The 576,716-nt window shown below is 40.6% G+C and overlaps 6 protein-coding genes and 2 pseudogenes across 28 annotated transcripts in view; 5 read left to right on the top strand and 3 right to left on the bottom strand.

Annotated features, from left to right (window-relative positions):
• The window catches only part of MYOM1 (myomesin 1), a gene marked incomplete at its 3' end in the record, with an annotated part of 128,597 nt that extends 126,882 nt beyond the window's left edge, over positions 1-1,715 (bottom strand). Inside the window, exon 1 of the mRNA XM_084252679.1 lies at positions 1,387-1,715. Coding sequence (XP_084108805.1) covers positions 1,387-1,703 — 317 coding nt within the window. The 5' untranslated portion in view covers positions 1,704-1,715. The remainder of the gene's footprint in view (positions 1-1,386) is intronic.
• A 22,479-nt stretch (positions 1,716-24,194) lies between these two features.
• On the top strand, positions 24,195-27,945 carry LOC311183040 (myosin regulatory light polypeptide 9; the record flags this gene model as incomplete). Of its 2 annotated transcripts, XM_084252252.1 has the most annotated exons (3): positions 24,195-24,378; positions 24,836-24,997; positions 27,773-27,945. In XM_084252252.1, the coding sequence occupies 3 exons, from the start codon at positions 24,195-24,197 to the stop codon at positions 27,943-27,945; spliced, it is 519 nt and encodes a 172-aa protein (XP_084108378.1). The 2 variants fall into 2 exon arrangements, with proteins under 2 accessions (XP_084108378.1, XP_084108379.1); XM_084252253.1 differs by lacking the exon at positions 24,836-24,997.
• Positions 27,946-35,955: 8,010 nt separating this feature from the next.
• On the top strand, positions 35,956-39,379 carry LOC311183333 (nuclear envelope pore membrane protein POM 121-like; annotated as a pseudogene). Its single transcript has 2 exons — positions 35,956-36,277; positions 36,795-39,379. The product of its transcript is annotated as a nuclear envelope pore membrane protein POM 121-like (transcript).
• Positions 39,380-47,251: 7,872 nt separating this feature from the next.
• LOC311183474 (myosin regulatory light chain 12B) lies at positions 47,252-55,112 on the top strand (the record flags this gene model as incomplete). Of its 2 annotated transcripts, XM_084252885.1 has the most annotated exons (3): positions 47,252-47,435; positions 53,324-53,485; positions 54,940-55,112. In XM_084252885.1, the coding sequence occupies 3 exons, from the start codon at positions 47,252-47,254 to the stop codon at positions 55,110-55,112; spliced, it is 519 nt and encodes a 172-aa protein (XP_084109011.1). The 2 variants fall into 2 exon arrangements, with proteins under 2 accessions (XP_084109011.1, XP_084109012.1); XM_084252886.1 differs by lacking the exon at positions 53,324-53,485.
• An 86,816-nt stretch (positions 55,113-141,928) lies between these two features.
• Positions 141,929-142,338, top strand: LOC311182753 (small ribosomal subunit protein uS15-like; the record flags this gene model as incomplete). The annotated part of the gene is given in 2 exon segments (XM_084251798.1): positions 141,929-142,052; positions 142,055-142,338. Coding segments are annotated over 2 exon segments (408 nt in total).
• Positions 142,339-143,625: 1,287 nt separating this feature from the next.
• Positions 143,626-144,468, bottom strand: LOC311182839 (kelch domain-containing protein 2-like; annotated as a pseudogene). The gene has a single exon. The product of its transcript is annotated as a kelch domain-containing protein 2-like (transcript).
• Positions 144,469-193,137: 48,669 nt separating this feature from the next.
• On the top strand, positions 193,138-200,920 carry TGIF1 (TGFB induced factor homeobox 1; the record flags this gene model as incomplete). Its single annotated transcript, XM_084251759.1, has 3 exons — positions 193,138-193,162; positions 199,350-199,576; positions 200,345-200,920. The coding sequence occupies 3 exons, from the start codon at positions 193,138-193,140 to the stop codon at positions 200,918-200,920; spliced, it is 828 nt and encodes a 275-aa protein (XP_084107885.1).
• Positions 200,921-235,069: 34,149 nt separating this feature from the next.
• Positions 235,070-573,464, bottom strand: DLGAP1 (DLG associated protein 1; the record flags this gene model as incomplete). Of its 19 annotated transcripts, none has more annotated exons than XM_084252593.1 (12): positions 235,070-235,279; positions 238,113-238,265; positions 242,017-242,108; positions 261,330-261,751; positions 280,374-280,465; positions 290,119-290,492; positions 337,033-337,062; positions 399,149-399,389; positions 411,154-411,331; positions 487,896-488,110; positions 498,832-498,945; positions 567,971-568,063. In XM_084252593.1, 12 exons carry the CDS (start codon positions 568,061-568,063, stop codon positions 235,070-235,072), a joined length of 2,214 nt encoding a protein of 737 aa, XP_084108719.1. The 19 variants fall into 19 exon arrangements, with proteins under 19 accessions (XP_084108719.1, XP_084108720.1, XP_084108717.1 ...); XM_084252594.1 differs by lacking the exon at positions 567,971-568,063 and adding an exon at positions 567,528-567,602; XM_084252591.1 differs by lacking the exons at positions 498,832-498,945; positions 567,971-568,063 and adding an exon at positions 572,496-573,464.
• Between the last annotated feature and the right edge of the window lie 3,252 nt (positions 573,465-576,716).

The raw sequence follows: 576,716 nt of genomic DNA, 5'->3' as shown, positions 1-576,716 counted from the left end.
TCAGTCAATCTGCTTGTTCTGTTACCACTCTGTCTCTGGTGAATCCTCTCACCCCCTGCCCCCACGTCTGGCCTGTACCCCAGCTCTTGTATGCATAAATAAATAAAACAAATCTTTTTAAAAAAATAATAAAATCAAAGACTATCATTACGTTTGTTGTTTGAATTTTTTTCAGTAAGAATAAGACTTTGCACTCTTGCTTGGAAGACCTTAATTGATGTTGACATAGAGAAGCAGCCTCAATTCTCAGCCCAGGGGCTGAGCTTCACATAAGGAGGTCTCTGGATGCAGAAGACCACATTTGTATCAACTTCACTGTTGCCAGAGAAACAAGACCCTGGATTCACTTTGCAGACCAGACCTGCACTAAATTCCACTTTTCTAGAATTCTATAGCAACTCCCCCTTTTCCTCTGGTTTGTGGTTTTCTAATTGCAACAGGTCAATTCATCTAATTTTGTCAGAATATAAATTTGTTCTTAGTATGATTAGGCTGACTCAGAAAGGGTATTTTTTTTTTTATAAAATGTTCTGGCTAAAAAAATAAAAATAAGGCCTCCCCTGGTGGCGCAGCGGTTGAGCGCTGGGCTGCCAAGCTGCCCGCAGCCTCTGCAGCTCCGGTTCGGTTCCATCCCGGGCCGCTGGGCGAGGGCCCCACATGATGCACAGACCTCTTCTATCTCGCCCGCTATTCCCCTCAGCAGTGTATTTCATCAGTCTGCCTGTTCTGTTCCCCACTCTGGCTCTGGTGAATTCTCTCACTCTCCCTCATTTCTGACTGTATCCAGTACTCGCATAAATAAATCTTTTAAATAAATCTTTAAAATAAATGAATGAATGAATGAATGAATGAATGAATAAATAAATAAATAAATAAATAATAAAAGTAAATGTTCTTGCTAAAGAAACTATCTGATGCTGGGATAATGGCTCAGAATTTTAATATTGGCTTTCAGATATCAAAAAAAAATCACCTCTCAGCTATAGTTTAATCTCCTATTATTCGAGAATTTTAAATTCTATGCTGTTTTCTATTATCTAAGTGCAGACATTCTGAGAGCCAGGAGACCTGTTGAGAGTGTTGAAATGATATTTTCTGGCTCTGCTGCAGCCAATGCAACCTGTGGCAAAACTTCTCTGCTTCTAGAAATATCACAGTTGGCAATTCAAACCAGATACTCTGGGGTGACTGTGAAGCTCTTTGTGAAACTCAAAAAGAAAGTAACCCAGAAATAGGGAGTCTTAAGGCCCAGGTCTTCCCCAATCATGGCCTCACTCCACACCTGGTTTAAATGTAGGGCTCTTGGAATTAAGAAAGGAAAAGGTGATGTGGGCTGGTTATTCAGAGAAGGCTTTGCGCTCAGGTTGAAGGCTGCTTTTGACATACCCGTGGGAGTAGCCGTAGTCATAGGCTGAGGCTGCCTTCCGACTGACTGCAGACTCGAAGGTGGACTCGGTGGCCCGTGAGGCCTGTTGCTGGTAGGATGCCTGTTGCTGGTAGGATGCTGCAGACACCTGGCTGAAGGCCTCTGATTCCTGGCGGCGGGCAGCAGCAGAGCGGGTACTGTAGGCTGTGGACCCATGGGTGTAGATGGCAGAGCTTTTCTTCTCGTGCTGGTACTGGCTCAGGGTGGTGCGGAGGTCCTTGTTGCGGTAGCTGCTGTCGTAGTGTTTGTGCAACTTCTGGTAAAATGGCAGAGCCATTGTGTGCCCCTGAGGGAACCAGACAAGCTACAAAAAAAGCAACAATTTTTTCGTGAGCCATTCAGGAACAAATTCCATAGGACAAGTGAAAATCAAAGTGTAAAAATGAATACTCATATCTTTTCAAGAGTAAGTGGGAAATGATGTGAAGGTTAGTTTACTTGGTTACTGCACAGACCCCAACTTCATAGCCCAGACTGCCCCTCTGGACAGTATGCCTTCTCCTACTTCATCAGGGGGTCTTTACAAAAGTCCTTTACTCTGACAATTGTACTTTTTTCTCAGATATTTCATAGTACACATTTCTAATATGTATTTCATTCTGATGGGAGCAAAATCTGGGAGATTATGTAATGAGGGAGAACCTACATACAATTAATATGGTTTTCATTTAACAGATAACTACTGAGTACCTCCTATGAGCCTGGAACTATTATAGCACATGAATTACAGTGATGAATAAAACAAATGAAACTTCTGCTCCGATAACTTATGTAGAACTTCATATTCTATTGCAGAAACTAGACAATAGAGAAAATAAGTAACGTGTAAGATATATTGGAATGTACTAAATGGTATAGATAAAAATTAAGCAGAAAAGGTTAGAATGCAATTAAGAGCCTCCACAAGGATGGATGACTTCGCTGGAAAGTGACTTCTGAACATTAGAATGGTGGAGGAAGAGTATTCTGGACAGAAGATAATGCAAAGGCCCCGGGGTGTGAGCCAGTGTGATGTACTCTGGGAATAGCAAACAGGCTGGTGCAGCTGCCTGGAGTGAGAGGGGTGCAGGGAGAGGTATAAGAGATAACCAAAGAGGTGATGGGTGTTAGGAGAGAAGAGAAACCAGTTCAGGGTCCAATATGTGACTTTAAGCACTTTGTCTTTTATTGTGAAAGGACTGGGAGGACATTAGAAGGTTCTGAACTGAGAATTATTCTCATGGATGTCTGAAGAATAGACTGTTGAAGGACAGAATGAAAGCCAGCAGAATAATTTGGAAGGCTGCTTTGAGCTGAGTTGCAGTCCCTCAAAATTCATATGTTACTGTTCAAACCTCCAGTTCTTCAGAGTATGACTGTATTTGGAGATAGGATCTTTACAAAGAAATGAAGTTAAAATGAGAGTCAATGAACCCTCATCCAACACAACTATGTCCCTATAAGAGGGAATTAGGACAGACATGTACATATACAGAGAAAAGACTGTGTGTAGACACAAGAAAGCCACCTACATGTCAGGAAACACCAACCCAACTGACACTTTGATCTCAGATTTCTAGTCTCCAACTGTGAAGAGATACATTTCTGTTAAGTCACACATTCATGGTACTTTGTTATGACAGCCCTCCTAAGGCCATGCTGTAGTCCAGGCTAAAGATGACAGCAGAAGCAGTGGAAGTATAAGAAGTGGTCAGACACTGCATATATTTTAAAGGTACAGCAAATGGCATTTGCTGAAAGTTCTGAATGAGGGTTTGAGAGAAAGAGGAGTAAAAGATCATTCAAAGTTTTTGACTGAGTAATTGGAAATAGGAAGTTGCTATTTACTGAGATGGGCAGGAATGTAAGAAGGCAGCAGTGCTGTATAAAAGAACTAGAAATTAGCTTGAGACATTCTACATTTGAGTTACCTGATGGACATCTAAGTAGAGATGGTAAGCTGGATGTGTGACTTTGGAGTACAGGATAAAGGTCCAGGTTGGAGACCTACATTTGGGAATCACCCACATGTAGATGGTACTTAAAGCCAAAAACAGAGGAGAATGATTGTAAAGAGAAAAAGAAGTGCTAGAAATGAACTTCTTTCAAATCACAAACACTTCAAAAAGATCAAGTGACAAAATAGAAAAAGTATTTGCTCCACTAGGAATATGAAGTCCTTGTCCATTAGGAATATCTAGTCCTCTTACATAAGGAAGTAAGAAATCAGTCATCAGTATAGCAGTTTGCATTGTGAACTTGAGCTAACAGTTCTCCTGAAATCATAGACGTACTTGCTTAGCAACAGAAGGGAGATTTCACATTGCAATAGCTTTCTTGAATAACTTGTCCACTGACAGGAGCCTACCAGTCATGTAACAACCTTGGATACAGTAATAGTTTGGTGGAATAACTGCAGCTCCCAAAGTTTGTATACTTTGTTTATGTTCTGAAATGTTACTTTTAAATCATACAAATAAAATTAGTTGTGAAGTAACCAGTTTTTTCAAATCTTTTAAAAATTCTAAATGAGGAGTAAATCTTTCTAAACTTCCCATACTTCCTGGTGGCCTAGGATTTAAGTCTCAGCACTACCATCACAAGGATGGCCCACCTCGAAGGACTGAGTTCGTTCCCTGGCCAGAAAGCTAAGCCACGTGGAGCAGCAGACCTCTCCTGTCTCACCCTACTGCTCCCCTTAGCAGTGTATTTCAGTAGATCTGCCTGTTCTGCTCCCCACTCTGTCTCTGGTGAGTCCTCTCACATACACACTCCCCACCCCCGCACCTCTGGCTTGTTCTCCAGTGCTTCTATGCAAAAATAAATAAAATCTTTTTTAAATAAATAAAATTAATCTACCCTTTATTTAAACCATTTTAAAAGTCAACATATATTCCTTAGAGAAGAAAATCCAGCAAACTTCACTCCAGAAATATTTTTCTTAGGACTCGTGGAAGATATCAGTCTACTCGATATTTCTCAAGAGGAAAAAAAATAGCTACTAGCAAGCAACTTTGCTTCAACCTTTAAATAAACTGCTGTTTTTTTGTCCTAAAATATACAGAACAATTATCATGAGCAATGAATCATTTCTACATAAATTCTGATAAAAACAAAAGCAGTTCAAATATATTATTACAGAAGTTTATTATGTTAGGAATGAATGACCTTCTTATGTATTAGGTTATAAGTTAAATACACAACCCAGCTAACTTAAAATACTGTTATTTTCACAAAATAAAATCTGTAAATATCGAGCCCCTGGTTCTGTCTCGCACTGTCTTTATTTCTATTCCCCCAGGTACACATATTTTAATAACATCTAATATTCCAAACACATAGAAAATGTATTACAAGCAAACAGGCTTTGGCTTCAGCTGGTTGTCTCAGCTCTGACCTCTGGAACAAAGGTACAGCTACCTTCTCTTTAACGGTCAGTGAGGATTATCCCCCCCTTGACAGCTAGGGTATGTTCGAAGGACAGATGGTTTGGTTGTTCTATGTTCCTTTAACACCTATATTTTCTTTTTTTATAATAATTAGGGAAGAGGAATAAATGTGAACTCCACAGGCATAACCTTGATATGAGACTTGCACAGACATTAGAAGACTAAAGCTGATTAAAATTATTCACAGAAAGTGTTAACTTTAGCATCATTAGGTGGGGATCTGTGCTGGTGCTAGAATATTATTTAAACATCATTTTAGGTAAGGGACATCATCATCCACTCGTGTTCTCCGCACGGCATCATCAGAGAAAAAACACTGAATTAGAAAGTAGAGACTCTAGGGTTAGTTTACCCCTTTCGATCGAATTTGTAATCAGGAGTATGGCCGGGATATGGAAGACAGAAAATACATGATTTCCTGTCACTTCACCTATTCCAGATTTCTATCAAACCAGTGAACTGAAACTTGGAAAGAGTACTTAACTCACACTTATAATTCCAACTGAGACTGATATTACCTCGTTTGATTCCAGGAATAGTAGTTTAATTTAAACAGAATACAGTGTTCTAAGGAATAACTGTGCCAGCAAATACTGGCAGCCTGCTGCTCTGGTTTTCCTCTCCAAGGACTCCACTTTCCTATTTCTCTGCTGTTCTGACATCTTTTGAGAAAACTGCTGATCTGGGAAGATAGAAAGAAACCACATATACCACAGCGCTGTTCAGCACATAAAATACACAGAGCATTCTTTCCCCTCAGTGTCACACTTACCAGTTTCCAAAGGAGTGATGGTGGTAGAAATGTTCCGACGTGGCTGTGGAGCTGGATGATAGAATGAAAAACTCACGCAGTTGAATCCAAGAAAAAGTTAAGAGGCAGGGCTAAAGACAACCCGTGGGGACCAGTTCAAAAATAATGCATGTGGTCAGGCAGGAGAATGTCAGAGTCCCACAGCCAGCCTTTTATGGCCAAGAAGACAGATAAATATAGCAGCAAATAGGGAGGGAAGTCCTAAACCGTAGGAAGGGAGAGGCACCAGCAGGTAACTGTCTCAATAAAGTAATGACATTAATGCCACTCATTGAGTCTGGCCTGGTTAAATAAAACATAAGACTTTTATTTAGCTATGAGAGCTATTTTCAGTATCACTTTATCAGTGGATATTTAAAAGTGCAATGGAAAGCATGGTTTGTGTAGAGCGCTATAAATAGATACAGTAATCTGAATCCTAAAATGGACTTCATGGAATTTTAATGCCAAGATATGGTTCTGGGTGTGCTATTCATGTATAGTACATTTTCATATGGTGAAAAAAGAACTTGAGGCTACCTAGAGACAAGCCAAATAAAAAGTGGGTTGCAAGTAGTGGCAGTTTGGGCCTGATGATACGCAATCACTGTTTCTTTCATTTTAGGAAAATTTACAAAGTAAGTCATAGCTTCAAATTTGAATATTTGCTTCCCTAGTCATTAACTAAAATCTTTGAGAAGTAATATGTTTAACCTTTCCTAAAGTCAGAATAGGGTCAACATACCTAATAGGAGGTTCTCTTTCTTTGTTTTTTTGGACTATGTAACAAATTCAGAGGTGTTTTAACCTCGGGGTTAGAACCTGCCCTTGGGTTCAAATCAGAACTAGATCCCAAGCCATCAATGACACCAACATTTTAACAATAAGCAATTTCTTTCTCTCCCCGAAGCGAATTTATTTTCTTGATAAAACAGGGTTAATAATATCTAAGTTATGGAACTGCTGTGGAGATTAAAAATAATAATGGAGGGTTCTCCCTGCTGGCCTAGGGGTTAAGTCTCAGAGCTATCACCACTGTGGCCTGAGTTTGATCCCTGGCCAAGGAGTTAGCCCACATATGGTGCAACAGACCTCTCCTATCTCCCCCACTGCTCCCCTTGGCAGTGTATTTCAGTAAATCTGCCTGTTCTACTCCCCACTCTCTCTCTGGTGAATCACCTCCCCCCCACACCTCTGGCTTATGCCCCAGTTCTTCTACACACACACACACAAAAAAAAAAACTCATAAAAAATAATAATGGAAATAAAACACTTAATACGGTGACTGCTACATAATACTCAGAAATATTAACCATTGTTACTGGTAGTAATAATTGAAAAACTCATTGTTTAGATCATATATATTGAGTAGGTTGATATTCTCATTTATTGTCCTTATGTTCTGATAGTTATAACACATCAACTTAACACAGACCACTTGTATCTATCAAACTATTGAACACACCCAATACCGTTACTGTACATTATAATTATTTTCTTGATGGTAACTTCTGTAAACACTGTTGAGGATCTACCAATTTCCAGATACTTTGATAAGTACTCTATTTGCAAGGTTCTCATTTACTTCTCAAAAACCCTGAAAATTAGTTATGACCAGTTTTGCTATATAGCTGAGGAAATTAAGGCTTTCAGAGGTGAAGTCATTTGCCAAAAATCACAGTTCATAAATACTATAAAACCAATTCATTCAGAGATCTTGGGATTCTAAATTGCATGTGCTCTTTGCCACACATTGCTGTCTTCTCTAGTGACACTATGTTTACAAGAAACAAATATTTTGGAGTAGTTTTCAAATGAAATATGTCTCCATTCAAAACTCAGCATCAGCTTCTGAGCTACCCAAAATACATACAAAATGAATTCCACTTAGTCCCGATGCAGTTTCCTTATAAAATTCAAGCTGATTTGTCTTCATCTATATACCCCTTCTTTTAGTGTTTGTATGAATGCTTTCAAAAATTATATTATTTTTCATTGAGTAACATTGTAGTAACAATACTACATATGATTTAGGGGTATAGGCTCATACTTTTTCAGATGTCTGTTACCACACCACACCCACTATCAAAGCACCCACAGTCCTCCACTATAGTCCATTGGTCCCCTTTCCCTTGCTTCTGTTTCTTTTGACAATGTCTTAGAGTTGTACTGCATAGGTTTCACTTCCTTTGTTAGATTTGTTCCTAAGTATTTAATTCCTTTTTTTAAAGATTTATTTATTTATGCATACAAGAGCTGGGGTACAGACCAGAGGTATGGCGGGGGATGAGAGGATTCACCAGAGACAGAGTGGGGAACAGAACAGGCAGATTGACCGAAGTGCACTGCAGAGGCAAGCAGTGGGCAAGTCAGGAGAGGCCTGCTGCCTGATGTGGCTTGCTCCCTGGCAGGCGGAGGATTGAACTCGTGCTGCAGAGGCTGCGGAAACTTCATAGGTTGTGTCTCAATCCCTTTTGCCACCAGGGAGGACCTTAATTCTTCTTTTAAAATAATCCTTCTTTTAAGATTTATTTATTTATGCATACAAGAACTAGGGTACAGGCCAGAGATGTGTGGGTGAGAGGATTCACTAGGAACAGAGTGGGAACAGGCAGACTGACTGAAATACACTGCTGAGGGGAGCAGCGGGCAAGACAGGAGAGGTCTGCTGCACCAAGTGGGTCATCTCCCTGTCCAGTGATCAAACTCATATGCCATCTTGGCCACATCCCTGTCCAGTGATCCAACTCGTACTGCAGTGGCTGTGGACTGCTCCATAGTGCTGCGTCTTAACCCCTTGCGCCATCAGTAATGACCCTATGTCTTTTTGATGAGGGCCTCCCCTGGTGGCGCAGGTGGTTGAGCGCAGCACTGTGAAGCTGTCCGCTGCCTCTGCAGCGAGGGTTGGGCAGTGAGGGTTGGCCAGTGAGAATCCCACACAGCAAGGAGACCTCTCCTGACTTGCCCGTATTTCAGTCAGTCTGCCTGTTCCGTTCCCCACTCTGTCTCTGGTGAATCCGCTTGCCCTCCCGCGCATCTGGCCTGTACCCCATTCTTGTATGCATGAATAAATAAATCTTTAATAAAAAATAATAGTTATTTTTAATGAGATTGTAAATAAGATTGTTTTCTTGACTTATTTCTTCTCTATTTCATTGTTTGCACATAGGAATGCAACATACTCTTGTATATTGTTTTTGTTGCTGCCACTTTGCTATACTGATTGTTTCTAATAGTTTTTTAGTGAAGTCTTAAGGTTTTCTGTGCATATTATCATGTTTTTTTGCAGAGTGATAATTTTACTTTTTTCTCCAGTTTTGATTCCTTTTATATTGTTCTCATGCCTAATTGCTCCAGTTAAGACCACCAATCCTGTTGAATAGTAGTGGCAAAACTGGACACACTTGTCTCAAATGGATGTGTTAGCTGCCTGAAATTCATAGGAAAATTTCCAGACTAGATATTTCCCAGTTATTTACTTGTTCTATAAATGTCCAATACAGAATGGCAGTGGTTCTTTTTAGTTTCATCAACTAGCCATTGTAATGGTTCCTGATAAGCTGTTTCTGTGGTCCACATGGGAATTAACTTAAAAAAGAAAAGTAAACAAAAATAACAGTTATAATCATAATGCTGATACAGGGCAGCAAGGGGCATTAAAACTGGCCAAGTGTTTGAATCAGTTAATTACTAAGGTGCTTTCTACCTCCAACGGCCTGTGCTATCAATTACCTATTCTTGTATTGCTAATAAGCTGTTTAGTAACATCCTGGGTGGAGCAAATTGTAGAATGAAATAAATCCTCTTTCCTCTAAAAAATGCTTTTACCTGCTAACTCACATCTGAAATGCCCTCTACTGAGACTGACATTTAATAACTTTAATAATCCAGGAAGAAGTTTCAGCATGCTATCAGTTCTTTAAAACTTTGTGTGATGGGTCAGGCTCACATTTGTTATGAGTAGAGCAGTGGGGGGGGGGGGGTATGGTGTGGGGGAATGGTGTTTAAAGGGCTAGAGGCAGGAGACCTAGGACTCTCATAGGAAGCCAAATTTCATGTAGCTAGTAAATGAACTCTATCTAAACTAGATGGACTAGATCTAGATCTAAACGTAGATCTAGTTCTAATTTTATCTGTATTTGGGTAATTGCAAAATACAGCCAATGCTGTCAACATCTGCATCAGGATCTATACGTTGCAAGAAGCTTTGTGCATGTGCTCCTGCCCAGGCTAGGAAGGGGGAGAGTTGCTGGGGTCAACAAGACTGATCCTGGAAAGAGACAGCTCTGAAGTGATGTGGCACTGACAAGGTTGGTGGGACAGGACCCCACTGCTGCTCACATCCTTATCTGTCACCCAGACTAGGCTCCAGGCCACCAGGCCACAGTGGCCTTCATTCTTTGTGAAATGCTTCACTTGTTGCTATAGAAATGGAATTAATTTCTAGTCTTTACCAGTTGCCCTCTTCACCCATGACCCCCCCCCACCGCTTCTCTTCTTCTCTCAATCCATCTCCCCCACCTCCCACCCTAAGACACTTTATATTGCTTACCCAAATCTCTTCCTTTGTTTGCAGAAGGGAGGAAAGCCCTTTAGTTGTTAAGGTACACCTGGCCTTAGGATTATGATTCGTTGCACAGAGGCTGATAAAATATACATTGGGGCCTCCCTAGTGGTGCAAGAGCTTAAGTCTCAGCACTAAGAAGCTATCGGCAGTCCCTTAGCACCAGTTCAATCCCCTGACCCCTGGTCAGGGAGCTGACCCACATGGTGCAACAGACCTCTCCTGTCTCACTCACTGCTCCCCTCAGCAGTGCATTTCAGTGGATCTGCCTGTTCTGTTCCCCACTCTGTCTCTGGTGAATCCTCTCACCATCCCCCACATCTCTGGCCTGTACCCCAGCTCTTGTATGCATAAATAAATCTTTAAAAATATATATACATTGACTAGCATCTGAAGCATTTTATATGAAGAGTTTAAATAGAATTGCTATAAGGTAAAATATATTATTCATTTTCTCTCTTGCCTTGCACAACTATTTTGATTTGGCCTGTATATCCAAACAAGATCGACCCTGTCTATGTCTAATCTGGTCTCTCAAACTACCTATGTACTAAGAAAATGTTCATGCTGAACCTAGCAGGCCATGCAGCAGCTTGATTACATGCGCCGGGCTGAGTTTCAACAAAGACTACTTTCATCATTTTAATGACTTCCTACACCTTTCTTACTCTTCTCTATTAAACTCGCCCTAAAGTTCTTAAATAAGATTTGTAATTTTTACACAGGTTTTATTGACAACACATGACATGTCTAGATCTGTGTAAGGTACAGGGAATATAAATAAAGGAAAGCACTCTTGGGAAGCTTGCTCACTTTCACATAATGGTTTTCCTTCTGAAGCACATAATAAATTGTGCAGCACACAGCAAGACACCTAAGAATACTGCCCTTGGTAAAGCCTCTTCAAACTTGACCTTGTGACTCTTTGGCCTTTTGGGAATAACTGGGTAGCACTGCCAGCCCAGTGCTTTAGTGCTTTACTGAATCGGCACCCTGTGAGACAATGCAAAATGAGGTGTTCTGTTAAATATAGACAAGTTATAGGAAACAAACTGCTCATAAAAGTTACTTTCATTTACCATTGTTTCTCCAGGGGAAAGAAGAATTCAGAATCAACAGCTATAACACACTTACAGGTGGCTGGCAAAGCAGATGTTTTCCCAAGTCATTTAATTCAGTAGAATTAAGTCTTACTGGTAAGACTGCAAGAGACCATAGAGTCATTTTTTTCTGGGAAGAGCAAAGAAAAATAAACACTTCAGGTAAATATTTCTACTCCAAATTGTTAAGTCATTCTCATAAAAAATTAGCATGCCTACCCAGTCTATAAGGAATAGAGACTGAAAGCTCTGGTTCTGAAGTCATATAGACATCCATCAGATTCCTGCCTTCTCTCGTTCCCAAAATATGACCTTGGGCAGGTGACCACCACAACAGTGTGATATCACACAACAGTATAGTATCAATTTTGTGACCCCCTAGTTAATTATCGCCTCAGGACTTATTAAGAGGTAAGGTGATCAGTCTCTAGACCTGAGAAATTCTAGAGGGGACAGCATCTAGAATTTTCTGGAGAGAGTCATTAGGATTCCTTGCATCACCTCCACAAGTGTATTGTGTGAGGAGCGGGTGGAGCTCTCCTAGAACTTGGAAGATATTACTGTCTCACCTTCAACGTGTATTGTTGCTAAGGAAAACTATACTGCTTTTGTTCCATTGTATGCAACCTATCTTTATCTCTAGAACATTTCACTGTTTTCCTTTTAACCTTGAGGTTTTGGAAGATTCGCTGTGGTGTGGCTTGGTTTAGATTTACTTTCATTTTTCCTGCTTCTTATTCAGAGAGCACTTTCAACTTGACTCATTTCTGGAAAGTTCCCAGTCATTATCTCTTAATATTGTTTTCCACCATTCCCATTGTTCTGGATTTCCTATTAAATATATCATGTAATATCTCAATAGATCTTCCATGAGTTTTGACAGCTTTTTCATATTTTTTGTATCTTTGCACTATTTTTTTTTGTAAATGCCTCAGTACAATCTCCTAACTCATTATCTTGAACTGTCCAAAACTGTCATTTCCTGCCATTACCATATTCCAGCCCCAAACTGTATCTCCCATACTCCTTACTTCAGTGATTGGTATTATCATTTGTCAGAACTCCTGATTCCATCTTCTCCCTGGCTACCCTCTGTTCATCCTCTGTGCTGTTATCAGAGAAATTTAAAAAGAATACAATTCTGATCATATTAGTTCCATACTTAAGGTAGAACTTTTGACCTTCAGAATCTTGGCTTAGCAGTTATTCTTTATATGGTTTCTGCTTACATCTTTTGGCCTCATATTTCTACCATTTTGCTCTTATACTCCACCTTCCAATTCTTCATTCATCCAACATTTATTTTTGTTTATTGAGAACCTGTAATATGGCAATTACTATTCTGGGCTTCAATAAACAAAGCAGGCCAAGAAAATATGTCCTCATGGAAACTAATATGGGAGATATGCAATAAGTATTATAGTATAGAAGGGGTAGTAAGTTCAATGGTAAAAATCAAGCAAGGGAAGAGAATGTTGGAGGTGGAAGATGAATGATGAAATTTTAAGTAGAACAATCAGGTAAGGTGTTACTGAGATGGTGATATTTGAGTAAGGACTTGAAAGGGTTGAAAGAGAACGCAGGAAATATGAGAAGATCAGTGAAATCAAAAGAAGTATCAAATGCAAAGTTGCTAAAGTAGAGAAATACCTGATTCTTCTAGAAATAGTAATAAGATCAATATGGCTGAGCAATTGGGGCATGTAGGCAGTAGGAGATTAATTCAAAGACATTCCAGGAATTTGACTTCTTTAGGCCATAGAGGTCCCTGTGTGGCATTTGGCTTTCACCCTCACTGTCAAATTCTAAAATTATTAAAGGGCTTAACTGATAGGCTTGACTATTCTAGAACTTGCAGATAGTTTGACTAAAAGATTGGATGACGGTCGTGAAAAAAAAAAATGGTAGCAAGGATGAGTCTAAGGGTTTTGGTCATATTAATTTGAAGGATAAAATTGCATTAACCTAGATGGAGAAGACAGTAGGAAGTGCAGATTTTGGAGGTAAAATTAGGACACTGGTTTTGCAGTACAAAGATTATGATGTCTCCTCATGGAATGTTAAGTAAATGTTTAAATACATGAACCTGGAACTTAGGACAGAGTTATTGGCAAGAGATGCAGACTTGGTACGGATCAGTGTGTAAGACTTATCTATTTATTTATTTTTTAAATCTTTTTTTTTAAGTTTTTATTTATTCATCATACAAGAGCTGGGGTACAGGGCCTCCCTGGTGGCACAGTGGTTGAGAGCTGGGTTGCAAAGCTGCCCACAGACTCTGCAGCGCTGGTTCAGTTTAATCCCCAGCCGCCGGGCGAGGGTCCCACATGGCGCGACAGACCTCTCCTGCTGCCCACTGCTCCCCTCAGCAGTGTATTTCATTAGTCTGCCTGCTCTGCTCTCCCCTCTGGCTCTGGTGAATTCTCTCACCTTCTGCACTTCTGACTGTACCCAGTGCTTGTATAAATAAATAAATAAATCTTAAAAAAAAAAAAAAGCTGGGGTACAGGCCAGAGATGTGGGGGGTGAGAGGATTAACCAGAGACAGAGTGGGGAACAGAACAGGCAGAATGACTTAAATACACTGCTGAGGGGAGCAGCGGGTGAGTCAGGAGAGGTCTGCTTTGCCATGTGGGTTGTTCTCTGGACGGCCGGGGATTGAACTCATGCTGCAGAGGCTGCAGATTGCTTCATAGTACGATGCTTAACCCCTTGCGCCACCAGGGAGGCCCCTGTGTAAGACATATTTAAAGTCATGAGAATGGATCAACAAAAAAGAGTTGAGAGGCAAACACTAAATTCTGGGTCATTCCCAGGAACCGGGAAAATTAGGAAAAACTGGCAAGAGAGTAACCATAAAAAAGGAGTAGCCGTAAGGAAGGATGAAAACTAGGAGGGTGTGGCATCCTGGAGTAAAAGAAGGTATTTTAAAGGTGAGGGAAAGATCATCCTGTCAAATCTGTTTGAGGACTGAGAGTTGGCCATCATGACATGGAGGCCATTAGGGAATTTGACAAGTACTTGTTCAGTGGAGTGGTGGTGGGAGAAGCCTTATACTTTATTTAAGAGAGAATTGGAGTCAGTGAATATAGATGACTGGAGTTTTATAAAGAGGAGCAAAGAAATAGGACAAGAGCTGGAGAAAGAAAGTGCATCAAGAAGAGGGCTTTTTTTAAACTGTTGTTTAGTTTGTAATATACTCGTTTTCAATTGCTGCTGTAACAAATTACCATAAGCTTAGTGACTTAAAACAATGCAACTTAAATATCTTATAGTTCTGTAGGTTAGAAGTCCAATTTGGGTCTCACTGGGCTAAAACCAAGGTGTCAGTAAGATTGTTCTTTTCTAGAGACTCTGTGGGAGAATCTGTTTTCTTGCCTTTTCCAGTTTCTGGAAGTCACCCACATTCCTTGGCTCAAGGTCCCCTTACTTCATATGTAAGGCAGCAACACTGCATCACTCTGACCATTCTTCCACAGTCACATCTCCCTCTGACTATCTTATTCTGCCCCCTCTTCTACTTTTAAGGGCCCATGTGATTACTGGGATAATGCAGGATATTCTCCATGTATTAAGATCAGATCACTAGCAACTTTAATTCCATCTGCAACCTTAATTACCCTTGCCAAGTAACCTGACATATCCCAGGTTCCAGGGATTAGGACCTGGGCATATTCGTGGAACCAATATATTGCCTGCTAATTTTGGGACACATTTCAGAGTACTTGTTGATAGCAGTAATCCAGTAGAGCTAAAGCACGCGAGATCCAGGAGAGGACAGAATTGTTAGAGTGACATGAGCAAATGGAGGAACTGGTTACATAGGAGCAAGGAGAATTCTACCTATTTAATAGGAGAGGAGAGAGAAAACAACATGGGATAGATGCTGGTCAGTGGGTAGATGTGGTCGGAGCTTGTGTGAGGCATTTTATTTCTCATGGTCTTACAAGGTCATCGGCTGACAGCAAGGATGGGGAGAAGGTGTTGGAGGTATAAGAAGAGGCTAGAAAACTGACATCTGAGAGAACATGAACATCAGGGTAGTGTTAGGGGCCCACAGTAGGTTTGTGGTCATTCAAGTGTGACCATTCTGCTTGTTTCCTTCATGGAAGCAGACAAAGCCTCAGTGTGTCCATTAATATGGGCAGAATAACTACTTTACAAACTTTAAACTTCAGTACTTTTCCACAAGCAAAGTTGCCTTCTCATTGACAAATTTACATGGATTATCTCATTTAATCCCCAGAATGATTGAGTAAAGAGGGTAGTATTATTACACCCCTTTTTCAGAGAGGAAACTAAACAAATAAATCATAATTTGTTTTAGGTATTTGTTTTATTTGGAGGTATTTAAAATAATATTTACCTTACAAAATTCATTCAATTTATTTAATTTAATCACTACATGTGCTAGGAATCTGGCTATTAAAGTTAGAGATGTATTTCTTCATTTAATTATCAGGATGAAGTAATTATTTTTCAGGTAATTCTTATCTCTTCTTTTGGTTTAGTTTATTCGTATTACTGTTACAGAGCAGGGAGAGGGGCAGCCCAGACCCCGCAAACCTGCCTGCTCTAAATAGGTTCTGCCATTCGGCGCATCAACACAAAACATATGAGACTTTAATGGGAAGGAACTTTAATACAATTAGTAAACATACAGGAAAGGCAAGGAATATAGTTTCTAAATCAAGCACCCAAAGCTACCCGACCCCTCGTGGACAAAAGTTCACCCAACCAGGATTGGTCCAGAGCAAGGCCCCAAAGCCTGCCACAAGTCTAAAGCATTTTCCAGTGGGGACCCACAATAAAAGATCAGAAACCACCAGACTAGTCTGGAAGGAAAAGAGCAAAATCAAAATAAAGATAAAGGCTGCCATTGTCACCTCCCCACGGGTCTCTCACCCACACTTGTGTCACCCAGTCCAGACCAAAAGGCAAGCACAGTTTCTTCACACATCTCTCGGCTCCTCCAGGTCTCCTTCTGGCTCTCCACCCTGCTTCCTTCCTTCCTCAGTCTCCTCTGCAGCTTCTTTTTCTAAGCTCCACCCTTCTTTTGGGTGGGGCAGGAAACTTGGAACCTCCCCCTTTCCTGGGGACCACCCTGTTATATTACATCTTCCTTGTTCTCATTTATTTTCATTTTGTAAAGTACTCATATAACATTTCTTCAAATTTACTAGCATGGAAATAATAATTTCCCCAATATTCTTAATGCAATTCCACATTACTACCTTTATCTTGTTTATCGTTCCTAAATTTAAAGATAGTATATTTTTAAAAGCAATTGTTTATTTGTGTAGAATTTTGTAAGCTGTTTTAATACACTATTTGTAGATCTGGTGCTTTAGAACTAATTTCCATACAGATTAATTTAAACACTTTTACCTCATTTAGAAGAAAGGGGCTCCTCCTACTGTTTTCCTGGAATAATGCTAATTGTTACATCCTACTACATGATAAATAGAATCCCATTTTTGTAAGCAAAAATCAGTATGTAAACCATAACTCTTCAACATCCAAATGTTTCTTATATGTAATAAAAATTGCAGGTGATCTCTAGGAAATCACTGGCTTAGATAGTGAATGCCAAAGGTTAATTCTGCCATGCTCCTTATTGTTTAATAGGTTTTTCCTGGACCAAAGAAGAGAGTACAGTGTAACAAAATAAAATGTGTTCTGGGTTGGGCTATGTACTAGTTTTTGCACTTGAAGGATACCTGAATAAGAAACACTGGCCCCTGTCTTCTCTTCTAAGCCTACCATTGGAAAGCAGAGATCAGTTATAATCCTGGTTCTTTTATTGCCTTTTGGTTAATGTGCAAATCACTAAAGTACTTGAGTCTGTGCAAATCACCAAAGTATTTCAGTTTCAGATTCCTAATCTGTGAACTACCTATTTCATCATTACCAGTTGAAGTTTTCTGTATGGAGAGGACAGTGGTTTGAGCTGTCTGTGATACCAGGCCACCACTCTGTGGAGGTGTGTGTGCACTGCAGGGCACTGGCACTGCTGCCCCACTCAAACACCAAGCCATTTGTCATTTGTGCTGTCACTGCCTAACTCTTGGGCTCTAAGCTATTTTTGTGTCCCCCACCTTTCTTAAGGGCCACTTAAGACCTTGTTAAATTGACAACTTCCCAGGACCTGCCCTAGAAGGTGCTGAGTAAGTGGGTTGGGATGAAGCACCCAGTAATTTGTATTTTTAATTAGTACCCCCACTGATTCCTACTGTAAGGGAAATTTGGAAAAGTGATCATTGCTTACTTTCACTCCCGCTAGTGAATCAGGGCAGCTTTTTAATTTTCCAGCAAGTATCTTATATGGAATATGTTTTTTTGGTTATTAGAAAAAGATGCTTTTGAGGCCCTTGAAGAAGAAGCTGTTGCTTACTAACATTCAGAGTATATTTTTCTGCAGCTTTTAACTTCCCTTTCAGCAGGGTGGTTCAAATGAGAGCTGCTTTTCTGCAAAAGGCGAGGAGCAAACTTCAAAACTGTTCTGGCCAGGGGAGCCAAACTAGTCCCTGTACTTGGCTACCAGGATGAGGATCTGAGTTTTATCAGATCCAACTCATTCCTTTTGTAGATGAGGCCAGGAGCTGAGGTGACCTGCACCATAGTTTACCTCAGACTTTGGATGGAAAGTGAAGCCAGAAGGATTTACTCCTCTCCCTTAACAACACGCATTGTTAAAAGCTGTCCTAGGCAAGGAGTTGAGAAAACATAGGTGCAGCTTTTTAGCATTTTCACCAAGCTGCAAGTCTGCATCCCACTAAGCGCTGCGGGCAAGATGTAGTAAGCTCTTGTTACAGGTGGCCTTTCTTCCTCCCTCCTATATTCTCATTGTTAAAAGGGATCAGAGGGGCTCTGGTGAGAAATATAACAGCAAAGGTTTCAGAAGAGAGTCTTGAGCTACTCTTCACCTTTTAAAATACACTTAGGGGGCCTCCCTGGAGGCGCAAGGGGTTAAGCACCGCACTATGCAGCAATCCGCAGCCTCTGCAGCACGAGTTCGATCCCCGGCCAGGAAGCAACCCTCATGGTGAAGCAGACTTCTCCTTTCTCGCCTGCTGCTCCCCTCAGCAGTGTATTTCAGTCACTCTGGCTGTTCTGTTCCCCCCGCTCTGTCTCTGGTGAATCCGCCCCCCACCCCTCGCATTTCTGGCCTGTACCCCAGCTCTTGCAAGCATAAATAAATCTTCAAAAAAATAAAAATAAAATACCCTTAGGACAAAAATCGGCCGCTGGGCTAAGGACCACAGCACTTCAAAACGTTTGCTCCCGCGTGGAAGGTGTTGGCCTCTTCACAAGATAAAGCGGTGTAGAGGGAATAAATCGTTTGCACCGAGGACCGCCTGCTCTCGGGTTAGGCACTCCCTGGGGAACCCCCAAATCCCCAAAGCAGGCTTAGGATCGCTGGGGGGCGGGCGCTTGGGGCGGGGCGATGCCAGTCACGTAGCCGCGGAGCCCTCTTAGGGATTTCCCTACAAGGACTTGCGCTGCGAAGCCCGGCCCCTGGCCGAGCCCAGGAATGTGCGGCGCCACCAGCCCTCAGGACAGACTCAACCATCTTACCACAGAAAAGGGGGGAAGAACCCACTAGAAGAGGCCCCGAGAAGACGGGGTCGCAGTCAGTGGGCGCAGAGAACCATTACACGTTCTTCCATGTCCCAAGTTTCTCTCGTTACACTTTCTTCTCGTGCTCTCGGCCACTACTGCGCCCCACCCACGCAGGCAGCTCCCTCCCCGCCCGCCGAGCGTTCGGTCAGGCCGGCCGCGGGGCCGCGAGCGCCGCCCGGGCCTCCTTCCGGCTTGCTGGGTGGGGGCCGGAAGTGCTGGTGTTTAGCGGCCCGCGGCGTTGGGGGGCGGTAGTAGCGGCTGAGGCTTCTCCGGAGTGTCAGGTTCTCGCGTTCGCGCCGGGTGAGTGGGGCTCGCAACCTCTGGGTGGCCGGGAGGGCGGAGGGGCCCCGCGGCGGCTGCCCAACGCCTGGAGCGCACCTGGGCAGGTGGACCGGCCGGTTCCCAGGTTTCGAGTCCGAGGCCTTGCCACCTGGAGCGAGGGCCGTGGCCGCAAGTGGCTCGACGCGAACTTCTCTCCTTTGCCCAAACTTGGGGCTCGGGAAGTGTGGGTGAGCTCCCTGGCGCCGGGAGCTCGGCGACAGCCGGGCGGGGAGGAAACCCGAGCCCCACGGCTCTGTCTCCGCGGCTATGTTTAGTTTCTAACGTAAACTTGTCCGATTCGAGAGAGTTTGCGCCAAAACCGTAGCCCAGTCTTCCCCCTCCTGCAGCTGTTGTGGGAGCCGTGTTTGGTACATTTGGCAGGAATAACCAACTCAAATTAGCAACTTGTTCAGCTCACTGTCCACTTCTGCAGTTAGCACTTTAAAAAAAAAAAGTGATGTTTGGACTTGGACAAATGGGGGTTTAGGATTTAATCTGCGGATGATAAAAATACCAAAATAGAATGTAGAGTTCCTTTTGGATGGAGAGTTTATGTTAAGTCAGTTGCCAAAGTGTTTGCATCTAAAGTAATTGAGTAGATATATGGAAACACACATCAGTTCTTTATAGCAGAAATGTGCGTTCCATTGAGATTTTAGCTTAAGTGCGATAGTTTTCTATATGTGAAGGTGAGGAAAGTATTTCTTAAAATCACTATTTGTTGAATGCTCTAGAAGGATTTTGATAAAACTTAACCAACTTTATTTTCAAGAGTGAGGCTTTACAGGCAACTAAATCCTTTGTTAAGTGCTAAGAACTTTTTGGGTGTGGCGAACCAACCCTGCCTTCAACCGGAAGTTTGCAAAAGAATGGATAACTTGGTTTAGTTAAAAACAGAAGCACCAACCTTATGTAGTTTTGAAATATGTAGTTTTGAAAAACTGGTTGGTGCCCCAAAATACATTCATTTAGCTTGAAATTTAAAATAAAAATGTACTGATTAAATGGGACTGTGGGGTTTGTCTAGATTTGGAAAGCAGACCTAATACATGCGCTATCCCATTAGGAAGTGTTTTCTAAGATGGGAGTCTTTGTTTTTTTAATGTATCCTATTAATCAGAATACTATCCATTTGAGTGTTAGTTATGCCCAAAAGTCTGTAGATTATTTGTAAATGCTGGACTTTCAGATTCTAACTAGAGAAATGGAATGTAATAGTATGGACTAATCCCATCTTAAAAAAAAAATAGTATCCAAAGAGTCTGAAAAATCTGGTTGCCCATGGTATGTGAGGAGAGGATCTCGAGTTTCCATTTCTTCCCCTTAACCTAGTTTTCACATCTTCCTTACATGGTTGGTATTCCTACTCTTGTTATAACCCTGAGTGATTTACTTACGATTAGATCAGGAATCACAAATTCATTGCCACTAACACTGCCCTCCCCTGATTTAAAATAAGAGTATATCCCTTTAGATCTTTAAATGGAATCACCTTGGCCATTGCTGTCTCTTTAACTATCTCTTGCATTGGAAATCCTTACAAACTTCATGGAATCCTGCTCTGCCAGGTTTCCCTGTTTTGAAATTTTATATTACGGATATCACACTAAAGATCTTTTTAAATATTTCAAAAATAGACTCTAGACTAACTTAGAATAGGTGAAGAGCTTCATAACTTGAAAATTTCAGATGTTTACATGGCAACATTCTTTTCCTAAATAAAGACTACTTATGTTGATGTATGAAGTATTTTCAGCTTTATTTTACCCTTCCTTTCTAAACTTCTTACAAAAGGTGTATATTTATTGAAGATGTATTACATGAACCCTCACTGGTTTGGTAGAAGTGAAAATGGACAGCAAACAATGACAGTGTCATAAATGATCTGCTCTTTGGGATCATAGTACTGTTCTGGTTCGGCTTCCTCTCCACCAGTGTTTATTTCATCTCTACTTTTAGTTTGTAGTAAAAAAAAAAATTTTGCCACAGTTTACTTATTTTGGAACAACTGACTGAGAGACTGAACTCCCTATTCCCTGTTTCTTAAACACTTCAAGTTTCTGTTGAGAGGAAGACTCATAGATTAAAATCTAACCTCCTTGAAAAAGTAAAGATCAGATAGTAAATTGTCCGACATTATACTACAATTTTTGGTAGAATTAACTACCTTGTTAGAATTAGGACTAATTCCCCAATCTCTTAATTCTAAGGATCTTGTGGTTTCTAAATGGTATAGGTTTTTGCAACGCCTCCTCCCTCAACCCCCAATCTTTTAGAAAGTCACAATGATCTTTTTTTTTCCTGAGTTCACAGTATTTAATAATCATGTACCACCTTTGACTTATTTTTTTGTCACACAATGTTCTAACTTGAGAGTAATACCTCTGGAATGAAAACTATGTGACTCATTTCATAAATTGAACCAATCATCTCATTTCTTTCTAGTTGCCTCCCCAACCATATTTTAAACTTCTTGACATAGGACATTTGCCTTACATTTCTTAATTCTTAAATAGTTATTCAACACTAGTGACATTTGTAACACATGTGAGTAACTGATCTTCTATTGATCAACATACTAAGAGTTGATGATTAAGTATCAAATGAACCTAAGAAAAGTTGTATGTGAGCCATGGTCAGTGCTGACCAAAAAAGTGACTTAAAACTTTATATCTTTATATAACTTAAAAAATTTTATAATGCATTTACAAATTTAAATAACACATAATTAAAAGAAGACTGAAAGGACACACACATATATATGTACGTATTTGTTTATTTACTTAAAACCAAAATAAGCATTTTTTTCCAAAATAAGCATTTTTAAGTTATGTAGAGGACCATCAAATCTAGTAATCAAATCTAGTAATAAACATCTTTTTTGTTTAAAGATCCCTAGTGTCAGCTATTTGACATTTAATTCTCATAGTTTCTTTGCTCTTAAAATAACTGACATTCCTGCATCATTAGAGGAAGATAATATTAAACAAAACAGACTATTTTTAAAGATATGGTTTGGTTTGCAATGCCATAGCATGCCTAAGATATTAAAGAGATATGGACTGGTAGATAAAGCCTACCCTTTTGGGTTCAGTCACTCACCCCAGTCCTTGAGTTCATTTAAGAGACAGAGGAATAATACACTCCATAGTTCTTGTAGTTTTTACAACTACATTTTGAATAGAGAGAAAAATTATAGCTCTACATAGGGTAGATAATGGTATTTATTGTCCTCAAAAGGTGTTACAGAATGAAATATCCATTTAAAAAATGGTTTAAATAAGTTATGAAAGGCATGCTCCTAGTGGGGTGTCTTAAGGAAAGAAGGGAATTATGGAGGAATATATATCATGACATCTGTGTCTTGTAGGTTCTGTCTTTCCAACAGCACATTCCTGGGTATTCCCAAAGATTGCTATATTGGTCGGAATTTGTGACTGGCCTTTGTGGAATTTCTAACAAATTCCAACATATTTAGCTAAAGTAAATCTAAGGCAGAGCTTTTCTAATTATTTTTGTAATTGAATTTAGTCTGGGCGGTGTAATTTAATCAAGAAAAGAATGAAGAATAACTTTTTGACTCATGGGAAGAATTGTATTTTAAGGTCACTTTGCAGTGCTAAGGTCTAGGTAGTACTTCATTCTTTGCAATCCACAGACTTATTTTTAGAGCAAGGGCACAGTGTTTGCTACATCATAGCTAAATGTTGTTTTCAGAACGCAAGCTTTAAAATTGTGATGCTGGTCAGAGTGAAATCAGAAGTAGTGCCTATTTTAGACCTGCTTGGAAGAATATAACTCAATACAGTGTCTTAGGTTTGCTAGTTAGAGGTTTTGCAGACAGCCATCTCCACCTCAGCTCTGAAGGATGGTACGGTAAAATTTTATTGTCTAATGAAGATGGGATTTTTTTTAACTAAAAAAAATAAAACTATAGCCTTTTAAAGATTGAGTGTTGAAAAGAAAATTGCCTTTTCATTTTAGGTATTATTTGACATTCTTTTTTTTTTAATTTAAATTTTACAGGGATAAATTTAGATTATTAGAGGGCAGAAGTAGTTTCCATTTCTCTAAAACTTTTAAAGATGTAAGTTGCTTTAAAAACTGGTATGGTCTGATTTTTGTTTAGAGAACCTAGTTACTTTAAGTGAGTTAGCGTGGCTCTCTGCAAAGAATTGGTTTCATAGAGTGGAAATATCTGTAAAATTTAGAATTTACTTCAGAGTTTTCTGTTAGCCTTTTAACAAACATCACTTTTGAACTACTTTGATTCCTCTTGAACTGCTTTGATTCCAGACTGAGCGTACAGTAAGAAATGTTAGTTGTAAGTGGAAGAACAGTATTTGGCAAAATATTAAAAGATGAAACTGTTCTTTCCATCATAATCCTCCTTCCTACTTCTGTCCACCTTGGAAAGTATGGCTAGTTTAGGCTAGGGCTGCAGAAGGATAGACCTAGTGAAGATGAATAATTATTCCTCAGTACTCCATAGCACTCAAGTATAGAATTGGCACTGTTTCCCCAGGGTACCTACTTTTTTTATTTGTTTTCTGTATTGGTATTAAGCCTATATATTTATCTGTTTTTACTAATTTATACAGCAGTGCTTGGGATCTGCAGTCTTGTTGATAAGCTTGGAGCTTTGAATTAATGTTGGTCATAATTTGGAATTTGAAGTTATTGGGAGACTGTTTATTAAACATCCCAACTACTAAGGATGAGTTAACTCAAAACCTAAATCTGGGTTTTCTTTATAGTTTGGTTCTATGAGTAATGGTATCAGTTAGTTGAAAGTATTGCCAAATGGTGTTATCCTGCTGTATAGCTTTTAGACACATGACTAAGTAAGTAGCTCAAACGTATCATTAAGGTTGATTCTGTTAACTTATTGTTAATCTGTTTTTCTTGTAATTCCCTTCCTAATTAGGATTTAACCGCCACCATGTCGAGCAAAAGGGCAAAGACCAAGACCACCAAGAAGCGCCCCCAGCGCGCAACATCTAATGTGTTTGCCATGTTTGACCAGTCACAGATTCAAGAATTCAAAGAGGCCTTCAACATGATTGATCAGAACAGAGATGGTTTCATTGACAAGGAAGATTTGCATGACATGCTTGCCTCCCTAGGTAACTATTTTTAATATATTAGAGTATCTCTGATGTCCTTTATGTTTATTTCTTGTCTCAAAGCCCCATGAAGTCAGTCTGTGAAGCTAATAATGTCATAGTTTACTAAGTCTTAAGAATCTGGAACAGTATTTCCCAAAGTGTGATCCTTGGATTCCTGCAGATTTCTAGCCGTGTCTCAGGATTGGTCTAGGGGCCAGCCTTGAGTGTGTGTGTGTGTGTGTCGCAAATACTGATCTTAGATTATGAGAGCAGTCTAATTTCTCCAGACATCCCAATGAAATAACATATAATCTCCAGACTTTTGAATACAGGCCCTATTCTTTGAGAAGACTTATCCAGATGCTTTCGCTATCAGGAATGCAACAGCAGACTGTATTAAACAATAATCTTTCTTGTCAAAATTGATGCATTTTATGATATTGTTACAGTTACGACTTTTTTTTACTTTGTTTAGGGAAAAATCCAACTGATGAGTATCTGGATGCCATGATGAATGAGGCTCCAGGTCCCATAAATTTTACCATGTTTCTCACAATGTTTGGTGAGAAGTTAAATGGCACAGATCCAGAAGATGTCATCAGAAATGCCTTTGCTTGCTTTGATGAAGAAGCAACTGGTAAGTCAGAGATAACCTTTAATTACCAAGTGATTTTTAAATTTGAGGATAGGCATGTTAATTCTGTGGAATCACGTGCTTCTTTGCTTCTGCCATTAAATATTTAATTTATCATTTAATTGGTATATTTGAAACCTATGTTACTTTAGGAAATCTGTGTTACTTCTTTACTTTGTAAGGGTTAGGCTTGCAGTAAATTTGTGTTGAATAATGTTTACCAGAGCATTCTTTGATAAATTGTAAAATACTACAGTCTTATATGATTTACTCAAGATTATTTAAATCTTGTATATCTAGCCTTTTGCTCTAGAATCAGACTCCCTGATTTCATATTTCATAGCTGTGTGATATTGGGCAGGTGCTTATTAAACTGAGAAAATATAAGGGGAATACTGACACAGTATGGTTCTTGAGAAGGAAGGCACACCTATTGGTTACATATTTCTTGGGTTAGTTTAAATAGTTCAGGCGTAGTCTGGTGGTAGAAACATTGTCTCTCCACTCTGCCTTTCAGGTTCCCTACAGTATGGTCACATGTGCTATTTGAGTATACCACCCTTCACTCCTGTGTCATCCTCCCAGTTTCCCTCCAAGCTTCTGTATATTGTGTTACCTTAACCGCCACCATTTCTTTCTTTATGCCTTCCTCATCATACCGTTGTCTTCTTCCTTTTAAAATGGAAGCTCTTAACAGTTATTACTGGTAGGTGTGCAGTGGAAAAGGGGCAAGCAGAAGAAACTCATGTGGAAAAATCTTATAAAGGTTTTTCTTCTAAAGATACTTGATTGAATGTTTTTTTGTGAGCAGATGTTTTCTTAATGGAAAAAGGAATAAAAGTATAAGAGTGAAATGTCTTACCCATTTTAAACTCACCTCAGTGGTCACATTCTTTAGAGAGCCTCATGTTTTCTTACTATTTTCTCCTGGGCCCCAAGAAAACTTAAAACCTCTCCTTTCTTTCCACATCCAAAGTATTTTATTTATTTCTCTCCTGGCCCATAACTCTCTGTGACCTTTTATTTGTGTGCTTATTCCCAATTATTACTATCTCCCAGTTCCAGTTTAATGACTGTGGGTCTTTAAAAACACTGTTACCTAAATTCCATCCCAGGCCAAGGAGCTAACCCAACATTGCACAGCAGACCTCTCCTGTCTCACCCGCTGCTCTCCTCAGCAGTGTATTTCAGTCCATCTGCCTGTTCTACTCTCCACTCTGTCTCTGGTGAATCCACTCACCCCCTGCCCTCAACTCTGCGCCTCTGGCCTACACCCCAGTTCTTTAAAAAATATAATATAAAATAAAAGCACTGTGTTATCTTTGTAACCCCTTCTAGCGCCTACCACAGTTCCCTTCCTGATATGGTTATTTTATGTGGTAGTTGAGTAACTTGGGTGGAAATGAGGGCTTATTTCTATAAGCTGAAAGTCTAAGATTTGGAGAACTTTTTTGTTAATCTAAGACTGAGTTTGCAAAAATCCCATAAATCTAGAATTTCTTTTGTGAACCTACATTATATGTTAACCTCATTTTACAGAGATTATATTTTCAATGTTTCAACTTAATTATGCAAAAAGGGAATTTGTCAGATTATTTTTTACTTCATGAATTTCAAAATCTGCTTGAATTGTCGCTTTTAATCTCTTTAGTTTAATACATTTGTGATTCTCAATCATGATTGCACGTGTGAAGTACTTGGGAAGTTTTTTAATAAGATCAATGCCAGATAATAAATCAAGGGTGGCATCTGGGCTTCATTTTTTTTTACTCTCTGTGTGTAATTCTGAGTTGTAGCCAGGTTTTATGAGAACCCTGGTGTCACAATCCCAGAGTAGAAAGCATGCTTTTCAGATTACGCTCCATGTCATCAATGCCTTGCGCAGTGTCTATGGCATAGTTAGTGCTCAATATGTACTCTGTTTTTGCATATCCGGGGCCTGGCCATATTTGTTATCAAATCTAAATTAGATTTAAAAAAAAAAAAAGGAAAGGAATGAAAAAAACACCAAAAATCTCATAAAAACAAAGAGTTGACGTGAAATGCCTGAAATAACACAGCTTGTTAAAACTGGGCCTCTTTCCACTGAAACATTTTATATTTATGGTGTGGTAGTGATTTTAGTGTTATATACTTGTAAGGTAAGTGTGATCATTCATGCTACTTTAAGGTACCATGAGGCTTAGGTTCTTTTCTAATACTTTTGTGTGTGTTTGTTTAAGCATACATTTAATTCCTGTCTATTATCGAGAGCTGAGGAGATGGATGTGGAGGGAAGTTGATAGAGTAAAGCAAGTTAATACCCCTAGGCAGCTGGGTATTTTCTTTTTCTTTGTAAAGATTTATTTATTTATGCATATAAGAGCTGGGGCACAGGCCAGAGAGATGCGGGGGGGATGAGAGGACTCGCCAGAGACAGAGCGAGGAACAGAACAGGCAGACTAACAAATACACTGCTGAGGGGAGCAGTGGGTGAGACAGAAGAGATCTGCTTCGCCATGTGGGTTGATTCCTGGCAGGCCGGGGATTGAACTTGTGCTGTAGAGGCTTCGGATTCCTTCATAGTGTGGTGCTTAACCCCTTGTGCCACCAGGGAGGCCCCAGCTGGGTATTTTCTAGGCAACTGTTTGCTGAGACTAAGTGGGGACCTGTATTTCATGTATTTGCATGTTTGTAATTCTTAGCATCTGTAGAGCATGCTTAGTTGAGTATAGCTACTCCTTGTAATTAATCTTCACAGTAGTATGTATTCTGATCCACTGGTTCTTTATTCTTTAGGCACCATTCAGGAAGATTACCTGCGAGAGCTGCTGACAACCATGGGAGATCGGTTTACAGACGAGGAAGTGGATGAGCTGTACAGAGAGGCACCGATTGACAAAAAGGGAAATTTCAATTACATCGAGTTCACCCGTATCCTTAAACATGGAGCAAAAGACAAAGATGACTGAGAAGAACTTCAGATTGCAGCCCCACTTTGGGTATTTTCTGAGACTTTCTTATAAAGCCTTTTGCATGCCCTTAGCTTTACAGCTTTTGCCTTTCTTGCTGTATTTATTCTCAGCCATTTTGGACATATGCATCTCTATAATCAAACTGGAAATGGGACTTTTTGTCATTTTCAGAATAGAAAATAGGGTAATTTAATTTACCAGTTCCCTCTTCCCCCAAATAACTGCAGTCTCTCTACAGAGTCAATATATTTTTTCAGAGAAAGTTATTCACTCAATTTTTTCTGAATCATTATTAAACTTTATGATAAAAAATGTGCTTGTTGAAAACTTATTTGTCAAAATTTACTTTTGTTAGTTATTTGCATCTTCCAAAGAAAAGCAAATTAGGTAAATCCTAGAAAATTATATGGTTATGAGAGCTCTCCTATTCTGCTATTCATTTCTACCCCCTTAAATGCAGCTTTAACTACCTTACTCATGATCCTTGCACTTTGTCTTCTAATCTAAAAAATAATTTTTTGGTAGAATTTTCATGTGATAACTTTGGTAGCTTCAAATCCTGGAGTTTAACATACCTGCCGACATCTCTCTTTTAACATGACATCTCCATTTGTTCTAGGCTATTGTACATAACCTCATGTCATTTAAAATTAGACTAGGTCATTGAGTGTAATTTTAATTTGTCCTAATTTTTAAAATTATTTTATCCACAGAGGCTTTATGGTACATATCTCCCAAAAAGACGGCTTTTTTTTGCATTATATTTCAAAGTGTTGGAAGTAGTGTAGTATTTTTTATTCTATGTAGTTACTCTTTAGCACAATATTCCCTATTGAAATACTGTGATTATTTATGCAGACATCCACCAGGAGTCTATGAGTTTTGGACATTCCTGACCTGCCCACAATCAAAACAGCTGCTGATACATGCCTGGGAGGGAAAGTGAGATCATTATTTCAATCCTAAAAATAACAATATTTATATTTGCAGGAATGAGGGACTATTTCAGAGGTAATCAGGAAGTGGTAGTACCATTTTCTTTGGGCTTCAAAGATCTGATGCTCAAAGATCCATGAGTTTAAGAAAGGTTTTGAAACACTGGGGGAAAAGTTTGTTATAAAAGAGTTCACTATGAAGATGAGTAACTGACAATTACTCTAATAATTTGAAGTCAATGCTACTATTAACAAAGCTATTACCTCATTCAATAAACAATTACTGCCTTAGGGTAGCAGACCTCTGCACTCAACAGGATAGGTGAGCTAGATCCTTTAACCAGGTGAGGCCAGCTTTAACAGAAGTAGAAGGACTAGAAGCAAGACTATTCTTGCCCTCTTCAAAATTAGAATCTTAGGTCCTGCCTTAAACTCTGTGCCTTTTATGTGTTCTGAATTTTAGTCAGTGGTTTAAACAAAGCACATTTCCCAGACTGTACTCATGCTACTAATCTTGTTTGTTGAATTGAATTTCTATTCCAAATGAGTTAAAAAAATCACTTTTGCTTTAACAAATTTCTAGTGAAAAATAACAACATTGTTTCCACTATAGGAAAAAAGTGATAGCATCTGCTGAAATGGAGATCTCTTTGTAGTATCCCTATTTTCATAGCTGCTGAAAGAACCATTCTCCATTAGGAGCTATGAATGGTTTTCCTTGAGTGAAATAATTTTCCTAATTTAGTAATATTCTCTGTGAGAACTAGGCTTTACTTAAGCAAAAATAGTTGCCAATACAAAGCTTCAGCAGCTACTGCAACAGTGCACTTGACTAAAAAACCAGTCTACACAACTTTAAATTATGAAAGTCATAATTGAAACAAACTATCTCAAAAGTTCTGATGAAATCCACCCAAAAGGGCAGCATCCTTATCCACCTGCTTATGACCATGTTACTGGATTCCAGGGCCCAAATTTTATTTGATCAAGGAGCTTGTAGCTCAAAAGGGAACTGATCAGTACCATTAGGAAAAAAGGCAGGAGAACCAGATTATATGAGATAAGAAAAAGCAACCATAAATGAATGGCAACCATTTTCTATGAAGTATGAGAAGAAAAAAAGCAGATTAGCTTTTTTGAATATTTTCAAGTGAGGCGGTCAGTCTTTTAAGCCCCCCAAAAATCCAGTACAGGAAAGTTTAAATAAGGCCACTAGATTGGGTAAGTTGTGGGTCATACTCATTCCTGTCAGAGTTTTGAGCAGCACAAGACAGTAGACAATGCTAAGTTGTGGGGGTCAGGTAGTCCTTAAGTGAACAAATTAATTTCTCTGAAACCTGCCTAGTTTTTCTCTTTGCTGTCTTGGAAGGTGTTGCCTGGAGCTAAAGGTTTTGCCTAGAGCTAACCCCACCTGAAATAAATGCCTAATTTTGCTGGGAACTTGCTCTTGAATTTCCAAGTTCCTATGTCCTTTTATGCTAGATTTCTATGTACCTGTTTAAATAGTCATGTCATAACTACTCTTTCATATGTATCCACATAAATTTTGTATTGGTAATGAACACACAACTTGATTTTTAGTTTAATGTATCAATTATTTTTCATGTTTTGGCAGAGCTACCTTTTTTTGGTTTTGAGTAATTCCTTTTTTAAAAAACCATTTTCAATGACCAGTTTATCTTTGACAAGAATATGCCATAATCAACCATTTCATAGGTGCTAGATATTTAGATATTCATCTTTTCATTAAGAAGTTTTTCTTTTGCATCTAGAGAGAACAGTATATATACCTTAGAGCTTTTTTTTTTTTTAAAGATTTATTTATGCATATAAGAACTAGGGTATAGGCCAGAGGTATGAGGGGGTGAGAGGATTCACCAGAGACAGAGTGGAGAACAAAACAGGCGGATTGGCTTAGATACACTGCTGAGGGGAGCAGCGGCGAGTCAGGAGAGGTCTGCTGTGCCATGTGGGTCACCTCCCTGGCCAGGGATGGAACTCGTGCTGCAGTGGCTGCAGGTAGCTTTGTAGTGCTGTGTCTTAACCCCTTATGCCACCAGGGAGGCTCCCCTTAGAACTTTTTTTAAGAACATTATCCATTGGAACTTTCTGTGATACTGGAAATGTTCTTTGTGCTGTTAAATAGGGACACTAGCCACGTGTGGCTAACGAGTACTTAATATGTCCAATATAACTAAGGAACTGAATTTTAAATTTAATCACATGTGGTTAGTGATTTTTGGGCTGGATGGTATAGTTCTAGAAACTCAAATATGGAGATCAGTGTGAAAGTACAGTTATGTTTCAGTTATGACCTTAATAAAGGTGGTTTGGGTGGAGGTTTATAGGATGGCAATGCACCATACATAGAGTCTGTGACAGATCTAAGAAGACAAAACCTTCTGTTTAATGGGGAAAAAAGCAAGCTATTGAACTTAAGGGCAGATTGTAGCTTAAGCGAAAGTCAATAAACATTTCAGAACCAGGGATGACTATCAGCAATTGCTTTTCAAACTTAATTGAGAAAATGCATTCATTTATGAGCTAGACCTTGGACAGTGCTTTTGGGAGGAGAATCACAGTGTCCGCACATACCTGGATGCTTATGAGAAATGCAAGTTATAGCCCCACTCTGGAGACCTGAATCTCAATGTCTCCAAAATATTTCATCAAGACTTCCAAATTTTTCTTGGTAGTTCTAAGAACTGCTATAGAATGATAAACTCATCCTACTCTCTAGGAATTTCTGATCAAAGATTTCTACAATATAAAAGACTGAGTAATTCACCTCTACATTATGTTCAAGCAATCACAGGCGCTCAATAAAGACTTGTTATCAAATTGACTATTTTCCATGCTATTCATCAATATTATTCCAAGGTGAGGGAGCTGAAATAGTCACGATATCCAGGACAAAACTGAATAATGTAGGTTAGTGGCTTCCTTGTTTTAACCAAAAGCATTATATAATGTCTGTGCTTATATGTGTGTGTGTAGTTGTCTTTCTTTTAATGACCCAAAGGAAAGCAAATCATTTGAACTTCTTTTGTGACCGAAAAAGAAAGTCTTAGGCTGACTGTGGCCTGGTGAGGCCATAAACCTTGTCATTTGAGGGTAAAAAGCGTACAGGAGTGAATATTACTCGATCTGGCACGCAGGAAGGATTTTCCAGCAGGCAGTTCACCGGCCACCACCCTCTTACCTTCCGCAGTATTACGCGGGAAGTACTCTTAAAATTGTCTTTTTATCCAAGTTCAAATTTAACTAGAGAGTTGCCCTTTTATTTGCTGGCAGCCTCGAGTTGGGCGGCTTCCGGCGCCGGACCCCCCCAAACTGCAAGGGACTCACACCCACCTACCGGGTCAAATTCCAGGCCCGGGCCGCGCCCCGCCGCGGGAATGCGGAAGGGCCGCGGGAACGCGCCGCGGCGGGAGGGGGGGTCCGGGCGGCCGCGGGTTTAGCCGCCCCGCGGGGGGGCGGCCGCAGGGGCGCGCGCGGACGGCGGGGCCACCTCACCCCGGGCTGTGTCCATCGGCCCCAGCCGCTGCTCGGTGAACACAGCGCTCTCCGTTTGCTCCCGAGCGGGAGGGTAGCGCGCACCCCTCTCCCCGCCCGCACTTGGACCCGCCGCCGCTTCCGCCGCGCCTTCCGGTCCGCGCCGGAGGCAGGAAGTGCCGGCGCCACCACTGTCCGCCGCAGCCCCGCGCCCCGGCCGTCACCCGTCGTCTCGCGCAGGCCAGCCCGCGTTCTAGTGTCTGGCAGCGGTGAGTGGCGACAGCCCAGGAAGCAGGCCCCGTCCTCTCTCCTCCTGCCCTGTGCCCGCGGCCGGGCCGGGGGAGCCGGGGGCCGCGGGACCTGTCAGGTTGGACGCGGAGGGTCAGCGAGGAAGCTCCGGCTCGGGCCGGGCCGGGCTGGGCCGTCGGGGGCCGGGAGGGACAGAGCGGGAGTCCCGGGCTGGGGAGACGCCCCGCTGGGGAGTGGGGCCGGTCCCGGGAGCCCGGCACCGCCCTGCGTCACCCGCTGACTTCACACACCCGGGGCCCCGGACCGCCCCGGCGCCCCAGCTGCCCGTCTCGACCCGGGTGCACGATCTGTACCCACAAAGTGGGGATGCATAGGAGTCCCCTGGTGCATGGTTCTTCCTTAGGTGAATCAAGAAAGGTTTCCTCGAAAGAGAATCATGGCCTCATTGAAAGCTTTTGATTCACTCCTAGGAGGGAGAACTTAGTACCTCGGACTGCAACTGCGGTAAAAGGTGGCCAAGGCCGAAAGCTTAAAAGGTGGGAATTTTGTAGTGTGAAAGGAGGTGGTGGGGAAGCCAGCCTGAATGGAATACAACTGTGAAGCATACTAGAAGAATAGGTAGGTAGGTAGGCGGGCAGGCAGGGGCCTTTTAGTGAAAATTTGATGAGAAATAAAAGATTATGTAAGAGGCATTAGAGTCATTGTGGATTTTTCACTAAAGGAGTAAAATGAAGAAAGGCGTGTTTCAGGGATTACTTTGGCAGTCTTTGCTTGCGATGGGTTTAGAATGGTCCATTGGTAAGAGAATTATAAAATTACAGCATTTTTTAAATAAAAAAAACCTTATAGCTTATCTTGTGAAACCATTTCATTTTATAATTAAGGAAACTGAAACCCAGAGAGGTGAGGTAATTTGCCCAAGGTTACTTGGAGACTCAGTGCCAACCATTTTTCTCTGTAAGCATTAGGTAGATCCTCCTGGACCTTATAACTAAGGGCACAGCTCTTTATTCAGGTTCTGTTGAATGAAACAACTTTGCTGACTCACTAGCCATTTATGCTTTAATGAGAATGAGTTTCAACCAGATGAACTACCACTACTGAAGGACAGATTACTGGGTGAGAGTTGCTGACAGATAACAGAAAGAAAGATAATAGAATTTAGAGCCTCTTTAATGGGGTTTGGTGTCCCTCTCTCCCAAGATTCGGAGACACCTGATAGCCAGGGGTCATTTTCATCGCCAGAAACTCTGATATGATTCTTCCTTCCTTGTTCCACACTTTAGCTATGTGTGGCACTGCTGGTTACCCCCAACTCACTATCCACATTTTCATGGCAGAGATTTCACCAGCCTGTATGCAGGCTATATGGGGCTAGTCCTGGATATGTGCTGTTCTATTTTCCAGCTTTGTGGCTGCAGGTTAATTGTTTATCCTGTTTGCCTTAATTTCCTCATCTGAGAAATGGAACTAATAGTGCCTGTTGTCATAAATTGTGAGGATTAAATATGTTGATACATATGAAATGTGTAAAGTAGTCCTATCACATGTTTAGCATTAGGTATTGGCTATTTATTAGTATTTTTTCTTCAAGGTATGGAACAATGGGTAAGTTTTGTTGAAGATGTTTTGAGGAAGAGTCCAGTGGAACTTATGATGAACCATGCATTTTAAAAGCCTTATTTGATTAGTCAGATCCTTTATAATGAACACAAGTCAAGTATATGTAATTCTATCTGTGATAGGAAGGAAGCATGTATATGCATTCAACTTCCTAGAATTTATTTATGACCTGCCTTGTGTAAGGCGCTCTGCTAGATCCTGCAATCCAAGGTAGAAAGGCCAAGGCCATAAAAACGTGTATGTAAATGGCATGTTATGAAATGCCACTTGGCAGTAAATAAAAGAACCACTGATGAATGCAACAAATAAATGAATCTCAAAAACATTTGAGTGAAAAAAGTCATGTATTTAGCATATAAACTAATTCGTGTTCAAAGATAGATACAACTAATCTATTGTGATAGAAATCTGAGCAATGATTGCCTATGGAAGAAGGTAATTGACTTAAAAGGATCTTTCTGGAGTAATGTTAACATTTGTAAATTGTTTGGGGTGGTGGTTATATAGGTATACCCATTTACAAAAACTCACTTCTAGTATGAGCTTTACATTTTCCTTTATGTAAATTTCACTGTGATAAAACAAAATGATATGGGAGTTCAGAAGTTGGAAAATTTACTGTCAGCGGGGAAAATCCTAAAACCCATTATAAAGAAAGATGATTGTATAGACTGTAAATGATAAATATTAAAATACATGCTACAGGGAAAATATAAGAAAAAATTAAGTTTGAGGTTAATTGTTGGGAGTATTTATCTTGATTATATATTTTTTAAGATTGATTTATGTATGCATACAAGAGCTGGGGTACAGGCCAGAGGTGTGGGGGGTGAGGGGATTCACCAGAGACAGAGTGGGGAACAGAACAGGCAGACTGGCCAAAGTACATTGCTGAGGGGAGCAGTGGGCCAGTCAGGAGAGGTCTGCTGTGCCATGTGGGTTGCTTCTCCCTGGCCCACTGGGGGATCAAACTTTGTGTCTTAACCCCTTGCGCCACCAGGGAGACTCTATCTCGATTATATTTTAAATTTCTTCATAGTCGTCGTTTTTCAAACTGTTGCTCATATATCCAGTTATTTGATTCTCTCCACTAGCACAAACAGTAGGTGTGGGTTTTTTTTTTTGTAAGTTATAGTTATTCAAGTAATGTTGGTTTACATCACAGTATGTCTTAGGGGTCTAGGTTTACACTGCTACAGTTGATTGCATGTTATTTCAGCACCTCCATCAGACCTCTCCTCTATCCTACCTGCCACATCCTCCTGGTAGCCTTAGTCAAAGCCCAGTGTGCTCTTCCCCCTGGTGTTTTCACTCCTCCCTTTCTTGTTCTCCCTCCCCTTCCTTTCTGGAATGCCTCAGAACTATGGTCAGCTTTCAAGGTTTGTCTTTGTCTGACTTTTGGGTCTAGCTGGCTGTGGGGGCTATGCAGGCTGGTGGGGACAGAGCTGCGAGCCGGGTGGTTGACCGCTCTGTACTGGCTGCTTCGGAACTCTGTAATCAGCCAGTACATCAGCAAACACTGCTCGCGTCTCCTCCGGCCAAGTCAGCAGTAAACGGAAATCTCTGACGACTGCGTTTCTGCCCCAGTGGAAACCAACCCTGCTGGATTGCTCCTCATGGGTAGTTACCTCGGGAAGCCCAGCTCCCAGCTGCCTGCCCCGACCGGGGAGGGCAGGGACCTGTGGGAGCGATCTGGACGTCGCACATGCACACCCACCCCCACTGCTCAGCCGGCACACTCTCACTGTCGCCCTTACCACAGTCACCCTCTCTCCCATCTCCTCCACCCATTTGGAGCCCTTCCTACTGGGATCGTGAGACTTTGCCAGATCGGTTTGTAATAACTCCTCAAAGACAATATCCAATCCAGCAGACCCGGTATTCCTTGCTGGGGATACTTCCCACAGTGTGCTGGAATGGTTATCACAAGAAGACTGTGCTGTCTGCTCGTAATTCCAGAATGGTGTGCAGCCCAGTCACAGTGAGGATTGCTCCTCCTGTGTCCGGAGCCGCATGGAGCATGCGCCGTGTTGCGCATGCTCGCAAATGTCTGGAGCCGCATGGAGTGTTGCGCATGCTCGCAAGTTAGGTTTCGGTTTCTGTTTCGCCTTCGGAGAAACGACTGCGCTTCCGGAAAATCACGTGGGACTGAGAGGTACGAGGGGAGAAGCGACAGAGGACAAGAAGGGAACCACGGGAGAGAAGAGAGAGACTGCGTAGGGGAGAGAAGAGAGATACTGCGTAGAGGATGAGGCGAGGAGACCTCGAGAGGGAGACTGTGGAAAGGATACTGTGTAGAGACTTTGAGAGAGGATACTGAGAAACGTACTGAGAGAGGAGCATAGAGAAGGCCAGGGAAGGTAGTAGGACAGGGAAAGGAAAAAACATGTAAAAGTAGGAAAAGGAAAAAGGAAAAATAAAGAAGCAAACGCTAGCGTCAAGTTGTCAAGCCCCTCATTTCAATCCTCAGCCCTTCTCTTTCCGTGCCTCCCAATCCCGCGAGTCGGGACACTCCTGATAGATTGACTCCTTCTCTACTACCAGAGCGCATAGTCAGCTCACCTCTGCCCTCACCATCGAGTAATGCCCTAGGCCCATGTGCAAAGGAGACTGGATCGAGTATTCTCAAAGAGAAGAATAAAAGGTCGGTGGAGGAAGAGGAGCAAATATTTGATAATGGCCAGGAAAACCAAGAAGGTACCCTGCTAGCAGTGGAAGTGGCCATGTAGTATTTGAGCCCCTGATAGCCAGTGGAGTTCCTACTGCTTTTGTGCCTACGCCTGAGTCGCTGAAGAGAGGTCTCAACTCTCAGAGCTCAGATAACCACTTGAATAAGAGATCCTGCACCCCTCCTTTGAGCTCCTGGGCAAGTGCATACAGAGTGGTATCCCTAGCTCCAGCCACAATACTGTTGCCAGTTCTTACAGCTCTACCAGTTCGTCACTCTTTTCTAGCACAGCTTCATCCCACTTCCAGGTACCAGAGATGCCAGCAAAGAAAACAAGAGGAGAGATTTCTCATCCTTCTAGCTCTTCAACTCCATTGGTAATTGAGAAGGTGTCCTGGGGAGATAAGGTTGCAGATACAGCCATGTGGAAGAAACAGAACTCACAGAATTCCTCGTCTACACCTGGAAGCTCTGGGCAGCGTAAAGGGAAGGTTCAGCTGCTGCCCTCCAGGCAAGGAGACCAGCTGACCCTGCCCCCACCTCCCCAGCTTGGTTATTCAATCAGAAGACCTAGACTTGGAAAGGAAAGCTTCACTGCGATGGCTTAACCAAGTCTTGGAGGATAGGACTGATATGGCTTTGAGCTGTCACTGAGAACCCACATAACACCACTCAGCCTTTTACCCTACCTGCTATTGGGACTGCTTCTTCCCCCAACACCCTCCCTACCCCAAGCACTGACCCACTGTCGGAGAGCTTGAAGAACATGCATGATTCCCCGCGCCTCCCGTCCTTCCCAGACTCTGCTGGCATGGCAGTAACACCTGAGGCTCATATGCCTCTGAAGACTCCTGGCCTCCCAGCCCCTCCAAATATCTCTTTAGACAACAAATCCACAGTCACTTTCTTGGGCCTGACCCCTGAATCTTCCATACCAGTCACTGACACCAAGTCACCTCTGACCCCTCAGGCTGAGACTTCCATCAAAACCTAACTGCCTCACCCCCCCCCCCCCCAAGCAGAGTATTCTGTTTGGAATGCTAAGTACCTCACCTTCTAATCCTTCTGCCGCTGCAACTGCTGGTGTGTCTGCAGCATCTCCCAGGTTCAGTCCCATCTTTGAGACCCCAGCTAAAAGTGAGAATGAAGACCCCTTGCCATCCAGACCTTCCAAGGCCACAGCTGCAGCATCTTCCAACTCTGTCTTCCCCATGACTCCCAGCACCTCACCTCTCACTATCAATCCTATCTTTGACAGCATGGGGCCACTTAAGTCTGTGCCCTTGGCAGCTCCCTTTTTCAGTCAAACAGCTACTCCAGCCACTACCACAAGCACCCCTCTCTTCACTGGACAGGCCAATGCCACTTCTACAGTGGTTTCCATGGCCAAAACCAGCATATGTGCAGATTTTGCCCTGAAACCTGCTTGTGCCTTTAGTGTGAGCAACATGACAAGCACCATGAGCAGGGAGACCAGCACACTTCTTCACAGCCTTTTCTCTTTGGGACTCCCCCTGCCATACCTGCTTCAACAGCAGTCACCACCTTTGGCCAGCCCCTTCCCACTGCCATTCAGACATCTAACAGTAGCAGCACTGCTGGTTTCAGTGGCTTTGGCAACACCCTGACTATCTCAGCCCCAGTCACTGCCAGCCAGCCTACACTAACGGGCACCACCACCCCCCCACCCCCCCACCCCCAGCATTCAGCATTCCCTTTAGCTCAAGCACTAAGCCCTCCCTCCCAGAACATCCAGGAACCAGTCCCCAGCCCACATATGGGGCCACTGATGGGCAGCAGCAGGGGCCCTGAGCTTTAGCAGCTCTTTCACTTTTGGGAATTCTGCAGCCGCAGCTCCAGCTGCCACTCCAGCGCCAGCCTTTGGCAGCACCACAGCTGCCTTCTCCATTGGTGCAGCCTCCACCTCTGACTTTGGCGCTACAACACAAACTGCCAGCAGTGAGACCAGTTCACTGTTCAGTAGTACATTGTCATCACCCTTTGCGTTTGGGTCCTCTGCAGCCCCAACTGCCAGTGGGGGACTTTGGGATCAATGTGGCTACCTCAGGCACCAGCTCCATCTCTGGGACTTTCTGCTTTGGAACAGGACAGAGTGGGACTAGTCGCAGTGCAACCTCATTTGGGGGAAGCTTTAGTCAGAGCACCTTGGTTACACCCAGCCAGAGCACACCCTTTGCCATCAATGTGGTTAACACTGTTGAGAAAAAAACCTGTGTTCAGAGGCACCACACCCACCTTTGGTCAGGACACCCCTTCTCCTGGAGTGGGCACATCAGACAACAATCTCTCCTTTGGGGCATCCTCAACACCCAGCCAAGGCTTTGCTGGAGTCAGATCTTTCAGATCAGCCACCCCTTCATTTTCTGTTGGTGCAGGATGTAAGACTCCAGGGACTCAACAGTGACTGCAGGCCTGGAGGCAGCACACTCACAAGAAATAGCCTTTGTACCCTGCTGTACCCCATCCCCAACTACCTCCCTCCCACCCCCGCTCACCACCACTCCGTGCCCAGATCAGGACCTTAGTATCTGCTAGGAAGAGCTTCTGACCTTTATAGTCCCATCAAACCAACCTATCCCAGACCTCTGGCTTCAGCCACCAGGGAAGTAGTGGCATTTCTGGGGGGCCTTTCCCTCTTCCTCCAGGGAGCAGAAGCCTCAAGACTTCTTGAGGGGGAGAGAGAAACAAAAACTTGATCCTTTACTTGAACAGTTCCGTAGTGAGGCTGGAGAGAACAAAACACCTGTAACATCATCCATTTACTTCCCTGATTCTTGTTTAGTATAAGGCGGCCTCCCTTCCTGCCTCCTCACCCCCTCATCCTTGCTGGAGAGTAGCAGGTGCAGCCCTTTGTCCACTTGCATCTCTGGTGTGCATTTGATGGATTTGAGGGGAATGGATTATCTCTAAAGTTTTGCTTGGCTAGAGAAAGTTCTCTTGTCCATTTAGAGGACTGTTTCCCCAATTCTTGCTGTTTGTCTCCTCATTGCTTCTGTAGGATTTATTCCTTTCCAAGTGACCTTGAATCTAACTTTGCCTTGGAGACCCCAGTGGGTACTACTCCTGCTATTCCCTTCCTCCTGCCAAGTTTGAGGCAGTGTTTTGTCCCAAGTCTCTCAGCCAGTTTGGCCCCTAAAAGGTAGGTGACTCAAGACTGTTACCAGCCTGGCAGGGCCTAGGGTGACACCTTGCTCCAGGAGTGGGAAGCTGCTGCTTTCTGCTGCCTCCTTACCCATCTTCCCCACTGGTCTCAGTGAGCTCATCTTTCTCTCCAGGACTGTATATTTAGAGCTTTGTCCTGTGTCACCCTGTCAGATGCTCACATCTACTGCTTTTCAAACAAGTTTGGAGGAAGAATTGAACTGAATGAGTGGCAGCATGTAGGTAGTGCTGGACTTAACTGTTTTAAGTTTCTGGGGCCTGGCTCTTGAATGTGGAAGGTAGCACCTCTTCACAGCCGCAAATGCTGACTCCCTGATTTTCAAATGGTGTTTTAAGGACTGGCAACCCTGGAAGACAGGGCCAAGGAGGGAGAAGACCTCTTCCTTCTGCTGTTTCCTTGCCTGACTGGAGGCCCCACCACCTCTAGTATGTATCAGAAACTTATATATAAGTTAACGGACCTTACTTTAAAATTCTTACTTGTTTTTCTTCAGTACGACCCTTCCCCTTTTCCTTTGTTCCAAATCTCTTACCCCAGTCCCAAGAGCCTTGCTGCCATGCCCATTCTCTTTAGGAAAAATAGGAATGTGTATCTAAATTAAAAGAAGAAAACATTTCATCATTTTTTAACAAAATAAAAATTGATTTTGTATTTAATCTAAATTGCCTTTTAAATTCCTTGAGGTGGTTAAGTATTGAAATTAGCTACATAGTTAAGTTCAAATGCTGCCCCAGGCGGTTTTCTTGAGGGACTAGAGCTCCTTCTGGACACATTATATAAAATGTAACTTATTTTATAAACAATGTGATATAGATGTGACTAGTCCACCTCCCCCTTTGTGAGTGAGGTTGAATGTGTTTTGTCAGGGGACTGTGCCTCCCCAACCCTAAAAAGAGCTCTACTAATATCAAACTGTGTAGAGCTGATTAAGGGCCTGAGTAAGGGCCTGCACATTAAACCCCAAATACCTCGTAGGATGGGAGGGCGTGGGGATGGGGCATGAGTGTAGAAATCAAGCTTCTACTTATACCTTGCATAGAATAGATCCTTTTAGTACAGTAAGCTAGTTTACCTCAATTCCACAGGCAGGACAGTTAGTCCAGAAACCCCCTGAAGAGGGTGTCCTGGCACAGCCTAAGTGAGTGTGTGTGGTGTACCTGTCCATGCACTGGACAGGAATGGGAGGCTGGGACTTGCCATACAAATACTTAATTCCTGTTGAGTCTAGTTGGAATTTTTAGTATGGTTGTGAGATTTCTCCTTATGTCATTAAGAATAAAAAAAAATTGATCTGTTAAAAAAATACTAAAAAAAAAAGGTTTTAAAGGAATATTGAGTAGGTTATAGGAGCTGACAGAATTTTCCCCATGAGCATCTAGGCTTCCAATGAAGCCATATAGACTGATGAAATTCACAGGCAGTTTCTGCTTATTAACAGTTATAGTACCCATGTTTTGATTTCATATCAGTTTTGTGGGTGATTTTGCAAATATTTGGATTTTCATCCAAATCATGGCCATCTGTAATACTGGTATTCCTACACCCCTACCCTTCTTGTAACCTCTGTGAACACTACATATATCCTTTTAGTTCATTCTATGTTAGAAATTAACAAAAATAATTAAAAAATTGAAGATAGAATGAAAATTTTTTATTTTTAAGTTTTTACTTTAATTGAAGGTTATTTCTTATATGCTCTATTCTATATGGATATTTTCTGTAACTGTGAGGGTAGAGTTTGACTTTAACATTTATAAGTAAGACAGTAATTTACCAATGCTAGCTCAGTTTCAAGTCTTTACCTCGCATGTCAAACAAGGACCACAAACTGAAAGAAAATACTGACAACCTTAAACCTGGCTGCTAAACCTGATTAAACCTGGCTGCTGCAATGCTTCACTCCATGGAGTGCCATTTATATTTTATTCTCGTCTCAATCCATAATGTTATTCTATTCTGCACATTGATTTCCCCTGATTTTTTTTTGAAAACCCATTTTGTGTAGGATTGAACTTTAAAAAAAATTTGTAGTAAAATGAAAATAACTAGAAGAATATTAGTACAAAGTAGGAAATCTATAGATAGAAATAACTTTCAACAAATGGATTTTGAATCTTATGTCACTAGGTGATCTTGGGACAGTTATTTAATATCTCTAATCTTCAGTTTCATTTTAAAATCAGACATCTTAAATTTGATGCACATAAAGTACCTAGCACATGGATCACCCAGTAAATGGTAGTTACCATAAGTTGAATAGATTTTTTTTATATATATAATTCTTATATCATTTTTCATTTTTGTACAATGTATGCATTTTCATTTTGGTTATATTCCCCATACAATTGCACCCCCCCCTTATTCTGACCCCAATCCTTCCTCTCCCCTTCCACCCCCCACCCCCAATAGTGTGTCTCTGGTTTAGAGTTGCTTGTTGATTTTGATTTTCACTTTGTATTGATTAGTCTTTTTCCTGGTCCCTTATTTAGGTTTTCTAAATTCCTGCTATGAGTGAGACCATCCGGTATTTTTCTTTTTCTTTCTGGCTTATTTCACTGAGCATGATCCCTTCCGGCTCCATCCATGTTGCAGCAAACCGCATGTGTTTATCTTTTCTGAATGCTGAGTAATAGTCCATTGTTTATATGTACCACATCGTCTTGATCCAGTCATCTATTTTTGGGCATTTGGGTTGTTTCAATAGCTTAGCTATTGTAAATAGTGCTGCTATAAACATAGGGGTGCAGGTGCCCTTTGGAATTACTGTTTCTGTGTCATTTGGGTAAATACCTAGGAGTGGAATTGCTGGATCAAATGGAAGCTCGGTCTTTAGTAGGTTGAGGACTTTCCACACAGTTCTCCATAGTGGTTGGACCAGTTTGCACTCCCACCAGCAGTGCAGGAGAGTTCCTTTTTCTCCACACCCTCGCCAACATTTGTTGTTGCTAGTTTTTTTAATATGTGCCAATCTCACTGGTATAAGATGGCATCTCACTGTAGTTTTGATTTGCATTTCCCTGATTACAAGTGATGTTGAACATTTTTTCATATGCCTGTTGGCCATTGCATTTCCTTTTTGGAGAAGTTTCTTTTAGCTCTTCTGCCCATTTTTTGACTGGATTATTTTCTTTGTTTTTGTTGAGTCTCATCAGCTCTTTGTAGATTTTTGTGATCAGACCTTTATCATTAGTGTTGGGTGCAAAAATTTTCTCCCAGTTGGTGGGGTTTCTCTTTGTTTTGGTTATTGTCTCTTTTGCTGTGCAGAAGCTCTTTAATTTGATGTAGTCCCAGTTGTTGATTTTTGCCTTCACTATCACTGCTTTAGGTGATGTGTCTGTAAAGATGTTTTTGAGGTGCATGTCATCTAGTGTTTCGCCTATATTTCCTTCTATGTATTTTATGGTTTCAGGTTTTGTCTGTTCTTTAATGTATTTTGAGTTGGTTTTTGTGCATGGTATGAAGTAGCAGTCAGGCTTCATTCTTCTGCATATAGCGACCCAGTTTTCCCAGCACCATTTATTGAACAAACTTTCTTTGCTCCAGTGCATATTCTTTGCTCCTTTGTCAAAGATTAGTTGACCATAAATCTGTGGGTTTATTTCTAGATTTTCTATTCAGTTCCATTGGTCCGTGTGTCTGTTCTTGTTCTAATACCATGCAGTTTTGATGATTATGGCTTTGTAGTATAGTTTGAAGTTTGGGAGTGTGGTGCCTCCATTCCCTTTTTTTTCAGGAGAGCTTTGTCTCTTTGGGGTTTTTGGTGATTCCATATGAATTTCATCAATAATTGTTCTATTTCTTTGAAGAATGTCATTGAAATTTTTATTGGAATAGCATTGAATCTGTAAATTGTTTTTGGTAGGATGGCCATTTTGATAATGTTAATTCTTCCAATCCATGAGCAGGGGATGTCTTTGTGTCTTCTTCTATTTCTTTGAACAGTGCTTATTCCTAAGTATTTGATTTTTTTTGTTTCAATAATAAAGGGGATGGGTTTTTTTTTTTTATTTCTTCTTCTTCAGATTTATTGTTTGTGTATAGAAAGGCTACTGATTTTTGCTTGTTGTTTTTATATCCTGCCACTTTATTAAACTGATTGATTAGTTTGATTAGTTTTCCTGTGGAGTTCTTGGAGTTCTCTATGTATGTTATCATCTGTGAATAGTGATAATTTTACTTCTTCCTTCCCTATTTGGATTCTTGTATGTCCTTCTCTTGTCTTATTGCTCTGGCTAGGAATTCCAGTATCACATTGAAAAACAGTGGTGAGAGTGGACATCCTTGTCTTGTTCCAGATCTTAATGAAAATGCTTTCTGCTTTTCACTATTGAGAATGATACTGGCTATGGGCTTGTCATATATGGCCTTTATGATGTTGAGGTATGTTCCTTGTATCCCAAGAATTTCAAGGGCCTTTATCATAAATCATAAAGCTTTGTTGAAAGCTTTTTCAGCATCTATTGATATTATCATATGGTTTTTATATATTTCTTTTTGTTGTTGTGTTGGGTAACATTGATTGATTTTTGGATGTTGAACCATCCTTGTGTCCCTGGAATAAATCCTACTTGTTGTGGTGCCATAAGTTGAATAGATCTTAATTCTCTCTTTGGTCCTAAGGTAGAAAAGTGAGTCAGGACTCTGCTGGAAAACAGCATGAGCAAAAGTACACAAAGTCAAACTGCAGGGTGCACCAGGGCATAGGCACAGTTGATGTTGCAGAGGGAAAAGTACAAAACCTAGTATGGCTAGAGAAGGGCTGGAAAGATAATTCTAGAGTTGGGAAAGGAAGACCTTACGTACCATGCTTAAGAACTTACACTTTGTCCTTTGTGCAGTGAAGAACCAAAGATTTTTTTTTTAATTGATAAGGTTGTATTTATGATTTAGACACTCCTGGCAGGTATATAAAAGGTAGTTTAGAGTTGACCAAGCAGCAAGGAGGAATCTAGACAAAGAGATGATGAGTTCCCAGTTTTGGGTGTGGCAGAGGAATGAGAAAGATGAACAAGTCTGAGAAATATTTAAGAGGTAGGTCTTTATTCATCAGGGACAGGAAGCAGTTGGTGATGACTTCTAGATTACTGGTTTGCTAAGTGGGTTGATGATGGTGCCAGTAATTGAGAGGAAATAGGAAGATGAGAAAGTTTGGGAGGAGAAAGATAATGGAATCAGTGTTCAACATGTTGATTGTGTAAGGTCTGCAAGGATGAGAACGTTGTACTGTCTTTCCATTGGGACAATGCATTTTTCCTTTTACAGTTCATTAAGGACAAGAGTTATTAAGTCTCTGAAGAAAAAGCAATAACAGGGTCAAATATAGATGAATGGTCCAAGAAGATTGAGACTATTTGACACTTTGAAAGCAGTTGTAGTAGAGAAAAGAAAGCCAGACTGTGGTGGGTTGAAAAGTGAGGGGGAATTAAAAAAGTAGAGCAAGGTGAGGTACTTATCTCATAAGTAAGGAGAGAGAGGATGGTGGTTTGGGGACCATTTCTCTTCAGCTTCATTGTTTGATACAGCTACGGTTCATTTTTCAGCTGCCCCAGCTAGTCACCTGCTCTCACACTAGGGAGGCAGTAGAGTTAAAGAACAGACAGGCCCCATTTCCACCCTCATTTCTAATACCAATTCAAATTGGGGCCCCCAAGATGACTCTCAGATTCAGTAATTCCCAAAGACTCACAGAACTCACTGAAAGCTGCTATGCCCATGGTTTTGGTTTATTTTAGTAAAAGGACTCAAAATCAGCCAAGGGAAGAAACACATGTGGCAGAGTGCAAAGGGTTCCAAATGCAGTTTCCTGTTGTCCTCTCCCAGGGGAGTCACATGCACAGCGGTATTCTTTCTGGAAGCTGGACATGGCAATAAGCACAGAGTATTACCTACCATGGAAACTCACTCAATTCATGATATCTGTACTTTTTATTGGGGCTCTATAACAACGGTACTGTTGACTACCCCATGATTAGCCTCAGTCCAGGCCCTCTAGAGGTTATACTGATAACATGTGAGCCAAAATCCCATGATAAATCACATTGTTAGATTATCTCATTTTATCCAAAACCTCAGATAAGAGGAAGGACATTCCAAAGGCTTGGAGATTAACTTCCAGGAGCCAAGGGCAAAGACCAGTCTTCTTTGGGTAATATTAAATTCTTTACTGCACAAAGGCCATTATTTTTAAACTTAGGATAGTACCCAATCTCATAAAGCAATTGTGAAGATTGAATAAGAATTATCTTGTGTCCATGGTTTTTTCTGAGGCTATATATAGCTAGTGATGGTAGAACTAAGGTTCTGTGTGAAGACTTCAAATCTGATAGTTTTTTTGTGGTATGTTTGTATCATTTAAAACTGCATATAAAAAGTGTCCATTCTGTTTGACATTTAAATTATTGATGGCATTCAGTAGGGTACTGGAGGCTGCCACTACAGTCATATTACAGAGAAATTTAGGAGTAAGAAGGAAGGTGAAAAAATGGAAACAGTTAAGTATTTGAAGTATTAGATAACTGTTCTAAAAATTGTCAAGGAAGAGGGTTCAGAAAGAGGGTATAGTTAGAAGGAATACAAGCTTAGGTTTTGATGACTTTTTTTTTTAAGATAAAAGCCTTCTGAACATGTGCCATACAATGATTTTATTAGTCTTTGCATATGTTACCTGTGTAATTCTCACTTGCATTGAAATAGATAATTGAGTTTTGCTAGTGAAAAAAAAAAAAGGTTCAAAGAGGTTATGCAATACAAGTACTAAATAGTGATAAAAACAGTACCTACTGTGTAGAATTGTTGTGAGGATTAAATGGGACAGTCCTTCGAAAATAAGATGTCGGAGCCCTTGTTACATATTTAAAATTAATCCCATTTAATAAAAGTGGGTATCATGAAATTTGAGGGAAAGCTACATAATAGTTTCTATTATTTTTAATTTTTTTTCAAAACTGATTTTTTCTAGCCATTTAATTTTCACATTGAAAATAAAATTTGAATATGTATATATTCCCACCAAATGAAGTAATTATTCTACATTAAGATATTTTTACTCACTAAGTTTTGGTGTTACGTGCTCTCTTTTTGCTTTCTGTTTTATGCATTATTTTTAATTTTATGTTTCTTTCTTTTTAACTCCAGAATTAAATAGCCACCATGTCGAGCAAAAAAGCAAAGACCAAGACCACCAAGAAGCGCCCCCAGCGCGCTACATCTAATGTGTTTGCCATGTTTGACCAGTCACAGATTCAGGAATTCAAAGAGGCCTTCAACATGATTGATCAGAACAGAGATGGTTTCATTGACAAGGAAGATTTGCATGACATGCTTGCTTCTCTAGGTAGACTTCTTTTTTTATATATATATATATATATATATATATATATATACATTTAAAATATAATTGCATGGCTTCAAAAACATTTGGAGAATCAAGGAGCTCTCCACATTCTGAGTAATATCAAGATATAAAGCAATTTATTCCTAAGCTTTTGCTGGAGAATAGAAATTATAATGGTGTTCCCTTTCATGCCTTGACCTTTTGAAATTTGTTTTTGTTGTTTCAGTTTTTTTCCCCAATGCCTTTGACCTGTATATCTTCTTTGACCCTTTTTTCCTTCCCCTTCTTGAAATCCTAACTTTAGAAACTATATTTATAAGTATTTTACTTGGTTGAATCATTTACTTTGTAATGTATACTTGTCTTAGTCATTTTGATGTACCTTACTACACATAATTCCCTTGAACTTCCATTTTGCTGTAAATGGCAACATTCCATCTTTCCTTATGGCTAACTAGTATTCTATAGTGCATATATACTACATCTTGATCCAGTCATCTATTGATGGGCATTTAGGTTGCTTTCAGTTTCTAGCTATGTAAATAATGCTGCAGTAAACCTTGTAGAGCATATAGTTTTTTGAGTTGATGGTCTCACATTCTTTGGATAGCTACTCAAGAGTGGAATTGCTGGGTCATGCAGTATTTCCATTTTTTTAGCTTTTTAAGGTAAATCCATATGGTGTTTCAGTTTACATTCCCACCAACAGTGTAAAAGGATTCCCCTATCTCCACACCTTTCTAGCACTTGTAGATTTTTTTTTTTTAAATATGTGCCATTGTCATGGAAGCAAAGCTTTTTAATTTTCAGGAACCACAATTGCTTATATTTGCTTTACTTCCCTTACTGTAGGGTTTGAGACTCCAAAAACATACTTATTGTTGATGTCATTGGACATATTGCCAATGTTTTCTTCTATTTATTTTTTTGTTGCAGATCTTGTATCTAAATCTTTTAATTCACTTGTAATTTATTTTTGTGCTTGGAGTTAAAGAATGATCCAATTTCATTCTTTTATGTGTGACTTTCTGGTTTTCCTAGTACCATTTCCTGCTACCTAGTATGAGGCTCTTTTTTCCTCTTTGGTATGGTCATGACTGCTTTATCATAAATTACGTGTTGGTATATACATATATGTGGATTTATTTGAGCTTTCAGTTCTGTTCCATTGATTCTTGTGTCTGTTTTCATGCCAATATCATTGTTTTTGTTTGTTTGCTTTTTTTAAGAAATTTTATATGTAACTAACTGCACAGATGTTTAACCATCAGCTGAATTACCATCTCCTGTGTGCTTCGTGACTAGCATGTTCTATGGTAACTAGTTATGAATAAATGATGGATAGATTTTATTTTTTTATGAACCAAAGGAATACTGCTTTTCTTAAATATATTTACCATCTACTTAGAGCATTTCATACACTATGAACAATTACTGAAGAAACTCTCTTGTGAAGATTTAAATTATAATTGTAGTATCAAGAAATTAAAACATAAAGTACTATGTTCTTTACTAGTCCCATTCAGCCAGGGGAAATAATTCAAAGGTTGAATGCTACTAACAAAACTAACTTCCAAAAATCAACCAAGTGCAGGCATTGTGTGCAAAAACTTAAACTATACTACATGGTAAATGTTTTCATTGAAAAAAACTATGAAGCTTTAAGAGAGACATTTTTATATGTAATATAAATCAGCACAGGTTAGCAAAATTGCCTTTCTTCAATTGAAATTGTGTGGTTTGATTTCTGTCTTTAGAACCAGTGCTCAAAGGAAATTGTATATGAATATGTTTTGTTGCCTTGGAATTAATAAAGTTTTCTGAAGGTTAAAAAGGACCATGCGGAGAATAGACCACAAAAAAAAAGAAAAAAAAAAAAAGGAACCGGGGTGTGAGAGGATTCACCACCAAAGACAGAGTTGGGAACAGAACAGGCGGATTGACTGAAATACACTGCTGAGGGGAGCAGCGGGCAAATCAGGAGAGGTCTTCTGTGCCATGTAGGTCACCTACCTGGCCAGGGATTGAACTGGTGATGCAGTGGCTGCAAATCGCTGCATAGTGCTGTGTCTTAACCCCTTGTGCCACCAGGGAGGCCCTGCCATATTGTTTTTTTTTTGTTTTTTTTTTTTAAAGATTTATTATTTATTTATTTATTTGTACAAGCACTGGGTACAGTCAGAAGCGCGGGAGGGTGAGAGAATTCACCAGAGTCAGAGCGGGGAACAGAGCAGGCAGAAGGACCGAAGTACACTGCTGAGGGGAGCAGTGGGCGGCAGGAGGGGTCTGCGCGCCATGTGGGACCCTCCTCCGGTAGCCGGGGAGCAGCCGGGGATCGAACCGGCGCCGCAGAGGCCGCGGGCAGCCTCGCAACCCAGCGCTCAACCGCTGCGCCACCTGGGAGGCCCACCTGCCATATTGTTTTAATTACTGTTTCTTTGTAGCATAGTTTAAAGTCAGGACTTGTAATGCCTTCATTTCCTTATTTCTCAGGATTGCTTTTGCTATTTGAAGGTTTTTATAATTTTTTATAAGTTTCATATTTATATATTACATATATTAAGCCATTCTTGTATTCCTGGAGTAAATTCTACTTGATTGTGATATATAATCCTTGTAATATTAAATTCAGTTTTTTTTATATATTCTTTATATGCTTACTCCCCAAAATAAAAATTCAGCACTCTATGAATCTTTTTTTATGTGATAGACAAATATATAAATACATATAGACAAATATACAAATATACCTCTTCTTGTCTCAGAGGTCTGTTGAGAGCTATCTGGTTGGGAAGTGTCATATTAGAGTTTGACCAGCTATAAGAGGATAAACCTGCAGGAGTGGGGACCTGGCAGATACTGTGGCCAGGCAGGCATCTTCTGCCATTAGCTAAATAGTACACTTTTGTTAGGTGAAAAGCCAGGGGATAGCAGGCAGTTCGATTTTCAAATAAAAAGCATAACTAATAGTATAGTAAATAATAAAGATTGAGAATAGATTATTAATAGGACTAATAATAACGATTGTCTCCGGGGGAATAAATGCAGTGCTACTAGAAATATGAACAAGGATATTCACAATTTGATTTATACTTTTTTTTGTAACTAAAGAAAACAAAATAGATATCAGATTTAAAGCAAGAAATCTGCTCTTTGTGGTTTTGGTTAGATGAGTATTCATTTATTATTTATTGTCTGGATTTATTCTTGTTTATTTTGATCTAAAAAGAAGGAAAGGAAGTTAGGTACTCCATGTTCCGTCCCCATGTTGTCCCCCATCTGAACACTGATTTTACACTTGGGAAGAAAGGAATGGCTAGTATTTGAATTCTAGATAGGCCAAAGTGACTGGTCTGGCAAAGGGGCTTTAGGCAGGAAGACGCCTGCAGTTAGGCTCTGTATTCTGGAGTGTTCTTGTGCTTGATTGTTAGCCAGAAAGGGCAGTTCAAGGGCCAGAGAATTAAGAGAAAGGACTTTTTTCTCCCTTTTAGTAACCACAACCGGCTAGCTTTTATTCCTTTATCTTTTTTGTTCTTTGAATATATTATTTTGCATTTTTTGCAACTAAATAAGGTTGAAAGAACTGTGTAAGGAGAGCAGGTACATCCTTTACCCAGATTCATCAATTTTTAACATTTTGCCATATTTCTTTTATTGGAGTGAGAGTTGTTTCAAGGTACTAATCTAATTTGTTGACTTGCAAGTAGAATGCATCCTTTTGTTTTTCACACTCAGAATAAGCTAAGTGAACCCTTTTGGGCAAGTCACTACTGAAGAAAGCCACTGAGGAAAATTGAGGGATTTAGTTGTATTCCAAAGATTGAGCCCTCAAAACTGTATCCTGCCCAAGTAAATTTTTGTTAGATGAATGAATGATGGTAGACTAAGATATCGACTTTGCATCTTCCTTTTTGGGGAATAATTATATTGGATGCCTGTATTGGAGTGGGCATCCAATATAGGGCATAGCTTAAACCAGTTCACTGTACATCTGTGTGCTTTGTGTACCCATGTTCTCTTGGCACCTTTGGGCTACTCTTTTGGGTTTTAAAATTTGCTGCAAGAGAGAGGTGTTAAAAATGAAGAAGAAATTCGATCTTGGGCCTCCCCGGTGGCACAGTGGAGCGCTGGGTTGCGAAGCTGCCCGCGGCCTCTGCAGCGCCGGTTTGATCCCCGGCTGCTCCCCGGCCACCGAAGGAGGGTCCCACATGGCGCGCAGACCTCGCCTGCCGCCCGCTGCTCCCCTCAGCAGTGTACTTCGGTCCTTCTGCCTGCTGCTCCCCGCTCTGGCTCTGGTGAATTCTCTCACCCTCCCGCGCTTCTGACTGTACCCAGTGCATGTATAAACAAAACAAACAAACAAACAAATAAATAAAACATGCCTCTATTAAAAAAAAATTCGATCTTTTAGCTATTTTCACTTATTCCATGATTTTTGAAAGTTTTTTAGATTAACTTTTGTATTGTTAATGTTGAGTTGGTATAGTGACGAGTGTAATGCAATAAGACATACCCACTTGGCATTTACATTTTACCTAAATTCCCAGAATTAAAAGTTACATATGAACCATAATTCTAGATTTGGCTATCATTAGCACTGGGTTGACTGTAATATTGAGATGTTCTCTTAGATACGGCTATTTAACTTATACATGTTCTTTTCATGTAGAATCATACAAGGTTAATGTTGAAGGGGTTCAACCAGTTCAATTTACTGATCATGAAAGAAAACCCGGGATAGTGGCCACATTCCTCCAAGTCACACAACAAATGGCAGAACTGGAATGCAGCCCACTGATCCAGACCCTTCCTTCAATGATGCTTTCCCCACATACAGGGCCTCAAAAATGCTTGGACGGGGAGGAGCTGTTTATTAACTCCCAACATGTGTGGTCTCTCCATGGGGATTTCTTCCAACTTCAAGGGAAGGAGCAAGTGAGGGTGTTCCCTTACCACCATATTAGAAGAGAGAGAAGTGTTTCAGTTGAAACTAGGTTAAGATTTCCTATTACAAACAATACTAAACAAGACTACATTTCAGTGACACAAACACGTAAACAGTGTTTAGGGTTATATTTGGCAGCTGAATAGTTCATGACATTGTTCAAAAGGAGCTACAAATCTAATCTAACTTGATAGTTTTAAATGACCAACTTATAAATGAAAAACTTAAAGCATACCAATTCCTAAGCAATTGTACTACAATTGAAAATATAAATATTTAGATATTTTGAATAACTGGCATTAAAATTATCTCCAATGGACCTTTAATGTTATCATTATTTTAAGATGTAATAATGTGGTATTACCTAGTACTTAGTTTCAAGTATTTGTTTTGTTTTAATTAAAAATTGTGAAGGAAAAGTTGCATAAAGTTATCTGTGAATGAACAACATTCAACTTCAGCCCCAAATGCATTTTTGTAATATATCAGATTTTCTAAATTGTCAAAAGTTGTGATTTTTAAATGTTCTCAAAGTAAATTAAATGAAAAATTAATTTCAGATCCTCCCTGGTGGCCTACGGGTTATAATAACCCGTAGAAGCAATAACAAAATAATTGCTTCTTAAAATTCTTTGTCCTTGGGCCTTCCCTGATGGCACAGGCGTTGAGCGCCGCGCTGTGAAGCTGTACGCAGCCTCTGCAGCGCTGGTTGGATCCTGGCTGGCCGAGAGGGTCCCACATGGCGAAGCAGACCTCTCCTGTCTCGCCTGCTGCTCCTTTCAGCAGTGTATTTCATCAGTCTGCCTGTTCTGTTCCCCTCTCTGTCTCTGGTGAATCCTCTCACCCTCCTGTGCATCTGGCCTGTACCCCAGTTCTTGTATAAATAAATCTTTAAAAAAAAAAAATTCTTTGTCCTTAAATGTTAAAATATGAAATCTTACAGGGAAGAATCCAACAGATGCATACCTTGATGCCATGATGAATGAGGCTCCAGGGCCCATAAATTTCACCATGTTCCTCACGATGTTTGGTGAGAAGTTAAATGGCACAGATCCAGAAGATGTGATCAGAAATGCTTTTGCTTGCTTTGATGAAGAAGCTACTGGTAAGTGCCCTATCTTCAACCTCATTCCATAGCTTTGTAAAAATACTTTTTAGGAAATGAAAACATGGTAAAATATAAATTTTTAAAAAAGGGATAATGGGAAACTATTATTTACAACAGGACAGTGTAACAAAATAGCTAGGACACAGGTATGTGGGTCATAAAGTTTGTGCTGTTAATATTTGAATTTAGTTCCGAGCTCCCTGAAGGCCAAAGGGGGAATTGACCCTTAAATAGCATTTCTTAGATATTAAAAACTGCTTTTTCAAGAAATGTTTAATCTCACCAAAAAGGATAGATAATATCAACATTTACAATCCTAGTTTTTTCTCATTTTAAAATGTGTAAAGTCTAACTAGTCACTTTTCTTACTTTTTTCCTTTTCTATCAGCCCTCAACTGAGCTGCCCACACCACTCCTCAGATATACCTTGCACCCTCCTGTCCCCATCTCTACCTTTAAAATATACCATTCTTCTTGCACAATTGCTCTTGACAACACTGCCCTTTTTTGAGTGGGCTGTTTCCCATTCCCTTAAAAATGTCTGAAATTCAGGATTTTTTTTCTTCCTATGGAAAACGCTTGTGTCAGATTAATTTTGCAAGCATACAATTTATTTATTTATTTATTTTAAAGATTTGTTTATTTATGCATACAAGAACTGGAGTGTAAGCCAGAGGAGTGTGGAGAGTAAGAAGATTCACCAGAGAGAGTGGGGAGCAGAACAGTTAGATCTACTAAAAGACACTGCTGAGGGCAGCAGCGAGTGAGTCAGGAGAGGTCTGCTGCGCCATGTGGGTTGCTCCCTGGTGGGATGGAGATCGAACTCATGCTGCAGTGGCTGGTAATAGCTTGATAGCACTGTCTTTAACCGCTGCGCCACCAGGGAGGCCCAAACGTATAAATTATTAATGAGTTTTTACACAATGTAATCTAATATTAGTAAAGAACACTAAAAGTAAGTGAACATCATAACACCATAGTTGCATGTTTTCGGGCCTCCCCGGTGGTGCAGCGGTTGAGCGCTGGGTTGCGAAGCTGCCCGCGGCCTCTGCGGCGCCGGTTCGATCCCCGGCTGCTCCCCGGCCACCTGAGGAGGGTCCCACATGGCGCGCAGACATCTCCTGCCGCCCGCTGCTCCCCTCAGCAGTGTACTTTGGTCCCTCCGCCTGCTCTGCTGCTCCCCGCTCTGGCTCTGGTGAATTCTCTCACCCTCCCGCGCTTCTGACTGTACCCAGTGCATGTATAAACAAAACAAACAAATAAATAAATAAATAAAACATGCCTCTATTTAAAAAAAAAAAAATAGTTGCATGTTTTCTTAGTTTACTCATTTAATTTGTTCATGTGAATATGGATATTCAGAAATATTTTATAAGATTGACCCAGTTTAGAAATGGACCATTAAAATGTCAGGAAATATTCATGACTCCCTTCTCTCTTCTGCCTTCCAGGCACCATTCAGGAAGATTACCTGCGAGAGCTGCTGACAACCATGGGAGATCGGTTTACAGACGAGGAAGTGGATGAGCTGTACAGGGAGGCACCGATTGACAAAAAGGGAAATTTCAATTACATCGAGTTCACCCGTATCCTTAAACATGGAGCAAAAGACAAGGACGACTGAAAGAACTTATGCTAAAACCTTCCAGTTACTGTGTCTTACCTGTTTTATCTCCCTCTATCTCCCAGACACTTTCCCCTGCCCTCATAGACCTGTTGCATGCAGCTTATTTTCACAGCTTTGCCTCTTCTTTTTGATGTATTTATTCTAGATCTTTCTGCTACTTAGCACTTGTATAATCAGACTGCAAATGGGGATGAGGTTGTAAATTGTATTGAAAAAGAGATTTTGAATAAAAATCAACAAATGTGAAAGCCTAGGAAAATATATTTCGGTATTTCTGGTTTTGCTGGATTTTTACACTTTTATATAATAAAAATGCTATTTTTAAATAAAGATTATGCTGGCTCAAATGGAATATAATAGAAAGTTAAACAAGTGGTAGTTGGGGGTAGTTCTTTTTTCAAATTTTCAACTTAATACAATTTAGATTTCATGGTAGAACTAATTTTTCATATATGGAACAGTGTTCTTCAGAACATTGAAGTACAAGTTAACATAATTATGCAGTAAAAACTAATTATGCCTTAGTTGTTTTTCCTAGTAAGTCAAATGTTTTAACTATTGAATGATAATGGAATGTATCTCTAAGATTCTAAGATTTCTCTAAGATTCTAAGATGAGACAGAATTTTGAAGAATAATTATTGAACATTTACTGTGTATAAAGCATTGCAATATGATTTCATTAATCTTCCTTACAACCTTGTGAGGTAGATTATCATTAGCCTGGTATTTTAAGGGGATTGGGGAACATGGACTCTGCTCCATGAAGTTGAGTAATTAATCAGTACCTATTAGTGAGAATTTTGGCACTGGAACCATTATGCTGTCCTTATGAAAGACCCCAAATGCCTAAAAGATCAAGATTTTCCGTGACATTGTAACATTTCTGTAGTCATTGAAATTGAAGATAATTTGGGGAAGTTACTTGAGCAGAATTTTGGAAAATTCTGGGTAAAAATGTAGAAAATACAAGATCATAAGAAAAATAATCTTTTGAAGGCAGTTAATGTGGTATAAGCTGTAGGAAAGGACTGGACAACAGACAAGGCTGCTATGAGCTCATTTAAAATCCTCAGGCCAACCAATATGAAAAGTAGAAGAGAAAAAATCTAAAGAAGAAAAAAATTCACTAAAAATTTACCCTATGCTCAATACCCATTCCTGCTCTTAATGTTGTATTGGTATTTTATCTGCTTAAAATCAGTGTATTTATATTTAATATCTGTGCTTTAAAACAGCGTAAAAAAGAAATCCTGTTACTTGCTATCACTTACATTTTCTGGGCTACATTTTTATCATCTTTAAAATGAGAGCACTGATCCACTCTTGTGGTCTATTGCAATCCTTTGAAGTTTATGAGAGCTTTAACACTTGTTATCCAATCCTTGCTGCCCAAAAGGCAGGTAAGGCAGGTGTTATTCCACTTGAAAAATGAGAGCCGAAATTTAAAAAAGCCAAAACACCTGATCAAGATCCCACAAATATAAGAATCTTCATCTGGTTCTCTTTTCCACTTAGAAGTCACCATGCAGTGTCAAAACCAGGTGAAAAAACAGTATGTTCAGGGATGGAAAAATAGAGTGGGATAATCTTGGTCATCATTAAATCATATTTATCAGTCACTGCTAGTGTTGGGGATGACTAGGGGGCAGGACAGACATAGATGCTGTCCTCTTGGAATCAGAGAGGATTAATAAGCCATCTCAAGTATTGGGCAACGATGAACTGAGCAAGTATAGCAGAAGGCTTCTGAGATGTGACATTAAGCTGAGATCTGAATGACAAGGAGGTTCCCATGTGACTGGCAGGGCATGGCAAGAGCACCCAATGGGAAGGACAAGAGGATGGTAGTTGCTGAGCACTTAAGTGCAGATTTAAGGCTTTGGGCAGGGAAGAAATGAGCTGCTTTTAAAAACTCGACCTTGTTGTGTATAAGACAGAGGGCAAGTGTAGAAGCAAGAAGGCTTCCAGTTAGGTTATTTCTTTGTCCAGGTGAGATACAGGGGCAAGTTGGATTTGGGAAATTGCCGCGGTCATAAAATCTCGCCTAAGCTCCAACCCTGCCTTTGTTACCATCGCTCTGGCATTATTTTAACAGTTAAAATAATCTGCTCTTAAACCCAGATTTGAAAGACTGGAGGGGGTGGAGCATTTAGATTTTCAAGATTAAAACAACAAAAAACCTCAGTTTCTTAAATGTTTTTTGCTGACCTGACATATCCCAGTAACATATCTCTGTTACGTATATTATCAATAAAGAACATTGTAGAATGCAGTGCTATAAGGCATGTAGGTTAGGAACTTGTTCCTCTCTGGTGTCCAATAAATATGACAATGTAAACTCGTGACTAATTAATATCTTTCTCTTTTTCAGAACCACGTAATAATGGTCTATATTGACAATTGATCCATTGGCCATAGCAGTGGGAGTGTGTGTGTGTGTGTGTGTGTGTGTGTAATCACATCATTTAAAACTGTAGTGAGCATTTACTATGTGCTAAACATGTTCCATTACCACCTTTGGAGGTAGGTATTTTTATTACCCCTTTTCAAAGATGAAATTCCAAGGAGTAAGGAAGTAACTCCCAAGATTATACAACAAGTAAGCAATGGGACTATAATTTGAGTCAAGCCCCAGAAATTGCCCTCCCAGAAAAATAATTTTTGCAAATAACACCACTAATTTCATGGACCATCACAGAGCAGTGTAAAAAGAATTATTACATTTCATCCTCAAAATTCTAGGAGATTGCAGGTGAGAATGCCAAGTTTCTGCAATTATTTGCCTAGCTCAACTTTCTATAACTAGTAGTATCAGCACTAGAACAAGCTTCTGAGTTTTTAAAGTGAGATAGGGTGATTCTCATTATATATCTAGAATTTCCTAATTAATACCTGTAGCCTAGTCAAAATTTTTTCTAATTTATAAATTTATGTAGTAATAGCTTCAGCAGCTTGTACTAAAATTGGAATGATACAGAGATTAGCATGACTCCTGTGTGAGGAAGTCATGCAAATTCATGAATCAGCCCATATTTAAAAGAAAATTATATACGATATATAGCATAAGAAATCCATTAATGTTTACAAAAATAAATTATATTTAATTACACATTTAATGAATGATTTAGCCTGATGAAATAATTGTACTAATAAATTCAGTAATATGTGAATAATGAATTTGAATAATTAATTTGAATCATTTGAATAATGAATTTCCTTGATTATAAATTTTTTTACATTTTCATGTTTTTGAAAGCAGAATATTATCAATGTCTATATTTAATATTATTTATTCCAAAAGGTAATTATATTAATGTTGCCTCAAAATTGATAAGTATTAAACGATATGAGACAATCTCTGAACTGTAACAAACTACTGAAACATCTAGTGTGAATAGACTTCATGAATATGTCATCTGGAAAATCTGAATGAATATGTGAAAGTTTATAATATACTGACATTTTGAAAAAAGGTTTCTCAGACAGAAAAATACTGAGGCTCACATATTCCACACATCACATTGCACTTGGAATCTCTTAGGTGAATTTCTTTCATAACAGAACACTTGTTAAATAATTTTAGAGACAAAAAATAGAAGCGCCACTAGATGGCACTATTATTCTTAGCACTGTCATAATTTATTTCATAATGAACTTGAAGGTGATAAAAGCAGCCTGAGAGCTTTGGTCCCAACAAGGCTTTTACTTTGTCAAGGTTGTTTCTTAAAGAGAGAAATGATGACAAAGTCGAGAAAAGTGAAATTCGTACTATTTCATGAATCCCTAAGTATAAGGAGTAATCTGTAAGACTTTTTCACAATGTGGTCAATGAATCAATCATTCTTTCACTTACAAATATATATTGAGTATCTGGAAAGTCCCAGAACATTTGTTGTTTTAGGATTTATTTATTTTTATGCATACAAGAACTGGGGTACAGGCCAGAATTGTAGGGGGTGAGAGGATTCAGCAGAGACAGTAGGGAACAGAACAGGCAGATTGAGTGAAATACACTGCTGAGGGAAGCAGTGGGCAAGTCAGGAGAGGTCTGCTGCGCCATGTGGGTAACTCCCTGGCCAGGGATCAAACTCATGCTGCAGTGGCTGCATATAGCTTCATAGTTTGTGTCTTAACCCCCTGCACCACCAGGGAGTCCCCCAGAATCTTTTTGGTGAAAGTAAAATCCTGGGCCTTCCCCTTCTAGGGCCTGACTCCTTCACTTACTGACCAGAACATCTCATTCAAGTCATTAATATTATTATCACTTCTATTTTATTTTTTTTAAGATTTATTTATAGATTTAAGAACTGGGGTATAGGCCATAGTTGCGGGGGGGGGGGTGAGTGGATTCACCAGAGACAGAGTGGGGAGCAGAACAGGCAGAATGACTGAAATACACTGTTGAGGGGAGCAGCCAGGTGAGTCAGGAGAGGTCTGCGGTGCATATGTGGGTCAGTTCCCTGGCATCAAGCTTGTACTGCAGTGGCTGCTGATAGCTTCATAGTGCTGAGATTCAACCTCTTGTGCCACCAGAGAGGCCCATTTTATGCTTATTTTAGAGAAGTTTACAAAATTAAGTGTGTTATTTATGTCCGGAATCTTCCAGATAGCAAGATGAATGTCCACTTACTGAAAGGCATCTTGAGAGAGAAATTTCCACTTCTCAAAACAGAAGACTAAGGCCCCAAAGTCTCCCAAATCTCCCTTTGAGTTATCACAGCTTGTGTGGCAGGAAAAAACCTCCTCATCTAGGCTCCTTCTGAGCATTATGGCTTCAGCCTTCACCATAGTTTGTCAGGCAGCAGAATCTACCCAACTCCAGAATTTTTCTCTTTGTCTTTAAATTGCCCTTGAGTTCAGCTCCAATCTCTCCCTTTCCCCCTTGCAGTGTTTTCATACCTTAGGGGCCCAAACCTTGAATATAAATACAAAAAGACAAGAATCTGTAACCTGAGAAGCAAACGGAACAATGCTTACATTCATGGGAATAAATAGAGCAATCTCAGGAAACAAGGTAATGGCAAATTTTAGTCAGTGATTCTAAGAAAATTTCCCAAGCAAAAGAGATTTTGGGGCCTCCCTGGTGGCGCAAGAGGTTAAGCGTCAGCAACAGGAAGCTGTCAGCAGCTACAGCAGCAATCCCTAACCAGGGAGGTGACCCACATGGCTCAGCAGACCTCTCCTGTCTCTCCTGCTGCTCCCCTCAGCAGTATATTTCAGTGGATCTGCCTGTTCTGCTCCCCATTCTCTCTCTGGTGAATCCTGTCACCCCCCACCTCCCACCTCTGGCCTACACCCCAGCTGTAGTATGCATAAATAAATAAATCTTTTTTAAAAAGAGAGAGGGGGGCCTCCCCGGTGGCACAGCAGTTGAGTGCTGGGTTGCGAAGCTGCCCGCAGCCCCTGCAGCGGCGGTTCGATCCCCGGCTGCTCCCCAGCCACCGGAGGAGGGTCCCACATGGTGCGCAGACCTCTCCTGCCGCCCGCTGCTCCCCTCAGCAGTGTACTTCGGTCCTTCTGCCTGCTCTGCTCCCTGCTCTGGCTCTGGTGAATTCTCTCACCTTCCCGCGCTTCTGACTGTACCCAGTGCTTGTATAAATAAATTAATAAAAAAAAAAAATAAAAAGAGAGAGGGACTGCCTGGTGGCGCATATGGTTAAGTATCAGCACTAGGAAGCTATCCACAGCCACTGCAGCTCGAGTTCGATCCCCGGCCAGGGAGGTAACCCACATGGCGCAGCAGACCTCTCCTGTCTTGCCCACTGCTCCCCGTAGCAGTGTATTTCAGTCAGTCTGCCTGTTCTGCTTCCCACTCTGTTTCTGGTGAATCCTCTCACCACCCGCACCTCTGGTCTCTACCCCAGTTCTTCTACATAAAAATAAATAAAATCTTTAAAAATAAATAAAAACCAAAACATCTAAGAATCATCATAACAAAATAATATATTCTATAAGAGAGAGTAATCTAAAAGCAGTCCCCTAAAGACTGATAACTGTGCCATCCTTAAATTCTTGATCTGCCTCACTTTATCTTCCCTTCCTAACTATCCACCACTGGACTCCATGCTCCAAGCCTTACAGAGACTATTTAACTAGTTCCAACAAATGTGTAAGGTCAAATCCCAATAACATAACCTCGTCAGGCCATACGTAATTTTGCCAGTGATAATGACCCTGGACAGGGGCTATGCACAAAAGCTTTGAGCCACATGATGTCAACCAAACCTCTGACTGTCCCGTCCCCCCCGCCCCCGCCCCTTGAGGGAAGAGGGGCTGAAGATTGAGTTAAATCACATGGCCAAGTATTTGGTCAACCATGGCTACATAATGAAACCCCAATAAAATCTTTGGACATGGAAGCCTAGGTGAACCTCCTGGTTGGTAATCATATAGCATTATGCCTGGAGGGAGATGGACCCTGAGGTCATGGGTGCCTTACATTTGGGCCTTCCTCACTCCCCTCCAACCTTCCCTTCCCCCTCCCCTTATCTTATGTATCTCTCCATTTGGCTGGTCTTTTTTTTCTTTTTTTTGAAGATTGATTTATTTATCATACAAGAACTGGGGTGTAAGCCAGAGGTGCATAGTGAAAGGATTCACCAGAGAGAGTGGGGAGCAGAACAGGTGGATCTACTCAAATACGCTACTGAGGGGAGCAGCGGTGAGACAGGAGAAGTCTGCTGCACCATGTAGTTCACTTCCCTGGCTGGGGATTGAACTCTGAGGATAGCTTCATAGTGCTGAACCTTAACCCCTTGCGCCACCAGGGAGGCCCCCCATTTGGCTGGTCTTGATTTGTATCCTTTATAACAAAACTATACTTACAAGTATAATGCTTTCCTGAATTTTGTGAGTCATTCTAGCAAATGGGAGAGGAATAGTCCTTGACTATGTAGCCTGGGAGCTTTATAGCTTTATGGGTAACCCACAAGACTGGGAGCTTGTGGTTAGTGTGTGAAGTGTAGGGTGTCTGCTGGTGAACTGTGTCCTTGTATTCCAGGAGTTTGGGGACTGGCTGCTGGCTGCTCATAAATCATAACTGGAGAGATAAGAGACAGGTTGGTGGAAGGAAATCAGGTTTAATCAGGAGCTAAGAAACCTGAGGACAGGGCAGACTACCATCATAATACCATCACCCCAGACTGGGGAGAGGCAGGGACTTAGTGCGGTAGAACTAAGGAAGTGGGGAAGCTTAAGGGTCTGCTTCACTGGATTTCAAAGAAATAGATAGGATTTTCCAGGCACTGCAGTCACAAAATTTTATCTTCCAAGTTTGGATTGTCGTGGCCCCCATGGGAGGGCTTTTTACTAGGAGACTGTGGCTTAACTCTTGTCTTGCTCCTGCATCAATCTTGGTCAAGCTGACCTGGTCTAGAAATCTTCCAGGTAAGACTGAAGCTGCTGGTCCGCAGACCTCACTCACACCCGCAAACGAGATTTCCTACAGCCTGGATTTTGATGACTACATCCCCATGTCCTCTGTCTCCTCTCAACTGATGTTTAGATCTTCTACAGTAAGTGAGGGCCCTCTAGATAGAAAGAAACCTTCTCTTGTGTAACTTTTAATGTTTATTCCAAATTCTATATTTAAGGAATCTGAAAATTTTATGCTAATTTCTTTATAGTGCTGCCCACTCTTTTCTATATTTCCTCCAATTTAAAGTTTAGGCCCAGAGAATTATTCCACACAGGGCTGAGCAGGCACAGATGTTAGGAATACCCAGCAAATGACAAAGATTGAGAAACGCTATCTAGGAACAGATTACTTTATTCCTTCCTCAGAATGAACATAAAGAAATTGAATATTTGCATCCAAATAAACAGGATTTCATCAAGCACTTCTGCCAGATTGTCAAGGTGCTGACTGAGGATGAACTGGGGCACCCAGAGACAGGAGATGCTATTGCCTGACTCAAGAAGGGCCTGGAGTACACCACTACTGGAGGCAAGCAGCATGCGGCTTAGCAGTGCCGACAGCATTCCAGGAGCTGGTGGAGATAGAATGCAGGGAGCTGAGAGTCTCTGGTGGACCCTGGCTGCGGGCTGCTGTGTGGAACTGCTCCTAGCTTTCTTCCTGGTGTTAGATGGCATCATGGATTCATCCCTCACCCAAAGTGGGTGACCCTGCTGGTACCAAATGCTGGGCATAGGTTTGGATCCCATCAATGATGCTGTGCTTCTGGAAGCACGTATCTATAGCCTGCTGAAGCTCAACTGCCAGGAGTAGCGCCGTTACCTGAACTCGATGGAGCTCTTCCTGCAGAGTTCCTACCATACTGAGCTTGGACAGGCCTTGGACTTCATCACAGCCCCCCAGTACAATGTGGATCTTGGCAGATTCACTTTAAAGAGATAAAAGTCTATTGTCGGGTACAAGACTTCTTTGACCTTACTGTAGCTGCTGCTGTGTATGTGACGGGGCTCACTGGGAGCAGGAGCATGCCAATGCCAGGGAGAGCCTGCAGGAGATGGGAGAATTCTTTTAGATCTTGGGTGATGACCTTGACCTCTTTTGGGATCCCAGGAATAGCAGGATTAGCACTGACATCCAGGACAACAAAGGCAGCGGGGTGGTGGGTCAGTGACGCCAGCGGGCTTCTCTGGAACAACACGAGATCCCAGAGTAGAATAACGGGCAGAAGGAGATTGGGAATGTGGCCTGGTGATGGCACTATTTGAGATACTGAAGCCGCCAGCTGTTTCCACACATGATGAAGACAGTTAAGCCATCCTTTTATTTTTTTTTTTAAAGATTTATTTATTTATGCATACAAGAACTGGAGTGTAAGCCAGAGTTGCTGGTGGTGAGAGGATTCATCAGAGGGAGTGGGGGGCAAAACAGGCAGATGTACTGAAATACACTGCTGAGGGGAGCAGCTGGGGAGACAGAAGTCAACCACACCATGTGGGTTGCTCCTTGGCCAACTGGGAATTGAACTTGTGCTGCGTGGCTGGCAATAGTTTGATAGCGCTGTGTCTTTAACCCCTGGGCCACCAGGGAGGCCCAGTTAAGCCACCTTGTGAGTTGCATTGAGCCCTGTGCTATGACCCTGCCCCTGTCTGTCTTCCTGGGCTGTCACATGAGCTCCACAAGCAAAACAAGCGACCTAGAGACTATGAGGGTGGGGAGGAGAAGCTCTCAAACGAGTGCCTAACTTTAAATAAAAAATACGTAAGTAAACTTTGGGCCCAATTTATAACAATTCATTTAGTAAAAATACATTTCTCCAGGGAGAAAGAGCCCTGCAATATGCTTGACATGGCTGTACTTAGTTCTGGTGGACTTGTAGCTCGATATGTGGTATTTCATAATGAAGACATTAAAGCACAGTGTTGAAGCACTCCAGCGAATTCAACCTCTGGGAAAGAGTGTGGTGTTTATGATTTTATACTTGGCAACTTCAAGCATCAATTATGTTGGATCTTCACACTAATTAGATGACCATAGAATTGCCAGGCTCTGAGGGAATTGGACTTTGGACAAGAAAAATGGAAATAAAATGTGTAAATTATTTACAAGCTTCATTACTTTGTTTTCAGTCATAAAGCCAGACTTTACCAAAAAAGGGTGAAAGTGAAAATAGAAGAATTTTCGGCACAGTGGTGAGAGCTTGCTGGGCCACCATGTTCTGTGCCCTTGACCTTCCTCTCTCCTTGTCCCGACTGTCCCTGGTTTGTAACTCTAGTTTGTAGCAAACTTGGTTGTGAATGTTATCTTTATATGGGCTTCGGCTATTCAGAGGGCAAACATGGGCTTTCAAGGATTTGAGGCAACCTCCTGGTTAAAATATTTACATTACTTCCTCTTTACAGCCATATAAGCCACTGCGCACCTTGCTTTGTACTCTGCAGATAAGATTCCAGTGCTTCTTCTTGACTCCATCATTTCCTTCTGATTCTGCCAGCTGGTTCTTTCCTTTTTTTTTTTTTTTTTTTAAGATTTATTTATTTATGCATACAAGAGCTGGGGTATAGAGTGGGGAGACAGAATGGGGAGCAGAACAGGCAGATCAACTGAAATACACAGCTGAGGGGAGCAGTGGGAGAGTCAGGAGAGGTCTGCTGAGCCATGTGGGTCAGCTCCCTGGCCGGGAATGGAACTCAGGCTGCCATAGTGGGCTGTCACAGTGATAGCTCTGAAACTTAACCCTCAGGCCACCAGGGAGGTCCCCTAAAACCTAAACAAGTTTTACAGATGCTCTGATGAGTACTGTTTCCCCTTTAAGCCCACATGGCATTGTGTCAGAGATGGAATATTCAATACTCTAAGCCAACTACATTTAGTAACCCAGCAACCCTTGCCCTCCTCCCCGCTCTGTATATACCGGGAAGTCGCAGAGTGCATTCCATGCTCCATTTGAAATACTTTCTGAATTGTCCACTCCTTTTTCTCTTCATTGGGTCCAATATTGAGAGCAAGGGGAAGGACTCAAATCAGATTGCTGAGGTTTGAACCTAGGAGTCATTAAGTATACCATTTTGGGCAAAATTGCAAGCCTCTTTCACCTTCATTTTTATCACCTATAAAATGGGGATGGTATTAGCACTCACTTCAGAGGGATGTTATGAGTATTTATTATAATCCATGGTAAGCTCTTAGTATAGAGTGTGGCTCATTTTAAGTATTGGAGACACTTTCATCATCACTCTTTGTCCAAAGTTTGCTGGTGAATATTCTGCCTTGCAGCAGAATCACAGAATTGGCTCAGGCCATCACAGCTGACATGATACTCTGCAGTGTTAGGGTCTCAAGCTCAAGTTCACAGGGGAGGCGCTCACAGTCCAGCCATCACATCTGCTTTCCTACCAGAAAGAGAGAAGAGGAAATGCTCTCTTCATTAGTACTTTATCGCCCGGAGCTTGAAACCTATGGGATCACAGCCAACTAGAAGCGAGGCTTGCAACTTTTTTCCCCCTGGGAAGTGAAGATATTGTTTTTTAACTAAGTAAGAGGAGAAGAAAGACAGGCTGTACAACTACTGGTGTGTGCAGGGAGGGCTGAGCAGACAGCAGAGGTGAAGCAGAGCTTCAGCCACAGGCTCTCTGGATTGCCAGACCTGATGATCGCCCTTCCTGCTCTATTTGGGTTAATGTTCCTGGGTTTTTTCTTTATTTTATGTTTTTAAAATTCCTGTTTTAAATTGCAAAACTCATCACAGTGTACTAACAGAATGTATTTACTCATATTCTAACTTGTCTCCGATTTAGAGAAGCGTCATGAAATCTTTGTTTCTGACCAAGGAAAAACGGAGCGTGTATTTCCTGCTATTCACCTCTGCTTCACCTGCCTTTTGCCTCTCCCTGGCGGTCACACCCTCCTGCCAAGTTGGAGAACAGAAAAGATAAAAGCAGCCGCTGTGTTTTGATAATCTGCATTGGTGGGGGAAGGGACTTCAGGTATAGCATAGTGTGCGTTTCTTCTTTTTTCATTAACTTCACTGGATTTTAAGGGGAGATTTTGTAATCTAGCTTCACAAGTCTTTCATTTTATCCCAAAGTTCTCTTCAAACATGTATTTGTAAATCGAGTGGGAAAATTTGTCAGAATAAGAAAAACTCATCTCTTTAATTGCTCCCACACACCCTGCTGGAAGCTCAGGTTATCCAGGCTGATAGGTAATGATTCTTGCCCAAAGATAAACAAGTATATTCTTTCTTAGGAAACTAATTACCAAATCATTTAGAAAATTAAAATTTTAACAAGAAGTGATAATACACTCCTTTGCTATGTTGTCAGCTATTTGTCAATTTGTCAGCACCTAACTCTGTTGTTTATGTTAATTCGAAGTAGTTTTCCCTCAATATATGGGAGTCATTTAAAGACACTTTAAAACAAACCTTCAGGGCAGCTTCATAAACAACCTTACTGATGGGTTTTTCTTGCATGATACTCATCTTTCGTATTTTCCTTCTTGAAAGGTCCATGCAGCAGGCCAGAATGCAGGAGCCAACCAGGAAGCCCACCTGGGGGGCAGGAATGTGGATACCTGCCTGGAGGACTCAGACAATGAGCCTCCCCCCTCCCACTACGAGTCTCATCTCAGACAAAGAATCTCTACCTGCCCTACAAACTTTTCCCAGCCATACGAGCCCAACTACCCACCTGACCTCTCCTCACCCTATAAAACCCTGCTTCCCCCTAACAACGTGCGCGGCTTCACTGACCCCCACCTTGGGTCTGTGAGGTCCGCCGGGGCGCAATAAACTTTCCCTCCCTTTGAGAAATGTAGCCTGGCTCTCCTTGTCTTTACCGCGCCGAACCTTTCATCTTGGTGCCGAAACCCGGGAAGGCCGTGTCCCCTGGCGCCGGGGCCGCCTTCTCGTCCCTGGGACCTCTCCTCTCCATTGCAGACGCCTCACACCCACCACCGGCCTTAATCCTTGGGGTAAGTCACTGCCTGACCCTCCTTCCTGGGAGGCCCTCGCCTCTGGCTATTCGGCTCCTTTCCTAACCTCCTGTTTTGGTCGGCTGTCCTGTAAACCGTGGGCCCACGTCAGCCGACCCCCGTTACACCTAGGCCTGGATTTGGGGACGCCCGTCCAGACTAGGTGCCCTGTCTAGGCAACAACCGAGCGGTGGAGACGTCCCCCTCGCTTGTTTGCCCCCTGCCTGTTGGCCAGAACCGGATCGGGGGACGCCGCGATCCGGGGCTGTGCCCCCTGTAGGCCAGGTCAGGCTCGTGGGACGCTGCGTTTCTGACACTGTGCCCCCTGTCGGTTGGGAAAAGGAGCCGATTCAGTCTTGGGGTCCGCAAATTCCAAGCCAAGCCCAGCCCGGCCACACCACTGGGATGCCTTCTCTCAAACCTCGGTCCCTTGGGACTGAGGCCAGATAACGCCCTAAGCGTCTCGTCTAACGCCCTAACCGTCTGGCCTTTCACTGCAACACTACGTGGCCTCAGTATCAATTGGACAATGGCTCCCACTGGCCCAAACATGACATTTTTGACTTCTCGGTCCTTACAGACCTAAACAATTCTGTCACCGCAATGGAAAATGGTCAGAGATCCTTAGGGCCAGGCTGTCTTTCTCTTGCGCCCTGCCCCTTCCCTCCCTCCAAAAAACCTGCCTTACTTTCTAAGACTCCTCTCTCTCTTTGCCCTCTGCAGACCCCTCTTCTGCATTCTCTAATCCTCTAAATTCTCAGTCTTCACCTCCTCCAGCTCCCCAATCCAGCCCCTCCCCCCTTTCTTTTCACCTCCCAGCTGCCATACCCTCTCCCTGCTAATCCTCTTCTCCCTCCCCGCAGGTAAGTGGGTGGGACTGAAGGAGGAGTTAGAGTCCATGTTCCTTTCTCTGATCTCTCCCAACTTGAAAAGCGTATTGGCTCTTTCACAAACTATCCCACTACCTACACCTAAATTTCATTATCATATCCAAGCCTATGACCATACATGTCATAATTACATGTTATCTTCTCTTCCACCCTGACCTCTGACCTGTCCCCTAGCTGGTCTCCAACCGGCAGCGCCTAAACCTATAAATTTTCATAAGTTCTGAAAAATTACCCAGTCTTCCTCAAAAAACCCTCCTGACTTCCAAAGGCTGAGGATGGTCCTCAAACCCCTATCCAGGATCTGCTGAACATGGCCTTTACAGTATTTAACAACTGGGAGGAACAGGACAGGGCAGAGAGGGAACTCCGGAGTCGCCAGAAGGCTGAGCTTCAAGCTCAGGCCTCAGTAGCTGCTTTGAGACCGCCAGGCCCTGCTCCTCCAACGACCGCAGCGCCTGCTGCCCGACAGAGGACGACAATGGGCCCCATGGGCCCCAACCAACCGACCGCCGCCGAAGCCTGCTTCAAATGTGGCCAAGAAGGCCACTGGTCCAGACAATGCCCCAACCCCCGCCCTCCGCCAGGACCGTGCCTCATCTGCAACGTCCAGGGTCACTGGAAAAGTGACCGTCCCTCCACGCCTGGCTGTGGTGGGCCAGTCCTTCCAGTCCCTGCAACTCTTGCCACCGGCGGTCTTGGGTTTGGCGGCTGAGGACTGAAGAGGCCCGGACTCATCAACTCCGATAACCTTTGAGGAGCCCAGGGTAACGGTCAAGGTAGCAGGTAAGTCCATCTCCTTTCTGGTTGACACGGGGTCTACCTTCTCTGTCCTCCCCTCCTATTCCGGTCAAGTTTATCCTTCTCAGGTCTTGGTTACGGGTGTTGACAGCCTTCCTTCTCAGCTCAGGACCACTGGCCCGCTCTTTCCTAGTCATGCCTCCTTGCCCCACATCACTCCTGGGTCAGGATCTTCTGACCAAACTCAGGGCTACTCTCTCATGGTTCCAACACCCTAGTGCTGCTCTCATCCTCCCACGACTCCAAACATCTCCTCATCCTTCTCAGGACTACCCGCTGTCTCCTTCCACTGTCAACCCCATGTTCTGAAATATCTCTATCCTAATTGTTGCCACCCATCATACCCCAGTCCTCATTCGCCATAAGGATCCCTCTTCTTTTCCCTCTCACCCCCAGTTTCCAATTTCCCTCATACACCGTCAGGGTCTCAAACCCATCAGCCAACAACTCCTGGGAAAGGGACTCCTTACTCCTATCAACTCGCCCTGTAATACTCCCATTCTCTCCATTAAAAAGCCTGATGGTTCTTATCCCTTAGTTCAAGACCTTCGCCTCATTAACGAAGTGGTGATGCCTGTCCATCCTGTAGTGCCAAACCGCTACACCCTTCTGTCTTATATACCATCTTCTACCCCACACTTCTCTGTGCTTGACCTCAAAAATGCCTTTTTTACCATCCCTCTGGATCCTCAATGTTACTTACTATTCGCTTGTCCTTGGGAAAATCCGGACACACACCTCCCAGCAACTGGCCTGCACAGTCCTGCCATAGGGTTCCCGGGACAGCCCTCATCTGTTTGGTCAGGCATTAGCCAGTGATCTCTCAACATGTCATACTCCACCCAGCACTCTCCTCCAGTGTGTTGCTGACCTCCTCCTCTGCCGTCCTTCTCTGCCACTGTCTCAGCAACACACTGCACAACTCCTCAGCTTCCTGTGCTCCAAAGGATACTGCCTCCCCATCCAAAGCCCAACTTTCAGTTCCCACAGTCATCTATCTGGGTCTTTGACTAACTCCTTCCTCTAAACAGCTGACGGCGGACCACAAGCAGACAATCCGGGACCCTCCCTCCCCTGAATCAGCAGAACAAATCCTTTCTTTCCTAGGTTTGGTTGGATTCTTCCGTCATTAAATCCCTAATTTTGCTTTCCCAGCCAAGCCACTACACAACTCAACAAAAGCCTCCTAAAAAATCTCTCCAATCCCCCGAAAAGTCCGCAGGGCCTTCCTTTTACTCACACATATCCTTCTGAAGACACCTGTCCTTACCCTTCCTGATCCAGAAAAGCCTTTGCTCCTGTTCACAGCCAAACGTCAGGGTATGGCGGCAGGTGGCCTTTCCCAGCCTCTGGGCCTAGCTCTGCGTCCTGTCGCTTATCTCTCCAAGCAAATGAATTCCACTGTCAGGGGCTGGCAACCCTGCCTTAGAGCCCCGACAGCGGCAGCCCAACTCACCCGGGAACCCCTCAAACTTACTCTGGGAAGACCTGTCCAAGTACATTCCTCGCACTGCCTTCAGGACATCCTGTCTCCCTGCTTGCTCTCCACTCTTACTCCTTCCCGTTTACAGTATTTCTATATGCTCACTCAATCTAATTCTCTCAACCCAGCCACTCTCCTGCCTGTCTCTGGCCACCTTCTGCCATTCATTCGTGTCCTAAAATCCTGGAAGAAATGCAAACCTCCAGACTGACTCTCCTTTGTCAGATGCCTCCTGTGTTTGTAGACTGACAGCTCTTGAGAAGGTGCGCGTGGTCAGCGGAGGGCCACCTAGGCCACTGTTACCATCAATCAGGCAACTGCTCCAGGAACACGCAGACCAGTACTTACCCAGTCCTGCCTCGGATCTCGACCTCCTCAACCAACCTTCCCCACCACTGCATCCAGGAGACCAAGGCCTGCTCAAATTTCTTCAGCCAAAGCCACTGCAGCCTCGGTGGACCGGCCCACACACGGTCATTCTCACCACGCCTACAGCGGTAAAACTTCTGGGACACCCCTCCTGGCACCATCTATCATGGGTCAAATGTGCCCCTGAAGACAAACAGTATGTATGTTATAACCTGGGTCCTACTAGGATGCGCATTTCTTGTCAAAATCTCCCCTAGCTCAGTGTCCTGTGTATGGAAATTCACAGTTATGGAGACATTTGTCTCAGAATCCACTGAGACCACCCACTAGGTGGGTACTGCGGAGTGCCCACAGGCCAGATGCACAGCACTTATCACTCTCACCCTAATTCTTTCATCGATTACTAACCCTATGAACACCTTGTTTTGTTTCTTTACCATCAAATTTTAGATCACTGCAAAAAATACCTATAGAGAATATGGGGGTGCCCTTACCAGTCATGCACAGTGCACCTTCCAGACAAAGGCCAAATGTTCTCTCTGGTCCGTCATAATATGGACTTCAATATGAGTCAAGTTAGCTATGCTATTTCAGATCCTTGGGACCAACGTTGGGTACAGGGAGTCCAAGCCGCAGGGTACACTGGCTGGCATTCCTATCCAGTGGCAACACTGTCCATCTCAAGGGAATATGTCCCGACACAAAATGCCACAGTCCAAGTCTCCCAGGACATCCTCCATTCAGAACAAATCCTATAAAATTAGCTAACATCATCAGAAAAGACCGAGACACCCTCAACCTAAATTCATATAATCCAAAACGCTATAACCTTCCTAAATGACTCTTTTGGGACTAACACCTCCTCTTGTTTCCTCTGTGCTTCCCTTCGGAGGCCTCTACTGGCAGCAGGTCCAATTAATCTCAATACCACTACGACCAAGATAACGGACGCTTCTTGCCAGACTCCCCAACTCTCAGTCACCCTATGGGACTCCAATCACAGCTACCCCTGCTATCAAACTGATGCCCTTGTCAGCTTTCATTCCTGTGCTTCTAACATTTCGGTTACTTCTGTACTCCGAACAACAGCAAAGAGAAACTTTTTCTGGTGCAATGGCTCTCTCTCTCAGTGTATTAATTCTGCTACTCCAGGCCCACGTATCCAAGTCCTTGCGGTCCCACAGTTAGCTCTGTACAGACGGTCTGAGCTAGGTTAGTTATTCTCACCACATTGGACTAAGCAGGCAGCCTTTCTTCCAATCATGGTTGGAATCAGCCTGGCATCATCGATAGCAGCTGCAAGTATGGTGGGTGGGGCCCTGGGACACAGCCTGATTTCTACCCAGGAATTTTATGAACAAATTGATACCTCCTTAGAAAAAACCTATGTGTCTTTAGCATCATTACAAAGACAGCTCACCTCCCTGGCACAGGTCACTCTCCAAAACTGGTGGGCTCTGGACTTGTTAACAGCTAATAAAGGGGGTACCTGCCTGTTCCTCAGGGAAGAATGTTGTTACTATATCAACGAATCGGGAATTGTAGAACAAAATGTAAAAGCCTTAATAAAACTACGCAAAGACATAGAATGGGAAACCGGGGGTTCCAACTCTCCGCTGACATGGTTTCAAAATCCTATAGTGTCATGGCTCCTCCCACTCTTGGGGCCAGTACTAATGATAACCTTATTTTTTCTTTTCGCTCCTTGCCTCCTAAAGTTCATACAGGCTCGCATTCGGGAAATGTCCTTTAACCACCTTTAATTTAACCAGCTCCTGCTCCATCCGTATTCTCACATCCCCGCAGAAGACCCTCATAACTAGGCCTGAGCCACCCCCTTGATCTTCGCCCCTTTTCAGCAGGAAGTAGCCAAAGAAAGAACCCTTTTCCTATCAACAAAAAGGCTGGTATGAAAGGTCCATGCAGCAGGCCAGAATGCAGGAGCCAACCAGGAAGCCCACCTGGGGGGCAGGAATGTGGATACCTGCCTGGAGGACTCAGACAATGAGCCTCCCCCCTCCCACTATGAGTCTCATCTCAGACAAAGAACCTCTACCTGCCCTACAAACTTTTCCCAGCCATACGAGCCCAACTACCCACCTGACCTCTCCTCACCCTATAAAACCCTGCTTCCCCCTAACAACGTGCGCGGCTTCACTGACCCCCACCTTGGGTCTGTGAGGTCCGCCGGGGCGCAATAAACTTTCCCTCCCTTTGAGAAATGTAGCCTGGCTCTCCTTGTCTTTACCGCGCCAAACCTTTCACTTCTTAGCCAGAAGTCCCCTAAAAAGACAAATTGGTTTGGGCCTTCCTGATGGAGTAAGGTTAAGTCTCAGCGCTCCCACCTCTGCCTGAGTTTCATCCCAGCCAGGGAGCCAACCCACATATGGCACAGCAGACCTCTCCTGTCTCGCCCGCTGCTCCCCTCAGCAGTGTGTTTCAGTCTATCTGCTGTTCTGCTTCCCACTCTGTCTCTGGTCAATCCTCCCACTCCCTGCCTCCCACTCCTCTGGCCTTACACCCCAGTTCTATGTAAAAAAAAAAAAAAAGACAAATTGTTTTATAATGATGGTTTGGCTATTTTCAAAGGTATGATTGGGAGTAAATAATAGGAGTGAATAATAGTAATAATCATAGCAAATATTTAGTGAGCTTAGCCAATAATACCTTTGCTTAAGTAAAGAATAGTGTTGCGTAGAAACAGTAATATTTCGAAATTGGACTCCACCACCTTAGTGTGAATTTTTCCCTGTGCTTTAATCGAACGTTTATGATATAGACATTTCCCCCCAAAATTCATTGTGCAGCACAAGGTACACAGAGCTGTCCTACATTTCTTCCTTTCTTCTCCACATTCCTCAGAGGAAGACAAAATGCTGCTTCCCCACTTGGAGTCTCTGTTTCTATTATCTCCACTACTCTTCTGTGTCACCAAATATACTGTAATGGTTGGTGGTCACGGCAACTTGATTTTTCAGTAGCACTCTTCAGTAACTATAATTTTTGGGGTGCAAACTTTCACTTTATAAACTCTATTGCAATGTGTAGACGTAGGCAGGGAATTTTTTTTTATTCCAGGAAGTATAAGCCTTAGAGGGATGTGTTGGTGGTTGTGGTTTTCATATCAGCCAGGGCCATGAGAGATGAGTTGTATTCTTTGTTTTTCCCAAGCTTAGAATTCCATTATATAGGAGATTGGCTATAATCAGCAATCTTTGCAAGAGCAGTGATTAATTCAAATCCTGCCATTGTTGAATCTTGATGCTGGGAGCCATCACACCTCTGTGAGAGCAGAAACAAGAAAGGAAACCTGCGTCCCCAGCCCAGCCACCCCACTATACCTAAGTGCTCACCATGAAAAGATGTGGTATTTCAGTAAAGCCTCTTGTCTCCTAATTTCTTTCTTTTTAATTTTTTTTAAAGATTTATTTTTATTGGGCCTCCCTGGTGTTGCAAGGTGTTAAGCACCTAAGTATGAAGCTATCTGCAGCCTTTGCGACACGAGCCTGCCAGGGAGCTACCCACGTGGTGCAGCAGACCTCCCTATTTCGCCCACTCTCCCCTCAGCAGTGTATTTCAGTCAGTCTGCCTGTTCTGTTTCCCGCTCTGTTTTTGGTGAATCCTCTCACCCACCAGACCTCTGGCCCGTACCTCAGCTCTTGTACGCATAAATAAACAAATCTTTAAAAAAAAAAAAAAAAAGATTTATTTTTAAATCGCAGCCAGTGCTTAACCACTGCGTCACCAGGGAGGCCCTGTTTTGTACTCTTTTCTGTCCAAGTTCTAGCTTTCTGTATGAGTCTGGAATCAGGGTCACTGTTTGCAGAAGGCATGGTTTTCTTTGCCACAGCCAGCTACAGCCTATTGAAAGTGATTTCTTAGCTTCCTTCAGCATAGCTGCAAGTGTTTTAGAATTGGAGTTTTCCCAATACCCAGGTCCCAACACCCCAGAGGGGTTTGCTCTGGTTGGATGGGACTGTATGAGGTCAACTGACAGCCAGATGACCAAAGTTTGGATCCACTTGTACTTCATCAGGAGCTCCCTGGTCCCTGGTCCACTAGTATCCAGTACCAGACTTTTGGAGCAGGGCCCAATATCAGCATCCTTTAACTCGGCGCTTTGAAATTCCAGAGTAATTACCCCCAAACTTATTTTTTTATAATTTTTCAAGTTAAAAAAAATTTCTTCATTCCCAAATTTTCAACAAATTCCATTGTAGGAACTGCTTTCTTCCTAAAGACTTTATGCTCAAACTACAACTTTACTGTAGTTGTTCCTAAGTGTTAAATAAGAAAAATAATGTTTTAAAATGTGTGATCTTAGATACTATACACATATTTTGGTGACTGTAGAAGTATGCATTAATCCTGAGTAAAAGCAGTGAGAAATTGTAGCAAGTATGAAAAGTAGAACTTAAGGCAAAAAAAAAAAGCCCCTCAAATTCTTTTCCTCCTTCCGCATTGTTAGTTTCCTCTGATCTTTAGAGCATGCCAAAAGTTCCAGCACATCTAAACTATTAATAAAGGTTAGAAAAATTCTCCTTCTAAAAGAAATGTATTAAATGTAAGATCTTTCACACAATAAGTTTTTACAAGAACACAATGAACAAGGAAGATAAATTGAAATATAAGAGGATTTTTAAAATGGAGTAGATTAGACACTCTTGGCCCCTAACCCAGCCCACTACCTTAAATTATCAGCTGATTTTTTTTTTTTTTAATAGCCAAGGCTTTCCAATTAGTCTTTGGTGTTAGAAGCCAGAACTGTCATTACTTTTGTGGGGTATTGATGGGAGGTAGGAGAAATGCCTGATCTGCATGGTGGCTCTGGGGTGCCGTGTGTGTTTGTGTGTGTGTGTGTGTGCATGTGTGTGTGTGTTTGCGTTTGTGTGTGTGTGAGAGAGAGAGAGAGAGAAAATTCATCAAGCTAAATACTTATGACTTGGGAACTTACCAAATGTAAGTTACATCTCCAAAATTTTTTTTTAATGAATGAAGACCTAAACTAGTTTATTACAAGGTCCTCAGAACATTTCTAGTCACCTTGGTGCAATGCTCTGTGCTGATACCATCCCCTGCACCATACTTTGCTTGTGTATCCTGGTGCCAGTGAATCAGGTGGGTACCTGGCCTGAGCAGTGACCTCCTTTGTGAGGAAATAATAGTTTGTTACAATGCATTTAGTCTACTTCAAAGTTATTTTTTAAAAATGTAATAACTAGGGGCCTTCCTGGTGGTACAAGGGGTTAAGACACAGCACTATGATGCTATCTGCAGCCACTGTAGCACGAGTTCAATCCCTTGCCAGGGAGGTGACCCACATGGCACAGCAGACCTCTCCTGTCTCATCCACTGTTCCTCTCAGCAGTGTGTTTCAGTCAGTTTGCCTGTTCTGCTTCCCACTCTATATCTGATAAATCCTATCACCCCCCCACACCTCTGGCCTATACCCCAGTTCTTGCATGCATAAATAAACAAATCTTTAAAAAAAGTGCAATAACTATGAGGCCATTTGTCATACCATATATGACATTTAAATATGTCATATATGGTATCTTTCAGGAAATGGTTATTTAACAATTAGATCTAAATTAACTGAAATTTAAGGTTTCCCAGAGACTTCGAAGTCAAAGTAAAAAAGTTAGTAGATTGACCAGAGATCAAGGGCCTGATTTCTCATCCTGGCCTGTTACCAGCTCACACAATGAATTTTCCCAAGTCAGCTGAACATACTGGCCCTCAGTTTTTTTATTTAGGAGATAAGATAAAATATTTTGTTTACATCATAATTTATTACATCAGTCTCCTACTAGTAGATGATTGAGTTTTTCCAAGACTTTTGTCATTACAATTAATGCAGCAATAAATAGGTATGTTTTTGCAAATACCATGAGGCAAATTTCCAGTAGTAGAATTATTTAAATTTCCAGTAGTAGGATTATTGGATCAAATAATACATGCATTTTAAATTTTGGTAGACAAAAGTACTCTTTCAAAAGATTTATTCTCTGACCAGCCACATGCTTATTTCCTCCCACCCTTTCCAACTCTGACAATTACCAACAGTTTGCATTTTTTGTCAACGATACATAAAAATATGGTGAGAGGTAGATTTTAAGATCAGAATTAGATGATATGAAATTATCAATCTTTTTTTTAAGATTTATTTATTTATGCATACAAGAGCTGGGGTGTAGGCCAGAGGTGTGGAGGGTGAGAGGATTCACCAGAGACAAAGTGGGGAGCAGAACAGGCAGATCTGAAATTGAGGGGAGCAGTGGGTGAGACAGGAGAGGTCTGCTGCGCTATGTGGATCACCTTCCAGGCAGGCCCAAGGGAATCAAATTCATGCTGCAGTGGCTTGTGATAGTTTGATAGCGTTGTCTTTAACCCCTGCACCACCAGGGAGGCCCCTAAAATTATCAATCTTAATATATTTCCTTTTATTCGGCCCAATAGAGAAATCTCTTTTATCTTCAAGTGTTTCATCTTTTGCATTATCAGTCTGCCAATTTAATCTATGATAACTTTGGAAGTTTAACAATTAACCAGATTTGCTTATGCTACTAAAGACTATCAAAATTCACTTCATGTTTATATTCTTTCAGCCTCTCATTTAGTTTCAGAAAATGTTCTTTAATGGGCACATCTTCTACAGTTTAACTGATAGAGATGAAAATACGATTTCCACTTCACTTGACTACACTGTGTCCTGAGACTTGAACAGTGAGTGATATGGTGAGTCCCAGAACAACCAGGTTAAAAGGAAAAACAGATTATGCTTTGAAGAACATGCCCCACTTTTGTCTCAGGTTAATTCAATGTAGATTTTCTCTGATCTAGTAGGGTTCATCTAACCGCTTCCGGCTAATCCTTTAAGAAGGGCAGAGTATAATATCCTATCTTGCTTTTGCTTCAGGCAAAAATATTGTTGTCAAATATCAACTATGTTCTATTTTACATCTGACTTCCCAGACATCTGTGAACATTCCGTGTCTATTTACAGAAAGGAAAAATGATACTCAGATTATGAGCAATGGCAATGACTTTAAAGTCATTAGACTGGGACACACCTAAAATATAATTTCAGGTTTGAAAATTTTTAGTGCTTTGGAAATTGTCACGCAGAGCTAACTTCCATTGTTCACTTAAGAAAATCTAACAATCTCGGGCCTCTCTGGTGGCACAGGAGGTTGAATGCAGCGCTGTGAAGCTATCTGCAGCCTTTGCAGCGCAGGTTCGATCCCAGCCAGCCATAGAGATACCCACATGGCACAGCAGACTTCTCCTGTCTTGCCCGCTGCTCCCCTCAGCAGTGTATCTCAGTCATTCTGCCTGTTCTGTTCCCCACTCTGTGTCTGGTGAATCCTCTCACCCTCCGCACCCCTGGCCTGTACCCCTGTTCTTATATGCATGAATAAATAAAAATCTTTAAAAAAAAAAAAAGAAACTAAAAGAAAATCTACATACTCTAGGAATCGCTACTAAAATAAGCTTCTATCTGCTATGAATAAATCACTGAAGTTCATGTAGAAATGTTTTTGTTTTGGGGCCTCCCCTGGTGGCGCAGCGGTTGAGCGCTGGGTTGCGAAGCTGCCCGCAGTCTCTGCGGCGCCGGTTCAATCCCCGGCTGCTCCCCGGCCACCAGAGGAGGGTCCCACATGGCGCGCAGACCTCTCCTGCCGCCCGCTGCTCCCCTCAGCAGTGTACTTCGGTCCTTCTGCCTGCTCTGCTCCCTGCTCTGGCTCTGGTGAATTCTCTCACCATCCCGCACTTCTGACTGTGCCCAGTGCTTATATAAATAAATAAATAAATAAATCTTTAAAAAAGATAAATAAATAAATGGGCAGAAGACTTGAATGGACATTTTGCCACAGAGGATATACAGATGGTTCACAAAGGTATGAAAAGTGTTCACCATCAGTTCTTATTGTGAAAAGACAAATATAAAACACAAAGGGTTATGATCTTACACCTGCAAAAATCACTTATATCAAAAGATTGCTAACAACAAGTGATGGGAAGGAGGTAGAGAAAGAGGAGCTCTATACACGGTTGGTGGGAATGTAAATTGGTGCAGCCATTTTCAAAAGCAGTATCGACCATCTTCAAAAAACTAAAATTAGAACTATCATGTGATCCAGTGAACTCACTTGTGGGTATCTAGCCAAAGAATATGAAATCATCAGCTTGAACAGTTATATGTACCACAATATGTATTGCTACATTATTTACAGTAGCTAAGATATGGCAACAATCTAAGTGTCCACTGACAGATGATTGGAAAAACAAGATGTAGTATATCCTACACAAGATGTAGTATATACTATACATACACAATGGAATATTATTCACCTATTTTTAAAAAAAGATGAAATTTTGCCATTTGTTACAAAATATAAGGAACTTGAGGAGATTATGCAAAGTGAAATTAGTCAGAAAGATAAAGACATATATTGGATGATTTCACCTATCTGTGCAATATAGGGAAATAAGGCAGAGAACAGCCAAAACAAAATAAAATAAAAATTGCATTGATAAGAGAACTGACGTTATCAAAGGTGAAGAAAGAAAGGGCCCCCCCAGTGGTGCAGCGGTTGAGCGCTGGGTTGCGAAGCTGCCCGTAGCCTCTGCAGTGCCGGTTCGATCCCCGGCTGCTCCCCGGCCACTGGAAGAGGGTCCTGCATGGCGCGCAGACCTCTCCTGCCGCCCGCTGCTCCCCTCAGCAGTGTACTTCGGTCCTTCTGCCTGCTCTGCTCCCCGCTCTGGCTCTGGTGAATTCTCTCACCCTCCCGCGCTTCTGACTGTACCCAGTGCTTGTATAAATAAATAAATAAATCTTTAAAAAAAATTTTTAAAAAATTTAAAAAAAAAAGAAAGAAAACTGCTTGATGTAATGAACTACTTTAGACTGAGTGGCAAGGGAAGTTCATCTAGAAGGTAACATTAAGTCTGAGACCTGCATGACAAGAAGAAACTTAAGTCAAGGAGATGGGAGTCTGAGGAAAGGGATATTTGAGTGTAAGGGCTCTGATGTGGAATTCATTTGACTTATTTCAAACATTACTACACAAGTGGGATTATGCTTAGTGCAGGTGAGTGATAAAAATAGGCAGGGTTCTGGATCTGTGTGCCAAGTAAAGAGTTAAATGTCATAAAGCAAAAAAACAAAGGAGGTGCTGAGTTTCCTGGGCTTCGGTTTTTTTTTTTTTTTTTTTTGTTATTGTTTTGCCTCAAGCAGCCAAGTCATGGAGCAGAAGAAACCATCAACCCATTAAGCACAGAAAAACAACAAAAGCCTGTTGTCATTAGTCAAAAGATCAGGTAAGGGGCTATCTAGCAAGACTTTTAGACTATAGCTACTCTGGTTAGGCCAAACATTATATGCACAACATGTACAGTGTTCATGAATTAGAATTCTCAACATAGTGCAAATCTTAGTTCTTAGCCAACTGATACAGTCATGCATCACTTAGTGATGAAGATATGTTCTGAGAAATGCATATTTAGGCGATTTCATCGGTGTGCAAATGGTGTCACTCATACAGGCTTTGTAGCATAGACCTATTGGGACAACTGTTGTATGTGTGGCTGGCATTGACAGTAAGATTGTCAAGCAACATTTGACTGTACAGGCTCAATGACACAATTCTTATCAAATTCTCAGTGAGGTTTTTGTAGATATCATTAATATTAGTCTAAAATTTGTTTAGAAAGGCAAAGGAGCTAGAACTGCTAAAAGAATTTTGAAAAAGGATGATAAGGCAGAAGGAATCAGTATACCAAAATTCTAACTGTAGAACAGATAAATAAGTGCACATATTCTTACAGTGGAATATTATACAGCAATGACCACTTGTTAACTACAAGTTCTGGTTGTTAACTCCATGTTCATGTATTCATGAACAACACAGTGAATACATGAACAAAAAAGGGAATGTTTTCTATAAAACTCAAGAGAGTATTTGCTTCTGACGAGAGGGAGAGGAAAGGGGGATGACTGGGAAGAAATGAGGGGGAGTCTAGTGTCCTGGCAAGATTTTACTTCTTATAACTATAGGAAAACAGCTTTAAAATAATGTCTTAAGGGCCTTCCCGGTGGCGCAGCGGTTGAGCGCTGGGTTGCGAAGCTGCCCGCAGCCCCTGCAGCACCGGTTCGATCCCCAGCTGCTCCCCGGCCACCAGAGGAGGGTCCCACATGGTGCGCAGACCTCTCCTGCCGCCCGCTGCTCCCCTCAGCAGTGTACTTCATCACTCTGCCTGCTCTGCTCCCCACTCTGGCTCTGGTGAATTCTCTCACCCTCCCGCGCTTCTGACTGTACCCAGTGCATGTATAAACAAAACAAGCAAATAAATAAATAAATAAAACATGCCTCTATAAAAAAAAATTAAAATTAAAAAAATAAAAAATAAAATAAAATAAAATAAAATAATGTCTTAAGTGATACATTTGTGTTTTATGGACCTATCTATATAAGTAGCATTTCTCAACATAAAGTCCACAAAGAAAAGATCACTTTATCAACTTTGGGAAAGATATATTGTATGACCTGAAGGGAGAGTCATTGAGATGGATGAGAGAAGGTTGTGATTGTGATATTTCATGTATGAGATGACAAAAAAAAAAAAAAAGACTGGAACATTAGTGGTTGTTAAGTGGAGAAATTAGAGAAGTATTAGAAAGGAAATGAATGAGAGGGAAAAGTCACGATGGGGAACTAGTCTCTAAAGATAGCCCCCACTGGACCACACTCCCATAGTGGTCTCACATTGACTCTGGTATATTTTTTTAAAATATGGATGGAATAGACAGAAATGCCAGGACATGACTTTTAAAGTCGAGGAAGATTTGCCTGGGTCTCTTGGAATGAGAACCCAGCACTCACCCTGTGGGAAATCCAGACCTCCAGCTGAGTTCTCAGCTAGCAGCCAGCGCCACCTGCCAGTCATGTAAGTGGGTTGTTGGGCCTCTCTTCCAACCAAGGCATCAGATGACCACAGTTCCACACAACATTTGACATTGCCCGAGAGAATTCAACAAGAAGTTCTCACACGAGCTCAGTTAACAAACTCATGAAAGAGAACAAATTATTATGTCTCTAAGTTTCAGAAAATTTTATTACATAGCAATAGAAAACCAGAAAACAAAATCACTCTCCAGTGCTGAGCTTCAGTGACTGGCTGGATGACACACCTAACTGATACAAGGATAGACAGTCATGGATTGTTGGGAAAAATTAGGTCGGTGATAAAAATAAGTTGACTTTTGGACTTTGAGATGCTTGTTGAATATCTTGATGTTGTTAGCCAGCAGGCATTTGTATTTACAAATCTGAAGCCCAGGAAAGAGATCTGGGCTAGAGATAGAGACTTGGAAGACATCAGTATGAAACCATGAATGCATGACTCACCCAAGAAGTAGGACCTGCTTTTATCGCGAAGACATTCGAAGACCATCTCCATGAAAAGCCTGCCAGAGGATTCTAGTTTCCAAATGCTAATTTTACTCTTTCCCCAGCAATTTGGTAGTTCTTGGGAAATTTCTTTGTTTTAGCCTTTACCACACTGTCCTGTAGTTGTTTATTTACATATCTGTCTTCTCTACTAAATTATGAGGTGATCCAAGATAGGACTGTAACCTAATCAAGTTTCATAGACCCAGAAAGCCAGGAAATCTGTCATGAATGAATGAACAAATGAATAAGTGAATGACTCCAGCTTATATAAATATGAAACAAACAAATTAGGAAATGTGAATGTAAAAATTAATAGGTTTTAGTAAATATCTTATTGAACAAGCTAATTTCTTACAGAGCTAAAATTATAAGACAGTACAGAATGATGAAGATAGGATGGAAAAAGAAGTGAAGATAATGCACACCTTTTTTGGACTCACTCTTTTCTAGAGATTGCTTCTAGTTAAATTTATCTTTTATCTGGTATTAATTAGGAGAAATTCTCCCAGTAGGTCTTCAGATCTTATACTTTTCTAGGAAATTGTTAAGACAATCCTACTCTAAAACCTTTGCTTTTTACAAAATGGGGTGCAATGTTTTTTATTTAACCTAATTAAAATATAGTTAATTTATTCAGATTTTAGAAGAGTCAGTATAATAATTTAAACTCTATCCGTAGGCTACCCAATAATTTTAGTTCCCTATGTTTTCCGTGAGTAAAGAGAAAGCTGAGTTTATCCATTCATGGCTGACAAAATCCATTAGTTGGTATTGTACCATCAAATGCAAAATCTGGCAGCATTTTAATTTTGAGGGAATACTGCAGGTAATAAAATATTCATCAGAAAGGAATATCTGCAAGCAATTCAACCAATTGCTTACTCAAATTACACACCAGCAGGGAAGATTCAGGGAATTTTAAAAAATGATATTAGTTACCCAAATATTTTTGTTTGAAATCTGAACTGCTGAAATTGGGAGCACCTGTTGCCTCTTCCAAGGTTAGAGATTGATGAGAAAATGCCCTACCAGAAAAAGCAAACTTTACACTGTCACTGCAAAGCTGGCCAGACTTTTGGTTTGGAAAGTGCAAGAACAGAGAAACTGGTAAGGAGTCTAAAGAAACCCTTAAAATAATCTAACCCATAGCGACTAGGCTTCTGGATTAATCATTCATTCAAAAATAAAGAAATTTCCACTAGAGTTGCCACATTAGTTCTTTTTTTTTTTAAGATTTATTTATTTATGCATACAAGAGCTGGGTACAGGCCAGAGATGCTGGGGGTGAGAGGATCCACCAGAGATAGAGTAGGGAGCAGAGCAGTGAGCAGCAGGTGAGACAGGAGAGGTCTGCTGTGCCATATGGGTCACCTCCCCTGCCAGGGATCCAACTCATGCTGCAGTGGCTGCAGATTGCTTCATAGTGCTGTGTCTTAACCCCTTGCGCCACCAGGGAGACCCCACTACATTTGTTCTGTTCATCAATTCCACTATATAGAGGTATATGTGTGTGTGTGTGGGGGGGTGTATGTGAAAGAGAGAGAGAGGTGTGTATGTGTGCGTTTCCTACACCAAGGAGCAATTCCCTGTACACCAGCTGGGTGTCTACATTTCAATGAATTCTGACACTGTCTACTCAGAGATAGTATCAGATCCCTTTGGTTAAAGACTCACTCCCACAAGATTGCCCCGACCCCCAACTCAGCTGCCAGCCAAAAGCTCAGGTGCCCATAATCTCCTCCTCAGGTTTGATTAATTTGTTGGAGTGGCACACAAAACTCAGAGAAACATTTTATTTACTAGATTGCCAGTTTACTATGAAAAGATGTAACTTAAAAAAAAAAAAAAAAGATGTAACTTAGGAAGAGCCAGATGGAAGAAATATACAGGGCACAGCATGGGGAAAGGGTGCAGAACTTCCAGGCCATCTCTGAGGGCGCACACCACTTTCCCCAAATCTTTGAATATTAAACCCAGAAGCTCTCTGAATCCCCCCTTTTTTTATGGAGGTTTTATGATATAGGCAAGATTGGTTTAATTATTGACATTGGAGATTGATTCAAACTATAGGTTTTCTTCTCTCCTGGGATGGTGGGGGGGTTAAGGATGGGGTTGAGAGGTTGGGAAAAAGGGGGAATGGGGGTGAGAGGTGGTGAAACTGAAAATTTTAACCTTCAAAATCACATGGTTGGCTCCCCTGCCAACTGCTCTCATCTCCTGCTTTTCAAGTCTCCTCATTATCATTAACACAGTCTTGGGAAAAGATTTGTGAATAACAACACACCCATTTCACCTGTATGACTCTGAGGTGATTTCAGGAACTCTGAGGACAAGAAACTTCAAGACAAGAGACTAGAGATGCTGTCTTTATTCTTAGTACTCAGGAATTTCCAAGGGTTTGGGGACCTGCGAACCAGAAACTATGGAGGAAGACCAGAAATATTTCACCACAATTGCATGGGCGCTATGCTGCCATCTCCAGGAAAGCAGCCCCTTTGTGGACACTGGCATGTCACTTAAAACAAATCAGGAACAGGGGCCTCTCTGGTGGCATAAGGGATTAAGTCTCAGCACTATGAAGCCATCTGTAGTCTCTGCAACACCAGTTCAATTCCTGGCCAGGGAGCTCACCCACATGATGCAGCAGACCTCTCCTGTCTCGCCCGCTGCTCCTGTCAACAGTGTTCTTCAGTCAGTCTGCCTGTTCTGCTGGCCACACTGTCTCTGGTGAATCCTCTCACCTCCTGCACCTCAGTTCTTGTATGCATAAATAAATAAATCTTAAAAAAAAATCAGGAACAAAATCACCTGCACACCATGTTTTGTTTTATTGTGTCCATGATGTGACTTCTGCCAGTCTTGCCCACCGAAACCCACATCCTCTTCAACCTCACACTTTCCTTTTAGATTATTGGTTCTCGATCTAAGTGGCAAATTTGAAATATGTGAAAACATATTTAAATATATCACCCCCCCACTCCCCCCAACCCACCTTAGAGATTCTAATTTAACTATTGTGGGGTGAGACCAAAACACTAATATGTTTTAGAATTTCCCCAGGTGATTCTAATGTACAGAAAGCACTGACCTCAAACAAAAATCAATCAGTTATTCTACCAACAAAATGGGTTTATTCAGAAACAATTAATAAATGTAGTTTAGTAAGCACACTTGCAGAGTGAGACACGTGAACTTCCCCAAAACCAAAGCTCTACACCCCCTTTTATGGCCATTGGAAGAACTGCTGGTAAGAGGGACTCCTTTGTTCCGCTGGGGTGGGCAAGCAACGTCACTTCCTATGAGAGATGCAAGGCATATGTAGTTTACTGACCACACTTGTGTGGGCACTGTCTTTTAAACTGATGACCTCAGTTTAAAAAGGTGTTCAGTAATTTTTTTTTTAAAGATCCATTCATCCATGCATTCAAAAGCTGAGGTACAGGCCAGAGATATGGGGGGTGAGAGGACTCACCAGAGACAGAGTGGGGAACAGAACAGGCAGACTGAAATACACTGCTGAGGGGAGCAGCAGGTGAGACAGGAGAGGTCTGCTGCACCATGTGGGTTGCTCCCTGGCCAACTGGGGATCAAACTCGTGCTGCAGAGTCTGCGAGTTGCTTCGTAGTGCGGTGCTTAACCCCTTGCGCCACCAGGGAGGCCCCGGTGTTCAGTATATTTAAGTTGGCAAAAGTCTTGCCTTAAAATTACATCTCTTCTACCAAAGCTTTTCCTCTTCCGCTCCTCCTCTCTGAATCAAATAGATCTTAGGGGCCTCCCCTGGTGCCGCAGGCAGTTGAGTGCAGTGCTGTGAAGCTCTCCGCAGCCTCTGCAGCACGGGTTCGATCCTAGCCAGCCGGCGAGGGTCCCACATGGCACAGTGGACCTCTCCTGTCTCACATACTGCTCCCCTCATATACCTCCCTGGCCAGGGATCAAACTTGTGCTGCAGTGGCTGTGGATGGCTTCATAGTGCTGAGATTTAAACACTTGCACCATCAGGGAGGCCCAAGAAGCTTTTCATTTCATCCTCATAACAACTGTATTTGCTAAATTCTAATATTTTCATCTTACAATTAAAGAATTTGCATTAAAACTGTACCTATTTTATTTCATATGTGCAACAACCCTGTAGGTCGGAGCAGGGGGCCAGCCTGGTGAGGGCCCCCGGCTGTGGGACAAGGAGGGACCTTGAAACTGCAGAGGGAATTCCACCTTTGCCTCAGCAACTGGAAACAGAGGCCTCCACCCGACACAAACAGGACCTGATAGGGATCAACCAAAATCTGCCAACAAATAAAAAATAACTTTGGTTCCGCATACCCATTTTCCCGCCTAACCTTTCCTGACCCTATAAAAGGACATCTTCCCCCCACAATGGGTACAACTTCATCGACCCCTGCGGAGCATCCGCGAACCTCGCCCCGGAGCGCAATAAATTTCCTGCCTGTAAGAAACAGCCTGGCTTTTCTTTTCTTTTCTTTATCGCGCCAATCCTTACAGGGATGGGACTGCCATGATCACTGGAAGAGTAGAATGGGTCCTGAGAAGTCTGCAGCTTTCTCTAGCAGACCTCAGATTAACAGAGCATGTTTGTAGAATATTTTCATGTTAGTGATCACTTTTAAACAACATGTGTGAAATTTGAGTATTGGATTGTGTTTTGTGGTATTTTTTGTTCAGGAAAAAATGACTATTTAAATATTAATATTAACATACAATATATTAAAGTACAAATCTCTTAATCTAACGCTTCCTTAGGTTTCTAAACCTAGTTTACAAATTCTATTTTTATAACTCTAACAGTTTTGGCATGAACTTTAAAGAGACCTTTAATTAAAACAGTTTTATTTATAAACATAATAAAATATTCTAGGACCATGACATATACTGCACTTATAAATGTGATATATATTTAACTTCATCAAATAAATGTCTGACAATAAATAAAACATTCCTGAGCACTAATAATCCTTATAAATTTTATATGTTAAATTAAACTTACAACTTGTTGAATGTGAAGTTGTCTTAAATAATTTAGTTTTGGATCTAAACTTAATCATATGTGAATCAATTATGCATTGCACATTTTGAATTAGTCTTATAAGGCAGTTACTCTAATACTTCAATTATCTTACAACATGACAAGTATATAGTACAACAAATATGTAGAAATTCCTAATGATAAAAATACAAATACCATGAATTTGATTCTTTCAAATCTTTTTCAGGATTACAAGCTATAATTTTCCTCATGTAATTTTGCCTGTAGTTGCATAATCACCAAATATTTCTGCCAGGATACTTAGTGAATTCTTGTTTATGAGGAACTGAGTTCTAGTGCAGTTGCTATGTAGATTCCCTTAACTGCAGAAGAACATGGGTCAAATAGCATATGACCAAGACTTCTGATTCTTGCCTATTCAGCAATCAAAAAAGATAAACTCATGCCATTCACAGCAACATGGATGGAACTAGAAGGAATTATGCTCAGTGAAATAAGCCAGAAGGAAAAAGAAAAATAGCAGGAATATAGGGGAAGCAAATAAGACATCAGTGTAAAAAAATAATAACAGTACAATACATAACAAAGCAAAAACGGACAATTATAAATCAGAGACATCCTGCAGGGGAGGAGGAGGGAGAGGGATCTGAGGGAGGGAGGGAGGAGCACAGGGGACTGAGGTGATGGTGCACAGGTGCATTGGTGAAGGAAGCTCTATGGGGACTACACCTGAGGGGGTGGGAGGAAGCAAATATTGTTTAATAATGAGCAATTATGTTAAAAATAAAAAAAATTAATATATAAAAAAGAAACAGTCTGCTCTTCCCACATCAATTAGCTGCATTTTGCTTTTTTTTTTATTTTAAGTTATGTAACTGTATTTTCCATGACACTCCAAAGAACTTTCAATTTGCTTGATTCTGACATTCTTTCTTATTCTTAGGATCTCATAGCTCTTGTGAGGTATTAAAATGATACCCATTTGAATTCTGTTTGACTTTTGGCTTTCAACTTCTAAAGTAATTCAGTTGACATGCTTTATGTTAATAAACAAGTTGCCTGAAAATGATGTGATTGGACTCTCCACCCTATGGGGTACTTTTCTCTTAGAGCAAACTTTCTGTGGCGGCCCATGACAGCTTCCTCCAGGTTAGAGAGTAGTCACTTACCCAACTCACAGTGAAGGGATTAGTACCTCATCAGAGTGGTATGAAAATCACTTTAAACTTAAAACATCTGAATAATCAGCAGTCACAGAAACATCTAAATTTAACAGAGCCTTCTGAGCTCCTATTGACCCCACTCTGAGGGAGTTTCCTGTTTGGGCAAAGATTGACCCTTAGCAGACCAGAAGTGCAAATTCAGTTACTATTAGCATCAAAAAGTAGAACAGCACCTTCCATACTTTCCCACTAGGAAGCCACCCGCCTCCCCCTTTGTTAAGTTATTTCTATATCCATAGATATAGGTATATAAACCTTTACTTTTAGATGTTCAGTAAATTACTCATTGGAAGTACTCCAATGAGCACATGTAAATAAATCTTTTCTTTTGTCTTGTTAATTTCTTTTCTCTGTCTTTTGTCAATTTATTCTCAAGCCCAGGGCCCTTTGAACTTAAGTGGTAAAGGAAAGTTTTCTTTGCAACAGTTTTAGTGGTTAGAATGGGGTGGTTGGAACTCTGCTTGTTCTAGAGACTGTGGCTCAGATCCTAGGACCTCTGATGAAACTGGCAAAGATGAAATTTTAACCAGACTCCTCGTTCTCTGCTTGGGGTCTGGTTGAGTGAGGGTGAAATGTTATGGAGGCATCTCCATGAAATATACCACTGCAGTCTACCAATGCAATATACCATTGCAGAGCACTGAGTGGGCACCATTTTTCCAGTCCCCACTTCCATTCAGTTGCTTTGGATAACAAGTCCCAGTGTGGCCTGAACCAGACTTGCTGAGTGGAGGGCAGCTGGAAAGGACAAGGTGGATTTATAAAGGGGTGTGTAACAAAGGGGGAAGGAGACAACATGTGGAGGAGAGATATGTAGGGATACTTGGAAGAGATACATGGACGAGTGATAGGTGAGGAGGCTGCTCCTATCCTGATAATTGCAATTGTTACCTTAACGTGGCATATTTAAAAAGTTGAATCTCTCCTTCTAACCCAGCAATCTGGAACCTGCCTAACCCTTTCTTGTGGTTCTCCACCAGAAGGAACCTTAGACTTGTAGCAAGCTTTCAGGTCTGAGCATCCCCACTTGGGGTCAAGACTGTTTGGCTGGGCATTGACCAAGTTCCGTCCCTGGCTGGGGATCAAACTGGCCATCCTGGTAGGTCATGCTGTGATAGTGCTGAGATTAAGTCTCCCCTGGGCCACCAGGGAGGTCCCTTCCTCAGTTTCATTTATACGAACAGGTGCTGTTTACATAATATTTCAGGAATTATATAAAATTCCTAGAAATTTGTCAGTGCGCTCACTGTCTATTAAATGCTCTAATTCTGCTTGACTGATAGTAGATAATAATATATTATTATCAGCCATAATTCTAGTCATTATTTGGAACATTGTGTGGCACAAAAGCAAAAAAAAATTCCTCATTAAAATGTATTATTTTCATAATGAACTCTTAACAAATTTTTACCTACAGCCACTTAATGTCTTTTGTCATCTTCAAACGGTTATTGTTTCACTCTTATGCTATTTGAAAGCCTTGGCATCAGTTATAGGCCAGGATGTTTATTTTCAACAAAAGGAGACTAGAGGCGCTCCCTCCCTGGTGGTGCAAGGGGTTAAGCATCAGCAATATGAAGCAAGCCTCAGCTACTGCAGCACAAGTTCGATCCCTGGCCAGGCCATGGACGTGACCCACATGGTGCAGCAGACCTCTCCTGTCTCACCCGCTGCTCCCCTCAGCAGTGTGTTTCAGTCAATCTGCCTGTTCTGCTCCCCACTCTGTCTCTGGTGAATCCTCTCACCCCCAGAACCTCTGGCCGTGTATGCCCAACTCTTGTATGCAAAAATAAATAAAATAAATCTTCCCCAAAAATGGGGGGGGGGAGGGAATTTGCTCAGAGATCAATGAGAAGGTCTATACCAGAGACTCTAAGGCGCAGGCTTTCTGACTGCATTGCCAAATAACTTTGAGATCACACCACTAACCTGAATAAAGATTGCCAGCGCTCTGTTATAGAAGGTGATGAGTTTATAAAACCACCAAGCCAAGATCAAGCAGAACAAGAAACAATTATATAGGACTAAATGAAGTGAGGAAGGATAATTAAGACTTTTGTTTGGGGTGTTGCTGTTTCTTTAAGATGATATTTTCTGGATTTAAGGAATTCATTTTTCTTTTCTTTTAAGTTATCTATAACTCATAATTTATATGCTCATAAACACAAATGAAACATTTATCTTTTTTCTGCCTGATTCCTTCCAGAATTCAGGAAGTTTTATTTCATATTCTTATTTCATGGAAATAGGATTACTTGTATAAGTTCACTAAGAATCGTTCCTGCATAGAGGTCTCCCTGGTGGCACAGGGGTTAAAAGACAGTGCTCTCAAGCTATCTGTAACCACTGCAGCATGAGTTCAATCGCTGGTCAGGGAGCAACCCACATGACAGAGCAGACCTCTCCTGTCTGGCCAGCTGCTCCCCTCAGCAGTGCATTCCAGTAGATCTGCCTCTTCTGCTCCCCACTCTCCTTGGTAATCGTCTCACCACCTCCTCACCTCTGGCTTATGCCCCAGTTCTTGTATGCATAAATAAATAAATCTTAAAAAAAAAAATCTTTCCTGCATAAAAGGTTATAAATGGAAACTTTGGTTATATAACCAAGACTTTGATTGGAATGTCTTCTTTGAGAATGATGTGCATTGAATCAGATATGACCAGAGAATGTTAAGAAACTAAGATGATGTTTTGGAGCCAACACTTACAAATCCTTTTTAGAAAAACCAGCTTGGCTTATAGGGTTCCCAGTCTTACAAATTTATAAGGAAAGTTACTTCCTGGTAGGTCCAGGAAGCTTTGGATATTTTGTGAACCTCAAGAAGAGAGAATTCAGCCAAATCTATAAGTACTGTAGGCAAAGAATGTGTTGAGTTCTTGGCATTCTCCCCTTGAGCAGCTTTTATTTTTTTAATTTTTTAAAAGATATATTTATTTATGCATACAAGAACTGGGGTGAAGGCTAACAGTGCGGGAGGTGAGAGGATTCACAGATAGAGTGGGGGAGCAGAACAGGCGGATCTACTGAAATACACTGCTGCAGGGAGCAGTGGGCGAGACAGGAAAGGTCTGCTGCACTATGTGAGTTAGCTCCCTGGCCAGGGATTGAACTCATGCTGCAGTGGCTGGTGATAGCTTGATAGAGCTGTATCCTTAACCCCCACACCACCAGGGAGGCCCCCTTGAGCAGCTTTTAAAAGCCCAACCTGAGATTCATTTTAGGTGCCAGCCAAGTAAACTTAAATAAGAGTATGTGGTCAATTACCATTTTTACTACATTTATGTATATAATTAGACCAACTTTAACAAGATTAGATTTATTTCCTTTTTTAAAGATTTATTTATTTATACAAGAACTGGTGTACAGGCCAGAGGCACAGGAGTGTGAGAAGACTCACCAGAGGCAGAGTGGGGAGCAGAACAGGCAGATTGACTGAAACACACTGCTGAGGGGAGCAGCGGGTGAGACAGGAGAGGTCTGCCGTGCCATGTGGGTGTCTCCCTGGCCGCAGAGAATCAAACCCGTGCTGCAGACAGCTTCACAGCACTGGGCTCAACCCACTGACTCAACCCGCTGCGCCCCCGGGGAGGCCCCGGATTAGATTTATTTTACAAACAAAAATAATCTTCATCTTTGATCTAAAGGGGGATTACTAGAAATATATTTTTTTGTTTCAATGGAAACACGAGATTGCCTTTTAGGTTTTATTATCTTCGCTTGAGATTTTGCACTCTGCTTGTATCCCCTCCCTGGAACATTCTGTCAGTCATTGCTAAATTCTCAATTTTTTAATTTCCTTCAGTATCAGGCTATAACCTTCTAAATTAAAATCTCCAAATTTTCTTTCACTGTCCTGATTTGACATGACCTAAAAATTAAAAGCTGACTGCCCAGATCCTTATTGGTATTCCAGTTTGCCTTACAGCTGCCCTGTCCCTCAGAGTCCTGAAAGCTGACACTGAATGACCTGATGTAAACTTGAAAGTACTCATCACCACAATAATTTGGGCTGTGGTTTCCATGTGCTACCTTGGGAAATAATCATGACTGGATTCTGATATTTATAGTCTCAGAAAAAAAAAAAAATTGACCTGTCACCCAGGAAAGCACCAGGTTGTCTTTGTATCCCTATTCCACCATGTAAAGGTGCTTTGGCTATCTACATTTTGGACACAGAAAGTGGTTTATAGTCTATTCCAAACATTTATCTTTATTTTTATTTCTGTTTTCATAGACTGGCCTTTATTAAATGCTCAGGGCTGGTAGATTAGTTCAACAAAATATGAGGCAATGTGTTTAAATTTGTTATTTTCTACTTGGTCATCTATTGCATGTTTTTTCCCTTTGCAACCTCTTAGCTCACAACTTCTAATCAGAAACTTCTCTCCACAGCAATCAGACAATCAGGCTAGCTCCTTGTTTGTTAACATTCCTATGGAAAGGAAAGGTATCAACCCCCCCTCCTTACCCCCAACTCCACATGCCTTTCACATCTCATTTCCTGCCTTCCTTCTTCTCCATCTTGCATCATCCCCTGGATCTCTTTGTTGTTCTTCTTCTCTGTCTTGCATCATCAAGCCTGCCAAACAAACCCCTGCCTCAGGGCCTTTGCACTAACTGTTCCCACTGCTTGGGATGTGCTTCCCTCAGACATGCCAGGACTTAGTCCCTGGCATTCTCCAACTCTTTACTCCGATGCTCAAAGTTCACCTTATTTAAAAAAAAAAACAAAACTTCACTTATATTAAAAAAAATCATACTTATATAAAATACTCCCTGTGGCAAGTTGGATCATCTGGAAGTAGAAACTGAGACATAGTTTGAGTTATAGGATGTTCATCAGGTTTCGGCATTTGTGAAAGGAAGAAATGGAAGAGGCAGAATTGGGCAGAGGGAGAAGTTGAATTGAGACACATCCATGAAAAATCATTGGCCAAATTGACAGGGAAATTTTTAGCATAATTTTCCTGTATTGACTGAAATGATCCCAAACTTATACCCCCGTGGATCTCAGCTATTGGCTATGGGCCACCCTGAGAATGGTGTGACCTTGAGAAAAACAGAGGGACTGCAGCTGAGACTGACCTTGAAGGAGCTGACAACTGGAGGCTGCAACTGAGTAGTCCCCACTGCAGAGCAGCAAGTTCTTTTTTGAAGGCGCATGGGGGTGAGGGGGTGTCTCTGCTTCCACTACCCATCCTCTGTTGTAATGAAGTTCCATGAGGGTAGAGGCTCATTCTCTAATATTACCGATAGATCAGCAGCACTTAGAACACTAATTTAAGGCCTCCCTGGTGGCTAAAGGGGTTAAGTTGCAGTACTGTGAAGTTATCTTCAGCCGCTGCTGCATGAGTTTAATCCCCAGCCAGGGAGGTGACCCACATGGCACAGCAGACCTCTCCTCACTCGCCTGCTGCTCCCCTCAGCAGTGTATTTCAGTACATCTGCCTGTTCTTCCCTCTACTCTCTGGTGAATCTTCTTACCCACCACACATCTGGCCTGTACCCCAGTTCTTGTCTGTATAAATAAATAAATCTTTTAAAAAAATACAAAAAGAAGAACACTAATCACAGGAAGGCTCAGTATGTGTCAAATGATTGAATGAATAAAAGAAATTACTAGGTTGGAGGCTTTCTTAAGATTTTGCATGAAATGCTTTAAAAATTTATACCAATGAATAATAGAACTCTTTCAATCTTGCATCATGAAAATGTTGTAATTGGTTTTCCACATACCTGTTATGATATGGAACCAAAGAATAACAGAGTGATGATGCATCTAACAACCAAAAAAAGAAACATTCTCTGTCTTCTCTACAGTTAGATTTTTATTTTTTTTTTTTATTTTTTTTTTTATATAGAGGCATGCTTTATTTATTTGTTTGCTGGTTTGTTTGTTTGTTTTTGTTTATACATGCACTGGGTACAGTCAGAAGTGCGGGAGGGTGAGAGAATTCACCAGAGCCAGAGCAGGGAGCAGAGCAGGCAGAAGGACCGAAGTACACTGCTGAGGGGAGCAGCGGGCGGCAGGAGAGGTCTGCACGCCATGTGGGACCCTCCTCCGGTGGCCGGGGAGCAGCCGGGGATCGAACCGGCGCCGCAGAGGCCGCGGGCAGCTTCGCAACCCAGCGCTCAACCGTTGTGCCACCGGGGAGGCCCTAGATTTTTATTTTTTTTTTGAAGATTTATTTATTTATGCATACAAGAAATGGGGTACAGGTCAGAGGTGCAGGGGAGGGGGCATGAGAGGATTCACCAGAGACAGAGCGGGTTGACCAAAGTACACTGGTGAGGGAAGCAACAGGCGAGTCAGGAGAGGTCTGCTGTGCCGTGTGGGTTGCTCCCTGGCTGGCCGGGGATCGAACTTGTGCTGCAGAGGCTGCGGATTGCTTCATAGGTTGCGTCTTAACCCTTGTGCCACCAGGGAGGCCTCTTCAGTTAGATTTTTAGAGAATAGCTTAGTCTGCTTGGGCTTCCATAACAAAATACCATGGGCGGGTGTCTTAAATAACCCACATTTAATTTTTACAGTTCTGGAGGTTAAAAGTCCAAGATTAGGGTGCTGACTTATTCAGGTACTGGGGAGAGCACTCTTTCTGGCTTACAAATGGTTATCTTCTTCCTATGACTTCATAAAGTTTTTCCTTAGTGTATACATGTGGAACAGGGGGAGAGGCAGGGAGAGTAACATCTTATAAGGCCACTATTCCCATCATGAGGATCGCACTGTCATGAACTTATTTAACCCTAATGCTTCCTAAAGGTCCCACCTCCAAATATTATCACATCTAGGGGTAGCGCTCCAACACATGAGTGGGGCTGGGGTACATGCACTTAGTCCATAAGAGAAGGGCTGCGGGAATTTGTACCAGAGTGCTGGACAGGGGTGTGAAGACCCAGCTCTTTAGTTTCTGATTTGTTGTCAAATGACAGTCTTTGAACAGATCACAGCTTTCTTGCATCTCAGTTACTTCCCAGGAAAATAAATGAGTTGATAAAGATAATTTCCATGATTTCTAACAGCTGTACCATCCTGTAGTTTCCTTTATTCAGACCCTTGAACTATATACATTTTTGTGATATTTGCCCAGTTTATATATTTTGTTGCAGAATAAAAAACTACAGGTCTGTTTCATGAATGTGAGTAATGAGCACCATGAGGAAGGGGCTGAAAGAGATAGAAGGCGAAACTGCATCAGCAAGGCTGACAGCAGCATCTGTGCGGAAAAGCTATTCCGAGAGAGCATGAGTCACAGCCAGGCCTTCTCGAAGGCCAAGCACAGTCCAGGACAGTGGGACCTGATGAGCACATCTGAAGCTAGATCTGCATAGAGAGAGATGGTCATCAGAAGTATCAGGAATGGAAGAGAACCAGGTGGTACCATTATTTGTTTATAGCCTGCTTTTATCTCTCCCTGAGCCCCCCCCCCCATTATAGTCTCTGAGAATACTGACTGGTACAGAGTAGGCACCATTTTATTTATTTATTTTTTATTTTTTAAAGATTTATTTATTCAAGCACTGGGTATAGTCAGAAGCGAGGGAGGGTGAGAGAATTCACCAGAGCCAGAGAAGGGAACAGAACAGGCAGACCGACGAAATACACTGCTAAGGGGAGCAGTAGGCGAGACAGGAGAGGTCAGCTGCACCATATGGGACCCTCTCCAGTGACCAGGGATGGAACCAGCGCTGCAGAGGCCGCGGGCAGCCTCACAGCCCAGCGCTCAACCGCTGCGCCACCAGGGGAGGACTGGCACCGTTTTATTGAGACATCAGAGTCTCAATAAAAGCAAAGTTCATACATTATTTGTAAAGTAATCACTGTAAGAAACACTTTTTTTTACATTGAACAAAGTACTCATTCTCTCTCTCTCTCTTCCCATCTACCCATCATCAAAACAAGTTTCATGAATAAATATTACTCTTCTATTTACATTTTTAAAATTTTCTTACATCGTTGCTCATTTTTGTACAGTAATTCATTTCTCCCTTCAGATTATTTACATTTTCATCTGTTATTTCCCTTTTTTATTTTTTTTAAAGATTTATTTATTTATTTATACAAGAACCAGGGTACAGGCCAGATGCGTGAGAGGGTGAGAGGATGCACCAGAGACAGAGTGGGGAACAGAACAGGTAGACTGACGAAATACACTGCTGAGGGGAGCAGTGGGTGAGACAGTAGAGGTCTGCTCGCCATGTCGTACCCTCGCCCGCCGGCTGGGATTGAACCAGCTGCAGAGGCAGCGGACAGCTGCACAGCGCTGCGCTCAACTGCCTGTGCCCCCAGGGGAGGCCATATTTCCCTTTTAAAAAAAAAATTTCTAATATATTTTTTACATCATTTTTCATTTTTACACAATGTATGCATTTTCTTCTTGGTTATAGTCCCCAAACAATTCCCACCCCCTATTTCCCATTTTTTAAAGATTTATTTATTTATGCATGTAAGAGCTGGGGTGTAGGCCAGAGGTGCAGGGGGTGAGAGGATTTATCAGAGACAGAGTGGGGAGCAGAACAGGCAGACTGACTGAAATACACTGCTGAGGGGAGCAGCGGGTAAGGCAGGAGAGGTCTGCTATGCCATGTGGGTCACCTCCCTGGCTGGGGATCAAACTTGTGCTTCAGTGGCTGCAGATAGCTTCATAGTGCTGACACTTAACCCCTTGCACCACCAGAGAGGCCCTGCTATTTCCTTTAAAAAAAAAAAATTTGCCTCTGACTTACTCTAATCATTTAGCAACCTCACAGGGAGGACAAGAGTGGGTGCCCACTGGTGGATGGGATGAGGTCACTCTGAGCTGGAATAGATGTCACTTGCCTACCCTCTTTCATTATCTTAATGAGGTTTCTTCATGGATTTGCCTTCAGAGAACGAATGTATTGATCAGTACAGAGAACCTACCTCATTGATATTTGTATCAAATTGATATATATTTAATTTAAATTAATCAGCTGATATTAAATAATGCATGCCCTACTGAATACACTTACCACTTGTGCATTTGATTAGCCTAAGTCAGAATCTCAAAAACATTTCATGTTTTTTGCTCTAACCCTGTCCTAATTCTATAAAGAACAGACCCCAGGATTGACAGAGGGCAGTAAATTCTGGGATGCTGTGAGAACATGCCAATGCTTCCAACAGTTTGTAAAGACAACAAAAATCTTCTTGGATGCTGGCACTGACTTTATTGTGAAATCCTTTGTAAACATGTGTAAGCCTCTCTATTTACCCAAATAAGAATGTTTTATAGCGATGACAGGATTAAAGTTTGTCTTACAAAATCCATGTATATCACTTGTCCTTTGGCGGTTACAATCCAGAACCTTTTCAATTAACTCATACAGAGCACATAGGCGTGTCCTGTGGAAGACCAAGAGTCTTTGCCCTAGGAGACTATATGTGTCCAGGGCACGCGACACCTAAACAAACCTAAACTTTGGCATTTAGACAGGGCTTAAAGTTTCTAAATGTGTGGGCTCACTTGTTCCTTGACAAAGTTAGGAAAGATGGTTCTATAACTTACTCTGAAGACTTAATCCAAGTTATCATACTCAATACATGGAAAAAACAGACTTTGAATTCTAACCTGCTCACCAACAGGTTTGCTTTTTCTATGGTTTCTCCTTCTCTTTCATGCACAATGACATTTGAATATGGTGATCTTCTTCTTGAGTGTCCCCAAACTCTGTGATGCCTGGCATACTCATCAACTGCCTCAACAAGTTACAGATCTATGCCTAAGCCTACCCCCACTCTAACCATATACCTCTTGTGCTACCCATCAAAAAAAGTAAAGCTAACTAAGCAGGATGTAAAGGAACTGCTTACACCTCCCAGTCTTAACACCAGCCTCTTGATTCTCATAGGTAGAGGAAGCTATAAGATCCAAGGAATTACTTTACTTGGATGGAAAATCCAGAGGGGACTGGGTGTGAGAACAATATGTATGTTTTCTATTATTTCAGTGTCCTACTAGCCACTCTTGAAAAAGTGTTTCCTTAGATCCCCAACTCTCCATCTCTGTGTACAACAGCTCAAAGTATAGATTTTCAATGAGGTTTCATAAACTATACTGGTGAAGATTTTGTAAAACACACATATTTCTTACTACCTGCCCAGGAACTGACCAGTCTCTGTTTCCTGCCCTGTAGCTCCTGGGCCTTCCTTGAGCTCTATCCCAAAAGAAAATGCAATAGAGTTTCTAAGACTTCCTGATTTGGGGAGATGTGCCTAGATAGTTAAAAATCTTCCTCTATTGAGGAAATGGTTAAAAATGCCTCCCCTGGTGGTACAGCGGTTGAGCGCTGGGCTGTGAAGCTGCCTGCAGCCTCTGCAGCGCCGGTTTGATCCCCGGCTGCTCCCCGGCCACCTGAGGGAGGATCCCACATGGCTCGCAGACCTCTCCTGCCGCCCGCTGCTCCCCTCAGCAGTGTGCTTCGGTCCTTCTGCCTGCTCTGCTCCCCGCTCTGGCTCTGGTGAATTCTCTCACCCACCTGCGCTTCTGACTATACCCAGTGCTTGTAGAAATAAATAAATAAAATTAAAAATTAAAAAAAAAAGCAAATGGTTAAAAAGCATCCTTTATTGATTCAAAAGAATACCTGTACCCCTATGTTTATTGCAGCACTATTTATAATAGGTTAAAACTGGAAACAACCCATGCCCAAAAGTCAAGAAGATGGATTGGATTAAGATGATGCAGTATATATACACAATGGAATACTATTCAGCAATCAAAAAAGATAAACTCATGCCATTCGCAGAAACATGGATGGAGCTAGAAGGAATTATGCTCAGTGAAATAAGTTAGAAGGAAATGGAAAAATGTTGATGGTTTCACTTATAGGAGGAATATAGGGGAACCAATCCATCTTCTTGACTTTTGGGCACTTGGGTTGTTTCCAGTTTTTACCTATTATAAATAGTGCTGCAATAAACATAGGGGTACAGGTATTCTAATGTCTTATTTAAGACATTAGGGGAAAAATAATAACAATACAAGCACAACAAAATAAAACAAAGACAAACAGAATTATAAACCAGAGACATCCTTCTGGGGAGGAGGAAGGAGAGGGGCAGGAGGGAGGGAGGAGCACAGGGAACTATGGTGATGGTGCATGGGTGAACTGGTGGCGGAAATTCTATGGGGACTACACCTGAGGAAAAACAAAAAGCAAACATTGTTGTTTTTTTCTTTAAAGATTTATTTATGCATACAATAACTGGGGTATAGTAGGCCAGCGGTGCGGAGGGATGAGAGGATTCACCAGAGATAAAGTGGGGAACAGAGCAGGCAGACTGACTGAAATACACTGCTGAGGGGAGCAGTGAGCAAGTCAGGAGAGGTCTGCTGCACCATGTGGGTTGCTACCTGGTCCAGGGATCGAACTCGTGCTGCAGTGGCGGCAGCTAGCTTCATAGTGCTGTGTCTTAACCCCTTGCACCACCAGAGAGACCCCACAAACATTGTTTAAAAAGGAACAATGGGGGGGCCTCTCTGGTGGTGCAAGGGGTTAAGATGCAACCTATGAAGCTATCTGCAGCCACTGCAGCACAAGTTCAATCCCCAGCCAGGGAGCTACCCACATGGCACAGCAGACCTCTCCTGACCTGCCCACTGCTCCCCTCAGCAGTGTATTTCACTCAATCTGCCTGTTCTGTTCCCCACTCTGTCTCTGGTGAGCCCTCTCACCGCCACATCTCTGGCCTGCACCCAGCTCTTGTATGCATAAATAAATAAATCTTAAAACAAAACAAAATAAAATAAAAAGGAACAGTGATGTAAAATATATATATATAAATAAATAAATTTAAAATTAAAAAACGAAAGCAAACTGTAAAAAAATGAACAATGATGCAAAATATATATGAATAAATAAAATAAATTAGAAAAAAGTAAAAATAAATAAAAAGCTTCCTCCACCACACAGCCAAATTTGCCTCCATATTTCCTCTGCATTCACTAATGGAACCCTGCTGCCCCAACTGGAGAGGGCCTGTTTACTCTTTTGTCTTGAGTATCATGTTGAGAGGATACCAATCTTTTTCCTGGAGCAAAACTGGGCTGGGGAAGTGGGAAATCCATGGATTTCATGTCATCATCTCAAAGGAATCTCTTGGGGCAGGAATATGTTGACCTCAAATGAAAAACAACCAGTTAATCTAACAGCAAGTAAGATTTATTCAGAAACAACAGAGGGAGGACAGGTTGGAGAGAGCAGTCACATGCACTTTCCACGAACATTTCCCCAAATCCAAGGCTAACAAACTCAAACATAACCTCTGAAAGACCTCCCCCTCAGTTACGTCATAGGGAGAAATAATGGCTTTTCTCATGGAAGTTGCATGATTTTTGGGGTCCTGTAGTTTGCAGATTTATGGGCACTCTTTGTAATCTCCTGACCTCAGTTAAATAAGGTTCTACATATTAATGTTCACAAATCCATTGGTGAATATGATAATCCACATTTTGCTTGGTTTCTTAAGGCTTGGATAGGGAGGAGAGCTTTGTGAAGCTGAGAGGGGAAGTGACTGTGCTCTGCTCCCAGCACCGGCTCACTGGGTTCTGGAGCAAGGAACACCATGGAGATAACCAGGAAGATTTTACCTCTACCTGCAGAGATACACCGAGTCCCACTTTCTCTCTCTCTTTCTCTCTCTCTCTGTGTGTGTGTGTGTGTGTGTGAGAGACAGAGACAGAGACAGAGACAGAGACAGAGAGAGATTGAAAGAGTCTGTCCCTCATCTCTTGCCCACCCAGAAGAAAAAATATTAGACAATGAGTTTTTTAAAAAGATGTATTTATTCATGCAAACAAGAACTGGGCTCTTAGGCCAGAGGTACAGGGGGTGTGAAAGGACTTACCAGAGACAGAGTGGGGAGCACAACAGAGATCTACTGAAATACACAACTGAGGGGAGCAGCAGGCCAGACAGGAGAGGTCTGCTGCACCATGTGGGTTAGCTCCTTGGCCTAATGATATCTTGATAGTGCTGAGACTTTAACCCCTGCACCAGCAGGGAGGAAGACAATGAATGTTTAATGTAACTAAATAACTGAATATCTGATTAAACACTACAGAGAATGATAATGTAGTAGTAAAGGATATGCAAAACAGAATTTTTAAATAAGGAAGTCGAGTGACCTTATACCAATGATCCCCTTTCCAAGAATGAAAGAAAGTGGAGGGGGAGAAAAGATTTAGAATGCTTATTTAACAGTTTCTAGAAAGCAGTATCTGATTACCACTTCCTCTTGTTGTCTTGGTAAGTGGATTCCTGCACAAAAGAGAAAGAGAAGGTCATCAAATCCAAATAACTTCAAACCAACTCCCAAGGCAAAGCTGGCAAATAACTCTGGCAGAAGCTGAGAGATGCTGGGAGCTCCCGGGAGAGAAGCTCACTTGGGACCCTCCTACCTGGGGCTGCCAGAAGCAGCCAGTAGAAATACAGGACAGCAGTGAAATTTGCATTTTGGATAAACAAAGAATACTTTTTTTTTTTTCCAGGAAAAAAGTATCTCTTTTTATCAATTCAAATTTGACCTGGTGACCTGTATTTTATCTGGCAGTTCTATTCCCAAGACTAAAATATGTATACATAGAGTCATTTCCCCTAGGTGTATCAGCTTTCCTGCCTCCTTATAACCCAAAGAGTTAAACTTCCTTTACAAAAGAGAAAAATTGCATGTGAAAGGATGGAGGGACTTTAAACATGTCTGATATAAATCAAATCAGGATACCAGGGCTGTAAAGTAGATTTCATTACTGTTTGTTGTTCTTCCCTAGTGGAAGAAGCAATTGAAAGTTGTGTAAAAACTAAGGTCCTGGAATGAGGAGAAACGAGTTTTAGTGGTTGAACAGCCCATCAGCCCAGCAACTCCCAGGGCTCCTGCCTCCCCCTCTGGTTCTCAGGTCCTGGGAAGCGCTGAATTCCCTTCACTTGGCAGCAGGTGTCTGGGTAATGGAGGCTGGAAGGAGGAGGTAGAACTGGGTGCACTTGTGCAACTTGCAGATTAGGAACCAACTCTGGCTTAACGCTTTAAAGTACACATTTATTTAATTAATATAATTAGTGATTTATTTACCATACCCACAATATATGTGGCTGTTGATTCAGTTAACAGTAAAAATTATACATTTCTGTCCCTGAAGAGAGAGCGAAAGAGAAATGGTTGTCAACCCAGATCTACTACTAGTTAATTCAGATAATTTTCTGAGTGCAGGGGTCTTCGTGTGTGACATGGAAGAGCGGCACTGAAGATCTTCGAGGTCTTTTCCCTGGTCTAGAACTCTTTGATGTGACAATTCCTCAGTGGGCTTGTGTAGGTTGTAGATATTTTGTCACTCAGAAAAGGGAATTAATATTACTCCTTATGTAGTTTCAGTTGAGGCACACAGTAGCTCCAGCTTCCCTACTGAATAACAATCAGGCTCCCCCAAACCAACCCCATATTAAATATTAATAGCATTCATTCTCTTGTACTAGTAAAACTTGCCAAAGGAGCAGTTGTTCAAGGGCAATTGCCTCTGGATGCTTGTTTACCAGCTTTCTTTCTTTTTTTTTTTTAAAAAAAGATTTATTTATTTATGCATATAAGAGCTGGGGTATAAGTCAGAAGTGGAGTGGGGTGAGAGGATTCACCAGAGACAGAATGGGGAGCAGAACAGGCAGATCCACTAGAATACATTGCTGAGGGGAGCAGCAGACGAGACAGGAGAGGTCTGCTGCGCCATGTGGGTCACCTTTCTGGCTGGGAATGGAACTCATGCTGCAGTGGCTGCTGATAGCTTCATAGTCTGACACCTAACGCCTTGCACTACCAGGGAGGTGCCCCCACCCCAGCTTTCTTTTAAAAGAAAATTTACTCCTTTTGGTGATTGACACAGCACATTCACATGACAATTCAGAAAGGTCTAAGACTCTATACTCATACACTTTCCACCACCAACTGTCTAGGCAGATTTGGAGGATGTGAAAATTGCTTTTTTGGGGTACCATTTCCCAAGTGTGAAAAGACCTCCATACAATCACTATGCTACCTTTTATGCTACTGGTAATTACACATGTTCTCCAGACTGCCATGAAAAATGCTTAGATCTCTAGCACTTGAGCACGTAATAATTCTCCTAGTGAAAATAGGCAAACCCCAGGTAACCAGGGTTGATTCATTGGTGGGTCCAACTCACACACACTCATGAATGCAGAACATGAACCAAATGCAGACACACAGGGGGAAACAATAACAGGATTTATTTACACAGGGAGCAAGATAAGGGAAAGGAGAGGAGTAAGTGAGAGAGTGAGTGAGAGTTTACAGGTGCTTGTGGCCAGATGCCGTCTGTTCAACCCCGGAGAGTGTCTGCTGGGCAGAGACTGAGGTCCAAACTGAAGCAGCACTATTGAGTTGCCTATGAGTGCTGCCTACTGATTGCTCCTCAGTATTATCTTACACTAGTAGATGGCTGAAAATGGTGGAAATCCTAACTTTCATTTATTGCACACTGTGACAGAAAACATCATGGGTACATAAATATGCTCGGTTGAATTATATGTATATGAAGTCCTAGTGAATCTAAGCTTGGAGTTTTCTCTCAAAATTCCAAATCTTTGAAAAGCCTATTTTAAGCAGTAGTTTAAATAGCTATTAAATGACAAATGAAAAACTTCAAGCTAGAGAAGTTGCATTATTTTAAAGTGACATAAATAATAACAAAAATTGTTATAATTATTATTATTAAGCACAATGTTTGGTCCTTAATGCATTCTTTTTCTCCAGATAACCTGAAGTACTCAACAATATTGCTTATCCATCTGTCCTCATGATAATAAGAGTTGTGGGAGTGAAATTAATTATAAAGGAACAAAGAGACTTTTGGATTGCTCCAGCTACAAATCAGTGGACAAACAAAAGAGAAGACATTCTCTATTTTCTTTTTGAATCAATATGGATAACTAATCAAGATATATTAGGTCTAAGCAGATCTAAGGCTGCTTTCTTTCCAGCTTAAACTAGATAATTGACAGCTCTCCCATATTATTTTTCAACTCACTTAGGTTTAACTCACTTAGGATAAAAATATCGATAAAAAGTGAGAATAAGCTCAGTGTCTTCTCTGGAGATCCGGGAGGGAGAAATGTCTTCATGACCTTCTTTCCTCTGTGGGAATAAGCTTTGGGTTGCCATTATGAAGTTATGCTCCTGAGCTGCTACCTCTGGACCATGTGAGAGAGAACTAATTTCTGCTTTGTTCAAGCTATTGATATTTTGGACTTTTTCTGGGTTTAATCTTAAAATATACTAATGTGAGATGGTTTTGCCTACAACAAAATCAGTCACAGCAAATAGCAGTAGTCCTTGGAAAACGCTTTGTGGTAATGTTCTCCCCAGTGTCTTATCTTACCATGGCCTGTCCTCTGGCGATGTTTTCAGTGTCTATGACACACAAAGAGCCTTTGACTCACTGAAAAATCCTAAGAAGGGAATTTTCTTATAGCTGGTTAACAGTCTCACTGAGAAAGAAAACATTTGAGTTACCCAAAACTTCCCTGTGCTAATTGGGTGGAAAATGTTAGTTATATAGATTATCATTTCATACTGTATTTCATGATGAAAAATAAAATGATGCACAGAGTTTCATTCACTGACTCATTCAAAATAAAAAGTACTTCTTAAAATACCTTGGAACCTCTGTCTTTGAATGGGAGGCGCTCTACATGTGATTCCAATCAAATATTGTAAGATAAAGGGCAGCAAGTAAAGCTGTGTGAAAATGAGTCTGAGAGAACCCCTGGATCACATGGACAATGAAATCTGGGGGCCAGAACTCTCCTTTTGTGAGAGAGGCTGAATCCAAACTTAACTTCTACAGGACCTGTGGCTTCCTTCTCTGGCAAGGGGATAACTTACCAGGACACACCAGGGACTGATTGGCACATGGTAACCATTAAGAGATCCACCTTACAGAACTAAAGAAAAAAAACTAAAATAAAAAAAATACACTTACCTCATTCACCTTGGGAAAACGTCTGGCAGTTTCTTTATAAACTAAGCATACACCTACCCTATGACCCAGCACTTCCACTCCTAGGAATTTGCCCAAGATTATTGAAAACATATGTCTACACAAAGTCTTGTACAAGAACGTTTGCAGCAGCTTTATTCATTATAGTCCCAAACTGGAAACAGCTCAGTTGTCCATGAGTGTGGAACTGGCTAAACAAACTGTAGGGTATTCATTCAACTCAATTCTACTAAGCAATAAAAAGCAATGAATTGACCATACATTCAATATTGTGGATGAAATTCAAAACAATTATTTGGAGTGAAAGAAGCCTTACATAAGAATTGGTGCCGTATGATTCCATTTATATGAAATTTTAGAATGAGCAAAGCTAAGCTGTGGTGGAAAAGATTAGAACCATGACTGTCTGTGGGGGTTGGGACAAGGATTGAATGGGAAGGGGCAGGAAATGATATATATTGTATATCTAGATTCTGTAACATAGGTGTGCACACTTGCCAAACTCATTGAATGGTGCTCTTAAGATTTGTGTATTTCATTGAAATTTTTTTTATTGTGGTAAAATATGCATAGCATAAAATTTACCTTTTAAACCTTTTTCAAATGTACAATTCAGCAACATTAAATACATTCATATTCTTGTGCAGCCATCACCACTATCCATCTCCAGCACTTTTTCATCATTCCAAATTGAAATTCCATACCCACTAACAATGAGTGCCCTAACTCAATCCCCAGGACTTGGTTACACTATTCTATTTTCTGTCTCCACGAATTCGATTATTCCAAGTTCCTTATATAAGTGGAATCATGTACTATTTATCCTTTTGAATCCCACTTATTTAATCATTTTCAAGGTTCATCTATACTGGGTTATATATCAGAATTTCACTCCTTTTAAAGGTTGAATAGTTTTCCATTATATGCAAATACCACATTGTATATATTTATTCATTCTTTGGTGGACATTTAAGTTGTTTTCAACTTTTGGTTACTGTGAATAATGCCTCTATGAACATTGTATACAAATATTTGTTCAAGTTCCTGTTTTCCATCTTTTTGTTTATGTATTTCTTATGGTGAAATTGCAGAATCATAGAGTAATTCTGTTTGATTTTTTGAGGACTTGCTGTAGTTTTTCTACTTAGCTTTACCATTTTACATTCCCACCAGCGGTGTACAGGTTCCAGTTTCTCTTTATTGCCAACATTAGTTATTTTGGTTTGGGAATAGCCATCCCAGTAGAGGTGAATAGTATCTCACTGTGGGTTTGACTTATATTTACCTAATGATTAGGGATGTTGAACATCTTCTTATTTATTTATTTATTTTTAATTTAAATTTTATTTTTATATTCCCCATACAATTACAACCCCTTTATTTTTACCCCAATCCCTCCTTTCCCTGCCCCCCACCCCCACAGAGTGTCTCTGGTTCATAGTTGTTTGTTGATTTTGATATTTTCTTTCATATAGTTATTCATTTTCCTGGTCCCTTATTTAAGTTTTCTAGATTCCTGCTATGAGTGAGACCATCCGGTATTTTTCTTTTTCTTTCTGGCTTATTTCGCTGAGCATGATCCCTTCCAGCTCCATCCATGTGGCTGCAAATTGCATGTGTGTATCTTTTTTGAATGCTGAGTAATATTCCATGGTGTATATGTACCACATCTTCTTAATCCAGTCATCTATTTTTGGGCATTTGGGTTGTTTCCAAAGCTTAGCTATTGTAAATAGTGCTGCTATAAACATAGGGGTGCAGGTACTCTTTGGAATTGATGTTTCTGTGTCCTTTGGGTAAATATCTAGGAGTGGAATTGCTGGATCATATGGAAGCTCTATGTTTAGTAGGTCCAGAAATCTCCACACAGCTCTCCATAGTGGTTGGACCAGTTTGCACTCCCACCAGCAGTGCAAAAGAGTTCCTTTTTCTCCACAACCTCACCAACAATTATTGTTGCTAGTTTTTTTAATATGTGCCATTCTGTGCTTATTGGCTATCTTCATACCTTTTCTATAAAAATGTCTATGCATGTTTTTTGCTCAGATTAAGATTTATTTGTTTATGCATACAAGAACTGGGGTCTAGACCAGAGGTGTGAGGAGTGAGAGGATTTACCAAAGACAGAGTGGGGAGCAGAACATGTGGATCTACTGAAATACACTGTTGAGGGGAGCAGCAGGTGAGACAACAGCTATCTGCCGCACCATGTGGGTCAGTTCCCTGGCTGGAGATCAAACTCATGCCACAGTGACTGCTGATAGCTTGATAGTGCTGAGACTATAACACCTGTGCCATCAGGGAGGCCCTCAGATCTCTCTATGTAAGATTTTTTTTTCTCCAGTGAGGGGAAAAAAATTACCAACAAAACTCCCTCACCACTTTGACTTTGCTATGTATTCTGCCTTTGAACTTGACCATATGAGGCTATGGTGCCTGGCACTTTAGCGCACATCTTAAGCTCATGAGACTTCTTTTCACCTAGGTACAAATGCCAGCACGATGATGGAGAGAATGACGCAGAGCTCCCGGGTCCCCCATGTGTCACGCGGTTGCTCAAGCCACAGTGACACATCCTGCCTCCGACTTCATACTCTGTGGAATAGCTGAACATTTTGAATTAAAGTTGTTGATAGATGAATATTTGGTTTGCAACAAAAGCATTCTAGAAAAAGATGCAACTTTTAAGAACTATGGTAGCTAACTACATCTTAGTTTCCTAGATTAGATGGGATACAGAAATTGTCCTGAGCTTTTCGACTGGTGGTGCTTGAACCAACTATTTTAATGCTTTCAGGGGTAAAAGGATCATTGTTTTTCTGGCTTTTATTCATATCCTCTAATTGTGACAGAATTCTTCTAATATGTTCAACCAAAATATACCTCTTTTCTACCTTTATCCTTGTATTCCTTGGAACAATCTACACTAAGTTACTCCCTTCCTCTCTTTTCAATTATGTGAAAATTGCTCTGAGGTACTGCATTTGTATCATTTCTTAAGGATTCAACATTTAGCTCTATGATTATTTATTATAGGACATTGTTTTTAAATATTCTGCTATCCTAGTCAGCCTTATATTTATACTATTTTTTTTTTTTTTTGGTCTCTAGAAATGAACCCATGACCTCAGTTAAATATAGTTATGTCAGGGCAAACTGGGATTTCTTAGCTTAATGTGGGAATTTCATCAAACATCTAAATCACACTTTTTGAGTTGATAATCTTGTCAGTTCTGTTCACTCATGTGTACTTGAAATAGATACCTTTTAACCTAAGTGCAATTTTTCTAGTTAAAATTCATCTTATTTTATTCATGTTCTAGCCCCTCAAACCTATGTAAGCCTCGCTCTGTTAGCCATCATATAAGCTATCCCGCATAGGTTTTTGGCACCTATTATTTTTTAAGAAGTGGGGTACAGGCCAGAGTTGTGGGGGGTGAGACAATTCACCAGCGAGAGCAGGGGGCAGAACAGGCAGATGTACCAAAATACACTGCTGAGGGGAGCAGCAGACGAATCAGGAGAGATCTGCTGCGCCATGTGGGTTGCTCCCTGGCTGGCCGGGGATTGAACGCTCGCTGCAAAGGCCTCAAATGGCCTCACAGCACTGCGCTCAACGCCCTGAGCCACCAGGGAGGCCCTTGACACCAATTAAGTGAGCATGTCTAATAAATCTTCATCAAATTAAGCATTAAAGTGCCAAACATTAAAATATAAAACAAGAATCCCAAGGTACATCAACAAAAACTTATGTTGTGTTTGTCACTAGTAAATTAATATTCTTTGAGTGTGGTTGTTTAATCACTGAAAAAGTATAGAGGATCATTAGGTATAATTAATACTGAAAATAAAGCCACTTAACCATTTAAAACAGAAAAAGTCTATTAAATATAGGAAAGAATTGTTTATTGGAATTAATCTTAAAAATAAAACCAAAAAGTTTGCAAATGATTTCATTTAACCTCAAAATTAACAAAATTTCAGGGCCTCCCTGGTGGAGCAGGGGTTAAAAACAGTGCTATCAAACTATAGCCAGACACTGCAGCACAAGTTCCATCCCAGGCCAGGCAAGGGAGCAACCCACATGGCCCAGCAGACCTCTCCTGCCTTGCCCACTGCTCCCCTCAGCAGTGTATTTCAGTCAATCTGCCTCTGCCTGTTCTGTTCCCCACTCTGTCTCTGGTGAATCCTCTCACCGCCCCCCCCCCCCACCTCTGGCTCACACCCCAGTTCTTGAATGCATAAATAAACTAACCTTTAAAAAAGTTAACAGGGCCTCCCCGGTGGTGCTTCAGTTGAGCGTTGGGCTGCGAAGTTGCCCGCAGCCTCTGCAGCGCCGGCTGGATTTCCGGCGCCCGGGGAGGGTCCCACATGGCGCGTAGACCTCTCCTGCCGCGTCTGTCTGACTGTTCTGTTCCCCGCTCTGGCTCTGGTGAATTCTCTCACCCTCCCGCGCTTCTGACTGTACCCATTGCTTGTATAAATAAATAAATAAATCTTAAAAAAAAAAAAAGTTAACAAAATGTCAGTTATGAGTTAAATTGTAGAGCAGTTCTAAAAATGAAAAAATAGTGGATCAAGTTCTGTTATTTTAGGGGGGTTATTTTAGGCCATTTTAGGGGTTATTTTAGGTTATTTTAGTGGGTGAGGAATTTTCTGACAAAACTCATGATCCTAAAGACTGACATTTCTGCAAAAGTATTAGAAGACTTTATTAATTTTTCCAAGTTCCTTTCTTTTCCTCTTATATTCAAATAAATCACTTTCGTGGTCCTTTGACATATTCATCAAGTTCTCCCTCATTAACAATTCTAACTCTTCCAAATCCTCTTTTGTTTTTGATGTTGAGTCTTATTCAAGCAATTTTATTGAAGACTTGAAATCGTTTATCTTTTGTAAGATTCATAATTTCACTTTGTTGCTGGTTGAATTCCTGCAAATAAAATTGCTATTGAAACAGATTCCCCTAGGCAGGTAAGTAGACAGATAAGTAAATAAATAAGTGGATTCTGGATCCAGCTCATCCAGGTTGAATCTTACTCTGCCACTCACTCAATCTGGAACTTCAATTTCCTCATGTGTAAAATGGTGTAATAATATTTGTTTCATAGGATGTTGATGAGTATTAAATGGGGTAGTCCAGGTGAAGCACACAAAACAGGCTCTGGAACATATGAGGATTCTATCATATAGTGACTATTTTTATGATTATATTATACCAAATAAACAGCAAGCAATCAACAATACACTGATGTCTTAGTCTGGGATAGATGCCGATATTAAGGAACATGATAGGCTGAATTATGTTCCCTAGAATTCACATGTTAATGTCCTAACCTCCAGTACCTCAGATAATGTCTATACTTGAGGATAGGTAATGTTTCCTGTAAGTTAAAAAGAGGTCATTAGGGTGACCCCTATCGAATGTAATTGGTGTTCTTATCAAAAGAAGAATTTAGTACACACAGACATAAGACCATGTGAAGTCACAAGAAGATGGTTATCCACAAGTCAAGGAGAGAGGCCTTAGGAGAAACCAACCCTGTTGATACCTCAATCTTAAACTTCAAGTCTTCAGAACCATAAGAAAATAAATTTTGTTGTTTTGGTTACCCTTTCTGTTTCAGTTGCCCTGTCTGTTATGGCAGCCCAAGCAAACTACTCCAAGTAAGGAGGGATGGTTGAGTGTGATCATCGCACTTTAAATAGTCATCAGTTTGAAAGGAGTGCACTAGTATTTCTGTTGTGATCACTGTACGTCCCTTGCACCCTTGTTATGAAGTTTCCTGTAGAAAACTAGTATGTAGAGGACCCTGCCAGTTCACACTCTTCTGTCTATGAGTATGTCATGAGATATTGCTGGCAAGTGTGCTGTGAAAAGAAGTACTTTCTGACTAGATGTGTTCTGTTCCTCTAGTCCATAGCTACAAAATGAATCAAGTTTGGTTTTCTTGAGCCTAGATTTCAGGGAACTTGGGAAATTGACTAGCAGTCATTACCTAACTTACAAATACACACTAAGGGGCCTTCCTGGTGGCACAAGGGCTTAAGACGCAGCACTATGAAGCTGTCCTCAGCCACTGCAGCATGAGTTCGATCCCCAGCCAGGGAGGTGACACACATGGTGCAGCAGACCTCTCCTGACACTACCACTGCTCCCCTCAGCAATGTATTTCAATCTGCCTGTTCTGTTCCCCACCCTGTCTCTGGTGAATCCTCTTACCCCCCGCATCTCTGGCCTGTACCCCAGTTCATGTATGCATAAATAAATCAATTAAAAAAAAAGAAATACACACTAAGTCCCTTTAATTATCCATTCTGGAGTTTTGCTGACTCTCAACATAAAACTTACATAGTGAACAGATCCTTAAGTCACCTTGCCTGTTGTATTGGAAAATCTGGAACTCATTTGCCCATTTCCGGTCTTTTCCCATCTCTGTTCCCCCATTCCTCATGTCTGGATTGTACCGTGACCACATCTGCAAGTTTTTTCAGGACTCTGGGTGTAACTGATCTAAGCCAACGGCTATGCTCTCATTTTAAGCAGCTAGATGCTCTCCTAGCAACTGTCTTGGGTTGAAGATCATTCTACTTGAGAGAGAAGACAAAAGCTTTATCACTTGTGCTCTTTTATCATAAACATTTCCCTTTTTTTCATTTACATTGATCATCTTTCTTTTTGTCTTTCCTGGTTCTACCAGCACAAAATTTCATTTGCTGTCACAAATATTCTTTATATTGCAAAAATTACATCAAGCAGATATCAGTAATTTAAGTATATAGTAATTTAAGATATACTAACCAATGATTATGCTGCTAACTACAAGATTCATTGATATAATAATTGTATTATTATACATATACTAAAGGATTAAAATACAGGTTTATTGTTTTCCCCGCTCTTGTAAGTTTTGAGCTAATGTTGAATCCTTGTCATATGTCACAAATAATATTTTAAAAGTGTAGGTATCAGAAGTGACAGATAGCACCTACTAAACCAAATCAAACTATTGTCCATTACATGATGTCAGCTTAGGTAGGTACATACTTATTTCCCTCCATGCTTTCTGTATAACGAACATGTTTACACATTAGTATTACCTAGATCCCAGTCAGTGACTCATCAGATACTTAGATACAGAGAAGACACTCAAACCACACACACTGCCCCCTCCACGGTGGAGTCAGCGGAATACCTGAACTGCCCATCCAAGCCCCAATTCCTCAGGGCATTAGGTCCTGCCACCTGGCTCAGGTTCCATGGCCTTCTTCAGGGGAGGCCTCTGCTAATTCCAAAGTTGGTCAATACTTCCTATAACATTTCTGCTGAAGGACATGACAGAACCTTCTTGAGGTGTCTGCTGAAATAATCCACCTCCTTTTTAATAGAAGTTGCTACATGCTTTTCAGCAAATTTTCACATTTGGCTGTGATGCCTCAGGCCATTTCAGGAAAAGGGTAGTGAAGAGAGGTCTGACAGGAAAGAGGCTCCCTTTCCCGCTTCAACTTGATCAGATTCAATGCTTTCTTCTAAGATTTTTGTTTCACAAAATTCTTGAAACTTGATGGTATCTCTGGAGGTTACTAACATCCACCCTCACTGAAGGTTGACCCGTTTAGCAAATAAAAATATATGATATCCAATTACATTTGAATTTCAGATAAACAGCAAAAAATTTTTGATGTAGGTATATCTCACATGTGTATGAGACATATTTATACTAAAGAATGGCCAGCTGTTTCTTTATGATTTAAATTTAACTGAGTGCCCTGTGTTTTATCTGGCAGTCCTCTTTTTGTTTGTTATTTATTTATTTTTTATTTTTTAAAGATTTATTTATTTATGCATACAAGAGCTGGGGTGCAGACCAGAAGTGTGGAGTGGGGTGTGTGTGTGTGTGTGTGTGTGTGTGTGTGTGAGGATTTACCAGAGGCAGAGCGGGGAGCAAGCAGAACAGGCAGACTCACGAAATACACTGCTGAGGGGAGCAGTGGGCGCGGCAGGAGAGGTCTGCTGTGCCATGTGGGTCAGCTCCCTGGCTGGGGATCGAACTCAGTTTTCAGTGGCTGCAGACAGCTTCATAGTGCTGACACTCAACCCCTTGTGCCACCAGGAAGGCCCCTGGCAGTCATCTTTTTGTTCCCAATAACTGACAGGACTTTCCTCAAACCAGAGCCTGAGAGAGGGGCAGTCCCACTCCTTCAAAGTGAGACTGCCCAATAGAGACCTTTGGTGATTGGTCCTTTAGCTTTGCCAGCAACCCTTCCCTATTCAGATGGCACTCCATGTCACATTCCACTCCCAACCAACTCGTGAGGACAGTCTGGCTCCCAGTCCCACTGACCAGGCTCACCTTGCCTTTGATAATAACATGGAATGCCTCTCTCTGAATCTTCCTGTTGGGGCTGACTCTCACCTGTGTCTGCCACTGGAAATAACTACATATCAACATTTCCATTCTCATTTGGAAAACAGAACCCAAAAGAGCTTTCCACCTCACAGGGTCTTGATGGATAGATTAGTGATTTACAATTGGTTGGTGTTAAGTTTGGGGAGATGGGTGGTAGGGGCTGGCAGAAGTCCTGGGGGATATCCCCAGGTTGAGGGAAGTGAAAAGAAGGAATATTTTTCTACCACAGCTGTGAAGTGAAAGGAAAGATCTAGAAGCCAACTTGAAGAAAAATACTGTCTAAGATACCCAAGATATTTGAGAATGTGCTTCTAATAGTTCTCACTCCATGATGTTGTGAAGCTTCTCAGCATAAAGTGATAGAAAGAATGAGGAGTGTCAGAGTTTGAATTTCTCCAAGATGTGACTAATGAAGCTTTGAGCCAGGTATGTGACCTCTCTGCCCTTTCTCTCCCATGTAATAGGATTCGTGTGCCTGTCTTGCTGGGTTTCAGTGGGAATTAAATTAATTTCCACTTAAAGTTGGATTCTTTTCCTTTTCCATCTCCCCTTTCTCCAATTAGATTATTATTTTCTCTGCTCTAGACAAACAAGTAAAAATAAAATAAAATAAAATGATTATTGTCTGGAGAGAATAAAATGAGGAGAAAGAGAAAAACATCGAGAAATAATGACATTAGAGAAAATTATATAACTTAATTTAAAAATATTCCATTTAGGCAGGAGAATATGGTAAGGTTTTGTTTAAAGGCAGAACACAAATATTTACTGCTTTTACTTTCAGAAAACAAAGTGGGAAATCATAAGCCTGGAGTTACCTTTAAAAAATCCCAAATATGTTTTATTTAAGAGATACTAAGACTGCTATGCCACTGGACCTGTGGGTGCAAGGATTTCCTGCATGCTAAATCACTAATACAAGCTGCATTAGCCCACAGCTCTAGGAGTTCCAGATTTCTTGGCACCAAAGGGTTATGAGTGACTATTGGAGATAGTCACTCCTATTGGAGATCTTTCAAAACAGTCCCTAGCCCTCGCCCCTCCTGCCCTTTGATCTCATTAGGGAGAATGCCTCAAGTTGTTTACACCCTACACTTGCTACAGAGTTTCTCCAACTTGACTATATATTGCAATCACTCAATGCAGGTGCTCAGGCTACTCTAATATTGACAAGAGGCAATATAGACAATCCATCATACCGTGAAAATTCATGGCAGAGTGTACTTGATTTTTTTTTTTTTTTTTTTTTTTTTATAGAGGCATGCTTTATTTATTTGTTTGCTGGTTTGTTTGTTTTGTTTATACATGCACTGGGTACAGTCAGAAGCGCGGGAGGGTGAGAGAATTCACCAGAGCCAGAGCGGGGAGCAGAGCAGGCAGAAGGACCGAAGTACACTGCTGAGGGGAGCAGCGGGCGGCAGGAGAGGTCTGCACGCCATGTGGGACCCTCCTGTGGTGGCCGGGGAGCAGCCGGGGATCTAACCGGCGCCGCAGAGGCCGCGCGCAGTTTCGCAACCCAGCGCTCAACCGCTGCGCCACCGGGGAGGCCCAGAGTGTACTTGATTATAAATGATGAAGAAAATGACTTTTTATACAGAAGATTGAATTAAAAGATGATATGAAGCAAAGCTATGAGCAAGATGAAATGTGATAATGTTTCACCCACTCATGTATTAAACTTAATTTTCTCTTTACAAATGAATCATTTAAGGGCCTCCCCGGTGGCGCAGTGGTTGAGCGCTGGGTTGCGAAGCTGCCTGCAGCCTCTGCAGTGCCTGTTCGATGCCCGGCTGCTCCCCGGCCACCAGAGGAGGGTCCCACATGGCGTGCAGACCTCTCCTGCCGCCCGCTGCTCCCCTCAGCAGTGTACTTCGGTCCTTCTGCCTGCTCTGCTCCCTGCTCTGGCTCTGGTGAATTCTCTCACCCTCCCAAGCTTCTGAATGTACCCAGTGCTTGTATAAATAAATAAATCCTTTAAAAAAAAGAAAAGAAAATACACTAAAAAAAAAAAAATGAATCATTTAAGAGTGGCAATCTAGAATTGTCCAGTTATTTTCACCTGTGAAGTATGGAATTGATATTGTATTTCAGTTAGCCTAACTGGGACAAAATGCAGCAGAATCCCCTAGTGCTTTTCTCCTAGTGGTAAGTATTTGCATCATTGAAGCGCAAAGACTGACTTCTATTTAATGTGTCAATGAGTAAAAGAGAAGAAATGGGTTGTACGAACACATTTGCTTGGCTTAGATGGATTGTGACTATTTGGGAAAGTGTAAGGAGCTAGTTGCATTTGAAAGCTGAGCATTATGCTTTCAAATAGACCTTTTTATTACTCCAACCTGGTTCATATTTCCCTCTATTTTTTTTTTTAGATAATAAATTTTATTGTTATATTCCCCATACAATTGCAGCCCCCCCATTCTGAACCCAATCCCTCCCCTCCCGCCCCCGCCCCCCTAAAAGTGTCTCTGGTTCATAGTTTTTTGTTGATTTTGATTTTCACTTTCTTATAGTTATTCATTTTCCTGGTCCCTTATTTAAGTTTTCTAGATTCCTGCTATGAGTGAGACCATCCGGTATTTTTCTTTTTCTTTTTGGCTTATTTTGCTGAGCATGATCCCTTCCAGCGCCATCCACCTTGCTGCAAATTGCATGTGTTTATCTTTTTTGAATGCTGAGTAATATTCCATGGTATATATGGACCACATCTTCTTGATCCAGTCATCTATTTTTGGGCATTTGGGTTGTTTCCAAAGCTTAGCTATTGTAAACAGTGCTGCTATAAACATAGGGGTGCAGGTGCTCTTTGGAATTGATGTTTCTGTGTCCTTTGGGTAAATACCTAGGAGTGGAATTGCTGGATCATATGGAAGCTCTATGTTTAGTAGGTCCAGAAATCTCCACACAGCTTTCCACAGTGGTTGGACCAGTTTGCATTCCCACCAACAGTGCAGAAGAGTTCCTTTTTCTCCACACCCTCGCCAGCATTTGTTGTTGCTAGTTTTTTTATTTTTTTTATTTTTTATTTTTTATTTATTTATTTTTTTATTTATAGAGGCATGTTTTATTTATTTGTTTGTTTGTTTGTTTTGTTTATACATGCACTGGGTACAGTCAGAAGCACGGGAGGGTGAGAGAATTCACCAGAGCCAGAGCAGGGAGCAGAGCAGGCAGAAGGACCGAAGTACACTGCTGAGGGGAGCAGCGGGCGGCAGGAGAGGTCTGCGCACCATGTGGGACCCTCCTCCTGTGGCAGGGGAGCAGCCGGGGATCGAACCGGCGCCGCAGAGGCCGCGGGCAGCTTCGCAACCCAGCGCTCAACCGCTGCGCCACCTGGGAGGCCCTGTTGCTAGTTTTTTTAATATGTGCCATTCTCACTGGTGTAAGATGGTATCTCATGGTAGTTTTGATTTGCATTTCCCTGATGACAAGTGATGTCGAACATTTTTTCATATGCCTGTTGGCCATTTGCATATTTCCCTCTAAACAGAATTCCTCTTAGCATCACATTTACCTGCAAACTTGGCCATTTATTGGTTTTTCAAGCACAGGTCTTTCATCCTCAGCAGGACTGTGAGTTCTAGACAGAGCAAATTTTTTTTTTTAATTTTTTTATTTATTTAATTTTTTTATAGAGGCATGTTTTTATTTATTTGTTTGTTTGTTTGTTTGTTTGTTTTGTTTATACATGCACTGGGTACAGTCAGAAGCGCGGGAGGGTGAGAGAATTCACCAGAGCCAGAGCGGGGAGCAGAGCAGGCAGAAGGACCGAAGTACACTGCTGAGGGGAGCAGTGGGCGGCAGGAGAGGTTTGCGCGCCATGCGGGACCCTCCTCAGGTGGCCGGGGAGCAGCCGGGGATCGAACCGGTGCTGCAGAGGCCGCGGGTAGCTTTGCAACCCAGCGCTCAACCGCTGCGCCACCGGGGAGGCCCCAGAGCAAAATTTTTTTTAAAGATTTATTTATTTGTTTGTTTGTTTGTTTATTTATTTATTTATACAAGCACTGGGTACAGTCAGAAGCATGGGAGGGTGAGAGAATTCACCAGAGTCAGAGCATGGAGCAGCAGGAGAGGTCTGCGCGCCATGTGGGACCCTCCTCTGGTGGCCGGGGAGCAGCCAGGGATTGAAACAGCGCTGCAGAGGCTGCGGGCAGCTTCGCAACCGGGGATCAACCGCTGCCCCACCGGGGAGGCCCTAGACAGAGCAAAATTATACCACTCTCCTACAGAGTTTTACATACAGTAACTGCTTGACAAATATTTGTTGTATGAATTCATGAATAAGTAAATGCAGATGAGCCACCAATCAAACCATCTTCCCTGAATAAAACAGCTCCAAAGATGAAGGGAATTATACTAGAAAGAGCACTTTATTTAGGCTCAGCCGAACTCATCTCCGCTTTCTCAATCTCTAACCTGTAGCCGGTGTGAGTCAATAGAAATATAGTGCAACTTACTAACGGAAGCTACCTATGTAATTTGAAATTTTGTAGTAGCTCTATTTTTAAAAGTAAAATTAATTTTAATAGTATCTTTTATGTAACCCTGTGTGTCTAAAATATTATTAGCCTATCATCTAATCATCTATAAACTATCAATGAGATTTTTTTAAAGATTTATTTTACTTATTTATGCATACAGGAACTGGGGTATAGCCCAGAGGTGTGGAAGAGTGAGAGGATTCACCAGAGTCAGAATGGGAGCAGAACAGGAGGATTTACTGAAATACACTGCTGAGGGGAGCAGCTGGCGAGACGGGAGAGGTCTGCTGCACCATGTGGGTAGCTTCCTGACTGGCCAGGGATCGAACTTGTACTCCATAGGCTGCAGATAGCTTCACAGTGCTGTGTTTAACCCTGTACGTGACCAGGGAGGCCCTGATGAACTCATTTTTGTACTCCACACTATCACCTGAGATGATATTTTAAGCACAGTATTTCTCCCAGGGCATTTGTGTAGGAGATTAAGGGTGGGTCACATCAGAAATCGAAGGCACATATTCCAGAGGTTGTAAAATTGTTGTGTCTTTGCAAATGCTTATATTACCTGGAAGAATCTTCACTGGTCAAAAGTCAAGCCAAATGCTATTTACGGTGTTCATTTTTTAGTCAGTCCTCTCCCATGTGCCAGGCACAGTACTAGGAGCTGGGAATAGACAATGAACAAACGGATTGCAACTCTGCACTTGTGGGGCTTCCTCTCCTGATTTCCTCTATAAAGCAAGGTCTCTCCCTGCCCAGGGGCACGCTACAGGACAGTTGCCCATTGAGCTGTCCCCATCTCTCACTTCTGTGGAGTAGGCTGAGAGTCTTATTCACCTTAGGGTACTTGGTAAAAAAACAAAGTATTTTATTATTATTGAAATGATTGTTAATAGGAACTACTAAATCATTATTTCAATAATTACAAAACATGGCTATTACAATTTCAGACTATTACCTTAATTATTATTGATACTGGCAACTGTCTTCTATACTATGTGTTGAACAGGTCAAGCTCCTTTGGCTGAAGGTACTAAGCTAGGTTAGTTTGAATTGGTTTATACGCTCCTTTGGTCACCAAATTGTAGGAAAGTCAGTCTGAGGAGATTGACAGCTATCTTTCTAGCCACAGGATGAAACTCTGTCTACAGAAGAAAGCCAGTAATAGGAAGCACTGGAAAAAAAAAAAAAGCAAAACAATTCTCTGATGATATTATCAGGGTCCAGATGACCATACTGGCCTAAAGTTAGAGATACCTTTGGACATCCAACTTCCAGGAAACTTTTTTTTTTTTTTGGGCAAACTTTGTGCTACTTTGAACTGGGGTTTTAATCCATGTCACCAATTTGCTGTCATTAGCATGCTGCACAGGGGTCAGCTGCCTGCGGCAATGTGCCTGCCTAGTGTCCATGCTCAGGCTGTTTCTTCATTACTCAGCTCTCCTGGAGGACAAAAGTAAACTTTTTTTTAGGAGTTTTTCCATTGCTGCCTGTGCTGTTGGTGCTTTTTGCCAAAACAATGCTTGATATATGACAAAGATCAATGTGTTTTTGTTCTTTTGTTATTCACATACTATCATCATCATCATTATATTTTATGTATTGTCTGTATCATTTGCCCATTCACATACAATTTTTTTTCTAAGATTTATTTTCATTTTTATTTATGCATACAAGAGCAGGGGTGTAAGCCAGAGGTGCAGGGGGGTTGAGAGGCTTCACCAGAGACAGAGTGTGGAGCAGAACAGGTGGATCCACTGAAATACACTGCTTAGGGGAGCAGTGGGCGAGTCAGAAGAGGTGGGTTGTGTCATGTGTGGGATTGAACTCATGCCATAGCAGCTGGTGATAGCTTGATAGTATTGAGACTTTAATCCCTGAGCCACCAGGGAGGCTCCATGTACCATTTTCAAAATACTATTTTCACATACTATTTTTTTTATAGAGACATGTTTTTATTTATTTGTTTGTTTGTTTTTGTTTATACATGCACTGGGTACAGTCAGAAGCGCGGGAGGGTGAGAGAATTCACCAGAGCCAGAGCGGGGAGCAGAGCAGGCAGAAGGACCAAAGTACACTGCCAAGGGGAGCAGCGGGCGGCAGGAGAGGCCTGTGCGCCATGCGGGACCCTCCTCCGGTGGCCGGGGAGCAGCCGGGAATGGAACTGGCGCCGCAGAGGCTGCGGGCAGCTTCGCAATCCAGCGCTCAACCACTGCACCACCGGGGAGGCCCTTCACATACTATTTTGTTATTTATTTTCATGTGAATTTACATAATAAAAAGTTACTTCTATTTAAGGCTTTTTCATTTTATATATGTAATATTCTCACTAAAACAGTACCCACCAGTTAAAATGGCATGGTATGCACTGTCTCTGCTCCGCATGGACTATAAGAAATATTCAAACAACCTTCCCTTTGGGATTGACACAATCCAAACAGACCTGAAAAAGGAAGGTCCACCTTTTCCGTTGCCCACCAGTGGAAATTCACTTACTGCCACTGAACTGTACACCTAAAAATGGCTGCAAAGGTATATTTTGCTATGATTATTTTATCTCAATAAAACAAGTAAACAAAAACACACCTTTTTCAAACTCAAATGGACCTTAAAAAAACAGGAGTCTAGAAAGATAAACATCTCTAACAAAGATAAATCTTTCAAAAAGCCAAAATATGTTTTTACTGAAAAGCTGTCTCAATTATGTGTTTTCAGTAATGATGTCATTAAAGTTGAACCTTCTTGAGGAGAGAGACAAAAGAACTGAGAAATTATTCAAGGAGATAATTAAACAAAGCTTCCCAAGCATGATAAAGGAGATGAATATAGACACACAGGAAGCCAGAAGAACTCCCAATTACCATAAGGAAAAGAAAACTACGGCAAGACACCTAATAGTAAAGCTTGCAAGAGTCCAAGACAAGGAAAAAATAATTAAACTGGCAAGAGGGAGGAAACAGACAACTTATTTTTTTTTTTTTTTTTTTTTTTAGAGGCATGCTTTATTTATTTGTTTGCTGGTTTGTTTGTTTGTTTTTTTTATACATGCACTGGGTACAGTCAGAAGCGCCGGAGGGTGAGAGAATTCACCAGAGCCAGAGCGGGGAGCAGAGCAGGCAGAAGGACCGAAGTACACTGCTGAGGGGAGCAGCGGGCGGCAGGAGAGGTCTGCACGCCATGTGGGACCCTCCTCCTCCGGTGGCCGGGGAGCAGCCGGGGATCGAACCGGCGCCGCAGAGGCCGCGCGCAGTTTCGCAACCCAGCGCTCAACTGCTGCGCCACCGGGGAGGCCCAGGAAACAGACAACTTATAAGGGAAAACCAATCAGGTTAACTTCTGACTTCTCTGAAGAAACATTACGTGCAAGAAGAGAATGGAGGGCCTCCCCGGTGGCGCAGCGGTTGAGCACTAGGTTGCGAAGCTGCCCGCAGCCTCTGTGGTGCTGGTTCGATCCCCAGCTGCTCCCCGGCCACCAGAGGAGGGTCCCACATGGCGCGCAGGCCTCTCCTGCCGCCCGCTGCTCCCCTCAGCAGTGTACTTCGGTCCTTCTGCCTGCTCTGCTCCCTGCTCTGGCTCTGGTGAATTCTCTCACCCTCCCGAGCTTCTGACTGTACCCAGTGCTTGTATAAACAAACAAACAAATAAACAAATAAACAAATAAATAAATAAAAAATACATGCAAAAAAAAAAAAAGAAGAGAATGGAGTAACATATTCAGCAAACTTCAAGACAGCAAATGCCAAGAATACTTTACCCTGCAAAGCTCTCCTTCCTCTATGAAGAAAAAAATATGGACCTTCTCAGACAAAACGAAACTCCAGAAATTGATTACAACTGAACCACCACTCCAAAAAATTCTATAAGAAGTCCTAAAGCCAAAACCAACAGAGGAATGAACAAGAAGAATAGAATAAAGGAAGGAATAAAATAACAAAAAAGACAAACAAAATGGCAAACACAGATGCCAACATATCAATATTAACTCTAAATGTAAATGGATTAAACTCATCAGCAAAAAGACACAGAGTAGCAGACTGGATTAAAAAACAAAGTTCTGCTGTCTCCAGGAAACACATTTAACCACAAAAGATAAACACAGACTGAAAATAAAAGGGTGGAAAACAATCCTACAAGCAAATGGACTAGAAAAGAAGGCAGGAACAGCCATACTTATATCAGATGACATAGACTTCAAATTAAAAAAAGTAAAAAGAGACGTACATGGACACTACATTATGATCAAGGGGACAATACATCAGGAATATATAACACTCATCAACATATACTTAACAAATGAAGGTGCACCAAAATATATTAGACAATTATTATCAGCTCTGAAAACAGATATTAAAGAAAATACATATATAGTGGGAGACTTCAACACCCCACTCTCACCAATGGACAGGTCAACGAGACAAAAAATAAACAAAGACATTAGAGCCATAAATAAAGACATAGAACTCATGAACTTAACAGACATCTATAGGACATTGCATCCAAAAAAATCTGAGTATACATTTTTCTCAAGTGCGCATGGATCATTCTCCAGAATCGATCACATACTGGGCCACAAGACAAACATCAACAGATACATGAAAATCGTAATCATTCCAACTATCTTCTCCAATCATAAAGGCATCAAGCTAGAAATAATTCATGAAAAGAAAACAAGGAACCTTCCCACTTTATGGAGATTGAAATCCACACTACTGGACGACCACTGGACTAATGAGGAGATCAAAGAAGAAATTAAAAAATACTTTGAGTTGAATGACAAGGAGGACACCACTTGCCAGAATGTATGGGATGCAGCAAAAGCAGTAATAAGAGGAAAATATATAGCAATACAGGCTCACATCAACAAACAAGAAAGAACTCAAAGAAACAACCTAATCTCACATCTCAAAGAACTAAAAAAAGAACAACAAAAATACCCTAAAGCCAGTAGAGGAAAGGAAATAGTAAAAATCAAAGCAGAAATAAATGAATTAGAAATTAAAAAAAAATCCGAAAGATCAATGAAACCAAAAGTTGGTTCTTTGAAAAAATAAACAAAATAGACAAATCTCTAGCAAGGTTCACAAAGAAAAAACAGGAGAAAACACGTATAAATAGGATTATAAATGAAAGAGGAGAAATCACAACAGACTCAGTAGAAATCAAAAGAATAATAAGAGAATACTATGAACACTTAATACACAAACAAAGTTAACAACCTAGAAGAGATGGACAAATTCCTAGAATGATATAATCATCCAAAGCTGGACAAAGAAGAAATAGAACAACTAAATAGAACAATTACAAGCAGCGAAATTGAAGTAGTAATACAAGCACTCACCAAAAACAAAAGTCCAAGCCCAGACGGCTTCACAAATGAATTATACCAAACATTCAGCAGTGAATTAGTGCCTAGCCTACACAAACTCTTTCAAAAAATTGAAAAAGAAGGAATACTATCAAGTATGTTCTATGAAGCCAACATTACACTAATACCAAAACCCAACAAAGACAGCACCAAAAATGAAAATTACAGGCCAAACTCCCTAATGAACACTGATGCAAAAATCCTCAACAAAATCCTTGCCAACAGAATCCAACAATGCATCCATAAGATAATTCACCACAACCAAGTAGGATTTATTCCAGGGACACAAGGATGGTTCAACATCCGAAAATCAATGTAATCCAACACATCAACAAAAAGAAATATAAAAACCATATGATAATATCCACAGATGTTGAGAAAGCATTCGACAAAGTACAACACCCATTTATGGTAAAGGCCCTTGAAATTCTCGGGATACAAGGAACATACCTCAACATCATAAAGGCCATATATGACAAGTCCACAGTCAATATCATTCTCAATGGCCAAAAGCTGAAAGCATTCCCATTAAGATCTGGAACAAGACAAGGATGTCCACTCTCACCACTGCTTTTCAACATAATACTGGAAGTCCTAGCCGGAGCAGTAAGACAAGAGAAAGACATACAAGGAATCCAAATAGGCAAGGAAGAAGTCAAACTATCACTATTTGTGGATGATACGATAATATACATAGAGAACCCCAAAAACTCCACAGAAAAACTAATTCAACTAATCAATCAGTTTAGTAAAATGGCAGGATACAAAATCAACGAACAAAAATCAGTAGCCTTCCTATACACAAACAATAAATCTGAAGAAGGAATCAAGAAAACCATTCCTTTTATTATTGAAACAAAATAATACTTGGGAATAAACCTAACAAAAGAAGTAAAGGACCTATACAAAGAAAACTATAAAACACTGTTAAAAGAAATAGAAGTAGACACAAAGAAATGGAAAGACATCCCCTGCTCATACATTGGAAGAATTAACATTATCAAAATGGCCATCCTACCAAAAGCAATTTACAGATTCAATGCTATTCCAATTAAAATTTCAATGTCATTCTTCAAAGAAATAGAAAAAATATTGATGAATTTCATATGGAGCCACCAAAAACCCCAAATAGCCAAAACCCTCCTGAAAAAAAAAAGAAGGGAATGGAGGCATCACTCGCCCAGATTTCAAACTATACTACAAGCCATAATAATCAAAACTGCATGGTATTGGAACCAGAACAGACACATGGACCAATGGAACCAAATAGATAACCCAGAAATAAACCCACAGATCTATGGTCAACTAATCTTTGACAAAGGAGCAAAGATTATGCATTGGAGCAAAGAAAGTTTGTTCAATAAATGGTGCTGGGAAAACTGGGTCGCTTCATGCAAAAGAATGAAGCTTGACTACTACCTCACACCATACACAAAAACCAACTCAAAATGGATTAAAGAACTAGACATAAGACCTGAAACCATAAAATACATAGAAGGAAATATAGGCAAAACACTACATGACATGCACCTCAAAGACATCTTTACAGACACATCACCCAAAGCAGTGATAGTGAAGGCAAAGATCAACAACTGGGACTACATCAAATTAAAGAGTTTCTGCACAGCAAAAGAGACAATAAGCAAAACAAAGAGAAACCCCACTGACTGGGAGAACATTTTTGCACCCAACACTAATGATAAAGGACTGATCACAAAAATCTACAAAGAGCTGATGAGACTCAACAAAAACAAAGAAAATAATCCAGTCAAAAAATGGGCAGAAGAGCTAAAAAGAAACTTCTCTGAAGAGGAAATACAAAAGGCTACCAGGCATATGAAAAAAAGTTCAACATCACTTGCAATCAGGGAAATGCAAATCAAAACTACAATGAGATACCATCTTACACCAGTGAGAATGGCACATATTAAAAAAACTAGCAACAACAAATGTTGGTGAGGATGTGGAGAAAAAGGAACTCTCCTGCACTGCTGGTGGGAGTGCAAACTGGTCCAAGCACTATGGAAAGCTGTGTGGAGATTCCTCAATCTACTAAAGATAGAGCTTCCATATGATCCAGCAATTCCACTCCTAGGTATTTACCCAAAGGACACAGAAACATTAATTCCAAAGAGCACCTGCACCCCTATGTTTATAGCAGCACTATTTACAATAGCTAAGCTCTGGAAACAACCCAAATGCCCAAAAATAGATGACTGGATCAAGAAGATGTTGTAGATATACACAATGGAATATTACTCAGCATTCAAAAAAGATAAACATGCAATTTGCAGCAACAAGGATGGATCTGGAAGGGATCATGCTCAGCGAAATAAGCCAAAAAGAAAAAGAAAAATACCGGATGGTCTCACTCATAACAGGAATCTAGAAAACCTAATATGGACCAGGAAAAAGAATAACTATAAGAAAGAAAAAAATCAAAATCAACAAACAGCTATGAGCCAGAGACACTCTTTGGGGGTAGGGGGGAAGGAGGGATTGGAGTCAAAATCGGGGTTGCAATTATATGGGGAATATAAAAATATAAATAAATAAATAAATAAATAAATAAATAAAAGAATTTACCTAATAAGCCAACAGTTTTGTATGTGGGGAAAATTTTAACTCTGAATTAAACTCCTTAAAAAGTTATAGTCCTATTCAATTTTAAAATTTATCTTATGTCAGTTTTGGTAATTTGTATTTAAAGGGAATTTTAACATTTCATTTACTGTTAAATTTGTTGGCATAAGGGCATGTTTGCTGTGTATAAAATTTTAGATGGACAATTATTTGCTTTCAGCTTATTATCTTTCAGTTTCTACTATTTAAGGAAAATTAGTTACCAACCTAATTTTTGCTCTTTTGACGTTAGGTTTGTCTCTTTTTCCTTCTAGCTGATGTCTTTTATTAATTTTGGAACTATTCTCAGTTAATTTGTCTTCAGATAATGTTTCTGCCTTATTCCCTCTCTCTTCTACAATAAGACTCTAATAAATATTTGTTTAACCTTGTCATATATTTTTTTTAGTTTTCATTCTACCTACGGTCTTCATTCTGATTTTCCCCTAACGTATCTTTCAATGCAACAAATCTCTTTTGAATCACATTCAATATGCTATGAAATGAGGTTTTTTTTTGTTTGTTTGTTTGTTTTGAGATTTATTTATTTATACCAGCACTGGGTACAGTCAGAAGCGCAGGAGGGTGAGAGAATTCACCAGAGCCAGAGCGGGGAGCAGAGCAGGCAGAAGGACCAAGGCACATTGCTGAGGGGAGCAGCGGGCGGCAGGAGAGGTCTGCGCGCCATGTGGGAGCCTTGCCCGGCAGCCGGGGATCAAACCGGCGCTGCGGAGGCTGCGGGCAGCTTCGAAGCCCAGCGCTCAACCGCTGCGCCACCGGGGAGGTCCCTGAAATGAGTTCTTAATCATAGTTATTAAATTTATTAGGGTCCTGTAATATCCATCTCTGAGGTGTTTTTTTTTTTTTTAATGATTTGCACTTCTTTGCTGAAATTTCCCCTTTTTGCTCTCTATCTCCTTGAAAATAGTCATGACAGTTATTTTAAAGTTTGTATCGGATGATTTCAATGTGTGGAGCTCCTCTGAGTTTGTGTCTATCATCTGTTGTTTCTACTAGTTTTCCTTCGTGTTAACTCATCTCCTTATGTGCCTGGTTATCTTTGATTGTGTACTGACTTTATATTTGGAAATTCATAGAAGTAATTTGAAGACTAGAATAAAGTTATCTTCCTCCAAAATAAAATAAAATAAAATAAAAAATAAAGTTGAGCCTTCTAGTTTTTTCCCTAATTTCTCCATGCATTAGGAAATCACCTCTTGCTGTCCAAAAAAAAAGGACAAAAGTAAAGTGGATAAATGGCCAGATTTTTGAAATATTATTATTTAATGTTTAAATATTCAGACATGTTAAAATAATTACAAGTGTGTGTGTGACCATGCTCATGTTTCTGCAGGTCAGGATCCCCATGCGCCGCATACAGCCCAGTCACTACATTAGCTGGTGTCATCATAAAACAGAAATAATTGTCTTGTGCATCATAGTCAATGAATCATTAAATTAAGCAAACAATTATATGACCAATCCCAGCAGAGATCTTTGCCATTCACTACAAAATCATATAATACCTATTTAGAGGAAAATTTTAAGGTCATAAAGTAAAATAAATCATTTGGAATACAAATTAACTTCTTTTAACACTTTCTCTCTATCTTATCACTTTGAATATCACTTTGTTAACCTGTGAATCAGTATCTTATAAAAGATAGATAACCTAATTTATTAAGAATGGCTATGAAGGGCCTCCCCGGTGGCGCAGCGGTTGAGCGCTGGGTTGTGAAGCTGCCCGCGGCCTCTGCAGCACCGGTTCGATCCCCGGCTGCTCCCCGGCTGCTCCCCGGCTGCTCCCCGGCTGCTCCATGGCTGCTCCACGGCTGCTCCACAGCCACCAGAGTAGGGTCCCACATGGCGCGCAGACCTCTCCTGCCACCCGCTGCTACCCTCAGCAGTGTACTTCGGTCCTTCTGCCTGCTCTGCTCCCCGCTCTGGCTCTGGTGAATTCTCTCACCCTCCAGCGCTTCTGACTGTACCCAGTGCATGTATAAGCAAAACAAACAAATAAATAAATAAATAAATAAAACATGCCTCTATTAAAAAAAATGGCTGTGAAAAGATAAACTGAAGCATATTAAACATTTTATGAATTTATTTAAGCAAAAATTGATTTGCGTCTGGTCACATCAAATTGGAAATGATTAGGCACAGCCCAGTGACCAGGTACCAGGTAAAGACAACCATGGAGGGGTGGGAGGGCCTCCCTGGTGGCGCAAAGGGTTAAGCACCTCACTATGAAGCTATCCCTGGCCTCTGAGCGGGGCCAGGAAGCTACCCACATGGCGCAGCAGACTTCTCCTGCCTCACCTGCTGCTCCCCTCAGCAGTGTATTTCAGTCAGTCTGTTCTGTTCCCCACTCTGTTTCTGGTGAATCCTCTCACCCCGCCCCCCACTCCCCTGCATCTCTGGCCTGTGTCCCAGCTCTTGTACGCATAAATAAATAATAAATCTTTTTTTTTAAAAAAAGACAAGACAACCATAGTGAAGATGGAGAAGCAAATTAGGAATTGATTTGATTGTTAGTCGTGTAAGTGGTTGCCTTTTTCAGGAAAGCCTAAATTGACTGTTTATGACCAGTTGTCCTTAGTTTTGATTTTTTAACCTAGAGGTATTTCAGGCTTAGGTTTTGACAAAGACAACTCTTTTTTTTTTTTTTTTTATAGAGGCATGTTTTTATTTATTTATTTATTATATTTGTTTGTTTTGTTTATACATGCACTGGGTACAGTCAGAAGCGTGGGAGGGTGAGAGAATTCACCAGAGCCAGAGCGGGGAGCAGAGCAGGCAGAAGGACTGAAGTACACTGCTGAGGGGAGCAGCGGGTGGCAGGAGAGGTCTGCGCACCATGTGGGATCCTCCTCCGGTGGCCGGGGAGCAGCCGGGGATCGAACCGGCGCCGCAGAGGCCGCGTGCAGCTTCCCAACCCAGCGCTCAACCGCTGCGCCACCGGGGAGGCCCCTCAGGCTTAGGTTTTGATTTGCTCACTGGGCACTACAGTTACTACAGTTTAATGGCTTTCTTGTGTAATTAATTTGACATGCTTAATGATAACCTTTTTTAAAAAGCAATTGTCAGAAATTATTTCCATAATAATAAGCAATTACTTTAAAGTAATTGATATCTTGGGCATCCCTGGTGGCCTAGGGGTATTAGCCTACCACCGCGAAGGCCACTGCTACAGCCTAAGTTTGATCCCTGGCCAGGGAGCTAACCGACATGGCGAAGCAGACTGCTCCTATTTTTCCCACAGCTCCCCTCAGCAGTGTATTTCAGTGAATTTGCCTATTCTGTTTCTCCAGTCTGTCTCTGGTGACTCTTCTCACGCCCTGCACCTCTGGCCTGCACCCCAGTTCTTCTGTGCAAAAATAAATAAAATCTTAAAAAAAAAAAGTAATTGATATCTTATGCAAAAAGTAGTTGTGAGATAAATTATCACAGTTCTGCATATGATCCACATATACTTTTTAAAAATAACATTAAAATGCTGTATATTATAGCACAATAATTTAAATACTATCCACTGAGAGGCTCTAGGGCTCCCTGACTGATTTTAGATTTGGGCAAGGTGGGGCGGGATCATTTTCTTTTCTTTTTCTTTTCTAAGATTTATTTTATTTATGCATACAAGAGCTGGGGTACAGGCCAGAGGTGCAGGGCAGGGTGTGTGTGTGTGAGAAGATTCACCAGAGACAAGAGTGGGGAACAAAACAGGCAGATTGACCAAAGTACACTGTTGAGGGGAGCAGTGGCGAGTCAGGAGAGGTCTGCTGTGCCATGTGGGTTGCTCCCTGGCTGGCTGGGGATTGAACTCATGCTGCAGAAGTTGCAGATAGCTTCATAGGTTGCGTCTTAACCCCTTGCGCCACCAGGGATGCCCGGGGCTGGATCATTTTCATTTTGTTGTTCCAGAAAGTAAGAAAGTATGCAGAAATATAGAGAAACAAGTCAAAAAACATAGGAACCTACTAAGTGAGGCTTCTACTGGTCAAGTTTAAGATAATTTGAGGATTAAAAAACAATGGCAATGGATTAAAGAAAATTGACCTAAAGTAAAACTCAGAAGTCTAGGATACTCCCCCTCAAGAAAACGTGGTATTAGGAGAGACTCTTATTTATGAAAGAGTTCCAGGTAACAAATATAAAAGAAATGACTGACCTAGAAAATCATTACTACTTCAATAATTCAATGACTAACTCAAGGAACTATAAACAAGGATGCTACAGCCATAGGTGAAAACAGATGGTAAAGAGGAAGTGGAGAGATCTGGCTCACAGCACTTTAGCCAAATGATCAAATATAGTATTGTCAACATTAGAACTGTCTCCATCACATACCTGCTGACATAACATACTGAGAAAGACACAATTCCCAAGTCAAGGTAATTAAGCTTTAATTCGGTCTACAGAATAATATGCTTGGATGCTTTATATACTTTATCTTAAAGGGAGGTTGGGGCAGAAAACTGAATTTATCTATCTATCTGTTTATTTATTTTTATAGAGGCATGTTTTTATTTATTTGTTTGTTTGTTTGTTTTGTTTATACAAGCACTGGGTACAGTCAGAAGCGCGGGAGGGTGAGAGAATTCACCAGAGCCAGAGCAGGGAGCAGAGCAGGCAGAAGGACCGAAGTACACTGCTGAGGGGAGCAGCGGGCGGCAGGAGAGGTCTGCGCGCCATGTGGGACCCTCCTCTGGTGGCCGGGGAGCAGCCGGGGATCGATCCGGCGCTGCAGAGGCCGCGGGCAGCTTCGCAACCCAGTGCTCAACCGCTGCGCCACCGGGGAGGCCCAGAAAACTGAATTTAAAGGGAGCTAGAGCTGCATGACAATTTAATGCAATACAATATCTTAGATTGGATCAAAAAGAGAGGAAAAAAATCTATATGCAAATTTATCGGGACAACTGGCAAACTTTATATTTTCCTGCACTACATAAAATGTTTCATTCGGGGCCTCCCCGGTGGCGCAGAGGTTGAGCACTGGGTTGCGAAACTGCGCGCGCGCGCGCGCGCGCGCGCGCGCGCGCGCGCCTCTGCGGTGCCAGTTCGATCCCCGGCTGCTCCCCGGCCACCAGAGGAGGGTCCCACATGGCGCGCAGACCTCTCCTGCCGCCCGCTGCTCCCCTCAGCAGTGTACTTCGGTCCTTCTGCCTGCTCTGCTCCCCGCTCTGGCTCTGGTGAATTCTCTCACCCTCCCGCGCTTCTGACTGTACCCAGTGCATGTATAAACAAAACAAACCAGCAAACAAATAAATAAAGCATGCCTCTATAAAAAAAAAAAATAATAAATAAATAAAATGTTTCATTCAGTGATGGACTACATGTACCCTTGCAGTTCAAAAATTCCTGTTACCTACTGACATTGTAGCCATTGAAATGTCTTAGCATTTTGAGCTGGCAGCAGCCTCACACATCTTATGTTACTGCATCTCTTAAAGCATCATTTTCCCTTGTACTTGATTTAATCTCATGTTGTTTTGTTTATCATTGTTCTTAAATATACAAAATCAACTGCTAATGTCACCAGTAAAAAGCCTGTCAAGTGATTGGCCTGGTGACTAGACTAAAAGTGATTAAGGACTGCAAAGTGAAAATCAGCGATGATTATTGTTCGCTATCAAGCATGTCCCATTCCACCAGAAAGATGATCTTGAAGAAACAGAACGAAGTGACAGAAGCCATTAAAAGGATCTGCTTCATGGAAAGCAATGAGACTAATATAATTTCCAGAACAGCTTATATCAAATCTGGAGAAATTTCTGTTGATTTGATTAAAGATCAAACATAGAATGTATACCTCTCAGGACCATCCTGATAACAACCAAAGCAAAAACTATGTGATGTTGAAAGAATACGCTGGATCCAACTACAACACTGAATTTATTGCTACCTCTGGGAGGTTTAAATGAGTCAAGAATTATTATTTATTACTAAATATTAAAGTGAATAGTGAGTCAATGAATGCTGCTGTAAAGGCAGCTGAGAAATTTTTGGAAACTCCCAATAAATTAATTGTGGAGGAAAATTACTTGCCAGGGCAAATCTTCAATATGGAAATGAAAGCCTGAAAGAACTTTCATCTATAAGGAAGTCAAGTAAATGCTAAGTTTCAAGACTCAAAGGACATGATAAGAGTTTTGTTTGAGGGCAATGTTGCCTGCTACATTTTAAAATCCCTTGCAGTCTGACACAGTGAGAACCTTAAGAAATTCAAGCATATTAGTAAGCACACATGGCCATTGTATTACAGAAGCAATAAAATTCCATGGATGACTCAGCAAGTCTTCCAAGATGCCCTCATGAATTGCTAATGCCAGAAAAACGGAGATTTCTGTGAAGGATATCTTTGGAGGACAAAGTGCCTTAGTAGATTTTGCTTATTGTTGATAATTCTCCAGGACATCTTCCATTTTTTGGTGATCTTGAAACCAGTATCAAAATGGTGTTCCTGCTTCCAAAGACCACCTCTTTCATCCAGCCAGTGAATCAAAGAGTCATAGCAGCTTTTAAGGTCTACTAAGGAGGAGACTCTTGCCTAGACTATTACTGCAATATTTGTACAAGAACAAAATTGCCTAAGGACATATTTTTTAGAATTTCACTGTTAACACAAGAACACATTGACTGTGAAGTGTACTGGAATACGCCACTTCCAAATATTCTTTTGGGCTTATTGATTTTTTTTTAAGATTTATTTATTTATGCATACAAGAGCTGGGGTACAGGCCAGAGGGGTGGGGGGAGGGGTTTGGTGAGAGGATTCACCAGAGACAGAGTGGGGAACAGAACAGGCAGATTGATTGAAGTACACTGCTGAGGGGACCAGTGGGCGAGACAGGAGAGGTCTGCTGCGCCACGTGGGTTGCTCCCTGGCTGGCCGGGGATAGAACTTGTGCTGCAGAGGCTGTGGATTGCTTCATAGTGTGGTGCTTAACCCCTTGCACCACCAGGGAGGCCCCTATTTTAAGCATTTTGATAGTAAATGAAAAGAAATATTTTATATCAATGTTAAATTTCTTGTATATAATCATGGTATTGTGGTTTTGTGGGAAAAGTTCTTTTTCATAGAAGTTAGGCTTAGAAATGTAGTGTAATGAAATGAATGAGTAGAGTATAAGTGGCAAAACGTCAGGTGTTTGTGAATCAAGGGAATGCGTACATGGGAGTTCTTTTTTTTTTTTTTTAAAGATTTATTTATTTTAGTAGGTCCAGAAATCTCCACAGAGCTCTCCATAGCGGTTGGACCAGTTTGCACTCCCACCAGCAGTGCAGGAGAGTTCCTTTTTCTCCACACCCTCGCCAACATTTGTTGTTGCTAGTTTTTTTAATATGTGCCATTCTCACTGGTGTAAGATGGTATCTCATGGTAGTTTTGATTTGCATTTCCCTGATTGCAAGTGATGTTGAACATTTTTTCATATGCCTGTTGGCCATTTGCATTTCCTCTTCAGAGAAGTTTCTTTTTAGCTCTTCTGCCCATTTTTTGACTGGATTATTTTCTTTGTTGTTGTTGAGTCTTATCAGCAATTTGCATATTTTTGTCATCAGTCCTTTATCATTAGTGTTGTGTGCAAAAATGTTCTCCCAGTTGGTGGGGTTTCTCATTATTTTTGTTATTGTCAGAGTTTCCATATGATCTAGCCATTCCACTCCTAGATATTTACCCAAAGGACACAGAAACATCAATTCCAAAGAGCACCTGCACCCCTATGTTTATAGCAGCACTATTTACAATAGCTAAGCTTTGGAAACAACCCAAATGCCCAAAAATAGATGACTGGATCAAGAAGATGTGGTACATATACACCATGGAATATTACTCAGCATTCAAAAAAGATAAACACATGCAGTTTGCAGCAACATGGATGGCGCTGGAAGGGATCATGCTCAGCGAAATAAGCCAGAAAGAAAAAGAAAAATACCGGATGGTCTCACTCATAGCAGGAATCTAGAAAACTTAAATAAGGGACCAGGAAAATGAATAACTATAAGAAAGTGAAAATCAAAATCAACAAAAAACTATGAACCAGAGACAATCTATGGGGGGGTAGAGGGCGGGAGGGGAGGGATTGGGGTCAAAATAAGGGGGTTGCAATTGTATGGGGAATATAAAAATAAAATTTATTATAAAAAAAGATTTATTTATTTAATTATACAAGCACTGTGTACAGTCAGAAGCGCGGGAGGGTGAGAGAATTCACCAGAGCCAGAGCGGGGAACGGAACAGACAGACTGACGAAATACACTGCTGAGGGGAGCAGCGGGGGTGGCAGGAGAGGTCTGTGTACCATGTGGGACCCTTGCCAGTGGCCACGGATAGAGCCTGCACAGCAGATGCTGTGGCCAGCTTCCCAACCCAGCGCTCAACTGCTGCAGCACCAGGGGAGGCCCTCATGGGGGTTCTTTGTGCTGTTCTTTAAACTATCCTCTAGACTTGAAAGTTTTTTAAATAAAAAGTTTGGGGGAAATTACACTAACAGAACTCTAGTAGAAGGGCTCTTACCATATGTTTCATTTATTCATGTTTTTGCATAGCATGGTTATTACTTAGTCTTGTAAAACTTTATATTCAGACTCATAACTTATTTTCCAGTTCTTCGTATATTAATTATTTGGAGTTATGAAGTAGACAATTGACAGAGTTAGATTGTCTCCACCAGAAGATGATTCCTTTGCTTAAATACACTGGTAAGTGAATCACCCTATGTTCAAAGTTTAGATTTTCTAAAGAATTTGTTTACCTGTTAATCTTTGACTTTAAACTTTCTTGCAGGATTAAACTCCAGTTCCCCCAAAGCAGTGAAGAATTTGAAAATGCAACTTGTCCCCTTACTTCATGCTTTCCAATAATCCCCTGTAATTAGGGTCACTTTCCAAAATAAGCAGTCAAGATGCAAGCACGTTTCCTAGGTTCTGCTTGAAGACACCAACACTCTACAGGACCTTACCTGGTGCCCATGTGTCCTGACTCTCTTGATTTCTACTGTCATATTACTTCTCACTGACATCATCTCTGCCATGGCTAGGAACAGACTCCTCTTCTCTGCTAAGGTAGAGATAACTCCTTCATAAACCTTTCCTGTAGATATTTATGGGTTACTGTTGTCTGCAGACAACTCCTCTCCTTCTACCTTTGCTAGCTGCAATCTTTTGATTCTTGCATTGTTATTGTAGTGGCTGGGAGCACTGAAATATACAATAGCCAAAATAAAAAACCTCATAGCTGGGCACAATAGAAGAATGGAAACGACAATGAAGATGCATTAAACTTGAAGACAGAACAAAAGAAATTACGAATCTGAAGAACAGAGAGAAAACACACTAAAATAACAATAATAACAAAGTTCCTCATGGTCAGTGGAACTATAACAAAAGATCAAACATGCCTTTTAGTTGAATCTTTTGAAATGTTTTTCTGGTGTTTCTCCTTTTTGTATTCTTAATATGTGGTGAATGACACTGATCCATCTGTCTAATGATAGGACAATTTTGCATATCTTGGTCATGATATATCATCCATTTTTATTATTGCATTCTTTTTGAGCCTGTGTTCATGAAGATATTGAAGGAAAAGACATAAAAATATTTAAGTAAATAATCTGGATTTATTATAGAACAAAGACTAGGGATCACTGGGATTTTTAAATATATTTTTAAATGATTTATTTGTTTGTTTGTTTGTTTGTTTATACAAGCACTGGGTACAGTCAGAAGCGTGGGAGGATGAGAGGATTCACCAGAGCCAGAGTGGGGAGCAGAACAGGCAGAATGATGAAGAACACTGCTGAGGGGAGCAGCGGGCGGCAGGAGAGGTCTGCGCGCCATGTGGGACCCTCGCCCATTGGCCAGGGATTGAACCAGAGCTTCAGAGGCTGCGGGCAGCTTTGCAACCTAGCGCTCAACTACTGCACCACCAGGGAGGCCCACACTGGGTTTAAGACAAGCAGAAGTCTATGATATGTCTTATCTTCAATGCGGGCAAATTGGGGGTAAACACAGATTTGTTTGATAGCTTATATGCAATCACTAGTAGAATGGAAAAGAAGTTTTAAAACAAAACAACCAAAGAAATATTACTGTATGTGTTATAATGAATATAAGTAGATAAAATAGATAAAATTTCCTATGAAATGATGAAGATTTTCAGACTGAATCAAAAGACAGCATCTAATTCCAACTCTGTAGAATTCCTAGGGACACTGGGAAAATAAGTCACAGAAAAGAGCAAAGCTAAAATGATTAAGACAATGTGCTTATTTTCCTGGTTTTCTAACACCAGTATAGATGGTAATTTTTTTTTAAGAGTTATTTATTTATGCATACAAGAGCTGGGGTACAGGCCAGAGGGGTGGGGGGAGGGGTTGGTGAGAGGATTCACCAGAGACAGAGTGGGGAACAGAACAGGCAGATTGACTGAAATACAATGCTGAGGGGACCAGTGGGTGAGGCAGGAGAGGTCTGCCACACCATGTGGGTCACCTCACTGGCCAGGGATTGAACTTGTGCTGCAGTGACTGTGGATAGCTTCATAGTGCTGTGTCTTAACCCCTTGCACCACCAGGGAGGCCCTAGATGGTAATTTTTATTAAATGCCTTCTAGCATATACTGCTTTTAAAGACTTATTGGACTTACTGAAGTAACATTATAGTAATAAATTTTCTCATATTAAATAATCCTATAGTTTCTGATATAAACATTAAAAGAATAGATGCTCAAATATTTGTCAGGCATTCTTAAACAAAAAATAAATACATAAATAAATATAACATTAATGTGAAACAAAGTCAAACTCAAGACAAAAAGCATTAAACTGCATTGACTGTTTTATTTTATTTTCTAATTGCTTATTTCTTTATCTTTTGAAAATACAACAATACATGGGCAGGATTGGTACATACAGATAATAAAGAACATTACTACGTCAAAAGTTTAATTTTGTCTTTGCCCCAGTCATGAACTCAATTCAGTTTCTGAAAGGAGGCCTATAAACTGTGTAGATGTACCTATAAACTGTGAATAAGATTGTGTCAAAATATAAAAGCCAAAAAAGAAATGAATAGAACATTGTGTTTATAGAATATCTTACTATACTTGCTATACTTGATCAGACAAACATCAAACAAACTACATGATACAGGCTACAATAATATATTTTTTAAAAAGATTTATTTATTTATGCATAAAAGAACTGGGGTACAGACCAGAGGTATGTGGGTGAGAGGATTCACCAGAAGAGACAGAGTGGTGAACATAACAGGCAGCTTGATGAAATGTACTGCAGAGGGGAGCAGCAGGTTAGTCAGGAGAGGTCTGCCATGCCATGTGGGTCACCTCCTTGGCTGGGGATCGAACTCGTGCTGCAGTCACTGTGGATAGCTTCATAGTGCTGCGTCTTAACCCCTTTTCCACTAGGGAGACCCCTACAATAATAAAATTATCAAAGTCACCTTAATAGCAGTCCATCAACTGCTGTACCTTTCACATGAAGAATATACTTTTTCCCAATGTCATTGAAATTTGCTATTAGACAACAAAGAAAATATTGATGAAGTTTAAGAATAGAAGTTATATAGAGCACATTCTCTGATCACAGTGCATTAAGACAAAAAATAAATGATGAAATTTTAATTGTAAATAGTCAATATACTTGAAATTTTAACTAGAATTGTATTTAAACATGAGATTTTTCAATATTGGAAAAACTATCTGGTCTAACCTCAGTTTCTCAGATAGACTTATATCCACATACAAAAAAATCAAGGCTCAGTTTCATGATGATGCAAGGAAAATGTTAATTTATATGCCATTCTCACCCCTGTGAGATCATCATTGTGGTTCTCACCTGAATGGAGAAAGGCATATAAATTTTATTGTTGTTAATGAAATGATAAGGATAAAAGATAAATGAGCGTGCTATTCAAGGAAGAAAGTGACATTTTCCTAGAACGGATTTGTGTTTCACTGATTTTTATCTCAGGACCACTGAAATTAATTTGAAAAATAAAGAAATGAAATACCAAGCACTTGGATGTGCACATATATAAGATAATCTGTCAAATAGAAACAAATAGGATGAAAAACCCTGCCAAGATGTTACTGAATAAATCATATTGGCTTAACATGAGAATATTATTCTGATATGCTCTGGAATAAACAAGCTACTGTGTTTTTGGTTTGATTTTGAGTAGACACCTCTCCTCTACTGCTGGATACATCAATTGTAGCTTAATCTTCAGTTTCAAATAGTTCATGCTCTCTTGATTGCTTGACAGTCAATCAAATGAGGATTTGATCTTTCTCCATGACAAAATACGTTGCTTAAAAACAGTTTTTATTATTATACTAATTTTTGTGTCTCTTAATCCCAGACTGCACCACAAAGATATCTTGCCCTGGGGACTTCATATTAATATAATTGTTGTTTGAGTCCCTACTCAATTCTCTGAATTTTCATCTGTCAGGCTTACTGCCTAACTCCTGAGTTGTAACTTCAGAAATGAAGCACCTACAGAAATGGAGTTCTTACCAAAAGACAGATGCAATGGGATGGCAGGACCAGCCTGGTGTTCTCTCCTTTATTCTTGGTGCTGTCTTCATTTATTCCACATGACTAGCTTAGCTAGCAAGTATTCTGTTTTATAGGCTAAGCTTAGTTTTCCTGTGTTCCAAGAACTGATTAGTTAATTACTTAATAAGTCTTCAAATTCATTAATTTGGTTTTTCACTTTTCTTCAGAATATTGTTGTTATTGTTTAAAAAATTTTTTTAATTGTTTGCTTATTGAATAATTCTAATTTTTTCCTTGATAAGGAATAACGACACTGGAGGCTACAGGTTTTTCTCATCGTATAAACTAAACTTTACCTCATGTGATTTAATTTGTATTATTATTACCATAATTTGCTATTAATCATAATAAAATTTCCAAATTATCACCATTTTAGCTGATATTCTCTTATTATGTTTTTTAAGATTTATTTATTTATGCATGCAAGAGCTAGGGTGTAGACCAGAGATATGGGAGGGTGAGAGGACTCGCCAGAGACAGGGTGGGGAGCAGAACAGGCAGACTGACTGAAATACACTGCTGAGGGGAGCAGCAGGCCAGGAAGGAGAGGTCTGCTGTGCTATGTGGATCACCTCCCTGGCTGGGGATCAAATTCATGCTGCAGTGACTGTGGATAGCTTCATAGTGCTGAGACTTAACCCTTTGTACCACCAGGTAGGTCCTTCCCAGATTCTTTTAAGAACAAGGATCCTCCATCTTTTCATACAAACTATTTAATGAATACATACTTAATCTTTTAAATTATGTCATTTATATCCTTTTTTCCCCTTAGTTCCTCTTAATATATGAGAAAGGGGTATTGATTTGGGGGAGTTCATATTTTTGTTGTTTCTTGTTCCATTTCTTGAATTTTTTTTAAGATTTATTTATTTATGCATACAAGAAATGCAGTGTAAGCCAGAGATGTGGGGGGTGAGAGGATTCACTAGAGAGAGCTGGGAACAGAACAGGAAGATGCACTGAAATATACTGCTGAGAGAGCAGCGGGTGAGACAGGAGAGGTCTGCTGTGCCATGTGGGTAGCTCCCTGGCCTTCAGGGGATCTCACTGGTGTTGCAGTGGCTGGGGATAGCTTGACAGCACTGTCTTTAACCCCTGTGCCACCAGAGAGGCCTTATTTCTTGAACTTTGTGCTTTGTATAATTCATTTATATGATATGTATAGTTTCATGACATTTATATTTATTTATGCACAAATACCTTAATTACTAAGTAAAACTCTTTGTCTTATTTATTTTCTTTTTTTGTCTTTAAACACCATACCATGACTTTCTTTTTCTTTGTTTTCCTTTTTGGACTCCCAAACCTCTATATTTTGTACTGAACCAGAGGTGGTCAAACTGAGGGTAAACTGTAAACCCCCTCAGAGGCAGAGGTGGAGTGTGGATGATTCCCTCTTCCCTTGTCAGAGCAGCTCCATGGATGGTGGGCATTCTCCACATACATCTCCTGTATCCACGTGAGAGACCTGGTACAGCTGAGTAACTCATCCACGTGGCTTTAGAGGCCATCTTGAATTTCTTAGCAAATGCTGAGCAGAGGTTCGGAAGCTGTGGTTGCCAGTGGAGCAAGTAGACACAACTGCTGGCCATAAAGGAAAAGGCAAGGAGGTGTGTGAGATCAACCGTGGTCCCAGGTGTGTTGAACTACCCAGATTATGGGGACTTTTCAGGGGCACCTGGAGTGCCTGCACTGCCCCCTCTGTTCTCATCCACCAGCCAAAGAGCCTACATGGGGAACTGAAGGAAGAAAGGACTGTTCTCTACCCAGTCAGGCCATGGCAGTCTTCAGGGTACCTGGAACATTTCAATAATGCTAGGGTGCACCCCAGCCGGATACCTTCAGTGTTCTGAGGGCTCTCCACAGTCCAGCAGAGAAGAAACCTGCAGAAGGAAAAAAGGGGCCACCAGTATGGGCCACCCAATTGTAGTGGGGAGAAATTGGAGCAGCGTGTGTTGGAGTGTGTGTGTGTGTGTGTGTGTGTGTGTAAGAATTTCCAGAGACAAAGCGGAGAACAAAAATATCAGATCTATTAAAATACCCTGCAAGAGAGCAGGGGAGGGAATGGGAGATGTCTGCACCACTGCTTTCTTTTTGTTGAATTGACTGACCACACCTTTGTTTGTTTTACTAATTTCCATCACCATCTCATACAATTTTAAGTCTTTCTCTGTCACTGCTCCCTCTTAGCTTTAAAAACTTCACTTTGTTTACTAGGACCCACTAGTTTTTATAGGTATTTTGCTTTGTCACATAGGCTGCTATCTAAATTCCAATATTAGTGTTTGTTGTTCTGACTTGCTTTACTTCACAAATTTACCTTGAACTCTTCGCGTTTTGCTATAAATGATATTTCCTGTTTCCTTATGACCAACTACTATTCCACAGTGTGGGTATGCTGTATCTTCTTGCTCTAATCAATGACTGATGAGCATTTAGTTATTGTAAATAATGCTAATAAACAAAGTGAAATTTTTAAGGCTAAGAGGGAACAATGAGGGAGAAAAACTCAAGTGTATGAGATGGTGATGGAAATTAGTAAAACAAACAAAGGTATGGTCAATAAACACTGCAGAGTATAATTATTTTTGAATTGGTTGTTTAATGTTCTGGGGGTAGATACTCAAGACTGAGATTGTTGGGTCCTCTGGCATTTCCATTTCAGTTTTTTTTAAAGATTTATTTATTCTCTTTTGCCGCCTGCCCGCCCCCATCATGGGTCGCATGCATGCTCCCGGGAAGGGCCTGTCCCAGTTGGCTCTGCCCTGTCGCCGCAGCGTCCTCACCTGGCTGAAACTGACTTCTGATGACGTGAAGGAGCAGATCTACAAGCTGGCCAAGAAGGCCTGACTCCCTCACAGATCGGTGTGATCCTGAGAGATTCACATGGCATTGCACAAGTGCGTTTTGTGACAGGCAATAAAATCTTGAGAATTCTTAAGTCCAAGGGACTTGCTCCTGATCTTCCTGAGGATCTATATCACTTAATTAAGAAAGCTGTTGCTGTTCGGAAGCATCTTGAGAGGAACAGTATTCACCGGTTGGCTCGTTATTACAAGACCAAACGGGTCCTCCCTCCCAATTGGAAATACGAGTCATTCACAGCCTCTGCCCTTGTTGCATAAGTTTGTGTATTCAAGCAATTCAATCATTGTTTAACTAAAAGCATAAAAAAAAAAGGTTTATTTATTTATGCATACAAGAACTGGGGTACAGGCCAGAGGTGTGGGGGAAGAGAGGATTCACCAGAGGCAGAGTGGGGAACAAAACAGGCAGACCAACTGAAATACACTGCTGAGGGGAGCAGAGGGCAAGACAGGAGAAATCTGCTGCGCCATGTGGGTCAGTTCCCTGGCTGGGGATCGAACTGTGCTGCAGAGGCTGTGGATAGCTTCATAGTGCTGCGTCTGTTATGTTATATTTGCTTTGTTATTTTATGATAGTACCCTTAGTACTTTTTTCATATCTGGCATGGTGTTGATAAATTCTTTTAATTTTTACTTTTCAGTGAAATTCCTTACCCTTCCTCCCTTCCTCTGTCTTGTACGATAATCTTGCAGAGCAAAGGATTGTAACCTGGAAATCTTCGTTTTTTCGTACACTTTAAACATATCTATACCATTTCTTCTTGCCATGTGCAATCTAATTGATGTTTCCTTATAGGTGGTTACTCTTCTTTCTCTTTTTTTTAAATTTTTAAAAAGATTTATTTATTTATACATACAAGCGCTGGGGTACAGGCCAGAGGCACAGGGGGGTGAGAGGATTCACTAGACACACAGTGGGGAACAGAACAGGCAGACTGACTGAAATACACTGCTGAGGGGAGCAGCGGGTGAGACAGGAGAGGTCTGCTTCGCCATATGGGTTGCTCCCTGGTCTGCGGGGGGATTGAACTTGTGATGCAGAGGCTGCAAATTGCTTCACAGCCTTGTGCTTAACCCCTTGCACCACCAGGGAAGCCCTACTCTTCTTTCTCTTGATGCTTTAATATTCTGTCCTTGCCATTGGCTTTTAATAGTTTTATAATAATGTGACTTGCCGTGTGACATTTTGGTATTATTTTGTTTGGAACTCTTTGGGTCTCTTGGATCAAGAGGTCTAGCTTATTTCCCAGATTGAGATGGTTATCAGCAATGCACTAAATACATTTTTTTCACTGTGTTAAATACATTTATTGTAAACTTTAGACACAGAATGGGTTTTCTAGGCGATTCACATGCACATTAAATCCAAAAAGCAGCAAACTAAAACAATGCATGTAATTGTACAAACAATGTCACCCTCTGATGTTTACAGCATCGGTGTCCATGCAAGGTGGTCAGAAGCATTATCTATGAAGCCTTAACCTCCAGAGGTGCTGTTGTAATCAAATCTCTAACACAGTGAAGGAAATATTTCAGGAGCCACTTTCACAAGTTGGCTAACATTTCTTTAAAGCAAGTGACTGCTTTGAAGCTTAGCTTTGTAAGAGAGTTGTGATGAAATGAAAACACAACTATTTCAGTAATGTGTGCAGCACTGTTATGGCTAAGAATGTTGTTGGCCCACCCACCAAAAATAATTACTTCTCCATCATAAGCACAAACTATGTGCTGTAATCTTGGTATTTCAGTATAAGGATGATGAAACTGTATCCATTCATTTTTCACTGATGCAATAAATCCAGGCATCACTTTGTGGCACTTATCAGTGCTCCCAAAAGAAGAGATGATCTGAAGAAACTGGTGTTAGTGAATGCCAAGGTCAACCAGCTGGGCATATGCCTGTGGAATTAATTCATTCTACTCCATGTATCCAGATTAAGAGTGTGTAGCTCATTCATTTAGTATCTAAATATCTGTTGCAAACACAAAGCCTTTGTTTCTGACAGCTGCACAGGCATGGGCAGCATGAGATGAAGGTGCCAGTTGTTACCAATTGTTATAGCTGGTTCCAGACAAATGCTTCAGCATCTAAAATGGTGTATATGATCATCCCATCCTCTTGGATGACTTGACTTCCAAAAGGATGTCTCCTCAAATTTAAAAGTTCCCAACACTTTATCTTGAGGTGAATATCCATACCGCCAAAAATATTAGCTTGTTTTTATATACCCAGACACCAAGTTTGTCCTTTGATGATGGATTGTCCTTGACAATCAATTCTTTCTGTAGACTTTGAGTTTAACATGTAGAAATTATTCATACTACCTCTTGCTGGTGTCCCCCAAACAAGTATATCACATGTCTATACACATAACAGCTTCCTGACATAGAAAGAGCACTTTTCTTGTTAACTTTTTTCCATATTCCAGTCTCTATGTTTTAGATTCACAGTTCTTCTCTACGAGATAAAAGTTATATAGTCCTTTGGCTTGATTACTGTTGTAGCTGCCCCTGAGGAACATGTGACCTAGGTCATGTAGGTGACCTATGAGGCTGTTGTGCTTGGAGGGACTGGTAAATTCCATGGACTCATAGCCTTTATAGGTTGCCCAGGGCCAAGTCTTCTGTCCACAGAGCCTCATTGCCATCATCAATCATGAAGCTGAACTTCGGTTCACCAACATCCCCACAACTAAGAGGAGGGGGACAATGAAAGAAATGTAGGGTACAGAGCAAGCAGAAAGTGGCAGCAAAAAGGACAGTATTAAGTCCTCTCCTTTGCTGGCTGTGCTTATGTCCATCCAGTTATCCTCTTTAGGGAATTCCCACCCCACCCCACCCCTAACCCTTACCCTCCAGCCTGAGTGAGGACCTTACACATCTGCTATCCAGAGAGAAGTTATAATATTTTGCTATATTTACTTTTATGCATTAAATGTAAACTTTTAACTAGGTTAAAAAAAATTAATAAATAGTTTTACATGGATCAATATTAAAAACATAGAGTCTTATTAAAAACAATAAAAGTTAATGCTAAAAGAAATGTCAGAAGGAGAAAGACAAATACTAGATTATTTCATTCATATGTGGAATACAAAGAAAAAAACCAAAAGGACAGACATAACTAAACCAAAACAAAGCTCAGAAATTTGAATGTAGAATTGAGATGGGGGCGGGGAGTGGGGCATAAGGGACTAATGCGGTGGGGAACCCAGTGGACTATGGTGGAGGATTATTGGTGTTTTGGTGGAGGATGTGGTATAGTAACATACATCTGAAGAGGTATGAACACAATCCTTAAAAATAGTCTGTAGGGGCCTCCCCGTTGGCGCAGCGGTTGAGCGCTGGGTTGCGAGGCTGCCCACAGCCTCTGCAGTGCAGGTTCAATCCCCAGCTGCTCCCCGGCCACCGGAGGAGGGTCCCACATGGCGCGCAGACCTCTCCTGCCACCCGCTGCTCCCCTCAGCAGTGTACTTTGGTCCTTCTGCCTGCTCTGCTCCCCGCTCTGGCTCTGGTGAATTCTCTCACCCTCCGGGGCTTCTGACTGTACCCACTGCTTGTATGTATAAATCAATCAATCAATTAATTAAAAAAAATAGTCTGTAAATGGTTATCTCAAAAAAAAAAGAAATAAACAAAATAAAAGAAAATTATAAGTTGCTTTCTTTTCAGTCTCATTTTCCTTAAAGAAAGATTTTCTTTCTTCTTCTTTTTTCTTTTTTTGGTGGTTACAATTATTTTATGTCTTCATTCCTTCCATTAAGTATGAGGACTTTCTATACTTTATCTCTCAGATCCCTTTCTCTTTTTAGCTCTCAAATTTATTCATTATAGTATTCCTTTTTACTTTCATTTCTTTAAATACATACATACTATTCCATAATCTTCAGTGGCCTGTGACTTGACAAGGCTCAGTTAGGTCAGTTTTCTGCTCCATGAGAGGAGAGCTTTGCTGTGTTCCTCTGTGCCTGCTCCAGCGCTGTTTCACTCTCCTGGCTCACTGTCCTGGAGAGCAGCTAATGCTGCCTATAGGCTGGAAACCAGGCCAAGGCTATTGACTGAAGGGGCTTGGCTTGGTCTTTCCACTTGGCTTGGGCTTTTCACACTGTGGGAGACGGGTTTCAAGAGGAAGGAAGTGGAAGCTGCCAGTCCTCTCCAAGGCTAAGCCTGGCATTGGCATGATGTCACCCCCTTTCCAGTGTGCTGGATTTGTTGACTGTAAGCTTACAGCTTCTTTGGCAGCTTCTTTGGGAAACACATCTTTTACATCTGATACTTTGGGCTGCAGTATTAAAAATCTAAATTACTGATTAAGTCCCCATTAATTCCAGGGCCTAGAAAAGACCAAAGATATTGCAATATTAACTAAATGTTGCGTCTCTGTTTCTCTCTATATGTTTACAGATACAGAACTATGAACATACAAAGCTACCTACCTTTTTCAAGAAATTGATTTTCTCAAGAGATATCAACCAACATCTCTATTTAGTGATTTTAGTTGAATTTACTTAACGTTTGAAAAGGTGTGAAGAGTTTTATCACAGGGCTTGTGTTCTGTCATCTCCCTCCTCTCTCCCTCCCAGCCTCCCTTCCTCTCTACTCCTCCCACTTCTCCTCCTCTCCTCCATCGAATGGTTTCCCTGAGTCCAATTTTTTAAAAAGATTTATTCATTTATGCATACAAGAACTGGGGTGTATGCCAGAGGTCTGGTGGCGGTGGGGGGGGGGGGGTAAAGAGGATTCACCAGAGACAGAGTGTGAAACAGAACAGGCAGACTGACTGAAATACACTGCTGAGGGGAGCAGCAGCAGGGTTAGACAGGAGAGATCTGCTGCGCCATGTGGGTCAGCTCCCAGCCAGGGATTGAACTCATGTTGAAGTGGCTGCTGACAGCTTGACAGCGCTGTGTCTTCAATCCCTGTGCCACCAGGGTGGCCTCTCCAAATTCTTCTGTATTTTTACACAGTAACTTCCCTCTTTCTTTAAAAGCTTCTTACCAGCTTACCAAGTCTGGAACTGGAAGTGTGCTGGCAGCGGGGACAACAATCTGCTCAACTAAACAAAGGCTTTAGTCACAGGTGCATTCAGGTGTTTAAATGATGTCATCAAGATTATATTTCCCACTCTTCCTCTCAGGTTATGTTTGTCTCTGCTTTTCTTTTTCTTTTTGCATGTGGCCTAATTCTCTTTGATAGAAATATGCTCATTATACGTGGCAGGAAATAAGGCTTGGAAGCCCCAAATCCTATGTCTATCCTTGTAATTCACAGTACAAAACCAAGATACTCCCTCTCTTTCCAGTATTTCAGATGCCAAATTTCTTGGAAGAAATACAGTTGGACTTGCTTTTGGCAACGCCCAGTTGCATTGTGTAAAGGATTGGATGTAAGGATTGGATGGGGTTGATGGTGTTCTTACCCTCAGAGTTAGTCCCATGGGAATCCTGTGGGATCTGTGAAGACCAATTCCCCTGTGTACAGAGGAGCGTTGTGCTGGCAAGACAAAAGCAACAGATGTGCTCTATACCTCCCACTATTTGGTATGAAAATGTGCCCTTACAGTGTTCCCTGCTTCTTCCATGGCTCTCCCTGCCTTGCTAGTTAAGGGCTATTTCTAGGACTTCTAAGAATCTTTTCACTAAACAATTAACATCTGTATCCTATTAAAGATGTAGGGAACTAGCATCAGCTTGTGTTTTCATCATTTTTTGTGATTTTTTAGACTTCTCAGTAAATTTCAGGGACAGAAGTTACTTTTATGTAAAGTCTGTTGCTTGTTTTTGTTTTGCTTCCATCCGAAATCTGGTGGAGACTGAAGAGCAAATGAAAATAAAGAAGAAGAGGGAAAATGATGGAATAATGTTGTCAGATCCCAGTTTTTCAAAGTAAAGTGGCAATTGCTGCAGTGCTCACACATACCATAAGCTCAGTGAGTTATGTTCAGGCAAGTCATGACAAGAAAATTTCACTGGTAAAATGCTCAACCAATCTGGTATTTGAGTGGTACTAGAGTCAAAGACAAATCTTGCTTTGAAGCTATTTACTGAAAACAATACATATTCATTGAGCACTTAAGATTTGCCAGGTACTATGCTAAGCACTGAATATAAAAATGGGCAATTAAAACATTATTTCTTAAGAACTTAAAATCCAGCTATTGCTGTGAATAAATTCTTTACTTCCTTTATATCCTCCATTATAAGTTATGATTTTAGAAGATTCTATATTTATTTCCTTTCTTAAAAATACTTCTTTGTGTACCAGGGACCTCCCTGGTGGTACAGGGATTAAAGACAGCGTTATCAAGCTATCGCCAACCACTGCAACATGAGTTCTATGCCCGGCCAGGGAGATACCCACATGGTCCAGCAGACCTCTCCTGTCTTGCCCACTGCTCCCCTCAGCAGTGTATTTCAGTAGATCCGCCTTTCTGTTCCCCACTCTGTTTCTGGTGAATCTTCTCACCCCCACACACACCCCTGGCCTACACCCCAGTTCTTGTATGCATAAATAAATAAATCTTTAAAAAAAATACTTTTATGTATATTATAGCCACCATTTGAGTGAGGCTCTATTATGCCATATCCATTTCATATGAACTATGTCTAATAGTCCCAAAGCCTTGTGGGTCAGTGTGATTATGTCCAATTTACAGATGAGAACAGTGGGGTCAAAAAGTGTAAATAAATTACTCAACATCAAGTTTAGAACTTAAATCTCCAGTCTCTCTCTGTCCTGAAGATTCCTCCCTACAACTTATCATCTTTGCTTCCTTCAGATAACAGCATATTGCTATCAGCTTCTCAATTTTATCCAGTTCATTTTTCCCAGTGGTTAACACCATGGTCATTTGCCTGCCTAGGGATGAGTAGGGGGAGAAAAATAATTTTCCTCTATCCTACTATGTTCTTGCTGAGATTTCCCCTGCAAAATGATATAAAATTAAACAAATGTTTAATAACATGTTTACCTCCTGCATGGGTGATATCCAGGAAATCTAAGTTACTCTCCCAAAGTGGCACCTTCATCTTCAGTTAAATATAAAAAAAAAGATGGTCTAAGGGAACCAGCTATGGGGAATTATCAAGTAAAGGAAGGTACAGTTGTTATGCAGATTTAGTCACTACCTTCTCCATTGATCTAGAAATTTAGTGGTCCTCTACTTCTTGATACACCCCTATATATATAAATGTCTTTTTCAAATGGATAACTTCTACTGGATTGCAAAGCTGTTACAGAGACATCTCCATAAAGGGAGAGGTACCATATTCCCCAGCCCCACCTAATGGGGGCAGAGCTGAGTGGTCAGGTGAAGTATATAACATGGAAGGCAAGTAGGCTCCTGGGAGAGATGTGGAGGTAGGGTGTTTGCTTCTTGTTTTGGACTTGCACCAAGACCTTGGGGGACGTGGAAGGAGGCGCATGGAGGGAAAACATGGAGAGAAACTTTGCAGAGAGACATGGGTGAGAGACGAGTGGGGAGTGTGATAATGGCAGCTGTTATCCTGCTGTGGTATCTCAGCTTTCTGGGACCTACTTCAGAACCCCTTTCCTATGATTTCCTGTCAGAGGTTGCCTTAGGCTTATGGTGAGTTTTCAGGCCTTAGGAGCCCTGCTTCAGGCCAACCCTCTTTGGCTGGGCATTTACCCACCAGGAGGTGGGTATCTTGGGGTGTTTTATTTGAAATGTCTTTTATCTGTCTCTATGCACACCAGTTCTATTAAAGATCTATCACATTAAGAACTTGTCTTTGTCTTTGCACAGACAGCTGGACCCCGTTAGAGCATGCTAATACAGCTTGCCTATACCTGCTATTTCTTAAGAAAAATAGGCCTAAAATAATCCTTATGCCAAAAAGCCATATTTTGAGTTGGCAAATTTTGCTCCCTTCAAGTCAATGTCCACCCCTTGTCCAATTAGTGTGACTGGTGTAGGAAGACTCATGTGGTTCAAAGTCAGCTCCGTAAGTTGACTTCTGCAGCAGTGGCCATCAGGGGCAGAGTCCCCTTAGAAGAGGATGAGAACAATTAGAGAAGATGGTTTTAAATAGAATAAAGGGGAGCAGAACATGCCATCCAATTTTGGTGTTATTTTTATTTTGAGAAATACAAAAATAGCATTTGAGAAATACAATTCTCTCCTATTTCCCAGAAAACAAGACATACATTTGTAAAGGTGCCCTCTTTCCCTTCTTTATTTGGAAGGACTGAATGAAGTTAACCACTATGGACAACTCTAGAGCTTTTTAGTCAAAAGACTGCCCTAGAGGTATCTATATAACAAACTTTACTAACTTGTCCTGTTTCCTTCGTTTTCCCATACAGTTGCCTTCCTACAATTTGCCACGCCTAGAAGCTTGTAGTGTTTTTTTTTTTTTTTGCTTCTTTACAAAATGATTGTTCTTTTGTTAAGATGCTATATGCACCCAAATTCTAACCACCCTCTTTGAGTTCCTCACCACTGAGTCTCCCATTTATGTCTGATACCCACACGAATAAGCCTCTGTTGATTTTTGTGTTATTTTTGTTTGTTTGTTTTTTAATACATTTTTTCTTTAAATATTTATTTATTTATTTATTTATCTATCTATTTATTTATTTATTTATACAAGAGCTGGGTTACAGGCCAGAGGTTTGGTGGGTGAGAGGATTCACCAGAGACAGAGTGGGGAACAGAATAGCCAGACTAACTGAAATACACTGCTGAGGGGAGCAGCAGGCGAGTCAGGAGAGGTCTGCTGCGACATGTGGGTTGCTCACTAGCCAGCTGGGGATTGAACTCGTGCTGCAGTGGCTGTAGATAGCTTCATAGGTTGCGTCTAAGTCCTTCCAGGGAGGATTAACCTGTCCGATCATTCTGGCTTTTAGGGCCTTACTCACCAAAAGTAAGTTAGAGGAAAAATTTTTTTTTTCCCTCCCCTACAGCAGATCCCCTTAAGTGACATATTTTTACTAATTTATTAATTGATATGATTTTATTGTATTTTTGTATCACCATTGTCAGAGGACATGTCCAAGAGTCACCCCAACAGATGACAGCTAGCCAACACCTGAATTAGATGCAATGTTGAAAAGCAACACTCTAAATATCAAAAACATAAGTGACTGTAAAATCATTAAGAATTTTGTTTTCAGAAAAATTTAGTGACATGAGGATATGTCTAAAATATACAAAAGGTGGGAGGGACAGAATAAAAATTCTAGCTACATGATATATAAAATGTGCATTTTTAATAGCATCAGAAGGAACTGTGAAGTTAAAACTGAAAAGAGAGAAAAGGCGGGTGTCTTTCTGGAAAACTCCAACCAAAGGAGTTCTAGAAACTGGTAAAGCTGTGCAGAAAATATTTGCTTTTTTGCATCAGGGTTGGGGAAGAGGGTTCCAGAGCAGTAGGTAGATGTTCCCAGAGATTCTGAAGTTTATCCCATACTTTGGGGTAGAGAGAGTGATGCTGTCATAAGAATGTCTGTCCTTTGGAGAACATGTCCCTGTCTTGCTGGGACACTGGGCTGGCTGTCTGAATTACAAAGCAGCCCCTGTTTAGATAAATGGAGACAGTTACCTCATTCACCTCAAAGTTCACCAGGGAAGCTCTGAAATTCAGAGCAGAGAAAGCAAACCCTAAATGTGGTCACTTGCTACAGCAAAAAGAAACCAAACAGGTTCTACCAGAAACTGCCTACCTACCTTACCTTTTCTTCACCCCAGAGAGCTTGAGATCATTCAAGTGAGGGACCAACTTTTTGTATTTGTAACTGACATTTGGCCCAAAGTAAATGATCATGTCCTGGGATCTCCTACAGTATATAGGCTGGCTCTGAAACAGAATACATCCACTGTTTTTCCCTGACAGGCATACACACATATAGTTTGAGGTTATGAAGGTAAATTTTTGTGGATAAGAAAGAAATAAATTTCATAAACACAAGCTGGGAAGTCACTGGTTAGATGGAACCAGGGGGAAAAAATCTAGTAAGAAAGCAGACCACTGGCTGGATGAGTTAAAACAACAACAACAACAACACACACACACACACACACACACACACACACACAGAACATTTGAGAATATTCAATGAAAGCATTGTTTGAAGACAATCCTGCATCATTCCCTGTCTTCCTCTACTGAAGACACATGTGGCATACTGTTGCAGATAGAACCAAAATGCTAACATGAAATCTGGAAAACAAATTATAAGAGAAGAGTGAAAGAACTGCAATCGTAATCACAAAATAAAATGCTTTTATGGAAAGAAATAGTAAAGTCCTGGCAGAAGCATATAGTACAATCATCAAACATCAAAAATTTTAGTAAAACTTTTTGAAATTAAGAAGAAAAGTCTCCTCTAATGTAGAAAAAAAACTCTTATTAGGTTATGCAGATATAATAGTGATTAATACTTGTTTATACCATTTTCCAAGCAACTTTCTAAGTTACATATATTAGCTTATTTAATTCTTACAAAAACGCTAAGTAACTATAAATGTTCTCACTTTGTACAAAATCCCAAAAACAAGTAGGCTGGTATTATTCTCCCCTTTCTAAAGGTGAGAACTAAAATTCTCAGGTATTAGTTGACTTGTGCAAAGGCACATAGTTAATACTCAACAGATCCAGGACTAGAATCCATATTCAGTGAATAGTTTTCTATTTGATGGAACCACTGGAAGCCAGAAGGTCCCTATTGTCTGAGCTCTCTCATTCACTTATATATAGTAGTACACAACCTCTAACATATCTTCTGTAGTTAGTTTTGAAAGAACTTCGTTGCAGAAAGAATTTTAAAGATGAACTTTAGCAATTACCTGGATATTGACATGGGAAGAAAGAATCTTAAAGATAAACTCTGCATGGGCCTCCCCAATGGCGCAGTGGTTGAGCGCTGGGTTGCGAAGCTGCCCACAGCCTCTGCAGCACCGGTTCAATCCCGAGCTGCTTCCCGGCCACAGGAGGAGGGTCCCGCATGGCGCGCAGACCTCTCCTGCTGCCCGCTGCTCCCCTCAGCGGTGTACTTCGGTCCTTCTACCTGCTCTGCTCCCCTCTCTGGCTCTGGTGAATTCTCTCACCCTCCCGTGCTTCTGACTATACCCGGTATAGTCAAATAAATAAATAAATAAATAAATAAACAAATAAATAAATCTTTAAAAAAAAAAAAGATAAACTCTGCATTTGCCTGGATATTGATATGGGAGTTCTAAAATGATGTGAAGCTTCTTACATGATATATTCTGGTAGAGTATTATTATTTATAAATTCTGGTGATTATTCTTAAATACCATATGCCACATAATTGAACAAACCTTCTTGTCAATTGTGTTGTAATTAGTTCTTTAGTTATGATCATTTTAGCTTAATCATTTTAATCAGAGTTATTTACTCTGATAATTTACATTCAATTTACAATTCACAGGAAAACACTCTAGAAACACAGATTTGTTATGGACCTGAGTAAAGATAAGAAATAGCAGAAATTATGGGAAAAACTGAACTCTTAGCAATTTTTTTTTTTTTTTTATAGAGGCATGTTTATTTATTTATTTGTTTGTTTGTTTGTTTGTTTGTTTTGTTCATACATGCACTGGGTACAGTCAGAAGCGCGGGAGGGCGAGAGAATTCACCAGAGTCAGAGCAGGGAGCAGAGCAGGCAGAAGGTCTGAAGTACACTGCTGAGGGGAGCAGCGGGCGGCAGGAGAGGTCTGCGCACCATGTGGGACCCTCCTCCCGTGGCCGGGGAGCAGCCGGGGATCGAACCGGCGTCGCAGAGGCTGCGGGCAGCTTCGCAACCCAGCGCTCAACCGCTGCGCCACCGGGGAGGCCCTTAGCAATTTTTTTTTAAAGATTTATTTATTCATGTATACAAGAGCTGGGGTACAGGCCAGAGGTGGGGGGGGGGGCGGTGAGAGGATTCACCAGAGACTGAGTGGGGAGCAGAACAGGGAGATTGACTGAAATACACTGCTGAGGGGAGCAGCGAGCGAGTCAGGAGAGGTCTGCTGCACCATGTGGTTGCTCCCTGGCTGGCCTGGGATCGAACTCGTGCTGCAAAGGCTGTGAATTGCTTCATAGTGCGGTGCTTAACCCCTTGCGCCGCCAGGGAGGCCCATCTTGGTAATTGTTAATAAGCGTTCCAGACCAATGTAAGACTTGATCAGTTATGGAAGATAAATATATTTTTTAATGACTCTTGTTTGAAACACTGATTTTTTTATGTTTTGTCTTTTCCAGATTTAAGAAAGCTTTTTCATTTTTTGAAAAAGCTGACTACCACCTGTATCAGTGGCAAATTATATCTTTCTGTGAACAGTTCTGAAACATTTCCTTTTTCTCTCTTAAACCATTCTGAAACCTTCACAATGTGAACAATTTTAATAAATATTCTTATTTTTCATGACAATGCATTTGCTTGCATAAATCCAACAAGATTCTCCTTTTTCTCTATAATAGACTCCTAGAAGCATGGCTGCATTATAAGTATTTGTTTAGAATGTCCTATATGAGATAAGACCATTTTCAGAAACTTGATTGTATCAAAGAACCAACAAAGAGAAAACAGCCTAACACCTTTTAAAGGGTCCAAAACGTCTATATGGGCGTGCCCACAGGTTAGCCAGAAACATGAGAACATTTTGGGGACCTTGAAGGCAGGTCCAAAATAAAGATATGCCCCCAAATAAAGATATTGTAGGTGAAGTCTGTGGTAAAATTAGCTTACTCAAGTCTTGAGATGCTGGCCACTTAGTAGTTCAGTTAAAAGACTCCTTATGAAAAGTTTCTGCAAAGCATATCAAAAGAGTTGTATGTTCATTTTTGTTCTTACTGATGGAGGATAAGAATAGAAAAACTGGAAAGGAGATATAAGGTCAAGAACCTAACTCACACAAGGAGATAGGGGTAGAAGGGATTAGCATAATCCATTAATCCAGTTATAGAAACCAAGACCCTTAGGCATCAACCCCCAGATCAGAAGGTGCAACACCCAGAAACTATCAGACTGCTATAGGAAGTGTCAATGGCACAAACCATCCACCCACAAAGATGAGCCCCTCCCTGAAGATGATAAAACCTAACACAGGGCCTCCCCTGGTGGTGCAGGGGTTGAGCACTGGGCTGCGAAGCTGCCTGTGCAGCCTCTGCAGCTCCGGTTCAATCCTCCACCACCTGCGAGGGTCCCATATGGTGCGCAGACCTCTCATGCAGCACCCACTGCTCCCCTCAGCAGTGTATTTCATCAGTCTGCCTGTTCTGTTCCCTGCTCTGGCTCTGGTGAATTCTCTCACCCTCCTGCACTTCTGACTGTACCCAGTGCTTGTATAAATAAATAAATTAATAAATAATTATTTAAAAAAAAAAAAAACTAATGCAGCCTTCACAACAGGCAGCACTTCCACTGCCCAACTGTGACTATGCAGTTGCCTCTTTTCGCCAACTCTTCCCCTCTGCAGGGCAGCAGCCTCCCTGCCTGCCTGTAACCTGTACCTAACGGGACATCTCTTCACTGACCTCCCTCAGCAGAGGCAGCTCTCCCGAAGGCCGCCCGCCTGCAACCTCAGGCCTCTCTCAGCAGACCTGTCCCTTTCGGGCAGCTCTTCCTGCCCACTTGTATCTATGCAAGTGTCTCTTACTATCCTATCCCTTTTCTAAAAAACCTGCTCTTTAAATATAACGACCGTCTCTGTCTAGTGGAGAAAACCACCGGGTGCCGCGGAATGGGGAGCTCTGGCTAACCTTTCCCTGAGTGAACCCAAGGACCCAGCACTCTACAAAACTCTGTCATTACTGGGCTTATATAAAATAACAAAAACAAAGCAAAACAAAATATAGGCTAAATTCATTGGAGCTAGCTAATTCACAAATGAATTCATTTTACTGTGATTATTTATAGAATTGGGGTAACAGGACATCATTTCCCCCTAACAACAGTAGAGAGAAAAAATACGTATTGATAACTGGCCTTTAGGTCCTTTTCATCATTTTGAGGTTTTGTTTCTACCTATAAATTGGACTGGATTCTGAATTTTTCTAATATCTGCCTATTACGTTCCAAACTAATATTTCTATTTTTTTCTCCTTGACATGGAATTACAAGAACTAGAACTGTGCTTTTTCTGAAACTACACAAGCAGAAAATGGAGAACTTGACATTAACTTCAGATCACCACAAAGGCTGTGCATGGACAATCCTTGTGACAGCTCTTACTTTTCTAAATATCTGATGACAAAACAACAAACAGGGAAACCACTGCCTGGCCTAACTCCATCTGAAGCTTCTTCAGCCTCAACACCTAGAAATCTTCTCAACCGGCTTCCCTCCAGACTCTCGACTAGATGTATAGTTTGCTACAACATTTAACCTTTGCTTTTCTTTTGTTTCCATTGAAATTTCTTTTATTATTGTGTGCATGATATAAACTTGACTTTGAGACCCACCTATAGAAATGTTTCCAGAAATTGAGCACAACTGTTTCATTGGACTGATCTACCCTCAGGATTTAGAGACTGGTTATATGAAATAATTAATTCAAGTTCTGAATTATGGAACTTCTTGAGAATTTCCAAAGGTGGGACTGTAGAGAAGCAAAAATCTGCCACCCCAAATATGTCATCTGGCAAAAGATTGATTCTGGAGAGAGCCTCAGAAGACCTATTTGAAGTTACTGTTGAAAAAGACATTTATATGTAAACTTCTCTCTGTAAGGAAGACCTAATCTCTTTATCTCTTTTCAGTGGAGAAGACAGAACTTAAATCTGCATACCTTTATTTACTGTGCTTCCTAGTAAACTCCCTAACTGACCTTCCCTTTTCTCTCCCCACACCCACACTCCCACCCCCACCCCACAGGCTCCCTTGTCTTAGCTATTTAAGATGGCATCGGGAGCCACGTGGGAAATAATCAGTCTTGCTGTGTCTCTCTCTCCCTTGTATACAGAAGGGATATGCATTATTATTAAACTTATATTTGCCACTTTTTCTTTATCATTCTGTCTGTGCTGGTTTGATTATTTGCTAGAATAGAAGAACCTGGAGAGATACAGGATGGTTTCCTTTGCTCCCTGACAACCCCAATGCATGTGTTTTAGATGGGATGGGATGAGATGGCAGGTATTGTTTTATGATGAAATGCTGTTATTAATGTGCTTTTCAATCATATAAAAGGGGGAGGATCTATGTTTTGTTCAGTGCTATTTTTTTTCTCATTGTGTTTTCTTTACCTGTTGATGGTGGAGAAGAAAGGAGGAGGAAGTGTTGTAGAGCAACCCCGATACAAAACGGGGTGCCTGACTGTGGGTCCTCACCCGCGCGCTTAAAAGGACTTATCAATGCTCTACTGCAGGCACACGTGAAAGGTTAATAAAAGGTTTATTGACAAGGGAAGGGGAAATGAGGAAATATACAGCTCTGGGAGAAAAGCGGGAGACAAAGTTTTAAATGAGTCCTACCCGATCCGCCGATCTGGAACCCCAAAATGGCGCTCTGAGAGCTGGCCGCCAGCCAGGAGCGGTGAAGCCGGGAGGCGAGCGATCGCGAGCCAGAGAGAGCCCTAGGCCCACGTGTTTGGTTTTTTATATCCAACCTGGCTGCCCAACTCCACCCTCAGGTCCCAGCCACCCTCCCCTTGGTGGTGATGGGATTTGTCTTCCCCAATGTCCTGATGGTTTTAGTCTGGAGTGGGGGTGGAGTCCACAAAGCCTGTATGGGATTAACTCAGGACATCACTTCCCCCTAACAATTCTCCCCTTTCACTTTTTGCCACCATTTCCATGGTGATGAAGATCAAACATATGGATGCTGGGATACAGTCTCAGATGAAAGTTTTCCAGGGTTCCAGTCTGAAAGAAAACGAATCCCTCCAGGTATTGTCCATTGTGGAAAGCAAAAGTCCTCCATTCCTGGAAAAACAGTTCTCACTTCCCCCTAACAGAAGCCCTGCAAATGATGGTAGTTTGGGGATAGAGAAAAGATGTCCCAAAGGAACCCCAACTGAACATTTGTGGTTAATGGATACTACTAGCAGTGAGAGCTGCTATTCTAACTTTAAGTTCCTTTTTTTCCACAAAATGATTCACTTGTGTTAGCATCAGACCTTGGTAAAATCTGTTAAACTTGACAGCCTTGCCTTGCATCCTTTAGGAAATATGAGAAAGAGCTATACATATGGTGTAAGAGTGGAAGAAATTAGAGAAAGGGGTAGCAGCCTGGAGAAATTGTTATGAAACAGCCAGAAGTGAGTGACAGAATCCTGAAGCCCAGGTGGGGATAAGAAGTAGAAAGTGACAACAGGTAGACATGTAGAAAGGTAAAAAACTCACCTGCCCTGAAGGACACTCAGAATTATTTGGGAGGAAACTGGACTTGCTGTAGACAAACAGGGCAGGAACTACATGCTGAAACAGGGCGGGAACTTCAGGCCGTTTATGTAGGTCTTAAATGGAAATGTCTCTTCTATTACTAAATGCACTCCTAAGCAAGCTCACAAGCTCTTTGAATGCTGGGGAACCTGGGGACAGGTCAGGTTACTTTCGTTAAATGAGTTAACTTCCATATGTCCTGAATCTTAGAAGAATAACATGGATAACCAGAAAATTACATGGCCTCACACTGAAACTGTCTCTGTGGAAGATGGGGGTTGATGATTGATGTAAGTTAAGGGAAATGAAACTGTAACAGGGTGGTCCCCAGGAAAGGGGGAGGTTCCCTGCCCCACCCAAGGGAGGGTGGAGCTGAGCAGGAAGAGGAGAAGCTGCAGAAGAGACTGAGGAAGGAAGCAGGATGGAGCTAGGAGACCTGGAAGAGGCGCATGGAGCCTAGAGACACGTGAAGAAACTGTGCTTGTCTTTTGGTCGTGGGCTGCGTGACACAGATGTGGGTGAGAGCTGTGGGGAGGTGACAATGGCAGCTTTTATCTGGATGTTGATTTTGCTCTTTTCCTTCTGGGCTTGTCCGGTTGTTTGTGACCCTTTTCTGTGGGTCCCCACTGGAAGATGCTTTAGACTTGTGGCAGGCTTTGGGGCCTTGTTCTGGGCCGATCCCATATGGATGGAGTTTTACCCACGAGGGGACGGGTAACTTTGGGTGCTTCATTTAGAAACTAGACTCTTTGCCTTACCTGTATTGTTTCCTAGTTTTATTAAAGTTCCTTCCCATTAAAGTCTCATGTGTTTTGTGTTGATGCGGCGGATGGCAGAACCCATTTAGAATAGGCAGGTTTGCGGGGTTTGGGCTGCCCCTCTCCCTGTCCTATAACAAAACCACAGAAGTAACAGAACTACAACTATAAGAAAAATGATTTATATAAGCCGCAGGTAAATGTGTGTGCCCTTTCGTAAAAATGACTTTGTCCCTTTTGATGATTTTAGACCCTGGCAAGGATCCCTGAGTGATAGCCTAGATAGAGCATTGTTCTAGCCAGGGTAAATCAGACCCTGCAAATACTCATTTATATAAAAATCTTAATCACCAAAGACAGTCTTTAATTATCAGTATTTGTGAAATAGTGCTGTTTATAGCTTTGATATATCTACTGCCTCTTAAATGAAATACAACGTTGTACAGGATGGTGACTATAGTTAATATTACTGTGTTGCATATTTGACAGTTGCTAAGAAACTAGTGGATCTTTTTTTTTAATATAAGTTCTGTGTTTATTTATTTATTATTATTTTATTTTATTTTATTTTATTTTATTTTATTTTATTTATACAAGCACTGGGTACAGTCAGAAGCGCGGGAGGGTGAGAGAATTCACCAGAGCTAGAGCAGGGAGCAGAGCAGGCAGAAGGACTAAAATACACTGCTGAGCAGTGGGCAGCAGGAGAGGTCTGCGTACCATGTGGCACCCTCCTTTGGTGGCCCGTAGCAGCCGGGGATTGAACCGGCGCTGCAGAGGCTGCGGGCAGCTTCGCAGCCCAGCGCTCAACTGCTGCGCCACCGGGGAGGTCCAGAAACTAGTAGATCTTAAAAGATCTCATTATAAGAAAAAAAATCGCAGTAATTTATGATGACAAGAGTCAACCTGACTTATTGGAGAGATCATTTTCTTTTTTTTTTAAGATTTATTTATTTATTTATACAAGAACTGGGGTACAGGCCAGATGCGCGGGAGGGTGAGAGGATTCACCAGAGACAGAGCAGGGAACAAAACAGGCAGACTGAAGAAATACACTGCTGAGGGGAGCAGTGGGCGAGACAGGAGAGGTCTGCTATGCCATATAGGTATCTCCCTGGGGGGGGACTCAACTCAGGCTACAGAAGTGATAGTGATGAAACTTAACCTTTAGGTCATCAGGGAGGTTCCCTCTATTGCCTCTAACATAGTAAAGATAATTCCTTGGTATATTTTAATGTGTGCAAAAATTTAACTAAAAAAAAAAATAGCCTCCACTGAAGTGAAATATTTTAAGAATATGATTCCAATAATGATTGAAGATTAAAAAGTCAGGTTTTCTTCAAAAGGAATTTTACCCTCTTTTAAGGGTACTCTATAGGCATTTGTCTAAACTATTTTTGAGAATTTTTAGCTAACAATACCTTTGTTTAGAAGGAAGTGGTTGAAACTGAACCCTTGTAGAGAAGGAAACCATATTAAGATAGTGGTGTGTTGAACTGTGTTACCCCAAAAAGATATGTTGAAGTTTTTTTTTTTTTAATAGAGGTATGTTATTTATTTATTTATTTGTTTGTTTCTTTGTTTGTTTGTTTTGTTTTATACATGCACTGGGTACAGTCAGAAGCGCGGGAGGGTGAGAGAATTCACCAGAGCCAGAGCGGGGAGCAGAGCAGGCAGAAGGACCGAAGTACACTGCTGAGGGGAGCAGCGGGCGGCAGGAGAGGTCTGCGCGCCATGTGGGACCCTCCTCTGGTGGCCGGGGAGCAGCCGGGGATCGAACTGGCGCTGCAGAGGCCGCGGGCAGCTTCGCAACCCAGCGCTCAACCTCTGCGCCACCGGGGAGGCCCGATATGTTGAAGTTTTAACAACTCACAGGACAACAGAATGCGGCCTTTATTGAAAATAGGGTCATTTTAAATATAAGTTAAGATAAAGTTGCACTGGAGCAGGGATCCCCTCATCAATTTTAATTGATAAATTATAAAAAGATGGCCATGTAGACAGAACGCACAGGGAGAATGCCAAGACACCCCAGAGGCAGAGGTCAGAATGAAGCAGCCGCAAGTCAAGCAATGCAAGGACAGTCTGTGACACTGGAAGCAAAGGGAACAATGGAATAGGTTCTCCACTAGAGCTTCTGAGCAAAAAAGTACCTGCTCACAAATTGTGTTTCAGACTTCTAGGTGCAGGGCGTGAGAGGATTCACCAGAGACAGAGTGGGGATTGACTGAAATATACTGCTGAGGGAGACCGGAGAGGTCTGCTGCTCCATGTGGGTTAGCTCCCTGGTGGGGATTGAACTCATTCTGTAGTGGCTGCTGATAGCTTCATAGTGCTGATGCTTAACCCCTTGAGCCACCAGGGAGGCCCTCTAATATATTGTTTACATGCTCTTTCCTTTGCACTTGTTGGCATATTTTTCATGTTTATTTCATATGTTCATGGAAATGAAGAACTCCTTTTTCTCTTTTCAGTAGTTTGAAAAACTTTCTTTTAGAACTGTAAATTTCTAGAGACCTGAATGTTCAGTCACACTTTTGGCAGAAATGATTAAAGAAAGGAATTATTCATAATTAATGGAAAAGACAGCTTACTCTACATCTACAGTTCCGTTTAGTCATAGAACTCTCGTTCCCTAATTGCAGTTTGAAGAACACTCAGGAAGGAGCTATGCCACAGGCCAGTTGTGGGTGAAAACTTTTAGGGAATACAAAATTTGTTCATCTAGTTATATCTGCCAAGTGCAAATTTTTGTTTTAAGAAATGGTAAGATAAAAGTACTGAAATGTGAATTTGCCAAACTGATGAATTTGCCAAACTGAATTAATTATTAGTCTAATTCAAAGTGGATAAAACTTTTGGAGCAATAACATATTTGTATATAACCTTCTTCCTGAGCTCTCACTAACATAATAATAAAAAATTTAAAAGTAATAATCAAGAGACAAGGAAGGGGCTTTCAGTAACGGACACCTTTCAGCAAATTTCTGGACAACAGAGAAGGAAGAGGGAGCAAGAGAAATGTGGTGGAGGCCATTCTAGCCTGCAGGAGGCATGGAGAGAGGCAACTGGGAAAGGAAGCCAACCTGCCTGCAGGTTCCAACATGCCGAGAATAAGAGCGTTCACTTGCCACTTACCTTTTCTCAGGAAGTTACCTGGCAATGAGCCTCAAAAAACAAAGGGATAAACCAAAGAAAGGACACTGGCATCCAGGAAACAGTGGTTTCAAAGGAGGTGAGTAATTGAGTCACCGGGTAATAGCTGTGCAGTGGACCCAACCAGCAAGCAACAGAGGCCAGTGGATATTATCTGGGGAAAAAATGGAAAGGTCTGAGTATTCTTATTACTCATACTATGAGATTTTCAGATAATATAGAAAGGTTAAAATGCAAAAAGAAAAGCAAGAAAGAAAACTACCTTATTGGGGCCTCCCTGGTGGCGCAAGGGTTAAGTAGCAGCACTATGGAGCTATCCACAGCCACTGCAGCATGAGTTTGATCTCGGGCCAGGGAGATGACCCACATGGCACAGCAGACCTCTCTCTCCTGACTCACCCCCTGCTCCCCTCAGCAGTGTATTTCATTTCAGTCAATCTGCCTGTTCTGCTCCCCACTCTCTCTCTGGTGAATTCTTTCACCTCCCACACCTCTAGACTGCACCCCAGCACTTGTATGCATAAATAAATAAATCTTTAGAAAAGAAAAGAAAAGGAAAGGAAAGGAAACTACCTTATTAATTAGGATGATTTAGCTGCAAACTCCAGGAAAATCAATACAATGTGCTTAAAGAATAAGAAGTTTCTTATCTCTTATAACAGGGGCTCTAGAGGCAGGGGAGCTGCAGGGTTGATGTATTAATTTTCTGATTCTGGGTCTTCACCAAGAACATAGGCTCTTTTCATCTTTCAGTCATTCCCACTTTGTAAGCTGTGTCCAAAGGCTGGCTTCCATCACAGTAGAAGATGTCCACTGTTCTTTTAGGGTTCACATTCAATGTGAGGGAATCCTGAAGAAGAAGATACCATGTCTCTCTTGAAGGGAGGATAACAGCCCCAACCCTCAGCAGACATCCTCTCCTATCTCACTGGCTAAAACTGTGTTATATGTTCTTTTAAACAATTTGAAAAGAGAATGGAGGAGCAGAATTTAATTGTCCCATGATATCCATTGTCCTTCTCCTTCCTTTTTATAATAGAACTCCCCTGAATTTCATCCAGATACATAAGCATGAAGCCAGAAATCACCTTTCCCTGCCTCTCTTGCACCTAGATGTAGTCATGTGGTTATGTTCCAGTCAATAAGCTAGGACTGAAAATGATGACAATTTATGACATTCATTTAAAATAAGTTGTGTGTTCTCATTTTTTAATTTTATTTATTTATTTTTTATTTATTTATTTATTAATAGAGGCATGTTATTTATTTATTTATTTATTTGTTTGTTTTATGGTTTGTTTATGCATGCACTGGGTACAGTCAGAAGCACGGGAGGGTGAGAGAATTCACCAGAGCCAGAGCGGGGAGCAGAGCAGGCAGAAGGACCAAAGTACACTGCTGAGGGGAGCAGCGGGCGGCAGGAGAGGTCTGCGCGCCATGTGGGACCCTCGCCCATTGGCCAGGGATCGAACCAGAGCTGCAGAGGCTGCGGGCAGCTTTGCAACCCAGCGCTCAACCACTGCGCCACCAGGGAGGCCCAAGTTGTGTGTTCTCTTTAAAAGAGGTTTGCAGGTTGTGAATCACCTTCAAGCATGAAGATGAGGGCAATTCCTAAGCGTATGATGCAGCAACAGATAGAAGGAGCTGGACCTTCTCGTGAAGCTGAAGCATTCCACTCACTTACACTCTCTACTAGTTTTGAATTATATATGACAGAGAAGTAAGATTCTGTCCATTTGTCTTGATTACTATTAATGCAGTCAGCATGATATCCAAATTGATGCAATGACTAGAATTCAGTTTGGCCAATATTTCTTAAAGTATGGTCCCCATACTAACAGAGCTAGCATCACCCAAAATCTTGTTGAAAATGTAAAGTCTTAGGCCTCATTCCAGACCTATAAGTATGTGGATATAGCCCAGCAACCTGGCTTTAACTAGCTTTCCAGATCATTTTGATGCATACCCACATTTGAAAAACACTGATTAACCCATATTGGACCTATTCTCTATGGTTGAAGATGGAGCGAACCTTCAATGGAAATTTATGGCCACATGGAGGAATGTAGATATGTGAAGAAACTGGGGTTTTGTTAAGTGAGGTTGGGATGGATGTTAAACAATCAATAGCCTTTGCCATTGTTATAATAATCACAGCTGATTTTTGAATTATTGAATTAACCTAAAGATTTACTTATGGTTTCAGTGCAGAAAGTAAAGGTTATAGTAGTTGACAATACGAAAGTAATGGAAATTAGACAGAGTGCTGGAAATCAAGACATGAAAAAAATGGAGGAAAAAAGAGATAATATTCATAGCTGACATAAGAAAAACAAATTATATTTATAAATATAATTAAATTATAAGTGTAACTAAGAGAGAAACTCAGAATAAGAATATCATTTTCTTGGGTAAAGAGGTTGAGGAACAGGTAGAGGTAGGCAAAATACTCTTCTTTCATAGTAAGATGTCAAGATATAGGGCCTCCCCGGTGGCACAGCGGTTGAGTGCTGGGTTGCAAAGCTGCCCGCAGCCTCTGCAGCTCCGGTTCAATCCCTGGCCGCTGGGCGAGGGTCCCACATGGCGCGCAGACCTCTCCTGCCGCCCACTGCTCCCCTCAGCAGTGTACTTCGGTCCTTCTGCCTGCTCTGCTCCCCGCTCTGGCTCTGGTGAATCCTCTTACCCTCCTGCACTTCTGACTGTACCCAGTGCATGTATAAACAAACAAACAAACAAACAAATAAATAAAAACATGCCTCTATTAAAAAAAAAAAAGAATTTTCCCTCTTGAAGTGAGGACTGTTTTCATTACTAGTCCTCTACTACTGCTTGAATTTTTTTTACCATAGGGTATGGATTCCTATGATGTGAGGACAGACCTCCCCCAGGTCCAGAACAGACCTTCCCAGAATGTGTCACTTTGGCATGTGGAATATTTCGAGCTAAGGTCAATATCCTGCAGGCACAAAAGGAACTTTACCACTTCCTTAACTACCTAGAAGAATGAAAATTGGGGATATTATCCAGAATTAGTATTTTTACCAGAAATAACATTTCTATCAGAGAAAACTATATGGCAAAGCAAACATAATGACAGTGTCTGGTCTTTGTCAAGAGTCACCCTCTCCTTGTCATATGAATTTCCTTTCTCTTTCCTTGAAGCCTCAGGCCTCTATCTCATTCCCTGGCTCATATGTGTGTGTGTGTGTGTGTGTGTGTGTGTATGCTTTCAGTTTGTCCAATTTATTTTAGAATTTACATCCAGGTAGATTATTCTCCATCTATATATATGTAATTAAATTCCTTCTTTTCTCTCACTAATCAGTCTCATGTCAATTTGATTGCTAACTAACCCAAGAAGAATTCATAGGGGTAGGGAGAAATTTCCTCTCTGCCCTACAGAGTAACAGTTTAAAATTATGGGTTGGGGCCTCCCTGGTGGTGCAGGGGTTAAAGACACAGCAATATCAAGCTATCACCAGCCACTGCAGCACAAGTTTGATGCCCGGGGCTGGCCAGGGAGCAACACACATGGCGCAGCAGATCTCTCCTGTCTCGCCTGCTGCTCCCCTCAGCAGTGTACTTAGGTCAGTCTGCCTGTTCTGCTCCCCACTCTGTCTCTGGTGAATCCTCTCTCACACACACACCCCATCCTGCACCTCTGGTCTACACCCCAGTTCTTGTATGCATAATGAAGATAAATCTTTAAAAATAAAATAAAATTATGGGTTGGGGGGGTGGAAAGAGAAGTAGTTATATACAAGGTGGCACAGAGTCCACTCACTCCAAGGTTCCTTTGTAAAAGTCCACTTTGACAGCACTGGGGGTTACCAGAATGTGTGCATAGTCCCAGAAAATCTATCTTTCAAGATCTGTCTTTGAATTCGTACAAGGTTTCTGACAAATGGCCCTCTCCCCCACTGGCGTACTTCTTTGGACTGCAGGCATATATGAGAGGCATATATGATTGGAGGGAAGGGAACCAGCTCAGAAAGTCTGTTGGTTGTACTGCTGCTGTTATCTTTTGTAGAATTCCCTCTGTTGACCTCCCCTGCTTTCTCATTCAGAAATGACACACAGCCCTAATGAGTAATAAACATTCTCACTAGGAAATAAATCATCTCCACTAGCCTCTCAGCTCTGATTGGACTGCTGAATATTTGTATCACTAAGAGTCATAATATTTGAATCAATTGGCTCCAAAGCTCTTGTCCAGACAGTAATGGTAGCATATTGTAAGAAAGCAAATTAAATGTCTGTCTTTAAATTTAGCTGACATGTTTCCACTTACCATACTGTCATTTTTGTGATTTTCTCTTTGCTCAAAATTACTTATCCCACAAGTTGATGTCAGGTTCTCTGTTTGCAACTCCAAGTAATTATGGCTGGAAACAGGAGAGGTTGAAGTGGTTTGAGAGTAGGATGGCACTGTGCAGTGGTTTTCAGATCGTTTTATTGATGGAGCCCTGGGGTGCTGCAGAGATAACTGTAAGAGTCACCCCAAGAAGCAGGAGGGAGTGGCGAGGTCTTTGCATCCTACCTCAGTCACACTTGGCTGATGGGAAGCCTGTACTAGCAATAACTCTTTGAAAACCATTGTCGCTGGGAAATAAATAGTGGGCTGGTATTCAGAAGGTCTGGGTTTGCTCATGATTTTTCTCATCTGCTTGATACCTCTCCAACCACAAACACATACTACTTCTTTGTCTCAGTTTTCTCATTGGTGAGAGGAAGACCTCCCCATGTCCCACAACTGACTTCACAAATCAGATCAAAAAGGTTAATTCTAGATTATTATATAAACATAAGGATTGTTACCTGGAATAAGAAGAATACAGTCTCAACATTGTTAATTTGATTAAATATTAATGGAGGACTACAAAGACATGTTTTTATAGATTGGCTAGTAAAGCTATGGATGTTGATATCATGCAGCACTAGCTTTATTTTATTTATTTTTTTTCTTTTTAGACACTCTTCTCTCAGTTTGTATTAAACTGCATGCAGGTTTTCCCTACTATACGAAAGTCCCTATTTGGTAGGTTATTTTGGGGGTCTGGGATTGATCAAATTTTTTTTCTGTGTAAGTTATTGGTAAGGGTGTTCCCAGACTCAAAAAATAACCTACCAACTAGGTTCTTCTTTTGGAGAGTGGGGAAAACCTGTATATAAAAGAGACCTATAACCATCACTGGTAGCAACTGCTTTTCTTTTTGGGGCAATTCACCTCTAGAAAGACAGTGATGAACATCCTCAAATCCACAGTAGTGTATGCACCCCCAGGCCTATTTAATTTTAATTGTAACAGTTCCTTTATTACAGAGAAATAAGACATAGCAAAGTTACAAAATTAAACAATTCAGATGTGCAAAAGAATTTGCAGTTCATTTCCCCATAGTTACTGGTTTACAAGCATACCTTCCTCTCCACACCCACTGACCTTCACTTCTTATGTTACAGGTGAAAATCTAGATTTTGTCCCTTTACAATACTTTCATATCTCTCCATTTATACAGGTTTGATTCATTGTAAACATTTGGTCTGTTCAAAGTTCAATTTCTCATTATGGCTGATAAAAATCTATTTGATTGAGTAAATGTCTTCAGATAAAATACTCTTAAATTTAGTCTCCTCCTCCTTCTCTTGAGGCCTTTGAGATAAAAAGGTACAGATACAATGAGTTAGGCCTCAGAGGCAATGCCCTAGGTCTGCTTGGTTGCTGCTGCCGGGGTAGCATTGAGGGGGCAGTTTGCTGCTGGAGTAATTAACTGCTTGTTCAGTGCCGAGTGGTATCTTTCTGGTACATTCGCTCCCTCTGAACCTATGCCCAAATCCCCCATCTAGAACCTTGCTCAGTGGGTCAACCCTGGCCTCTGCTGTAGCCTCTTCTCGCCCTACAACCACAAGTTCCCTGGTTCTCAAGGCAACCACCTCTGTGTCTTCCCCAGTCCATGAGGGAGCTTCTGCGCCTGGGGACTCTTCTTGGGAACTAAGTGCAACTTGGGAAAAACCATACTTTATTCTCTGATCCAGAGTGGATAATCTCGTTTTAGTTCCAAAAGAAAAGATGGAGGGCCTCCCTGGTGGGGTGTAGGGTCAGGAACAGGCACAGTGCAGGTTTTCTGATCCCATGCAGACCAGGTAAGGGAGGAGTCAGAGTCCTCAGTGGGTTTTTGCAGGTCTTTTATTGGGGTTCACCAGGTATATGGCAGGCAGGAGTACTGGGGGGCCGGGAGCTGGCAGTCCTCCCTGCCCCCAGCAAATCCTCACTCTATCTGGGCTCTCTGGCATTCTCTGCTTCTGCAGCTTCTTCTCTGCTTCTCTCTCAGCTTCTCTTTCGGCTTCTGCTGCTGATGGCGTCCCCGTGACGCCGCCCTTAAAAAGCAGTCTAGCCCAGGTGAATCCCATCTACCTATGCCCACACCCTACTCCAGGTGCCCGCCATCAGGCATGCATTCAGGACCACAAGGATCCATCATCTATCCTGATGGCAGGAGGGCAGAAAAGCCTGACATTTTTCCTTACCCTACATGGGGTAAGGGGTTAAGATGCAACCTATGAAGCTATCTGCAGCCAAGGCAGCACGAGTTCAATGCCCGGCCAGGGAGCTGCCCACATGGCACAGCAGACCTCTCCTGACTCACCTGCTGCTCCCCTCAGCAGTGTATTTCAGTCAGTCGGCCTGTTCTGTTCCCCACTCTGTCTCTGGTGAATCCTCTCACCCCCCACCCCTCTGGCCTGACCCCAGTTCTTGTATGCATAAATAAACAAATCTTTAAAAAAAAAAAAGAAAAGATGGAAACACATTTCACCATCTACTGCCTTACCTCTAGCTCTACTCTTCTCACCTCAGTGACTCTAGGCAGGCTTTCTCCCTCTTCTTGTCTGAAAAAAACATTCCCCTTCATCACACCCTCTTTTATCTGGAGGTAACTCCTGCCCTTGCCCCAGGATGGGAAGGGTTCAGGAAACAGAAACCAGTTTATCATAAGAAAACACAGGCAGGAATCTTTCAAAAACATCATATCTGTTACAAGGGGGAAAGACGCCTCTAGGACAACAGGGATTTGCCTCAGCTGGGAGAGGCCAGGGCCTAGTGGGAGAGAGCTGGATGCACTGGGCTCATCCTGTACTTGCTGCAGAGGCAGGAAGAGCCTACTTTAGGAAGGAGACCCATGTAGAAAAGGGAGGTGGTCTCCTTCCACTTGACTCTGCAGTCTTAGCACCTGGCACAGGATCTGGCTCATTGATTTGCAGGGAATATTACATTGATTGGATGGCCTCTGTCACTGACTCACTCTGACCTTGTCAAGCTTTGTTAATTTTTTTCCTCTATAAGGTCGAGTTAATAATAAACAAAATCCACCTCAAAGGATGGAAAGAGAATGTATTGTTGTCCCTTGGAGAACTCAGAAATGTATGGGATATAAGATTTCTAAATTCTGGGGCCTCTCTGGTGGTGCAAGGGGTAAAGTGTCAGCATTATGAATCTATAAGTAGCCATTGCAGTGCTAGTTTGATCCCTGGCCAGGGAGCTGACCCATATGGCACAGCAGACCTCTCCTGTCTCGCCCGCTGCTCCCCTCAGCAGTGTGTTTCAGTCAGTCTGCCTGTTCTGTTTCCCACTCTGTCTCTCAGAGGTGCCCTCTTGCACCTCTGGCCTGAACCCCAGTTCTTGTATGCATAAATAAATGTCTTTAAAAAATAAATTAAAGAAAAAAAAGAATGGTAACCCTATTTACCTTGAATATTATCTGGTACTGATTTCAAAAAAATCTTCTTGACTTGGTCAGTGAAATTAAATAGAGATACCCCATCTCTGTGTCCCCTTTAGGACTCAGAACCCCATTATATTTAAATACTATTTCTTTTTACTGAAGAACCCAGTTGGAGATTCTTCCAACTTGCCTTTAAAATACCTTTGTGGGCCTCCCTGGTGGCACAAGGGGTTAAGACGCAACCTGTGAACCTATCCGCAGCCACTGAAGCAGGAGTTCGTTCCCTGGCCAGAGAGCTACCCACATGGTGCAGCAGACCTCTTCTAACTTGCCTGCTGCTCCCCTCAGCAGCGTATTTCAGTAGATCTGCCTGTTCTGTTCCCTACTCTGTCTCTGGTGAATCCTCTCACCCCCAACCCCACACACACCTCTGGCCTGTATCCCAGGTTTTGTATACATAAATCAATAAATCTTTAAAAAAAAAATACCTTTGAAATGAAAAAAATTAGGGATTGGCAAGATCTTTTTGTTAATTAAAAATCCACAATACTTAATGGCAAACAAATTAAGGAAAAAATGATTCTCTTTTATGTTATAATTCTATGTTTTTTCTAAGAGGCAATTTGACAATGCATGTAAAAAAAATCATAGACTTGTACATTGGAATTTATCCTAGGTAAGTCATCATGGGTGAACACAGTATGTTTCTTTTTTTTTTTTTTTTAAATTTGTGCTACTTCTTTCTTTCTTTCTTTCCTTCTTTCCTTCTTTCTTTCTTCTAGCACTGGGTACAGTCAGAAGTGCCTGAGGGTGAGAGAATTCACCAGAGCCAGAGTGGGGAGCAGAACAGGCAGAAGGACCAAAGTACACTGCTGAGGGGAGCAGCGGGCGGCAGGAGAGGTCTGCGCGCCATGTGGGACCCTTCTCTGGTGGCCGGGGAGCAGCCGGGGATCCAACCAGCGCTGCAGAGTCTGCGGGCAGCTTTGCAACCCAGCGCTCAACCGCTGTGCCACCAGGGAGGCCCAACACAGTATGTTTCAACAGGGACTTTTATTTATTTATTTTTTTTAAAAAAGGAGGAATAATTTTTATTTTTATTTTTTAAAATAAATTTTATTTTTATATTCCCCAAACAATTGCAACCCCCTTATTTTGACCCCGATCACTCCCCTCCCGCCCCCTACCCCCCATAGAGTGTCTCTGGTTCATAGTTGCTTGTTGATTTTGATTTTCACTTTCTTATAGTTATTCATTTTCCTGGTCCCTTATTTAAGTTTTCTGGATTCCTGCTATGAGTGAGACCATCCGGTATTTTTCTTTTTCTTTCTGGCTTATTTTGCTGAGCATGATCCCTTCCAGCGCCATCCATGTTGCTGCAAATTGCATGTGTTTATCTTTTTTGAATGCTGAGTAACATTCCATGGTGTATATGTACCACATCTTCTTGATCCAGTCATCTATTTTTGGGCATTTGGTCAACAGAGACTTTTATTTCAATATTTATGATAGTTAAAAAATTGTAGATCTCCAATAATGAGTGATTTGTTAAATAAATTATACCACATCCAGAGGAATATTTCAAAACACAGAAAAGTTTATGATACACAGTTAAGTCAAAAAAAGTGTCACAATTCAAAATTTAAGTATAATTGCATTTTTATTATATAAAAATATACATTTCAATGTATAAGTGATCATAAATCTCTGGCCCCTCTATAGAGATATATAGGTAAATATCACTATAGAAATCATTACAGAAAAAGGAAATGATGTATTCATCTTTAACAGTATAATTATGAAGACATACAGTATATTTCAACTTTTTTTTGCATACTGTCCTGAATTTAATACATTTCTACATACTACATATAATGGGTAAAATCTCAGATTTGCAAGATGAAAAGTGGTCTGGAGAATGGTTGCAAAACAATATGAATATATTTAATATTCTGAACTATATGGTTAAGATAGTAAATTTTATGTTTTATATTTTCTACAAATTAAAAAGAATCATCTGTTCACAGCATTTGTGCTTTCAGATAAAAAGAAATATAGGGAGGATTTTCTTATAACTGAACTATTCAACATGATAACCACTGGCCACATGTGGCCAATGAAAGTGACTAGGACTGACTAGTCCTGACAGTTCCCTCCATGGTGTTCTGGAGCATTGGAGACTTTGTCCAACCTGCCAGCCCTACCAATCTCCCATGCCAAGCTTCTAGAGAAGACCTTCAAGCAACATTTCTTCAAAAGAGAGTAGAGGAAGTGTGATTTATTGAAGAGCAGCATCCTACCAAAATCCCGGTGATGATAAATCCGTAAAATATGAAAAGCAGCTTCCTGTCCTAGACAAAATCAGGTATACCAGTCCCTGATCACATCAACATGAATGAACTCATAAAGATAATTAGAAGGCACAGATCAAAGTTTATCAAACCTTCTTTCTGTGAGTGAACTGGCATAGCATGGTGACTGTGGCCATGCTATTTTCCAAAGTATATGAAAATGAGAAGGATGATCCAAGTTTCATGTTGTGTGTGACTAAAATATTTTATTATAAAGTTATTAAATTTTTATTTATTTATTTTTTTTACAGAGGCATGCTTTTATTTATTTATTTATTTGTTTGTTTGTTTTGTTTATACAAGCACGGGTACAGTCAGAAGGGCAGGAGGGTGAGAGAATTCACCAGAGCCAGAGCAGGGAGCAGAGCAGGCAGAAGGACCGAAGTACACTGCTGAGGGGAGCAGCGGGTGGCAGGAGAGGTCTGCGCGCCATATGGGACCCTCCTCTGGTGGCCGGGGAGCAGCCGGGGATCGAACCGCTGTGCCACTGGGGAGGTCCTAAATTTTTTAAATGTACTAATAAAAAAATGTGATTAAAGCTAGTTGAGATGTGCTCTAATTTAAGATACACACTAAAAATAAACAAAATAACAATAGTTCAAAGAGCTAAAGCCAAAAAAAATAGATATCTCATAATTTCATATCGATTTATAGTGAATGATAATATTTTGGATAAATTGGGTTAAGTAAAATATTAACTTCATTTCATCTGTTTTTTTTTCATTTTTACTGTGTAAAAAGTAGGCATTAGATTTGGCAGTAGTTATTTTTTGGGAATTATCAGGCCATGAGTTAAAAGTAACTATACATAATGTGCTAAGAGATCTACTGTAGAAAGTAGACATAATGCAAGAACAGATAAGTAATGTAAGTGGAGAGATGGAAATATTAAGAACTAGATATAAAAAACAATGTGGCAGAGGGCCTCCCTGGTGGCGCAAGGGGTTAAGCACAGCACTATGAAGCAATCCCCAGCCTCTGCAGCACGAGTTCGAACCCTGGCTGGCTAGGGAGCAACCCACATGGCACAGCAGACCTCTCCTGTCTCGCCCACTGCGCCCCTCAGCAGTGTATTTCAGTCAGTCTGCCTGTTCTGTTCCCCACTCTGTCCCTACTGAATCCTCTCACCCCCCGCAGCTATGGCCTGTACCTCTGCTCTTGTATGCATAAATAAATAAATCTTTAAAAAAAAAAAGTTTTATGAAATCGGGGCCTCCCTGGTGACACAGGGGTTTTCAGACACAGTGCTATCAAGCTATTGACAGCCATTGTAGCAAGAGTTCAGTCCCTGGCTGGCCAAGGAGCTGACCCACATGGCTCAGCAGATCTCTCCTGTCTTGCCTGCTGCTCCCCTCAGTAATGTATTTCAGTAGATCTGCCTGTTCTACTCTCCACTCAGGTGAATCCTCTCACCTCCCACACCTCTGGCCTGTACCTCAGTTCTTGTATGCATAAATAAATATATATATTTTTAAATTTATAAAATCTTTCTCAAAGTTCTATACCACACACCAAGAGTCAACTGGATTAATACAACTACTTTCCAACCCAAGACAGTTGCTTAACACAGCCTCAGGGTATCAGCCAAATATTTCAAGTATGACTTAAGAAGTTATTCCAGATGAGATGTAGGCTGTGGTTACTTGACCAAGGAATTGAATAGAAGGAAATATATCAGAAACATATTAAGAATACATAAGTCTGGCTTTCAAAATTCCATAATTCTTCAACCCCTCACACAGTCCTCAGGGTTCCCACAACTAAACATGAGAGCATACTCTTCAATACCACTTCAGATGTGATTACAGAGGATCATTGATGGAAGAACCTTCCAGAGCCCAAGCAAAAAACCAAAAGACAATGACCAAAGAGATTGCTTGGCAGAGTTCAGGTCTCATGGAGAAACACACTTTATTGCCAGGGCAGGAAATCTTTCAGCTCAGTGGGCATTACATTATTATTATAGTCCAGTGGTAGCTGTTTTTCTTCCTTTCTATCTACTTCTTTTTTTTTTATTAAAGATTTATTTATTTATTTATGCATACATAAACTGGGGGACAGGCCAGAGGTGTGGGGTGTGTGTGAGAGGATTCACCAGACAGAATGGAGGAACAGAACAGGTGAAATGATTGAAATACACTGCTGAGGGGAGCAGCGGGCAAGACAGGAGAGGTCTGCTGTGCCATGTGGGTAGCTCCCTGGCTGGGGATCCAATTTGTGCTGCAGTGGCTGTGGTTAGCTTCACAGGCTGCGTCTTAACCCCTTGCACCACCAGGGAGGCCCTCTATCTACTTCTGAAAGGGGTTTTATGATGCCATTATCTTTTCACCATTATCTTTTTTGGTAGGTGGAGGTAAGGAGGACAGATAATGTATTTTTTAAAAGATGTTCACATGAAAGAGTAAGAAGTAGTTCTAATGGGGCAATGCATGTTACTCAGAGGTCCTGGATTTTGAAAGCAATGTTAAGGGCAGATGAAACTTTGTATTGTTTCACCTGGACAAGGAAAAAAATTGTTCTATAGGTAAGAAGAAGTGTGAACATGGATACTTGTTTGATCAGAATGTAGAGTGTAACTGAGACTGATAGTCACCTCTCTATGAATTCTTCCTTCTTCCTCTAACAATATAATTACCTGAATTTTTTATCAGCACATGGTCATTCAGCCAAAGGCTTTATTTTTCAGCCTCCTTCGCATCTGGGTTTGACCTGTGAATTAGTTCTAGATAATTGGATGTAGGAAGAATATAACCTATTGTTAGGTTATTTAAAGGAACAGTCATGTCTCCTCTTGTTCCTTTCTCTCTTCCTAGTTGCTGAGAGGTTAATATACAGCAGAAGCTAATGCAATCATCTTAGATTACTAGGGAGATGCTATGGTAGCCAACATGTCAGAGCTGCCATATCAGTCCTGGAAAACTTATGTTTACACTTTGCCATAGAAATAAAGTTCTCTTATGTTTATTTGGGTCAGAGTAATTCAAAGTGATAACCTGACTACTGTAGGTTTATGATCAAGTATTATATATCTTTGTATTATAACTATTTTTTATTAATTATGGTTCTTCTAATTATAAATAATTAACTAGTAATATTATCAGCAAATGATAACATGTAACAAGTCTCTTTCATGAGCTAAGGATTGGAAATTCAGTCAAGACTTTGAGGATCTAAAATAGGAAGAGAGGGCCTCCCCGGTGGCGCAGCGGTTGAGCGCTGGGTTGCGAAGCTGCCCACGGCCTCTGCGGCGCCGGTTCGATCCCCGGCTGCTCCCCGGCCACCAGAGGAGGGTCCCACATGGCGCGCAGACCTCTCCTGCCGCCCGCTGCTCCCCTCAGCAGTGTACTTCCTTCGGTCCTTCTGCCTGCTCTGCTCCCTGCTCTGGCTCTGGTGAATTCTCTCACCCTCCCGCGCTTCTGACTGTACCCAATGCTTGTATAAACAAACAAACAAACAAACAAATAAATAAAACATGCCTCTATTAAAAAAAAAAAAGAAAGAAAGCTTTAAAAAAATAAAATAGGAAGAGAACTCTTCAAGATCTGAGGTTTTTCTTACCTCAGTTTCTGCAAACCTGTTTCCTCTGTTTTGGTTGGTATATGACCAACTATGATTGAACTGGCCCTGACTTACCTCACTTCCTAAAAGAAGTCTTAATTTCAGAGTTCTTAGCATAGGGAACCTGGCCCAGTTCTGGCTAGTGTTCACATAATTTAATTAACCCCTACACAAATATTGGAGGAGAAAGTTCTCAGAGAAGACTGGTTTCAGCTTTGTAGATAACCTGTGGGGCTAAATATGATTAAATTACATGTCTTTTGTATTATGCTTTGTCACTAAGGCTGTGGACAAACAGGAACTCCCATTCACTGCTGGTGGAAATGCAAATCAACACAACCATTGTGAAGTAGAATTTGGCAATATCTAACAAAACCACTCAAGTATTTATTTTTAACAATTGCACTTCTAGGAAGTTGTCCCTGGGACACACTCTCAATAATATGAAAATACATATGCACAACATTGTTCATTGCAACATGGTTTGTAATTGCAGTCTAAATACTCAAACATAAAAAAGTAATTGAAGTATGGTAGATTTACACTACACAATAGACTATTACACAACCATATTATATGTTTAAGCTGATGTGGTATGATTTACAGAACATATTCTTTGAAAAAGTGAAAAGAATCTATGGCAACAATGATCATAATGTGGTCCACACACTTGGGTTCCTTGAGACACTTTCCGGTGGTCTATGATGTCAAAACTATTTTCATAACAATACTAAGACATTATTTGCCTGTTTTCTTGTGCTGACATTTGTACTGTTGGTACAAAAGAAATGGAAATAAAATTGCTGGGGCTTCCACAAATCAAGGCTATGAAAAATAAATCTTTAGTGTCACATAGTCTTGACATAAAAAATAGACAATTTCACTTAAAGTGTTTTTGATGAATCAATAAAAACTAGTAATTTTATTGAAACTTCATCCTGAATACATATATTTAATATTCTGTGTGACTAACTAGAAAGTACATGTAAAGTACTTCTGATATCCACAGACTCTGTACCAGAAAATATAAAGGCTCCCAAGGAATGAAGGCAAACCAAAAGGATAAGGGAGCCAGTTTGAGGCACCCACTCTGGCCAAATATGAGACAATCTGTGCAGTGAAATAAGTAATAGAAATCAGTTATAACCCACTGAATAAAATTGGACCACACAAATTCATACTGCTATAAACAAACAAGCAAACAACTGGAGATGAAAAGTCTCTTCCACAAAGTGGAATGCAAACACGAAAATGTAAAAGAAAGAGGGCCCCCCTGGTGGTGCAAGGGGTTAAGACACAACCTATGCTATCCATAGCCACTGCACCACGAGTTCAATCCCTGGCCAGGGAGATACCCACATGGTGCAGCAGACCTCTTCTGACTCACCAGCTGCTCCCCTCAGCAGTGTATTTCAGCTGATCTGCCTGTTCTGTTCCCCACTCTGTCTCTGGTGAATTCTCTCACCCCCTGCACCTCTGGCCTGTACCTCAGCTCTTGTATGCATAAATAAATCTTTACAAAAATGTAAAAGAAATAATAGGGCTAGAATTCACCAATTGATAAGTATGGTGGTAATATTTTAATTCAGTTTGAATAAGAAAAGATTATTAAACTAGAGGGTGAAAATTTTAAGAATAGATCAACTACATTGTTTCAAGAAGTCTTAAATATGGAAGAAAAAAATAATACCTTTACAGTAGAGAAACTTAGCAGACACCATCTTCACCTAAAAATAATCAAAGCTAGCATTATCAGTAAGGGGACAAGTCAACACTGAAATCTTTTGTCACCTAATATAATCCACTGAGATCATACGCTCACTGCCTCAACCTAATTATGAGGAAAAATGGAACAATGCCAAGGTGAGAGGCACTGTATAACATAACAGGTCTTTATTCTTCAAATATGCCAAGGTCATGAATGACAAAGTAGACTGTTCCAGATTAAAGAGTCAATACAATATGTAATCCCAGATTGAATCTTAATCTAGAAATTTTTGCATTCCTATGAAGGACATTTGACATCTAGAAAAACATGAATCTGGGCCATGTACTAGGTAACAGCATCATATCAATGTTATTTTCCTAATTTTGATAATTATATAAAAGGAGTTCCTTATTCTTAAGAAATACACATTGATGTCTTTAGGGCCCAAGAGGCAATATATCATCACTCATTCTCAAATGATTCAAGAAAAAGAGGACATATGCGGGAAATGATTATCTATGTGTTTGTGTATAAATTATGAACCAAAATCTGAGAAATACGGGTAGTGAAAAATATATAAGATATCTTAGTACTATTCTTACCACTCTTTTTTTAAAAAAGATTTATTAATTTATGCATATAAGAACTGAGAAGTAAGCGAGAGGTGGGGGATTCACCACCCCTCTCTGGTGACAGTATTCATCAGAGAGAGTCGGGAGCATAACAGGCAGATCCACTGAAATACATTACTGAGGCGCACAGCCCATGAGACAGGAGAGTTCTGCCGCCCACGTGAGTTGCTCGCTGGCCAGCAATGGATTGAAACTGTGCTGTAGTGGCGGCAGCTTGATAGTGCTGTCTTTAACTGCTAAGCCACCAGGGGGGCTCTATTCTTACCACTCTTTAAAAAAAACCCTGCAATTGGGAGCCTCCCTAGTGGTACAAGGGGTTAAGATGCAGCACTATGAAGCTATCCACTGCAGCACCAGTTCGATTCCCAGCCAAGGAGTTAACCCACATGGGTCAGCAGACCTCTTCTGTCTCACCTGCTGCTTTATTCAGCAGTGTATTTAAGTAGATCCACCTGTTCTGTTCCCCACTCTGTCTCTGGTGAATCCTTTCACTGCCTCCCCCCCCCCACCCACCTCTGGCCTGTATGCCAGTTCTTATATGCATAAGTAACTAAAAAACAAATCTTTTAAAAAAGTAAATCAGGCCGCCCCTGGTGGCGCAGGCAGTTGAGTGGTGTTGTGAAGCTGTTCTCACCCTCTGCAGTGCCGGTTTGATCCCGGCTGGCCAGCAGGTGAGGGTCCCACATGGTGCGGCAGATCTCGCCTGTCTCGCCCGCTGCTCCCCTCAGCAGTGTATTTCTGTCGTCTGCCTGTTCTGCTCCCCGCTCTGTCTCTGGTGAATCCTCTCACCCTACCATGCATCTGGCCTCTACCCCGGTTCTTGTATAAATAAGTAAATAAATCTTCAAAAAAAAAAGAAAGAAATGGGCAGCGTATGCGAACAGGCAATTCAAAGAGGATATCAGAAGATATCCTCTAAAGGGGCCTCCCTGGTTGCGCAGCAGTTGAGCACTGGGCTGTGAAGCTTCCCATAGCCTCTGCAGCACCCGTTCATTCCCTGGCTGCCGGGTGAGGGTCCCACATGGCGCGCAGACCTCTCCTGCCGCCCGCTGCTCCCCTCAGCAGTGTACTTCGGTCCTTCTGCCTGCTCTGCTCCCCGCTCTGGCTCTGGTGAATTCTCTCACCCTCCTGTGCTTCTGACTGTACCCAGTGCATGTATAAATAAATTAAAAAAAAATGTAAAATGGGGACTTCCTGTGGCACAAGGGGTTAAGCACAACACTATGAGGCTATCTGCAGCCACTGAAGCACAATTTTGATCCCTGACTAGGGAGGTGACCCACATGGCACAGCAGACCTCTCCTGTCTCGCCTGCTGCTCCCCTCAGCACTGTATCTCTAGCAATCTGCCCGTTGTGCTCCCTACTCTGTCTCTGGTGAATCCTCTCACCCCCCCCCCACCTGTGCCCCACTTCTTATATATATAAATAAATAAATTAAAAAAAAATTTTTTTAAATAGAAATACCTTGTGACCCAGCAATCCACTCTTGGGTGTATATTCACAGAATGTTGAAACCATTGCCAAAGAACACTTACATACTACAATATTCACAGCAGCGTTTTTGTTTGTTTGTTTTTAACAATAGCTGGGACATGGAAGGAGTCTAAATCTCCTTCAGTGGATGGATGGGTCAAATACACACCATGGAGTATTACCTAATCACAAGAGAGGGTGAAATGCAGCGTAGCCACTTGTAACAAATGGAGGGAATTTGAGAAAATTATGTGTAGCAAAGAAAGTTAACACACATTGGACATTCATAAGAAAGACATGTAACATAAAACACTTTCAAAAACTAGTGGACGTCAATAAATATCTTGAAGGTTCTGGGGTTAAAAGGGAGTGGGAAAGGAAGGGTAAGGGACAAGCGGACACAGGGGATAGTGGGGGTGGGGGACAGTGGTAAAAAGTCAGACATATAAGGACAAAGACTGTATGATTCCACTTGCACAGGGGCCCTGGAGTAGTCAAATTCATAGAGACAGAAAGTAGAAAGTACCAGGGACTGGGTGGTGGGCAGTAAGAATGGGGAGTTGGGCCTCCCTGGTGGGCACAAAGGGTTAAGACACAACCTATGAAGCTATCCACAGCCACTGCAGCACAAGTTCCATCCCTGGCCAGGGAGCAACCCACATGGCACAGCAGACCTCTCCTGTCTTGCCCGCTGCTCCCCTCAGCAGTGTATTACAGTCAGTCCGCCTGTTCTGTTCCCTGCTCTGTCTCTGGTGAATCCTTTCAGCTTCCCATCTCTGGCCTGTACCCCAGTTCTTGTATGCATAAATAAATAAATCTTTAAAAAAAGGAAAGAAACCACTCTCCTCCTCTTTAAAAAAAAAAAAAAAAAGAATGGGGAGTTATTTAAAGGGAATAGAGTTTCAATTAGAAAGATAAAAATGTTCTCAAAGGTAGAATAACAATTTAACTGAAATGTACCCCAAAAAACATTAAAATGGTAAATTTTGTGTTAGTTATATTTTACTAAACATACCCCCAAAAATGAGGGTTGACAGTCTGAGATACATTTGAACCCACAACATCAGTGAGCTTTCCCCAGGAATGATTATATACTGTAATTTCATTCTATAAAAAACATCTAAGTAATAGCCTCCTTTCCCACCAGAGATCTTGTAACATCTTGCCAATCAAAGTGAGAAATGGTCTATTTAAATAATAGTTATGAACTGGCTTGGGAGGTAATCTTAATCACTACAGTAATTAGCCAACAGTCTGTTTGCAGGATAACACTTCCCAAGGATGCGGGTAACACTGAGAAATCAAGCATTTTGCAGGCCTCTCCCTTCCACATACTTTGACCTCTACAGTATGACTGAAAAACACAAAATAAAGTAAAATAGCTGATTTAATGCATTCTGAATTCTGGCAGGGGCCTGGAGTGAAGTGGGTTCATGTTCTCATCAAGGTTCTCGTTATTTTTTTATAGTATAAACAAAAGTAAATTGTTTTCTACACTTAAGTGCTGGCAGTAATTACCTGTACAGCATCAAACATCAAGGCGCAGTAAATCTAGTCTTACTTTTAGAAACATAAAGTGGCAAGTGAAAAAAAAAATCCATTTTCACAGGCACAATGAAATTTCAGACTTATCATCTTTTAAAACTTTATTAACCAGACTCTCTGCCTCTAATCCAGTTTAGAGAAAACGACAAACGTTATCTTCCTAAAGTGTTAGCAAATAAGCAACATTTCCCATGGAGCAGGGCCCTGACCCCATCCAGTCTAGTAATCTGACCTCAATTTATGTTCTGTGGTTTACTTTCCTTAACTCCCTTTTAACCTACCAAATCAGACTACCAAACCATACAATAAATCCCTAAAAGTGCAACAAGATCAAAGAATGAATCCATTTTCCAGGCTTTAGATATGCAGTTACATACAAACACCTTACACCTTCAATTTTTGAAATTCACTGAATTATTCTTCTCTTCCTTGGGACACCTGGGCAAATCCCCTTTTGTTCTTTGCTTATTTATTTAATTTTTGCATCAACTAACTTAATGCTTTAAAAATCGCGAGCACTCAAAATATATTTGTCAAGTGAATAATACTGCTATTTCTGTTTCCATGTAGAGTAGGAATCTGGTGCTGAAGATAGATTTTTTTTTTAATTTAAAAATAACAGTTTGCTTTTTATGATGGTATAAGTAAGTGATCCAAGTTCATTGCAGAAAATTCGTGAGAGTAGAGAAGCAAGATCCCACAACTGAGCAGAGGCAATATTTATATTTAGGGTTTCACAAATAGTCAATTGATGCAACAGATGAAGCTGAATTCTAGAAGAGAAGTACACAGATTTAGTTTTGTTCTGTTTTGTTTCTAAGGGCATTCAAATAATGCCTAGAGTGAATGGAGATTATAGCTCTAGAAACCTCCAGGTAAAAGAAAATAAAACTTTAATTTTATTAACCTGGAAGAAAGAGCACAAACTCTTTTTGTGGGTTTTCCAAACCTCAGCTTTTTCCTCAAAGCAAACTTGGCCCATTCCTCTCTCTCTCTCTCTCTCTCTCTCTGTGTGTGTGTGTGTGTGTGTGTATGTATTGGGGGTGGTGGTGGTGGTGATAAACTAATCAATGAGGAATGAATGTAAGGTCTTATTATAGTATTAAAAAAAATTTTTTTTTTCCCTAGCTGAGCCCATGTGTTAACTGATAAGGATTACTTAACAGTAACTGAAATCTTTTCTTTTTTTTGCACTGAAATCCAATACAAAATTGATGTTATTTTTATTCTGGACTAAAGTTTATTTTGCATTTTTCATGCAGAAATAATTTGATTGCAATTTGCAAATTAAGAGATGCATTTTGTGTGTGGGTGTGGGATAAATGAGATGGGCAGATGCAGGTTTAAAATATAAGAGAAACGATCGCCACCAAGGAAGACCCACGCAGCTTCTACGAACGTGGCGTGGCCGTCCTCTGCACCGAGTGAGCTGGCCCGGCCGTGTCTGACGCGTGGTCACAGTGCACCAGATGGCATGGCCGATCTGAGGCGGGAGGGAAAGAGGGAAGCCCGAGGGTGGGCAGCGCGGCCCAGCTGACACGGGAATAAAACACTACGCACGAAAAAAAATATATCTATATAAGAGAAACGAAACGTTTTCTAAAAAGCGTCATTGGTATGAAAATGGAGAAAGGTTATTTTGTGAATTGGATTTCAAAGTTACATAGAAAGGCTTGTATTTCAGACTAGGGGCAGGACCCAAGAATTCTTGGAGGCTCAACAAATTGTCAGGAGACTAGTCATTGGGGTTACAAAACCTTAATTCCTTTGGAAAATGTCTTTGTGATCAGAGAAATGAGAAGTGACAAGAGACTGATCAAGCAAAAGTTTATGTAGGTTTTTGCTATGTTCTTTCACATAAAGAAGATGGTTAGGGGCCTCCCCGGTGGCACAGTGGCTGAGCGCTGGCTTGCGAAGCTGCCCGCAGCCTCTGCAGCACCGGTTCGATCCCCGGCTGCTCCCGGGCCACCGGAGGAGGGTCCCACATGGCGCGCAGACCTCTCCTGCCGCCCGCTGCTCCCCTCAGCAGTGTACTTTGGTCCTTCTGCCTGCTCTGCTGCTCCCCTCTCTGGCTCTGGTGAATTCTCTCACCCGCCGGTGCTTCTGACTGTACCCAGTGCTTGTATGGATAAATAAATAAATCTAAAAAAATAAAATAAAATAAAATAAAGTCAAAACTTTAAAAAAAAAAAAAGAAGATGGTTATATGAACAGATTTCATTAGATAAAAGCAAAGTGAAACTAACTCAAGAAATCTGGATCCATTTTTGTTTGAAAGAGATGTGTAGTTTTTAAAACTAAATGGGATTCTTATGAAGTACAAAATGCTTAGAACAAATTACTGATAGGTAATTTTTCTTTTTTTAAAAAAGATTTATTTTTTTATGCATACAAAAGCTGGGGTACAGGCCAGAGGTACAGGGGGGTGAGAGGATTCACTAGAGACGGAGTAGGGAACAGAACAGGCAGATTTACTGAAATACACTGCTGAGGGGAGCAGCAGGTGAGACAGGAGAGGTCTGCTGCACCATGTGGGTCACCTCCCTGGCCAGGGATCAAACTCATCCTGCAGATAGCTTCATAGTGCTGAGACTTAACTCCTTGTGTCCCTGATAAGTGATTTCAATGAGGGATAATATGTCCAAGAACTATAAGAAAGAGACAGAGGAAAGGAAGTAGAGAGAAAGGAAGAAAGAAGAGAGAAGGGATGAAGGAGGGAAGAAAAAGCATTCAGATAAGCTCACAAATCTAATTTTTCCCCTAGACCTAATGGAATAAGACAAACAGTGCTATTGCAGATGTAATTGCCTTAAAATTAATATTTGCTATAAAATGGAGTTTGACCACAATCATGGAGGTTGAATATCACAGGCATGGGGGTACTGTGATCACCGAAATCTTTTCATACTTCGCAAATAATTTTATGTTTAGCTATGACGTTCAGCTACCAGAAACAATCTGTTCTTAACAAGTGATTTTTATGTCCATCCAGAGACTTTCTTACATCTTTCTAGCCCCATTCATGGCAGATAGGAACAGGAACCGGAACCAGGTTCTTCATATCATGTATTCACATGTGCTAAGCAATCCTCACAGGCTACCCAATGTCTTTAAGATAAAGGAGTGACTCACAGCAGGGCCACATAGATGAGGAGCGTCCCTATGGAGATCACATCTTCAAACATCTTTAGGTTCCTCTCTTTGGGGTTCAGCTTCAGCTTAGGGGCTTCTATCAAGGAAATCCCAGATCTGCCTCACTGTCTCCCAGCAGCCATATTTTCTCAGTTAATATTTTTTTAAAAGATTTATTTATTTATATATGCATAGAAGAACTGGGGTGTAGGCCAGAGATGTGGGGGGTGAGAAGATTCATTAGAGACAGAGTGGGGAGCAGAACAGGAAGTTCTACTGAAATACGTTGCTGAGGGGAGCAGTGGGCAAGTCAGGAGAGGTCTGCTATGCCATGTAGGTCACCTCTCTGGCTGGGGATTGAACTTGCACTTAAGTGGCTGCTGCGGATAGCTTCATAGTGCTGTGTCTTAACCCCTTGTGCCACCATGGAGGCCCCTCTCCTACTAACCTCTTATGTTAATTTATTCACCCAACCAGAGAAATTTCCTCTCCTGTCAAAAGTAAAGTAAAACAATTTTCAGAGACTTCAAAGTCTCAATAAAGTAAAACAATTTTCAGAGACTTCAAAATGAGACAATTAAGTTATAGCTTAGTGAACAGGTTTCTTTAACTCAAAAAATCAGGGCTCATACTTTGACAAGTTCAAATAGGAAAAATGGAAATAGGCATCTGAGGGTAGGACTGTCCAAAAGAGAAAATTTACCTCAGTTACTGGCCTAAAATAGGCCAGTAGAACTAAAAGCCTTTGCGTACCATCTAATGATAAAATCTAATTGTATTCTCTGGCAAGAAGAAAATGTTAAACCATAGGAACAGAAACATCTTGAAAGGAAAATACAATAGGGCATAATTCTGGGACTTCTTAGCCCCATTAGTAAACAAATCATTTAGACTAGGCAAGCCAGGACATTAATTATAATTTTATCCAGAAATATGAAGTCAGGGATTTGCTTCAAAATAGCACAGTAAAAAAGGAAGCATGTGAGGGTATAGATGAAGCAAGAGTGGTCACTGGCTGGTAATTGTTGAAACTCAATGATGGGGTATGGGGAGTTATTATCTTGGGATCTCCACCTGTAGATGTATTGAAAAGATTTCCGTGATAAAAAGTGAGAAAGCAAAACAAAGACATTATGATTCTGAAAGAATCCTTGTTTCTGAGGTTACCTGACTACTATTCAGGTTTTCTAAAAAAATAAAATGTATTCAGAACGAGTAAATATGTGTGTGAATTGGTGCCAAACACAGAGAGAAGCAGAAAGTAAGGACTGATTTAGACAATTATTTGCCCCTTGAAGAGGAAACCGGAGAGTCTATGCTGTAAACGTGTTGCTGAGGAGAGCTTCCAGAGTAGGTAGGAAGCATAAAATAAAACATGTCTAAGTTTTAAAAATAAAGTATACAAAGGGGCCTCCCTGGTGGCGCAGGGGTTAAAGTCTCAGGCAATCAAGATACCACCAGTCACTGCAGCATGAGTTCAATCCCCAGCCAGGGAAATAACCCACAGGGGCAGCAGACCTCTCCTGTCTTGCCCGCTGCTCCCATCAGCAGTGTATCTTAGTGGATCTGCCTGTTCTGCTCCCTACTGTATCTCTGGTGAATCCTCTCACCCACCCCCCACCTCCTGCACCTCTGGCCTGTACCCTAGTTCTTGTATGCAAAATAAAAAAAAAGGTATATCCAAGTAGTTTGGAAGTGAGTATGTTTTACTGTGTTTGAAGGTAATATGGAAGATTTGCTTTGGCTATTGCCTGACATCCTGCATTGGCTTGATAAACACTTTGGAAGTTCACAGATTGTTGTTCTTCTACACATGTGCCAAAGACTTCACTGAAATGTCCCATGCCTTTCAGGGGATATGCTGATCCATCCATATATGGTAACTTCCAGAATGTTTTGGCTACTTCTACCCACCACTTCCTTGCTGTCTTTCCTCTCGCAGTCATTAAATATTATTATGTATGTTTATGGTGTGCAAACTAAAACTAATTTGAGCCTAAGCTTCAGAAACATCAAAACGCATTAGAAAGTGATTTTCTTGGTGTATCTGAAATCTTACATACCATTCTTTCCTTCTGTTAGTATGTTTGATTATATGCTGATATAATCTTTTACACATGTGCCACTATATTCTTTTACACATGTGCCACTAGAAGCCAAAGCTTTCATTGAAATGTCCTGTGCCTTTCAGGGGATATACCATCCATATATTGAAAGCACTTATTAGTTCATTTTGAGGAAAAGTATCTTACCTTATTTTGACATGTTGTAATACTTGGCCAATTTTTTTATAAAAATTACCAGTAGTAGGATTAACCTTTCCAATTTTGCGATTTGGTCATTCAAATTAACAGTGTAAATGGTTTGACAACCTTTGTTATTATTACTTAGAAAAGGTAACAAATAATGAATTCTCAGGATGTCCTTGTTGGGGGTTATTCACACTTGCTAATGATTAACCACCCATGGTTCCTGGACCATGGAGTCAGACTTAAAAGCCCAGAAACAACTACATCCTATTTTAGATTCCTATTTTAAATGTCCAATAAGTGGAGATTGGTACATAAATTATGTTGATACAGTGGGCTATTAGTCATTGAAACTGATGGTAAACGGCAGTTTTCCAAAAAATATTAAAAGTTTTTAGAGAGAAGGAAAATACTACAGATTCGAAACTCAATTGCCATAAAGAAAGAAAGAACATGGAAGAAGGAAAAGGAAGGTACAATAAAAAAACGTGGGACTGCAGCAGCCTCAGAGAGGGCTTCCGCCTTCTCCTGCTCCACTAACACCTCTTTCTGGCAGGTGCGATATGCATTTTAAAATCGGGAGGGGCTTCCTGCCCTCCTTCCCACACCCCTAGTTCCATCTCCCTTTCAGAATTTCCCTAGTTCATGAGAGGTGCTTAATTTTGATGAACTGTGGCGATTTTTAAGAGATCCTGTTGGTATTTTAATAGAACTTGCTTTGAATTTAAAGATCGATTTGGGGAAAATAAACATCTTTAAGTTTTCACTATTGAATCTTACTAGAAATAATAAGTTATATCTTTCATTTTACTTGTCTTCCTTTATGTCCCTCAATAGGGTTTTAAAGTTGCCTTCATAAAACTTGCACATATTTCTTATTAATTTTACTTCTCGTTATTTCATTATTTTATTGCTATTATAAATGGGCCTGTTATAGCTTTGGTAATGATGATAAATGGAAACATGTGAATGAATTAACTCTTTGACAGAAAGAGGGAAGAGGGAATACATTAAAACTTGTATGACATTCTGAAGATCTTACTTTATGTTTTTATATGGTACTTATTCCAAGCGATTTTTTAATAAAATCAGGACATGCATTTTTTAATTTTTTTAATTTAAATTTTTTTTAATTTATGCATGTAAGAGCTGGGGCCAGAGATACAGGGGAGAGAGAGGGGGAGAGGTTTCACCAGAGACAGAGTAGGGAACAGAACAGGCAGACTGACTGAAACACACTGCTGAGGGGAGCAGCAGGGGAGACAGGAGAGGTCTGCTTTGCCATGTGGGGTGCTCCCTTGCTGGCCAGGGATCCAATTCGTGCTGCAGAGACTGTAGATTACCTCACAGTGCGGTGCTTAACCCCTTGCGCCACCAGCAAGGCCCCGTGCAATTTTTTTAAATCAGGACATATACCTACATTTATTATTGGTCCATCTAACCCTGTTCCCTCAATATAGTTCACTGCTTTCAGCTCTGTCAGCTTTTAAGCTAACACAAAAACAAGCTGGCTTTTGCTTTTTTTAAAAAAGAAGGAAAAGGCCCTCCCCGGTGGCGCAGCGGTTGAGCGCTGGGTTGCGAAGCTGCCCGCGGCCTCTGCAGCGCTGGTTCGATCCCTGGCTGCTTCCAGGCCACCAGAGGAGGGTCCCACATGGCGCGCAGACCTCTCCTGCCGCCCGCTGCTCGCCTCAGCAGTGTACTTCGGTCCTTCTGCCTGCTCTGCTCCCTGCTCTGGCTCTCGTGAATTCTCTCACCCTCCCGCGCTTCTGACTGTACCCAGTGCATGTATAAACAAAACAAACAAACAAATAAATAAATAAATAAAGCATGCCTCTATTAAAAAAAATAAATAAAAAAAATTTTTAAATTTAAAAAAGAAGGAAAAGAGAACAGGAAAATAAGCATCGCAGTAGAAAATTTGACAAAAGTTATGAATGGGACAAAAGTTATGAGGAAATAAAAAAGAACAAATAAACACATAAAAATATGCTTACCTTCTCAAACAAAGTGAACCTTAAAAATCAGGTGCCTTTTTTTTTTTTTTTTTGCCTAACAGTTTGATAAATATGAAACTGATTGATAATGTATAGTGTTAGTTAGCAAAGGCATAAAGAAAGAAGCTTCCTCATGTAGTTTTGCTGAGATTTTAAATAAGTAAGATTTTGGAGCAATTTGGTAATTTTTCTGAAAAGTCTGAATCTTTTTGACCTACCTCCCAGAGACCTCTACAAATATACTAACAAAAGCCCTAAATCTGCAAACATGATGACATCTGCTGAGACACCATGGGTCAAGTATGTTCCAGGTTACAAAAAGTAATTCCTTGGAATTGGTTGGTGTCCACATTCTAAATGTTGTCAAATATTTCAGATAATTGCATGGTCTTTATGTGCCTGCTACGCTTTAGAAATTATTGAAATGCTCATCACTTAAGAAGTTGTTACATAAATGAAAAAGCAGTTTGCAGAGTAACATTATTGTTTGGATTATTAACCAGGGCTCAGAATGGTGATCTGTCAAAATAAGGTAAGATACTTATCCTCAAAATAATTTGTCCCAAGACTTCAATTTCCTTATCAAATGCACAGGACAGCCCCATAACAAAGAATTATCCAACAAAATGTCAATAGGGCTGTGGTTGACAAACCCCAAGTTAGATGCTGGCAGGGATGGGGTGGGGTGGGGTGGGGTGGGGGGTTGGGGGGGTGTAACCTAAATTTAGGTGAGGTGACAGAGATTCCTCTGACAGAGAAGGTGATATTTAGGTCAAATTTTGACTAGGAGATGACATTTAGGTCATATTTTGACTAGTGCTGCAGACAGGCAGCAAATGGCAATGGTGTGGGATGGTCCCAGGCAGAGGAGGCTTGAAAACAACAAATAACAATGAAAACTTTCTTACATGTTCACATATGGAGTGACAGGGGCAATCAGGGACTTTCATATTTTACTTGTAAACTTCCTTCTTGTTTGGATTTTTTGGTAAGTATAATTAAAAATGAGGAAGAAAAAAGCAGGCTAGTTGAAAGAGCCACCTATAAAACTACAAGTAGATTTTGGGAAGAGATAGCCAGGTGTTCAGGAGGCCCTGGTGTCCTAACCTGCACTCTGAGGGTAGGCTCAGCCCCAAGCCTCCTTCCACATCCATGGAACCCCCCCCAAAAGAATGAAAGAATAGTTTAGAGTCAGATAATTTATGCCTAATTTAGCTTTGTTATATTTGGGTGTGTTCTTTAAGTTATCTTGAAATACCTTACTAGTTTGAATATTAAATGAGACCATTTAAATAAGTTTTCCATAAACAGAAAGCACAGTACAGGTACATGATGTTGAGAATAAATGGAGAAAGGTTGTGACTGACTTATCTATTTATTTTGTTAGGTCCCTTGATTTCAAATCCCCTCTAGGTACTAGGTAAAGAAAAATGCAAAAAAAGGAAGGCTGGTAAGGGAAGTGCAGGCTAGGAGAGAGGCGATTACAAACACAAGCAGTGGCACCAGTTACATTATTCATGTAACTAAGATGAGAATAGTCCTGAGAGGGGTTGATAAAATCACCACAAATGGTCTTTGCCTAGGCCCAGGCCCTTGAAAAGACAATGGTCAGCTTCTCCTTAAGCAGCCCCAGACCCCCAACTGGAGATGTAAAAAGATGATTGCAGAACCCTGGTGCAGGGTTTGGAGCCTAGCAGTCTGCATATTTTATAAAAATATCTGTTCCCAGAGACTAGAAGCAAAAGGGATCCAATGACTATGTGAGTCATCATCATTTCTCCACCTAGGACAGTAATCATGCTTAATCATCAATAGCTGCTGAGTAAGTGAGTAACACAAACATTCTCCAATCACTTGGTGGATCTGGTAGCAATAAATAAATAAATAACTGCATGTATGATTAGCCTTTCCGGTTTATTTGTCTCCCTAAATGTTTATTTGAAGTTTTGCCTTTTGAAGGGTTAGCAGGCTGTGAAAAGTAACTTACACAACTCTGTTTCTTTCCTTGTCCTTGAGGCAGCTTCAGAAGATAAGTCACCAAGTAATTGGAACTAAGTGTGCCTGAAGGGGCAAAAAAAAATGGTGAAAAAGGTACATCACAGCTTTCTCAAGCACCAAAGCATCATCTCACTTGTACTCAGTTTTCCAATTTAATTATCATTCATATGAAGTCAGCGAATAACATACCGCAAATGTGAGCCGACCTTATTTTTACACTGAATAGAATCTTAAAAATCAATGAAACGCTTTTACAAGAGAGGCCCGGCCTGGACATTAAGAGACTGACAGAGCGAGAACTGAAACTTGTTTTTCCACCTTGAGAAAAGCAAATAAACAAAAAAATATCACAAGCAGTTGCTGGTTTTTCTTGAGCCCGCTCTTTTGGGCTGTTTTCCTTGCCTGTGTTATTAGGCCGCATCCAGGCACTTCCTCCCCAGAACGCACCAACAATCCAAAGTTCCAAAGGAGTTTGGGACCAGTCTTGGGGGTGAGTAGGGGACACGAACCCTGGACGCCAACACACAGAATTGTGCCGGGGTTTTTCTTCCGAGCATCTCTCCCGCTTTTAATAACTGCTCGAATCTGATTCGCTCGTGCGGAAAAGGTATGCACCGGCCAATCAAGCCGGGCCTCCAGCAAGAGTTTAAAGTGCGACTTTTTCCTCCTCCCAGCTTGAAAGGGGCTTTTACTTCTCTGCGCCCCTCCCCATGGCTCTGTAAAGTTTGCTTTCTGCCTACAAATCCTCTTCAACTCTCGGTTTCCACCTCGGTTGCCTGAGGATCGCAGTCACGAGCCAAGTGCACTTAGCACAGGAACAAAAATTCCGTCCTGCACATGCAGAGAGCCACCGCGTGGCCTAGAATAACCACGCGGAAGAAGGAAACAGTTTTGTCTCGATCTGCTGAAAGCGGGCAGGGGGAGGGTTTCGCGATACCAAAGGCGTGTTTTGTTGGGTGGCTTCGAAAGCGCCCCGGCAGCCGATGCCGCTTTCGAAGTTAGCAAACAAAGCGTCTCCCCAGTAACCGCCCGGGTCCAGACGCAGCTCCTGCCACTCAACCCGGAGTTGCAGCGTCCGCCGGCCCCAGGCTCCTCCTCCCTGCGTCTCTCCTCCCTCCTCCAGCGTACCCCAACGGATGTGAGCACCAATCCCGGCAACAAACAACCCTTCAAACGCGAGCACCCAGCGGCCTCCCAGCCCGCGGCCCCCACCTCCTCCCCGCCCCACATCTGTCCTGCACTCGCGCTGCAGCTGATTCATCTCCAGCCAGGCCGGGGGAAGGAACTGCGCTCCAGCAAGTTGCAGGGTAGCTTCCAGGCGGGTGGCTTCCCCTCCCCCTTGGGGACCATGTTTTCCTTCTTGCCATTTTAGTTGTGTGTTCGCTTAGGTGCCGAGCAGTTGGCAAACCACAGAAGAAAAAAAAAAAAAAAATCGTAAGGCTGCTGCCTTTTTAGAATGACGCCTTTTCCTTGTTTATTCATTTTAAGCCCTGTAATTGGAAAAAAAAAAAAACACACACCCAAGCTTTGTAAACTCTGGCCTCTCGTGGCGGGGGTGTCTTTTGGGAGTGTGAGTAGGTGGGCGTCTGGCTTTAATTTTCAATGTGATTCTAAAACAGAGGCTCTAAAGTCTAGTCAGTTGTCTGGCTGCCTTAGTCCTCGGGCATAACCTTATTTCCACGGAGCGTCTGCCGGGTTCTCCATTGAGGTTACAAAACAAAAAGAGCACAAAGCCGAAACTAGAGGTGGACTGGGGCACTGACGTCTCTACTAGGCTTATTTACGTTTGGGTTTGTGTGTGTGTGTGTTTCAAGTGATGGGAAAATGTTACTGTGCCAAATGACAGTTCATTTACTTCAAACAACGGTAGGCACATGCGAAACTAGACCCCTAGGAGGGCCCCTTCTTGGAAGCGGCCAAACAGTACCTGGTGTTTTAAAAGGTTAATTTTAATCAAGAAATTCCTGTTGGTGCCCTACTAACTCAACCACAATAAATCAGTAGGAACATGTGTTTACCTAATGGCTAGTTTCTGTTTGAAATACCGAATGGAGAGAAGGGATCCCCCAGCAGGGTAAGTTCTAAAACTTGACTGTTTACCCAAACAAATGAGCAGCCTGACGTGGTCTCCCCTTTTCCATCAAGGAGGCGGGGGCCTGGGGTAGGGGTGTCGGGTCGAGTCGCGTCGGAGCTGGCGCGCCCCGGGCCGTCCTTAGCGAGGCTTTTAAAGAGCATGTGAGCATGACAAGTGTCTGTCCGCTACGTGTTAGATTTCGAAAGTGCCTCGCAATCCTGCCCGGAACTGGCAGATTTCGCCCGGGGGAACAGACTTTCGCCTGGGGCGGCTGAATCTCTGGTCTCCCACTCCCGCCAGCCCCTCACAGTTGCAGGAAGAGCCCAGGGAGAAAAAGGGTGCGACGCGCCAAGCCCGCGTGTCAATGGCAGCCGCGTTTTCTGGAAGAAGTTGGTTCTTGTCCGGAATACTTTTCCTACGGTGCCCCGCCCCTTGAATCACCAGCGGCTGACTTCTGCGCCCGGAGTCGCGACGGTGGAGTTTGGGGCAGCTGTCAAACACCTAGAGGGGGGAGACTTTCCCACCCTGGGGTAGAGAAGGGCAGGGCGGGGGCTTTTTTTTTCTTTTCCTATCTTGTAATTAATTTCCTAACCGAAAGCACGCTCACCAGCCCCGTGGAGGCCCAGAGGAGGAACTCGGGGCGCCCATCTGGCGTCGCCCTCACCCGGCAAGGGATGCGGGCAGCGTGCGCGCAGCAGGGAGGAAGGACCGGGCAGCGCCGCGCGGCCGCCCCCACGAGGGACGGGTGACAGCGGCCCCGGAGGCGCAGGGAGAGGCGGCTCTCCTCGCCGGCTGGAAGGTGCGGGGGAGGGGCGGAGGAGCGGCGGGGCGGGCGGGAGACTGGGCGGGCGGCTGGGGGCGGAGGCAAGACCTCCTGTACCTTCCCTCCTTGCCTCTCTCACTCTGACAGCGCCGAGGTGCGCCGAGCAGGAGCGGGGAACAAAGGAGTGGTGTGGAGTCGGGAGGGGAGGGACCGCAGCCACTTGGGCTAGGGAGAACCCCCGGCCGGCTGCCCGCAGCTCCCGGCCGGAGGAAGCCCAAGTGTCACTTGAATTCTACCCAAGGAGCGGACGCCCGGGATCCTAGAGCCTTGTTTAGCAATAACGGCTGGAGCGCGTCCTACAAGTTACGGGAGTGTCCGCCTGGAAGGGAGACAATCGTTGGCCCCCCTGCGCCCCCAATCTTGGTCCCTGCAAGACCCCAGCGTTGCCTAGCGCTGGGAGGGGAGCTCCAGAATGAAAAGCAAGAAAGGTAAGAGCCGGTGGGGCGTGCGCATCTTGGCCCCAACCCCGGGGAAATGTGCTCGCCGGGCCACGCCGGGCTCGGGCTGAGAGTGACTTGGTGGACTTTTCCGCCCGGGACTCTCCGACGAGAGCCGTGGCGGCTCTTTGTTGAGGTTGCGGCTGAAATGGCAGTTGCCGTTTTCCTTCTAGACTCAGCACGAGGGGCTGTTATGGGGAGACTACGGGCCTTTCCACGCTGCTGGCACGTTGTCAAGAAACAAGCTCGCCGCCTTGTTTGTGCGCCTCCAAGTTTCATTGTCTCAGCCGACACCCCACGCTCCGCCGAGCCGCCGCGTGGCTTCTCAGTTTTGCTCGCGGGCGGGGAGGTGGTCTCTGGTCGGAGGGACCCGGGCCCCCCTCCGCCGCGTCGGAGCCGGGGGCGGCCGGGACCGCGGGGCTGCTAACTCCTTTGTCTGAAAGTTGGGCTCCGGGGCCCCCTCTCACTCCGGGCTGGGCCTGGGCACTCTTCTCTGGGGTTTTCACAATCGAAGGAATGCGAATTTGGGCCCCGAATCCCTTTCCGTGCCCATCTTTTGGAAAGCTGGACTTTAAAATATCCCTCGCCCCTAAGTTTTCCCACGATGAACTGGGGGCGAGAAAGAGGAGTTGGGCTGGGGCGAGCGGCGTGCTGCTCAATGAGTCCAAGTGTGACAAGCAGGCTTGGTTGTAAGTGCAAAGGGTGAGTCTGTCATTGTTTCCACAAAGCGTTCTGGAAGCGTTACAACTAAAACTTGCCGTCAGTCTGATTTAAAAACAAAGTGCACGGGGGGGAGGGGGGAAGCCCAAACCACGGAAGGTCAAAGAATGTGAACTCCCCTTTCAAAGTTAACTTTGAGTCCCTGACTAAGAGCTACCCCCACGGCTCGGCGGTGAGCTGGAGTTGGTCTTTCTGTTGTGATTTGTGTGGGGTGCTTCAAAACAGAAGTTAATCGCCCTGGGAAGCCTGCGCGGGGGTGGGGTGGGGGCGCTGCTGCGCATGCCCAGGGGCGCCCCGGAGTTTTTCTAACTACACATTCTTTCAGACTCGTCGGGCGAACGCAGTTAAAACCGAGACGTGTTAGCGGGGGGCGGTCTCCAGCCCGAGGGGGCTCCCTGGGCTACGTGTTGTCTTTGGAGTTGCTGGAGTCTGTGGCCAACTTGGAATCATGCGAACTTCCCATCTGTTTTCCCAGCCAGAGTAGAAGTAAAACTCTGGGCACCCGTAGTTGGTGCTAGAGCTCCGCGTGTCCCCCAGAGACAGAGAGAACGTGGGGGTTTAGACAGTTTGGCCATTTAACCGAGCTCGGCGAGAAGACGCCCATGGGGCCTCTGGAGGGCTGTCAGCTCGGGGGGGTGTGACAGGTCCGGGTCCTGAGCGGGAACGCGTTCTTTGAGACTGTCTGGGAAACGTTGAGGGGTGGGGGGAGAACGGGGGTGTTTTTGAACGGGTGTTTCTTGCGACCCGAAACAACAGCCGGGCTTCCGCCGGGGGCTGTCTCGCCACATGGCCCGGCCTCTGGCTGGTAGGGTAGGCTTGACTCCCCGCGTCTCCCGGTCACTGCGCCCTGGCATCTTGCGATCTCCCCACCCCGGCTCTCGGGTCGCAACCCCCTACCCACAGACCGTTGTCGTGTGTACCGCCCGCCGCGGCCCTGGCAGCTTCCCGGCACTCCGGGGTGTCCTCCTCCCACCCCCCAGTCGCCCCAACCGCTCCTGCCTCCCCCCGCCCCCCCCCCAGCCTCTCCTCCAGCCGCTCTCCTCAGCTGGGGCCCGCGGGCGGCATCTGTGGGAATCTTCGGGGTCACCGCGCAGGTCCTGCTGCCGGGCGCCGTCTCTTGGAGACAATGAAAGGTGACGTGTTGGAAGGGAAACTTTGCGACCGGTTTAGAACTCGTGCGGGGGATGCAGGATCGTCGGGCGTTCTTTCCCTTTTTAGGTTTTCCTGGCAAATTCTGTGGAGGTGGGCAGACTCCCCCCTCTCCCCGCCCCAATGTTGAGACTCACGGCCCCCTGTCTAGTTTCTCGTGACCCGAAACTCTCAAGTCCCCCTGGTTGTGCTGACTCGTTAGTTGGAGCGACCGATTTCAGTTGAGGCTGAAGAACTCGCCAGAACAAAAGCTCCTTGGCAGTGCTCCCTCGGCTCCTCCCTCTCGGCTCCTCCGGGGTCCTGCTCCCCCCACCCCCTTCCTACCGCTGCTGCCCGTTGGCGGGCGGTCCCTCTGCCAGGGCCCCGGGGGAGAGGTCTGTCCCGCTACACCGGGGGAGTTGGACTGTTTTATGTTTTAGAAACGCCTGAAATTTTCAGTTTTCTTGAGAACAAAAGCACCTTAAACTCAGTTGCAGAGCCGGGCTTGGTAAGACTGGTTTGTGATAATAGTGTTTCGTCATAGAAAGCTGAGAAGGCCGAAAAACCGTCAACCCCCCACACGGGGGGTGGGGTGGGGAACCCTCCTCAAATCGCATTAAAGCAAGCAAAAAGGAATTCCGATGAGGAAAAAACACCTCCCCCTGTCTTTTGCTCCTAGTTTCTGACACGAGTTCTTGCCTTGGAGTTGTCGCTCTGCGACCGAGTTCCGCCGCGCGCACTGGCTTGTTAGTGGCTGGGGTGTTGCGTAGATTCCTGCGAGTTAAATTGAGGTCTTCTGACCCGAAAACTTTCCTGCGAGTTCAATTGAGAGCTTCTGATCAGAAAACTTGTTTGGCTGGGTTTGCTTTTCCTCAATTGTATACTTAAATTTTTCCTCAGAATGCTTTTATTTTTTTAGATCCGTTTCTAGAGTTTCAAAACGGCCAACTTCCACGGGCACTATCTCTCTGGTCTTCATTCACACTACACACACCTTCTCCACCCCCCAATTTCCTATTCAGGAAAGACAAGATTGCTTTTTAGAGCTGTGGGGGACCCATGGACTCCCCTGTGGATTTACAAACATTTCCTTGTATGTGGATGGAGTAAAAGAGGCTTGTGATTCCCCTCCCCCCCCCCCCCCCCCGGCTCCCATCACCACATTTTTTAATGGTGTAAGCAAAGCAAAAACGTTTGGAAATAAGTCCTAACTGGGAAACTTTTCAAAAGCTCTGTTACAATAGGAAATGAGTAACGTGGAAAAGTCTTTGTTTTTCCAAGTTGAGCCATAATCCGGAGGGAGAGTTTTAATGAAAACAGTCCTGACAGCAGCAAACGTGGTTTGCGGCAGTGAAACATCAGCTGGTGTAGCCAAGGAACTGAAGTCTTCACTTCCTGTTACTTCAGCTTTTGTGCACATATTGGAAATATTTGTTAAAGGTCCAGAGGCCTGGCATTCATTTATTTAAATGAACTGAGAACGTAGTTGAGAGTTGCACTGCAGTTTGGTGTTGCTTAACTGGAATCTGCTTTTTTGTGTCACTAACCCTTTTCTGAAAAATCAAGCTTCTTGTCAAACTCAGTAAGCAGATCAAAGGGCAGACTTCCGGGTTTTTTTTTTTTTTCCCTTCCCTTCAAACTCTTGTTATTGTCAACTTACAGTTGGGAATTCACTGTTCATTGAGCAAATTTTCACACTTTTTCTAGATTAAAAAAAGGGAGGGGAATAATAGCCTTGAAAAAAGTCTGGTTTTTCAGAGTTGAACAGTTTAAACAAATTGCTGTATTCAAATTTGCTTTAGTCATTCAATTACTTGACACAAAAAGTTAGATTTCTTTAATTATCGCAGAGATGTAAATCAGGAACTCAATTATAATTTCTTAAGTTTTTTTTTTTTTAAGTTACTATCTCTTCATCCAAATTTCAGCATGGGTTTTTTTTGTCATTTTCTCCACAGTGAAATCAGTTTCAGTTTTCAAGTATACTTTTTTTTTTTTTTAAGTTTAATGAAATTTACCGGAAGGGAAACATCAAATACCTGGTGGTTAAAACTTAGGATTCTTGTGTGGTTTATTGATGGCTGTTTGTTCCGCCTTGAGCTACAGTGAATCTGCCAGATCATCCTCCCCTTTTGTTAGAACTTGCTTTACTTTGTCTTTGGAAGGTTCTCTCTTTTCAATAGACACTCCCTCCAGCACCTTCTGCCCCCTGCAGTCCAAAACTAAATAGGTGTCACCAAGTGAAGTCAGGCTCAATTAACTGGCGAGATTTGTTATCAACAAATCTTTAAATGAGTAGTTTTTCAAATTTCATTGTTTTAATGTTTTAAAGGGGTAGGTTTTTAAAAGAATCTTTAAAAATACATTGGGTGGTCTGTTGCAATGAGAAGTAATTCTCTTTTTATTCCTTATCAGCGTAAATCAGTTAATTAAGGTTAAGTCAACATCACTAAGAATGCATACCTTTAAGTTTCATGTTACTTTTTATTTACTTTACATAAAAGTACTGCTGCTGTTAAACATGGGATAGTTTGTAAATCATTTATATTTTTTAAATTCTGGGTTGTCTTTTAAGATGTTTTCCATTAGTTATTCAGTTGCCTTTGTAGTTTTGCAAGGAAAAAAGGATTAATCACATTGCTATTTAAATTTTTTAAAGTTCAAAATTATGTTTAAATGTCTTTAAGGGTCAGGTCTTAATTTTTATGGAAGCTAGACTGATTTAAATATTCTGACTTGTGAATTCTTAAAATTTCTAGTAGGATTAAAGTACTTTCAGACAAAAGAGGATTTCCTCTGGGGGTTGCATATTCAGTTCCCTTTGTCATGTAATAATTTAAGATTGAATTCTGTTTATTGCTCTGTTCTAGGTTCAGATTAAACTGGCAGTTGAAATGTATGGAAATTTTAAAGTTTATAGAGTGTGAGGTAGAGTCTTTGGAACTCTGACTAATCTTTAGAATACTTGCTAGGTTAAAAGTGTAATTTTCCCTCCTTTTATCAGTGAGGGAAATTGTATACTAATCTTTCCCTTTGCTCCAAACATTAGTTGAAGAAGGAAGAATAGCACTTAAAATATACATTAGGGTGCTCATTAGATTGTTTTTTCCTAGTTAGCAATGACCTTAAAGAGAAGGGTGTCCACATTCCACTACTGCAGCACCCCCCCTTCCCACCCCCATTTGGCATGTGGCAAGCAACTCACTCACTTTGGGTGCAGCTTTGTCTTCTCTGCTGAAAGACTTTTCTGAGCATCATTCAGAAGGAATGTGAGAAGTTAACTCTTATGGGAAAGTGGGTAAGAAAGGGCATCTGACAGTTGGTTAGGAATCTCGTGTGTGCTGCTAGTGAACTTACTCTTGAGGACTTTACCTGTGTTCTGGCATTTCAGGGCAGAACACACTGGCCCTTCACCTGGTTCTCAGTGGCCGAGAAAATAGGGGCTTACTTTGTCCTTTCCTTTGCTAGGTGTTGTTACTGCATCTGGCAGTGAGACCGAGGATGATGACAGCATGGACATCCCCCTCGACCTTTCCTCTTCTTCTTGCTCAGGCAAGAGAAGGCGGAGGGGCAATCTGCCAAAGGAATCAGTTCAGATTCTCCGTGATTGGCTGTATGAGCACCGATACAACGCCTATCCCTCAGAGCAAGAAAAAGCATTACTGTCCCAACAAACACACCTATCTACACTACAGGTAAGGAAAAAAAGAACACAAGGTTTTTCTTTTTTCCCAGCGTCATTTTATAGCATTCCTGTATGTCAAGTCATTAAGCACCTCCCCACTCAAAAAAGGAGGAGTATCTTTTTTTTGGAAAACTTTCTAGTGCTGAAAGCTAATAAATGGCTATTTAGAGAAACAAATTCTTGACAGTCCTCTGTCAAATAGCATTTCCTTTAATGCCCCCCAAAAGCCTTTCTTTATGCAACAAACATAAAAAGGAGGTTAAATCTTATTCTATTGCTCAGGAAACTGGTTTGATATTTAAACAAGGACAGACTTCAGTGAGGTAATTCATGTTAGGTCTGTTGACACAGTCATTTGAACTGAGAAAAATCAGTAACTGGGAGGAGTGGCCCTTTTCATACAGGAAAGGTTTTCCTGTAGTTGATTAACTTAAACGTGGAAGCAGTGGGTAATAGGTTAATGTAGGGAAAGTTAAAAGGTAAACCTCCCTCCCTAAAATAATTTTCAGATATTTGAGAATTTATGCCCTTTTCTTCTTCCTGAAAAGGCTGATGAGACAAAGAAGGGAATTTGTATTAGAAGAGAAGGAGGGAGTTTATGACAGGAAGCAGTTCTCTTGGCTGGGCTCAGATGCATTGAAATAACTTTGTAAGTTTGTAAGTTCCGATAAGCCTTTTCATGCCTTCATTAGTGCAAAGAGACATCAATTAGGCACCCAGTAGAAGGTCCTCAGAACTTGTGTTTGCTCAGTGTTAAAGCATACCCATATGATTTCAGGTCTGTAACTGGTTCATCAACGCCCGCCGCAGGCTCCTCCCTGACATGCTGAGAAAGGATGGCAAAGATCCAAATCAGTTCACAATTTCCCGCCGTGGGGCCAAGATTTCTGAAGTGAGTTCAGTGGAGTCAGCAATGGGCATCAAAAACTTCATGCCAGCTCTTGAGGAAAACCCATTTCATTCCTGTACAGCTGGACCAAACCCAGCCATAGGGAGGCCACTGTCCCCTAAGCCATCATCCCCAGGATCGATTTTGGCTCGTCCGTCAGTGATCTGCCATACCACTGTGACTACATTGAAAGATGTGCCTTTCTCTCTCTGCCAGCCAGTTGGTGTGGGACAGAACACAGATATGCAGCAGGTAGCAGCCAACAACTTTACAGACACCTCCCTCATGTACCCTGAGGACACATGTAAATCTGGACCAAGTACAAACACACAGAGTGGTCTTTTTAACACTCCTCCTCCTACTCCACCGGACCTCAACCAGGATTTCAGTGGATTTCAGCTTCTAGTGGATGTTGCACTCAAACGGGCTGCAGAGATGGAGCTTCAGGCAAAACTTACAGCTTAACAACCCTTTTTTCAAGCAAAACAGTTCTCAAAAATTTTGTTATGATTGCCGGGGTGATGGCAAGAGATGAATTGCATTATTTTATATATTTTTTTATTAATATTTGCACATGGGATTGCTAAAATGAAGCTTCCTGTTACTGAGAGGTCTTCAATGGAATACAGTCATTCCAAGAACTGTACACTCAAAAGCTACTGTAGAAACAAAGGGTTTTCTTTTTTTAATGTTTCTTGGTAGATTATTCATAATGTGAGATGGTTCCCAAGATTATGTGATTTTTTTTTTCATCCCTTCCCTTTTTTGTTATTGTTTTTTCAGACTGTGCAATACTTTTAGAGAACATATAGCATCTTATTCATTCCCGTGTGGAACAGGATGCCCACATACTGTCTAATAAATTTTCGATTTTTTTTCAAGCAAGTGTGAATCTTGTAGATTGACAATACCTTTTTTCATGACATAATAAAGTATTTTCTTTAAAAATTACAGTAATGCAGAGTATTTTGTTGAGGGAGGCACTTATTGAAAATGAGCAGGAATATAGCACCCTGATGAACAGGAAGTTGGGGGTGGGGTGGAGTGAGTTAGGGGGGTGTCACTAGGTCTTTGAAAGAACCGTGGACAACAAGCCAGTATGTATAAACAGGATGTGTGATATTTACTCTAGATAGGCATAGCAGGCCCTTAAATCTTTACTTAAAACTACATGACAAATTGAAATGAATCATTTTATCAGTGATTAGCTAACCACTAAATCCTTTGAAGACATGGTCAGTGTAGAACAGAAAGGTTTGGAAGCACCTGACTATGACTTAAGTTTTCAGAAGTAAACAATCCAAAGATCTCTTAGTATGCTCCCTTTCATATTACCCTTTAAAATAATGTTTGTTTAGTGGGTTTGATAAGGCCTTTATATTCAAATACAGTATATATTTTTTATGGAAAGCACCTTTTAATATCTTAAAATGCTTTCTAAAGTGATTAAAGTAGTGGGGTTCTGTATACTATGGGACTGTTGATTTATTAAGTTTATTTTCTACTAAGATCACATGTTGTAAAAAATGGAACTTGTTGGGGTAGATAATTATGTATGAAGCCAGGATGACCAGAAGGGTGTTCACTTGAACAGATTTGTCACATGCTACAAAACCATTCTTTGTAGTCATGCTTAGTTTGGGGTTTCTTTGTTATTATTGTCCTGTTCTTTCCAGCCCTGCTCCAGCTGTGAATTGTCTAAGCTTGAGGGAGAAGCATAACTTCAATAATTTAAAAAATGTGGAAACATTCTACCAAATTTATCAGTCTAATTTTGAAACTTTATTTAGAAAGAATCCACATGACCAAGACTTTTTGTTAAGTGAAAGAAAAACTGACCAGGATAACCAACAGGTGTAAATGAGAGGAGGTCTAGCCTCTGAGGAGGGGATCCTGGAAGAACAACCCTGTGTGTTGGTCCCCCCACAAAGGATCACAGAGAGGTGAAACCGAAAAGAAAAATATCAGAAGCAAAGAATATACGTGGAGCAAAATAAATAAAATTGAAACAAAGGTGATTAAGAATCATTACTTGCTCCAGTAGCAGTATCAAAGGCCAAAATTCTTTGAGTCAGTTAAGGAACCCTGAAAAGTTTCCCTTATTAGGACTTTTCATGAATCATACTAGAAGGGGAAGAACACAATTCCAGCAATTTAAAAGAAAATGTCAAGGGTCAACCCAAAGGCTTAAAAAAATAATTTCTGACTTTGTTCTTTTTAATTTATTTATTTTTGCCCTTTAGGGGTTGCTGTAAATTCTGGTTGAAATAAGTGTTGTGTAATAAATGTAAACCAGTTTTTTTAAAGTGGGTATATGTAAAAAACATATTGAAGCCAATTAGAAATTATTTCTAAGCTCAGTATTTACATAGTTTTTTTTTTTTTTTTTCATTTGCTTACCTTTACCTATTTTGTGTGTGTGGGGTGTGTGGGTGTGTTTTAAGCTCATATGTTTCTGTAACAATTGTAGGTTCTTGCTTTTTTGTTTGGTCAAACAGTCTTTCCTTTTTACTTTGTGTGTTTAGTTGAAAAACATTTAATGTTTGGAGTCAATTTACCATTTGAGTTTTTTCTCCCTTTGTTCTTTGCTTGCCTTCTTTTGGATTTGTTGAATATTTTTAGTATTTTGTTTTAAATTTTATATTGGTTTATATGATTTTTAATGGTTGTTTTTTGGGATTAAGTGTAATCTTACATCTTTAATTTATGACAGTCTAATTAAGGTTAATATTCTACTCCATACTAAATATATAACCTCACATCAGTATAGTTCCATTCTTTCTCCAGTCTCTCTTTGTTTTTCAAATATAACTAACATACATGGTTAATCCAACAGTACAATGTTGTACTTTTTATTTAATTCAGGCATATGTTCTTTTTTTAAAAATAGGAAAAAAGAGAATGTATATGTAGATGATATTTTATATTTGCTAAATATTTACCATTTCCAGTGCTCTTCATTTTTTTTTTTTGTGAATCTATATGATATTTTCATTCCTCTTCAGCTTAAAGAATTTCCTTAAATTGTGCAGACCTGCTGGTGACAAATCATCTGTTTTTATATATTGAAAATGGCTTTTATTTTACTTTCATCTTTGAAGGATAACTTCACTAAATAGGACTCTGGAATAGTTTTTTTGTTTGTTTTAAATCACTGTGAAGGCATTTATTTATAGTTCACAGGTTTTCAGTATTTCACCTGTATCTTTGTTCTCTCTTTAAAGATTTATTTAGGCATACAAGAACTGGGGTACAGGCCAGTGGTGCGGGGGTGGGGTGAGAGGATTCACCAGAGACAGAGTGGGGAGCAGAACAGGTAGATTAACTGAAATACACTGCTGGGAGGAGAGCAGTGGGTGAGACAGGAGAGGTCTGCTGGGCCACGTGAGTAGCTCCCTGGGCAGGCCAGGAATTGAACTCATGCTGCAGAGACTGTGGATAGCTTTATAGTGTTGTGCTTTACCCCTTGCGCCACCAGAAGGCCCTGCATCTATGTTCTCTTATATGTAGTCTTTCTCTGACTCTTTTATCTCTGAGTTTCAGCAGTTTGACAATGATATTCCTGGGTAGAGTTTACTATGTATTTATCCTGTGGGATTTGTTGAGCTTCTTGGATCCGTAAGTTTGTTTTGTTATTTTATGTTTTGTTATTTTAGTAAATTTTAAATTTGGAAATATTGGCCCTTAACTCTTTGCTTCTGTTGGTAGAACTCTAATAGATTTATATTAAATCACCTACAATTACCCTACCTGTTTTGAGGCCCTGTTCTTTAACCTTGTTTTTCTCTTAGGTCATTTCTCTGTTGAAATTTCCTACTAGTTTACTAATTATGTCTATTTCCTTATAAACTCTAACAGTTGTCTTGAAGTATATGTTAATTAGCATTATGCCTTAATCAGAGTGAATTTGATTGCTTCAGTAAATGTTGCATATGCTTTACTTGTCACATGACAAATGTGACTTTTTACTATATATGGACAGACAAATGATTCGGACTCTGGATCCTGCTATATTCCACTGAAGAATATTAATTTTTGTTCCAGCAGGCAGCTCATTTGGCTACACCAAACTTCAAATTCTGTTTTCCCCCCAGTATAAAAGTGACATAAATCTCTTTTTTTTTTTTCATTTTCCAGCCCCTGGAAACTGGGGAGCCCACTGGGGTGTCCCTACACAAATCCAAAAAAGTACTTGGACAGAGTTTAGAGGTCTGTGTCTTATGTTCCCTCCTTTTCCAGGATTCCTTTCCTAACTTTTCATTTACTTTACCAATGTCAACATTGTCCTTCACATCTCAAGCCACTAAATCCATCTTTTTGTCACTCCTAGCCCTTTGAAGAATAAGGAGTACTCTTAGGCACGTGCCATGATCTCACACATCTTCCCTTGCAGTTGCCTTCTTTAAAAGGTAGACTACTCTCCAGATTCTGCCTACTTGTTGGTAAATCTCCAGACCTCCAATGAGTTTTTTGTTTAATTTTGTTTATTCTTTATTATTATTATTTATTAAAAGGTAAGTCTGAAAATGGAGGTTAATCTGAAAAGAAGATGGGGTGATTTCACCATTACTAGAAATTTACTAGTAAAATCCTAGAAATTTACTATGCTTACTTTGAAACCTTCAATTAAGAGTTGCCAAACTTACCTTCACATTGAAGTCACCTAGAATGGTTTAGAACAAGATGATTTGGGGCTTCCGTGGTGGCCTAGTAGTTAAGTCTCAGCACTGTCAAAACGACCTGAGTTTGATCCCCAGGGAGGACGCTAACTCACATAGAGGAGCAGACCTCTCTTGTTCTTAACACCCATTGCTCCCCTGCAGTATATTTCAGTAAAATACACCTGCTTTGCTCTCCTCACTCTATCTCTGGTGAATCTTCTCATGCCCACCCTGCACCTCTGGCCTACACCCCAGTTCTAAAAAAAGGAATAAAATATTTGTTTTTTTAAAAAATCATTTATTAAAACAAGTTGATTTGGGATTAGGAATTTTTTTTTAAAGATTCATTTACACAAGAGCTGGTGTACAGGCCTGAGACGTGGGAGGGTAAGAGAATTTACCAGAGACAGAGCGGGGACTTCATTTACCAGATTTACCAGAGAATTTACCAGAGACAGAGCGGGGACTGCAGATAGCTTCATAGGTTGCATCTTAACCCCTTGCGCCACCAGGGAAGCCCTGTTTCACTTCTTAAGTAGAACATTGGGAATTGATAATTCATTCTCTTTCCATTCCTAAAAAAATTTGTTCCTGTATTCTATTTGTTTGGGGCATTAGACAAAAGAAATTAAGTTGCTATAGAACTATCACCCAGGCAACTTATCCAATAAAGAGTTTAACATAAATTTGCTAGTTAACACTGAGTGTATACTGTAGTACACATAGAGTTCATACAGTACTAGGGTACCTATAGTCCATAAAATACATGCAGACAAGCTGCTAACAAATCTAAAAACACAGAAAGGTAAACATTTGTATTGGAACCAAAACAAACTTTTTCTCTGGAAACTGGCTAGCAAGTAAGAAGCAGTGTTTAGCAAAAAAGTTTTAGGTCTCAGGTAACTAACTAGTTAAGAAGATAATGTGTCAAGTCTTGACCTCTAAAAACAGACTAAAATCTAAAATGAGCTTTATGAATCAGAGATTGAAAAAATACTCAACAAATGCTTTGTGATGACCACAATAGCACAACTGACAAATAAGGGAAGAATGATGAAGCAATGAATACAGTAAGAGCAGAGGGATTTCACCAAATGTCAAGGAAACAGGATTTTTGAATGAAATGTTTTATAGGCATTAATAGAATGTACAGGTTTTGAAGTATTGTATGGATAACATAAAAGTGGAACCAAATCCCATAAAAGTGGAATCAAATCCCATTTATCAACTAATGCAGATAAAGAAAATGAAACCAGAGGGGTTTCAGAAGATAAATTGTTACTTAGAAAGCCTTGCCCTGCATGCTAACTTTTTTTTTAATTAAATCATTATCTTAAGCCAAAATTTAAACAGTTCACATTTGTCTGGCTTACTAAAATTTATATTAGGACAAATTCGGTTTTTCCATTTGTCCCAAATCATAATTTTCTTATATTTCATATATATTATATAATTTTAGAGTATTAGATATATATTTAGAATTACATATAACTAAAGGCATGTATTTTTCCTATAATAAATTTAAGGCTAGTGCTTTTCAGAGACTACAGGTAGAATGAAATACAGCAAGAAAAACTATCTTGCTACCTTTTGACTTGAAATTTGGCTTAAAGGTTTCTGCGAAAAGCTAATGTGTATTACATTAGTTAACATTTTTTCCCAGTCTACGGTGCACAGTAAATCTCCACAATCTGGAATATAACTTATTTTAAATTCTTTAATCAACAATCTTTCAACTTTAATGTTTTCTGTTATCATCTATAAATGCAGTATTGAAATGAATGTTAGATTGATTTGAAAAAAAGTTTTTTAAGAGTTCACATTTCTATTATACTATTAAATTTATTGAACACTTAATATGCATAACCTACTGGTACAACTCTGATGAGATGTTTTTTCCGTGGGTGATTGAGGAAACAGATTCATCAAAGTTCAACTTATCTGCCCTGACCAGCTGTAACAGCCCAAATTCAGCTCCTAGTCACCTTGAAAATTTGCAAGCTCACATTATCTTTTTTGCTTTGTCTCCAACTCCCCTTTCCCCTCCCCCCATTCCATTTCCCTTTGGCCACATCTGCTTTTCAGGGAGAATTGCAGGATCTGAAGCAGGCTCCTCCTGCTTTTTTAAATCTTATGACTAACCAGGGCCTGATATAATGAACTCTCCAGTACCAAGAAATTTGTTTTTTAGTTTTGTTGTGTGTTTTTTTTTTTAAGGTTTATTTATTTATGCATACAAGAGCTGGGGTATAGGCCAGAGGCGTGGGGGGTAAGACACGCCAGAGACAGAGCAGGGAACAGAACAGGCAGATTGACTGCAATACTCTGCTGAGGGGAGCAGCAGGTGAGTCAGGAGAGGTGTGCGGCACCATGTGGGTTGCTCCCTGGCCGGCCAGGGATCAAACTCATGCTGCAGAGGCTGCGGACAGCTTCCTAGGTTGCGTCCCAACCCCCTGCACCACCAGGGAAGCCCCTGTTGTATAAGTCTTAACATGATCTATTATTAACGCGTTTTATTTCCCTTTCTATTGGCTTTTTGAGCCTATGACTTTGGGCGGCTATCTTTAAAAAAAAAAAAAAAGATTTATTTATGCATATGAGAACAGGCATGGGGTGGGGAAGGTGTGTAAGAGGATTCACCAGAGACAGAGTGGGGAGCAGAACAGGCAGATTGACTGAAATATACTGCTGAGGGGAGCAGCAGGCGAGTCAGGAGAGGTCTGCTGAGCCATGTGGGTCACCTCCCTGGCCAGGGATCTAATTCGTGCTGCAGAGGCTGTGGATAGCTTCATAGTGCTGTGCTTAACCCCTTGCGCCACCAGGGAGACCCTGTTGTTTTTTTAAAGTAAGTTTCTGCTTTTTATTTTGATTGAGACTCTTTAGCCTTAGTCTAGTGACCAGTTACTCTGTGCTACTTCTTTTAATTTCCTCTCTCCAAAAATTATGTCTTTTGAGCTATGTATTCCCAAAATAGAGATGAGGCACTGTTCTGGGGTGAAGGAATAACTTCGTTGAGTAACAGTTTTATAAGGAAAGTAGATAAATGACAATGCCTTCCTACTCTTATCTCTTCCATTCCAAAACTTCTACCGCTTTTCCAAACGTGGCAATGTGTGTTGATTAGACCCAGAGGTCTTAGATGGTGTATGCTGTGGAGCAAAGATCAACTTTAAAATAAATAAATACCTCCAGGCGAGGCACTGTTTTCCCATCAGACACCTAACACCCAATAGAATAAATTTAGCTTGTGTTAAGATTATGAAAGGAGTGCCACTTCCAAGTTTGACTAAAAGATTAACTCTATTTGGTGAAGTGTGTTGCTATTCGCAGGCAGGTGCTGTCCTGATTCACCAACTCTGTGTTAATTTGAACCTGCAAGGTAGCTTTGATCAGCTCACCCAGAGCCTCCCCAGCTTCACGACTTGGCTCCGTTAACTTCAAAAGAACTGGAAAGCCGGCTCTAATCTCAGCCTTCCTGTTTCTGTCTTCCCACTGGCTTCACACAACAGCCTGTTTTCCTGGAAGGGTGTTTTCCACGACTATACTTGGTGTCACAATGCTAAACCGTCATCCATATTCGGGGGCGGGAGTTATCCTTTGTGACTCAAATCTCTGCAAGTGGGGAATCAGGGCTGTTAGCTTTGCAGTGACATTGGGTATCTAAATGAACTCCTGCTGGCCTGATGCTGGAAGTAACCAGAGGAAACAATTCAGTTTAGGGAAGCTTAATGTGTAAGAGCTACAACATACAATATATTCTGTTCATGAAGATGGACTCAGAGCGCAGGATTGAGTGATATTGAGACTCTGGCAATGGCTGAAAATCCAGAGTTCTTGCAAGACACAGTTTCATTAAGGGTTTAGCATCTCTCTTTTTTAAAATTGACCTTTCACCTTTTTACACTCAATTACAAGTCAATACTTGTCCTTGGGCCCTTTCTAGGCCCACACAATTTTTACTTCCTGGATTTTAGTCGCTGTATTTGGATATAATGCATTATTTTTTACATTGTGTTGGGATGTATTTTAGAACATTTAGGGCTTAAGTGAAAGAAAATTAAATTGTGCAGTTGCAAGCAAGTTATTTGGCCTCTCTTAGCTTGGGTTTCGTCTCTAATTTTGGTAAAAATAAATACCTAAAGTGTTTTAATAGGCTTGATGGAAACACTTTAAAAGTTATAAAGTAGATTGACCTGCAAATGTGTGTCATTGTTGCATCTTAGACAGAAGTAACCTTCCTTTACCTACTTGCTAGGGTCAGCGTCCCTGATATCTGGGCAAGGTGATTATTCCTAATCCAGTTTTAAGCTTTGATCTTGTCCTGCCAGGCCCTGATGCGCCCTAAGTCTTCCCAGCTTCACACTGTCTTGCTCTGGTCTCTACCATAGCAACAATTCAGTTCCCTTCCCCTATCCTAATGCTGTCTTTACTCCCTTCTCTCCTAAGATGTTATGCAAAAGAGTGGAATGACAGCTTTGGAAATGGGTACTGGACTGGAGAGAGTGGTGGCTCTTATGCTGAAGACAAAGTAATCATCATCTCTATCAAATTAAACTCTTTGAGTATTTACCACTGGCATTATTCTCCCCTGCAGCATGTGGGTATATTCACCAGCCCAGTAGTCACTTGCCTTTTGTGATTTTCACATACCACTGAAGCTGCCTGATGCAGAAAGAAGAGCACTGAGCTTAGCTTCAGAAGAACGAAGACAGTGTAACACTGACTCTGTGGCTAAGAGTTAATCACCACAAACTTTTAACTGGTTTTCTCACCAGTACAGCAAAGGGTTGGATTCAATGAAATTTTCAGCCTCTGAAAGCTCTAAATTCTTTTTTATTTTTAACTTATTTATGCATACAAGAACTGGGGTGTAAGCCAGAGGTGCAGGGGGTGAGAGGATTCATCAGAGACAGAGTGGGGAGCAGCACAGGCAGACCTACTGAAATACACTGCTGAGGGGAGCAGTGGGCAAGACAGGAGAGATCTGCTGTGCCATGTGGGTTAGCATCCTGGCTGGGGATGGAACTCATGCTGCAGTGGGCTGGGGATAGCTTGATAACTGAAACTTCAACCTCTGCACCATCAGGGAGGCCCTGAAAGCTCTAAATTCTTTTTTTTTTTTAATTTTTTTAAGATTTATTTATATATTTATGCATACAAGAGCTGCGGTACAGGCCAGAGATGCGGGGGGTGAGAGGATTCACCAGAGACAGAGTAGGAAACAGAACAGGCAGACTGAGTGAAAAACACTGCTGAGGGGAGCAGTGGGCGAGACAGGAGAAGTCTGTTGCTCCCTGTGGGTTGCTCCCTGGTCGGCCAGAGATAGAACTTGTGCTGCAGAGGCTTCTGATTGCTTCATAGTGCGGTGCTTAACCCCTTGCGCCAGCAGGGAGGCCCAAAGCTTTAAATTCTCAAGGCCATAACTAATACTAGATAGTAGTATTAGTTACAGTATAGGTTACTTGAAACCAATAAAAGTTCCATAAAATACTGATTATCATAACCATAAGTAAAAGTTTTGCTATATGGCAGAATGCAAATAAAACACTAAATATAGTGTTCTCAAAATGATGACATAAATTCTTTGGGCAAAATTATCAAAAGGACGATTTGTAAACTTTAGAGGTGACACTTGAGTCTGGGGAAGAGAATAGAGTTTATGCTAACATATTGAATTGCAGAGTCCAAGTGTTGTTTCAGGTAATATTAGGACATTGTGAAGAGCTGGCAGCAAGCAGAGGGTCTGTGGGGAGGAGAGAATGAGCGTTGCCCTAAGAGGGAGGCCTTTTCATACTTTTTAGGTGAGAAAGGGGTACACTGTGGGCAGGTCCTGCCAAGATCAGTGTGACATTTATTCCTGGTGACAGAAGGGAGGGCAGACAGAGCTCCGGAAAAACCTGTACTTGATTAGGAGCTACTTAGGAAAATGACTATCATTGTAAGCTTAATGAAAAGTCGAGAGTGTCATTTGGAAACCAGAGAGAAAAGGGATAAGGAATAAAAACATGTAGCCGCTGAAGTCAGGATGTAGCTCTTTTAAAACTGAGTTGACTATTCAGAGGAGCTGGGCAATTGTGTGTTTTAAAGTTAAGAACATTTGAAGAATAGTGTTTAGTCTTACTTGAGAGAGGGCTGCAACTGTGCAGGGCAGGTGACTCATGCACAAAGAAACTTTGTTCAGGACTCTGGTTAAAGTGGAGGGGTCAGGGTGGGCTATAGCAGGTCGTAGAACAGGCTGCTAGGACTACAGCACTGAAAAACCTTTGAAATAGAACGTTCATTTATGCTCTTCATACTGCCTGTGGCCCATAATTTGAATACAGGACCAGTTCCTTAATCTGCAGGACCCAGTGTGAAATAGACATACATGTAGGACCCTTCAAAAAACAGAAAAAAAGTGTCATTAGAAGGACTGAAATGAAAAGTTTTTTCCTTTCTTCCACTTAAGGTGTTTTTACTATATATGTTACACTGTTTGACATAACGAAAAACGGCAATTTAAAATTTCTTACATGAATCTTTGCTATTTATCTTTATATTGTGCAATGCCAGTTAAAATGGAAATATGAGAGCATGTTCCTCATATGTAGAATCAACCAAATTATCAATCACTTTTGTTCATAGCTTGTACTTGCATATATATACATATTGTTCTTACCAGAACAGTGGAAACATGTAAAAGCAATCAAAAAGTCATCTGCTTTGGGCCTCCCAGGTGGCGCAGCGGTTGAGCGCTGGGTTGCGAAGCTGCCCGCGGCCTCTGCGGCGCCGGTTCGATCCCCGGCTGCTCCCCGGCCACCGGAGGAGGGTCCCACATGGCGCGCAGACCTCTCCTGCCGCCCGCTGCTCCCCTCAGCAGTGTACTTCGGTCCTTCTGCCTGTTCTGCTCCCTGCTCTGGCTCTGGTGAATTCTCTCACCCTTCCGGCTTCTGACTGTACCCAGTGCATGTATAAACCAAACAAACAAACAAACAAATAGATAAATAAATAAGACATGCCTCTAGAAAATTAAAAAAAAAATAAAATAAAAAAAAAAAGTCATCTGCTTTTTTTTTACTTCTTAATATGTTCAGATCTTACCAACACTCTCTACCACGGGCTTATGATCAAAAGCCCTTTCTTTCCCTTTCTATGTCATCATTTTCAGCAGAAGTGATTGACTGGTACAAGAAAATAACAAGAGCAAGAAAGAATATGAGAGTTCGTTGTTTATTCATATTTTTTTTGAAAGTTATTGTTTCTTTGTGGAGCAATAAGAAGGCGTGGCCTTGGGGGTTGTCAGCAACTCTGAGTACTCCATTATAGATTTAGAGCCTTACCTAACACCTACTTTGAGTCTTGATGATCTTCCACTGTGGTGAGTCCACTGGCATCCTGAGCCCCTGGGTGTGAGGACCACACATGAGAACAAGACACTGCTACATCCTTACAGAAGAGCTGCAGACACACAGACAGTGCAGATTTCCTCTGCTCACGTGCATCAGGACAGCTGCTATTGTCCCATTGGACTTCACTTATAAAACACATGTTCAAAGGTACAATTATTAAGAATTTTCGGACCTCCCTGGTGGCCTAGGGTTAGATCTCAGTGCATCACCTTGACAACCTACTGTGATACCCTTAGTTCGATCCCTGGCCAGGGAGCTAACTCACACATGGCACAGCAGACCTCTCCTGTCTCGCCTGCTGCTCCCCTCAGTAGTGTATTTCAGTAGATCTGCTTGTTCTGCTCCCCACTCCGTCTCTGGTGAATCCTCTTACCTCTGTACTTCTGGCCTATACCCCATTTCTTCTTTGCAAAAATAAATAAAATTTTTTTTAAAAAAGAATTTTTAGATGGTTATATGCAGAACATTCAGCCAAGCATTCAGGGCTCCCCTCTAAGCATGGAGCCCTGTGCAACTGTGACTCGCACATCCATGACTGGCTCTAGCTTCACTTCTGAGTGAAGTTTACAGTCAAGAGTTTACAATCAAGTCTAAGATCAGTCCTAAAGGTTGGGGAATAACATTTTATCTATTCCTGCTATCAAAGCTAGTGTGTACTTTACCCTATGTTCAGACCCAAACCTAGGTTATGTGGTGTCCAAACTAGTTTTTCCCAACCATACTAGTTTTTCCACAACCTTTTCTGGGAATTGAACTTTAGGATAGAAGAGTAGTTTACAAAAGTTGTACTGCCAGGGAACGTTTGCTTGAGTCTATTAATATGGTTGGCAAATTGCTTTCATGGAGCAAGAACTATTGAAACGACTTACTAGTACAGTACTTTCCCGTCCTTTCTTATGGCAGACTCAAGAAGTAGTCACATTGGAACAGTGTATGTAGCAACTTAAGGCTGGCGAGCCTGCCTGGGAACTCTGGTTGCGCTCACCTTGCCTGCTGAGTCCTCGGCATTCCTTGACCCTTTTACTCCATAGGCCCAGGTGCATATGTGGGAAGCTCTGCTGGGGTAGACCACCATTGGTGCCTCCCCACTGCCATTTGCCCTTTCTACTTTCCCAAAATATTTACTTTCCATTTAGGGAACTGGATGACTTAAGGAGAGGGGATAAAACCCATAGCTTGCAGGACTTGGGCAAATCAATTGGTGCATTCCACTACCCTAACTTAGATGACTGGTTCCAGCTTGGTACTCCATCTGTCCAATTAGGGTGAAACTCATGGCCGCGAGCAGAAAGCTGGAGTAAAGCCAATCGTCTTTTGGACACTGTGTGTGTGTCTATGTTGAGGTCAGGAACCTCAGGGTCCACTGAGTCATCAGGACAAAGTGAAGCTGAAGAAGATGATGCTTGGAAGAAGGAAGAGCAAGTGAATGGAGTCCAGAAGTCCTGGTTGTATCATAAGCCGCTAGCTAATTCCAGACCTCAGGCTTATGTGCCTTTTAGACTTGGCACTTATAGGAACCAATTAAATTATTTTATTGTTTCAACCAGGTCTAGTTATTATTCCTCTTAATTTTAACTGGCTGCATCATAACAGATTCTCACATATATCTAATACCAATCTGTCTACAGCATGTGCTTGAATTTCCCAGAAGCAGGATAGAAATATCTACCTACATTTTTCATCCATATAAAATTGTTATTAAGAATATCCACTTGAGGGCCTCCCTGGTGGCACAGTGGTTGAGCGCTGGGTTGTGAAGCTGCCCTGCGGCCTCTGCGGCGCCGGTTCGATCCCCAGCTGCTCCCCGGCCACCGGAGGAGGGTCCCACATGGCGCGCAGACCTCTCCTGCCGCCCACTGCTCCCCTCAGCAGTGTACTTCAGTCCTTCTGTCTGCTCTGCTCCCCGCTCTGGCTCTGGTGAATTCTCTCACCCTTCTGCGCTTCTGACTGTACCCAGTGCATGTATAAACAAAACAAACAAACAAACAAATAAATAAAAAACATGCCTCTATTAAAAAAAAAAAAAAAAGACTGGTAGACTAGCCAGCCTGTAAAATTTAAAAAAAAAAAAAAGAATATCCACTTGAGGGGACTCCTGGTGACACAAGCGATTAAGTCTCAGTACTACAAAGCTATCCATAGCCATTGTAGCACAAGTTCGATCCCCGGCCAGGGAGATAACCCACAGGGTAAAGCAGACCTCTCCTGACTCACCTGCTGCTCCCCTCAGCAATGTATTTCAGTCAGTCTGTCTGTTCTGCTCCCCACTCTGTCTCTGGTGAATCCTCTCATCCCCCGCACCTCTGGCCTACACCCAAGCTCTTGTATGCATAAATAAACAAATCTTTAAAAAAAAAAAAAAAGAATATCCATTTGAAAGATATCTGATTAGAGCCAGTGTCTCTGATTTTGAGGTGCACTAAACAGCCGTATTGAAAACTACCTCTGACACTGGCCAGTTGGTAGGGCTCATGATCAAGTTGAGTTAAAACCATTTGTGCCATACTATACCATGAGCCCCAATAGATGTAGGGGTGGTTTACCATTGAAGATTCTGGAAGCAATATAGAACAGAAGACCAGTCTTTAATTCCTGACTCTGCAATTACCTAGTTCATGATTTTGTAGGAACTTCAATTTCTTCACCTGTAACATGGACTAACATAGACCTTATCTGCCTCACAAAGACTTTATAAGTTATGGTAAATGAGGTTATGGATGCTTATAGGCTTCATAATCCATAAGCATTATACAAAAATGGTGGATGTTATTAGAAAATTTATGAAAGAAAAACCTGATAGACATTTACCACAGAGAAATTGTTATCTTATTTCTACATAAAAATATTTTATTATTGAAATGGTGGTAAAAAATATATAACATAAATTTTACCATTTTAGCCATTTTTAAGTGTATAGTTCTGTGGCATTAAGTACATTCATTGTTGTACAATGATCACCTCCATTTATCTCCAGAACTCTTCATTTTGTAAAACTGATTTTCCGTACCCATTAAACAGTAACTTGCCATTTCTTTAGCCACCCGCCTTGGCAACCACCATTCTATTTTCTGTGTTTATGAGTTTGATCACTTTCAGTCATTTTGAGTAAGTGGAATCATGTAGTGTTGGTCTTTTTGTGACAAAAACCTTGTTTCTGTGTTGAATGATCTCCCAGAGGGCCCCTAACAGTACTTTACCCTGCTCCACTGTGCCTCCTGGCACTTTGATCTCAGCCTTCCCAGCCTCTAGAAGTGTGAGAAGCAAAAGTTTGTAGTTTGAGCCACCCAGTCTATGGCATTGTGTATAGCAACCTAAGCTAAGAAAGTGAATTGCCGTGTTACACAACTAGTCATGATTCCCGTGTTAGCCGGCTGGTATCTCTCTTATTACAAAAAGCTGCCTCTGTCCCAAGGCAGCAGTGAGAACTCATTGTAGATGTGATCCAGCAGTATTCCAATATTAGATCTTTGTCTTATTATTATTATTTTAATGTTAGATACTGTGCTGCATTTAGCACTGAGAACTCTTTTTTTTTTTTAAGATTTTATTTATTTATACAAGCACTGGGGTACAAGCCAGAGGCGCGGGAGGGTGAGAGGATTCACCAGAGATGGAGCAGGGAGCAGAACAGGCAGAAGAATCGAAGTACACTGCTCAGGGGAGCAGCGAACGAGGCAAAAGAGGTCTACCCGCCATGTGGGAATTTCTCTGGCCGGCAGGGAAGCCGGGAATTGAACCCACCTGCAGAGGCTGCGGACAGCTTCACAGTGCTGTGGTCAATCGCCATGCCACCAGGGAGACCCCCTGTTTTATTATTATATAGATGCTTTCCCTCTCCCCATATACAAAATTATAACGTGTAATAAAGTTCATTTCTTTTCACTCTTTAATCCTACATTAACATGAGCATTAATCTTGGGAAAATGTCTTTGGGATTGACCCCCTGCAGAATGTACAGGTTAGAGGGTGAGAATTTCAGAGCAGAGCAAAATTGTTCTACATGGAATAAGAGGACAAATGTTTAGCATGGGTGAAGGAAGAGGAAAGGGAGAGGCACTAGCACCATGGGGAGCAGATGAAATTGGGTGCAGTGAAGTTGTTCTGCAGGTTTCTGTGGAGCGGGATGCCTGATGTTTAGGAATCCTTCAGGACTTAAAGAACCATTTTATGATACATGTATTTTGTTTTGTTTTTTAAAGATTGATTTATTGATGTATACAAGAACTGGGGTACAAAACTGTGGGGTTGGGGTGTGTGAGAAGATTCACCAGAGACAGAGTGGGGAACAGAACAGGCAGACTGACTGAAATACACTGCCGAGGGGAGCAGCAGGTGAGGCAGGAGAGGTCTGCTGCGCCATGTGGGTAGCTCCCTGGATGGCCGGGGATATAACGTGCTGCAGAGGCTGAGGATAGCTTCACAGTGCTGTGCTTAACCTTGCGGCACCAGGGAGTCCCCAATACATGTGTTTTTTGATACCCATTCTGTCTCCTTAAACCCCCATCCTGAATTTATGAAAACCTTTGAATTATGTGTATATGTGTGTAAATGAAAGAAATAATTGAATCTGAGGCTAATTCAACATGTTTCAGAATACAAGCATTCTGTCTGTATGCAGGAAACTAAAGGTTAAAAAGACCACAGACTTTAAGCCTCTACCTGAGAACTACTCCAAATCCTGGGCAGTTACTTTGGAGTTTGGCAGGTAGGGAGTTGGGAATGAGCAAGGAGAACAGAGTGGATAGCTGAAAAGAACTTAATTTCAAGGAACATGAGAAATCCCCACAATTTCTGATATTTATATGTTTGTAAATTGGCATGTACATATAGAAATTTGACCAACAGGCCTGAGAGCTATTTTAAAAGCAGGGAGGAAGAGGGACTTGTACAACTATATGAATGGAGGCCAGTTAAATTTGCAAATTATAATCTGTAGAACAATCTGCATAGATTTTGGGGAAGGCCAGAGAAATTGCTGTGCCTATGTGAAGGGAGAAAAGATCACTTTTTATTGCAAAGTATATTTAAGAAAAGAAAGAAAAAATAAGCTGGGCCTCCCTGGTGGTGCAAGGGGTTAAGATGCAACCTATGAAGCTATCCGCAGCCACTGCAACACGAGTCTGATCCCCCGCCAGGGAGCTACCCACATGGCGGTGCAGACCTCTCCTGACTCACCCGCTGCTTCCCTCAGCAGTGTATTTCAGTCAGTCTGCCTGTTCTGTTCCCCACTCTGTCTCTGGTGAATCCTCTCGCACCCCCACCTGCCCCACGCATCTCTGGCCTCTACCCCAGCTCTTGTATGCATAAATAAATAAATCTTTTTTAAAAAAAGAAAGAAAATAAACTGATGCAGGCTAATCTCTTTATGGGAATACACCGTGCCATGTTGAATGTTCTATCATCTGTGTTCTAGTCCTCGGAAGGACTGCTAAAGAGTCAGTCTCTTTAAAGAATGAAGATGTTTAAGCCACAAGAAACCTCACACTCTGATATACTTACTTATGCCCCAGGCAACTCCCCTTAGAAACAAATGGAGAAATTACTTATGTTCCACTAGTAAACTTTCCTAGTAGTGCTTTAGATAAGAGTGTATGTATTTTTTTCTTGTACACAGTTAATTCTTTTTTGTGCTTGCTGGCATATAGGTTAAAATACTATCTATGCATCTGTCATTCTCATGTAATTGAGCTGCTGTGGAGAGTTCTTAAGTCTTTCCAGATTGAAAACCACTCCTGGACAGCAGTGTCTCAAAGGGTAGCCTGCGAACTCTGGCATTAGACTCTTTTTCTTTTTTTAGATTTATTTATGCATACAAGAACTGGAACTGTGCATATTGCAGCACTGCATACTGCTGAAGATAGCTTCACTTACGCGTACAAGGCCAGAGGTGTGGGGGGTGAGAGAATTCATCAGAGACAGAGTGGGGAACAGAACAGGCAGACTGACTGAAATACACTGCTGAGGGGAGCAGCGGGTGAGGCAGGAGAGGTCTGCTGTGCCATCTGGGTCACCTCCCTGGCTGGGGATCGAACTCGTGCTGCAGTGGCTGCAGGCAGCTTCATAGGTTGAGTCTTAACCCCTTGGGTCACCAGGGAGGCCCCAGCATTAGACTCTTGGGGTGAATTTTAGAAATGCAGGTTGGTTTTCAGCACACCTACTGTGAGTTAGGATCTGCTGAGCATGGGTAGTGATTCTTAGGAAGTGATTCTTAGGAAGACTGAAGTTTTAAAACCATTGTTCTCCTGGTCAGTAGAAGCCCAGTCAAATCCCACCTTCCATAAATCTTTGCCTACTCCTTTCCAACGAATCACTGTATGCATTTTGTTAAAGGTAGACTTGCCTTGGCCTGTTTTTAAATTTTCATTTGGTTTGCTTTGCCTTTGCAGCCTGTTCTGCTTTGCTGTTTACAACTTCCAGATGTTAGGATGTGGTTGCTGGAGGGTTGGGATGACTTAGCTCAGTGCTTTACTTTTACTAAATAAATGGTTGTTTAAGTTCAGCATCAAAACATACTCTTTCTGAGTCGGGAGCTAAAATATTAACCAGACCTTAGACCCGTAGCTATTGTATGAAGTCCTCTTTGTGCTTCTCCAGACTGAGGATGACTCCTCTGTCGGGGCTGTTTGCCTAAATGCTGTCCAGAGTGACTTCTGGGTTGAAGCTAGAACATCCTTGTCCGGAAGGGGCAGCCCCTGGACAGCAGCGTCTTCCCAGCAGCTCAGGAGGTCAAGAATGAGGGTTTGCAAAGAGCTGTTTAACCTTTTAGCATGAGCAAGGGATGTGTTTAGGAAATGAAGAGTTATGGTCACAGATAATAGGTCTTCAAAGTCAAGTGCTCCGATAGAGGCTTGCCCACCTGAACAGGAAAACCCTTCTTTTTTTTTTTTTTTTAAGTAGTCTATAGAATTTATTTATTATTATTATTATTTTTTTAATGGGAAGGAACTTTAATACAATTTGGAAACAATACAGGAAAGGCAAAGAATCTAGTTACTGGGTACAGTCAGAAGCGCTGGAGGGTGAAAGAATTCACTGATCTAGTTACTGGGTACAGTCAGAAGCGCTGGAGGGTGAAAGAATTCACTGAGCCAGAGCAGGGAGCAGGCAGCAGGGAGCAGAGTAGGCAGAGGGACCGAAGTACACTGCTGAGGGGAGCAGCGGGCGGCAGGAGAGGTCTGCGTGCCATGTGGGACCCTCCTCTGATGGCCAGGGAACAGCCGGGCATCGAACAGGCACTGCAGAGGCTGCAGGCAGCTTCGCAACCCAGCGCTTAACCGCTGCGCCACCGGGGAGGCCCAGCAGGAAAACCCTTCTTATTTGTCAGGAGGTGTACTTGAAAAGAAAAGGAAAAGAGAAAAAAAAATGAACCCACTGAAATATTGCTTACTTCCCAAAGGAAGGACACATTCTTGGGTTGAACGCCAAAGGATGTTGGACTCAAAAAGGATATCAGTACTGTCTTATTCTGTGACCATTTGTTTGCCAAGAAGCAAAAATCACTGAAACCAGTTAAATGAAAGAGGTCTAATCTCAAAGACACTATAGTGTGGTTCTCTCTTCTCTGTGGTCATTTGTCGCTATTCTGATTAGCAAGACAGTGGTGCTCACAAGTTAGGTTTGCAACATATGCAAAAACGTTTTGGTAGTTCTTTGAGCATAGAAAGGGTTTTTCATATTTTTGGTGTCTTCAAAAGAAGACAAATTTTGAAAAATGATGACCTATGGGCCTCCCTGGTGGCACAGGTAGTTGAACACAGCGCTTGAAGCTGTCTGCAGCCTCTGCAGGGCCAGTTCAATCCCTGCTGGTTTCGGAGCAACCCACATGGTGAGCGTCGACCTCTTGTGTCTCTCCCGCAGCTCCTCTCAGCAGTGTACTTCAGTAGATCCACCTGTTCTGCTCCCCACTCTGTCTCTGGTGAATCCTCTCACCATCCCACGCATCTGGCCTATACCCCGGTTCTTGTATAAATGAAATTAAAAAAAAAAAAAAAACTTAAATAAATAAATAAATAAATAAATAAATAAATAAATAAATAAATAAAAATGACGACCTCTCTATTCTGGCTATTAGAAAACCTACAGAGATATTTAGTATTGGTTTGCCACAACTTAGGACCCTGGGGACCTGGGAACCTGCAAGTTTTCTTTTTCATTTAGAAATCGTTCATAATAAACAGTGCTGGAAAATTTGGAAAGTCATACATAAAAGAGTGAAGTAGGATCACTTTCTAATTCCATAACAAAAAATAAACTTGAAATGGGCTAAATATTTAAATATAAGACCTACATCAATAAAATATATAGAAAAAACATTGGCAATGCTTTCCACGATATCAAGAAAGAAGATGTGTACTCCAGTTCTTGTATGCATAAATAAAAAATCTTTAAAAAAAAAGAAAGAAAAAAGATGTGTCCCTTTATCCTTTCTTTCACCATTCCCTCTTAACCTCAGAATATTCAGGATGTTTATTAAAGTCCACTCATTTTTTTTAAAGATTTATTTATTTATGTATACAAGACTGGGGTACAGGCCAGAGGTGCTGGAGGTGAGAGGATTCCCCAGGGAGAGTGGGGAGAAGAACAGGTGGATCTACTGAAATACACAGCTGAGGGGATCAGCAGGTGAGTCAGGAGAGGTCTGCTGCACCATGTGGGTAACTCCCTGGCCGGGGCTCGAACTTGTGCTGCAGTGGCTGCGGATAGCTTGATAGAGCTGAGACTTTAATCCCTGCACCACCAGGGAGGCCCAAGATATATTTTTTAAATATTAATTCTTTTTTTAAGATTTATTTATTTATTTATGAATAAAAGAACCGGTGTGTAGGCCAGGAGTTCAGGGAATGGGCATGAGAGGTTTCACCAGAGATTGAGTAAGAAGCAACAGGTGGATTTACTGAAATACTGCTGAAGGGAGCGGTGGGTGAGACAAGAGAGGTCTGCTGCACCATGTGGGTAGCTCCCTGGCCAGTTGGGGATAGAATTTTTGCTGCAGAGGCTGCCAATAGTTTCACAGTGCTGTGCTATGCTTAACCCCTTGTGCTACCAGGGAGACTCTTCTCTCTTTTTTTTCTTAAGGTTGTGCTTACAATTTGAGCCCATATAAATCATGTTTTCTTTTTTGGTTTTGGTTTGGCTTCTTTGAAAAATATTGCTGAATTTTGATGGGGATTAAATTAAATTTGTATATCATTTTTAGGCAGGGTAGTCATTTTGACTATATCGATTCTTCCAATCCATGAACATGGGCTGGAAGTAATGGTCCCCCTCACCTCTGTAGTTCTCTAGCAATGTACCCTCTGTCCTAGGTTCCTGATCATGTACTCCCTTATCCAGGGCCTTAGGAGCCTTCACAAGTGCTGAGTCAATAGCTGCTCTTAAGGGTTTTACTGCCCCAACATCACTCTAAACTCTACTTAAACTTTCTTTAAGTACTTTAAATATCATTTTCCAGTCCCTTCATGCTTGCAATATTTCTGCTGAGAATTCTGCTGACAATCTGATTGGTGTTTGCATATAGTTTACCTTTTTTCTCTTGATATATTTCATGTTATGTCCTTCTCATTGTATCAACAGCTTAATATGTTTTTGGTGTATGTCTGTATGGTATTCTTTTGTTTGGAACTATTTGGGCTTCTTGGATAACAACTTCTGGTTCATTTCCCAGACTAGGATGCTTTTCAGTGATTATTTCTTTAAATGTGTTATTTCTTTGCTTTTCTCTTTCTTTTCTCCCTCTGGGGCCCTCATGATAGATATTATTTCTCTTTAAATTGTTTACACTGTTTTCAGTTACTTTATTCTTTTTTCTCCATATTGTTCTATTCTTGTGTTCTTCAACACTTTGTTTTTGGGTACATTAAAACTCCTCACTTCTTCTGCTTGTCTGCTTTTCAGGGGCAGATTGAATACAATTTAAAAAAATGTGCTTTGAGGCCCTCCCTGGTGGTGCAAAGGGTTAAGAACAGCACTATGAAGCTTTAAAAAAAAATTAAATAAAAATTAAAAATTGTGCTTTTAAAATCAGCTGTTTCTTACCTTCATTATTACTAATTGTTGCTGCCCTGTATTTTACTTATCTTTATTCTATTGTTATTTTATATCCTCTATTGTTTTTTTGAGTTCCATCAATATTGCCAGAACTGTTGGTCTGAATTTCCCTTCTGTCACGCTTCTCAAATTCACTGAATCAGGGCTCCTTTCAGGGTTTTCTTTTGCTCTGGCATTTGTGATGAATTCTTCTGTCTCCTCATTTTCAATTTTTATGGGTTTTAATAGGGATATATTTTCTTTTTTTAAAGATTTATTTTTTATTTATTTATGCATACAAGAACTGGGGGGGGGGGTAGGACTGAGGTATGTGTGTGTGAGAAAGGATTCACCAGACACAGAGCGGGGACCAGAACAGGCAGATCTACTGAAATACACGCTGAGAGGAGCAGCGGGCAGACAGGAGAGGTCAGCTACACCATGTGGGTCAGCTCCATGTGGGTCAGCTCCCTCGTTGGGGATCAAACTCATGCTACAGTGGCTGATGATAGCTTCATAGCAGGAGACTTTAACCCATGCGCCACCAGGGAGGCCCCCAGTAGGGATATATTTTCAACTGTTGTTTTTGCATGAGTTGGAGAAACCAGAGGACCGGTTCTGGTGAGGTGTAGTAGGTACAAAGGTGGACTGGGACAGTGAGCACCAAAGGATTACCCCCAGTAGATTCACAAATTTGACCTTCCTGTTGTGTTGTGAGGTACTAGAGTTGTTTGGTGGGGCTCTATAGTGATGCTCTCCCTCGTACGAGCTCCTGGGGTTCAGTGTTTCTTACCAACTTGTGGTCACTTTCACTCTAGGTTATTTTCAAACACTAGATGAAGTGCTGGGTACTTCTTTCAGTTGATGTGGGCTCACAGGATGGGAGTTGTTTTCTTTTTCTCCCCAGCAGTTTTATTCTTGGGTGTGCACTCCTGTTGATATGTGCTCAGGTTCTAGTTGTTTGTGGTTAGTGGCCTCTTCTAAGAAAAATCCAGTTGCTCTGACCTGATACAAGCTTTAGCTATACTGTGTTAAGAGTCTCAGACTCAATCCAATAAATAGTCTTTACTCTGTCCTCCCACCTCTCTAGTTCTTTAACCATGTGCCCTCTGTTCTGAATACTTGCTCACACACCCCTTTATCTAATTCAGGGCTGGGTCTTAGAAGCTTTGACAGGTGCTGAGTCAGTAGCTGCAGGGGATTCTGCACAGCAGCCACTCATCTCTCTTATGGTTTTACTGCCCCATTACCACTCTGACAAAGTTCATTGAATGTTTTTCCTTATTAGTTTCATTAGACCATGTTCCTATTGTGTGCTGTGGTGGTCAGTTTTTCCTCAGGATTTTTTTAAAAAGATTTATTTATTTATGCATACAAGAACTGGGGTGCAGGCCAGAGGTGGGGGGATTCTTGTGAGAGGATTCACCAGAGACAGAGTGGGGAGCAGAACAGGTGGATCTACTGAAATACACTGCTGAGGGGAGCTGCAGGCAAGGCAGGAGAGGTCTGTTGCACCACATGGATCACCTCCCTGGCTGGGGATTGAACTCGTGATGCAGTAGCTGAGGATAACCTCGTAGTGTTGCGTCTTAACCCCTTGTGCCTCCAGGGAGGCCCTAATGTTTTTCTTTCTAACCAAACTTAATTGAGACTATAACCATCTAAATGACACATGGTGTTTCTAGCAGTGCATGGGCATTTCCCCCTCTGCCTTTGTTTTCTCCCAGCTGGATCCTCTCTGTGTGTGAATCTAGAGTTTCTGACAGAAAACCTGCTGGGAAATCATTACTTCCAACTGAACCCAACAAAAATCATGGGAGTGAAAGGGAGGTAGAAAGATGTTAGTTTTCTGTATCTATTATCACTAAACAAATTCAGATACTTAGAGGCCCTACCCTCTTTCACGACAATCATCAGGTGACAGTCCTGTGAGAATGGCTGCTCTCAGGATGGGAAACTGTTTCTCAGAGAATCAAGATTTTGTATTTTTTCTTTTTAGCATATTTAAAAAAAAAATTTAAACAATATTTGCTTCCCTCCACCCCCTCAGATTGAGTCCCCATAGAATTTCCTTCCCCAAGGCACCCATGCACCATCACCACAGTCCCCTGTGCTCTTCCCTCCCTCCCTCTCACCCCTCTCCCTCCTCCTCCCCTGCAGGATGTCTCTGGTTTATAATTGTCCATTTTTGCTTTGTTGTGTATTTTTCTTTTTCCTTCTGACTTATTTCACTGAGCACAATCCCTTCTAGCTTCATCCACGTTGCTGCAAATGGCATGAGTTTATCTTTTTTGATTGCTGAATAATATTCCATTGTGTACATATGCCACATCTTCTTGATCCAGTCATCTATTTTTGGGCATTTGGATTGTTTCCAGGTTTTGCCTATTGTAAATAGTGCTGCAATAAACATAGGTGTATAGGTGTTCTTTTGAATCAATGTTTTTGTGTCCTTTGGGTAGATTCCTAGTAGTGGAATTGCCAGGTTGTATGGTGAGGACTTTGTATTTTCTTTAGTTAAGCATTTCCTTAGTCTTTAACCCAAGTCTCCTCACTAGAATATTTTAACTCAAGTCTAATATGTTGCCTTTGCTAGAAGAATACCTGGCTCTTGACCTTGTCAGAATCTACTTAAAATGAAGTGGTCTTGAGAACAATTGCATGAATTCAGCCACTGACAGATCCTGAAACATCTTAGGTCTGTATTAGTAGGGTGTTTTGCTTTCTTTCTTTGTCTCCAAAATGATCCAGAATGATCTGTACAATTATTCTTCCCTATGCCCCTATTTACAAAGTGCGTAACACTCACTGGCATTCAGTTTGGAAATCCCCTTTTCCCTGTGCCAACATCTCTCTAGTGTTCCAATTTTCCAAACTCTTGGTCAAATTTTTGGCCTCTCACCAGATCCTTGGAAGGGAGCCACCTTCAATCATTCCAGACTCATCAACTTACTTGACTAATATAAAAAATTTCAGGAACTCTTAAGTTGTTCTTCTGTTTGCCCAGCTTAACTTAGAAGCTGAGCTCACCAAGACCTCCCAGGTACTATTCTGGCTGGAACCAGACTGCAGAGAAAAGGACAGTTTCCACTTGGGCGGTTAGTGAAGGCAGAGAGATTTTCTTCCCTGAGCATGTTGGAGAGGGGGAGACTCTCCGTGGATGTACTAGACTCAGTCTATCTGGAAAGGGATTTAAGGGTAAACTATTTCCTTCTCACAAGAACTTTGAAGTGACGGTTCTGTGAGAATGCCTTTTCCCAGGATGGGATCCTATGCTTCTCAGGGAGTCAAGACCTTGTATTTTCTTTAGGTAAGCATTTCCTTAGGTAACCTAGTTCCTTCTTGCCTTTGTTCTAGGTGCCTTTGAGATCTGTTTCTTCTCACACTTGGAACATTGTATTGGTTGAGTTTGCAGCACATATTGGGTCTTTTTTTTTTTTTTTTAATTTTTATAGAGGCATGTTTTGATTTATTTATTTATTTATTTGTTTTGTTTATACATGCACTGGGTACAGTCAGAAGGGCGGGAGGGTGAGAGAATTCACCAGAGCCAGAGCGGGGAGCAGAGCAGGCAGAAGGACCGAAGTACACTGCTGAGGGGAGCAGCGGGCGGCAGGAGAGGTCTGCGCGCCATGTGGGACCCTCCTCTGGTGGCCGGGGAGCAGCCGGGGATCGAACCGGCGCTGCAGAGGCTGCGGGCAGCTTCGCAACCCAGCGCTCAACCGCTGCGCCACCGGGGAGGCCCACATATTGGGTCTTATTCTAGAAAAGAAATGATGTGATAAAGCTGGCATTTAAGGAAAAATCACTTACAGAAATAAGTATTTCCCCTAGTGAGTAGTTATTCCTTTAAAATGCACTATTCGCGATAGGTAAGATTTGGAAACAACCTGAATGCCCAAAAATAGATGACTAGATCAAGAAGGTGTGGTGTATATATACACAATGGAATACTATTCCACAATCAAAAAAGATAAACAAATGCCATCACAGCAACATGGATGGAACTAAAGGGATAATACTCAGTGAAATAAGTCAGAAGAAAAAGAAAAATATCGGATTGTTTCACTTAGAGGAGGACAATAGGGAACCAAGTAAGGCATTAGGAAAAAAAAAGTAACAACAGAAAACATAACAAAAATTAGCAGACAACTATAAATCAGAGACATTCTGCAAGGGAGGGGAAAGGAGAGGGATCAAAATGAGAGAGGGAAGAGCACAGGGACTATGGGGATGGTGCACAGATGAATTGGTGGTGGAAATTCTAAGGAGACTACACCTGAGACAAGAAAGCAAAAATTGTAAAAAATGAAAAATGATGTAAAATATATATAAATGAATAAAATATTTAGAAAAAAAAATAAAACCCTTTAAAATGGACCCTGTTGGGGCCTCCTTGGTAGCTTAAGAGTTAAATCTCAGAGCGCCCACCTCTACTGTCTGAGTTCCATCCTAGCCAGGAAGCTATCTCATATGACACAGCAGACTTCTCCTGTTTTGCCCACTGTTCCCTCAGGGTGTATTTCAGTAGATCTCTCTGTTCTGCTCCCCACTCTGTCTCTAGTGAATCCTCTCACCCCCCCACCCCATACCTCTGGCCTACACCCCAGTTTTTATATGCAAAAATAAATAAATAAAATCTTTTAAAAAATAAATGAACCCTCCCTTTTCCAGTTAGTTGAGTATTTATATTTTAATCTGGAGAGATATTTCCTCCAACATATTCAAAGTATTATCTGACTCCTTCGATCCTTCTCATCACTTTTCATAACTGGAACTACAGATAGTTATTGAACTTGAAAGCTCTAGAAAGAAGGAAATGTTCATCAACTGATGGTTATGTGCACAAATATCAGAAGGCTAGCTATGCAAGAATAGTTTCCATTTGCAGTGCCTTCAAGAAGCAGTGGAAGCTCCAAGATTAGAGACTATGAAACCTGTAATCGTTGTTTATAATCTTCCATAGAGTCAATAAAAGGAATGCATTTTCCCCTATATAAGAGAAGAGGAAATTGAGATGGCACCTATTCCCCGGCCCCACAGCCCCTTTCCAAAGGGAAAGGGAGGAGTTATTTATTTATTTATTTATTTATATTTTTATTTATTTTTTTAAAGAATTATTTTATTTTTATTTATTTATACAAGCACTGGGTACAGTCAGAAGCATGGGAGGGTGAGAGAATCTACCAGAGCCAGAGCAGGGAGCAGAGCAGGCAGAAGGACCCAAACACACTGCTGAGGGGAGCAGGGGGCGGCAGGAGAGGTCTGCGCTGCCATGTGGGACCCTCCTCCGGTGGCTGGGGAGCAGCCGGGGATCGAACAGGCGCTGCAGAGGCTGCGGGCAGCTTCGAAACCCAGCGCTCAACCGCTGCGCCACTGGGGAGGCCCAAGGGAGGAGTTTTTTAAATGGAAGAATCTCTTTATTAAGATCACAATAGAATCTCCCAGGTGTCATTGATTTAACCTGTCAAGTAATCTGGAAAGACTAAATTAGCATCTACTCCCAGAAAGCAGGCTACAACTATGAAGAGGAAGAATGGCAAACTTCATTGTACTAGTGAAAATATTTGATGCAATGACTGTCAATATTTCAATCAACTGTATGGCAGAGCTTCACTTTTGATGTTTATTAAAATGCATATGGGTGGGCCTCCCCGGTGGCGCAGCGGTTGAGCGCTGGGTTGTGAAGCTGCCTGCAGCCTCTGCAGCGCCTGTTCGATCCCCGGCTGCTCCCCAGCAACCGGAGGAGGGTCCTGCATGGCGCACAGACCTCTCCTGCTGCCCGCTGCTCCCCTCAGCAGTGTGCTTCTTCGGTCCTTCTGCCTGCTCTGCTCCCCGCTCTGGCTCTGGTGAATTCTCTCACCCTCCCGCGTTTCTGACTGTACCCAGTGCTTGTATAAATAAATAAATAAAATAGTTAAGCAAAAAAATAAATAAATAAAATAAAATGCATACTGGGGGCCTCCCTGGTGGTGTAGGGGTTAAAGACAGTGCTGTCATGCTACACCAGCCAGTGCAGCACAAGTTCAATCCCCAGCTGGCCAGGGAGTAACCAAGCAGTTTGATGACCCACATGGCCCAGCAGACCTCTCCTGCCTCTCCTGCTGCTCCCCTCAGCAGTGTATTTTAGTAGATCCACCAGTTCTGCTCCCTACTCTCTCTGGTGAATCCTCTCACCACCCACCTCCATGCACCTCTGGCTTACACCCCAATTCTTGTACGCAGAAATAAATCTTTAAAAAAAAAAAAAAAAGGGCCTCCCCGGTGGCGCAGCGGTTGAGCGCTGGGCTGCCAAACTGCCCGCAGGCTCTGCAGCGCCAGTTCGCGTTCCTGGCTGCGGGCGAGGGTCTCACGCAGCGCAGACCTCTCCAACCTCCCCTCTGCTCCCCTCGGCAGTGTGCTTCGGTCCTTCTGCCTGTTCTGCTCTCCGCTCTGGCTCTGGTGAATTCTCTCACCCTCCTGCACTTCTGACTGTACCCAGTGCTTGTATAAATAAATAAATCTTTAAAAAATAAAATAAAATAAAATGCATATTGGCTTTTAGACATTTTCTATAAATTCTGGTTTGAATTAATTTACATAAGTAACATATCAAAATTATTCCTTGACTGGCTAAATGATGACTCAGGAATTAGTAATCACACTGAGTCTTCACATATCTATAATTTTTTTTAAGATTTATTTATTTATGCATACAAGAACTGGGGTACAGGTCAGAGGCGTGGGGGGCAAGAGGACTCACCAGAGACAGAACAGGGAACAGAACAGGCAGACTGAGTGAAATACACTGCTGAGGGGAGAAGTGGGCGTGACAGGAGAGGTTTGCCACGCTATGTGGGTCTCCTCCCTGCCTGGGGATCGAACTGGTGCTGCAATGGCTGCTGATAGCTTCTTAGGTTGTGTCTTAACCGCTTGTGCCACCAGGGAGGCCCACATTTCTGTAATTTTTTTTTTTTTTTAAGATTTTGCTTATTCATTTACACAAGAACTGGGATACAGACTCCCTGGTGAGTGAGAGGCTTCACCAGAGACAGAGCAGGGAACAGAACAGGCAGACTGACGAAATACACTGCTGAGGGGAGCAGTGGGCCAGACAGGAGAGGTCTGCTGCGCCATGTGGGACCCTCTCCTGCAGGCAGGGATCGAATTGGCGCTGCAGAAGCTGCGGACAGCTACACAGCGCGGCGCTCAACGCCCTGCGTCACCAGGGGAGGCCCATTTCTGTAATTTTTTGATGATGCCTGAGGACCAGCAGGAAGCCCAGCATGAAGCTAAGAGGAAAGTGTACAGACCAGAAAGCAGCACACCATTTCCTCTCTGCTTCAGAGGAGATATCAAATGATTTATAGAATAATATAAGATCTATATTAAAAACTCTCATTAGTGAGTTAGGAACTAGAGACGGCTCGCTGGTTTCTGTTCACAAAATGATTTTTTTTTAAGATTGATTTATTTATTTATACAAGCACTGGGTACAGTCAGAAGCGCCAGAAGGTGAGAGAATTCGCCAGAGCCAGAGCGGGGAACAGAACAGGCAGACCGAGGAAATACACTGCTGAAGGGAGCAGCGGGTGGCAGGAGAGGTCTGTGCTCCATGTGGGACCCTCCGCAGGGCCCGGGGATCGAACCCGCGCTGCAGAGGCTGCCAGCAGCTTGGCAGGCCAGCGCCCAACGGCTGCGCCACCAGGAGTGGCCCCAAAATGATTTAATTGGATTTTGGTTTAGCTGTTGAAAATCAAGCAAACTATTGAGCAAATGAGGTAAATTTCAGCACTTAGTATCAGTGGCCTTTGAGAATGAGCACATTCCAAACACTATAATTTGTAGTATGCCATTTATTACACCAAAATAATCTTATATCAGCAAGGGTTGGATCTCAAAGAGATAAGTCAAGTTCAGAGCAAATAATTTTGTTCAATTTTTATCAAAACAGAAATTACATTTATTTCATGGGAGCAGGTAGATTCTATAATTGCTTCACTGAAATTAAGATTTCTACTTGCAAAAAAAAAAAAAAAAAGATTTATGGATGCAAACACAAACTCATTTTGCTTGGTAACTGGCCAAAATGTTTTGAACAGCCACAATAAAATAAAAGAATTAATTTGTTAAAAGGCAAGAACCGTGATTACCATGGTACAGACTTAGTGAATAGTCAGTGCATGAACCACAGTAATGAGATCTTTGCAACCTCACAGGAATTCAGCTACTTAATCATTCCTCTTTTGAAGCAGTTTCAAAAGTACATTGTGTTTTCTTGGTGAGTGGTACAGGTCTTGATTATGTATAAAAATCAGAAAAAGTGGTTTAGCTGCTTAACATTTTACAAGTCTGTTACATATAGTTGGATGGATTTGCCCCCAGAAGTTGGTGGGGATAGAGAGGGAATCACTGTGGACAGAGATGTTGGAGTTGTATTTCCAGCTATGTCCACTTCCATTTCATAAAACATACTAACGTAGTGCTTACTTCGGCAGCACATATACTAAAATTGGAACTATACAGAGAAGATTAGCATGGCCCCTGAGCAAGGATGACACGCAAATTCATGAAGCGTTCCATATTTTTACCTTGGTGCTGATTATATTTTGAGGCCAACACTCTCCACCCATGGCCTTTTCTACCTCAGGCACTCTGCCACCCAGTCTTGAATCTTTTCCATCTTACTCCGCATCCCTCTGCACTATCCTGAGAACTATGGTGCCTTACACACAAGGAAATGAACTTGCCAAAACAAAAACAAAAACAAAAAACCCTAACTTAGACCCCCTCCCCTTTTTTGTTAAGTCTATATTTTTACGTATAAAGGAAGGAAACCAGACAATATGGACAGAGGTAAATATTGTAATTACCAATTTTTAATGTGGGGAGATTGATAGAGACCCATTGTAGAAGTGACAAACTCAAATCAGTCACTTATAATTGTGTCACACTGCAAGACACTAAACCTCAGGAGCAGTTTTTCATCACTCTGAGGATGGAATGAAAACCACAAAGCATTATTCTGATCTTCTCTACAGTGGAGAATTGTGTAGGAAACAAATTTGATGAAATGTTTGCTAAGAAATCCAACTGGGTAAAACCTACACAAACTTGCACATGCTTGAGAGGCTAATAACTTCTTATTTAGAGCATAGAGCTCCTGACCTGAAACTTTCACATGTGTGTAATTGTCACAATAAAGAGTCTTAATTCTGCAGTATTTCAATCCCTCACATAGAATCCAAGATCAACAGAGCCTAACATGTGTTAGAGTCAAAGTTGGGATGATACGCTTCTGTTGGCTTAATTATTTCCCCCAAAGACAATTATTTATATTTTGGAAGAAGCAGGAGTCCAGTGAAAACACACAGACCTGAAAGCAGTGCATTAATTATTTTATTAATTTCTTCTTTTTACATTATGGGAAACATTCATCTATTTACAATTTTTATTTTTTGTCCACACACAATCTAGGTAAATAAGCCTATGAAATTCCAATTCATAAAGCCATAAAAATGTTCCCCACCCCTCCATCTGAACTTTCAAATTAATCTTTTTTTTCCAAACCAAAATAATTTTTAAAAATTACATTTGGGAATTCAGATATGCTAGTGATTTACATTCCAGTTATTTAAAATATGCATCTAGACATGTTTTAAAAAAGAAATGGTAAATTCACCGGGATAAGGCTTAAATTAAAGTGGGAATGCACAGTAAAACATTAAGGAAACATCTATAAATAACAGAACTATATTACAAATAAATTAGTTCTATTTACCATTTCAAATATTAAAAATCTTTAATCCATTTCTTCATCTCTCTTTACAAAAAGGTTATGTGAATTGTATGGAAACATCTGCAAAAAATATAATAAATACTTAATTTCTTTGAACGTTTTTTGATGTGGGAAACAAACTTCTTTTGTAACCCCCCCTCCCCAAGAAAATGCCCGAACATCTTTATACCAAAGTTAAAGAAAATAAGTACTTTTTCAGGGTACATACATTTTCCATTATGAACTAAAAAAACATTTCTACAAATTACATCAAAAGAACAATGTAACAAAGGTTATGCTCATGAATGTTGGTTTAGGGGCATGAGTGGGTTAACAAGCAGCTCTACTTGGGGTCGTGTTTTAACATCAATAATCAGCTTTTTATAAAGTGTTTGTACAATTTAAGTTGTGTTTTTAAGGAAGGCAAAGGTCATGATGCCTGTCGGCATTCAGCTAAAAGATTTAAAATTCTTACCAAAAATAGCTTATGAATATACAAATACCATTCACTTAAATAAGATAAACAGGCCTTCTCTTGTCTCTCTTTAAAATATCCTGGGCTAAACCAGTTCCCAAAGAAAATATTGAAACATATTAGAAATCTATTTCTTAATCCAAATCTTATCTCTACCTCAGGGCACAGATCTGTTTTTGAGAACATGGGTCTTCGTGTGGATGCCGCTTCCTTCAAGTTAATCTATGAGTTCGGGTCATTGTCATGTTTGAAAGTGACCATAGGTACCCACGGCAGCAGTTGACTTTACTTGTAAGGTGCAAATTTTGTGTGACTTTCCATTGCGGCTACAAAGTAAAGAAAAAAGTGTATTCTTTTTAAAACCAGCAAACACTTGAAGCTCAAAATCTCGGTATGCTCCAATTTTACAAAGCACTCAAGGTGCTTTGCTCATCCTAGTTAAAAGGATGGTTGGTTGGTTGGTTTTGACATAAGTTAGTAGCCCTTTTCTTGTAAAACCACAGCAGTAAACATTTGTGCCCTGTGTATAAAGATAGCTCAAAGCATCAATGGCTCTGAGAGGTAGCGAATTCTCTAGTGGTTTTAGAATATGTCCATGAAAATAGTTGCTGCCAGAATCCATCACTTCTCTAAATTTCATAAATAAAATTAAATTAGCACCTGGCCATGAGTGTGTAATTTTTAAAAAAAGCTTCTCTGGTGCAAGCATATTTGATGTATGTTTTTAAGTCTTTCCTTTTTCAACAATAATTTCTAAGTTTAAGTGTAGAAGCTGGACATCAAGTGCCAGAGATACTTTAAGATCACCACATTCTAAATGTTTAAACTGCTACGAGTTAAGAGTATTTAAAAATATTTTCAGCCAGACGCAAAGTGCACACTGCCCATCCATCATGACTAAAAGTGTAGATGACCATTCTCTGACAAAAGCCTGGGTTTCTTCTGGTGTTTATGAATCATGCCTTGCCCCCCTCCTCCTCCTCGATGCTGAACCTTACAGGTCAAATTTCTTTTCTCACTACCTGGGACCTCAGGATGACAGCGGCAGCTCTTTGGAAGGACGCAGCATATCTATTTGGGGTAGAGAATTTATTTTATCTGTATAACATAAATATCCTTATGCTGGGGTGTGATCAGACTGTGCAGAAGTGAGAGGAGACTAAAGGAGAAAATGTCTGCAATATGAGCTACGGAGTTAAAATAGACAGATATGTAGCATTCAAAGGGATGACAGAAAAATCCAAACTTTTCTCTGAAAACAGCCTGGCTGCCATTTACAGCACTTCCTAAGCAGGTGTATACTTATATATGTGTAATTAGCTAGGACCCCCCAGGATGGACACTAACAAGTTAATAGAACCAACGCTTTCCGCTTGAAAGACCCATCACCACAACGATATAATAAACATAGTACAATAAAAGTTGATAAAAGAATTCAGGTCTAAATGTTCGTACTAAAAGGAAAAAAAAATCCCTTGTGTAGTATCTTAAACTATCAGTGCTTCCTTTGCTTTGCTTTGCCTTGCCATTCTCCATTTTATTGCCTTTCAGAATAGATTAATTTCCCTGAAAGATCGAATTTACAATCTTCTGCTGATTGAAACATTTGAAGCAGTGACATGAAATAACAGTGAGGCAGTTTGTGCAGCTGTCAGAGATGCAGGTACCCCCGCACCTGCAGATTTTGCTTCTCCCTTTCCCACTACACACCCGGGTCCTCCACCCCCAGCCCATCTTGCCCCTCAAGGTTTGTCACACATCGATTCCGGTGAGATGGGGTGATTTCTGAGGTTGAAAATAAAGTGCTCCATCTGCTTTTAAAAATAATAACCGTTTAGGGGAATTAAAGGATCGGAGCCCTAGTTTCTTTCATGTGGAAGACGGTTAAGTCCCAAAGGATCACCCTATGATACTGGATTTCTGAAATACCCTACGGTTTTATATTGCTGAGCTCTAGGAACAGACTAGCTCGAGAGAACTGAGGATGGTGGGTGATCTAAAAGGGCCATTTCTACAGGTGGGTTTGGTTTTGTCGAGAAAAGAACGGGTCGGCTATCTGGATGAGGCAGGGCGACGGCAGCGGGACAGGTGGCAGGTGGCGAAGCTCGGTGAAGAACATGGGCGAACAGGTGCGGGCGCGGGGTGACTGGGGGTCGGCTCCTGCAAAATCGACACTACACCGCGACAGTGGAGTCACTGAGCTCAGAGACAGACGGGCTCGAGGTTGGGGGGGGTCGGGGGTGGGGGGTGTGGGGGAGAACAGGTACTTGGCGGCGACGCGGCGGGGTGCGCGCGGCGGCCCGGGCTTCAGAGCCGGGTCTGCGCCTCCGGGATGTAGATCTCGATGCTCTCGGCGCTCTCGGTGGCCGAGTTCTGGCGGACGGACGCGGCGCGCTTGGCGGCCATCAGGCGCTTGCGGGCCTCCTGGCGCTGCGAGCTCTCCAGCGAGCGCTCCCGGATCAGCGGCGCGGGGCCCTTCGCCGGCTTCTTTGGCACAGGAGGAGGGGCCCTTCTCTCCTGATCAAAGCAGAAGGTTCAGGACATTACACAGCTTCTCAGGACAAGCTTGGGGGCAAACTGGGATAGGTCAGTAGTTAGAACACTCTCTTTTGCTTTTACCCAGGGAGATTAGTTCTGCTCTGCGAACTGTAAATATATTTATCTTTTCTTCATTATTCTGGCTTGGGTATTCAAAAGATGCAGGAAAAACAAAAGACAAAAAAACCGGCAAGCTTAAGGCCAAGGGTAAGGCTGGACTGCAGAACTAGATCTCTCCAGGGAAGGATGCGGGTATTTTAAATGCCCCCAGCGGAGAGGCTGCGGCGCCCAGCACATTTAATGTGCTGCTCTCTGGAGGCTTCCGACTCGGGCCGGTACCTGTGATGGGGAATGGCTGCAGCAGTCACAGCAGCATCTTAGGATTCTGCATCCCCTCTAAGGAGGTAAGCAGCAGTGCAAACTGGGTTTAGAAACATCACCGCCCCTTTTCCAGGCCCACCCGGTCCTCCCTCTCCCAAATCTAAACAACTGAAAGAGAAAGAAGAGATTATGAGACTCCGTTCTTTAGCTTTGTTGATGCCACAGTCCCACAGTACCCTTTGCACATCACGCACAAACACACAGCAGTGCACTTTCCAGAGTCACTCGAGAGGGAGGACACAGATACTCCTACACTCTGCAGTGGAGTCAGTTCCAAGATGGCTCCTAAAAGCTCCTGCTGGGACCGTGGTCCTAAGCGGGCTTGGAACGACTGATGGCCGAGAAGGCAACTCCAATCACAAGGACAGACACAGCACCACGGAAATGTAACACAGGACTGAAAAAGGCCATCCCACGTAGTAGCAGTGAAGTATAAAACGGTGCGATTTTTTTTTTTTTTTTTTGTGGGACCCTCGCTGGGGGCCTGGGAACGAACTGGCGCTGCAGAGGCTGCAGGCAGCCTCGCAGCCCAGCGCTCAATCGCTGAGCCACCAGGGGAGGCCCCGGTGCGATATTTTTTAAGGCCACTGCCGAAGCAAAAGCCACTCTCACTTGGGCAGGAAAAAGAAAAGTGCAGTGGGAGAAAAAGGAATCTAAATCACAAAAAATTTTTAGAATAAGCATGGTGAAGCTGTGAAAAAGTCCACGTGAAGCTAACGTTTTCAATGTAAATAAAATACCCCTTAAGTCTCCTAAAAACTAAAGGTGGAACTTAAAATATGGAATCTGTGATTTTCGAAAGAGCATTCTTCGTGCACACAGCCTTGGAGCACCTAGCAGCTCTTCCTGGCATGAGAGGTGAAGGGACTCGTGGAACTTACTACTTCGGAGTTGCCCTGAGGGCTGTGTGAGGTCTGGTCTCCTTCTGGTCAGAAAACGAAGCACCCGCTATTTGGCCAGCTATGAGTATGCTAGTTAATTTGTCCCTACCAGTTCAAGGGGGGAGGAAAATTTCTGATCATAGACAAAGTGTATACAAATTTAGAAATCAAGTTAACCGATGACTTACTGGGTAAATGTCAATAGGTTACATACATCAGTTCTTCTTAGCTTCACTCCTTCTGGACATATAAGATCTTCATTGTTGGGTAACTCAGTGGATATTTTAAAGTATGTATACTGGAAACATTTTAGTCATTTTTCCTTTCCTTGAAAATTTAATTAAAAAATCAGTGACTGAGAAATTAGATGGATCAGCACCAGAAACTAAATTACCAGTGTGTGTGTACATCTGTAGTATTTTCTTAAATAAGACCGACTAATATTTAGCCAACAGTTTTAAACACTGATTAAGGAAAACTAGGTTGAGTGAAAATGTCTGGCTTCCCAAGTGAGAGGCCACACACACATCAGTGGTATTTGATGTTTAAAACTAAAACACCAGAACTGGAATGAAGGACAGTGATGGTCCATTACCCCCTCACACTTGGGAGTAGGTTTCTCCCGGGAGCCCACTGACACAGGGAACCCTGATTCTACAATGGGTAGCAGTGTGGATTGTGGTGCTGACAGTTCTCTGAAAGGTGAAGAGATCTAGAAAGGGTAGGAACACCGATGCTTCATGGGAATACACATACCTAATTTCTAAAAGTTGAATTTCTTGGAACTATTTAACCTCAGGACATGGGAAAGTAACCAATTAACAAAATGTCATGTATGAATGACAAGCCAGTTTAGGGAGGTATTCACTGGAAATCTGTATGAGCCTGGTGAAACCATCATAACTAATCAAATGTGAAAATTGCAGTTTATAAATTAAAGGATTTGAGTCTCTATGTCTAAGCTTTGCATGAGGGACCCAGTGAGCGATATTCCCCAAGGCAAATCAACCCAAAGTGACTCTTTAAAAAATTCCCAAAATTTATGATTACTGTGAAACTTAACGGTGCATATTTTTAGATTTCAACAACAGTGGTTTCTTTATTACTATGTTTATGAAATGATTATCAAAGTCTGTTGGTTCTCAGGGCTTCCTATTTTTCTCAGAAACACATCTTAGGGGTGTAAGGAAGTTGAACTCTTGCTATATGTAATCATGCACTGAAGATGTCATTTATTTTAGTTTAAAAAGCAAAATGGAGGCAGTTCCTTCCAGTAACTAAAATGGTTTAACTTAAAGTTTAATTAACAAAAAAGCCACATTCCCATTTTCCAATTCACAGAGACAGATTTTTCTTTAAAAATATGTCTGAAACATATTACAAATAATATCCCAAATGATTACTATGTGAACATTGTCATTACAATGAAATTAATGATATCAGCTCCATTTCACATTGTAAACAGCAAGACTAAATGCAGAAGCCTATTTAGACTGTCCAGTGTTTGTGCAGGTTTTTAAATGAACCATACAAAATCTACATTGTTCTACCTTCTTGTCAAGAGGATCCATCTGTTTCCAATTATTGGCCTTTAACTGATGAAGTTCATCAAATTTCATACTAATATTTTCTATGGACAACTGCAGCATGTCCCAGAACCCGGCCAAATCCTGGGAGGTGGGCCTTGGATGAGCATTAGGATTCTGCACAAGAGAAAAAAAGAGCATTCCTGCGTTAGTACCAATCCAAACCGTATTTGCAGTTTGATTGAGGTATCACTGACAAATAATAGTTGCAAGATATTTCAAATGTACAATGTGATGACTTGTTATACATAGACATTACGAAAGAATTCCCTCCATTAAGTATCAAGTTAATTAACACATTCATTACTTTACATATTTACCTTTTTTTGGTGAGAAAATTTAAGTTCTACTCTATCAGCAAATTTCAATTATATAATACAGTGTGATCACCTGTAGTCACCATGTTATACATCAGCTCTGTAGATCTTACTTATCTTGTAACTGAGTGTTTGTGTCCTTTTACAACTCTCTTCCTTTTGCCTTGACTCCCCTCCATGCCCTGGCAATCACTTTTCTACTCTCTTTCCATGAGTTTGACCTTTTTTTTTTTAATTCCCTACAAGTAGCATTTTTATATACTCATCTGCTTGAGTCAGTGATTCTCAAATGTCAAGATTGTAAAACTCTTCTTTTGTAATTCAACATCTATCAACATGGCTTGGGGGGGGGGCGGGGAAGACTTTAAACACTTGAAAAATCCCAGAATATATGATCTACAAGATACATTAAAAAAAAAAAAAAACCACTGTTTATATGAAAATACCATCTTTGAAAAAAGAAACAGAATATTATTATCAGAGGTGGTGTTCAACTCCATGCCACTCAACTTTTTTAGATAAGGAATCTAAAATAAGATTTGTTTTAATACTCAAGTCAAAGAAAGTAGTATAAATGAATGATAATAAAATAATTGAATTTTATAACAATTAATATGCTACAAATACAGGAAGTCACTTTCTCATGTAAGTAATTTGACAAAATCATTAGTAAATTAGTTTTTAAATTGACCATACTATAATAGAGCAAATGTGAGAACAAATATCTCTACATAATACTGACTTTCTGTAGGCATGCAATGCAATGCCTCATGGTGGGCACCTGCATTTGTTACATTGTTATAAGTTGTGTTGTGTACTTCTGTGGGCCATGGGTGCAGAATTGAGATATTCACCAAGAGAGGCAGGAGAGAGAAGGGGAGAAAGAACAGGAGAGAGGGCAGAAGAGAGAGAGAAGCCCAGAGTGAAGACTTGCCAGGGCCTTGGAGGCCTGCTGGGGGGCTTGGAGGTCTGTCAGCCTCTTGGTTCCCCCCACCCGCACCCCTGCCTGCTGTGTACCTGGTTGCTGCACTACATGTAAGAGCAGAATAAAAGCCTGAGAAAGCCACCAGGACTCTCCATTACCTTTCTGGTCTGCTCGAATCATAGAAAACCTGCTCAGTGACCTTCCTGCCACTACACTTTCTTAATTGAAAGTTGTTAAGAAAAGATGGTAAATAGACTTATTGTGATGATCACATCACAATGTATACAAATGTCATTATGTTGTACACCTGAAACTAAAATAATGTCAATTATATTAAAAAAAAATTAAACATGTTTAGTGTCTAAGAATTGGCCCTCTTTGCCCCCATCCACATAACCCTAACAAGGACAACAGAGTATGAACCACTAGTTATTATGATGTGAGGCACAAAATACATAAAACTAAGAATTTGAAGGTGTCATGCTCACTACAACAGTAGCTAAGTGCATTCATGGTTAGAGGTGTGGAGGCTTCTACATCAGGGGTTTCCCCCTGAGGTCAGTTTTGATTACCTCCTGGTATTCCAGGCAATTGGATAGGCTGTGAAACCCCAAACCACATAATAACTTGAGGCCAGTTTGTACTTTTAAAACCAACCTCTATAAAAATGATACCATAAGAACTTCAGAAAATACAAAGTTCATGACCATGAAAATGAATAGATTGGAAAGAACTTTTTAACCCTTTGATGGACTAGCATTATTGGTCTGAGTTCAAAACAAATACAAGTCAAGATATATTTATAAACTTACAGGCTGAAACTCCCCACAATTCTGAAATTCATTGGAAGAGATAAATTCTAAAGTTTTGCAGTGTTTGGTTCGGTATTAAAATCTATTCCAATGATACTGGTCTTAACAAAAGTTTCTCTAGTATATTGATTAGTACACACACACCAGTTTCTCCATAGTTCAGATAATAACTTTGACAAAGTGCCTCTCAAACAGACTTTTATAATTTCAGAATATATTTCCATACCTTACTGATAACTAAAAACTAAATTGCTCATAGTTTGGAAGTCACTAAAGTCTTTTAGATTGTAAGTCCTCTTGGCTAAATCATTTCAGTGCACCAATGCAGGAAGTGATAGTTCAGTAGGCTCAAAGGGTTTGGTTAAATGTATCATGGGCAATTTTTTTTCTCCCCACCAATGTAGGTATATGGGGAAGGAGAGAGAGCACATATGCTGCCCATAACAAGTGGCAGAAGCACCTTAGCCTGAGGCAGGCCACCTGGAGGGCAGAGGGCACTACCTCTGGTGTGAAGGGAGAAGGTGGCTGGTTTCCTTCACTTGCTTTTACTGGAAAAAATAGCTCTCATTCATTCATTCCATGTCTGAAAGTCTAGTCCAAGATAATATGCAAGTATTTTCCAAGTAAGGAGTTGTTCTTTTTCTCCTCCTCAGAGTAAGAACTCAAGAAAAGTGAGCTTAGGGCCTCCCTGGTGGTGCAAGTGGTTAAGACACAACCTATGAAGCTGTCCACAGCCACTGCAGCACGAGTTCGATCCCCGGCCAGCCAGGGAGCAACCCACATGGCGCAGCAGACCTCTCCTGACTCACCCATTGCTCCCCTCAGTAGTGTGTTTCAGTCTGTCTGTTCTGTTACCCACTCTGTCTCTGGTAAATCCTCTCACCACCCCCACCCCACCCCCACCTCTGGCCTGTACCCCAGCTCTTCTATGTATAAATAAATAAATAAATCTTTTTTTTTTTTTTTTTTTTAAAAAGGTGAGCTGAGTCTGGCTCTACCAGTCTTAGCGCCACTTTCATGAAGCTTTGTTAAATCTGGGCAATGCCACCCAGTCACCGAGCTTCCTGCTACGGAGGGGTGGAGCTGACTGTGTATCCCCAGGTCTCACCAGGAGGATGAGGAATGAATGTCAAATCCTGGAGGGGATTTTCAGGAACTGACTGGGGTTTGAATCTTGGCTCTGCCTATTACAGTGTGGCCTTGAACAATCTTCTTAGCCTTTCCATGCACATTTTCCTAACTGTAAAGCCATCATAAAAATACTATCACTATGAGCTCCATCGGGTCGCTTTGAAGATTTTTAAACTGATCATAAATCTAAAAGCCCTTACATGGCACACATTTGGCACACATTTCCTTCTCAGGGGCCTACCGCCTGAGGTCTAAGTCCTCTTCAGGTTGCCTTCTCACACTTTGGCATCTAAGTTCCTCTGATGGCCAAGGAATATGAGTCCACCAGAAACTAGGAAATGTCAAAAGCTGGCTTTAACAAAGTTAACCTTTTCTAAAATTCTGCAAATATTTCAAAGCATTTCAGCATATGAAAGCCAGGAAAATGGGAAATTTTCCATTACATAACAGCAGGAAATACAGTTATAAATTAGGGGATTTTTTCCCTACTAAGACTATTGTCAAATATTTTGAATTTTAATGAAAGCAGGACAAAAGACCATCGGAAAACTCTATTCCAGGTGAGAGTTCGTTGGATTTTGACTTGGTGTAAAATCAGTTTTACTTGAGTTGGGCCAGGCTTGGTGACACCTTCTTCTTCTGGTCCTAGCAAGGAAAGGGTAGTGGTGGGGAATGTTACCTACCAGGTTTTCTTCACACAGTTCTCTGAACTGGTAGAATTTCTGGGCCATGAGAAGTTGGGCACTGCCCACAGCAGTTCGGATTTTCCCTAGGACTGAAAAGAGCAAACATACAAGAAGTTTACACATGATGCCTCACTGTTGAGATTTAGTCTGGTAAAGCAAAGAGGAAGTTATGGTGTAATATTTCGGAAAACAGCACCCACACTGCACGCGCGCACTTGCCCACTGACCAGTCATGCAGCTGTCATTCTGTTACTCCACGTAACAGACGCCTAGGTTAAACCAACTCGGAAAAAAACACTTGCTCATCATGCAGATTTCCTAGGAATAACGGAGTTTTCCACCATGGCACTGAATGTTACCAAGAAAAGAGGCAAATAGTATTTTTCCCTTTTACTGCAAGGATGAAATCCAAGTGTTTACCAGTATAATCATCCATTTATTTGTGTCAGCACATACGGTCGCTAGCTTGCTTTTTTAATCCAATCCAAACACAGAGAAGCTACCCTAACTTGTGTGTGTGGGGGGGGGTCTCTTGGCACTCACCACATCCCATCCACAGCCTTCATTATTTTCCCTGAGCTCAGCCACTGGCACTGTCAGGAAAGAGCCATGAACAGATGAAAGATTTTCTAAGGGAGTGAACATTTTCAGTTTGTTGCCTAGGGAACGTCGCCACCGTACCGGCTTTTCCATTCCACAGACCAATTTTATTGTTAATGTAGGTTTAATTCCCTATGCACTAGGCTGAAAATCTTCCCGTTTACAAGCTACTTCTTGCCTCCCGTGCAGTCGAAGGCAAGAACCCTTCAGCTGCTGGGCGTGCTGAGACGGGGCGGAGCCCTGGGCAGGGCTGTCCTCAGGTCTGCATTGTCCCCAAGGCTCCCCCTCCACCCACAGGGATCAGGCACAGCTGCGCTGCTGGAGCCCTGCCACTGGGCAGCTCCCAACACGCCTCCCTGTCAGGAAGGAAAGGGGAAGGCACTCTGCTCACCCCTTCCCAGCCTGCAGAGAGAACCAGAGGGAACCTCTCAATAAGCTCCACTTGCCCATTTCAAAATCTTCACAGGGAGATATATTCTAGGATACAATCAATATTTTTGCTGTTCCTGTTTTTATTCTGAATTTACTGAACTTGAGACTGTGGGTGGAATTAGGTGTCCCTCTTGATCTCATTCCCCACAAAGTCTGAGGAGAAGGAAACAAAGGAAAAAGAAATTTTTTCAGACCCAAGATTTTCTAGTAATTTGCTTCCCTGTTGAAAACTGCCAGGCTGGATATTGGTGCACAGAGTGCTTCTACACAGGGGCTACTCAAAGGCGTCCGCATCCCACACCTGTCACCGGGGCATCTGTGAACCCTCTAAGGTGTCACCAGTCACACCAGACAGCTACAGTTGGAAATTCACCTCCCCAGAGAAAGCAAGGGGTCTTCCCTTGTAGCCCATTGCAGTCATCCTCAGGCCTAAGTTTTTCTTTTTTTCCTTTTGAAGTTATGTTTTTTGTTTTATTTTTTAAAGATTTATTTATTTATGCATACAAGAACTGGGGTACAGACCAGAAGTGTGTGGGGTGAGAGGGTTCACCAGAGGCAGAGTGGGGAGCAGAACAGGCAGACTGACTGAAATACACTGCTGAGGGAAGCAGCAGGCGAGACAGGAGAGGTCTGCGGTGCCATGTGGGTAGCTCCCTGACTGGGGATTGAACTCATATTGCAGTGGTTGATGATAGTTTCATAGTGCTGAGACTTTAGCTCCCTCGCCAAGAGGGAGGCCCGCCTTTTTCTACTTTAACTGATCAATCAGCTGTGCAAGGCCTCCTCTCCCTTTTGTAGCACCCCTTGAAGAAGAGAGGGCATCCTGTGTAACATAGGCACTGCAGTAATTAAGGGTTCAGGCCTGAGTGAGCTGAGCATTCTGACTCCAGCTTATCAGTCACTGGCCTGGACAGGCCACTTAATCTCCATCTTCTGCCATATAAAATGGGACTAACCATACATATGATCTACAGAGTTGTGGTGAGGGTTACAAACAATAACATGAATTGTTTGCAATAGCATTGGACACACGACAAGCCCTCAATACCTGTTGGTATCCCAGGCCAGGACACTGTCCTTTCTCTATAGGGGAGCCAAATATGAGCCCACACTTGCTCTGCCCGGAAGAAATAGGGGATGATTCAGGAGGACCAGACACCTTGGGTTGCCTAGGAGAGTTATCTACTATAGAGGATTTATGCCAGATTTGAGATGAGTTTGAGAAGACATTTCCAAAGTGAATGTGTGGCAAATGTGACAAACTCTGAGTTTTGGGAAACATCTGTGGAAGATGTTGCTGAAGGGCAGAACTGTGACATGAGCTAATCTCAGAACAAACCTAACAGCTCAGAACTAGCACCAAGGCCTCTAATTTGCCGACTGGGATCGAGTAGCTCCTGGGGACCATTTTGATAGACCCAAAAACTTTGAGCTAATTAATGCTTCTCAGTTATACCCAAATACCTGCGCTCCACAACAGACTGCTGTTATCAGAGGAGCTGTGCAAGACAGTGATTCTCAAGTGAGGAGAAACAATTATGGCCCCAGCCATCCAGAAAGCACCGCACCATGTACATAGTGACTAACTGTGATAACTTCTTGAAGGAAACAGTGACATCCTGTTCCATTCAGCATGGTCTGGTGAGAGGCCTAGATTTGGAACAAAAGTAACAGCCTTTTTGTTTTCCAGATTTTTGTCTTCCTGTTCCTTGTGCAGAAATTCTACACTGGCTTCAGAATTCCTTGCTTTTCCAGTGTCCCAGTAATGGTCTTTCCTGGGTTCAGGGTGGGGAGACAATGACTTGGATCTAACATGAATCAAAGAAACTGCTGAAATAAATTCTTCCGGTTGAGAAGTGGGCACCTCTTTATTAACTCCCCCGCTTTTCTTCAGATACTTCTCATCTCACAATGTGCTCAAGAAGGATCACAGGAGAGAGGACAGGACTGGGTTAATTCACCTCGCAAAGCCAGGAAGGTCTTTTGGAAGGCCATTGCTTGCTTGGTTTTTGCAAAATTCTGCCTTGTGGGCCTCCCTGGTGGCTTAAGTGTTAAGTCTCAGCACTCTCACCTGAGTTTGATCCCCAGCCAGGGAGCTAACCCACATATGGCAGCAGACATCTCCTGTCTCACCCGCTGCTCCCCTCAGCAGTGTGTTTCAGTAGATCTACCTGCTCTGTTTCACACCCTGTCTCTAGTGAATCCTTTCACTCCCCAGCAACTCTGGTCCATGCCAGTTCTTGGATACATAAATAAATAAATCTTTTTTAAAATCTGCCTTCTCAATTATGATTACCTTCTTCTTAAAAGCACATTCACATGAACAGCTAGTGCGCCCTGTGAGTCCTGTGAGTCGGGGCAGGAAAATGTGGGCTCGCTCTGTGAGCCCTGTGGGGTTTGAGCCTTTGTTATCTCCTCCTGGTGCTGTTGTGAGCTTGTCTCTCAAAACTCGTCGAAAATTGGATTTGAATCTAGTGAAGTGAAAAAGAAGTGCTTTCCTTTCTCAACACTTTCTACCCAGCACCAGTGGATAAAGTAGCTGTAACAAGCCAATGGGCAGATCTGATGAGTCACCAAACCCCATCCCTGCCCCACATTGGCATGGGAGAGTGAAGCACCTCACCTGCTGTGAGTGTCACACAAAAAATTTTCCAGTTGTGGAAGGATGAACCAGCAATCAAGCAAAAGAGATGGTATTTGTAAAGTTCAAGTTTTGTTTTTTCTAGGAAAGAGTATACCTTGTAGTGAGAAGCAAAAGACTATTTCGGTGCGGGGAGTTGTCTTATGAAAACTATGATTTTGGAAGTCCCTGAGACTTTCAGTCAGAAACCCAGCCCTTTAGAAAAGCACACACCTCTGCCCTCCCGCTGACACCTGCGGGGGGGGGGGGGGGGGTGCGATGATTTTTACTTTGGGAACAAGGAGGTAGTATAAAGGCACAAGGGTGAAGACATGAAGATTTCCTGTCCCTGCCAGTGAATCTGTGGTGAAGCTGCGCGGAGTGTCGTGTGCAGTGGTGGCAGGCTAAAACAAAGACTGCTTCCTTGGGGGAAATGCCTGACTTTTTGCTGAGTCAAAATCAGTATTTCATATCCTGAGGCGTAATTACAATATGTATTCTTTAATGATCCCAGATGATTAAGTCTCTAGAATTAAAAAGGCAGAAGCACTGCTTTCTCTAACTGCTTTCAATTCTTATTTACGTTGCCCAAGTCCACGGTCATCAGGCCCTGACATAAAGTCTCAGAAACCGAAAACACTTATTTCTTACCCTTCAACCTGGGCACTACATGGCAACAGAGATAGCTCCCATCTTACAATGGTTCAACTTAACAACTTTAGGATGGTGCTATAGCAATAAGCAGCCAGTAGTTCAACGATACTTTGAATTCTGAATTTCGAGTTTTCCCTGAGCTAGCGATATGTGACTTGGCATGCTTGGTGTGGGCAGTGGCAGCGAGCGGCACCTCCCAGGCAGCTGCTTGCTCACCAGGGCATGTGACCAGTGTGCTATAGCATACCGTGTCACCAGCATGTTTTGTATGTTGTGTTTTTTATTTTTTTGTTTGTTGTTTGTTTGCATATAAGAACTGGGGAGTGGGCCAGAGGTGCGGGGTGGTGAGTGGATTCACTAGAGACAGAATAGGGAGCAGAACAGGGAGACCTACTGAAACACACTGCTGAGGGGAGCAGTGGGTGAGACAAGAGAGAAGAGAGGTCTGCTGCACCATGTGTGGGTTAGTTCCCTGGCCAGGATGGAACTTGGGCTTAGATCTGATAGTGTTGAGACTTACCCCTAGGCCACCATGGAGGCCCTGTGTTTTGTATTTTCTCATCCTTTCATGTATACCAAGTACCCATCTGGGTCTCCTGCTTCTGAGATATTCCACATTTTACTATAAAATATGCTTTGTGTTGATTTCACCCAACTGTAGGCTAATGTTAGTGTTCTGAGCATGTTTGGTGGTATATTAAATGCATTTTCAACTTATGATATTTTCTTTTTTTTTTTAATTTTTTTTTTTTATAGAGGCATGTTTTATTTATTTATTTTATTTGTTTGTTTGTTTTGTTTTTACATGCACTGGGTACAGTCAGAAGCGCGGGAGGGTGAGAGAATTCACCAGAGCCAGAGCGGGGAGCAGAGCAGGTAGAAGGACTGAAGTACACTGCTGAGGGGAGCAGCGGGCGGCAGGAGAGGTCTGCGCGCCATGTGGGACCCTCCTCTGGTGGCCGGGGAGCAGCCAGGGATCGAACCGGCATGGCAGAGGCCGCGGGCAGCTTCGCAACCCAGCGCTCAACCGCTGCGCCACCGGGGAGGCCCCTCAACTTATGATATTTTCAACTGAATAGTGTCCTTCCAAAATTCATGGGTTGGTCCAAGTTCTACCCTCCAATAACTCACTTGGGATGTGATTCTATTTGGAGATGAGACCTTAAAGAGGTAATTATGAAAAGGACTCTCTGTTGGTACAGGGGTTAAAGTAAAGTCTCAGCATTATCAAGCTATTACCAGCCACTGCAGGATAACTTCAATCCCCGGCCAGGGAGCTACCCACATGGCACTGCAGACCTCTCCTCTCTCGCCCACTGCTCCCCTCAGCAGTGTATTTTAGTCAATCTGCCTGTTCTGCTCCCTACTCTGTCTCTGGTGAATCCTCTCACCCCCCCCACAACCCTGGCCTGTACCCCAGTTCTTGGATGTATAAATAAATATATCTTTTTCTTAAAAATGAAGTCATTTGAGCACTAATCCAAGAATACTGGTGTTCTTATAAAAGAAGACATCAAATGCAGACACTCAGAGAAGGAAGACCATGTGAAAACAGGATGAAGACAACCTGTAAGCCCACAGGCGAGGTCAACTTCTTTACCTCAGACTTCTAGCTTCTAAAACTGAGAAAATAAATTGCTGTAATTTAAGTCACCAGCCAGTGTCTTTTGTTTTGGTGCCCCTAGCAATGAAATACATTCCCTTCAATGCCCAATTCTCCAAAAGGTAAAATACCTTTGCTCTCGCTGCTTGCTCTTCTCCCTCTGTCTCACTCCCTGCAGCGTGGTCCCCGAACCTCCCCATCTCTTATATCTCTGCATTTGGCACAAAGGAAATTGGAATCTCTTGGTTCTCACAACACAGCTCTGGCCCTAGTGCTGCCTTCTCTGTACCTTTATGGACTTGTCTGCTTCACACCACCTCGCAAATGTTGAACACAAAACTCTATCGTCAGCCGATTTTCTTTATCCCCCTTGAGTGAACTCATCCATTTTTCTGGTTTCAATTATTTGGTGTTTATGTTCCTCAAATTTGTAATTTCAGTGCATACCAGCCCCTCTGACTTGAGAGTAGCTCATCTAACCTGCTCCATCCCTCTCAGCTTCCTCAACCCATGTTCCTGTCAGGATTCCCCAGTTGATTACAGTTAGGTTACCAAGGCTCCCTTATCCCACCGACAATATGAATGTTTTCTTTCCCTTATCTATCTTGGAGACGTGGCTTTATTATGGGAACTAGAGGGTCTTATTGTGTGTAATTCCCATGCTTACAACTCTTCTATGGTTCTCACTCATTCATGGGATTTGTGGGAAATGCCTTTCACTGGTGTGGAGGGAGGGTCGGCCTGTCCAACCTTGCCTCTGAGCCCTCCCTCAAAGCCCCTAGTTTCCAAATCCAAATGTGGTCTCTTTCTTCAGTGTCTTGCTCAGACTAAACACTGAGCTGGGGACGCCTGCTGCCTGGGTGCCTGCACGGGTTCTTCCCCTGTGCAGGTGAACCTCCTCAGAAAGCCCTATCTCCTTTCACCACTCCCTGTGGATTGCTCCTCAAAAGCTTTGTCTCTGCTATGTCACATTCTTTCCAGCATGATCTACTCATATGTGTGACTTTTTAGCCAGACCATAAACCCTTTGATGGCATAAGTGCACTCAAGCAACCCTTTCCATCCTGTTGAAGGAATAAGTTTGGTTTTTTGTTTTTAAATTTTTTTTAATCATTTATTTATGCATAGAAGAACTGGGGTATAGGCCAGAGGTGCAGGGTGGGGGTGTGTGAGAGGATTCACCAGAGACAGAGTAGGGAGCTGAACAGGCAGATTTACTGAAATACACTGCTGAGGGGAGCAGTAGGCGAGAGAGGAGAGGTCTGCTACGCCAGGTGGGTAGCTCCGTGACCAGGGATCAAACTCTTGTTGCAGTGGCTGGCAACAGTTTCATAGTGCTGCAACTTAACTCCTTGTGCCACAAGGGAGGCCCAATAATAAGTTTTGAAATTAATTTACTCATCAACAAACTATCTACAAACTGCAAGTCATAGCATTCTGATTCTTTAAGGTTGTATGGTGTCAAGCACCACTTTTAAGTTATAATAGCAACCAATTAGCTGTATAGTCCCAGCTGGGCTACTCCTGTTTCTATTTAAAATGTTTGTTGTGTTGGCTGGGGCTGGAAGAGCCAAGCTATTTGGGACAAAGTTGAACATGTTCTTGGGTGAATTAAATCTCCTTACCCTTAACTTCTGACTTCTTTTTACTCTCTCTTTTTTTTAAATATTGTAGCTTTTAGGGGTGAAAATGGAAAAGATATATGAAAAAAACCACTTATTTTAGCCATGTGGATTTGCCAGACCAAATCTATGTGATTTCAAGTTGGTATTATCCAGGTGGAGATATTTTTATTTACAAGTATGTGCCCGTGGGAAAGAATTCCGCCAATGAACTGCCCAGTTGCTTCTCCAACACATTTTTGATCCAGAGCTGCTGTCAACAAAAGGTCTCCATAGAAAACATAGATCTGTTTCATTTCTGGCTGACAGTAGCTGCTTTGCATTTAATAAGAGGTTTGGTTTTTTTTTAAGGCACTGAAACCATGATGGCTAATGAATAAAGAACAGAATTCTCAGGCAGAAAGTTTCGCATAGACTAAGCCCAGAACTTGCACAGGGCTAAAAGATAGCGAAAAAACATTATAAAGGGCAAGTTAAAAATAATCAGCTACTTTCACTCCCCTTTCCCCCAGTCCATATTCCAATTCATATTGGTAAAATATGATTATGAGTCAATCCATATCTCAATTTACATCAGTCATGAAACAGTAATATCATATACATCACATAGATAAGTATAGTTTTTGAGACTTTGGTAGTTGAATGAAATGAAATTGCTTAACGTTTCCCTCAGTATAGAAGACTGAAATACAGCATCTGAAGTCCATCACAATCATATTCCACAGAAATGTTCTTGTCAGAGAAAAAACTCAGAGACTTGGCTCCAAGTGTCAGACTCTGTCCCTGCAATCTCTGCCTGGGGAACAGATCTGTCTCCTGACCTCGTTTTGCCTTCAACTTGCCACACCACTCCCCCTCTCCTTGCCTTAGCCTCCTCCTCGAGACCACCCCCAATGAAACACATGCCACAAAAGGGTGATCTGTACTGAACCTCTGTCACCTACACCTTTGTGCCCAGTGCTGCATAAGTGAAAAGAGCTGAGCCTTCCAGAGAGCTAAACATATGGTACATTACATATGATTTCCTTTTCATTACTCCCACTTCCTCTGTGGTCACTAATTTCAGGTTGGGCCAGACCTTAAAAAAAAGACTATCCAGTTGGGGGTGGGGGTGTAAGAATGAGAGGGGAGGGACTTTTGAAGCCACTTCAAAAGTAAGATGAGAAAACACAGAAAAGAGCTAGAATGCAACCAGCCTCTCCCTGCTTAGAAATACACAAGGGCTGGAGGCAGATGAGTTGCAAAAATCATAGAGGGCTGTTTTTCCTGCCACCCACTGTTTCACAGGCTGCAGAGACATGCCACAGGCAACCCAGGACAGAGTGAGCCTGGCGATCGCACAGATAGACCATCACAGTGATGACTGTGCACAGCTTCCGTAACTCAACCTGAAACCAGGCAAACCCCATTTCAGGTTTCATTACCAGCTCCACATTCACTGCCAAGGCTCATAGCCTTCTAGGGGGACTCAAGGCCAAGTTTCACTAACTTGGATGCGATTACCAGGCAAAATTAAAGTGGAATTAATCTGCCTCCTGCACACACTCTGGGCTGGTCAGTATGTTTCAGATAAAACCTGAAAATTTCCCATATAAGTTGTCCACAATTCAGAAGGCAAAGATAAATTTCCAAGTACAATCAACCAGTATTTCATCTGATGGCAACTGAAACCCGAACCTATGTTTTTTACCCGCGGTGGTAGACTGCATTCCTAGTTAGAAGCATTCAGTTCCATCTGGACGTTTCATTCCCGGTCAGATAATACCAGACGTATCTATGGAACATACAAGCCACGGTCAAATAGCACTGAGCCATCTCCCCGAGACAGCTGTTACACACAAGGGCCTCATTGTCTGAGAAAAGCTTGGATCATTTTACTTCAAGTGCTGCGGGAATAAGCATTCTGTCAGCTGCTGACTGGAAGGAAACCTCCCTCCCTGCAGATTTTCATCATTTTGTTATCAAGCCCAAACATACTATTGACTGTTAGGAATGAAGGTTTAAAGAAAGAACTGAAGTCCTCGCTGCGCTTTTTTTTTCTTTAATCAGAGATAATAATAGCTCTACCGACCCAAAGAATTTATAGTTACACTTTCCAAAAATGTAGCTTGAGATGACTAGGCTACCACAAGAGCTTGTTTTCCATCTTCCCTTCATTCCACACATTTATCCAGTTTCAGGTAAACCAGGAAGCTGTTTTCTAGTCCTAAAATGCCCCAAACAATATCCTTAGAAAGCAACTGTCAGAATCAGGATAATGGCATCATAAAATAATGGATCACTGAGGGCCTCCCTGGTGGCGCAAGGGGTTAAGACACAACCTACGAAACTATCTTTAGCCACTGCAGCACGAGTTCGTTCCCTGGCCAGGGAGTTACCCACATGGCGCAGAGACCTCTCCTGATTCGCCTACTGCTCCCTGCAGCAGTGTATTTCAGTCAATCTGCCTGTTCTGCTCCCCACTTTGTCTCTGTTGAATCCTGTCAGCTCCCACCCCAACACCTCTGGCCTACAACCCAGCTCTGGTATACATAAATAAATAAATCTTTAAAAAATATATTTAAAAATTGGAAAGGTTCTGGTGCCCCACAAAATAAATTAAGCAAGTACGGTTAGAATCTTCTCTTTTACTCAGACTATTCTACTTACCTTTATCCAACAACTTTAAAGACTAGCTCTCTGGGGAGGGATTTACCTTAGTCATCTTCCCTGAAAAGAGGCTCACCTTGTAGAAGACCCAGATGGTTTGACTGAGAGGTGGGTATATCTGTGCTGGACCCATTTATCCAAGCTAAGTTTCCTAGTGGACACAGATTTTTTTTTTAAAGCTGGTTACTCAGAAATTGGCTATGCTGTCAAACAGGGTTGACCTCTCTTCCTTACCATCCCTCTTATGTAAAAAGAAAAGGTTAAACCAGAGAATTAGTGGTTACCAAAGAACTAGGGACAGGTATGTATAAGGAACTGCAGGGGACAGCACATACAAAGTATCTTTATCTTGTCAAATGTTATTCATGTTGTATCTGTTCCATCAGACACTTCTATGTTCTGTGACCTTGGGCAACAATATGCCAGAGCTGTTAGGAGGGCAAATAAAACAACACCTGTCAAAGGCTCTAGTGATTGTTGATGGTATTGTGAGGGCAAAACAAATATTCTTATATGTGTTCATAGTCTCTCTTCCCCTGGAGTGGAGGGTCGCTCAGCTTTCCAGTCAGATTCTCACTGATCTGAATTCTAATTGGCAGCTCTTTGACCTGGCATTCTTTGACCAGAGGCATTCACCTCTGCACTCTTTAGAACTTGGGATGCTAGTGGGTGGACACCCCTGCTTTGCACCTCTGAGGGAACTGAAAGTAGAAAAGTGCTTGTGGAATGGAATGGCATCCTGAGGGCTGGAAGGGACATAGGGTTCATCTAGCCAATTCAGCTGACCCACACAGAAGGCCTTTCTACCCTCGCTGTGGCAGGTGCTCCTCTCTCTGCCAAATCCTTGTCCTGATCAGAGGAGCTTATCACCTCACAAGGGAATGACCCTTCCAGCTTCTGGCAATAGTAACTACAAGCTGCTCACTGACTTTAGGTACTTAGAATTAAGTTTTGCTAAGTAAAATACTTTCGTAAAATAGGGGCCTCTCTGGTGGTGCAATGGGTTAAGACACAGCACTATGAAGCAATCCGCAGCCACTGCAGCATGAGTTCAATCCCCGACCTGCCAGGGAGCTACCCATATGGCGCAGCAGACCTCACCTGGCTCGTCCGCTGCTCCCCTCAGCAGTGTATTTCAGTCAGTCTGACTGTTCTGTTCCCTACTCTGTCTCTGGTGAATCCTCTCAACCCTGCTCCTCTGGCCTGTACCCCAGTTCTTGTATGCATAAATAAATAAATCTTAAAAAAAAAACTTTCATAAAACAATCCAAAATAATTCCAGAACTCTAAAATATATTCCCTAATCCCCTTCCGTGTGCCAGGAATTATAAGGTAGTCTGTGAATATAAAGATGAATGAGATAAGAATAATTTCTGTCCTCAGAAAGCACACTTTTCAGTGGAGGGAGGGATACATGGATTATTATAAAGTTGAAATACCTGATAGACACATATTCAGGCTATTAAAGAAGCACCAGGGAGACACACCTAATTCAGCCCGAGGGGAGGCATTCCACAGAGACTTCCAGAAGGTGAGGCCAAGATGAGACTTGAATGAATTTTGTAGGCAAGTTTGGCTTATATGAATAGATGTTACTAATTGGAACCAGCTTTGTACATTTTTTAAAAAGCACGCATTAAGGCTATTTCCCTCTAACACTGTATTCGTAGTTTGAGCTAAGATGATTCAATTATATATATTTTTAAAGATTTATTTTATTTATTTATGCATACAAGAGCTGGGGTATAGACCAGAGGTGTGGGGGAGAGGGGTGTGAGAGGATTCACCAGAGACAGAATGGGGAAGAGAACAGGCAGATTGACTGAAATACTGCTGAGGTGAGCAGTGGGTGAGACAGGAGAGGTCTGCTGCACCATGTAGGTTAGCTCCCTGGCCGGGGATCGAATTTGTGTTGTAGTGGCTGGCAATAGCTTGATAGTGTTGAGATTTAACTCCTTGCGCCACCAGTGAAGCCCGTCAATTATATTTTTAAAAATTAGTTATTTGGGCCTCCCCGGTGGCGCAGCGTTGAGCACTGGGTCGCAAAGCTGCCCGCAACCTCTGCAACGCCGGTTTGATCCCCGGCTGCTCCCCGGCCACGGGAGGAGGGTCCCACATGGTGCCCAGACCGCTCCTGCCACACCTGCTGCTCCCCTCAGCAGTGTACTTCGGTCCTGCTGCCTGCTCTGCTCCCTGCTCTGACTCTGGTGAATTCTCTCACCCTCCCACGCTTCTGACTGTACCCAGTGCTTGTATAAATAAATAAATAAATCTTAAAAAAAATAAAAAATAAAAATAAAATTAGTTATTTAAGGGCCTCCCCTGGTGGCGCAGGCATTTGAGCTCAGAACTGTGAAACTGTCTGCAGCCTCTGCAGCGCCGGTTCAATCCTGCTGCAGGAGGTCCCAGCCAGCCGCAGACCTCTCCTGCCTCACCCGCTGCTCCCCTCAGCAGTGTATTTCGTTAGTCTGCCTTTTCTGTTCCCCGCTCTATCTCTGGTGAATCCTCTCACCATCCCACAAATCTGGCCTGTACACTGGTTCTTGTATAAAATAAAAAAATGAATCTTTAAAAAATAATAATAAAATAAAATTAGTAATTTAAGGTTTTCACTATAGACATTGGCTTTCAAACTATATTGTAGGAATTCTAGAGTTTTTTCAGGTGGCGGCTGTTAGGGATCTTGGTATAGGGACTCATAGAGGTTGGACAGATAAGACTCAGACTGCCACTCTTTTTGTCATATTTATTGGTGTTGTATAAAATTTTTATTATAAAAGAAAATTCTGATATTGAAATATGATTCAAACTACAAATGGAGACCAACTCCCCAGTTTTAACTGCATACTTGACATCTAAGACTAATTTACTTAGTTGGGTACTTTAAAGCAAAGCCCCTCCAAACTACTCCCTCTCCTATTTCTCTTTGCCCATTTGTCATCATGTCCCTCAAACCTCACCCCAGGCAGTGATCTCATAAAATAAAGAGACAGATCTGAGAAACTTCATCTCTACTTTAGAGTATGTCCTAAAAAAGTATGATTTATTAATGATGGGGTAGTGGCACTTTTGTGTACAAAGACAGCAAATTATTCTTTATAATAAATGTTGTCATACACCGCACTGACTGGGAAAAAATCTTTACACTCCAGTCAACTGATAAGGGACTGATCACAAAGATATACCAAGAACTCACATGACTCAACAAAAACAAAATAAACAATCCAGTCAAGAAATGGGCAGAAGAACTTAAAAGACATTTCTCCAAAGAGGAAATGCAAATGGCTAACATGCATATGAAAAAATGTTCAACATCCCTTATCATCATGGAAATGCAAATTAAAACCACATTGAGATACCACCTTACACCAGTAAGAAGTCACATATGAAAAAAACAAGCAACAACAAATGTTGGCAAGGTTGTGGGGAAAAAAGAACTATCCTGCATTGCTGGTGGGAGTGCAGACTGTTCCAACCACTATGGAAAGCTGTCTGGAGGTTCCTCAGTCTACTAAAAATGGAGCTACCATATGACCTGGCAATTCCACTCCTAGGCTCTACCCAAAGGACATAAAAACACTGATTCAAAAGAGCACCTGCACCCCTATGTTATTGCAGCACTATTTAAAATAGGTAAAACCTGGAAACAACCCAAATGCCCCAAAACAGATGACTGGATCAAGAAGATGTGGCAGGAGCCTCCCCAGTGGCACAGCGGTTGAGCGCTGGGTTGCGAAGCTGCCCGCAGCCTCTGCAGCGCCGGTTTGATCCCCGGCCGCTCCCCAGCCACCAGAGGAGGATCCCACATGGCGCGCAGACCTCTCCTGCCGCCCGCTGCTCCCCTCAGCAGTGTACTTCGGTCCTTCTGCCTGCTCTGCTCCCTGCTCTGGCTCTGGTAAATTCTCTCACCCTCCCGCGCTTCTGACTGTACCCAGTGCTTGTATAATTAAATAAATGAATGGATAAATAAATAAATCTTAAAAAAAAAACAAAGAAGATGTGGCATATATGCACAATGAAATATTATTCAGCAATCAAAAAAGATAAACTCATGCCATTCACAGCAACGTGGATGGAGCTAGAAGGGATTATGCTCAGTGAAATAAGCCAGAAGGAAAAAGAAAAATATTGGATGGGTTCACTTATAACAGAAATATAGGGGAAACAAATAAGACATCAGTGTATAAAAATAATAACAGTACAAAACACAACAAAGCAAAACAGGCAATTGTAAATCAGAGATATACTGCAGAGGAGGAGGAGGGAGAGGGATGAGAGGGAGGGAGGGAGGAGCACAGGGGACTGAGGTGATGGTGCACGGGTGCATTGGTGAAGGAAACTCTATGGGGACTCAGTCTGAGGGGGTGGGAGGAACAAAATATTGTTTAAAAATGAACAATGAGGGCCTCCCCAGTGGCGCAGCGGTTGAGCGCTGGGTTGCGAAGCTGCCCGCAGCTTCTAAAGTGCCGGTTCGATCCCCGGCTGCTCCCCGGCCACCACAGGAGGGTCCCACATGGCGCGCAGACCTCTCCTGCCACCTGCTGCTCCCCTCAGCAGTGTACTTCGGTCCTTCTGCCTGCTCTGCTCCCCGCTCTGGCTCTGGTGAATCCTCTCACCCTCCCGCGCTTCTGACTGTACCCAGTGCTTGTATAAATAAATAAATAAATCTTTTTTAAAAAAAAGAAAAAAAAGAAAAAAGGACTTTGGGATTTAAAACAAAAAGAACAATGATTAAAAAATTTAAAAATAATGTAAAAATTGTAAGTCCATATTTTACATAACAATTGAAGTAAAATTCTGGAAGAGCAAGTGATTGGGCGATTCCTTTATGTCCACTTTTTGGTACCTCACCAGTAGTATACCTTTCAAAATGCAAATATTTTTCTCATTCATCCCAAACAAAGGATGCGAATCTGATTTTGTGATAAGATTTTTATTTTTAAATGTTTTTTTAAAGATTTCTTTATTTATACAAGAACCGGGGTATAGGTCAGATTGCGGGAGGGTGAGAGGATTCACCAGAGACAGAGCAGGGAACAGAACAGGCAGGCTGACTGAAATACACTGCTGAGGGGAGCAGTGGGTGAGACAGGAGAGGTCTGCTGTGCCATGTGGGTTTCTCCCCTGCTGGCCAAGATCGAATCTGTGCTGCAGAGGTTGCAGACAGCTTCACAGTGTGTAGCTCAACCACCTGGCCACCAGGGAGGCCCTGCAATAAGATTTTACCTTAGAAAATATATGGGGTTGGGCTTCCCTGGTGGCACAAGGGATTGAGACATCACCTATGAAGCTATCCACAGCCTCTGCAGCATGAGTTTGATCCCTGGCCAGGAAGCTACCCACATGGCACAGCAGACCTCTCCTGTCTCGCCCGCTGCTCCCCTCAGCAGTGTATTTCAGTCACTGCCTGTTCTGTTCCCTGCTCTGTCTCTGGTGAATCCTCTCACCCCCTGCATCTCTGGCCTGTACCCCAACTGTTGTATGCATAAAAAAATAAATCTTTAAAAAAAATAAAGTGCTATCAAGCTATCACCAGTTACTGAGGCATGAGTTTGATCTCTGGCCAGGGAGCTAACCCACATGGCACAGCAGACCTCTCCCATCTCACCCGTTGCTCCCCTCAGCATGCATTTCAGTAGATCTGCCTGTCCTGCTCCTCACTCTGTCTCTGGTGAATCCTCTCACTTCCACATCTCTGGCCTACACCCCAGTCCTTGTATGCACAAATAAATAAATAAACCTTTTAAAAAAATGTTTCCTTTGTGGAACCCTCACTACTCCATGACACAATTACTTAGACTCATTTAGTAAGTCTAGTTAACATGATTTATAATAGGCTGTAGATGTAATTATTATTATTATTTAAGGATTTTTTATTTATGCATATAAGAACTGGGGTACAGGCCAGAGGTGTGGGGGCTGAGAGGATTCACCAGAGACAGAGGGGGAACAAAACAGGCAGACTGACTGAAATACACTGCTGAGGGGAGCAACAGGTGAGCCAGGAGAGGTCTGCTGTACCATGTGGGTAGCTCCCTGGCCAAGGATCAAACTTGTGCTGCAGTGGCTGCGGACAGCTCCATAGGTTGTGTCTTAACCCCTTGCGCCACCAGGGAGGCCCTGTAGATCTAATTATTAAGACATTGCTATTCTTTTTGTTAGGGATGACAATGCATGATGGTTATATACAAAATAAAGTCTTTGGGCCTCCTTGGTAGCGCAAGGGGTTAAGACGCAACCTATGAAGCTATCTGCAGCCACTGCAGCATGAATTTGATCCCTGGCCAGGGAGATACCCACATGGTGCAGCAGACCTCTCCTGACTCTCCCACTGCTCCCCTCACCAGTGTATTTCAGTCAGTCTGCCTGTTCTGATCCCCACTCTGTCTCTGTCTCTGGTGAATCCTCTCACTCCCCCCCACCTCTGGCCTGTACCCCAACTCTTGTATGCACACAAATAAAATAAATCTTTTAAAAAAATAAAGTGCTTTTCAGAGTGAGATATGTAATGAAGTGATATGAAGCCTTGGGTTTTCTTTAGGCTATTCTGTCAAAAATAATAACTAGTCAGGGAAAATAAAATAAGACTGATCAACTATTGAACTGGATGATGGGTACATAGTGGTTCATTATATTAAACTTGTTTTTTGCATATTTTAAAATTCTGATGATAGAAAGTTAAAAGATGACTTTATTTTTTTTATTTTTTTAGATTTATTTATTTATACAAGCACTGGGTATAGTCAGAAGCGCGGGAGGGTGAGAGAATTCACCAGAGCCAGAGCGGGGAGCAGAACAGGCAGAAAGAGGACCAAAGTACACTGCTGAGGGGAGCAGCGGGCCAGACAGGAGAGGTCTGTCGAGCCATGTGGGACCCTCGCCCGGCGGCTGGCGGCCGGGGATCGAACTGGCACTGCAGAGGCTGTGGGCAGCTTCGCAGACCAATGCTCAACCACTGAGTCACCGGGGAGGCCCTAAAGGATGACTTTAAAAGTAGGTTTAAAACACTGTATCACGAACCTCCCTGGTGGTGCAAGGGGTTAAGGCTCAGCACTATCAAGTTATTGCCAGACACTAAGGCATGAGTTCGATTCCAGACAGAGAGCTAACCCACATGGTGCAGCAGACCACTCCTGTCTCCCTTGCTTCTCCCCTTAGCAGTGTATTTCAGTCAATCCGTTTATCCATTCTGTCTCTGGTGAATCCTCTTACCCCCACACCTCTGACTCATACCCCAGTTCTTGTATGCATAAATAAATAAAAATAAATCTTAAAACATAAAAAGCCAGGTCTCCCTGGTGGTGCAAGGGGTTAGGATGCAACTTATGAAGCCATCCACAGCCACTGCAGCACAAGTTCGATCCCTGGCCAGGAAGCGACCCATATGGCGCAGCAGACCTCTTCTGACTCACCTGCTGCTCCCCTCAGTGTATTTCAGTCAATCTGCCTATTGTGTTTCCCACTCTGTCTCTGGTGAATCCTCTCACCCCACACCTCTGACCTGTACCATAGTTCTTGTATGCATAAATAAATAAATCTTTAAAAAATAAAAAAATAAATAAAAATAAAAAGTGTTGTCACACATGACTTTCCTAGGTGATTCCCACACAAAAATGAGGCAAGTCTTAATGCCTACCACTTTGATTCAAAAATACCATCAGTAGGGCCTCCCCGGTGGTGCAGCGGTTGAGCGCTGGGTTGCAAAGCTGCCTGCAGCCTCTGCAGCACCAGTTCGATCCCTGGCTGCTCCCCGGCCACCTGAGGAGAGTCCCACATGGCGAGCAGACCTCTCCTGCCGCCCGCTACTCCCCTCAGCAGTGTACTTCGGTCCTTCTGCCTGCTCTGCTCCCCGCTCTGGCTCTGGTGAATTCTCTCACCCTCCCGTGCTTCTGACTGTACCCAGTGCTTGTATGTATGTATGTATGTATGTATAAATAAATAAATCTTAAAACAAAACAAAACAAAACAAAAAAAAATACCATCAGTTGAAAGATTCACCATTCATTTAATAATAGTTTTTCAGAGAAAAATAAACATGCAACATCAAAATACACATTTATAAGCTATATTCTCAGTTTTAAAATGGTTGAAAATGTGCCTCAGAATTGAGGTGATATCAGATTGTATTTCTTTGTCATTTGCTAATAGGAATCATTGTTGTTGTTAAAAGGCCAAGTTTGAATTAATGGTGTGAAAGTCTCCTTATTTAATTTTTTCCATCATGTTTTATTTTATCACTTACTTTAACCCTTTACTTTGCAAACTTTGACTGAAATAAATCTAGTCTCAGATCAGGAAATATCAGATTAAAAGAGAATATCAGATAAGCAGCTAAACCAGATACTAAACGGACAATATAAATAGGGGTGGACTTCTACTGGACTATACATCACTAGCTCTATCTTTTTTAAAGATTTATTTTTATTTATTTATGCATACAAAAACTGGAGGGGTAGGGCTGAGGTGTGTGTGAGCATGTGTGTGTGTGTGAGAGGATTCACCAGTGACAGAGTGGGGAGCAGAACAGGCAGATCTACTGAAATACACTGCTGAGGGGAGCAGCAGGCAGACAGGAGGGGTCTGCTGTGCCATGTAGATTAGTTCCCTGGCTGGAGATGGAATTGGTGCTGCAGTGGCTGGTGATAGCTTCATAGTGCTGAGACTTGACCCCTTGTGCCACCAAGGAGGCCCTCACTAGCCCTATTTTAATGTTCTATGTTACTAAAAGTAATAAAACTAGGATTATAAATACCGGATGCACATGTATCTGTGGACCTTAAGCTAATTGGAGTTATTGCCTGTTTCTGACAATCAGCACCACTTCAGGAACATCTTGGGAAGAGGACCGATGTGAGAACACGAAGCCACCCTCATGTTGGACTGAATACTTTGCAGACAAGAAAAGATCTAGAACTAGAAGTCACAGGTTGGGGGGAGTAAGAGATGGTTACATCTGCCAGTGGTTTTCCTGTGTAGCACAGAGGTGTCTAACTTCCCAGCTGGAATTGCCCAGGTCTTATACATGTTTGGGGTGTGAAACAAGTGACATTGGCAGAGAAGGAAAGTCTAGAAGCACAGAGAACCCCAGGCCTGAGCGCGGTGCATGCAGGTGCGGCGCCGGGTTACTTACTGTCTTCCGGCAGGTTGTTTTCTCGCTCCTCTCTCTCCATTTGCTGGCACCAGCCTTCCATGCGGTCTCGCTCTGCCTGGAGAAGCTTCAGAAACCAGTGGCCGTCCCGGTGGCACACTGACCTTTGAACAGCTTCCAGAGGGTCTTCAGTGATCGAGTCAATCCAGGGATCCGGAGGCGGCAGAATCGAGGGGTCAAAATCAGCGTCGAAGTCGTCGTCAGCTGCACAGGCGTGGTAATGGTTTCCTGAGCCCTGGATGCTGACCGTGGAGGTGCTGGCATCCCGGGAGAACTGTCTGGCTATTGGACCGGGACACGAATTGTCCTCTATAGACTCCAGAGAGTTTTCCAGATTATCATGGAAGTCCAGGTCGGCCTGTACTGCTGTTGTCACACTGTTGGATCGAGTGAATCTGCGGAAGCTTGGAGGAAGACAGACAGGGGATTAGTTTAAGGGTATTTCTTGAGCACAACCACATTCTACTGTTCTTCGTGGCTATGACAATGGAGGATCTCATCTCTGCCTTGATGCGTGCATATGGACTACCATAGTGCTAATGAAGAAACACAGATCTCTCATCCGTATTCAGTATGGAGTATTAAAGCATATCTAGAGAGGGCCTCCCCGGTGGCTCAGCGGTTGAGCGCTGAGTTGCGAAGCTGCCCGCAGCCTCTGCGGCGCCGGTTCGATCCCCGGCTGCTCCCCGGCCACCGGAGGAGGGTCCCACATGGCGCGCAGACCTCTCCTGCCGCCCGCTGCTCCCCTCAGCAGTGTCCTTCGGTCCTTCTGCCTGCTCTGCTCCCCGCTCTGGCTCTGGTGAATTCTCTCACCCTCCCGCGCTTCTGACTGTACCCAGTGCATGTATAAACAAAAACAAACAAACAAATAAATAAATAAACAAACATGCCTCTATTAAAAAAAAAAAAAAGATTTCTTTAAAAAAAATAAAGCATATCTAGAGAAATCTTAGAAGTGGAGCAACATAATTCCTTTCCCTGAGGTTTTCACTTGTCCCTTGATTATATATATATATATATATATATATATGTATGAATGTATGAATGTATGTATGTATGTATGTATGAGGGGAGCAGCAGGTGAGTCAGGAGAGGTCTGCTGCGCCATGTGGGTAACTCCTTGGCTGGGCATCGAACTCGTGCTGCAGAGGCTGTGGACAGCTTCATAGGTTGCGTCTTAACCCCTTGCGCCACCAGGAAGGCCCCCTGTCAGTTCATTTTTAACAATATTTCATACTCAACGGTGCCAGCCCTAAAGGATAATGCAATTAAAAAAAAGATCCATACAATGTTTAATAAACAGATTTTTTCCCTCAACTCTCCTTGAACACTCTATTAAAGTCAATTAATACTAATATGTTAGTTCATTGAAAAGAAAGAATGAGCAGAGTAATGCAAGCTTGTAGTTGATTTGCAAGATTGTAGAAAGACTTAGGAGTCATTCAAACAAGAGAGTACAATCATTTCAAAAAATCAATTCCCCTTACTCCCCCCGCCCCCCGGAGAATAAATATCAAGAAAAAGAGTGGCTGCATTTTGATCTAACATATTGTGATTCTGGCCATTCATTTTATGAAGATAACCAATCAAAGCTGGGCCATGTAGATCAGTGTTTGCTGTTTTCAAGAAGTTACTTCTGCTGAAGTTATTATACATGATCATTCTGTAAGTTCTTTAACTCTCAAATGGGCTATTAAAAAAATGCCCAAACACCTAGTGTGAAAATCTGGAAGTATTATTATTGATCTCTTGTAGTATATGGTTCTTCCAACAGCCACCCATTTCTCGGCTGCAGTAGACCATTTCTGCATTCTCCTTGTTCATCCCCCAAATATTCAATGTCATCTCCTGAAGCTGAACTTTCTCTCTACCTGCTTATGTGTGAATTGGATGACTGTCCTTTCAACAATGGACTTTCTGGCTGTTCTACTAACACAAAATCTCAAGTATGAAAACATTAGGCTCCACTCTCTAAGATCATGTATTGCCAGAGGCATTACATTTCCAAACTTAAAGAAATACTAGTGCCTTATTGTTTGTAATCAGTGCAACCTTGCCAGAGACAGAGTGTCTGTCCCACATACAAAATAGAATGACCTACTTTCCCATGCCTCTGTTTTTATCTAGGCAAAACCCTACTACCAGTATTCCTGACAGAGGCTCCTGGCTATGAATCTTGTAAAATATCCACCTTCTTAAGAAGAATTACTTGGCAGTAGATTAATAGACATTTGCAGTTTAGTCACCCAGAAAGAAATAAAAGTTAAGTAAAATTAAAATGGTTTGGGATTAGAAGCGGTGCCTTTGAACTCAGGCAGCCTATCCAGGCTGCACTGTTTCTATCAATTAAGTTCCTTAAGCAAGTGCTTTCTTCTACCCAGAGCTTTCAAAGAATGTTCTGCTCCACAAAACGTTTTATGTCTTTCATGTGCAAAGTTCCTTCTGGGTGAAGGAGACAATCAAGTTGTTATTGTTGTTTCAAGATTTTGATAGGAACACAAAAAAGTCACTGGATTAATTTCTTTATTTTTAAAAAGAATAGATCAGCTGCTGGTTGCTGGTTAAAAACCCCAAAGCTGAACCGGGTGGCTTGCTGTTTCTGAACCCACAATTTCCAGTCTTGAAGCTTCTTCAGTCTTTCATGCCCAGGAGGCACAATATGTAATAATTACAACTTCTGAAAAGCACCAACCAATATTCTGGCCCAGGAGCAGAAAACCATGAAACCAAAGACTGGATCAACCAGTATGGGGCACAATACCCTGTCTGTTCTGAACAGCAAGAGGAAAGTCACTTGTTAGCATTCACCTCTGCCTTGGCTTTGTGCTTCTTCTATGAAACAAGGTTATATTTCTAATTGGAGGATTTTCTGCCTCCCTCCCACGACTCATGTGGATCGTGGTTACAAATCAACACAAAGATGGTAAATCACAGAGGCCCATTCTTCCCGTCTGATGGGGCTGGATGTAGTTAAACAAAACAAGTCGTGCACAACAACTAAACGTAGCCATTATCTTTAGAAAGCACATGCTTTGGACCTGCAAGGCATTCAAATCTGTGAGACTCAAGTCATAAACTTATTTTTGGGAGACAAACTCAGTCATTCTGTTACAGAATCGTCTGGCCTCTGGTTATCTTCTTTATCCCTCTTATTCACATAATGGTTGCTTTTCAGAGCTCAATCTAATTTGAAAGGGGGAAACACTAGTCCTGAGCTTTTTTTCTTCCTTTGTAGAAGCTTTTAGACATTTTTCACTAAGCCTCTGTCAAGGTTGAATATGTTTGGGATCTGAAAATGTTACTATTCAAAAGTGCAACCATCTTGGTATTCTGTGAAATGGCCCCCTTTCACTGATGTAAAATCCAAGATGTGTTATTCTATATAATGAAAGATAGATCAAAAGGAGGGTGGAAGGTGAGGAGACTGAGATCAAGCATTAAATTTTCCTAAAAAAATAGGAGCACTCTTTCCTGTTAGATCAGTTTTTCTCTTAGAACTTTGTGTGGAGGAATGTCAGCATAATACCACCCTTGCTCACAAATTAGGGAAGCAACTCCTTGCTTCCATTTGTATGTGGTTAGCAATGTCCCAGTGAAATTTTAAAACTAGCTTAAGATGAGCAATGTTGATTATTTAAAATCCTCCTTGTTCATCCTTCTTTTACCCAAGAGCTCTCTGGGAAAAGCAATAGGTTTCCTCATAAAGATTCTCTACTCTAGGGGCCTCCCTGGTGACGCAAGGGGTTAAGACGCAACATATGAAGCTATCCACAGCCTCTGCAGCATGAGTTCAATCCCTGGCCAGGGAGCTACCCACATGGCGCAGCAGACCTCTCCTGTCTCACCCGCTGCTCCCCTCAGCAGTGATTTCAGTCAGTCTACCTGTTCTGCTCCTCACACTGTCTCTGGTGAATCCTCTTACCTCCTGCACCTCTGGCCTGTACCGCAGTTGTTGTATGCATAAATAAAAAAAATTCTCTACTCTAAAAAATTGTAATGCATTTGTCAAATAAAAGAAAGAAGGAAGTGGAAATAATGAGAATGGGCTTGTAATTATCTGAGAGCATGTTACCAGCCTGCATGTAGTACCATCTGCAGGTTCTGGTATCCTACCTGGCCTGTCATTGTAGGAACCTTGGGCAGGAGTCTTAACAAAACATCCTTGAACTGACTGTGCCCCAGAAGGAACTGCTTTCTCTCATTAGCTGAGCTTTAGGTCATCCTTTGGTTACAGAACTCAGGTAATTAACAAAAGCTGGGGAAGGCTCACTCACAATCCTTTTTATGAGTCTTACTTTGGATTCAGTGAAGTCCATAGGTTTGTGAGTCAGATGGTCATTTTTCTTTTTATAAACTAAGTGGTCTGGGAAAAATGTGAAAGTGAAAGAGGGAAGAGAAAGAGGGAAGAAGGGAAACTGAAAGTCAGAGTAAAGGATAGAAGGAAAAAGGAGGGGAAGGAGGGAGAGGAAGGGAGAGGAAGGGAGAGGAGAGGAAGGGAGGATGAAGGGAGCAAGGGAGAAAAGGAAAGAAAAACAAAGCAAAGCATTGGGTCTTCCTGGTGGTGCAAGGGCATAAGATGCAACCCATGAAGCTGTCTGCAGCCTCTGCAGCACGAGTTCGATCCCCAGCCTGCCAGGGGGCTACCCACATGGTGCAGCAGACCTCTCCTGTCTCACCCACTGCTCCCCTCAGCAGTGTATTTCAGTCAGCCTGCCTGTTCTGTTCTCTGTCTCTGGTGAATCCTCTCACCACCACCACCACCACCACCACCACCACCACCACCCGCATCTCTGGTCTGTACTGCAACTCTTGTATATATAAGTAAATAAATCTTTTAGAAAAAAGAAAAGAAAAGAAAAGTATTGAGCATATCAGGAATCATGCCAAGTTTCAAGCTTTTGAAATTTGAAACACACAAAGGCCACACCTTTAAAACTCAGGTGTACTACAAGAACTATTTGGCTGGGTCACAGTATTGTTAACTTGGCAAAGAAAAGAGGTTGTTTGCCAAATAAATCAAGGGTAGGAGCTAGGCTATGTAGTGCTCCTAGGAAACCCAGGAGTGGGGATTTATCCAAAGCTTCTGTGTTAGCAAAATAGAGATGTTTTTGACTGCCAAAGTCTTCCAAGCTGGTTCCTTAACTGTCTGTCAAAAGATAGTGTCTTGAGGGCCTCCCCAGTGGCACAGTGGTTGAGCACTGGGTTGCAAAGCTGCCCGCAGCCTCTGCAGCGCCAGTTCGATCCCGGGCTGCTCCCTGGCCACTGGAGGAGGGTCCCACATGGCGTGCAGACCTCTCCTGCCGCCCGCTGCTCCCCTCAGCAGTGTGCTTCGGTCCTTCTGCCTGCTCTGCTCCCCGCTCTGGCTCTGGTGAATTCTCTCACCCTCCAGTGCTTCTGACTGTACCCAGTGCTTGTATAAATAAATAAATAAATAAATCTTTAAGGGAAAAAAAAAAAGATAGTGTCTTGGGGCCTCCCTGGTGGCACAAAGGTTAAGATGCAACCTATGAAGCAATCTGCAGCCACTGCAGCAAGAGTTTGATTCCTGGCCACCCAGGGAACAACCCACATGGCATAGCAGACCTCTCCTGACTCGCCCCGCTGCTCCCCTCAGCAGTGTACTTCGGTCAGTCTGCCTGTCCTGTTCCACGCTCTGTCTCTGGTGAATCCTCTCACCCCCTGCCCCCCCACAATACACCTCTGGCCTGCACCCCAGATCTTGTATGCATAAATAAATAAATCTTAAAAAAAAAAAATAGTGTCTTGAACTTGGCTTTTTGTTTTAACATCTTGCTTCATTGAAAAGGTACAAAACAGGGCCTCCCCGGTGGCGCAGCAGTTGAGCGCTGGGCTGCAAAGCTGCCACAGCCTCTGCAGTCCCGGTTCCATCCCGAGCTGCTGGCGAGGGTCCCACATGGCACGCAGACCTCTCCTGCCACCCGCTGCTCCCCTCAGTAGTGTACTTTGTCAGTCGGTCTGTTCTGCTCCCTGCTCTGGCTCTGGTGAATTCTCTCACCCTCCTGCGAGTCTGACTGTACCCAATGCTTGTATAAATAAATAAATAAATAAATCTTAAAAAAAAAAAAAGATAAGGTACAAAACAGGGCCTCCCTCGTGGTGCAAGGGATTAAGCACAGCAAAGTGAAGCAATCCTCAGCCTCTGCAGCATGAGTTTGATCCCTGACCTGCCAGGGAGATACCCACATGGTGCAGCAGATCTCACCTGGCTCATCCGCTGCTCCCCTCAGCAGTGTATTTCAGTCAGCCCGCCTGTTCTGCTCCCCACTCTGTCTCTGGTGAATCCTCTCAACCCTGCACCTCTGGCCTGTACCCCAGCTCTTGTATGCATAAATAAATATATCTTAAAAAAAAGATTATTATAGAAAAGGTTCAAAACATCACAGAGCCAAATGTTTACTCGTTTAAGACACTGTTGATCAAAAGAGATCTTTTATAGTAATTGACACTGGGATAAAAGGAAAACAATGCTACCTTTCATCCTGCTTGTTCTACCTGGTCATCAGGCCCATGAGCTTTAATATAACAAGAAAGGAAGGTTTTATGAACTCAGAATTTCATGGAAATAGAGATAATTTTGTTAGGAAAAAAACCCCACAAAAGTATAATAATCCTATTTACTGAGACATTTGTTTCTAGCAAAGGGGAACAACTGCTGGTGCTTCCCTTCTGTACCTATAGTTTTTATGTAAATCATCAAAACATCCTTCTGCTCCCACTGCCAACCCATAAATGAAACATAAACGAAAAGACCTTGGTTTTCCCCTTGCATATGCTTCTCCAAACAGATAAATCTGCTCTAGATTCTCACTGCTAGACAACCTCACATATTAACAAAGGAATAGCAGCGGTGGAGTAGTTGATGAGAGAAGAATAGAGACCACAAATGATGTACTACCCATTTATTCTAGAAAATTTTTCTCCTCTAATTCCCTAGACACTGAAGGCAAATATCTTTATAGTAACACTAAGTCTCACTTGGATGATATCTGTCAGTTGAGGTTTTTTTTTTCCCCCAAAGAGATAGGCAGAAATATTAAACATACATACACTAGGAAAATAATATTCTGGAGTCTTCCTTCCAGACTTAAAAAGGGCTAGTTCTTATATGCATAAATAAATAAATCTTTAAAGAAAAAAAAAGACATTTTTAATAGACTTAAATAGACATTTCTCCAAAGGGATATACAAATGTAAAAAGCACAGGAGAATATAATCAACATCAATAGTTAATAGATAGGGCCTCCCCAGTGGTGCAGCGGTTGAGCGCTGGTTGCGAAGCTGCCCGCAGCCTCTGCGGCGCAGGTTCGATCCCCAGCTGCCCCCGGGCACCTGAGGAGGGTCCCACCTGGAGGGTCCCACATGGCGCGCAGACCTCTCCTGCCGCCCGCTGCTCCCCTCAGCAGTGTACTTTGGTCCTTCTGCCTGCTCTGCTCCCTGCTCTGGTTCTGGTGAATTCTCTCACCCTCCCGCGCTTCTGACTGTACCCAGTGCATGTATAAACAAACAAACAAAACAAATAAATAAATAAAAATACATGCCTCTCTAAAAAATAAAACAAAATAAAATAAAATCTTAAAAAAAATAGTTAATAGATAAATGCAAATCCAAACAACAATTAGATGCTTACTTTTTCATACTCACTAAGAAAGAATAGAAAATAAGTGTTGGGGGCCTCCCTGGTGGCTCAGGGGTTATAGTCTCAGTGTTATGAAGCTATCCCAGCCACTGCAGCACGAGTTCGATAACTGACCCACATGGTAAAGCAGACCTCTCCTGTCTCTCCCTCTGCTCCCCTCAGCAGTGTATTTCAGTAGATCCACCCGTTCTGCTCCCCACTCTGTCTCAGGTGAGTCCTCTCACCCTCCTGCTCCTCTGGCCTGCACCCCAGTTCTTCCACACAAAAATAAATTAAAATAAATCTTAAAAAAGAAAAGAAAAGAAAAGAAAAGAAAAGAAGTGTTGGCAAAAATGTGGAATCTGGGGACCTCCCTGGTGGCACAAGGGGTTCAGACACAACCTATGAAGCTGTCTGCAGGCTCTGCAGCATGAGTTCGATCCTCAGCCAGCCAGGGAGATACCCACAATATACAAGCCCCCCCCCCGGGGGGGCGCAGCGATTGAGCGCTGGGCTGTGAAGCTGCCCACAGCCTCTGTAGCGCCAGTTGGATCCCATCCCCGGCTGCTCCCCCGCCACTGGAGGACGGTCCCACATGGCGCGCAGACCTCTCCTGCCGCCTGTTTACCCCTCAGTAGTGTACTTTGTCAGTCTGCCTGTTCTGCTCTCCACTCTGGCTCTGGTGAATTCTCTCACCCTCTCACGCTTCTGACTGTACCCAGGGCTTGTATTAATTAATTAATTAATTAATTAATTTAAAAAAAGAACCTGAGTTGGATAAGGGAGCTAACCTGCATGGCAAAGCAAACCTCTCCTGTCTCTTCCGCTGTTCCCCTCAGTAGTGTATTTCAGTCAATCCACCTGTTCTGCTCCCCACGCTATCTCAGGTGAGTCCTTTCACCCCCCTGCACCTCTGGCCCCAGTTCTTGTATACATAAATAAATAAAATAAATCTTTAAAAAAATTAACAAATTCTTTTAAAAAATTAGAAAAGTACCTAAAATAAACAAAATAACAAAACTCTAGAATACCCAAAAGAAAGCAGTTAAAGGACTGTTCTACCTAACTTCAGGACTTCTTATAAAGCTACAGTAGTGTGATATTGGTATAAAGATAGACACTTAGATCACTGGAACAGTGCACAGAATGCAAAAACAGATCCATATATATTTAAGTTAATGAATATTTGACAAGAGATATGCACATCCAAACATTAAATTTTGATCTTTACTTGAAAATTAACTCGAAATGGGTCAATGATAAAATTTAAAACCATAAAAATTTTAGAAAAAAAACCTTTCTGACCTTGAATTTTTTTTTTTTACAGATTTATTTATTTATGCATACAAGAGCTGGGGTACAGGCCAAGATGTGGGCGGTGAGAGGATTCACCAGAGACAGTGTGGGGAGCAGAACAGGAAAACTGACTGAAATACACTGCTGAGGGGAGCAGCGGGCGAGTCAGGAGAGGTCTGCTGTGCCATGTGGGTTGCTCCCTTGTTGGGGATCAAACTTGTGCTGCAGTGGCTGTGGACAGCTTCATAGGGTAGCATCTTAACCCCTTGCACCACCAGGGATGCCCTCTGACCTTGAATTAACCAAAATTTTCTTTGACATGATGACACCAAAAACACAATCCATAAAAGAAAAGTGGTACTTCATTAAAATTATGAATTTCTGGTTTTACATTTCAATAAGAGAATGAAGAATGAAAAGACAAGCCACAGAATGGAAGTATTTGCAAATAACCTATCTGATAAAGGACTTATATCCAGAATGCAAAGAATGCTCAGCACTCAACATACAAAATAAAAAGTTGAAATTAAAAAAACTCAATTTAAAAAGGTTTGAATATACATTCACTAAAGAAGATATGTGAAGAGCCTCCCTGGTGGCCAGAATGGTTAAGCACAGCACTGTGAAGCTATCTGCAGTCTCTGCAGCACAAATTCCATCCCCCACAGGCCAGGGAGCTATCCACATGGCTCAGCAGACCTCTCCTGTCTTGCCTGCTGCTCCCTTCAGCAGTGTATTTCAGTCAGTCTGCCTGTTCTGTTCCCCACCCTGTCTCTGGTGAATCCTCTTACCCACACCTCTGGCCTGTACGCCAGTTCTTGTATGCATAAATAAATAATCTTAAAAAAAAAAGAAGATGACCTCCCTGGTGGCGCAAGGGGTTAAGATACTAACCTATGAAGCTGTCCACAGCCACTGCAGCACAAGTTTGATCCCCAACCAGGGAGCAACCCACATGGCACAGCAGACCTCTCCTGACTCGCCCACTGCTCCCCTCAGCAGTGTATTTCAGTCAATATACCTGTTCTGTTCCCCACTCTATCTCTGGTGAATCTTCTCACCCCCCCACACCTCTGGCCTGTACCCCAGTTCTTGTATACATAAATAATAAATAACTCTTTTAAAAAAAGAAGGTATGTCAATAAGCTCATGAAAATATGTTCAACGTAGTTCTGCATGAGGAAAATAGGATTTAAAACCACAATAAGTTAACAACACATAACTATTAACATCTTTAAATTAATAACATCAGGACCTCCCTGGTGGTGCAAGGGGTTAAGCACTGCACTATGAAACAATCCGCAATCTCTGCAGCACAAATTCAATCCTCGGTCTGCCAAGGAGAACCCACATGGCGCAGCAGACCTCTCCTGTCTCATCTGCTGCTCCCCTCAGCAGTGTATTTCAGCAGATCCGCCTGTTCTTCTCCCCACTCTCTCTGGTGAAGCTTCTCACCCCCTGTATCTCTGGCCTGTACCCCAGTTCTTGTATGCATAAATAAATAAATCTTTAAAAAAATAAATTAATAACATCAACCATACCAAGGACCCGCAGTAATATGAAGTAATAGGAACTGTCAAACAGTAGGAATGCAATTGAACAACTGGAATTTTCACACAGCAGAAATGTAAAATGTAAGTGGATACTTTGGAAAACTGTTCCTTAAGACATTAACTATTCACATCCCTTAAGATTCAATCATTTCACTCCTAGATTTTTACCTAAGAGAAATGAAATCATATGTTTGATTTGTACACAAAAATTTATAGTTGATATTCATAAAATAATGTCAAATAAGAGCGGCCTCCCTGGTGACACAGAGCTTAAAGTCTCAGGCTATCAAGCTATTGCCTGCCACTGTCACATGAGTTCGATCTCTGGCCAGGGATCTAATCCACATAGCGTAGCAGACCTCTCCTGTCTCACCTACTGCTCCCCTCAGCAGTATATTTCAGTTAATCCACCTGTTCTGCTCCCTGTTCTGTCTCTAGTGAATCCTCTCACCCCTGCACCTTTGGCCTACATCTCAGTTCTTCCATGCATAAATAAATAAAGATAAATTTTTTTTTAAATGAAAAAATCTAACAAAGAAAGATCTATTTCCATGTATGTATGTAGCAGCACTGTTTACAATTGCCAAATCACAGAACCAAACCAAGTGCCCTTCAACAGATAAATGGAGCATATACTTTTTTTTTTAAAGATTTAATTTTTAATTTTTTTTTATTTTTTTATGCACACAAGAACTGAGGTACAGGCCAGAGTGTGTGTGGGGTGAGAGGATTCACCAGAGACAGAGTGGGGAACAGAACAGGCAGACTGACCAAAACACACTGCAGAGGGGAGCAGCAGGCAAGTCAGAAGAGGTCTGCTGCACCATGTGGGTAGCTCCCTGGCCAGGGATTGAACTGGAGCTGCAGTGGCTGTGGATACCTTCATGTGCTTTGTCTTAACACCTTCCAACACCAGGGAGTCCCTATCATACTATTTTTAATACAGCAATCCCATCTCAATTTTGCTAACATCCCCGAGGCCCAAGACCCTTAGTCACATCTTTTGAAGAAGAGAAATCTCTATTCTTGGGTCAGAATGGGCAGGGCTGTCAAGGAGTTATTATAACTCCATTCATCCCTATTTTCTGAGAGCCCACTGTAGTCAATCCTATGCCTTTCGTGAGTTCTGAAACTTAAATTGAATTACATCTTGGATCTGCCTCACTGACCTTAGATTCAGTTTTCCCTGGTCAGCTGAGTCAGTTATCTGAGCTAAGTCAGTCACCACTTGCTTGTCTGCTTTCTAACATCCAAAATTTGTTGAATAATAAATGCTGGGGTTTTTTCCCTCCTATTCTCTCTTTATCCTTGGCAGTTTATGACCAAACAAACCAGAGTCTGTTATTTTCATTTAGTTTCAGAAGGCCTCAAAGATGATTGTGTGCATTTCCCCCCATCGTCTTTAATCAAAAGTCAATCTAGAAATAATGCAGGTATCCAACAATGAGAGAAATGATAAGCGAATTTTGGTACATTTGTTGTCTTGAATATTGTGCAGCCGTCAAAAGAATATTTGTGATTAACTTTTAATAATGAGAAAGCGTGTGCTATGTCCGTTGATTTTTAAAAATATCATTAAATTTTATGTAGAGGATTTCAATAACTTTTAAAATTATCAAGGGAAAAGTAGGGGCAAAATTTACCCATTTCTTATTTAATGGATGGGATTTGGAATTTTACTTTATTTCTGTAATTTATAAATTTTTACAATGTATAAAAAATACTATCTTCTTTTTTATTAATTAGATTATTCAGCATTATATAATTTTTATAGAAAGATAGTACTTAAGATATGTATTATATACACACATGTATAATATGTATATTAAATACTATATGTACTATAGCTAGTACTTAATAAGAAGATATTATTTATAAAATATATAAAAGATATATTTAGAGAGATATATGTCTACACACAGTTTTTCAACTATTCTAAAACTTGTGGAGAGTTATAAACTGTTAACATGCAGCAGTTTTCCTCCAAGTAAATTTCCATACTACTTTTATAATGAAAACAATATTCTACTTCTTTATGTCCACTCTTAGAGTTTAAAAGTCACTAAGTATGCAAAAAAGTTTAGTTTGAGCCACTGTCGAAATACAATTGTTACTTGGAAGAAAGGGGTGTTCCCTGGGAGCCTCTTAGTTTTCTCACCTCAGTAAATAGAAAGGATTGGTTTACCAGATTTGCTAATTATCAACTTGAAAGACAAAAAGACTTCATGCAAATTCCTGGGGAGCAATCAAAAGGGTGAGAAAGAATGGGGACCCAATACTTGGAGACTTTAGGATAGAGAGCAGTGGCAAGGGGAGTGTTCCTGGGGGAGGTGTTGCAAGATTTGCCTGCATATCAGCACATACATGCCCTGTGGAGGCTGTCAAACTGCTCTTCACTGACCTGTAAAAACAGGAATGGGGAAAGATATGTTTGATGGAGACAAGTTTCCTCATAAGTTTAAGAAAAGTCTTGTCTGAAAACCACATGCATTCATTATCCTTGTCTTGGTGCTACCTTGCATTTAATTAGTGACCTTGAGGCAGAATTTCTCTGTGCATAGTCCCCACCATGAGGGGGCCCTGGAGAATGGACAGGTCACATCTGCTAGTGGTGGCAGTTTAAGGATGTTACAGCTGCCTGCGAATATACCAGAAAGATTTGTAATCTGCCATTTCAATCCTTCTTCTGGAAGCAGATTACCTATTTAGTGCATTTTACTTTTTACTAATGATTTACTAACTTCTTTTGTTTGATTAGGAACATTCAAGAGCCCCTGTTTAAGTCTACTCCTTAATAGAAAAATCAGTCAGGCGACTTTGTTGTATTAGTTTTGGTTCCTAAATTGTGTTGGATTTAAAAGGTGATAATGAATCTTTTGTTCTCACACAGATTCTTTTAATCTTCCTCTCTTTGTGCTATCTCTTTCTTTGGGGGGATTATTTTCTTTCCTTCTCTCACTTTTTGTTAAGTTACTGTTGTTTATCACTCTTATTTGGTAAAGGAAGAGATGGATTGTACTGGCCATCCATTGTGAAAACAACAGTCTCATCTTTATCACTAGGTAATTAAAAAATAATCCCCCAGCTATCACTAAGTAATCTTATCTCATCTGCTCAATTTTGCTTTTTAAGATCCTATCTAATGAATTACAACCAGCAAAATTATAAAAAAGAATTATAATTAGAGACAGAAGATATAAGTAATCCCTGCCAGTTTGACAAAGGATTTCTCTGGGAGAGTTGAAAACAGTCGTTAACATCAGTTTAAATGCTTATTTACTTTGCAGAAGTTAACTACAAAGTAATCTTTAAGGAAGAGTATGTTTTGGTAAATTAAGTACCAAAACTGGGTCTACCAGTCCTTTTGAGTGATGGATTTTAAGTACATCATTGAGTTTACTGAGGAATTGGCCATCAAATAAGCTTCAATAATTCATAAAAAGTGGGTCATCTGAAGTTTTGGGGTTGATATTAGGTATATCCAAATATACCAAATGAAATATTTAGCACTCCTGCAGTGTCAAGGTGTTAATTTGGCAAGATAGAATAGTTGACTGCAGGGAAAATGCTTTAAGTAAAATTTTAAAGTTGAGATAATTTTCACTTTTTTTTTTTAAAGATTTATCTATTTATTTATACAAGCACTGGGTACAGTCAGAAGCACGGGAGGGTGAGAGAATTCACCAGAGCCAGAGCAGGGAGCAGAAAAGGCAGACTGACGAAGTACACTGCTGAGGGGAGTAGCAGGCACCACAGTAGAGGTCTGTGCAACATGTGGGACCCTCACCAGTGGCCGGAGATTGAACCAGCGCTGCAAAGGGTGCGGGCAGCTTCGCAGTCCAGCGCTCAACCGCTGTGTCACCAAGAAGGTCCAATTTTCACATTTAAAAAAATATATATATATTTATTTATGCATGCAAGAGCTGGGGTACAGGCCAGAGGTGAGTGGGGTGAGAGGATTCACCAGAGACAGAGTGGGAAGCAGAACAGGTGAATTGACTGAAATACACTGCTGAGGGGAGCAACAAGCAAGACGGGAGAGGTCTGCCGAGCCATGTGGTTTAGGACCCTGGCGAGGGATCGAATGTGGCTGCAGTGGCTGCAGATAGCTTCATAGTGCTGAGACTCAACCCCTTGCAACACCACGAAGGCCCAATTTTCACATCTTTTTAAAGAAAAAGGTGATATAATTGCTTTCTTGAGGCTTCAATCCTTAGAGATTCTATATGGGTCCATAATCAAATATGAAACACACAAGTGCTTCCTGTGTGTCAAGTATTTTTCTGAAGTTTTACACATATGAAATGACATCCCCCAGGAAAATACTGAGGTTAATATGATTATTTGCTCTTGCACTTTTTTAAAAATAATAAACTATTTCTAAAGTAGTTTTAGATTCACAAGAAAATTAAGACATTAAAACAGGGCCTCCCCGGTGGCGCAGCGGTTGAGCCCTGGGTTGCGAAGCTGCCCGCGGCCTCTGCGGTGCCGGTTCGATCCCCAGCTGCTCCCCGGCCACCGAAGGAGGGTCCTACATGGCGCGCAGACCTCTCCTGCCGCCCGCTGCTCCCCTCAGCAGTGGGCTTCGGTCCTTCTGCCTGCTCTGCTCCCTGCTCTGGCGCTGGTGAAATCTCTCACCCTCCCGCGCTTCTGACTGTACCCAGTGCATGCATAAACAAAACAAACAAATAAATAAATAAAACATGCCTCTATTAAAAAAAAAATTAAAACAATTTCCCATACAGCTTCTGTACCCCACATTGGTTACAATTTGTATACATCATTGTTACCATCCAAAGTTCAGAGTTTTTTGTTAGAGCTTGCTCTTTCTTTAAAAAAAGATTTTTTTTTTTAATTTGTGCATACAAGAACTGGGGTGTAGACCAGAGGTGAATGAGAGAATTCACCAGAGACAAAGTGGGAATAGAACAGGCAGATTTATTGAAATACACTGCTAAGGGGACAAGCAGGTGAGACAGGAGAGGTCTGCTGCCCCATATGTGGGTAGCTCCCTGGTCAGGATCTAACTCAGGCCTTAGTGATGACAACCCTAGGCCACCAGGGAGGCCCTCGAGCTTAGTTTTTTTTTTTTTTTTTTTTTTGTGGGACCCTCACCGGTGGCTGGGGAACAAACCGACGCTGCAGAGGCTGCGCGGGCAGCCTCGAAGCCCGAGCGCTCTACCGCTCAACCGCTGCACCACCAGGGGAGGCCCCCTAGAGCTTAATCTTGATGAATCATCCAATGGGCTTTGACAGATACATAATGGCATATATTAAACATTGTAGTATTGTATAGAATAGTTTCATTAACCCAAAAATTCTCTGTACACAACCTATTCACCCCTCCCTATCCTCAACCTCTGGTTCACTATTTTACTATCTCCAGAGTTTTGCTTTTTCCAAAATGTCATATTATCATTTGGTTAGAATCAAATAGCAGGCAATATTTTTCAGATTCTTTCATTCAGTAATATGTATTTAAGTTTCCTCCATCATGTGCTATCAAACTATCGCCAGCCACTGCAGCACAAGTTTGATGCCCCCCTGGCCAAGTAGCCGACCCACATGGTGCAGCAGACCTCTCCTCTCTTCCAGGCTATTCCCCTCAGCAGTGTTTTTCAGTAGATCTGCCTGTTCTGCTCCCCACTCTGTCTCTGGTGAACCCTCTCACTCCCCACACCTCTGACCTGTATACCAGTTCTTGTATGCATAAATAAATAAATCTTTAAAAACAAACAAACAACAAACAAACAAATCTCACAAAGGTGTGAAGGACTCTCCTCCATAGCTGGGTCCCTTTGAATATATATTTTTTAAAGATTTATTTATTTATTTATACAAGCACTGGGTACAGTCAGAAGCTCAGGAGGGTGAGAGAATTCACCAGAGCCAGAGCGGCGAACAGAGCAGGCAGACCAACGAAATACACTGCTGAGGGGAGCAGTAGGCATGGCACGAGAGGTCTGTGCGTCATGTGGGACCCTCGCTGGCGGCCGGGGATCAAACCGGCACTGCAGAGGCGGTGGGCAGCTTTGCAACCCAGCGCTCAACCACTGCGCCACTAGGGGAGGCCCCCTTTGAATATTTTTGGTCTCAGATTTGTCCACACTAAGTTTCCAGAAGTTCATTAAATATAATTTAGGTTTCCTTACCCTGGCACTGGATCCTGCTCATGGATTGCTGCTACAGTAATTTAGCAGAACTTGTAATTATTTGTACCTATCTGTTTCTCTAATTTTCTGGGCAGTGGTTTGTACCTTGATTTTATTTCTCTGACAGGTTTAAGAAGAGTTGCTGATTTTTAATTTGTTCAGCTTTTTCTTGCTGTTAGGATAGAGTGGTGAATTCTAAATTCTTACATGCTGCACTAGAAATTATCTATTCTTGTCTTTCTACATGTAAGGAAATCAAGGCACAAAGATTTTTAGAACTTTTATCAAGGCCTCCCAGCCAGTATGTGGCAAAACCAGGATTTGAATGTAGGTGTTCTGGTTCAATCCTCTGTGCTCTTAACCCCTACATAACTGAAGAAAACAAGCTGGTAAGGATGGTAGAGAAAGGAGGAATGTGTTCTCACATCATAAAATCTTTCAAGTCTACTAAGATTTACATTTTCAAAAAAATTCTAAAACAATTAAAGGAAATGTGATAGAGGGGTTGACTTGGAAATAGTGATTACCAAAACTTGAAGTAGATACAATAAATAAAAATTTTAGAGTAAAAGCAAAAAACAGTCATTGCTAAACCCACCATTTTTAAGCATTACATTTCAGTCCTTATCCATTTTTTATGAATATTATACATGGCTATCATGTATGCATCTTTTTCACTTAACTGTGATCACAAATATTTCTCCATGTTTCTAGATCTTCTTCACAAATTACATTTAAAAGTTATATAATATCCTGTTTGGTGATGTACTATAATTTACTACAGCATTGTTTTACTGTTTGACATTTAATAATTAATAAATATTTTTACATTGACAAATAATGTTCCACAATTGTTTTTCTCCCATTGATTGAATTCATTCAGAATAACCCTATGTGCTTATTGGATCAGTGGGTATGGATAGACATATAACTATTGCTAATTTTTTGTTGTATTCATTTCTAGAAGGGTTATGTCAATTTTCTGGACTTTCAGCTTTATAAAATTATATCAAATGTAATCATATCAAAATATTATATATTTGGGGCCTCCCTGGTGGCACAGCGGTTGAGCGCTGGGTTGCGAAGCTGCCTGCGGCCTCTGCAGCACCGGTTCGATCCCCGGCTGCTCCCCGGCCACCAGAGGAGGGTCCCACATGGCGCGCAGACCTCTCCTGCCGCCCGCGGCTCCCCTCAGCAGTGTACTTCGGTCCTTCTGCCTGCTCTGCTCCCCGCTCTGGCTCTGGTGAATTCTCTCACCCTCCTGTGCTTCTGACTGTACCCAGTGCTTGTATAAATAAAACAAACAAACAAATTAAATAAACAAATAAATAAATAAAACATGCCTCTAAAAAAAATATTATATATATGTATATATGTATGTTTTGAAAACCTCTTTAGATACAAATGCAAAGTCACTATCAGGAGACCATAAAAAAGGACCCCTTCCATGAACTGATACATGACTACTTTTCAGATTTCAGTTTATGTTACATGAAGTCTTGCATACAGGAAACATCCCATAAATATTTATTGAATGGTTGGTTGATGGATAGATGGGCATATAAATAGAAGATTTCTTTTAAGTAATACACAGAAAGTTAGGGCAAAGTTGAGGTGATATCCTGATTTATAAATAAAATGGTGTTTTTTTCACCTGACATAAATGCAGTATATTTGAATCAGGCAACATTTATTATATAGTTGGTATGTGCAAAGCACAATTCTGGAAGCTGGAGGCTCTACTATCAACAAAGCATAGTTCCATCCATCAGTGATTTCAATTAGATTGAGAAACTCACATTTCTTGATTAAATTATCATTTGTAAAATGACTGTACTGACCTCAGAAATCTCTGCCAATTGCTAGATCCTGTGATCTTCTGAATCTCTAGATTTCTCACTTTTAGGTACCAAAATTCTAGAGTAAGCGTATTTCAAAGTGCTACCTAAAGGAACTGATGATTCAGGATTATGATAAGGAATTTTCTTTTTCCTCCTCATTCATTTATTCATTCAGCATTTGGCATTCACTGAGCTCATATAATACACCAGATATTATTAACTACTAGGAATAAAAAAAGGAATAAGATAAGCCCTCTTCTCTTAAGAAGTCTACAGTTTCAAATGGGAAGGTTTTCATTTTCTAAAGAGGAATAGTTTGGCATACAACAATGCTTGCTGCAACAGTATCACACACAGTGTATATGTGTATATGAATGTGATGTGCTTACTCTGCTATTAAATGGAGTGGTCTCCACTTTTAAGATAGAGGAGGGAATCAGGTAATATTCCAACTTAGCCTCTCAGAAGTTAATAGAAAAAATTATTGAATCTTATATCATGGAAAAAATACTTGCCAATATCAAGATTGAAAATGCATGTGGACTTACCACTTCTCTTCTTCTACTTGTACTCCTACAGACTGGAACTTACTCGGTGCTTTATTTTCCCCTGTCTTGTCAGGTTCTTCAGCATCATCCACCTGAGGAAATAATCAGATAAGTAGAGATAATCCATTTCAGTCATCTTGCTTGAAAAACAACTTGCACATTTTATCAGAAACATCTATAGTATTACCAGAATGTTTTGTTATTTGTAATCTGTGTATTTGGTTCTCAACAAATACATCATCACTACTCTGCTGATCTAAGTAAAATGTAATTTTGTTCATTCTTAAGGTCTATGATTCTGCTCTAGATTTGTAAGTAGTATTTACGATGAGCACTATATAAGAAGTAGAACTACATGAGGGCCTTGCTGGTAGCCTAGTGGTTAAGTCCCAGCACTGTCGCTGCCCTAGTTCAACCCCTAGCCAGGGAACTAACCCACACGGCTCAGCAGACCTCTCCTGTCTTGCCCACTGCTCCCTTCAGCAGTGTATGTCAGTAGATTCAATAGTCTGTTCTGTTCTCCATTCTGTCTCTGGTGAATCCTCTCACCCCCCACACCTCTGGCCTACACACCAATTCTTCTACGCAAAAAAAAAAAAAAAAAACCCTTTAAAAAAAAAAAAAAAGCAGGGCCTTCCCGGTGGTGTAGCAGTTGAGCGCTGGGTTTCGAAGCTGCCCGCAGCCTCTGCAGCGCCTGTTCAATCACTGGCCGGCAGTGAGGGTCCCACATGGTGCGCAGACCTCTCCTGCTGTGCCCACTGCTCCCTTCAGCAGTGTATTTCGTCGGTCCGCCTGTTCTGTTCCCCACTCTGACTCTGGTGAATTCTCTCACCCTCCCACGCTTCTGACTGTACCCAGTGCTTGTGTAATAAATAAATAATTATTTTAAAATAAATAAATAAAATTTTAAAAAAAAGCAACACTACATGATAATGTGTTCTTAGAAGTTTGACTTTGCAAATATCAAAATCAAAAGAAGGAAGAAAGTTCATTTAAATATACTTAGAATTGTTGATACTGGGAGATTTATGTGTCAATGTTATTAAGATAAACTATAGAATATCTTCATTTTCCCCTTTAAACTAATACATTGCTTAGAATATCACTTCATACTTCTATATGTGTATATTCCAGCTTATATAGAAAATGTGGTTTCTCACTGTGGAAAGCTGTGTGGAGATTTCTGGACATACTAAACATAGAGCTTCCATATGATCCAGCAATTCCACTCCTAGGTATTTACCCAAAGGACACAGAAACATCAATTCCAAACAACACCTTCACCCCTATGTTCATAGCAGCACTGTTTACAATAGCTAAGCTTTGGAAACAACCCAAATGCCCAAAAATAGATGACTGGATCAAGAAGATGTGGTCCATATATACCATGGAATATTACTCAGCATTCAAAAAAGATAAACACATGCAATTTGCAGCAACATGGATGGCGCTGGAAGGGATCATGCTCAGCGAAATAAGCCAAAAAGAAAAAGAAAAATACCGGATGGTCTCACTCATAGCAGGAATCTAGAAAACTTAAATAAGGGACCAGGAAAATGAATAACTATAAGAAAGTGAAAATCAAAATCAACAAAAAACTATGAACCAGAGACACTTTTAGGGGGGCGGGGGCGGGAGGGGAGGGATTGGGGTCAGAATGGGGGGGCTGCAATTGTATGGGGAATATAACAATAAAATTTATAAAAAAAAAAAAAAAGAAAATGTGGTTTCTGACTCTATTTGGAATATCTGACATTTCACCTTTAAATATACATTTAATTTGGTTTCTTATGTATGTTTTTGATCATATTAATATTTAAAATAATTTCTGGATTTCACTATGTACTGTGTAATTTTAATATCTACTGTCTCAATTCTTGCTGATTTGTATTTTCTCTCCCTCTCTGTTAGACTTGTTCACTTATTTGGTCTTTTCAAAGAACCAATTTTGGTTTAACTTATCAATTCTGCTTTAGTTCATATTACTATTGTTCTGTAGTGTTTTCTAATGCATCAGTAGCAACTCATTCCTATGAACCAACTTAGTGTTCATTTTTTGTTCTTTTTCCTCATTTTTTTCATTTATATATTTCTTGCTTAATTATGAAATAACATAAAGCTGTGAATTCTTCTAAAATCATAGCAATGACCATGGCTCATGGTGATATTTTCTAGGATTCTCATTGTTATTGTCATATAATTCATAATAATTATCTCAAATTTCCTCTTTAATACAAGTGGTTTCTTAGAAGATATTTAATGTTTTCAAAAGGTTTAATGTTTTCTGTTTAATGTTTAATGTTTTCTGTTAATTTCTAGTTTTAACGTATGATGATTAAAAACCATGGTTGTAATATTCCTTTTTTTTTTAATCCACTAAAGTGATCTTTGTAGGTCCCTTAGTGTTGACTTAAGTCCCCCTAAAAAATCTTTTTCCAACTCTTCAAGGACATTGAAATGAAATTTACAAAGTTGGAGTACTATTTAAAAAAAAAATAGTTCATTATACTTGTTAAAGAATGATAAGCAGGGCTTCCCTGGTGGCGCAAAGGGTTAAGCATCAGCACTATGAAGCAATCAGCAACTACTGCAACATAAGTTTGATCCCAGGCTGAGGAGGTGACCCACATGGTGCAGCAGACCTCTCCTGTCTCACCCACTGCTCCCATCAGCAGTGTATTTCAGTCAATCCTCCTGTTCTGCTTCCCACTCTGTCTGTGGCCCACCTCTGGACTGTACCCCAGCTCTTGTATGCATAAATAAATAAATCTTTTTTTTAAAAAAAGAATGATAAGCAGACTTTGTTCAGAGGGACTATCATCATATGTATAGGGACCATTGTAATGGGATTTTGTAGTAGGAGAGAAATTGGGCTCAACTCCAAAGAAAACATGAAAAAATGGGAATTTGTAGCTGAGGAACAGAGTTGGGGTGTCAAAGGATAGTAAATTACCAAGAGGAAACATTGAGGGGAAAGCAGATTCTGGTTAAACTGTCCTAGCAGGATTCTTGCTGAAGGCAGGCCAGGGTGATCAGACAAGGCCTGGGGAAAGTGGATGATGAGCAACCCATCAGATATTGAAGGTGATCAGATATCATAGGCACAGGATTCTAGATAAACAGACTTAGCCGGATTCTTGCTAAAATTAGGCAATGCAGAATGACATGGTAGTACAAAGTTAAGGCCTATTTGGAATGAGAATTCAGATAATGATTAAAGTTTGGACAAAGAGATATTCTGGGGTCTCCCCTGGTGGCGCAGCGGTTGAGCACTGGGCTGCGAAGCTGCCCGCAGCCTCTGCAGCGCCTTTCTATCCCCAACTGCAGCGAGGGTCCCACATGGCACTCAGACCTCTCCTGCTGCGCCTGCTGCTCCCCTCAGCAGTGTACTTTGGTCCTTCTGCCTGTTCTGCTCCCCACTCTGGCTCTGGTGAATCCTCTCACCCTCCCGCGCTTCTGACTGTACCCTGTGCTTGTATAAATAAATAAATCTTTAAAAAAAAGTTTTTTAAAAAAAAGAGATATTCTGTCAATTCAATCTCCAGTTTCCTTTATCTTCTTAAGTCAATTGACTACGAATCAGAGTTAATGTGACCTTATTTCTCAAAGCCTCCTGTCAAATCAAAGTAACAATTCATTTGGTTTGTACTGTTCTAAAATAGTTCATTCAACTTGGCAAGATGAGTTTTGTTATTTGTAGTTGGACTAATCTCTTCACTCAGGATATGAAGAGGTTAATATATCTCTGCACACTTGGACTGGAATTAAAGGGAATAAATAAGTAAATCCCAAGAGTGAGTTCTCAATAACTTAATTTTCTTTTATTTTTTTAATTCAAAGAATGAGAAAGGAATCACATTATACATAATGTGAAGATTAAACTTAAAGCTCCTCTAGGTTGCTTTGCAACATGAGCTAATAATAATAGAGGAAAGTCACAATCTATTATCTGGAGGAGACCGGGGTAGAGTCTGACACTTGTTTGTGAAATTCATCTGTAATTAAAATTACTCTTGAAAGACTAAAAGATGGTGTAGGAAAGGCTGCTGGCAGCCCCCTCTGGGGAGGTGAGTTTGAGGCAGAAAAAAATGGAAATTTCATATTGTGTTCTGCATACTGTTATATTACATGAATCCTTTACAATATTTATTATTTTTTAAAAAGATTTATTCTTATTTATTTAAGCACACAAGAACTGGGGTGTAGGCCAGTGGTGCGGGAGCGGGGGGGGGGGTGGTGGTGAGATTATTCACCAGAGACAGAGCAGGGAGCAGAACAGGCAGATCTACTGAAATACACTGCTGAGGGGAGCAGAGGGTGAGACAGAAGAAGTCTGCTATGCCATGTGGGTTAGCTCCCTGGTGGGGCATGGAATTCTTGCTAGCAATAGCTTGATAGCACTGAGACTTTAACATCTGCCCCATCAGGGAGGCCCTGTATTACTTATTTTAGGGGGAAAACATTACTATTAACATTATCCTGACATTTTAGAAGACATATTGTACAATGTTGCTCTAAGTTCTAAGTATCTAGTTACCTGCTTCTCCCTGCCTGCCCAGCTCTAGAATACCAGAAAAGCACCAGATAAAGTAGTTGACTTGACTTTTGGAGCCATGATATTAAAATCAACATTTCAAATATTCTGGAATCATTTAGTGCTGTAAGATGTTTCACTGGAAGAAACACCATGTTGCCTTTTTTTTTTTTTTAAAAAGATTTACTTATTTATGCATACAAGAGATGGCCAGAGGCTCAGGGGTTGAGAGGATTCACCAGAGACAGAGTGGGGAACAGAATAGGCAGACTGACTGAAACACACTGCTGAGGGGAGCAGCAAGTGAGTCCTTCAGGAGAGGTCTGCTGTGCCATGTGGGTAGCAACTTGGCCAGGGATCGAACTTGTGCTGCAGTGGCTGTGGATAGCTTCATAGGCTGCGTCTTAACCCCTTGTGCCACCAGGGAGGCCCCACCATGCTGCCTATTCACTCCACTCATCTTAGACTTTTTAATTTGTTTACAGAGGACGAGTTTGTTTGTTTGTTTGACAAAATACATTAAAGTGTATCGTACTGGTGACTTATTGTCTGGCATCTCTAAGCCCATCTTCAACACCCATCTGGTCTGTGGTTTGATGGGGGTAGGGAGGGAACAAGACTGCAAACCACATTTCCCAGATTTCCTTGCTGGTTGACTTTCAGTTATAGTCTAACAAAGGAAGATGGGGGTTGGGGTGGGAGAGGAATTCCTTTTTGTTTCCAGCTACTACTGGTATCCCTCCAGGATATGACCACAGCTGTGACTCCTCTTCACCTTCTTTGACAGTTGACAGTCCAATAGCTTGTGCACTGGCTGCTCCCTCAAAAGTCCCAGTACCAAGTGACCACACCTGGTCCAAGGAAGACTGTCCTGGGACCTTTCCTCTCAACTCTAAATTCTGTTCACTCCACTTTCCCCATTCCCTCCCCTCTGCATAGGAGTGATAACTCCCACCGTATCCCTTTATTGCTCTCTGCCTCCTCATACCTATAGAACCTGTTTTGTGTATCAAACTGTCTCTGTTTGAGAAACAAGCAACACTTGCATTTTCCTGAATAAGATTCTAACTTTTTCCATATGACTGCATGCATGTAAAATTAAAATGCTTAGAATGTCAGCCAAAGTAGAATCTTGCAGCCTTATACTTATGGAGTAGTATCAAATTACCCAATGAAACTTTTTTAAAAAGATGCATGATTGATATTTCTCTTCAGAACCATGATCTTCAATGGGTACACAAAAAGAGAAAGAACAGAAACAGGGGCATAAGCATCAGAATGAACGCATTGGACTCTGTTCCAGCCTCATCCATCCACACTCACAGCTTATTTGCATCAAAGTGTTTTCATCTTCTGAGCTTTAGCCATTATATGTAAATTTATCTCTGGACTTTTACCACCCTTATTAGATCCCTATATGACAAATATCAACTCTGTTATATAGTTTCTAGGGCAATCTATTTAATTTTATGAATGACTTTTAATACTTTCAAAGAAATTGCAGGAAATTGAATCTGAAAAAAATAGAGAAAGACCATATAGCAGGTGATAAAATTTCAGTGTATTTAGCTAATTGTGATTTTATTTTATTTTATTAATATTTATTTATTTTTATACAAGAGCTGGGGTATAGGCCAGAGGCGCGGGAGGGTGAGAAGATTGACCAGAGACAGAGCAGGAAGCAGAACAGGCAGGACCAAAAACACTGCTGAGGGGAGCAGCGGGCAAGACAGGAGAGGTTTGCTGTGCCATGTGGGTTTCTCCCTGGCCAGCTGGGAATTGAACCCGCGCTGCAGAAGCTGCAGACAACTTCACAGCACTGTGCTCAAGCCTCTGCACCACCGGGGAGGCCCGCTAATTGTGACTTTATTTATTTATTTATTTATTTTGTTTATTTATTTATTTATACAAGCACTGGGTACAGTCAGAAGCGCGGGAGGGTGAGAGAATCCACCAGAGCCAGAGCGGGGAGCAGAGCAGGCAGAAGGACCGAAGTACACTGCTGAGGGGAGCAGCGGGCAGCAGGAGAGGTCTGCGCGCCATGTGGGACCCTCCTCCGGTGGCCGGGGAGCAGCCGGGGATCGAACCGGCGCCGCAGAGGCCGCGGGCAGCTTCGCAACCCAGCGCTCAACCGCTGCGCCACCGGGGAGGCCCTAATTGTGATTTTAAAGGAGTATAATATTAATAACAACTAAAGCTAATACTTTTGAGCCATTGTTATGCCAATCTATGCTTGAGACTTACACATATAGGTTAGCTTTTACTACAACCTATAAAATACCCTGTAATAAAATGACTATGATTATTCCCATTTCCAGATGAGAAAACTGAGGGTTATTATATGATTGACCTAAGTTCACTCACATTGTAAAGCAAACGATTATAATATTAACTGTGCATTATGTATTAAATTGAAATGCCATGGGCCTCCCCTGGTGGTGCAGCGGTTGAGCGCTGGGCTGCGAAGCTGCCCACAGCCTCTGCAGCGCCAGTTCGATCCCTGGCTGCCGGCAAGGGTCCCACATGGCGTGCAGACCTCTCCTGCCGCGCCCACTGCTCCCCTCAGCAGTGTACTTCAGTCCTTCTGCCTGTTCTGCTCCCCGCTCTGGCTCTGGTGAATTCTCTCACCCTCCCGCGCTTCTGACTGTACCCAGTGCTTGCATAAATAAATAAATAAATCTAAAAAAAAACATTGAGGGCCTCCCCGGTGGCGCAGCGGTTGAGCGCTGGGTTGGGAGGCTGCCCGCAGCCTCTGCAGCGCCAGTTCGATCCCCGGCTGCTCCCCGGCCACCAGAGGAGGGTCCCACAAGGCGCGCAGACCTCTCCAACCGCCCGCTGCTCCCCTCAGCAGTGTGCTTCGGTCCTTCTGCCTGCTCTGCTCCCCCTCTGGCTCTGGTGAATTCTCTCACCCTCCCGCACTTCTGACTGTACCCAGTGCATGTATAAACAAACAAACAGACAAACAAATAAATAAATAAAAATACATGCCTTAAAAAAAAAAAACATTGAAATGCTAGGGAAAGCTTGGAAACTCTGATCCTAAAGAAGTAAAGGATGGGAAGGAATTCAAGTACTAGTGTCATATATTTTGGAGGTTAGGATTTAATTTACTGTATAATAGAATTTGATACTATTCTGCATCTTGAATTTTATCTGCTTATTTTTCTCCAGCAACGAAGTCGTATAACATGGTTATATTATACACTAAAGTATAATTTGGGTCACATAGGATATGTGACCTTGGGCAAGTTACTCCACTTCTCTGAGTCCTGATCTATAGGGTAGAAATGATAACACCACCTGTGTTATATAGTTGTTGTAGGAGCTAAAAGAGAACTCTTAGGTACTCAGTACTTCCATATAATTTCTACAGTAGTGAACAATGATTGGAAGAAGAATATGAACAATTTTTGGGAAAATATCCAAATGTTTAAGTTGTGTAGGATGGTCTTTGAAATAAAAAGACCATATTTCTTCCCAAAATTATATGTAGATTTCAGAACAGTTTCATCTTACTGGTTGAAATATGAATGCTTTATTCCAAGTAATTACTTTGAGAGTAACCTGTAAGACCATCCTGAATGGAAATTCTGCACCCTCACAGGAAGCTGAATTTTATAAACTCAATCCTAAGAATAACCTTCTGAGGGATAGATGAGGAAATAGGCACAAGGAGATTAAGTAGTTTGCCAAGGAAAACACTGAGAACCCATCTCTTTTCTTCCCCACTCCTCAATAGCTTTTGGCAGGCAAGATGGGAAAGGTTCTAGGGATAAGGGTGGGTGGGACCTGGGAAGTGGGTGGAGACTGGTGTTGGGCTCTTACCTCCCTCCTGCTGTGTCATCTAGTCCCAAGCACCAGAGCTACAACTCCTTTTAAGACACTTGACAACTTGTGCTATAGTAGCCTGTGATTATAAAAAAGCATGTGACCCATTGCTACCAGAAAAATTTCAACTGCCCTTTAAAAGTGGACTTTGCAAGATGGACTGTGAAAATGCATCCTCCTTATGAAAATGTGCCCCACAACAGACTTTTATATGCACCTTAGAGTTGGCTCAGTGTGGATAGATTTATTGGACACCACATCAGGAAGTTATTATTCAAAGGCCTATTGATTCAATATTATCCAAAGGCATATTGATACAAAGGCATATTGCAGAATGATACACCACAACAAAAATGGGGGCACGGGCCTCCCTGGTGGCACAGGGGTTAAAGACACAGCACTATCAAGCGATCACCAGTCACTGCAACATGAGTTCGATTCTCTGCCAGGGAGGTGACCCACATGGTACAGCAGACCTCTCCTGTCTTACACTCCCTGCTCCCCTCAGCAGTGTATTTCAGTAAATCTGCCTGTTCTGCTCCTCACTTTCTGTCTCTGGTGAATCCTCTAACCCTCTCCCCTTGCACCTCTGGCCTACACCCCATGTCTTATATGCATAAATAAATAAATACATAAATTTGTAAATAAATAATAAATCTTTTTTTTTAATGGGGGAAAGGATGTCTCTTCTCCATTGATGGGAGATTTCTAGCAAGGTAAGCCAAGCTGAACAGATGTAAAAAACAAGAATCAGTTTGATCTTATCTTTAAGAAGCAAAAACAGTAAACTGAAATGAGAAGCCTACTGAATTATCTACCATTTTTATGAAATGCATGGTTAAATAGCCAACAATTATGCTGAAACTGCTGTACATTCTTTCCCTATGATGCTATGCCACATTATTGCTTTCCACACTATCAATCACTTTGGTCTTATTCTCCCACTCCCACATCTGTGAGAAATGATTCACATTTTTGTTCTCACATGGTTACTCAATAGTGTTGTACGTACTGTAACACACAGCCAGATAACCCTGGTTATTCTTGATGACCACACCTTTTTTGAGACCCAAATGTGCATTGAGAATTGAGAGCATCTTATGTTTGATTGCATTCATGTTTTTTGATTCTCCCATGCTTTGAGTCAACATTCAATTCAGAGAACAAACATAAAAGCTGCCAATAAAGTCTATAACACACCTTCATAATTTTTAAAAATCTCATTTAACAATGTAGGGCATATAGACCCAATAATTTGAAAATATGGTTCTCCACAAGCTATTTATCATCCAAAATGGCAGGATAGCAAAGCTTCTGGGAGGAAAAAGTGTTACATTTCTTAGTTGGGGCTTCTATATCAAGGTCAGGAAGGGAGGCTGTTACCTGTATCCCGATAGACAGACATCGGTTTTTCTTAAAGTGATCCTTCTTCCTGTCCTCTGTAGTGACGGTGGCTATGGTGGTCGTGGTGGTGACCGTGGCAGGGTTGTTGCCCATGTGTTGGCTGGCAGGGCCGTGGATCTGGGCATTTGCAGCTTCGATGGCGGCTGTCAGAGCCTTCATACTGTCCAGGCTCTCCGTGGAGTTGCTCAGTCCAGACTGGCTGATAATATCTCCCCGCTGGCCCTGGCCGTCCATGTAGGCATCCTGGGCAGACTCTGTGCTACTCTGGGCTGTGATAGAAATGAAAGGTTTCGTGGTAGTTCTGGGTGGGACTGGAGGTGGTGTCTTCTTATATGTTGTAATGCAAGATGACACTGGAAGACAGTGAAAACAAAGACACTGTGATTTCTGTGTGGGTTTTAATTTCTGATATTGTAAGTGACATCCATTGGAAATCTGGGGACATGAAACACACAAGGACATTTAACATGAAAACAAGTCCACTGATAGAGTAAGTGACCGCCCTGCTAAGGGGGATGTTTGAAGTTCCTGTGAGGTGACACCCATAAGACTGAGGAGAGAAAGGACTGGAAAACAAGAACCTTTGAGATGGAAGTTTCTGAAATGGAAATTAATATTGAACCAACATAAAATAGACAGGACTCTTCATCTGTTGAAATGTCCCCAGGCAACAGTACACCACCTTGAGAGAAAATATATCCACATGCACAAGGCCAGGTTGGTTTCTCCCTCCTCAGGAAAGTATTAGCATAGCTTACGTTAAATGAAGTAACTTATTTGAGAGGAGTCTGGTGCTTGGAAAAGAAGGAAGTGGGAGGTTATGGCCATGGGTTCTAATCCTAATAAAGTCACAAAGGGCTTGGGGGGAGAATTGGCCTCCCATAGCACAAAGTCACAGCTTCCTCCAGCCTGCACTCACTAATAGAGATCCAGTTTCTCTGTCTTTTTGTCTCTCTGTGTCTCTCTCTCTCTCTCTTCCCTCCCTCCCTCTCCTTCCTTTCCTGGATAGATGCTCACTATATAAATTTTTGTTGTCGTTTCTGAGAAGCACACATTGAGAAGGGATATGTAGCAGCAATGTCCTGTGTTATAAAATAAATACTCACACTAGTTTCTAAATCTGACTCTCTCCCTCCCTCCCTCCCCCTCTCCCCCACCCCTGCTCTGTGTGTGTGTGTGTGTGTGTGTGTGTGTGTGTGTGTGTGTGTGTGGTCTCTGAGCTTGCTCCCTCAAGTGCTGTTCTTCAGGCAACATGAACATCTCCAGGACCTGGATCTGCAGAGTGAGGCTCCCTGTTAGGACCTAAGTGTTTGAGGCCTCCACCAGGCTGCACTGAAGCTGCCTCCAGCCCCTCTCAGTCATCTGTTTATAACCCTGAGGGTTCTGAAGCTTTACATCCTGGTTTTTGGCTTTCCATTTGCAAAGCATAATGTAGAAAAACGCAGATCAAAAGGAATTATTAAGCTTCCAAGTGGGAAGTCCCAGCCAGTAAAGAACAATTGCTTTGCAGCTTTCTAAAGAGTTTTGCTTAGTCCCTGAAAAAATGATTCAAACTATTGTTTCCCTCACTTGGCCTACCCACCCGCATGCCTTTTCCACCACAGCTGGTGTCACCCGTTGTCACACCAAATGAAGCAGCCTGACCACAGGATCCCATCTTGCCACCTAGGGTTCCAGCTGCCCTCCAGCTATCTCATTGACTGAACTGCTTGCTTCAAAATTTAGGATCTCTCCTGAGGCCACTCCACAGAAACCTCCCATAAGGGACAATGAATAGAAGGATCCTATTATGTCACTACCCAGTGATATAGACTCATTTCTTTTACCATGAAAGAAATAGGGACAGAAATTGTTGGGGTTTATAGGGTTAAAAACTCAGTCTCTTCCAGGCTTTGCAGATGGAGGGGTGGGATGTTTTGAACGGATGGGGGGGGGGGAGTTACCATGGGAACCAGGCCGGAGACCTTGGGCCATTAGGGAACCAAAATGATTGTTATTGAAACAGGGCCATAACGCCCACCTGTGGCCATCAAAGGCTGATGTAAATTCTGAAAGGTGCAGGAGATAATCAGAGCCCGACACTTTAGTAGATAGCAGCCAGCACAGACCTGTGTCCTAAATCTAAGAAAGCCCACAAGTTCAGAGTATAAACAGTGCTTCAAACTTCCCTCACTCACTGTGCGGACACTCTCAACTTGCCCCCTGTTTCTTTAGCAGGGTAGTCAATAAATCTGCCTTTTCTGCTTTCCATGCTGTATCTGGTGAATTCTTTTACCCTCTGCAGCCTCAGCATCCCTGCATGACCCTTTGATTTCCCTCTCATGACAGAAATGTTTGGCAACTTCCCAGGGATTGCCTGAAAGCTAACGAGAAAAAACATACAGATGTCACGACACAATATCATATGTGCTGGGGTGGAGGATGGGGTGTTAATTTAATGTAAATTACACAAACACCTGGGATGCCTGACAGGGAGAGGCACACCGGGAATGCCTTCCATCTAAGCTTATTGCATGAAACATACATCTTTACATGTGAACAGAGCACAGCAACAAGCAGTCCTGAAAGGTCAAGTGACCCTGCAGACTCCCAGCACCCTAGGGTGAGAGCCACCTGCAGTGCCAGCCCCATCTCGGTTTCCCCAGTTAGGCCACAGTGAACTTGGGGGTGAGGAATGTGAACATGTGCTTTGTCTGATATTTCAAAACCTCACTCAATTCAGTTTTGTGCACTGTAATTAAGGCCTCAGAGCAGCAACTGGCTGCTTCCAAAGAAGGTTTGAATAAAGGAAATGCTCAGTGTCAGTCTTGCATCTGAGAGGGTGGAAAGGGAGTGACCATAACTAGGAGGGCATGTGTCCTTCTACCCAAGTTTACTGAAACTTAATCATTGTATGATTTCTCTAAGATAAGTCTTTACAATGTGAACTCATTATTTTGTTGAAAATGGATTCTCAGAACATTTGGCCCACTCATATTCCAAAGAAAATAGATGGCACATTCCCAGCATTAATTGTCTGACCTTTTTGATTATTTGGTGCTTACTGTTAGCTATATCCAGTCTCTTTTTTCAGTATGGACAATCAAAACTGGACAGTGAGTCAAATGCAATCAGGAATCAATCACCACTATTGATTCAGTCTTGCAGGACAGTGACAGCAACATTTTGGTATGACAGGCCACATATGCAATGATGGACCCAATAGGCTATTCCCTATAGCCTGGGTGTGCAGTAGGACACACCATCATTATTAGGTTTGTGTAATTATACTCGATGACACTGCACAATGACAAATCGCCTAATGATACAGTTCTTAAAACATATCCCTAACCCATAATTGTATAATATCAATTCCTTTGCTGTGATATGCACAAATGCCTTCAATGCCTGCCAGGAAGTGATAAGTGTGATATGGAGATGGGGAGGGGGTCACATTATTTCCATTGTAACACCTCCCCCCAACTATAATGTGGTGCCATCTTGTGACTACTGTCAGCTCTGCTTCCACATCACCAGGGATAACTGGTACCACGATTGATTCAGTCTTGCAGGACAGTGGCAGCAACGCTAGCAATCCATGAGAGTTAAAGTGCAAGGGGAGAACACGGAGGCCATAGCTTCCCCAGCAGACTGGAGAATGCCCAAAGGAGGCCAGAATGGGACACTGCCCCACTTTGAATTAGGGATCCAATAGAAGATGGAGCCTTCGCCTAGATGTAATATCTGAAGCTTTTTTCATGAGTTTATTGCAGTGTGGAACTTGACACAATTATACTGGTGTACATGCAAGGAAGCCTCACCAGGAGTCATCAAATATGAATTTAAGAGGAACTCAAATCTTTAAGATTGCTTTTTGAAGGAGAAGAGAAGAAATACAATGTTCAATTCACAATTCTCCTCCTTTATGGTCTTTTTCTTTGGCATTGGTAGCTGCTCCAGATAGCCGTGCAACTAAATCTCCCAAATTTCCCCAGCATCATTCTTTCCCAGATTTGTAGGCTAAGCCCTAAGCCCTTTCTTCTATCTTAAGTTTTTTTTTTTTAATTCTATTCTCATAATTCATCACTATGAAAGATTTAGAATGCATTCAGGTCCAACTGCCAGGAAGCCTGTGAAAGAGTAAGACTCAACAAAGGTAAAGCAGAAATTAATAAATCTTGTCTGGTGAAGAGAGAAAGAGAAAATGGGAGGCTTATATTATAGAAAGTGAAACACTTCATTTGTTGAAAAATGTTGATTTTAAAATGTAAAGGCTCCTTTTATTCAAGTGGAACTTGAAAAGAAGCTATATTTTAATCATTACTTTTGCTTTCTTTGGCCTGATGTTTATTTGTTCATTTCAAATAAAGTGATTTTGTTCTCCTTCTCTGGGTACTGATGATTTACTACCATGGCTCAAAGTTGGCTGAAAGATTCCCATCCATTTATTAGAAGATTCAGCAGGAATAACACTGGATTTCAGCGATACCACTTTCATTCTGATGATTCTGCAGAGCACAGATAGACTGGAGGTTGGTTTTCATATCTGAGTTCAGAAGGTATAGGTTTCCCCAGCTATCTGCACATAGAACATTCCTATTTGGTTTGGTATGTTACTTTCTGGATCTGGGAATGCTAAAAAAAAAAAAATTTCCATATAAACTGATTGTGATAGTATTTCCATTTCCCAAGAATAACCGACCCAATCACAACAAATGGGAATGTTCCATGTTCAGATAGTGGGAGAAACCTGTTTTTAAAAAGTCACAATGAGAACAAATTCCTATTCTATCAACTACTAATTGCCTATTCAATATTGTTCCTATTTGTACAGAAAGATAATGCTAGTGTTGTAAGTCACAGGAAGGACTGTGCCAGATTTGTTTTCCATGGTAGTGAAGGTTTTCTGTAGAAAACTAGACTCTAACTTCTCTGGTTATTCTTTGTGATCAAGAGAACCCATAAGCAGATGTGGGATCAAATCCACTTTTAAATCTTAGTGAATTCTCTCTAAGTGAATACTCACATACTAAAAAGTTATGTTGAGAAATCATTTAGCAGTTCCTGATTACTGAGTATTTGAAATTCTTTGAGAACAAGTCCATAAGGAACTACAAATAAAAATACTAAACGAGGGCCTCCCTGGTGGCACAGGTGGTTAAGTGCAGCCTCTGCTACATGGGTTCGAGCCCGGCCATCTGGCGAGATACCCACATGGCACAGCAGACCTCTCCTGTCTCGCCCACTGCTCCCCTCAGCAGTGTATTTCAGTCAGTCTGCCTGTTCCGTTCCCCGCTCTGTCTCTGGTGAATCCTCTCACCCTCCCGCACATCTGGCCTGTACCCTGGTTCTTGTATAAATAAACAAATCTTAAGAAAAAAAAAAAAACACTAAATGACAACAAAAGAATTTCCAAGTATACATATACATAGTTGCACAGTAGTCAATCAACATCTTTTTGATATAGATATTATCCTAAATTGTTCTAAGTCACAAAGCAGGCTGTGATTTGATTATGACCTGCATCAGATGATCTGTCCTTACTAAACTGAAGACCATCAGGGTGAAGAGTGGGCTACCTCAACCCACTGTGTAGTTTCTGTTGAGGGTAAAGTTCTCTTGATGTAGGTGATTTGGTCCAGATGAACAAGGTTTTAACAAGTTCTCAAAAGGAAGTGACTTATTCAAAACATTAAAGAAATCTAGTGAGGTTAACTATGGGTGCTGGAACTGGCTCTCATCAGCTTACTAGAGTACACATCTCTCCCTAAATCTGTATGGTATTTTCATTGCAGCTAGAAATTGACATTTTTCCCCCAAAGATTTACTTATTTATGCATACAAGAACTGGGTACAGGCCAGAGCTGTGGGGGCTGGGGTAAGAGGATTCACCAGAGACAGAGTGGGGAACAGAACAGGCACATTGACTGAAATACACTGCTGAGGGTAACAGTGGGCAAAACAGGAGACGTCTGCTGCGCCATGTGGGTAGCTCCTTGGCAGGCCAGGGCTTGAACTCATGCCACAGAGGCTGCGGATAGCTTCACAGTGCTGTACTTAACCCCTTGTGCCCCCAGGGAGGCTCTTGAAATTGCCTGGATATGAATGTTTACACCACGGATATTGGCAAGTGCTGTATATCAGTAGGGACTTGATGTCAAGCATCCACAGCACACCTGTGTACATAGTTGGTTCACAGATAGGTGTTGATTCACAAACATACCATGAAAATTGAGAGTAAGCTTTTAGAAATTTTTATAGCAATTCTACAGCATGTGTTGTCAGTTGAATACAATAAAAAGAAAACTGTTGACTTGTGTTTTGTATGCCACTGCTTTTTAGTTTCCCTTTTGAAAGTAATTCGTTTTTACTATTGCATTTTGCCAAAGTATTGATCTGCAACAAATTGGAGGTCAAACAAGCTTTTATCACCAGAGACCATTAAAGAAGCACTGATAGCAAACATTTGTAAATCCAGTGGACTGGACAGAGTTAGTACAAGTGAGGTGAAGAACATATTAGAAAGAAAAACTACAGACTGTTTTAGAAAGCAAACCGATGAGAAGGGCCTCCCTTGTGGCACAAGGGGTTAAGCACCACGCTATGAAGCAATTTGCAGCCTCTGTAGCTTGAGTTCAATCCCTGACCGGCCAGGGAGCAACTCACATGGCTTAGCAGACCTCTCCTGTCTGGCCCGCTGCTCCCCTCAGCAGTGTACTTTGGTCATTCTGCCTGTTCTGTTCCCCACTCTATCTGGTGAATTCTCTCACCACCCCACACCTCTGGCCTGTACCCCAGTTCTTGTATGCATAAATAAATAAATCTTTAAAAAAATAAACAATAGTTTAGTTTGGGACATAAAGAAACTGCTACACAAATATAGGAGGTGCAGTGACCTTGTGGTTTTAATGTCAGTTAAGTGGCTTATTTCTAAGAAGATGAGTGTGAGCAGGACTGTGAGTTCTAGAACAAGGAAGTATTGAAGCTTAGAGTAGAAAATTTAGGATGGAAGCTTCACAAGGCCAGAAACTTGAGGTGTAGGTAGAAATGATTAATGAGTCATTAAACTGGCTATGGAAGATCTGCAGACAAAGATAGAAACCAGAGATGAGGATATGGAGTATTGTCTATGGAGACTTGTCATTATAAAGAAACACCAGTACTTATAGAAAACCCAGCCAGAACTTGAAAGTGATAGATTCCACAATAGATAAAATTCCACAAAAGAGTGAATCCCTCCAGAGAACACTATATAAGGATTCTCTTGGCTCTGTCCAATTGCACCTCTTATCCTAACACTGCCTGTCTGCATCGATGCAGGTGTCTCTTTTTCTTAATAAACCCACCTTTTAAAATGCAGCCTTTGCCTGTTTGTGTCTATGCCAAAGTCCTTTTTCCTTAATAAACTCACTGTGAGCCCCTGAATGTGAAACTCTGCTGAACTCTTTCTCAGAAGAAGGCCAAGCATCCCATTCACTGAACCCCAGCAAAAGGACGCTTATGCTGCATTTCATTCCAGGTCCCTTCTTTTAGGAGAAATTGCAGGGTTCTCTGAGGAGAGAGGAAATAATATCTTGAGGGGTCAAGCTGCAGCTGATCTGGGAAGTAATTAACATTGCATCAATATCTTAAAGGGGCCAGAAGTAAGTGACAAGATTTCTTTTAAATTGGAGTTTCTGTGGCTTCTGAATATGAAAGAAAGCTAGAAAATCATTCGAGATGTGGAGTTGCATTGAGAATGATGGGACTGAAGTAACTGAAGAAGAAAGCTAAGAGAAGAGGCCAGGGAGACAGAAACAATGCTTGCCAGTTTGTAGCAGTGACCAGTGTTACAGAAACCTAGGAATGCATTTTGGCATGGAACAGGACAAACTCCTGGTAGAGAATTCTTTGTGGCTGTTTCCTGTCTAGGAGGCCCAGAGTGCCACACATATAATCACTTGTAGAGGTGGTACTCCCAATGGTGATGTGCTAAGCAGGCCAGACTCCTCACCAAAGGCCAGACCAGTCAGTGGTTTGGTTCAAGTCCTTTACTGGAATAATGCACAAATCCAGGTGACAACAAAGATGATGAGATGGGGAATTAGTCAGACTCTTGAAGTGCCATTAGATTGACCTAATCACCAGAGAGTGAATCCATACTCAGTAACACACATTGTGCTAGGGATTTAATAGCAAGATTTCTCGGCAGAGGAAGATTTCATTGTCCCTATTTGTTTGATGGTAAAACTGAGGCTCTGAGTAGGTAACTAAGCAGTAAAGTTACTGTACTCAGGGCTCTAAATCCCTTCTCTTCATTTACCCAAACCATCTGTATTCATTCCTCCCCATTAAACCTTCCATTAAACACCTCATCTGGTAAAGTGTAATACTTCCCATGAGGAACTGCCAGGAAACCACTCCAAGCTTAGTTCTTTCTCCCTGCAGGAACTTGTCAGTGGGTTGGTAAATGAATGAATTTGGAGTGGTCAACAAGGAGTGTACCAGCTGCAACTTTTAAAGTATTGCAAAAAAGGAGAAACTCCACAAAACAAAATAGACGTAGAAAAATGGTTCCTTTATTTCAAAATATTTATGCCTTAACCTTTATAGGCCACCCAAAGTGTGGTGGTCAGTGATCCATGCCCTCTAGGCTCCAACAGAGCTCAGGGCTGTTGGGTGGGCCCAGGGACTTCTGGGAGGGGCGCAGGACTTCCCTGAGCCTTCTCTCCCAGTTAGTTTTGGCTCAAAGGACGTGGCTATGAGAATGATTTCCACTAAAGCCATCCTCCACGGAAACCACAAAAGAAGCTAACCTTTTCTCCTTCGAAGTATAAAAAAGTATGCTTGTGTGAGTGTAGGGAGAGGCGGGGGAATGTGGACAGAGAGGGAGGGGTGGTGTAATAACTCTTGTAGTCATAAGACTTGCCAGTTGGTAGTTGCTAGTATTCCAGACACTTCCTAATGCCAGACAAATGCCCCAAGCCTCGGCATGTCTAGCTTAGAGATCTATTCAACTGATAGCAGCCACCTCTTGTGGGGTGAGCAGATCTTTCAGAGAGCTGAGCTCCCTGCTAATCAAACACAGCTTTGTTCTCACAAGGAAGAATGGAAAGGTTTGTTTCAGAGTCACACTTTTTTTTTAAAGAGGCACCCAAGTTGTTTTAACAAGTTGCTACAAAACTTGGGCTTCCTGAGGTGAGGCTGTTGTGCACAGTGCCTGTACTGTACCAGGTTCCAGAGAGGGAGGGATCAGAAGTTAGTCATTAAAAAAAAAAAAAAAAAAAGCTCCAGGCACTTCATGCCTGGAAATGATGTAAGACGCAGCCACTCCTCTCTTAGAACTACAACCAAACAATGCTCTGGCAATCCACGCAGCTGCTCTCCAAATGTCAGCGCCAACCCTGTCAAAAGAGTTTGAAAGCCACCAAGCTGAAGGACTTTGTGCTGTACCTTTCTCATCCACATTTTCCCCAAGCACTCTCAGGAACCTGGCAACAGGTAACGTGGCAACCTTTGCCTTGTAAAGTGGCAAGTGGCAGGATTTCAGAGAACAAATGGATTTTTTTTTTTCCAGGCAGCTGCTTCTTCCTTACCACCCCCACCCCTCAAACTCCCTCCCACCCCAAAAATTGTCTGAGAAAACAAATGTGACTCTGCGGGCAGCCCTGTTCTCCAGTGCCTCCTAGTGGCCACCTCGGAACATACCGATGAGCCTTGAAATCTGCGGTTTCTCTAAGGTAAGTCAGGCGCCAGAAAGGGGCGGACATCTTTGCTGGATTTGTCTTCCCAAAAAAACGTAACAAGCGGAATTCGTGACTTCCACTTGTTATGTTCTTCGTATGTCTTTGCTTTTTAACTTTTATCCTAACAAAAATTTTATCCTAGTTGCAGAGTAAGATCTCTTCGTGGAGGTTGCTGGATTTTTTCTTTTTAAGCTCCAGCTAGGGTAACCTATTTTGTTAGGCTGGTGAGAACGGCTGTGGCCGTTTAGTTAGGTGGATGACAGTGCGGATTAATAGTCGAGAGATTGAGGCTTCCTGCGGGGTGAGACTTGAGTTTTCCATTTTATTCTGAATCTGTACTTTGTAAGCAGAAATCCTTCTCTCAGGCAGAAGCATTATTAATTCCTATTCCTGGCTTCCAGTTTACCCAGTTGCAAAGATTACTTAGGATTTCCAGACTGCAGGCCCAGCTTCGCAGAGCGCCGTGGAGCCCCACCTTAGCTTTTATCTCTGTGTGGGGCAAACACCCACAAAAATGCCAAGGGCAGTACTTCTAACCAACCTTCTTGCTCTAAGGTGCTGCTTCCGCCTGGCTGTCTCTAATTTGGAGGAATGAGCACGGTTGTGAGCGGCTGTATCTGTTCTTCCTCTTTGGATGTGTTAACTGAGGTTCAGATCAAAGTAACATTTTCCTTCAGAAAGTTCCATTAATTAACTAAATTAAAAGGAAGTTACATGATGTTTGGAGGAAAGTCATTTTAGAAGGCCCTGGTCCAGGAGCTAAGGTCTCAACTTCTAACTTAGACTTTTGATGAAGCTTGGCAGTAAGTTAAATAATACTAGAAATTGAGGGTTACCTTATGTAAAACCAGTTGTTGCCTAAAATCAGTCATTTAAAGTAGAAGCTATTTCGCTAGTATTTATTCAGACCATTTAATACTAAAGATTAAAAATCTAGAGTTCTGAGTAAGAATCATTTGACCAGTAGCTAAGGTGAGTCATAGTCATAGAACTGGGCACAAATGTTGAAGTCAGGATGTCGAAAACATTAGGCTTACTAATTTGCAAGGCAGGGTTGTTGCTTCCAGTAGGGAATGTGATCAGGATTTCACGGCTCATTTTCCCAGCCCTTCCAACAGGTGCTATTGAGTCATCCATGTACACAAATGACTGCCTGGCAGTTTCATCTGTTAGGATTAAATTTCCATTTGTCCCATTACTTTATGAAGTGATTTCTGCCACTGAATCAGATATTTCACTTCCTCTAGGACCTAGGGTTTTTGTTTTCCAAAGTTTGTAATGTGTAGGTTTTTCAAAATTTGTCCCAGTCAGGTCTGCAGGTCTTCCTGGGTTGAATGGACTGTTTACAAGAGGGGAAGATTCAGGGCTCAAGGTCAGGGTTACAGAATTATATAAGGTTTCCTGTTTGGGCAGCTGGTCTACCAACTCCTCAGGTCAGGGCAGATTGGGTCTTGTTGAAAGAGCCTGCCTAGGAGATCTGGGTTAGGGATGGTGTCAGGAGTAGGGAAGAGAATTTTTCTTTTAAGCTTCTTATCAACCAGCTTTCTTGTCTGATGTCACTTCTCAGCAAATACTTTTCTATATTCTCTGGTAGGTAAATTATTTTTTCCTGACCGAACTGAGACAAGAAATTAGTATAGGATGTAAGAATGACAAGGTCAGGCATTGTCTGTTTTATTAATTAATGATGTGACTGTAATACTCAGAATACATGTGGCACATGGTAGTACTTTGATAAATACTTGTTAGATAAAGGGATGAGTAAGGATGGGAAGATGTTTAGTGGGAAAAAATCAAAACGGGTCCATAATCATGAAAGAGAAGCCACCGGGGTAGAAGTAAAATGAATACTCAGCAAAGTCATTCTCTGTGACCTTGGATGTTGCAATGTGATCTGTCACCAGTGCCCACTGCTGCTTGTTATTGACCAGGCAAGTGCTGCTCAAGCGCAATTGTGATTGACCAACTTTTGGTAGGATGTTTGTCCATAAAAGCCCAAACCAATATCAGCTGAAATCAGCTGGTCCTATGGATCTATGCATTATCTACCTGATTTTCTCCATCTGCGCTTAGCTTTACCCATGGCTGTGTGCAGGGGAGAACCTGACAATGATGCTAACTGACTTTTTCCCCTGCAACTGCCTTTCCTTTCCTTAGTTCCTTTCTTATTCTTTGATTTCTTATTATTCTGTGCCCAGAGTGCTTGTGCAAGATGAATATCTAAGAGTCAAGATACTTTCTTTACATCCTGGTCTCATTTTGTTGGGGGGAAAGGATGTCCTCTTTGTCCTGTAACAATTTCTTGAGAATGAGCATTCTTTCACGTTGGAACCTGGAGCCTAGGGTATAAGGAAAGATCTGGAATGGAAACTTACTACAGAGCAGGGCTCTCCTGTTATGTCACTATGTGTCTGGTAAACAAAGTAGAATTCTAATGTGCCCAACCCCAAGGCTATACAGAATAATTGATTGTTTCTAGGTGAGCAGGGGATTGAGCACGTATTGCTAGTTTGTCTCTCTTAAGGAAGCTAGATGACGTGCAGAGTGAGTGGCCACCACACAGACCGGGGTTGGCCATATCTGACTGAGTCAGACTCAGTTCTAACTGAAACTTTAGGCTGGCTTTATCGGTGACCTCTGCTTACTACAGACTCCCTAGGCTTTGGAGAGAAAGCTGACCTCTGTCAGGGCAGCCTGATATTGTTGACGGGAGGGATTGACCCAGAGCAGAAATTTTTACACAAGACACACTCAAACCCCCAACCCTGGGAAAACAGGATGTGTGGGGAAGCAGCAAAGAAAGAAAATGCATTCACCATTCCTTCCTGTTGGTTTCAGCATGATGAGGAATAATTACCTGGATCTGGAGAGCTGGACATGTGGGTGGCCACAGGAGGCCATGGTCTGTGTAGTTAGGCAGTTAATTACTTATCTCATCCCACTCCTCTCCTCTGGCCTCCCTGAAGCCCCCCTTTTCAAAGGAATAACTATGTGGGTTAACCTGTGGAATACTATTTCTATCAGTCCATTTCTCCCTGCCCCTCACTTATTGTTAAATAAGCGAATCTGTGCTTTAAAATGACACCTCATTATTCAACTGTGTCTCTGACATGAGGACACAGATCCAGAGAAGGAACCGTCAAGGTGTCCCCAGAGCTCTTTCTGTGCACACCATGTAGCAAACACAAGTTCTTTCCCTGCTCTGAATTTTAAAATTAGTATTTCAACTGCTACTTCAATATTGCATTAAAATACCACTTTACAGTTGGGCTTTTGTCATTTGTCAAAATTGAATAAAAGTAACCTAGGAAACTGGTGAGGCGCTAAAATCTGTATCAGTTTACCTACCCCCACCATTGTTCTCATTCACTGATGTTTACTAAAGCCAGACATTTTACCTATAACCTCATTTCTACAAACACAAAGGGTGTTGGAAAGTTTCGGTTGCCCAGTTCTCCCAGGGTGGAATTTGATCTGAACCTGGGTTCTTCCCTCCTAAGCCTCCTACGATCTTTGAAAGAACTGCTGTCCTTAAGATTCTCCTTTGAGCTGTTGAAAGAACAATGTCTGCATCCAAAAGACTTATCGGAAACTCTTTTGGGCAAAAGTGTTTGGAATTCAGAATTGGGGGGATTGTAGAAAGCTAATATACATGACACACCCAGGGGGTCAAGGGTAGCACCTCTTAATCACCTACTCTAACTTGTCTGTGTGTGTGTGTGTGTGTGTGTGTGTGTGTGTGTTAGAGGGGAGAGGATAGAACAGTCACACTGCAAGTAGTTCTAAGGTCAGGTTTTGGCCAAAGGCTTTTGGAGTGGCAGAATGCTGACCCTCCGCCACCCACCCCCTTCCTTCAGATGTCTTGGAGCAGTAAGAGCTCCCTTGCCTACTTCCTCCTTCACAGACTTCTCAGGTCTCTGATGGAACTCTGCCCATCCCAGGCAAGGTGGAGGGTAGAGGGTGGGTGATGCTGAGCAGTAGTGGGCTTGGTATTATGGGTGAGCAAATATCCCTTAAAGGTATAGAGGACTCCATGTCACATTTGATAACGTTGTCTTTTGTTAATCCTGCTAGAGTGCTAGTGTTATAGGACAGGGAGAGGGGCAGCCCCAACCCCGCAAACCTGCCTATTCTAAATGGGTTCTGCCATCCGCCGCATCAACAGAAAACATAGGAGACTTTAAGGGAAGGATCTTTAATAAAACTAGGAAACAATACAGGTAAGTCAAAGAGTCTAGTTTCTAAATGAAGCACCCAAAGTTACCCATCCCCTCGTGGGTAAAAGTCCATCCATATGGGATTGGCCCAGAGCAAGGCCCCAAAGCCTGCCACAAGTCTAAAGCATCTTCCAGTGGGGACCCACAGAAAAGGGTCAGAAACTACCAGACAAGGCCGGAAGGAAAAGAGCAAAATCAACATCAAAATAAAAGCTGCCATGGTCACCTCCCCATGGGTCTCACCCACATCTGTGTTACCCAGTCCACGACCAAAAGACAAGCACAGTTTCTTCATGTGTCTCTAGGCTCCACGCGCCTCCTCCAGGTCTCCAGGCTCCATCCTGCCTCCTTCCTTCCTCAGTCTCTTCTGCAGCTTCTCCTCTTCCTGCTCAGCTCCACCCTCCCTTGGGTGGGGCAGGGTACCTCCCCCTTTCCTGGGGACCACCCTGTTACATTAGGTGCTGACTGGTTTATCACTGTGTATTTCACACACTACTCAGAAACATCCTTTTTTGACTTTTGTTAGAATGGTAATAAGGGTGCTAATAAGGCCTTTAACGGAACTCTTACCACAATATGGAATGTCTACGAATTATAGAAAGGGGTATTTGGATGTGTACTTATAGGTAACAACGATATTTTCAAAGTTATGTGTTTTTTTTTTTTTAATATTTATTTATTTATACAAGCACTGGGTACAGTCAGAAGCGCGGGAGGGTGAGAGAATTCACCAGAGCCAGAGCAGGGAGCAGAACAGGCAGAAGGACCCAAAGTACACTGCTGAGAGGAGCAGTGGGCGCGGCGCGCCAGGTGGACCCTCCCCGGGGACTGGGAATCGAACCGGCGCTGCAGAGGCTGCGGGTAGCTTTGCAGCCCAGCACTCAACTGCTGTGCCACTGGGGAGGTCCCAAAGTTGTGTGTTTTTAGCTCATGCTCTCGATCATTTGCATCCCCAATGGTCAAACTGTAACAGGGTGGTCCCCAGGAAAGGGGGAGGTTCCCTGCCCCACCCAAGGGAGAGTGGAGCTGAGCAGGAAGAGGAGAAGCTGCAGAAGAGACTGAGGAAGGAAGCAGGATGGAGCCAGAAGGAGACCTGGAGGAGGCGCGTGGATCCTAGAGACACGTAAAGAAACTGCGCTTGTCTTTTGGTCGTGGACTGCGTGACACAGATGTGGGTGAGACCCGTGGGGAGGTGACCATGGCAGCTTTTATCTTGATGTTGATTTTGCTCTTTTCCTTCCGGGCTTGCCCGCTTGTTTGTGACCCTTTTCTGTGGGTCCCCACTGGAAGATGCTTTAGACTTGTAGCAGGCTTTGGGGCCTTGTTCTGGGCCGATCCCATTTGGATGGAGTTTTACCCACGAGGGGATGGGTAACTTTGGGTGCTTCATTTAGAAACTAGACTCTTTGCCTAGTTTTATTAAAGTTCCTTCCCATTAAAGTCTCATATGTTTTGTGTTGACGCGGCAGATGGCAGAACCCATTTAGAATAGGCAGGTTTGCGGGGCTTGGGCTGCCCCTCTCCCTGTCCTATAACAAAACTATGCCAAATAAATGAAATTAAACATTCTTCACCTTGGGTTGTTATAATTTGCTATGACAGGAGGGTGGCACAGCACTAACTTGATGCAGCTCATTCTTCATTCATGGAAGCATTGTGCAGGAAACAAAGTTTAAAAAATCATTTTGAAAATGTGGATTTTTGTGCCACATCTCCAACCAAGAATTAAGTAAGATAGGGCCTCCCTGGTGGCACAGGATTTAAGACGCAACCTATGAAGCTATTCGCAGCCACTCCAACAGGAATTCGATCCCCAGCCAGGGAGCTTCCCTCATGGCACAGCAGGCCTCTCCTGACTAGCCCGCTGCTCGCCTCAGCAGTGTATTTCAGTCACTCTGCCTGTTCTGCTCCCCACTCTGTCTCTGGTGAATCTTCTCATTCCCTACACCTCTGGCCTGTACCCCAGTTCTTGTATGCATAAATAAATAAATCTTTTTTTTTTTTTAAAGAATTAACCAAGATAATCATTGAAACAAAGCTTGAAGAACAAATCAATGTGTGGACAGACAAGTTAGGGAACTGCAGCCATAAATAAATCAAGCACTAGAAATGTTTATTATGTGCAAAACACTGGACTGCCTTGTGTGGATAATCCTGCTTCTCAAAAGGAACCATAGAAAGTAAAGGCCAAAAATGTCATTATTTTGTATTTGTACTGTCATAGTGTGGAACCACGCATAAGTATTCTTAGCCATTGCTTTGTGTAACTGCCATTTTAGAATTTTAGGTTTTGCTGGGAAAAGACTGCATTCCAGAGATAGTTTGGACCCTCACTCCACCCTTACTCTATGCTCCCCGAGTCTGCTGACCTTGGGCACAACAATAGTAAAAGATTTTATTATGTATCAATTCTTTGGAAAGGCCATTCCAGCCATTGCTAATCTACTAAGTCAGAATCTTTAAATATCCTCTAAGTTTTATGTTTGGAACTGCCCTTGAATTTCATGCTCATGTTAGGGGATTGGTTCATGGTTGCAACTACGTTGCTCATAATTGAAGGAAGAAATGACAGCTAAAGCCCTTAGGGGCAGGAATGTGGAAAAACTGGAGGAAATGGGCCCTGGCCTTTGGATCAAAAGTAGCTCTCAGTAAGAGTTGGGAACTGGGTCCCAGCAAAGGAAAGCATTTGGATGACCAGTGCTCCAAGACCCAGCCCATGCACAGTTAACCTAGCGTCCTCTCCAGATAAAAGTACCTCTTGTCACCCTCAGGCACCTGGCTGAGAGGTAATAAAATGGTTGCCTTATCTTCTAAGGTGGAGTTAGTTAACCTCAGTCCTGGGTCATTATGGTAAACTGAAATTTCCTGACTTTTACCCAAGAGGGGGGTGGAGGGAGAAGGGGGAAAAAAGGCAGGAAATTGTGTTAATCTCTCCTTAGATTTAAAGCAGAAAACAAGCAAACAAAACAACCAGAAGTTATCCAGGGAGTGAGAAAAACAGCCCGGCTAGACGTCCTCTCCCGGGGCTAACGGGAGGGCTGGAGGCTCAGGACCACGTGACCGTCTAGAAAAGAGGCTCACGCTGATGAAAATGCAAGAAATCTTCTTAGGAGCCTGCCTTTCTAAATGTAAATGACTGAGTCAGTGCTTAGTGAAGGAGAAGGAAGTCACAATCACACCCAATCACGTCAAGTGACTCATTCAATGCTGTTAGCTGGGCCAGTAGGATGAAAAGTTTTAGCAAAAGCAGCAACAAATCTACTTTAAATACTAGCACAGTAAGGGAAATTCCTCTCTTTCAGGCTGAATGCCATCCACACAAAAGAGCTCCTGTTGACAACTCATTTACAATCTCCCCCAGGACACAGACAAGACCATTTCAATAAACCCGGCTCAGAAACACCTATTGTTCAAAATCTTCAACTAGCAACAGGCTGCCACCACTCCCTATTGTTTTGTAAAATAAAGGAATTAGAAGGAGAAGGATTGGGACAGTGGAAGCTATGAAAAGAGAGAGGTTAGAAAAGTCCTTTTGACCCATAGCTGTCCCAGAGCACACAGGAAGAATAACGTTAATGGATTTCCATTTTCATAATAAGTTGTGCATAAAAAATGTCCATTACATTTCTGAACCAGTGATTGTGGGTGCTAAATCTGATGCTAACTTTGCATATAAAGAACCTAACTCCTGCCAACACATTTGTTAAGTAAAGAGAGAGAGGCTGTCCCGAGACTATTCTCTGCCTTACAAAAGCCCTGAAAACAGCCAAGTGAAGCACCAGGTGAGTCTTTGATCTGGGCTGTTTCCCTGGGGTTTATAGTTTGACTTTACTTTTTTTTTTTTTTAAGATTTATTTTATTTACACATCCAAGAACTGGGCTATAGGCCAGAGGTGTGGGGGCGGGGGAATGAGATGATTCACCAGAGACAGTGGGGAGCAGAACAGGAGGAGCCACTGAAATACCCTTCTGAGGGGAGCAGTGGGTGAGACAGGACAGGTTTGCTGTGCCATGTGGGTTAGCATCCTGGCCGGGGATCGAACTTGTGCTGCAGTGGCTGCTGATAGCTCATTGTGCTGAGAATTAACCCCTGTGCAACAAGGGAGGCCCAACTTGACTTTACTTTTTTCCAAGTAGAATTTTCAGGCCGGTGATGGGACCCATTTCTCTGCCTTAATATTTCCTTCTTTTCATTGCCACCAAGTTGCTCCCTTTTTTTGGTGAAACTTGAGCATTTTCTGGAGTTACATAAAATAGTCCTTAGGTGGTTTTCCTTTAGACGGCTCTGAAATTAGAGACACATTTATTTTAACAAATGAAGCCAGCATTTCTTATTACACTTTTCCTGATAGAGCTTTCAGTTAATGTTCTCCATCTCAGTAAATGACGTCTTCATCTACGTGGACTTCAAGACAAAATTCCGGCACTATCTCTAATTCTTCGGACACGGTCTAATTCTTTTGGGCCCTTCTCTCCTATCTCTTAAATCCCACTGGAATCATCCCATATCCTCCAACTCACCTTTCTGTTTCACATTATCTCCTCTCTGGAGGGCCACAGCAGCTTCTTCTTTCAAGTTTTCCCAAGCTACAAGTTATGACTTATTAACAGGTCGTGAAATCAATTGAAGTGTGTCATGTAGTTTTACTACTTAAAAAAATGAAGTAGATCAGAAAATGTCAGTGTCAAACAAAGGAAAAGTAAGTATGTAACAGGGTGGTCCCCAGGAAAGGGGGAGGTTCCCTGCCCCTCCCAAGGGAGGGTGGAGCTGAGCAGGAAGAGGAGAAGCTGCAGAAGAGACTGAGGAAGGAAGCAGGATGGAGCCAGGAGACCTGGAGGAGGCGCATGGAGCCTAGAGACACGTGAAGAAACTGCGCTTGTCTTTTGGTCGTGGACTAGGTGACACAGTTGTGGGTGAGACCCGTGGGGAGGTGACCATGGCAGCTTTTATCTTGATGTTGATTTTGCTCTTTTCCTTCCGGGCTTGTCCAGTTGTTTGTGACCCTTTTCTGTGGGTCCCCACTGGAAGATGCTTTAGACTTGTGGCAGGCTTTGGGGCCTTGCTCTGGGCCAATCCCATTTGGATGGACTTTTACCCACGAGGGGACGGGTAACTCTGGATGCTTCATTTAGAAACTAGACTCTTTGCCTTTCCTGTATTGTTTCCTAGTTTTATTAAAGTTCCTTCCCATTAAAGTCTCCTATGTTTTGTGTTGATGCGGCGGATGGCAGAACCCATGTAGAATAGGCAGGTTTGCGGGGTTTGGGTTGCCCTTCTCCCTGTCCTATAACAAGTATTGTTTTGTGAAACTCTTTTCAGTTTGTGTCTGTGTCCAGATCTGCATACATTCTGGGCAATTGGTCAAATGTAATTAGTCAGAATATCTTCAGAAATGCTCTTCTAACTGGTCTCACTGGGTCAGTCTGGTTTCTGCTTCCAAACCGTTGGAAGTCCAAAGTGCAGAGTAAGAATTGAGGACTGAACAGACCTGTCACTCTGCAGTTGGACTTAGGCTTTGGAGATTCTGAATAACTTGGTTTCAGCTCACCTTTCAGGTCTCAAAACTCTGCAACCACCTGCACTTTTACTTTTATTCAAACCATAAAGTTCCCTGACTTTGGCACAGAGTCCCTTCTATAGGGACTTTCTTTCCTCATCCAGGAAGATTTCTGGCCATCTAAATGCCTCTCCCGGGTTCGCATTAGAACACTACACTTTTTGGGCCTCCTTGGTGGCCTAGAGATTAAATGTCAATGCTATCACCTCTGTAGCCTGAGTTCAATCCCCGGCCAGGGAGCTAACCCACATACGGTGCAGCAGACCTCTCCTTTCTCGCCCTCTGCTCCCCACACTTCCCCTCAGCAGTGTGTTTCAGTAGATCTGCCTATTCTGCTCCCCATTCTGCCTCTGGTGAATTCTCTTGCCCCCTGCCTAGATCCCAGTTCTATGTGCAATAAATAAGTAAATAAATAAATAATGGTAAAATCTCATAAACAGCAAAATAGGTTAAAAAAAAAAGAACACTACTTTTTTTAAAAAAAAATTTTTTTTATTTATTTATTTATGCAAGAACCAGGGTACAGGCCAGAGGTGCGGGAGGGTAAGAGGATTCATCAGAGACAGAGTGGGGAACAGAACAAGCAGACTGACGAAATACACAGCTGAAGGGAGCAGCAGGCGAGACAGGAGAGGTCTGCTGCACCATGTGGGACATTTGCTGGTGGCCGGCCGGGATCGAACCCACGCTGCAGAGGCTGTGGGACAGCTTCACAGTGTGGCGCTCTACCACCTGCGCCAACAGGGGAGCCCAGGAACACTACACTTTTTAGCTAACAGAGCACTTACTACCTAATAATCATCTTCTCAATTCCCTATTAGACTTGAAGCTCTACGTGGACATCCAGTAAGTGTTTGTTCACAATATACTAATAACCCAGTGGCCTCCCTGGTGGTGCAGGGGTTAAAGACAGAGCGCTATCAAGCTATGGCTAGCCGCTGCAACATAAGTGCAATCCCAGGCCAGGGAGCTAACCCACATGGTGCAGCAGACCTCTCTTTTCTCGTCCCTCAGCAGTGTATTTCAGTAGATCTGCCTGTTCTGCTTCCCACTATGTCTCTGGTGAGTCTTCACAACCCCTGCACATCTGGCCTACTCTCCAGCTCTTGTATGCATAAATAAATAAAATAAATCTTTAGAAAAAAATATACTAATAAGCCAATCTGAATACTTATTATAAAGTATCTTCTGTTTCTCAGAGCTTTAGTTTTCACTCTTTTACATTTTAATATTTCCTGTTTATTTGTTTTTCAAACACAATCTAATTTCCAAATTAACTGAATTCCTCTTAAAGTCAAAATAATAAAACTTGGAGACAGCTGCTGGACTTCTAGGCTGCTCACTTGCTCTGACCCTCAGCTCCCTCACAGGCAAGAGGGGCAGAACTCCTATCTCCAAGAGCTCTTCCAGTCTGCCATTCTGAACCTCTGGCTTGAACTTTTCCCTTGTAAGGACCAGAGTGGTTAAGTGACTTTCCCAAGGTCAAACGGTCTTTTAGTGGCAGAATGGTCTATCCCTTTCTATAGCTATGTAACACACCAGGCAGCACATAACAAGAAAACCACTTTACCTGGAACCCATTATTGCTACTAGTAAGTTTGTCTAAAAGAGAATCATAAGATTAAAGGGTGACTTCAAAACAAAATCTAACAACATCCATAATGAGTTCCTGCCTAGGCAGGCCCCAGCATTTTACAAGTCTTGTCATTGTTTGCTATTAGAGAGATATTTAGACTTCCTTTTTAAAATTGGAAGTGGAAAGTTCAAGAATTTTATAAATTCTGACCTTTTGCAGTGGCCCTTCTGAGGAGCATAGTGGCAGACCCAGTCTTCCTGAAGATGCCTCGTAGAGCGTCCCTATGCCTCCCTCACTGCTGAGGCCTAGGCGACAATGACCTTTCCTCACCGGGATCTGGCTCCAGTTCTCACAACCCTGCCCACAGGCGTCCCCTGCCAGACCACACTGAAGACTTCCTTGCTCTCAAGGACTGGCTGGAGCTACTCACCTACCTTACCCAGAGTTTGGGTTAAGATAACCTGTTCTACAAAGTAAATAGTCATCAAACAGAAATACACCCCTTTGGGGAAAAAAAGAAACCACAGCCTTGCCACTTACTTTTTTCCCCTAATGTGGTATGTTGTACTCTATAATTTATGAGCCCAAGTATGCATTTGCTTTATTTGTTGCTATTCCCCCTCTAAAAGGACCAGCAGTAGCTTGCTTTTGTTTGATAGAAGACTATGGTAAGAACCTGATATGGATATGTATTTATAACAAAGAAATCAAGTCACTACTGCCACGTTATAAAACTTCTATGCACATAAGGACTTGCTTTGACCTTAGTTGGTGATAACCAAGCAATTGGCTTATATGGATGATTTTTACATCATTCTCTAGGTTTCTTTGAATTTTCCAATTAAAAAATAGAACATGAATTACTGTTGTATTTCTAAAAATATACAAATGTCAGAATTAAAATTGGATATGGTGTATCTTCACTCACTTTCTCATTTTATTTTTATATATATGTTGTCATGTATTTTATGTTATTAGGGAAAGTTTATATGATTGCCACATTTCAAAAGAGAATAATGAAAAACTGTTAACAATGTTTGATATTTAGCTGTCTTTAGACTCTTATTTTTTAAAGATTTATTTTTTTATTTATGCATAGAAAAACTGGGGTGTAGGCAAGACATGCAGTGGAGGGTGGGGTGAGAGGATTCACCAGAGACAGAGCCGGGAATAGAACAGGCAGATCGACTGAAATGCACTGCTAAGGGGAGCAGCAGGTGAGACAGGAGAGGTCTGCTGCATCATGTGGGTAGCTCCCTGGCTGCAGTGGCTGGTTATAGCTTGATAGCACTGAATTTTTAATCCCTGTATCACCAGGGAGACCCTGTCTTTAGAATCTTAAGGAACATTGATGCCAAAACATAGCCCAACAGTGGCATATATCTAACTCCTTTACTCTGGCTGTGGATCTTTTGTTAGCCTCTCCTGACATTCTTACTCTTACCTACTTAGCATTTACAGGATGGGCCATCTTTTTTTTTTTTTTTTAAAGATATATTTATGTATACAAGCACTGGGTACAGTCAGAAGTGCAGGAGGGTGAGAGGATTCGCCAGAGCCAGAGTGGGGAACAGAACAGACAGACTGACGAAGTACACTGCTGAGGGGAGCAGTGGGCGGCAGGAGAGGTCTGCGCGCCATGTGGGACCCTCGACGGAGCCCGGGGATTGAACCCGGCTGCTGCAGAGGCTCACAACCCAGCGCTCAACCGCTGCGCCACCGGGGAGGCATGGACCATCTTTTAAAATGCCTTTATGCCTGCAGTAAACATTGTTTTCTAACCACCCTTCTTGCCAGTGGCACCACAAATGCTGTTGACTTTTCCAAGTAGCCATGACTTTAATGGAGGTGGTCTGCTCCCTACATTTGCAGGCTTTTGCAGGCTTTTTTTTGGTCTACAAGACAAAAGGATGAGAAGGGCATTTATTTGCTGGGACTGCTTCTGGGAGTTTCTCTCCCTATTTAAAGTGACTCAAGACAGGAACATCCCTTTCCTCTCTCAATTTTGACATTAACAAAAGTTACACTGAACTGAGGCTGCCATCTGGGGACCACGAGGAGCATTTGCCAGATAAGACAAGCTCACACTGGGGATGACAGTTTTAAAAATGGCAACAATCTATTTTTGATAAATTCATTGACTGCCCTATCATTAGACTTCCTATTATTTGAGAAATGTATTTACTGTCTAAGTCATTTTGAATTTATTGTTAAAATTTTATTTATCTGCTTGTTTGGGCTTGCATTTTTGCAATGACTTTATATATGCTATGACTTTATATATAACTTTATATATGCTATATCCTTCCCTGCTTGGAAAACTCTGGTACATTGAAGATGCACTTCATCTTTGTTCTACCAGCACCTCCTACGTCGCTTCTTGTAGAATGCATCACACTTAGCTTTTAGAGTCCTATTCCAGTGCTCTCAGATGAAAGCAGAGGTAAATTAGTGATCAGGTAAAACTTTGTTTACTCCTTTATTTTCTTGTTGAATTGAATTATTCTGCTTGGCAAATTGTAATATATCACCAGACTAAGTTGTCTTTATTTCAAAGACATTCTCAACCTCCCTGGCCCAGCTTTCCTCAGTGGCAACTGCAAAAAGCAGAGTTCAGAAACTGACCTGGGGCCTCCCTGGTGGCACAGCGGTTAAAGACACAGCACTATCAGGCTATGGCCAGCCATTGCAACACGAGTTAGATCCCAGGCTGGCCAGGGAACTAACCCACATGGTGCAGCAGACCTCTCCTGCCTCACCCGCTGCTCCCCTCAGCACTATATTTCAGTAGATCTGCCTGTTCTGCTCCCCACTCTGTCTCTGGTGAATCCTCTCACCCCCTCACCTCTGACCTACACCTCAGCTCTTATATGCATAAATAAATATTTAAAAAAAAATAACAAAACATGACCTGTTGAATACAGGTGACATGACATTAGACCATTCAACTATTTATCCCTAGAGTCCTCATCTACTGAGTTAGGGTAATGACATCAAAGCTCTCATAGTGTAATGACACCAATGAAGATGCTAATAAATGTGACATATTGAGAATAGGCTCTTCTCTTTTTCCTTCCTGCCTTATTAGACACATCAAATTACAAATATTGCCTCAAATTCACAATAACCAAGACATGGAAACAACCTAATGCACATTGATGGATGATTGGAATAAGAAGTTGTGGTCTGTATAATCAATGGACTAATACTCAACTATTAAAAAAAAATGAAAGTTTTTTTTTGTGGCAATATGGATGGAATTTGAGGTAAGTATGCCAAGCAAAATAAGCCAGAAAATAAAAAAAGGAGTAGGAGATGTTTTCCCTCATGTGGGATATAAATAAACAAAACAAATGAACTTTGCATACGAAATACAACAAAAATAACTCAGGCTCTGAGAAAAAATATGGTGGTTACCAGAGGGGATGGGGGTGGCAGGGTGGGCGGAATGGGTAAAAGAGGCCAGTGCGATGACGAACGACACTAAAACTGTGTGGTGTGGTGTATACACATATTGAGGTGTGAGGCTGTATCCTCCAAACTTATGTAGTATAGTAAACCAACAGTAAATAAATGCAAATGTTACTAAAAAATGATAAAACTAAATATTACAAAACCATATTAAAAATTCCCTGAGGGATGCCTCCCTGGTGGCGCAAGGGGTTAAGTCTCAGCACTATGAAGCTATCACCAGCCACTGAGGCACAAGTTTGAACCCCAGCCAGGGAGGTGACCCACATGGTGCAGCAGACCTCTCCTGACTTGCACGCTGCTCCCCTCCCCTGGTGAATATTCTCACCTCCCGCACCTCTGGTCTACACCACAGTTCTTGAATGCATAAATAAATCAAAAACAAATCTTTAGAAAAAAAAGAAAGAGCTTGAAAGATAGGTCTCCCCAGTGCTTAAAACAGGCTTTCCCAAGAAATTTTGGCATGTGGATTATTTTGAATTAAGGTCAACAGAAGCCTTACAAACTCAAGAGAAACTTGTACCACCCTCTTAACTCCCTAGAAGAATGAAAATTGGAGAATTGGGGTTTAGGCTGTCTGCAGCCACTGCAGCATGAGTTCGATCCCTGGCCAGGGAGCTACCCACATGTTGCAGCAGACCTCTCCTGACTCACCCACTGCTCCCCTCAGCAGTGTATGTCGGTAGATCTGCCTGTTTTGCTCCCCACTCTGTCTCTGGTGAATCCTCTTGCCTCCCACACCTCTGGCCTATACCCCAGCTCTGCTATATATAAATAAATAAATCTTTAAAAAAAAAAGAGCATGTGGTCTTTTTGTCATGTGAGAGTCTTTCTTCCTGAAGCCTCAGTCCCATTCTTTAGCCTCAGATAAATGTCCTCATTTGCCCCCATTTACTTTAGAATTTACATATATGTAGATTCTCCATATACATGTAATTAAATTTGTTCTTAATCTAATTGATGTCAATTTGGTTGCTTGATTAGTGAGAGAACCAGAGGGATATGTGGGTGGGTGGGGGGTTTCTCTGCCCCTCTATGCTCAGTAAATAAAATAACTAGTAATAACAGCATTGTCAACAATTCCATAAAAGAAATCCCTTCATTTTGTCTTAGCAGCTACGAAGCCATATATACCTGGGGTCCTGTGCAGAAGGCCTTCTAAACTCTGAAGCCACAGTTCGACATGAAGGTGTAAAATGATGCCTGTCAGTAGCCATTGCAACCAAATATCACAATTATTCAGTCTTGTGTCAGGTAAGGTGGTAGTTGATGAAACTAACTGAATCTCAGACTAAAACTGCTGCTCGTTGTATTTGCTGTGGTGCTCCTTTTACAGAGAGAGACTCAAAATTCTGATTTCATGTGACCTTTAAATTCAAAGTTTCTGTCATACAAGTACATCTGAAACAATGACCATCTCAGACACATTTTCATTTTTAGTTATTCCTTGGGATAAAAATAAGCAAAATAACCAAAGCTGTTCTACTACATATGCCTTGAAGTCTGCATTTTAGTTCATTTCTCTATCACTAACAGAAGAGGGATTCGATTAGGAAGGGGGCCTCCCTGGTGGCACAAGGGTTTGGGATGCAGCACTGTGAAACTGTCCGCAGCCACTGCAGCACGAGTTCAATCCCTGGCCAAGGAGGTGGCCCACATGGCACAGCAGACCTCTCATGTCTCCCCTCAGTGGTGTATTTTGGGCAGTCCGCCTGTTCTGCTCCCTGCTCTGTCTCTGGTGTATCTTCTCACCCCTCACACCTCTGGCCTGTACCCCAGTTCTTGTCTGCATAAATAAATCTTAAAAAAAAAAAACAGATTAGGAAGCATATATAGTTGAAAAAAAAATTTTGAGCTTATACAAAATGTGCACAGCACTTTATTTTATATGTGATATCAATATAAAATAAACAAATGTTTTCAAAGGAAAATGGGCTGGCCCTTTGGAGAAAGGCTTCCTCTCTGAGAAGACTTTGAGGAAACAAAGATGGTTGTAAGGGCCCAGGACCAAGCACACTTAGCAAGTATACATTTGTGAATGGGTCTTCAAAAGTCCTTCAGATTACAGGTCTGTAAGTCTATGCAGGATGTAGTACTTAACTATTCTCTGCTTTGTTTCCTAACAATAGGTAGAATGGGAGAGTGACTAAGATGGGTAGCCTCTGCAAGAGCTCTTTGTAAACTGCAAAGTTTCTTGCAGTTGTTTCAGTTGGGTCTGCAAAAGCACTAATAGTAATAGTTGTTGAGAACCAACTGTAATTTTTCCTAATCACAGTTCTTCCTAGAGTAGTATAAATTAAGTTGGTCTTTGGCTGACATTGAATAGGGGCTCAGGGAATACCAGAAAATGCTTTATGAAATTGCAGATTTAGGCAAAACAGGTGGGGAAATGATGAAAAAACTGATAGCTGCAAAGGGAATGTTCTTTAATCCTCAGACTGCAGGCTTCCCAGCTGCCACCCTCCCCCCCAAACACTCGTAATATGTGATATAGAAATATCATGGTGGTAAATAACTGCAATTAATAGGAACAAAGCTTAGGGTGAAGCTAAGGGGATTTTCAAAGTGATTGGAATCAAACAACTGGAGTGTTGTGAGAAAATAGTTTTGAAAGAAGAGTTGATGATTTGGATAGGTTTTGAGAAAATACGTAGAAAACTTAGGACTGGAAGGTCTAATGTTACCATAGCAAATGCCATGGGGTCTCTATTTTCTTAAGCAGAAAAGCTTGCTGCTATAGAGAAAGAGTTCAGAGAGCTGAATAAATAGGCTCAGTATGCCCATTTGGATTTGGAGCAGGGAGGAAAGCTGGGTCACAAAAAGTTAATCTCTCTGGGAGTTGTTGGAGGATTGGCCTTGGAAACATCCAGGGTGAGGAGAGAAAAAAATTCAAGGGAGATCCTGGCAGGTGGGAGGAGGCTGGAGTGGAGATAGCAAGCCTGGGCAATAAGGGGAAGGGAGGCCAAGAAAGCAGTTTTCATTGCTTTGAAGCAGAAGCAGCCCTGAGCACAGCTCTGAAGTAGATAAAGTTTCTTGAGTTTTTCTCTCCAAAGGCAACAGGAGATCTGATACCATTCCTACCTTCCCCGCTCAGTCCCAAACTGGTCAGAATCTTTCTCATTTCTTTAGATTCTTGCTTCTGGATAGGTGAAAAATCTAGCTAGCCTGATAAAGGAATGCACGAGGAAAATCAGACATTTTAAAAAGAATTTTTATAAACATTTCTCAAGAATAAGGAATATGCATTTTCAAGGAGAGGGCCTCGTCTCTGTACATTCTACCTTAATTCCAAGAAGTGTCTAAAGCTGGGATTTTTCCAACAATGCAAATAGCCCTATGGTGGCCACAAACAGGGCCTTTTTGTGGCTCTCAAATCTTAATTAAGTCTGGAAATGTAACTTTACTTGTTTTAGGCATTGTGCTAAGTATATTTTCACACAGGATCATCATTCTGTTTTACTGATTGGGAGACAGATACAATTCAGAGAGACTGGTAACCTGCTGTGGCAGCCACATTTCCCAAAGGTGGATGCAACTGTATCTTCCATCCAGTATGTCCTTCTAGATCAGGAATGGGCAAACTTCTCTAAGAGCTATAAAGTAAATGCTTTAGGCTTTGACTTTGCAGTTGTTGTCCTAACCATTAAGCTCTGTACTGGGGCAAAGTCAGACACACTATGTGAATAAATGGGCATGGTGTCTTAGAGAGGTGGCCATAGTTTACCAAGCATGACTCCAGAACTTTCCATGAAGAGGTGGAGTTTGATCCCCTTCCCCTTGAGACTGGAGTGTGATTTGCTTGTGATGAGAGCATAAAGGAAGTGGCACTTCTGAGGCAAGATGGGAAAAGGGATGCCACTTTTGCCTCACTCCCTGGGCAGCTGTCTGTTGGGAGTCCTTAGTCACCATGTCAGTAATCCACTTGTCCCAAGGCTGCTGGGATGAGGACACCCACATCAGCTGTGTGTGTGACCTCTCCGGGAAGCCTTGAGGCTATCAGAGGGGAGTTACTCAGCTAGTATTGGGTTGTTCCTGTTCTCAAAGGACTGCAAACTTGGGAGGACCCTGAGCCCCAATTACCCAGCTGGAGTTCTTCCCAAATTCCTGCTCCATATAACTGAGAAGCAGTAAGATCATTACTGTTATTTAAAGGTGCTGTTTTGGGGGCCTCCCTAGTGGCTAAAGGGGTTAAGTCTCAGCACTATGAAGTAGTCCGCAGCCACTGCAGCATGAGTGTGATCCCCCGCCAGGGAGTTAATCCACATGGTGCAGCCCGCTGCTTCCCTTGTTTGGGGGAAAGGATGACCTGAGCAAACTCCATACAGGCTTTGTGGAGTCCAGCCCCAACTCCATCAAGACACTGGGAACTGCAAATCCCATGATCACCAAAGGGAAGTTTGCGAGGACCTGAGGGTGGAATTAAGCAACTATGTTCTCTGTTTGAGTATTTACCTTGCCATCTGGCCGGGGGTCGCCTTCTTGGCCACGTAGTGTGCTCGGTTTTTTGCCAGCCCAGCGGGTCATTGGGATTCCATGTCAGCGGAACGGGTAGGATGCATTTTCGAACTTATCTCCCTCTTTTTCTCCCTGAGTTATTCATTTCCCATTTCCCCTTCCCTTGTAAATAAACCTTTTATCAACCTTTTGTTATGTCTGCAGTTTAGCATTAATATGTGCCCTTTAAGTGTGCTGGTGAGGACCCACAGTCAGGCAACACGTTTTATATCAGAGTTGCCATGGAACACCCTCAGCAGTGTATTTCAGTCAATCTGCTGGTTCTGCTCCCCACTTCGTCTCTAGTGAATCCTCTCACCCCCACACCTCTGGCCTACACTCCAGCTCTTGTATGCATAAATAAATAAACCTTTAAAAAAATAAATAAAGGTGCTGTTCTGGGTGATTTATTGCACAGAAATAAATAGAATGTTGCCCCCAAACTCATGAGTGGCAGACATGGGATTTAAACCTAGTTTAGTCTGGCCCTCACCCCGTGTTTGTTCTATTACATGATCTCTTCCAACAGCTTTTAAAAAATGTGCTAAAAATATATATAACATACCATGATAACCACGCTTATTGCACAGTTCAGTGAACACATTTACATGGCTATGCTACCAATCTCCAGAACGCTTTCATTTTGCAAATGAAACTCTACTCAGACAGTAACTCCCCATCCCTCCTCCCCCAGTTCCTGGCAGTCACCTACTTTGTGCCTCTATGATTTGCCTTCTTTAGGTCCCTTATGTAGGTGGAATCATAAGACTATTTGCTTTTTTGTGTGATTGGCTTATTTAATTTAGGTGTGTATTTATATTTTATATTTATATTATACATTTTAAGCGTATGTTGTGAGTGAATTTGACCAGCAAGTAGCAAAGCACTTAAAAAAAAAAAAGGCCAGATTCCAGGTCCTGTATGCCACAGACACAGCGGGATCTGGCAAGGACATTGTAACAGCAGCTACTCTAACAATTACTGTTCATAGAGTCCTGCCTCTAAAGGGCTTTGAAGAAAGAGGAACTCATGAATCAAGAATAAGATAAAGCTGTTTGGTTTGTTTCAACTTGTGGGCTGTTTGACTTCCCTCTTAGAGCCATGCCTAGAGAATGAAATCATTTTCTATCACCAGCCTTTTCAAAGAGCATCAAGCACATTCACTGTCTGCTCCTTTATTTCCTGTCTTCAGGGTATATATTGACTTGGTGGAATTTCTGTGACTAGCTGTGAGTTATGTATCAAGCAAACAACCTTCGGCAGGGAGTTGGCTCTGGGGAAAGCAAGCCTGAAATACTGCTTCTTGCTCACACAGACAAAGACTCAGACTGTGGGCACTTCTTGGACTTTCTCTGCTTTCTCTTATCTTTTACCTAAGACCAAAATGGCACTTCTAGGTCTCAGTGCACACTTTCAAGTCAGTGGCTTAGCTCAGTCATTTTCCTCGACACCCTAATTGTGCCTAGCCACTGGTTAAATAAGAGAGAAGGAAAGTGATCTTTCAAATCTTCTGTGGGTCTAGCCCATTTCTAGGGGCTGACCCCTTTCCAAGTCATGACTCTTAGTGCTTCAGAGTAATCATATTTGGAGGTAGAGTCCTTAAGGAGGGGATCAAATAGAGGTCACTAGGGTGGGCCCAAATCCAATATGACCATGGTCCTTACGAGAAGAGAGTAAGGTACCCTGGCAGATGACCACAGAGGAAGGATTGTGAGCATGCACAGAGATGATCTGCAAAGCAAGGATAGAATCTTCCGAAGAAACATCTGTCCACGCCTTTGATCTTGGACATGCAGTCTTCAGAATTGAGAACAAATTTCTGTTAAGCCATCCAGTCCTTGCTACTTTGTTAAGGCAGCCTTACTGAATTAATACACACAACCAACAGAAAGTTCACAGCGTTGTGGTGGGGGCTACGGCCCAGAAAAGTTCTAAAGGTAATAGAGATTCAAAGGCAAGAAAACCGTTTAATATATAGTTCCTCTTTCTGCATCTTTTACCAGCAGCCTGCTGGCAGGTTCTGAAGGTGGTGCTGCGGGCTGAGTCTGGGGGGTGACTGCTGACCTTCAGCAATGCCAGCCCCTTGGCTCACGAGGGGAGAGGAGAGTGTGGCGCTGGGTTCTAGAGTGTCTAGCAAATAGAGGGAGATTGAATGGGCATTTGGGGGCATGGTTTTAGCAGCTCATCTCCATGAAAGCATCACTGACCCCTTCTATGTTCTCTGGACACCAGAGACCTTCCTTCTCCTACTCCTCTTCCACCCTTAGACTTCTCCCACCACCCCCGCCTGCAAAACTCCCCCTTCTGCAGAAGTCTCCCCACCTCCACCCCCAAGACTTAACAGGGAGAGTCAGAAGAAGGGATTGTAGGGGCTCCCTACTGGTACAAGGGGTTAAGCACAGCACTGTGAAGCTATCTGCAGCCTCTGCAGCATAAGTTCGATCCCTGGCCAGCCAGGGAGCAACCCACATGGTGCAGGAGACCTCTACTGTTTTGTCTGCTGCTCCCCTCAGCAGTGTATTTCAGTAGATCTGCCTGTTCTGCTTCCCACCATCTCTGGTGAATCCTCTCACCCCCTCACCTCTGGCCTGTACCCCAGATCTTTTATGTATAAATAAATAAATCTTTAAAAAAGAAGAAGAGATTGTATGCTGCAGATCCTGATGCGATTTTTGGTTCACTTTTGTGGGAAGCAGCATGGAGACTAGGAGGGATAGCTGCTGAAACTGACGTAGGTGGTGGCATGGGCAGGGTGGGTAGACAGAATGATGAGCTCTAAAGATTCCTGCATCCTAATCTTCAGTATCTCCACATTTTTTTACTTTATATGGCAAAGGGGGCTTTCTGGATGTGATTAAGTTAAGGGTCTTAAAATGGGAATATTATCATGGATTATCTAGGTGGGTTCAATTGGAGTATGCCCAGTGAAATCACAAGGATTCTTTTTAATTTTTAAAGATTTATTTTATTTATTTATGAATGCAAGAACTGGGGTATAGGCCAGAGGTGCGGTGGGGGATGGGGGTCAGAGGGGAGAGGGGAGCAGCAGGTGAGACAAGAGAGGTCTGCTTGCATCATGTGGGTTAGTTCCCTGGTGGGGGATCAAACTCTTGTCCCAGTGGGTGGTGATAGCTTCATAGTCCTGAGACTTTAACCCCTGCACCACCAGGGGGCCCCTCACAAGGATTCTTGTAAGAGGAAGGCTGGAGGGTCAGAGTCAGAGAAAGTTGTGATTGTACAAGCAGAAGTGATTGTGGGGGTGGGGGGTGCGGAGAAGTTTGAGAACACTGCACCTCTGCTGGCTTGAAGCTGGGGAAAGGGCAAGAGGCCAGGAATACAGGCATCCTCTAGAAGCTGGAAAAGGGGAGGAGGAGCTAGAACCTCCATAACATGGCACAGCCCTGCCAACTCATTTCAGACTGCTGACCTTTGAAACTGTAAGATGATTTGTATTGTTTTAAGCCACTACATTTGTGTTGATTTGTTGCAGTGACAATAGGACAACAATACAGACTGTTAGGATACAAATCGTTGAGAATAGCTACCTAACATTTAAATAGGCAGTGATAAGTGCCCAGAAATTAAATAACAAAGTTAAAGCTTCCATCCTTTAAAATAGGGGTTCTCAAAGGATATTCCTCCAACTAGGTGCTATCAGCCCCTGGAACTTGTGTGTCAAATCTGTGTTTTAATGCCCTTCAAGGATTGTGCTGTATACTAAGGGCCATCTTAAAAAGAAGTGGCTTGGATAGGGTCATCACTTCTAAAGATACAGGTGGACCCTGGGACTTGTCAGTGTTCCCAATGAAGCTATAATTCATCTCCCCAAGATGGGTGCTGCAGGGACAGCGTAGGAGGAGGGAGAGTGGAGAATTCAGTCTCCACTTATCCACAAGCCCCCAGTTCCTTCCCACAGCCTGTGTTTGTGGAGAGACTGACTGGAAATATGACCGGATGGCAAGACAGTGTCTGTACTCAATATGCTTGTCCTGCTCTGGACTGGCGGAAGGAAGGCATTGCCGCTCATCATTTCCCAAGTGCTTACCTGCTGGAGACAATCCTAAACTGGCTAGTGAAAAAGATACTTTTGAGAAGTGAGGTCATTCCTTCCAGTCACAGCTTAACGTTTTTTTAGAATCACTTAGAGGGTGTTCCTGGTGGTACAAGGGTTAAAGACACAGCACTACCAAGCTATCACCAGCCACTGCAGCACGATTCACCCACCACTGCTCAACAGTGTATTCTAGTAGATCTGCCTGTTCTGCTCCCCACTGTCTCTGGTGAATCCTCTCACCCCTCACATCTTTGGTCTATACCCTAGTTTTTGTATGCATAAATAAATAAATCTTTTTAAAAAAACAGAATCACAAAAAAAAAAAAAAAAAAGAATCACATAGACCCTGAAATCAGTACTGAAATCAGTACTGACTCTGCCTAATATTTGCTGGGTGGTCAGGAGCTTAATCTCGCAGAGTTTCAGTGCCTTGCTATGTAAAGTGGGTGTGCTAATGTTCTTCTCCAGAGTTGTTGAGAGGTTGTGAGATTATGTATGTAAAGGTCTTGGTTCAGGACTTAGTATGAAGTAGGTACTTCATGCTACTGTTCCTTATTATAGTTAATGCTATTCATTGTAATTAATGGCTATTATTTATACCAGTCCTGATATTCATCTCCTAGTTCCAGGCTTCACAAATATAAGGAATCCAGTTCACAAATTCACCCATATAAGGGATTAAGTCCATTTTGAGTTCACAAACAACATCTCTCCTTGAGGTTCTTCAAAGCTCAGCAAAAGTAAATGCCCCTATAAAATGAGGGTGTTTCTTATGATACCCCAGCTTCTGGAACTCTGCACAGCAGCCTGTAGGCCCAGCATATGGTTATCCTCAGTATGGATGTTCCCATTTTGCCCTCACTGCCTGCGTTCCTGTGGCCAGCCCAGCCAGGTCTGGTATTTTTCCTGCTCCTCTTCCTCTTCCTTGTGTCCCGCCTCCTGTCACCCATTCAGCTGCTGCCACATCCCTCTGCCTCAGAAAGGGAAGTAGGTGCATTTAGGACCTTTCCGGGTGAGTGACAGCATTTGAGATGAGAATAATAAAATCCCACTGCCTAGGGGAAACCAGACCTTCCGCAATCACCCCTGCTTCACCTTTGTCATGACACACATGATGACCTGATGTTAGTCTGAGCCATCGGGTTCTGTCAGGCTCTTCTGGGAGGCAGAGGCCTTGGTGCTGTGGGTGTGGGTGTGGGTCTGAGACACACTGGCTCTGAATGGACCTCACACAACTGGCTACTTTGTCCTTGGCTGTGCCACCGAGTCTGCAGGGCTGGGTGTGCGTCATGGGGGATGTGTCCCTGAGGCAGATGAGGTATTATTCCAGCTCCCCCGAGATGCTTCAGGGTTTTTCCCCAGCTACCACATGACAACCGGGCAAGAGCATTCCAGGAAACCAGAAGGGCTGGGTGAGCCTCTGGAATTTCAAAGCAAACAACTTGGAGCTCATTTTGGCTGCCTCATTTTCTCTGAGCTCTAGGGCACTATGGAGCAGGCTTGCTTACCTCCCAGATCCCACAAACTTTATGATTTTTCTTAGAAGGAAAGTTAAGACTTTTCTTAGAAGGGAAAAACCTATTTATTTTTCCTCTATAGAAACAGTTCTGTGTCTTAATTTTCATGTCCCCAAAAGTCATGATAAAGATTATTTACAAGAATAGGGGTAACCAACAGATGAAAAATACCCCACCCTCTTTTAATTCAACTTTGTTTTGTTTGTTCTGTTTTACTAAAGGGAGTCTTGGTCCTGATGTCACCTCTGATTTAGGTTATGTACAGATTCAGTAGTGGACTGGATGTGTGTCTTCAAAATTCATATGTTGAAACCCTAATTCCTCAACATGATGATGTTTGGAGGTGGGACCTTTGGGGTGTGATTAGGTTTAGATGAGGTCATAAGAATGGGGCCCTGATGGTGGGATTAGTGTCCTTATAAGAAAAGACACCAGTGAGATCTTTCTCTTTCTCCCTCTCTCCCCCTCCCTCCTCATGTAGAAAGGGCCATGTGAGGACACAGGGACAAAGTGCTGTTTCCAACCCAAAAGGTGAGCTCTACCAGACACTGATCCTGCTGGCATTTTGATCTTGGACTTTCAGAGTCCAGAATGTGAGAAAATAAATGTAATAGCACCCCAGACAGATTAAGTACCTCAAGAAAAAAAACAATCTAAACTCCAAGAAACAGACCACAAAACCCCAGGCAGCTTGCTCCTCCTTCCTGTTCTAAAAGACAAAATAATGGTCTTGCACAGATACTTCCAGAAACAAAGTCTACCCACCACACACAGAATATGCAAAAGGAAAGAACCAAAGAGATGACCCCTTGATCTGCCCAAGGCCTCCCTCCACCTCCCTCGGTTCATAGTAGCAATCTCTGCCAGTGTACATGGTTCTTCATTCCTCTCTGCCAAACTGGCTGCACACCTTCCTTTATGGAAATTTAACTCCATACATATGCCTAATGATTTTATGATGGTCAAATTTTGCAACTATTCAGAAGGTTATATAAGGAGTTGATCCATTCCACCTTTTAACTTTGGTGGTCAAGACCTATGTGTACTTGCACTGGAATTTCCTGTCATCACATCCTGTATGTGTCTGGGTGTGGGGTGTGTAGTGTTGAGGAGAGACGTTCAGGCCAAGCATGTTGCCATGGGGCCACTGGGAGGTGTAAAGTTTCTCAAGGTGACACCACTCCAATAATGCCCCAAATGAAACACAATCATGGGTTGAATTAGCAAATTATGTTCAGATTAGATCTAGGCAACTTCAAGAATTCACAATAGAAAATAGTTTTCTTTGGAGCAGCTAAAGTGAAAGCACAATTTTAATTTTGAGGGACAGAATATCAGATAGTGGTTGCTTAGGTTTAGGGGCAGGGGTCTACAGTGACCAATTAGGGAGATAAAATTTAGATTGCGGGTGATGGCTGCACAACTCTGTGATTATACAGAAAAGAAACACTGCATTATATACTTTAAGTGGGTGAACTTTTTGATATGTGAATCATATCTCAATGAAGCTGTTAAAAATTTAGTCCTAGGGCCTCCCCGGTGGCGCAGCGGTTGAGCGCTGAGTTGTGAAGCTGCCCGTGGCCTCTGCAGCACCGGTTCGATCCCCGGCTGCTCCCCGGCCACCGGAGAAGGGTCCCACATGGCGCGCAGACCTCTCCTGCCGCCCGCTGCTCCCCTCAGCAGTGTACTTTGGTCCTTCTGCCTGCTCTGCTCCCCGCTCTGGCTCTGGTGAATTCTCTCACCCTCCTGTGCTTCTGACTGTACCCAGTGCTTGTATGTATGTATGTATAAATCAATCAGTCAATCAATCAATCAATAAATCTTTAAAAAAAAAAAATTTAGTCCTAGGGCCTCCCCGGTGGCGCAGCGGTTGAGTGCTGGGTTGCGAAGCTGCCCGCAGCCTCTGCAGCACCGGTTCCATCCCCGGCTGCTCCCCGGCCACTGGAGGAGGGTCCCACATGGCGTGCAGACCTCTCCTGCCGCCCGCTGCTCCCCTCAGCAGTGTACTTCGGTCCTTCTTCCTGCTCTGCTCCCTGCTCTGGCTCTGGCGAATTCTCTCACCCTCCCGCACTTCTGACTGTACCCAGTGTTTGTATAAATAAATAAATAAATAAATCTTAAAAAAAAAAATTTAGTCCTGACATTGTTTGTGTCAAGAAGGAGTGGTCCCTCATGTCATCCCCATACTCCAAAGTCCTGAACAGCATCCAGCTGATTCTCCAATGGGTCCTTATCTCAGAATCTCATGGGGGAAAGAAAGTGGGGAGGCAGTAGTTTTTATAATTTGAAAAGGCATAGATTTTCCTGTAAATATACTATTTTGTGGAGGGTCATCCTTCTCTCTCTGTAATTTTTTTTTTTTTAAGATTTATTTATTTATGCATATATGAGCTGGGGTACAGACCAGAGATGCGGGAGGTGAGATGATTCACCAGAGACAGAGTGTAGAACAAAACAGGCAGATTGACTGAAATACACTGTACCATGTGGGTTGCTCCCTGGCTGGCCGGGGGATCAAACTCATGCTGCAGAGGCTGCGGACAGCTTCCCAGTGCTGCACTCAACCGCCTGCGCCACCAGGGAGGCTTCTCATGTAATATTCTTAAAAGATAATTGCAAAGTGAACATACTGTAACCATTGTCCAGACCATGATATAAAATGCTGTCAGTGCCCCAGAAACCCCAGTTCACATCCCCTTTACATCTTTTTCCCATTACACGCCCCAGAGGGAACCACTTTTTCAAATTTCCTAGTTATTTTAAAAATAGTTTCTTGCTCTCTAAATATCTTTTGAAACTTATCTTTATTCTTTTATTCTTAGTACATTTATTTGTGTTACAACAATTCTAATAATTTAACATTTAATTTCTTGGTGGGTCTGTTCTCTGCTTACTCTTGGTGCCTTGTTTCCTTGTGTTCCTTGTTATTTTTGACAGTGAGCACATCTGCTTTCCTTGGAAAATTATTTTTTTCTTTTTTAAAAATAGTTTATTTTATAGAATTCCTACATCATTTTTCATCTTTGCACAATGTGTGCATTTTCATTATGGTTATATTCCCCATACAATTGCACCCCCGGCCCCCCCCCCCCCCCCCGCTTATTTTGACTCTAGTGCTTCCTCTCCCTGCCCCTCCCTCACCCCCCCTTGGAAAATTATTTTGTAAAGTATGTGTGGCCTGAAAATATATCTCTTTTCCTCTAGAGAATTATCATTTGAAATATTCATGCCTTGGTGTCCTTTGAACCATTCAAAGGTGAATTTGCATCGAGGATATGAAAGGAGTCCATGTATTGATTACAACTTCTCAGGAATGGGTAATTCCCTACCTTAGAACCAGCATGGGAGTTTTTCTTTGTGTGTATATGTTTTGTTTTGTTTCCCAGGGGTAAGGAGATGTTCTCAGGGTCTGGTCACCTTCTGATTCATCCTTTCTAAAAAGGAATGGTCTTTGGGGGTACCAGTTTTATGGGATAGGGTTTTCCTATTAGTCTTCTCCTTGGGAAGGTTCTGGGCTTTAATGTCTGTCCACATCTTCCTACTGTGGGAGACCATCAAAACCTAAACTTATGGAGCTTCCCTGGTGGTGCATGGGGTTAAGACGCTACCTATGAAGCTCACTGCAGCCATTGCAGCATGTGTGCGATCCCTGGCCAGGGAGCAACCCACATAGCACAGCAGACCTCTCCTGCCTTGCCTGCTGCTCCCTTCAGCAGTGTATTTCAGTCAATCTGCCTGTTCTGTTCCCCTCTGTTTCTGGTGAATCCTCTCACCAGCCACCACCCCCCGCCCCCCCTTCTGGCCTGTACCCCAGCTATTGTATGCATAAATAAATATATCATAAAAACAAACAAACAAACAAAATAAAACCTAAACTTATGGGCCTCCTCGGTGGCTTAGGGGTTAAGTCTCAACACTATCGCCACAATGACCCCCCTCTTTGGCGTGGCTATCTCAGGCCAGGGAGGTAACCCACATAGTGCAGCAGACCTGTCCTGTCTTGCCTACTGCTCCCCTCAGCAGTGTGTTTTAGTAAATCCATCTGTTCTGCTCCCCACTGTGTCTCTAGTGTATCCTCTCACCCCCTGAACCTCAGACCTACACCCCAGCTCTTGTATACATAAAAAAGTATGAAAAAACACTAAGTGAATGTAGCAACATAATCGATTTTTGCTAGATGCTTAAGTCATAATGTATGTTTTCCCAACTTAAAGTGTCAAGGGTTCCACAAAACTGTTGTATCTATAGCTGTGACAATATGTAGCTGTCATCATCATTGTTGAATACTAAATGCTTATCAGAGCAACAGCAAATTTACAGTTAATTTTCATGGGTGTCATATATAATTTTAGAGAGTATGAGTTGCAGATTCACAAATCCAAACCATAACGATTTCAACAGTTGTCTGAGTTATGGAGCATTCCAAAATTAACAGTAAGGTCAAACTACAATTTTAGATTGAAAATATAAAGACCATTTTCTAGTCTGGGAAATAATAGAAGTGACTTTGAGATCACTATTTATTTGGTTTCAAAGGCTGCTCATTAGACCACTATCCTTAAAAGCTGTCTTCTGGTGGCAGCTTTAAAGAATTGGTTACTCTTTTAAGTAAGGGCTTTGTTTACATTGAAACTTTTCAGTAGATCGCTAAAAATAATAAAAGCACATAAACATTGAAACTTGTGCTCTTCAAAAAAGAAAGAAAATACAACAGTGACTACAATGGACAGATTTTCCTTTACAGTTTTCCTTTGCTATGCACAATTCTGTTACCACCGTGGGTGGTGAAGGGCAGGCTAGGTGCTTGGATGCAAGCCGTCTTGGGGTTATGCTAATTTGTTGCTAGGTGCTCAAGGCTGCTTATTCAGTACAAGTTTCAAAGATTTATAGAAGGCTTCTCTCTGCCTAGCTGTAGCAGTAGTCACTACTCCTATTCAAAAGCCTTCATGTTCTGGATCGGTGTTGACAAATGGCACACTCTGGAACACTGTAAACAGTTAAACTACTCTGTAATAAAACATTACTGACACCAGTCTTTCTTTGATTTGTTGAACTAGCCTGAAAATCTTTCCTACCTGCCCCCCAGGACTGGAAAAGCAGGTTAGGAGACCCTCCCATCTGACAAGAACACTCCAAATTGGGGGTTTGATTAGCTCTTGGCACTGTTCAGTTCGACAGCTGCTCTCCTCTCCAGAGATGTGATGGGGCCTGGCTAGGTGATAGGAAAGTCTATCCTATATCAGGGCTGCTTCCCTCTAATTCCTCTCAAAGAGGAGAAGAAAAGGTTCATTTTGTTTGCTAGTCTACAGCTTTGCCACAGAGGGAACTGACTTCCAGTGGTGCGCCAGAATGTAATCCTTGTGAAAGTGACCATTTGCTTGCTAAATCCTCACACACTGGGTAAAGGGAAGGCTGCAGGAAGGTTAGGGAAGTCATTAGGGAAAAAGGAAAGATAATGAAAAGAAAAATAATTTAAAGAGCATCTACTGTAATCCATACATGGTGTTAAGTGCTATACCTATATCAGCTCATTTAATCTTTATAGCCACTTTCCTGAGAAATAGAGATTTCTGGTTTTTGGTGAGGACACCTGGGCAAATAGTGGTTACTTGCCAGACTAATCCAGTGAGTGGATGATTTTCTGTTGCCCAAAGGGCCACCCCTTCACTTTTTATTTCAGTGTATATAGGTTGAAGTGCAGCTGGAATGGAGGAAGAGGGTGAGGAAAGGGAAGGAAGGACAAAAGAAAAACTGAAAAAAGGAAAAGACAGGATGAATGAAATAATGGGAGAGCGCTCAGAAACTGCTGAGGTTTTCTCTATCTGAGATATTCGAGGTTAACTCTATCTGAGGTGAGGGTGAGTGAAATCAGGCTAACCTTGACGACTCATCCAGTTCCAGGGCATATGGCTTCATCTTTGCCATTTCAGGAGGGTTTTGGTTGTGGGGGCTATTTAGTAAATTCTCAACTTAATGCTCATCCCTCCCAGAGATATTACTATTTAATAGGAATTTTTTGCCAAAATTATCATAGAAGTCTGTCGAAATGTATTTGAAAAGAACATTCATTTGTGATCACATATGCATTTGGGTCTTTTGTGTGATTAGCTTCCAAGTTAGCATTGTAAGTAGCAGGTCTGGGTTACCTTGTAGAACAAGTCTCTTGAGTCTTGTTTTCAGTTTTATAATATTCTCTTTTCAGATTCCTGCCACACTTTGGTGGAGGGGAAGGGATTCCTTCCCCAGAGTCAGCCCTTCCCTATCTGTGTAGCCCTCTGACTTGATGGCCTGAACTTCAAAATATCTTTCATGGGTTTACGGTATATTTACTGCTACATTTACTGTTCACTATAGATCGAAATGCTCTATTGCATTTTTTTTTTTAAGATTTATTTATGTATTTATACAAGCACTGGGTACAGTCAGAAGCGCGGGAGGGTGAGAGAATTCACCAGAGCCAGAGCGGGGAGCAGAACAGGCAGAAGGACTGAAGTACACTGCTGAGGGGAGCAGTGGGCGGCAGGAGAGGTCTGCGTGCCATGTGGGACCCTCCTCTGGTGGCCGGGGAGCAGCCGGGGATCGAACCGGCGCTGCGGAGGCTTCGGGCAGCTTCTCAACCCAGCGCTCAACCGCTGCGCCACCGGAGAGGCCCTGCATTTTGTTTTGATTTCCATTTTGGTGTTTCAGTCTAACCTGAGTATATGGCTTTGCATGAAAAATAATAAACAACAATAATAAAAACAATATTCATCTAGGGAGGGGATGACATCGATAAATATTTTTAATTTTTATTTATTTATTCCCGTCTCTGCCCCTAAACATTTTTCAAATATATACTCATTTGGGGATGTCATAGGCTGCATATTTGTGTCCACTCAAAATTCATATGTTGAAATCTTAATCCCCAAGGTGATGAATTGTCAGAAGAATAGTGCAAAACAAATTCCCAGGCAGAGGGGGACACTCATAGTTAAGGTGGGGCTTTCCAGATTCCTTTTCCATGGATGCACTGCCATGACCTCAGTACCAAGCATTACAACTCCCAGCATGCCATGAACGTGACTTCCTGAACAGGAGAGTGTGGGCCTCCTGGGAACTAGGGGTAGAACTGAGTGGCCATGTTGGATTTGTTTATTTATTTATTTATTTTAAGATTGATTTATTTATACATACAAGAACTGGGGTATAGGCCAGAGGTAGGGGTGGTAGTGAGAGGAATCACCAGAGACAGAGTGGGGAGCAGAACAGGCAGACTGCCTGAAATACACTGCTGAGAGGAGCAGCAGGCGAGACAGGGAAGGTCTGCTGCTCCATGTGGGTTAGCTCCCTGGCCAGCCGGGGATCTAACTTGTGTTGCAGTGGCTGGTGATAGATTGATAGTGCTGTGTCTTTAAACCCTGCGCCACCAGGGAGGCCCCATCATGTTGGATTTAAAAGACTGACTATGTGAGTGCGAGGTCTCTTTTTTGGCTGGCTATGGAGTGTACCCTGGCCTCTGCTCAGCTGACACCACCTATGGGTAGGACAGACTCCATCTGGCTGTGGGTCAGCCTGCAAATTCTCTCAGCTCTCTCTCTTCTAGTATATAAATAAAATCTTTTTATTTCTGTGTGGTCTGCATTCTTAAGCATGCCAGGAGAACTCATGAACCTGATCATTCCCTTTATTTCAGTTTGGCCAGTTTCAGTGTTGGGAAGTGGGACTTTTGGGAGGTAAATAGGCCATGTGGGCAAAGCTCTGAAGAATGGAATTAGTGCCTTTATGAAAGGAACCCCAGGTAGCCCTCTCACCCATTCTACTATGTGAGGACACCATAAGAAACTGTAGTCTGCAACCCAGAAAAAGGCCCTCATAGACCCTGAATCTTCTGAAGTCTTCATGTGGGATTTACAGCCTCCAGGACTGTAAGAAATAAATTTGTATTGTTTAAGACACTTGATCTATGGCAATTTGTTCTTGCAACCCAAACAGACTAAGAAAGGTGTGTTTGGATACATTGTATGTCAATTTATGGAAAATAGAATTTAAGCAAATATCTCAGTCCTTACTACACATGAAAGTCAGATCAGAGCTTCATATTAAAAAAAAATACCCAGGGCCTCCCTGGTGGCGAAAGGGGTTAAGCACAGCACTGTGAAGCTAGCTGCAGCCTCTGCAGCATGAGTTCGATCCCCCGGGCAGCCAGGGAGCTACCCATTTGGAGCAGCAGACCTCTCCTGTGCCACCTGCAGCTCCCCTCAGCAGTGTATTTCAGTCAGTCTGCCCGTTCTGTTCCCCACTTTCTCTGGTGAGTCATCTCACCCCCCACACACTTCTGGTCTGTACCCCAGTTCTTGTATGCATAAATAAATAAATCTTAAAAAAAATACCCAGGTCTTATTTTTATAGATTTATAATCCAGACATGAAACCACGGGTATTGTGAATTTGAAAGTGAGAACGAAGATTGAGCCAAGATTTTATTTGTTTTGTCCTGTTCTTGAGGAGTGCTTTCATTTGTGGGTCTGAGGCTGTGAAGAGTAGAAGTCCCATCTTGGACATGACACTAGTTCTAGGTGTCCTGCTCTGAAGGGCGTTGTGGATTATGAGTCATTACCAGGGAGAAATAAGGCTCTTTAAAAATACCTAACAAAATGAAGAAACAACAAGGAAAAAGGAAAACAAAGGTTCACTTTGTTTTTCTTTTGCTCATGGGAGGTTTTGTTTTTAAAATCGAAGCTGCTAAAGGGGACATGTGAGGCTTTATTGCTAACCCTCAGGTGTGTCACTTCCGGTGCTAACTGAGACCCCAGCATCCAAGCAGAGACAACCCAAAGCGGGAGAGATGACCATATTGTTAGCTAGATTTCTTCATTGAGGCTCATCTGCCCCTACTTATTAAGACACAGAACTTATCCAAAGAAACCAAACTTCATTTCCTCATAGAGGCTTTCAAAAGAATTCGATGTTATTCTGGTATTTGGATTCTCGCCTACTCACAGGTATAAACAATTAACCTTTGAGGCAAGTCTCATCACGAAACAGGCCTTCGTTATCCTCAGCAAAGGCCGGCCTCCAGCTTCTACTGCTCCATCTTGTCCCTCACACTCCTGACTTCCGGACTGAACGCCACCCCCCTACACTCTGAACCTTGCCCATTGGACAGAGTTTTTGACAGGCTGGGACCCTCCTCCCTGGAAAGAAACAGCTGCCCACACTCTTTAAGAGCAGTTGGAACTCAGCATGATTCAGCTTTTCTGTGACCTGTGTTCTCACTGCTCTTTGATTAGGCAGGTGTGCTGTTCTCCTTGAGGATATGTGTGTCCCTTTCTCCCTGCTCCAATTTCAAGAGGGAAAATCCCTTTAAAGAGGCATATTTAGAAGACTCTATCATGAAATTCCTGCATGAATGGTTCCTCTCCCCTTGCTGTTGCCCCAGCTATCTGCTTTCCCCCAATTTGCTGTCTAGATGTTTTTTGTCTTATCTCAGTTTCCCAAATTTTGGGATTATCAGTCTCACTTAGAATCCAGAAGTCATTATTGTTACCAGTGAAACTTTGCAATTATTTCTTTCATGCTTCAGTTTTTTCTTGTTAAATATCTTTCTTCATTGGAAAACAACTAAAGCATGGGTGTGTAGTTAAGTATCATTCAAAGACTTTCAAAGGACATTTCACTTTTAACCATGTCATTAATGTGATAATAGTGGTTTTTCAATTTGTGCTGATTTTGAAACCTTACATGAAGTTGCAAAATGCTGAAGGGGGCACCCCTGCTTCAGAAAAAGAGAAGGAACAAATCTGCAGCACAGAACTTCTTGACAGGCATTAGCAAATGGACCCTTTGTTGATGTCCACTCATAAATTCTACAATTGTTTTTCCTTAAAAAGAAGAAAAGGGAAAGGAAAAAAGACAGCTTTCTAAAAAGGCTATTTTCAGAGCTCTAGGATGTTCCAGAACAGAGCCATAATTAAAGAGAAGGAAATAGGTTTCATATCTGGCAGTGGATCCCCTCCCCTGATTTGCACATTCCTTGACATGATAAGCTCTGTGAAGCTGTCATGAGTATATTCCACAGATGGAAAAAAGCAAGTACAGGAATTAGCTAAGCGTTCACAAGGACTACCATCTGAAGTTTGATTTTGAATCAAAAGATAGTGTCCAAAACATACATTGCACTGAGCATGCTGGTCAAAACCTCACATTCCAGATGCACAAGAATGCATGCATTGAGCACGCACACACCCACTCACAACTGCACCCCAGACAGCCCTCTGTGCACACAAGTTCTAACACAGTTACAACAGAACATGCTCCCAAGCCTTCAAGCTTCTACAGCCTTCAGCCAAAAAGCTGCCAAAAGATGCTGACGCAGCTGTGGAAGTGAGCCTGATCTCGGGGACCCACGGCCACTCCAGACAACTTCCTGTGAACCCTAGTGACAAAGAGACCGCTGAAAAAGCCCCAGACAGTCATTTGCTTCCTGTCTTCATTCCCCCTCACTCTCATCTTTCTCTGGAGAATAGAAACCTGATTGGCGGGTGCAAATAGGTCATGCTACCCAGTAGTAACCTCTAGCAAACAATTGTTTTAAAACTAATGTTCTCCTGAATGTTAAAAAAATTATTTTGTTTTTCCATTCTTTTGTTGCAAGTGGAATACTGTGCTTAAGCCAAGCAGGCAATTTAAAGCTGTGACTTCAAAGTCATTCCTTGATTAAACATCAAAACAACCCAGGGCAGAACAACTGCTATCTGGAGTTCTACAGATAATTAACTGACACTCAGTGCACTCTTGACGCTGGGAGTTTCTGCAGGCAAGGTCATTCTCATGGCCCTACTGATTTTGTTGCCATGTCTCCTATGTTTTATTCGGCAGGAAGAGATGTGCACAATCTCAATAAAATTCCATTTTACTGTGCAGCGGGAACTGGAATCCCTGCTTGGCTTTGCTGAGGTCTGAAACATGCACAGTCACTGCCCTTGCTGCTCCAGGAGACAATATTTTGTGCTCTTTCCACCTGGAAGTACCACTGCCTGCTCCTTCTCCTGGCCCTTTCCTTACTTTCGAGAGTGGTATACTCTCTGCTATGAACATCAGAAATTCTGTATTTTTACCTTTTTTAAAAAAAAATGCGATGGCATTAAATTCATAGAAGGGACGGAGTTTTTCCCCACTTCCCTCTCCTCTTTTGGAGTTTCAATCCCGTGGGTAGATTACTGAACCCCTTTCTCACTTTCCAACCTTCAGGACCTGGCCCACCTCGCTCCTTCGATGGAGATCAGCAGATGGTCTCACCACTCCAACCACTCTTGCATTTTCCACTCCCACCTCCATGCATTGCCCATCCACCAAGCCATAGTGCCCTTCAAATGTGAAGACTCACCTTATTTTAAGCCAACCACCTTTTCCAAGGAAGATTCCCTAATTAAGTGGGGTGTGAAAAACCTCCAAAGCATGCCTCACAAACTCCCAGTAAATGAGCACATACACATATCCCTCAAAACAAACACAGAAACTCACAAAAAGAGAAATTTGCATTCTCTGCTTTTGGATGGTATATCCTACAAGGGTATGGAGATCAATTTTGTACCAATAAGCACTGAATTGTTGCAGAAAATGCAGTGTTTTTAACATTCTTGGGGATTACTCAGCAAAAACGCTCTGCTACTTCTCTCTCCCACTAAGCTTCCTCTTTAAATTGCCCTTTCTCTTCTCAGCTCCTGCAAAGCCCAACTAAAGGGAATCACTACTCACAATAAGTGAAGCTGGTAGTCCCAAGACCTCCTGGGTAGTGCATTGCACTGCCAGGAAGAAGGTACATTTGAGATCGGCAAGTGCCTTACTCACTTAATTTTCTCATCGGGAGGTTTTACGGACTCCAGGCCTGTATATTTCCTAGGTGAACATGCCTGCTATGTTGGGCTAAGGTACCAAATACTCCAAAGAAGGACTTGGTAAAAGAATGGGGGGCAAAGGTTCCTGAAAATTCTCAATGTCCAACTACAAATAAGGCTGCTGGAGGACAAGAGGCTCTCCAAGGAACACTGAACCTGAGCCAGTCACATCAGGGAATAGAAACATCTCTTTGTTCACTCTCTTAAATGCTGCCCTCTAGGGTCAGTGTTAAGGCCACTTATGGAGGGTTGAGAGACTCATGGCATAAAATGACCAGAATGAGGAGAAACACAGATGGAATGGTGATAGCTGGCAATTAGAACATGGCATCAAACACCACTGCCACAGAAGCTTACTAGCTACAAAGCCGCGCTATGCAACCTTTAAGCAAAAACATTGTTGATTTTGTGGTTGTAAAAAACGTACCTTCAACTGCAGAACTCAGTTTTATGACACCTTGAATAAAAACAAAAAGTGGCAGTTATATAATGGACCCAAATTACTTTTTCCAGTCTTCTCATAACATATACACGCTTCAGATCTGGATTTTTTTTTTTCTGCTGCATCTTGAGAATTTAACCAGAAAATATCAACTTCAAAAAAGAAACATTGTCAGTCCTATGATTAGACTTTTCTAATTTTCAGGTCTCAAAATCTAATTTTCAGGTCTCCAAGGTGTCTTCATTTCCCCACTAGAATCATTTGGGAGAGTTTTTCACTGAATGTGTTTTGGGATGAAACAAAGGCCACGTCTGAGTGGCTATATAAATTATTGTGCTGGATTATGGATTGACAAAACCCAACCTGGCAGGACACCAGTCTCTACTACTTCCTATTTCATACCATGTATAGAGATTATTTGATATTTGTTAGGAGAGGGTTTCTGATGAAATATATAACAGGTGGTTAAAATTTCATACCATGTATAGGAGTTATTTTGTATTTGTTGGGAGAGGGTTTCTGATGAAATATGTAACAGGTGGATAAAAATCATGGTGTAAGCTGGGGTCTTCTTCTCTAGGGTGTTTGGGTCAGGGGACATTTTCTGATCTGATGTGTCACTGTTTTGACCTCTGCTGGTCGGAGAGTGAAAGGACAACCTAAGGATGTCAGATTGTTCATGGAGGAACCAGATATTACCCCAGACTGACTATTCATGCACCTTTTCAGTTAATTTAAAGGTGAAAATATTAACCTAAGATGATTAGACATGATGTCATAATTTGATTTAAAAAAGTATTTTTGGGTAAATGCTCATAATAATTAAATCATATCCCCCAAAGTCTATGTGTGAGCCGTGATACTTTATCCTGAGCAAAAATGTCTACAGTTTCATTTGATTGAAATTCTGTTTTTCTTTCAAACTGGAGGAGTTTCAGATTTAAAGTGGAAACAAAACCCTTTTCAGTGCTGACAAACCAAATTGAATTCAGCATGAATATATACTGATTTAAACAGATTTTGTTCACTAGGAGACAAACTTGCTCTCCATTGTAATTTCCTGAGAAAGCTGCTGTTAAGGTTAACTATTGAATTTCATCTTTCCCACAGAAGCAGTATTGTCTGGTCAATGTTAACAAGGGACTCTGTAGGGGAAAAAATATGCATATATAGTATATGTATTTATTATACATTTTACTGATATAAAGGATGTGTAGCATACAATATGCAAATAATAATAATACATTCAGCACTTTTAATTGTAGTTTTCATATGTGCAATTGAGTCTTACACAATACTTTTGTTGATGTTGGCCAAACTCCTGTATTCATTGGTAGCAATTCAGTCATGATTTGACAGAATCATTCACTGAGTTGTGTCTCAGTCTGCTGTTTCCCAATGTATTTTTTCATCATTACATCTTTTACAGAATCTATTGTTAACTTAATTTCACCTTCCTATAAATAATTTCAATTCAATTGAAACCTCTTTAACACTACTAAATACTCCTACCAGGCCTATTTCAAGATACCAGCTTGATGTCACTGAGCATGGAAGTGGGCAGAGATCGGCCATAGCAATACTTATGTAGTATTTCCACTACACAAGTACAGCAGATGTAAGTAGCCTCAAGAACATGGAGAGTAAAATGTAGTTAAATGATTATGAGCTAAACCATTTGAAGTATTCATAATCTTTGGTTTTAATAGAATTTATTTAATTGCAAGTCTATATCATTAATTTGTAATTATGTTTGTCTTTAATAGTGGCCTCATCAAAGTTCTAAAAATGTCACATTGGGCTCTTGCAAACTAGTGTGAAGCAGCGCTAGCTTAGTATTGTCATAACTGGTGTTTCTTTCCACTTAGATGCAGGGAAGAAAACCTTGACCTTCAGAATACTTTCTGAGATTTTCACAAAAGAGGTTATTATTTAATTAAACAAGTCAAATAGCATTGCCTATTATTTTGCCAGTAATTTCAAAACCTCTTAATCCTGTCATATGCTAAAGTATACTATACATAGATCACCTTGGAAATAACAGTCCATGACAATCAACTAGGAACACAATTTAGATGGGTTTGGCATTCTTTTGGTCAGGCAACGAAGCCAAGAAGCATGAGTCACTGACTTACTAAGCAATGATCCTGGCTTTTTCAAACTGTAGAATATTTACACTGGGAACCAGGTCAGGTCATCATTTTTTTTTTCATTCATTTTTATTTTTGTGTATAATCATTGTATCAGCAACTGCCACTCAAATGAAAGGACAAGTTCTAGTCAGTGGGATAAAACAGTCTGTGCAAGTAAAACAAGAACATCTAAATAAATTCTTAGGGGAGGTGTGGGCAGTGGTGGATAGGAGCCCATTAAAAAAAAGGTCAGAGAAAAAAAGGCACACTAAGAAACAAAAGTCTTATTTTAGAACTCGAATTATAAACATTATTTTAATGAAAGTATTAGTGATTCATTAGCTCCATATGAAATTCTCTTAAGTTTTGGAACTTCAAATCAAACTTTTTCTTATAATAGGCTAGGTCATTATGTTGCAAAGGAACTGAAAGTTTAGAGTTAGATAAATCTAGTTAGTTAGTAATAACATTATACAATAATTTATAGAGTGAGGGGGGAATATTTCTCTTATCTTAAAATGTGATATTAAAAAAATTAAATGTTTGAGAAGTGATTGATGTTGATGCTGAAAAGCTACACATAGTACTGCTGACTTCCAAGACACACAATAGACATTATCTGGTGAGTGGCTGACATTGACATTGCCTGGAATTCAGGGTAAGTCATAGCACATACATATATGTATATATACGCACGATGAATTCTACCACTCTCCATCCCCATTTAATTTTTCATAATCTACTGAAATATTTGACAATGAAATAAAGAGAATAAGGGAAAAAAAGCAATTGTTCTTCCTTCAACTCAACTTTAGGGTAGCAAAATTCCTAATCTTGTAGATGATTCCTGAAGACTATACCCATTGTCTTTTTATAAGTCAGAGCCTATCACTAAGTAGGTATGCTTTCTGCAGCAGTTCTCCAATTTCAATATTATTATACATGTGCTTCCTCTTTTTAATGATTAATTTCAATTGAGCTAAAATAATTATTAGGAAAAGGATTAGGTTAAAGTAATTCATGCTAATGTATGAATGACTGTGGTTTACTAAACCCTCCAATAACATCTTCTTGTTGAAATACCGATAAAATTTTAACTCTGGATGACAAGGTCTTATGTATATTTCTCTATTTCTTCAACTGTATCTGTTTTGACTTTATCTCTTATTCAAGATATTTAGGTCACTTTAGTTTCTTTCTCTCTGTGTTTTGCAATGCTAATTCTTTTTTAAAAAGATTTATTTATTTATGCATACAAGAGCTGGAGTGCAGGCCAGAGGTGTGGGGGGTGAGAGGATTCACCAGAAACAGAGTGGGGAGCAGAACAGGATGATCCTCTGAAATATACTGCTGAGGGGAGCAATGGGTGAGACAGGAGAGGTCTGCTGTGCCATGTGGATTAACTCCCTGTTTAGGGATCGAACTCATCCCTTGTGCCACCAGGGAGGCCCAAGATGCTAATTCCGTTTTTTTTTTAAGATTTATTTATTTATGCATACAAAAGCTCGGGTACAGGCCAGAGGTGTGGGTGGGGGGGGGTGAGAGGATTCACCAGAGACAGAGTGGGGAACAGAACAGGCAGATTGACTGAAGTACACTGCTGAGGTGAGCAGTGGGCGAGTCAGGAGAGGTCTGCTGTGCCATGTGGGTTGCTCCCTGGCCAGCCAGGGAGCGAACTTGTGCTGCAGTGGCTGCAGCCAGCTTCATAGGTTGTGTCTTAACCCCTTGCACGACCAGGGAGGCCTGAGATACTAATTCTTTTATGCCTGCTTGTTAGGGCACTTGCTGTTTCCTCTGGCCTGAATGTTCTCTCTCAACCTGCTAAATCTTTCTACAGTCAACTATTTCTGTTATTCAGATTTTACTTAAAAATGTCACTTCCTCAGAGAGTCCTTTGATTACTGAACAGTCATGAATCATCTAACAAAGGGGAAACATTCTGAGAATTGTGTTAAGTGCTTCGGTCATTGTGCAAATGTCATCGATGTAATTACATAACCTACAAGGCACAGCCTGCACACACCTAGGCTGTATAGCACAGCTCATTGACACGAACATTAAACAAAGTCTGACTATTCTTAGCACAGTGCCAGTAATAGCTTGTGCATCTCACTTTTTTTAAATAGAAATTATCACTACTTGAAATTAACTCATTTATTTACCATTTGGTTCCTTGTTTTGACCTGTCATCCTCATTAAAATGTAACAAGAATGAGAGCAGCTCTCCCTTGCTTGCTTGCTCTTATAACTCCCTTGACTGGGACAGGTGCCTGGCATAAAGTAAATACTCAATGAATTTTTATTGAATGAATAAGGTATCATCACCAAGTGTTTTCATGTGTCCTAAAAGAAGATTTTTATCATTCTCAGAGAATGTAATCAATTTTGTTATCTTAATTGTGGATATTATTGAGTAGAGACCTGAGATTTCATTTTATTTGCCACTGTCTGTTTCTACTCAGAGGTTGGTCTTCATGGAAGTTAGTGAATATTGACATACGGAACGAATATATATCAGTTGCAGTAGATATTTAGGTTTTAGGATTATTATTATTATTTTTTAATAGTTTTTTTTAATAGAGGCATGTTTATTTATTTGTTTGTTTGTTTTGTTTATACATGCACTGGGTACAGTCAGAAGCACAGGAGGGTGAGAGAATTCACCAGAGCCAGAGCGGGGAGCAGAGCAGGCAGAAGGACCGAAGTACACTGCTGAGGGGAGCAGCGGGCGGCAGGAGAGGTCTGCGCGCCATGTTGGACCCTCCTCAGGTGGCCGAGGAGCAGCCGGGGATCGAACCGGCGCCGCGGAGGAGCTTCGCAACCCAGCGCTCAACCGCTGCGCCACCAGGGAGGCCTAGGTTTTAGGATTATAATGTTTATTAAAAAAAAAATTTTTTTTGCATTTGTTCACTTCTTTTTAAAAAAGATTTATTTATTTATACAAGTACTGGGTACAGTCAGAAGCGCGGGAGGGTGAGAGAATTCACCAGAGACAGAGTGGAGAGCAGAACAGGCAGACTGACAAAATACACTGCTGAGGGGAGCAGCGGGCGGCAGGAGAGGTCTATGTGCTATGTGGGACCCTCGCTGGTGGCCAGGGATGGAACCGGCACTGCAGAGGCTGCGGGCAGCTTCGTTCGCAACACAGTGCTCAACTCCTGCGCCACTGGGGAGGCCCTAGGATTATATTGTTTAAAAGGTCTCCAACAAGTAAGTTTACCAATCATTTGAAGACAAGATTATGTCCTAAATGGACTTCAAGGAAATTAGCTAATTAATTTGATAGCCAAAAATCTCTGGAATCTTCATTTTTCTTATCTCTACTGTCATCAACCCAGACCACATTTTCATAGCAAAATCAACATGAATCTGTCTGACAAGCTCCAGAAAGGGAAAGAGAAATTAGAAAAAAAGCCTTTCAGTTTTTTAATATCTTCCTTCTAACACTGCAGCTGGAGTGATCTTAACAAAAGGCAAGTCTAACTTTGTGATCTTTCACTCCTTTAAATTTTTTAAATGACTTTTCATTATTCTTAATTGAAAGATCAAAAGCCTTAACATGACTTGCAAAACCCTTCATGATGTCACTCATGGCAGACTAAAAATGACCACACATTCTTCCATACATCTCCTAGAGAGAGGCAGTGGCTGTGGCCTTCTTCTTGAATCTAGGCAAGTTATGTGATTACTTGGACCATTAATGTACAGTGGAAATGATGCTTTCCAAGTGTCTCTTAAGTCCAAGTCCTCATAAGACAGCCTGCTTCTCCTTTTTGTCTCTGAGAACATTCCTTCTGGGAACTCCAAGACAGCAGATTACAGTCCTGAGGTAGTTCTGATAGAGAGGTCATGTGTAGACATTCTGATAATATCAACTGGCCTAAGCTTTAGGCAGAGGGAGAAGGCTGAAAGACCTTGAGGAATCTGTTGATAAAACATGGGGGAATAGGGAGGAAAATTGTTCTTGGAGACTGGAGAAAAGGAAATTCTTTCGATATAATGGCAGCAATTTTGACAACATTCGTACTTATAGTAACATGAGAAACAGAAAATATACCTAGTGAAGTCAAAGATTTCTGTAAGGACATTTCATGGCAGAATGTTTAAAGTGCCAGTTTATTTTTAAAAATTGTTTATGATAAAGCATAGCCAAAGATGGGTTTAAAAAAGAGTCATCAAGGGCCTCCCCGGTGGCGCAGCGGTTGAGCGCTGGGTTGCGAAGCTGCCCGCAGCCTCTGCAGCGCCGGTTCGATTCCCGGCTGCTCCCTGGCCACCATAGGAGGGTCCCACATGGCGCGCAGACCTCTCCTGCCGCCCGCTGCTCCCCTCAGCAGTGTACTTTGGTCCTTCTGCCTGCTCTGCTCCCCGCTCTGGCTCTGGTGAATTCTCTCACCCTCCCGCGCTTCTGACTATACCCAGTGCATGTATAAACGAAACAAACAAACAAATAAATAAAAACATGCCTCTATAAAAGAAAAAAAAATTAAAAAAAAAATAAAAAAGAGTCATCAAGTTTTCAAACAAAATTTAGAGGAAATAAAAAGCCAGTGCTTGTGGATTTAAAAGAGAGAGAGGGGTTTCACATTCCTAGCCTTTTCAAAGGCAAAAGTCTTTCAAAGTAAGAAGCTGATTGAGGGTAGAGATAATTTCAAGGGTGTGACTCTAAAGAACCATTTTTGTGACTTCAGAAAGATTTAATTGTACAGAAAAAAAAAAGACTTTCATGAATCTTAAGGAGACTGTCTCACAACATTCTGACTCTGAGTCCAGAACTAACAAGGGCCTGTCTTGAAAAGAATATGGAGGTATATCTTGTCTAATGGAGTGCAGAGTAGGAAGATTCATAGTAAGCTTACAAAGATTTCAAGAGAAGTGTATTACTGTACACATCATCAGCTTGGACAAAAATGGTAGAGGCAGTTCAAAGTGAAAGAGGTCTGAGGGTTTCCACTTCTTTGGATAGGTAATAGGCTAAGAAGTTTATTTAGTTGTAATGACATTTTTCATGTGCCTTGAACTGAATTGTGACCCCCTCCGCCCCCATTTATATACTGAAGCCCTAACTAACTTCTAATATGATGGGTACTTAGAGATGGGGACTTTGGTTTAGATGAGAGCATGTGGGTGGGATTCTCATGATGCAATTAATGCCTTTGTGAGAAGAGAGAGATACCACTCTCCTGTCTACACACGCACTGAGCAGAGATCATGTGAGCATACAGAAGAAGGTGTGCAAGACAGAAGGAGAGCTCTCACTAGAACCTGAGATGGTGGTCTCTTGGTTACAGACTTTCAACCTTCAGAATTGTGAATAATAAAAGCCTATTATTTAAGTCATTCATTCTGTGGTACTTTGCTGCAGCAACCAGTAGCTAAGGTATTATGGAAACAGGGTAATTCAGAAGGTGCAATGAAGAGTTGGGTGGTGGAGACAGAGCTGCAGAGAATCATTTCCAGGCAATAGGGCCAGAAGCCTTCCATCAAGGAACCTGCCTCGTGTACACTTCAGAGTTGCTTGTACCAGTGATTGCTGTGTCTCCTTTTCCTCCACTCTTTGAATTGCATTGATTTCATCTTTATTGTCAGTGTATGTTGGGTGTGTGGTATGCAGATACCTTTTCATTTTAGCTTACAGGTCTTCTTATAAAGAGAAATTGTGGGCCTCCCTGTTGGCGCAAGGGGGTAAGCACCACACTATGAAGCTATCCGCAGCCTCTGAGGTAAGAGTTGCATCTCCCCCCCCCTCATCTCTGGCCTGTACCCCAGCTCTTGCATAAATAAATGAATGCATAAATAAATAAATCTTAAAAAAAGAGAAATTATAATAAAAACTAGTATTTCCTTGGCACTTGAAATTTATTTTTTTTTTTAAGATTTATTTTATTTATTTACGCATTCCAGAAATGGAATGTAGGCCAGACGTGCAGGGGGTAAAAGGATTCACCAGAGACAGAGTCGGGAACAGAACAGGCAGACTGACTGAAATACACTGCTGAGGGGAGCAGCGGGCGAGACAGGAGAGGTCTGCTGAACCGTGTGGGTTAGGTCCTTGACTGAGGATCAAACTCATGCTGCAGTGGTTGCTGATAGCTTGATAGCACTAAGGCTTAACCCATGGGCCACCAGGGAGGCCCTGAACCTTATTTAGATGGCATAACCTGGACATCAAAATTGAGCTCAATGCCAGAATGAGATGAGATTTTTGGACTGAGTGTATTTCGCCTTACAGAGTAATGTAAATAATTTGTGTCCAGAGAAGGAACCATTACTGACTAAAAATGGTTACAAATTATTTGAAACTATTCCTATTGAGAGGTGGTATCTCTGTTAATCCTAATCCCCTTAATTCCCAGGGACTCCATGGCTATAACCCATGGATTATGGAGAGAGTGACCTTGCCATCTTCTGGCCCCACATCTGAAGACTTCCTCAGTCTTGGACACCCTCTCCGGGAGCTCTGAGTTGCCTTGGAAGATCCTCAGCTTTTGAGGACTTTCTCAAAAAATTCTCCCTGATTTCCCAGATCAGTTGCTTTGTTACAGTAGATTCTCCCACAGAGCTGTATTATTTTTTTTTTCAGAGTAATTATCCTTGATTATTTCATTAATGTCATCCATTTACCTGTGGATGGTAAACGCCATGAGAACAGAGAGCAAGGCTCCAGCAATGTGTCTGGACATAGTAAGTGTGAATAAATATTTGTTAAGCACATGAATGAAATATTTGATGCAGCTGATAAGTGCTCCCTCCTCACCATAGTCTGTAATAACTGTACCACTATTCTCCTCTCTTACTCACTGTGAACATTTGGATTCAAAGTCATTGTAGCTGGGAAAAGACAGGAGGACTTAAAATTTGACCACTACTCCTGCTTTGCTACTGTCTGTGAAAACACAGTTGCTGTGCACCATTAAAGTCGCTGAAGTTCCTTTGGTAGCTCTTGTGCAGGGGAGAGGGAAAGGGGAAGATTGCTTCTTGGCACGTGTGGGCACAGGAGTACAGAGAAAAAATTCAGTGCCATTCACACTATGTCTTTGGTGAAAATCAAGCAGCTTAACTGAGAAGATGAAGAACGTCGTGGGGGTTCAGATTATTTAAGTTTTCTTCTAAATTTAGGTTTAGAGGACCTCCCTGGTGGCGCAAGGGGTTAAGCACTGCACTGTGAAGCAATCTGCAGCCTCTGCAGCAAGAGTTTGATCCTGGGCCTACCAAGGAGCAACCCACATGGTGCAACAGACCTCTCCCGCCTTGCTCCCCTCAGCAGTGTATTTCAGTCAGTCTTCCTGTTCTGTTCCCCACTCTGCCTCTGGTGAATCCTCTCACCCTCCCTCCTCTGCACCTCTGGCCTGTACACCAACTCTTGTATGCATAAATAAATAAATCTTAAAAAAAATAAATTTAGGTTTAGAAGTAATTTCTTATTAGATTGTGAACTTTTTTTTTTTTTACCCTACTCCTCATCTAAATCTGCAGGAAAAAAATACCTGCACATGAACTCTAATGTCTAGGTAAAGATTCCGTATCTTTTGGAACCACTATTCCAAGAATTGTTTTCTTATTTTCTAATTGCATTATATTATTAAAAAATGCATTTCCCTTCTTATTTAGACCCGTGGATGTAGAAAATAGATGATTCATAGAAATAGTCTTTCTTAAAGTTTTCTGCATGCTAAGTCTACAGTCTTTTTTTTTTTTTGCTGTAAGTGAAAATAATCCATGTCTTTATAAATGTCCTTATCATTTCCATTTCATAATTTAAAAAAGTATTTTTTTAACCACCGTCTAGTTCTCTGAACAGTAGTTTCCAAATGGGTACATGTATAGTGTTTCATGAAATGGGTTCTCCCACTGGAGAAAGGAAGCTCTCTATTTACCATACTATCCTTTCTCTTTTAAAAAGAAAACTCTCCCAGAATGGCAGGGTTACTGTGCACACAGCCATATTCCACATCATTTTCAGGAGTTCACATATTCTGGGACTTTGCCCATCTCCATGTCTCTGATTTGCCCTCCCTCCCTAAGTGTACAATACCGCGCTTGTCCCTTTTGAACATGTAGCAGATTAAAGAGTTGGGCAGGAGGCAGATGTAGGCACACCTTTGATCTCTCATCCTTGGGGGTTAAGGGAGGGCAGACACCTGGCGGCTGCTGAGTTGGAAACAAAAAACAGGCCGGGACTGGAATTACCTTAAAAGGAGTCGCAGCTCCAGCCAAAGAGGCAGCTGGATGCACTGAATGGGCGAGAGGGAGGGAGAGTCAACGGTTGGGCAGAGGATGCCGCAGAACCCAACAATGGTTCAGCCTAACTGGGAGTTGGATAGCATGACCATTCCTTAGGTAGAGAACTGGAAAGAGCAGGCAATTATCTTGAAAGAAAACGAAAAGCAATACTTTTGCAAATAATATCGCAAAATGTTCCGCTGTGCTCAGATGCAATTATGAGAGTGATTCAGGAAACTTTCAAAGAAAGGATTTCTACACTTTTTCTTCCTTAGCAACCTCTTAGGAATACCACCTTTGCAACACGATGCGGTGCATGTTTTTAATTAAAAGGAGACCTACAGAGCAGTTCCTCTGATTTTTCAGTGGGACTGCATTGCCCCCTGGCGTTTGCATGCTGCTTTGCACCATAACATACAAAGTTCAAAGCATCCAATCAATGTTGTGCAAGGATGCAGCTTCTAGCCTTAATCTGACATACAATTTTAAACTTCAAATATAGAACTCATCTGACAAGTTATGGAATGAAATTTTGATATGTAGAATCTTCCCGTCTCTCCCCTCAGTAGAATCTCCTGAGATTTTCAAGTAGCCCGAAAAGGAAATCTAATTAGAAATCAGTCTGATCTGTCAAATTTTAATTATATACAATAATAAATGGTCATGGGAGGGGCTGCTGGTACACTTTTCCATTTATCAGAACCAGCTCAAAATATCTCCTGCACTGAAAAACCTTTCCTGACTTCTCTGCATTTGATGACTCATTCAGCCTTCATGCTTATCTCACTGCTGGAAACTTGAAAGTGGACCTTATACCTGATTTACCTTTGCATCCACCGTGAGCAACACAGTACCTGGAAGATGGTATGTGTTCAACAAAAATGTGTTGCTTTCTGGTTGCATATAATGTGCTGTTCACAAAAGGATCAAATATGCACCCTATTCAAGTGAAAGTCAATATGGTAACAGAGCTGGAGGGAGGATAACATGATCTTGGAGGAGACTCGGGAGTCACTGACCCCCTGAAACTGTGCAGGCACCATGTCCAAATGCTGAACACCCTAAAGCTGAAATACCTTTAGTCTAATAAGCTAGGAACTTTTGAAGCTACTCAAACTCTATCTTCCACTTCTTCTCTAAATGAACCCCTGCTCCCTCAGCAACTCAATTACAAATTTCTTTGGGATGGATATTTCTAAGAGTAAGTGTAAAGCTTCTGACTGGGGTTGTTGCAGATACTGTGGCAAATTGACTTCAGGTCATTAACCCTGAGCTGAGTAACAAGTGAGTATGAAACACTGGGGTTTATAATGATAGATGTGTATTGAGGGACAGACTGTAAAGGAACTTAAATTATGAATCGAGGGTTAGCCTCACTTATGTTTAATGTGGACAGTGTTATTCTGCCTGCTTACGATATCATCTTAGGACAGAAGAAATGACCAGATCTGAAGAATCTGTTGAATTAGGATGGGTCAAGAGGCTGATATGATTAGCAAGATTACTTTTTTATTTATAATTTTCTAATTCTTATTTATTTTAGTTTTGCATAGAAGAAACGGGGTATAGGCCAGAGGTGTTTGTGTGTGTGTGGGGGGAGTAAAAGGATTCACCTGACAGAATGGGGGGCAGAACAGGTGGATCTACTGAAACACACTGCTGAGGGGAGCAGCAGGCGAAACTGAGAACGTCTGCTGTGCCATGTGGGTTAGCTCCCTGGCTGGGGATTGAAATCATAAAGGTGATAGCAATGAGACTTAACACCCAGACCACCAAGGAGGCCCAAATATTGCTTTTTAGATACAATATTGATAAGAGCTTCTTGAAGTCACTTGCTATGTTTTTATTGAATTAGAACAAAACTTTTCAAGAAGAAGGCTGGACACTATGTTCTTATGAACTTGAATTTGAAACCAAACTGAATATGCACAAATATTGACCATAGCACTTACCAAGCATTTGATCTTGGAAAAGTCACTAAATTTTCTGTATGTCAGTTTTTTCCATGGTCAAAATGAGGATGCTACTAGTTACTATCTCTCTTCTACCTAGTAAAAATTCTTTTTTTTTTTTTTTTTTGGTCCAGGGGAGAGCACAAATATAGTTCCCACTACCACAAATTATGCGGTGGAGTTTCCCACATTTAGGGAAATCACGGCGGTCAGAATTCCCGAGGTGCAATGGGATATAGCCTTGCCCTGGGAAACCACCTTTGTGATCCTGCTGGTTCCCCTGCCAGGCAAGTAGGGTACTTAGGAAAGGTTCTGTAAGTACTTGTTATTGAACACTTACCATGTGTGTGTTTCTCACTGTGGTAGACTAAGGGTAATAAAAAAAATTCTGGATTGTTGAAAGAGGTTCTTTGTCGAATTCATTCTCAGAAACATTATGAAAACCTCCCAATACAAGGTATGTTCCAGGTAGGGGGTTTCTCCAGTGCTAGTCTTATTGTTGAGGCTGGCCCCAGTGCAAACATGGAGTTAAGCACATTTCTGACTCCTGCAGACTAACATAACTGGATGTCAGAGGGCATGTAGGAGCCTGAGAGGGCCCATCCTTGTTTCATTCCAGTACAGAGCTCCACCCTCAGGGCTAGCGCAGTGCCTGAATGGCCACTAGGAGTAGGGGTCATGGGTAGTCCTGTTCCCTTGAATGAATACACAACCATGGCATCAAATGATTCTGAGCTCAGAAATTTGAGAATATACTTCCCCACCCTTCCCCTTGAACTCCTTTACCTACCTAAAAGTAGAGCTTTCCAAAAGAACTCAACTGTCATAAATCTACTCCCCAGGAGTTTCTGCAACCAGGGAAATGTTACTATATCTTTTTTTTTTAACTTATGTTATCATATCTAAACAGACTGTGCCACGGAACTGTCATATCTCTCATCTATTGTCCTAAGAGTACCTTTATTTTAGCTAAATGTCACTTGGAAGTGGCTTTCTCTCCCTCCCCTTTTATTAAGCTGGTACGTAAGTCTCATATTATAACTGCCCCCAAGTCATTTTTTTTTTGAAAGATTTATTTATTTATTTATACAAGCACTGGGTACAGTCAGAAGCATGGGCAGGTGAGAGAATCCACTAGAGCCAGAGCGGGGAGCAGAGCAGGCAGAAGGACCGAAGTACATTGCTGAGCGGAGCAGCGGGCGGCAGGAGAGGTCTGCGCTGCCATGTGGGACCCTCCTCCGGTGGCTGGGGAGCAGCCAGGGATTGAACCGGCGCTGCAGAGGCTGCGGGCAGCTTCGCAACCCAGCGCTCAACCTCTGTGCCACCGGGGAGGCCCCCAAGTCATATTTTCAGATTCCCACAGGATGTATAATTTTGCACCATTGTTTGCAAAACTCCAATATATATATGAACTCCTATATATTGAATAAGAATCTATCTTTGTTCTTGCTGATCTATCTTGTGTCAGTTCAATTTACAGGTTTCAGTAAAATAACTTGAGAGGGTAGAGGGAAAGTTTTACTTCCCAGATACTTTCCCATATGACTTTGGCCAAACATTGGACTCCACTATGCTAAGTCTTTAATCTGTTCCTCAGAACTAGTTTGGCATGTTGCACCAGGAAATCCTGTTTAAGAAACTGTGGCAAACTTAAACCTGTCAAAAATCAGAAATAGAACATTCTATGTTCTACTGTATATTTGGTATGTTAATATTTATAGGGCATTTTTGAACACTGGCTGACAAATACTGATAATACATAGTGTTTGTTAAATAGAAATAAATATTCACTAAACATACAATTCCAATCTTTAAGATAAGACAACACAGTATTAGGATTACCAAATCCTCTAAATATTTTCTTAGTTTGCACTGCATCTTTAAAATTTTGCATATGTATGATGAAAAAAGTAGACACTATTAAGCAAGCTAAAACATTCTTGAAATAAGATAAAGTGAGATCCTTTTGCCTTTTGAAGTGTAACTTGGAATGGCATTTTGAATGTGTGCAAGTCATATTAAGGCTTACACAAAATGGAATACAGTGGATGACTAGAGAGATAAATGGGAGTAATAGCCACAAACAATGGTGCAAAATTATACATCCTGTGGGAATCTGGAAATATATATTATTCTTCAAGAGGAGATGAAACTTATAAAATTGGACCCTCTAATGAGATTTTGAAAGGCATGTAATTATCAAGTTGCTGAATGGGCTGGCAGGACACACTCTGGCTTCCTGGGAATTCCACTGCATACCAAGCAAACCTGGCAGCTAATAACTTCCTGAACAGCTGTTTCTTCCATTTATGCCCCAAATTACTTTTTTTGTGACTTGTCAGCTAAATCTTTACATGAGTGCGATATTCTCCCTGAAGAAAGCAATTCATCTAAGAGGTTTACATTTTCATTTGGCAAATGATTTCCAAAAATGTTGACTCTCATTCTCTAAGCCTAAAGCCAAAATTCAGGGAATAATTTCTACAAGTGCAATCAAGCATGACACTGAGTTATGCTTAGGAGAAAATATTAAATAATTTCTATCCCGATGTCTCTAAATGTAAATAACAATTCTGATTATATATCCTTGTATTAACCATATCCTGAAATTAGTATCTGACAGCTATCAGGTAAGTGAAATGGTCGCTGTATTAAATTTTTCATAACTAAGGTCATTGATATGAAGGTCAAGTAATTAGGCTTTTTTTTTTTTTTAAAGAACATCTGAAAGGTTAAGCTGTTTGAACCTTGGCTGAAAGCTTTTGACAGTCTACTGTTGTTTTTGCTGAACTCTCATACTCCTTTACATAATGGACAATATTCTGGATTATCATGACTTGTTTTGTCTTGGGTCACTCTCACACTGTCTTCTTCCTCCCTGCTCCCCTCTCCCCAGTCTCTCTGTTCCAGTGTTACTAGGTTTCTTTTAGTTCACTTTGCCCTTTGCTCTTTGCTGTTTCTTCACCTGGAATCAAAGGAAGATTTCCTTGAGGAAAGAGACAATCAATTTTCCTTGAGCACACACTTCATGGTTATTTTGGACCCTAATACTCATTTTCCCCCCTTTCTTTATAGAACTTGTAACCATACATAAACATTTCAAAGTAAAAAAGTCTCAGATTATCTTCTCTTTGAAATCAGGGTAGAGCCTACTGTTGTGTTCTCAGGAGCAGCCAGTGCCTAGTACACAGTATGTGCTCAGTTAATGCTTGTTATGTAAGGGGAGGAATTCTTAATTCTCTCTGACTCTTGAATTGGCAATCCTTGCTTTCCAACTTGAGTGTAGTTGAGTAGAAATGATAACCATGTTATGGAAACTAAGTTTTCTTCATAAAGGCAAAAATCAGATTTTGAACTTGAACTCTCTAAAAACCAACACCCTAAGCAAATATTTTCTCCCACACATACTCATGCATAGATAATGGACTATAGTCTGTAAAAGAATGTAAGTCTTAATAAAGTAAGTCTTAATGAAGTAATTCTATTTTCCATTTTTCAGGATCTGTGTTAAAGAAATAACCGTAAGTGTTTTTATCCTTACTTCCATACTGTGTATTCCCAGCAAAGCAACAAGAATAATCCTTCAATAACCAAGATCCATTTGCTAAACCCAGAAATATCTCCTATTTCACTTACAGAATCCAAATCATTCCAATTGTCAGCAAAGCCCTTCACAGTTTCTGTTATTTATGAATTTGACGTTTTTTGTCTTCGGAATTGTCTACAATGAGGTATATTTTGTTCAGGATAAAAATATGAATTTGACATTCAGTCAGCAGCTTGGGAAATTTAACGTTTTGATTTTTTTTCTAATAAAAATAATAAATTCTGAAGATTCTAGATTTTTCCAGAATTTTTATTGGGCAAAAAAATGTCATTTATTCAACTCATTGATGATTTGAGAGATACACAAATTATCAAAAATTTGCAAGAGTAAAATCAGTGTTACATGGGAATAAGTTATTACTATCATTTCTCCACTTTAAACTACTATCATTTCTCCACTTTAAACTACAATCCCTGCTTTAAAACACAAGCAGGGATCCTCTGCTTACTCTGCCAGGGGCTGGAGACAACCAAGTATATGTGTTTTTGAAGATGGATGTTAGTTGAGCCTGTGGTGGTAGTTATTTCACAATGTATGTAAATCAAACCATTATGCTGTATGCCTTGAACACATATAGTGACATATGTCAATTATTTTTCAATAATACTAGAATAATAACAGCAGAAGCAGCAACAAAAATAATAATAAAGAATTTACTCATGGACTTCTACCTTTCTATCCTTAAAAATTAATAAGAACTAAGTAATACAAAGGTATCTATAAGACTTTGAGATCACTTGAAACTAAATACTAGTTCTTATTCTGTATTCCTTTTGAAGTCATCATGTTCTCATTTTCTTGGCTTAATATCAGTGGCTTATCAATATTATGGCAGCCTCACCTCCTACATCAGGGCAGGTTAAATGCAGTGACGCTGGGAGGTATCTACTTCAAGCCCACCCCTTTTCTGTAGCTCCTGCTTCTTCACTGTCTTCCTGGTGGGGTCTCATACCTGTTTTCTACTCTTGCTCCCCAATGGCATGCCTATGGACACCCCATAGCAAGTCCTATGTCCTCTTCCTTGAATCTATCTGTATTCCAGTGGATCTTTCTGTCTTCATTCTTTTTCCTCTTTAATTTATTTTCCTCATATAACTTTTCTAAGATAACATATTACTTCCTACCTAAGAAAATGTAATAGTACTTGGTGCCTAAAGATAAAGTTTAAGGTGATTCTCAGTTGAGATCCAACCTCTTCTTCCATCACCTCCCCTGTGTACCATGTTCTTTGGCATCACTCTTTCCTCACCACACCACGTACTTCTGTGCCTCTCCTCTTCTGCATGTGTTACCTGGTTGGCCTGGAAATCCTTCCCTAATTTTCTATGTGAGCAATTTCTTTTCACTTCTGGGTTCAACTTATTGCCATTTATAATGAAGCTTTTCCAATTATCTTTAGGCACAAACCTACCACTCTACTGCATTCCTTGAACATTTGGCGTATGTCTGTTTTGATTCTCAGTACACGACATTATAATTCTTTATATTTCTCTGTGGCTGGTGGATTCCACTAGAGCAGTGCTTCCATTGGTTATCTTATACTGCTGTTCTTTAGAAGTGCCACTTGATGGAAAATCCTTATTTATAGGATACTCATAAATAGAGACCTATTACAGTAAGTAGATATTGTAGTAACTACTGCTAGTTGTGAATGGCTGTTATGATGAAGAGCAGAACACCGCCACAATCACTTTTATCACTGCCAGCAAGTCTAACACTGCCATCATCCCCATCATTGTATTCATTGAACGCTGCCGGGTACCAGGCACTGGGGTGACCAGTGTCCTTATATAAGAGACCTGAGAGCGCTCCCTTGGCCCTTCTGCCATGTGAGATTACATGTGAGGTTGTTTATGAATGGGGAGCAGGCCCTCACCAGCATGAAAGTAGTCATATAGGGTATGCTGATCTCCGATCTCTGCTCCCAGAAGATTGAGAAATGAAATTGTTGTTCATTGGCCACTCAGTCTGTCATATTTTGCTATGGTAGCCCACATGGACAAAGACAAAGGGTTGGCTTATCTCTCAATTTGGGTTCAAGAACTCAATTTGGGTTCATGTCCAGGCAAGATATCTCCTACATTCCAAATTCCTTGGATCAGAGGTAAAGAGGTCACGCATTTTACTTCCTTTCTTGGTTCTCATTTAGCACTTTTCACATGGTACGAATATAATTAATGTTGAAATTCAATACTGGAAGTAAAAGGTGGTAGCCTAATTAATATCCGGTTTGCTCACTGAGTGCACATGTGTTTTAATTAAAAAGGCATACCTGGCCTTTTTACACCACCTTTATACCTTTTCATAACACAAGCAATTGGTTCTGATCCCTCCTAAAGTCTCCATTTCAAAAAGAGTAATCTGGCTCTTAATGTATTTTGTTTCTCATATTAAATCCAACACACTTTATTTTTGGTTTAAGATAACACATCAAGAGAGATGGTAATCAGGGCCTCCCTGATGGTGCAAGGGGTTAAGACTCAACCTGTGAAGCTGTCCTCAGCTGCTGCAGCACGAGTTCGATCCCCAGTCAGGGAGCTGCCCACATGGCACAGCAGACATTTCCTGGCTCACCACTGCTCCCCTCAGCAGTGTATTTCAGTTGATCTACCTGATCTGTTCCCCACTCTGTCTCTGGTGAATCCTCTCATCCTTGTACCTCTGGCCTGTACCCCAGCTCTTGTATGCATAAATAAATAATTCTTAAAAAAAAAAAAGAGAGAGAGATGGTAATCACAATTGCTATTAAACAGACCTATGTCTTTGTCTAAAAGTGTGATTACAAAAGAAGATTATAAGGGAATGGTCAAAAGTAACAAAGAAGTTGAAGGGAAAATGAGTCCTGTATATGTCACCTAATGCCAAGTAAACTGGACAAATTTTTGCAAAGGAGTCTTAGGGTGCTTTTGTTTTCAAGAACATCTGTTGCAAATAACAACTCTAGCCCATGCTTTTCTTGACTTCCTGAACTGCAAATCATGAGCAAACCAAATTCCACATTAGGAAGGCAGATTTATTGAGGTTTGGTTATTTTGATATACACTTGGGCTAATAATTAGATCCTCCCTGTTCCTAATGAAATACTTCCTTCTGCTCAATATGTTTATGGATGTATCTCTGTATCCCTACCTATTGAAGTCCCATAGATTTTTTTTTTTTTTTAAGATTTATTTATCGATACAAGAACTGGGGTACAGGTCAGAGGTGCTGGAGGGTGAGAGAATTCACCAGAGACAGAGCGGGGAGCAGAACAGAACAGGCAGACGGACCGAAGACACTGCTGAGGGGAGCAGTGGGCGAAAGGCAGGAGAGGTCTGCCACGCCATATGCCATATGGGTTTCTTCCTGGCCGAATGGGAATCGAACCCATGCTGCAGAGGCTGCAGACAGCTTCACAGTGCAGCGCTCAACTCGCTGAGCCACCAGGGAGGCCCATAGATTTTTTTTAAAAAGATTTATTTATTTATGCACATAAGAGCTGGGGTACAGACCAGAGGTGTGGGGGGCATGAGAGCATTCACCAGAGACAGAGCGGGGAACAGAACACAGGCAGACTGACTGAAATACACTGCTGAGAGGAGCAGCAAGTGAGACAGGAGAGGTCTGCTTCACCATGTGGGTTGCTTCCTGGCTGGCAGGGGGTCAAACTCGTGATGCAGAGGCTGCGGATTGCTTCATAGTGCGGTGCTTATCCCCTTGCGCCACCAGGGAAGCCCCCCCGTCCCCATAGATTTTCTTTAAAGACTTTTCTTTTAAAGTTTTATTTTTATTTATTTATGCATACAAGAACTAGGCTATAGGCCAGGGGTGTGGGGTGAGAGGACTCACCAGAAACAGAGTGGGGAACAGAACAGGCAGATCTACTGAAATACACTGCTGAGGGGAGCAGGAGAGATTTGCTGCATCATATGTGGGTTAGCTACTGGTCGGGGATCCAACCCAGGCCTCAGTAGTGATAGTAGGATAGTCTGAGACTTAACCCCTATGCCACCAGGGAGGCCTGAAGTCCCATAGATTTTTTTTTTTAAAGGAAAACATTTTCTTTTCTTTTCTTTTTTTTGAAGATTTATTTATTTATTTATACAGGCACTGGGGTACAGTCAGAAGTGCGGGAGGGTGAGAGAATTCACCAGAGCCAGAGCAGAGAGCAGAAGAGGCAGACTGAAGAAGTACACTGCTGAGGGGAGCAGCGGGCAGCAGGAGAGGTCTGCATGCCATGTAGGACCCTCCCTCGCCTGGCGGCCGGGGTTGAACTGGCGCTGCAGAGGCTGTGGGCAGCTTTGCAACTCAGGGCTCAACCGCTGCGCCACCGGGGAGGCCCAAGTCCCATAGATTTTTAAGAACAAACATCCATGACCTTCACCTTCACGCTTACATATTCTCATAGTTCAGGCGTGAACTTAATCCTTTAATAGAGGAAAACACATTGTGTCTAACTAATATAATAGTTCTTTTTTGTGTCTTATCTTCCAGTAGACATGACTGAGTAGAGTAGTACTGCCATCATTCTTGCAGTTCCTACAACATTGAATATTTGCTTTATAAATGTGCTAGAAATACATTTTAATTTTTTTCCTAATAAAACTAGCAAGGATTTGGGCCTCGCTGGTGGCGCAAGGGGTTAAGCACCACACTATGAAGCAATAGTGGCCTCTGCAGCACGAGTTCGATCCCCGGCCAGCCAGGAGAAACCCACATGGTGCAGCAGACCTCTCCCGTCTCACCCACTGCTCCCTTCAGCAGTGTATTTCAGTCAGTCTGCCTGTTCTGTTCCCTCCTCTGTCTCTGGTGAATCCTCTCACCTCCCGCATCTCTGGCCTGTACCCCAGCTCTTGTATGCACAAATAAATAAATCTTAAAAAAAAAAAAAAAACCAGCAAGGATCTGAAATCAAAGCAGGACAGAATTAACATTATAATGTTCCAACAGGTTACTATGCCACAGAATTTCATTCTTAATTTTCATAAAAAATGTAGAACAGGATTTTTTTCCAGCTCCAATTGCCTTTGAAACTGTTCTTTTCTACCTAAATATGGATCAGAACACCAGCAAAGGAAAGAGTGAGTACTAATTTCTGCTATACATCAAAATGTGTAGCATGTGCCCTGCCTTTCTGCAGGTTGGGGGCAATCCCCAGCTCACAGAGGATGGTCATGAACAACAACAGCTGCTGCCACCACAGAAGTCCACACTCAAGTTATGATTGTTGTGTTCTTGATTAACAAGACCCCATGTCTTTGCAAAAGAATGTTGGTTTCTCATTTCCTTCTCAGAAAGGATTTTTACTTTTTTCACAGAAAGCTCTTGTTGACCTTCATTCTTTTATCATTATTCCTTAATCCTCTATTAGTAGGCCTTCCCAGCCTAAAAAAGAATGAAGTCTCTACAAGGTTAAAAGTGCTTGTGTGACATTATCATTCATTTTGTTGTATGACTTAACATCAAATTTTACTTCCTGGAAATCATAGCTCTGATTTGAGGCACTGGACTTCAGGAGTCTCACTGGAAATCACAGACCACTAGGAAAACAACAACAGAACAACCCACGAGGAGGGATCACATGATGGTGATACACGGTTTTCATCAATTCCTGCAGCTGTCATGCCTGCACTTGGGCCTTTGCTAACTACAGGACACACATGCATCACGCAGTACAGAGTTACCTTATATTGGTGGCTAGATAAAGCCCCTAAACTTTTTATTGCTTTGGCTATTTGAGAGGGGCATGAGGTGGCATTATGGTTTCTGACTTCTTTTAGGATATTGAGCTACTTTTCAAGAGAATAACATTGAAACTATTTTCTAAGAGGACAGCACAGCAGTCCTTCACAGAAGGTCTTGGTCAAAGTTCTGGAATCTTGGGTCTCCATGGTGGTATAAGGGGTTAAGATGCAACCTATGAAGTTATCCACAGCTACTGTTGCATGAGTTCCATTCCCAGCCAAGGAGCTACCCACATGGCGCAGAAGACCTCTCCTGACTCACCCTCTGCTCCCCTCAGCAGTGTGTTTCTGTCAGTCTACCTGCTCTGTTCCCCACTCTGTCTCTGGTGAATCCTCTCATGCCCCCCACACCTCTGGCCTGTACCCCAGTTCTTGTATGCACAAATAAATAAATCCTAAAAAAAATTAAAGGAAAAGTTGTGGAATCTTGGTGGCTTTCATATCTCTAGACGATGCTGTAATATTCATGTTCTCTGGTGGCTGCAGGCTAGTAGCATGATAGTACACACTGGTTCGAGATACCCAACCGTTTTCTCTACATGAATTTGACAGCAGAAAAGGAGTAAAACAAAACCAAAACACCACTCTATTTTGTGAAGGAAACCAAAAACAACCAAAGTGAACTCTGTCCTCAGGGCTTATCCAGATCCTACAAATGGGTGGCAACCTAGAAAGGATGGTGGTGATGTCCACAGGCTTGAGACAGAAGAAGGTAGCACAGAGTTCTATTCTGTTGTCAGATGCGTTCTGTTCTTTAATGCTCAAAACTTCGTTATTGAAAATTGAAGTTTCTCCACAAACATGCTAACATTTGCACTGAGCTGTAGGAAAAATGGAAGTCTTTGTTGAACATACTCTACCATGATTTTCCACAATCTTACTGAAAGATGAGTAGAGTAAGTTAGAAAGGCCTTATCCCAATAAGATGGAACAGTCTGGAATCACAGGTTACTGCTGAGGTTTGAAAAAATATGGGATAGGCTGTCTTTTTTTTTAAAGTTTTATTTATGCATACAAGAACTGGGGTGTAAGCCAGAGGTGTGCAGGGGGTGGTGGTGAGAAGTTTCACCAGAGAGAGTGGGAACAGAACAGACAGAGCCACTGAAATACACTGCTGAGGGGAGCAGCAGGTGAGTCAGGAGAGATCTGCTGCACCATGTGGGTTGCTCCCTTGCCTGGCCTGGATTGAATTCATGCTAGAGTGGCTGGCAATAGCTAGATAGCACTGTCTTTAACCCCTGTGCTACCAGGGAGGCCCCTAGGCTGTCTTTATGAAACAAGAAAGGTTAGTTCAGCTCACCTTATGGGCACAAATGTCTTCAGCATAAAATGGAACGGACCAGGATTCAACTCAACCACCATTTCTAGCCTCAAGGTAGGGGCTATGAATTGGTATTATTTGAGAAATTTTAAAAGGTGTCAATGGACTTGAAAGCAACACTGCTTTCTCATCCCCCAAACACCCCCCCCTCCCCCCAGTCCCCACCACCTCCCATTTGGTTTCTCAGGGTCAAAATGATGTCTTAAAGAGTTAAGAGAAATTTTTCATACTTATTTGTGATCAGAGTATCAATAGAAAAGAATTTCTTTCCAGGATCTTCAGGAAGAAAACTATGCTTCCATTTCCACAGAAAGACACATATTCACTGTGTAAAGCTAATGACAATATAAGGTATTTTTAAAACTTAGTGTTTTTTATTAACAGTATAAGCTTTTTTTTAATTGAGTAATATTTCATTATGACATTATATAGTTTTCAGGTGAAACTACTTTTTAAAAAAAATTTAAATTTTATATATTATTTACATCATTTTTCATTTTTGCACAATGTGTGCATTTTCATCTAGCTAATTTAGGGGTATTTTTTATAATCATCTTCTTCAAAGAATTCTGGCCTCTCATTACCTTATATGCTAGATGATAATAACTAAATTAAATGCTTATCTCTTTCCTCCAAGAATGGCATATAGAGTATTAACATAAATTGATAAGGCTGGATAAATTAGATTCTTCTTGCTTGGGTTCATGGGGTTTTTTTTCCACTTGAATATGCTATTACTAGGAGACCATGATATTTTATTTTATTTTTTTTAATAGAGGCATGTTTTATTTATTTATTTGTTTGTTTGTTTGTTTGTTTACACATGCACTGGGTACAGTCAGAAGCGCAGGAGGGTGAGAGAATTCACTACAGCCAGAGCGGGGAGCAGAGCAGGCAGAAGGACCGAAGTACACTGCTGAGGGGAGCAGCGGGCGGCAGGAGAGGTCTGCGTGCCATGTGGGACCCGCCTCCGGTGGCCGGGGAGCAGCCGGGAATCGAACCGGCACCGCAGAGGCCGCGGGCAGCTTCGCAACCCAGCGGTCAACCTCCGCGCCACCGGGGAGGCCCGGAGACCATGATATTTTAGGGAAAAACTTTAGATTTAAAGTCCAAGGCCAGATGATACATACATTTTAGATATGCAACAAAGTAGACACATGAGAAAAGGAAGTTGGGGCCAATCCTCTCATATCTCTACAAAGTCTGGCTTTGTGTCCTGATTGTTCTCTAACAAGGTATTTCACTGCTGTTGTTATTTTGATCATTGTTGCAAGTCTTCAGTGATGTGGCTACTGTATTTTAACTCAAAGTCCATTTCAGGTGCAGAATTTGGATTCTTTTTTTTTTTTAAGGATTTATTTTTATTTATTTATACAAGCACTGGGTACAGTCAGAAGCGCGGGAGGGTGAGAGAATTCACCAGAGCCAGAGCGGGGAGCAGAGCAGGCAGAAGGACCAAAGTACACTGCTGAGGGGAGCAGCGGGCGGCAGGAGAGGTTTGCGCGCCATGTGGGACCCTCCTTCGGTGGCCGGGGAGCAGCCGGGGATCAAACCGGCGCTGCAGAGGCCGCGGGCAGCTTCGCAACCCAGCGCTCAGCCGCTGCGCCACCGGGGAGGCCCAGAATTTGGATTCTTATTCCTTGTGGGCTGGCATGAATTTATTTTTTTTTTTTATTTTATTTTTTTTTTTATAGAGGCATGCTTTATTTATTTGTTTGCTGGTTTGTTTGTTTGTTTTTTGTTTATACATGCACTGGGTACAGTCAGAAGCGCGGGAGGGTGAGAGAATTCACCAGAGCCAGAGCGGGGAGCAGAGCAGGCAGAAGGACCGAAGTACACTGCTGAGGGGAGCAGCGGGCGGCAGGAGAGGTCTGCACGCCATGTGGGACCCTCCTCTGGTGGCCGGGGAGCAGCCGGGGATCGAACCGGCGCCGCAGAGGCCGCGCGCAGTTTCGCAACCCAGCGCTCAACTGCTGCGCCACCGGGGAGGCCCAGAATTTGGATTCTTATTCCTTGTGGGCTGGCATGAATTTAAACACAGGACTTCTTACTGGGCCCTAGGAAAAGTAATCATATGATGGAACTCCTAGGTGAATCCTTCATTATTTATGAGTATTATTTGATTGAGGATTAGCATTCCAACTTTGACAAAAAACATATTACATGTATATACTTATAAAAGACAACGAAGGTGGGGCCTCCCTGGTGGCACGAGGGCTTAAGATGCAGCACTATGAAGCTATCTGTAGCCACTGCAGCAAGAGTTCTATCCTAAGCAAGGGAGCTACCCACATGGTGCAGCAGACCTCTCCTGCCTCGCCCGCTGCTCCCCTCAGCAGTGTTTTTCAGTCAATCCGCATGATCTGTTACCCACTCTGTCTCTGGTGAGTCCCCTCACTCCCCCACACCTCTGGCCTGCACCCCAGTTCGTGTATGCATAAATAAATAAATCTTAAAAAAATTAAGAAAAATAAAATTTAAAGAAAAAGATGACAAAGGTGCTGATGTTAGCCAAAATCAGATGAGAAAAAGATATATATATATAAAATCAATTTAGTTTCCTTTTATAATATATAACTTAAAAATATTGATCTATAAACAGGAACTGTCCTGATATAATCCTATAAAAAGAAATAGTTTGATAGAAACCTAGTCTGAGGTTCTGTGAAGAAAAGTTCAGATTAGAAAACTTCCAAATCTTTCAGAGAGAAACACTTGTTTTTTTTAAATCTCTGTTTGGGATGATAAATGATGCATTCAGTTCTGAAGTCCAGCTAAAGACCACAGATAAAATATTAAGCACTTAAGTGGCTAGAAATAAATATAGTCACAGCTTTCCCCACATGAAAAATGAACAGCAATAATGAGGATTAGACAAAGGATTAGCATTACAGAGACGAAATGGGACATTAAGCAAATAATTAAGGAGTATTCAATTATCTCAGAAAACACTTCTAAGACTGTAAAAGGCAAACATCGTTAGCCATACTATTGAAATATTTTTTATTTTATTTATTTATTTATTTTCAATTAAAAATTTTTTTAAATGATACTTGCTTCCCCCCACCCCCTCAGATTGAGTCCCCATAGAATTTCCTTCCCCAAGGCACCCCTGCACCATCACCACAGTCCCCTGTGCTCCTCCTCCCATACTGCAGAAATATTATGGTAAGAAAAAGCAAATAAAATTAGTATTTGTGAGGGAGAGTGATACCATGTGCTGTTATTACGTGTATGCTTTTTTTTTGGGGGGGTACAAATTACTTTTTCTCTAAGATTCTTAATTTTTTTCCTCTATAAAATGAAGAAAATAGTAACGCCCTCACTGAGAATGTGACACCAGGAATAAATAAGGTGACAAATGTAAAGCTGTAGGGAGGTTTTTGAAACATAAAAGGGGTCAATAATTGGTGTCTATTAATGTTCAAGAATAGAAACAAGGTTACATTTGATCCTATGTATCAAATAACTATATTCTATCACTCTCCAAGAGAGATGTCAGATCATTTAAATACTACATACAAACAATATAATTGAGTAAGATGTTTCTATTTAACTCATAATTTTCAAAAAATAATTTTTTGGAAATGGAAATCCCCCACTTCATTGCATGAATCAGATCTTCTTTCTCATTCACCAGGAAATGTAACTCACTCAAGATTTTATGGTAAACTTCTATGAGAAGCTGAAGAAGGAAGATAAGGGAGTGCAGAGCACCCCTTTTCTGGGCAGTGGTAGGCAATCTCTGAGGGATACTAGACAGAGCCTGGACTGAGAAGGTTTTTTTTCTTCAGGAGAAAAATTGCTGAGATTCTGATTGAATAGGAAAAGAGGATCAGTGGCAATCGAAGCAGAAAAACCATGATTTCTGATACAACCAATACCTTAAGCCACACCATGATGTAGCAGGTCATGATTAGCTGACAGGTTAATATAGCAAATAAAATAGTAAGAAAAGTTAGCATGGTCTACCAACTTATTTGATAAAGTTAAGCAAGGATTTGACAATTGTCTAAGGATTATTCATTCATTTATTTATTTTTTAAAGATTTATTGATTGATTGATTGATTGATGCATACATACATACAAGCACTGGGTACAGTCAGAAGCGTGGGAGGGTGAGAGAATTCACCAGAGCCAGAGTAGGGAGCAGAACAGGCAGAAAGACCAAAGTACACTGCTGAGGGGCGCAGCAGGGGCAGCAGGAGAGGTCTGCGCGCCTTGTGGGACCCTCCTCCGGTGGCCGGGGAGCAGCCGGGGATCGAACTGGCGCTGCAGAGGCTGCGGGCAGCTTCTCAACCCAGCGCTCAACCGCTACACCACCGGGGAGGCCCAGTCTAAGGATTATTTAAACAAGAAAGCTGTAAGCATAACATATTCCTGTATTGGGTTTTTCTTTTGTTAACTATAGTTTAATATTTGACATTACTTAGAAAGAATTAATTTCCCCCTCCTAAAGTATTTGAAATAAAATATTTGGTATGTCTGGGAAGCTCACAAAACTGGGTAAGTAATAGCCGCATCTTCCTCATCCATGGTGCAGTTACTGTCTTGATAAGAAGGTCCTTTGTGAAGTAGTGGGTTTATTATCATAAATAAGAGAGAGGAAAGTGAAAAGGAGCCAGACGCATTTCTTTAGTATTCAGTGTCTCATAGTCTAAACACAAAAAGGGAGGTTCCAGATTCCCTTCCCCGCCCAGGAAAGGGTGGAGCTGAGAGGCAAGGAGGGAAGCGGAAGAGGAATATCAAAAAGAAGACTTGGAGAAAGTATTTGGAGCAGAGAGACATGTGAAGAAGGCCTGCTTGCTTCTCAGCCTTGGACTTTTACCAAGGGTTTGGGGACGTGGGAAGAGACACTTGAAAGAGATGTGGGTAAGAGACCCATGGGTGGTGGACAATGGCAGGCTTTATTTTGACTTGTATTTTGATTTTGCTCTTTTCCTTCCAGACTTGCTTGGCCCCTTCTGCCCCTTCCTTACTATTCCCAGTCAGAAGGTGCCTTAGACTTGTGGCAAGCTTTTGGGCCTCAATGGTCCTGCTTTGGGCCCAACTTGTTTGGCTGGATATTTACCTATGAGGGGATGGGTAATTTGGGGTACTTGATTTGGAACATATACCTCAAAAATGAACTCTACATTTATCAATTTTTGAGAATATCGAATAATTGTAAAAAGTTACCATATGCTAAAGTGCTCTCAGAAATACCGAAAGAACTGATGGTACAGATAAGTATAAAAAAATGACTCAGCAGGATATATAATATTTTCATAGGAAAGCTGGGAACTCAATGCCAAAAAATAAAAAAAACCAAAAAACCCAAAACAAATGTTATACAAGAAAGTGCTTATAAAAATGGTCATGGAAAAAAAAATGGCCAAATTATGATATTAAAAGTAAAATTTTAAACAAAAGGCAGCTCTCTAATAATAAGTACATTTAGTCTGAACTTAAAAAAATCATTAAAAATGTAGCTACATTATCCATATAAGTCATGCCACTCGCAGCAACGTGAATGGAACTAGAAGGGATTATGCTCAGTGAAATAAGACAGAAGGAAAAAGAAAAATATCGGATGGTTTCACTTATAGAGGACTATAGGGGAACCAAATAAGACATAGGTGTAAAAAAAATAATAACAGTACAATACACAACAAAGCAAAACCGGACAATTATAAATCAGAGACATCTTGCAGGGGAAGAGGAGGGAGAGGGATCGGAGGGCGGGAGGAGCACAGGGGACTGAAGTGATGGTGCACGGGTCCCTTGAGGAAGGAAACTCTATGGGGACTACACCTGAGTGGGTGAAGGGAACCAAATATTGTTTAAAAATGAACAATTATGTAAAAAATAAAAAAAACTGGCCTCCCCCAGTGGCGCAGGCCATTGAGCACCGTGCTATGGATTCCATCCTGGCCCGCCAGCGAGGGTCCACATGGCGGGGCAGACCTCTCCTGTCTCTCCCGCTGCTCCCCTCAGCAGTGTATTTCATCAGTCTGCCTGTTCTGTTCCCTGCTCAGTCTCTGGTGAATCCTCTCACCTCCCGTGCATCTGGCCTGTACCCCGGTTCTTGTATAAAATAAATAAATAACTCTTTAAAAAATAAAAAAATTAATATAAAAAATAATATAAATAAATAAATACAAAAAATGTAGCTACATTATAAGACAATTATTTTCCATCTTAGATGTACGTGGTTAATTATTATCAATTCTAAATGTTTTGATTCAATAAATAACCAAAACAAATGAATGAACAAAATACAACAAAAATTGTTCTTAGATTCTGTGAAAAATACCGTGGTTCTCAGAAGGGAAGGGGGCGGGGGTGGGAGAAAGGGGTGAAGGGGGTCAGTTGGATAGTGGGAATGGCACTGGAACTTTTGGCAGGTCTAGAGATGTGTAGACACATATCGAGATGTTAAGTTGTATTCTCAAATTGCATATATTGTAAATCAGTGTTAAATCAATACAATTTCATTAAAAAGAATCAATTATGAATGTGCACAAAGACTTTGCAACAAAGATATTTTAAAAAATAAGTCTCGAATTGGGGTCAGAATGGGGGGATTGCAATTGTAAAAAAAAATAAAATAAAATAAAAAGTGATTTAAAAATAAATAAGTCTCGATTCATATGAATGAATCTGTGTGAATTGACAGAGGTGTGAGATACAAAGTGCAAATCCAACCCTGTGAAGGGAAGCAAAGAGAGGTTACCCTCAGAAATGGAAGAGGTGCAATCCATGGATGTGCTGGCAGCCTAAGAAAAGATCGAGGTACTTGTGAAAAGTCGTAAACCAAAAGGAAATTATGGAATACCTGTTCACATCAGGCCACCCCCCAATGTTTTAGAACAAACAATTTGCTTTTAGAGACGATTTGCTTTTCTCCTATTTAAGGTATTATATTCTAAGTTTGTCAAAAAAAAATAAAGAGGCCAAAACAACAAAAATTTGTACTAAATATAAAGGTGTCAAACAGGCTAAGGAATGTTTTAAGGGGTAGATCACGGTGGTCTAGAAAAATGTCTGCATATCTGCCTCAACCCCATGGATTTTTCATGTTTGCACAAACCTCATTTGTATGTGAGATTGTGCCCTCATTTATCCATCCTCCTTTCTGGCTTCCAGAACCCTCTGAGACCCTTTACTAGTGATGCCACTGCAAAGAAATATTTATGAGAGTCAGATTTGATAACAGAAATGCTATAAAGTGTGGAGTTTAGCTCATTCAGACCCAGGGCACCTTCAGCAGGTCTTAAGCCCTTGGTCTCACTATTTTTGCAAACTTAACAAATGTTTACTAAATTAAAAAGGAATCTTTCAGGAATATTCTTTTTATTATTATTATTATGTTATTTGCAATGCTGGATCAGTGGTTCCTGGCAGACTTTAAGTTCATTTATTCCTCTGATCACATTAAAACTAGTCCCAATCCTCAGACTATAATTGATATCTTCACACACTGAAACCTTTCATCAGCTGTATCAACATAGTTAAAACCTAGCTGACCAATAATCTCAACTTTCCATTTGAACTTTAATGGATTTCAGAAGTATAATTTTAGATTTCCTATCACTTAAGGTCAGGTTGTCCTGTCCTAACTTTGGTGACACTCTGAATGTCTGAAAAACAATCTCTGTCCTTGAATAGACAACATGTATCAGACAACGTGTATCATGTATCCTTTTTTAGTGAATCTAGCATTTTCCTCCTCTAAACATCATCAATAAGAACAGAAGACAATCAACCATTTCAATGGGAAGCTAGCTCATGCTGAGAATTCTACCTGCCTCATCAAACCTAAACACAGGTCATGAATATAAAGGTACATTTTCTTTCTCTAGCATTTGGGCCCACACAAATACACCTAGGCCAACATGGCATATTTGTCAGTCAAATGTTTCTCAAATTGTATACCTTGGAAGACCAGTTCTGAGAGCTATAAAAACATGTTTGAGGAAAAGAAAAGACTGTGTAAAGAAGTTTAGAAGATTAGAATTAAAGAGCTTGCTTTAATGTAGGGCTCCTTAGAGACTTCAACATGGTAATAAGCATTGTCACTTCCTAAGAGGTTTACAAATGCAAACTTTATTGAAATTTATCTCCACAGTTGAAATACATATAATTTTTTGTTTTTAATTTTTTTCTAGAACACTTCATGAAATCCTGGAATATAGTTTGAGAAATACTGACAAGCCTCTCTCCATCCCTCTAATGTGAAATTCCTAACACTGTTGAGAATTTCTAAACTCTAGGACTATTAGTGATTCTGGAGGGCTGGTTCAGAATTGAATTTAACAACACCAAGGAAGGAGAGATTTACCCGGGCCTTGATTCACTCTTAGAAAATCTTTGGGGGGTCTCCCTGGTGGTGCCGGGGTTAAAGACACAGTGCTATGAAGCTACTGCCAGCCATGACATGAGTTTGATCCCTTGCCTGGGAGCTGGCCTACATGGCGCAGCAGACCTCTCCTGTCTCGCCTAGTGCTTCCCTCAGCAGTGTATTTCAGTCAGTCTGCCTGTTCTGCTCCCCACTTTGTCTCTGGAGAATCCTCTCGTCCTCCCCTCGCCCTACCTTGCATCTCTGGCCTGTACCCCAGTTCTTGTATGCATAAATAAATAAATCTTAAAAAAAAAAGTCCAATGAAAAAAGTTACTCAGAAAGATTAAATTAACATGAGAATGGTTTTGAGAAAGTGAACTTTTTCTTTTATCTTTAAATTTATTGGCCTGTATTCATATTTATAATTATCAAACAATAAATAATAACCTCAACAATTCCATAATTCTACCATATAATAGTATTTTTAAAAATGGTCAAGGAAAACTAGATCACTTAATATTTCACATAAGTGAGGAAAAGGAGAAAATCCTGAAAACAACATGCCAATGGTCAACATTTTTCTGTTTTTGCTTAAATCAATGTTTTCTTTAGCTCATCTGAATGTGAAATACTTTATCTCTAGAAAAACTCCAAGAAATCTACTAGCTATTTTAACATATCATCAAATCAATACCAAGGGAAACAAATTCCTGGCCACTTATAAGCTGCCTCTGGTAACATAATTCAGCTCAAGAACAAAGGTTAAGTGCCTCTTACCAGAGGATAGAAGTAATCATCTCCATAATGTGTATATTTTGGGAATGGTTATATTGTTAATAGAAAATGGGATGAAGTCCCCCCATCTCTCCCCACCTCCCCCCACCCTCTAAATTGTTAGTAGTTGCATATGGGCATCCAAATTCCATTATAAGAGTCTATTATAAAGTTCTTATGGTCCCCAGAGTTCAAATGCAATTTTATCATTTAATTAGCAATTTATTCTTTTACCAGGCACCACAGTATCTTTTTTTTTTTTTTAAAGATTTATTTATGCACACAAGAGCTGGGGTACAGGCCAGAGGTGTGGGGGGTGAGAGGATTCACCAGAGACGGAGTGGGTAACAGAACAGGCAGATTGACTGAAGAACAATGCTGAGGGGAGCAGTGGGTTAGTCAGGAGGGGTCTGCTGTGCCATGTGGATTGCTCCCTGGTGCTGCAGCGGCTGTGGACAGCTTCATAGGTTGCATCTTAACTCCTTGCACTACCAGGGAGGTCCCCACCAGAGTATCTTGTAACAATTTACAGTGTGCCCACCCTCACTTCAATTTACAGTGGAATAGGAATGGATTAGTTTCTTCAAGGTCGCTCAATACCTTTCCCCCTTTATTTACATTGGCAGTGATTCAGGCCCTGGGAAGTAAACCTTGTTTCTGCAAAGCAAAGCCAAATGACGGTTCAACTAAGATCTGCATATGGCAATATTTGCTAGCTACTCAGCACTTCAAAGTTTTAAAGAGCTCTCCTGTTACTGAGTTCTGATTGTGGGGAGATGGAGATTAGCTCTGAATTACTACCATCAACCCACCTACTTTATTAACTTTTCTCCTTCATTAAGATATCAAGACGCTGTATTCCTGGAAATTCAAGCTTCCCTAGTTCCAGAACTAGGAAATGAAGCCAACTTGCTGACTTGCTGGCAAGGTGCAGCTAGGCCCTGGACTCCTAATTCTGGACTTGGAGTTGGGAGACCCATCATGTACTGATGAAAGCCAGGTGGCAAGGCCATTGTGAAGCCAGCACCCCAGGTCACTATTAAAACTCTTCAACTCTCCTTAAGGTGTCTGTGTTTTTCAGTATAAAAACCATTATATTTCCATGCACTGCTAACAACAAGGAGCAAATGTGAGGCAAACTCTATTTCTTATCACTTGATTTTCTTTTCCTTACATTAACCTGCATATTGAAAAAAATGCAAAGTATTTAATTATGCATGGGGAGAAAATTATCAGAAAACTGATTTTAATATGAAGGCAATTGTTGTATAGATGGAGGCCTGTCAAATCAGTGGTGTAGCTTCTTGTGGAATGTAATTAAAGAAAAAAGGGAAACTCAGGATCCAGGGTAATTGATTCAGCACAACTTAGTTTGTGATTATACTCAGGGCCCCAGATCTTGGGATTTCACAACTGAAGTCAGAGTGTCCCTGTAAATTTAAAATAGAAGTATTTTTCTACATTTGTTTATTAGAAAAAGACAAAAGGGAATGCATGTTGGGTGAGGAGACTGCCAGGAGGCACATTTTGTCTTTGCATCTCCACTGATCACGGTCACTGCTAGTACTGCCTGCCGCAGCTGCTCATATAAACCTGTGATGGCTTTTTGGATATACCAACTGCCTGATCTTATCAAAGGAGCAAAGTGCCAGATGAAGAGGGAGAAATAAACAAATTACCCCATGAATCTCCAGGTGAAGGCAGTTATTCCTCTGTAATATTAGTGTGTGGCACCTTGGCTAATGGTGAGAAGGTAGGGTAGGGGTCCTGAGTTGGGGCATCCTGAAGAAATTGTACCCTCCCCACAAACTGGTAAGGACACTGGTTTCTGAAGAATTTGAAATCAAAATATGTGATTAGGAGAAAGACTGATGCAAAGTAAAAAAAAAAAAAAAAAAAAAAAAAAAAAAGCAGTGCTAGGTGGAAGGAAGATAAATTCAGGCCAGCTATTTCAGTGGGGGTTCTGAGGGGCTGGAAGTTATTAGGGGAACTTGTGGTTGGCCACTTGGACCAAAGCTGAGAAGTGGTTGCTGCAGAGAAGTTCCAGGGGGTTGAGCCCAAGGGGTAGTCTGATTTTGGATGAGGAAGAAAAGATTCCATCTGAAGCTGTATTGATAAATTTGGGGCCCAGGGCAAAAAGGAATATGTGTCTTTAGGACGAACTGAGGTAACTCAGCCAGGATCTGACAGGTGGACATAGAGAGAGAGAGAACCACATGCATTTAAGAGTTTCAGAGGAATTGTGGGATGCGTTGTGCCTGAGAGAGGCAAAGAGACACAGAGTTTCTGCAAGATTTTAAATGTGGCCAAGATATCAGGGCAATCTTTAGATGTATACCTTTATATATATATATATATTTAAAAAAATTTTTTTTAAAGATTTACTTATTTATTATACAAGCACTGGGTACAGTCAGAAGTGCGGGAGGGTGAGAGAATTCACCAGAGCCAGAGCGGGGAGCAGAGCAGGCAGAAGGACCGAAGTACACTGCTGAGGGGAGCAGCGGGCGGCAGGAGAGGTCTGCGCGCCATGTGGGACCCTCCTCCGGTGGCTGGGGAACAGCCGGGGATGGAACCGGCGCTGCAGAGGCTGCGGGCAGCTTTGCAACCCAGCGCTCAACCGCTGCGCCACTGGGGAGGCCCTGTATACATTTATATTATTCTCTTTCATAAGTATCAGAGACTGTCTTGAATTGTAAAAGTACGGGTGTGCTTTATGATGCTAGAGTGGACAAGATTGGGAAAGCTTAACCCAGAGCCAAAGCTAGGAGTGCACAAATTGCCACCCTGTTTACATTTCCTGTGTGATAACAACAGAAAATTTCCCAAAAAGCAACAGTGAGCCCCCCAGGATGGGACCTGCAGCGATCCCTCACGCTGAGGTGCTGGGCGCTCCTGAGTCCCTGCCTCATCTCTCTCGGGACTGAGAACCAATGAAGTGATGTAGGCAGTGGGTCCTGTTTGTTTTGTCCTCAAGGCAACTGCTTTCAACAAGGTAATTGTTGTCACCAAATTGTGTGGCTGGAAGGATTAAGTAAAGTTCTTTGGGGACAAGCTCAGACCTGGAAGGACACAGCTGCTGGATTAGAAGCAGCCAAAAGTCAGAGAAGCCTATCAGCAAGGGAAAGACCAGCAGGAAAAGGTTGGTGCTCACTCCTGCCACCACTTGGGCACCAGGCAGCTCACCCAGGACGCAGTACAAGGCAGAGAAAAAGGAATCCAAGTCCTAGAAAAGAGTTCAAGTGAGAAACTGGGCTCAGCAAGAGGAGGAAACATACTTGCTAGGATGAAGGGCTGCAAGGGCCCTTTGGGTGTCCTTGTTCCATGAAGACAGCATCAAGCCAGAGCTTGATCCAGGAAGACAGCATCAAGCTTGTGGAGCTTGATGGAGATGCCTGCTCACAACACAATTCAGGGAAAAGAATGGTTAGCTAGGAGGATGGGGGTTCAGGAACATGAGAGCATTAGAAAGAAATCCTTTATTTCAGATTCCAGAATCTTCAAAGGCTTGAGGGCTGTGGCCCAGGAAGATCAGAAATAGCTTATCCCTGGGATGGAATTTGGAATTGTCCTGCAAGATATCAGAATCCCAGTCACGGAGAGTCTTTCTCAGAGTTTTATCACATTTACTTCAAATGTTATTGGGCAGTTGTATGTTTGCCGGTGGGGGAATTGACCTACGGGGCAGAAAACATTGAAATTTTTTTTTTTCTGTTTTTAAAATAATGTTTATTGAAGTGATATTGGTTGATACACTGGATATTTTTTAGGGGTATAGGTTAAGAACTATTATAAAAGACAAATGAATGGGACACTGTTGAACTAGATGGAGAAAATGGAGAAGAGAAATTGCCAGAAGGATGGTAGTAGTCTTGATCACTGATGAAGAAATAGAAATGTGAGGAAGATGCACATTTAGAGGAGAGTGAGTGGCTGTTTATTCACTTGTTTCTTGTAAGAAAATGTAGGGAAATTTAATAGTTCACAAGATATGTACAAATCCCCTGTTTTCTTGAAACTTTTTTTATTGCACCAGCTTCATGGAGAGCATTTCAGCTGGTATTCATTCTCTCTCCTGTGAACACACCTCAGTAGCCGCCAGAGGGAGACTTTACCCGCCAGCTTTAGTAGAATTCCCTGGGGGACCTAAGTGCCCTACATAAACAAATTCCTCCCAAGTTCTCCTGCACACGCTGAGCCTCTAATCTTGACAGTTCCCAGAGCAGTAGGCATGGCTACATCTGGGCAATTATGCCATTGGGAGCATTAAGACTGCTTTGTAAAACCGTAAGTGCCCCAGCACAGATGCTTTAAAAAATATAAAAACAAGCTTGCAATGACAGCAGATAGGATTATAGAGGCTGAGTCACCTCACTGCATTTCTCCACATCCTATTCGTGAGGAGGAAGCTCTGCAGAGCCCTCAGGAAGGGCTGGGTGCTGCAGATGAGGTGCCCAAGAGGTCAGCAAGGTTGACTTTGCAGAGACCTGGGTCCCTTGGGTGAGGAAGGGACAATTCTGTTTCCCACACTAAAGAAAACATTTAATTTCACAACTGAGAAATGGTCATATTGGGGGGGGGGAGCCCATGGCAAGATTTTCTTTCAAATCTTCTCAAAACAACTTTGAATTAAAACCTCTGAGACTCACATCAGAGTGACTCACATCCTTCCACTTCTTAGTTCTGCCACCGAGTGGCACACTGGGTCATAGGTATTTTGCCAGGAGAGAAGTATTTTTATTTTTTAATTTTTTTAATTTGAATTTTATTTTTATATTCCCCATACAATTACAACCCCCTTATTTTGACCCCAAGCCCTTATTTCCCACCCCCATCCCCCATAGAGTGTTTCTGGTTCATAGTTGTTTGTTGATTTTGATATTTTCTTTCTTACAGTTATTCTTTTTCCTGGTCCCTTATTTAAGTTTTCTAGATTCCTGCTATGAGTGAGACCATCTGGTATTTTTCTTTTTCTTTCTGGCTTATTTCGCTGAGCATGATCTCTTCCAGATCCATCCATGTGGCTGCAAATTGCATGTGTTTATCTTTTTTGAATGCTGAGTAATATTCCATGGTGTATATGTACCATATCTTCTTGATCCAGTCATCTATTTTTGGGCATTTGGGTTGTTTCCAAAGCTTAGCTATTGTAAACAGTGCTGCTATAAACATAGGTGTGCAGGTGCCCTTTGGAATTGATGTTTCTGTGTCCTTTGGGTAAATACTTAGGAGTGGAATTGCTGGATCATATGGAAGCTCTATGTTTAGTAAGTCAAGAAATCTCCACACAGTTCTCCACAGTGGTTGGACCAGTTTGCACTCCCACCAACAGTGCAGGAGAGTTCTTTTTTCTCCACAACCTCGCCAACATTTGTTGTTGCTAGTTTTTTTTTTAATATGTGCCATTCTCACTGGTATAAGATGGTATCTTATTGTAGTTTTGATTTGCATTTCCCTGATTACAAGTGATGTTGAACATTTTTTCATATCCTGTTGGCCATTTGCATTTCCTCTTCAGAGAAGTTTCTTTTTAGCTCTTCTGCCCATTTTTTGACTGGATTATTTTCTTTGTTTTTGGTGAGTCTCATCAGCTCTTTGTAGATTTTTGTGATCAGTCCTTTATCGTTAGTGTTGTGTGCAAAAATGTTCTCCCAGTTGGTGGGGTTTCTCTTTGTTTTGGTTATTGTCTCTTTTGCTGTGCAGAAGCTCTTTAATTTGATGTAGTCCCAGCTGTTGATCTTTGCCTTTATTATCACTGCTTTGGGTGATGTGTCTGTAAAGATGTCTTTGAGGTGCATGTGATGTAGTGTTTTGCCTATATTTCCTTCTATGTATTTTATGGTTTCAGGTCTTATGTCTAGTTCTTTAATCCGTTTTGAGTTGGTTTTTGTGCATGGTATTAGGTAGTAGTCAAGCTTCATTCTTTTGCATGTAGCGACCCAGTTTTCCCAGCACCATTTATTGAACAAACTTTCTTTGCTCCAATGCATATGACAGAAGTATTTTTAATTTGAGCATTATCTGTTGTCACTAAGCTAATGCCATGGAGACTGGTTGGAATGCATCAATTAGAGGAAGCAAGAACACCTTTAGGACTTATTAATAGCATTTATCATCTTTTGGAATTTTTCCACAGGAGACTCATGTAAAGAAAAAAGATGTGAATTCATGAAAAAGCAAAAAAGGAAAAGTGTCATTTATGACACTATGTTTTGGGGTTCCAGAATTAGGCAATACATGACAGTATGTAGATCTTTAAGGAATTATTTCTGTTGCTCAATTCACAAAATGCAGGCTGAGAATAAGTTTAATAGAAATAAAAATTAAATTTTTATTACAGAGAAATGCAGATAATTTGGTAGGTTTATTTTAATTTTTTTGAGCCAAACAGATTTTGTTGGCATGATGATTTCAGCAAACCATCTGCAAGGATATCTGAAAGGATTCTAAAATAAATGAAGGGGTTATTTCAGTTTATTTTTTGGAAAGAAACACTGGAAACTTTCAGACTACTTCTCAAGAAACTTGAGTGGAGGGGATTGCAGTTTTGCTTTGCTTTATATGTCTCCCTGTCAACCAGTATTGTATATATTATTATGCAGTATAATACTGTAGTTGCAATGAGTTATTTCCATTTGCATCTTAGATGTATGACACTTCAATAGCCATGCTGGAATTCTTGGTAAGAGGTTATTCTCTCTGAACCAGCAGCCAAAGTGCATTAGAATGCTCTTTATTAGAGCCCTGGATTTAAACACAATTTTAGACACAAAATGTTATCTCAATAGAGTGACCACTACCCGCCCTACATTTTTATTTTTTTTAACAATACCTATTACCTTTGCCCTTTCATTCATTTACATAATGTATCTTCCTATCATAAAGGCTCAAGCCAAGTCTAACCCTCTTTAGGGAGGTTTCTCTTTTTTTTTTTTTAAATGTTTTTATTTTCAAAAATCACATTCAGCACCCCATATTCAGTCCCTGACCAACAGGATGTTGAGCCTGAGGGATGTCGTGTCTTCATGTTCGGGGACGTCACTGATGCTCTCGGCAGGCACAGGCCATGTGCTTTCCCTTCATCCTCCCCGGAAAGTTCACATGTCAGCAGCTCCAGGGTGAAGACAGATGAAGATAATCAAGATTTTCTCACCCAAAGTGTTTGGTGGTATGAGAAGATAACCAGACTGTGAAATGTAAATGCTGATCTGAGCTAGAGCAGGGTGAGGACATGAAGGCTTGCACGTGTGACATCAGTGATCTGTTGAGAGATAGCACGATGTGGAGGTAGAGAGAAATTGGGGAGATGGCAGAATGATTTGATACAGATCACAGAGCTGCTACTTCCATCAAAAGAGCAGGTTAACTCACCAGGGATGAGTGAACAAGAAATGTCAGAGAAGCACTAAGTGATATGTCTTGGCAGAAAAAGTCCCTCAAACAAGAGCTTATAGTGAGGTATTCATAAGAATCTAGAGGATGTTGGTACCATATTTTGGGGAATAGAGGAAAAGGAATTTTTTTTTTAAAGATTTATTTATTTATTTATACAAGCACTGGGTACAGTCAGAAGTGCAGGAGGGTGAGAGAATTCACCAGAGCCAGAGCTGGGGATCATAACAGGCAGACTGACGAAACACACTATTGAGGGTGCGGCAGGAGAGGTCTGTGCGCCATGTGGGACCCTCGCCTGCAGTCGGGGATCGAACCGTTGCTGCAGAGGCTGCAGGCAGCTTCGCAGCCCAGCGCTCATCCTCTGCGCCACCAGGGGAGGCCCGGAAAAGGAATTTTGATATGAAATTTAAGAGAAGTACAGAGCCTCCCTGGTGGCCTAGGGATTAAGTCTCAGAGCTATCACAGCCACAGACTGAGTTCAATCCCCAGCCAGAGAGCTAACCCACATATGGTGCAGCAGACCTCTCCTGTCTTGCCCGATGCTCCCATTAGTTCAGTAGATCCACCTCTTCTGCTCCCCACTCTGTCTTTGGTGAATCCTCTAACCCCCTGCACCTCTGGCCAATACCCCACTTCTTCTACAGAAAAATAAATAAAAATCTTAAAAAAGAAAGAGAAAGAAACTTGAAAAGACCTGAATTCAGAAAGGGAGATATGAGTGTGGCAAGGTATTACTGTTGAAGCTGTGGGTTAGTTACGTGGAAATAAAATGGAAAAACTGATTATTAAGGCCTAATTAACTAGCAAGCATAGGTCCAGCATTTGTTTGTTTGTCTCTTTCTTAGGTGTGAACTCAGGGATCTGAATACGATTTATATCTTAATATCTTATGACTGCTGGTTCTCACTGTAACTTTGTCTCATTCTGGGCAAAGACAAGGAGAAAGATGGTGAGATGCAGGTTTGGAAGGGCACTTCCTCATTTGCCTTTGATGGAGGAAGAAGAAAATGGAGCTAGATAACCTTGTGCACTGATAACGAGGCTCTGTAATCACTGACTCATTTCCCTGATATCTTTCATTGGTTGCTGAATTCTGGAAGGCAGGAATTTTACTTTCTATGATAGCAAGGACTGTATCTGAATGATGGGAAGAAACTCCTATTAGCTCTTTGGTCACATTAACGAGTAACAGGAATGAAGTCCTTCAGATTAATCAGAGTTGGGACCACTGCATGATGGTGTTCAGAGCAGAGGACTCTCATGAAATGAACTTCCTGGCTGCAATATCTTGAAATTCTGAATGACATTGTCCCATCTATGAGAATGTGGCAGAAATACATTATACCTCTCATTCTTTGTAATTCCTATCTGAGAGAGAACAGCGATCCGCTATTGTAAAATAACGCCTTTATTGACAGAGCAGCGAATTCACCAGCTTGAAGATTATACAGAATGAATTCACCTGTTGTTCCTGAGCAGGCTCGGAGGCAAGTGATTCATGGCTTGTTCTAGCACCCAGGATTCTACCTCACAGTGAGTGCCCCACAATGGACAGCCCAAGAGCCCTTCCTGCTCTGGCTCCCCCTCCCAGGAAGGGCAGAGAGGACCTGGACATGTTTGTGATGGTATCTGATTTGAAATGGCTTCTTTTGCATAAAGATTTATTTATTTATGCATACAAGAGCTGCGGTACAAGCCAGAGATGTGTGTGTGTGGGGGTGAGAGGATTCACCAGAGACAAAGTGGGGAACAGAACAGGCAGATTGACTGAAATACACTGCTGAGGGGAGCAGCAGGCGAGTCAGGAGAGGTCTGCTGTGCCATGTGGGTAGCTCCCTGGTTGGGGATCAAACTTATGCTGCAGTGGCTGCAGATAGCTTCATAGGTTGCATCTTAACCCCTTGCGCCACCAGGGATGCCCTGAAATGGCTTTTGATATTGCTGCTGGCTTCGTGATAGGAATCTAAAAGTTTAAGTATCCTAACAGTGATGAAACAAAAGTACTTTAATGAGGTTTCTCTTGGGGGAAAATAAAAATCTCAGGAACAAGGCCTCCCCTGTTGGCACAGGCAGTTGAGCACAGCACTGTAAAGCTGTTAGCAGCCTCTACAGCGCCAGTTCGATCCCGGCCAGCCAGCGAGGGTCCCACATGGTGAGGCAGACCTCTCCTGTCATGCCTGCTGCTCCCCTCATCAGTGTATTTTGTCAGTTCTGCCTGTTCTGTTCCCTGCTCTGTCTTTGGGGAATCCTCTCACCCTCCCGTGCATCTGGCCTGTACCCCGGTTCTTGCATAAATAAATAAATAACTCTTAAAGAAAATCTCAGGAACATACTTGACAATATCTGGATCGGGGACTTACCTTGACCCCTCATCAGGAACTCAGAGTATTTTAAAAGTTTCTTTCCATTTTATATCAGTGGAAAGAGAGGAGGAGAGAGGAACCTCATAGCTTCTCTATGTGTAGTAATGGGATCCCTGTCTTTGAGATGATTTAAACTTCTCATGGAACCTATAATTGGGTTGAATCTACTCTCCCAGAAGAAATGGGTGGGCACAGATACTTTACCAAATCGATATTTTATCTAATTTATTCAACAATATCTACTAAGCTCTTATTGTATGCCAGGTACTTGGTATGAAATGATAGAAGAACAAATAGAGCACCTCCCTTCAAGGAGCTCACAGAAATATGTATTTACAAAGCATAGAAAGTACTAAGAAGCAAACCACATATAAGGAAGCTCAAATCTAAGTCCTAAACTCAATAAAATTAGAAAACTGAAATGCAGCCTAACATCCACACCAATCCCCTACACATGGTCCACCAGTCTACTAGTCTGTTCAGCCTCCAGTTTTTCACAAAATAAAACACTCTAGAAATCTTCTTATGATTCTGAAGGATGCATTTTAAGATTCTGCCCCTGTACACAGATGAATCAATGGTAGTATTGAGCCATCTCTTCGATGTGATGAGCTCCATTTGAATGTAAGCTCAACTGCCAATACTTTTGAGCCAGAGTAGAATTCCTAACAAGACAAGAGTGGAATTGAAGGTAATTGTACATGAGAATGCATAAAATCCTGCAGTAATTTAGGAGGACAGATTACATCAGTTTTCAGCCTCATCTTAGTCTACAGAGAACATGGACACTTGTACTGGGTGTTAGAAAAGTTCTACTGCTGTAAAAGCTGTACAAAAATTGAGAATTTAGCAAATGGCATTAAAGTTAAATAAAAGTGTTTCTTTCTCTGCTAGACTGAGAACTCCTCTGTGATGAAATAATGTGTGAGGGATGATTTTGTATCATGTTGGTATTCCTAACCCCAAACTTGGGTGTGGCATAGAGTTGTATGGTGTCCGATAATCTGAAGGAGGTTTTTTTGACCTTACCTTTTTTTCTGTTTTTTTTTTTTTTTCTTTATCAAAAAGAGACATATTGAAAAGGTTGATGACTCTGGCCTGATGGTCCTCATGTTGTTTCTAGAAATGCTCCCATGAAGGTCAGTATCATTAATTGGGGGGAGAAAAGCACAGCTCCCTTCCATGTGTTCATCCCACAAATATTTTTATTTTATTTTATTTTTTTTAAGTTTTTTAAAAAATTTATACAAGAACTGGGGTATAGGTCAGAGGCGTGGGAGGGTGAGAGGATTCACCAGGGACAGAGTGGGGAACAGAACAGGCAGACGGACCGAAGACACTGCTGCAGGGAGAAGCAGGTGGGACAGGAGAGGTCTGCCGCACCATGCGGGTATCTCCCTGGCTGGCCGGGAATTGAGCCTAGGCTGTAGAGGCTGTGGACAGCTTCACAGTGCTGTGCTCAACGGGCTGCACCACCGGGGAGGCCCCCCCACAAGTATTTTTAATGCATCTATAGATGATTCTGTTCTAAAAGCTGGGGACATGGTAGTATGAAAGATATAAAAGTTCTATCTAGAGTGAGTAACAAATATCCAAGTAAATATCTAATTTCATGATACTTAGCAATAAGGGTCATGAAGAAAAAGGAAGCATAATGAGGGACAGGAAAGTGGTATGGGAAAGAGAAGGAGCAGGGAGGCGGTGAGGGGCGAAGCTCATGGCAAGGTGGAGCTTGCAGCGGTTCAGATCACTGCACCTTATCCCTTTGGTCAGGTGTCCAGGTGAGCACTACTGGGTTGCAGGTACCTGAGTGGGCAGCACACTCAGGTTGAAGGGCATGGCCCGGGCAGCAATGATAGGATAAAACTGGGAAGCACTGCAGGCAAAGGCAATAAGGAGTCCCTGTGCCTGGACAGAAGAGTGCAGAAGCTAGCAGATGAGGTCAGAGAGGAGGTAGGGGTCATCCCCAGCAAGGCCTGGGCTGTGACTACCATGATCTCAACCCCAGTTTAAAAGGCAACACAGGGGCCTCCCCGGTGGCGCAGTGGTTGAGCGCTGGGTTGCGAAGCTGCCCGCAGCCTCTGCAGCGCCGGTTCAATCCCCGGCTGCTCTCCGGCCACTGGAGGAGGGTCCCACATGGCGCGCAGATCTCTCCTGCTGCCCGCTGCTCCCCTCCCCTTCTGCCTGCTCTGCTCCCCTCTCTGGCTCTGGTGAATTCTCTCACCCTCCCATGCTTCTGACTGTACCCAGTGCTTGTATCAATCAATCACTCAATCTTGTATAAAAAAAAAAAAAAGGCAACACAGGGCCACCCTGGTGGCTTAAGCATGGCTCTGTGAAGCTGTCTGTAGCATCTACAGCACAAGTTCGATCATCAGCCGGCAAGGGAGCTACCCATACAGCGCAGCAGATCTCTCCTGACTCTCCCGCTGCTCCCCTCAGCAGTGTATTTCACGAGATCCACCTGTTCTGTTCCCCACTCTCTCTCTGGTGAATCCTCTCACCCTCCCTTCCCCCACACCTCTGGCCTGTACCCCAATTCTTGTATGCATAAATAAAAATAAATCTTTTAAAAAAGATTTATTTATTACAGCTTTATTATAGCTTATTTATAATAGCTTTATTTACTATAAGTAAAAAGATTTATATTTATTTATGCATACAAGAGCTGGAGTGTAGGCCAGAGGTACAGGGGGTAAGAGGATTCACCAGAGACAGAGTGGGGGACAGAACAGTTGGATCTACTGAAATACACTGCTGAGGGGAGCAGCGGGCGAGACAGCAGAGGTCTGTTGTGCCGTGTGGGTCACTTCCCTGGCCGGGAATCGAAATCGTGCTGCAGTGGCTGCAGATGGCTTTACAGTGCTGATGCTTAATCCCTTGCGCCACTAAGGAGGCCTGCCCCCAAACATAAATCTTTAAAATCAAATGTTCATGCTCAACAGGTCTATTGGAACAAAAATGAAATATAAAACAAATGATACCACCCAGGTGAGAGGTTGCACATTCTTGCAGGTTCAAGCACCCCATGTAGCTAGCTCCTACTGAGCTGTGTTGGCCATGGTTTACGGGAAGGCACAAATACACCAGATTGTGGCTAAATGGGACAGGCAGCGAGGATGGGCTGGGGAGAAAGCAGGCACCCAGAAATGTATACTGCGTGGGTCCTGAGAAACTGCCTGCATCCTGGTTAGAGACTTTCCTGATGATATTCCCAGTGGGCCCCATGGGATCAGGGCTGGGGAAGGAGGAAAAATGACCAGTTGATGGCAGCAACTTTGGTTTTCATTCTGTTGCCCTAAAGGCTGAAGTTGCAAACTCCGAATAAATATCTACTAAATGGGAACTTTCACTGTCCTTACTGCACTCTCGGAGTGCTTGAGAAATGTGCTGTGCTCTCTTCTCTTCAATGTTCTAGAGTTGGGGTGACAGTGAGGAAAATGGTCAGGATCAGACCGGCAGGCTCTGTGCTATTAGTAGGTCGGGGTTTGGGGACACAGGCCATGCAAGGCTTGCTCTGGTCTCTGCTTCATGTGGAGACACCCTCGTCTTCTGGCCACTCGGGATTTCCCACAGGGAAGCCTCACCTGGGGCTCCCACTTCTCCTTTGTACCTGTTAACCCCCAGGGGCTCTCCTTGGAGAAGTTTCTGACCACTTATTTAATCTCAATTATTAAGAGTTGATAACTGCCTGGGCTGTTTTTTCCTCCAAGCAACAAACAGGCTCTGATTCTGAACAAAAACAGGCCCATTAAAGGGAACAAAGTGGGTGTCAAATGACAGGTGGATGGAGCTAATTACTGCCAAAGGCTCGTCAGTCACAGTTCTGCCCTCTAATCATTCCTTGCCCATTGTAGCTGAAATTGTAGGGGTCTCCAGCAGAGAAAATGGGAAGGCAAAGTAGGTGATAACACATTTTACTTAAAATGCTCAAGTTGCCACACTTTGCAGCTTGCAGACTATATGTGTAAGCAGGCACAGCAGAGAAAAGCAATGCATCGAAAAGGAACCTATGCTCTCCCAATCAACTCACTAGTCTGAAAATCAAACCTTTAAGATAGTGTATTCTTTTCCTTACAAGTCATCCTTCCAGCGTGTTCAGATGGACAGGACTGGGATGGATGCTGAGAGGAGTAGGGAGGAGACGGGGAGGGATCTATATGCAAAAGATCCAACTTCGGCAGTTAAAGCTGTTACTAAAGTTTTATTGATTCTTATCAAGCAATGTAAAAATCAGACAATTGCGGTTGTGAGGTCTATATATACAAGCAGAACCTGAACCACCTCAAGTACAATCTGGGTTGTTTTGCATCAAGCCCGTTTGACCAGTTCTCCTTCTCCTTGCTTCCCGCCACCACTTCACAGCTTTACTAAGACTTTGCACAGCTGCAACTGACCAAACTCCTGCTTTTCCAGACATTTAATAGGTCCCAAACCTAGAAAACTGGTATTAACCAGGCAAGTGAAAAGAGTAGAAGTAGGGAATGATAAGAGTGAGAACAGGATAAATAAATGCAAGATGGATGTTGTCAGAAGCCTGTGGACACATAACTCAGATAAACAAGGATCTTGCAGTAATTGGAAAGATTGCTCAAGTTGAGGGAGACTTTAGTTGAGAAGGAAAGATGAGTAAATTTTGCAGTAGCTTGTTAGTAGTTAGAAATATGAGTATGTGCAAATTGCCTTTGGGAACAAAAGCAAGGCTTAGGCAGTGGGATGGAAGTATGCTCATTGGAGGGAGAAGTAATGAGAAGCTGATTGATGAAGGATACTTTTGCTCACACTTCTATTCTCAAAATTCAGCTTGTTTGAAGTTATCCACTGACCATAACCTTTGGTATATCAAAAAAGCTTGGTTCATCCTCTGAAATGAAGGAGTGTGGCTCGGGTGCAAAACAAAAACCCATTACTTGTGAAAGAGCAGGCAGGGAGTCCTGCAGGGCTGCAGATGTCCAGCAGTCATCCACATTTACAGATGTGTGGATGCCCACATTCACGCACCACATGCTCAAAGGACACATCTGGGAAGAAGAATCAACTGATAGTTCTATTTCAATAGGGCTGCAGCTATTTGTATGTATCTCATCTTCAGCCTATGTGGAGAGAAAACTAACATATGGGAAATCCAAAAATAAAAGATTTTGAGGATGACTTATCACTCTGAGCGATATAGGAAAATATAGGAAAGCAAGTAAGGACACTATCAAGATTCTGTCTTATTGCGAAATGTCCAAATGCTTTTAGAGGTGTGATGTTAACTTCAGAAATAGCTTCTTAAGAAAGAACTTTATCTGATGACTATGTTTCTTAATGCCTTTTTCTTAAAAAACAAAACAAAACAAAAAAAACCCATGAATTTGATTCAGAACCAATTGGAGGGGTGAGAAGTGTGGGTGTCATGTTCAGTAATATAATCCTATGAAGTCTTCCTTTGGAAGCAAAACAAAACCATGCTTGATTTTCTTTCTTTTCTTTTTTTTTTTTTTTTTAAGGGCTTCCCTGTTATGCAATTGAAACCAAGAAGAGTTATATTTGGAAAGGATCATTATATGCTATACATCAGTTTCAATAGTCAATTGTTTTCAAATAGAGCCAGAGGTTGTAAATGTGTGGATGGAAGTATAACTCCTGAAGGAAAACTCTGAATTAACCCATGCGCTTATTAAGGTTAATAGAATACCCCAAACGACAGGGCAGGGATTGTTCATTATTCCCTGGTTGAAATCTTCCTGTGACACACATTCAGCTCAAATGTCATAAATCTGTAAACAGACTTAAATATGATATATGTGGGTTTTAAAATTCAGCAGACAACACAACAGAAATATTTTCTCTTTTGTACTTTAGATAAAGGCTTCAACAAAGCTTCTGAAATAACATATCCTATAAGATGTGGGCTGGGAAATGCCAAACTACTGTAGTTTTGTCCAATGTACTATGACCATGCGAAGGAAACTCAGCTGCTTCTTTCGGGGTTCTCATTCATACCATCTTTCCTCAAAAGTGAGTTCCAGGGGCCTCCCTGGTGGCGCAAGGGGTTAAACACCACACTATGAAGCAACCCGCAGCTTCTGCAGCACGAGTTCAATCCCTGGCCAGCCAGGGAGCAACCCACAGGGCAAGGGAGACCTCTCCCGACTTGCCCGCTGCTCCCCTCAGCAGTCAGTCTGCCTGTTCTGTTCCCCGCTCTGTCTCTGGTGAATCCTCTCACCCTTGTAACCCAGCTCTTGTGTGCATAAATAAATAAATCTTGAAAAAAAAAAAAAGTGAGTCCCAGAAGATAATGTGAGCAAAAGAGCAAATTGGTTAATGTGACTATATGGATCTTTCCCAAGGTTTTCCCTAGAGCCATTGAAATGGGTAGGAGACAGCCACATGCCTTTGAGTTCTCTTTGGAAAAGAATATGGAAAAGGGGGTGGGGGTGGGAAAAGTCAGGAAAGAGAATGGCAGATGCTGAGATGAATGTCACCAACTCACCGTGAAACATCATCCCTGTCATGGCACAGTGCTGGTCACGCTTTCAGGTCTCTGATAAAGAAAGCACCACTTTTGTTTCCTCACTGTGGTGCTTCTCATGAAGCAAGATTTCTTACTATTTTCTTAGTGTACATTTGCCAACGTCACTTTTTCTCTTATTGAATAACCATGACGGATATTTTCCACGGCTCCCAACCACTCCATTCAGCGCTTGCCTTTTTTACTTTGAAGAGTTCATGCCTATCTAAAAACACAGGTGGCCTACACTATTGTGTTAGATTGTGGCAGAAACCTTTTCTCTCACTATAATTGCTCAGGGAGCTTTTCTGGCTGGGACACAGGTAAAAGCTGAGAGCACGCCTCTCAGAGTTGGGCTTTGTCATAGAGTAAGAATTACAAAGGCATGGATTTAGTGTTTTTAAAGATACCATAAGCTGGCTTTATGTAGCTTTATTCCTTTGTCCTATATTCCTTCTCCTCCCAAGGCACCTGCAACTGTCATTTGCAAATCAACTGCCTCTGATAGCTGAAGGGAAAAAAGAAAAACTACAAAAGCTACAAAAATCTCACCTGCTACCTCTAGGAGAAGCAGGGAAGACAAAGAGAAGGACCTTTTAAAAAATTAAAAAACTTTAAAATTTATTGCTAGCATGAGATATTATTTGCTTAGATAAAATAACAACAAATGCCAAGCACACTTCTAGAGATCATCTTCAATTACCCTGTCTAACCACTTACACCAAGCTAGTTCATTTATTCAAGAAAATGCAAAGGAAAAATGAAATTTGTGGAATATGCTGATGTGTGATGTATTGCTTCCAAACAGGACCCTAATCATGAAGTGTTAACTATTTTTTTTTTTTTTTGTAAAATAAGGTCTATTATAAAAAGGAAACATGCTCACTGCAGAAAATCTGGAAAATAAAGTATACAGAGAAACCTTTCCAAACCATTTTTTTTTCTGGGTACAGTTTCTTGACATAGTTCTGAATTATGTGTGCATATTTGTGTGTGCATATACATATACACAAACACAATTTTGGACAGTACTTCAATGTACTGTAGTTTTCTAGTTTACTATCAGAAGTTCTCCTCCACACCCCCATGTTATGTCAACTTTTTCTAAACATAATCTTTATAACTGGATTAATAGCCCATTAAAGTGGGGCCTCCCTGGTGGTGCAAGGGGTTAAGTCTCGACACTATTAAACTATCCATAGCTACTGCAGCACCAGTTCGATCACTGGCCAGGGAGCTGACCCACATGGCGCAGCAGACCTCTCCTGACTTGCCTGCTCCCCTTAGCAGTGCATTTCAGTCGATCTGCCTGTTCTGCTCTCCACTCTGGTGAATCCTCTCACCCCCACACCTCTGACCTGTACCCCAGTTCTTGTATGCATAAATAATCTTTAAAAAAATAGCCCATTAAAGTGGATCTCCCATAATTTTTTTTTTTTAATTCCACTGTAAAGATTTATTTATTTATTTATTTATTTATACAAGCACTGGGTACAGTCAGAAGCGCGGGAGGGTGAGAGAATTCACCAGAGCCAGAGCGGGGAGCAGAGCAGGCAGAAGGACCGAAGTACACTGCTGAGGGGAGCAGCGGGCGGCAGGAGAGGTCTGCGCGCCATGTGGGACCCTCCTCTGGTGGCCGGGGAGCAGCCGGGGATCGAACCGGCGCTGCCGAGGCTGTGGGCAGCTTCGCAACCCAGCGCTCAACCGCTGCACCACCGGGAAGGCCCGGATCTCCCATAATTTACCTAACCTTTTCCTTATTGGTAGACAAATACTCATCACTAACAAAGGTTGTTCAGATTTTTCACCACAATAAATAATGCTGTGCTGAACATCTTCATCAGTTTTTCTACTTCAGTGCATTTCTACAGAACAGACGCATAGAAGGGAATGAGAGGAAAAAATAATGAGCATTTTAAAAGGAAGTAGAGATTTCAAGAGATGACCTGGGTTGTATCTCTTAATTTGGATGGAGGCAAAGAGTGAGTTTTGCTGTTTTTTGGTTTCTAAAAGAGCTTTAAAATAGGAAGAGATCTTGATTTGCCAGTATTTTTTCTGGCTTTACATGAGGATAAATTTTAAGAGAAAGCTAGAAAAAAAGGAATAAATATTTATGTAAATTCTTTACAGGTATTCTCATATTTAATATTCACTCTAGACATGTGATCACCAGTCCATGAAGTGCTCTTTCAGATATTAACAGATGAAGAAGAGATTGATCAGGACTGAGGATACTCTTAGCACAACTTTCTTATTTACAGATAAAAGAGGAAAAAGTTCAGAATTTAACCTCCAGGGCTTTGGCTAAAAGTGGAGAGAAAGAATATGAAGTGGAATTACCAGCCTGAGGAAAAGATGGAAGCCTTCCTTTGCAGAAGTTGTTTACCAGTCTCTGATTCCTACTGCCACTCATTTCTAGAAGTTTTTGCCACAAATTATTGACACTGTTCCTCAAGATGGTGTGGGGGTGATACCATCCCACTCTTTAAAACAAAGTGGTTTATTTTCAGGTGCATGACAGAAAAGTGAAGAACTTGCTGCTTCTGTGGAGAGTTGGGTCATCCCAGAACCTTGCATTGAAGCAGAAATGTTCCCTAGGAAATCCTGCATTTTAACCTATCATCAACTAGCAAATATTTATGTGGCAAATCTTATGCAAGAGATCTACAGATTTGTGTTTAAATGGCTTAGTTGCCACACCATTACAAAAGTATAAATTATGTGGCATTAAGACTCTTTCACCCATTGTTTGGGTCACAGGTACTAATAGAGAACTTATTTAAGAGTAGCAAAGACTTGGGCCTCCCCTGGTGGTGCAGCATTTGAGCACTGGGCTGCGAAGCTGCCCGCAGCCTCTGCAGCGCTGGTTCGATCCCTGGCCACCGGCGAGGGTCCCACATGGCGCGACAGACCTCTCTTGCCACGCCCGTTGCTCCCCTCAGCAGTGTATTTCGTCAGTCTACCTGTTCTGTTCCCCGCTCAGGCTCTGGTGTATTCTCTCACCCTCCCGCGATTCTGACTGTACCCAGTGCTTGTATAAATAAATAAATAAATCTTAAAAAAAAAAGAGTAGCAAAAACTTTAAGTCTGCTATCGTCTTGATTTAAACAATTTAGAGAGCGTAAAGGGTTGGAGTGTAAGTTTCTCTTTCTCTTTTTTTCCTGATGGACAGCTATTCATGTTTTAGGTAACTAATTTTTAAGTGAAAATAAAGACACTTTAATTAATGTCAGTTTCACCTGGATTTACATCAACATTCTTTTTATTAATGGGGCACAGAAAATGTGCTGTCAATAAAACTGAAAAGAGACTGATGTAGCTGTCACTTGAATTTAAGATGAGGCAATTCTATAAGCTACATAAGTAGAATATGTCTGATATTAGTATTACTTTTTTAAAGATTTATTTTTTCATGCATTCAAGAGCCGGGGTACAGGCCAGAGATATGGAGGATGAGAGGATTCACCAGAGACAAAGTGGGGAACGGAACAGGCAGATTGACTGAAATACACTGCTGAGGGAAGCAGTGGGTGGGACAGGAGAGGTCTGAACCATGTGGGTTGCTCCCCTGCTGGGGATGGAACTCGTGCTGCAGTGGCTGCGGATAGCTTCATAGGTTGCGTCTTAACCCCTTGCGCCCCCAGGGAGACCCTGCTATTAGTATTATTATTATTTTTTAAAAATTTATTTATTTATATACAAGCACTGGGTATAGTGAGAAGCGCGGGATGGTGAGAGAACTCACCAAAGCCAGAGGTGGGAACAGGTAGACTGACGAAATACACTGCTGAAGGGAGCAGCGGGCATGGCAGGAGAGGTCTGTCGTGCCATGTGGGACCCTCGCTGGCGGCAGGGGATTGAACCAGTGCTGCAGAGGATGCAGGCAGCTTTGCAGCCCAGCGCTGAACTGCTGCGCCACCAGGGGAGGCCCAGTATTATTTTTAAATACATGTTGTACTCTATTAAAATTCAACTATGCTACTAATGTCATCCTAGATTTGGAGGGCAATGGATACTACTGTCTTTGATAATTGTCTAATCTTTTTCTACATCAAGATTGTTGAGATTTTGGAATTGATGTTTATAGCAGCACTGTTTACAATAGCTAAGCTTTGGAAACAACCCAAATGCCCAAAAATAGATGACTGGATCAAGAAGATGTGGTACATATATACCATGGAATATTACTCAGCATTCAAAAAAGATAAACACATGCAATTTGCTGCAACATGGATGGCGCTGGAAGGGATCATGCTCAGCGAAATAAGCCAAAAAGAAAAAGAAAAATACCGGATGGTCTCACTCATAGCAGGAATCTAGAAAACTTAAATAAGGGACCAGGAAAATGAATAACTATAAGAAACTGAAAATCAAAATCAACAAAAAACTATGAACCAGAGACACTTTTAGGGGGGCGGGGGCGGGAGGGGAGGGATTGGGGTCAGAATGGGGGGCTGCAATTGTATGGGGAATATAACAATAAAATTTATAAAAAAAAAAAAAAAAAAAAAAGATTGTTGAGATTTTGGATATTTTTAGAGGATCTAATTTAGCCCATACATTACAGAATGGTGAGAAATAATACTTGGACAGGATAATGAGTTAAGATAATGACCTCTGACACTGCACAAAGGAAGTAGGAAGTAATTGTAACTTTGGGTGGTTTCTCATTTGTGAAAGTTGCGTTTGTGTAGAAAGAACTGTTTCTGTGTTTGACAGACAGAAGATGTCATAAAATCGAGACTAAACATGGACAGCTACACATGTCCTCTAAAGAAGCCACTCTTCTTAAACCTCAATTGGGGGAGTTGTAGCTACTGTGTTACAAAAGTTCCAGAAGTACAAGAGAGGGAGGGTAGAGAAGAAAATGCAAACATAGCAATAATAGCTGCAAATTCTCCAAATTTGGCAAGTTGGCAAAAAAAAAAATGGGTAAATAAAGATAGGCTTTTCTTGTTTGAAATTTTCTAAAGTACAATACTGTGTGATGTAGCTCTAAACGTATGTGGAGTAAATATTAAAGGTACCTATAAATGGGAACAGGAAAAGGCCTTAGAGAAGTAAAATTTCTATACTTGATCAAATCTATATATTACTTTAGGTAATATGGTCATTTTCATCTAAACAATAATTCTCCCAATCCATGAGCATGGACTGTCATCCTATTTCTTTGTGTTTTCTTCAATTTCTTTCACAGTGTCTTATAGCTTTCAGTGTATAGGTCATTCACTTCCTTGGCTAAATATATTCCTAGGTATTTTATTCTTTTCATAGTTATATATAGTAATTGGTATTGTTTCCTTCATTTCTCTTTCTGCCAATTTTTTTATCTACAGTTCTATATCTTGACTGGTAGATGACTGCAGGAATCTATAGGTGTGATAAAAGATGAACTGTCCATAAGTTCATTTCTGGGTTTTTGATGCTGTGTTACTGCTATCTAAGGTATACCCATTGAAGGAGGAAACTGTGTGAAGGGTAAAAGAGACCTCTATGTACCATCTATGTAAATTCTTGTAAATCTAGAATTATTTCCAACTAAAAAGTTAAAAACAGAGGGCTATGGCAAGAAAGAAGTTCCTTGGAAAAAATAAAAGCAAGCACTTAATGTCTTGATATAATTCTCTGACCATAATCAACCTTTTTAAAGAGAGAAAGTTCTTTTGAAAGGAAAGCAGTGGATGACATGGACTCATTAATTCTTCTTAGATTTTAAAATTTAATTGTGGGGGAAACTATCTAATAGAATAAGATAATCAAATGAAAAAGAAATCCAAGGTTGGCTTTTAAGAGGAACAGGATGACAATTCTACCCAGAAATTGAGGATGATCTTCTTTCTTGATCGGTTGTCAGGGACACAACTCCGTTGTCAGGGACACAACTCTAAAGTAAGAAATTGTTTAAATAAAGATAATTTTAATAATATTATGAATACCCTTGTAACCACACAACCACAAAATATCTTAGGGATAAAAACTAATTGCTTAGTTATCATATTTTGAGATAATTTATACTTTCTTTTTTGTAATAAATTATAAGATTAAATTAGCATTCTTAATAATACAGGTATTTTCCCCCATCTTTATTTAAACCTTTCTACCAATTATCTTGTATGTTGGTAGAATTTGCCTGTCAGTAAGACACCAGCAAATGGCAAAGAAAGGTTTTAGATTGTTAATAGTTATGTACATGGTCATTGATTAATTATTACAATAAATATAAGATTTTATTATCTTCCAATATAGTAAAACCTTGGTACTAGTCAGTTCTGTCTTCTCTGTTTGTAAATATTCTCAGCAGCAGCTGACAGGAGTAATAGACTGAACATTTCCCACCTGGAGCTAAATAATCCTGTACCAAAGTGTCAGTATACGACTGTCCAACTGTCAACATTAATCCTAAGTATGGTTTTCAATTGTTAGTACTTTGCTATGACTTCTAAAAACAGTGCTTTCATTATAAGAGAGTGTCCATGGTGCTATCACAGAGATAAAAAGTTAATTTTTAGGTTCTATGTTGTCAAGCTATTACTTATCACTTTAGGGAATTTCACATATAATGAATATTCATATTAGGGGCTTCCCTGGTGGTGCAAAGGTTTAAGTCTCTGCACTATGAAGCTATCTGCAGCCACTGCAGCACCAGTTAGATCCCCTGCCAGGGAGCTAGACACATGGTGTAGCCGACCTCTCCTGTTTCGCCCGCTGCTCCCCTCCGCAGTGTGTTTCGATCAATCTGCCTGTTCTGTTTCCCACTCTGTCTCTGGTGAATCCTCTCATCCCCAAGATCTCTGACCTACACCCCAGTTCTTGTATGCATAAATAAATAAAACTAAAAAAAATTTCAAATAAATAAAACTAAAAATAATTCAAAAACTAAAAAAACTAAAAAAATTATTCACATTAAAGGAGTCTAGTTTTCTAATTGGTGTTTTTTGATTGATGTTAGTAACTGGATTGTGAATGCTCATATATTAGTTTTGCAACTCAATTAAGAGCTCAGCCACATCAGTCACAGCCTAGTCCAAGACAGAGGCCCCTGATCATTTCATCAGCCACAAAACACAATTTACCACCTGCTTAGTTTACACATGAGTTGACAAAATTCTTTTTCCATTCAATACACTACTATAACTAGATCAAGGGATTAGATATTTGATCTTTTATATCCATCATAATGTCAAAATGACAAAGTGTAATATGAAATTTTAAATCCAGTGAGTATTTTTTATGGGCTTTTCTCTTCATTTTAATTTCTCTCTATTTTACATTAAAAAAAGATTTATTTATTTATTTATTTATTTATGCATACAAGAGCTGGGGTGCAGGCTGGAGGAGAAAGAGGGTGAGAGGATTCATCAGAGACAGAGTGGGGAGCAGAACAGAGATAATGAAATATCAGTATTTCAGTGTAACTGAAATACATTGCTGAGGGGAGCAGCAGGCTAGTCAGGAGAGGTCTGCTGTGCCATGCAGGTCAGCCCCCTGGCAGGGATGGAACTTGTGCTGTAGTAGCTGTGATTATCTCATAGTGCTGACACTTAACCCTTTGTGCCACCAGAGAGGCCTTTTAATTTCACTTTAAACGTGTATTCCACAATGAGACAAACCAACATGAAAAATCATGTTAATAATATGAATAAGAGTTTCTTCTTTTTTTTTTTTTAAGATTTATTTTTATTTATTTATTTATTTAATTTATTTATACAAGCACTGGGTACAGTCAGAAGCGCGGGAGGGTGAGAGAATTCACCAGAGCCAGAGCGGAGAGCAGAGCAGGCAGAAGGACCGAAGCACACTGCTGAGGGGAGCAGCGGGCGGCAGGAGAGGTCTGCACGCCATGTGGGACTCTCCTTCGGTGGCCGGGGAGCAGCCGGGGTTCGAACCGGCTCTGCAGAGGCTGCGGGCAGCTTCGCAACCCAGAGCTCAACCACTGCGCCACCGGGGCGGCCCGAATAAGAGTTTCTTTAAAGAGGATTTTTCAGAAGTTCTTATGGAAAATACAGGTCTCAAACATGGCAGGAACTAAATGAAAATTTGTGGGAAAAAGGAATGAAAGAAAGCTTGTAGCTTTCTCATGCTACTGACAGATTTATGTTAAATTATCTCTGGGTTAACCATACTGTTCATTTATAGATGTAAAGAGAACTTAAGAGCCTGCTGTCTACTTACTAGTTATGGGAACTTGGTCAAGTTGTGCAAACTCTCTAAGTCATAATTTTGTGTATGATGAAAATCATAATGTCATGTTATGTATATGTTATATTTATTAGAATTACATGTTATGTATATGTTATATTTATTAGAATTACATAATCTATGTAGCTGATTCATAATGCTTGTCAGATACTAGGTGCTCAAAGTTAGCTCTTATCATTATTAATAAATTGATTGAGGGATTTAAAATCAGTGCTGGGTTGAGACATTTTAATTAGTAATTTATAAATGTGATAGAGGGAATAGCTAGTATTGTGGTGGTAAACATATTGCAACATATAGATATGTCAAATCAAGACATTTTAATGTTAAACTTAATGTTGTGCCAAAACTTACTCTTCATAAAAATTATATTAAATCACAATTTAAAAAGTATTTTTATGTTTCCTTTTCCTTTTTCCCTGCAATAGTGATTGCTGCTATGTGTATTACAAAGATAAATCATTACCTTCATGCTATTCTGCTCAATATCTTATGTGTTCAGGTTTTTTCTTGGCTTCATCTGGGGCTGGGGTAGGGAGCAGGGTGTGTGGGACTGGTGTAGGGTGCACAAAGGTGTTCTCGATGTGACCTCCTGGATGTACTGGCTGACCAGGAGTGAAGACCCAAATGTGTGGGAGAACTCTTAGAATGTTAGCCCCACCTGAGTTGATCAAAAGGTCGTGCTGTACTGAACAAGACCTAAGTGTGTGAGAGCTGACAGTAATGAGAGAGCGTGCAAAGTAGGATTATGGAAGAACATGTCTCAATTTAGGGGAAAATGTGATGTCTGTTAGAAAAATCAAACTGTAAATATTGTTGTCACCGCAGCACTAGGACCTCAACCAAGCGGACAAACTATTGTTCTTTGTTTGCAGGATGCCGCTGTCTTTGGCCCACAGGGACACTTATTCTGCCTGGGACTCTTCCTGCTCTACCTGGAAGCTCTTGAAGGACAGGAAAGCAACTGAACTCCAACTTTTAAGAACTTCCACTTAGGAGAAAATAATACAGCACACAGGCCAAATTCAATTGCCATAGTGTGGTGAATGAACCTATTTACATTTTATAAAAATTACATTATAGATTCATAAAGTTTCTTTGGAAAGCTTGTATTTTCAAAGTGAAAAATTTTCTAAAAGGGCCAGAGAATCATATATCATGCGAGTTTGCCTATTTCTGCCAAAGAGTGACATTTTAATTCAAATAATAGGTTGCCTAAAATCATAAAAACCAATAAATACTTATTTAATGAATCTCCCTCTCAGCATAGGAAGAAACAGAAAATTCATCCTTAAACATATACAATTGCATTGGTACAGTCCATAAGAGGCAGGTTTAATCCGATCTCTGAAGTAGAGGTTTGGGCCTATCTCTAGCACTAAGTTCTGTATTTATTGAAAATATCAGATGACTCGCAGCCTCTGCAGCCGGTTGGATCCCCGGCTGCTCCCCGGCCACAGGAGGAGGGTCCCACATGGCACGCAGACCTCTGCTGCTGCCCGCTGCTCCCCTCAGCAGTGTGCTTCGGTCCTTCTGCCTGCCCTGCTCCCCGCTCTGGCTCTGGTGAATTCTCTCACCCTCCCGCGCTTCTGACAGTACCCAGTGCTTGTGTAAATAAATAAATAAAAATAAATAAATCTTTAAAAAAAAAAGAAAATATCAGATGACTGAAGTAGGGTGCTTGTCTTCCCACAGTCATGAGGGTAATTGCCTAGTTTTTCATATTACTTTCATACAATAATTCTAATGTTAACCTAGTAGTCCTGGATGCAGTTGTTTATAGAAAGACATTCAATCTTTCTATAGATTGAGATTTGTGGGAGTTTGAAGCAGATGATAGGCTGAGAGAATATAAAATTCTATCATACATAAGCCAAGAATTCAATAAATCAAGGAAGCATAACTATTAAATCACTTTCTTATGCAGTTTTAAATTTGCCCTGATTTGCTGAGCTGGGTCTGTCAATTCTCCCTCACACCGCAAAGATGTCCGTACAGCCACTCAGAGGGAGACCATCTTCACGACCCTCTCACGAGGCATCAGACACTCCTGTGGACTTCTGTCTGTGATTTCAGTTCGCCAAGTGAAGAATGAACAAGGCTGGAAAAGGAAGCCTTTATAGTAGTTTTGATGATATTTGAACAATTAAAATGCACTGAGAGAAAGATTCAGAATAAAGACTGTCATGAGGAAAAGTCATAGCTAATAACTGCAACTGGCAAAAATGAACTTTTTTCAGACAAGAGGGAGTTTAGGGAAAATGGAATATTTTGTGAGTATTCAAGAATAATGAGCAAAGAAAGAGAAAACAAAAGGAGAAAGTTACATCATGTTTTACTAAACACGAATGTAAATCTGATCCATGGACTTTGCTCTAATTTTAACCATTCCCTTATGTAATGTCCTAATTTCTTCAGATGAATGCATTCTTTAAAAAAACTAGTAGGTCCTTCTTTTCAGAAAGTATATTTTCTGTGTTTTCTATGGAAATTGTATTTCACTTGATTTAAGAAGGAAACCAGTAGAAGAAAGTTAATATGATAGTATTGAGATCATGTGAGAAAAGGAAAGTGTGTGTGCGTGTGTGTGTGTGTGTTAGTGTGAGAGAGAGAAAGAGAGAGAGAGAAAGAGGGAGAGAGAGTAGGAGGAGAGTGAGAGGGGAGGACGACACAGGAGTGATGGAATAGAAATTTATCACAAATCACTGGCTTTTTTTTTTTTTTAAAGAACAAATTGATGGCATGGAGAAACTGTGAAAGGTGATATTAGAATTCTTGAAGTTTCACTCTTAAATATCTAATGGACTTACTTAAAATCCACTAGAAAGATTTAGTTCTTAAATTGTTTATTTTTTCAAAACTGTGATGATATATCCCAATGTTTAGTTTGATGATTAAGGTTGAAGTTACAAGTTACGCAAAAATCTGCTATTTTATGTTTCACCACTCCTGGGTAAGACACACGCCTGCCCCTGAACCCCTAGCTGCAGTCAAGCCAGGAGCACCCCGTCCCCCCCCCCCCCCCCCCCCCCCCCCCGCATAGAACTGCAGGTGGGTGTGGCTCAGTACTTAGGATGAAAACAGCTCAAGAAGGGGCAGTGCAATCACTTAGGTTGTATTTTTGTTCCCTTCACCCTGTTTGGGGTGTCCCCTCACATAGGGCCTTTGAACAAAGCCCCTGTGATTCCACTGACATTTTAGATGGAGCAACACAGGACCTCCTCCAGGACCCTATTCACCACCTTCTCTAGCAGGCATGTAAATTTAGAAAATATTACAAACACTACAAATAACTTTGTAATGTAAGTAAGTCTCACGCAACAGTTGGGGTGTACTTACATTACAAAATTATTTGCTATTTCTCTGAAATTTGGTTTTTTTTTTAAGATTTATTTATTTATGCATACAAGAGCTGGGGTATAGGCCAGAGGGGTGTGTGTGTGTGGGGGGGTGGGGGTGGGGGGGTGAGAGGATTCACCAGAGACAGAGTGGGGAAAAGAACAGGCAGAAGGACTGAAATACACTGCTGAGGGGAGCAGTGGGGGGAGTCAGGAGAGGTTTTCTGCACCATGTGGGTTGCTCCTTGGCTGGCCAGGAATCAAACTCTTGCTGCAGAGGCTGTGGATTGCTTCATAGGTTTCATCTTAACCCTTGCACCACCAGGGAGGTCCTATTTCTCTGAAATTTGAATGGAACTGTAACCTGGATTTTATCTGGCAACCCTATTGTTTGAACTCTGGGAGCCTCCGGATACCTGTGAAGGATCTTAGGCAGGTCAGGAATCAGGTATTTGAGGTGAAGAACATGGTACAGGAATGGGTGCAAGAAGTGTAAGTAAATTGTCTCTTAAATGACAAAAATACAGTCTTCTGAGAGGGGAACAGACAAAAGTCATTCTGGAATCTCCTGCCACTTTACCCGCAACACTCCTCCCCAAGAGGGATGAAGGCAGCCAGCGCCTCCTTTCCTTCCCTATAGTCTGGGCAAGGAGACATGTTTTGTGTATGTACGGGGACATTTCAGTTGGCAGGCGATGAGATTATCATGAGGAATGGGCCAGACACCGGGAAAGGGTTGTGTGGGGCTTGGGGGTGGGGAAAATGGGAAACACCAAATGACACAGAAATATGCTGTAGGCGCAGGGCAGGCCTTCAAATTACACTTATTGCACGACTTCAACACGCACATATATGAATTTTTTAAGAAAGTATTTGTTCATTTCATTATTTAACCTTACTTAATTTATTAACCTTATCTGAGGCTATTCTTGCAGAAGTTCCTCTTGAACAAGCATGTGCATTCACCATCTTGGGTTGTGGAGAGGCGGACACGGTCAAAGTTGCTGGGCTCCTCGTGGAATTGCTTAGCCGGTGCATCGTATAGAGGCACCTATTTCCCTAATCCTGAGGTGCTAGTTTGCATTTGGTCAAGAATGAACTCCATTGTCGAACCTCTAAAATTTGATTTTTAAATTTGTAAACCAACTTCATATTTCTAGTTAGTAGAATGTTAACTCAGATTTGAGGACTTATTAATTGTCAAGCTTGCAAAAGTTCTGACTGAATGAAAATTACTGGCACTGGATGCACTGCGAGCTAAAATTGAATAATAGAATATTTTGGCACAGTCTTTTCCTTCTAATTTATTCATCATTATTTATCTTGACTCTAGATTAGATGATCTCCTTGTAGAACTACTCTGTATTACAGTTGTGCTGAATTCAATCAAAAAGTTAAGCCTAGTTAATATGGAGGAAATTTTCTTGTTGGATCTAAATGTTAAAAATGTTTTTAAAAAAACCCCAGAACACACATTGTAGCACATAACCCATGGCTGTATTCCTATGCTGGTCCCAGTGTCATGGAAACCAGTTAAGCTCTTCTGTGCCTCTGTGCCTAAAATCTACTGATAAAAATGCAATTTAATGATATAAATCTAAATTCAGAGTCGAGGGAAAAGTAGGTGCTATACAGAGGATAGTCAGAAGGTTTTAAAATAATGAAAGGAGTCTGCCTTCTGTTATAATGAAAGAAAACTCATAAAAAAGTTCAATCAATAGTACTAGATCATATATTTCTTCTTGTTTTCTCACTCAGTGATATTTCATGTCTTTTGGAAGAGTCATTTTGGGGATATCTGAGAATAAAAAAAACCCCAACGTTGTGATGGTCAACAGTCAGGGTGTCTAATTCATTTGAGGGGGGTGCGGTCACACGCCTACAAGCCACATCCTGACTGTGGAGCATACAAGTTGGCTGGCATGAGTTTGCTGGCTCCTTGGATGCTGTGTAGGGATCTTGGGGAGACTGCCCCATGCAATGTCGCTCCTGGCCCAGTAGTCCCAGTTTCCTCTGCTGACACCAGGGGTGAAGATGGAGAGAGAAGGGAGAGGGTGAATGTGGCTAGAGACGGGTGTAGAGACAGGAAGCGAAATGGGGCCATTGCTTTGCAGGGCAGGAGTGCATTTTGTTACTGGAGAGTGCGTGATCCCAGCAAGGCCACAGAGCATTGTCTTTTGCAGTAATCGCACCATAGCCTGGGCGCCAAGTCCAGGCTGGCGGTTGTGCTCGTCTCGGGGACCCCGCCCGCACTCACCCGTGCTGCTCTGAATGGTCCTCACGGTGGTGGTGGTGCGCGGAGGCGAGGAGGACCTCAGGGACACGCACTCGTCGTCCTGGGAGCAGCCTTTCTCGATGGCGCGCACGTAGCTGTGGCTCCGCATGCGGAAGCAGCCGGGCATGGGCAGGTCCAGGGCTTCCACCGCCTGCGACTCCAGCTCGCTGAACACCGACTCGCACACCGACTCGAACTGCCCGTTCACTTCCATCTCGCTCACCTGCGGGCAGAGACAGGGCGCCTTAACGCTGTGAGCTTCTCCCTTGAGCGTCTCCAAACCTCAAATACCCAGAAGGTCCCATCTGGTTACACGAAACTTCAATGCATTTTATTTTCTCCGTGTTGCAGGCTGCAATTGAATGGCGTGTAAGCTGTAATACCAAATGGTCTATTAAATTATAAAGAAAAAGAGTCTTGTTTTTAGAAAGTAAGGGAGCGGAGAGCTGGGAAGTCATATCCCCTGCACACCGAGGTGCTAATTCTCCATATTTATAAGCAGAAGCCTCGGGGACAATTTTATGGGTCCATGGTCACGGTTCGTGTATTTTAATGGAAACGTTACTAGCACAAATATTTCAGAAGCTATTTTTTTTTTAATTGTGCCGTGGAAAGTGACTAGTTTGTTAAATAATTTCAGTGTCCGCTGAAACTTAATTTAGTGCAAAGCATGGAAATATGCCCGATATTTTCTGACAAGATACCCACGTTCTACATAAAAATAGACCAAACCCAGATATGTCAAAATCTTGAAAACTAATATAAAAAGTTTTAAACAATCTTCAAACTTTCCAAAGAAGGTTTCCCTCCTATTTATGAAAAGCTGTTATAGGCCACAAATTGTTTATAACACATTTTTAAAATCTTTCAAATGAAGCCTTATTTTTGAGGAATCAGTTTTTATTAACTTGTCTTCTTCTATCTATAACTGACAATGAATGTGAGTACCACCTAAAAAAATAAGCCAGACCAGGTGTTCCCTTTACAGCTGACTTGATAGATATGTGGGAGCATTCTTTTGTTTTTACTTTTAAAGATTTATTTTTATTTATTTATGCATACAAGAACTGGGGTGTAGGCCAGCGGTAGTGGCTGGTGGTGGCTGGTGGTGGTGGTGGTGGTGGTGGTGGTGGTGGTGAGAAGATTCACCAGAGACAGAGGCAGATGTACTGAAATATACAGCTGAGGGGAACAGTGGGTGAGACGGGAGAGGTCTGCTGTGCCCTGTGGATTAGCTCCTTGGCCGGATATAGAACTCATGCCACAGTGTTGATGGCTGTTGATGGCTTCATAGTGCTGAGATTTTACCGCTGTGCCACTAGGGAGGCCCTATGGGAGCAAGAGGACACCCAAGATGATTCCAATTTTTGACTGCTCAGTAGGTGTTATCTTCAGATACACTCTCTTTAAAGTGCAGATAAAAGTGACCAATTACCTTAGGCATATCAGGTTAAAAAGAGATACGTATTTCTTTATAAAAATTTTTTACAGTTTAAAATAGTTTATTCAGGGCCTCCCCTGGTGGTGCTGCGGTTGAGCGCTGGGCTGCGAAGCTGCCCGCAGCCTCTGAAGCGCTGGTTTGATCCCCAGCCGCCGGCAAGGGTCCCGCATGGAGCGCAGACCTCTCCTGCCCTGCCCACTGCTCCCCTCAGCAGTGTATTTCGTCAGTCTGCCTGTTCTGTTCCCCATTCTGGCTCTGGTGAATTCTCTTACCTGCCCCCATGCTTCTGACTGTACCCAGTGCTTGTATAAATAAACAAATCTTTAAAAAAATAGTTTATTCACACCAATTATCTAAGTTGATATAAAATCCCCACGTTTCTGAGGTTCACAACTATGTACACATTAAAAAATTACAGGTAAAAATTTTATATCTTTATTTTGTAGGAAATACTTAGAAATGCATCTCTGGAGATAAAGGGACATGATATATGCACCTTATTATCAATAGGGAAAGAATGAGCAAAGGAGTCAAAGTTTTAATAAAGAATATGAACCTGGTTGTCAATGATGTGTAGTTCTTTGCATTTATGTGCAATGCTTTAGAAGTTTGAAATGATTTTCAAAGTAAAAAGTAAAACAAGCTATATGTGTATATATGTATATACATATATATATTTATGTACCACTTACTAGATTTTTCCCTTTTAATCAACATGCTAAACATCACAAATAGTAAAATCTCTATCCTTGACAGTATACCAACTATAAAACTTGGATAACTATCATTCCAGGGGGTATAATATACCTCCCCTATTTTCAATAAAAATTGAATCATAACATAAGTATAATCCAGAAACCCTTTTTTCCACTTAGTGTTCTACATTAAAAACAAAATAATAGGATTCTCCATCAACCTCCTTTAAACTTTTTTAAAATTATACACAGATATAGAAAGCCACACAAAATAAGTATGTAACTTAAATAATTATAATGAGGCAAATACTCATGTAATTTCTACCCCGATCAAGAATTCTAGGCACCCTAGAATTCCCTCCACGTGCCCTGTGCTAACCATAAGTTTAATCATCCCCTCAAGAGTAACTACTACTCTGTGTTATACTATAGGTGCCTCCCTACCTCCCTCCTTCCATTGGTTTACAGCACTGTATATGATTTAGAGGAGCAGGTTCACACCTCCTCAGATGTGCATCCCATACCCCACCCACTCCAGAGCACACACATTCCTTTACCTTTGGGCCCAATCCTCACTTTGTTCCAAGTGGTATCCCTGAAACTTATAGGTTAATCTCATCTATCTAAATTCACTTATAACATACAGGTCTTCCACCATCCATTTTTTTTTTTATTAGAACTTCTTTATTGAAGTATGTGGTTATTTGGCCTACAAAACTTTCCACACTCTGGAGCTGCTGATTTCATACTTCTGATGGGATTTAGTATCTTCTGACTTTTGTATTTCCTACAAATTGTATATGGGATTCAGAGGCTTGAGCTCAGTCCTCCGGCAAGTCTAGAGGCCAGTGTTATTCCATCAGGAGGTAGGTACTATTTCGCCATCTCTCTTTTTATGTTTAGGAGTCATTTTTTCTCAATGTCTAGATTCGTTAATACACTGGGGTTTGCAAAAATGGTGATAATGTGCTGCAGCCTCTGCAGCACGAGTTCGATGCCTGGCCAGGGGGCAACCGATATGGAGCAGCAGACCTCTCCTGACTCACCCACTGCTCCTCTCAGCAGTGTATTTCAGTCAGTCTACCTGTTGTTCTGTTCCCTACTCTGTCCCTAGTGGGTCCTCTCACTCGTCTATTCCCCAGTTCTTGTATGCATAAATGAATAAATCTTTTAAAAAATGAAAATATTTGTATTTCAATCACTTCAATTACTATTCTTAGTAGTTCACATTTATCCCTTCTTTGGCCAGTAGGACCTCCTAGGTTGGTTCCTGAGTCTTTTTGATATGAAATTATGTCAACAGACTTCATTGCCTGAGGGGGTGGGAGCAAGAAAATATTGTTTAAAAAAAATTAAAAAATGTGAAAAAAAAGTAAAACAACAACAACAACAAAAACAAACAACAAAAACGACTTCATTGCCATTGCTCTTGTGTTGGCCATTGTTCAATGAGCAGAACCAGAACTTTTCAGTGGGGAGAGTTATATCTAGAATATGCCTGAAACAAATTCAGACCATAGGGTTTAATGTAACCTCTTTTATATTACATATTTATATTATATATCTTTATTTCATACAAATAAAAATTCTGGTTCTTGGGTCTCCCTGGTGGCGCAAGGGGTTAGGCGCAGTACTATGAAGCTATTGCAGCCTCTGAGTTTGAGCCCCGGTCGGCCAGGGAGATACCCACCTGGCACAGCACACCTCTCCTGCCTCATCCACTGCTCTCCTCAGCAGTGTATTTCAGTCAGTTTGCCTGTTTAGTTCCCCACTCTGTCTCTGGTGAATCCTCTCACCCTCCACACCTCTGGCCTGTACCCCAGTTCTTATCTGCATAAATAAATGAATCTTTAAAAAAAATTCTGGTTCTCAACGATAGAGTAGATGACAAACTTGGGATATTCCGTAATTATTCATTTGCTTTATTTCACAATATAATCACAACAGCTTCAGAACAGCATACTAATACTACCACTGTCCATGTCATTCCTGAAAACAGTTAACTTTTTTTTTTATAACTGCTCTCTCTTCTTACTTAAACACAGTGACAATATTTACATTGTCAGAGCATATAACCTACATACTCTTTCCCCATTAACCCTCATTTAGATTTAGCTTTACAAATAACTATATATTTAAAGCTTGTTACTACCTTTTTCCATACAAAAGATTATTCCTTATCAAACATACACAAATTTAGGTCAAGCAGTTCTAGTTGGCTTTAAAACACAAAGAACAAGTCCCTGACTGATCCTTCCCATCCTAGAATCTCTCAGAGATAACTACTTTCAATTTTCTCAGATTAATCTTATGGTATTTGCAGCCATATTTCCAAACTCTTCTTATGTGAATCTTTTAATATATTAGTAAACTTCTAATAAACGTTTGGTTTCCCTCCTGTCCTTGGAGACTTCTGTCCTTCAATTGCAACCTCTGGTTACCAAACCCACTGTTAACTTGAGGTTTCCCTTCACCACTTTGTAGATGGCCCTTCATTATCTAGCCTGTGCTGGATGGAGGCCCTGTTTCTTCTTCCTTGTTTTGTTCTCCCCCCTTTGGTGGAATAAATCATCCAATGCTTTCCAGAGAAAAGAGGCCACCTTACATTGAAGGAAATGTCGGTATCTGACCTTCATTGTTAAGGGAGACTGTGCTTGTCTCTGTGATTCATCTTTTCAGGTTTCACTCCTTGTCTTTTAGCTTCTGTGTTTGCTAGAGATTGAGAAGTCACATGCCTTTCTCATTCCAGAGCCCTTTTATGTGGGCTAATTTCCCCATCTGCTTCTGGAAGGTTTTTGGGATCTTCTTGTTCCAAGTGAGCTTATATTTTGTGAGGATGTTTCCTATGTAGATCTTTTGCAATACATTGTACAAGGTCCTGGGTAGGCGCATTCTGCAAAATTGTGTCTTAATTATGGAACCATTTCTCGAATTATTTCATTAGTGATTTCCTTCTTATGGTTTTTTTTTTTTTTGGAATGCATACTACTAGTACTCAGGTGCTGGAATTATAAGCACAAGAAATACAAAGAAAAATACATAATGATTTCCAAAACAATACTGATAAAGAAAAAAATGGAAAACTCACACTTCCTAAACTCAAAACTTACTACAAAGATTCCATGATCAAAACAGTATGGCACCAACAGAAGGACAGATATACAGAGCAATGGGCAAGAACTGAGAGCTCAGAACTAGTGACACGATATCATTTTGGTTCTCTAAAACTCACCGTATAGTAGACTCCTCAGCAAAGAAATAATATTTGTGGCATTCATCCATTCTCAAAATAATTTCTTAAAACCTTTTACATATGAATGTCAGTTTTCCTGCATATGAAATCTTTAGTTCATGTTTTCTCCCTTGAATACAGTAATACTGCTCATTTATTTTGTGTGTAGATTATCATTGTTAAAGTCTAATAATTTAATTTTTGGTCTTTCTTTTTTTACCTCACTTGCTCTTTTTGTCTAGAAGTTAAAACTTTTTTTCTTCTTTTTAAAAATCTTTAAAGACCTACAATTTTGTTAGACTATCTTAGGGTTGTTGGTTTTGGTCAATTTATCAGGTACATGGTTTACTGTATCAATATGTAATTTTGAATCATTTTTAAATTTTAGTTACCTTTAATTATTATTTGTTCTAATATCTAGTTATTGAAATTAGATATTATAATTATTGACAATTTATTATTTGCTTTGATTTCCTTCTCCAAAGACTTCTTTTATCTATATGTTCAGTCTTAGTCTATCCAGGATGTCAATTTCTCTTAAATACTTTTAACTTGCTCATTTCTTTTTGATTTTAAAAAATGTCCCTCTTTCTTAGATTTTAATTTTCTTAGTGTATAAACTGTCTCATTATCTGTATGTGAGTTCATTCCCAACTGTTTCTTCTCAGTACTGTGTTCTGGAAACCAATTAGTGTAAATATGGGCTACTATTGATCCAACCTCTCTGACTTTATCAAGTTGTTCTGTCTGCATTTTATACAGACACTCAGGGATATTCAAACACTAAGCCACTATCATTGGAAGATTTGTATCATAATTTATTCAACCACTTCTATGTGGATGATGATTCAGGTGTACTTTTGGAGAACATGTACATTTATTTTTTCATACTGGTAATTCCATTATTAGAGAGTGCCAATAAACTCTGTTTATTGAGTTCCAATAAATTATATAATATAAATTGTATTAGAGAGTCCAATAAATGGAATATCTGTCTAAAAGACTTATTATTGATTTTGTCAAATTATTTTCTAAAACAATTATAGCAATTTGCTCCAAACAGCAGGTAAAACAGAGTTCGTTTTTCAACGTGGCCACTAGAATCAGATGCTAGTAATTTTTACTACTCTTGTAGGCCAAAAATGATATTGTGCTGTTTTGATTTGCCTTTACCAACCTACAAGTGTACATGAGCAACTTTTCCTTCATTTATTGACCTTTGTATTTTTTCCCTCTAGTTTGCTAATTCATAAGCTTTGCCCAACATTCTTTGGAATTGTTCACCTTTTCATTCTAATTAATAGGAACATTTCAAGCAACTGGAAATTTAACCTTTCTAAAAATATGTATTTAGATAGTCCCCTCATTGACTATATTTTAACCATATGATGTCTTTTGCCATTCAGAAATACCTAACTTTTACTTGGAATAGATGTCAGTGGTTTTCTTTATATTTTCAGGAATTCCTTTATTAAAATTTATACTTCTTAGCACAATATCATATATATATATATTCTCCTGTTTTATATCTTTTGTTATTTTGTATTATTGCTGTCATTTTAAGTACACTTTATTTTTTGTATGGGAAGGAGTAGCTTGATACTCTTTCCTAATACACTATGGATAATTTATTTGCTTGAATTATTTGAGTCTCACTTTCTTCATCTATAAAATGGGTATAACGATACTTAGCTCATACACATGTTTTAAAGCCAGAAGTAAAATAATGTATATAAATACATGTAATATTTCTAGGCAAAAGGTAGTCACCTTATAAATACTGGATATTATTCCCTGAGATATTACAGTGGAAGAATGAGACAAATTACTTCAAATCTGTATGACTAATTTTCCTAAATTAAAAAACTGATCTTTCTTATAGTTGACATGAAATTAATGGGATAATATGTAAAGCTTCTGGCATGATCAAACAAGCAATACATTCCAACTGCTCCATTGTTATCATTTCAATTATTATTACTATTATTAGCAGCAATATTGCCACCAATACACAATACCAGTGGGCACTGTAGAAACTCAGTTATCAGTTAGGAGTTAACACTTAGGTATTCTAGGTTCTATCACTGACCAGCTATATATCCATATACTCTTTTTTTTTTAATTTTCTTAACAGTTGCATTCTTCTTTTTTCTTTTTTTATTATTTAAATTTTATTTTTATATTCCCCTTACAATTACAACCCCCTTATTTTGACCCCAATCCCTCCTTTCCCCGCCCCCCACCCCCCATAGAATGTCTCTGGTTCATAGTTGTTTGTTGATTTTGATATTTTCTTTCTTACAGTTATTCTTTTTCCTGGTCCCTTATTTAAGTTTTCTAGATTCCTGCTATGAGTGACACCATCCAGTATTTTTCTTTTTCTTTCTGGCTTATTTCGCTGAGCATGATCCCTTCCAGTTCCATCCATGTTGCTGCAAATTGCATATGTTTATCTTTTTTGAATATATCCATATACTCTTAATTCATATTGGTTTCCATATTTAATGAAGGGATAATGTAGGCTACACTGCTAGTTTTATTACCAAGCACAATAACTAATTGCATTTATTTATTTATTTTTTTGCATTTTAAAAGGACAGGTTTATTAGGAAAAGGAGAGAAACAGAGGCACCTGCATAGTCACAAATGGGGCAAGAGAGATGCCACTGACTAATGCTTAATTTTGAAATGATATAGAAATTGACATATTTCAGACAAAATGTCAATGGACTTCTAGCTTATAATTCCACCTGAAGATATATTTAAGATTAGATTTGAAATAAATAAAGATATATTATTAGGCTAACTTGGACATGACAGTATTATACCAAATATTTTTTAAAAAATTGTGATTATCTGAAATTCTTTCTTCTCAAGCTTCCCTTTGTCCCCATTTTCATTAAATGCATATATAGAAAAATATAGAAGGGGTATAAGTATATAAAAAGATATTCAATTTTTCTTTGTCACCCAAACACAATCTGTTTTTAGGGGTATTTTATTTCACTGAGGTATGAATGACAGAAAGAAGTGATTTAGTTTTCTAGATCAATTTTCTTGGATTATAAAATTTCACTTTGGTCTTTCTAGTGGCTTTCCTTAATAACATATCAGGTTTTAAAAAGAAATATGATATCATGCACTTAAATCCTATATGATTAGGGCTATTACTAAAGAGCTATAAAAGACAATGAATATCTCCAATTTCATAAATACCCACTCCTTTTTGAAAATTCTGGTGTATATATGATAGTACTGCTTTGAAGAAGAAACTATTCTTCTTGGAATGATGAATGTTGGTGCTGCAATAGAATGTTTGAAATTATCCTTAAGGGTACTGTGTCACTTGAAAATTGAATATGGAATTAGAAAAAGATGTACCATAAGGCATCCATTTAGGATGGATTTTCTTTCTGTATTTTACTTTAGGCAAAATTATTACTTCATTGAAATGTAGAGCTTGATACGCCATAGCACCAAGGCCCACATGGCACCTCTTCAGTGGTTTGTTGATATCGTACTAAGCTGTTGCTTGGAAGTGGTGTTGTATCAAGGGAGGCTAGCTCTGTCACATAGAGACTAAAGGCAGGCAGATGCAGAGACACAATGTCCTGATGGGGGAAGCGACATGTTTTCGTGGCTTAAACATGTAAAATTATTAAAGTAGTGGATATGTATAAACTTTTTCAAATATAATTTGTTGAATTTACTGGTGTATTCTGCAGGTATGTTGGCTGGATTTATAGACATTTTACAATTACAGAAGGTTATGTGACCAGAAGACTTTGCAGAACAAATATACACTTAAAAATGCCTTAAATATTATTTTATTTATTGTGAACAAAATATAAGAACAAAAAGGTCCAAATTGCACCAAATGAAGGACGAACTATATTCCTGACAGTTGAGAGAGTGAGTGTCAGTGGGCAGCATTAGCAAGCACAAGAGGGTCTGCAAGTTCTTGGAGAATTCCCTCAGGGAACTACATAGTGGGCCGTTACCATAACCCCGCATGCCAGCTTTCTCTGAATCTCATCCCACCTTACTCTCAGATTCTTGTGGTCGCTGCCTTTTTTTTGTCAAGAATTTATTTAGATGGCAGGAGAGAGTGAAAGCACTGTTCCCATTTCAGGGTCTCGCTTTGGCAGAACAGAGATGCTTTGGTGCTTAGTCCACCATCTCGTCACTGTTTTCTCAAATACATTATTTGTCTCATCCTCACTAGCACCACTCCCTACCATTAATTACTACACAATGTAAAACCACCAATACTACCACCATCATTACTCCCTCACTATCAAACATTGTACCACCATCACTACCACGATCACCCTAAACATCACTGCCGTCACCACCACCATCATCATGATCACCAAGACCACATTCCCTCACCACCACCACCGGAACTACAGCCAATACCTCATCACCACATCACCCCTCCTCACCATCACTATCAGCAGCACCACCAGTATTATTAACCCTTACTTTGATCACAATGTTTTCCAAATTAGCATCCCTGCCTTTAGTTTTTCATCCTCTGAGATACTGCCAACATTTTTTTTTGCCATATTAACTAGCCTACATCAACCATTGATGGTTCTGATCCTATCTCTTGCCTGCTTAAAAGCTTAAATTTTTTATTTTTTTATTTTTATTTTTTTAAAATTTACATTTTTTAAAAAAGATTTATTTATTTTTATTATTTATTATACAAGCACTGGGTACAGTCAGAAGTGTGGGAGGGTGAGAGAATTCACCAGAGCCAGAGCGGGGAACAGAACAGGCAGACTGATGAAATACACTGCTGAGGGGAGCAGCCGGCATGGCAGGAGAGGTCTGTCGCTCCATGTGGGACTCTTGCTGGGGGCCGGGGATCGAACCGGCGCTGCAGAGGCTGCGGGAAGCTTGGCAGCCCAGCGCTCAACCGCTGCGCCACCAGGGGAGGCCCTTATTTTTTTTTTTAACATCATTGTTCGTTTTTAAACAATATTTGCTCTCCTCACCCCCTCAGGTGTAGTCCCCGTAGAATTTCCTTCACCAAATGCACCCATGCACCATCACCACAGTCCCCTGTGCTCCTCCTTCCCTTCCTCTGATCCCTCTCCCTCCTCCTCCCCTGCAGTATGTCTTTGGTTTAAAATTGTCCATTTTTGCTTCATTGTGTTTTGTACTGTTATTTTTTTTTTATTGATGCCTTAAAAAGCTTAAATTTTAATTAATCTTTGATCACTCCCATTTCTAATGAATAAGATCCAGTCTTCTAGGCCTGAGGGTAAAGTCAACCATAAAAAAAAGTCTCCATGACAAAATTCAGGATAGATTTTCTATTGCTGCCTCTTTCTCATAATTGCCAATCAAACTACTCCTTAAAGCAATTTAGATATTTTTTTTAAAGTTCAGATCAAGTACTACTTTATTACAATCATTTGAAATATGTGTTAAAATGCATATTCCCAGATCCTGTGACTAGAAGCAATCTCTGGACTCCTGGGAACTTAACATCTTTTTGTCCTTAGCCTTGGGCTCGTGTCCATTTCATGATAATAAAGACAGTTCCATTTAACATGTGGTTTCTCACGTATCTAATAGGATATTTTGTAAACTAATATTCTAAAAACGTAAAGCAGTTGGCACACTGCCTGACCCAATAAAGGTAGTTTTTAGTGCCAATTCTTGTCCTCAAAGTGCTTTTGTGGTGATCAACTAAATAATATTTGTGATTGCATTTTAATGTTTTTTGTATGTTCCTCAGCAGATTGCAAGCATTTTGGGTGGCAGGAACTATGTATTATTCATCAGTGAGTAACCTGTATTATCTGGCCCAGTGTTTTGCTTAATAAATATTAGCTTTATTAATAGCACAGGGTACAAAAGTTTTAAACATTGTGATATAAATTTAAATTTAGAATTCCTAAAATCAATTTTAAAAAATGCCCTTCATTTTGTCCTCCTAGGTGAAGTATCAAAATACCTCCTCTGGGGGCTCCTGAAAGCTGCAGACTCAGGTGTTCCAGGAGTGCCAGGTCCTCTAACCCACTGAGCTTAGACAGCCAACCCTCTTTTACACTTTCTGAGACTTTTGACGAGAGACTGAATATTAAATACTCAAATAGTGGAATATTATTATCACCTTTATTGAGTCTTAGAAGTAGAATTCTGTCATATTAACAAAAAACAATAATCACTTAGGACCTGGCTGAGGTAATAAATTGAATCTCACTTCCTGTGCAGGGTCCTTGACTCCAGGACCTGCTTGACACTTATATTTTTATGATTAAACACTGCCCTTGGTTTTGCGAGTGATGTCTACCCCTTTCTTACATCTTTCAAGCCTCCTTACATCTGAAGCTCATCCATCAACTCCTTAGTGACAAATTTGTTGGAGTTGACAGGATTCTAGTGAATGTTCAAAGACCACGTCAAATGCGTATCCATCTGCAGAGCATCCCTCCCCTGCTGGTCAGCTGTTGATTCGAGGTGACTGTCTTGCCAAACGCCTGTAGCATTTAGCCTGGAGCTCCTGCTCGAAACATCAGCTGTCGATGTGGGGAGTGACCACCTCCTCTTTCTGCACTCGAGGATTCCCTTAACCCTTGTGAGGTCAGCGCTGCGTGCTCACCTGGCTGATGGTACTCATAGCTCGCATGTAGCTCTCATTCCTGGAGCGAAACTTCGGTGACGTGAGCAGGCCTGCAGGGTCCAGGCTGTCCAGGCTCCGGTTGATGGAGACTTCACTTACTGCCCTCAGGTAACTGTGACTCCGGATCTGGAGTTTGGGGGAGTGTTCATTGGAAATCCTGGAAGAGAATATGGAAGAGGCACATTTAGTCATATTCCAAAATGGAGGCAGCACAGGAACCCCCCCCCCCACTGTTCAAAAATCCATGTATAAAAGTCACTTTGCATTCATGAAAGACCTATATAAGTCTTGTTTTCTTTAACCTAAAGAAATCCCAAAAGTATTTTTGCTCTTACCACAAAAGTGGAAAAGCAACAGTATTAGCCAGCATTTGCTTTGTGGCAGCCATTTTGTAGCACCAAGAGTGGCTTCTCCAGATCCTTCTTGGAATGTGTCTTTATACAGGTATGTATTTAATATATTTCATTCCTGATTTTACTATAGGTTAATGTTATTTTAGGTTTTATGTTGATTTGGTAAGTTGTTTTTTAGGTCTGGAAGTGTTTGAAAAATTTCCAAATACAGTAATAGTAATTGCTTTTTGCTGTTTGCCATTTCGGTTTTATAGGGTTCATAAGAATGCTCCACTTTTGGGTAGCATGGTGGGGGAAACTATAATAATATGTGGCAGTACTATGTCTTTTGTGGTACCCTAACTACTTGGAGAAATAATATACATGGCCTCCTAAGGTGGTTGAATCCCCCATTGTGTGTCAGAAGAAAAACCAAGGTTTGATGATATAAAGAACAATTAAAATTCTCTTCTGTCCATGAAACAATATCTCCATTCACAATTCTGTAGGTATGCTGGCGAGGGAAAAAATAGCTACCATCCTGCCCCAGAATTCAGCACAGCATAATTTATAAGCTTTTTCTTTGTACCCATTTCTTTAATTTGGCCATCTTTTTGTTTTTGGATATTCTGGTAACAAGTGGAAACATATCTCTAGTAATATCTCTAACGTCTTTTTTTTAATTTAGCGTTTTTTTCTTTTCTTTTCTTTTTAAACATATATTTATGCACACAAGAGCTGGGATACAGGCTAGAGATGTGGGGGGTGAAAGGATTCACCCAGAGACAGAGTGGGGAACAGGACAGGCAAATCTACTGAAATACACTACTGAGGGGAGCAGCAGGTGAGACAAGAGAGGTCTGCTGCACCATGTGGGTTGCTCCCTGGCCACCGGAGATCGAACTCATGCTGCAGAGGCTACAGATTGCTTCATAGCGCAGTGCTTAACCCCTTGTGCCACCAGGGAGGCCCAATATCTCTAACTTCTAATGAAACTTTCTATCATCTATTTGTATCTATCATCTGATTTTTTATTTGAAATTGAAATTAGTGAACAAAATAAATTTCAGTCATTCACAATGCACCCATTTAGAAATTTTAAGATCTTTATATACTTTCCATTCCATGTTTTTTCCAAAATGCATTTTAAACGTATAATTCTCAAAAATGCTGACTGCAAAGAGTCCAGCAATACAGAAGTGCACTGAGCAGAAAGGAGTTTCTCTATATATGTTCCTGCTTCCAGAATTTCATGCCTCTGAAAGGAGTACCCATAGCAGTTTGTATGTATTTCTACATGTATACAACTTATTTTCACTAATTTGTCAAGTGTGCTTTTTCACATGGCATTCAGATTTTTTCTCTCATTAAATTTCCTTTATTTCTGTTGTAACATCGCTTGTGATTAAAAGTTAAAATTGATCAGAAGAAAGATGTAAACTCAATACAGTTGGTATATTTGCTACTAGAGATCCTAGTCAAGTAAATTTAAAAAAAATGGAATAGAAATTATAAATATTGCTGAGGAAGAGATAAACTTAAGAGTATTCACATAAATTCCATAATGACTTTTTTTTGGAAGATAAAAGGAAATCAGCTGAAAAAAATCTCAACTAATAAGAGATCCTCAAAGTAGCTAGATACAGGATTAAATACAGAAATCAGTAGCTTTTTTATATTGTGATATCACCAAACTGAATTTTTTTTTAAAGATTTGTTTATTCATGCTTACAAGAGCTGGGGCACTGGCCAGTGATGCCAGGGGTAAGAGGATCCACCAGAGACAGAGTGGGGAGCAGAACAGGCAGATCAACCGAAATACACTGCTGAGGGGAGCAGCGGGCGAGACAGGAGAGGTCTGCCTCACCATGTGGGTTTCTCTCTGGTGGGCTGTGGATTGCTTCATAGTGGGTGCTTAACCCCTTGTGCCACAGGGAGGCCCCAAATTGAAAATTTAATGAAAAAATCCCACTCAAGATGGCATACATTATAAAATAAATAAAAATTACAAAATAACCAGAATTTTATGAAGAAAACTACAACTTTAGGGAAGGCAATAAACAAAGCCTAAATAAAAGCAAAGGAAAACAATTTCCTGGATGGAAAACTTAACTTGTAAAAATTAAATTTTCTGTAAATTGACCTATATTTTTTTTTTTTGGAACTGCAACTTTATTTTTGTTGCAAACAAGTGGATAGTCTTATCACAAGATAAGGAGATTTAATCAATGTATCTCAATAGTGATTAAAAAAAGTGCTAAATATTAAAACTGTAACAAGATATGCATGATTTCCTTATTCTCATTATTGTTTAGACCTCTTATCTTTTTTTATTTTTTATATTCCCCATACAATTGCACCCCCCCCTTATTTTGACTCTAGTCCTTCCTTTCCCCCGCTCCCCCCCCCCCATAGTGTGTCTCTGGTTTATAGTTGCTTGTTAATTTTGATTTTTACTTTGTATTCATTAGTCTTTTTCCTGGTCTCTTATTTAGGTTTTCTAAATTCCCACTATGAGGGAGACCATCTGGTATTTTTCTTTTTCTTTCTGACTTATTTTTTTGAGCATGATCCCCTCTAGCTCCATCCATGTTGCTGCAAATTGCATGTGTTTATCTTTTTTGAATGCTGAGTAATATTCCATGGTGTATATGGACCACATCTTCTTGATCCAGTCATCTATTTTTGGGCATTTGGGTTGTTTCCAAAGCTTAGCTATAGTAAATAGTGCTGCTATGAACATAGGTGTGCAGGTGCCCTTTGGAATTAATGTTTCTGTGTCCTTTGGGTAAATACCTAGGAGTGGAATTGCTGGATCATATGGAAGCTCTATCTTTAGTAGGTCAAGAAAGCTCTATGTTTAGTAGGTCAAGAAATCTCCACACAGCTCTCCATAGTGGTTGGACCAGTTTGCACTCCCACCAACAGTGCAGGAGAGTTCCTTTTTCTCCACAACCTCGCCAACATTCGTTGTTGCTAGTTTTTTTAATATGTGCCATTCTCACTGGTGTAAGATGGTATCTCATGGTAGTTTTGATTTGCATTTCCCTGATGACAAGTGATGTTGAACATTTTTTCATATGCCTGTTGGCCATTTGCATTTCCTCTTCAGAGAAGTTTCTTTTTAGCTCTTCTGCCCGTTTTTTGACTGGATTATTTTCTTTGTTGTTGTTGAATCTCATCAGCTCTTTGTAGATTTTTGCGATCAGTCCTTTATCGTTAGTGTTGTGTGCAAAAATTTTCTCCCATTCGGTGGGGTTTCTATTTGTTTTGGTTATTGTCTCTTTGGCTGTGCAGAAGCTCTTTAATTTGATGTAGTCTCAGCTGTTTATCTTTGCCTTCACTATCACTGCTTTGGGTGATGTGTCTGTAAAGATGTCTTTGATGTGCATATCATGTAGTGTTTCGCCTATATTATCGTCTATGTATTTTATGGTTTCAGGTCTTATGTCTAGTTCTTTAATCCATTTTGAGTTGGTTTTTGTGCATGGTGTGAGGTAGTGGTCAAGCTTCATTCTTTTGCATGTAGCGACCCAGTTTTCCCAGCACCATTTATTGAACAAACTTTCTTTGCTCCAGTGCATATTCTTTGCTCCTTTGTCAAAGATTAGTTGACTATAAATCTATGGGTTTATTTCTGGATTTTCTATTCAATTCCATTGGTCTGTGTGTCTGTTTTTGTTCCTAATACCAAACTGTTTTAATTATTATGGCTTTGTAGCATAGCTTGAAGATTCAAAGTGTGATACCCCCTTTCTCCTTTGTTTTCATCAGTAGGGCTTTGGCTATTTGTGTTTTTTTGTGGTTCCATATGAATTTCATCAGTATCTGTTCTACTTCTTTGAAGAATATCTTTGGGATTTTTATTGGAATAGCATTGAATCTGTATATTGCTTTTGGTAGGATGGCCATTTTGATAATGTTAATTCTTCTAATCCATGAGCAGGGGATGTCTTTCCATTTCTTTGTGTCTTCTTCTATTTCTTTTAACAGTGTTTTATAGTTTTCTTTGTATAGGTCCTTTACCTCTTTTGTTAGATATATTCCCAAGTATTTGATTTTTTTGTTTCAATAATAAAAGCGATTTTTTTCTGATTTCTTCTTCTTCAGATTTACTGTTTGTGTATAGGAAGGCTACTGATTTTTGCATGTTGATTTTGTATCCTGCCAATTTACTAAACTGATTGATTAGTTGAATTAGTTTTTCTGTGGAGTTTTTGGGGTTCTCTATGTATATTATCATATCATCTGAAAATAGTGATAGTTTAACTTCTTTTTTTCCTATTTGAATTCCTTGTATGTCTTTCTCTTGTCTTATTGCTATGGCTAGGACTTCCAGTATTATATTGAAAAGCAGTGGTGAGAGTGGACATCCTTGTCTTGTTCCAGATCTTAATGGAATGCTTTCAGCTTTTCACCATTGTGAATGATACTGGCTGTTGGCTTGTCATATATGGCCTTTATGATGTTGAGGTATGTTCCTTTTATCTCAAGAATTTCAAGGGCTTTTATCATGAATGGGTATTGTACCTTGTTGAAAGCTTTCTCAGCATCTATTGATATTATCATGTTAATCTATACATTTAATGTAGTTGCAATAAAAATTCCACAGATATTTTTCATTAGAATATAACAAACTCATTTTAAGTCCAAAATTAGGTTCATAGCAACATTACTAGAGTCAAAATATGGGGGAAAATGCATATGTCTATCAACTGATGAATGGGTAAGTAAAATTCCATGTAATGGATTATTATTTGATGATAAAAAGGAATGAAGTACTGATGCACACTTGAACATGAATCATGGATCCATTTCAACATGGATGATCTTTGAAAATAGCCAGTCACAAAGGACCACGATTTATGATTCCATCTACATGAAATGTTCAGAATAGGAAAATCTATAAGTAGATTATTGGTTTCCTAGAGTTGTGGGTGGAAGGATGTGGCACAGGGGGTAGGCTGATAAAGGAGGAGAAAGAAGGTAGGATTAAGGGTGATATCTGAGAGGAATGGAGATTCTTTCGGGGTGATGAAATGTTCTAAAATCAATTGTGATGTTGTACAACTCTGTGAATATATTAAAAACACTGAGTTGTACATTCTAAATGAATATATTGTGTTATGTCATATCTCAGTAGAGCTCTTATGAAATTTATATGAGGCTTCAAACTAACCAGATTTCCTTATGAAGAATGTAACATAATAGAAAATACATAGCTTGGTCCCTGCTCTCAGTTCCTGGCACAGAGTTCCTAAAACCCTTGCAACTTAAGTGATGCGAGTCCTAGGAGCATCTTTTATTGTAATGAAGCAGTTCTGACTGGACTTCTGGAGGGGTGTTGGTCATCAGAAAGACCAAACCATGATTATAAGCTTGGAATTTTCAGTCCCATCCCCATGACTCCAGAGAGGGCAGAGGGAGTGGAAATAGAGTTACTAACTGACCATGCCTATGTGAGGAATCTCCATAAAATCCTAAGAGAATGGGGATTGAGGAGCTCCCAGGTTGGTAAACAGTGGAGGTGCAGGGAGAGTGGTACACTCAGCAAACTCGGGCAATGGAAAGTCTGCACCCCTTTCCACAGACCTCACTTCATGTATCTCTTCATCTGGTTTTGATTGTATCCTTTTTTTTTTTTTAAAAAGATTTATTTATTTATGCATATAAGAACTGGGGTACAGGTCAGAGGTGAGGGGGTGAGAGCATTCACCAGATACAGAGTGGGGAACAGAACAGGCAGACTGATTGATGTACACTGCTGAGGGGAGCAGCGAGCGAGTCAGGAGAGGTCTGCTGCGCCATGTGGATAGCAACCTGGCCAGGGCTCAAACTGTGCTGCAGAGGCTGCGGATGGCTTCATAGTGTGCACCTAACCCCTTTTGCCACGAGGAGGATCCTGTCATATCCTTTAATAAATGAGTAAATGTATTTCCCTGAGTTCTGTGAGCCACTCTAGCAAATTAACGGAACCTGAGGAGGGGTTGTGGGAATCTCTGATTTGTAGGTAAGACAGAAATTGTGGGTAAGCTGGGGGACCTACTACTATTTACAACTGGCATTACAATTGGGCCTCTCTGGTGGTGCACGGGGTTAAGTGAGTTCAATCCCTGTGGGGCCAGAGAGATAACCCACATGGCGTGGCAGACCTCTCTTGTCTTGCCTGCTGCTCCCTTCTCAAAAAAATATTTGAAAGTTCACATTAAAATAAATATGGAAGATGAGTTAGAGTAGAGGGTCTAAAAACAGCTAAAAAATACCAATATATAGAGAAATGCTCTATCATATCTATCTCAAATATACTTTATAGTTACAATGACAAAAATAGTGTGGCTTTGGGAAAAAAAAAAAGAGAGACAAGTCAGTGGAATAAAATAAGAGCTCCCGAAACAGAACTGAGTATGTGTTTGAATTTGGTATTTTGCAAAAATGGTAATTCAAATAAGCATGGGAAAGTTCAATTGTTTGATAGCAGTGTTAGTAGATTGTACATCCAGTTGTGAAAAAAATGAATTCCTACTATCAATGTACATTAAAAAGTAAAATATTTACAAGTTTAAAGTTGTTTAATATGATAGAGAAGAATATATTTGATAATCTTAATTTCTATACCTAAAAATGAAAAAAAATTACCAGAATTATATGAAAAAAACTATAAAGTCTTCTAGAAGACAAAAAAGGGAACATATTTGCACACCACACAGCATGACAAAAAGAGTCATATTCATGATCTTTAAAATAGACTTAAAAGTGAATAAAAATAGTGTAATCTGCTGAATTAAAAAGGACATAAGCAATAAAGAGGTAATCACAGGAAAATAGATATAAAAATTTCCAGGAAAATACATTTATAAACCACAAAGCATAAGAATTAAGATGAAATGCTCATTAGTAATTTTAGAAGTCCTGATAGAAAATAAGTTGCCATTTGCACATCAAGCCACTCATCTCCACTTTCTCAGATGGAAAAGACATTCTCTTTATTTCAAATGTCTTAACAGTGTGTAAGAGCATGCCCATTCTTGAAGTTTGTTTGTTAAGTTTGTATAAAGTTTATTTAAATATAATAACTGAGAAAGGTAGACTCAATAATACTAAAATCTGAGAATTTGATTACTATTATTTTTTGCAGTTGCCCTGGGTGGAGGTTACCATCTCAGGCAATTAAAATTAAATTAAAGCAGCTTAGAATTTAATACCAAAAGTAAACTTCTGATGTATTATACAAAAGAGAAACTGATTGTTCTAGAAATGTTTCCAATGCATACTTCAAGTAACTGCCAAACACTCAAATACCTTTGTAAAGCCAAACAAATGTTTCCTATGTGTTATGTGCTAATATGATGACTCACAGTGGGCTCTTATCAATATCCCTGCCCCAAACCCTAACCAACCAACAAAGACAAGAAGAATTTATTTTCCTGTTAAGATCTCTACTAGGAAAAAATGATTTAGCTTGAAGCTTTTATAGCCTAAAGTTCACTTCCTCCCAGAACTCGAGTTATATGACAAATGTGTTTCTATGGCTATTTTTCAGCCTGACCCAGAGCAGCAATAATATTGCCAGCATAAAAGATTATCTTGTTCCAATGATTATCAGGACAGCACTGGGGGTGGCTATTTCATAAATGGTGTATACTCAAAAGCAGAAATGAAAGTCCAGGGTTTTGAAAAACGCGTGTCTGCTGACTAAGCTGAGGAAATGAGGCATCATTGCAAGTCATTCACCCTGCTCATTCTTTATGAAATAAGCCATAATTCCCAAATTTCAAAGTGAGGTAATCATTCAGAAGGGATTGAATATTTCTACTCTGATGAGGCACTTCGGATAAAACAACACATCCTTTAACCATAAATACAAGGAAATGAACTCTTGTCCACTTAGAGAGAAGAACCCACAGCAACCAATATAAAAGGGGTACAGTATGTAACTAATGCTCCTGATGCAACAAAACACTCATTAAAGAAATACTTAAAAATCATGGGAGCATGCATATTCACAAATATTAACTCTCACATTAGAGTAATTATTTTTTAATGCTTGTATATTCAAATGGCATCCATCTTTTTCCAAAGTAATTTTTCCTAAATTATTTATGTGAAATTAAATTTTCATGCCTTATCAGAAATGAACTGAGATTCTTTATTATGTCTTTTAGGTGCACTCAAAGACTGGACACCTTTAGATGACTGTGAGAAAACTTCACAAACAACCATGGCCCAGTGTGTCAATTAGTTTGACAATCAGAAAAGAGAAAATGCAATACTACTTAGACCACAACATTTTATTTTATTTTTAAAACATTTTTAAACTTTTATTTTTTAATCATTTATTTAAAAAAATTTTTGTATTAATTTTTTTAATTTCTTATATCATTGTGCATGTTTAAGCAATATTTGCCTCCCCCCACCCCCTCAGGTGTAGTCCCCATGGAGTTTCCTTCACCAATGCACCTGTGCACCATCACCTCAGTCCCCTGTGCTCCTCCCTCCCTCCCTCTGATTCCTCTCCCTCCTCCTCCCCTGCAGTATGTCTCTGATTTATAATTGTCCCTTTTTGCTTTGTTGCATTTTGTACTGTTATTATTTTTGTACACTGATGTCTTATTTGGTTCCCCTATATTCCTGCTATACGTGAAACCATGCGGTATTTTTCTTTTTCCTTCTGGCTTATTTCACTGAGCATAATTCACCTCTTTTGTTAGGTTTATTCCCAAGTGTTTGATTTTTTTGGCTTCAATTATAAAAGGGATGGTTTTCTTGATTTCTTCTTCTTCAGATGGATTGTTTGTATATAGGAAGGCTACTGATTCTTGTGTGTTGATTTTGTATCCTGCTACTTTACTGAACTGGTTGATTATTTTGAGTAGTTTTTCTGTGTAGTTTTTAGGGTTCTCTACATATATTATCATATCATATGCAAATAGTGATAGTTTTACTTCTTCTTTCCCTATCTGGATTCCTTGTATGTCTTTCTCTTGTCTTATAGTCCTGGCTAGGACCGCCAGTATTATATTGAAAAGCAGTGGTGAGAGAGGACATCCTTGTCTTGATCCTGATCTTAGGAAAAACAATTTTTTTTATAGATCCCCTAGTATATTCTCTGTTGTATTTCCATTATCAATGTTTGACATGAGGTTGAATGTCAGTGTTATTTCTGAGAGACAATGCCATTGTCAAGTAATGTAGACCTTGCTGTTTCTTACTGGTCTAGGATTCACAGTAAGGTAAAAGGGAATTAATTGAGGAAGTAAGCTTGGGATTCATTTTTTCCCTGAAAATTTTGATTTGCATTCATTTAAATAGCTACATAATTTGGGGAATGTAATTTCATACCTTAATATACACATTGCTTCACTCACCCTCTACCAAAGCTCTACTGCCAATGCCCTATCACATTACCTTTTCTTTTCCATTCTGCCACCTTCCCAGCTATCTTCTCTAGTAACAATTGTATTTTTCATGCACAGTTATTTTTTGCTGTTTTTTTTTTTTGTCAGTTTTTTCCCTTTGGTTATTTATATTTCACAATGAGTGAAACCATGAAGGAATTTGTCTTTTACCTTTTGACTTATTTCACTTAGCAAAATCATGGAAAAGACTCATCCATTTTGTCACAAAGGCACTATTTCATGTTTTGTAATAGCTGAGAAGTATTCCATCAAGTATGAATTCTGCAATTTCTTTATCAGTCATCTGTTGATGGGCATTTTGGTTGATTGTATGATTGACTATTGTGAATGTTGTTGTTATGAAATAGGCATACATAAATGTTTTCCTATTAGTGTTTTCATATTCTTTGGGACAATTCCTGGAAGTGGTATTGCTGGTATGGTATTTTCACTTTTATTGATGAATCTCTATACAGAACCAAATTGCATTCTCAACAATGGTAGATGAGTGTTCCTTTTTTTTACACCCTCACCAACATTGTTGTCTCCACTGTTTTTTTGCTGTAGACCATTCTTACAGGAGTGAGGGGTTATCTCATGTGGCTTTAATATCCATTTCCCTTATAATAAGTGATGTTGAACATTATTTTTTTCATGTGCCTATAGGTCATTTAAATGTCTTATTTGAAGAAGTTGCTGTTATTCTTAGTAGGGTTTTGTTGTTGTTGAGTTACATGAGTTTTTTTTTTAATATATATTTTGAAAATTAACTCTTTGTCATATGTAGGATGTGAAAAATATCCTTTCCCAGTCCCTAGTTTGCCTTTTTGACTTTTTTTTTTTTAACTGTCCAAAAGCTTTGATGTGTCCCACTCATTTTTGCTTTTGTTTCCCATGTCATTGGAGTTGGGTCCCCAATTACATATTTGTGGTTTATGTCCAAAGGTGTATCACTTAAGTTTTCTTTTATGTACTTTATAGTTTCAGTTCTTAAATCCAAGTCTTTCATACATTTTGAATTAATTTTTTACATATGGAGTTAAGTAATGACCTACTTCTATATTTTTGCATGTGGATCTCCAAGTTTTCAACACCATTTGTTAAAGGGCTTTCACTTCTGGATTCATGGGTATGTTTCTGCTTTTGTTCTCTTACCATTCTGTTTTAATTACTATAACTTTATATAATAGCTTGCTGTCAGAAAGTGTGATATCTCCAATTTTCATCTTTTCTATCAGGATTGTTTTGGCTACTCAGGTTCTTTTACTGTTACATACAAATTTTATAATTGTTCTATTTCTCTGAAAAATGTCATTGAAATTTTGATAGAGGTTGCATTGAAACTGATATGCAAAAGATTGAAATTTGACCATTATCTAACAATATACTCAATAATTAACTCAAAATGGATTAAAGGCTGGTGAGTTCAGATCATTCCAATTTAGGTTGATTATTGATTTATGAGCCCTATTTACTGCCATCAATTTTTTTTTGTTTGTTTTAACTTTCTGTGGTTTCTGTTTTCATCTGCCTTTTCATCTGATGTCTTTCCTTGGTGATTCTATTCAGTTTCTTCAATTTTTTTTCTCCTTAATAACTCTTTTCCATATTTTTGTTTTATGATTATCATGAGGGTGACATTAAACTTTTTATATCTAAAATAGCCCTTTTGTCCCAAATGCCCAACAACAGAGGACTGGATCAAGAAGATGTGGCATATATACACAATGGAATATTATTCAGCAATCAAAAAAGATAAAATCATGCCATTCCCAGCAATGTGGATGGAACCTGAAGGAATTATGCTCAGTGAAATAAGCCAGAAGGAAAAAGAAAAATACCAGATGGTTTCACTTATAGCAGGAATATAGGGGAACCAAATAAGACATCAGTGTAAAAAAAATAATAACAGTACAAAATGCAACAAAGCAAAAAGGGACAATTATAAATCAGAGACATACTGCAGGGGAGGAGGAGGGAGAGGAATCAGAGGGAGGGAGGGAGGAGCACGAGGGACTGAGGAGATGGTGCACAGGTGCACTGGTGAAGGAAACTCCATGGAGACTACACCTGAAGGGGTTGGGGGAAGCAAATATTGTTTAAAAATGAACAATGATATAAAAAAAGTAAAAAAAATACAAAAAAATAAAATCCAAAGTTTAAAAAAATAGGCCTTTTGTGTTGATATCCATTTATTATCATTTGACTTAGAGATTCTCGCCTTTCTCCCTCCCCTTTAATAATTTATTGTTGTTTCACATTATTCTTGTTAATATTACTGATTCTGCATTACTTTTTTTTTAATCAAGCTGCTCAAGATTTTTTATTTTTTCATTTTTTTTCTTTTTGTGTTGAATAATTCCTGTCAACTTATATTGTAAGGTAGGCGTAGTGGTAATAACCTCCACTATATAAAGAAAAATCTTTTTTGTAAAATTTTATTTTTATATTCCCCATACAATTGTAACCCCCTTATTTTGGCCCCTATTCCTCCTTCCCCTCTAACCCCCCCATAGAGTGTCTCTGGTTTGTAGTTGTTTGTTGATTTTTTCTTTCTTATAGTTATTCTTTTTCCTGGTCCCTTATTTAGGTTTTCTAGATTCCTGCTATGAGTGAGACCATCCAGTATTTTTCTTTTTTAAAGAAAAGTATTTATCAAAACTGAATGATAATTTTGCAGAATAGCGTATTCTTGGCTGGCAGTTTTTGTCTTTTATAATTGTAAATATGTCATTCCAATCTCTTCTCATTTTAGAGTTTCTCCTGAGAAGTTTGAAGAAAGTCTGATCAGGTACTTTCTATGTTAAATTCTTTTTTCCACAAGTTAGCTTTAATATTTTTTTCTTTACCACTGACTTTTGACAATTTAGCAATGATGTGTCTTGGTGTTGGTCATTTTGCATTTAGAAATTTGGGTGTTATTTCAGTTTCCTGTATATATCTAGTTAGTTCTTTCCTTAGGTTTGGTAGGTTTTCAGCTATCATTTCTTTGAATAGGATCTCTCCTCCATTCTCATTCTCTTTATCTTCTGGGATACCTAGTCATTCCTTCTGTTTCTTCTTCTAATGGAATCTGATATTTCTCATTTGCTATCTTAATTTCTTCTAAATCTGATATTTCTCTCTCCTCTTCCAGTTGGATCACTTATATATCTGTATTTTTAATTTCTAAAATTCATCCTGCCAGCTCAAGTCTAGTTAGTATGTCTCCTATATTTATTCTCATTTCATTTAGGGTGTCTATTTTTCAGTAATTTCAATCACTGTAGTGAAGAGCTTTTCCTGTTTGTGGCTCTCTTACGAGATCTTAAACCCGCCTTTCTGTGTTTGAATTTTCAGTACTTCATTGTTTTTTTTAATGACTTACTCTCAAATCTTTGGTATGTCCTTGAAATCTGTGTTATTTATATAGAACTCTGTACTTCTATTCTTCTTTTTTAGTTTTTTCATCTGTATTCAGATGCTCCTTGTTTCCTAGACATATATGTTGCCTTATTTGATTTTACTGTTTGGGGTTCTGTGACTTTAGTTTTATTTATTTATCTTCATTGTTTAACTTGACATTGGGTAAGGAAGGGAGAGGAAGCTGGAGTCTAAGACTGTCTCAGTCTTTGTGGGAAGGGAGGGCCATTCTAATTGGAAAATTTTACACAGTGACCAAACTCTAGATTCCTGTCTCTTTGTGTCCCCTCCCTATGGCATAAATTATCTCTGATCTCCCTTTAGGGAGGTAGGGTGGGGCTCCACAACTTCTGCTTCTGGCAACAATTTCTCTGTGACTGAACTAAAAGTCTCAGTGCCTGTACTCCACCTTCACTGAAAAGATTCCCTGTATGTGGTCTGTGCACTGTAGTCTGTGTCTGGTTACCAGCTTGTTTGGCTCATTGGTATGGCTACTACTGTGGTCATAACACTGTCTCCCTCTTCTTGTCCCACTACCACAGTGAGGTTCAAACTCAAGTGAAATATCCATGGATCAGTCCCTGATGCCAGTGATGAACTGGTGAAATTTCCTGAAATATTTAGTTTTTTTCTAGTTGTACTTAGGGAGGAGATTTATTAAAACATTCTGAAATTTACCCTAGTTTGTCCAATTTTGGGGTTTTTGCTCATTTGCACCTTTTTATTTGCACCATCAAATTTTGCTCCATAGGGCAAATGATTGATTAGGGTAGGGATTTCTGACTATTGATTTAGGTATATGATCAAAGAGCTATGTGCTTACTGTGTACAGAACCATAAATTAGAAACTGGCATAACCCATTTTAGTTATAAAGTGGATCTTGTTTAAAATGAAAATGTGGTTCTTTCCACAATAATTCATCGTCACAGAAGTCAACATAAAATTAAATTTCTCCACTGTGCCAAATATGTTTAAAGCATCATATTTAAACTCTCTGACACTTGAAATTCAAATATTCCTTCTTCATATTCTCTAAATTATACATTAGGCCCAAAACAATACAAAACAAATGCCAACTGTTCATAATGCTTGTGCTAGATATTATGAAGGAAACAATTGCTACCCCTGCAAAATTTAATCTCCAAGTTGAGACAAACAGGCAGAATTAACTTTATGAGATGTTCAAGAAAACATGAAGAGGGTAGGAAAAAAAGATTCCTATGGAATGGAGGCATAGGAAGAGCTTTGGAGAGAAGATGACCCTGAACAACAAGACTGTCACCAGTAAATGTAAACCAGACAGAAGGTGCTCCACACCCAGGGGAACTGTGAGAGCAAAAACTAGGAGGCACAAGGGGCGGGGCAGTGCCTGGGGCAACAAACACCAGGATGTTGGGCCCTATAGAGCTGAACCTGCTTTTATTATGAGCCTATTGAAGTGTGTTGTAATTGCCAGCTGGTCAGTCCCCCCCATTAAACTCTGGGCTCCTGAGGGCAGTAATCACATATATCATTATGGGAATGTATCCATATATTCCTGAAGCTCAGCATAGTGTCTGACGTATATTAGACCTCCTTAAATATTTGTTGAATAAGTATAAGAGAAGAGGGGTGGTAAGCCCTGAGGCCCCTAAGACATTTTGACAAGAGGTTCAGTGAGACCTTGATGAGGGTTTGAAGAGAATCAGGGCACCATGCAAGGTAAAGACCCAAGAGGACAGAATAGGACAGAGCTGGAAACTAGCCATGATTGTTGGGGTACTGAAAGGGTAGTGCAGAATTCCCTTCCTGGATGACAGAAAGCAGGATAGTGTCACCTTTAACCACAATATATAGACTAACTCTAAGCCTAGGAGAATCTTTCTAACACTCAGCACTTTTATTGCTGCTCAGCGGTTTTATTACTGGCTGTGAATATATCACTTAGTACACAAAGAATTGCTTTAAAGAAACCCATGTAGGAATTTTGGGGCTATGACATGCTTTTATCATTGATGTGGCTCTATGTGAGTACAAGGTGAATATCCATCTAGGCAAATCACTACCTGGAACTTACCAAAAACTGAAGCAGAATAGTGGGGACTCCTCTGACTTTCTTCTGCTCCAGAGTTAAAAGTTTTATAAACAGATAACTTTTATAAATTTACACATTACATTTACATATTACATATTACTTGAAAATAGCTCCTGGGATTACCTTCCATTTTAGTTTGTTTAGGACCAAACTGATTAGAAAATCAATTAAAATAATGCAGAGAGGGCCTCCCTGTGGAGCAAAGAGTTAAGCACAGCACTGTGAAGTTATCGACAGTGGCACAAGTTGGATCCCCAGTCAGCCAGGGAGGTACCCACATGGTGCAGCAGACCTCTCCTGTCTCGCCCACTGCTCCCCTCAGCAGTGTATTTCAGTCAGCCTCCCTGTTCTGTTCCCCACTCTGTCTTTGGTGAATTCTCTCACCACCGCCCCCACCCCAACACCTCTGGCCTGTATGTACCCCAGCTCTTGAATGCATAAATAAATAAATCTTAAAAAAATAAAATAATGTAGAGAGAAATGCAATTTGTTGTGAGTAGTGGTTGCCTTTAACACAAATAGTTTCACACTGGGAACTTGTTCTGGTAAACTTGGTTTTGTAATTTGATGAATTGTAATTTGATGAATTCAATTCTTGGTTGGCTCCGAGCATAGGATAAGTCACATTTTCTTCTTTAAAATAGAGATAACAACACCCACCTTATAGAGTTGTGAGAATTTCAACATAATAGACATCCCCCTACTCCACTGTGGAAAAATACACAACATAAAATCTCCAGTCTAATCATTTTACATTTCTATTTCTGTGGCATTAAGTGCATTTACATTGTTGTGTAACCATCACCATCGTTCATCCACAGAACTACTTCATTATCTCAAATAGAAACATAGAAACCCTGTAGCCATTAAACACCAATTCCATGCTCCTCTGTCCCCATCCCTATGTTTCCAAGCCCCTTTCTACTTTCTATCTGTATGGATTTGAGTACTCTAGGGACTTTACATAAGTGAAATCATGCAGTGTCTGAATTGTTTGGCTTTAAGGTTGCTTTCTTTAAGGTTCTTTTATATTGTAGCATGTGTTAGAATTTCCTTTCTTTAGGGCTAAATAATATCTGATTTATGTATACATCGCATTTTCTATTCACTCATCGATTGACACTGGGTTACTTCCACCTGTTGGCTATTGTGAATGATGTTGCTGTAAAAAACACACAAATCTATTTGAGTCCTTGCTTTGAGTATTTTTGAGTATATACACAAAAGTAGAAATTTCTCTTTAACAGAAGTATGTAACCTTTTCTAATTCATTTCTTAGTAATTAATCACATTAGAAATTTGGGCACCATTGTGATAAAAATGAACCATCAATTTTTCCCCCTGAAATGATACTCTATTGATCATTTTGGTAAGTTTAAAGGACACTAAATAATATAGAAGTATTTCAGGGACTAACTGGTATTGCCATGGCTGAAAACAAATATTATACTTCTATTATTTGGTAGAAAGTATAGTAATAGTAAATCTGAGTATAATTTTACTACTTTAGTATTTGTAAAACAGTAACATTAAAACTCAATACAGTGTTATGGAGAATAAATTGCACTGACATGATAAAGACATCTAGAAAAATAATTCCATCAGCAGCTAGAGAGTATAGAAAAACCATACACAATAGTGTTAGATTATGAACTGGTAAGAAAGGAAATAATGTTATCACTAAGAAAAATGTGATAATTCAAATGTACTAGCTAGTAAAAAGCCCATAACTGTAACTTTAGGGAGGGAGTGGATATACTGACCTAAATGCAACTTTGAGCTGAATACAGAATGTTTCTTTCAATGTAAAAAAAATGCCAGGGCAGAGCAGATATACTTAAACAAATATAAGTTGACATTGACAAATTGGAGCAGTTAAAGCCTATGTAAAAGTATTTTGATAGACTTTTCATGAAGTGCTCCATATTCTGATTTCCCTTCATATTCTGTTTCACTTGAGGAAGAAAAAAAGCAACAAAAGACAGACTCTTAAGTAATTCTTTTAATGTTAGTTTTCTTTTAGTCTCTATTGTCAAATGCTTTGTATTTAAATTCATTACAAACTTGCCAGAAGGTCACAGAAAACACATTTCTTTCAAGTCACAGTTGCCATTGGTTTTGAATGCAGCTATCATGTCCCAGGTAAACGCCTTTTTTCCAGGTTGGGCTTATGCACTTGACCATATTTTTATTTTTATTTTAATTTTTTTTCACATTTTATTTAAATTTTATTTTTTATATTCCCCATACAATTATTTTGACCCCAAGCCCTCCTTTCCCCGCCCTCCACCCCCAATAGAGTGTCTCTGGTTCATAGTTGTTTGTTGATTTTGATATTTTCTTTCTTACAGTTATTCTTTTTCCTGGTCCCTTATTTAAGTTTTCTAGATTCCTGCTATGAGTGAGACCATCCGGTATTTTTCTTTTTCTTTCTGGCTTATTTCGCTAAGCATGGTCCCTTCCAGCGCCATCCATGTGGCTGCAAATTGCATGTGTTTATCTTTTTTGAATGCTGAGTAATGTTCTATGGTGTATATGGACCACATCTTCTTGATCCAGTAATCTATTTCTGGGCATTTGGGTTGTTTCCAAAGCTTAGCTATTGTAAATAGTGCTGCTATAAACACAGGGGTGCAGGTGCTCTTTGGAATTGATGTTTCTGTGTCTTTTGGGTAAATACCTAGGAGTGGAATTGCTGGATCGTATGGAAGCTCTATGTTTAGTAGTTGACCATATTTTTAATGTATGCCCAGTTCAGTGCTCTCTCTCTGTATTCCTCTTATGTCAGGATTTCTAGATACTTTATAACCTTGATGACTCATCTCTAAAGTTGGTCCAATTTGTTGCTGTCTCTTTTATAACAGAGCACCCAGGACCAAACTCAATCTTCCACTGATGGTCTAACAAGGGCACAATACAGAATGGCCATTATCCTCTGTTCTGTGGGATATCCTCCTGGAATATAGCCTATGGCAGCTTTGGCTTGTCTGATCTGTAATCATACTATTAGCTGCTGGTAAGTTCCGTTTGGATAACTTTTAGGTCATCTTCATATCAAATGATGTGAAGTCATGCCAGTGTTTGATCCTTTGTTCCTGTTGATATCAGTCCTGTCATCCCCATGTGCCATCAGTTTTTCCTGCCAGTTATGTGTCACTAGCAAATGTGGTAACAGAACAAACATAACAAAACCCTAAATCAATGAGTATGACTTACAAGCTTTACTTACAATGTCTAATTTAGTTATTATGCAATATTTTAATTATTATAACAATCATGAAGCATTATTATTCCTATTTTATAGATGAGGTGACTTACACTGACAAATTTGTAATCTCAAAATTGAAAACTAGGTCTCTCTAACTTCTGTAGTCTTAACCACCAGTACCTTCCCCATACTCATGACATCTATTTTCTTATCCAATCAGTTGCAAGATTATTGACTAGGACCGGGAAAATTCATAATCAACTAGATGGCCCAGTCCATTAATATTACAGTCTTTGCTGTAATACTGTTTAACATATGATTCTATTACCCAACTCATGATCTCTGATTTTTTTTTCCTGCAAGCCTGTTATGGTTACTGTTCTAAATGCTATTCTAAATTCAGTTATACTTTCTGATAAGTCTGTCTCAACCATTTTGAGGAGGGAAATATAAGAAGCTCTTACATTTTTTCTTAGTAATCTTATTTTCTAAATCAGTATAGACCATCTATTTAAAAATTAATTCTGGAATGTTCCCAAGGATTCATATTAGATTAATTATTTGCAAGATTCAAAATCCTCTCTTTGGAAAATTGAGATAATATTTACTTTTCCCATAGTTCCTAATGTATTACCAATGGTGATACTATAATAATATGTATATTCTTTTAGGTGGAAACTAAATTTTCATATGTTTTTGTCTTACTTGTATCAGTTACCTAGTTTTAGTTTTATGTTGGGCTTATGTGGTTGACCATATTTTAATTTTTTTTAAGATTTATTTTATTTTTTTATACAAGAACCAGGGTACAGGCCAAATGCGTGGGAGAGTGAGAGGATTTATCAGAGACAGAGTGGGGAACAGAACAGGCAGACTGATGAAATGCACTGCTGAGGGGAGCAGTGGGTGAGACAGGAGAGGTCTGCTGCGCCATGTGGGATTCTCGCCAGCTGGCCAGGATCAAACCCGCAATGCAGAGGCTGTGGACAGCTTCACAGTGTGGCGCTCAACTGCCTGTACCACCAGTGAGTCCCTGACCATATTTGTAATACATGCCTAGTTCAATTAAGTTTTATTTTTTTTTAAGATTTATTTATTTATGCATGCAAGAGCTGGGGTACAGGCCAGAGATGCGGGGGGTGAGAGGATGCACCAGAGACAGTGGGAAACAGAACAGGCAGATTGACTGCTGAGGGGAGCAGCGGGTGAGTCCGGAGAGGTCTGCTGTGACATGTGGGTTGCTCCCTGGCTGGCCAGGAATTGAACTCATGCTGCAGAGGCTGTGGATTACTTCATAGTGCGGTGCTTAACCCCATGCACCACCAGGGAGGCCCTCAATTAAGTTTTAATTCACAAGGAACTGGGGATTTATCCTGCCACCTAATAGAATCATTACTCTTAGACATTCAGTCTATAACTAGCCCAAGTAGCATTTTAGAAAAAGTGTTCCTTTTCAGAACTCTTCTGCACTGTTGGTGGGAGTGCAAACTGGTCCAACCACTATGGAGAGCTGTGTGGAGATTTCTGGACCTACTAAACATAGAGCTTCCATATGATCCAGCAATTCCACTCCTAGGTATTCACCCAAAGGACACAGAAACATCAATTCCAAAGAACACCTGCACCCCTATGTTTATAGCAGTGTTTACAATAGCTAAGCTTTGGAAACAACCCAAATGCCCAAAAATAGGTGACTGGATCAAGAAGATGTGGTACATATATACCATGGAATATTACTCAGCATTCAAAAAAGATAAACACATGCAATTTGCAGTAACATGGATGGCGCTGGAAGGGATCATGCTCAGCGAAATAAGCCAAAAAGAAAAAGAAAAATACCGGATGGTCTCACTCATAGCAGGAATCTAGAAAACTTAAATAAGGGACCAGGAAAATGAGTAACTATAAGAAAGTGAAAACCAAAATCAACAAAAAACTATGAACCAGAGACACTTTTTGGGGGGTGGGGGGCTGGAGGGGAGGGATTGGGGTCAGAATGGGGGGGTTGCAATTGTATGGGGAATATAAAAATAAAATATATTATTTAAAAAAATAAAAAAATAAAATCTCTAGATATAAAAAAAAGTGTTCCTTTTCAAATTAAAAAAAGAGCTTACATTATTATATTTTGTTGTAAACTGAATAGTTGATAGTAGAGTCCATAATATGGCCTACTGGCTCTAACTACCCATATGCATATGTCCACACTTTGGCCCAGTCTCACACAAGACAGAACAAATGGGCAGGAGGGAGAGGATTGGGAGGAAAGTGACTGTGGCTATAAAAAGGCAACATGAGGGATATACATGGTGATGGAAAGGTTTGTATTTTGACTATGTCAGCATCTTCTTGTGAAATTATACTATGGTTTTGTAAGATATTACTACTGGGCAAGAATTGGATAAAAGGTATATAGGATCTTTCTGTACTATTTTTACCCCTACATGTGCATTTGCAAGTATATCAAAATAAAAAATTTAATAAAACATAATAATGCCACCCTCAGGTAATGAAAGGAGTCAGAATGTAGAAACTAATAATGTGGTCCCTCACCTTGTCCAAAGCTGCATGGCAGAAGTGAATTCATGCCTGAGAATGGTCAGAACCAAGTTAATCTCCAAATGTTTGAACTTCTGCCATGGTGGACCATGGTCTGTGTGTGGCAGTGAGTGAAGTGTGCTCTAGGAAAGTCCTCATGATGTAGGCTCGAGGATCTGGCAAGTCCCACTGTGTTTGAGGCTCTCAAGTATTGCATTTCCCTGCTGGATGGGTCTGCACTGTTACTGGAGAGAGACAGGCACCAAAAGAGGTGGTGGGATTTCCCCCTCGCTCTTGTCTGATTGCAGCACTTTGTTCTCGGATTCTCAGGGAAATGAAGGTCATTTCTTATTACTAGTATTGCCCCCCCCCCCACAACCCTGCCTTTCCAACACATTACTGGCTACTTACAGCCACAGCTTCTTATAATCATGTCAAATTAAGGCATGAAAATACCAGAGGTGACCACAGGAAAAGATATTTAGGAAATACAGGAAAAATGTTGGTGTACCATGCAGCATGCATGACTGAACTTTCATCAGCTGTGCTTTACATTAGTTTTAGCTGTTGAAATGCAGCAGTTCTGAAACTTGTAGTTAGAGAAAATAATGACTCATTCATCTGAACAAAAGGGAATAAAAGGTTTTCCATGAAATGTGAAGAATCATTAACTTCACAGATTCTGAACAGAAAGTATAATTGCCCACAATATAGGGCAGAAACATATTTTAAAGCATTTGTGAGCAAAATGGAAACATGCCCCACCAATCCATTATCATCAGAAGCAAATCATATTCAAATGATCACGTGCACTTTGACTCAATTAAGTGCAAAGGCAGTAATAATCAGGAATGTTGGCAGTGAAAGTTTTTCCATAAACATGCTTGAAAGTAGGAAAGATGACTTCTACCCACTTTTATTACCTTTGAGTTGTGATAAATTACAGTAATTTCTTATGCTTAGAGTGAGAGAGAATGGAAAGATAATATTCACCTTATTGAGGATGGTTTAACTTTTCTACAGAGAAGCACTGAACAATCACTAACACATAAAAGGTGATAAAAAGCTTTTTGGTCAAAATGTACTCTATTACGATAGAAACAGCATAGATTACACATACTCAACTGTGGAAAAATCCCAAGATTCTGATAAGTAATGTGTATGAAACAGGAGCTAGGGAGCCGGGAGAGTAGACATCATCAATAAACAAAGCTCCTCTTTCATGCGCTGCTGTCGTAAGAAATATCTTGCCTTTTTTCCTTCTCTTTTCTGTCCTCTGAGACCTTTTCTTTTCTCTCGTCTGTCTTAATTGGCCTACGTCGCTCCTTTAATGAAAAAGGCATTCTTATTTTCCCTTATTTTTCCCCTACTGAAAAAGGCACCCTTTGTACTTAATCCTATTCTTTCCTGTGCCCACTGGAAGGAGAGTGGGTGAACCATAAGGAGGGGAGGGGTGGAGAGGGGTGAGTCTGCGTTTCCAAGGAAACGTGCCGTGACCTGCAGGCGAGTCGGTCGCGGGGAGCGCCTGCAGGGGGCGGTGTGAGCCGAGAAATGAGCAGAAGGCGCTGGCTGCCCGGAACGTTGCGCATCTCTTGCAGGACAAACACAAGGCAAATCTCCAAGAAAGAGCGACTTCTAGGAAAACCAGTGTAATTCGCTCAAATCAAATTGTTAAATATTTGCCATTGGTGACTTAATCAAAGAATCAAAGGACATCGGGGGCCTGGAGTGATGTGGTCATTTTTTTTCTAAGGTTCAGTTTACAGATGAGGAACTGAGACGCAGAGGGACCCTGCATCTAACTAGCTAGTTAGCAGCAGAGCTGACCTGGAACAGAGAAATACTAAGAGCCTGCCCTCTTTACAAAACCCCAGGTGGCCCTGCCTGCTTTTATTTACAAGGTAAATGTCATACTAAAAGAACATTCTCCCTTTCTGAGCAGTTCAAGGCTTTAAGCTAAGGCTCAAGTGAAGCTCATTAGGACAAAAGGAGCACACATTTGAATTAAGAGAATTATGAATATGTTTCTTTTTCAATATCTGACTCTTGTATAACTACCACAGACTCTGGCTGTAAAAACAGCTAACAAGCTAGGATGTTTTGATCTAGCCATATCTGCCTACTGTCTTTAAATATATTTAGGAACAAGAAGTCTCTTCTGGTGAATTACATATTCATGTGATCATTTTGGGAATTTTATTATTATTTTCACCCCCTCCTCTATTTCTGAGCACACCCATCCCTTGGCAGAACAATTAATTTCAGCTTTCCGGGTATTTTTAAAAGCAAGCTGCTCAAAATTTGGTGGTAGGACCAGCAGCATCATATCACTTGGGAGCTTGTTAGAAATGCAGAATCACAGGCACCATTTCTGGCCTCCTGAATCAGCATCTACATTTGAATAGGAGTCCCATGTGATGATTATGGGTACTGAGGTTTGAAAAGAACAACTCTTACACTTTTTATGACTCCAGTAGATGGAGGGCAGAGGGCTTTCCCCTCTTTGCTGTTGGGCTCCTAGCCCTCACCTTGTTGTTCCTGCCTGCCAAGAATGAACTTTAGCATGACCCATTGAGAAGAGAATATTATGGCTTATCCTTTAAAATCAGGCTGGAAGAATAACATAGAGTAGGAGCTCTTGATGAATTTCTTATATATACTTAGATACTTAGGGACTTTAAAAAAATTTTATATATATTTTATATCATTCTTCCTTTTTGTACAATGTATGCTTTCTCCTCTCAGGTATAATCCCCATAAAATTCCCACCACCAATTCACCTGTTCACTATCACCATTGCCCCTTGTGCTCTTTCCTCCCCTGTTTTGATCCCTCTGCCTCCCACTCACCTGCAGTGTCTCTGATTTATACTTGCCTTTAATTTTTTAAATTTATTATAATAAATTTTTCCCCCTGATCCCTTACTTGGTCCCCTTACATTCCTCCTATAAGTGAAACCATCTGATATTTTTCTTTTTCTTTCTGGCTTATTTCACTGAGCATAATTCCTTCTAGCTCCATCCATAAACTCTGTCACTTCCTGGGATATAAGGACACTTGTTCATATGCTAATTTTCACAGATCTTATCTTCTCATTAGTTTGTTTCATTCTACTGCCAAATATAAAACTAACAACAGGGGCCTCCCTGGTGGCCTGGGGGCTAAAGACTGCGCTATCAAGCTATCACCAGCCAGTATAGCATGAGTTTGATCCCCCACTGGCCAGGGAGCAACCCACATGGTACAGCAGACCTCTCCTGCCTTACCCACTGCTCCCCTCAGCAGTGTATTTCAGTGGCTTTGCCTGTTCTGTTCCCCACTCTCTCTGGTGAATCCTCTCACCCCTACCCCCACACCTCTGGCCTATACCCCAGTTCTTGTATAAATAAATAAATAAATAAATAAATAAATAAGCTAACAACAATGGGAAAATACTGAGTACACACTATGCACAGAGTTTTATCTTAGATTAAAAAACTTTCCCTAATTAATTAAAATAGTAAATTTTTTATTACTCTCAATTCATGGGTCTAGGTAGAAGAGCATCTGTGTATGACTCATTATGATGAATCTAAATTCACACATAAAATCATATATTAGTTTACTTCTTTACCTATATTCATAGAGTTATTAATTTTGAGGACAACTGATTTGATAAATTATAGTTCTGTAAAAAGTAAGGATTTTGGAATTTTTGGAATTAAATTTATGTTAATTATGCTATATTAAGAAAATTGATAATTAAATGTTGGCATGCTTAAAAGAAAAAATACTGAAAGTGATTGAACACTTTATACAAATCATAGAATTTTAGCACTGGAGACTTTAGAAATTGAGATGGTATGGGACAATGAGTGAATAATATTTACAATGATGATGACATTCAGCTATTAAGACCTAATGATGATGACATTCAGCTATTAATTAAGAATTTTTTTAATGACTGTTTCTATGTTGAGTTAGAAATATTTTTATGCCCCAAATTGATGAAGAAATAAGTGTGAAAAGAAGTGTGTACAAGGAATAGGGTTCAGCCAAAGGTGAGTTTAGCAGAGTCTCTTATTCAAAAATATTTCTCTATGTAGATTCTTGCAGTGAGTGGCTTTGCTGATCTTCTAATACAATATGGCACTTTATGTCACAATACAAAGTAACTCTACTCAAGTCAAACCCACTTTGCTTTTGATCAGCACTATAATTTCCTGATCATTAAATTAAGAACATGGCCAGATGAAGGATTGTGATATATCATATGCCATAAATAAAGACAACTGCTAAACAAAAAACTGAAAAACCTGTAAAATATCTCAGTAAGCAAAAGTGCAACATCTGTGATGGCATATGAAATGTCCATAAAATAAATTTATCTGGAAGAGTTTTATAAAAAGAAGACTCTGTTCTTGCTCTATGATTTTGTCAGGGTTAATGCAACCCTAAGTTTCTTCATACATGTACTGTAACTACAAATGCTTCAGAGGCGAGAGATGGGGCAGGGGGAGGAGAGAGTGAGAGAGAGAGAGCGAGTGCGAGAGAGCGAGAGAGATATCCTTGTGGAGGCATTTTGTGAATCACCTATTAAATAAAAATTATCGGTCCATTTGGTTTGTAATTTGTCCACCTGTTCTGAAGTTTTGAATTTGAATACAAAAGATGTCAGTTGTTTAATTTTACACAGCTTAAGATTCTCAAAGCACTCATATTTTTACTAAATCTTTCTTCCTACTAAAAAAGGTTACTTTCTTGTCAAAGAAACAATGAGAAAACCCTAGTAGGCCAGCAAGGTCACCTTGAAATGCAAAAAATGTATTCTAGGTGGTGCTGGATTTATGAGGTGGGCTTGAATTGCTCTCCCTTGAAAAGTTAACAAAACAACTTTTCTGGCTATGAAGACTCAGATCCTTAGGGAAGCTACTCTGTTGGCCTCTAAATGTTGGTGCCTCTCCATAGAATTTTAAGGCACTACTCCAGATGCCAGATGGCGCGTCTTCCTCTGCACCTTGTTCCCTTGTTTCTCAGTAACAGGTGCAGCCACCCAGTTCTTCCTGTTGCCACACTCATAATGATGGAGAAATTGTATTGCCCTAATCACAATCAGTTTAGGATTGGCTGAGCTACTCATTTATCCAGTTCCATCCCTCATTTGCTTACTTAGCAATTATGTATTGAATACCTACTATTTTCAGGCACTGGACAGGGTGCTGGGATGACAGGGGATAAGTCAGTCTAATTCTCATCTCATGGTGTTTATAATTTAGCGGGGGGACCAAGAGCAACTTTCCACATGACGGGAGGAAAAATCATGAAAAAACAAACAGAGAAGGAAAAAACTAATAAAAGTTTCCCAATAATATGTGTTATAGTGAAATAAATAGGACTCAAATATTAAAAAGTAAAAGAGAGCCTATAGATTCCTGGCTGTGTTGCAGTTCCTGTGCAACTCGGCAGAGTGATGATGGTGGAAGGAGCATTGAGGGGGTTGGGGGGCAAAGAATGCGCAAATGTTTGATGTAGGCGTGTGCTTGGCACAATCCAGGAACAGCAGGGAGGGAAGTGGGGCTAGAGTAGAGTGAACAGAGGCAAGTAAGTAACAGAAGAGGGAATCAGAGAGGACGTGTGTTTGTGCATGTCGGTCATGTTGGCCTCTGTCAGGACTTTGGCTTTATCTTTGAGATGGGAAACTGTTCGGAGAGAAAGTCCATATGCCTTAGGTATTCACAGGATCATGCTGGTATCTGTGCAGATACGAGGCTATGGGGAGTCAAGGGTGAAATTGAAGAGACTGATATGAAAGTGAATGCAGTAATCAGACAAGAAATAATGGTGAGCTGTGGGAGGTTAGCAGTAGAGGTGTAGGAGATCTAGATCTATTACGATGATAGAATCTATTAGAGTTGTGAATAAATTCAATGTGGAATGCAAGGAAAAAAGAAGTCAGGGGTCACCTAAAGGCCTCTGATCTGAACAAGCAGAAAGCTGGTGAGATTATTAAATTAAGCAGGAAGACTAAGGGAGGATCAAGTGTGGAAGAGAGGGAGCTTTGATTTTGGACTTTTTTTTAAATTTTATTTTTATATTCCTCATACAATTGCAACTCCCTTATTTTGACCCCAAACCCCTCTTCCCCCCCCCCATAGTGTGTCTCTGGTTCATAGTTGTTTGTTGATTTTTATTTTTTCTTTCTTACAGTTATTCTTTTTCCTGGTCCCTTATTTAGGTTTTCTAGATTCCTGCTATGAGTGAGACCATCCGGTATTTTTCTTTTTCTTTCTGGCTTATTTTGCTGAGCATGATCCCTTCCAGCTCTATCCATGTTGCTACAAATTGCATGTGTTTATCTTTTTTGATTGCTGAGTAATATTCCATTGTGTATATGTATCACATCTTCTTGATCCAGTCATCTATTTTTGGGCATTTTGATTGTTTCCATAACTTAGCTATTGTAAATAGTGCTGCTATAAACATAGGGGTGTGGGTGCTCTTTGGAATTAATGTTTCTGTGTCCTTTGGGTAAATACCGAAGAGTGGAATTGCTGGATCATATGATTTTGGACTTTTAAGGTTTGAGATGCCACACTCAAGATGGAGGAGGAAGTTGGAGATCTCAATCTAGAGTTCAAGAGTGAAGTCAAGGATAGAGACACCCATTTTGGATTTCATGGTATAGATTATATATATATATATTTTTTAAATAAATTTTATTTTTATATTCCCCATACAATTGCAACCCCTATTTTGACCCCAATCCCTCCCCTCCCCGCCCCCCACTCCCCATTATTTAAAGCAATGGTAGATGCCAACACCACCATGGTGTGGGATTTAGCCTGGAGGGTCTCAAATGGAAGTGGTTGGAACAATGAGGGTGCAACAGCAAATGAGATGGGGAAGAAGCTACTGCAAGGAAGGCATAAAATCAGTTGTGTATGATATCCTGTGAAGCAAGTGAAGAAAGTGTTTCCTAGATCTCCAGTAACAAATGAGCCAGGTGTGATGAGCACTGAGAGCTGACTATTTGATTTAGCAATGGGAGGTCATTAATGACCTAACAAGAACAGTTTTGGGGCATGATGGGAGCAAAGACCTGCTGCAGGTGGGCATGAGAGAGAGAAAATCCCATGAGATGACCTGGAGGCATCAAGAACACAAACGCTTTTTAGACTCTTGCTGGGAAGTAACAGTGAAACATGGCAAGAGTGAGAGTGAGAAACAAGGTCAAGAGAGGGGCAATTTGGATGGGAGGAGGAAAGAAATTCAGTTTGGAACATGTTATGGTTGTGACACCTCTTAGAGCTTCCAGTGGACCTGATGAGAGAGAACGTATACAGAGAAGACTGTAACTCAGAGGAAAGGTCACAGCACATAGTGCTGGCATTTCAAAGAACACTTCTTTGCACTGATAGATGAAAAAATGGAAACTCAGTGTTTAAGTTGTTTACCCAAAGGTAAATCTCCTAATTCCCAGGTCAGAGCTTCCCCTGTTAAATGATGCTTTTTCTATATTTTTGCTGATTACAAAGAAACTTTGTCGATTCATTACCTAGAGGTTATCTCACCTCTGGGTCAGATATTGATCTTTGTACTAATTTGATTTCTGTCTTCCTGTTTGCTATCATGGTAGAGGAAAACTTCACTCAACATTTGGCTGAGAGTTGTCCAGAGTGCCTACCAAAATATTGCAAGGGGTAGTCAAATTTGGTTAAGGAAACTGAACTTTTATTCAAAGTTATTTATTACTTATTTAGTATAGATTTTATATTGCTGGGTGTGCTTAATGAGGGAAGCAATGTAATAAATGGTACCCACATGTTTATGTGACTGCTCCATCTATAATCAATCTGAAGTTAGCTGTGTATAGCTAGGATTGTTTATCCATTCTAGTTGTAACTAAGAACTGACTTTCCAATGCTAGAGTATTTTAAAGTGGAGGACCAAGGCCAAGAGTGGTCTGAATCTGGGGTTTGATTACCAGGTAAACTTAGCATTAAAATGAATATAGATTAGTTCAGCTTAAGTCATCTATACTCTTACAAAGCAACAAGCTGGCATAGCAAAAAAAAAAAATGCTAGATATGATTTGTGACAATTGCTGATTCTTTAAAATTGTTATTATTTGAGGTGCATAAGGTGGATGTAGATGCAGCCTCCTTTATTAGAGACATTCACAAACTCTGAAGTGGTTAGAACAGATGCATCAACAATGGCGATGGCGCCCAACTCAAGTTGTATCACTTGGGAGCATCCTTTGGGGAAATACTGAACAATACTGATGTCCAAACCTCACTCCAGACCAATTAAATCAAAGCCTTTCACATGTGCCTGGATAGCTGCAGCTCTAAAACCTCCCCAGGTGATTTAAATTGAAGACAGGTAGACTTTGGCTACCAAAGTTGGTGGGAGGAAGAGAGTAAAGGTTGGAGGGGATCCAGTGGACTATGGTGGAAGATTATGGGTGCCTTGGTGGCAAGTGTGGTGGGGTGACATACATCTGGAGGAGTGTGAACCCATACATCTGAGCCACCTATAGTGTTATAAACCAGTGTTACTTCAATAAAAAAATAATGCAAAACAATTGCAGTCAGGATTGAGATAATGAATTGTGGGTTCTCCCCCAGAAATAATAACCAGCAGACATAATCAAAAGCACATAAAACTATCAACAAATAAAAGACATGGGGTAACATTAAGTGCATGTTATTTAGTGAAAGAAACCAATCTGAAAAGGTTAATATAGTGGGGTTCCAACTGTATGACAACTGGGAAAGACTAGGGAGATGATAAAAATATTGGTGGTTGCTAGGAGGGGAGAAGGGAGAAATGAAGAGACAGCACAGAGGATTTTTAGAACAGGGTAAAAATCTGCATGGCACCACAATGGAGGGTTATTATAACTTTTTCACAACACTTAGAATGTTCAGCACAAAGAATGTAAACTATGGACTTGGGATGTCTGTGTTGTTTATCAGTTGGTAATGGGGGGTCAAGCATATGTGGAGGCAGAGGGTACATGGGAACCCTGTACTTTTTGCCCATTTTTGCTGTGAATCTAAAACTGCTCTTAAAAAGTAGTCTATATTAGGGGGCCTCCCTGGTGGCGCAGCGGTTGGGCACAACGGTTGAGCACTGGGTTGCAAAGCTGCCCACAGCCTCTGCAGCGCCAGTTTGATACCCGGCTGCTCCCCGGCCACCGGAGGAGGGTCCCACATGGTGCGCAGACCTCTCCTGCCACCCGCTGCTCCCCTCAGCAGTGTACTTCGGTCCTTCTGCCTGCTCTGCTCCCTGCTCTGGCTCTGGTGATTTCTCTCACCCTCCCGCACTTCTGACTGTACCCAGTGCTTGTATAAATTAAATAAATAAATAAATAAATAAAGAGTAGTCTATTTTAAAAAATAATGAAGGATGAGTGTAGGGTAAGTGATTGTCAGGCTTTTCTGCCCGCCCGCCATTAGGACTGCTGATGGATCCCTACCGTCCTGAATGCATGCCTGATGGTGGGCACCTGGAGTTGGGTGTGGGCATACATAGGTGGGTTCACCTGGGCTGAGATGGGGCTTACAAGGGTGGTGTCAAGTAGCAGAACCACCAGAAGGAGAACAAGCAAGAGAGCAGAACAGAACCAGCAGAAAAGAGAGAATGAGACCCAGAGAGAATGCTGGAGACCCCAGAAAGAGTGAAGATTCGCTAGGGCTGAGAGGTCTGCCAGCCTCCTGGCCCCCTGGCACTGCTGCCTGCCATGTCCCTGAAAAATCCCAATAAAAGCCTGAAAAATCCACCGAGGGTCCAGGACTTCTCCTTCACCCATCTGCTGGGGTCATAGAGATCCTGCACTGTGCTCTTCCTGCCCCTACAATGAGACAGCCTCTAGAGAAGTTTTTTTTGGGGTCATTGTTTTCTGAGCCTTGGGGGAAAGTAATGATAGTGACACTAGTTTAGTCTATCATTAGGTGATAGAACTAGCTAAACTGGACCAATAAGTACTTCTGGTTTCTCTCCATAAAATTAGCCAAACAAGTTTACTTGTTCATTCAACAAAATGTATTAACGATAGCTGTGTGCCAGGTACTTGTTAGAGCTTAAGATATATGAAGAAGTCTTTAGCCTAGAGAGCCCATAGTCATCAGATGATAAAAATATTGGATGATAAATACTAGGTAAAGATTTCTACCAAAAATTGTTAAACTAAGTTTCTAGTGTAATTCTATACTGACAATTTGGTTTCCCCCCCCCCTTTTCTATTTATTAAGGTAATGTTAGGGTACAACTAATCGATTAGATTTCAGGTATACATTTTCTCACCTCAGCAAGTATATATGTCAGCCCATGCCCACCAATTAAACAGCCCCTCTACCAATACCCATGCTCTTCTTTCCCCTTTGGTAACCACCAGTCTGTTGAATATACTAAAAATTTGGATGGATGTAGGGTAAGGAAAAAGTATCAGGCTTTTCTGCCCTCCCGCCATTAGGATAGGTGAGGGAACCCTGTGGTCCTGAACACATGCCTGATGGCGGGCACCTGAAGTGGGTACGCCTGGGCTGAGAGACTGCGTTTATAAGGGCGGCATCATGGGGACGCCAGCGGAAGCTGGGAGAAGAAAAAGAGAAGCAGAGAGAATGCCAGAGAGAGGCCAGATAGAGTGAAGATTTGCTGGGGGCTGGGAAGACTGCCAGCCTCCCGGCCCCCCAGCACCCCTGCCTGCCATATGCCTGGTAAATCTAAATAAAAGACCTGAAAAACCCCTAAGGGCTCCAGGACTCCTCCTTTATCCGGTCTGCTGGATCGTAGAAAACCTGCTCAGTGTCCTTCCTGACCCTACAATGGATTATTGCAGCTACCCTGTTTGCTTTCTGATGACTATTGATTCTCTAGAGATAAGGGCGAGAACTGGTAGAACAAGTTCAGCATTATGAAGCTATCTGCAGCCACTGCAGCATGAGTTCCACCCCTGGCCAGGGAAGTGACCCACATGGCATGGCAGACCTCTCCTGTCTGGCCCGCTGCTCCCCTCAGCAGTGTATTTCAGTAGATCCACCTGTTCTGCTCCCCACTCTGTCTCTGGTGAATCCTCTCACCTCTCCGAACCTCTGACCTACACTCCAGCTCTTGTATGCATAAATAAATAAATCTTTTAAAAAATAACCTCTTATTCTACTAATAAACATCAAGTCAGATTCATTTTTAACTGATTGGTAAGTGTTATTTATTTTAACTGACGTTTTATACTATATGTTAGCAAATTTATTCCACTTTATTATGGGAGCATCAAAGACTGGTGCTACATGTACTCAAGCAGATTATAGAAGGAAATAGATTCAGACTTTGCTAATATTACTGTGCAGCATGAAAGTCAGATGTTAGAAGTTATAAATTGCTAAGTTAAAAAGTAACAGAACTGAAATATATTTTTCTGTTATTGGGAATACAAGTTGAGAAATAAGACTTCTTTGCCTGGGCTCCTAATCCAAAATTAGGTTGCTTACCTCCCCCACCATCTCTCAGCAGCTGCTACCCTACCACCATCCTCCTACTTATTAGAAATAATTTTCAGCAGCTGTCTGATGAAAGTTCTGCAGCAGTTGCCAATTTCTGGGTTTTGGTAGAATCTGTAAGCTGTTCAAATAACTCGGTGCTAGAATTTTCCTCTTGGCAATTGCAGGATACAGAAAGTTCAGAGCTCCTTTTTAAATCTTAATAGACTGGTCAGTAGCTCAAGTCTGCCAGGCACCAAAAGCCTGACAAAGTAATCAGGAAGAATATGTAACAAAAATGATAGGACTTGTGGTAATTGAGGATTCTTATAAGCAAGTGTTCTGAAAAATCATGTGTTATGATTATTATCTGGAATGTTGGTCATAACGGAATTTTTAATGCTCATCTTGGACATTATTGAATGTTTGGGGGGGGGGAGTACCATGTCAGATGGCTGGGGTCATGTAATGGAAAGGAGGCACACTCCTCTGGCTTGCTAACTTGCCTCTTGCTGCTGGCAGGAGGCATTCATCACTGAGGGAGATGGTGGCAGAAGGCCCAATCATTTCCTTCTTCCTACTTGGTCCAAGTTCTTTTAAAACACTGTCTTACCAAAATATAACATACATACAAAATTTTACACAAATTATAAGTTTACAGCTGAATTGTCATTAAGTGAATATACCTATGGGACCAACTCCTAATCAAGAAAGTATTATTAGTATCCCAGAGGCTCCCTGCCAATCACTGCCTCCCTCCTCCTCCCCATAGGTAACTACTATTCAGCTTCTAATACTATAGATTTATTTGGCCTATTGTAACTTTCGATAAATGAAATCATAAAGTGAGGCTCCTTTCATTCTACACGTTTATGAGATTCATCTATTTGTATAGCTGTAGTATATTTATTGGGATAGCTATTCCTTTGAATGCATATACCATAATTTATTTATCCATTCTATTGTTGATGACATTTCCTGTTTGGGGTTAAAAATGATCTATGAATATTTTGTATGTCTTTTGGTACATGCACTTTGGTTGCGTATATGACTAGGAATGGAATTACTGGCTTGTGAGCTATGTTTTTTAGGGTCCATGGGACCCATGCATGTCCTTGAGTATATCAAACTTCAAAGTATATCCATTCTGACACTCTGCACTGCCTACAGCTGGTCATATAGAAACTGAGTTGGTAAGGCAAACACAGCGTGACTGCGGCTCACTCGTCAGGGGAAGGGTGCCGTGGACTGGTTGGCTTACTGCTCCCACGGGTGCTGAGTCCTCGGCCCTGCATTCCTCAGTTGTGGGAAACCACTGAGTGAGTGGCTCCCATCTGGGTCAGTTTATCCAGTGATTTTTGGAGTCAGGGGGATCAGCACAATCATCTGATGTACTTGTTTTTATTTTTTAAAGATTTATTTATTTATATAAGAACTGGGGTACAGGCCAGAAGCGCGGGAGGGTAAGAGGATTCACCAGAGACAGAGTGGGGAGCAGAACAGGCAGATGGACCGAAAACACTGCTGAGGGGAGCAGCAGGCAAGACAGGAGAGGTGTGGTGCAGCATGTGGGTATTTCCCTGGCTGGCCGGGAATCGAACTCTTGCTGCAGATAGCTTCACAGCGCTGTGCTTTACCCACTGTGCCACTGGGGAGGCCCTGATGTACTTGTTATGACTTATTACATCTCAGAGCTGTGGTAACTATGGAATGTGGTGAGTCGCCTTGCTTGTCTACCCAGGCATGTCCTTTGGAGCTTTATTACTCTTCTGTGAGGCTGAGAATCTTCCCTGACAGCCCTCAGTCAGCTGTGGTGGGTAAAGCTAAGTAGTTTCCCAAAGTGGTACATGACATTTCCTATTGTTTTTCTGACTTAAACACTTTTTTAGAATGTGCTATAATTAGTATTTTATTGTCCATTATATACACGGTATTATCATATTCTCAAATAGGATAATTCTTAAAACTTTGTGGGTTAAGCATTCTTTTATAGGTTAGGGCTCTGAAAACAGAACAAAGAACCCATTTGATATTACACAACAATGATAGCAAGAGTTACCACTTCATTTGACAATAGTTATCTATTTCATGTCAGTTCCTGCAATGGGTGCTTTTTATGTGAATTCTCTCATTATAAAGTAATGCCATGAAATAGAAAATATCATTCTCAGTAAAGAGATCAATAAATTGATAGAGTTTAAACTTAATTCACCTGCCCATAGTCACAAAAACTGTGAGTGGTAGAACTGAGGTTTCAGTCCAGGTTAGACTGACCTCTGAATCCAAACACTGGCCATCTGTCACACTAGTTGTCTTGATCAGTAGGTGGTGGAGGTACAGATGGATCCCACAGCCTCGGAATCCAGAACTGTTGCTCACTTCACTGTATATTTTTCCAGCACACCTTAACCCTTAACAACATCTGTCAACTTGAGTTCCCATACCCTTATCTGGCATATAATTGAATGAGCAGTGGAATGATGAGGGAGAGAGAGAATTTGGATCATCAGTCTCCAAATAATAGGTTGTACACTGAATATAGAATTGCATTCAGTAGGGGGATAGAAATCCTCAGAAACCTACTAGAGTAAATGTGATGGTGAATTTTAAAGGGAAAATTAATTGTGGCTTTTAAAGGTTAGTGGTGTCATAATCATCATCTGGAACCCTCAGTCTCCAGGGAAAGCAGCTCTGGAAGTCAGGAGGGATGTATTCATGTGTGTTTGTAGAACTCAAATGAAATAAATCCTCAGAAAGTTAGCAGTCACTGATGTTTTTCATCTCACAGGCTGATGTGGCCTCAACCTAGATCCAAGAGACTGACCTCTGGGAGGAACAGATACGTAATTAACTTTTCACATCAACCCAGTTCCTGGCTTCCTTGCTTGGGGACCTTCGTCACTCTTGGGGCTACACTGACTCTCCCTCATAACCTAAAAGTGAAAATACTTTCCCTACTCACCTCCTCTATGCTAGCACGTGTCATTGGGAATATTACACTATTTCTCTGACCCTGAATGTCTCAAAGGGATAATTATGTAACATTTCACCAGCCACCATTTCAAGAAGCCATCCCAAAGAGATCCTTAGGAAAATTATTTTATGTACATCTTTGTAAAATCATTTTCACCATTCCATATATTTACAAAACCTGTACTTACATTGTAGTTCAAAATTTCATTTTAAATTCCCACTCATACATGTGGGTGGGTTATTTTAACAAGGAGTGGGGAAGGAGGCTCACATAGAAGGGAATTCTGAAATATTCCCCAGTCACCAGGACGTCCATGAGGAAATGCATCCTCATCAGATGGGGCGGAATCATTGTCAACTAATGTGATCCAAGTGGTCATTTCAGGGAATAATCTGAAGGGAATATATTGAAGAAAAAAAATATAATTTCATAGACATGTAGATCATGGAGGCACATGCATGTATGGCTGGAGAGAGGTGCTGGGGGTCATTCTATTTTAAAGAAATTTCTAGATTTCTGTTGGTTATAATTTCATATTAAAAGTGGAAGCCATTCTCGGTCTTTTTGTTTGTAATTTTTCATAAAATATATTATGGTCACCTCTTTTTGTGAAATAGAAATGATGTAACTATCATTCCAAGGATGTCTGGGACAAAGAATAAGTATGTTTTCATTTTGAAATATGTCCCAAATCAGTGATAAGTCTGAAGGCTCAGCAATACTTGTTCAGAAAAATATCTCGTATTTTGATATTAAATAAACCTTCTTTCAGCACAAGAAATCAATTAAACCAGTAATGAAGGCTAATGAGAAGTAAGTTCTTCAGATGTAATATCAGAGTCCTGGGAGAGGGGATGTCCTCTTCTGTGATCAGGGGGACATATTGATATGTATGTGCCTGTAAAAGCCAAATGGAATGACTCCTTCCAAAGCAAGATGATTTGATTTGATTTTTACCAGTCCCTTACTTTGCGCTGTTGTCAATGAGACTTACTCAGGAAGTTCTGATTAAAGATATTGAATCTATAAGAGAAAAATTTAATTGTGTGCACATCAGTGTCTTGAACTAATTACCTTTGATGATGCACATAAAAAGCAGGTCATGCCTCTCATTTTAGCAGGTGTAGGAAAGAAAAGACCTGCTGATGGAAGGATCTAGGTTAGCAATGAAAACAGGTTTCCTAGTAGTGTGGGCTGAAAGTGCAGTTTTCTCAGGGCTGCTGGGAAGTATTCACTAGCAGTAGCAGCTCAGACATAGACTCGTGCATAGCAACAGCATGTGGGGAGAGATGTGATCCCTCAGAATATGCCACAGTGTAAGACTTCTAGAGCCAAACAGAAATAGAAAGTTATGCATCGATATGGGAAAGAACAAATGGTCACTATCCTGGGGATAGCATATGAACGGGGAGGGGGGGAAGCATATGAGTAAACAGAGGGACAAGGATGAAACGCAGAGCTGGATCCTGCCATGGAGATGCAGATTGGTTTGTTCAGGCTCCAGCAGGGGCTCTTGGTGGCCCCACACAATTTTAGAGTCTTTTAAGTCACCTTAACCCACCACCCACATCTACATCTGCCAAACTCTTCTGGCATCTAAAACTCTGCACGTTCAGACTATTCTCATCCTCACATCCATAATTACTCTGCTTCCTTCTTTGCCAGCCCATAGTTGGTCAGGACAAAGCCTTCTGTAACTGACTCCACAGTGTTTCCCAACTTTCTATCCTCTTTGGGACTAGACCATGGTGGGCTTCTCCTCTCCAGTCCCAACTTACCTCTTTGCATGAAAGAGTTAATTTTAAAAAGCAATGCAATCTGTTTTCTCCACAGCTGCAAAAGCTTCATTGTTTTGCATCACATACTGAATCAAGCCCAAGCCCATCGTAACCCATCCAAGCCCCTGGGATCAGACACTTGTTGGCTGTTTCTACTGCTGTGCGGTATACCTGCAAAATACACCTGGTGGTCTTCCAAATGCCTGGCAAATTAGGGCAAATTCTCAGAATCCCTTTCAAATGTCTCCATTTGTTTTTGAGAAAGAAGAAAGTACTGGCAGTGATGCGTGAAGATCCACCAAATCTTGTCCCTCTTGTGTTTGTTAAGTTAGTTGTGCAGCGATGATGCCACATGAGGTGGCCTTATTCCTTGGCTGGTGAGCAAGTCTGGAAACTTGGCTTGTGACACATGCAAGTGTTGAGGTGACAAGGAGACTAATTATTTCAGAAATCAAGATATTGTCATGTTAAATATTTTAAAAGTTAGAATCACAATTAAAAACATCTGCACTGTTTTTAGTCCTTTAATAAACTATGATGCTTCTCTCTGATATTTAATGTATTATTACCCTTGGTTTCTCTGAACAAGGATATGATATCCCTTCCTTTCAAATTTATATTTGAATTTCTGGTTTAATGTATTTGACCTCATTTACTGTGACTTCTCTTGTTTTATTAAGTTGTATATTTTAATCACAAAAGTGATATCCTTTGTTTAGGAAGATTCAGGATTCAAGTTCAATATACCAAAATCAATCTGATTTCTGCACAGTAAATTAAAAAAACCAAAGATTTAATTAAGGAAATAATTCTATTTATAATAGCACTAATATGATAAAATAGAATACAAGAAATGTTAAACATATTCTGAAAACCACAGAACTATAAAATTATTGAAAAAAATTCAAGAAGACCTAAATAAATGGAAAAATATCCTGTGTTCATGGATTGGAGAAAACATTGGTAGGCTACCAGTACTTCCCAAATTAAGGTACAGATTGAATGAAGTCTCTATCAAAATCCAAACTTGCTTAATTGAAGAAATTGACAAGATGATCCTAAAATTCCTATGGAAATTCAAGTGAACCAGAGCAGCCAAATGATCTTAAAAAAGAACTAAATTGGAAGACTCACACTCCTTAGTTTCAAAACTTATTACAAGGGTATAGTAATAAGGAAAACAACCAAAGAAAACATAGATATCCTGGACTTCATCAAAATTAAAAACTTTGTGATTCTAAAAACACCATCAAGAAAATGAAAAGACAACCATGGGAAGGAATATTATTTCTCTGGGAAAGATTTTATATCTAGAATACATTAAAAAGAAACTCCTACAACTCAAATATAAACAAAACAGATAACCGTGTAAAAAGTGAACAGGGGTTCTGAATGGGCTTTTCTCCAAAGAAGATACACAAGTGACCACTAATTACATGAAAAGGAGCTCCATATCATTAGCTAGCAGAGAAATGCATATCAAAACTGTAGTGAATTACCACTTTATACCAAATAGGAATGGCTATAGTCAGTAATATAGGCAATAACAATTATTGGTCAGGATGTGGAGTAATTGGAATCCTCACATTTATTTCTTGGAATGTAAGATGAGTAACAATTTTGAAAAACAGTCTGGCAGTTCGTCAAAAGGTTGACACAAAGTTACCACATGACCCAGTAATTCCACTTCTAGGGTTGTGTGTGTGTGTGTATGTGTGTGTGTTCAGGAGAAATGAAAACATATGCCACATAAAAACTTGTACACAAATTTCATAGTAGCATTATTCATAATAGACAAAAACATCCAAATGTCCATCAACTGATAGATACATAAAATGTGGTAAATTCAGATAATGGAATGTTATTGAGCCATATCAAGAAATGAAGTACTGATACAGGATAAAACATGCTATGTGAGAGGACCACATATATGCAATGTCCAGAGTGGGCAGATCCACATGGACAGTAGATTGGAGGTTCTGTGGGGCTTCAGGAGGAGTTGGCAAGGAAATGAAGCATAACTACTAATAAGCATGGATTTTGGGTGTGGGTAAAAATGTTCTAAAATTGATTGTTGTGGTAAGTAGATGCACAATTGTGAATGAACAAAAACCACTGTACTATCCACTTTAAATGGGTGAATGGTTATCTCAATAAAGCCATTATTATTATTTTAAAAAATTTTTAAAAATGTACATTTTATTTTATTCATTATTTTTTAAAGATTTATTTATTTATTTATACAAGAACCGGGGTACAGGCCAGAAGTGTGGGAGGGTGAGAAGATTCACCAGAGACAGAGCAGGGAGCAGAACAGGCAGATTGACGAAATACACTGCTGAGGGGAGCAGCAGGCAAGACAGGAGAGGTCTGATGCGCCATGTGGGACCCTCGCTGGCCGGCCAGGATCAAACCGGTGCTGCAGAGGCTGCGGACAGCTTCATGGCGCGGTGCTCAACTGCCTGTGCCACGAGGGAAGGCCCCTCAATAAAGCCATTATTAAAAAAAGTAATATCCTTTTGACATTGCTTACTTGTGAATATAAAGTGTTTCCCTTCCAGTGGATCAGAAAGTAATTTCCAGAAGGGGTGGTAGGGCAAAGGTGGGAATTTTGTGTTCTCATATACAATTGAGGGGTTAAGCACTGAGATAAGATTGTTCTTCTACTTGACTGCTGCCATATGGGATCGTATCCTTTTGGATTCAGACCTTGATTGTTCAACACAAACCAAGTTTCAAAATTTTGAGTGTCTGGTCTTTTATCCACAACAGAACACATTCCAAAGACTCACCGAAAGAGGTGAACTGTGTTTGTGTGTATGTCTGCATGCATGGGTATGGAGAAGGAGGGGTGAGATTAGGGAGAAACACCAGATCTCTAAACCATAGAGCAGCTCTGGGATTCCTGGATGTGATCCCTTCCACAGTTCTAGGCACCAGAACAAGTTGCCTAATCTGGGCTGTTTCCTCATCAAACCTTCCCTCCTCCATTCAGGTGTTGGTTCTCTGACCAGCAACAGGGTCCATGGAATAACTCATGATCCTCTTGCCTTGTTTTCTTTTCTATCAAATTTGTGCTCCATTTTCTTCTTCTTTTTTTTTTTAAATTTTTTTTTTTATGGAGGCATGTTTTATTTATTTGTTTGTTTGTTTGTTTGTTTGCTTTGTTTATACATGCACTGGGTACAGTCAGAAGCGCGGGAGGGTGAGAGAATTCACCAGAGCCAGAGCTGGGAGCAGAGCAGGCAGAAGGACGGAAGTACACTGCTGAGGGGAGCAGCGGGCGGCAGGAGAGGTCTGCGCGCCATGTGGGACCCTCCTCCGCTGGCCGGGGAGCAGCCGGGGATCGAACCGGCGCTGCAGAGGCCGCGGGCAGCTTCACAACCCAGCGCTCAACCGCTGCGCCACCGGGGAGGCCCCTCCATTTTCTTCTTTTTTCCCTCAAGCTGTTATAGTCTCAGTAGAGATCTGCTCTTTGTGTGTCTTATTTATTTTTTAAGTCCTGGGGATTCTATTTTTACTCATCTGTTCAGGTGTCCAAACTATGAAGATATTTTCTCCCAATCAGTGGCAGCCCACCCACAGTGGCAGTGTGTTCTGTGATTAGGCTTAATGACGGCCCCATTCCTGCAGGCTCTGCCGCCTCTGTGCTGCTCTTCACTGCGCCCACATGGAGCTGCTGCTGACAAGGAAAATGTGGATGCTTGGGGCCAAATCTGGTTCCAGTGCACTGTGCCACAAAGAGGGGAAGGGGCAACTGTGGAAATTATATCTTGCTAAAACTAAGTCAAGAAAACAAAAATGAGCACTAGAATTGTTCTAAAATTTGAAGTTCTCAGATCAACCACTGAATTGCATAGGACTGGGGGCTCTGTCAGACTCCTTGGCTTCCTCTCTGATCATTGCCCAGTTCTTGGCCACATCTTGCCATCCACCCTCCTTCTGATTATCTGATGGTGCCCTGTACTAGAGACCACACTCTTGCCTCAGTTTCTTTTCCAGATTTATAAAATGAGAACTCCCCTAGTCTCTTCCCTCTTTAATATCCACCTCAATTTATGGACGGAGAAAATGGCCACTTCTCTTCTCATGTTTTTTAAACTATCTGCGTAGCATTTATGTATTCATTTTATGTCTCTAACTACCTTCTCAGTGGTATAATATCTGAATGAGAGGTTTTATTGGTTTCTTAATGTTGCTGTAACAAAACTATCACAAATGTATGGCTTAAAAATACAAATTTGGGGGCCTCCCCAGTGACACAGCAGGTTGAGTGCAGCACTGTGAAGATGTCCGCAGCCTCTGCAGCATGGGTTCGATCCCCGGCCAGCCAGGGAGATACCCACATGGTGCGGCACACCTCTCCTGTCTTGCCCGCTGCTCCCCTCAGCAGTGTTTTTGGTCTGTCTGCCTGTTCTGCTCCCCACTCTGTCTCTGGTGAATCTTCTCACCCTCCCACGCTTCTGTCCTGTACCCCAGTTCTTGTACAAATAAATAAATCTTTAAAAAAACCCCACAAATTTGGAAATTAACTCCAGTAGGTCTGCTTTAAGGCAAAAAATGATGGAAGGATAATATCAAAGGGAAAACTGGAACATGAGGAATTTAGGAAGAATAATTGAAACAGTAAATATCTGGCTAATGAGACTATTTTTCACCTAAGTTCTTTAAAATATTTATGCTGTTGAAAGCAAATACATGACATAACTTAATGGGAATTTTAGTATATGAAATACTAATACATACAACTATTGTAGCAAAAAGGGGAGAGAGTAAATGGTCTTATAATGGTGGGGGAAATATTAACTCTAAGCAGAATGTGGAAAGTTAGGTAGCACTGTATAATCTTAGAAATAGCCATTAAACATCGATACAAACAGATAAGAACCAATACATAAGTTAAAACAATATACAAGTTAAAATAGAAAAGAAGTGGTATTCCAATAATTCAAAGGAAGCCCATAAAAATGGACACAGAGGAGCAAAAATCACAGAGACACACATATTATAGATCAATGCTTAGTCACACCAATCATTACATTAAATATAAATGATATAAACAGCCTCTACAGATTTGTTATCTTACAGTTTTGGAGGTGGAACATCTGAAATGGTTCTTACAGGTTGCAGTCAAGGTATCAACAGAGCTGAGCTGCTTCTGAGTATGATTTCCTTTACTTTCAGAGTCAGTAACATAGCACTGTTTACTCTTTCTCTCCAGGACTTCCGTTTCTTTTGTCATCTCATTCTTTTTTTTTTTTTTAAGATTTATTTATTTATACAAGCACTGGGTACAGTCAGAGGCGTGGGAGGGTGAGAGAATTCACCAGAGCCAGAGCAGGGAGCAGAACAGGCAGATGGACAAAGTACACTGCTGAGGGGAGCAGCGGGCGGCAGGAGAGGTCTGCGCGCCATGTGTCATCTCATTCTTTGATGCTGACCCTCCTGCCTTCCTTTTATAAGATCCTTTGTGATTGCATTTCCATCTCAAGATCCTTAACCATATTTGCACTGTCTCCTTTATAATGTGAGGTAACATAGCCACAGGTTCTGGAATTATGATATGTGCTTCCTTGGGACTGTTGTTCTACTTTTTACAGAGGTTGGGGCTAAGATGTTTCCAATAAATAATTTTTGGCCAAATGCTTCCATGTCATTTTTATGATGATGAGTAGATAGTATGGATATATAGTTTTAGAGAAGGAAAATTATAGATAGTGGAAGTATAGATAATAGAAGCAAACCCAGAAGAAATATCAATAACATACCTCAATTCTGATCCCCAGATAAAGAAAAAACATTTGTATTTGACTAATAAGTTTTATGAAAAGACTGAGAGTCTGCAATATTGAAATACAACATGTTACATAAAGGTTGAGTTCAAGAACATGCATGTTACCTATTTTCTAGAAGATTTAAATATTTTGTTAAAATATCAAATGATAATAAATGAGTAGACATTACAAAATGGTATATGTGATTTCAGTGAATAAATATCTGATGAAGAGAGGTATCATCAGAGAAGAGGGCTCTCAGTGGTGATGTGTGCCCTCAGACTGGAGAAATATAAGTGAGGGTTTAGATTAACTGTGCCTAAGACTTCAATAGTCCTTGATTCTAATGAGTAATTCTCAGCAGTTGGGCAATCATCTGTCATTGGTGAGAACATGAGCAAATTGAGCAAAGACTGAGGTTTTTAAATTTACCTAAAAAATAAGCTGATTATTAGACAACATAAGTAAATTGATATAATTTTCATTGTGAATTGCTTTGAAGTCCTGCATGTATTGTGTAATACAAGGCTCAGTTAGTTTGTGGGCGATGTCTCATACATTTAACAAAAGCTTGTTAAAAAGATATTAATAATGAACTCTAGCTTGTGATTCAAGGTAAAGAACAGTGGAAATTAGGCACAGAAAGACAAATACTAAGTGGTCTTACTTTTATGTGGAATCTAAAGAAACAGAACTCATAAAGCAAAAAAATAGATTGGTTACCAGTGGCTGGGGGCAGGGGAGAAGAAGGGAGATGCTGGTTCATGGGTGCAAAGTTGTAGTTATGTAGGATGAATGAATGGGTCTAGAGATACAGCATGATGACTATGGTTAATAATACTGTATTGAATACTGGAAATAGGATAAGAGAATAAATTTCAGGTGCTCTCATCACACACAAGAATGTTAACTATAGGGAGATGACATGTTAATTAGGTTGACTGTAATAATTACTATGTACAGTTATATCAAATCATGCCATATTTATCACATTAAGATACATTTTTATTTTCTTAAAAAAGAGTGGCAAGTGAATGAACATCAATGGGGAAAGAAACGTAAAAGAGATTCCTAGAATGTATCATTTTGCACTTGTAATAAATTAAAATGGCCATTATCAACTGGGGAATTTTGAGACCAAAAGGGGGAGATTTAGCAATGGTTATTTATGCAACAAGCAGAGGTAATGATCATTGCAAGACAATTTATGCTTCTGAAATAAAGTTTAGGGGAAATGTTAATGATAATTAAAATAGGAACATTAAATAATCAAAATGGCTTTGTCCTTTTTTGGGCACAGATACATTGTCACATTGAAGTAAACAAGAGAATAAGGAACTTATATTAATATGGTAGATTTCTCATGATTTCACTGTGGTTAGTATTATTTAACAAATGAGTCATAAGAATATGGTATTGTCATGAGGATCAAAGGGAATTCACTATCTTCTGGGAGGTTTGTTTTTTCATTCTCTCTGGTCATCTGTTCTTCTGAAAAATTAATGGAAAGTTATCCAAAATTTGAGCTTCTTTTTGGCTCCAAAATTCTTTCAGAATGGGTCACTCTGGTAGGATTAGGGATGGCTAAGGATATGTGCACCTTAAGTTGCTTAGCTTTTTCAAACTCTCCTTCTTCAGCTGAAACATGAGAGTTGAACTAGGGATAATTTCTCAGATTCCATTAGTGCTAAAATTTGATGATTTAAGGTCAAGAGGAAAATATGGGAGAATGGCAGGGAGGAAATTTAAAAAGATGAAAATAGATGACTCCAAAACAACACAGGAAGTTAAATGTGTCGGCTTGATCTTCCCCACTTAATTTCAACCCTTGCTGGTCTGGAAAGGTAGATTATCATTTACCTGCTTTGCCTTCAAAGTGAGAGACGAAGGAAAGTGAATTATTTCTAACCTACCAACATAATTCGAACATCTAAGAAAAAAAATAATTTTTACTAGTAACACCATTTGTCTGAGGGTTACAAACAACTATGATTAGGTTTATTTGGTAAATGGGAAAATTTGAGCTTTAGTTAAGTAGTTTTTCAGAGTCAGTGCACTTGGCAGGCGCCTCTGGCTCTCAGCTTTGTGTATCAGATGAAATCCTTATAGGGCGAGGTTGATTTCACTATCATTCTAGTATTGCTTTTGCCATAGAATGTAGTCATCATATAGGATAGTTAAAAAACCCATAAAAACACTGGGAGAAATGATTATAAATCAATGTTTACATGAAAAAAGCAGAAGGAATAATTATATGCCCATTTCTATTTTAATAATCTAAAAATATATGTGTCCATGGACAAGCATTGTTCTGCTAAAAATAGAGAAAGACAGCAACAAAACCACTCCTGTTTTATGATGATATTATAGTTTTCCATTTTCAAAACTCTTTTAATGTTATAGACTATGCATTTATGGTTTTGTGCAAGCCCATAAGAATTAATTTAGTACCTATTATGTGCCCAAACTTATAGTTGCACTACTAAGCAGAGTGAAATCATAAGGAAATCTACCATATTAGTACAAGCTCATTATCCTCCTCTTTACTTCAATGTGACAATATATGTCAAAAAAAAGGACAAAGCCATTTTGATTATTTAATGTTCCTAATTTAATTATTATTAACATTTCCCATAAACTTTATTTCAGAAGCATGTATTGAAGAGACACAGATGGATAGGAAAGTTCTTACTCTCAAACTAGTCCTGGCTCCTACTGCAGTAGAGGGGAGTAAAAGAAAGAGCAGTAGTCACAACACAGTCAGATACATCCTGTAATAAGGACTTTTATGAAGACTATGGTGAGGAAGGGGCTTATTAGAGAATATTTATGAGACATAGTTAACAGACTTTAATAGCCTACCAAATAGAGGTTGGGGAAAAGGAGGTGACAAAGAAGAGCCTGTGACAGGGTTTGGATGATGATACCATTCACTGAGGAGGAGATAGAGGGAAGGGGCAGGTAGGGTTCTGTGAGAGTGAAGAACCCACTCTCTTTCAATACTGAGATGCTAGTGAGTCATTCAGAGGTAGCTGAAAGCTTCTAGAAGATGAAGAACCCAGGAAGGCCTGGGCTGAAGAGATAAATGTGGGAGTTAAAGGGCCTCCCCTGGTGGCACAGCAGTTGAGCGCTGGGCTGCGAAGCTGCCTGCAGCCTCTGCAGCACTGGTTCCATTCCTGGCCACGAGTAAGGGTCCCACATGGCGTGCAGTCCTCTCCTGCCGTGTCCACTGCTCCCCTCAGCAGTGTACTTCGTCAGTCTGCCTGTTCTGTTCCCTGCTTTGGCTCTGGTGAGTTCTCTCACACTCCCCCGCTTCTGACTGTAACCAGTGCTTGTATAAATAAATAAATAAATCTTTAAAAAAAAATGTGGGAGTTAAAGCTAAACATAATGGACAAATGTGCAAGTGCAGATAAGATCATCTAAAGCATAGGAAGAGAAGAGACAAAGTGCCAGTACTGACAGGGATGGTGAGGGAAGGTGGCCCCTGCAGGACACCAAGAGGGAAAAATCTGTTGTCTGGGCCGAGATCAGAGAAAGGGCTATTGCTTGAGTCAACAGAAGAGTTTCAGGAAGACAGTGGTCAAAAGTGTAAAATATTAAAGGTATGTCCAAGAAGATGAGAACTCAGAAATGTCCCTGGGCTGGAGGACTTGGGAGGACATGGGTGATCTTAAGAGTGATGAGGAGGGGGCCTCCCTGGTGGTGTAAGGGGTTAAGACGCAGTACGAGTTCTATCCCTGGCTAGGGAGGCAGGGATAGAGTTCTATCCCTGGCTAGAGAGGCAGGCCTCTCATGTTTCACCCGCTGCTCTCCTCAGCAATGTATCTCAGTCAATCTGTCTGTTGTGCTTCCCACTCTTTCTCTGGTGAATCCTCTCACTCCCCACACCTCTGGCCTATACCCCAGTTCTTGTATGCCTAAATAAATAAATCTTTTAAAAAAAGAGTGATGAGGACCAAAGAGTTAATGAGAATGGAAAAGAGGTGACAAATTTCATCACATTAAAAATAGTTTTGAAAGAAAAAACAATAAAAAGGAAATATGAGAATTTAGGCAGTAGAAGAAGGAAGTTGGCAATAATTTTAATTGTCTGATGCTATATTTTGGAAAGTATTATATGCAGTAAGTCAGGTATATAAATTATTTTAGAGTCAAAGAATGTTGTTTTAACCTAAATGTGGCAAATGTTGCCGTTCTTATGGCTTTCAAATACCACCTAATTATAGTTGATTTTTTAATTTGGGGAGTGTCTACTAATCCCCAGATTATATATCAGAATCAGTGGAAAATTTTAAAATTCTAAGTTTCTAACAATATTTTAGAACGAGTTTTCTTATCTTTGTTTAGTGGGGAAACAAACAGATGTTAATGATTGGTACCACTTGTTCTTATGGACAGATTCAAAGTCTTCCTGTCCCTTTTTTATCTTTACTGGGAGAAGTTATATGGTCATTTTCATTTCTAGTTTATTTAGAAAAATCAGGGAACAGACACTAGACTTAACTTCAGAGTATTTGCTGGTGTTTTGTTAAAATATGATGTTTTCAAGACAGAATTTGGGGAGAATTAAGGACGCACAGCTTTTAGGGAACTGGGCACTAAATTTTTGGCATTGGGAAGTGGGGAAGGTTTCATTGTGAGGTAGTTGGCAGGGCTTCAGCATTTGTCACAAGGGGCTGATAGATTTATGTGCTACTCAGGGAGGCTCCTGAACCTCTCTGAGTGTGAGATATATCACTGTCACTTTGCAGACAGGCGCAGACAAACATGGAGGCTACTTTTGCTTCATTAAAACAAAAGAACCAACCAGGTTCCTGCAGATGTGGTTTCTGCCTCTTAGAAATGACAGAATCAATTAGTGCAGGTTCACCTCAACGGTATGCCATGGGCATGGCTTTTGGGCTGAGGCAATAAAGACCTGTCAACTATGATGATGTTTCTGGAGAACAAGTGGGGAATATGTGACAGCTCATCAGGATATGAAAAATGATATCCCTCAGAAAAGGAGGGAAGGCATTGTAATAATAAACTTGACAAGCATCTTATCTTCTAGCAAAGTTGCAAGGCATGATGTTAATTAGTAATCAAAATTGGCTCAAGAAAGCATAACAACACTCAGCAGAAATCAGTATAGATGAGAAAACTGAAAAAAAAAAATAAGCAATTTTTCCTCATCATTTCATGTAAGTTTGTTACTACAGTGAGGTAAAAATCACATAGTGGCTCATAATAACAATGGGTTATGGATTCATAAAGCTAGCTTGAATTCAGAATTGTCAAAGTTTAGTCTGTGTTGCATGATGCCAGTTACTGAAGTAAGGTGATATCTCTGTGTGCATATTTGTGTGTTTGTGTGTATGTGTAAGGGAATGATAGAGGCAGAGATAAACGTTATTCAGACAAAAACACCGAACAGTTGTCAATTGATATTAAGTAGCAACATAACATTATATATAGTCATGTAGTTTTTGTGAATTAAAATTAATTTTCCTAAAATTGCATAACCACATGCAAGAGAATGAAATTAGACTACCATCTCATATGATACACGAAAAATAATTCAAAATGGACTAAAGATTTGAATGTAAAATCTGAAACCATAAAATACATAGAAGAAAACATAGATTACATACTCCTTTGAGATGTTTGGGGACTCAATTCTACAATGAGGGGAAAAACAAGTAAACAAATGGGACTATAATAAACTAAAAAGCTTAGGTGCAGTGAAAGGAACCTGCATAAAAGGAAAATATATTCTGCTAAATGTGAGAAGATATTTGCACATGATAGATCACACAAGGGTTAATATCCTAAAAGTAGAAAGAAATCATAAAACTCGACAGTAAGTAAACAGATAACCAATTAAAAATGGGTAGAATATCTAAATAGACACTTCTCCAAAGAAAACATACAGATGGCTAATAGGCTCATGAAAAGATGCTCATCATTTCTTATTATTAGGGAAATGCAAATCAAAACAATATGAGACACCACCTCACACCTGTAAGAATGGCTATTATCCAAAAGAAAAGAAACAAGTGTTGAGAAGATGTGGAGAAAAGGAAACCCATGTTCACTGTTGACGTGAGTGTAAACTGGAGCAGCTTCTAGGGAAAGCAGTAAGATTACACACACACACACACACACATGAAATTATATATGAGCCAATTATTCTACTTCTTGGTATTTACCTGGAAAAATACAAAAACACTAATTCAAAGGAACTACATGCGCCCTCATGATTATTGTAGCATTATTTGCAATAGCCAAAAGTTAGAAGTAAACTAAGTGCCCATCCACAGGGAAATGGACTACTTCTCAGTTGTAAAAAAAATGAGGAAATCCTGTTGTTTGCAACAACATGGATGGAGCTAGAGGTTATTATGCTTAGTGAAATTAGTCAAAAACAATGCTGTATAACTTAACTCATATGTGGTGTATAGAGGAAACAAACAAATGGATGAACTAAATAAAACAAAAATAAACTTTTGGACTAAAGACAAATAAGTGGTTGCCAGATAGGAAAAGGAAGGGTTGGTGGGTGAGTTTGGTAAAAGGAGTCAATTATTTAGTGAATTGGACTTTAAGAGGTCAACTTAACATAGTACGTACACATGTTGAATGCATACATTGTGCAAAAATGAAAAATGATGTAAAATATATAAAATAAAAAAATTAAAATTAAAAAAATATTTAATTTTATGTATGTGTACAAGAACTGGGGTACAGGCCAGAGGTGCGGGGGGTGAGAGGATTCACCAGAGATAGAGTGGGGAGCAGAACAGGTGGATCTACTGAAATACACTGCTGAGGGGAGCAGCGGGTGAGACAGGAGAGGTCTGCTGCACCATGTGGGTTAGCTCCCTGGCTGGGGATCGAACTCATGCTTCAGTGGCTGCCAATAGCTTCATAGTGCTGATATTTAACCCCTTGTGCCACCAGTGGGGCCCACATGTTGATTTTTATAATGCAAGCTATTAAAAAATAGAACAAAGAAAATATCAAAATCAACAAACAACTATGAACCATAGACACTCTATGGGGGGTGGGGGGCAGGGAAAGGAGGGCTTGGGGTCAAAATAAGGGGGTTGTAATTGTATGGGGAAAATAAAAAAATAAAATTTAAATAAAAAAAGTAAAGGTAAACCCAGATCACTTTCAAAAAAAAAAAAAAATAGAAGAACAGAGAAAACAATTTTTCTCCTAGAAGGTATAACAATCTCAGCATTTTGAAGTCTGTTGCTCAGAGTGAGCAACAAAAAACAAAGCATGATTAAAAGGCAAATGGGCAATTTATCATTTTTAATGGCAAAATAATGAGTTAATTCCTATCTGCTCCCATCTCTACATGGGGGCCCTCCACCTCACCGACTAGATGTGGAGACCTAAGAACCCATATCCAACCTGACAGAGTCTTATAAGAGGAGTCCCTGCCCCCCATCACGAGTTAGGCCCTGGAAGCTCCCAGGCTGCAGAGCAGCAACCTTTCCTAAGCCACGTTGTGGTCTCTGAATGGAGACCCTGACTTCTCATTGCTCACCTCTCAACCCCTTCCCCTGGGAGGCAGGATCCTATGCGCTGCCTCACTTGTAGTCAGAGTATTTCCCTTAAAATGTCACTCCTCCACCAATAGCTTTCTGATATTTTGCCATCTCAACTCAGCAAACTCCAAAGTGCTCAGATGGCCTACAGACCCATCATCTGTCTGGCTCCATCCCTTCTGAGAACTCCCCTCCCATCCATCACTCTCTCTTGCTTTCTCTGCTCTCCTTGTACCTCATGCAGCTCTCAAACACACAAGTGCACCCAGGAACCTCGCACTGACTGTCCCTGCCTGAACAGCTTCCCTCAGACAGCTCCTGGCCTCACCTCTCACCCAAGTACCTCTCTCTCAGCGTGGCCTTCCAGGGTCACTATCTAAAAGGCACCTGTCCCTGCTGAATTTTTCCCTTTCTAGCAATTATGTCCATCTGATCTACTTTGTACTTCACTTAACCTATCTTGCTTTTTTTTGTCTACTCTGCTAGACTACCAGCTCCCTAAAGGCAGGGCTTATGCTCTGTTTTGTATGCATGATATCATCAGTGCCTGGAATAATAGCTGGTACAGAGCAATAGGACATAGCTGTTGAATAAATGAACAAACAATGATATAACAGCATTTAAATTTTCCTTTAAAGGGATAATACACCACAATCAAGTGGGATTCATCCCAGGGGCACAAGGATGGTTCAATATGCGAAAATCGACCAGTATAATTCAACACATAAATACAAAGAAAAATAATAACCATATGATCATATCAATAGATACTGAGAAAGCATTTGACAAAGTCCAACATCCATTTATGATGAAGGTCCTTGAAATTCTTGGGATAGAAAGAACATACCTTAACATGATAAAAGCAATATATGACAAACCCACTGCCAATATTATTCTTAATGGTGAAAAATTGAAGGCTTTTCCTTTAAGATCAGGAACAAGACAAGGATGTCCTGTCTCACCAATGCTCTTCAATATAATACTGGAGCTCCTAGCCAGGGCTATAAGACAAGAGAAAGACATGCAAGGAATCCAGATAGGGAAAGAAGAAGTGAAACTATCACTATTTGCAGACGATATGATAATATATGTAGAGAACCCTAAAAACTCCACAGAAAAACTACTCAAAATAATCAACCAGTTCAGTAAAGTAGCAGGATACAAAATCAACACATAAGAATCAGTAGCCTGCCTATACACAAACAATCCATCTGAAGAAGAAATCAAGAAAACCATCCCCTTTATAACTGAAATAAAAAAAAAAATCAAATACTTGGGAATAAACCTAACAAAAGAGGTGAAAGACCCATGCAAAGAATATTATAAAACACTGTTAAAAGAAATAGAAGAAGACACAAAGAAATGGAAAGACATCCCCTGCTCATGGATTGGAAGAATTAACATTATTAAAATATCCATCCTACCAAAAGCAATATACAGATTCAATGCTATTCCAATAAAAATCTCAATGATATTCTTCAAAGAAATAGAACAAATACTGATGAAATTCATATGGAACCACACAGAAAAAAAAAAAGAAAAAGAAAACCACGAATAGCCAAAGCCCTACTGATGAAAACAAAGGAGAAAGGAGGTATCACACTTCCAAACTTCAAGCTATGCTACAAAGCCATAATAATTAAAAGAGTTTGGTATTAGAACAAAAACAGACACACAGACCAATGGAACCAAATAGAGAGCCCAGAAATGAAACCACACTTACATGGACAACAGATCTTTGACAAAGGAGCAAAGAATATGCAATGGAATACAGACAGTTTGTTCAATAAATGGTGCTGGGAAAACTGGTCCACCACATGCAAAAAAGTGAAACTAGACCACTACCTTTCACTGTGCACAAAAATCAACTCAAAATGGATAAGAGAACTAGACATAGACCTGAAACCATAAAATATATAGAAGAAAATATAGGTAAAACACAAGACATACATCGCAACAACACTTCTAAAGACTCATCACTCAAAGCAAAGAAAGTCCAAGAAAAGATAAACACCTGTGATTACATCAAATTGAAAAGCTTCTGCACAGCAAAAGAGACATTAACCAAAACAGAGAGAAACCCCACTGATTGGGAAAAAAAATCTTTGCACTCCAGTCAACTGATAAGGGACTGATCACAAAGATATACAAAGAACTCACATGCTTCAACAAAAGCAAAATAAACCATTCAGTCAAGAAACGGGCAGAAGAACTTAAAAGACCTTTCTCCAAAGAGGAAATGTAAATGGCCAACAGGCATATGAAAAAATGTTCAACATCCCTTACCATCAGGCAAATGCAAGTTAAAACCACATTGAGATACCACCTTACACCAGTAAGAATGGCACATATCAAAAAACAAGCAACAATAAATGTTGGCGAGGATGTGGTGAAAAAGGAACTCTCCTGCATTGCTGGTGGGAGTGCAGACTGGTCCAACCAATATGGAAAGCTATGTGGAGGTTCCTCAGACTACTAAAAATGGAGCTACCATATGACCCGGCAATTCCACTACTAGGGATCTACCCAAAGGACACAGAAACATTGATTCAAAAGAGCACCTGTACCTTATGTTTATTGCAACACTATTTATAATAGGTAAAACCTGGAAACAACCCAAATGCCCAAAAATAGATGACTGGATCAAGAAGATGTGGCATATATACACAATGGAATATTATTCAGCAATCAAAAAAGAAAAATTCGTGCCATTCGCAGCAACGTGGATGGAGCTAGAAGGAATTATGCTCAGTGAATAAGCCAGAAGGATAAAGAAAAATATCGGATGGTTTCACTTATAGCAGGAATATAGGGGAGCCAAATAAGACATCAAAGTAAAAAAATAATGATGTAAAAAATAAAAAAATGTAAAAAAATTAAAAAAAATTTCCTTTATAATTACACACATCTTCTTTTTCCTTTGAAGGGCAGATGTGGCTGTCTTGGTCCCTGACTGTTAATGCTATCTGCCTCATCCCCCCTGTCTGGCTGTTCCTTCTCCTCTAATCCTTCTTGAGCCATGATGCATGGAGGTGACAGCCCAGAGACCAGCAATAAAATTGGATATTGGATGGGAACAATATAGAAATAAGAGCTTCCCTGTAGCTGACAACAGGCATTACTGGGATACATGTTCCAAGACCATCTCAATTATCAGTGTCAATTCATTTTTTTCCAACTGCAGAACACTCTGTGTTAAGCCTTGCTCCTAATACCTGTTGAACATGACCTTGACAATAGGAAATGATACCTGAGGAGGGGCCATGAACCTACTAACCCAGAATGTTCCCAGTCTGGCATATACATTGTGCTGAGTGTAGAAGTTTCCTCCATATGTAATGAGTTTCTTAGCCTTGGGTATCTTGTGTGTGGGGAAAAAGACTGACATAGAATAATGAGGTTGAATCATCCATATGGGGTCACATGACGGGCCACAAAGTTGTGGCTTGACCTGCTGCCTCCCAGAGGGCAGATTGCAAAGGTTGGCAGGGAGTCCACCTGATTATCAGGGTAGTGAGTGGCTGTGAACTGCTGCCCAAAGTATTCAGCAGCAGAGAAAGCTCTGCCAATGCTCAGCATACAGGATCTGGCTAATATGATGACATATGGTGGAGAGAAAGTGCGTCACTAGTTTCCTCTTTTCACCACCACTGACTTCTGCAAAGCTGCTGTCTCCCTGTCTCCCACTGTGAAACCTTGTGCATTCGTCCCTGTGCGATGGAATTAGTATCTTGAAGCATGCAGGCTATGTTAGCTATTGTAGAATAATCCAAAGAAAACTTATTTAATATTAGGGGACAAAGTAATTGCAGCCAACTTCCCTTATGAGTTGTTCACTTATTTCCCACTTGGTGTGACCCTGGTGCTCTGGACAAATGTAATTGGTCAGAATCAGGAGGACGTGACACCTCTTCCTGAATGTCCTAAGTGACAGCACAGTTGGCTGTGATGAGAATCCAGGAAGCCCCAATCCCGTTGAAACAGATGAGGGGATTTTTCTTATTGGGCGCTAAGTTAGATATCACTAAAAAAAAACCCATTTTCTTTACTTATTTTCTTATGCCTATTGAATGCAAATTATTCAAATAAAACTGAGATGCTCTCTTTGTTACACAGCATCCAAAACCCAGAACACAATTTATTGTCCCCCCACTGCTCTTCAGGCATCTGCAAAGCTAAAAGACCAAGCAAGTGGAACAAGCAGAACTACAGTACTTGGTCAATCAGAGAGAGTCTGATGATTAAACAGGTTAACAAGGTTAAGGAGGGAAGAATGAACACCTCCCTCTGAGTTGCTGCCAGTTAGCGGCCTGGTCTCTCTAGCAGCCACAGCCAGATTTGATCACTAGGCTGATTACTGGTGTCATTTCTTTGCATGTCTCCTGGGTTCTAGTGTAGAGATGGAAAGAAGTTAATTTGTGATTAATGTATGCACAGCACTTAGGACTCTAGACCCACGATTGCCTTGGGGAATTTTCCATGGTGAAGATTTAGAACTCTTGTTTTCTTTTCTTAAAAATTAAGTCTTTTGCCCATTTCTCATTAGTATTTTGGAGAGACCATTTTGGGCTGAAGAATAAGACCTCAGCTAAGCCCTGTTTCTGTTCATGACTTCTCATTGGTGAAATGGATCCACCTGCATGAAAGTGGGGCAGCTTCATGACCAAATGACACGTAAATGGCAAACTTTTACAACTGAAAAAAAAAAACATAAAAATGAATGAAATACTATTTGTGATACTCCATTGGGAGCTCTGAAGAGAAGGATCATGCCCTGAGTGACGGCCCATCTGAGAGATGCTGGGAGAAGCCAAATACTTCATCTGATCTTGATACATGAAAGAGCTATAGATCTGTCAGTCGCAAAGACCCGGCCACTAAGCTAGGTGCTGAAGTCACGTAGGGGACTGGAAGGTGGGTTCTCATCGCGTTGTCCAAGCAAATTCCAGCAGAAAGCACTTTCTTGGTAAAAAATAATCACCAGAATTTGTATTAAAAATGCAACTACTATGGAGAGCTGTGTGGAGATTTCTTGACCTACTAAACATAGAGCTTCCATATGATCCAGCAATTCCACTACTAGGTATTTACCCAAAGGACACAGAAACATCAACTCCAAAGAGCACCTGCACCCCTATGTTTATAGCAGCACTGTTTACAATAGCTAAGCTTTGGAATCAACCCAAATGCCCAAAAATAGGTGACTGGATCAAGAAGATGTGGTACATATACACCATGGAATATTACTCAGCATTCAAAAAAGATAAACACATGCAATTTGCAGCAACATGGATGGCGCTGGAAGGGATCATGCTCAGCGAAATAAGCCAGAAAGAAAAAGAAAAATATCGGATGGTCTCACTCATAGCAGGAATCTAGAAAACTTAAATAAGGGACCAGGAAAATGAATATCTATAAGAAAGTGAAAATCATAATCAACAAACAACTATGAACCAGAGACACTTTATGAGGGGAGGGGGGGCGGGAGGGGGAGGGATTGGGGTCAAAATAAAGGGGTTGCAATTGCTTGGGGAATATAAAAATAAAAAAAAATGCATCTCTCAGTTTTTTCTTCTTGTGGTGTTTTACCCTTTGTTCTTGAGCTATTGTACTAGAGGCAGATAATTAATGCCAAGTGTTGATCAAAAGATGAAAAATATGAACAATAGGGAATAAAGAAAGCTTATTATTTTTTTAATCATTAAAGGCTAGTGAACACGAAAACAGGATGAAGGCTCAAGTGGGGGAAAAAGTAGGTCACCCCATACACTATGAGTGGGGCATGTTTCACCCAAATTGGTCAAGTGAGTCAAGGAATCAATGTGTCATGAGGTACTAAGCAAAAGAATGTCCCAACCACTGACTTCCTGGAAATACAGGCAAAGATACTCCTTTAGAAGAATAAGCAAAACTGTTAGCTTCACCAAGTCACAGCTCAATCTCAGCAACTGGCTCATGAAATCTGTCAGAGGAGACTAATCAGCAGGTAAGGGATGTGGCAACTGAGATAGGACTTTGAGGGAAGCATATAGGTCCTTAGTCTTATTGGATAAGAAAGGGAAGGCTTAGTAGAAGCAGACTGCTCCTTCAGCCAAGGAGTCTTTTGGGTCAGCTGGGGTGTACCTCCTTTGGGGGCCAGGGACCAGGGATGAGTCTATCAGAGCAACAGCCAAGGCAAGCAACAAAGTAGAACACTTAAGCCAGGGTTAGTCTTGGGGCAGTGATGTGGGAGAGGAATAGGATTCCAGCTCTGTGAGGAAGCCAGGGTCTGCCTAATTAACTCGACACATGGTGAGTGGTTGAGTAATGTGTTCTGTGGAAATATGAAATGTTTTATAATTAAAAATTAAAATGTTTATATCTGTTTCTATGGTTTTCCAGTGGTCTTTTCCCCCTCTAGGCTTATTTACCTTTGAGTAAAATTTGTATCTTGTGATAGGAGACACTAGATATATGCTTGTTAAATGAAGCATTCCAGATTCAGACACTTAACATGTGTGAACTCACTTAATTCTCACAATATTTATTTAATTTTAGATAATTAGAATCATTAAAGAAATGCTCAGAGAAATTAGGCAGCTTGTCTTAGGTAGCAAAGTGCTAAAGTCCAGATCTGTGCTCAGCTCTGCCTTTTTTTGGTATTTCAGGCTGCTCTCCATTTGCTGGAGTGTGATTTGAAGGAGGAAGTTAGGAAATGGGTACAGGCAGTCAGTAAGGAACAGGGTGCTCTATGCCCCCAAGTCCATTTATCAGCCTGATTGAGAAACAATCAGTTGGAGCCAGGAAGGCACCCCCCCTCCGCCCCCACCCCAAGCCCAGATGCTCAAGGTCCATTTATCAGTCTGACTGCTGAATGGTTGTGGACCAGAAGGGTGTCCCCTCCACCCCCAACCCACAAGGAGTGGAATGTTCAGAACACCAACATAGCAACACAATGCTAAAGCAACGGACCAAAGAAAGATAGGTCAGGTAAAGGGCAAACTCAGTGGACCTTGGTAGCCTAGGAGACCCTGCAGCCCCAGCCAATCAGCAAGAGACTCAATACAGAGATACCCAATGAACAAATCCCCTCTCTTTGCCCACTATATCCATATAAACTCCTGTTTTTCCGCCCCTCAGTGGCTGTGCACTTGGGACCCCTCTCCACTTGGGGAGCTTTCCTGTCCTTCTTCCTATCTATCAATAAATCTCTTGGTTTTCTGTATCTTTGGTCTCAATGTTGACTCTGGGCCTACTCCCCAAATCCCGATTCAATGTACCAATGACTGCTGAGTGGGCATTGCGGTGGCAGGAGAGGGACAAAGATGGAGGGATGATCAAGCGTGCTGCCCCTTCTGCTGGGGTTTCTTTAAGGAATTTCTCTGGTTTCTGAAATTATTCCACCTCCGAAGAGTATCGAGGGCACCCAGCAGATTCAAATGACAATATTTTTAGTATCTTACCATGTTATTTAAAAAGTAGCAGGTATTTTTTAAAAACGAAAGAGCAAAACATTAATTAATATTTTAAATGATCATTTTGATTTAATGTAGTTATCTTCCAGGCACAGAAATTGATCATGGAAACCAGAAGTTCACCAAGCTGTTTTCCCCAATATGCAGTTCTGCAACTTGCAGTGTGGGTGGCTGCTATTAGCAACTACTTAAATAAACTCAGAGAAGGTCCAGGGGGGGTTGAGTAGCACAGGCATTGAATGGATTTACTTTATTTTGAGAAAGCAAAACAAAACAAGCTGATATTTTCATCCCTAAGGGTCACTTCTCTCTGATAATACCAGGAATTTCCTCTAAGATGTTAGCTGCTTTTTTTAAGGCAGTTGGAGAAGGAAGAATAGGAAGGAAGATCTTACCTATCTACAAAAAAATTTAGTCAATCACAAAATAATTAAACTGGAAATTTCTAGCTATTGCTCTTATATCGCCATGTGTTAAAAAACACAAAAACCCCTCTTATTTTCACAATGGATTTTGGATTATTTTCCCAATGGTAGATTGTTTATGTATTTATCCAAAATCTTTCAAAATCCAGTGTTGCTTATAAAGAATTGAGATAGCATACTTTATGATACTTTTTGACTTTAGACATTGGGAACATATTTCACATATAGTATGCTTTGGGCTTCAGTCTCTTCAAATGATCAGGGGCTTTGAGATACTAAATCTTCATGTTTGTTGAAATTGCTTTAACATGTTAGCTCATTTGGCACTCTAACCCAAGATTTATAATCCAATGACCAATTCAGACACGTGGTAAATATCTCTTTTTCTTGTGCCTTGCCTTTTTGCTATTTATAGTTTTGCATAAATACATCCTTCAAAGAAGTAAATGGTTACATAAATTATTATACACATTAATTGTGCTTTGCAATTTTAAAAACATTTTTTAAGTTAATGAGTAAATTAACTTAATAATTAAATAGAGTAGTATGTGTAAAGAAAGGATATATATGCATATATATGCTTAGGTAGTATATGCATAGAATATTTCTGAAAGTAAGTATAAAAATGGTTAAATTCTTACTTCTAAGGAGGTATTGAAAGGAATTGGAGAGGGGAGGAATACTTTTCTATATTATTAAATACTCTATGGTGCTGTTGAAATGATTATTATTTTTATAATAATAAAAAGGAGATCTTCCATTGTACTTAAACAGAAAAGAGATGTATAGGTGTGGTGTTTGTTGTGGTAGCCTACACCACAACACATAAAGGAAAACAATAACAAAAGGGATATGACTTTTGGTTGCCTTTGATTTTTGATATCTTTATTTATTGGTGGAACAGTTCATACCAGCCTCTATTTAATTTAATTAATTATTTTTTTAACTATGTATTTTTTACATTGTTCTTCATTTTTGTACAATGTATGCTTTGTCACCTCAGTTATAGTTACTGTGAAATTCCCACCACCCATTCACCTGTGTACTATCACCATAGTCCCTTGTGCTCTTCCCTTCCTTGTTTTGATCCAACTCCTGTCCCCCCCAAACTCCCAGCGGCAGAATGCAGAAGGTCTCTGGTTTACAGTTGCTTGTTGATTTTGATTTTCACTTTATTTTAATAACTTTTTTTCCCCTGATCCCTTATTTGGATCATCTACATTCCTCCTATAAGTTAAACCATCCACATACCAGCCTTATTTGATATCACCCTAGTTTACACTTCTGGCATTTCATGCTTGGACCAGTGCGACTTTCTCTTGGCTCACTGACTTGATTTCAAACTCTCTGCCTCTGAGAGTCATGAGGTTGCTCAGTGTTTGCAAGTAAACAGCAAATAATTAATAAACTGGAAAATACTAACAAAAACAAAAGAACCACCACAAACAAAGAACATTTCTCTGCCTCTACTTTGTCTCGTTCACATCCAGAGAGTACAATACAGTGGGTAATGGTATGGTTTCTGGATTCAATGTCATGGCACCTCTCCTGCTTTGATCTTTTGCAAGTCATTTAACCATCTGTGTCCCAGTGTCTTCATTGTATAATTCGAGGTAATAATAATTCTTGATTTATTAGAATTAGAATTTCCTTATGGACTGGCATATAGGGAGTGCTTCTAGGTGTTAGCTACTACTATTCTTTGAGATGAGTTTACTTTGACTAAAATTAGATACATTTTTAATAAAATAAAACAAAAAAAATAAATGAAAAGAAAAACCAGTGAAGTGCACAAGAAAGACTGCAAAATTGCTCATAAAATCTCCCCACAGAGAGAATGACTACTAAGGAGTAAGAAAATAGCCTTTCCGATATAGATGGCCCAGGTAAACAATAGAATTTACTTTCATTTAAGTGGGAGAGCAGTTCTCCTATAATTGATTTTTCCACCTCACACCCTGCAGGCCATTTTTCTAAAACAACATTAAATCACTGCATTCCCCTTCCCTGTCCCTAACCATGCTTTATCATTAACGGATTAAAACAAAACTAATGTTCGGGATATTTAAGGATATTGATTATAAAAAATTTCACTACCTTTTCTGACACATTTTTCCATTGTACAATACTTTTTATGCATTAGTCACATGTTATTATTATTATTTTTTTAATATTCAGACACATGTCCCTCCCCCAGTCTGTTGCCTCTGAGCAATTATTCAAATTCCAGGTCAAATCCTCTCTCTTTCATGAAACCATCCTTTGCTGTTTCTACTCCATAATAACTTTTCTATTTTCTGAATAATTACAACACTTTTTGTCTGAAGAAACATATATGATGTGATTTTGAAAGTTACATACAAATTATATACCAATTATACAAAATTATATTTTCATCACTCTTGATGTCACAAAATCATATATGTGCAGTAGAGATAAAGCCTTATATATTTCTCTCTTCTCCCTCAGGGAAATTAATAACTTGAAAACTTTGACATCTCTGGAAAGAATTATTGATTGAGAGTGAGAAGATACAGATCCCAAAATTCATCAAATAGTTTAAGCAAGTCACTGCACATTTGTAATATAACTGGTTTGGAATCATCGTTATGGCTCTTTCCAGTTTTGCTTTTAAAATTTTTTCTTTAATTTTTTTCTCTGAAAAAGTTTCATGAAGATGATGTGCAATGGCACACAGATAAATGTTTAAAAATGGTGCCTCTGGGAGAAAAACTCAATGATAGGTAGGGTTTGTTGATTTCCATGGTATAAATAATTATTTCATGGCCTAATCCGAGATACCAGGGTAACAAAAACAAATCAGGAGTTGGGGAAAATTGTACACGATAGGACCCAGCCAACATGGCTAAGTAGTTTCTTCCAATGAGGAAGAGCAGAGCCTTAGGCTTGATGAATGTGTCAGGTATTTTAATCTCTTTCTTTTACACTCTAAAACCGCGAAACCACCTTCTTCACTGAGTGGAAGAGAATGAAGCAAACCACCTCAGAAAGTGGCCCTGTTTTTTTAATCCCAGATTCTCCAGTCACTCCAGGCTCTCCCAGCTCTAGGATCAACCTGATCTTCTCAGGTGCTCACACCCACAGCAAATTGTCCATCTCTGTTGAAGTGTGTCTCAGAGATGGTGCTACTGAGGTGGTACTACACTTTCTGAGGCAGTGGTCCAAAGACCTTAAAGCAGGTTCTGCACTGGAAGTCAGGAAGGATGTCCAGCTGGTGAAGACAGTCCCTAAAGTTCCATAGGGCAATGGAAGAAGAAAGTTGAAGTGGAAAGGAAAGAGCTGTAGTGTAAGACTCAGGACTGAATTTTGGATTCACTTCATGTTGCTCATAACCATGCAAAACCCTTGGTTTATCTCTAAAGTGTTGGGTAAAATCAATTCTAAATTCCTGCAAGACAACTGAGATGAAATGAGTTGTGCAGAAAACATCTAATAAATTGTTACTTATCATTATTTACCTAGAAAAACACTATTGGAAGAAAATTAAAATATTACTAGTTGGTCAAATATGTGTTTCCTACTCATTGGTTTATTTGAGCTCACAAATCAGCTGGAAAGAGTGTTAGTTAAGTACTTAATGTACGTAGTAGGGAGCACCTTCCTCTAATTCTAGAACTAGTTGCTACTGGTTTAGTATAGACACTTCCCTCCTCCCCACAGAATTAAAAAAAACAGGGATTCCCCAGATAAGCAGAGGGAAATATGCTAATGTTCAGAGTGGAAGACAATACTAGGGACGGCTGCGTAGATATTTTTAACACACTAATGTCTACCTGCCAGATTGAGCTCCAAGCCTCCAGGTGGGCTGGCAATGCTAAGCAGCGTTGAGAAAGAACAGGGAGCTTTTCACAGAACACAGAAGGAGGGTAAAGAGTCCGAGTGAACCCAGACACAGCCAAAGGGTGTGTAGATGTAGATGACAATTCAACTCAACAACGATGCCTTTAAGATACTCTGGGAAACTACCGTTCTAGGCACCTAAGCTATGTCGTAACTGCGTAAGGGTGAGTTAGCATTCTTTCAGTATTTCCTTGGGTCTGGCCTTGTACCAAGTGTTTCACTAATTTTATTACAGATAGTGTTTGAACTTCCCTCAACATGGGGGACAGAGAAAATAGAAAAACATGTAATAAGGCTCTAAATGTTTCAATATAATGCTTTGGAAGTTCTGAGGATGAAATAACAGTCATTAGGAGAGTTTAGATTTGAAAGGAAGATTTAAAAGAATGGAGACTTTCTCTTACTCTTCTTCCTCATTAGATTAGTTCTGTCATACAAGGAATCCTGACTACTAATATATCCCAAAATAATAATGGGATCAAAAATAATAATAGGTGGTCAAAAATAATAATGATAGTAATAGTTAACTTGGATGCAGTACCATGTGCTAGGTAGTTTTGTAAGTATTTCACATGTTAAACTATTGAATCTTCACAATTACCTTTAAGGTTAGTCCTGGTATTGTCTCTGCAAAAGTAATGAGGAATTGAGCACAGAATGGTTAAATAATTTTCCCTCAGCACTTTTAGAATTGACAGAGCTATGATTTTAAACTCAGGAATCTGTCTCAGAGCCTGGCTTTTGAGCAACATGCTATATTAAGTTTTTGTTGAATAAATAAATGAATAGGTGACCAAACATACCCAGCCCTTCATTTTCTGCACACCTGGTAGAGCTGTACTTCTCTGCCTCTTTGAAATTAGTGTGACTTTAGCAGTGACATATAAGCGAAAGTGATGTGAATCACTTACAGGAAATAGTGTCCTGTTTGCCACATTCTTTTTCTGTGATTCATTGAATTTGGAAGCACCTGTTGACATATTCCTTCTGTTCCTCTGGGTGTCTAAGTAATTACACTGAGCAGAGCTTCCTGTCAGGTCATGTGGATACATACTGTGAGCAAGAAATAACCTTTCAGGAATTGGGGGTTATTAGCTGAGCATAACCTGCCTATCATAAATAATGCATAAATTGGCATCAGAAATGGCGTACACATGTAACAATAACAACATACCCTAGAAATGTGGCTATAACATTAGAGTTTGGCGGTAGGCAAGGTCATTATTATCAGAGGCTAGAAAAATAGTGACCCATTGCTACATGCAAAAGAATGAAGCTTGACCACTACCTCACACCATGCACAAAAACCAACTCAAAATGGATTAAAGAACTAGACATAAGACCTGAAACCATAAAATACATAGAAGATAATATAGGCGAAACGCTACATGACATGCACCTCAAAGACATATTTACAGACACAGCACCTAAAACAGTGATAGTGAAGGCAAAGATAAACAGCTGGACTACATCAAATTAAAGAGCTTCTGCACAGCAAAAGAGACAATAACAAAAACTAAGAGAAACCCCACCGACTGGGAGAAAATTTTTGCACCCAACACTAACGATAAAGGACTGATCACAAAAATCTACAAAGAGCTGATGAGACTCAACAAAAACAAAGAAAATAATCCAGTCAAAAAATGGGCAGAAGAGCTAAAAAGAAACTTCTCTGAAGAGGAAATGCAAATGGCCAACAGGCATATGAAAAAATGTTCAACATCACTTGTCATTAGGGAAATGCAAATCAAAACTACAATGAGATACCATCTCACACCAGTGAGAATGGCACATATAAAAATATAGCAACAACAAATGTTGGCGAGGATGTGGAGAAAAAGGAACTCTTCTGCACTGTTGGTGGGAGTGCAAACTGGTCCAACCACTATGGAGAGCTGTGTGGAGATTTCTTGAAGTACTAAACACAGAGCTTCCATATGATCCAGCAATTCCACTCCTAGGTATTTACCCAAATGACACAGTAACAGTAATTCCAAAGGGCACCTGCACCCCTATGTTTATAGCAGCACTATTTACAATAGCTAAGCTATGGAAGCAACCCAAATGCCCCAAAATAGATGACTGGATCAAGAAGATGTGATACATATACACAATGGAATATTACTCAGCAATCAAAAAAAGATAAACACATGCAGTTTGCAGCAACATGGATGGAGCTAGAAGGGATCATGCTCAGCAAAATAAGTCAGAAAGAAAAAGAAAAATACTGGATGGTCTCACTCATAGCAGGAATTTAGAAAACCTAAATAAGAGACCAGGAAAAAGACTAATCAATACAAAGTAAAAATCAAAATCAACAAGCAACTATAAACCAGAGACAAACTATGGGGGTGGAGGGGGTAAGGATGGATGGGAAAGAAGGACTAGAGTCAAAATAAGGGGGGGACAATTGTATGGGGAATATAACCAAAATGAAAATGCATACATTGTGCAAAAATGAAAAAAGATGTAAGAATTATATGAAATAAAATATTTAAATAAAAAAAATAGTAACCCATATTATGCAGTGGTGAATCATTTAGTCCTGGTATTGTTTCTGTAAACTGTTTTCTACAGCAACCTAGAAGATGAATGGGGGCCTCCCCGGTGGCGCAGCGGTTGAGCGCTGGGTTGCGAGGCTGCCCGCAGCCTCTGCGGCGCCGGTTCGATCCCCGGCTGCTCCCCGGCCACTGGAGGAGGGTCCCACATGGTGCGCAGACCTCTCCTGCCGCCCGCTGCTCCCCTCAGCAGTGTACTTCGGTCCTTCTGCCTGCTCTGCTCCCCGCTCTGGCTCTGGTGAATTCTCTCACCCTCCCGCGCTTCTGACTGTACCCAGTGCATGTATAAACAAAACAAACAAACAAACCAGCAAACAAATAAATAAAAGCATGCCTCTATAAAAAAAAATAGAAGATGAATGATGTCACAAATTAATTCATAACTCTAGGGGAAGTAGCCGCAAAACACAATGTTAGTAGTATGTGTTGATTGCTGTTGGAAGCCTTCAACAAGGTGTTATGCAATATGAAATAAGCTCAAAAAAGGATTGGTTATGTTGCAAATAGCAGTGAAAGGGATTAAGAAGAGGCCAGGCATTTGTGGACTTGCAGGATTGGAAGAAGCAAGTGACTTCAACCCAATTTGTAAAAGGTAACCTGAGAAGGCCTTTGAGTGGTGAAGACATGACAAAAACTACCCTTGGTACAAAGTTCAGATCAAGGATATGGTCTCACCATCCATTGTTCAAATCTTTGAGTTCAGGCAGGTGATTTAAAATGAAGATACATTTCGATAAATCCTTTCCACTAGACAAAATGATGCAGAGGAAAACAGCTAGTAAGTTCTTAAGCTGAAAATATCTCAGATCGAGAGAGGTGTAGAGGTGGGCAGGCAAAGACAGAGCAAAAATGAGCACTGTATCATGAGTGTGATGATTGTTACATGGAACTCAGGGGAATCAGTAGGTAAGAAGCTGAGTAGTCTTGAGAGAGGGGTGCAGCCAAAAGAACCACAAGACTGAGTGAGACGACATGGTCATGACAGGAACACTAGTATGTGTCCTGGGCTCCAGGACCTACATGCCCTTAGTGTAATTTGGACGTGATCAAGCAGGATAAACGAATGGAAGACTATCCCAGAGCAGGGAGCTAAGAGAGACAGAAGGTGAATAGGAAGTGGCTTCCAGGGAGCAGAACTGCAGCGTAATCAAGACACATGCCCTTTCCCTGGGTGGAGAGCCTGAATATCTTATCCAGTGGGACTGCAGAACTGCCATAAACCAATGACTCCTGTTATCTCCCATCTTGTTTTTGAATGGATGTGTTTACTGTGGATGTTTTGTTTTTGTTCCACCATTGGGGAAGCAGATTGTCTTTTTGAGTCTGCAGGTCTCCAGCTGCAGAGGAGCCACATCTGGACCACATACAGATATTATAGTGTGTTAAACCCTGCCATACAGATGAGCACATGGCACCCACAGATCTAAACTGTGAAGTTTATAGGACTAGAATAGGGCCAGGGCATGGATTTTGGGTTTTCTCCCTTTCATATTGTTGGTGGGCATGAATGTATTTGCCTGCATGAAAGAGAGAATGAACCCAATATTTGGTATCTAGAAAGACAGACTCTGGTGGTCATTTGTGTTGCTTGCCAACCACTGTTTTGTGTGTCCAAGTCCTAGAAACATGATAAAATTGCATTTTTGCCTCTTTGAAGATAGATACTTCCACGTCACTGGTTTTTGCCCATGAAATGGAAATGGAGTTGCACTTGTGAGTGGAATGGAAATGGAAACCTGTTGCACTTGTGAGTGAAAATTAAGGCCCTGTGTTTTGCTCTCCCTTAGTGACTTTAGAGGCCATTGTTGATAGGGAGTGTCCACCACATGGTCCCTTAAGGGCCATGTTGCCCCAAGATGGACATGTAGTATAAGTGAATCCTAGGGCAAGTTAGGGATAATTAGGCAGCCTCAAGGACAGTGCAGGGATTTCAGGAGAGTTAAGGAAGGCTCCAGAGACACAAATTTCAAAGAGGAACTAATCAAACACCCTAGGACTAAGATCAATAGGACATTCCAAATTGAGGACAATAAAGAAAAAAGGTAAGATCTGGGACACAGAGACTTAGTTCTGGGCACAGAGACATTTAGGCAGTGAGTGAGACCACCGAGAACTAATGAATCATTAGTTCATTAGTGGAGCTTTAGAATAATTAGGAAAAGAAGGTCTATATTCCCTGAGACCTGACTCCACTTTGGCTTCCTTGCCCCTCCCTGGCCTGGTTCCATGGCCTGGGAGTCCCTCTTTATTTCTGTTCCTTTTCTCCTCAATAAACTTTTTCTTTCTCTAAACAAATCTGCCTCTTCTCGTTTGCTTGCCTGTGCGTCTGTGAAGTTCCTGGTGCAGCTTCGTGAGACATCAACCTGTGGTGGTCTAGTGGCTGGGACTCAGAGCTGCCCCTGCAGCCTGGGATCTGTTCCTGGCTGGGAGACTAGGCCTGAAAACCTACAATTCCAGTATCATAAGCAAGAAAAATAATTCTCATTATAAACCTCATTGTTCTTTTCTATTTTATCCCTAGCATAATCTAGTCTTTCCTGACTAGCACAGAACTGAAGCCAGTAAAACAGATATTAAGAATAATTAGTAGCTCTGTTCAATTGAAACATAAAATGCGGATCTGCTAATCCTAAACAGCCTGTTCGGTCACCATTTTTGTTACCTGTAGTTCTGCAGTCCTATACAAGGTCAGAACTGCCTAGTCAATTAGTTATAGGAGCCCAACCCTACAAAGTGCCTTTCAAATCAATCAAGAGCAGAAAGCTTGATCACCCTGTGAAGGCTATGCATCACAGGTATGTCTGGGAAGGGGGGGGGGGGGCGTTGACTGATGTATGAGAAAGGACCCCAGAAGCTGGTCAGTGGAAGACTTGTTGATAACCAGAGACACAAGGTGGGGGGGTCAGGGAGGGGAGAGAAGAGGAAGGACTAGAGTCAAAATAAGGGGTGTGTGTGCAATTATATGGGGAATATAACCAAAATGAAAATGCACACATTATGCAAAGATGAAAAATGATGTAAGAATTATATAAAATTAAATATTAAAAAAAAAAAAAGACCGAAACCCTGGCTGGGGATCTAGAGCTTGATCTCAATTACAATACTGAGTCATCAGTAGATGAGAAGTGCCTGGAGGGCAGACTCACAACCCTGGTACTATAGATGACAGAGCACATTTTCTAGTTTCACCCTCCCTTTTCTTTTTGTCCCCCTTTCCTTACAATTGCTACAGTAGGGATATTCTAACTTAAAGGCCAGGATCTTGCCCTTCAGCAGCATCCTGCATTGTGTAGCCGGCTCCATGACTCCCACTTATCAGAGTAGTGTTGCCGATGCAACAATAAAATACTTGTAAGGGGTAGGGGACAGCAAGAAAGCTTTTTCAAAGTAGAGTGAAGTTTCACCATGAAATGCTAAATGTTGTTGAGGCCTATGTGCATAGATAAAGCAGGATTCAGAGGTGATTGCCCATTAGAAAGTCTTTAAGAGATGCTTCAGAGAGAGAGACTGTCAACAAAAAGACAAACTGGTCGATTGCAATCATTAAGTCAGAAGAATGAAGCCCTAAAACTTGAGGTAAACTGTAATGTTGCAGGATTAAATTTAGGTAAATGGTATTTGGTTGACAGAAATGGAAAAGTCAGGGAGAGAAGTGATGTACATTAGGGAGTGGTGAATTATTTGGGTGCCTTGAAATCTCATCTTCCTGAATGCTTAGCTTTAAAATACAGTATCCGTGTGCATAATAAGAATATGATGGTGGTCGGATGCTAAAGTTTTAGACTACACAAGCTGAAAAAACATCTCATACAGGTATTTTGTCCATTCCATTCAAAGTCACCAAGCAGAATTTTCAAAGCTCTCGCAGAAATGTAGTTCAGGTTGTTTTAAAAAGATGCTTGGAAAATTTTTCAATAAAAATTCTCAATATTCCCAGATCAGTTTATTCAATAATTAATAACTTTGCAGTATTGACCTCATTTCCTCCTGTATTATACATAGGAATGTTGAGGATTTTGCTACTCTGTATGCATTCTCTGCAAAGGTACATTTATTAGGATTTACATCCTGTCTGCTAAAGGGATTAAGGGCAGCTCTTAATAAGTCCACCTGGCCTTGCTTTAGTGCTTGTCTCATTCCTGCACAGTGTACTGAGGTACATGAGGATGATTTCTTTAATGACATAACATGAAAGCAAAACTAACAACTTGGGTAAAGCTTGCAAAATAGTAGCCTTCAATAAAAAAGGACAAAAAGCCCTCTCCATGTTAGGTAAAGGGGATTTTTTTTTTTTTTGACTAGGGAAAACAATCTAAACAAAAATGATTAACTTTATTGTCACCAGCTTCTTTGTTTCTTTCCTCTCTAGAGTGCCTGCTTTTGTCACTTTTAGACTCGATATATACTATATCTCTAAAAATCTCTAAAAATGATATACTCTATATTCTCTAAAATAAACAGTAATATATATTACTCTAAAAATACATCTGTATGATATATATGCTCTAAAATATTTTTATATTTTTATTTACAAACATATTTTACATTGTACACAAATATAATATGTAAACAATCACTGTTATTTATTACATATATTCATTTTATTATATATATTATATATATGCTTCTACTTGATCTTGGAAAACCTGATATTAGTCAAGCATTTAGCAAATTTGTGAAACTGAGGTCTAAATGACAAATAGTACTTCACTATTAAAGACACTGAATAAATGTTACATGGAAAAATGAATAATTACATAAATACAATTTCTTACTTAACTAAGGATGTTCTCTTTTACCTGGTTTTCTGCACTTTAACAGGGAACACGTATATGAGGTTGAAGCTATGGTACCTAGCAGACAGGCAAAGGAAAGAAATTTTAAGTCTCTCTGTAAACAAGCCTTCCTGGCAGGGGGTAGTGTGTAGCATTTTCCATCAGCACTACCTAACAGGAGTCGGCAATCTACATTTCCAGAACTGCGATCTGAGGTCTTCCCCACTCACATCTCTCCACTGTCTTTACGCCTTGTTACACAGTTAGACAGAGCTGGCCCAAATGAAGAAGGCTTGGGTTCTATACTCTTCAGTCACAGAACAGACCCAAGGACAGGATCTCACTCTGCTGCAGAGTTAGACCAAGGCTTCTAAGAGCCATCTCTTCTACTTGTGGCCTCCACCAGTCAAGCCCCTTAAGCTCTAATCCTTTTGCCATATGCCCTTCCTTCTTTCTTTCACCCAGGCCAAGTGTGGGGCAATATGTTCTTAAGGGCCTCCCTGTTCCAGCTGCCTGTCTGCTGGCCTGTCCTTCTGGGACAGAACCTACTTCATGCAGCCTCTGACATTTCCTCCCATGTTTACTCTTCATTCTCCAAATTGGCTTTGAATGTCTTTTTCCTGGGCACTGCTTCTCCGGTGTCTTTTCCCATTTGATTTTCCTTTACTCTTCCACTTTTGACCTCTTTTACATCTCTGCAGTCTTGGTAAGTCTATTGCGGACTTCATTCATTCATTCATTCATTCATTCATTTTTAATCCTTTCTGCTCTCAAAATGTGGGTTCGAATCTTAGCTCTGACACTTAGCTCTGACACTTAGCTGACATATACCCTTGGGCAAGTTACTTAATCTTTCTGGGACATAGATTCCTCATTTGTAAAGGGGGGATAATCTAATTCACAACTAACATTGTGATGATCAAGTGGGTGGGGAAGGGATGTAAAGACCTTAGCACACAGTCAGGTAATAGAACCTCCTTAAAACCTGTATCTCTCACCTGTGTTTTAATGTTCTGTTCCTTCTCTCTAAAATGTATCTGAATTTCCTTTCCTTCTTCCACCCCCATCAAGAACACACAGCTGCTCTTTGTGGTCATGACCATTGTCAGGATGGTCGAATCTAAGTTTTCTTTCAAAAACAGGTTTCTCTGACAAGTAATTGTACAGTAAGAGACCAAGATACAGTACAGATGACAATACTCATTCATCCACACTTGTGTCATTTGGAGGAGTGTATTCATACCCCAAAGAGGGACCCACATTTTAAAGCATTGGGAGAATAGAGGATACTAAAGTATTCCGGTCAGGGAAAGAAGGGAAACTACTGTCATTTTGTATCACTGAGGATGTTGGGTTTTGTTATTCTGCTGTCTGCATCATTGTGAAGAACACCTGGTGTTATATGTTACCATTACACCGAGGTACAGGTTGGAGAGGAATGGCAAAGTGTCTGGGAAAAGCAGATAACAAAGGAAAACAGACATTTCATACCACTTAGGACAAAGATGGGATCATATATATTGCTACTTTCTTAGAAATGGTTCACATCTTCTGGAAAATTAATCATGCTCTTCCCAACTTCATCCCCCAGCTCCCCACTTTTTCTAGGAAGAAAAGGAACATGAGGACTGTAGGTGGGTACAAGGCCATGTGGAATGTGAGGAACTGGCAGAAGACACAGTGTGTCTATGGAGAAGAAGTGGAGAAAGAAACTTAAATAAAAATAACCAAAAATAAAAGAGAGAGGGACTCCAGCAAGAGGCTATAATATTGGGTTCCTCATGTAGAATCGACTCACTTTAAATCGCTAGAATTAAAGGACTTTACCATCTACCTCTTCTCAAATTACATTATTTACCAATATGACTTCCTTTGGTCTTTAAGTGTGAACTGCCAGTCCTTCTGACCTCATTCTTACAATTATGCACATTAGTATTGAACAGTCCCTCAGAGACCATGTGATGCTGTAGTATCGCTGGTCACTGAAAGGCAGCAGCTAGAACATTGTGTTAAGACAGGTTCTGAGGTCCAGGCTGTGTTCAGTGGGAGGTGTGCTGGGGTCCATCGATGTTGGGATTACTAGTGCTGTCTGCTATGGGCCTAGGTAGGGGACAGTTGTGACAGGAACCATCTAAATGGCACCATTCATGCCAAGAGGCCAAATCTCTCGTTTAACTGGAGAGTCTCAGAGACATTAAACCAGTTACCAAAAGTCACACAGCTGCTTAGCATTTCACCCGGATCAGGGAAAGAATGAAAGAGAATTAACCACCTTGAAAATGAAAAACTATCTGCCTTCAGGGCATTTAGGCCTGAAACAAAGCTTCTGATAGCCTTTTGTTAAACATTCTATCAGGGTTGCTAGGAACTCTGTCTTCTCCACAGCCAAACATACGCAGAAGTCTTCTTGCTGTTTTCAGAAGAGTATCGATGCCTTATGATGGTTTGGACTGACTATTTCTTCCAGGTGAAAATTTTACTTAGTGTTTAGGGATAAAGAACTGTGAAGAAATTTTTAAAGTGTTATCTACTTAAAATGAATAGACATTTGAATTTAACTTTAGAATCCTTTAAATGGCAGCTCATTTGCTTTTATTTTTAAAAAGTTCTTTCAATAGTAAATTTTAAAAAGTACAAGATGGGATTTGGACATGGTTTCAGCCACTCATGGTAGCAGGCAGTGGTATCAATTCCAAAAATAAATAGCATATTATAGCAAATGCAAGTAAGAGACTTAGATCCTTATCATAATCAAGTTGTAGAGACATGATTTGAGGAAACTCTGGCTCCCAAACCTCTCCCCGATTTGCCTGAGATTTACTATTAAACATCCAGAAATATTTTTTGAAAATACTAATATCCTTGGGGGATGTGCTATTTCAAGTTCATTGGTAATAAATGTAGAAGGAAAGGCCGGTAGTGAGGTGACAGAAGTTGTCACTAGCTGTGGAAGAAACGAAGGAAGTGAGAGAAATATAGGCAGTAGCTGTAGGCATTTTGCAGCCCAAAGGTGCAGTTAACTGCCTCCAAGCTATGCCGGGCTCTAGAATGTTCAACTGACCGTGGACTTCACATTTCTAAAGATACACTCACTAACATTAAGTAGCTGATAAAACCATCCTCGGAAATAATCTTTTAAAATGCCTTTGGAAAATAGAGAAGGGAAAAGAGAAAAGAAAAACGATGTAAGAAAGTGTGGGAGTGCCTCTTCTCTCCAACATTTCTGAGAGAAGATGGGAATTGAAAACCTCAACCAAAATGTTGCCCTAATCTCACTTGGCTAATTTTAGTTATCTTGGTTCATGGCTATGATTCATCCCTAAAGCTGTGAATTGCTGAGGAGGATGGAGGAAAAAATTGAGTTAAATGTCAAAGAAGTAACAAAAATACAGTTTTCTTTTGGGGGGGGGGACTAGAATTCCAGGATATGGGGATCTTTTTACTTATGAGGGACTGAATGTTTCAAACTTCTTGAAAAATAATCTTCAGTCAAAACACCATCAAGGAATAAAAGACAGCACTGATTATGAGTCATGTCATGTTTGAAATTTGCCTACATAATGTATTTTCCTTTTTTCCTGTGTACCTGCTTAAATCACATTAAAATAGAAGTCACTAATAATCATATGTAGTTGAGTATGACAGAAGCTTAATATGTAGATTGTATAAGAAACGGAACTCTTAAAGTACATGAAGGAGAAATGAATGGAGACAAGCAGAACTATGAGAAATAAGTCTGGGGAATGGGATGGTAGCACAGAGGAGAAAGATACCTAAATGATAGTCAGATGTTCTCTTGCCGGCTAATGAATAGGGGGCAACAGACATGCATGGTTTGGTTGAATTCTATCTTAAAGAATAATGTTTTTCAGGGCTCCCTGGTGGTGAAGGGGTTAAGAAGCAACCTATGAAGCTATCCACAGCCACTGCAGCACGAGTTCGATCCACATGGCACAGCAGACCTCTCCTGCCTTGCCTGCTGCTCCCCTCAGCAGTGTATTTCAGTCAGTCTGCCTGTTCTGTTCCCTGCTCTATCTCTGGTGAATCCTCTTACCCCCCGCATCTCTGGCCTGTACCCCAGTTCTTGTATGCACAAATAAATCTTAAAAAAAAAAATAACGTTTTTCATTTACTAGGCGTCCCATAGTAAACTGGTTACCATTTTGAATTTTCATAGGTTTGGAGGAAGAAAAGAGCAGTCACTGACTCATACTCAGCTCAAATATTTATTTCACTGTCTGAACTAGTTGACCCTCTACAAACTGCTTAGCCACTATCTGTGTGTTTGCCTCTTTTTGCTCTTAAAACTTGTAAGCCGTAAACATATATATGTAGATATGCACGTACACACACACACACACACACACACATATATGATGGCTGTAAAACAAGCAACTAGAAACTGAGACACACTACGGGGGGCGGGGAAGAAGGGAGTAGGATCAAAACAAGGGTGATGGGAATTATACGGGGACTATAACCAAAATGAAAATGCATACATTGTGCAAAAATGAAAAATGATGTAAAAATATATATAAAATTAAAAAATTAAAATAAATAAATAAAATAGAATCCAGTACTTTAAAACAAATAAAAGAGTTCTTCATAGATAGAGAAAACAGAGGTGGAGGGTGGGGGGAGGGAGAAATGGGTGAAGGGTGTTAAAAGGTACAAACTTCAAGTTATAAAATAAGTCCTTGGAAGGTAATATACAGCATGGTGACTATAGTTGATAATACTGTATTGTATATTTTCAAACTGCTAAGGGAGTAGATCTTAAAAGTTCTCATCACAAGAAAAAACTTGTAAGTATGTATGGTGATGGATGTTGATTCATGGTGATCATGTTGCAATGTATGAAATATTGAATTATGTTGTTCACTGAAACTAATATTAAATCTACCTCAGAGCAGATTGCTAGAGATCTGAAGTTATGAAGAGGTAGCTTCAAGACACGACTTTGAACTTGATTTCTGCACCTACACCTATACCCAGACTCCTCAGAGCACTCTTGTCACCTTCATTGATGCTCTGCTCTTTCGTGTCCTCATATTTGGTACAGCAATCACTTTCTCATCACTCAATACACAAAGTGTCATTCACCAGATGTGACAAGTGCATCTTTATAAACTACTGGGATACTTAAGAGGTGGAGGGGATTCTGGAGCTTTCAGGAAACTTCTTATATGCTTGGCTTATACATAAGGAAACTGAGATCTTGAGGGTCTGAAGTCTTCTTGCCCTTTCTTCTTTTCGAAGATGTTAACTAATGCCATGGCTGTGACTACCTATTATTGTTTCTGGTGGAGAAATATTTTAAGTTCACAGGAAATATTTGTCAGATGGGCTCTTACCCACCCTCACTTCAATGACCTTTATTACAGATCCAGTTTTTGATAAAGACTGGACATTTTCAATTTTCTGGGCCTCTGAGTTGTGCCAAAGGGCAAAGAAGACCTGTTCCTACTGTTCATATCCATGATCAACTTTCACCTTGTTTGGCAACATTATGGGTTGAACTGTGTTCCCCATACCTATATGTTGAAATCCTATCTCCTAATTCCTATGAACATGACCTTATTGCAGATTTCATTAAGTGAAGATGAGGTTTTAGGGAGAGTCTTAATACAATATGACTGATGTCATAAGAATACAAGCATGTGAACACACAGAAGGCAGAATGTCATGTGACAACAGAGGCAGAAAGGGAAGTGATGTAGCTGCTAGTCAAGAAATGCTGAGGATTGCCAATCACAAGAGACAAAGGAAGGGATTACTCTCTCTAGGTTTCAGGAGAGTGTGTCTCTGCCAACACCTTGATTTCAGACTTCCAGCTTCTAGAACTGTGAGATACAACCCAGTTTGTGGTACTTGCTGGCTGTCTAGGAAACGAATATATGCAGTAATAAAGGCAAAGAGGAAGGGCAACTAGAAGCCAAAGGAAAGGAAGAATTTTCCTTTCCTTCCAGCTTTTTTCCTGGTTTATTAATGTCACTGGTATTAATTTTTTAAAATTGTATATATGTTTTACATCATTCTTCCTTTTTGTACAATGTGTACTTTCTCCTCTCAGGTTTAATACCCGTAAAATTCCCACCACCAATTCACCTGTGCACCATCACCATAGTCCCTTGTGCCCTTCTCTTCCCTTTTGGTATTAATTTTTGATGGAAATGATCCAGAATGGTGTCACATGATCCCTTGAAAAATAATTCATCTGGGGAATCTCCCTGCCCACTTCTTCCAAATATAATTTAACTTGCTATTTAAGTAATTTCCATCACAGAAGTCAGCTGTGTTTCAGTGTTCTAGGTTAATAATCTTGTTGCTTTCCTTAACCACATGACTTTGATTTTTCTGTTTTACTTATTGTCTTATATTTTATTTTATAATAAAATATAAATACATGAGTAGCAATATGCATTTTCTCAGAATATGGACTGAAAGGCACTTTAAAATACTGTCCATAATATATTTTCATGTCCAAATGATAATGCACACAATGATATGTTGCAATTCTGATTTGTTCTCCATAAAAAATACTAAAAATCAAATCAAGCTTGACTTAAAATAATCAATTTCAGTAGTTTCTTTTGTAATTCTGTTCTCTATTTACATATATCACAAATGGAGAGAAGACTATTTATCACCATGTAGTTCCAAACAACTATTTTAAAGTTCTTATAAATTCTATATGCATTGAGTGTCCACATTTAAAAAATATATCAAGAATATTCATGTCACACAATTTTTAAGCAGCTACATTCTATAACCTCCAAGGTAATCTCTATTACTCAATTATGCAAAAATGACAAGGGACTTTTGTGAAGAGTTGCCTAGGTTTAGTGCTAAACAAATGTCTAAGAGTTGGTACACACAGATCTCTTTGAATAGAAATCTTAAATCCTTGCAGGTTGTTTTAAACTCTTCTTGCAGGGTGGGGTTCAATTTATGATCTATACAGAGTATTTCTGGATGCCCATATCTTTGAAGGCACTTGGATATACAAGTCAAACCTAATGTCAAGCCAGTAGGTCAATCAATGCATTGCACTGCTCCATCTGTGGGGCGTTTCTGCCATGTCTACTTGAGGAGTCACACAATCTGAGCCTAGATGACAATACAAGGAACTGGACTGTCAGAAGTATAGTGTTGGAGACACTTACTTGAGTGTGGTGAGTTCTGTAAGGGATGGCTGCGTGGCCTTGAGATAGCTTTCTCTTCGTGCAGCAACTTTAGGAGAGGGCTTAGGACTTGTGTCTGAGTCACCACTGTCTTCATCTCCCATGGCCTTGATGTAGCTGCCGCTCCGCATCCTTCGGCATGGGATTTCATCATCTTTACCTCGAGGGTTGTACCCTGCCCAGTCATCTTGAGGAACCTAGTCATACATAAAACAGAAAATTCATTTTCCATAAACTCCTACATTTTTCTTTTTTTTAATATGACCCTGAATGTGGGTAATACAGATAATTATCTAATGCTTTAGATATTAGGTTTTCAATAATGGCTTTTTTATTATAATTGGGTCAAAAATATTTTTAAATAAGTGAAAATCCATGTCTCAATCTTTAAAATTAACTGTGTGTCAGAAAAATTAAAACCATTTTTCACTTATAGCAGGAATACAGGGGAACCAAATAAGACATCAGTGTAAAAAAAATAGTAACAGTACAAAACACAACAAAGCAAAAACAGACAATTATAAATCAGACATGCTGCAGGGGAGGAGGCAGGACAGGGATCAGAGGGAGGAGCATAGGGGACTGAGGTGATGGTGCACGGGTGCCTTGGGGAAGGAAACTATGGGGACTAAACCTGAGGGGGTGGGGGAAAAGCAAATATTGTTTAAAATTGAACAGTGATGTAAAAAATAAAAAAAAAATATAAAAATAAAAATAAAATAAAACTCTAAAAAAAGAAAAGAAAAATTAAAACCATTGACTGATTTACTTATACTTCTCAGTTTTCTCATGCTGATAATATTGCGTCAAGCATGGGAAAGGAGGCCAGTTTTATTTGAGTTTTTCAATGATATGTTTTCAATTATCATTTAAAATGCAAGAATGCTGTATGGCAGCTCCATTCTGAATAGACTGAGGAACCTTCAGACAGCTTTCCACAATGGTTGGACCAGTTTGCACTCCCATCAGCAGTGTAGGAGAGTTCCTTTTTTACCACATCCTCGCCAACATTTGTTATTATTATTATTATTTTTTAAAGATTATTTTTTAAAGCACTGGGTACAGTCAGAAGCGTGGGAGGGTGAGAGAATTCACCAGAGCTAGAGCGGGGAGCAGAGCAGGCAGAAGGACTGAAGCATACTGCTGAGGGGAGCAGCGGGCAGCAGGAGAGGTCTGCACGCCATGCAGGACCCTCCTCCAGTGGCCGGGGAGCAGCCGGGGATCGAACCGGCGCCGCAGAGGCAGCGGGCAGCTTCTCAACCCAGTGCTCAACTGCTGCGCCACCGGGAAGGCCCTGTTTTTTTTTTTTTTTTTTTTTTTGATATGTGCCATTCTTACTGGTGTAAGGTGGTATCTCAGTGTGGTTTTGATTTGCATTTCCCTGATGATCAGGGATGTTGAACATTTTTTCATATGCCTGTAGGGATCTACCCAAAGGACACAAAAACAGTGATTCAAAAGATCACCTGTACACCTATGTTTATTGCAGCACTATTTACAATAGGTAAAACCTGGAAACAACCCAAATGCCCAAAAATAGATGACTGGATCAAGAAGATGTGGCATATATACACAATGGAATATTACTCAGCAATCAAAAAAGATAAACTCATGCCATTCACAGCAATGTGGATGGAGCCAGAAGGAATTATGCTCAGTGAAATAAGCCAGAAGGAAAAAGAAAAATATTGGATGGTTTCACTTATAACAGGAATATACGGGAACCAAATAAGACATCAGTGTAAAAAATAATAATAACAGTACAAAAAACAACAAAGCAAAAACAATTATAGACCAGAGACACACTGCAGGGGAGGAGGAGGGAGAGGGGTGAGAGGGAGGGAGGGAGGAGCACAGGGGACTGTGATGATGGGGCATGGGTGCCTTGGGGAAGGAAATTCTATGGGGACTCAATCTGAGGGGGTGGGGGAAGCAAATATTGTCTAAAAATTTGTAAAAAAATGATAAATGTTAAAATAAAAAAATGAAAGGAAAATAAAAAAATAAAATGCAAGAATGTTTCTGTTTTCTCTACATATACACTATGCCTTTCATTTTCACCATCTTATATCCAATCTCCTTTCTTAAACCAATGGTCTATATTGGCTACACTGGATTCCCAGTTTCTATTCTTTCTGAGTCCCTCTTGGTTTAGATTTCACCTCCATAGATATGCTTGAGATAATTTTTCAGTGATTTCTTTGGGAAGTTAGTCACATTTCTTCATATGTTTTCTTTTGGCTTTTACACACACACATACACACACAACCTCTTATGAGTTTCTTTACTTACCTAATGTAGCTAGTATTTATTGGAATTGTTCTTTTCTGCTTGCTTTAATGGATTCTACTCTAAGTTCCCAATTGTGGGTACCACACAAGATAATGTTCTCAGTATGCTTTTTCTCCCTTTCTATAACCATTTTCTTTAATTCAGTGGAGTATTACACTGTACTGTAGAAGACATCTTACACCTTTCATTTTAGATTTTTCCACTTCAACATAGTCTCAGTCTAAGATCTCACTTCTCTTTCATTTCATAAAAGAAATACACAATGACCATTCTTTTTATCCAAAGAAGTAACAAACAGCTTAGAGCACACAGAAAGCTGCATAGGCTAATTCAAAGAAGACCAAAGAGTGAGAGGCTGGTTCTTGCCTTCAACATGCTTATAACAGAGAGAGAGGACAAAGCATAAATAAATTTGGGAATAATAGCAAATTAACATTTTAGCAAGTTTCAGATTTGGTGCCACATATGGTGGTCACTAGCACCAAGGGTTATTAATAACAGTGATGGAGAAGTTAGTATCTAGGAACTGTCCTAGAGTATCCTGGAACTGGTCAGGTTTGCAATGTTATGTTTCATCAACACAGCAGCACTGGGATTTTTGTATGTTTGTAATTCTCAGATGAGAAGGAATTGCTCAGAAAGCATAGTAAATTTACCAGAAACACATAGGTAGTAAAAGAACACATAACAGTACTGGGAGTCAAAGGTGCTTTTACTCCAAGGGCAGAATTAACTTAATCTAAACTTTATGATTAATAATATGAATTTTAAGACAAGTATTCAGAAACTTGTCCACAATGGCATGCACACATATTAGACATTGATTTATAAATTTTCTAGGTTCTATGTAGTGAGAAGGGATGTTCAATTAAGAAAAACACTGCTCTTTCCTCCTGAAACTATGAATTTATCTATATAATTAGAAAGTTTACATCTAGAAACATCAGGGTAAAGTGATGCTACTATTCATGGATCTGAAAAACAGTGGTTTGGAGGTAACAATAAAGTGTGATTAAGCTTTACCATGTAGCTTATTTTATTTAACAGGTACTGTTCCAAATACTTTAAAATGTTAACCCATTTGGTCTAGACAGCTGAGGGATAGTATCATCATTATTATAATCATTTTACAAATGAGAAAACTGAGGATGTGATACTTTCCCCAAATCCCAGCTACAAAAAGGCAGAGTTCCACCCCAGCAACTCCTGTGCAACTAATAGTGCTGGTGACCACAATTTGATGCTCTCTCTTTCTAGGCTGCAATCTGTGGCACCTACAGAACCCAGCAACTATATTCCCAGGATACCTTTGTAATCCATCATATCTGATTCATTTACAATTTGTTAATTGTGGTAGCAACAATGTAGCATTTTCACTTTTTTAGCTAAACAGTCTTGAAATCACCATAGCAACAATGGAGCTTTCTTAGGGAAATTACACATGTTGAGAATAGTCTTGTTTTCCTTCATTTGGGAGGTGACTCACTGTAAAGATATCATCGTGTTCAGAACCTCATTATTGCTATCACATTTTATAAATTAAGTTGAACAGAAAGGGTCATAGATGATGCTGATAACGTGTTATTTCTCAGTACTTGGCGCACAGTTCGTAAGCATTGCTCTCTGGAATATGTCAGAGGCTAGTGACAAACTTTTAGCTCTCATCACTTATGAAACAAAACATGACAAATTTCTGTTTGGGTGCTTGTTTTTTTTTCCAAAGTTAGATTATGGTAGATACCTGAGCTTGTATTAGAAATTGACTACAGTCATTGCTAAGGGAACCAGCTGAGAATTATTACGTTGGAATGGAATTTTAAAATCAACCCATTATTCATTCACCTAAAGGTAGTATAGAACAAGATTATATAAAAAATGATACAGAAATAAGCTCTAGAAAACATGAAGAGAAACAAAGAATCAAGATCTTAGAGAAGAAAAATATTTGTTGCTGAATTCTAAGGACTGGCAATGCTGTTATAATTGAACCACAGTTTTCATTCTGAATCCTTCACACTCTAAAGCAAAGGGGATGATAGTTGTCCGGTACATGATTTTCAAAGAAAATTTGTGAGGGGTCTGGAGCATGAAATGTTTCTCCATTTTGATTGGAAAGAAAGGAGGATCATGTGGTTTCAGCCACTATTATGATCTAGAAAAGACTCCTGTGATTTATGCTTCAATTACACAAAGAGAAAAGATTTGGGGTAATGCAAAGTAAAACCTAACATAGCAGCTGTCTGAAAAAAAATCTTCATTATTACTGGTCCTAGCAGTTTAAGTGAGTAGACTCTCAGGAAGAAGGATGCTGGAGCAGACAGTAAAGCAGCCTGGATGCTCAATGACAGGCTGATCCAATTTGTCCTGCTTGTATGCACCAACTGACTGAGTGGTTGGAACAACAAATGGTAAAGAAATAATAACAAAATCGTTAAGATGCTACAAAAACAAAACATATAACACAACCAAAAAAAAAAAATAGGCAGAGTACTAAACAGACACTTCTCCAAAGAAGACCTTCACACTGCAAACAGGCACATGAAAAAATGTTCACCATCACTTATTAGGGAAATGCAAATCTAGATTACCATGAGATACCATCTCATACCTGTGAGAAAGGCCTATATGGAAAAGGCCAGAAACAAGTGCTGGAGAGGATGTAGAGAAAAGGGAACCCTCCTACACTGCTGGTGGAAATGCAAACTGGTCCAGTGCTTATGGAAAGCAGTATGAAGGTATCTCAAAACATTAAAGATGGATCTGCCATTTGACCCAGTAATTCCATCTTAGGCATCTACCCTCCAAGGTTCAAAAACACTAATTCAAAAGGAAACCTGCATTCCCATGATAACTTCAGTGCTATTTACTCTAACTAAACCATGATAACAACCTAAGGGCCCCAACACAGAGGAGTGGATCAAGAAAATGTGATATATATACACACACAATAGAATATTTCTCAGTGATCAAACAAGATAAACAAACTCATGCCATTTGTGACAATATGAATGGAGCAAGAAGGAGTAATGCTAAGTGAAATAAGTTAGGAGAAAAATAAATACAGGATGGTGTCACGAATATGTGGACTATAAAGTACCTAAACTAAGAGCCATATAAAGAAAAGCTTAAAAACTAACCCTTGATAGCTGACTACAGAACTGAAGCACCAAAGGAGGAGGGGTAATAACAATGATGGAAAGAAGTACAATGGACTATGGTGGTGATTTGGTGGTAGCTGCACTGTGGCTGCAAAACTTGATGGTGGTATCTAAATATTACCTCAATTAAAAATTCATTATTTAATATTAAAAAAATAAAATCATTCTAATAAAGTTGGGTTTAACAATAGTCATGGCTTAGAGAAAAACATGCTTTTTTAAAAAAAATTATTTATTTATTTATTTATTTATTTATTTATTTATACAAGCACTGGGTACAGTCAGAAGCGTGGGAGGGTGAGAGAATTCACCAGAGCCAGAGCAGGGAACAGAACAGGCAGACTGACGAAGTACACTGCTGAGAGGAGCAGCGCGCGTCAGGAGAGGTCTGCCGTGCCATGTGGGACCCTCACCGGTGGCCGAGGATTGAACCGGTGCTGCAGAGGGTGCGGGCAGCTTCGAAGCCCAGCGCTCAACTGCTATGCCACCAGGGGAGGCCCCAAAAACATGTTATTTTTAAGGCATTTGTTTAAGTGTTAAAGTTCCAATGGAGAATTTTATTTCTGATAAAAGAGGATTAGTGTGCATTCTTCTATTTCAGGTGCAGCCAGTCTATAACTTAAGTTTCATGATATCATTCAGAAGTACAGAAAACCTACCTCTGTCTAAGAAATGGTTATAGCCAAGTGCTACCATTCTCTAATTATAGGAAGAGACCGTTTCCTTATTTGAAATAGTGCCAAGGCCACTGAATGATGGGCCATTTTAATGACATCTATAGTCTATTCAGTCACAGAACAGGAGAAAATTCACTACCACCTAACAGGGCATACTTATATTTTCTGTCTCCCTCTGTAACTGTCTCCTTGTTTCCCTTCTTTCTGCACTTTTGTAAGTGCTTTTTGCTTAACTTTCCAGCCATGGGCTGGGTACTGGGGATATACAGTGAACAATACAATCATCGATCCTATGCTGTGGGGCTTACAGGAAAGCAGGAGAAGAAAGAAAAGGGTATAAAGGCCAAGCATACTGGTGCATGAACAAGATAATTTCAGGAACCACAAATGCCATTAGGAAAATAAGGTAGAGTGCTGTGACCATGTGGCTGGAGAGGGACTCCTTTCACTTGTTCCTCAGAGAAGTCACCAGGAAGAGGTAGATCTGGTGAAAAAGGAACCAACCATGAGGAGAGCTGGGGGAAGAGCTTCCAGGCAGAGGGATGAAGTCAGTGCAGTCTCTAGAGAACAATAAGCTTGCTGTAATGAAGGCCTAGGAATGAACATGCTAAAGTGTACTGAGCAACAGGGAAGTGATATGAGGAGACTGGCAAGCTGAGACCAGGTCATGCAGAATCCTGTAAAGCCCAGCTTGAAACTTCCTTCAAGTCTGAACTCAACAATCTCAATGCTCCCTCTAACTTTTCAGTGTAAATTAATTTCCTTTTTGAAATCTACAGCATGTATGATCTACACAAGGGCAGCTACATAAGGGTATATAATACAGTCTATCACTGTACTCTATGCAACAGACTAGCTCACAGACTGGCTCCCGCTTGCCACCTGTATTTATAAATAAGGTTTCCCTGGCACTCAGCTATGCCCATCCATTATGTATTGACTATGGCTGGTTTTTAGTCACAAGGGCCAAGTTATATAGTTGTGATCAAGACTCTGTGGCTCCAAACTTGATCCACATATTCCTTCTTGTTACTTAGTTTGCATAATCATACAATGGTACTTATATACATAACTTGTTACGTGCATCTTTGTGTCATTTTATTAACTTCTGCTAAACTCACTAGAATATGGGTTGGAGGGGGAGTGGTGAAGAGCACTGCTGAAGGGTTAGTGGCATGGACTCTACAGGCACTGCCCAGGTTTGAATTTCTGCTGGGCCAGTAACCAGGTATAATTCTTGGGCAAATGAATTAGCTTCTCTGTGCCTCACTTTCCTTGCTTGATTCCAAAGTGGGAACTGCATGCCCACAAGGATGCAGGAAGTGATCAGGACAGGTTGTGGGAGTTCTGCATGACTTGTGGCACTTGGCACATTGCCCAGCACACAGATGGTCCCTCATGATGACATTGACTTTCCAGGATGACTCTAATGCTGCTTTCAATTCCTTTGGTAACAGCAGGGCAGAAATAATTAAAATACATTAAGCGAACTTTAAATTGCTAATATATTGCTTCTTCCCATCTTTTTTAAGTGAGAGTTCCCCACCAGGAAATGCTCTACTGCTCTCTGTCCTGGGGACACATATCTGTTCTGTGAGACTGAGAGGGAAGCCCACTTTCTTGAACCAGCTGAAGCTTGTCTGGCTTCACAGTGATAGAAATTCAAATGCCTACTCTGGTTTGCTATGCAGAAACCTTAGGAAAAAAGAAACTCATGCAACAACTATTTTTGCATTAGGGTTTTTAAAAAAACTTTGATCCTCATCTACACTCCAGGTATATGGGGACTGGCAGGGCCAGCAACTGGGGGTCTGGAGGGTCCTACCTGCATGGAGGTCCTGCTCTATGCAGCGCTTAGTCCTAGAGGTGAGGGAGAGGTTGGAAAAGGTAAAGCTTCCTACTATTCTCTTGCTTTTGCTAGGGCCTGCTACATTACCAGAAACATAACAGGTTTCTACCCAGAATTGTGACGCTGAATGAATGAATTCCAACACCAGTTTGCTTTCACTCATTGTGTCACTTTGAAGTCACTTTACTTCTTTTTTTGATGCACTTTTTCACCTGTAAAATGGGGCTGATAATGTGTAATAAAAAGGGATAATGTGTGTGAATATAGTTTGTGAATGTCAAAACATCATAAGTATAAGAGTAAAGGTTAAAAGCTTTTTCTTCATGATTACTTTTAAAGTGTGGTGAGCTATAAATATTGTGAGGATTAAAAAGCAGTGATATTTTAGGTGCCATCCTTCTATTTATTAAAGTAGATATTCTAGTACAAGACTATAAATGCAGATGGAATACACATGTAACCCTATAGAGAAATATAAAAATTCCACATACATATCTTCTATGGTAAGAAATCGACTCTTTGAATTTGGTTCACAGGTCCAAAAATATATTTATCTTTCTTTTAGGCTTTTTGGAAGTGGATTATCTTCTGGGGCTGCCAACTTTTTATTTGTTTCTGTTTTGACAGATAATTATACTAGTTCTGGCATATTTGTGAGCTAAAGCTATAATGAGATAGGGGCCCTTAAAATAATCTTTCCCATTGGAAACCTTTAATGGTGATATGATTCAAGGTAATACCTCCTATTCTGAGTGTCTCACACACTTTGCTCATTTTTGGGGGATGGGTGATCCTATCCCCACTTGATTAATAAAACTTCCATTTTGAATAGACTAGGACTCTTACTTTTACCATTCTTCAGCTTTCCTCTAAGATCAAAATACCAACCAACCCCTCAGTAATTCTGGTACCACTAAGATAGAAAGAAATTTAATGGTTCCAATTAAATTCGGACACACATAGATTATATGATGTATCCCAGTAGCAAAGATGCAAAAATGTGGAAAATCTGGAGCTTAGAATTACATACTTTTTAAAAATTTATGTACAAAATTAGCAGAAGAAATGGTTGAATTCTTGTATAGTAATTAGAGAACTTATTGTACATAATTCTTAGTGACAAATTAACAATAACAACATTCATCTGTGTCAGCTTTTGCAAAACATATAGGAGTTCTTATTACGTCTTATGAGCCTTCCAACTTGAAGGATAAGAAGAGAAAGTATCAGCGGGTCAAATAACAAAACCGAGATATTAGTAGCCCAGAGATATTAGTAGTTATTCCAGGGTGCACCATATTCAATCTGGGGTCTGCCCCTCAAAGTCCAGCGATTTTTATCCCATATTTAGATTTTAACTGTCTTTTGAGTAACAACTGGTATTTTTTTGTAATGTAAAGAATGCATATTTCATATAAGAAAACAAGTTCATAGGGTTTTAAGATCTGTGTGGAGGGAAAAAATTAATAAGCAAATAAAGGATTGCATGCCTTGAAATAAAAGTTAAAAGAAACACTATTTCAGACAAAGGAAGGCTTACTTTTAAAAGGCTCTTTCAAGTGATTTGAGTCTCCACTTTGGCTGGGCTGCAATCATTACAGTGTAATTAACTGTAGATAAGAGTTAGACATTTTGTGCCAGTGATGGTCTGAGAGGCGATGGCTGGGAGATGAAGCCATGTGTGAGCGACTCTGTAACAGGGATTATCTCAGGATGGGAAGTTGGATGGTGAGGTTTGGAGTAATGAAAATGTGTGAGATTTTGGGAAATCTGAGAGCCACAAAAGGAATGCAAACACTTAGAAAGCCGGGACAGCTGAAATGGAGCATGTTTCCTGAAATAGACCAGGGTAGGCTGGTGTGATTCTGTTAGCAGTTCCAGATTACAGAGATTTGGAAAGAAAACTCAGGTACCTATGGTTGAGGTGGGATTTAAAGCCAAGTTCTATTTTGTCAGGAACAAAAAATGTTGGGAGAAAGGACTCAGGTATCTGATTAGTTAAAAATAAAGTCAATATAGGCAAGGGAGAGCAGTGAATAAATTTGTGGGACTCAATAACAGATTTATATTTGCAAGGCTACCCTCTCTGTGGCTGCTGTTTTTTTTTCCCCACGCACAGGGTTTTTCAATGAAAGCAACCAGGTAAGTGAGGACACTTGGCTATGGTTGAGCGGAGAATGTACCTGGCCTTTCCGGAGCTTGAGGGGGAAGGCTAAATATGAGGAGGGGAAACTAGGGATTTTATATTTATGGAATCATCTGACATATATGAAATAATCTCAAAGGGCTGGAATTGAGACTATGTAATTCTATTTTAATGTATCCGCAGTCCTATAAAAAACAGGCATTATAATGTCCATTTTACTGTTGCAAAACTGAGACTCAAAAAGCTGAAATGACTTGCCCAAGGGTCATAATAATGAGCAGGCATCTGAATTTATCTGACACTAGGCTTTTAATAATATCATTCTGCCTCTGATAAATGTATGTTGATTTAGTAAATCAACAAAGAAACTTAAAAAAATGGTGTGTATGCTCCCACTCAACTGTATTGTTTTTTAAATGTAACTATTGAAATAAGCACAAATATTATCTTGTCATGAATTTCTCTGCACTGATAAAGAAGATTTAAAATAATACCTAAAATATTTATGAAGTAAAACATTTGCTGTCTCACTGTTTTTTGGCTCTCTTGCCAGCTGTTGTGATCAGTTACAGCTGGACGTTTTGGGAGAATCAGAAAACTTGCAGAATAGCTACACCTTTTAAGGATGGCTTTTGAGTCTACAAACACCCCAATGCTTTTTTTATGCCTTTTCTTCTTTGTTCTTTTTAGCATTTGTAAGAAGCCTTCACCCTGGATTTCAAGTTCTTGCCTATAGATGGCTTTAATGTATTGGCCTTCTAAGCACTTTTAGTGAGCTCTCAGATTCCCTACTCACTCGGCTCCTTTGCATCTTCTTTGCAGCTGGGAGAACTGCTTTTCTGCTCCACACAGCTTTCAACTTGACAAATGCGACTTGGCATAAATGTCCCTGTAGCCTTTTTAGTTTGCTCTTCTCATAGCAAAAGCAGAAAAAAAGAGCAAGAATAGGAAAATTACAATTACGTGATGTGCAGATCCCAAGGTCTGATTGGTGTTTTCCAATCAGATTTCCCTGGCAACCATGATTTCTAACCCCCCTTGAAGCCCGAAGGTGATATAAAACTTAATTTGCTTGAGATTGCTTAGAAATTACCTTTTAAGGGCAAGAGTAAATACCTACCTCTTTCTAAAAAGGCTCGCAGTCTTTGCCACATCTCCCTTCAAATAACACTTTTAAACATTCTTGAACAGAACTTGTAAACAGTGCTGTGCGCTGGTAATCTCTGACTGTGGCCCTACGGAGTTATTCTCACCCATCGACATTTATAAGGATCTGTAGGGTACACAGTACCATAGCAGGTGCCAGGTACATACACCAAAAGCATTTCATAAAACAGTCTCTGGTCTCAAAGGGGTTTACAAGTTTTAAGTGGATCAGGCAAATCTGGGGGGATGGATGAAGAAAAAGGGTAAAAATAGCTTTAATGCAAATCATACTGAGTTGAGTATTAAATTTCAGGACCTCTGCATTACCTACTGGGTTTATGGTTTGTTCTTATAAATCTCCTTCCCTGGAGGTAAAATTGTTCCTTAAGAATTGAATGTGTGTGCATGGAGTGCATGGATGCCATTGAGAAATGGCGCTGCAGGAGCAGGGCAGAGAGGAAAGTTCTGTGACCCTCAAAGGAGGGGAGGGATCCACAGGCCTTTAGGGGTATGGTAGAAAATGTTACTGAGGTGGTGGTTGACATCAAAGGAGGCACTGTTTTTGGAGAAGATGCCCTTGGGATTAATTAAGATACTATACTCCAGTTTGATGTGAAGTTAGGTGAGGAGAATGAATTTTACTAAATGTCCATTCTGTATTTTGACTCTAGTGGACATTTGTGGGTTCTCTGCTCTCATTCCATATCATGTTCTTTTAGTTACATTTCTGTGATTCTGCTTTGGGGAAACCTTTTCCCCACTCAAGATTCACATGTTTCAGGAGTAGCGCAGGGACAAGCTCAGTCAATCAGCATGTTATATTCTCCAGCTGCTTGCTTGGGCTGTGAATCAATTATGTGTCAGGACTATTCAATCAGCAAACATCTCTGAAACTTTGCTCGATGCTGGAACAGATATTTTCCTCTCTCATTCAGTATATCCACAGGGAAGCAAATCAACCTTAGGACCTACGACACAAACATCTCATATAATACAACAGCCCAATGCTGTTATTAATCCCATTGTGAAGATGAGAAAATTGAGTCTTAGTGCTATTAAATAACTTGCACTAAATCTTACAGCTAAAAAGTCATAGTTGAGAGGCAGTTGTATCTCGTTCAAATGTCTATTCTCTCTTCATTACACCGTATATCTGTCTCTAAGCTTTAAAACAGTAATTTTCTATTGAACATAAAACTCAAGAGTTATATTGCTGGGTGATGCATGCTATAACATTTTGAAAACTGTAACAAGTAGTGATGAGTGGAAAAACCAAAAAGCTTTAAAAAGCAATGTTCACAGAATGTCACCATTCAGTGGTTATAGTTGGGTACCAGTTTTAGTGAAATATAAGAAAGGACATACATGTCCTAAAAGATCATAAGATAAAAACAAAAAAAAGTTTAGGTATAAAGTTTAGGTATTAGATATTCAATAAATATATTTCAATTAGTTATATAATTTAGAGTCCTTTCTTGGTTTTTAATGCAACTATTTCTAACATTACTTACTAGGATATTGGAGGTATACCTGTTGGCTTGGAGTGACAAAGTGAGCCATTATATGTTTCCCATTATGGTTGTAATTGCATGGTAGTGTCTGTCCACCATGTCCCCTGTGGTTAGTAACTGTAATTCCAAAAACTGAATTCCCTTCCTGGTGTTCAGAAACAGAGATATGGGTAGAAGTCTAGTGATGTTTCTCTTGCCATCAACAGAAACTCAGATATAGAAATATCATTCATTGAAACTGAATTTTGGGGTTACTAAAATATTAAAAACTTTTGGCATGTCTGAGATCCCGCTAATTATCAAATGACTATGAATACTGATCTTTTCCTTTAGACCTTAAATCTGATATTGATATAAAAATAAAATAGTATGGGCATTTTCAAAATGCTAACGAATATGGATCTTTTTCCTTAGAACTGAAGTCTGACAATATTACGAATAAATGATATGGCTTAGAGTATATAAAATAACAGTATAAAATACCAAGTCAATCATTTCCAGTATTAACAGTTGATTTAAAAATTAGGAATTCTGAAGTAAATTTCAGGAATTTTTTTTCTTTATTTGATCATTAGTTTGGGGATACCAGTTTCTCATATGAGGTTATAAATTACTATACTTGTGAATCATTAACTTGCTATTTGGCATTTATAAAAAAATAGATAAGAAGAGATATGACTCAAAATTTCCTACTTTTCAACACTATCATCTGGTTACTATTACAGTTTTGACTTTTTATTCCAAGTTACACTCACAAAACCTAAAAGTATACTGCAAGTAAGTCAAAATAGAATCTTTCCTTCAAAAATTCCATTCACTTAAATTCAACAAGGTCATCATCTTTCAAATTTGTGAATCTAGTTCTTGTTCTTCATTTACAAAGAAACCCAAATAATATTTCAGGTGTAATACTAAATTCCACTTTATTATTGAGGATTTCAACCCACTTCCTCTGGGCAGCATGATTTTTTAGAACTAACAGTTGTCACACACTCATGCTCACAGATGAGTGTGATCACTATGTAAACCAGTATTTACCAACTAGCTTAAAAATCCTATTAAAAGGAAATGCCCCAACAGGATTCAAGGTAATGTTTCTTGACCATACTTTATAATGGTATACTATTAGTGGCTAATTAAGCTGAAGTTAAAAGTATCACTTCTTTTTCCAGGATGTTGTGAAGACATCCATTTGTTTATTCAATGGATACTTATTAAACATTATGATTTACATATGGGGATACAGTAATATATTAACAGAAGTAACATCTGTTTCCATGAGGAAGTCAGCCATTAATAAAATAAGATGTATACATTTGTTGGTGGCCTGTGCCAGGGGAACGAGAAGTCAAGGCTGGAAGAGTAGAGTGTGTGTGGAATGTGTGTGGAAAGCCACATTGAGAAGGTGACCTCATCAAATGGGGGAGGGTTAAGCCTTCGGATCTGTAGGAAGAGTGATCAAGAAGGAAAAGAGAGTGAGAGGGTCCTGAGCAGAGACACGCCCACAATGCTGACATGCCCACAATGCAGGTGATGGAACAGAATGGGAGGAGATGGAAGGTGAGCACAGAGTGATGACAGACCAGTGTGGCATCCTGATCAAGAGCACTTTGTCGGCCACAGGGACTGTAGCTTTTACTCAGAGTGGGATGGGAATAGATTCAGAGTTTTGATGAGAGATGTGACATATTTTGGCTTTAGAGGATCACTTAGGTTGCTGAGTTGAGAATAATTAGCTAGGGATCAGGTAGAACGGGAAGTACCAACCAGGAGGCCAATGCAATAAGCCAGACTAGAATTGAGGGTGAGGAGTTGTGGTAGTGGCATCAGAAGAAGACTGGGAAGAGATTTCTTAATGATGATTCGGATGTGGGGATTGAGAGAAAGAGAGAATGAGGATGATTCCAAGGTTTCTGGACTGATGAACGGGGAGCCTGAATTCCCATTGCTGAGATGGGGAGCCTGAGGGAGGTACAGACCAGGAGGAGGTCAGTTGGGGACATATAAAGTTTGAGACAAGTGTTATGAGCTGTGCTCATTCAGGATCAGCAGATGGGGACCTAAGAAGGAACAGCCAAGCCCCTTTGAGAGGGATCAACAAGATATGTTGTCCTAGAAGCTAAATGAAGTAACGTTTTCAAGGAGGAAGGAATAATGAACTGTCACCGTGATTTTTTCGTGGTCTTAATCCCACTGGGACACTAAATCAGCAGCATTCATTTTACCTCTTTGTCATTAGCTGTTTCATATAAGAGTTTTCTGTTCATTAATTAGCTTTATCTTCCCAGCAAGATGCAAACTTCTTGAGAGTAAGGTTTTTTACCCCCTCTTTCTAGAGTGATAGCTTTTAATGAGTTTTTGACTACACTTCACAGTAAGAAATACATCTTACTTTGGAAATCAGTATATGTATATATACAGCTGAAAGAAAGACTCTGCATGTCACATACTCTATCTTCTATTGTAGTCCATTTAACTAAAAATAGTATTGACAGTGATCCACTGAATTGATTTCACTAAACACTAATGGTTGCAACTATTGATTTGAAAAACACTGCTTTTAGACCATCCAGCATAGAGCACCAACCACCACATGCCACGTTCTTTGTTAAGCAGAAACATTATTCATCTTTGTTTTTCCCTAAGTACCTTCTGTAAAGTAAATGCTTAATATGTGCTAGTTGATGAATAGCCTTGAGGCCCTAAAGTAATACTTCTTGAATTAAGCTCACTGGCCCTTAGTTATCTTTACTTTTACTGATTATACTTGTGTAGAAGCATATTTAACACCTATCTATCTTTAGAATGCTGGCAGACAGGAGTATGTTTTTGAATGGGTAGTTGAGAGTGAGAGTATGCACCAACCAGAGTTGGAGATACCCCACCAGATGCAGTGAGTCTACCAGTGGGGTCAGAAGCAAGCAAAAGCACGCAGCCTGATGGGGTTCAAAATAGTTCAAAAAGTTAAACTAAATCACTAACTAATTTAATGAAAAAAAAAAAGACTTCATTCACCTTAGAACAATCCTGTCTTTGATTCTAATTGATATGGTATTTGATGTCAATATGAAACATCTATCATTTAGGAACAAGGGGAAAAACTGCTAAATATCCATGACCTGAACAGATGACAAAAAATCATTAGTAGTAACAAGTATTAGCATTTTGAAGTGTCCAACTATAGCCATGGTGTGTAATTCAACCTAGACATTTAATTGAAGGAATCTTTAAAATAAGAGCCTGGAACATGGTGAACTCTCATCACAGGTTACATGGTATTTAAATTCTTCCCCACACAGCACACCTATAGTGGTGGCACAAAAGAAAATGTAGTTCACTGTGCAAAGTCTTATCAGGTAGTTCTTCACTTACAGGAAAGGAGCAGGTTACCTTAACATCTTTTAACCTTAGCATTCTTAAACTTACAATGAGGATCATATCACATAGTTTCAGGATTTACTGTAAGAATAAAAATGACATAAAACCACATACATAAAGGGCCTCCCCGGTGGCGCAACGGGTTGAGCGCAGCGCTGTGATGCTGTCTGCAGCCTCTGCAGCACAGGTTCAATTCCTGGCCGGCCAGGGAGATTCCCACATGGTGTGGTAGAGCTCTCCCTTTGTACCCGCTGCTCCCCTCAGCAATGCTTCTGGGTCCATCTGCCTGTTCTGCTCCCTGCTCTGTCTCTGGTGAATCCTCTTACTCTTCCGCACCTCTGGCCTGTACCCCAGCTCTTGTATAAAAATAAATAAATATTAAAAAAACCCCACATACATATAGTGTCTACTAAATTAAATCTTGTTTTTAGAATCAGAAGGTATCTTCATGTAGAAATTATGTCCTAAGTGGTGGTTAAGTTCTCTGTGGGGACAACTTCTACAGTGTATTTAATTAATAACAGAGTTGAACCCAGATGGAATATGCACCAGTTCTAAGGAATGTTGGGGTGGAAGGGTTGGGGTGGAGAAGATCAGTACACTGGAGGGCATTCCCAGAGCCCCATGCATAAGGATTGGTAGATCAGCCAGGGTGCTCAGAGCACAACAGATTCCTGTTAAGGATTGACTCATAAGATTGTGGTGAGAGGCAAAGGTGAAATCAGTAGGGCAGACCTGTAAAGTGGAAACCCTGGAAACTGCACCAAGCTGGAGCTGCTCCTGCAGCCTTGATGCTGACTTTCTTTCTTTCTTTTTTTTTTTTTTTATAAATTTTATTGTTATATTCCCCATACAATTGCAGCCCCCCCATTCTGACCCCAATCCCTCCCCTCCCGCACCCAACCCCCCTAAAAGTGTCTCTGGTTCATAGTTTTTTGTTGATTTTGATTTTCACTTTCTTATAGTTATTCATTTTCCTGGTCCCTTATTTAAGTTTTCTGGATTCCTGCTATGAGTGAGACCATCCGGTATTTTTCTTTTTCTTTTTGGCTTATTTCGCTGAGCATGATCCCTTCCAGCGCCATCCATGTTGCTGCAAATTGCATGTGTTTATCTTTTTTGAATGCTGAGTAATATTCCATGGTATATATGTACCACATCTTCTTAATCCAGTCATCTATTTTTGGGCATTTGGGTTGATTCCAAAGCTTAGCTATTGTAAACAGTGCTGCTATAAACATAGGGGTGCAGGTGTTCTTTGGAATTGATGTTTCTGTGTCCTTTGGGTAAATACCTAGGAGTGGAATTGCTGGATCATATGGAAGCTCTATGTTTAGTAGGTCCAGAAATCTCCACACAGCTCTCCATAGTGGTTGGACCAGTTTGCACTCCCACCAACAGTGCAGAAGAGTTCCTTTTTCTCCACACCCTCACCAACATTTGTTGTTGCTAGTTTTTTTAATATGTGCCATTCTCACTGGTGTGAGATGGTATCTCATGGTAGTTTTGATTTGCATTTCCCTGATGACAAGTGATGTTGAACATTTTTTCATATGCCTGTTGGCCATTTGCATTTCCTCTTCAGAGAAGTTTCTTTTTAGCTCTTCTGCCCATTTTTTGACTGGATTATTTTCTTTGCTGTTGTTGAGTCTCATCAGCTCTTTGCAGATTTTTGTGATCAGTCCTTTATCATTAGTGTTGGGTGCAAAAATGTTCTCCCAGTTGGTGGGGTTTCTCTTTGTTTTTGTTATTGTCTCTTTTGCTGTGCAAAAGCTCTTTAATTTGATGTAGTCCCAGATGTTTATCTTTGCCTTCACTATCACTGCTTTGGGTGATGTGTCTGTAAAGATGTCTTTGATGTGCAAATCCCGTAGTGTTTCGCCTATATTTCCTTCTATATATTTTATGGTTTCAGGTCTTATGTCTAGTTCTTTAATCCATTTTGAGTTGATTTTTGTGTATGGTGTGAGGTAGTGGTCAAGCTTCATTCTTTTGCATGTAGCGACCCAGTTTTCCCAGCACCATTTATTGAACAAACTTTCTTTGCTCCAATGCATAGTCTTTGCTCCTTTGTCAAAGATTAGTTGACCATAAATCTGTGGGTTTATTTCTGGATTTTCTATTCGATTCCATTGGTCTGTATGTCTGTTCTTGTTCCAATACCATGCAGTTTTGATGATTATGGCTTTGTAGTAGAGTTTGAAGTCTGGGAGTGTGATGCCTCCATTCCCTTCTTTTTTTTTCAGGAGAGCTTTGGCTATTCGGGGTTTTTGGTGATTCCATGTGAATTTCATCAATAATTGTTCTATTTCTTTGAAGAATGACATTGAAATTTTGATTGGAATAGCATTGAATCTGTATATTGCTTTTGGAAGGATGGCCATTTTAATAATGTTTATTCTTCTAATCCATGAGCAGGGGATGTCTCTCCATTTCTTTGTGTCTTCTTCTATTTCTTTTAACAGTGTTTTATAGTTTTCTTTGTATAGGTCCTTACCTCTTTTGTTAGATTTATTCCCAAATATTTGATTTTTTTTGTTTCAATAACAAAAGGGATGGTTTTTTGATTTCTTCTTCTTCAGATTTATTGTTTGTGTATAGGAAGGCTACTGACTTTTGCGTGTTGATTTTGTATCCTGCCACTTTACTGAACTGATTGATGAGTTGAATTAGCTTTTCTGTGGAGATTTTGGGGTTCTCTATGTATATTATCATATCATCTGCAAATAGTGATAGTTTGACTTCTTATTTTCCTATTTAGATTCCTTGGATGTCTTTCTCTTGTCTTATTGCCCTGGCTAGGACTTCCAGTATTATATTGAAAAGCAGTGGTGAGAGTGGACATCCTTGTCTTGTTCCAGATCTTAATGGAATTGCTTTCAGCTTTTCACCATTGAGAATGATACTGGCTGTTGGCTTGTCATAGATGGCCTTTATGATGTTGAGGTATGTTCCTTGTATCACAAGAATTTCAAGGGCTTTTATCATGAATGGGTGTTGCACTTTGTCGAAAGCTTTCTCAGCATCTAATGATATTATCATATGGTTTTTATATTTCTTTTTGTTGATGTGTTGGATAACGTTGATTGATTTTCGGATGTTAAACCATCCTTGTGTCCCTGGAATGAATCCTACTTGGTCGTGGTGAATTATCTTATGGATACATTGTTGGATTCTGATGGCTAAAATTTTATTGAGGATATTTGCATCAGTGTTCATTAGGGAGATTGGCCTGTAGTTTTCCTTTTTTGTGTTGTCCTTGTTCGGTTTTGGTATTAGTGTAATGTTGGCTTCATAGAACGTGTTTGGTATTGTCCCTTCCTTCTCAATTTTTTGGAAGAGTTTGTGAAGGATAGGCACTAATTCGTCTCTGAATGTTTGGTAGAATTCATTTGTAAATCCATCAGGTCCTGGGCTTTTGTTTTTGGGGAGGTTTTTGATTACCATTTCAATTTCGCTAATTGTAATTGGTCTGTTTAGGTGTTCTATTTCTTCTTTATCTAGCTTTGGGTGATTGTAGAGTTGTAGGAATTTGTTCATCTCCTCTAGATTGTTGAACTTGTTTCCATATAACTGTTCATAGTAGTTACTGATTATTCTTTTGATTTCTGCTGTGTTCGTTGTGATTTCTCCTCTTTCATTGATGATCCTGTTTATTTGTGCTTTCTCCCTTATTTCCTTTGTGAGCCTGGCTAGGGGTTTGTCTATTTTATTGATTTTTTCAAAGAACCAGCTCTTGGTTTCATTGATCTTTTGGATTGTTTTTTTAGTTTCAATTTCATTTATTTCTGCTTTGGTTTTTATTATTTCTTTTCTTCTACTGGTTTTGGGGTTTTTTTGTTGTTCTTTTTCTAGATCTTTGAGCTTCGAGATTAGGTTGTTTCTTTGAGTTCTTTCTTGTTTCTTGATGTGAGCTTCTATTGCTATATATTTTCCTCTTATTACTGCTTTTGCTACATCCCATACATTTAGGATATTGGTGTCCTCCTTGTCGTTCAATTCAAAGAATTTTTTAATTTCTTCTTTGATCTCCTCATTGGTCCAGTGGTCTTCCAGTAGTGTGGTTTTTAATCTCCATGAGGTAGGAAAGTTCCTTGCCTTCTTTTTATGGTTTATTTCTAGTTTGATGCCTTCATTGTCAGAAAAGATGGTTGATATGATTTCAATCTTGGTGTATCTGTTGATGTTTGTCTTGTGCCCCAGTATGTGATCGATCCTGGAGAATGATCCGTGTGCGCTTGAGAAAAATGTGTACTCCGTTTTTTTGGCGTTTAGTGTTCTATAGATGTCTGTTAAGCCCAATTGCTCTAGGTCCTTATTTAGAGCTTTAGTTTCTTTACTTATTTTTTGTCTTGTTGATCTATCCATTGTTGATAGTGGTGTGTTGAAGTCTCCCACTACGTATTTGTTTTCTCTGATGTCTGTTTTCAGAGAGGACAACAGTTGTCTGATATATTTTGGTGCTCCTTCGTTTGGTGAGTATATGTTAATGAGTGTTATTTCTTCTTGAAGTATTGTCCCCTTGATCATAAAGTAGTGACCATTGGGGTCTCTTTTTATCTTTTTGAGTTTGAAATCTGTTTTATCTGATATAAGTATAGCTGTTCCTGCTTTCTTTTTTGGTCCATTTGCTTGTAGGATTGTTTTCCATCCTTTAACTTTGAGCCTATTTTTATCTTTTGTCACTAAATGTGTTTCCTGGAGGTAGCAAAAGGTTGGGTTTTGTTTCTTAATCCAGGCTGCAACTCTGTGTCTTTTTATTGAAGAGTTTAGTCCATTTACATTTAGAGTTAATATTGATATGTTAACATCTGTATTTGCCATTGTGTTTGTCTTTCCTTTGATTTTATTTATTTATTCTTTTAATAACTTTTTTTTTTGGCCTTCTTTCATTGTTATTCGTCCCTCTGAGGTTCTGGCTTTAGGACTCCTTGTAGTATTTTTTGGAGTGGGGGTTTAGTTGCAATGAAATTCCGGAGTTTCTCTTTGTCTGGGAAGGTCCATATTCTTTCTTCAAAGAGGAAGGAGAGCTTTGCGGGATAGAGTATTCTTGGTTGGCATCTGTTTTCTTGGAGTCTGTTGACTATGTCCCTCCACTCTCTCCTTGCCCGTAGTGTTTCTTCGGAGAAGTCTGATGTCAGCCTGATTGGCTTTCCTTTGAATGTTATCTGTTTCTTCCCTCTTGCCAGCTTCATTATTTTTTCCTTGTCCTGGATTCTTGGGAGCTTTACTATTATGTGTCTTGCTGTATTTTTCCTTTCGTCGTGGAAGTTTGGTGTTCTTCTTGCTTCTTGTATATCAATTTTCAGCTCCTTCTTCACATTTGGGAAGTTCTCTTCAATTATCTCTTTGAATATTTCCTCTGTTCCTACATCTCTCTCCTCTCCTTCTGGTATTCCTATAACTCTTATATTTCCTTTCCTCATGGAGTCAGTTAGTTCCCGAAGTCTTTCTTCATTCTTTTTCCTTCGTACTTCTCTTTCCTTTTCTGTTTTGGTTCTTTTTATTTCTGTGTCTTCAAGAGTACTTATTCGTTCTTCCATTTCATCAATTCTGCTTTCATTGCTTTTCCCAAAATTCTTTAGTTCTTCCATTAATCCTTTGATCTCCTGCATTTCTTTTACTTCCCTCTTTAGGGACTCAATTTCATTCTTCTGATCGTTGATTATTTTTCCCTTATCATTGTTTTCCTTTATGACTTCTGTCAGTTTTTTAATCACGGCAATTTTAAATTCTCTTTCTGGAAGGCTCAGAAGTTCTTCCAAGTTACTGTCGTTGCAATCTGGGGGCTGTTTTTCTTTTTGTGGTGTGCTTTTTCTCTGGAGAGTTGCTAGGTTGCGTGTGGTTCTTCTCCTCCCTACTGTCTGTTTTCTAATTTGCCGTATGCGTTGGGACACTGTGTTGTTGGGACTGGCCGGCATCTTGGGTGAGCTTCTCTGCTCCCCTCTGGTTCCTCCAGGAGTCATCTGTCAGTTTCAAGCAGTCTTTACTGGAGAAAGGTCCCTGTTCTAAAATGCCGATGTGGGGACACACTCCCCTGTGCGCCTGGTCTGCCCCAGCGGTGGGTTCCTGCTCCCCCTCTGGGCTTGGACTGCAGGCCAGAGGGGGTCTGGCGTGGGCGAACTTCCCCCGCTCACCTCTGGCTCCTGAGGAAGCCTTCTGCAGGTAGTCTTTACTGAAGAAATGTCCCTGTTCTAAAATGGTGATGTGGGACACACTCCCTGCGCGTCCGGTCTCAGGCACACTCTTCTGCGTGCCTGGTCTGCCCCGGCTGTGGGTGCTCACTCTCCCTGTGGGCTCAGACTACTTGTTCGGAAGGGGCCCGGTGTGGGCTAACTCCCCAGCTGGCCACTAGCTCCTTCAGGAGCCTCTGCTGGCTTCAAGTCGCTAGGTGGCGCCAGAGATCTCTCCTAGAGCCCTTGGGGAGCTGATTTTCCACCCCGTGGGACAGGGAGCAGAGCGGGGATGGTAGGGTACACCTCAACGGCTTTGGGGTGCTGTGTCTGCCTTGTGCCCCACCGTCGTGGGGAAACCACGCCCCTAATTTCGTGCCCCGGGTCTCAGTTCCAAAGCCCTCAGTTTCAGGACGTGGGCTGTAGCCCAGATCAGTGGTGTGGGAATGGCGCCTTTTGAATCCCGCTCCCCTGCCTGGGCGCCTTGTTTCTGCTCACTCAGGGAGGGCCTCCGCGCGTCTCCCCGCAAGCCTAGGTTGCAGGCGCGGGGACCTGGGCAGCTGCGATCCGATCCGGATCCGCGTTTTCCGATCCGGATCCGCGTTTGCTTTTCAACCGCACTTCTTTTCAGCGCGATCCACGCAGCTTTTCCGCGCAATCCCGAACCGCGTCTGCTTTTCCAGTGCGCTGCTTTCCGCGCAAGCTTACCGGGTGGCCCGAGGCTGTGTGCTGGTGCTGGCCTCCTCCTGGGGGGCGGGGCTCTCTTTAATGGCGCCTGGAGCTCACCTCTGCGACGGATCCTGCAGGGTTCTCCACAGCTCCCGTTCACGGGGTGTGGTGGCTGCAATAGTTCCTTTCCACTCACTGTCCCGCTTGCTGCGTCCTTTGTTCTTGTTGGCCGTTTTGGTTTGTTGTTTCCCTCCTCTCTGCCGGTCGGAGAGTGCCGACTTTGTGGGTGGGGGAGGGGAGCAGGGTTTTGCGCTTTCCTCCCTTCTGGTCCTCTTTTATGGCAACTTTCTTCTTCGGGCAGTTTGCTGGAGTCGTCCGTTTATCTTCCGTGTCCCAGTTCTCACTGGGACCTGCCGCTTTTCCTCCCTATTAACTTTTTTTAATGGGAGATCTTACTCGCAGCGTCTCCTCGACGCCATGTTGCTCCGCCCCCCTCCTTTCTTTTTTTTTAACTTTTTTTTTCTTTTCACGATTTATTTATTTATTTATACAAGCACTGGGTACAGTTAGAAGTGTCGGAGGGTGAGAGAATTCACCAGAGTCAGAGAGGAGAGCAGAGCAGGCAGACTGATGAAGTACACTGCTGAGGGGAGCAGCGGGCAGCAGGAGAGGTCTGCGCGCCATGTGGGACCCTCGCCCAGCAGCCGGGGATTGAACCAGCGCTGCAGAGGCTGCGGGCAGCTTCGCAACCCAGCGCTCAACCTCTGCGCCACTGGGGAGGCCCTTGAGGCTGACTTTCTACTTAGGCATGCCTCAACTTGGTTCTTAGAACTTTCAACTGATTGAATAAGGCTGGCCTACATTATCAAGGCTAATAGCCTTTATTTAGAGTTAACTGATAGTAAACATTGTCCATATACCTCCAAAATTCCCTCAGTGTGACACCTAGATTAGTGTTTGATTAACAATCGGCCACTCTTGCCTAGTTAGGCGTCCGCAGTTAACTAACATCACAGTTGGGAACTTGAACAGCAGGTTCTGGGAAACTGAGTGTAAGAATCCAAGAGATAGAGACACTTTGATATACAGGTTCTCTTCAGTCACGAGCTGTATGTGCTCCATTCGTTCTGTAAGGACTTCATTTGGCAATGAACCTTCAGTGCACTGGCCTTGCACCCAGTGCCCAGCAGAGTGCCTGGCACATCAATGGACTTGACAGGGTCTTGGGTCTTAAGAGTAAGGGAATCATTTATGAACTTTTGGCTTCCTGTTGACAAGTGAACATGAAAATCTAGTCCTAGTCACCTGAAACACCACACCACATAGCATAAACAGGAATTTCACCCAACCGGTCTGTTAAGTCTTTCTACATTCTGAAAGACCAAGAATTCTATAATGACCTACCTCAATAAAATGAATATGGAACTAACCTAGAATAAAAAAGATTTATTCTAACAACATGCACATACTACTAATGTAATACATAACATGATTTTAAAACCATTTGCTTATAAATCTATCTCACCTATGAATCTGTAAACAATTTGAGGGAAGGGATGATGTCACTCATCTCATAGAAACTGTCTTATTCAAAGAAAGTGAAAATCAAAATCAACAAAAAACTATGAACCAGAGACACTTTTTGGGCGGTGGGGGGCGGGAGGGGAGGGATTGGGGTCAGAATGGGGGGATTGCAATTGTATGGGGAATATAAAAACAAAATTTATTATTTAAAAAAAAATAAACAAAGGGGGCGGAGCAACATGGCGGCGAGGAGACGCTGCGAGTAAGATCTCCCATTAAAAAAAGTTAATAGGGAGGAAAAGCGGCAGGTCCCAGTGAGAACTGGGACACGGAAGATAAACGGACGACTCCAGCAAACTGCCCGAAGAAGAAAGTTGCCATAAAAGAGGACTAGAAGGGAGGGAAGCGCAGAACCCTGCTCCCCTCCCCCGCCCACAGAGGCTGCACTCTCCAACCCGCAGAGAGGAGGAAGACAACAAACCAAAACGGCCAACAAGAACAACCGACGCAGCAAGCGGGACTGTGAGTGGAAAGGAACTATTGCAGCCACCACACCCCGTGAACGGGAGCTGAGGCGAACCCTGCAGGATTCGCCGCGGCGGTGAGCGAACGGCTCCGGGCGCCATTAAAGAAGAACAAAGACCCCAGGAGACGCTCACACAGCCCGGGCTGCAGGTAAGCTTGCGCGGAAAAGCGGTGCGCTCGGCGCGCTTGAAAAGCAAGTGCAGAACTGGATCGCGGCTGCCCAGGTCCCCACACCTGCGACCTAGGCTTGCGGGGAGACGCGCGGAGGTCCTCACTGAGGTGAAGGTCCCTCCCTGAGTAAGCAGGAACCAGGCACCCAGGCACGGGAGCGGTGCAAAAGGCACCATTCCCGCGCCACTGAACTGGGCTACAGCCCGCATCCTGGACCTGAGGGCTTTGAACTGAGACCCGGGGCACGAAATTTCGGGGCGTGGGTTCTCCACGACGGTGGGGCACAAGACAGACACAGCACCCCAAAGCTGTTGAGGTGTACCCTACCATTCCTGCTCTGTTCCCTGTCCCACGGGGTGGGGGGAGGCGAAAAACAGCCCCCCAAGGACAATAGGAGAGATCTCTGGCGCCACCTAGCGACCAGGAAAAAAAAGTCACTAACACCCCAAAGAACAGGAAATTTCTTAAGACTGCTTGAAAAAGGCAGAAGGGTTCTGGAGGACCCAGTGGCCAGCCGGGAAGTTATTCCACTCCAGGCCCCTTCCGACCAGCAGTCTGAGCCCACAGAGGGAGCAGGCACCCACGTCCGGGGCAGACCGGGTGCGCAGAAGAGTGTGCCTGAAACCGAAGGCACAGGGACTGCATCCCACTTCGCCATTTTAGAACAGGGACATTTCTTCAGTAAAAACTGCCTAAAACCAGCAGAAACCTCCCCCAGAAGACAGAGATGGCTCCTGGAAGAGCCAGAGGGGAGCAGAGAAGTTCACCCAAAATGCCAGTCAGTCCGAGCAACACAGTGTCCCAACGCATACGACAAATTAGAAAACAGACAGTAGGGAGTAGAAGAACCACACGCAACCTAAAAACTCCTCAGGAAAGAAGCACACCACAAAAAGAAAACCACTCCCCAGATTGCAACGACAGCAACTTGGAAGAACTTCTGAGCCTTCCAGAAAGAGAATTTAAAATTGCCATGATTAAAAAAGTGATAGATCAGAAGAAGGAAATTGAGTCCCTAAAGAGGGAAGTAAAAGAAATGCAGGAGATAAAAGAATTAATGGAGGAACTAAAGAACTCTGGGAAAAGCAAGGAAAGCAGAATAGATGAAATGGAAGAACGAATAAGTTCTCTTGAAGACACAGAAATAAAAAGAACCAAAACAGAAAAGGAAAGAGAAGTACGAAGGAAAAAGAACGAAGAAAGACTTCGGGAACTATCTGACTCCATGAGGAAAGGCAATATAAGAGTTATAGGAATTCCAGAAGGAGAGGAGAGAGATGTAGGCACAGAGAAAATATTCCAGGAGATAATTGAAGAGAATTTCCCAAATGCGAAGAAGGAGCTGAAAATTGATATACAAGAAGCAAGAAGAACACCAAACTTCCACGACGAAAGGAAAAACAGAGCAAGACACATAATAGTAAAGCTCCCAAGAATCCAGGACAAGGAAAAAATAATGAAGCTGACAAGAGGGAAGAAACAGATAACATTCAAAGGAAAACCAATCAGGCTGACATCAGACTTCTCTGAAGAAACACTACGGGCAAGGAGAGAGTGGAGGGACATAGTCAACAGACTCCAAGAAAACAGATGCCAACCAAGAATACTCTATCCCGCAAAGCTCTCTTTCCTCCATGAAGAAAGAATATGGACCTTCCCAGACAAAGAGAAACTCCGGAATTTCATTACGAATAAACCCCCACTCCAAAAAATACTACAAGGAATCCTAAAGCCAGAACCTCAGAGGGACGAATAACAACGAAAGAAGACTAAAAAAAAAAAAAAGTTATTAAAAGAATAAATAAAATCAAAGGAAAGACAAACATAATGGCAAATACAGATGCTAACATATCAATATTAACTCTAAATGTAAATGGACTAAACTCTTCAATAAAAAGACACAGAGTTGCAGCCTGGATTAAAAACAAAACCCAACCTTTTTCTGTCTCCAGGAAACATATTTAGCTACAAAAGATAAAAATAGGCTCAAAGTCAAAGGATGGAAAACAATCCTACAAGCAAATGGACCAAAAAAGAAAGCAGGAACTGCTATACTTATATCAGATAAAACAGACTTCAAACTCAAAAAGATAAAAAGAGACCCCAATGGTCACTACATTATGATTAAGGGGACAATACTTCAAGAAGAAATAACACTCATTAACATATACTCACCAAACGAAAGAGCACCAAAATATATCAGACAACTGTTGTCCTCTCTGAAAACAGACATCAGAGAAAACACATACGTAGTGGGAGACTTCAACACACCACTATCAACAATGGATAGATCAACAAGACAAAAAATAAGTAAAGAAACTAAAGCTCTAAATAAGGACCTAGAGCATTTGGGCTTAACAGAAATCTATAGAACACTAAACCCAAAAAAAACGGAGTACACATTTTTCTCAAGCGCACACGGATCATTCTCCAGGATCGATCACATACTGGGGCACAAGACAAACATCAACAGCTACACCAAGATTGAAATCATACCAACCATCTTTTCTGACCACGAAGGCATCAAACTAGAAATAAATCATAAAAAGAAGGCAAGGAACTATCCTACCTCATGGAGATTAAAAGCCACACTACTGGAAGACCACTGGACTAACGAGGAGATCAAAGAAGAAATTAAAAAATTCTTTGAATTGAATGACAAGGAGGACACCAATATCCTAAATGTATGGGATGCAGCAAAAGCAGTAATAAGAGGAAAATATATAGCAATAGAAGCTCACATCAAAAAACAAGAAAGAACTCAAAGAAACAACCTAATCTCGAAGCTCAAAGATCTAGAAAAAGAACAACAAAAAAAACCCCAAAACCAGTAGAAGAAAAGAAATAATAAAAACCAAAGCAGAAATAAATGAAATTGAAACTAAAAAAACAATCCAAAAGATCAATGAAACCAAGAGCTGGTTCTTTGAAAAAATAAATAAAATAGACAAACCCCTAGCCAGGCTCACAAAGGAAAAAAGGGAGAAAGCACAAATACACAGGATCATCAATGAAAGAGGAGAAATCACAACGGACACAGCAGAAATCAAAAGAATAATCAGTAACTACTATGAACAGTTATATGGAAACTAGTTCAACAATCTAGAGGAGATGGACAAATTCCTACAACTCTACAATCACCCAAAGCTAGATAAAGAAGAAATAGAACACCTAAACAGACCAATTACAATTAGCGAAATTGAAATGGTAATCAAAAACCTCCCCAAAAACAAAAGCCCAGGACCTGATAGATTTACAAATGAATTCTACCAAACATTCAGAGACGAATTAGTGCCTATCCTTCACAAACTCTTCCAAAAAATTGAGAAGGAAGGGACAATACCAAACACATTCTATGAAGCCAATATTACACTAATACCAAAACCGAATAAGGACAACACAAAAAAGGAAAACTATAGGCCAATCTCCCTAATGAACACTGATGCAAAAATCCTCAGTAAAATTTTAGCTATCAGAATCCAACAATGTATCCATAAGATAATTCACCACGACCAAGTTGGATTCATTCCAGGGGCACAAGGATGGTTCAACATCCGAAAATCAATCAACGTTATCCAACACATCAACAAAAAGAAATATAAAAACCATATGATAATATCAATAGATGCTGAGAAAGCTTTCGACAAAGTGCAACACCCATTCATGATAAAAGCCCTTGAAATTCTTGTGATACAAGGAACATACCTCAACATCATAAAGGCCATCTATGACAAGCCAACAGCCAGTATCATTCTCAATGGTGAAAAGCTGAAAGCATTTCCATTAAGATCTGGAACAAGACAAGGATGTCCACTCTCACCACTGCTTTTCAATATAATACTGGAAGTTCTAGCCAGAGCAATAAGACAAGAGAAAGACATCCAAGGAATCTAAATAGGAAAAGAAGAAGTCAAACTATCACTATTTGCAGATGATATGATAATATACATAGAGAACCCCAAAATCTCCACAGAAAAGCTAATTCAACTCATCAATCAGTTCAGTAAAGTGGTAAGATACAAAGTCAACACGCAAAAGTCAGTAGCCTTCCTATACACAAACAATAAATCTGAAGAAGAAGAAATAAAAAAAACCATCCCTTTTGTTATTGAAACAAAAAAATCAAATATTTGGGAATAAATCTAACAAAAGAGGTAAAGGACCTATACAAAGAAAACTATAAAACACTGTTAAAAGAAATAGAAGAAGACACAAAGAAATGGAGAGACATCCCCTGCTCATGGATTAGAAGAATAAACATTATTAAAATGGCCATCCTTCCAAAAGCAATATACAGATTCAATGCTATTCCAATCAAAATTTCAATGTCATTCTTCAAAGAAATAGAACAATTATTGATGAAATTCACATGGAATCACCAAAAACCCCGAATAGCCAAAGCTCTCCTGAAAAAAAAAGAAGGGAATGGAGGCATCACACTCCCAGACTTCAAACTCAACTACAAAGCCATAATCATCAAAACTGCATGGTATTGGAACAAGAACAGACATACAGACCAATGGAATCGAATAGAAAATCCAGAAATAAACCCACAGATTTATGGTCAACTAATCTTTGACAAAGGAGCAAAGACTATGCATTGGAGCAAAGAAAGTTTGTTCAATAAATGGTGCTGGGAAAACTGGGTCGCTACATGCAAAAGAATGAAGCTTGACCACTACCTCACACCATACACAAAAATCAACTCAAAATGGATTAAAGAACTAGACATAAGACCTGAAACCATAAAATACATAGAAGGAAATATAGGCGAAACACTACGGGATTTGCACATCAAAGACATCTTTACAGACACATCACCCAAAGCAGGGATAGTGAAGACAAAGATAAACAGCTGGGACTACATCAAATTAAAGAGCTTCTGTACAGCAAAAGAGACAATAACCAAAACAAAGAGAAACCCCACCAACTGGGAGAACATTTTTGCACCCAACGCTAATGATAAAGGACTGATCACAAAAATCTGCAAAGAGCTGATGAGACTCAACAACAGCAAAGAAAATAATCCAGTCAAAAAATGGGCAGAAGAGCTAAAATGAAACTTCTCTGAAGAGGAAATGCAAATGGCCAACAGGCATATGAAAAAATGTTCAACATCACTTGTCATCAGGGAAATGCAAATCAAAACTACCATGAGATACCATCTCACACCAGTGAGAATGGCACATATTAAAAAAACTAGCAACAACAAATGTTGGTGAGGGTGTGGAGAAAAAGGAACTCTTCTGCACTGTTGGTGGGAGTGCAAACTGGTCCAACCACTATGGAGAGCTGTGTGGAGATTTCTGGACCTACTAAACATAGAGCTTCCATATGATCTAGCAATTCCACTCCTAGGTATTTACCCAAAGGACACAGAAACATCAATTCCAAAGAGCACCTGCACCCCTATGTTTATAGCAGCACTGTTTACAATAGCTAAGCTTTGGAAACAACCCAAATGCCCAAAAATAGATGACTGGATCAAGAAGATGTGGTACATATATACCATGGAACATTACTCAGCATTCAAAAAAGATAAACACATGCAATTTGCAGCAACATGGATGGCGCTGGAAGGGATCATGCTCAGCGAAATAAGCCAGAAAGAAAAAGAAAAATACCGGATGGTCTCACTCATAGCAGGAATCTAGAAAACTTAAATAAGGGACCAGGAAAATGAATAACTATAAGAAAGTGAAAATCAAAATCAACAAACAACTATGAACCAGAGACACTTTTTGGGGGGTGGGGGGCGGGAGGGGAAGGATTGGGGTCAGAATGGGGCGTTTGCAATTGTATGGGGGAATATAAAAATAAAATTTATTATTTAAAAAAAATAAAAAAAAATAAACAATACAATTTATTGCTGAAAAAAAAAAAAGAAACTGGTCTTATTCATACCTGTATTCCCAGTTCTAAGCAGAATATTACATCAGATAAATAGAATTAAAATGAGATTAATAGCTAACAAAATCTTTTATTACATAGCTGAGTTATACCTGATTTGTTAATTAGTTGAAAAATAATAATGGGATCTTTAGTTCTGGATTTCCCAGAACTAAACCTAGCATCTAATTGCACAAGAAGGAGGGACCTCTTTTTTTTTTTTTAAGATTTTATTTATTTTTGCGTAGATGAATTGAAGTACATGCTAGAGGGTGCATGGAGAGAGGATTCACTAGAAACAGAGTGGGGAGCAGAACAGGCAAATCTACTGAGATACACTGCTGAGGGGAGCAATGGACAAGATAGGAGAGGTCTGCTGCCATATGAGGGTTAGCACCCTGGCCAGGCTGTTGTGATGGGCCTTAGCAGTGGTAGTGCACTGAGACTTAACCCTTAGGCTACCAGGGAAGCCCAGGAGGGACCTGTTTTGGTGAAATTACTGGGTGAAGAGGGTAAGAGCATGCTGGTGGGTTTGAGGGGCAGAGGCATAACCAGCATCTAGGGGCTAGGCTTTGATGACCTCCAGGGGATGCAGCTGGATATTTCTATAGTTTTCAGGGATCCATAACCACATATCTCTCACAGCAGGGTCAACTGAACCCCACAGGGCCCACAGAATCCCATCACTATTTCATGGCAAGATCGGTTAAGCAGAATTCTAAAATTGTTATTTCACTCAGTATATTCCAAAGCACAATTTATCAATCACTCATTTTTAGAAATGCTCTGTGAGACAGGGTTCAAAGACAGAAATTTAGGAGATGCTTTGTTGCACTGACCCTTAGAGAGTTGCCATCCATATTAGCATCCGAAGGATTCCAGGATGTCTGCCAATAAAGGAACCGAGTGTATTACTCAGTGTATCAAATTCAAGTCCTTTTCTTCACATGAACTTCTATTTATATTATGCATTGGCAAATGTCAACCCTTTCATTTACAAATTAAGAAAGGGACACCCAGAATATAAATTATAGTTTATATATGGCTAGTTAGTGGCAGAATTGGGCTAGAATTCAACTCTCTTCTCTCCTGGGTCTATGTGTTTTCATCTTCAACATATTGTAACTATCCACTGAACTCAACAATATTAAAAAATGCTTACCTATATGAAATTTTTTGAATAATTTGTAAAGCTGTTTTGGCCTTCCCGTGTGGACATGTAAAGGACAAAAGCAGATGATAGTTCCTATGTATAAAAAGGAAGAACATAACAAATCTCCGTCTTTTGTGTCAAGCCAATGCTATTATTTGTTTCATTCAAGAAATGTATACAAATGGCATTTAGTAATAAAGAATTGAAAATAGGTATGTGTAATACCTATGTGTAATAAAGAATTATGTAATAAAGAATTGAAAATAGGTATGTGCACTAGCACTTGCATTTTATATCATGAACCTAGACCATACCAACCTTTTATGGTGAAAACTGTAATGCATACAAAACTGAATAAAACTGAATGTCTTATTCAAGATAAATGATTCTCTTTGTGTTCAGAAGAACTTATACTACAGGAATTCACATTTCATTATTCCTTCTATCACCAAATATTGCCTGGAATTCAGTCTTCAGAAGTCTCTCTCTCACACATACATGATTGCACATGTACAGTTCATTTTCAATGTTGGTGTTTCTCCTTTTGCAGAAGTCAGGAATGACCTTAGACAGCGGCAATTCAGATGTATTTCAGTTGAGCAAGGTTTTTTTTTTTTGGACCTTTATTTCCTTTGTTACCTGTTTGGTAATGAGTCAAACTGACCTACTTCAGGTTTTTAAGCTTTCACACTTCCTGGTAACAATGCTGACTCTGCAATTCATGTATACCTCACTGCAGTTGAATGACTGAGCACTTAATCTCCCACTTGTTTACAATTGTTGGTGCAAAGTAAAAATGTCTGGTTTAATAGGAAGGCATTAAATTAAACTCAATTTATGATATCCCATTAGACATAAAGGAACTATTTTCTTATTTGAGACAGTTTTAGACAATAGCAGATGAAAACAAAACAAAATAAGCAGGTATGTTAGAATGTACACAGGGACCATTTTTTTTTTTAAAAGGACATAATTCTTAAATCAGAAAAAAATATGAAGTAGCTTTCTAGTTTCTATACACATCGATTAAATGTCAGTGGAAGAAAGTTGACAGAATACAGCAAGGGGGGGGTCATTGTGGGGTGGGAATAGGTGGGGAAAGGGGCATCTTGATGCTACAACCACCGAAGTAGAATGGGTAAGATGACATTTTCCCCCATATAACCAGCCATCTGGCAACTCAAATATCTTCCCTTGTTCTATCTAAGGTGCTCCTAGAGGTAAATTTTGAACTTATTTCAGTTGCAATAAATAAATGGGGCACCGAAGCAAGAGAAAGCCATAAGCGATTTTCCCTCTCTCTGTGTTTTTAGGGATGACTTTCTGAACAGAAATCCCATAAGCAACAGGTGATTTTTCTGCACAATTTTGTGGAAGGCAAAATTTTCTCAAATTTTCCGTGAATGGAGAAATACAGTTATTTGCTCAGTTTTGATATACAAATCATTGTTCCTTTTCTTCTGTTGCATGGTAACTTAAAGGAGACATAAAATTGTGTCCAGGTTATATTTGGGTATCACAAAATAGTTACATCAGAAGTTTCTAGTTACATCACAAGTTTCTTGCTCAATAAAAGTAGAGGGAAACTGGAGCACCTGTGCTTCTTCTCTTTTGGGAACATTATCATGGAATAATCCAGGAGGATTCAAGTCAGATGAAATTTTAATATTTATATTAAGGTAGTTGAGAATGTAGATTTACAAATGATAGTCTACCTCAGTGTAAAAATTCTATTATTGTATTAATTTAATCAACAATAATGATTCACAACCCATTTCTAAAGAAATGATGCTATAAGGGAAAATTTAAATATTTAAAAATAATATCTGCAATTTATTCAACAGATAAAGTGGAATAAAGATTTACTAGGGGATTCATTATGACAGTGCCTGCAAAATGTGATCATAAATCATTTTGCTTAAAATGTATTACTACTATGCTAGTTCCTTTAATACTTAATGTCAAAATATAGTAGAACGTGGTTTTCAGGAAAGCAGGGATTTTATTTTGTTCAATTTTGCATTCTCGGTATCTGGAAGTGTGTCTTGCACATGGGAGGTATCATTAAACATTAGCTGAATGAATGAGTCCTCATTCATTGGGGTATGATATAGCTTTTAAAAAAGAATGAGGTGATCTATATATACTGATGTGAATGAAAACTAGTGTTGTAAAGTAAAAAGGTGAAGCACTGAACAGTATTTATGGCATATACCAGTTTGTTAAAAAAGAAGAAAATGTGTGTGAGTGTGTGTGTGTGTGCACATACATATATACATATATATTTTTGTGTTTGAATAAAACATCAGAATGAAAATGTTAAAATGACAGTGGTGGTTATCTTTATGAAGTAGGAGTCAGGAGACTGGGGAGTTGGGGCTTTTACTTTTAACTCTTTACCATTCTGCACTGTTTGCATTTTTTTTTAGAATTAACGTATATAACTTAAATAACAAATGAATTCTGTAGAAAAACCTCAAATCCATTTTCATGTAAAAAAACCAAAAATCTATTTAAAGACCGCAAATTCACAACAAGTATAGATCTTATTTTAGAATCTGTGGGGTCATTACGTTATCTCAATCTGCAGATACTACTACGTCACTTGCAAAGAAAATCCAAGGAACAAATTTTAACTGGAATTTGGTGAAAGTTGGGTAGGAGAATCTGAATCTTTAGAGAACTATTATTAAACAATATATTTTGTTTTCTTATTGTTTTTCTACTTGGGTTAGAATTTTATATTTAAAGTTAAGAAAATTCACATGTAACTATATGCAAAATCCCATATGTTCTGTTTCGGTCTGCACCACTTATTTTCAACAAGATAAAATAGCAAATTTAAACTTTGAATTTTCCCATTGGGTTTAGAAGATTCAGCTGTTTATCCAGCAGCACTTTGCTTAAAAATAGATGGGATGACATTTGTGGGTGCTTTAAAAAATATTCTTTGGAGAAGAAGTAGAACTTGAATGCCACACTTACCATCTATATTACATAATAAAGGCAAGTTTTATGTTATGAGGGCTTCATAAAATTATTCTCCTTTCTAACAAATAAACTATAGCTCTTTTGGAAATAATCACAACCATTGGATGTACAAGGGAATCTCATTTAAGTTTTACTTTTCTTGTGACTGCACTTAATTTAATGAAAACTCAAATATGGTTGGAGTTTCTAATAATTGCATATGGAGGTTTTTATTTTTTTGTCACTTTTAACTATGTACTCTCCTCAATCATTCATTAACTATTGATTGAATGCTTGTTATGTAAAAAGCACTGTGATTACAAAAATGAATATAAATATGATTTTGCATGTATTTTACCTCACTTTATAGACCTGTGTAATAATATTTTATCAACCTGTCAAAACCAAGAAGCAGTTAATATTAGCCCTAAACCTGCTGTCATCTGATTCCACAGTGTCTAGGACAAGAATTAAAATGAGCTGAACTGAAAATATATTGTCATCCAAAATTTCAAACTAAGCAGATATATAGGAGAACTACAGTCAATTTAAGTATGAAATATTAAAATCAATGTTCTAATCTTGGTGGCATTGCTGATGGCAAGCCTTATGACACCAGGAGGAAATGAAACCAAATGTATCACTTTCCCACCCAGAAAAATACACTTATCTTAGAATCGTACTGATTTTATTTATTAAAAAAGTACATGTTGGGAGGAAATTGCATTTATTGGGTAATATGATAGAGGAAATCAGGTCTGTGTGAAGCATGGGTGTATGTTCTCACTATGCAACATTTTTATCCTCGATTTTAATGGAAGCTTTCTCTGACACTCATAAAAGGTAATGGGATTAGATTCTCTTTCTTCCCTCATCAAACATTCTCCCAGCCCTGAACGGTGTCTCACAGACTGCAGGTGAATGGTATTTGTCCATAGTGGAGGAACCCCAATTTTCACCCTTCCCATTATGAGAGTTGAATACCTGACCTGTGGCATTTCCAACTTGCCACCTGCTCCTGCTCAGAGGTCATTCTCTCACCTGAATCTATAGCTATGGGTAGGCAGCTTAAGAGGGAGGAAGAGCTAGTCAGCACATTCTTCCTCTCCCCTTGAAATCCACCTCTCAGAGGTAGACTAAGTAGCCCTCCTACAAGATACATTGTTTCATCACAATGTATAGTTCTGAGTGGCTTGTGGCATCCTGTAAAAATGATAATAGTGATGATGAACAACAAGGCAGGCTCTCAAAGGCCTGGGGCTGACTACAGGAGAACTCAGAAGGAGGGGAAAAATAAATCAATTTCTGACACAAAGGCAAGATTTAGCCTTTCATTAGATCCAACTGCTACATGTGAAAAAGTGTATTAATAAAATGGCACAGGGATTTTGGCAGGGGGCATACAGGCTTCCAAGATGTGTTTTTCATTTTCTTTCCAATTTTGGGTGTAATGATGTAATAGGATTTTGGAATCCAAACATATGTTATTTTCTTTCTTCTTTTCCTCTTATGTTTAAACCTCCACTATAGTGAATTAGCTCTCCCTCCTCAATAACTTGAAGTGTTTATTTCCTGTCTATAAAAATGGAGCATTTAGACAGGAGGTGATATTTAAGTGTATTCTCTTCTATGATTTCTTAAAGCTTTATTTGTGTGCAGTTATGACTCAGGTGTGAATACATCAAAAATGGCCAAGCAGTGGAGATTATTAATCTTATATATCATACAAATGCATCCTATTCATAAATAAAACTTAAAAAAATAACATTTTCAAAAACATTACAGAGACTTTCCTTTCTCCATTCAGTAGCTGTGTCTCCTTTGTCAAAGATTAACTATATTTGTGCAGGTTTATTTTTGGGCTCTTTATTCTACTCCATTGGTCTGTGCTTCAGTTTTTGTTCCAACACCATGCTGCTTTGATTATTATCCCTGTGCAGAATAGTTTGAAATCAGGGAGTGTGATATCTCCATTTATCTTCTTTCCTCTTAGGATATCTTTGGTTCTTTGGGGTCTTTTATGGTTTCATACAAATTTTAGAATTGTTTGTTCTATTTCCTTGGAAATGAAATCATTGGGATTTTGATAGATATTGTGTTGAAACTTTAGATAATATGGTCATTTTAACAATGTATATTCCTCTAATCCATGAACACAAGATATATTTCCATTTCTTCCTGTCCTCTTTTACTTTCATGTCAGTGGTACAGTTTTCAATGAACAGGTCCTTCACTTCTTTCATTAAGTTTGCTCTCAGAAAAAAAAAAAAGTTTGCTCCAAGTTATCTCATTCTTCTTGGTGGGATTATAAATTTTTTAAATTTCTCTAAGTCATTCTTTTTTTAAATTTCTCTAAGTCATTCTTTGCATATAGAAAATAGGCTGATTTTTTTATATCAATGGGTGGCTAAGTAAAGTGAATTTTATGGTGCTTTAACATAACAGAATTACTGAATTACCACAAATATAGAATTTGATTACAGAGTAATAAAATCTGGACAAATATAATTAGTCTACTTAAGATAAGGAAATACTAAAATGTTATTTCTTTTTCCAAGAAACTTTTTAAAAGTAATTTATCTGTTTTAATCATCCGTATTCCAAATGTCAACATGGTGTAAGTTTTACTAATGCTCTTACTATTTATTATGTAATAACAAGATAATAGTAGCATTTGTCTACAAATTTTATATTGAACATCAACAAATTTATCATCTTTGAAAAAAACTTGTGAATCTTAGAAAAATTTCCCTCAACTGTGAAGCACAACAAGTGAAAAACAACCCATGGATGTATTGTACTTGAAGATAATTTAGAGTGCATTCAAAGTGGCATTTTGTTTTTCTCCTTCTATAGCCTGCCCTGGTTAAAAAAATAAAAAATGAATCTTCTCATAAAAGAGATGACAAATTAGATCTGGGAGTGAAGAAAACATGTTCTTAAATTTTGCCGCAGATGTTGAACAATAGTTCGAATTATATAATAGATGATAAAAGGATTAAAATCTGTTCCACGCATGAAGCAGTAGTGGTGTTATTTCCTTTCATATTTGTTGGCTTTAGAGAATAGGGTAGAGAATGACTTATTTTCTTTACACCCTAGGATTCATGACTCTGGATTCATTAACTTTTTTTTTTTTTGTTATCCTATGATAATTTCTGCCCAGAGGACACAATGGTCATTTCATCTATCCATTATTTACATTCATTGAGTGCTACCTGCATGTCCACACTGTGGGAGCAGAAGACACCAGTATCGATGGCCTGGAATTTTCCTCCAGGATCTCCTTGGCTATTGGAGGAAGAGGAGGATTATAGGAGGAAAGGAAGTACCAAGTATTCAAATGTGGTTAAAGTGTGGAAATTGCTAGGAAATACATAGTAGACAGTGAAATTAGCATGTTAGTTGGCTTATGGTCATTTTTGACTTGAGACATGAATTATGGGCAAGACTTGACTAGCTGGGCAAAAGGAGAAGAAGAGATTATTATGGTAGATGAAAGAGTGTTGGTGGAGGTATGGTCATATAAAAAGGCATGGTGTGTTCTGTAGGAAATATCAAATTATGTTCAGTACATGGAGAGTTCAAATGAAACAAAGGTCACTTCAGATTTAGGCTTCTCTGGGTATATCTAGAAAAGATTAAGTTGAAGACACTCAGCCTCCTGCTAATAATCTTAACTTGGTTAAAACTAGTCTTTTTCAGAATTCCTTTTCTTGGATTATCTTTTTAAATTACTAATTTGTTACTAAAAATAATAGAAATGGCTCTCTTTTTTCTGGAACACACATCCTCTTTTCTAAATGCACACTTTCTCCCTTCCTCAGTATGCCTGATTGCTCTGGGAATCTCCCCAGACCAGGTTTCTTTCTTTTAAATAAAACCTTCTTTCTTGAACTGGGCATTCCATCACTCAGCCTCCCTCCTTCGTCATGTCCCACCCATTACTCATCATCTCCCTTCTCTGAAAGACCTCACTTCTATGTGTTTCTCCACGCAAATGGCATCGGTCTTTAAACTTCTCCTTCTGCACTTCCTCTAACAGAAGTACTGCATACTTCCAGCCTTGTATTCAGGCACACACTGAACATCAGAAGTCCTTTCCACCTGACACATCAGTTTTCCTCATACCCTCTTTTATTACATTGACATTTCTCTATATCAGTCATTTGGCATCATATTTCATTTCCCCAAGTATCACCACTAGTTTTATTTTTCTAATGATACTGTTTCATAGTGGCTTAAAACAACTCACATTTAGTTTCTTCCAGTTTGGGGAGCCAGAAATCCAAAATTGATTCACTAAGCTGAAAACAAGATATGGGCATGGCTGAGTCTCCTCTGGAAGATCTAGGGGAGAATCAATTTTCTTCTTCTTCTTCTTTTTTTTAATCTTCTTTCATTCCTTACATTGCTTGGCTCAAGGCTTATTCCTCCTTCTGACTAGCAACACAGCATCTTCAAATCTCTGCTTCCACGGACACATGGCCTTCTTCTGAGGTCAACTCTCTCATATCTTCCCTCTTATAAGGACTTGTGATTACATTTATTGCCTACTCAGATAACCCAAGATAACTGCTCCACTCCAAGATCCTTAAGAACATCTACAAAGACATATTTGGGGCCGCCCCTGGTGGCGCAGGGGTTGAGCACTGGGCTGTGAAGCTGCCTGCAGCCTCTGCAGTGCCGGTTCATTCCCCGGCCGCCAGGAAGGGTCCCACATGGTGCAACAGACCTCTCCTGCCATGCCCTCTGCTCCCCTCAGCAGTGTATTTCGTCGGTCTGCCTGTTCTGTTTCCCATTCTGGCTCTGGTGAATTCTCTCACCCTCCCGCGCTTCTGACTGTACCCAGTGCTTGTATAAATAAATAAATAAATAAATCTTAAAAAAAAAAAAAAGACATGTTTGCCAAGTAAGGTACATTTGGTTTTCTGGAATTAGGATGTGGCCATATCTGGAATTATTTTCTGACATATCACAACCAGCAACACTATGATCGTGATTAATTGAGCACTTACTCTATGTACTCTAGGCATGTACTCTAAGCACTTACTCTATGTACTCTAGGCATTATTTTGTGAGATAGGCAGCATTATTATCTTCATTTTACAGATGAAGAAATTGAGGCACAGAAAGGTTAATTGACTTGCTCAAGGTCACATAGAAATGGTAGAAAAAGGATCAAATCTTGTCCAACTCTACAGCTTTAGCCCCTCACATAACAATGTATTGTCTCTCACATTGTATTGACTGTGTGCACAAATGCATTGTTGGGGATCACCAGGACCCCAAAGACCACCATGTTAAAATCATGTAACATTTTTCAGAAATTGTATAGGTTCTTTCTCTCACTGTACTTCTAGGTATTTCTTTAGCAGAGATCACTGCTAATTAAATGGCAATTTGATTTCACCATGAAAGACCAGGGGAAGCCCCTGAAGTACTCTGACATAAGGCTATGGCTGACAAACATTATGGGCTCACTGAGCTCAGGCAAAAGCACTGTGGAAAGAGTAATCATAGTGCAGGACCAGGAAAAAAGATCGGTGTTGAAAAGGACAATGAAAAAGAAATAGAAATGTGAGGCCCAACTACTTTCACTGTGGAGAGAGCAAGAAAAGCAGAAAGCTCCAGTAGACATAGGGGCTGTAGGAGAAAGAGCAGGAACGATGACTATAGCACAAAGAAGGTTACTTTCAGATTAATAATAAGGGTAAAGTATACTTGGGGTAGATGATAGGCGCTCAGGAAGCAATGAACAGGCAAGGAGTGAAAAAAATCAAAGTTTTTTTTTACAAAACTATTCATTTTTAAGATTAATGGCAATGGGCCATATGGAAAATAGAAAGAAATGGCTCTTAGAATCAAACAGAGGAACCCATTCCTTAACATCAGTGTCACTTATGACAAGTAAGAACATGGACATTAAAGAATTTATCTGAACATTTGTTTGGCGGTAATGAGGGCTGCCAGGTGAATTTCTCATGCAGAAATCAGTAAAAAATAAGGGTCCTAATTATCTTATTTTTTGGATACCATCTATTTCTCCTTCCCCAAACACATACCCAATACCTGGCTGGGAGATAAAGAGGAATCCCTCAAAATTTTCCTCATTTCTGGTAAGCATGAATATGGATGGGATAGCATGCAATGTACTTGGCAAAGGGTCACCTTTAGATCTACTTGTTCATGATTGGTAACTACATTCATTGACTCCCTGGCTGTTGTCTGAAAGTTTTGATCTTCAGCGAAATCTGGTCAGTCATATAGAGCAAAGGGAAATAGGAGTGGAAAAAATTATCTGAACTACTTTAGCTCAGTACTTTGTAGGAATGAGCAACAGAAAGAAACATTGCATTCAATTTCTGCAACCTTATAAAAAAAAAAAAAGTAATAAGGCTTGTTAAGGACTCCAACTATCTGTCCAAGCATTCAGGTAGACCTTACTGGGTGGGTGCCAGATCATGATACCACTGAATGAGTCTGGATATCTACTTCATGGAGCTCTAGGGCAGTGGAATAGGCAATCCTACATAAAATAAAATAAGCAAGAAAATGGATGACATGAGGACATATTGGGAGAGGGGTCTTGATTTCATTTTGGCCAGATGAGCCTAGAAGGTTGAAAAAGGGACAGTAGGGGAAAAAAAAAGAGCTTGGGATGGATGGACAGCAAGAGAGGAAGCAACTTATGCAAAGACCTTGGGCAGGAGAACTTGGCACCTACAAGAAAGTCAAAAGTAGATCGATATGGTTGAAATGTAGAATGGACAGAGGGAGTGGTAAGAAATGAAGCTGTGGAAGGGAAAGGGCCCCTAATTATGTCATATATTTTAAGTCATGTTAAAGAGTTTTGATTTTATCCTGAAGGTAAGGAGAGACCATTGAAAAATTTATTAAGTAGAAGTAACATTATAATATTAGTGATTCTATTTGTATTTTGGAAAGTTCACTTGTGCTATATGTAACATACAGGATGGACAGGATGAGGAGAAAGTGATGGCAAAAAGACCACTTAGGGGGAATTTATAATGATCTAGGTGAGAAACAATAGAGATTAAATAAAGGTGGTGGCAGAAGGATTGGAGGGAAGTGAACAGAAAAAAATTTATAGGGCTAGTGATTTTTCCACACATTCATTCATTCATTCATTCATTCATTCAATCAACTTTTCTAAGTTTACCTTGGAGATGAGATGGTGATATGGGAGGAAATATCAAGGTTGCTGCTCATGTTTCTGGTTTGAAACAAATGGGTAGATAGTAGTGCTAGTTACAAGGGTAGGATGTACGGGGTAGGAGACTTGTGAGGAAAATCCTGAGTCATGTTTTACATATGATAAGTTGAGTCATGTCTTAATTCTTGTAACTTGGATACCCTCGGGTCTTCCAGCCTGTGAGCATAAGCAAAGTAACATTAACAACACGAAGAAGTCTAGTGATATTTTAGTGCTCCTCCTCCACTTCCTTCTGATTATCCCCTAGGATAGGCGGCACATGTATTTGGGAACATATCTACTTACTGCCTTCTGTTCAGGCTTTCTTGCCATGGTGCCAAGATATTCCAGTGATGGGGGCCATCTGTGACAATGTTGCTGTCTCAGTTACCACTGACCTCAGTTGATAGTTGCTTGGTGGGCATGTGTGTGTGTGTGTGTGTGAGCATGTGTGGGTGTGTGTATGTGTGTTTGTGTGTGTAGGGATGTTGGTGGTGCTATTTTTCCACATTTTCTTGATTAATTACCTAATACAGAGAGTTAACATGTGTCTGTAAATAACATACATTGCAGCTGGCGTCACTAAGAATGTGTGAAAGGACTAACAGCTTTGCATCTCATCTTGATGCTTGCGTGGGTTGACCAGTATAGAAAAACAACCATGAAAAGGATACTGATCAAGCAGCCTTGCACATTGTCATCATCAGGTTGTTTTTAGGTAGTTGTAGTGGACTGATTAAAAGTAAAGCTGGTATAAAATTTTTTTTATTATAATAAAGTCTTGTGCAAATGACAGGAAATAGAAGATAAAAACTTGGTGGTTACAAAAGTTTGTTTCTGGAGTGTTTGTTTCTTCCAGCTTCAAAATGCACAGATTCTGAACCAATGATAGTAGGGAGAAGGGAAATTAGAAAAACATCAAACTAAAGGAGGAAAATGTGCACGGGGCAGCCGAGGATGCTATGGAGTGAAGAAGTATGAGAGGAAAAGGAAGGAAAAGGAAAAAAAAATGAACGCTTTAAAATCCAAAACAATTCACCACATTTGAGCTTCCAACAGATTTCTAGAAATAGAGAATAGCCATGAAATTGAACATATTTTAAAACCTTGAAGCATGAAGAGGTAACATATGTCTGTCTTGATGTTCTTAAAAATGAACTGTGATAAACTAAAATGCCACACTCCTATTTCCTACAGTTTTACTAAATTAGAGCTGTTTTGAGAGAAATGCTCAAAATTTGTAGTGGAATGTGTATGATATGTAAGTAAACTAAGACATTATTGGTAGCTAAATACTTGTGCTCAAACTTAGCATTCCATTTATACTTCTAGGAAAAACAAATATTGTCAACAATTTAAGGGGGAGGGGAGGATAAAAGTTCCTCCTTTTCTAGCAAAGTCTGATTGTGATGTTTAAAAATTTCCACAAAACAAAACATCTGGTGTCCACAGCTCTTTTCCTAGACATAGAAATAGAACAGGGAGATTAGACAATAGCAAAAGGAGAAATATTTTCTTTCAATTTCTCCAAAAAATTTTCCCACATACTTTGGCTATTTTTGAAGAGTCCTTCTGAAACATCTTTTGAGGTCACCTACTTTGACAAAATAGAGTCTCTGATTTTCAGGTGACATGGCAGTGAGCTCAGAAAACGTAAACCCTAATCATACTTTTCATTTTTGTTATTATTCTAAAAAAGAAAGGTCATAATTTCTTCAGCATCTTGCTAAACTCTTGCTAGTTTCAGAGATTTGTGCTACAATCTGATGAAAACAAAAATCCTGGTGTTAAAAATTGAAAAACTGTATCACAAAAACCAAAGCCAAACTAGTAATTGATTCATCACATCTTATTTTTTGAGATACACTAGCCAAGGTAGCAATAAAAGTGTGGGAGAGGTCTGGTGGTTTTTAATTCCATGAACTTGAGTGGACAAACAGGCACATCTTCCACAGGATCTGAAATCATTGCAGCCACGGTAAATCAAGAAAGTAATAAAGAAAATTCATACCAGTATGCTGCTATTTTAAAGACTCAATCTTACAAGATAAAGCCCACCTAACCCGAAGCTGTGGAATAATTTTAGCAATTGAAAATTACTACCTTCTCTAGAATAACATGTACTTAGAAATGAAATGACTCAGATGCTACCATGATGTATGTATTCTGCTTTCTTTAGAGCACATTCAATATCAATTCACAATATATCAGACTAACTGTATTTAAAAATCAGTGCTTAAATAATTTTGTAAGCCTTTGCTGCACCTCTGCTGTTTAACTAAATTCATTTTGCACTACAGATGATAAAAACATTACTCTACAGATGCCATTCTTACAAAAAATCTGGATTATTCCGTCAGCCCCTCTAATACCATTAGCAACCCTAATCAAAGGAAAAGGGTGTGTTGGGGCTTCGCTATATAAAATTTTTCATCCCAATTTCACAGATATTGTGAAACATAAAATTAACTCCAGCATGTTAAAAGAAAAATTATGGATTAGCACAAAAATCAAACACAAAGAGAACTATTTTCCTTTCCATAGCCCGGAATTGCCATTAGCTTACCTTATTAGCTGAAATGCCAAACAGAATGCCTTTATGGAAAATTAAGTTCATTATTCATCTCAGCTTTGATTTGGTATAGTGCAGCTGAGAGCATTTAGCTTCTCTCTGTGATTTGCCGATGCAAAGTGGGTGAGTAAGGCAGTAAACAGAACTTGGTAGGTGGGGAGTGGTTGGCCATGGCTCACAACTCTACACATGCAACTGTGCATTTCATTCATATATAGATACTAAAAATAAAAATCTTATAATTGAAGAATAACACTTAAATGTACACTTAGTATAGATTTTTAAGCCTATGCAATTTTGCATAGCAATTCCAATGATAGTGTACTGCTTGTTCACTGTCCCAGCAAAATCACCTTGCTTTTCTTTCAGTATCTTGGTGGATTCTTAGACTATTGATTCACTTTGTAGCACAAGCAGTGCATAACGTATATTCTTTTGAGGGGAAACACATATGGGGATGTTAGGTCTGATTTTCTAAAAATAGGAAAGTCTGATTTACTAGTGATGGAAAGACATGTATTTTACAGTTTTGAAATAAGTGAGCACACAAATTGATACACTGTTCAGATAGCTTAAAAAGAGAGAGACGGGTTTCAGAGCAAAAAAGTAATAGTTGTCTTCTGGATATCAAATTATTTTTTACAAAAAAGTCATATTCTTTAATAATTCATTTTTAAAAAATGAATTAAATGTTTTAGAAACCTGTGGTGTTTAGAAACACCTTTTCTTTTTTAGAAAATGACTTACATAAAAAATAGTTTCCCCCCAATCTTGTTTAGTTAAGGTGATGTCTCTTCCAGAGGGGCAAAGGAACTGTTACAGCCTTCTCTTCCAGGTGTGTTACTTCATATAATTTAAGTAGCCAACATTTATTAAAATCCAGCTTTATCAAATAAAAGGTGCAATCATAACTAATCTAGATTATCCATGGACAAGAACAATATGACTAAACGAAGACATTTTAACTTGACGTTTAAACCATTTTTGTCTTTGTCATGCAAAACTAAACCCTAAAATTTTCCTCATCAAAATGAGTAATAACATGGATGCCTCTAATGAGAAATTAAAAAAGCAATACTTAAAGAACTGATTTACCTCAAAATGTTTAACACAATGTTTACCGTATGACTCAATAATTCCACTCAGGCATATACCAGAAAAAATGAAGACATGTGTCCACACAAAACAATACACAAATGTTCATAGTACTGTTACTCATGGTAGCCCAAAAAAGTGGAAACAACCCTAATGTCCATCAGAACAGATATTAAAAAGTGGTATATTCATATAGTGGTGCTATTTGGCATTAAAAATAAATGAATATACATATTATGATATGGATTAATTCGAAACAGTGTGCTTGTTGAAAGAAGCCAGTCACAAAAGATCACATATTGTATGTTCCATTTACATAAAATATCCAGAAGAGGGAGACTCTCTAAGACAATAGATTAGTGGTTATCCTGGGCTTGGGACTGAAATACCAGGAAATGAATGTTAAGGGGCTCTGGGCTTCCTATTAGAGTGATAAGAATGTCCTTATCTTAGATTTTGGTGATAGTTGCACAATTCTATGGAGATACTAAAACCACTGCTCTATAAACTTTATTTTATTTTTTTAAACAGATAATTAATTAATTATATAAGATTTATTTACTTATTTATACAAGCACTGGGTACAGTCAGAAGTGCGGGAGGGTGAGAGAATTCACCAGAGCCAGAGTGGAGAGCAGAACAGGCAGAATGACGAAGTACACTGCTGAGGAGAGCAGTGGGCAGCAGGAGAGGTCTGTGCGCCAGGTGGGACCCTCGCCTGGTGGCCGGGGATCGAACCCGTGATGCAGAGGCTGCGGACAGCTTTGCAACCCAGAGCTCAACTGCTGCACACCCGGGAGGCCCTGATCTATTAACTTTAAATAGGTGAATTTTGTGGTTTGCAAATTATATCTCTATGAAGATGTTAATAAAATTATTTGGTGTTCACTTGTCACAGGAATATTGTATGATGTTTGTAATTACATGAATTATTTATATTTACTTATTTTTTTAAGATTTATTTTATTTATTTATGCATATAAGAGCTGGGGTGTAGGCCAGAAGTGTGAGGGGTGAGAAGATTCACCAGAGACAGAGTGGGGAGCAAAACAGGCAGATGTACTGAAATACACTGCTGAGGGGAGTATGGGTGAGACAGGAGAGGTCTGCTGTGCCATGTGGGTAGCTCCCTGCCAGGGGATTGATCTCGTGCTGCAGTGGCTGCCCATAGCTACATAGTGCTGAGACTTAACTTCTTGTGCCACCAGGGAGCCCCATGAGTTCGTTCTTTTTAATAAATTCTTAGAGGGTAGAGAAAGAGAGATGGGGGAAGGAAACAGAATAATGCTAAACTTGGGAAACCATTGATTACTATGAGCTGTAGACCTACCTAAAGGATCATCTGTGTTTGTGTTTAATTATAACTAATTTTCAATAAGGAAGATAAAAACCAAATCAGAGAGAATGAAAACAAGAAGAAGAAAAGAAGGAGAAAGAAAAGAAAGAAGAAAGAGGGGGAGAATATTTGCTTTCGATTAGATAACATGAAAGGGCATATGATCCAAGAGGAAAATTGGGATCACAAACCTTATTCCGATGATATATTACAAACAATTAGATGAGAATTAACAAAGAAAGCCTTAAGAAAACAAACCAACAGTATTGTACAAGGAGGGGAGGGGTTTGATGGAACAAATTAAAAGAACTAGTTTCAAATATGAGATGGGTTCACAGTCAAAGCAAATACAGAAACTCATGAGCACCTATAAGAATTGCATTGGATGAGTCAAAAAATGGGCAGAAGAGCTAAAAAGAAACTTCTCTGAAGAGGAAATGCAAATGGCCAACAGGCATATGAAAAAATGTTCAACATCACTTGCAATCAGGGAAATGCAAATCAAAACTACCATGAGATACCATCTTACACCAGTGAGAATGGCACATATTAAGAAAACTAGCAACAACAAATGTTGGCGAGGGTGTGGAGAAAAAGGAACTCTCCTGCACTGCTGGTGGGAGTGCAAACTGGTCCAACCACTATGGAGAGCTGTGTGGAGATTTCTTGACCTACTAAACATAGAGCTTCCATATGATCCAGCAATTCCACTCCTAGGTATTTACCCAAAGGACACAGAAACATCAATTCCAAAGAACACCTGCACCCCTATGTTTATAGCAGCACTGTTTACAATAGCTAAGCTTTGGAAACAGCCCAAATGCCCAAAAATAGATGACTGGATCAAGAAGATGTGGTCCATTTTTCTCAAGCGCACACGGATCATTCTCCAGGATCGATCACATACTGGGGCACAAGACAAACATCAACAGATACACCAAGATTGAAATCATATCAACCATCTTTTCTGACCATGAAGGCATCAAACTAGAAATAAACCATAAAAAGAAGGCAAGGAACTTTCCTACCTCATGGAGATTAAAAACCACACTACTGGAAGACCATTGGACTAATGAGGAGATCAAAGAAGAAATTAAAAAATTTTTTGAATTGAACGACAAGGAGGACACCAATATCCTAAATGTATGGGATGCAGCAAAAGCAGTAATAAGAGGAAAATATATAGCAATAGAAGCTCACATCAAGAAACAAGAAAGAACGCAAAGAAACAACCTAATCTCGAAGCTCAAAGATCTAGAAAAAGAACAACAAAAAAACCCCAAAACCAGTAGAAGAAAAGAAATAATAAAAACCAAAGCAGAAATAAATGAAATTGAAACTAAAAAAACAATCCAAAAGATCAATGAAACCAAGAGCTGGTTCTTTGAAAAAATCAATAAAATAGACAAACCCCTAGCCAGGCTCACAAAGGAAAAAAGGGAGAAAGCACAAATAAACAGGATCATCAATGAAAGAGGAGAAATCACAACGGACACAGCAGAAATCAAAAGAATAATCAGTAACTACTATGAACAGTTATATGGAAACAAGTTTAACAATCTAGAGGAGATGGACAAATTCCTACAACTCTACCATCACCCAAAGCTAGATAAAGAAGAAATAGAACACCTAAACAGACCAATTACAATTAGCGAAATTGAAATGGTAATCAAAAACCTCCCCAAAAACAAAAGCCCAGGACCTGATGGATTTACAAATGAATTCTACCAAACATTCAGAGACGAATTAGTGCCTATCCTTCACAAACTCTTCCAAAAAATTGAGAAGGAAGGGACAATACCAAACACGTTCTATGAAGCCAACATTACACTAATACCAAAACCGAACAAGGACAACACAAAAAAGGAAAACTACAGGCCAATCTCCCTAATGAACACTGATGCAAAAATCCTCAATAAAATTTTAGCTATCAGAATCCAACAATGTATCCATAAGATAATTCACCACGACCAAGTTGGATTCATTCCAGGGGCACAAGGATGGTTTAACATCCGAAAATCAATCAACGTTATCCAACACATCAACAAAAAGAAATATAAAAACCATATGATAATATCAATAGATGCTGAGAAAGCTTTCGACAAAGTGCAACACCCATTCATGATAAAAGCCCTTGAAATTCTTGGGATACAAGGAACATACCTCAACATCATAAAGGCCATCTATGACAAGCCAACAGCCAGTATCATTCTCAATGGTGAAAAGCTGAAAGCAATTCCATTAAGATCTGGAACAAGACAAGGATGTCCACTCTCACCATTGCTTTTCAATATAATACTAGAAGTCCTAGCCAGGGCAATAAGACAAGAGAAAGACATCCAAGGAATCCAAATAGGAAAAGAAGAAGTCAAACTATCACTATTTGCAGACGATATGATATTATACATAGAGAACCCCAAAAACTCCACAGAAAAGCTAATTCAACTCATCAATCAGTTCAGTAAAGTGGCAGGATACAAAATCAACACGCAAAAGTCAGTAGCCTTCCTATACACAAACAATAAATCTGAAGAAGAAGAAATCAAAAAGACCATCCCTTTTGTTATTGAAACAAAAAAAATCAAATATTTGGGAATAAATCTAACAAAAGAGGTAAAGGACCTATACAAAGAAAACTATAAAACACTGTTAAAAGAAATAGAAGAAGACACAAAGAAATGGAGAGACATCCCCTGCTCATGGATTGGAAGAATAAACATTATTAAAATGGCCATCCTTCCAAAAGCAATATACAGATTCAATGCTATTCCAATCAAAATTTCAATGTCATTCTTCAAAGAAATAGAACAATTATTGATGAAATTCATATGGAATCACAAAAAACCCCGAATAGCCAAAGCTCTCCTGAAAAAAAAAGAAGGGAATGGAGGCATCAGACTCCCAGACTTCAAACTATACTACAAAGCTATAATCATCAAAACCGCATGGTATTGGAACAAGAACAGACATACAGACCAATGGAATCGAATAGAAAATCCAGAAATAAACCCACAGGTTTATGGTCAACTAATCTTTGACAAAGGAGCAAAGACTATGCATTGGAGCAAAGAAAGTTTGTTCAATAAATGGTGCTGGGAAAACTGGGTCGCTACATGCAAAAGAATGAAGCTTGACCACCACCTCACACCATACACAAAAATCAACTCAAAATGGATTAAAGAACTAGACATAAGACCTGAAACCATAAAATATATAGAAGGAAATATAGGCGAAACACTACGTGATTTGCACATCAAAGACATCTTTACAGACACATCACCCAAAGCAGTGATAGTGAAGGCAAAGATAAACAGCTGGGACTATATCAAATTAAAGAGCTTTTGCACAGCAAAAGAGACAATAACAAAAACAAAGAGAAACCCCACCAACTGGGAGAACATTTTTGCACCCAACACTAATGATAAAGGACTGATCACAAAAATCTGCAAAGAGCTGATGAGTCTCAACAACAACAAAGAAAATAATCCAGTCAAAAAATGGGCAGAAGAGCTTAAAAGAAACTTCTCTGAAGAGGAAATGCAAATGGCCAACAGGCATATGAAAAAATGTTCAACATCACTTGTCATCAGGGAAATGCAAATCAAAACTACCATGAGATACCATCTTACACCAGTGAGAATGGCACATATTAAAAAAACTAGCAATAACAAATGTTGGCGAGGGTGTGGAGAAAAAGGAACTCTTCTGCACTGTTGGTGGGAGTGCAAACTGGTCCAACCACTGTGGAAAGCTGTGTGGAGATTTCTGGACCTACTAAACATAGAGCTTCCATATGACCCAGCAATTCCACTCCTAGGTATTTACCCAAAGGACACAGAAACATCAATTCCAAAGAGCACCTGCACCCCTATGTTTATAGCAGCACTGTTTACAATAGCTAAGCTTTGGAAACAACCCAAATGCCCAAAAATAGATGACTGGATCAAGAAGATGTGGTACATATATACCATGGAATATTACTCAGCATTAAAAAAAAAGATAAACACATGCAATTTGCTGCAACATGGATGGCGCTGGAAGGGATCATGCTCAGCGAAATAAGCCAAAAAGAAAAAGAAAAATACCGGATGGTCTCACTCATAGCAGGAATCTAGAAAACTTAAATAAGGGACCAGGAAAATGAATAACTATAAGAAAGTGAAAATCAAAATCAACAAAAAACTATGAACCAGAGACACTTTTAGGGGGGCGGGGGCGGGAGGGGAGGGATTGGGGTCAGAATGGGGGGCTGCAATTGTATGGGGAATATAACAATAAAATTTATAAAAAAAAAAAATAAAAAAAATAAAATATTTCTTGAGTCTCAAAAAAAAAAAAAAAAGAAGATGTGGTCCATATACACCATGGAATATTACTCAGCATTCAAAAAAGATAAACACATGCAATTTGCAGCAACATGGATGGCGCTGGAAGGGATCATGCTCAGCGAAATAAGCCAGAAAGAAAAAGAAAAATACCGGATGGTCTCACTCATAGCAGGAATCTAGAAAACTTAAATAAGGGACCAGGAAAATGAATAACTATAAGAAAGTGAAAATCAAAATCAACAAACAACTATGAACCAGAGACACTTTTTGGGGGGTGATGGGTGGGAGGGGAGGGATTGGGGTCAAAATGGGGGGGTTGCAATTGTATGGGGAATATAAAAATAAAATTTATTATTTAAAAAAAACAAAAAAAAAACAAAGAACAAAAAAAAGAATTGCATTGGATGACTTATTTCCAATGCAATTCTGTATTCTGCTTTGACTGTGATACTACATCTTTTGATATAAAGATGATATAGACTTAACATCTGTGAACATACTCGAGTATTGGCTCATATTTGTAAACTTATATATAAAGTAATAAAAACTAAAGCATTTTAAAAAAGAAAGAATTGCATTGGGTGATTCTACTTGTGGAATATCAAAAACAAAACAGAGAACCAACAAAACCAAACAACAAACAACCCTAAAATACAAATGCACAATTGAAACTAGAAAGTGAGAAAAAGTGGTGGTCAGAACAAAAGGGGTAAGGGGCTTAATGGTCTATGGTGAGGAACTCTGGGTACTTTGGGAATGGGTGTGGTGTGGTGACATACATCTGAGGAGGTGTGAACCTATTCCTTTAAATCATATCATTGATTTACAAATCAGAGTTGTAAACCAATGTTACCTCTACTTGAAAAAATAAAAAGAATTGACTCAAGAGGATTAAAGTCCAAAATTAAATAAAATTTCTGAATTTAACAAAAAAAAAAAAGAAAAAGAAAGAAGAAAAAGTCAAGGGCAGAAGAAAAGGGGGGGGGATTTTAAAAGTCATGATTTGGAATAAATAGAAGAAGAAAGACAATCCCAGGATTTGTTCCAGATGGTATAATATGAACAGATGATGATGAAGGAGGAAGAAGAGGAGGTGGTAGAGCAGCAGGAGGAGGAGCAGGGGGGAGAGGGAGGAGGAGAAAACAGCAAACTCTCAAACTTCACCATTTTCTCTATCAGAGAAAATGATCTTCAAATTGGAAAGGGTAGGAGAAGCATGGTGAAGAGAAATTTGCATCATAAGAAAACTTCTTTCAGGCAGATGACTCATAAATTTATATTACATTCAAGATATTCCATATCAACTTCAGATACTTGACAATTCACTTTGCTACTTTTCAGTATATATAAATAATACTTTATATACTATACACACAGTACTTGACATACTATACACACAATACTTTACACTATTTGCACAGTAATTTATCTACTGTTGACATATACACAGTATTTTATATACTTTAAAATCAAATTTCCTTTCTCCTCTACCCCCCCACCCCCAACTATTTATTTTACACAATAAATACACTGGGATGCTTCTAGAGTTCCCTACTTCAGTGATTGGAAACACCGACTTTCATGTAAGTGAGAAACATAGACACTTCCCTTCTCCTTCACTTCAACAAGTCGAGAAGATTTGGAATCTCTGGAAACTATCCATTTGCCTCAATAACACTGTCGACATCCTAATCTCAGTTACCCTTTTTATTTTTTAAAACATGGAATACTATACTTCTATAAACTATATGGAGTAGTATATACTATGCTTCTGACTCATTCTCCTTTCATTTCCAAAGGGGCCATTGCATCATTGCAGAAGGAAAAGTAGAAATCAGCTTCTTCACTCCTACCTTCCTACACACATAAATAAGAATATAAAGATTCAAAATTTAAACACAACCTTCAGGGCCATGAATGACATTGTCTTGTATAGATTTCCAAACTCATTTTGCATCGTCTAAGTGAAATTGGGCACACTGGATTTATCTCTGACCTCTTGGTATCTTGCTGCCTTGTGTGATTCTTTGGGTTCATTGTCTAATTTATTCTATCTTGTCTTTCAAACTTAATCCCTATCATTACTTGCTAGAACATGGATCTTTGAATTTCTTAGGTTCATATGCTATTGCAGCATCACAATCGCCTTTGTAGGAACTGAACAAAGTGAAAACTTGATTGAGGTTTGTACAGATAAACAGAAGGCTCAGAAGGTGCTTGACCACTTTACTTTTGGAATCTTTAAAGAGACTCCTGGGTTGAGTGTCTTAGTTAAATTCACTGTGGAGAGATACTGCCTTCTCTCTGGTCAGTCTTACAGTAGAGTAGGTCAAGTATGAGATATGGGTTACATGGAGGGAAGGTGCGTAATAAACATTTTGGGCTCAGGAATCCAGAAGTCTGATCTAGGTGTCAGATGTGTAGGGAGTGCTGAGACAACAGCTTCTCACCTGAGTCTTGTGGGAAGCTGATTCCAGTCACAGTTCCTTTCAAGAAGAAAGGGGCAAAAATTCAATAATGGCTCTTACCTTAGTAATAATTTTAAAATGATCCATGTGATTTATTTGTGTAATGTTTATCTCTCTACTGACAACAAGGGGAATGACAGTAGGAATCAAGTTTGATCATCATTGTATCTTTTGCAGCTACCAATAGCCTGAAAATAGAAGGAATTATTAAGTATTTTTGGATTGAGTAAATGAAAGGCAACTCTGGAAGAGTCTCAGTATATATTGTGGGAAATAAAGGGGAGGGGAAAGGAGAAAGTAAATTTGATTTTAGAGTATAAAGTGTGAAAATTGGCAGACTGTGGTCAGAGGGTAAAGATAGCATAATTGCTACTAGCAAAAATAATTGAAGTCATGTGCTCTATATTGGGGGTGAGTATTGTATTCTATATTGGGGTGTTTATAAAGTCTGACCATTCTCTCTTTCCCTGGTCAATGTGGCTTTGATATCCCTACAATGTGAACATCCACTGTTAATAAGACACATATTTTGCTTAGAAAACTGGACTTAGAATTCAGAAAACTAAATTGGTTTTTAGAGGAACTGAATTTTTTCACTCTGGAATCCATTACAAACAACAACAACAACAATACAGAAAAACGAAAAGAAATATCCACAAAACATATATTCAGCAGAACAAGCAGAAAATTTACAAACTCCAGGCAGAAGTCCAGGCAGGAAAGTCATAATAATGTGGTAGGTAAATGGTAAGTATTACAGGAAAGGGACCAAGATGGAGAAATGCTCAGAAAACTCTGTTAATATATATTCTCTCTCCTCACCCTTCCCATGTGAAGATCTCAATCCAAGAGGAAAACACCATGAAAAGTCTGGGACTAATAAAGATGATGGAGGGTGAATGGGCAAAGTTTATTAAGGGTTAGAAATTAGTTCTAAAAATGATGTATCCTTTGTGTCCCCCTATGACCGGTAGCCTATGAAGTTATGAAAGGAATAATTGACAGGGAAAAGAACTAGGTTTTCTCTGTGACTAGTTGGATGCATTATATTATAAAGAAAGAGTTTTATCACAGTAGCAGCAGCAAAGGGGGCCATCGACTCATAAATGTTTGGAAAACTACAGCCCACCATTTCCTCCACAGGAACTTTCTGATTCTCTAAGACAATGCAATTCATTCAAATAGGTATAACATGTGCCCTCAAATGACTAATAATGGATTGTGCATATGACCCAGCTATTCCACTCCTAGGAATCTACCTAAATGACACAAAAACATTAATTCAAAAGGATAATGAACTCCTATGTTCATCTCAGCACTATTTACAATAGCTAAAACATGGAAACAACCTAAATGCCCCAAAACAAATGGCTGGATCAAGAAGATGTGCTAAATATATACACAATGGAATACTACTCAGCAATCAAAAAGATAAACTTATGCTATTCACAGCAACATGGATGGAGGTAGAAGGGATTATTGCCAGTGAAATAAGTCAGAAGGAAAAAGAAAAGTATCAGATGCTTTCACTAAGTGAAGTAGAAACTGGCAGAATCAAAGGAAAGTAAATGAGTGACATAGAAATTAAAATGAAAAGACAAGGAAACATATATAATATATGCTGTAAAATATTTTATATGTATTTTGCACAGTATGATTGTTATCTCAAAGAAAAAAGTCAAAACAATGTAATAAAATATTGGGTTGTCAGAAAAGTCATGACATATTTTTCATGTTTTTCAAGCAAAAATGTATCATGACCTTTCCAATAGCCCAATAATCATCTTAATATAGAATTCAAGAAAAATTTTCTGAAATAAAAGTTGTATTTTATTTTATTTTTTAAAAGATTTATTTATTTATGCATATAAGAACTGGGGTACAGGCCAGAGAGACAGGGGGGTGAGAGGATTCACCAGAGACAGAGTGGGGAGCAGAACAGGCAGATGTACTGAATTACACTGCTGAGGGGAGCAGTGGGAGAAACAGGAGAGGTCTGCTGTGCCATGTGGGTCACCTCCCTGGCTGGGGATCAAACTTGTACTACAGTGGCTGCGGATAGCTTCACAGTGCTGCGTCTTTACCCCTTCCACCACCGGGGAGGTACCTGAAATAAAAGTTTTAAATCTGCTTCTTGAAAAGGTATCCATTTTATCAGTGGAAAGTCATCCAGAATGACCAACACAAAGATTTCTCTTATAAAATTTTTCCGAAAGAATCCTTTGGAAAGTCAGGCAAAAAAGATAAAGCCAGTTTAAGGGAGAGAAAGTGAGATTGACATCGGTCTTATCCTCAAAAACATTTAAGCTCCGTGCATAGCAGAGCAACATCTGTAAGATAGTAAGCTAAGGTAGCAGGAACTAAAGGTTTTCTAGCTAGTTAAGCTTTCCAAGTATAAAGACTCAGTAAAAAGACAGCTTTGAAGTTGCCAGGATTTGGGAAAAGTTGCTGAAATGAGTCTTTCTAGGGAAAAAATACTATATGACAAATCGCAGACAGACATGACTTCAACAGAGAAAAGTTAGCAGAGAACCACTGGCCAAACTGAGCTTTGTCCATTTTAGAAGGCATCTGTTATCTTATTTGTAAATTTAAAAGGAATATTTTTATTATACAACACTATATGAAGTTCCTGTCAATCATGTATATATAGATACATAGATACACTTTCAGAATATTTTTCTACTCCTGATTTTTTTAGTTAAAAAATTCATGACTGCCAAATAATATGAAATGTCTAATCTATCAGATTGGCACACGTGCATCCCTTTTTAATCTTCTAATGCTGTTGCATGACTATTCATTACCAAATAGATCCCATTTATTTGTTATTTTATATTGTTTCATAATTTTTTCATTTTATTAAAATATTTGTTAAGAATTTATTTTTTATTTTTTAAAAAAAGATTTATTTATTTATTTATACAAGCACTGGGTACAGTCAGAAGCACGGGAAGGTGAGAGAATTCACCAGAGCCAGAGCGGAGAGCAGAGCAGGCAGAAGGGCCGAAGTACACTGCTGAGGGGAGCAGCGGGCGGCAGGAGAGGTCTGCGCGCCATGCGGGACGCTCCTCTGGTGGCTGGGGAGCAGCCGGGGATCGAACTGGCGCTGCAGAGGCTGTGGGCAGCTTCGCAACCCAGCGCTCAACCGCTGTGCCACCGGGGAGGCCCTGTTAAGAATTTTTGCATCAGTTTCATGGAAAGAGATTGCATTAAAATCTTTTTTCAACTTCCTTTGACTAGTTTAAGGCTATAATCAATTGTAAAATGAATTGAATATCTTTTATTTTGTTCTAATCACAAGAATAATTTTAAAAATATTTTACATGTACAGAGTCTGTAAATTTAAAGAAATATATTTTTAATCATAATAAAGAAATATTCACTGTATAGGAGATTCATCCCTTCAAGGTATATAAGTAATTTCATGAAAAACTATAGAATGGTCTATAGCAGCATGAATAAGCCTTTCTTTTTGGCCCTATTCTGAACATTTGTCATCATCAACTTCAATGACCATATATAAGAGTGTCTACACTGTTGCGGAATTTTCTTTTTCTTTTTTTTTCACCTCAATTTATTTTTATTATTATTTTTTATAATAAATTTTATTTTTATATTCCCCATACAATTGCAACCCCCCCATTTTGACCCCAATCCCTCCCCTCCCGCCCATCACCCCCAAAAAGTGTCTCTGGTTCATAGTTTTTCGTTGATTTTGATTTTCACTTTCTTATAGTTATTCATTTTCCTGGTCCCTTATTTAAGTTTTCTAGATTCCTGCTATGAGTGAGACCATCCGGTATTTTTCTTTTTCTTTTTGGCTTATTTCACTGAGCATGATCCCTTCCAGTGCCATCCATGTTGCTGCAAATTGCATGTGTTTATCTTTTTTGAATGCTGAGTAATATTCCATGGTGTATATGGACCACATCTTCTTGATCCAGTCATCTATTTTTGGGCATTTGGGCTGTTTCCAAAGCTTAGCTATTGTAAACAGTGCTGCTATAAACATAGGTGTGCAGGTGCTCTTTGGAATTGATGTTTCTGTGTCCTTTGGGTAAATACCTAGGAGTGGAATTGCTGGATCATATGGAAGCTCTATGTTTAGTAGGTCCAGAAATCTCCACACAGCTCTCCATAGTGGTTGGACCAGTTTGCACTCCCTCCAACAGTGCAGGAGAGTTCCTTTTTCTCCACACCCTCGCCAACATTTGTTGTTGCTAGTTTTTTTAATATGTGCCATTCTCACTGGTGTAAGATGGTATCTCATAGTAGTTTTGATTTGCATTTCCCTGATGACAAGTGATGTTGAACATTTTTTCATATGCCTGTTGGCCATTTGCATTTCCTCTTCAGAGAAGTTTCCTTTTAGCTCTTCTGCCCATTTTTTGACTGGGTTATTTTCTTTGTTGTTGTGAGTCTCATCAGCTCTTTGCAGATTTTTGTGATCAGTCCTTTATCATTAGTGTTGGGTGCAAAAATGTTCTCCCAGTCAGTGGGGTTTCTCTTTGTTTTTGTTATTGTCTCTTTTGCTGTGCAGAAGCTCTTTAATTTGATGTAGTCCCAGCTGTTTATTTTTGCCTTCACTATCACTGCTTTGGGTGATGTGTCTGTAAAGATGTCTTTGATGTGCAAATCACGTAGTGTTTCACCTATATTTCCTTCTATATATTTTATGGTTTCAGGTCTTATGTCTAGTTCTTTAATCCATTTTGAGTTGATTTTTGTGTATGGGGTGAGGTAGTGGTCAAGCTTCATTCTTTTGCATGTAGCAACCCAGTTTTCCCAGCATCATTTATTGAACAAACTTTCTTTGCTCCAATGCATAGTCTTTGCTCCTTTGTCAAAGATTAGTTGACCATAAATCTGTGGGTTTATTTCTGGATTTTCTATTCGATTCCATTGGTCTGTATGTCTGTTCTTGTTCCAGTACCATGCAGTTTTGATGATTATGGCTTTGTAGTATAGTTTGAAGTCTGGGAGTGTGATGCCTCCATTCCCTTCTTTTTTTTTTCAGGAGAGCTTTGGCTATTCGGGGTTTTTGGTGATTCCATATGAATTTCATCAATAATTGTTCTATTTCTTTGAGGAATGACATTGAAATTTTGATTGGAATAGCATTGAATCTGTAGATTGCTTTTGGTAGGATGGCCATTTTAATAATGTTTATTCTTCCAATCCATGAGCAGGGGATGTCTTTCCATTTCTTTGTGTCTTCTTCTATTTCTTTTAACAGTGTTTTATAGTTTTCTTTGTATAGGTCCTTTACCTCTTTTGTTAGATTCATTCCCAAATATTTGATTTTTTTTGTTTCAATAATAAAAGGGATGGTTTTTTTTGATTTCTTCTTCTTCAGATTTATTGTTTGTGTATAGGAAGGCTACTGACTTTTGTGTGTTGATTTTGTATCCTGCCACTTTACTGAACTGATTGATGAGTTGAATTAGTTTTTCTGTGGAGTTTTTGGGGTTCTCTATATTATCATATCATCTGTTGCGGAATTTTCAATATGGCACATTTTTGGAAAATATTTTAAATGCTGGATTTCAGATTTACTGTTCTCCAATTTTGAGAGTGAAACATGTTTTTGATCATCTGAATGGCAAGCTGTCTCTCAAGATTCTACTGCCATTAGTTGAGAAATTATAGAAGTAATTCAATAATCCCAAGATAACTACTAATATAAATTCCTTAGAATGATAAAGTGCACAACCTGAACGGTACTGAGCAACCCTGGCAAAAAAAGAAATACTCATATCTATATGACTGATGAATTTAATAAAGATAAATATAATACTTTACATTACAGTATACCATCGAAGTGCATAGTACAGGACAGAAGAAGCATGTCAATATGGTTTCATATGAAAAGACGGCACAAATGTTTTAGCTGATTGTGAGGCAGGTTGACATGGTTGTGAGACAAACTAGTAGATTAAAGAAGTAGGGTTTACATGTAAAGTTTTCCAATGATGTTGTGAAGTTCAAATTCAACTGAAGTATTGTTCACATTTATACTGTAAGAAAGATTTGCTTTTCTTGGACCAAGATGTAATTGGTTAGTTGGGATGCTAAAAGTGCTCAAGTCCTATTCCTATGACTTTTATCCTAAGGACTTTGTTCTTAGGACTTAATCCTGTTGAAAGAAATGGTTCTTTTAAAAATGGAGCAATACTTAGGGGGAAATAAATAGTACATTTGAAGGAATGTCATGTGGAAGAGTAATTTGATTTATTTGCCAAGAGTGGAAGCTGCTACAGAGGTGAAAATTTGACCACATTTCTAGAGGTCATCTGGTAATCAGTGCAAAATTTCTTAGCATCTTACATCTCCAGTGATATTGCTAAATCTACTTTCAGAACAGTTTATTGAATACATAATTATATGCTCACTGAGGCATTTGGAATAGTAAGAGATTTCATATATTACTAAACAGATAAGAAGAAAAGAAAAAGAACTATGAAAAACACAGAATGGGGACAAAGAGAAGTGGGGAAAGAGAATAAACTCAGCAGGACAGAAACTACTATATAAGTATAGTGGAAAAGAGAATGAGACATTATTAGAAAATTGCCAGTCAAAATAAGGTTGAATGCAGGCCACTGAGGCTATGGCCCAGTTTTTTTGTTAATTAGTTGAGAGAATTGTGACTGCTAAAATAAAACTCAGATTGAGAATCTCTAGTAAAGTGAGGTCAACAAAAATAGCTAATGGGTGGGAAATTACTTTAGTCATTTGAAAGTGAAGAAACCTACTATTAATGGAATTAAATTGTTCATAATGTAGAGAAAGGGAACTGATTTATGCAGATTGATATATCCTACAATATTTCATCAACAGAGACCTTCAGGGAGCACAGTATGCTAAGAAAATGTTTGTTTTAGAGGTGGACATTCCAGATCAGACAAAAAAAAAACCAAGCATATGTGATTGTCTTTATCTGAAAATAATGGAGTTACTTGTACTTGAATTGATGTACAATACCTAATATTTGGGAATACTAAACAGAAAAAAAGTTTTGAATTTATTAATAAAAGCAGTTATGGCATTCTTCATAATGGTGAAAAATATTTAAAAAATTCAAAGACCTAAGAGTTGAGAACTGAATATTTTAACCATGGTATATTTAACATACTTTAATAATACATAAATACGCATTCAATAAATTCATTAAAATATTATTATTAAAAATTATTGAAATGATAAAAACAATTATTGAAATGATAAACACACACACACACACACACACACACACACACACACACATATATATATATATATATATATATATATATATATATACACACACAATGTATACCAAATGATTTCCCCCTATCATTTTAGAGCAAATTCTGGATAATTCAATTTACTTCCTAATTGCCAAATTCATTGATAGGTTTTTCATTCCCTGTCTAACTCAGCCACTGCTTTGGAAATTGATCATATTGAACTTTCTCTATTTCTTGAAATTCTCTTCTCCCTTCACCTCCATCCTTTTTTGATTTCTTTCTCACCATTCTTTCTTTCTGTTTATTATTGCTCACCTTTTCTTCCTATTTGACTCAGGTCAAACAGGACTGTGCAACACTGGAAATTGACTGTGCTGCTTCATCTTCTATACATTCCCCAGAGTGATGCTCTACCTTCTCTGATTCCAGAATGATAAATTAAGCTGCCTCTACCTTTTTATTTTCTTCTTCTGAAGACTTTGGACCAACTTTATACCTTTAAGATATGGTGGAAAGATATTTTCACTTTCCTCCATGTCTGTTGCTTCTGTCTTTGTCTGAATCACAATCATCTTTTGTCTGGATCACTGTAATAACCTCCCAAGTAGTATGTGAATAAATGAAAGCTTGCCTCTGGGACATCTTCAAATGGCACATGGGAAATGTACAGAACTAAATCATATTCTCCATCCAAATTTACTGTTTCTCCCATATTATTTATCTCAGTCAGAGATGTTGATTTGCAACTAGTTTTTCAAATCATAAATTGATCATTACTTCTACTTTTCTCTTTCCTGAAACTTAAGTCATTGTTGTTCCATGTTTTAGTAATTCTACATTTTAAACATTTTCTCCTTTTAGAAAATTCTTCCCATCAGTGCCCTCCATACCCTTGAATAGTGAGTTCCTTGGGGACTGGCGTCATATTTTTTTCAACTTTTTATCAGTCTTTAAACAGAATGCCTAACATAGGTAATGCTCACAACTGTTCGAATTAAAAATTATATTCTGCAAAACAAAACACAAATATATATAAAACACATTAATTGCAAATGTATAAAATGTATGCATTTTCATTTAGATATGAAGTTAGAAAACTGATGCTTTATTATAAAGTTAATTTAAAGATTTTAAAGAAAAAGCATCAAGTATGTAATCCATAGGCACAGAGGAGTATAGACAGAAAAGTTTAAAACAGTCTAAAATAGTTCCAAATGGACTAAAATAGTTTAAACAGTCTGAATCATTTAGTCTAATAGTTTAAAATAAAATAAAATAGCAAACAGAAATTGATGACCTCTCCATCTCCTCATTAAAAAAAAGTATTGGGCCTCCCTGATGGTGCAAGGTGTTAAGCACCACACTATGAAATAGTCCACAGCCTTGGCAACACGAGTTCAATCCCCGGCTGCCAGGGAGCAACCCACATGGCGTAGCAGACCTCTTCTGACTTGCCTGCTTGCCTCAGCAGTGTACTTTGGTCAATCTGCCTGTTCTGTTCCCCACTGTCTCTGGTGAATCCTCTCACCCCCCACATCTCTGGCCTGTGCCCTAGCTCTTGTATGCATACATAAATAAATCTTTAAAAAATAAAAGTATCAGAATATCACAGTGATCTCAGTTATATAAATTGGTATCCACTGGATGGGTGATTTCATACAGTTCCTTTTTTAAAGAAAAAAGTGCACACAAGAACTGGGGTATAGGCCAGAGGTGCAGAGGGTGAGAGGATTCACCAGAGACAGACTGGGGAACAGAACAGGCAGATTGACCAAAGCGCACTGCTGAAGGGAACAGTGGGCAAGTCAGGAGAGGTCTGCTGCGCCTTGTGGGTTGCTCCCTGGCTGGGGATCAAACTCATGCTGCAGTGGCTGCAGACAGCTTCATAGGTTGCGTCTTAACTCCTTGCACCACCAGGGAGGCCCTGATTTCATACACTTTTTATACAAAGTTTAAAAAGTGGTATAAGGTTTAAAATATTATTTATTAGGAGGTACATTTTGTGGCAGGCAGAATAATGAATCTTTAAATATGTACAATCTTAGCCTGTAAACCCTGTAAATATGTTAACTTACATGGTAAGAGAGAGTCTGCAGATGTAATTAGTTAATGATTTTGAGATAGGAAGATTATCCTGAATTATATGAGGCCAATGGTGTCACAAGGGTCTTTGTATGCGAAAGAGACAGGCAGGAGACCACAGAAGCAGAGATCAGAGTGATGCCACTGTTGACTTTGAAGACGAAAGGAGTCAGATGTTAAGGAATTCAGGCAACCTCTAGAAATTGGAAAATCCAGGCATATGGATTCTCTCACAGAGCATTCAAAAGAAACAAAGCACTGCTGATACATGATTTTAGTCCTCTGAGACCCAGGTCAATCTTTTGACCTTCAAAATAGTAAGATAATAAATTTGTCTTGGTGTAAGTCACTAAATGCAGATACTGTGAGATTTCATCAATATCCTGACTAAATAAAATAGAACTCTCTAACAATAGCTTCTGTAATACCACTTTAATTTTTTTCTCTTGTTTCAGTTCACATTACTATCACCATGTTTTCATACTTAATAAGAATAATAGCATTTATTGAGGCATTAAATAATATCTCCTTTCCAACCATGTTCTATGCCTTTTGAATGTACTGACTCATTTAATACTTTCAATAATCCTATGTGACAGGTACTGTTATTATCTCCATTTTACAGAGACACCAAGGCAGAAAGAGGCTAAATAACTCAGTAAAAGTTGCATAATCAGTAACACATAAGGTTGGAACACAGCTGTCTGACTCCAGATCTGCATTTGCTCTTCCTAGAACTAACTTCCTGGCTTTTGAATGGCACAACTGTCAGCGAAGGTGCTTTCCTCTACTTCCCTATTTATGTTGTGTTATTGATAATTACTTCAGTGATATAACTTTGGCCCCCAAGATCTCTACCCCAGTGTCACCATTATGAATATGTATTGTCACCATTATGAATATGAATATGTAGTGTCACCATTATGAATATCATGGCAAAGCAGACTTGCAGAAGTCAGAAAGGCTATTAATCAGTGACCTTAAAATAGGAAGATCATTCTGAATTAATGTGGGTGGATCTAATGTAATCATACAATTCCTCAAAAGAGCTTTAAGTTACGTATATTTTATCACAATAAAATAAAATTAAAAATAAGAGAGAGCTATCTTCGGTTGAGTGCAAGAAGAGGAAGTCAGAAATATAGAGATCTAATAATGCATAATAAATATCTGATATGGTATTTTTGGGCTTGCAGATGAAGAGAGCTTAGTTGTACAACTACATCTTTTTATTACTTGAGTTGATTGCTCACTTGGAGAAAGTTCCTTTACAATAAATTCTACGGCAAGCTTTATTTTGTAATGGGATCTCTGAGGTCTAACAGACTATCTACGTATGTCAGGTAATATCCAGCCACAATAATAATTGTTTAAAAGTTGTACATTCTTCAATTATTCTGAGGTTATAAGCTTTTCTAGAGAACTGTTATAAAGTAGAAGGAAAGTTACCAATCTTAAGTTTTAAATGAAAAAAATGATCTAATTTTAAAGGCATCATAACTTAAACTTATTAGTGAATCTTTATCTCTTTTGGGAACATGATAAAAACAAAGGACTTTTCTCCCAAACATCTCCCTCCCCAATTTTTTATTTAAGTTCAGGTGTTCATTGACCTCCTGGAGCCCATTCTTAAGCCCTCTAACTGCCCATCGAGCCAGGCTAAGAACACATGAATTAAGTAGGTGTCTATAAGCTACCTTTCTACATTTGAGTTCATCTTAAACTCCCACCCTACCAAAAGGTCTTTCAATGTAGGATTATTTCAGATGTAATGACACTTGGCACATGAAATGTGCAAACTCATCCGTTTTGCCTTGGGTGGGATTGGCAGTAAAGGGGGACTCAGCTCTGTGGATAACCTCACTGCTGAAGCTCCAGGCTTGAAACCCGGTGGGGGAGGGCAGTTTCATTAAGGTGTCCTGACTAGTAAGCTTTTTTAGAAAGTGTTATTTGGAAAGCAAGCTTTTCTAACCACCCTGCCATCAATGGAACTTTTTGGCTGGTTGCACTGAAGCCATTTTTCTCATTTCAGGCTGCAAAGATGGGCAGAAAACTTGGTTTCAGAGAGCAATATAAGAAAAGATGACTTCTGAAGTTTTGAAAGTAAGCAAATGAGGTCAGTCAGCATGCTTTTGGTAACATCAGTTTCCATAAAACAGAAGACTACATTTAAAAATGCTTCCTGGTTATTATTCTAGGAGACTATTATCTAAAGAGGTCATTATATTTGCAATTCACAATGGTGTGCCTAAGTCTCACACAGACACCCACAAATCTATACATTAATTTTATAGCATGTGATGTAAAGTGTGAGACTGGTATGAGTGAAATAGGGTTAAAGAAAATGCTGCCCTGGATATCCGCTAGTGAATATTCCAAGGGTCTCTTCAGAAATCTCTTGTTAAAGAGCCACCCCTTAAGGCAACCAATGCAATGAAAGTTACTAGGGGCTGGTCAACCACGGGGGTAAGTTGGAAACCACGTTGGGCTCCAAGCAGTTACAGCGCAACCCCGATGACTGGATCAAGAAGACATGGTACATATACACCATGGAATATTACTCAGCATTCAAAAAAGATAAACACATGCAATTTGCAGCAACATGGATGTCACTGGAAGGGATCATGCTCAGCAAAATAAGCCAGAAAGAAAAAGAAAAATATTGGATGGTCTCACTCATAGCAGGAATCTAGAAAACTTAAATAAGGGACCAGGAAAATGTATAATTATAAGAAAGTGAAAATCAAAATCAACAAAAAAACTATGAACCAGAGACACTCTATGAGGGGTGGGGGTAGAGAGGGGAGGGATTGGGGTCAAAATAAGGGGGTTGCAATTGTATGGGGAATATAAAAATAAAGTTTATTTAAAAAAAAAACAGTATTGGGACACAAGCATGATTAACTCAAAAAAATAAATAAATAAATAAATAAAACGGGTTGCCTGACTATGGGTCCTCATCCGCATATTTAAAGGGGACTTATTAATGCTAAACTGCAGACATACACAAAAGGTTGATAAAAGGGAAAATGGGAAATGAATAACTTAGGGAGAAAAAGGCAATAAGTTCGTAAACACGTCCTGACCCTGGAATCCTAATGACCCACTGGGCTGGTGGAAAATGGAGGACACTGCATGGCCAAGAGGGCAACCCCTGGCCACATGGCCAGTTAAATACTCAAACAGAGAACCTAGTTGCTTAACTCCACCCTCAGATCCTCACAAGCTTCCCTTGGTGATCATGGGATTTGTAGTTCCCAGTGTCTTGATGGAGTGGGGGTAGACTCCACAAAGCCTGTATGGAGTTTACATAGGACATCCTTTCTCCCTAACACTTTTGCCCTTTGGTCAGAGGCAGAAGAAAATGAGGTAAGCAGTAGTGTTTCAGATAACAATGTATGTTCAGTTAACAGTATGTGTTGTTGAGGGTGGGGGTGTGACTGGCTGTATCAGATAGTACTATGCATATTACTATGCATTGCCAATTTCAGAATCTATTTACATCCAGATGCAGTTCCTAGAAGTGCCAAAACATTGTAATGCACAGATAAATGTGAGCAGGAAGAATGTTTTGCAGACATCTTGAATAAATGAGAGAGAGAATCACAAATGATTATTGTCTGACAGAGCCTCAGCAACTAATTGTCCAGAGCTCAAAGAATATGAATGGAAATACCATTCTAAGTATTTCCAGGTCTGCAAATGGCCAATAAGGTACAAAATGCCAAGAAGGAACAGGGTGGGCTCCCGGGGGGACAGCCATTTCTCTGGGGAGTACGTGGGAGACAAAGTGCATGACCCATCCAGCACAATGCCCGCTAACAACTGACAAATGCTGGTTAGAATCTGGGCAAGATCCCAGGCTAATCTGTGTTTCTAAGGGAAAATTGGTTGCACTTATTGAAAACTAGGTATTTTATAGAATTTGCTCCTCAAAATAACTCAACAAGATGAGTCTTTGCAAATGAAGAGCCAAAGTTCAGTGAAGTAAAGTGGTTTATTAAATGCCACACGGGGAGTAAGTGCAGGAACAAGCATTCACACATGTCCACTCACCTTGCTGGGCCTCCATATGCCAGGTGGGCTTACAGAAAATTACTGGCTAGTTCTGATACCTTTAACATTGGGGCATTGCAACAGGAGACTACATCCTGCTCCTGGCAAAGCCCAAATCTACCAGAAATTGCTGTATTAAAATAGGCAAAAGCCAACTAGAAAATACTGTCAAAGAGAACTTTCTGTAATTATGAAAAAGTTTTATTGCCGTGTAGTCCAATATGGTAAACATTAGCCATATGTGGTTACTGAGCATTAGAAATATGGCTACTGTGATTGAGGAATTGAATTTCTGTCTTGATTTAACTTTAATTAATGCAAATTTAAATAGCTGCATGTGGCCAGTAGCTACCATCTTGGATAGCACTGAACTAGGCTATTTGATTAAAAAGGACTGATAGGGGGCATTGCCCTCATTTCACCAAATAGGAATATTTCCTTTGTTTTATCCCTGATCTGTTCACCTAACCATTCATTATACATTTTTAATAGCAAAAGATTCCTCACTTTACTTAGGATCTGACACCTTTCTTAGAACAAATCTTTCTAAGCTAATAGCTGCATCCTCAGGTGTATGATGTAGGGATACTATTAGGTGTGGGTGTAAAAATAAACCCACTCATTATTCCCTGGGGTTCTCTCCCAATTTGCTCTCTCTACTTTTCTCATGTTTCAAACTTGCAGGCACCCAGGGGGCCCAGCCACACCTCAGCTCTGTGGACAGAGTGTTGCCATCCATAGAATCCAGGTGATCCCACCCTGTCAGTCTGCTGCTGCACATGGTGCTGCATGACCTTGAGGATGCTGCCTCCCCAGTAGTGTTCTCTAGTCTCCCTGGATTGCTCCTCGAGGGCCTGGGCCTCCCATGGCCCTGGGAGCAGCAGTCTGATTGTGGGCTCAGGACTCTGATGCCTCCCACGCCCTCTGGGGTGTCTGTCCTTGTTCTTTCTTATCTTCATGCCACTGCTTGTCCTTAAAAATACTGTCATTGGTGAAGGAAACTCTATGGGGACTACACGTGAGGGGTCACGTGAGGGTGGTCCCCCCCACCCCCTCACGTGTAGTCCCCATAGAGTTTCATTCAAATGAACAATGATGTAAAAAAATAAAAAAAAATATATAAAAAATTAAAAAAGGAAACATTAAAATAAAAAAGAAATACTGTTAGAGAGTTAATTGCTTAGGCTAGACCATGTCATCTATCTTTGAGAAATCCGAGTATTCTAGAAAATTCTGTATCATCTTGTTGTCTAGAGACTCAATGTTGTTCTTTGTTTACTTATTCTCACAGCTGGGTAGGCAGCTACCCTGTGTTTCTGTCTTTTCCCCCAAGCCACTCTTTCCTGCTACCACTTTTTCCAGTCACCTCTTCTGGGTTTCAGTCTGGTTTAAACAGATGCTAAATAAATCTTTGTTGACTGAGAGACTTGTTGAAATGGTAGCTCTATTAAACCATTTACCTAAATTTTCTATAATATACTTGTGGTTAGATAATGCAAAGGTTCTAACATATTATGATAATTATGTAGATTCATCCCCAGTTCAAGCTGAGAAATACAATCAATGCTACATTCTATTCATGCATTAATCTCATTAAATGAGATTAAACTGGCATGGTTTAATTTCAGTGAATGCTTTCATATCTTAGTTACTTATGTGTCCCTGGTAAATGAATAATTAACATTTTATTCTTATGCATGGGGATATTTTATAAAATACTGAGCCAAGAGAAAATGGAGGCTCTGGAACATATTAAGACTGCATCCATTACATTAACTTCATCTGGGCTTACCCAAAGAGGGAAGAACATTAAATAAGGGTTTGCTAGAACACAGAATTATGCACTAAGATACACATACATGAGGAAAAATTCAAAGTGAGCTGAAAACAGGTCAATAAAGACTACAAAGACTTCCAAGTTCATAATTGAGAATGGTACCCTTTCATCCTGAAGTATTTCACTGGTTTGACCGGTCTGTATTAGTATCTATTAAAGGAATCTAATTGAATTAAACTTTACTAACAATCCCTGGAACCATCTTTAGCTGATAATGCATAAGTGCTCTGTTCTGGGTAGAATATGACTCACTTTTATAATTATTTTTATAGGTAATTAAAAGCATTCTGAAGCTAGATCTTTAGGGAAACAATGTTTTCTTTCAGACCTGAAATAGCAATTTAGCAAACAGTAAACTTGGTGAACCTCCCAAATATTTAGTTAACAATCTGAAATGTGGAATTCAAGCACTAAGCACAATTCTGGTTCACAAGATGCCTGCGAGATAATTATTAATACATGGTCTCCCACAAAATAATGAAAGGCAATATATACAGTCACACTGAGTTACAGAATTGGGTTTAGGGGTACATTTCCTTAACATTTCAATGAAATAATTTCTTGTAGAAACAAACATCTCCAAATTAATCCAATTAAAGGCTATTAGATATATAGAGGCATTTATTTGTTCATAGCCTTATAGTGTTATTAAAAATATTCTAAGTATAATCAGGCTAGCAGTCTCAAGAGGTCGATAGTATTTTTCTCATTGAAACAAAAAATAAGCTAAAACAACTGAATGATGGTTCTTTCATAGGTTCAGATACAATTTTCGAGTTACATGAAATAATGTCATTCTACTATAATTTAACATTTAATACATCAGACTTCACAAATGTTGCTTACTTAAATATTACTTATTTTGTGACATGGTCACTTTCTTAACTAGACCTAGGTTTATGACTAATTGTAATGGTAGAACCTGTCTTGTAAACATAGTTAATAATTTAAAAATTTGTTAAGATAAATTCTAATTAAGAAACACTTCAGGAAAAGGTCAAAAGGAATATTTACAAAGAAGATGCAGCAATATTTGGGGGAAATTGGGGCCTCCCTTGTGGCGCAAGGGGTTAAGATGCAACACTATGAAGAAATCCACAATACTGCAGCACGGGTTCAATCTCCAGCCAATGAGCTACCCATGTGGCACAGCAGATCTCCCCTGACTCACCTGCTCTCCAACTCAGCAGTGTATTTCACTCAATCTGCCTGTTCTGTTCCCCACTCTGTCTCTGGTGAATCTTTTCACCCTCCCCCATACCCCCAACACCTCTGGTCTGTACCCCAGTCCTTGCATACATAAATGAATCTTAAAAAAAAGATTTGATGGAAAAATGAACATATTTTGGAATCAGACCAATCAAGGTTTAAATTTCCATCATTTCTCTTTATGTAATATAATCTTAATGAAGTTATTACCTCCTATTTTATGTAAAATGAAGTTATGAACAGCTACCCAGAAGCTTCTAGAAATCAGGACAATATTTAAACATAGGCATAAAACACTTTCTATGTTAATCCTTTTTCTTTCCTTCCTTCATCTTCTTATTGCCATCATCCATGATCACATGACAATGATCAAGCATGTGATGGAGATGAGAAAATGCACAGCATGGTGCTGCAGAAAGAGTACTAGTTTGAGAATCAAGTCACTGTGTTCAGTCAGGCCTCTCTGGATTACAACCACGGAAGATGTATGAAGGTCATAAGAATTTGTCTGTAAAGTCAAGAAATGATTTAATAGTGTGCGTCGGTCTGGAGCCTTTGTTGCCTCCTGGCATCTTGTCATTTTCATGAAGTACGGGCACAGACTGCAGCCTGGGAGAGCTGCCTATTAGACTTTCCTTGCATTACTGAAGTCCATATAGATCATTAATTCTTTCTTCACTTAGATCTGCTTACTGGGGAAGGAACAGGTCAACATTTTCAAGCACTCTGGGAGATCACCTACAGGAAAACTTGGATGCAGGGGAGTAGGCAGGGGAGTGGAAGGTATAAATCCTCCTATTCTTCTTTCAATGTAAGTAGCTCTCTTTTAAAGTGTTTATTATATTTTTATTTACATGAATAGGGAATTCCATAGTTAAAAAGTGTAAAAAGCCCTGGATTAGCTGATCTTTTACGTTTTTCATGATATTACTTGTATTGACTGTGCCTATCCCCCGGAAATTCATGAAGAAGAAAGGCATCACAAAACACTTTTCAGAAACTTCAGCAATAGGCTAGGCCATATGCAAACTAGACCCAGTGACCAGAGTGGGAAGAGCAGTGGGTGGAGCTGGCAGCAGAATTTCTGGGGGACACAGAACCAAAATAAATGAATGCCTGTGCCACATGTTTGAGATACACTAACATACATGGTAAGATGAACTGGGGAAGATTTCCCACTGCCCCGGCTTCTGTACATGCACACGACTGAGGAGCTCTGGTCATGCCAGGTCATCTTTCTTGCCAGTTTCCTCATCTGTAAACTGATGGTTTGGGGATAGTGTCCCAATGCAAACTATATAATAAAATAACTACCTAAAAAGTAAGGGGAAGAAGAGGGAAGCAGTAGAAATGGGAAGGGAAAGTACTGCTAAGACCAATTTTGCTAAATAAGGTTCAGGGGTCAGTGATGTGGCAGCAGGAGGGAGTATAATTAACCTCACATTTCTGATGCTAAGGTCGATTTCAATGAGATCAGTGAAGGACAATATGGAGGTCTTGTCAAGCATGGGGACATCTTCCAGGGAGTTCCATAACACCACTCTGGGAGATTTAGTGGTATTGACAACGGGCGGGGAGTAGAAAACAAACATTTTACTGTCTGCAGTGAAAGCTATTTGTAAGTATGCACAGTTAGTTGAAGGAAAAATGAGGAAGTAGTTTCAAATTTCCTGTCATGGAATAGCTTCAGGAATTGTTTACCTAGATTTACAAATGGAATCAAATAATTAACACTTGGCCTTGGGATATTCTTTTAAAAGCAGCATGAAAGTCCAAATATGTATTTTTAAAGAAACATGAAAGTTTAGATGAGGTACTTGTTATTGACTGTTTAGTTCATGAGCTCATCTGGCATGAAATAAAATGCTTCTTTATCCATGCAGTGATTGCAAAAGTCAAATATGTCAAAGCGACCTACACAACAATTTTCAGTCTATGGATCTTATTTTTCATAAGCCTCACCACACAGTCCTCACAGAGAGTTCTTGTTTCTGATGGATTTGCTTCACCTCCTTTGTGAAAGCCTTAGAGAGAAGGCAGTAAGCAGGAAAATCAGCTATTTATAGGCGTTTTGACTAAAAGTGTCTGCTCAGCGTGCCATGGAATACTTCCAAGAGGTGGGAGAACAGGAAACTATCTAAAATCAACTATAAGACTGGAGGAGTGTTATGGGGGAAAGATTTTACATGGGAGTCATTTTCAGAAAGCTTGGGTTTCATTTGCAAACAAGTGACAGTTACTTTCACTGACAACTTCCTGAGTTACCAAAGAGACAGCTAAACTTTTACTAGTTAAGAAGAAAAAAATGACATGACTTCTCTGAGGATTACAAGGAGTTAGCATCCTTAAAGGACTTCAAAGGGAAAAGTCCTCTGGCAGCACCTCTCTCTGTACCTATTTACTGCTGGAGGGGCTGCCAGTCAAACTGATGCTACCACAACTTACACTAGCAGGTGGCTAAGAGTGGACTCCAGGTGCTGGGTTACCTAACACTGGTCCTACAGTACCCACAGGAGCATTTTTATCATCATCCTTTTCCACTTTTATAACTATAAATGGCAAAGCCATTTGCTCACATTTTTCATAATTAAGAGTCAAAATTCAGTTAAATGTAGTTCATTCTTGCCATGAATTGTGATGTGCTGTGATCCAGTAGGCTGTATCTATGATTTTTTGTTTTGTTTTCATTGTTTTGGTGGCTGTGGGGATGCACACAAGGTAGGGAATCTTTAGACTGCAAAAAGAAGATGGCTGTCTGAGAAAGTATGAGCTTCCATGGTTCTGTAGATCTTGAGAGAGAACTTGCTTCACTGTTTGTGTTGCCTGACTCTGTACAGTCATATAAGAATGATGTAGTTTCCAGATTTTACCTATTATAAATAGTGCTGCAATAAATATAGGAGTACAGGAAACCATCCAAATTCCCCCAAATAAATGACTGGATCAAGAAGATGTGGTATATACACACAATGGAATACTATTCAGCAATCAAAAAACATAAACTCATGCAATTTGCAGCAACATGGATGGAGCTAGAAGGAATTATGCTTAGTGAAATAACTCAGAAGGAAAAAGAAAAGTATCGGATGGTTTCACTTCTAGGAGGACTATAGGGGAACCAAATAAGACATCAGGGGTAAAAATAATAACAATACAAAACAAAACCAAACCAGACAATTTTAAAAGAGACATCCTGCAGGAGAGGAGGAGGGAGTTGGATCAGCGGGAGAGAGGGAGGAGCACAGGGGGCTGTGGTGATGGTGCACAGGTGCAGTGGTGAAGGAAACTCTATGGGGACTACACCTGGGAGGGAGGAAGCAAACATTGTTTAAAAATGAACAATATTAAATAAATAAATAAATAAATAAATAAAAATGCCTATTGCAGAAAATTTAAAAAAAGAATGAGGTAGTTGGTTTCAGAGAAAGGAGAGGACTGATCAGGGACTTGGCATGAGCAAAGTAGAGTGATAGTCAGGGTATACTGTCATGTGCTAGCAATGGTGAAAGAACTCCCATCTATCAAAGCTGCTATGGTAGAAACTCTTCTCAGAGTACCTGAATGAACCAATAAAGGAGATGAAGAAAGGTGGCTATAATCCTCTTGTAGACAAGCCCTGTAGCTGTTATTAAATAACATTTTCCCGTTGACTTATTAACGCTGGCTGGAGTAAGGCAGCAGAGTCTTGCAGACTAAAAATATAGGGAATAAAAGCAGGTTTTATCTGAACAAACCAAAGCTTGAGGAGGCCAAAAGAGCTGTGTTCCATTTGTAAATATTAAGCCACGAGAAACCTGACTCACGGACACAGAGCTATCAGAAGTGGATCGGTTGTGATCCTTTCAGTGATAGACAAAAGTTTTACATGTGTAGTTGGCCTGTGGGATAAAAAATCCTTAAAGCTACTCTGTGATGAAAGACCTAGTCTCTTCCAAAAGTAGGAGAGGGTTTTCTTTTACCAAAGAATCATATATGTTCACTCTAACCCTGCTTTAATTAAAATCAGATCAAACCAAAGAAAAAAAAAGGTGGTATGGTATGTAACCCACATGAAGATTAAGTTCTGAAGCATGTTCATGTCTGAGCATTTGTAACTCAAAATATTTCACACTATAATTTTAACTTATTTCCCAAATTTAAAATTAAACTTTTTTCCTAACACCTGATCAAACACAAGAGTAATATCATTATGCCCATTTTTCAGATAGAGGAATGGAAGTATGAAGTAGAGGGAGCCCCAAGTCATGTTCAAGGTCAGCTGCAGTGTTAAAGGATCACCTGCAGCCCACATTTTCATCTGTTATGTTCTACTGCCCCCTTCAGTAAATAAAATTACAACTGTAGTCTGACAGTTTCCTAGAATGGGATTAAAGTGTGCTTCCTGGATTGATCTTTCATATCAGAATCATCCTAGATGTACAGAATCAGAATCTCTTAGATTAATGCCAGAAATCCTCATTTTACAGACACTCTCAAGGTGATTCTCCTACACAAAAAGTTAAGGAAACTTTGCCTTAAATATTTCATGGCAGAGTAAGTGGCCATACATATGATTCTGTATGTGCAGACAAATAGGGCATTGTTGTATTAATTTTACCCATATGGGTACCACTGTGTAATGTTTAATATGGCATTTCCAACTTTAGAGCTCTATCTTCTTTTGACTTACTTTTCAATGTCAAAAGCAGTGACCAAGATTAGCCAGTAGCCTGTGGCGTCCCCTAGCACTATTCCTTTCAGATTTTCTAGAAATGGCTTTGATTTAATCTACTTGGGCCCAGTGTTCTAATACATTTTCTCCTACATGTCACAATTACATATATCGTTAACATACAATATATACTGTTAGATTATATAATATATATTAATATCAATTATATATTATATAATGTTAATATAGTATATCATATACTATTGTTATATATAATATTACATGTTATATACTCATTACACATGTATACATATGTATTATATATATTTTACAATATAATATTAATATATAATAATATACAAATATATATAAATTTTATGTTTGACTTTGGAAAGTATGATGACAGTTATGTTGATAATTTTTATCTTAGGAAACTAGGAGAGAGGTAAGGGAGTTGGCTGCCAAGAAAGTAGAAGATGCCAGAAAGAAGAGTTTGTCTTCAAAATCCCAGTTTCAATTCAGTGCAGTGCCGAAAGATCACCTGTACCAATATGGAATAGTTTTGCTCCATTTGTCCCCCTTTGGAATGTGTCTTACTCATAATGAAACTACTGGGAGGCAGGAGGCACTGACAGGGAAGACAGGAGAATCATGCTCACTTCTTTATTTTACAAGTTAAAAACACTACTCTGCCATTTGTAACTACAGGATTACAAATTGCAGGCAATTATTTATTTAACAGCAACTTTCATCTCTTGTGAACCTTTTAAGCCACAAACATGCTTCAAATCTAAATTTCAGATCAGTTCTTTCCTCCCTTTGCCTCCTGTGCATTGACCCCACTGCCGTAAAAGAAGGTAGTAAGAATGGATACGGTAGTCTGTGCAAAGTCTTACAAGTTTTTCACAGATGTGCAAGACATAATAGGAAAAAGAGCAGTGAACTACAGCTGTGCAGCGAGCATGCTGTTATCAGCCTGTTACAGATGAGATGATTTATTTTGTTTCAACGAAGGTATCTCCTTAGAGTTTATTCTTTTCACTTTTAGACAGAGTGTGTTGGACTAAATAATCTCAAAAACTCTTCAGAAGGTGACTATTAGATGGGAAATAGGTAGGTGGAAAGAAGCTACTGCCACCACACAGGGGGAAATTTGTGAATGAGAAGGTATATTAGATGGACTTCCAATGAGGCGGTTCTAAAATGTTTTTTTTTTTAAAACTAGTTCTTTAATTATTCACATTAAGGTTTTAGAGATATGGAGAGTAAAATCAGGGAGAAGTTAGACAATCTTGATGGTTTATATTACATAACTGTTAAAAAAACAAAATGGGAATGGAAGTCATTTCCTTTTATTGTTGTTGGATGTCTCCTTTTATGAAAGGGAATTATTCTCACATCTGGGAAACAGGACACTCCTAACTGTTTTATACTTATGGCCTTAGATGGAGTTCAATATAATCATTGTAAAAGTAATGAGTTTTCCAATGGGATCTACAAAAATTTGTTTTCCTACTTCAAAGTCATTTTTCTTAGATGGACTCTGTGAAATGGTATATTTAAAATGTATCTTATGTCATGAATCAGAGCACAAAGAGAGTACATGAAAATACCTATTTTCACAGTGTGGTAGAAGGATGTCTGGGCAGATGTACCATGTACACATGTTCATGTACAGATACATAAGCCACAGTAAGCTTCATAGACAGTTGTGTGATACCACAAGCCTGAATTTGATAGAAAGTTTCCTAATTCTGTGGGAACAATGAGAAGACACTCCAAATGATAGGAATAATATACATGAAAGGAAAGGTCTACCTATCTAGAAAACTCATTTTTGAAAAAGTAATTAGACATTTCTTTATCTTAGAAATGGAAACAAGGGAGGGTATATAACTAAGCTTTAGCAAATGAAAAAAATCCAGTTTTTAAAGATAGCCATAAAGAGATCAGAGAATCAGAAGAGGTATTTCCTTGGGCATATGAGTGTTCCCACGAAATAACAGAAAACAGTGAAAATAAATAATTTGTCAAATATAAGAGGAGTAGATATACTACAATTCATCTTTTATTTCTGTTAATTGCACAACAATAATTGATTCTTTATATCTACCTTCTAGGTACAAACAGAGAAGAGTGGGCTGAAGGAGAATAAATAATTTGTTGAAAAAAATTAAAGCATCCCTCCTGCCGTGGTTTCAATCTAAGTATTTATAAAAACTTGTGAATAAGCATTTATAAAAATAAGGTAAAAATGTTTTCACTGTGCCATAATGTGTTCCAAATAGCAGCTACTAGGGACAGAACCTGTGGGTGAAGAATGAGGCAAAATAGTCTTGATAAGTTATACAAACATGTTATTTTATTCCAATAGGAAAAGTTATGGGTTCAACATCTGATGAGTAATACAAATCTTGGTGAAGTCATAAAACTCTTCATAAACATCAGTAATAGAAGCTTGGGTTTTACCTGAAAAGATCACCTTTTTTTCCTCTACCAAACTTCCACAGAAAATGACAGAAAAATCTAAGAGGTACTAGCGCTTGAGATATTTCAAGTTTCTAATTTAATCATTTAGACTATCAAGATGGAATTTCTCCATTGTTCAGCTCCATTTCTTTGAGCTCAATGGCCAGGGATGTAGCAATATATGATCTAAAGTGAAAAAAAGCTTAACTAAGTAAAAATTTCTTAATTGTGAACTCTAAATTCACAATAATCCACCAAGAGAAGATGCTGTCCTTGAACTTAAAGGCAAAATGATTTAAAAAAATTAATCACCAAATCAAAGTCAGCTTGACAATACTGCCTGCACTTTTTAGTGATTCCTGTAATACCAAAAACAATAGACCAAGGTGTTCTATGATTATTTACAAGTCACTGTTAGGATAAAATTGTATAAAGTCATGATCTCAAATGGACCAGAGATTATGGATGAACTTTTCTCTACAGAGTGATAATTGATCACTGTAAGTTACTATCCTTAATGTGCAACCAAGCAAAATATCCGCTATGGATACCAGAGAAAGAAGAAATAAAATCTACTCATCCCTGAGAGATCCAAGGCTAGTTTTTCATCTTTTATCCTGTGCTAACCAGTACTTTGCCTTCCATTAGTAGACTGAACTCTGTGGGGTGAGAAAGCATGTGCTATATAAACTTTGACTGCACCTAACCAAGTACTTTTGGTGTTGCTGAAATGTTTTTAGAATAATGAAATTGCAGAATAAGAATAGTAAAGTGTCCTTAACAAATTTCAAGAAGGATTTTCCATTTTTTTTGGATCTTTCTTTAGCTACCACTACTTTTTTCTGGACTCCTGCTTTCTCATAGGGTTTTGCTAATTTTCATTCTCCTCCCCCGCCCCCATTAATTGGATAGGGGTAATATTGAGAATTAGAGAGATTCAGAAAACTACCAGGATTGTGCTGCTGATTAGCACTTCTGCGTTCAAAGTTAGTATCAAGCAGGAGTAACATTTTTCTATCAACAAAAAGGGACATATCTACTAATATCAGTAAAAAATATGAAGAAGATTGTGTAAGCCAAAGAGTAAATGCATTCAAGAATTTTGACATGCCTTGATGAATTATTAAAACATTAAATTAAAAATAAAGAAAACCATCAATTAATGTGGCTGATGAATTAAAAAAGGCAGCAAGGAAACATTGCAGTAACCAAAGTTATTAGCAAAATTGTTCAACACTGTCATACATTTCATATAAAACAGTTTAACTGATTTGGTATAATTTAAATTGTTCTAAAACAATGGCCAAGAAAAGAAAATGCCCACTGGGCAAAGACTGAAATAATCTTAAAAATATGAAAAATAGTTGTACCTACATTGAAAAAAAATCTTGCATTTATGCTTGTTATGAATGATTCTTTAGAGATCTTTTGTGAAGCTCTATTTAACCAACAGACAGTCCTTTCCCCTCCACATTCGACCCCTGCCATCCCCAAATTTTAATTTTGCAAAGGAACAGTAAGCATTCAGGATTCCTGTCATGGAAAAGGACTGATCATATTTCAATCACTAAGTAACAGAATGTCCCTTAATACCACTGTGTCAATTAAAGATTTTATGAAGTCCCTGTGGAGACACAGATTTGGAGGTATCTGATGTCTGAACCTATTTTCCTACCATCTGTACACACATTAGTTTGTTAGCTCTTTCATCTCACTAGTCATTATCCAGAGAAGAAATAAAATAACAAAACTATCCTCTCTCTTCCCCCCAGACCACCAAAACCAACAACATTGTCATCAAAAACAAAGTAATAAAAGAGTTATACCCAAACCTGGTCAGTCCTTCCATTTCTTGAAACTTGCACACAAACTGAAGAAACCCATTCAGCCTTAAAAAGGTCGATCATTTTGCTCTCCTAAAATTTCATCTCTGAGAGTGCTTTCTTTCTCGGTCTCTGTCTTGCTCTCTCTCTGTGTGTGTCTTTCTACTTCTACCGGAGAGCGTTTTGTTTCCCTTTTCCTGTTTCTGCTGCTGGATGAATGCAAAATACATGATTTGAAGGGTTTGTTTTTTTTTAAGGTTAACAGTTGGAAATCTAAAATCTTGCTCTTCTGAATGGCTTTGTATGCCAATCATTCAACACACAACATTTACATAAAGAAGCATATACAGAACCAAGAATCCTGCTTGCTTTAAGCAAAAACAAAACAACAAAAACTCCTTTTACTCCTTTGAATCCCTTCCTATTTTATTTACTTAACTATTAGCACTTACCCTGAGATGTGCCATAAATGCTCTATTCCAAATGTATAAAAGCCAACCACATCTCAACTGAGAATTAAACAGTTTTAATGTCTTCAAATCCATGTCCCTGCTCCAAACCCTGATACAGACAGTCACTGGCAGCGGTACAATAGTTCTAAACAGCAGACATCTGATTCTTGACATTTAAAAATAACAATATCGGAAAAAAAGAGAGTCTTTTTTTTTATTAACTACAAACAGCTTGTGAGTGAGCACACAGCCCAATTGACTGTATTTACTGGAACTTGCAATAATTTCAAGCTACAGTATTTTATTTCTAAATCCATGTCAGACAGAAGCTAAATACCTATAGACCTCTCATTTTCTATACAGTGTAGCAATGACCTAAATTAAATGAATTCTAAGTGATAACTCCTTAAAGGGAGAATCAGAACTTTGCAAATACCTAGATTCTATTATTGGTAAGCATTAATTTAACTTCTGTTCAGCCTTGAATCTAATTAGAAACGTATCAGTCATTCCATAGCTTGTGTAAGGTGGGTCACATTTCATATAAGGCGTTCTTCACTTATGCACGTAAGAGACTGAATACATTTGTTCCAGAACAAAATAAGTAATGAAATGAAAAATGCACTTATTTCTTTATTTGAAGGATATTATAGATTCAGATCTGGGGGCAAGTATTAGCTCTTCTACTTACTATCTATGTGCTCTTGGAAAATGATTTAATCTTTTGTGCCTCAGTTTTCTCATCTGCAAAAATGGGAAAAATATACTTTCCAAAGTTTTAGTTACTAAATGAGACACTGTATAATTTGTGGCACATAACAGGTGTTTGATGTATGCTACTTCCTCTCTGTTTTGTGTTTAGGCAAGGTTCAGGTGTGGTAAATGGAAAAATTCAGGCTTAGAAGACAGTTGAATCAGTTTTCACCCACCATGTTGCCACGCACTACCTCCATATCCTTGGGCAAGTTGCTTAACTTGATTTGCTAAATCTCAGTTTCTTCAACTTAAAATGCCTCATAGAGTTCTAAAGAACAAATTGAAAAAAATACCTACTTTTATTAGGCATTTATTAAATGAGAGCTCCAGGCCTTACAAATCTTGAAAATTGCTCTAATTAAATACTCTGCATATGTAACTTAGAAGTTTAAAGATGTAGACTGAGATCACAGGATTTCTAGACCAAGTGCCTTATTTTATAGCAGAGGAATGAGATCCAGACAACTGCAATGGTGGTTCCAAGTCATATCACTAGTTAGTGAATAATCACTGGTTAGTGACTGATCACCAACTAGTTGGTGTATCACCAGTTAATGTCAAAGAGAACTAAAACACAGATCCTCTTATTTAAAGGTCAGGGCTTTGTCCATTAAACCTTGTTGAAACTGAACAAATTTCCAATTCCAGTTGCAATACTGGTTGGTAGTTAAAGCAATCGTGGCTGCTCCAATTCCCCAAATTTGCTTTGAAAGCAAATTTTTAAGCTCTTAATGAATGAGCTTAGCAATAAAATTATCCATGGGAACTGGCAGGGGCTTGGTAAACCTATCTTTTGGAGAGGATCTTTTGCAGGATGGAAATTCCTTCTTTTCCTACAAAGTAAGGAAAGAGCTGGAAATAACTTCCAGTTCACAAGCGTTTCCCACTCTCCTTCCTCCTATGAATGTCCATTCTTTAGAGAAAGTGTTTGACTCCACAAGCTGGTAGGAAGGAACACAATGTTCTAAATTTAGTTTATTTAGTAAACGTACTACCTCTCCACCTTGAAATATAGAATTTTTTTCAGTTTGATTGACTTGCACATAATAGGGGCTCAACAAATGTTAATATCTGTTAAAGAAGATAAATAATTCAAAAATAGAATTTCCAAATCTTTGTAACATGAGATTCAATAATGCTACCACATCAAATGCCATACTTAAATCTTCAAGCTTTCATTTTCATTTTACTGAAGAACTTTAATAATAATAGATTTACTTTAAGGATTATTTCCCTCCTTGCTCACCATTTTCATGGCCTTCATTCCAAGGTTGTATTGGTGTAGGGTAAGGTAAAAAGTATCAGGCTTTGCTGCCCTCCCGCCATTAAGATAGATGATGGAACCCTGTGGTCCCGAATGCATGCCTGATGGCGGGCACCTGGAATAGGGTGTGGGCATAGGTAGATGGGATTCACCTGGGCTAAGACTGGGCTTTTAAGGGCGGCGTCATGGGGATGCCAGCAGGAGCAGAGAAGCCGAGAGAGAAGCAGAGCCATGAGAGAGAACGCGAAAGAAGGCTGGAGAGCCTGGAGTGAAGACTTACCGTGGGCTAGGAGCCTCCCAGCCCCCCAGCCTCCCTACCTGCCATGTACCTGGTAAATCCCAATAAAAGCCTGCAAAAAACCACTGAGGGCTCCAGGACTCTCTCCTTCACCCGGTCTGCTGGATCAGAGAACCTGCTCAGTGGCCTGTCCTGCCCCCTACAATTGGGTTTATTGGAAAGAGCTATTATGCATCAAACAGATATAGGTTTGAATCTCAGTACTGTAACATACTGGTCACGTGGCTTTGAAGCACCAGCTATCTCTAAGTCTCAGTTTCCTCTAATGTTAAAACAGTATTATTATATCTAGCTTTTAGGATTATGAGATTAAATGAAATAACGAATATAAAAATGCTTACTACAGCATCTGGTACATACTAGATTTTCAATTAATACCAGTTTTCTTTTTTCCTTATCCTTTCAATTTTCACCACTACTTGACATTTTCACTTAATACAGTTATAAAAAAAGCAAAGATGAATTTAAGGTAGGAAGAATGTAGGCAATTATGCAAGTGCAAGGAAAACATTTGTTACTAACAAAGGCTGGTTCTAGTCCATGTAGAATTAATCTGTCCTTCCTTAATCTGATATTTATAACTAATCTCACCACTACTTATTAAGATTCAGGGTTGGTTTATTTTTATTTTTAAATCTCATTCTAGGGCTTCCATTTCTTCATACCCAACCTTCCTTTAAGACAGGTATTTTTATCAAAAGAATTTATTCTCAGTGGTGGATGATATTTATGAGTTTAAAGAATTTCTAAAGCCTTCAGTTGTGACCTTATAATGGTCATTTCTATAAATTAAGAGACTTGGATTCTAGTCCTATCATTGCCACATACTAACAATATAACCCATGCCTTTACCTTTCTTTATTTTTTAAAAATACTAATTGATGTGGTTGGATCAGATGATCTCTTTAATTCTAAAATTCTATTATTATTTCTTGATGACTTAATTGACACATGTAGTAATCTTATGGTAAATGGGAAAATACCACTTTCAGGGAGAGATACTGACTATGTGAGTATGTTTGTGAAAACCACCCATTCATGTTGGTGGCTTCTGAACTCTGTGGATGAGCTCTGGCAATATATCCTGGTTGCTTGCCTGGAATATTCTCAGGACTTGGTGGAAGCATTCCCAAGAGAACCAGGTTTGTCAGGAGGATCTCAAAGAGAGAAAAAAAGATTAACATCTCTGGGAAAGACTTTCTTCTTCCATTCTTCTTAAGTTGAAATTGGAAAATGATTATGAAATACTTTTATATTCCATTAAAAACTCCTTTAAACGATGGGACTACCAGAGGAGAACAGAGCAAAAAGGTAATCTGAAAAGGAAAAACATGAGGGTCCTTCTTACGGAGGGTTGTATCTTTGGGAAAATGACAAAAGTAGAGGGAGGAAATGGAGAAGAAATAAACTCTGGCCCTGATATTTGAATCTAGGTGAAATCTAGTTTAAGTGGGTTGGAGGGCAGTAGGAAAAGCATGAGGAGGCTGTGGGAAGGGAGGAGCAACCTGCCTCGGGTCTGTATGTGTGTGGGATTTACATGCTGACACTAATTGTATTTTATTGTGCAGATGCTTCCCCCTCTTTCCTCCTCTTTTCTGTCGCCTTGGGTCTCTGCAGCTGTGCTTGTCAGGTCCCCAAACTGGCTGCCTCCCCACCTCCTCAGGGCCCAGGACATTGCCACTATTCGCTGTGCTCTGGGGGCTCAGGTGGGGGTGCAGTTAGTGTTGGTGGTGATGATAGCAATTGCAATGGTGAAGACATAGGTCAATTTTCCCAAACAAATAACCTCAGGCAGAATTTTACAACAACAATAATTATAATACCACCACTGGATAGATATAATTAAACTCCAAAATTCAAAAGATTTGGTTGACTTTTGTAAATAGGTGGATTTATTTTAAAATCCTGTGTAGATTTCCCTTTTCTCTCCTCCTATTCCATCATCCCTCAGACAAAAGAGGAACACAAAACTTTAACAACTCCTTGCCTTCATGTGGGTGTGCTTTTCAAAGTACTTTTCTATCTAGTCTCTCAAGATAACTGGATGAAGTTGGTAGCCAGTTTGTTTTTTGATAAGAGCACTCAGTTACAGCAACGCTAAATGATTTTCTCAGATAATTCATAGTTGGACCAAGACTAGGACCAAGAGAAAATGCCACACAATTGGCAGAGACAATCAGCATCCATCATCACTATATAAATGGTACCTGAAGGTATTGGCAGGAACGTTCTTGTTGACACGACTCTGACTTCACCACAGCCTGGTCCATGTTCACCGAGGCCTTCTGGTATACCTCCCGGGCCCGGCTCACGGTCAGGGTGGAGGACCAGGCGCTCTTCTTCAGGAGTGGCGTGTCCAGGTTGACCGGCAGATTGGCACAGGTGGAGCACTTGACGTCGTTGTTACTGCGCGAGGCCTTCACCGCTTGCTCGCTGATGGTATTGTAGGCCTCCATGAAGTACTGCGAGGCCGAGCGGTCGGGGCACCTGCCCATGGTCATCACGGCTGAGGGCGCATGGTAGATGCACATGTCGCCGTCCAGGTTGTCGTCAGAGCTCCACCAGCCTGGGGAGGTGCTGGGCCGGGCCTTGGGCTCTGCGCGCCGCTCTTTGCTCTTGCTGCGCTTGCCATACCTCACGGTCTGCGTCTCGTCGGGGCTGGCCTTACCCCCGTTGACGCTGCCCTTGGACGGCCCCTCCAGGGAGTGCGACTTGGTGAAGAGCTTCTGGACCGAGTGGACCAGGTGGCGGATGCGGCCCGGGCTGTCGCTGCGGTGCTCCACGGCTGTGCGCTTGTACTGCAGCGTGTGGTAGCCATCCCGGTTGAGCGGCAGCTGCCTCTCAAACTGGTCCAGGAGGTTGGCGGGAATGCGGTTGGCCTTGGTGGCCAGTGTGCGGGGCACCAGGGCGCACTCGTCCTTCAGCTCCTGCTGGGAGTTGTAGTGGCGACGCGGGAAGGTGCTGCTGGCCAGAGGGTCGCTGAAGGGGCCCACGCACTCGGCCTGGAAGGAGTTGCGCTGCGTGTAGTAGGGGTGGTCGGCCGGGTGGTGCTCCACGGGGCTCAGCAGGTATGGCTTCCGGTCTGAGTGGTGCGACAGCGAGTCGCAGGTAGAATCACAGGTGACTCCGTGGTGATGGCTGCGGCTGCCCGATAAGCCTTTCATTGCTGATGGGGCGCAGCCACAGGAGTCATGGACATGCGGTGGTCAGGTCCCAGACTCGCTCCACGCAGACCTGGGGGAATAAAGATGAGGGTGAGGGGAATGGTTAACACACGTCTCTTGGTCGACAGCTATTGCTCTTTTTTTGAGTGTGCTGTCGGCAACTGTGTTGGTTTTCTCACAAAAGAATTTACCACTAAATTTTAATGCATTGTTGGAAAAACATTGTTAACTTCCATAGGGTGGGAAAGCTGACTCCAAATTTGATAGAGACACAGTAGAGATGAAAGCTAGTAAACCTGAAAAAGGAAACTATAAAAAGCTAAACTGAAAATTATTTGGAAATCCAGCCCCCCTAACCCCCCATGCTAATAGCTACATGTATCTTCCCTTTGCTTCTCTGGTGTTATTCATAAAGTTGACATCTGAAGGACTCAGTTTCTCTGGAGGTGTTGCTGATACCATTTGCTGCCTTACTACCCCTCCCTGCTTCCACAGCATCTATTGCACATGCTCTTAGCTCTCAGGATTGCTTGTCGTGGTCTTTCCCTTTAGTTTCGGTTCCTGGAAGGCCAGCCTGCCTCTTAGTCACCTTGACATCCCCCTTTGTAGCATCAAGCCAGCCATGTAAACACATGGGAGTGAAAATGTGAAATGTGAGTAAAAAATAATTAAATAAAAGAGGCTACTGGCACTTTATAACTGTAGTATATGTCTATCTTCTGTTGTACATTTTCTTGTTAGAATGCTGTGGTAACAATTGCAGCACGCAAACAATCCACTACCCCCCCTCCCACCAGATATTAGAATTGAAAAGACTGACAGTGTGGTAAATAAATCAGAGACACAGAGAAAGCTGGCTTATGCACTTATATCAGAGAATGAAGAGTTTCCTTTAACAAACAGGGTACTGTTGCACAACAAATCAACTTGAATTGGTTAGTTTGAAATATCATGGCAACTCCTCTTCCTGCTTTTTTTTTAAAGATTTATTTCATTTATTTATGCATACAAGAATCTCTGAGGTGTAGGTGAGAGCTGCATGGGGTAAGAGGATTCACCAGTGACAGAGTGAAGAGCAGAACAGACAGATCCACTGAAATACACTGCTGAGGGGAGCAGCAGGTGAGACAGGAGAGGTCTGTTGTGCCATCTGGGTTAGCTCCCCATGTAGGGATCGAACTCATGCCACAGTTCTGGCACCAAGGAGGCGCCTCCTCTTCCTCATTTAAAGGTTTCTGATTAAATGCTCACAAATGATGACAAGAAGACCAAAAGAAAGGCCACTGAAAGTTCTTAAGGACATGAAGGTCCTGAATCTGTGGGTCAGCTGAGCCTTGGAGACAAGTGACTCTGGCTGCTCCATCCATGAGAAGTAATTCTTTCTGAGCACAGGTTATCCCCATGGTTTAGTAACAGAGGCTGATATTCTATCCATCAGAGTTTTTTCTTTTGACTCTAGCAGAGTGTGTTCTATGCAGCTGAATGACAGCTGGATTTTTTTTTTTAAAGCTTCCTATAATACAAAAATTGTCACATGAAGAGTTGTCCTGAAAAGTCAAAGTGACTTTCCAAAATATCACAAATACTGTACAGGGAGAGATAAATTGTGTAATTGAAAACAATAACATCAAAATAAAACACCTGTACGTGGCCTAATGAAGAAAGACATGAACTTTTGAGAAGTCAGATCTTTTCTATTCCCTGGCATGCGCTGCAGGTAGGAATTACTCCTGACAATGTGAAAAATCTCTGTCCCTGCTTGATGAAACTCCTTTCTTCCTTCTAGTCTTTATGTTTCTCGAAACTGACCTTAGGAAAACCAATGGGAGGTTTTAATCAAATGAAGTCTTTCAAAATTGGTTTATTTACTAAATTATGAGCCCTAGAGTGCAGTTACTTTTATTTACCCCACGAGCACCCAACAATGTGCTTGGCTGATAGTGAAAACTCAGTAAATATTTAATGAACAAATGCATCAAAATTTTCCAGAGTGGTCCATGCTGCCACTCAAATCACATTAATTAACTGAAAAGAGGGTCATGTGACAAGGGAAAAGTCAGAGACAAGGAAGGAAGAGACTTTGTCTCTCATGATTCCATGGACCAGTGGTTTTCAGGGCCAGGCAGGATGCAGGCAGGTGAATGCTCCTTCAGCTACTTGTTAGCTTCTCCTTCTGACTCTTCTACAACCTACCGAGGACTAGCCCACCCTTTGAATTTCTACCTGCCCTGAAAGAAAATTTGAGGAGTTTACCTGACTTTCTGACTACAGTATATCTAGACAAAGAATGATGTGTCTGAAGGAGAAAAAGAAACTGACACTTGAAGAGATAGACAGGAAAGCAGAGCTTGATACCTAAGGATCAGGAAGAACCTATATATGAAAACTTGCCCCCTGAAGAGAGACTAATGAAAAAGGATATTTTAACATAAAATGCCTTAGGATTACTTTGTATAAATTTATAATCCTAAGGCTAGGCTGTGGCAAAGACGGATTTAAGAAAGTTAAATACATGCTTTTAGCAAAACTGTGGCACAAACTAAATTAGATGGAAAAATCCAAAGCATGAGGAGGTCTTCATATAAAACCAGTCCCATTGAAAACATTGTTATCTTTTAAATATGAACTTAAATATAAAAATCCAATAGGAATATAGTCACTTAATAACTCATAGGTTTATTCCCGAAAGAATCTCAGTTCATAAAATAATATGAAATAATGCTTCAAACTTTCTGAAGCAACTGAATCTTGGGTAGTTATTTTATGCTAAACAAAATGCAAAACTGGCAAGAGATGAAAACATGAATTATATATATTTACTTCAAAATCTACAAGATTATTTGAATCAAGTATTCAATATTTAGTTGGCTTTATTATGTAAATAGCATTTCATGTAAGATGATGTTACCTAAGGATAAGCAGAGCAACAGAAGAACCTTTTAAAAGCCATTAATGAATTAACTTAAAAGATGAAATGAATGATAATTTTTGTAAATTAAACATACACAGTGTTCTTTTTTCTGAACTTTAAGTGGCTTATTTTCAGCCTGGAAATAAACACATATTTTCTTTTTTTTTTTTTTTTAAGGTTTCTTTCTTTTTCTTTCTTTTTTTTTTTAAGATTTATTTATTTATTTATACAAGCACTGGGTACAGTCAGAAGCACGGTAGGGTGAGAGAATTCACCAGAGTCAGAAAGGAGAGCAGAGCAGGCAGACTGACGAAGTACACTGCTGAGGGGAGCAGCGGGCAGCAGGAGAGGTC

Source organism: Talpa europaea (assembly GCF_964194135.1).
Source record: "Talpa europaea genome assembly, chromosome: 13".
Taxonomy (NCBI): Eukaryota; Metazoa; Chordata; class Mammalia; order Eulipotyphla; family Talpidae; genus Talpa; species Talpa europaea.
The sequence above is the reverse complement of the archived record's forward strand: the minus strand, read 5'-3'. Positions and strand labels throughout refer to the sequence as shown.